Source organism: Musa acuminata, chromosome BXJ1-8 (assembly GCF_036884655.1).
Source record: "Musa acuminata AAA Group cultivar baxijiao chromosome BXJ1-8, Cavendish_Baxijiao_AAA, whole genome shotgun sequence".
Classification (NCBI taxonomy): Eukaryota; Viridiplantae; Streptophyta; class Magnoliopsida; order Zingiberales; family Musaceae; genus Musa; species Musa acuminata.
Genome location: NC_088334.1, coordinates 6,988,481 through 7,524,406, shown reverse-complemented (window position 1 = coordinate 7,524,406; position 535,926 = coordinate 6,988,481). Strand labels below are relative to the sequence as shown.

The window sequence follows — 535,926 nt, the reverse complement described above, 5'->3', positions numbered from 1 at the left end:
ACGGTGCAGCCCATCAGGATTCATGCAGCAAAATCCGGAGAAGAATCGAGCAGTAGCCACCCACGTATCTTCTCCTCTGGATCCTGTCAATTCTTGGTTACATTCCTGCTAGTTCAGGATTAAAATGTGAGATGATGATGATACATGTTACTGCAGGATGATGATAATAATAAAGAATATATCAACAAGTGACATGGTGAAAAGACACATTACTGTGGCCTTGGGAGTGTTGCATACCTCCTCCTATCCTTTCACAAACTTCTTTTTATTTTTGTTTTGCTTTTTGTTTTATGTGAATTATTCGATGGGAAAGATCATTTCAGCATGCAACGGAAGTCACAAGCCTAGTTTTGGAGTGACAGTATAAGAATCCAATGGTCAGTATCTATAAAGCAGAAGAATACAGAATCCAATGACCATGGATTATATTATTTCTCTGTTTAACTGTTAATTATTTTTCATGTCCATGGTCTTTGGGAAAATGACTAATTAAATTGGCTGGAAAGTAACAGTTCAAATTTTTAGAACTAACCATACGTACATGATTATGATATTGACACTCGAGCAAATATTTTGTTGTGACACAATGAAACACATGGTCATGATTGGCATACTAGAGTGTCACAATAGCATTAAGTAGTTGCCCTAGCAAGAGTCAATAGAATGTCATCTTGACCAATACTTAGATCTAACAAGGATAAGATGGATGATAGAGTCTGTTTGTGTGACTCAAAGATTACTCAGGTCAAGAGAGATCAATCTAACCATGATGACAAAACTCATCCTGTGCCCACACATGCAGAAACAATAACAAAAACATGGCATTTTGACCAACTTGAGTTGTCTCACCACAGTCATCTGACATCAATGTTTACCATACTAATTCAACAAAATAAACACAAACTGAGCAGCATTTGTAACCTTGTTTTTGTCAAAACAAATCAATGTCACATGATCCCCACATAATAAAACTGGAATGCAGAACATGGCTCCAGCCAAGGAATTCCCCCGCAAGTATTAATTTAAATCTCAGGGGGCCTGCCATATGATTAAGAGAATCCAGTGATGGAGCTAAATGTTTAAGCCTCTGCAGCACTCCATTCTCAATAATAGAAGACTACAATGCTATACTCATCTTTAATCCTTCTCAGAAGAGTGGCTACCAACCTGTCCTTCTGGTCCCTCTCTTAGAAGGACTCAGGACACTACAATCTTTTCTATTATTCCTTCTGTCATCTTATAACAGAAGGTGCTTCACAACAACCTGTACATGAGGTGTGTTGATAGGGATGTGTTCTGCCCCATTGTCCAACCTTTTTGTTGCAGTAAACATCCAATTCTTGCAACCTATGAAGAATCAACCGATACATAGAAAACCCCACACCATGTCCCATTGAGCAACAGTATGTCAAGTAACATTTTGTAAACAGCCACCTTACCTAAAAGTGATGTCTTATTAGCTATAAAGTGCCCTGGAATCTGACCTGAATTGTTTTAATTGCTAGATGATCCATAAGGACCAACTTTGTTGACAAAGACCTCATTGTCTAAGCTAGATCACATAAGCAAAATATTTTATAAGGAAAACCATCTGATTACTTTGATACAGAAATGTAAAAGATAATGATACTGATTTGGTGACTTTGAAATGGAAATAAATAATCAGTCATTACTTATGTATAAACTGGCTTTATGTTTATAGGCTCATCAGAAATTGCATCCACATGTCAATGTGACTGGTCAGGCCAATCTACACTGGTTGAGATTGCTAACTGAGTGTTCCCTAGGATGAACACAATTTATTACTTCAGGTGGTACAATTCAATCGAACCGGATCTGTGTCAAAATGCCTATCAAACGGTAAATAAAGTGATGTCACCTTTTAAACATCAATGTACTTTTCAGTTTTCTCCATCCTCTACAGGGTCATTAATTATGGACAACATTTGTCACGAGTATAAGTCCACCATAATGGTTAAAGGAGCAGTAGATACAACTTTTCCTAATTGAGCAACTGAGCATAATTCCTCCCAGTTGTCTGGCAGGAATCTAATATTGTCATAGTGATTGACAACATAGCAAAGATAAACTGCTTATATAATCATCCATGTAATATTTACATGTGTCTCTGAGGATATATTATATAAGCAAACAAGTGGAACATATATAAGAAAGGAAAAATGTCCTAAAGAAATTTACATCTGCTGCATATTCCTTGGACAAAAATATGAGTGTTATTATTGCTTGATGTGCAGCATGCTGACCGGTAACTTCTGCAAAGTGAATCATACATTGCTCTTGCTGATATATTGAAAATTAGGAGCATGATTAAACCTCTGAAAAAGCAGATACGAGCATCAAACATTATTAGAATTATACAGAAGCTTCTGAAGCAAAGTTCTAAATGATCTATAAAGTTATAGATCCAACCTTTTCATCTACTAACATTTCCAAAAATACCATAGTATAAAATTGAATAGGGTGTTAGATTAATACTATAATATTTTTTTAAGTAGATTTATGCTATAATATTAACATGTCAAGTTGTCTTATGAAATACATTCTTTATCACAGTGTCAGAATTTTTCTGGACGTCTACCATGCCTGGTATGTCAACAAGGTGAATTACAAAAAATATTTTTAAGCAAACACTACATGAAACATTAAAATAGACCAAAGAGAACTTAAGAAAGACAGAGTGACACCGTTTATTGTCTTCAAATTTAAAACAATAGCCACTGTTTTGTCTCAGCATCTGCAAAATTATTGGAAAAACACTTAGGATCAAATACAAATGAGTAAAAATTGAGCCTCACACAAATAAATATAAGTTTCATATAGACAAGAAGAATTAATAATTCATGTTGAAAACCATTCCATCTCCATGTGTTAACAAATCTACTATATCGAAGCCCATTCTTTTTGGTTTAGTAAAATGGGTAAAGTAAAACATACTTCTGGTCTACTTTACTACATGACTACTAGGGTTCATGGATGAACTAAAACATAGACTGAACAAGAAGTTTTTCTTAGCCAATTGTTTGATGTTAGCTACACGAACCTTTTATGACATTATTTGTACTAAGACCAATATCACTAACTAGTCCAAGAACCATAACACCCTATTCTACATAGATCAAGAAATCAGTGATATTTATTATTATCAAACCAATTTTTTTTCTTTTGACTTAGATATCCAAAAATTCTTCATTAACAGATTAGAAGATATCACAGAAAGGAGACCATTCAGTTACAAAGACCCATCTTACGAGGATCATGAGATACTTGTTTCTGTTGCATTGTACCAACTTGCTAATAGTCATATTTGCACGTAATTTAATTAATCAAGGAAAAGCTAGGAGCCAGGTTGAATCAATTTAATTTAATCTACAATTGATCCATGAGTTCAAGACTAGTTTTTTTTTAACGACTTTGTCAGTATAATTTTAGAAGCTCAATTAAGTTGTTCCAGTCCAATTAACAGGGAGCCCACTGGTTCTCAGTAGAACAAAACTAAAAATAATAAGACAAAATATATATTGGTTAGTAATAGACCACTAACAACCTGAAAGGCAAATCTAAGACTAAAGAGAGATGGAATCATATCTTCCGTTGTATTGTATCATATTTAGAATCAGACATAGCTGGTTATAAGTTTTGTGTAGCATTTTTACTGTGAGAAAAGCAGGTCTCGTATGACAATCATATTTCCAATAAAAATCTCTTTGCCTGTTTGTCACTAATCCTACTCATGTCTTCATGATCTTTATTGTATGCCCTCTCTCTGCCTCCTCACCCTTGCCCCTTCTATTATAATATCGCTAGATTCCCTGCGTTTTTCTTCCTTTCTCTGCATATACAGCAGTGTGAACTGTTGATCATTGGTTATAAAACACACTTAACAACCATTAGTCCTCATGCATCCTCTAGTCTAGAGAGCTTTAGAAATTGGCTCATGACAAGAAGTCCTAATGTCCCAACTACTTGAAACCAGCTTCATGGGTCTTTTTCCACCAATGAACTCCATTGAGAGCAATATTACTAGTACGAGCACTTAATCTCTCCTTGCACCTCTAAATTCTAATTGGCACATCTCCTCTGACCAGTGCATCCATTAGTATCTTTTACATGTGCTCATGCCATCCTAAAAAGTTCTCCATCTATTTAGAATTACACAAATTGTTCCCAAATGTAAACAACTTCTCAGTTAATTTATCAATAATTTCACACATCTTGATGACACTTATTTATGGCATATGTTGCTTTCTAACTTCATAGCAACATTGTCCATTAGCATAATTGATCTTACAACTATATGCCTAATAAAATATAATTTATGTTCACATTTCTAGGTAATCTCATTATCATCATTTTTCTTCAATTGAGTTTTAATAATTACAAGAATGAAAACTTCATCAAACTGATTTTTTTTGCTTTGTTCGTTTTTCTGAATCCAAACCCTCACATGCTCCTTTTAGTTTTTATAGTTTCTCTATATGACGGTCATGATCATGAAAATGGCTTCAAATGATGAATTTTTCACTTACAGGTATTTTTTGAATAAAGTAGTAAAATCAGCATAATCTATTGCCATATAAATAATCACGTGCTTTCTCTATACGACCATTTAAATATTCCAACATGCAATCTAGGTTTGGCACAATGGTCATTTTTCACCTAGGATAACCTTGGAAGACAATAAACACATTTATTCTTAGCTACAATAAAATGGTTGACAGTATAAACCAAGGATTGAAATATCATACCGTACCAAAGTTTCGACATTCTCTCTGTACGGTACGGTGCTTATATATGGTTGACGGTATAAACCAAGGATTGAAATATATATATATATATAATTTATTTATTTATTTATAAATAAATAATGTCGTCCGGTAGCGAGCGGTCCACGTACCGGTTTACTGTCGGATCGGTACGTACCGCCCGTACCGGGTGATATCATTCAAAACTGTATAGCTTGGTATAAACCATAGATTGCCCACAACAACATGTTGAAACCTCAAAGAAAAATCCAAAGAATAGGGGAGAATAAGCATTAAATTGTAAAAAAAAAAATTTAAATCTGTAAGGGAATGATATCCATAAGATTTTTCATGATAGCAAATAGAAGAAGTACAGTTCTGATATGTTTTCACAAGATTCTGGTTTTGACCAGGATCCATGGCAGACAGCTGTCACGAGAGAAAAAAAAAGGAAAATGGATTATATCTTTAAAAGAAATCTGGAGAAAACAAAAATAGTAAGATAATTGGATGCGTTGAGAATAAGAATATCAAGAGATATTCTGAGCAATGGTGAAATGAAGTCTATGGATATATTGTTGACTCTAATCCTTCTTTTCATGCTATGATGCAGTGTCTGCCATACCGAATCGTACCGCCCCGGTATGGGCGGTACATACCGGTCCGACAGGCTAGCGGTACGTACCATACCGTACCGTACCGGTACCGAGCCCAGGTCGAAATACCGGTACAGTACGGTATTGTGAACCTTGCTATGATGAGGTTTTTAAAGGCTCAATAAAGTTTGTATGGAGATATCAAAGTTACGACCGGAATTGAAGATTTTCAATCTTCAAATACATTTATAAATCTATAAAAAGAGTTCAGAATGGAAGCAGGGCCATGGTTTTTTGACCGGAAACCTTATATACCAAGGCAATGGAACAAAGATGGTCTCAGTTACCATAATAAGGACAAGATAACTTCCTAGATTAGATTTCCATTCCTTGAACATCACTTGTGGACCAAAATATGCTTTAGAACATTGGCAAGCATCACAGGAAGGCCTCAGTCTACTGAAAGTGTAACTCTTAGGTCAACAAGATCATAAAGAGGACTATCTAAATTCCAAAATTCATACAGCCTAGTGATCCTGAAGGCAATACTTATAAGCAGAATTTTGTTACGAACTAATTCATATTCATTGTTAACACTGCAGACCTTGATCAATCCAGTGGTAATTGTGAATTTAACAAGGATATGAACCAAGTAGTTGGGAAAGAAGCAGAAAGAATAATTGATTTATCATCTAACATCAGTGTCTATGAAAAAAGTTAGAAGATAACCTGTATCGAATATTGGTGGAAGCGGTAAGGTCAAGGGATAGATTCAAAGATATTGTCTGATCTAATCCCTTTGCCAAATAACTACTATCAAAGAATAGAGAGTTTGCAAGTTTTAAAGTCAGGCTCTGGGATAGAGAAGTTAGAAAAAGCAGCAGAATTTGAAGCAAAGAGAGTTGGGAGAATGGTGATTACTTAGGCTATTAGATCTTTTCATACAGGTTGGACCAAATGGGGAGTTAACTGATACCATTTAGTATGTGGTAGAATTCTGTATGTATTTAATGCTATGAGGTGTAATGTGAGATCTTATGTTTCAATTTTTGTCAGAAATGAGTTTATAGCCAAGAGCCTTGTGGATTTATATTTTACTATGTATTGCTTTCTCCTTAGATTGGAATAAAATGATCACTTACTTCTCCCAAAAACATAAAAGAAGCAAAATGGATTTAAAATTAATATAGAAATGCTATAGGTTAAGACAACACAGAAGTTGAAAAATACAACTCATTTCATTTGCAGAAAGAAAATGAAATATATCCTGATCTGCCCATTTCATTTCGATCAAAAGTGCACTTAAATACTTCCTACAAACAACCTTGGAAAGCATAACAAGAAAACATGGAATAGAACATTATGATTTCTTGAATCTTAGAATGAAAAATTCACAGTTAGTACTGGGATGTTATATCTGCACTTATTTGCTAAGCTAGAAAGAACAGTTGGCAGAATGGTTAAACATTAAATTACAGAAATACAACATCTTTTCAAATTTCTTAGCGTGAGAAAACCTATTCTAGAAAGCAACTGATCTAAAGTTTAGCCTGCAACAGTGATGATCACCTTTGACGATAGCATTCAGCTAAATTTCCCTTAGGTAGACTTAGAAAGGAACTCTTCTGAGGGAACCTCCAGTGTTGCTCCAGCATGTTCTTTCGTAGGTTTAACAACTGCATTACAAGATTCAGATGGTCAAAGACAAAGGAAATGAGTAGCCCAATGGCCAACCACAAAATTGATGCAGATAAAGCAATTGATTGTCCCGCAAGCAAGCGTCTAAAGATTTGGAATCACATGCTCATGAAAAGCCACATGATGGATCATATCTAGTTCTCAAAGCTCACAGATTTTATGATTTTTTTAATCAGTTAATAGATTGTAGGTTACGATCTCAAAGAAAAGGTCGGAACGTTGCTCGAATCATTACCGTAGCCGCCAGAGGAGCTGAGTTTCGCTTGGACGATCATGTGAGAGATAAAGTGGGAGGCCTCCCGGGCCTCGTCGATCAAGCGATTCACCTCCGCCTCCGCGGCCACGCCTCGGTTCTCCTCGAACTTCCGCCGGATCTCCGCCGCAGATTCCGCCAGCATCAGCGTGTCCCCGGCGAACGTCTTCCGCGTCGCCCTCAACAGGGCCCGGTACGCCGCCAGAGCCTGCGTTCCCCCCATCCCTCTCTCACCAGCCGTTGTGTTCCAAGAACGACGCACAACAAAAACACCCACACAAGGAGACATGTTATGTAGCATGGCCGGTCTCTAGCCATGTTGTGTTGGCAAGGCTGATGATTATATCGTGACATCATCCCATCCAATCAACCTTTACTGGTTAAATGGTCAAGTTTCTTATTGGTCAATCTATATAGCCACGTGTTGGCAAGCCTAATGCATCCAACATGATTGTTCGCAACCAATCAACCTTTGCTCGTTAAATGGTCAGCTTAATTATTAGTTGTCACTTCGTTACTATTATATATCTTAAATTATCATTATAATATTCGAAATCATAATTTTTCTTTTTTTAGAGTTTGAGTTATCTAAAAATCTCCCTTTTTTTAGTTTACACTTTAATTTTCTTTTTCGTGTTTTCGAAGACTTTTATCAATTAAAATCCTTGGAATACGAGTATCGTATAGATCAATCCATAAGATAAATCAGTCTGAATTCATTCTTAAACAGGATTAAAAAATATTATTTATTGATTCAAAAATAACTGATATAAAAATCTTCAGATTTTTATTCCTAAACTTATATAACCGCTTAAAATCATATATTTATATGTAAGTTTCTATTAGATTATAAAGTGCCATAGCATAAGCATAATTAAAAATATCATAACTCATACACTAAAATTTACACATAGGGTGATTGGATTGGTCTATAGCATACCAACAGCTAATTAATTTTATAATTCGGTTCATATGTTGTAGTTTTCCCTGTGATTACGTTATTTGTGGATATTTCAATGATTAATAAATAGGAGCTATTATTTGAAAGAAAAAAAAAAAATATATATATATATATATATATTTTAAGACTAAAAGTTAAGAATTTTACATAAAATTTATAATATCATCTTTAATTTTATAATTTTTAATTTAGATCTCAAGATCGAAATATATTTATATAAATATGTTATGATAGCGAGTACTGCCTAATTGTCATTCAATATGTAATTGCTATGTGATATTTAAGGTGAAATGAGAAGATAGTGGTCAACTTCCATCGGTCTATCCACGTGGGCAAGGGTCCAAGGTATATGGTCATGGGGCAAGCCCCTCCTTATCGCCCACGTGTATAAGAGACCAAGGGGAGGTTGTTGAAGATAGTTATATATTATCTCTTCGTAAAATATTATGTCATTTTACGATAATGTATAAAAGCTTATTTTTAATATTAAAAAAATTATTTTTTTTTACCATTCGTATCCATACTCATATACATTGGGTTACTAACTTGGGCATTATATGGATTGGTTAGGAAACCATTGGTAACCTCGGTCTTCTATAAGTGTTACATTAGGAGCTCAATATTTTCATTTCGAAGGCACATCGGGCAATCCCGCTCATACAAGTCTAGACCACGTCGGACTGACCAGGACATCAACGACTACTTCCGTCAACATTTTTGGCGTTAGAGGAATGACCTAATGTTACAGGAACATCCACCCTCTGACACTCTCAATAAACACTCGAGTAATGAGGTTTTGCCCCCGACACACAATACTTTCACTTAAGGGGGGCAGCAGCTATCCTTTCCTCGCATAGATGCATCCATCTTAGTGTAAAACATTGATGTGATACTAGCGTTTATTCAATAAATTGGATCTCTCATCCCCAGGGATGACCCTGAGCCACATGCTCATCCTTGTCGAGATATTCTTGAATGTCACCCAACAAGTACAAATGCTAACGAGTATGATATAGGTGCGATCATTGGCTCAACTGCCACCAACACTAGCACCCATCGAGGTCCCCCCACCCGACATGGTGCCAATATCCCAAGAGCGCATGAGACATGTCAAACCACCAACCGAGGGGGCACTTCGATCCCCAATCGTGAAATTCAATAGACCACACCACCACTCTACTTTGCTTGAATATGAGACATAGTTGATGGATTTGATAAAGGATTCCTTAGGATCCAATTATGATAGATAGATCGATGTTTGGAGAGATGAATGAGAATTCCAATAATCTAAAAAAGAAGTGTTGGTCGACCCCACCTCGAGTCGGTCACCATTTATCTAAAAAATCAAAGAGGAATCGATTCCAACAAAATTTCACCTCCCATAGTTAGAGGCATTTAATGGTAGTGCCAACCTGATAGAGTATATCGTAGCCTCAAATATCATTATATGGTACATTGGATGCCTTGATGTGTTGTACCTTTCCAACTACATTAAGAGGCAGAATGATATGCTTACCTTAAGCTGATTTCGATTAGTTCTTTTGCACAGCTCGCGAGGAAGTTTGAATTTCACTTCCTCATGAACATACACTAAATGCCATTAATGGTAAGGCTTCTCAGACTTACATGGGAGAAGGAAGAAACACTTATAGGGTTGATTGCTCGGTCCACTAATGAAATTTGAGATATTGTATATGTCCATCCGTCGCTCATAATATAGATCTTCATGATGGGGCTAAACCTTCTTACCTCTACTGGCCAATGATCAAGAGATCGTCGATGACAATACCAAAGGTACCTTAATGGGTCAATCAACATATTATCACCAAGGTCATAGTCTTCAGTAAACATGAGGAGTTATACAAGAGGCTGAAGTAGAAGCAACCATAATCCACCCTAACCCTGAGGCTACCATGGTGAAAGAGAAATAAATGACCCGAGTTACCTCACCTAAGGTTTGAGCTAACCATCTTGAATATGACCATAATTAAAATTTTTCTATGGATAAAAGAGAATGGGCTCTTAAAAAATCCTTACCCAATAAAGATTTTGTTAGTGAAAAAGATAAATTCAAATACTGTGAATTTTATCGGGATTACAACTACAACTCGAATGATTATCGCGATTTGAAAAAGTAGATTAAAGAACTCATATATCGAGTACACCTTAGGTAGGTTGTTCGAAAGCATTAGGAAACCTCACCCTGATCTCAGGGGTTAATAGAGAGACAAATTGAGTCATCATTGGTGGACCCACTGTCACGAACGGTCGTCGCGCACCCGCAACAACTCCGTTCAACGAACCGTTCGTCGCTCACACCTGCATGTATAGCTGCTTGACACATATTTTCTCTTGGTTTTGGGTCATTTTGCTTGTAAATATGTAAGTTCGAACAAGCTGCAGTGTCGCAAAGCGACTGCTCACCGAACCGAGCAAAACAGCCCCAAAACAGCCCAAAACAACTCCGTTTTCGCGTGCCGCGGGAGGTGAGTGGAGAGCTGCCTCTGCTCACCAAAATGTCAGCCATCTCAGACCCCAGGAACCCCCCGGGTGGCACAGGGCTGGATGGGGCTTCGGTTATATACCGGGCGTTGAGATCTCTTTCGCAAGTTCGCACGTGACCTTTACGGGAACTTGTCTTTGTGCCCGGGACCAGGTGAGCGGCTGTTCGTTCATCCTTGAAAGCCTTATTTTTCTCCCTCTCCCTCTTTTCTCTTGTGCACATAAGGTGTTTATTGAATTGCTTGTAAAGCTTCCCTTTTCGCGAGACTTTGGGACTTGTCCGTTGCTCGTTCTTTCGAACTAACTTCTTTCTCTTTTACAGGTCCTTCGGGACCTGCGAGAGGTTACAAAGTGGGCTGATCCTTGCGGAGCAAGATCGCAAGGGCGAAGCGTGACTTAGGCAATGCAAGCTAAGTTCGCGTCTTTGCCACAAGGGTGACTCGCGACTTAGGCAATGCAAGCTAAGTTCGCGTCTTTGGCCGCAAGGGTGCCTCACGCCTTAGGCAATTCCAGCTAAGGTCATGACATTATGGTATCAGAGTGGGCAAGCTCTTCGATCGAACAGCGAACGAACTTCACAACTTTGCCATGGCAAAGCATCGTGGCGAATCAAGCAAGACGGGGCAAGTCGGACCCTTGCCCCAAGCAGCCGCAGGTGGGCTGCACGTGCACACTCACTCTCATGCTGTTGGAGCCGCTCAAGAGGAGCGCGGCAGCGAACAGGATGAGCGAGAAGTTGGCAACTCTCCGCGAGCGGAGGAAGCGCAATCTGGTGCGCTAACTGGGAACAAGAGTCATAAGGAGAGACTCACGACGGCGGAAACCCGCTTGGATATTCTGGAAGCGAGCATGGAGGAACTCTACCATGGCCAACAAAGACTTGTTGGGGTAGAGAGCTCGCAAGAGGAAGCGGAGTCCAGGATCGACAAGGTCGAGGCCCTAGTCGACCGACTGTCTGATGACACCAAGGACTCCGTGCAGCACTTACAAGATGTTGTGGCGGAACTCACTGCAAAGGTGGCCATGCTCACAAGAACGCTAAATGCTGGAGGAGGCAACACCCGCGTTGCACCGCCACAAAATTTGAGGGCACCTGAGCCTCATGGATATGGAGGGGCCAGAGATGCCAAAGAGCTCGAGAACTTTCTATTTGACATGGAGCAATACTTCCGAGCTACGAGGCCCGATTCTGAAGATACCAAAGTTTCTATAGCAACAATGTATCTGAACGGAGATGCGAAACTTTGGTGGCGAACTCGTTGGGAGGAGATCCAACAAGGTCGGTGTCGAGTCGACGCATGGGAAGACTTGAAGCGGGAGTTGAGAACTCAGTTCCTACCGGAGAACACAGAGTTCATCGCAAGAAGGAAGTTGAGACAACTCCGCCAAAGTACCACCATCCGAGACTATGTGAAGCAGTTTTCTGCACTAATGCTGGACAAACAGGACATGTCCGAGAAGGACAAGTTGTTCAGCTTCCTTGATGATTTGAAACCATGGGCTCAACAGGAGCTAAATCGAAGGAATGTTACCGATGTGGTCGGGGCAATTGCAGCTGCAGAAAGGCTCACCGACTTTGTTTCCTCTAAAGACCCAGCGAGAAGGAAACAATCTTCAGGCAATCGCCCTCCAAATCATTCTCGAGGGAAGGAACTCGGGGGCGAACAGAAGAAGAAGAGCTCCCACAAAGGGCCGAACCCAAAAGGCAAGGCCTCAAAACCTGGAGGATGCTTCTTGTGCGGAGGACCGCACATAGTAAGAGAGTGCCCACAGAAATAGGCACTCAATGCTTTGACAACTTCCATCCACCCTCCCCGATCGGACAAGGGCAAAGCTGTTGCTCTTAGTTCGAGCAGTTTAGAATCCAGCAGCGACGACGAGGAGTTGCAAGGACCCCGAATGGGAGCAATGCGTTTGTTAAACGCTATGCGGGGTCAAGTGGGGGAGAACATGAAGATGAAGGCAGGAAGTAGTGAGCTGATGTATGTGGACATCAAGCTAAATGGCCAAACAACCCGTGCAATGGTGGATACGGGTGCTACCCACAACTTCATAGCCGATCGCGAAGCACAACGACTTGGGTTGACCTTGGAGAAGAGCCCAAGCCGAATGAAGGCGGTGAACTCGGAGGCCAAGCGAATCTCCGGGTTGGCGAAGGGTGTTCCTATCAAAATCGGGACTTGGAGCAGAAACACCAACATGATGGCCGTGCCACTGGATGACTTCCAAGTGATTCTTGGAATGGAGTTCATGCATGCGGCGAAGTTGGTGCCAATGCCGTTCTTGAACTCCCTATGTATGATGGGGGGCAATGACCCCTACGTGGTTCCCATCTCTCGGAGAGGAACCAAAGAGCCCCAACACATTTCGACATTACAATTGAAGAAAGGGGTGCGAAAAGGCGAACTGACATTCGTGGCTGCTATGAAGCTAGAGCCACTCAACGAGGAGGCCATTCAAGAACCTGCTGTGGTGGTGAACGTCCTGAAAGAGTTCTGTTAGGATCGAGAGCACTAAGAGGGGGGGGGGGGTGAATTAGTGCAGCGGAAATCTTACAGCGATTAAAAACCAAAAGCTGCGTTCGTTCAATAAAAGCTATTATGATGCAAAAGCTAATTCTCAGTTTGTATCTAAGTGCAGTTTGCGTCTAAGCGCAGATTGCGTCTAAGCGCAGTTTGCGTCTAAACACAGTTTGCGTCTAAGCGCAGTTTGCGTCTAAGCGCAGTTTGCGTCTAAACACAGTTTGCGTCTAAGCGCAGTTTTGCGTCTAAGCGCAGTTTACGTCTAAACTCAGATTTACGTCTAAACGCAGTTTTACGTCTAAACGCAGATTTATGTCTAAACGCAGATTTACGTCTAAACTTTGAAACTCGTTTGTATACTCGCAGAAGGCAGTATGCAGTTGAAATCAAGACGTAAACGTGAACTGAGAACTGATGATTGTGAGAGGAAAGCCGATTTACGTCTAAATGCAGTTTTACGTCTAAATGTTGAAACTCGTTCGTAAAATTGTAGAGGACAGTTTGCAGTTATCAATAGGATCAAAATGTAAGTGTAAACTGCAAAGAAACTCTTTCGTAAAAGCACGGAAGACAGTTCTGCAGAATCAAACGTAAACGTAAACTGTAATGTACGAAAATACGAATTTACGTCTGAATGCAGATTCGGAAGAACAGCACTTAGAACTTGTTCGTGAGAGCGCAGAGAGCAGTAGTAATGGAGGAGGTTTGCAGTAATGATAAAGTGCTCAAAAATAAACGCAAACCAGAGATTTAGAGTGGTTCGGTCAGCCTTGACCTACTCCACTTTTGGCTTCCTCCACCGACGAGGTTGCCGACGTCAACTAGGGGCCTTCCTTCAATAGGCGAAGGCCAAACTTCCCTTTTACAGTTTCTCTCCTTTTGACAGGCTCAGGAGACAACCTTTACAGACCTTTCTCTCCTCACTTTACAACTGAAAACTTGAAGAACAGAAGGAGGAGACTTAAAGGCTTTACAACACTTTTGAGCTCTTAGAATCACAGAAAAGATCAAGATTTCGGTGTAGGTCTATATCTTTTCAGTGCTGAATGGGTGGGGTATTTATAGGCCCCAACCCAATTCAAATTTCGAGCTCAAAACGATCAAATCCCGGAATTCCGGGATCAGGCGGTTGCACCTCTTGACTGGAGAGGTGGCACCGCCTGGCAGAGCTCGAAGTCTGAGCTCAGACGATTCCACCTTCTCTGTCAGGGGTGGTTGCACCTTCCTGCCAGAGCTCGAAGACCGAGCTCAGGCGGTGCATCTCCTGACCAGAGAAGTTTCTCTTCTCTGCCAGAGGTGGTTGCACCTCTCTACCAGAGGTGGTTGCACCTCTCTGCCAGAGGTGGTTGCACCACTCTGCCAGAGGTGGTTGCACCTCTCTGCCAGAGCTCGAAGACTGAGCTTAGGCTGTGCATCTCCTGGCCAGAGAGGTCGTACTTCTCTTCCAGAGCTCGAAGACTGAGCTCGGTGATTGCATCACCAGGCAGAGCTCGAAACTTGAGCTCAGGCGGTGCTACCGCTTGACAGAGGAGGTTGCACCGCCCAGTCTCGCTTGGAGACTGAGCCCTGGGCGGTTGCACCGCCTGGCTGGAGCGGTTGCACCTCCCAGTCTCGCTGGGAGACTTAGCCTGGGCGGTGGCACCTCCCTGCCTGGGCGGTTGCACCTCCCACAGCTTCTTGGGTTCGAATGGGTTGAACCATTCGACCCAACTTGAGTTCTTCAGGGGCCCAATTGCCCCAGGATTAAGCTAATGGGATCACCTCCCATTTCTAACTTAATCACCGTGCTAACTACGATTAAATCTAAGACAATTTCTGCAGCTTTGCTTCGGTACGTCAATCGCTTCTTCCGGCGAGTTTCCGGCGAACTTCCGTCGATCATCCGATGAACCCTCGGTGATGCTTCTGCGGACTTCCGGCAAACTCCTGGACTTTGCGACGATCCACTTGGCGAGTTCTGACGAGCTTCGCTTGGCAAGCTTCTGGACTTCTCGGATCTGTTCTCGCAGAACCTCCGACGACCGTCCGTACTTCTGTCGAACTCTCGAACTCCCAACGTGATCATGAACTTGACTCCGGCGCAACTCCTGCTGCTTGTCTATCTTTCATCGTAGTTAATCCTGCACACTTAAAACAAAACTTCGATCGAGACAATTAATCCTAAGCAATTAACCAAGTTGTCCGGCATGTCATTGGTCCCTCGACGCTTCGTCTGATTCTTCGGCGCATCGTCCTCTCCTGCGGCCTATTGCCCAATCGGCCAGTTGACTCCGCAACTCCGATATCCTTGGCACAATACCCGCTCTACTTGGCCCGATGCCCGAGTCCACGGCCCGAAGCCTTCTGTCGATACGTCGACCGATCCACCGGCCCAACGTCCAATCTTCTGACATGTTCCTCCGGCACAACATGATTTTCCTGCTTTAATTGTCTCATCCTGATCAAAGCATCCTGCGTCACTCAAAACGCAGATTAAATCATAAACATATATCAAGTAGTTTCATCATCAAAATACGAGATTCAACAATCTCCCCCTTTTTGATGATGACAACCACTTGATGACGGAGTTAAACTTAACTCCCGGAGTTTAAACAAACTCCCCCTATCAATATGCCATATTGATAGAACCTTGAATTCAACCTGAATTCAAGTCATTGCAATATTCATCATGAATACTTGCAACACGTCAACATGAACATATGCATAAACTTATGCATCACATGTCATGTCATCAACATACTTCTCCCCCTTTGTCATCAACAAAAAGGAGAAGTACCACAATCAAGTGTTTGTGATATTGGTTCAATTCATTGCATGAAAAACATAGTATCAAGTTTTATCATAATGCAATCTTTGGAGCTAGAAGATTTAGCAAGTATTTCATCATGCTTAGAACATTCATGCTATCAAGTTTTAGATATGCAAGTTTTATAGCATATAAGATAGCAAGTTCTACATCATGTAAGCTAGCAAATTAGAGATGTTCAAGAAGGCAACTCTTGCTTCTTGAAAATTTTGCTCACTTTGCTAGATGCGCAAGTTAGCATTTTTGCCTCTTTTGAGATAGCAACTTTTTGCTTCTCTTTAGACCAACAAGCTAGCAATTTTTACGATATACAAGTTTCACAATATATAAGCTAGCAAAAATTTCGAAAGCAAATACAAGATAGCTTTCTTGTGTAAGCTCATGATTCTTGCTTCCTATTGCAATGTGCAAATTGCAAGTTTTGCTTCAACTAAGATATTCAAGATAGTGATGTTCAAGAAGACAATTTTTCTTCTTGAAATGAGCAAGTTAGCAATCTTTGCTACTTAAGATAGGCAAGCAAGCAGTCAAGTTTTTGCATCTTCTTGACTTGTACAAGCTAGCTATCTCCCCCTTTGTCATTGTAAAAAAGGAAGAGAGAATACAGTTTTGTACTTCTTTTTTTCCTTTTACAACGATTTCAAAATCATGACAAAGGATGAATAATCAAGTTATGAATGTCAAGACAATTTTTCATCATGAATATTTTATCATTGCATGCATCATTATCATAAGTTGAAGTATTACATGCATGATATCATATCACCATTCATAATTACATTAATGTTTCAATATAGCAATTTCTTCTCAAAATGTGTAACTTGGCACTCATAGCATTTTAGATCATGATTTACATCATATGCAATACATCACATCATAATTAGAAAGCAAGTATTGCATGCATAATTGCACATCATAAATGTTTCATATCATGATGGTATCAATTTTGTCAAATTATATCCTACCATGCATGATCAAAACTTCTCCCCATTTTATCATTGAAAACAAGAAGAAAGTAGGGGGTAGAGCATAAAAGTATTAAATATTTTAATCATTTCAAGGCATCATAGATCAAGTTATGATTCGTGATTCATCATAAAGCAAGTTAGTTTTCAATCATCACATAAGGCATTTAAGGAATTTTTAAAACATAGGAGAATGATTAATTTAAGCATACAATGTTTCAATCCAATTCAAGTCATGAATATCAATGCTTTCATATTGTGAGTATCAATTCATGAATACCACAGGATATTATTTGTGACTTCAATTTTGCAAGATCAAGATTATGATTCAAATCAAATCATTAACTTGAAATTCATAATCAAGTCATTAAAATTAATTTCGAGATTCACAAAATATCATGAAATCATTAATCTCGATCAGATGGGAAAAGCATTTTCTTTTTAAGTGATTCTTTTAACGCATCATAAAAAAAAAAAAAAACTCATTCATAATTCAAGTGATTTACAAGATATCATAAATGAATTTATCACTTGTATTTCATCAAAATCGAGAACTCTAGAGATAGAAAATGATTGAAGCATTTAACATGATTGATGCATGATTCATATTTAAAGTGTATCTTATATCGTAAATACGAATCAAGCATTTGTCAAATCTGAAATCATCCTCAAAATTACATTCAATAAATTCATGTATGACAAGCATAGATTTATCAATAAGATAGAGGATTACATTTCAAGTGTTCATCAATTGTAGCATTTCATCATGTGGTAAGATATCAATGCGTAAAACTGTGAAGCAAGATTTTGTTTGATATCTTGATACAGGGCATATAGCAATGATAGCAATCATATATTTCTTGGTGATGCAAGCATGGGATAATCATAGCATAGTGTTTATAGCATCAATTCATATATTTCTCCCCTTTTTTAAGTGTTTCATCTTAAGTGATCGATTTCATGTTAGCATGCCTTTTCATTTATGTCAAATGAAAACATGCATCAACGTTTAGGATCGTAAAATGAATTTCATCATAAAACCATCAATCACAAAAATCATCATGTATATCTCATGCATGAAATTGTCAATCGAAATATTTAATTTCATCATTATGCATTTCTTCAAATCAAACATGATCTTTAATCAAAATCGAGAAATAACAATGGAAATTAACGTAATGCACATTATTACTTCTTAACCATGATTTCATATTTTCAATCAAGATCATTTTATTTGTTTATCATAAAATATGCAATATTATCATTTTTGAAATTACTTAGTATGATCATAATAATTTTTTTTTTTAACATGTAATTTTTAAGAAAATTAATTCTAAACTAAAAGAGAAAGATACATCATGAAAGCATCAAGTAATTTCAAAATAAATTAGGGGGATTTCGATTACCTCATCATTGTAGGCTGTTAAGGCGTAGTTTGCCGCCTTGCTTTTGTTGACTTTCTCTTCTTCGGAGGAGTTCGATTCATCCCAGTTTTTGTTCTTCTTCTTGCGTTTAAAGCAAGTAGTTTGATTCTTTTTGCTTTTTAATTTTCGTTTCATTTGTAGTTTAAGTTCACCATCACTTGAGCTTATGCTCGAGTGGTCTTCAAATGTTCTATGTCCCAAATCCTTCCTGTTCTTTGGAAGGTGGTTCTCAAGTTCTTCACGTGCATTGCACGTCATTTCATATGTGATCAATGAACCAATTAGTTCTTCAAGTGGAAATTGGTTCAAGTTTTTCGATTCTTGAATAGCAGTTACTTTTGAATCCCAAGTTTTAGAAAGTGAGCGCAAAACTTTGTTAACGAGTTCAAAATCCGAAAAGCTTTTACCAAGTGAATTTAAACCATTGACGACATCCGTAAAACGGGTGTACATGTCAACAATGGTTTCGCTTGGTTTCATATGAAAAAGCTCGAAATCATGCAGTAAAATATTAACTTTCGAGTCTTTGACTCTACTAGTTCCCTCATGCGTGATTTCAAGAGTGCGCCAAATATCGAAAGCCGTTTCGCACAAAGAAACCCGATTGAACTCATTTTTGTCCAAAGCGCAAAATAAGGCATTCATAGCCTTTACGTTTAAAGAAAAATACTTCTTCTCTAAATCCGACCATTCGTTCGTCGGTTTAGAGGGAAGTTGAAAACCATTTTCAACGATATTCCATAAATCCAGATTTAGAGAAATCAAGAAAACTCTCATTCGAGTTTTCCAGTAAGTGTAGTCCAATCCGTTAAAGAACGGTGGACGAAAGACCGAAAAGCCCTCTTGAAGAGCCATTTCTCTCGGGTGTAAATCCGAAATGAGAGATACCCCGCTCTGATACCAATTGTTAGGATCGAGAGCACTAAGAGGGGGGGGGGGGGGGGTGAATTAGTGCAGCGGAAATCTTACAGCGATTAAAAACCAAAAGCTGCGTTCGTTCAATAAAAGCTATTATGATGCAAAAGCTAATTCTCAGTTTGTATCTAAGTGCAGTTTGCGTCTAAGCGCAGATTGCGTCTAAGCGCAGTTTGCGTCTAAACACAGTTTGCGTCTAAGCGCAGTTTGCGTCTAAGCGCAGTTTGCGTCTAAACACAGTTTACGTCTAAGCGCAGTTTTGCGTCTAAGCGCAGTTTACGTCTAAACTCAGATTTACGTCTAAACGCAGTTTTACGTCTAAACGCAGATTTATGTCTAAACGCAGATTTACGTCTAAACTTTGAAACTCGTTTGTATACTCGCAGAAGGCAGTATGCAGTTGAAATCAAGACGTAAACGTGAACTGAGAACTGATGATTGTGAGAGGAAAGCCGATTTACGTCTAAATGCAGTTTTACGTCTAAATGTTGAAACTCGTTCGTAAAATTGTAGAGGACAGTTTGCAGTTATCAATAGGATCAAAATGTAAGTGTAAACTGCAAAGAAACTCTTTCGTAAAAGCACGGAAGACAGTTCTGCAGAATCAAACGTAAACGTAAACTGTAATGTACGAAAATACGAATTTACGTCTGAATGCAGATTCGGAAGAACAGCACTTAGAACTTGTTCGTGAGAGCGCAGAGAGCAGTAGTAATGGAGGAGGTTTGCAGTAATGATAAAGTGCTCAAAAATAAACGCAAACCAGAGATTTAGAGTGGTTCGGTCAGCCTTGACCTACTCCACTTTTGGCTTCCTCCACCGACGAGGTTGCCGACGTCAACTAGGGGCCTTCCTTCAATAGGCGAAGGCCAAACTTCCCTTTTACAGTTTCTCTCCTTTTGACAGGCTCAGGAGACAACCTTTACAGACCTTTCTCTCCTCACTTTACAACTGAAAACTTGAAGAACAGAAGGAGGAGACTTAAAGGCTTTACAACACTTTTGAGCTCTTAGAATCACAGAAAAGATCAAGATTTCGGTGTAGGTCTGTATCTTTTCAGTGCTGAATGGGTGGGGTATTTATAGGCCCCAACCCAATTCAAATTTCGAGCTCAAAACGATCAAATCCCGGAATTCCGGGATCAGGCGGTTGCACCTCTTGACTGGAGAGGTGGCACCGCCTGGCAGAGCTCGAAGTCTGAGCTCAGACGATTCCACCTTCTCTGTCAGGGGTGGTTGCACCTTCCTGCCAGAGCTCGAAGACCGAGCTCAGGCGGTGCATCTCCTGACCAGAGAAGTTTCTCTTCTCTGCCAGAGGTGGTTGCACCTCTCTGCCAGAGGTGGTTGCACCACTCTGCCAGAGGTGGTTGCACCTCTCTGCCAGAGCTCGAAGACTGAGCTTAGGCTGTGCATCTCCTGGCCAGAGAGGTCGTACTTCTCTTCCAGAGCTCGAAGACTGAGCTCGGTGATTGCATCACCAGGCAGAGCTCGAAACTTGAGCTCAGGCGGTGCTACCGCTTGACAGAGGAGGTTGCACCGCCCAGTCTCGCTTGGAGACTGAGCCCTGGGCGGTTGCACCGCCTGGCTGGAGCGGTTGCACCTCCCAGTCTCGCTGGGAGACTTAGCCTGGGCGGTGGCACCTCCCTGCCTGGGCGGTTGCACCTCCCACAGCTTCTTGGGTTCGAATGGGTTGAACCATTCGACCCAACTTGAGTTCTTCAGGGGCCCAATTGCCCCAGGATTAAGCTAATGGGATCACCTCCCATTTCTAACTTAATCACCGTGCTAACTACGATTAAATCTAAGACAATTTCTGCAGCTTTGCTTCGGTACGTCAATCGCTTCTTCCGGCGAGTTTCCGGCGAACTTCCGTCGATCATCCGATGAACCCTCGGTGATGCTTCTGCGGACTTCCGGCAAACTCCTGGACTTTGCGACGATCCACTTGGCGAGTTCTGACGAGCTTCGCTTGGCAAGCTTCTGGACTTCTCGGATCTGTTCTCGCAGAACCTCCGACGACCGTCCGTACTTCTGTCGAACTCTCGAACTCCCAACGTGATCATGAACTTGACTCCGGCGCAACTCCTGCTGCTTGTCTATCTTTCATCGTAGTTAATCCTGCACACTTAAAACAAAACTTCGATCGAGACAATTAATCCTAAGCAATTAACCAAGTTGTCCGGCATGTCATTGGTCCCTCGACGCTTCGTCTGATTCTTCGGCGCATCGTCCTCTCCTGTGGCCTATTGCCCAATCGGCCAGTTGACTCCGCAACTCCGATATCCTTGGCACAATACCCGCTCTACTTGGCCCGATGCCCGAGTCCACGGCCCGAAGCCTTCTGTCGATACGTCGACCGATCCACCGGCCCGACGTCCAATCTTCTGACATGTTCCTCCGGCACAACATGATTTTCCTGCTTTAATTGTCTCATCCTGATCAAAGCATCCTGCGTCACTCAAAACGCAGATTAAATCATAAACATATATCAAGTAGTTTCATCATCAAAATACGAGATTCAACAAGTTCAAAGACGTTATCCCACCCGAGTTGCCGAAGACTCTCCCTCCATGCAGAGGCGTGGATCACAGTATCGAGCTGGAGCCAGGAGTGAAGCCTCCAGCAAGACCACCCTACCGCATGCCTCCACCAGAGTTGGCCGAACTCAGGAAGCAGTTAGGTGAACTACTAAGCGGTGGTCTCATCCGCAGCTCTAAAGCACCTTTCGGAGCTCCAGTTCTCTTCCAGAAGAAACAAGATGGGAGCCTCTGATTATGCGTCGACTATCGAGCCCTCAACAAAGTGACAGTGAAGAACAAGTATCCCATCCCGCTCATCGCGGACTTGTTCGATCAATTGGGCAAGGTAAAGTATTTCTCAAAACTCGACCTTCGGTCGGGGTATTGGCAGGTGCGCATTGCTGAAGGCGACGAAGCAAAGATTACCTGTGTGACCAGGTATGGAGCGTTTGAGTTCTTGGTGATGCCTTTCGGCTTAACCAATGCTCCGGCCACATTCTGTACTCTCATGAACCAGCTATTCAAGGAGTATTTGGATAAGTTCGTGGTCGTCTATTTGGACGTTATCGTCGTCTATAGCCAAACACTCGAGGAGCACGTCAAGCACCTGCGGACGATTTTCAAGGTTCTCAGGGAGAACACTTTGTTCATAAAAAGGGAGAAATGCTACTTTGCTCAAACTGAGATTCTATTCTTGGGGCATCGAATCGGTGATGGCTCCATCCGGATAGATAAGTCGAAGGTGCAAGCAGTTGCGGAATGGCGAACTCCAAAGAAGGTGTCAGAGTTGAGATCCTTCCTTGGTTTCGTCAACTACTATCGACGCTTCATTGCAGGATATTCGAAGCGGGCAACTCCACTGACGGAGTTGCTGAAGAAGGAACAGCCTTGGAAGTGGTCTGACAAATGTGAGATAGCATTCCAAGATCTGAAGGCTGCTGTTCTAGAAGAACCAGTGCTCAGATTGCCAAACTATGGAGAGCCCTTTGAAGTCCATACAGATGCTTCGGACTTCGCTATTGGGGGAGTACTCATGCAGGAAGGTTATCCGGTGGCCTACGAGAGCCACAAACTCAACGAGACCGAGAGGCGGTATCCAGTGCATGAGAAGGAGATGACAGCAGTGATCCACTGTCTACGAGTTTGGTGACACTACCTCCTCGGGTCGCGATTTGTGCTGAGGACAGACAACATCGCCCTGAGCTATTTCCAAACTCAAAAGAAGCTCTCCCCAAAGCAAGCACGGTGGCAGGACTTCCTGGCTGAATTTGATATGGCAATGGAGTACAAGCCTGGGAAGGCGAATGTCGTGGCCGATGCACTGAGTTGGAAGGTGGAATGCGTGAATGTTGCACAACTGGAGGGCAGAGGCCAAACAAGTCAGTTGCACTCTAACTTCCTTTCCCGAATCAAGGATGGACTGTATAGTGATCCCCAGGCAGTTATCCTGATGCAGCTCATCAAAGAAGGCAAGGCACGACGATTTTGGGTCCAGGAGGGACTTGTTTACACAAAAGGGAATAGGGTCTATGTTCCCCGAGTGGACAATTTAAGGCGTGAACTCTTAAAAGAGTGTCACGATTCCCTTTGGGCTGGACACCCAGGCATTCACAGAACGTTGGCTCTCGTGGAGAGGGCCTTCTACTAGCCAAAGATGGGGATTGATGTGGAGGAATATGTTCGAACATGCCTTACTTGCCAACAAGACAAGGTGGAGCAGCGGAAGCCGGTGGGACTTTTGTAGCCGTTGCCCGTACCAGAAAGACCGTGGGAGAGCATTTCCTTAGACTTCATATCAAGCTTGCCACCTGTAGGGGGACTTGGATCGATACTCGTGGTGGTCGATTGGTTTTCAAAGTATGCAACTTTCATTGCTGCTCCCCTACACTGTTCAGCTGAAGAGGCGGCCAGACTGATGATGAAGGGTGTAGTGAAGTATTGGGGAGTCCCACACAATATCATTAGTGATTGAGACGCTCGGTTCCTGGGACGATTCTGGACCGAGCTATTCAAATTGTTGGGGTCAAAGTTATACTTCTCTACAAGCCTCCACCCCCAGACGGATGGCCAGACTGAAAGAATAAATTCGCTCTTGGAGCAGTATCTCCGGCACTACGTGAGTGCCAATCAACGAGATTGGGTGAAGCTGTTAGACATCGCCCAATTCTCCTACAACTTGCAGCGGAGCTCTGCATCCAACAAGAGCCCCTTCGAAATTATCATAGGACAACAATCGTCGACTCCGTACACTATGACAATTGGGTATACTGGAAGTAGTCCATCAGCCTATCATTTCGCAAAGGAGTGGTATCGAAATGCAGATATTGCGCGGGCTTACTTGGAGAAGGCGGCAAAACGGATGAAGAAGTGGGCAGACTTGGGAAGGTGACCACAAGAGTTCAAAGTTGGCGATTTGGTATTGGTAAAGCTCCAACCAGCATCACTCCAATTCTTCAGGAACAGAGTCCACAAAAGATTGGTGCGTAAGTATGAAGAGCCCTTCCCAATTATTAGCAGGGTAGGCAATGTCTCTTACAAGTTGCAGCTGCCGGCGTGGTTCAAAATTCACAACGTTCTTCACGCCAGCAACCTAAAAGCCTACCATTCGGATCCGCAAGATGCTTCCCGAAGTGTTCCAACTCGACTACCTCCCATCACAGCCTCCTACGAGAAGCGAGTGGAAACCATTCTGGCGGATCGCAAGATAAAGCTACCCAACGGAGCGGAGCAGACAGAGTACTTGGTGAAGTGGCGAAAGCTTCCCTGAACTGAAGCCAGTTGGGAGCCTGAAGACGCCTTGCGACATGAAGAAGAAGTCATCAAAAACTACCAACAAGCGTCGACGAGGGCGTCGACAGTTTAAGTGGGGGAGAATGTCACGAACGGTCGTCGCGCACCCGTAACAACTCCGTTCAACGAACCGTTTGTCGCTCACACCTGCATGTACAGCTGCTTGACAGCATGTTTTCTCTTGGTTTTGGGTCATTTTGCTTGTAAATATGTAAGTTTGAATAAGCTGCAGCGTCGCAAAGCGATTGCTCACCGAACCGAGCAAAACAGCCCAAAACAGCTCCGTTTTCGCGTGCCGCGGGAGGTGAGCGGAGAGCTGCCTCCGCTCACCAAAATGTCAGCCATCTTAGACCCCAGGAACCCCCCAGGTGGCACAGGGCTGGATGGGGCTTCGGTTATATACCGGGCGTTGAGATCTCTTTCGCAAGTTCGCACATGACCTTTACGGGAACTTGTCTTTGCGCCCGGGACCAGGTGAGCGGCTGTTTGTGGGCTTGCAGCTGTTCGTTCATCCTTGAAAGTCTTGTTTTTCTCCCTCTCCCTCTTTTCTCTTGTGCACACAAGGTGTTCGTGGAATTGCTTGTAAAGCTTCCATTTTCGATAGACTTCAGGACTTATCCGTTGCTCGTTCTTTCGAACTAACTTCTTTCTCTTTTACAGGTCCTTCGGGACCTGCGAGAGGTTACAAAGTGGGCTGATCCTTACGGAGCAAGATCGCAAGGGCGAAGCGCGACTTAGGCAACGCAAGCTAAGTTCGTGTCTTTGCCACAAGGGTGACTCGCGACTTAGGCAACGCAAGCTAAGTTCGCGTCTTTGGCCGCAAGGGTGCCTCACGCCTTAGGCAATTTTAGCTAAGGTCGTGACACCACGTTGGAAGAGATAGCTCATCGGGTCATAAAACTTATGCTTAAGCTACCATTGAAAAGAGTTCGAGGATGAAGGATAACCTAAAAATAACCTTTAAGGAGGAAAAGACGAAGTTCCTTGACTTAGATCACGATGATGTCTTAGTTGTTTCTATAAAGATGATCAATGCTCGAATGAAGATGTTTATAATTGATATAGATAGCTCTATTGATAACCTCTACTTTGATGCATTTTAAAAACTCAGGCTCTCGACTAATGACTTTACCCTTATGACTTCTTTGTTGATGGGTTCGTTAGTGATAAAGAATATATTAATGATAACCATCATCCGACATATAAGTGTCACATGAAAATTATCATAGAATGAGGAGCTTGTGCGAGAAAGAAAAGATATCCCAACTTACGAAGGTGGAAGAACAAGATGCAAAACAAGATATTGGAAGGCTAAGGTGTTATAGATATGACACGTCGGGAGGATGAGGAACTCAAGAACCGACTCTCTTTGCAAAAAATCAAGGCTAAGTAGAGAAGACTCTTAAGGGGGCTTGGAGGCTCAAGAATTAGCTTCACCCCTATGATTAAGGGCAATTCATAACGAGGGGATTGATCACTCTCCTCTCATAATGAAGACAAACGTTCTCTTGGATCGATTCTAAAGGGACATCAATTGATGAAGGGACACCTCAGAGAGCGCAAAAGTGGCTGATGTGCAAAGACCATCTCAAAGAGTATAAAGTAACCAATGCATGAAGACCACCTTTAAGAGTGTAAAAGTGATCAATGTTGTGAAAAACCCTACTCGTATAAAACAAAACCTATAATGGCAGAAGGCACAAGACAAAATATACCTAAGACATGTGAGTAAGAAAAACTCAACTTGTGTTAAAAGAAACCATTTACGGCAGAAGACATAAGGCAAAATATTCTCGAGGTGCGTGAGTTGGGAAAACCCAATCTGTGTAAGAAGAAATTCATCATAATGGGAGGTATAATGTGAAATATATCTGAGGCGAATGAGTTAGAAAAACCCAACCCGTATCAGAAGAAACTCACCATGGTGGAAGACACAAAGTAAAATATGTTTGAGATATGTGAGTTGGGAAAACTTAACCCGCATAAGAAGAAATCCATCGTAGTAAAAGACATAAGACAAAATGTGTCCAAGGCACGTGAGTCAGGAAAACCCGACTCACATAAAAAAAAAACTCATCACGATGAGAAGCACAAGATAAAATATATCCTAGGCATGAGTCAGTAAAGCTCAACCCCCACTTTTGCGGAGAGGTCGGAAGACTCGACCCTCACCTTTGCTTGAGGCATTGAGGTCGAGAAGAGACATGGAGGTCGGGAAACCCAACATCATCCGACCAAGGTGCGTCCCTCGATGATACGAGAGGTAGTTTGGTGATGGATCGAAGAGGTATAAGTTTGACGTATTAAATGAACTATACGTTACACTTTGGACCCCTCTCATGAGAACCTTGAAGCATGCTTGGGAGGGTGGGATAAATGATAAGAAGTACACTGTAAGTTAATCGTCATTCGATACGTGACTGGTCTAAGGTAGAAGGAAAAGACATAGGTCACCCTCCACCCATCTACCTACATATATGCAAGAGTCCAAGGTAGGTAGTTATGAGCTACCCAACCCCACCCTACCCTCCTATCTTTGTCACTCACATAGACAAGAGGTCAAAGGAAGGATGTTGGAGGCGATTAGAGAGCTACCTCCTTGTAAAATATTATACATTTACGACCAAGTATAAATGCTTATCTTCAGCATAAAGAAAAGAGATGTTACTGTTTTTGACCACTCACGTCTATACTCATATATTTCATATTATTAACTTGATTATCGAAGAGATCGAGTCGAGAAACATCTCCCATCCTCGATCTTCATACAAGTGACACCTAATGAGTTTGATGTTTTCAGCACGACGAAAAGAGAGATTATTATTTTTGATCACTCGCATCCACACTCATATATCTCGAATTATTAATTTAGTGTCGAAAGGATTGAATCAGAAAACTTCTTATTCGATCTTCGTGCAAGTGATATACGGAGGACTTCTTGTTTTTATCTCAAAAGCATCATAATATCAATGAATTTTTTCTTATAATATTTTACAAGGAAACTATTTAATCATGTTAGAAAAAGAAATTCATTTATATACTCATTTATACCTTTTAAGAATAACTGCATCAATAAAAATATATGAAAATTTTAATATTTAGACTATTCCTAAGAAATCGCCCAAATTTGTTGCTACGTAAATTCACCGACAATGTTACCCGCATTGTTTGTTCGAAGAAGTGTGCTAGGGCCCACTTTTCCCTCCTATAGCAGTCGGCACAAAGATGGAGAACTTGTTCACCGTAGTGTTACCTAAAATGAACCGCTGGGATATAAGACCCGAATCTCGAAGCATGGTCTTCCCCGACTATAAGATTCCTCTTTACGCCCTAATCGCCATCCGCCCGAAAGCCCCAAAACCTCGACGCCGATTTGCGAAGCCAAGCCGCCTTTTCCCACGCCCAGGTCAGCTTCAAATCCCTAAATCTGTCTCAGCTTTTTTTCTAGGTCTCCTGCGATTGCTTTTCATATCCATGTTATGTTCGTAAGTTGTCGATCTTTTCCCCAATCTGTATCATCCTTGGCTGGTTTTTCGCTTTTATGGCGTTCTTGGTTTTTTTTACTTGAAATCGAAGACGATCAAGTGTTTTGCGCAGATTTGTTTTCGGATATGACGATTTTCTCTAATCTTTGAGATGCTGAATTTTGTGAACGTTTGGCTGGAAATCCATTACTTATCCTGTTTTCATCTGTTTGATTCCTGTGCCCTTTTTTGCAGGAAGTATGAGTAAGCGATACAGTCGAACCATCTACGTGGGCAATCTCCCCGGTGACATTCGTGAAAGGGAGGTGGAAGATCTGTTCTACAAGGTCTGTTAACCTTTGGAACGTAAAATTACCTAAATTCTTACCTAGGAGATGCTACCATAGGACAAAATAGCTGTTGAGAAAAAAACATATTTTTTTTCTTACTAAACTAGTTCTGTTATATTAACGGAGGAAAAGTTACATCTATGGTCTTGTTTTACTCTGTCAGAGGTCTTCATTCCTTGGGTCGAGAGAGTGTAGTTACTATTTGATTGGCTTATATTTTGTATTGTTTCTTACAAGAATATATCAATAAACATAATCCTGGGTTTGGTGTTCAAAATGTTGATGATTGATTGAAATTTCTCACTGGCAGTGCTCCTGACATCTGGTATACTAGGATCTTGTGGATGATGCTGTTCTCATTTATATCTGGAGGATACATGTTTGTACAGTGCATCATAGTTCATTGTACATTAACATAAATCTACTTGTCTTTATTGCGAGCCAATCTCTTTTCGGTGTTCTTCGTTCCAGATCATCATCCTTTCCCTGCTTTGCAGAATCATATGCTGGCATACTTTCTATATTTACAGAGAATTGTTAATCATCTTTCCTTTTTTAGGATCTTTAGTGAAAGATACTATTATAAGGATACCTCTCTTATGTATCAGTCTTATTTCTGTCCATTTTAACTTTTCTTAATCTCTTATAATTATCAGATTGATAAAGTTGGTAATACGTGGGAGCCAAATATGAATTATTCATAATTGAAACCCATTAAAATTTCTCTTTTAAGAAGTCAGGAAAAAGGAGAGTATCTTTTGGAAGATTTGCAAATGATGTTGCTTTCATATATTGGTTAAAGTGCATTTAATTTGAAAGATAGATCTCTGAGTAACTGGGATTTATGAAATTAAATGCACACGAAAATCCCATCTCCTTTGCTGTTAAAATCTGTCATCTGTGATCCCTTACTTTGATATGTTTTTGTTCAGCTGATCCTGATTCTAAAGTTTGAGTACTGACCAAGTTGTTGATCGTTTAATTTTGCTCAACAAAGATACGCAATTACTTTTTTGCCTTTGATATATCTTACTTGAGTTCCTAGTGTTGCAATTAGTTGAATATGAAATAAGTCATATTAGAGTGTGCACGTGCCAAACAAAGATTCTGATGGTTGGTAAAAAAAATGATAATGGTTTCAGTAGGTACTGTTGTCACCAGTTTGCTGGGCTTGCTTTTTCTGAATATGATGACTTCAATTTGGCAGAAGAGATCATCACCAATCCACTTGATTGTAAAAATGATGTCAGAAACTTGGTGTTGATACCGGTTGTAATATTGGTCTTATTCTTTTGATGATTCATGCATTTTGCAAGTTTTGTTTTTTAAGTCATTGAAGGGACGAATGACTACAATGAGGTGTTTCACTGTTCATAAACTTCTTTTGTGGAAGACACTGCATTCTATGATAGCCTAAAGCATGACATGGCCTTCTTGTTCTTTGTTAATTTCGTTAAATTTTGTGGGTTGAGCCACTTTAAGGAGGGATATGTTAGTTACAGTCAACACATAAGAGGACCGGTACTGGACAATAATGGTTGGTTATTTAGTTTATTATTATTATTTTATATACTGGGTGATAGAGGTTGGTTTGCTGCCTGATATACCAATACTGAACTGGTTTGGCCACTTGCAAAACCAAAATCACTTTGAGATTTAAATCCTTTGTATTGAAGTCTATTACTCACTTTCATTGTTGTTGGAATTGTGACTTGTAAGTATACTGACCTTTTGTTTTAGAATTGTTCAAATTGTTTAATGTATTATTTCAAAGGGCAAGTGGTTCTTTTTGTTCATTTGTCTATGCTAGGATTACTAGTCACCCTATCCTGATAGTAATCAGAGAAAAGGATTGTTTAATGTAATTTTTCTAAGTTTTTTTTTTTATTGTGCAAGTTCTTTTTATTGATTTGTCTATGCTTTACAATAAGGATGTAGGATTACTAGTCATCCTATCCTGATAGAAATCAGAGAAATGGGAAGGGGAACCTTATGGAATTTGTGCAGCTACCTTTAAGTGATTGTGTTCTTTTATTTTAAAGAGACTGATGAATAAAGACTCGAACCAGAGGATGTCAATCTGATTTGTAGGCATATGGCTGGCTACTGTATGCTCAAGTTCTTATTCCACTCATCTGTGATTGCATCTCATGTTATTGCTATCCTTCACAGAGACCAGAGTACTACATATATTTGTCATTATTTTGTTTCAGTACGTAGTCAATGCTTGGCCTTATTTTGATTAAAGAGTTACTTTTGACGTTTTATATAATATTTTGAGTTGTAACATAATAAATAAAATAACATATATAGATACTACTTGATGTAGCCCCATATTAATTTATGTTACAATTTTTGAAGGGGCTTATAAATCATTAAGATAATGGTTTGACAAATTTTTCCAATTTTGGTTGGCTTAGTGTTTGGGGAACTTGAAGTAAGAGAGTACTCTAGCTGTTCTATGGATCTGAAAGGATTGGTGATATGGTATATTTATTTATTTATTTTATCTTTATACTCCTTAATCTTCAATTTGATTTTCTGTGCAGTATGGACCCATTATTGATATTGATTTGAAGATTCCTCCAAGGCCTCCAGGTTATGCTTTCATCGAGGTAATATTCCTTCCTCTCTTGGTAAGAAGCAATTCATGACTGTAATCATGAACGAAGAAATTGTCCTTGGTAAACAAATAATATTATGTGAATGCATGAAGAATTTATGATTCATATGTATCTGTTGCCCAGTAAAAAATATTCTTTTTTCTACCTCTCAACCAGTGTAACTAAAGTCAGCTTGCTGGAATTTGTATTATTTTAAGATAAGATAGGAAAGTGAATAAACACCTTTTAGTCATTGGCTTTTAAATGTTGCTAATATTAATCCTTCTTGCAGTTTGAAGATCCTCGTGATGCTGAAGATGCTATTCGTGGACGTGATGGATATAATTTTGATGGTCACAGATTACGAGTAGGCATAATGATGCTGACTTATCTGTTATTTATAATTGTCCAATTCTTATGATCTTGTGCCACAATATGTTGCAGGTGGAACTTGCTCATGGTGGTAGAGGCCAATCTTCATCATTTGATCGACATAGTAGTCATAGTAGTGGGGGACGCCGTGGTGGTGTTTCCAGGCGCACAGAATATCGCGGTGCGCTGTTGCCTCTTGGCCTGTTTATGAGTTTCACAGGATGACTTTTGAGGTGAACTAATTTTGGTTTTAAAATGTGTGTTCATGATTTTGTGTAGTAATGGTCACTGGTTTGCCTTCGTCAGCATCGTGGCAAGACTTAAAGGTATGCCATATTATAATTTTTTTAATGGCTACAATTTCAATTTTATGTTAATTATATTTTTGGATATTTCTATTCTAGGATCATATGCGCCGAGCTGGTGATGTCTGCTTTTCTGAAGTTTTTCGTGATGGTGGTGGTGAGTTGCTCTAGCTTTATATTTATAAATATAATTCTTTGCTCTTATATGTTGTCTTAGCTTTTTGATGGAGGTAGTTCTGAAGTTGTGCACAACTCTGATTACTTCCTTTTCGTTAGGTGTTTTTGTATGTGCAGCATATTCATGTTGGTTTTCATCTCAGAATGTATTATCTTTTGAAGTGGACATATGATGAGAGTTTTGCAATTGAACAAACTTGATGTGAATGTATAGGAATAAATGTTTTCTGTAATGGAGAAGGTGAGAGGTGCCAAGTGTGAAGTGGTATTAGAAATTACAACTTAATGATTTTATCATCCATATCCTTCTCACTTCTTCTTTGGCAGCTTAAATGCATCCAGGGTCCTTGGGTTGTGGCAAAGGCGTGCACTGAAATCTGTAAACAATTTAGAAGAACCCTCATGAGCCTACTTTAGATCGATCAGTGATTTAGATAAAACCAGACTAGTTTGTCTCTGATGCATCTCAAAAGATTTGTTGAAGCTCCTATTGCCATTATGTCACGGACTTAGCTGGTTTTGCCTAAGTCGTGCGGCACCCTTGCGTGTCCGTCCGCAAAGGTCAGCCTCCCCGAAATCTCCCATGTCCCTTAGGACCCAAGAAAGAGAGAGAACGGGTTAGAGAAAACGCCTCAATCGGGATCCACAAGCAAACATCTCCGAAAAACACTTCATAGACAATGCAAATTACAAACAGACTTTACAAGCTCTGAACAGTGGCACAACAAAGGGTAAAATGGTCCATTATAGACCGAAAATCTCTTGCACGTGTCCACATGACACAACTTTTATTTACAAGCCTAAAGAGACCACCAACCCAACTAAAATGGGACTATTAAGCCTTCGGCCGCCCCTCTACATGCTGTACAAGGCATGAACATGCCAAAAGACACGGACATACATAAGCATTACATCAAACACCTTGTTTAGAAGTTTGTCCGTGACAACTAGGCGACAAGTTTTTTTTTTTTAAATCTTTTATTCCCTTCTGATACACCCTTAAGCTTCCTCGAGCCTCAAATAGAATACTTTGGCTATGTTTTTTACCCTTCTGTCAACATGGTGAACTAAAAAAGGAACTTCTTGAGATATTATTCCCTTGGACAGTAAAAATGATTGGGACTAGTGATATGAGGTCCACTTATGATTTTGTTTAATCAATCCACTCATTCTTGAGCTAGAATTCTCCTTTTGTTTTTCTTTTAGGCCTCTGGCTTCTCTAAGTTCTCTCAATTGCTAACATGCGTATCAGCTTTTTCACCTCACCCTTTACCTTACCTCTGGTTTGTTCTTGATATAGTCCTTAAAGTTTGTTAAGGCGATGTAGGAGCTAAGCTGATACTGGTAGAGAAGTGCTGAGAAGTGGACTTTCAACTGGTGAACATGGAGCTTCTAAACATTTTGCAATGGGAGAAACAGGAGTAGAAGGGAGCTAGGAAGTATGAAGAGAGGAGGTGGGGAATGAAAAGGAGAGCAATAAAGATATACTTTCTGATTTTGTCTTTTTTGGATATTATTATTATTATTATTATTATTATTATTATTATTATTAATTGTCTATTTGGGGTTGAAATGCAAGTTCATCTATAAATTCACTACTTATCTCAGTTAATTGATTAATCCCAATCCCAATTTTGAATTTTATATCTTGTGTTGCTTTTAGTGTTGTTTTTCTTAAGTGCCCTTCATCGTTGCTTTGATGTTAAACTTGTTTTTCTAATTTGGTGTAGCTTCATGTTCGCTTTAGTGAATATTATTGACTTTTCTGTTGTAAATTTACAACCCAAACAAATGCAATTTTGCTAAAGCTGGTTGGTATTTTAGTGATATTTACTCAAACAATCTAGTTGTTTTCTGATCAAAGCTTACCATGAATTTTCATTTGAATTTGAATTGGACTAATACCTCTGGTTGTAAATCACCATCCTCTAAGAAAGAAATTGAAATTCATTAGAAATATTCAGTTTATGAATTTTTTTGTATAACTATATCTGTAATGTATATAATGGTAATGCCATCTTTTACTTTTGCTTCTCAGACAAACAAAGAGACATTAGTTGGCTTCATCTTCATTATGTAAAGCTTGGATGATGATTATAATTATTATTTTTATCATAGAATTGTTCTCTATAATTGGTCATGTAATTCTGGGCACCCTGAGCTCCTTATATTCTAACAGTTTCCTCAATCTCCCACCTTATGCCTAAATTGGCTGTCAATTCTGTATTATTTTGGCTAGTTTTATAGATGAAAATATTTTTACCTATTTTTATGCTACTGATTGATTGTCATTGTCATAGCATTCGTTTTGCAGCTGTCCTCTGTCTATGTATTTCATGGTTAGCCAATTTGAAGATAAAAAATTTTCCATGTTGCTTCTTGATCAGATGCAAACATTGTCATATAAGTACCTGCTGGAATTTACACGATCATCTTTGCAGGTACGATTGGAATTGTCGATTATACAAATTATGATGATATGAAATATGCGGTAAGTGATTTTTTTATGTCGATGACTGGTTTTATCATTCATGACATTTGCGAAGCCTTCTTAAATTTAGTATTTGTCTTCGGTACAAATCAAAGTATTACTTCTTTGTTTTTCCAGATTAGGAAGCTAGATGACTCCGAGTTCCGGAATGCATTTTCGCGGGCATATATAAGAGTATTTGATCTCATAATATCTTCTTTTCTTTAACTTGGCATGTGAACATCTTTCTGAGAAGTTTCCTACTGTTTTCTTGTAGGTGAAGGAGTACGACTCCAAGAGAAGCTTGTCTAGGAGCCGTAGTCGTAGCCGTTCAAACTCAAGAAGCCCAAGTCCGGCTCGCAGCAGGAGTCGGAGCCGAAGGTTTAGTGTTCTATCTATCATAATTGTAATAAAAATGTGACATAACCCTGACTTGTATTAAATACGTTGAGCAGCAAGTCTCCTAAGGAAAAGTCATCACGCCGTTCCTTGTCAAGGTCTCGATCAAGATCTGCATCTTCTCGTTCTCGATCAGCATCCAAAGGACGCTCTTTGTCAAGGTACTCTTAAAATGTTTAGCTAGCTCCTTGATACTACTTGAACTACTTCAAATTGCAGGAGTATTACTCTTATTCTTTGTTTTAATTTTCCAATTTTACCTATGTTTTTTTCTTTTATAATTGATTAGAGTATAACTAGTGATCATCATGGTCTTATTGTTTCAGATACTCATGTTTGTGAATGTGTATGCTATGTCTATTAAAAAAACTGTATGTATGTGTTCAGGTTGGAAGTCTATTGTTCACAGGATTATGAATTGTGAGAAAAGCTGTGATGTCTATGCTGTTGCACTCAGCTCAGATACATGGATAGGGTGAGAAGCGAGATACAAAACAAAATATACTAGGATATGAAAGGAACAGAAGATGAGTTTAGCTTTTCTTGTTTAGCTCTGTGTGAGGAAAGTAAGGTCAACCTTAAAAATTCAGGAGACCCAAATAATTATTGCTTGACAAAGTTTCTCTTCTCTGTTCCATTTTGTTTTTGTCTAAAGTGGGGATTTAAGAATCCCTTTCCCTTCTCTGTCATGTGTCACCAGTTTCATTGTAGTAGGAATGCATATTAGAGGTTAATTGATACTTGTTACAAAGTATTCTTGAAAGCAGGGTCTGCAGTACCGAACTGTATCGTCTGGTACGGGCGGTATGTACTGGTCTGACCGGTTGCCGGTACGCGGACTGTTTGTTATCGGTCCGAGCGCACTGTAGCACTGTAGCAATGCTACAGTATTCGGCACACCTGGGTGTACCGCTCGGTATACTGTACCGTACCGGTACCGAGCCCAGATCGAAATACCGGTACGGTACGGTATTGCGAACCTTGCTTGAAAGTGTTATGTTGTCATGTTGGTGATTTTGTTACAAAGTGTAACACGATTTCCTTTTCTCAAGTATGTTGGTGGGGCTTGATGCCATTTTTGTGAGGTTTATGGGAAATTATGGGTTCTGGATTGGCATGTGTTCTCTACCAAGTGTGTTTGTCGTGTTATTTTAAAATTTAAACCATCTCCGATGCTGCTTTTCTTTATCTGATCTTTACATCATTTTTATTAAGTTGGTCATGATTCTAGTTGTGCCTGATAATATCTGTAGTAGATCCACTGCTATCTAATCTTCAGTATCTGCTGCTATTTAAATGATGACCGCCCCAATTATTAGTTTATATTTTGTCTTACAGAACTTTGCATGCTAAAATGGTTTAAATAATGAAAGCTGGACATTTACTATTATGATTCATCTTTTGTATTTTTGTCCCTTTTTCCTGTCAGTGGTCATGATAAGTCTATACACGCTGCCTGGTTATTAACCTTTATTTGAAAGTTAACTTGTTTGTTTTTTAGATTTGGGCATAAGCGGGGATCTCTGGATTGCATATTAGGATCTGGATTGGATTTGGTACAAATGCTTGCAACTCTTTTGGTGTTGTGAGGTATGCTGTTTCATAGACAAGTGGTTTATGAAACCTGCAGCACATCTTGATGATTACCACTAATGGCCTTTTCTGATAATGGGCCTCTTTGGGGGCAGAAAGGATTGGTTGCGCATTAACGAGCTGGATTATTCTATAAGCCAAGTGGAATTGGGCCTCACTGGACAAGTGCTAGGAACAAGTTTTGCCATTCTCCAACGTTCTCCCAGTACTATAAGTTGCACTCAGGATTCTGGATGTAGCTTTATTGGTACAATAAAAAATCCTCTCAATAGATTAGGATAATTGTTGTTGCATAGGTACCTGATAATATAGATGCTTGCATTTTTATATATTGACTAGGCTTGCAAGTTTCTATTGATCTAAGGTAGTTTTTCTTTTACTCGAAGGCACAAGCAATTACATTTCATGAGTGATCACAAGTTGATTTTGTAATAATCAAATGCTTCTAAAGTATTTTGAATTCTTTGTTCTGCCTTCCCGCTGACGTGGAAGAGACGTTGAGGATTTTGGATCAAGTTGTTAAAGCAGCAAAATGGATATTGAATTCAGTTTTCTGAAACTTTTTGCAGATCACGATCAAGATCCAGATCTCCTGTAACTTCTGTAAGTTCTGCATTGCAGGATTATTCTTCTACTTTTATATTGTTCAACTAAACTGTATCTGTGCAGCCCGCTCGTGATGAGCCTGTGAACCAAAGTCCTACCAAGCGGAGTCCTAGTAAAAGCAGGAGCAGGAGCTTATCTCGATCTCGATCGCCTGTGGTATGATTCCATGATAGAATTGCTAATTGCCTTTACATTTACCGCAGAATTTGCTTCGGTCGATGATAAATTTTTTTTTCCCACAGGCGAAATCTGATTAGACCAATCTGCCTGATGCGGAAGCTGTCCAAGATGGAACGAAGTCGTTTGTTGTATTCTTGTTTGGCCATCTATGATCACTAAGACTGTTATTGATAAACCCAGACCCTTTATTTTTCTGCTGAACTTTGTTGAAGATGTTTATGATCAGTGTTGACAAATATTAAGACCCAACATGCAAGAACTGTGTTTGTTTATAATGTAGAACAATTTTTCAGTACTCAAACCATTCAATTTGTTGTGATGTTTTGCTGACGTGCTAACAGGATGGTTTAGCATCCGTTTTTGTTTTGATGGTAAAAGAATTGTCTAAATGGCTGAAACTGTTTCCGGATGATATAGATTGCTCACTCACCATGTGAGGCGTTTGTCAAACTTTGCTACGCTTTTCAAAGCCATATGATATGCCAATGTGGATCGAGTGAAAATTTCCTTCGCTCACAAAGACAAATGTGTGCTGCCACTAAGTTTGTGGTGATTGTTTCTTGGTGCTGTCAAACTTCGATTTATTTTGTCAAAGCAGTGATGCAATGAACTCGTGTCTGGTTTGCCGAAGATATATGTCAACGTTTCCTTTTCGACTCACTTTGGCTCGGAAGAATGTCAATGTACTTTGCATCATCCGACTACTTAATTCTTACATAACCTTACGACGCAACATATCACTTTCCGGTTGCCCGCTTCATCTTGGAGATGGGAGATGAACATTCTTGCCTGATTTCTACATCTGTAACACAATCTCCACCCGCTATATAATATAATATAGCAGCGAATCACCCGTTCTATGAAAGAAGAGGACACAATCATATCAAGGAGATCCCAAGACGTACCACCAACCCACCTGATTGGATGTCCATCGCCCTTTTGTCATGTGAGCGAAACGTTACACGTTTGTCGTCACAGAACTTTGTTGGGAGGACAAAATTCAAGCGGTCCTCTTCGGGAGGGGAAAAATGATAGGACCAAAAAAATATAAGAAGCAATAGAGGCTCGTTTCGTCGTCGACCCCTCGAATCCCGTCCCTCTCAAGTTTGCCCTTAACCCTTTGTTTGCAACAGAGAACGAAAAAGAAAAGATCTCATTTTTGTCACTACGATGACCCTACCCTCCTCCTCCTCCTCCTCCTCTTCCGCCGCCACCACCACGACCGCCTCCGGGGGAGCCTTTTGCCCCTTCGCCCTCCTGTCCGACGACATCGTCCTCAATATCCTCGCCAAGCTGGAAACCGACCCCCGCGACTGGGCCCGCCTCGCCTGCGTCTCCTCCCGCCTCTCCTCCCTCGTCCGCACCGTCTGCTGCCCCTCCCGCTGCTCCCGATCCCTCCCCTCCGACCTCCTCCCCTCCACCGCAGCCTCCGCCGCTTGGCCGTCCCTCCACAAACTCTGCGTCTGCTGCCCTGGTCTCCTCCGCGCCGGCGTCCTCCTCGAGCACTCTGACTTCGGCCTCGAGCGTGACATCGGCCCCCATCGCTCCGTCCCCATTTGCTCCTCTTCGTCCACCTCCTCCAGTTGTCCCCCGATTCCCCCGTCCCAGATCCACCCGGAGACCGCTGATTCTTGCTGGTCCCTCTTCGACGACCTCTGCTCTGACACCATCTACGACCATTCCGAGTTGCAAGATGCCGCCCTTTCGCCGATCGATTCATCTCCGAGCGAAACTACCGTCAGAGTCGGCTCCGCTGCCACCAAGAAGAGGAAGAAACATCAGGTCGGCCCGGCAGGAGCCCATTTGGCTTCCGGGCCTTGGACTGTCAGCCGCGAGCAGGGGAATAAGCTGCTCGCCAGCCGGTTCAGAGGTGATTGTCTCTACATGTGCGACTGGCCTGGATGCGTTCACGCGGAGGAGAAGCGAAAGTATATGCTGTTTAGAGGGGTGTTCAAGAACTTCAAGCGGTCGAGAGTGTGGAAGACGATAAGCGACTCGAATAGGGGCAAGATTGCGTTGGGCTGTGCATTCTGTGCTTGCAGGGAGACATGGGACCTTCACTCTGCATTTTGCTTGAGGAGGGTCTTTGGATTTCATGATGACGGCGAGCCAGTGGTCAGGGCATATGTTTGTGAAAATGGGCATGTCTCAGGGGCATGGACTGAGAGGCCATTGTACTCTTAAAGATGAAATCTTTCAGGCCTATGTGCATGCTTTGGTTGATCGATTTGGCTTTCAGGAGCTATATATTTTTAATTAGGATTCTGCTACTCCTGATCTGCGTGCATTCACCCTCCCCAAACCTCGTGCACTGGTACGTTTTTTTCATTCTGCTAATCCTGATGATGTCGAGATTTGGTATTGTTATTGTCAACTTGGTTGAAAATGGATAACCTTACCTGGCTTCCAAAGATCACTGCTGTTTTAGGTAGAACTATCGTTTCGTTTCTTATTAATGCTTGGTATTATGATATGTCATTTGATTGTAGTGATGATACATGAAAAACACCTTTATTGTTTCACTGATCTGTTCCAAGATGTATGTCTGTTGTGACCACAATAGTCCATGGACAAAGTTAGAGGCCGGAGCCATTTGGAATTTGGGTCATTTTGCTCACTCCTGATCTCTTAATTTTGGCATTTATCATGTGAATGTATTGATCGAGTAAGGTGCAATTTGGTGATCATCCTGCTTCATCTGTTGCTGTGGTATCTGTGTGCTGTATTTCTGGTACTTAGTCCTCTAAATTCATCAGATGTTATTTCTTTGATCTATGTAGGCAGCTTTAAAACCTAAAGTTCACTTCTGCTCATTGCTTGCAGAGTGGGATCATGCTGTGTTATAGCGGAGGCAGTACCAAAATGTTAAAATATGCTAGTCTCTAGGGTGGTGTTCAAATCGGTTCGAACCGAACTGTTAAGGGCCAAACCGAATCAAATCGAAAAAGCCGTTTGGTTTGGTTAAAGTAAGGTATTCCAAATTAAAACCATTTGGGACCTATTTAATTGAATCGGTTCAAAACCAGTTAATCCAGTTTGATTAATCGGTTAATCTAGTTTGGTTAACCGGTTAATCGATTTTAAATGAACTGGCTTTGTTCGGTGCTTTGATTCAGTTTAATTGAACCAAACCAAAATTTTGATCCAATTGGACTAACATTCTTAAAAAAATTTATATCACAAATATCATTCTAATTTCTTAAAAAAATATTAGATATAGAAGGAAGAAAGGAATCAACAATAAGACAACACAAGGACGAAACTCCTCCCGACAACAACCTCCAAGAAAGTTGAGAGTAGAGCAGTTGAGGGTCTTCTTCCATTGCAACATATTAGTCACCACAATCTGCTCTCAGCATCATTGAGCTTCAAAAAGAGTAAAAAGTAATAATTCGTGGTGAATGCATCTTATTGATCCAGACGCCCCAACCGGCATGGATATTTAGACATCTTAATGACAATTAGAAAGATGAAATTATGAACTTAAAAAACTGTTGCTTTTCCAAATGGTTCGGTTCGATTCGAACCGGTCAACCGAATCGAAGAAGAATACCCTCCCAAATGGGGAACCATTTATAGTCTTCAAAATCGAATTATTGATGAACTGGTTCGGATTGAATCGGTTTGATTCGGGTTCGATTCAATTTTCCGATTCGATTTGAACACCCTTACTAGGCTCAAATAACTCTTGCTAGGTAAGCATCTTGCTCCGACATCTTATGTACCAAATGAACTTTTCTTTCTCGGTTCAAAGGTTAATGTCATAAAAAATATATAGATTATTCCACTTGTTCATTATAGGAGTTGCAATATCTTAACTCATCTTTAATGTTATCTCTGGTTGATACTCGACAGTGTTGCTTTACAAGTCCAGACACTTGGTTTTTAAGCAGCTTTGTGTAGAAGTCACAAAGCAACTGGATAAAGAATTAATAACTATCATATAATGTTCAGAGTACACCTGCTTGATGTCTCCTTGACAAACGCCAGCTTATGAAGTACATGTTTTAATTATTTGGTTCTTTCCTTTGACATTGATAACAGTCAACATATTCTGTATTATTTGCCAGTGATCCAAGTCCTGAGTAACTTAAAATCAGATAGCAGCTCAACTCAGTCTTTGGATTTCTTAATTCAAAGAGTAGAGTTCACCAAAAACACAGTGATAAGGTATGAATTCAAGCATGCAATTTAAATTTCCTGCAGTTTGGGCTATTGTTATATTCTTTGCTTTCCTTATGTTTTCTTTCTCTATAATGTACTTGAGAGTTTGCCTGTACGTTTGAATCTCAAGCAGATGAAAACCCATCGAAGAAAACATCAGCATGATCCAAGAGACCACAGATCGGTGGGCAAAATAAAAAGACCATATCATGATCCTGAAAAGAATCTTCTGGTAAACAATTGCAGCTATTTCTTTTTCCTATATCCAGACGTGTTTCCCTTGAATTCATACCAATCACATTGCAGCATCCTTATATTCCTCTCCTTCCGCATACCAAGTGAGACCCATCATCAATGTGGAAATCTCTTACAAACATGCTGCTGCGTGGAGTCCTCACAATCACATCATCCCTCACAATGTTGTTCAGTCGTGAAAGCTACATGCAGAGCTTTCTACTCTCCTCGGCCACCATGGAATGTGCCACCAAATCCCTCTTACCGGTGCAGCAGCTCATTAGCAACTTGCAGCATTTGGACGCACCTTTGATGGTGGGTGGCAAATGCCGGTGGACGCAATAAAGACCATCCTCCTCTAAACTCTGTTTAAGGAGGTTCATTGCTCGTGGAGAGGGGTTCAATGTATTTAGCTTAATCTCACGATAATGGAAGGTTAGAGGAGACTCAATATACATAATCTTTTAATAAACATTGCCTAAATTTCAAGAAAGAACAAATAATTTTATCCTAATATAAATTCAAGACAAGATAAGCCGTAAATTCACAAATAATACATAAAATATTTACACGAAATACTTTTTTTCCTTTCGTATATTACTCACCAAAATTTTGAGATATATAAAGTATTTATAGAGCGACCAACTATATATATATATATATGTATATATATATATGTGTGTATATATATATATATGTATATATATATATATACACGTATATATATATGTATATATATATATATACATATATTTTTAAATTCTAATTTCTTGATTAATTTTCTCCAAATAAATAGAATCTAATTAAGAAATTCAAAAAATATTTGAGAGCAACAAACTGGTAATTTTTCCACATTCAAATTTGTTGATTATTAAGAGAACTTATCCTTCAAATTGTTCCATAAGTACATAAAGTTATAATTAAGGAAGTCAATAAAAATACTTGATCTCATCCTTTGTGAAAATTAAAATTAAAATGATAAATAAACACAATCTGCTGATGTACTGTTGTCCATCTGAATGAGAACAATTGATTAGTCATCCTAATAACAATTATTACATGGATATTCATCACAAACAATGAGGACAAATCCAAACCAAACTCTGCAGACTCCACGGTGCAAATCTCCGGGGTGATTCAAAACTTGGCAGTCGCGCTTCCAATCCGAATACGAGAAATTGATCATACTCTGGTGAGATTCCATCAGGTGAGTCTCGCGTCATGTCTTCCCCTCCGAAAAGATACCTTTTTAGGAGAAAGGAATTAAAAGTCATAGACAGTATCTATGTCGACATTTCCAACAAGGAGGGTTGAGATCAAAGGTATGAATGAGATGACCGGTTTTGAAGCGGGCCTCGATGACCTTCCTATGCAGCGCGGTCTGCGGAGTATTTGTAGTCGCAGATTTGGCCTCACTTGAGTCGAAGGTGAGGGTCTCCGATCCAATCCACGACGGCTAACTCTGGTATATAATAGACTCCTATTGCCATCACATTCATCGTTGGTGATCCTTGGATCCACTTCTCCATTTTCTCAGCCAAAAGTTGGTGCCTTTCTTGTGTTCGATGAAAGGTGGAAGCTTTGCGACTGGGTGGCGGAGACAAGATGAAGTTTTGCAAGAGATACGAGGACTACATGCGGGGGAGGAGGGAGAAGGAGCTGCCTGCCCTTGGATTGAAGCAGCTAAAGAAAATATTGAAGAGGTGTGGGAGAGAATTCCAGTCCCAGCATCAGAAGCAAGATGATGGAGGAGGGAGCAAATTTGCCGGCAATTGTGCAGGTATTATGTCGAAATAATTTTTTTTTAATGATATCATGTCCAGGTTTAATATATATATATATATAAATTTTTTTTCTGGGATTTCAGATTGTTCGCAAGGGAAAGGTCTGATCTTTTTTTGTTCCAATTGATGAAATCTTTTGAATCTGTGCAGATTTCAGTGGTGACTATATTACATCAATTTGCTTTTGACTGTATAAGCTTCTGTATACTGTTGTCTGAGGATCGGTCGTATTTAGCGTGGTGATCGATCCACTCGAGTGATGAGATTGTACCTTCGTGTGGCCGCCGCCTGGTATGCGCAGAATAGCGCCATGTGGCGTCGTCCCGAGCTTTCCAAGATGGGACTTGCCGAGGGGGTGCCTCCCTGTACGGGCTCCAACTCGACGAGGGAGGAAGGCAGCCCTTATGCTAGCTCTGTAGAGGTGTGACATGGCATGGATCGTGACGTGGCCGAGATCCAAAATATGCCTTATCACTATATGTTAAAATGAGAAGACAATGAACTAGCGGTTGAACTTCCAATCGCTGTAGATTTAATCCAGCACCACTAGGTAACACAAAACTTGTTCTTCTCCCAGCACTCAGTTTAATCTGTTCCAGGTCATGGCATGTTAAACAATTGCCAGAGCTTGGAAACGCATAAGCGACACAGATTTCATGATGTTTCGGTTTATGCTTCTTTTTCTTTAGACAATTTCACTGTGACAAATTATCTAAAGTCTTGGCAGAAGCTTAAGCTATTGGTACCTATTTTTTTTCTTCGGCAATAATTTTTTTCTTGTTCATAGCTAATATATGTGGTTTTTCTACAAATTTTAAATGAATCCTAAATGCATGTGGTAGTTAAAACTCTTGCTACCCTGTACAACATTACATTTCTTCTAGGTTTTCTGGATTCAGTTTGTCGTCTGTCTCTCGTGTAGTTTGTGATGGCACTTTCTTCCCCTCCCTACACAAGGAGATGTCAGCTGTTGTTGTTTGCTTTAATCAACATGCTCAGAAGCTACTTAAATTGCATTTAGCATCAGGCTTTCGGAAGCTTATTATGTGGCTCAGAGGCAAGTCTCCGAAGAATGATGGAGCATTGATACAAGAAGGGAAGGACCTCGTTGCATATGCTATCATAAACTCCATTGCCATGAGAAAAATACTGAAGAAGTATGACAAGGTATGCAAGCTCAATCACAATAAAAATTTCACATTGCTTTCATTTTTCTGAAAATTTCATCATGCTCTGATCTGTCGAGTGCTTTCGAGTTTCAACTTGCAAATCTGCAAATACATATTTAAAATACTAGTTTGTATCTACACTTTTATGTGTTGCAAATTTGCCTAAATTGGTGCTCTCTCCTACAGGTTCATTGCTCGAAGCAAGGGCAGGCATTCAGATCCAAAGCACCCAGTATGCATATCGAGATCCTCCAATCACCATGGCTGTGTGAGCTAATGGCCTTTTACATTAACTTGAGGCAAAGCAAACTTAAGAACGAAGCCATCACCGAACTATATAATGACTGCTCGCTTACATGTGATGATGATGGCAAACCAACACTTTCATGTGGCCTCTTTGATTCTATGCAGATTGAAATCGAATTGACATGTTCGATTTGTTTGGTGAGTCTTTTACTCTATGTAAGGATATGTTTGTTTTGCATAAGTTTGAAGTCTGCTCATTGCATAATTTCACAAGTATCTTATTTTGTTCCACTTTAATGTCTCATCACAAGTGAAATAAAGTCGGTCATTTTCTACTAAATCTTGTCATTTTACAGGACACCGTCTTCGATCCTGTTGCTCTCACTTGTGGCCATCTATTCTGCTACATGTGTTGTTGTGCTGCTGCATCGATAACGATAGTTGATGGTTTAAACTTTAAAGGCAGCAGACCCTAAAGCAAAATGTCCTCTTTGTCGACAGGTAAAATCTCTTACATAATGAATTCATGCTGACTGAGGTATTTTCTAGCAAAAAATATACGTAATCAATGGAATTCTATTGTGCAAATATAGGAAGGAGTAAATGCTGGTGCAATGCATTTAGTTGAGTTAAACATCTTGCTCAGTCAAAGGTAATATGTTATTAAGATGATTGTCTCAAATTTATTAAACGATGGAGACTTTTCTAAACTTGTATGTCCAAACAGCTGCCCTGAATACTGGGAGAAGCGATGCCAGACTGAGAGAGTAGAACGCGTTCGTCAGGCAAAGGAGCATTGGCAATCTCTGTGTCGAGAATTCATGGGTATGTAGGAATTGATTTATTTAGTTTCAGAATGCTGTTCTTGAATGGTGATGATCCAATGAATTTTCTTTGGTTAACTATTCTTGGTGAGCTGCTGGTTTGCCTGGTTTTAGTGAAACTGCTGCCTTGGCTCACTTATGTGAAATAAATAATTAGAGTTGTAATATATATATATATATATATATATATATATATATATATATATATATATATATATATATATATATAGACAAATAGACAAAGTGTTCTCACGAAATTTTTATATAGTGCCTCAACTTTAAAAAATTATTACGAAATGTTCTTTTTTAAAAAATAATTATTAAACCCTTATCGACCATTGGCCTTTGCCCCATTAGTGGTCTTTCGACCACAGGCTAGTCTTGTTGGTTGTGCCTATGCCTTTGCATGCGAGTTGGTTTCATTGGCTGCACCTATGCCTCCATGTGGGGGTTTGCCTCGTCGGCTACCCTCCCTCCCCTCCTATGGTTGCCTATGCCTTTGCGTGCGGGCTAGCAACACTGGTTGCCCTCCTCCACGTGTGGGCTAGTTCCACCGATCATCCCCCTCCCCTGTTGCATGCACATGTGGACTAGCCTCATTGGCCTTTGCCCCATTAGTGGTCTTTCGACCACAGGCTAGTCTTGTTGGTTGTGCCTTTGCTTTTGCATGCGAGTTGGCTTCATTGGCTGCACTTATACCTCCATGTGGGGGTTTGCCTCGTCGGCTACCCTCCCTCCCCTCCTATGATTGCCTATGCCTTTGCGTGCGGGCTAACAACACTGGTTGCCCTCCTCCACGTGTGGGCTAGCCCCACCGATCATCCCCCTCCCCTGTTGCATGCACATGTGGGCTAGCCTCATTGGCCACGCTTGTGCCTTCACGCACGAGCTAGCCCCGTCGGCCACACCCCTTTGTGCGCACAATGCCCTTGGGGTCTATAGCAAGGGCACAAGGGTGGTGGTGAAAGCGACACAAGGAAGTAAAGGCGATGGTGGGTCAAACAAAGGCTAACATAGTCTTTTCACATGAATTTTTTAAACTTGAGGTGCTACATAGGAAATTCTGAAATTTAAGAGTTTATATGGTAGGATAGGGATGAGAAGAGAAGCAAAAGAAGGGCAAGGAGGAAATGGTCTAACAAGCTTGATTATGATTCCAGAGAACTATAAAAAAGAAGCATATACAGAAAAATAATGTACACACTATATGTTCCACAAATCATTAAAGAAAACCTGAATGTTTATTAAATCTCTAAGAGTTGGTCAGCTTGAAATGCCACACGAGCATTTTATACATAGGAAAAAAGCAACGTAGCATGGGATAGTTGATAATTTCCCTCTAAAATCCAAAAACAGTTGAAAAATGAAAGGAGCTATAGCGAAACAATCTTCGCTACCGACTGTGCTGCAATGGGAGCCAAGCTTGAAGAACAGAAATTTTGCCATGACTCTGCTGCAGATGATTCATCATCATCCTTCTTCAGATCACTGTCATTTGAAAATTCACCATATATGGAGTAAATCATGCTCCGAGCTGCTTCACGTGCTTCAGGCAGTCTGTCATTAAGCAATTCAGCTGCCATTTGAAGAAGAGTTGCAAGTCCAAACTCTTTCATAACTTCAATGCCCTGGAATGACATGCAGCGCAGCATTTGATAAGCAGCATTTAGATATAACAATACATCAGTTAGACATTCATATCGATTATATATTCTGTATACTATAACAACTTGTTGATTGATGTCTCAACTCAAATATGAATTATGAACTGGCTAACCATCTTGGAGACACATTTTGACATGGCAACTGCGGCTTTGGCCCTGACTCTAAGGTTAGCATGATGCACATAAGACTGGAGCTTCTTGAGTAAGGGAAGAGGGGATGTGGAAATGGCCATTTTCTCGAGTGCCTTTTCAGCTTCTTCACAGACGAATCGCTTGTCTTGAGATGCTTTTAGCAAAAGCTGCAGCAGCTGCAAAGGGATAAACGAAATGTCTGTCACTAGACTTCAGAAAGCTAGCCTTAGGTAAATCTTTGGCCATTCTGTGTATCACTAAGTAGCTATTTATCGGAAATGCAACTTGGCCTTACATATTAGATCATACAATTTAAGGTTTCATTATCACAATCATACTGGTCTTATGCACAAATCATGAGTCACTTCATGCATTTTGGATCTTCTAGTCCATTAATTAGAAATTAGATGGAGAAAAGCATATGAACATATTCAGTTTAATAAATCAGGAAGCTTTCTTTATTAGCTAATAAATTTCGCAAACTTAATATGCTTTAACATTAGACTAAAATTCCTACAAAAAGGAATACAAAGAAGAAGTACCAGCTGGTCGAAAGCATTTTCCTCAGTTGTAGACAGCAAGAGATGACCAAAGGAATGAAAGATATCAGTTGAAGCCATGATTGATGTCTTGCAAAGTGCACTCCTTGGACTTTTCATTGCTTTAACAATCACTTCTGCCACATTTCCTCTAATCATAAAAAAAGGTCAAATTAGCCAAAAGAAATGTTAGTTAACTTGTGAAGTATATTCTACCTATTTTATGACCTTGTTCACCAGCCATTAAGACATGGAAAATTTCCACACTGTAATGTTGAAATGTACTAACAGAGTTCAGAGCTATTATCTACCCAGACTCCCTTTCGGAGGCTTCGTACTCAGAGTCATGGCAGGAATCAGAAATATGGATCTTTAACTGAGCAACTAAATCCTACATTATCTTTTTTCTTTTCATTTCTCCATGTCAATTAATTATCTCATATGGATAGTTTCTCGATAGCAGATAGCTTTCTTTAATCCCTATCTCTTCCTTTTTCAACGCCAATTTTCACTTCTCTGAAAGCCCACTTTCCGGCGCAATATTTGTTTCATTGAAGAAAAAGAAGCTAATTGTCCTCTGAATTGAACAAACCTTACTGCACAGACTCAACATATTATGATCATTAACTCGTGAGTTTCAATCGTTTAGCATCTTCCCACTCCGGCAAATCAACAAACACCTTTCAACTTACCGTCTCTGTAATTCCACGAACAATCCACAAGATAGTTCAGTTAGCAATTATCTTAAATCCATCTCCAACCAGAAAAGAAGGCACATCACACGAACAACAACTAGAAAGTGCTATCAAATGGAGCTTTGCCCTTACGGCTCTCATCTTGTCCCAACGAAGAAAAGTACATAGGGAGGAGAGAAGAGTCGAACTCACAAGATCGGGACCAAATAGGAAGAGTGATGAAGAGCCATCCGGCGTAAATCATTCAGCGCTTGACACACGCTCATCCAATCTTTCGAATTCAGTTCATCCAACAAAACCTGCCATTTTCAACATTAGAGATGTCCAAAATCCACTCAAAATTCACAGGAATTCCGCGGATCATACCGCCATCTTGGTGTGGGGATCGGAAAGGGGTGTAATCTCCTCGGAAACGACGTACTCGACGGACTGCTCCACGGCCGGGAGCGGAGGCGCTTTCTCCTCGCTCACGCGGGAATCGGGAGCAAGCTCGGCGGGGGCTGGTTTCTTGGCCACCGCGGGAGGAGGAGGGGTGGCGACCTTGGCGACCTTCCTGGGCCGCTCCATGGACGTGGGGAGAGCGTTGTCGAGGGATCTCAGAGCCATCTCTTCTCTTCTTCCTCGTTCTTGGAAGGGATCGAGGTGATGCGGCTGAAGAGGGTTTTGGGCGTTCGAAATTTGAAGGAGAGGGTTTGAACTTTGAAGCGTTGCGTTTCACCGGATTTGATGATGATCTTGAGTCCGGAATTCGACCGTTGTGAGCGCGCATGTTTGGGCGTCGGACTCGGTCAAAATTGAAGTTTGAAATGGGTAATAAAGTGAAAGATTGGCATAATGCAAGTAATATCCTCCGGTCATGACTTGAGCAACGACTAAAGCTATGACAAGTATTAACAAAACACAAATGGTTAATACTTCTCTTATGTTAACCAAAAAAGGCAAAAAATTGGCAAAAGGAACATTATCATGGCACAAAACATGACTCAACAAAAAGTTCAAAGGAATGCTCTTCACCAAGAGATCTTCTAATCTATATTTCATTGCATTAAACCTCTATGAGTAGTTCCTGCACAAGAGGCACTCTTAACAAATGATACAAATCTGTGGAATTCAAGCATGACAAGCTGGGAGTATACTTGCTTGCTATTCAATACATATTGCACATGATGAATACTCTCCCTTGTAATCAGAGCACGAGGACGAGCGTTTTTGTCGGTATAAACCTGATTCACCATTGATTTCACAACCTGTGGAAATTAAATCAAACAAATCGGTATACGTCTCAGGCCTTCTTTTTAATGGATATTGTCCAGAGAAGATCTGAATCAGAACGGACAGTAATTCTCTCCTCGCGGACCATGTTTGAAGTGCTCATCAAGCCACCAAAACTCATCCCTGCGTTAGCTGCAAAGAAACAGGTGAACATCTTAGGTATTTATTGGAAGTGTGCCAAATCCTAAGATATAGGGTTAGAGTTGGATATACTTAAATCCCACCGAAGACCAGTCGTAGTGGTGCTAACTGATGGTGCGCCAACAGGAATCAATCCACAGTGTGGACCTTCTGCTGATGACTGGATGTGGATCTCATGGCAATGCGTCTTTGGTAGAAGTTGGATCAAGCAATCATCAGATAGAAGAACTATCCGGATGTTTGAGAACTTGAATAATACATTGAGGTTTCCAGCCTCATGGTCAAACCTCCCTCCAAGTGCTCCAGCAACTAGAATGCATAACTGCAACCAATACATAACCTTTAAAGCTATAACTAGCAAAACTTTGGCAGACATATATCTTAACAATTTTTAGCTGTTCATTTGGTGTTATCTAGGAAAAATTATTTTGCGAGGCTCATTACAAGGTCACAGGATCTGGATCCATTGTTTCAACACATTACATCTTCTATACCTCTGTTGCATACGTCATCGAGTTTGGTAAACCAATGGGTTTTGAGTGTGAGGACAGTGCCTCCAACTGAAAGTGGATCAGACAACACTTATGCAGTATTTAAGCGAAACTGGATAAATTGTTCAAATTTCTGAAGAACAGTTAACAGTGCCGCCCGTGATTGAGATTCCACAAAGTGTGTATGCTGTATGTAGTTGTAGAAACAGTTTAACGATTTAAAAGAATACACAACTAAATCTGTAACTAAGTTCAAGAACTAATAAGGAAACCTATGCTACAACCAAATGAGAAATTTATGGGATAAAATCACTCTCATCTGAAAAGCTACTTAAAATATAAGATATAAGAAATAAACAAAGCTACTTAGTAATGTGTAGATATGTATTATTGCAATTCATGATAATTCAGCACAAACTAATCCAAAGCCACTGACTCATCTTGCATTCTATCAAGGCTGAAATCATTCAAAGATCTTGTCTTTAACACTTCTTTTATAGTCAAAAATCCAAAAGTAACTTCTATGTTCCATCACTTGTTCCAATTGCTGTGTGTCCAACTCAAACGTTTGTTTGCCACTTAATTTCTTTTGTGGTACATTCTTACACATTTCCCATACCCATCACAACCTCGTCAGATTGAAGTCTGATCATCCTTCTTTGCATGTGCATGTGCTCACTGATGATATATAGAAGTAACACACCAACCAGAATGTCGAATAAATAACTGGCCACATCAAGTAGTATGTCTGATATATATATATATATATATATATATATATATATATATATATATATATATATATATATATATATATATATATAACCTTGGTTCCATCAACTACATTCATTTCCACAGTATAAGGCAATGCATCCACAATGAAAATAAATTACCTTTTTTATACAGAAAATCAATTACATTTATTTTGATCACAGAATCTACATTTTTATGCATGGTTTTTATCTTATAAGATATGCATTCAACTTTGTTTTACTCACAAGATCTTATTCATGAATGGTTTATCTTACGAGCTATGCACACAACTTTATTTTGCTCACACATCTGACTATTCATCCAAGGTAATCTGATAAGATTAATGTTCAACATAAAAACATATATAAAATAGCATCTAACTCAATAATGTTATTGCAGCTTACATTTGATTTGTCCACTTCAGGTATGAAGTCACAGATAAAAGCTATACACTTGTGCAGATCAGTGGTGTCCTGATCATAAGACACATTGTCTACTTTGACACCCTGCCAAGAAAAAAATAAATATTAGCACCATTGAGACAATTCATTAAACTTCCACATAACGTCCTGATGTTTAACATTATGTCCACAAAAGGGGACTAAGAGATGTCAGCTTTTGAAATGCCCTAACAGAACATTAATCATAATTTAACACATGAAGACAGACTGAATAATCATCACAGATTCATAGCGGTTTAAGATAAAACTTAAGCCAGACTTTGCCATTTAAGTAGGCGAAGCTCAAGATAACACCTTTTCAGATAAAGTTTCGATAAATAAGACATCAACAAATATAATACGACAATCTGTGAACAAAGAACCAACCAGGTTGGAATAGAATTCCTTGACTTCTGGTCTTATCGAGTCCAAGTCACCTCTGATTACATCTGGCTTGTACCTTTGACAATTTTGAAAAGAAGAATTCAGTAACTTCTAACAATTTCGTGCAAAACTAGCAAGATAAAAAAGCAAACAGCAGCATAGTTAAAAAAAAACACTTTGCATTATGAGAAGAAGCAAAATTGTTTTTCCTACGATCTTAGTTCCTAACACTATCAGGAGCATTCACAATCTTTATTGAACATATAGAGCTTGAGATTGAAATGTTGAATCTTATATGGACCAAGCCACCATCTAGAGCAACAGGGCCAGTGGTTTCTTGTGTATTGGGACATTTGGCCCCCCAACCACAGCACTAGATTACCTAAATCATGAAGCTAAAATCTAACAAAGGAAAGGATCTTATTGAATCAAATCTTATTTTATTGACTTAAATCCATCCTAAGTCAAGTTAATCATCCTGATCGGAAGGATGAGAAGGATATTGAAAGGATAAACAAGATCGACAATATAAGCAGTCATGAACTTTTTAAACCATATGTCAAACACAACTACAGGGACTAATATAAGAAGGCACCTCAAGGTAAAAGAAAGTATTTCAATGTAGTCAGCAAGCACTTAAAAGGTCTTTTGCTATCCAATGTAGCATTAAAATAGACACACATGTCCGATCCCTGCCCCGAGCAAAATTTCTAATCTGGAAACACAAAAGGCACCATTTATATTTTCATCTACAATCGTTAAGGTCTTGGTTAGACAATAGATTGAATCACTCTCACCATGAGATCACAACCATCCAATAAATGGAATTACCTTACTAAGAAAAGGAAAAAAATTTGTACATAGAGGAAAAAAGATCAATATGTACAAACAAGATAACTCATTTAAAATCAACAAATAAATCCATAAGGCCAGAGATCCAACGTTCTTTCTTGTTGCGCAGAGTGCACTATATTACCCAACATGACTTAGTAAATTTGCAAACTGATATTTAGCAAAATATTGAAACTCTTCAAGTAATTATTTGAATAGTGCTTGATTTAGTCTTCAACAATCGTCCTCAGATAGATAAGCAAGCAATCACAACACAAGAAATTCAGCATATTTCTAAAAAGAAGCATGCACAAATCTTATAACGAATTCCAGATAAGATATAAATGCAAATAGAACTTCAACAAATCATCTACAGAACAAATTGGTTAATACGATGAAGACCGAAAAAGTTCATACATCATCCCGAACAAGATTAAACAAGAATTCATCGAGAAACCAAAACCTGCGGCGAACCACCAGCGGATCTTGCTCAGGGAAGAACTTCGGCATCCCGTCATACACCCGATTCGCCCCTCCGTCGGCAAAGATCCTCAGCTTTGCTGCTTAACACAAAATAATCCCAATTTCCAGTCGTATCAGCATCCACAACAGCCCCAGTGGAAACTCTAGAGAGAAGAGCTGGAGAGAGAGAGAGAGAGAGAGAGAGAGAGAGAGAGGAGGAGGAGGAGGACGGGCTCACCATGGCTCCACAAGTCGGGCGCGAAGCGAGGGAGGCGCTGGTTAAGCACGACGAGAGCGTACGATGGAGCGGGCCCGTCGGCCGCCTGGGGAAGGGGAGGAGGCCGTAGAAAAGTGGAAGCGTGCCTCATCACCTCCATCCCGCTAACCTGCGCCGCGGGAAAGGAAGAAGCCGACCCGTTGATAACGGTGGAGCCGCGGCAGGTACTATATAAAGGTAGCGAAAACAGTGCAGAAGAAGCGGCGGAACGAGTTCCCGTGACTAACTGTGGCCACGCAGGGACCTCTCGACCTTTCTCTAACGTTGCCACATAAGCCGATTACTATACGTTAAAAGATCCTACGTGAAGGATAACAGCAACTGTGGGGGAGTCAAACCCTGAGGGGCCCGTGGGCCCGTCTGAACAGATGAGATCTGACGGCTGAGGCAGCATCATGACCGATGGCTGAGACGGGGAACACGGAAAAACCAAAAGCAAAGGAAACGTGTACCAGATCATCGCCGTCAATCCCCGCACCAAAAACCGTGCAACCAGAACGGGTACGGAATTGTCGCCTGATTCATTGGATGACCGTAAGCAGCAGCAGCAGCCTTTTATGACCGTCCGCTGGTGTTTGTCAAACCACAATGATAGGGCAAGTTTTGTTTAATTTCCCCTTTTTCTTATAATTAGTCTTTCTCATATTTTAATTTTCCGTGTGTGTATATATATATATATAGTTAAGATCATCAATGAAATGGTCAATGTATCTAAGTTACACATTGACTTGAGCAAGGATGCCGAGCTTTACATTTTTAATGTCGGTAATCGGTCAAACCGCTAAACATGCACAAGTCGAACAAAATGGATCTTTCATGAGGTAAAATTGAATTAAAAATTCAAACAAAATGGAGGCAGGTGTAAGCATGAACAAAGAAACTAAGGTACAATACTGAATAGAGATGATGATGGCAGTTTGATCTATAAATATGGTGCCTGCATACCTTCAAGTTTACTTGATCAAAATCAATCATTTCGAAAACCTCACTGGGCGTTAAACTAAACAATAAGATCATATTAAAACAAGCTAAAACAGCAATCATCAACTACAATCGATGATAAAATTTGTAGCATATTCAAGAGTAGACTCCATTAAAACTGTCTATGAATGAGAACTCAGTTATAAATAGCAGGACACCATTTAAACCTACCTTTTCTCCCCCATTGGAGAACTCAGTAATCTGGTCCACTATTGTTGTCGGTAGGCAGAAGGATGGTGGCATGCTGAAACTTATCAACTGCAAAATCTAGTGAAGTTTCTACTTTCCACCTTGTTATACCACTTCTTAACACATCCAGATAACCACTCACCATCCAGTCACATGATGCAAAATTCGGCACACCAAATGGCATCTCTAGCTTACTGCAAAAACAATCATACTATACAGCTGCCGATGATGCTTTTTCATGTTTCATTGAATGTCACCTATGACATCCCTAGAAAGAACGTCCACAACAAGATTGCAATAATTCGCAAAATTGTATCTAGTACATACAATTCAGATTAGAAAAAAGAAAATCCTGGATAAGATTGTCCTTAAACAAAGTCATGTGAATACTCGACGTACAGGAAAAAAAAGGACAACAATTTGAAATTTGTTCTACGGTGGCAGTATTCTGGGCATGTAGAAGTACCCAAACGAACATGTTCACAAAAGGTAGGAACCCTTGGAGATCTACACAAAAGAAGAGCCAAGTGCAGGAAAACAAAGCTTTCAGGTAGAACAACAGTTGTGACATCTTGCAAATTCTAATAAGCTTTACTGGTTGGATTACAGGAGAAGAATACATGGAAAAAAAAAAAGGCCTTGTCCCAAAAGTTAATCCACTTTTCATGGGATTGTATTGTATATACATGGAAGTAAATTCCATTAAGTAGGTTGCTACAATTAAAATTAACCTAAATTTGATAGTAAATTTAGTATTTAAAAATAACGGATGCATGCCTGGAAGAAGCGCAGGGTATAACGATTGATTGCCGATCTCAGATTTTCTGCAGAAGCTTTAACAAGGAGCTGTACAAGGTAGACAAATCCACTACATGAAATAGCTGAGTGCTTTTTTCTTCCTTGAACCACCTTCCCCATACAGCTCATTCCATTGGAGAAGTTCACTCATGCTTGAGGATTCAGATGAAACACTAGCACAAACCTACAATATCATGATGTTATTAATCAGTAAGTGTTCTTAAAAGAAAAACAAGCATATAAAGATAGTAGTTATGTTGAACCCTTTTTTTGTTTCAAGATTTTCTATATTCAATGAAGCAAAAACTAGTATTTTTAAAAGCACTAGACGCCAAGGTCCCAAAATGCCTGAGGCATACTCGCCTGAATGAAGCAAGACACACTAGAATATTAAAATATAAAAAATATATAATATAATTGATAAATATAATTATATAAATAAAAATATGATATTAAATTAAATTTTTTAATGAATTTTCTGTATTGCTTTGTACACTTGCTATTAATCCTGAAATCCTAATAACAATTCTAACTAAATAAAGATTAACAATGCTAAATATGGACTAATAATAATTCTAAATAACGATTAACAATGCTGAATAAGGATTAGTAATTCTATATAGGAATTAGTTCTAAACAGGTCAATAGATCTAAGGATTAATATCAGTTTTAGTTTATTATATGGTAATAATAGTTTTAATATTAGTTAAGAATTAACAATCCACCGTTAACAGTATTTAATCCACTATTAACAGTAGTCATAACAATAGAGGGGGAGAAAAGAAGTAACCAATGATGGAACGTGGGAAAGGAGAGGGCGACGATGATAGAGGAACCTTCAGACGATGGCAGCAGCACGGAAGAAGCTATGGATGGCGATAGCAGCAATGAAGAAGGCTACGGACAACGACAGTGACAACGGAGGAAGTTGCAAACGGCGACATCAAGAGCAGAGGAAGCTTCAGATGTGTCTATTGGTGGCGGAGGAAGTTATAGTCCTATCCCTTGGTGGTGAAAGGAGCTACACATGGAAGTAATGACAGCAGAGGGAACTCCACACGAAAGCTACAATAGTGGTTTGGTTGCTCGCTCGAGGCGCCCAACACCTAGGCTCAGGCAAGCGCCCAACAAGCGCTTCATTGAAGCGCACGACAATTATGCGAGGCACTTGGGCCTCACCTCATGTCACCTCGCTCGAGCACTTAGGCGAGCGCAAAAGTACCCTTTTAAAACACTAGCAAGCACACAAGGAGGTCATACGTAGGCTAACTATTGCTCCCATAGAAGCAAGAGAGGAATGCATCATAGACAGAAAGAGGCTTTTACAGTTTGATTAAATGAATGGTTTGGAGAAAACCAAGTGTCAATTACCTGAAAACTATATAGAAATACAGACAATAATAAAAATAAATCAGAAATTAGGGTTATATTTCAGATAATATAGATAGATCAACGACTGCAGAACAGTTATACTAAGCATCTTCATTACTAATTAAGGCTGGTGAGAACAAACATGAATCACAGACCACCAAAAAATGGCAATGGGAAACCACGAAAAATATGCAAAGCAAATATGATATGCAGATTTTATGAGGAAGCATGGTAGCACATTAGAGGTGCCTATGATGGAAGAGACCTCCAGCACAACTGCAACAAACTCAAAATGAAAAATATAATAAAATGCCTGTTCAAAGATTAATCAAAGTTTACCTGTTCATGTGCATATCTGAAGTCATCCATGCTTATAGGACGGATATCATCACTACCATGCAAGACTGGTAAAGGTCTATCCTCTGCTAATGCTGCATCTCTCTCCTGAAGATAGGAAGTAAATTCATAAGAACCATATGGTTGAAAGTTTTGTAATTACTGTAGCACGCATCAACAGGAAAGCAAAAGCCCATGGAACCAAAAAAAAACTGGCCAAGCAAAAGGGATGAAAAAAGCAAAGTGATCATCACCAGCCAAGCCTTTTCCAATAATACAGAGTGCACACAAGTTAACCTGATGCCAATACTCTTAAAGTTATGAAAATGTGCTAGCCTAATTAGACAACATAGGTACTTGTCCAAGAACTTGAATTTATACAACGAAACCATGAGAGATAAAGTTCTGTGCTAAATGCATGCAACACAGAAACTCACTGAAAATTCCACGGACAGGAGTTAAGAAGAGAATAAGCAAACATTGTTGTCGAGAGTTGTGCTTATCTCAAAGGTATAAGCAATTGAACCTACATAAGACAAATTCTATGAAAATGAAAACAAGCTCGGGAACTATAGCAAATCTAGATGGCAAGCATATCCTATGGCTACTATCATCAAAGAGTCCACCACCAACTGCTCCCATGTACACATGTTAGGCATAACAACAGAAAAACAATACCTAACATTAAGGAAGAGTTAAAAAAGCACAAATTAATAGATGGACCTAAGACTAAATGGTGGCATGTAACACAAGCTAATCTCTAAATGCAACATAATCAGTCGAATACGTTGGGCATACATAACCACTTAATTTTAAAAACAACTGAATTTTAATGCATAGATAATCAGTCGAATACGTTGGGCATAGATAATCACTCTAATCTCTAAAGCTGACTATAGATAGGAAAAATAAAAACAACTGAATTTTAATGCATAGATAACCACCACAACATTATCAATGTTTATCGACATCATCAAGAAAAAGAAAAGGTAGCATATGAGCAAAGCAATTCATCGAGCACGATGACTGTCATCCATTGACAAATCAAGTGCAGAACCACAAGAAGAAAAACAAGGTTAATATCATTGTGAAAGGTCACTAAGCACTATGAAAAGTGAATATACATGGAGCTAAGCAAGCAACACAGATGTATGGGCAACTAACCTTCCTTTCCTTTTCCAGGATTTCTCTAATGGTGCAATGTGCAGCAGCAACACAAAGATTCTGATATTGAAAGGTAATCATGAAACAAATCATTTACACACAACCCAAAAATGAAAAATAAAGGATAATATTCTAAAAACATGTTAAAAAACAAAAGAGACCTTCAGATCACTTCCTGAATAACCATCAGTTATACTTGATAGAGCTTCCATATTGACATCTGGTGCCAACTCTTCTTTGGTTAATATTACCCTAAGTATCTTTTCTCTGTTGGATGTGTCTGGCAAGTTTACCATTAATCTGTCAAAAGAATTTAAAACTTAGATGAAAACAAATCTTTATGGAACATTAAAAGAATATAATGATTTCTACCTTCGTGGAAGCCTCCTTATGACAGCCTCATCAAGGTCAAAAGGCCTATTGGTTGCAGCTAGCACCAATACACGTTCTTTATCCTTCGTGCGTAAACCATCCCAGTTTACCATAAATTCATTCTTCATCTTCCGCATGGCTTCATGTTCTCCTGGATTTTCACGCCTACCCAACATGCTGTCAACCTATAAGCAAACAGCATCAGAAAAATTAATCAAAAGATATAGAAGACAAGGAAACAGATGTTGCATTCTATTCCTTTAGGAGAAAAGATTCCAATACTGCAGTATTAGCACAACAATATTAAAATTTTGTAACTCATTTTCAGATGTATTAAATTTAGCTAACCTCATCCACAAAAACAACGCATGGAGCAATCTTACTTGCTAGCGAAAAGACTGCTTTTATATATTTCTCCCCTTCACCAAACCACTGTTACAAATGGAGATTTAGATATGACAAGTAAAAATGTAAAGAAGAAATTATGATTAGTTAGTTTTTAGATTCAATTTCACCTTTGAACTTATGCTTGACATTGATACATTTATGAAGTTTGCACCTGCTTCAGTAGCAACAGCTTTAGCAAGCATTGTTTTCCCCGTACCAGGAGGACCAAAGAGCAGTATCCCCTTACATGGCTATGTCAAATTCACAAAATGATCAAGTTACAAACTAGAATGATACAAGAAAAGTATATTGACATTAATACGAGCTACAAAAATAAGCATACCAAATGAACCAAGATCAAATATAAAATTCTTGACAGAATCGTAAGTTGCTGAGGTTGTGGAATCGTGAACCAACCTCAAACTGAGTTCGATTTGATGAGATGAAATAATTTTCTTAGATGGAAAGTTATGTATCCTGTTGTATTACAACTCAATTGTGAATGAGCAAATTAATAGACTGTAGAATCCTTTTTTTTCAGAACCATCTAGGATTCCATAAAAATGCTCTGAATTGGCCTTTGAAAAAAAGATATATCTGCTTGAATTTTGGCATTGGATAGTAAAGGTTGGATCATGAGTGTAGCACATGATCATAACAGGAGTTAGAATACTTACCAGGCAGCAGCATGCAAGCACACAAGTGCAGCAAATAAGACTAACAATAAACCAATGTCAAAAGGAGGGATGCTCTGGGTTTAAATTGGATACTGAAGCTTGTTATTTTTCATATATGATTCAACTTAGACCAGGATCTATGTGGACCACTAGTTTGATAAGCTCTATTTTATTAAAACTCAGCCTAAGCAGTGTAAGTGTAGAACTATACTAGTATTTTAGGAAAAGATCTGTTCATGTAATGTCTAAACGATAAAGAGTTTCAGATGATATAGAAAACAGTAAGAAGCATCTAGGGTATAAGAAACATTGACAAAACATGCTCAACAACCAGATATTGAACATTTTACAAGAACTGAAATTTATAATAAATAAGAACTAAATGTCAAGGCACCCCTTTCAACCATACATGTAGCATATACATGTCATGACATGCATATAGAAATTGCAAATTCATTCATATATTCGCACCATGCATGCTGCTTTTTGTCACAGCTCTGCAGTTATGTACAGAACTTTGGCATGTACTGGCATGTGCATGGTGAGTTGCTCATCATATGCAAACTATAGTTTTCTTAACATGGAAGTAAATCATAAAGCTCAAGGCATGATTTCTTATGATAAATAAACTTTCTATATGTGATTGTACGAATGAGTCTAAAATTCATCGAGATTACCAACCGGTCAAAATATATGCTTCTAATACATAAAATGAAATACATGGGTAGATAGCATCATGGGCATCAGTAAAGGAGAAAAAAGAAATATTAATTAAAATATAGTAATCTGGATCAGATTCAATAAGAGCTTGTGATGGGCAGGAGTAATACAAAGTTGCACCTCAATAAAACAACACTAAGATGAGAATGTAAGGAACAGTTTGCTTAATCATTCTACCAAGTTAACTATTTAAATTTAATCTGCCTCTGTCACCTAAATGGAATTTCTAGTCACTAGTACAACTTTTTTACTTAGTAATTCACTATCAGGCTACATAAAGAAAAGCTTTTAAACAAGATTATATAGAAAGCATAACATACATGAAACTAAGCTGACAGCAAGCGTGGCTGATGGTACAAATGGATAAAGTGCACCTGAAGATTTAAAATTTCAGAATTTGTCAAAAGAAATTTGTTATACCTTTGTCAATTGCCCCTTACAGAACAATTCTGGCCTTTGCAATGGAAGCATCACCAACTCCTTCAATGTGTCCTTGACATTTTCTAAGGCTCCTATATCATCAAATGTGACACCAATGTCATCAGGAGGAATGACATCAGCGAGAAGTCGTTTCTCAAATTCATTCTCGGTAACCACATCCTGAAATAAAAGAGGACTCGACGAAGACAAGTCAAATTCTTTTGCATTATCTTGAAAGAAGAAATTTGCATTAAAAATGACCCAAAAGAATCACATAAGGAGATAATGTTCAAGTATGAATAACAAAATAGGTATTTAACTCAATCTTGTTTGAGCAGGAAGATATCAAGCAAACACTATTGTAGTATAAAAAAGAAGAATGTGGAGAAACCCATCACACCTTGAGTGATTTTTTTGCACCCTTTGAACCACTTTGAAAGTTTTGCAGCATTCGAAGACCATACTCAATGCTGAATGGCACCAAGAATAGTTGAAATTAATCATAGATAACCACCGAATATTTTCAACAATGTAACATCAACAAAGAATAGCCAACCTTTCACTTGAAAGAATGAAGCTAGTTTCCTTTTCAGATGATTCAAACGTGTTGTTCTTAAGGTGGTGACTAAGAGCAAAACCAATTATTTTATCCACACCTGAAATAGTAACCAGATTAAAGATGATCTGAAGAAACTAAAAAATGATGGAGGAATTGGAACCAAAGACCACTTACTTTCACTTGAAAGTGTCTGATCTTTTATGCACATCTTTTCAAGATCATTGCACTCGAGTCCAATGCGATTCAGGAACTGAATCATCGTAAGAATGTCAAAACAATGTAGAAAATGCATACAATTTATACAAATCTCATAGAGGACACAAAAACATGAAAAAAACGCTCAGTTCTTCACTATTCACATAAACACTCAATTACTCCTTTTTAGATAAAAGATTGCGGGTACTAATTATATTCAGAAGCACAATAACATACACAAAAATGAACATCCTGGGCTCTTGCCCCTGCAGGTCAAGCAAAGAGCCTCCCTCAATAACATAGAAAATCAGATTTACAATCATAATTTGGTATTTTCACATCATGAAATTGGATATTTGCACTCTGGAACATCAAAAGTTAACCTTAGTAATATCTTGACCTATGTAAAGCATCAACTACTAGTGGATTTGTAAATTCAAAATCAAATTTTAAATTTACTAAGATCAACGAGTAATTTAAAATATTTAATTTTCAAATAACATTCATGTAAACATCTTCACATTCTAGGATGTCAAACTCTAATGAAAGAGTTGCTATGGAAGCCCCATATGTCCTCCTCAGACATTCAACTTCCATTATTTGAATTGGTGAATAATATTGGGGTTCAGGAATGAGTCAAGATAGAGGAATGGGCCAGCAGATGGAGGTTTGACTTTTAATCATATTGGAAATGGAGATGGAAGTGATGATCCGAGAAGGGCATTAGGCATTTGGGAAGATATATGGGAATGGAGATGCGGACTAAAACTTAACTTAGTTGGTCATAGGTTGGGTAAAATGGAGGGCATTTACGTCTATTGAATTTAGCTCCTTTTTACCTGAGAAAATTAAGGAATGTACCAATTAGCAAGGTAGGAAAGCATCCTACCAATTTGATGTTTGAAGTTTTAACCAATTGTCATGGCCATTGGAGTTAAGTACTACCCAGCAGTGTATTCAGTTGGTTTTGTACTAGTCAATGTAGGACCAGCACATAGACCACCACCTGCTGAGGTATATTACTGAATTGGTTGTGGATTTTTTAGGCCAGGCTAGCTCGACCCAGCATTTTAAGATCCAAATGAAATTAAAGATAAAAGGGCTTTATGCCCTTTCAGTCTCAAATCTGTCTTCCGTCCAAGTGGCAATAATGCAAACAAAAAGAAGAAACAGAAGCAAAGAAGGACAGGGAGGAAGAATGAGGAGAAGAAAGAACGGTAGAAACAGAAGTAGAGGCAGAAGAGAAGTCACAGGCTTGACCTCCAACCTAGTCCCAACAAGGAGTGAAGAAAACATTTTCTGGAATAACCTGCTCCTATATGCTATGCAGAGAAGACCCATTTTTCACAGATGTCGTATATGCCTACATATATAGTACACAAATAAGATAAATGATAAATGTTCAATAATAAATTATTATTAATCAAAACTCTGCAACAAAATAGTATATTCAACAGAACAAAAACATTTTGCAAATATTCTGATTGCTCTTGCCTACAAAAATCATGAACTTACTGAACGAATGCTTATAATGTTGGACTTGGCATTAAGTGTTTCAACATCATTGTCCAACTTCTTTTTCCAATCCAAAATCTGCTCTTCATCCTGATATTCTTACATGATTGATCATTCCACCAAAAAAAAAGAAGAAACTTCCAAAAAAAACACAGTAATTCAATGTCATTTAGAATAACATACCTGAGGTAGCTGGATAATAATCTTATTCGGAAAAAGCTTTGCAAGTTGCTTCATTGACTTGGAACTTTCTTTGCTTCTTTCATGCATCCTACTAAAGCAATCCTACACTTTCACCAAAGACTAAGTTAGTCACTAAAAAACAAGAAATTCAGAAAGGGAAATATTTCTTCATGCTGATGTAAGAAAATTATGCAAAAAGCAAAGTCTTCTTGACATAGTTTAGATGACATCATGACGTCATATAAAGGTTTAACATACTACTTGGATCAAGCATGTTAGCTAACTTAAGGCTTTGTCAGCGGACTGTGAAACAGAAGGTTCAGACATTCAGCATTGTAGGATATTTTCTAAAATTGAGCTTCCATGTACCAATTCGTTTGGATTTTTTTATTATCTTTTGGGTGGTACTGGATGGTACAGGTTGGTGTACAACTGGCATATTGGTACTGTGTCACCCCGGTAGAATAACAAAGATGGTATCTACTATATGTAACCTGACATATAGTAGCTTACATATATGTAAAAGAGTCCTGAATTCCCATATCGCACCACATTGTATCGTATTTCCAAGGATTTCCATGTTAGGTAATTTCTTATCTTTACCACACCTATATTTTTCCTTCAGATGTCAAAGACATAGTACCTCAAGAGTTATCCTATTCAACATCATAATAACTCACATTAATTAGATTTAACACTATAACATTCAAGATGTTTGGTTCAGCACAAAGTCTCATGACAAACCATGCCAAATCATGTCATGTGGGTGCTAGCAGTTTTATACTATAGCTATTCCCAATGAATGATGTTTTGCCCAAACTAGTACAAAATGGGCGGTATGTACCAAACCGAGTGTGAACCGGCATAGTTCGTCTTATCGATCCGTATCAATATACCGATCGACTGTCAGTACGGTATCTACCGATGTACTTACACATGATACGATGGGGCATACCGACAGATCGGGTATGTACCGTCCATACCAATCCCCTATCAGACTGATACATACCGCCCATAGTGGGCGATATGCTATGGCATGGCAAACCTTGTGAATCGGTACATGGACTGCCCTTGTTTTGAGCAATCCAATCCGCTCATATTAAAAAGGAAACAACAGTCATATGATTTAGAGTTTCTAATGCACGTCACGAGTCCGTGACCTCACCACACACCACCATCATGCACCACCTTTGCCCTAATCTCATGCAGGATGATATATCGCATAACCTCATCACACACCCTCACAGCACATAGTCGCTTACCAAGTATGCCTCTTCTCCTCTTCCCCCTTCCTCTTTGTTTCTCTTCCTCGTTCCTCTTCCTCCATCATCTCCTCTTCTTCCCTCCTCTTCCTTCCTTCTTCTTGCTCCCTCCCCTTCCTCCATCGCCCCTTCCTCTTCTCCTTTTTATTGCTCTCCGAAACACCGATACTAAAACCGATCTAGTACCCAAAATGGCAATCCTTGGCTATACCAACTTCTGACTTGTTAAAGCTTTGTCTCTCCTACACCTCTACCACTGAAAGTATGAGATAAATCCAGCTTACATCCATTTTTATTGCTGATCTTTTTTATCCATTTTAGCTACACCTCCATGCCCTACGAGACCCATCTCTCTATCCTAACCTCATCAAGTCTGTCCTATGCCTTCTTCCCATTTACCAAAACAAGTCCCTTGCATATTTTTTACAAGAAACAGCTAAGAAATATCTAGAGAAGTTTTACATAAGAAACTTATGAACGGGTTTACACATAAGTGATTGTCGATAAAAAGAGATATACCAAATTTTTAATTAGGTTTTACATACCATTTCAACATATCTTCTGTTTCACAAATGCGTACTTTTATTTATTTTATCAGCCTGACAGGGAAAACTCATAAGTTGAAGTGGTGATTTTGAAAAGTATGCCCATGGCCATGCCAACACCTATCTTGGTAACAAAGGCATGATATTCCAACTATTTGGGGCCGAGTACATAAAATCCTTTACCACCATTGAGATAAACAGAAATTCATATCCTTAATTAAATTGAAGGTATTCTAGATCTTTCTTTATAGTTTCTAGTAAAAGCTTTTTGGTATTCCATTAGTGCTTCACCCCTTCTAACTTGCATATATGGATCTCCTTAGCATATGTTAAAAAAATGATTTTCCCTCCAAAGAAAACATTAATAACAATAAATTATTATCAAATGAAAATTTTAAAGAACATGACAATAGAGACCATTCAATATTACTCGCCTGAAATAAGTTTATGACCGTGATAACTTAATTGAGCTCTGCATCATCTAAAAACCAAGGATTGATATTTCAGGTCATTACGAGTCCAATCCATGCAGACATACCGACACATTGTACACTGACATGTACCATGGTAGTAGGAGAAGAGTTTCAGGTCATTACGAGTCCAATCCATGCAGACATACCGACACATCGTACACCGACATGTACCATGGTAGTAGGAGAAGAGGAGACGAGCCTCTGAGAGCATGCACTAAAGAGGCATCCTAAAATGTTAAGCCCTGTCACACACACACACACACGCCAATCTGGAGAAAACGGAATTCCTTGCTACAAACAAATTGAATTTTTTTTTCACAACATAAAGCAACTTATAATTAAAAATGCTATTCAACCCATGTACTGAAAATTAATGCCTGGAACGCACAAGAAAAAGACTCAGCAGAAGTAGCACAAATATGTCAAATAACAACAGGTGTCAAATTACTCCATACCGGCAAAGCAAAATCGACCAATGCTGTTTGGTTGCCTCCAAATTTTGTAAAAAGAAGACCACCAGGGTGTGACTGTTAAATAAACCAGCCGGTTATGTTACAGTTAACATCATCCTTTATTAGGGCAAGCCAGTTAAATAAACCAGCCAAAAAATCAGATAACTAGTGGAACAAAACTTACCTTCTCTTTGCGGTTGTCCATCTGGATACTAGAGCAGACAACAAGAACACCCGCTGGCAGAGAGTCAATCTTACTCTTCATTGCTAGGTATGAATCCGAAGTTCCAGCCACGGATTTCTCAATCTCTTTAAAAAACACTACTAAAGGCCCATGTTGACATTCTTCAGATACAAACTGGGGATGAAAAGAAAGTTCACATTTAGTGCAAGCAACATAAAAGAAGCCACCGATGACTTTAAAGAAAAAAGGAACAACCTCAAATAATTCATTCAGTCCAGGTCTTCTTGTATCTTCCTGCATAGAAGTATCTAGACGAAGAGAGTCCACTGAACAAGAGAAAATTAGACAAAGTCAACAGGCCTGTTATCTTTTTGTTTTCTGAGGCAAATTAAGTTTCATCAATTTTGAAGTAAAATTACAAAAAGTATATAATTAATTGATATGACAAATGAACGATGATTTAGATCAGATACCAGCACAAAAGAAACCATGGTCTTCTTCGCAAAGGCCACCAAGGTCGTTACCTTCAGGAATATGCTTATCAAATCTAATTCCAACCTTGGCCGACATATTTTCTTCAAAATGAAGGATTACTTTTCCACGATAACCATAACTTGGACCTCTGTAATATAAGTAAGAAAACCAGGTGTCATTAATAGCAATATCAAAAGAGACTTCATATTTAACTTAGTAAGTATAACTGAACAGTTATGTCCTAAATATTATCAGATTTGCTTCTCAATGATCAGCAAACCACACAAAACACCTCAAGCTAGAAGGTGGATGTTAATCTTACTATAATCAAATTTTAGCCTGTTGATCTCTCTCCTTCATGTGGGATCATATGATTATGAATTTTTACAACATTTGAGGAAGAATATTCCCATTATTTGAGTTTTACCATGCTACTTGTAGAAGCAAGAAATGAACCATACAAATTTTACAGCAACTATGTAACTTCACAAAATAAATAAGCAAAAACTTAGAAATTAAATATTCTGCTTCCACAAGCTCGCATGGTAAATGATATCTTTTATATACTTGTCCAGTTGTCCTGAAACCTCAACAAAAATAGACCACTTGGTATACCACTTATTTTTATGAATTACAGGGTGCATTGGCTGGTATACAGAGTCCTGCAACAGATTGTCAAAAACATTAATTGGACTGGCATATCAAACATTGCTTTAAATGCTCTAACTTTATCATAACATATCTTAACCCTATAATTTTAAGATTCTTAACTTGCCATTGTGTATTAATCTTCCTTTTCATCATTATAATTCATAAACACAGATTATTTCATATACATGAAGAAAAGTCTCCTTTTCTGCACCTATATTAAAAATCAACAATAAAACAAAACATTATGAGAATTTCACCAGCAGGATAGAGAATATCATATGAAAACCTAGAAATCATCACCGAGAGTGAGTAGGAACATACCTTGGACACATAGGAACTTCTGTTGGTTGTGAAGGACCCACATACTTTACTCTATCACCTAGTAAAAACATTGTAAAATATTTATTATTATGGAGAATACAGAATAAAGAGGATTGAGAAAAATGATCATTCATGAAAAGTAGAAAACTGCTAGAAGCCTAGAACAGTGAATTTTGGAAAGCACCTTTTCTAAAAGGACAGGATTTTGGTGAGGCAGTGGATGCCTCCTGCTTCCGTGAAGATTCTGCACCAAAGACAAATGACTCCACAATATCTGCCTCAACACCAGAAGTTGGCCTTTTGTGTTGCAAACAAGCAGATAATGCAGCATGTTTCTTATCAAGGAGGCTTGGTTTATCCAGCTTTTTAACTTCTTTAAGGCACTCAACATCCTTCAAAGGTGGTCCCTGAATAAATTGTGGAAACATCATGCATTCCATCAGAAATTTTTGTCATATCTTCTCTCAAACTAGACAAACTCTGGGATCTTAGAAAGGCCTTGGATCAAGGCAAGGAAAAGAGAATTTACAGACCAACTCATGAAAGTCTAATACTCTAATTCATATACAAATTTATTTAAAGACTGTATTAATGGAAAATTAAGGGAAGAAGCTTACACCCAGTAGCGCAAAACAATCTACTATAAGCAATCGAGCACCGAACTCTTTAGCAAGTGCCTTTACTAAAGTTTCCTGATATATTTCAGATCCTATTCATGGATTGCCAGGATGAACAGCTGTCACTCAGGCAGCAAAATGCACAAATTACATAAACATCCAAGGTGAACAAAGATGCATACCTGGTGGACCTGATAATAGTACACGTTGGCTCAACGATGATATCTCAGTTGTGTACTTCAATAACTCTTTACATTTTAGATGGACAAAGGCACATGAAAGAAGAGGCTGCTTTGTGTTCTCACTGTATAAGTGAACAAGTAAGCAAAGAATGGTTCACTTGAAAAATTTTAACCATTATATGTGCTACAAACAAAAAGCATCATAAAACATAATATGTGATGGATATAAATGCACCTGTAAAGAAGAGCGGTAAATCACATGTAAAGAAGAGGCTGCTTCATATTCTCATTGTACAAGTGAACAAGTTAACAAGGAATGATCCAGTTGAAATTTTTTCCACCATTGCAATTCTTATGCAATAAGTATGGATATAAAATACTTTATAGTCTATACAACCCAAAAGCAGCTGCAAGTCACATGCAATATCAAAATATAGCAGAAAAGGTGAAATGAATGGGTTAAAAAAATTTCTAAATCTACCACACCATCATGAACGAACCAAAGTTCAGCTTGAGGTCCATTATACTTGAGACTGTACTACACATGCAATTACACAGAGAAGGTATTAGACATCATTCATATCAATTCAATTCACTTGATAATTAATGGGCTTTACATGATGCTTGAAACTCCATGTAGAACCATGTAATCTAGAATCTTGGGCACAGTTAAGCATTCCATTGTTATGCACCTTACAAGATTGTTTGGACCAATTTCTCATGATCTACTAGTGTCCTGATGTGACTATAGTAATTATTTACATATGTGTTTACTTATCAATATATTCTATAGGGCCATCGATCTGCTGACCAGGTTAATGTTTTACATGATGTACAGATATATACATTATTTGTAACACAGTTTGAGGTTTACATTTTCTCCAGGGCCTCAGACAATATTGAATTATAGGAACAGGTTCGCCAAAGAAAAAAAAAGATGAGAGCGGAGTGGTGTAGCCCTACAGGATAATTTGTGATACTATTTTCAGCAAAAACCACATAACTAAAAGGAATATTCTAGAGGCAAAAAATGATAAATTTTGGTTGATACTCTTGGGCACTTGTAACCCTATCTACTGACATGCTTCCCAGGCCTTATGATTCATGATTGAATGTTATTTATTATATTACAGCAATAAAGTTAGTTTATTACTTTATTTAGTCACTGAATTCTTTAGTTGTTAGATTGGGAGGCCTTTTCTTCTCATTGGAGAATCTCTTGTTAGAAGCATCAACACTAAAACTATGGAACAGCAGCATGCAGTGCAGCAGCAACTCACATTAAAAGAAACCACTATTAAAGGTAGCTGCCTTAAGCCCTTAACACAACCAAACCCTACTTCATATAGTGATCGTACTTAATTTCAGCTTTCTTTAACAGAGTAATTTTCTTATGAGGCCATTTTTGCCCTCCACATGTGAGCCAACAAAAAGTCACCATTAAACAGCTATTCTAACTAGTGATTTAAATAGGCGCTCGGGCGCTCACCTAAGCACTCGGAAGAGGCAAGGCGAGGCCCGAGCGCCTCGTGTGTGCACCAGGCGGCACGTTTCAATGAGGCGCTGCCTGGGCGCTCACCCAAACGCAAGTGCTGGGCGCTTCGGGCGAGCGCTCGACTCTATTAGGCGAACCGAACCGGTTTAAGACTGGTTCAATTTGTAGTTTCTTACCTCAAAATGACACTTCACGCCTGCGCAACCCCAAGGAACCCTAGCGCTCCTTCTGCCTCCGTTGTCAATGCTTTTTGCCGTTGCCTTCGCTGCAGACGCAGCGGACCAAGCCTTCCTCTGTTGTCGACGGACGAGTCCGACAGCCCCCGTAGTTTCCTTCTGCAGTCGCATCCTTCCACTGTCGAGGGAGAGGACCGCAGGTTCCTCCGCCACCGACGGACGCCCTCTAGAGCTTCCGTCGCTGCTGCTGTCCACAACTTCCACCATTGCGGCTACTGCTGTATGCAGCTTTCGCCGTTGTCACTACTACTGTCCGCAGCTACCGCCGCTATCGCTGTTGTCGTTCGTAGCATTATTGCTATCTCTGTTACTGTTAGCATTTTTTTCTCCCCCCTCTAACTTTAAGTAATATACTGTTAACAGTATATTTTTAATTTAATATTATATTTTAATTTAAATAATTATATTATTTATTTTTTATATTTTAATATTTCAGAGAATATTTTTTTCTCGTCTTCTAACTTAAGTAATATACTATTATCAATATACTTTTAATTTAATATTATATTTTTAAAATAATTATATCTTTATTATATTATATATTTTAATATTTTAATATTTTAGAGCGCCTCACTTCGCTTGAGCGAGTGCCTAGCGCTTTTTAAATCAGCATTATCAATGAAAGCTAGCCTATCGAGATAAAGACAATATCGGTTTTACCACCATGTGTTTAACAAAGATGTTGGCATCGTAACTAATTTTCTAATAGAAAGCCAATTTAGAAGAAAAATTTTGAAACTGAATCTGAGAGTGTTTTGATGAGCAATGAGGATGTCAATGTGTAACTAAAAGTACATACAGAGTGAACCAGATATAGTAAAACATAGCAAACAGGCGCCAGCTAGTCAAACAGGCTTGTTGCATTAAGAAGTAGAGAGACAAACAATCCGATACTATGTTTCTATGTATAGATATATAAGTGTCGACATGCAACAACAAAAATCCTTGACAAAAAACAACAAAAATGTAATCTTATCCATTTTTCAAAAACAAAAAAAGAGGAATTTATATACTTTCATGAAAGCAATCTTATTTATAAAATAGCATAATAATACCTCAGGTAGTACGAAAAATTTTCAAAGGAAACTTCAATATCACCAGCATCAATGATCCCACGTTTCAAACCATCCTTGAAGGCCTGGGATCTACTTGATGATGAACTTGCTGGAAACTCAAAATCCTTGACAAACTCCCTTTGATCCTCTAAGAACTTGCAGGCATTCGCATTTAACTCCAAGTCCATTAAAGAATCTGCAAACATAGAGAAATATCAAAATTTTACATATTACCAAGTTTTATATGCATAATTCACAATGTATTTCAAGAAAAATCTGTTATGCTGAAAGCTCGAATAGCTGCAAGTTGATGAGATAAGAGAACAACTTTTGCCTGGACAAGAACCAACTTTCCATCTAAAAACAACATTTTGATAAAGATCCATGTCTTAAGATCATGAAAATTATTCTCACCACTAGGTGCAGATAGAGGGAGAACAGATAGATCCTTCTTTAAGGTTGATAAAGATGCAAGCATTGAAACCACAGCAGCTGCTGAATGGTCTCCAGTTCTGTTCTCATATTTATGTCCTTTTCTGGAAGCATCCTTTGCCTCTGGAGAACTGAATAAATTATGTAAAATTGGTGTATTCAGTTTCTCCAACGGTAATTGCTGAAAAATCTGAAGTTATATTAAGGAATTTTTTTAAAAGAAAAAAAGAATAAAAGTGGGAAAAAAAAGATCTGCTCGCTTAACTATTTACCCTTGTAAGTGCTTCTCTAATAAGTTTTGTAGGATTAGATAAGTCCTTCTCTAATAAGTTTTGTAAGATTAGATAAAGCCAATAAATGAAATCCCCAAAAAATTTGCCTAGATAGGTGTATCTTTATAAAATATGCTCACAAGACAGACTAAATTAAGTCCAGTTTCTTTTTCTTTTTCTTTTAAAGTTCTCAATAAGTATTATGCTCAGAAAGACTCTTTAAGAAAGCATAGCACATGCGAGATGCAAACAGTCAACTGGGAAAGGATACATATATATGTTTTTCTGGTCTACTGAAAACAACTTCATCTCCTCCAATCAGAACAATGGAATTTTTGTCAACGGTCCTTCCATTTACTTGTACAACTCCTTTTGCCCCAACAGTTTCAAGTAAAGTAACGCATGCATCACCATTCTGACACAGAAATTAAAAGAAAAGAATCACAATTAAGTTAGAAAGAAAGCAATTCACCAGATAAGATGACAGAAATGGTACCTTAGTTTGCCTCAATACACATAGTGTTGTGCCAACCGAGGGATCACGCAATTGCAGATCACAAGTTTTGCTATGACCAACAGTGAATAGGTTACTGCAGATGGAACGGGAAGGATTCTGGAAAGAGTAAATCAGAAATATCGTGACACAACCAGGATATTACATCAGAAAATACTAAAAAAATTAGATAATACGAAACAAAGAAAACAGAAGAAAGAAAGCAAGTTCCAGGTAAATGATCACCAACTTCATTATCCTCAGAAATTAGATGCCAAGAACAACATCATATACAGGTTTCTTTCCTGATAGTTGGCTGTAGTACAAACAAAATTTATTCGGAAATGAATCTGAAGATATCAGTCTTAGTCGGATCACAATAACAAACAGATAACCCAGTACTAGCAAATAACAAATGAGGATAAGAAAAAGAAAATTTATTGATATAAGCTATGTCATGTTCACTCAACCAGTAAACATATCATATTCAATTAATTTCAATGAGAGGACTACAGTTACTTCATCTCATATTCAAAATCATTTTACAGCTTAAATTTACTTACCAAATCAATAATTAAGAAAGGACTTCATCACAGAAAACACATGAAGAGAATATAATCAATCATGACCAGTTGTTAATCACTAATAGAAAGGAAGGGAAAAAATCCAAAGGAAACATTACGGCAAAGTTTTAAATACCAGTCCAATATCTATTTCAACGACTTGTCAAACTGGTACAGTACCTTTACCCCGGCCTGTACAATTCGATATCACTGAAAAAATAATTAAAACATGAATACCAGTAGCTGATAGGTACCAGGTTATATGGCCCAGTATTGATCCCTGGTCAAACTGCTAAATACTGGTCCATATTTATGTACTGGCCAAACTGATATTTAAGACCACCCTTCGCAGGCAGTATGGTATTTTTTATATTAGAATTTCACATTCCATTTTATATAAGTTCAATGTTCCAGTAATTCAGTTTAAAAGTATATTAAGTTTACAGGCGAGATTACCTTCTGACCCACCAAAAAATCAACAATTGAAAAACTGCTCGGATCAATTCATACCAGCCAGGATTTATCAGTCTTCTTTTTTTTTTTTTTTTTTGAGTGTTTGCAAAGCATGTACACACAGTAGTAGCTCGGATGCTCCCTTCCTAACTTAGTTTACAATCCATGATCTTCAGTATTAGATAGTGTTTGATGGAGAGAAGACACATAAAGAAATGAATATGGGACACACAAAATAGAGAGAGAGAGAGAGAGAGAGAGAGAGAATAACAAATAGCTAGGTAAGAAAGATTTCACAAAGGCAATATGAAAAAACACCACCCAAAAACATTGTTAATATACCAATTTGACCTAAGATGAGAAAATGATCCTTGCTTATATGGACTCGTAACTAAAGACATTGTTAAATGATTTATTCATTATGCAAGCATGTCTCAAACTGTAGTCACTGACACAAGATAGCATAAGACTCACTTCTATTACCTCATGGATCTAGAGAAAGACCACAAAGGGACAATGAGAGAAGGAACAAAGGAAATCAAATTCATCCGGTTTGGTTTGTACCAAGCGACATCGCTTTTTTTTTTTTCCAACCGACATTTACACTCTGAGGCCAAACAGAGACGCAGACCACCCCCATTTTGAGCAGTCCGGTCCGATCTAATTAAAAAGAAACTTTAAAATCAGGTAAATTAGGTTTTAAATTTGTTTCCTGTACTAAGTCAAACCTTCGTGATGATGGCAAGTTCGCTCCTCTATAATCTAGGTGATCAAAGTTAGAGTCACAAAATCAGTCCCTGCTTGAATCAGAAAGGTGCATACACCAACCTTGCTCAAACCCCACATTGGTAGGAGACTTATACATTAAGCTGCCCAATTGTTTCCCATATTAACATTTCATATTTCTGAGAAAACAGAACATACATTATTCAAGGCAATGAATTTCCTCTAAGAGCTAGCTAAATCGATAGTATGAAGCGTCACCATTGTTTTCTTCTTTATTACTTCCCCACATTTCATGCAGCATGCTACAATCAACTATTCTTCCTTTGCACTTCAACATCATTTTTTATAATCATAACTACCTTAACTTAGCCAACTCCAAGTTCGATTTCAAGTTTCAGTCAACGAAGGTCAAGATGGAGCAAGAACTTGTTATTATTTGAAGAGATCAAGAATTACATTCCACAATCAGAATATCTACCATTGTGTAGTACAACTATCTAAGATGAAGCATAACTTAAAAGTACCAGTTAAGTGCTTCTACGAAGAATGTGTGAAATAAGAAAAATCCTATGCAAACATATGCCCGATATTTGGTTTTTATTTAAATTTATATAATAAATAGTTTCTGTTCATTTTAAACTTCGTCCATGGTTACTTCCCACCAGTCTCTAGTAATACTTCATTTTAGGGACCAGCCTGAAATACCCAAGTTGGTCGCCGTTGAGACATATGTCAATATCGAGATAGCAAGCTTCCCTTGTAGATTTACACACTACGTGTTTGCAATTCAATGCTATTAAAATACATAAGGGTCAAATTGACATGGAAAATAAGGCTCCTCCCAGTCACTCAAATTCTGGCCGATGTGAAGTATTAATCCAAGATTGGTTCCCAATAATGAATAATTAAAGATGAAGTATTTAAAGAAAATTATTGGTTCCTGCAAAAGCAAGACAGCTTCAGTCAAAATGCCATTACAAATTATTTTGGCCACGTGTGTTGGTTTCATCTTGCTTTGTCCACAAACTTGCCAAACTATTAAAATTAAAAATATTAGAATCAGTTTTAGCACTAAATGGATCAGTTTATATTAGGATAACAGTACTGAGGAAAATCTGAGATGCAGAAACAGAGAAGGGCACTTACCAGATAATGGTAGGCCTTCTTGTTTTGGCAAAACTGTAGGCTTTGAAAAGAAAAAAATTATCTTGTTTTTCAGTCATATCTACTGATGGGACATACCAAGGAGGTTTAGTATGGAAACAACGCAGGGTGATTCCTTCAGAGTAACTATACAATTCTCTAAACTTTTATACTAATATCAACACCAAGCAAACTGAAAATTCTGGTAAAGAATGATATTATCTTTTCTTTGAAAGGTTCACTCCGCTCATTTCCCCAAAAAGATATACCAGAAACAAAGCAGTCACTGGAAAGACAACCAAAATTTCACCAATTACTACCATGCCAAGAATAGACATGAAATTTTAGGTGAGAATAGAAATGAATATACTGCCGGAACAATTCTTGATGTTCAAGATGCAAAGAAGTCGCATGCAGAAGACCAAAATCTTGAGGCCCTTTAGAGAACATAAAAGACCTCAAAACAAACAGCAAAAAAGAATTTCAACAACAAGAGTAATAACAAAAAAATTAAATTCAATAACAATTTAAACAACCTGAGAGAACAGCGACACGAGCTTGCCCCAAGCAGTGGCCATTGACGGCCCTTCTTCTTCCGCATGTTTCGTCGGCAAATCTAATTGCGTTGAACACTCCACATGCCCTAAGAATTGTCCAGACAGAGTCAACAACTCAAACCTAATACCCCAGAGAAAGACTCTGTTTTCCCATAACACCAACCAAGAAATCAGAGTAGGGACAAAGGGCCGCACGCACGAGGCAAACCGGCATCATACCTCGGGCAGACAACTCAAGGGGATCATCCTCCATCTGCACCGTCGGGGCTCTATCACTCGAGGTCGTCTTGACAACAACGCCCTCATCAGGAGCAGCCGACATCGGCTCGTCAAGACTAACCGGCTCCTTCTCCCTCGGCGGCGACGCCCCTGTCTCCACCTGAAAGATTCCATACGGACCACCGCAAAAAGCCCGAAAAAGATCAGAATCCGCGGACGAGCACCACAATAGAAACACCGGAAGGGGGCCACAGATCGCACCTTTGAGCGCTTCCCTCCGGAGGCAGCCGCCGACGAGGTAGACGGCGGGGTTGGGCTGCGCTTCCCCGCAGCTGCGGCGGCAGAGCTCCGCCTCGTCTCAACCATCTCAGCCTCGTTGCCCACCGCCTCTCACTCTCTCTCTCTCTCTCTCTATCTCTCTCACACCCACACCCGTGCCGATCCAAAAGTTCCACTCCGCAGAGAGAGAGAGAGAGATAGAGAAGCAATAAAGAAGCAGAAAGAAACAGACCAAGAACCAACAACACAACACTAAATATAATTCCCTCTATTTACTTTTTAACCCAAAAGAAAAAGGTTACTAGTGGAACAGTGTGACAACGGACATTAAAGAAAACTACTATTATTGATTCATTCCCTTCTTATTTTATCTTTGAGAGGGTATACTCTCCACTTCTCTCCAATGTGAAGAGTTCACTAAAAGTTTCTCATATTTCTTTAATATTTACTTTAGATAAATAAAAAATAATATTTTTTTAATCTACCCTAGGAGAATTGTCTCTATAAATTTTAATTACATATATATCCTTAAAATTATTTATATACGATGGAGATAGAGTGGTTGTGTCTATAAATTTTAATCACATATATATCTCCGTACTCTTGTTAGTATATATTATTGTCGAAATAGGAGAGATGATTTATGATACATCGAACCTACAAAATATAGGTTACGATTTATGATACATCGAACCTAAAAAAATTATGTCGGGGGTATTCCCGATTGATGCTCCTCTAATGATCATTTTTAGTTTTAGGAGTTTAGATTGGCAATGTTAGTCGGTCAGAGTCGTTGACAAATTATGTTTGAGAGAGTACCTAGGAGTTCCTTTTACCGATGACCCTTGAAACAATTATGCTCGAGATGTTTCGAGTAAAAGCATGAAGCAATGTTTGTCGCTTAACGTGCACGTTTGACTACACTAAGCATATGATTTGATTTCAACCACATGATTACCATATATGACTAACATGGTTATGCAACGATTGATCAATCGAGACCGCATGACGATCACGTGTTCATCGTGTCATTCTTTATCTTATCAATTATGTAATTGATATTTTTACCGGTAACTAATTTAAATACATAGTAAATATCTAGAATACATGCATCAATTAATTTGATTTATTTTATCATTTTTCTTCCTCATTTGTTGCATTATTTGTATTCTCATAAGATTATAAAAGTGTCAATATCATTATGCCAACAGACAACTGAAAAAAAATAAAAAAAAGGCTAGAATCTGATTATATTTGAATAAAGTCAGAAAAAAAAAGGTTCATTGAATTTGCATAATCAAATTTCTTAAAGAGGATATTAAGAAAAGAAATATTGGGAAACGCGAATCGAGCTAGCATTCATCCGGTGCGCGTGTTCGGAAGTTTCCCGGGGCGGGTCAGCGTCCGAGTCGACCCGGCGGGTTCCGAGTCGGACCCGACTCGGCAATAATTGGAAAGGCGACAAGGGTGCTTGTGAACGCAAAAGAAGAGAGGGGAGAGTTTGGCTGCTTGTCAACCTTTGGATGGTGGAGTTTTCTGATGGGGGCAGCCTCCCACCAATCGAATTTGATTTTGATTCGTTGAGGTTGACGAGTACTTTTCCTCCTCCATTTAATTCGTCCATTAAATTATGTTTTCTAACATCTTTCATCCATGCTTTTGTCGTGGGTAATAATAAATCTCAAATTTAAGTACCAAAAAGAGTTCTTCCATTTATAATTATATATTTAGGTCGACGGGTCTTTTTTCCTCTTCCACCTAATCCATCTATTAAATTATATTTCCTACCTTCATTCCACCTATTATTATAAATAATAATTATCATTGTTATAATTCTAACTTAAATTTTTTTTTTCTTTAGCATTGTCGTCAACTTCCACTCGATTAAATTATCAGACATCAACTAGCAGATTTACTCATGAAACTTCTCGTTCGTAATCATACAGAAGCATGATGACAGATAAGATTTCTTTAATTACATGAGAAAATCTTGCTGGACAGTTGAGGAAAATCATCTTTTCCCACATGTATAAATAAGATATTATATTTAACCATTTATTACCATTCAACATATCATCTATTTCCTATTTGACCTAATCCATCTATTAAATTATATTTCCTACCATCATTCCACCTATTATTATAAATAATAATAATTATTGTTATAATTCTAACTTATCATTTTTTTTCTCTTTCACATTATCATCAACTTCCATTTTGTGTAAGATTAAATTGTTAAACATCAATTAGTAGACTTACTCATGAAACTTCTAGTTCGCAATCATACAAGGACATGATAACAGATAAAATTTTCTTAACCGCATGAGAAAATCTCGTTCGACAGTTGAGGGAAATCCTCTTTTCCCACCTGTATATATAAGATATTATATTCAACCATTTATTACAATTCAACTTTATCATCTTTTTCCTATTCGACTTAATCCATCTATTAATTTATATTTCCTACCATCATTCCACCTATTATTATAAATAATAATTATCACGTTTTCTAAATCTATAAATACATTTCAAAATAGGATTAAACCTTATGTAATGACTTTATATTATATGGTATGAACTCGTGGAGCCAAAGTCCCATAACTATCAAAGAAAAAGGACAACGTTGACGCTCCTCACCAAAGAGCAACATCAACTCGGAAGAGGACAAGTAAACGGAGGATGAATGAATCCACACAGGCTTTTTATCCACCTTGAACTCTATTATGGGCATCACAATCTTGCCTTCGCTCCATTTGTAGGCCCCACGTCGAGAAGGATTTTGAGCTTAAAATTGGATTAGGGATGTGATGTCCTAATGTTTCTGATTTGAATAAAGTTCAATCGAGACTCATTCCTAACATATTAATATTAATATGATGATGATGATGATGTATCAAATTCAACTACGTAATAAAGATTTCAAATCTCATCCGATCAATAAATTATGATCATCCAAACCCCAAACTACTCTTGTTGTGGAATTAAGCAAGTCAATTTCTTCACATGGTCCAAATTAATTCTCATGTCCATGCATCACACTATGTTAGACTTAGACTTCTCCTCCATCAATTCCGTATATTCCAAGTCATACATTCACAAATACAACCAATTAAATATAAAATTAGTATCGAATTCGAGAGGATTAATCGAGTGAATATATATATATATATATATATATATATATATATATATATATATAATAAATTCATGAAAAAACTCATATTTTTAAGGAATTCCTATATAGTGGAGAATATTTTTTTTACGTAAAAAATTTTATTTGATATCTATCTCTATCGAACTTTCAACACCCTTGCCCATCGGAGTAACATCAATGTGCCCCACCCTTATTGTCCTTGCTCACGATACAAGTAACTAGTGACAAAAGCATAAGCAAAAAGGACTACGAGCGAAGAAAGTAGGGGTTACGATCATGAAGACAAGGACATGTCCCATAGGATAAAGGGGGCAAGAATTAGGGTGGCGGGGGCTAACAGTCTAGTGATTGCTTATGTTATGAGTAAGTACGATGAAGGCAAGAGATGCATGGATGGATCTAATGGGGACAAACAAAATCTACAGAGGTAGGGGTGGGTTTGATGAAAACAATAATACTAGGCAAAAATGATTGTCGATAAAGATAATAATATTATTTTAAAAATAAAAGAATCGTGGTATAAATATTTTTGAAAGTTGGAGTGTAATAAGGAATTTTTCAAAAATAAATATATATGAAATATATCAAAGTATTTGATGGATAGCATTAGAATTTGATTGGACAAAGTGGTGTCGACGTGAAAAGATTAGATATAAGTGTGACACGAATATCACATCGGCCGACACTTTCATTGACGTGTAGCAAATTTATTTCCCATTGTTCGAATAGTCCCAATTAGGCAACTCGCTTATCATGTTGACTTAGGCTTCGGGGTATGTTATCCTTATCCATTGTTGATTGCATGGGAATGTTAAAACTATCTCACCAATCGAGAGAGAGAGAGAAAGAGAGAGAGAGAGAGAGAGAGAGAGAGAGTACACATGGACTAATGACTATCTCACCAATCGAGAGAGAAAGAGAGGGAGAGCGAGAGAGAGAGAGAGAGAGAGAGTAAACATGGACTAATGTTTCAACGATAGAAATGATGTCAAAAAGCAACAGTACTTTTCTCGTCCTTCTTGTAGGGTCCATTGTCGCGTCTCTCGTGACATGACATACTCGTATGTATATGAATGCCGACATAACCCGATGATGACGATGTGGCACACATGTGCCATCCATGTCATCGTCCTTTGTCATTCCATCACATTGCACTAATGACACGTCATAGAAAGCATGTCAGTCTTGCTGAAAAAACTTATTTCTCTGGACATTTTTTTAAAAGGCGTATTATTTTTCGATCTTTTCATTTGATTGTTTTTTAATACCTTCAATACCTTGTCTTCTCTCCCACCTTATCCTTTTTTATGCCTTCGATATTATCGAGAAGAAGACCTCGAGTATGAGGCGATCATATATCTTCCTTCATGTTATCGATGACCCCACATTGATGTTATCACTGTATAAATCTCGGTTTGAGTTCGTCTTAAAATGATAATATGAAAGTCCATTAGTATCTCATACGAAGGGAAAGAAGACGATATGATTAAAACATATGAGTAAAAGCGATAGGGTAATGGTGGCCACAATGAGAGGTAAGGCAGAGATTATCGCGACGAGACGACGAGACGATGAGATAAAAGAATATCTTCCTTAAAACTATATATATATATATATATATATATATATATATATATATATATATATATATATTTTAAATGTGGATGATGTAAATAGAATTCAACTTTAAAATTTTATTATTAATAATTAAATATATTTACCAATTAAGTTTTAATAATTAATTATCATTTTAAATTTAATCTTTTTTTATCACTATTTCGTCGAGCCTACATTGCCAAAGTTGGTATATATATTAGAGACAGATAATATAGAATGTCAATAACCTACTTTCAATATGCATATCAATGATGCATCCTATATACAATGACCATAAACATTTGCATGTACATGAAAGGACAACCAATCCATGAAGCAAGACATGTCGATGAAACAAACATACGACTTACTCTTCATACCATAAGAAATTATATCTAAAAGCATCAATGTGCAACGTTGAAAGTAACTTAAAGCATCAATATAGAATTTCTATTTTGTATATTAATTATAGCACAAATCTCTACTATATGTACTTCATGATTGTTAACTTAAAGTTCTATCATTTAGTAATAGGAATTGAGCCTAACTTTTTAATACCATTACTATTATCATCACTATTACTATTAAGATTACCATTATAAATATCAATATCATGACATATGCAAGCATATCCACAATAATCCAACATATATCGAATCTAATTTTGAGTATGAATCACTATGAAAAATGTGAATTATAAAGTGTATATATGTATTTATATAGCAATTTTCTTCTAAATAATTGAGCTTTTATAAAGTTTGTAATTTTTATATTTTAAAATTCAAATTATTTATTTTTTTAAACATTATATAAAGCCTTTAATCATTCACCTAAAAAATATTCCAATGATATATTTTTGGAAAACACAAAACCCTGTATCTCAAATAGTTCTGAAGATAGAAGAGAAAAAAAATCAAATCAAATCAAATCAAGTCAAATAAATAAAGCAAAAATTACCATAAAACACCATAGCTTCTTCCCAAGCACCTTATCTTCTATATTTGTTGGCCCAAAAACCCAAATCCCCACAACAGTGGATCTTCCACTAATATTTTATGAGGATTTTTCAGGAAAAAAAGAAGCTATTTGGCAGCACTCTAAATACTTGAAATCTGTATGGATTAATTTACTTACTGATAAGTTGCTTGCCATTACATTTAATGATAGGTATACAGATTAATTATTATTATTTTTTTATGTTTTTAATTTATTTTGTTGGCTCATTGATCTCAACAGGTGGACTTGTATCTTCACTACTCAAGAGTTTGCAACAGCAGGAATAATGGTAAGATCATCATTACATATTTCTGTAGAACAGTTTGATCAGCTTCTGTAGCAGTAGATGCAGATTCAGCAGTAGAGACCACTTCATTGATACAACATCAGTAGTAGTAGTAGCAGTAGCAGTAGCAGCTACCACTTCAATGTTCTTGGAATCATTATTGTTCATGATATGCTACTCTTATCACTATGGTAGGTCTTGGAACTTCTTGTCTTATAGCATCAGTTTCAAAGGCAACAAAAGCTAAAGAGGTGAACACAAATGAACTTTGGATGTCTTTTAAGTTTATCTGTGGACTCTCATGCACTTTTTGTGCAGGTTGCAGAAGCTAGTAATCAACTGTCACTCTCAGTATGTATTTGTGTTACTGAAACAGAAGAGAAACATCTCCCTCAATTTTCTTCTTTCTTACATGGGAACTTTGTGATACATGAACTTCAAAGGAAGATGATGATGCTGACTCTTTCATTTATTTCACTTCTCATTGCTTCTTCTGCTACTAACAATTACAGCTTCACTGATGAGATCAAGCATATCGTCCATGGATTTTGTTCTTCCTTCATGGATGATCATTCTAACTTGTGGCTTCATTTGTATCTGGCAACTTACAGCAACTATTGCCACCATGATATGTCAGGCTAATCCTCCTCTTTCCAGTGGCAGCACATGGTGGAATGTTGAAATGGCGGCGGCGGCGGCGACGGCGACGGCACCGCAGAACCAGCAGCAGCCATGCAGGAGATGCAGCAGAAGAATCATAACTTTCAGATAATGTGTATAAAAATGGATCTCTTCATCAATTCTGATGAACAAAACGAAGCATGGCGGCTTTAAAGACGAAAGAGTTGGGAAGCTGCTTCTCGATTAAGATACCAAAGCAGATCGATGCAACGCATTAGATTAAACCTCATGCTGGCCCAGCAATCGTCCTTCAAATTTGGCCCCTTTAATCCCTCTATCTAAAGATGTCATTTCCCTCTCACTGCCTGCGTGGATGTTTGTCATTAGCTCTTCTTTTTCGTAAAAGCAATCAGCAATATCATCATCGCCTCGACAAATGATATCTGTGTCCCACAGCAGATTGTGTGCCTCTCTCTTCCTTTAATCGATTCTTCTTGTTCCTTCTCCCGTGCACCGGTAAATTAATTCCAATGCCTGCAGAAGAAGCACAGAGAGGCCTCTACCAAGTGAATCTAAGTCTCACCATGAAATCAGCATCAGAGGTCTGCATTTAGACAACGGCTTCTGAGAGTTACCTGAAAACCTTCTTTCTTCTTGTTGAGATTATTGATGCCGATGGTATTGTCTGCTGCATTAAGAAGCATCATTTGTTGGGACCATCGGCTTCAAATCTTCGAGAGTTACAGCCTTCTCTCTAACTGGATATGAGAAACAGAGACTTTGTCATCACCAATCTGCATGATCCTCCACTCAGCAATCCAAATCCTGCGCTGAGCTTGTCGATTGTCTTCTTCCAAGTAATAATAATACCTCAGGAATACAGCTACTTGTAGTCCCCATTTCCAGAGGAGCCCTTCGACATCCCACCAACTCTGCTGCTGTTTTGCCATTGCTTGAGAACACGACAGGCCACCGGAGTCCCACCAGCAACACTTTCTTCCAAACCGGTCTTCTGTATACTCTGCTGAATCTGACGCAATTAGGTCATACTCCCCCGCCACGTTTACACAAAGTGATCACGGTTCGGTCCGGGAACCGGTCCGGTTCGTCTATTTCAAACCAAATCGGAATCGGTTCGGTTCGGTTCTGTTTTTTATTTTAAACAAAATTAAAATCGGTGATTTCGATTCCAATTTTAAATTATTTAAATCTAAAAAAAAAATAAAAATTACAAATAGATGGATTAAGGCAACAATATGCGGTTGAAATTTTCTATAGTCTAGATTTTTAAGTGTAGTAGATTGGACATAAAAGATCAGTAGTTTATATTGAGAATTTTTCGATGAAACCAAAGGAAAATCCACTAATAAAAAGTGTCAAAGTTATCATAGAGATTTAGACAGAAAAAACAACTATGCGACTGGAATTTTACGGTATAGATTTTTAAGTATAGTGGTTTAGACATAAAAGATCAACGGTTTATATTGAGAATTTTTAATTAGAAAGTGTTAAAGCTGTCATAAAAATTAATTATATATAATTTTTATATATTTTAAAATTTTTAATTAAAATAATAAACATTATCGAACCCGAATTATCAAAATCGATAATTCCAAAACCGAAATCGACGTTTACCGAACCGCGATCAAGATTACCCAATAGATAGCGAATCACAGCTCAGAACACACTTAGATCCTTAACCTCAAGTGCCTGTCCTCCTTTTTCTGCATTATCTTTCGGAGAATGTGACACATGAAACATCCAATTCCTTTCTTGTCATCTATAATTCATGCAACCCTCACATGACATCACTTTTCGCTTGGATTTCCACCAAGCAATCACAGTATGTGAAGAACAGAAGAAGATGAACACTTGGAAATCTGCTGAAGAGGAGGCATTAGCAACATCATCACACGGCCTTTCACTTATACTTGCAGTATAAGTTCATACATTTAAGCAGTCTCATACATATACAGAGAGATTAAGGAGTGGATACCATGAACACTTCACATGATGTTGCACGCGTTGGGGTTCTCGTCGCTGAACATGTCGTCGTGCGGCGCCGGCTGCACCGGTGCCGGCAAGCTCGGGTCCATGGAGCCGTAGTAGAACTCCGGCGGCGGAGGGAACGGCATGTAGGCGTAGCCGTGCGAGGCCGGCGGCGCGGGCGAGGCATAGTAGGCTTGGCTAGCGCTCGGTTGTGCCATGTTGTAGCTCATGACGTACGCCGGCGGCGGCGGGTACGCCGGGTGCGAGTACGCGTGTCGCGGTGGTGATGAGTTGATGCTGCCGGCATCCGGATCCTTCCCTGCGTCCTCGGAGTTCTCTTTTTGTGCCTTGTGGCCTTTCTTCTTACCGCCGCCTTTATCGCTGCTAATTTCGCCGGCGGCGGCGGAAGCCTTCTCGTCTACCGTGGCGGCCGGCTTCTCGGGCGTCTGGGCAGAGGTGTCGACCTTCGTTGCATCGGTCGTTTGGGGCTCGTTTACGTTGCTCTCCTCGGTTTTGGAATCGGGTTTTGCGGGCTCTGTCGGGGGTTTGGGTTTCGCTTCAGCTTCGGCAGGGGCGGCAGTAGAAGCAGAGCTACTCTCCGATGGGATCGACTTCTTCTCAGAGCTCTCTGCTGGCTCTTTGGATACAGAAGATTCTTTGTCCTCTTTCTTCTTGGTAGTTTCGCCATTTCCGGGGCTCTGATTAACGGGCTTCTTCTCCGGCCACAGCGCAGCGTGCTTCCCGGACTTCCCCAGCCTCTTGATGAGCGTTTCGGCATCCACCACGGTCTTGACTGTCACCTTGTGCTGCCGCGCATCGACCTCCACATCATAAACACCTGAAACGAAGAGCCCCAGACATAACTAATCTAGCAGAATGAAGCAGCCTAATAAAGAGCTTTGGATCTTCTTAGGCTACCTGGAATGCTTTTAAGGATTCTCTTCACCTTCCTCTTGCATCCTTCACAGTGGATGGAAACCTTCAACACCCAAGTCTGAAGCCACCATGGATTTCACTTAAGCATATCATGTTTTGAAGGCAAAAGAGAATGATATCATTCAGACAAACAGAGAGAAATTTAGTGTAGATTAGTAGTACCTTGTAATTGAGAGGTTCTGAAGGTTCCGCTGCCGATGCCATGGCAGAAACCTCAAGTGATGATGGATGGATGCAGAGAGTGGAAAGGTAATAGAGCCCAAGGAGGAACACTCGGAAGGGAGTTGGCAGATGTTTGTGATGGGAGATATATAGGCCGGCAATAGGAAAGGGAATGTGGAGTCTCATAGACAGGGATGAGAGAGAAAGATTGTGTTATGCTTAAGTGGCTTTGGGATGAGTTCTCTTTTGGTGGACACAGTCCAGCTATGAAGAGAGAGAGAGAGAGAGAGAGAGAGAGAGAGAGAGAGAGAGAGGTGTGGACTGTTGATAGAACGGTTGGTGAGTGGAAGAGAGGTATTTGAAGGATGATGATGAAGGCATTGGTTTGAGTACCTGTGGGTGATGTTGAGATGTGGATTGTCCACCCATCAGGACTATGAGGGGTCTGAAATGACATTTTCTTGAGATTTAAGGTTCTAAAAGCCACTTCAAGTTATGTGTTTCATCTTCTTAGGCCTATTATGGATCCTAAATGAATTTTCTTCAATTAGTTTTGCAACTATCTAAGATCTCTCTAATAAGAATATAAATGAGCAGATTATGTCATAACTATCTATAAATGAGACAAGATCTATTCATTTATATTCTTAACAATCCCCAACTCATGAGAACCAATTCATCCACCATCTCTCCCTCTTCTCCTCTCCATTCTTATAATATAACACTGTAAATAAAGTTAATTGATGTGACATAATCCAATTGTTTGAAGAATATAGTACAAATTTTCTTTACAATATTGGTTGGTGATCTATTTTCTTTACAATAATTGACAACATTTTTTCAATCAGGAGAAACATAAATGCTGCAAAAAGACACTTCATTATGAAGAAGAATATGACAAGGCACATAATTACCATACAATTGTTTCTAATCACAGACATATTGATGATTTCATTTCAAATCAGTCCTTGAAAAGAATGTTTAGCAAAAAAACCAAATATTAATGAGCAATAGCAACAGACAAAAGAATCTAATCAGTCCTCCTTCCCTATCCACAATGAAATAAGACTTCTAAGCATATACAGGGACACTAACAAGAGCATGCATAGTGTGCTGTTAAGGACTCAGCCTTTTATATCCTAAATCTCCTCATGATTTATCTTGAATCAGATGGGCATGTGTTTAGCAAAAACCAGAAAACATTAATGAGTAATAGCACTGATTACTCATTAGTGTCATAAGATTTTTTTTCCCCTGTCAAATGATACTACTGTACTGGATGACAAGTCAAGTCTTTGTGGCATCATTGCATGCCTTATATTTTCCAGGCTGTTTCAGACAGGGCTAAAACGTACTTTGAGATATAAGCCAGAGAATCTCCAGGCTTTCACTGTTCCACAACCAGTCCTTCACTCAGCGGGTGGTATCAGCCTTAACCTCAACAACTCTTTAACACCAAAAAGCAAGGAAAGAGCTTTTTCTCTTCCCTTACTGTGGCCAAAAGCCTTTTGATCTGCAGTAATTGCCCTGGCAAAAGCAAAAGAGAGGAGGAAAGGAAACAGCAAGAGCTGGGTGGATTTTTTTCTTAGTTGCAGCTGAAAGAACACATTTTATGTATTTGGAGGTGGAATGTTCAATGTTCTGACATCAAAGCTGAACTGTTGAGTCTAATCATACTGGTACTCACTGGTAAATTGAAATTTTCCACTCATGTTAATCACAGATGATCTCAGGACATAACTTGAGAATTGACTCCACTTATTTTGATGTGTCTGTGTGAGAGAGAGAGAGAGAGAGAGAAGGGGACTGGCAGCAGAAGAAGATGTTGAAGCAGTAGTGGTCCAGTGTCATGTAAGTGTCCTGGGGGTTTGGAATTGTTCCTCCATGGTTGATGTTGAAGTAGGCTTTTGAAGGAGAACTGAAAGGATATGAAGTGATGGCAAATGGAGCTCAACTTCACCTACTTCAAAAAATGGCATCAACTGGACTTCAGGAAAAAGAAGAAGACTCAAGTGATGACAAATGGAGCTCAACCTCGCCTACTTCGAAAAAGGACATCGACTGGACTCCAGGAAAAAGAAGAAAGCAAAACTATGTGATGCTGAAATGGCCATTCAGTGATGCTCAACTTTACCTAGTTTCGGAAACCAAAAGAAACACAAAAAGCTATTATGCCACACACGATGGCACTCAACAAAAGTAATGTTGGTTGGATTCATGGAGATGGAGTTGCTTGACTCCCTCCAGTGTGTGCCTTCAAGTTCAACTCTTTACTGTGATTCCAAAAGACCAAATTCATTGCATGCTTTGAAAGGGACCAAGAAAGAGTAGTGACAGCAAGGTGATTAGATAGCAGTTAAATGGGAGTTTTAAAGAGGATTTTTGACTGTTTGGCCTTCCAATCAAACAAATGATTCCAGTGACAATTATTCAGCATAAGAAGTTTTCTCCAGGCCTGTTCCTTTCTGACCATTGAAAAGGAGAACTCACACAATGAAAAGCTAAAGAGAACAAAGAAAAGTGAAGTGTGGTAGGGGAAATAAGCATGTCTTATGTGTCAGAAAACAACAAGTTTGACCTTCCAAACAAATGGATGAACCCACATCCATGGTTATGAAACATTACTAGTTTTCTATCAAAAAAGATCAGTTCTTGTTGCCCAAGCCTGTTCCTTTAGCTGTCCAAAAGGGAAAGAACTCGCACAATGAAAAGCTAAAGAAGCAAAGTGAAAAAGAGAGGAATGGCAAGAATAATAAGCATACATGTCTCTTGGAACAAGCAGCACGGAAGAAAGTAAATGTGCGTAATTTTCACAAGCACCTTATAGGCATGGAAATGTCGACGAGACACGGTATCGTCTGCTGGCATCGACGTGGAAGTGATGTTACTCGTCGGTAGCCACCAACGAGAGCTCTCCGGCACGCATCTTTCCTTTTCGTGGAATGTGGGCGTCAAGGATCCACATCCCGAACACGTTAGCACCAGCACATCATTTGGACCTGCTTGTCTCACCGTGCATTCTCCTTGGAGAGGGACTTGACTTCCACAACAATCCAAATGGTATGTCGATCTCACTCAAAGTCTAGGATGAGCTACATCACTGCTATTGAAGCACAATAATCCAAGTATAGGATAGTGCATCCTCACAAACAGTGGGCTTACTGTCAACAACAATCCAGTGAAATCTAATCCAGCATAGGTCGAAACACGAGATGGAAGCGAGGGATAAGAACAAATGTGGTAGAATTATAACCCTAGAATATGATCTTAATCGAATTGAATTTGAATCACTCAGAGAGACAGAAGAGTCGGTGGGGAAGACGATCTAATAAAGCGACAATGCTGCACGTGTCAAGACGTAATTGGAGGCTAATTGAATAGCACAGGGATGAGATGAGTGCCACGTGTTACCGCCGGAATAGTCCCTCGAAGTCCAACTCCCACCTCAGCTACCTGTATCCTGGCTGGCAGACTGCAGGGAGGCCCAAATGAGCTTCGGTGTGAGTTTTCTTATAAAGCACAATTAATCGAATCGGATCAAACATAGATACTATAAATCAATCAAATCGGATCACACATAGATGATATCGAGTCTCAGGTCATTCGATCGAACCATTGGATTTGTTGACTGATCATAAATTTGACCAAAAATAAAATAAAATTAAAATATGATTTATGCGATCAAGAAATAGATATAAACAAATGTTCATGTGAAAATTCTTGAAAAAATAAGAGATCCAATTCGATCCACCGATCGAATTCTTGAAAAGCACACGAAAATCTTTCGACAAATGATTAAGAATAACAATAATAAATTATAAATATACAGAGGTAAAGCTATGTAAATTGACATTCAAATCCTCACTGTACGAGAGTGAGGAAAATAAGACAGTCGCTGAATCTGCTTGCAGTTTTAACACCCAAAAACTTAGTAGCATAGTTTGGAAAGGGAATACTTCATGTCCATAAACATTTAGGCAAAGATAAACAAAAAATGAAAAAGAACAAACAATTGAAAGTATTTGAGGAACAACATCATCTTGATCGGCAAACACGAGTATCGTTATCACAGTCTGGTATTAACATAAAGTTATTTACTAGAGGGAAACCAATTTATACACCAATGCTTTCTTATATAAATATATATACAGATTATTCCTTCTCACAACAAGAGAAAAGGAATTTAGCAACAAAAGTTAGAGAACCGAACCCTTCGAGGTAAGTTGTATATGCAGCTAAGAAGTTTCTGACTTTAAGAAATTGTAGCATTCCAATTGCGTCATCTCCCCACCTGCCACAGGATCGAACTGGCATCTAAAGAAACTGCAAGCACAACCCAAGGGATAACCAGATCAATAATTAAAAGGGTATAAATCAAAGGAAAACAAGAAAAACCCTGTGGATCCATCTATCGCTGCTTCACTCTCCTCAGTGTTTTGCTATACAAAATGCATTCTGAAAGGTGGAAATAGTCTCCAGACCAGCTGTAAGCTATATACATACATAAATACAAAATGTTTACGTGAAAATTTGAACTGACATACCTCCCATCCATACCAAGAATGACGACAGTATTCTTCTGGTGGCCAAATGCAACAATGTATTGTATATTTTCGTGCAATCGAAATTGTGCGACTGACCATTCAGAGTTGAAATATTTTGGCAGCACACCTGAAAACAAGGGAACAGATTCAGGGAACATAAAACATTTCACTAACTTTTGTGAAGCAGCATTAGTTGAAACAGTGCAAACTATAGCATTAAGCAACCAGAATATTTTTTTCCTCGACTCCTCAAAGCACAACACCAGGTTCAATAGATCCAAATCAACACTAGCTATCCATTTTGGTATAAGTAGATCTTGTTATTTTCCAGCCAGGAGAGTTCCATAACAACACTCATACGGGTTATATATAATAATTAGAGCACTTAATCTGAAAGGTCAAGAGTGTCGAGGATTAGGTGCATCATAAAGGAGAGTTCAGAACCCAGTATCTGAATGATCTAAATGGTACTCATCTATTATTCCAAATCCTAGGTAGATAGCACCTTGATAACGGTTATAACCCAACCAAGAACCAAATGGTAACATTTTACCACTTTGCTTAGCATTTCATCTTCATTCACCTGCCAGGCACTTATTTAGAGCTTAGCATTTCCCACCTCTGCATAACTGACAATCAAGGGAGCTAAGACTACCAGCAGCAGGCAATTATGGTTTGGCAGGTAATCTAGATTCAAGAACAAATTTGAAGAAAAAGTTGCAAATAATTATAAGAAGATGGCGGAAATGATAACAAAACCAAACAGCAGGATGTGAAGTCACAGAATTTTCTGGGAGTCGACAAATCGCTTGATGTAGATGTTGTTGACTACCAATGATTCGAACTCTTTAACTCATAAAAGGGATGTCAGCACAAAACTAATTAGACTAGTTTCTGGGCAAAGTGTGAGTGCTTGAAAAGTGCTAAAGCACTATAGAAGCAAGAGTAACATCTCACAGTGCTAGAGCACAAATTGTCATATGATTTTGGACCTAGGCTCAACAACTAAAAGGATGAAGAAATCCACTTGTCAATCCAGTGAGATAGAACCACATTTACCCGGATAACACTTGGGTTAGTTGCAACCAGCAACCACTCAATTAGAGACTTCTGACATCTCAACCGAACACCACTAGATCTACCTTTAAAAGAGCAAGTTTGTCATGAGTGGTAGTGTACCTTTGTTCTAGGCTTCCAAATTTAGCTATGCACCAATATGTCCCATTATCATCCACCTCCTACTGCTAATTTTTCATCTGTTTTATCTTTCTTTAGTGTCACATCCTAATCAAATATCTCAAATGCAGTGGACTGCTCATAATGCCTTAGCTAAATCCAATTTATCCCACATGGTGTAGTTATTCATCCCAACATGTCTTTTTACTAAAACAACAACAACAAAACCATAAAGTCTCAACTATTTGAAGTCAACCTCATTTTAATAACACAGATACTCTCAATTACTTATTGTATCCATATCAGATATGTCTGACACAATATTTGCTGGATGTTCACAACATGTTGGGCATAAGATTGGATAGAAAAAACTTGGTGGCTACTTGGGGGACGTTCCAATGGGAAATTTATTTTCTTGAATGTTGATATTTTATTACAGATAAAATGAATGTACAATAAGATAGGTTGTTTTCTGTCATTTATCTTAAGCATTAAATTATAATTAATGAAACTACAATGACAACCATTTAAGATAAGCTGTTGCTACCTACTCTAAATTCCTAAAAAGTACTTTGTTTTAGAAAATAATTATGATAAATAAGTTGGGAATGCTAATTAATTACTCATTAATACCCATCATGATATATGACTCCATATTCTAACATGGTAATAGTATAAAATAATAAGCTTAACTAAATATATATTGCTTAATCCACACAATATCGCTTGTTATTTCAAGATATGACATATTCAAGTATCAGCATCTTTCATAACTCTTGTCCCATTTTTGTTGTTTCGTCAAGATATGACGTCTCCAAGTATCAGCATGATTCATAACTTGTCTCTCTGAAATAAATAAAACTTTCATCTCTCTCTCCTCTTCTTTCTATTTCTCTTCCATCTCATCATATTGCAAGCCACTGGGCCAACAGTTTGGAACCATGCCACCAGGAGAAGCAAGAAATGACAACTAGCTGAACCATGATTTACCACAGAAACCAATAAAAAAACGTTAATGGTCAAGAAAAGAAACGCTATTCAGGATCTTGATGAAGAGCAAAGAACTTTCTTCGAACTAATATTTCTTTTATCAGTGATCAGTTCATCGGTCGGCATCTTGAGTTAAAATTTATTCATAAAGTAGTAGTTTTATGCAGTAACAAGGGTAGGCATGTGCTATTTAGAAGTGATTTAATCCATTCTAATGCAGCATAATAACTAATCTATAACAAGCAGAACTTGTGGTAATGGAATGAGTAGTTCAAACTTCAAACTGCTGGAAGCTTTCGTTACTTGGATAAGTTATTGGCAATGTGTGGTTGTGGCCTCCAAAAGCATCTACATAATTGAAGTTCTAAACTCTTGTGAACAATAGGTTGCTATGGAAGGAAGACACCAGGAGAATCACTTGAATGAATCATACTAAGAATGGGTAATAAGGATACACTATCCAGAATACACAGAAATTTGTAATATGTAATATTTCTAATTTGCAATCCAGTTCTTCCAAAAAGAGTCTTTAAAACCATCATTGAATTTTCTAGTCAATTGATCATACTGCTCACTTTGTTATCTTAATTATAAAACCATTTATATAAGCATTATTATTTCAAACATAAGGAAACACCTATCCCATTATTTGAAAGATGGAGCTCTTCCTGTTGAAAAGAGACACCAACTACAATAATAATATACACTTTTAATGAATAGGATGCTAAGTAATTGATCTGCTATCTAGTACATGCATTTTTGCAAATAATCAAGCTCACCTTTGATGAAAGAAAGATGTGAACTTGTAGTTGGCACATTTGGATCTGATGCAGGGCGAGGCTTGTCATGTGCTGTTGATCCTAAATTAATCTTCAGGCTGAATACATGAACAGTTCCTTTGTCGCTAGAGACTGCTAGCCACTGCAAATTAGCAGAGAAAGCCAAGCTATATATCTCTGCTCTATCAGCACCTCTTCTAACCTATTTCACCAGGAAGAATTAAGAACATTCAAAAACCAGTGAAATGAAGTAGAAAAACACACATTAGCAAATATGAATGCATAGAAATGGTATGAGAGCTCTGTAAGAGCCACTTGCTACAATTTGCAATTCGTCTGGGTCAACCATAAAAGTTCAACTTTGTCAAATATTACACAACAAAAAAGGGGGAAATGTTAAGCTACGGTCAAAAGATACTAGCAGTTCACCAGTCAAAAATGATATCGTGCACCAAACCTAAAGCTGCAACTGAATCCAAGACATCAATTTCTAGAGTCTCCTAATCAAAGATTTTCTTTCCACTCAAAAAATCAATAAAAAATAAATGTGGGAAAAGAGAGTAAACAAGAAAAAGAAGGATCCACTACTTAAGAGTGATTGCATGGCATATGCAACTCACCACCTATCGTGGTAATCCATGTTACTAATGCCCAAGTACAATTGATGTTACTGCCCTGGCATCTCCAATCCATTAATTTTCTATTCTACTCAAATAGTTGATGCTCTGAGTCACAGTACATGAACAAATAACAAATCTCTTCTAAGAGAATAAGACATAAGGCCACAGATGAGTCAAGCGGTATGCAACTAAGTTGATGTTTGGCTCGTTAAATGCTCACCCAAGGTATTTTCCAACTTAAATGAAACAAGTCCGAACCCCATTCCAAAGCTAAATTTTTAAATGAGACAAGCATGAACATAGAAAATACAGCTTGTTAGGCTCGCAATTTGATTTGTTAATAAGCGCTCATCAATAAGCTCATGAATACAAGGTTCTCCATACTGCAGCATACCACTCGATACAAGCGATACATATCGGTCCGACAAGGGACCGGTATGGGTGGTACATCAATATGCCTCCATGTACCATGTGTTGGTACGCTCAGTACGACTCATTACAGCTCGGTACATACCATATAGATAGTTGGTCGGTACATCGATACAGATCGGTAAGACAAACCATGCATGAATAAACCCATGAACAAACTCATTCATAAACAAATTTGTTCATAACAAGGTTCGTCGTGTTGAGTTGTATTGGGCAGTATAGGCAATACATACCAATCCGACAGTGGATCAACACGCAGACCTCCCTGTACCGAACAGTCCATAATAAGTGACCCTGTATCGAGCAATACAGGGTTTGTACCAAGCCAAACAATCAAAATTTGATCGTTACCGATCTGTATTTCGAATGTTACCAATGAAGGGTTGGGATTTATTGAATTCAAACAGTTCATTTGACCGTTTGAACTAGATTTAAGGGTTTTTAAACCCTTTCTACTCCCTCATTCACTCCCCTTTTACTTAAACTCTTCTACTTTCTCAATCTCTTTCTTCCTCATATCTTTCTCTCGTTCTCTCACATTCGCATTCTCTTAAACTGAACAAAGTTGCGATTTATAGATTGGATCAAATTTGGGAGGCTAATCGTATTATGGAGAATCTTATGACCAATAGCAGTACAGTGATAGTTGGTCACTTTTCTTCAATCAATAGTACAGTGATCGATTTTATGATACGAAGTAGTAGATCAGTGGCAAAAGTAGAAGTTCCAGTATTCTCCAACCTCTATACTAATGCATGCCGCAACACTACTTAACTCTGGAGTTACCTTGGACATGTGTGGTTCATGACGATTAGACTACGATCATCACCATATTGATGCACCAATGACATACAGTGTATCAGTATACTATGTCGTAGGATTAATTTCAGGATTAGGTCAGTCAAACATATCATATTGATATAAAAATGAATACATAGGGTCGAGGACCCCAATCCATTGCTCATAGAGTCCCGTTGTTCTTTTTTGTGGTAGAACTAGGTATATCCATCAATCGATCCATTTATTATTTCATTCATTTGAATAATAAAATCTAACTCAAAATCTAACAATTTAAATCATTTCTTTCCAAATAATTCAATATCAACGAAATGATGTTCCAGAATATGCTACAAAGCTATTCCTCAAAGCTTGAAAAAGATGTCACTATTCTTTTGTAATTTAGAATATTTTTGCTGAAATTATACTAAATTTATATTTATTTCCAACTTAAAAACCCTAATATAAGTTTGTTTTATTTTTCAAGTAATTTTTTGCCCTTTTTTGTGTCGTTAGCATGCCCTGACATGCCAACACTCGACACACCGGTACGTGCCGACCAACCGACACGTTGGTTTGGAACGGTAAGACAAACCTTAGTTTATAAGTTCTCATGAGTAAAAGCATGTCTATGAGTTCACAAATAGTATATCCAAAGAGTTGTCATTATAATATTTTACAAACTCATGAATAAGTTTATAAACTAATGATAAGCCATGTATTATGACATATGTCATAATCAATGACTTCAATTATTGTAAAACTGAAAAAACAAATGTATGTGCGAATTAGACTCATATTTATTTTTATGAATTGTTGCATCAATAATTAAAAATGAGAAATCAATTAATGTTTAGTAAATTACAGATATATATTTCTTTGGAATTGAAAAAGATGGATCAACAACAATACACAATTAATCATGATTTTGTATTTTTATAGACTATACATCATATGCACTTACAGTTTGAATGTATATTAAAAATATCTAACATTGTTGTTGTTATTATTTTTTGTTTGTTTTATTTTTTATTTGTATTTACTTTTCATAAATAGTGTTGGAAGTTATGCCTACTAAATTCTTAACTTTTTATTGAAATAATAGCTAGATTTTAAAACCTTCTCATTACCAATTTGAGCTTGAGATCAGTTCAACAACAATACACATTTTTTCATTGTTTTATATTATGATGGACTATGGATTATACGAATTTGAAGTCTATAAAATGTTGTTGATATTTTTTTGTTTTCTTTTTGGATATGTGTTTGTTTTTCATAAAAAAGTGATGGAACTTACAGAAACTAAATTAGTTAACTTGTACTGAAAATGAAATAATAGCCAGATTTTTCTTAGCAACTTGAATTTAAGTCTGGGCTGACTCATTTCATATACAAACTTGAGATCAAGCCAAGCTCATTAACAAGATAAACAAGTCATTAAGGAACTGAGCTTATACAAAGCTTGAGATAAGCTTAAGCTGTCCAAGTATAAGCCACGTCAAGCTTGAACATCATTTTCAAGCTCAACTCAAGATTTGAACAGAGCTCGAGCTACCTATTGAAACTAGTCGAGACTCTAGCTAAAGCTCAACTTGGCTTGGCTTGATTACAAATGCATAAAGACATGGACAGTAATCATAATTATGGATACAGTTACTTTGTTAGAATAAAAAAATATACCTCTTAAGGTTGGCTTGGTTGAGTGAAGCAAATAGGAAGAACATGGTGTTACACTAAATAAACCTAGATTAAGTTCAACCAAGCAACAAACTATAATAAGAAGGTGTAAAAAGAAAAAGTTATTATAGTTCCAAACCAAGTAAAATTGTTAGATTTTTAAACAACAACAACAACAAAACCGTAAGTCCCTACTATTTGAGGTCGACTACATGGATCTTTTGTCGCTATTGAGATCTGTAGAAAGTTATATATTTATTTAAATTCAGAATACTTAAAAATCCTTATTTATAATTTGTATTAAAGTCTTTTTAGGTCTTTCTCTACCTCTCCTCGTATCGTTAATATTAATTATTTCACATCTTCTAACTATCGTATCCAGAGGTCTCCTAATCATATGTTCATACCATCTTAAATGATTTTATCTTATCTTATCCTCTATCAAAACGATACATAGTTGTTCACAAATACAAGAATTTTTTTTCCTATCTTTCCTAGTAATTCTATACATCTATCTCAACATTTTTATCTCGACAACATAAAACTTTGCTAGATTTTTAAATAATGGCATATATGTTCAGAATTTGGAGTAATATAAATCTTTATATAAGAAGAAAAGGATAGTAACACCAACAATTTACATGCACTAAGAGGTGTATCTAGTGCACAAGGCTCTTGTCAATACAGGGTCTAGAGGGTCAATGTATATAACCTTAACAATTTGCATGCGCTAAAATTTACAATTTTTTTTTGCATAAAAACCAAATAATTTTGGTTGAACTGAAACATAAAAAATTGAGAACTTGATTTTCACCCCCTACTTGAACTTTGATTTCCATTACCATCCCATGCCAAGACTCTTTCGCCCTTAAAACTTCTGCGTCAAAACAGCTTAGGCATGTCCATTACTTCCTCAGAACTCATAGTTTCCTTTGATAGACCAACTTAATATGTTGTACAATCATATTATTGTCGTGCTCATTTTCTCCTATCCACCAAAAGAAGTTAACATGCCAACTAGGATTGAGGTATGACACTTAAAGAAACCAACACTTGAAGCCAGGCCATGGTCTGTGGTCAATAGTGATTCTCTTGTTACAATCTGGTCGAGATAAGAACACCCCTCACCTATAAAAGACTGCTCAATACACAAATAACTTAAACAATTTACTGACTGATAAACTATTGAATGTGATTTAGATTTGTCATGGAGTTGGTTAAATAAATTATCATTGTTCCTGAAAACAAAACTTCAGACAAATCTAAAAGCAATATAAGCATTGGCAGATGAAAAATAAATCAAGGAAAAATTGTGCAAACTTTGCTGCCTTTTTCAATAAATGAATGTACCTAATTAAATCATCCTATGAATGTTTAGAACTAAGGGTTCAAATGGGTGAGCTAGCCCATCCAGTCAGTCAGTAGACTCGACAAACGACAAACAGGTAAAAATTAAGGACTTGAATTTATTTTCTCAAAGCTGGATCAACCTCAACCAGGACTGATTGATTAAAATATCTTCAAAGCAATATTAGCACCACAATGTAAAATTGGTCATAGTTATCTACAATTATCCTCTAACTACAGGAATAAGATCAAGATAGCTAAATTGAGTTAACAATCTATTATCAGTGGTTTTGGGGCAACAGTTATCTTCTATATCTTGGTTTTCTAAATCTCACATCATTTCATGCCCTAGTTCGTGTTATTCTCATACTGATTAAAGTTTCATTAATCATTTGCATATCTTTGCTATGATGTTGCAATTAGATGGGATGAAAGACTATCATGACGATAATTTGCAATGCTGTTGAGCCAGCTTGGTAATCAATAAGTGGGAAATTCTATACTTGCCTAAGAAGTTCCCAAGCATTTATGAGGACAGTCTAACAGTTTAGGAAGTTCACTTGAAAAAACAAAAAAAATCATATATATAAGTAGCTACCATAAAAAACCTAAAAAATAGAAGATATTATCGCAAATTCTTGAGACAAGCATATAGTTGTGAAAACAAAAAACCAAATGAGAGGTTAAACTAATTGACAACAAAACATAATCCTAATAGATTTTCCTCAGTTAAACAAAGTTACATAATATGGCTTGGCAACATATTAAGAAAGCTAAAAAGTAAAATCACAAGAAGCAGGATTTTCCAATTCTCAACTACAAAATGAATAACTTGAAAGAGAAATAGTTCACTTGCTACGATAGCACAAGAAGAAAAAGAATGAAGCAAATCAAAAGAATCTAATATAAGTTACTAGTAACTAAACAAAGGAAAAGGGGAAAGTGATAATGATGGTACACGACAAAGAAAAGGAAGTGATAATACATGCTAACTTGAAAAATAACAGTAATGTGGGAAAAAAATAACAGTAATGGAAAAGAATATTTTAAGCACTTAAGTACCAGTGACAGAATAGCAATTAGCAATAGCAGCAAATTATGATATAGTGGAAGGAATCAGGGGAAAAAGATGATGGAACTGGTAGAAATCATTTTAGCAACAGTATTAAAGGAAAAGAAAGCAGTATGGGCATAATAAAGAAAATAAATATACAGAACACAAAATTCCATAATAATAAAAGATACATAAAAGAGAAAGAGAAAGATAACCAATAAATAGCAGTAGATATCAATCAGCAGTAAAAGAAACAAAAGGTGCAGGAGAGTAGTGGAAATGGAAATACAACAAAAGAAATGAAATAGGAAATTCCTATATGCAAATATCAACGAGAAAGAAAATGAAAAGGAAAGATAAAATGATACCTATTTTGCTGCCAGCAATATCTATTATAGTATCTTACACATGTTGACTCTATACCACTAAGTTGTGATGTGGCAATCTACCTTGGACTTAAGCTTGGAACTCTCGACTCAAAAAAAGAAAAAAAAAGCTCTTACACTTAAGCTTGAAACTATATTATTCGCTTAATCAATTAAGCTAGAATTTCATGGCCTACAAATAAGTAATCTGATGTATAAGATGCTAATAGATTCAAATGATCTAGAACAAAGCTTCTAGACCCGAGATCAATATTTTCTTTCAAAATTATATAGCCTGCTCTAAGAATATAGGTTGACCAGACATATAGCCATGTAGATCAATGAGCATAAATTAAAATCTTCGCTCAAAGCAAAAGATATGATGACACAAATTTTTACTATTATAAGGAATAACAAAGCGGCATGTTACAGTCGAGAATTAAGAGCATAATTTGGTTACTAGGCTTTTGCATTTGAATCTCAACATGTAACCAACATAAAAAGATTATTCTATTAATTGATGCCATAATTGTTGGAATAAGACATTTCCAAATATTCCTATTTGAAACAACTCCATGGATTTGATTTTGCAGGTTATGTGCTACCTGTTTGTTTGAACTTAACAGAACAATCGAGTTGAGCATCAACTTTAAATTTCAGTAAATACAATTAAGATAACTTTATGAATTTCAATTATGTTATAACTTATAGAAAAAACTATGCAGTATGCAGAATTTCACGTATGAACAACTGTTTCCTACAAAAATGTAGACAATTTTATGTTTCAAAATTACTGATTGAACAATGGCATAGTGCATGATATTAAACAATAGAAAAAGAAAAAATTGATATCCATGGTAAGTTTGATCCAATGCGAGGTCTTACTTCTTGAAGGAGCATTCCATCGACTGTACTGAATATCCTAATCAGTGTGCCCTTGGAGCTTGCAGTTGCAATCAACCGTCCATCCTGAGAAAGTGCGAAGCAAGCAATCCTTGAATCATGTGCCATTATGAACTTTGTCGACCTCGCCCCATAGTGCTCCACCCTGACCTGGCCCTTCTGACCACCGGGGCAGACGAGCACAAGCGACCCTTGTTGCTGTGAAACAGCGCATAAACCCTTAGGATTGGGCACAGTCTCAATCTGATGCACCAATTTGAGGTCCGCAAAATTGTACACGAATATTTTATGGTCGAGCACCACGATGATCCTGTCTCTACGGAGCCGGACAGCGCGGACATCCGACCGAAACGACAGCTCCCCAATGCACCGGCTCTGGTGATCATCCCAAATCATAACCTTATTGGGCGGATAATACGGGCTAGTCCCGCCTCCGACGAGCGCGAGGATGTTACACCTGAACAGCATCTCGACAACGCCGACGCCACCGCCGTCGAAGTCCCGGCGAAATATTTCCCGAAAGGGGTCACAGTTGTAGATCCGGAAACCCCTATCGGTGCCAGCGGCGAAGCAGCCGTCGTCCTGGTTGAAGGAAAGATGGAGCAGCGACGGCGCCACCGAGTCGGCCTCCACCTTCGGCGGCGACGACGAGGAGCTGACGGGTAGGAGCGGCGGAAGGTCTGCCGGGAGAGCCGATTCGTGGGAAGAGTACGAGGTCTCGGCGGCGGGTAAATCGACGGAAGGCGCAACTTCGCCGCAGGACTCGGGTTCGACGGGCTCCTCCTCCTCCCTCGGAACGATAGACCGAGGCGGCGAGGGCCGGGAATCCTCCACGAGAGGGGGGGCAAACGAAGAATCAGAGTCAGGGTCTGGATTCGTCCACGGGAGAGGAGAAAGCGAAGAAGAAGAAGAAGAGGGGGAGGAAGGCGATGGAGGGATCGAGATCGAAGCCATGGATGGAGAAGGGGACGAGTAGAAGCGAGATGAGAAGGAAGGCGGGCGGGGAGAAGAGGGGAGGCGGCGAGGACTCGCCGTAGAAGACAACACGGATTCGTTGTTAAATTACGGTTATGCCACAAGGTGCACAATATAAGAACAAGATGAGGTTACTTTCGTTCCGTCTGTGGGGATCGGATTGGCGAGCACAAATAATTGTGCTCGCCGTGAGCGACAGCACACCACATTCTTCGAGTCGTCGTGGCGGATTATGAGGGGGCCCACCTTTGACACCGTCAATACAACGTCATTTTATATTTCTTATTTCTTCATGTGAGTGAGACCTGAAATATTTTTATTTACTTACTTATTTGATAATGTATTTATTTATAGTTTGAGGTGTTTAATTGATACTTATTAGTGATATCATTTAGACAAAATTTCCACAATTGTTAACACTTCATAGTAGTATCATATATGTAATTATTACATATTAATGCTTGGAATATATCAAGCCACGCTAATTAGAAATATATATATTTATTATAAGATCAAATTAAGATTGAGTAACCGAAGTATATTTTTATCAAATAAAGTTAGATTATAGTTGTTGTGTGATACAATCTTCATTTACAAATTTAAAGCGATATATAAAACTAATAAAACTAAAAATCATAAACATATATAAGCATTATATCAAATATCTTGTTTATAATTTTATCCATGATAATTTAGCATAAATATTATTTATAAATAACATAAGCATTTTACATTTAGAGGATGCTAATATAATTTTTAAAAATTTTTATATATCCTCTAATATTATTTAAATCATAAAAATTATCAACATTATTTAGTGAGAAACTAACATAATTTATGTAAATTTATTTATTTATATAATATATATTATATTATTTATTATAAATATATAGGTTGTATTTTTATTTATTTAAAATTTTAAAATATTAGAAGGGTAAATTTATAATAATATTACATCAATATATATTTAAAATATACATTTTATCTATTATTTATCAAATACTCTTAACTTAACTAAACATATAATATTTTTCATATCTTCGACAAAAGATCTATATAATTGATCTTAAATAGTTAAAATTTATGATTTTATTATTATTGTTTGATTAACATAACAAAAGCGAGAAACTAATACTTTGACTTTATAGTTAAGAGAAAAAAATTTACATATGTATTATTGTAAATCTCTACTAACTATTGTAAATTAATAATTAAAAACATTAGGAATTTCTAATGATTTATTTATTTTAATAATTATTCTAACAAAATGAAGAATAATTTTATACGAATTGAAATCCATATTTGTGAAATTATATAGTATCAAAGGACGCAAATATCCGATTGACTGCATCAAAATTTCTATATTCATTCTAATGGAGAGGATTGGTTCAATTCAGTTCAACCAAGTCCAAATTAATTATCAGAATCCCCAGTCATGTATTTGTGTAAGTTAACATATGATGATCTGAACTAAATCATTACAGGATTGAGGATTCCAAAACACTGAGCTCTGTGTGGTGTCCACACTAATGAATAAAGTATATCTAAAGATGAACAAAGAATTGAATATCGAACACTCTAAACTTTATACATTCACTAATTTGCACTAACCAACATCGACGACATGATGAAACGAAGAGGGAAGAGGAAGTCGTCTTCTCTAGAAACCGAAGTCGCCGGCATCATCGAATCCGGCATCGTAGCCTGCGCCGTAGGCGGAGGCGTCGGACATCATGTCCCCAATCAGAAGCCCGCCGAGGGCACCGCCGAGGAGCCCCGCTCCCAACCCCACCCCGAGCCTGTTCTTCCTCTGCGGCTGTACCACCGGTGCCGGCGCCGCCCAGTACCCGTACCCCGCCGGAGGGTACCCGTAACCGTACCCATATGGTGGCGCTTGCTGGTACCCCGACTGTGGAGGATAAGGCGGCGGCGCTGCCCCGTATGCGGGATACGGGGCCGAGCTGGGGCCCGGCGGGTACGCCATCACAGGCTCATCGACCTTCGCCGAGGACGGCGCTGAGTGCGAGGCGGAGACCGCAGGGTATGACGTGACCGGAGGCCGGCGGGCGTCGAACGGGGCGGCGGCCGACGCGGTGGCGGGCGCCAAGACCCGCTCGCTGAGGCTGTAGGAGAAGTTGAGGACGCCCTTGGGCTTGCCGGATTTCATCCCGTGGACCTGATAGCTGACGAACTGGACGGGCCGCGGGCCATCGCCGGCACCGGCGAGGAGATCGGAGAGGGGGACACGGACCTCGCCGATGTCACGGTCTCCGAGGGCGCGCTCGGTGCGGAGGAGGATGTGGAGAAAGTGGCGATGAGCGACGTCGTTGGGGACGGTGAGGCGGAGGGTGGAGTTCCAGGACGGGTTGCGGCCGCCCTCGCGATCGGGAGGCGTGCGCTGCCACACGCGGGGATCGCTAGAGATGGTGACAACGGCGTAAACGGCCATCTTGGAGAAGACGTTGACGTTCTTGAGGTCCTTGGCCGAGATCAAGGTGATCTCCATCGTTCTAAACGCCAAGATTCGATCTGGGAATCCTACACGATGAGATTTTGGAGAGAGCTGCGTTTGGGGTTTGGGAAGAAGACGGACGATCATTATATAGAGACTTAATCATTATGTCGGTTTTGGCGAAGCGGTATCGCCTGTTTCGTAGCAGCTTCGCGTATTTGTTTACGCGTTTGTACTATCAAATTACAATAATACCGTTTTTACCTGCTGCGTGGAGCTCGGAAATGGAGCCATGTGGGCCTTTCATATTTGACGGATGACTGAGGTCACAATTATTCATCCGTTGGGACGACCGGCTTTGCTGAAAACCTAGAAGAGGCGGTTCTGTGGACGGAGTCACGCCCGCGTTGGCTTTTGGTCAGTGCCAAAGTCGCCGACGATGGCATGACTTCAAGGGAAGTTTCTCATTCAGAGTAAATAGGTAAAAATATGTGAACGTCCTAAAAAAAATAGGTTTCCAGTTTTGACAATTTTCCAAAAGTAAATTATAGTTGTGCTCAATAATAAAACGCGAATTTTCAATCAACTGCATGGATACTTTCTTATAAAATAATTCTAAATAAATAAATAAAAGTAATTAATTTTTTACTATTTTTAATATGAATTATTTTAGACAAAATCGAATTTTAGAAATACGATCGCACCCATGTTCACCTCTAGATGGAGTTGGTGGGGTATCTCTTACCAATTATATTAGGACCATTTTTTTTATATATAATTGACAGGTTCTCTAACCATTATTTATCAATTTTATCATATCCATTAGGTATTTATGTAGGTATTTAAATTGGAATCGAATTTATGTATCTTTTTCCTATCTGAATCCATCCCATATTATGTGATTAAACTATACCTAAATTAAGTTCATTAAATAATAAATCTGATGTATTAAACAAATATAGAGTTAGAATAGGTTGTCTAACACACAGTAAGGGTTTAGAGTTTGAGATATAGGGAGAATGAAGAATTCAATATGAGATCCTTATAAAAAAAAAACTATAATGGGGTGTACCTGATAAGACATTTTGATGCTTAAATTAATAAGAATTTGGATGCTCTGATATGATGCCAAAGAAAGCATTCTAAACACATCAGGCAATCGAACGCCTTGGATTTAGATCATGATAAATATCAAAAATAATTATGAGTATTATTTACGGACCAATGGGGTGTGGAATTATGCATCGAACCTATGGGATGTGGAGTAACAACTTGTTGAGTCAACTTTCCCATTATTGTCGTGCGGTCGAGATTGTGAGGTCAAGTCAACACCCTACTTAATGCCATGCTATTAGCCTTGTAGGGTTGGATCTCACATGATGTATCGATTAAATAAGATTAAGATGTTAGTTAAGGTGTTAGATATGCGAAAATAACTTGTTTGTCCAGATGGATCAATGATTACTTATACATCTTGTCTCCCTTATCATCTTCCTTGATCGTGTTTTAATGCATGAAATGGGGTTGAGACACGATGTACTATTCAATAGGTTGTCAACCTAATCTAGTAGTTATTCGGTGATGTTTCATGCTTAAGTTAATTATTTCTTTGAGAGTTATTTCCCTTAAGGTTGTGTTGTTATCAAAAATGCTCCATGATTAATTTAGCCATGTTGCCATTGTAAGATGTTTTATGGATGATTCAATTACATCATCATTGTGGAACATTTCATGACTAATTCAATCACGTTGTTATTGCAAGATGCTTTATGGTCGAATCAATAACATTATCATCCCAAGACACTTCATAGATGATTTAACCATGTCATAGTCGTAAAACACTTTATGGTCAATTTGGTCATACCATCGTCGTCGGACGCTTCATGATCGATTCGATCATGTCATCATCATCAAGAATGTTTTAAGGTCGATTCAACTGCATAGTCGTCCAAAGATATTTTATGGTCGATTTAAGTATACCATTATCGCATGATGCTTTATGACTGATTCAGTTGCATTATTGTTGAGAGATGCGCCTAGGCGATTTAGTCATTGGTATTGACGAATGGACGCTCTATTTATAGACGTTGAGAGACCCTTCATTTGTCTTATGATTTTGGACAAATGACATAGTACGAGATCGCTTAAAAAAGATTACTCGCAAAAATTATGATATCCTCGAATTCTTAACGGTTTGATTAACAACTCGTGTAAAGCTTCCCCATTAGGCCATGTACCCAATATACATGTAATCATTACAGGATATTTATATCAAGTCAGACATAGCAGGAATATTAGAAGCTAATACGATGGTGATGACATAGCAAGCATATTAGAAGCTAATACGTTGGTGATGACTCGCATGAGCAAATTTGATCTACCATAGGGTTTATTAAGTAATCCAAAATATAAAGTGATAAAAGTGAGTAGCATTCGTGGCACACTGAACAGCGAGTCATACATACGTGTTCAAACACTCAAAGAGATAATTCCTGATATCAATATGATTAAATTTTTTAAAGGTGCATCTCTTATTAATTACGTGGTTGAATCAATCATAAAGCATTCTATGTTGTTAACGCGATTAAATTGACCCAATCCCCTTGCCTCCTGACACCTTAACCTAAAATGGACTTAGAAATGGACCTCGCCTCATGTTGGACAACCAAAATTTATCTTAACATATAGATACTTAAGAAATTTTAATGTATTATCATTATCATTCAATGATGGTATAATACTTTTAAATTTCACCACACTAAAATATAAATTTAATTAATTACTTATGCATCCAAGTTAGAATCTAAATCCAAAAGGGTAAATCAACAAATGACGTCACTTTGCCCCAAGACTTAAGTTTATTGAACTCTTCCATCCATACCTCAAAATATTTCCTCTAGGTTAAACCCACTTTTGGGTATAATAATTAAGGTTAATTATTATTCACCAAAATTATTCTATCATTGTCGACTACTAACTTGAGCACTAGAGAGACTATGTCAAAAATTTCATTCGACCTCAGTCTTTATATAGATCAATCATAGAGTATGCGATCAAGCCGCCTTCAGCCCCCCAAGTGAGCATATGAATCTTCCTCTTAGCCACATCATATTTTGTATGCTTATAGTCCTGATTCGAGTTGGGCTAATCCAAGCGTCACTATATTTTTGTTATCATTTTCGTACTAAGAGAGCCAATGTTATAAGAACATTATTCTGTCAACCACTCAATGAGCACCATAGCAAGGGTGCTCCACCCTTACCTACATACACAACCTAAGGTGCTCTCTAGTATAATAAAGAAGTCAACATGACTTAAGACGCTCTTTATAATAACAACATAACTAATATGACATGAGGTACTTTCTATCACAATAACATAATCAACATGGCCTGAAGTGCTCTCAACAATGTTAGTATGGCCATAATCCAAAGCACTCTATACGATAACAACATGACTGATATGGCCCGAAGCACTCTTTATGATGACGGTGTGATTGATATGGTAAGAGGAGCCCCCATGATGATAGTGTGATTGATGCTCTCTATCTTGTTAGTGCAGTCGACATAACCATAAACTCCCTCTATGATGACATCACAATTGACACAGCCTAAAGCAATCATTTTAACAATAATGTGGTCGAAATGACTCAAGATGCTCCCTTCGATGAAAATGTGGTCAAAATGCTCTTTAGGATGATAGTATAATCAACATTACTCAAAACACTCTCTACAAAGGCAACATGGTTGACATTGCTCAAAGGACGATTGACATAGTTGAAGCGCTCTTATTGGTGACACCACTTGAGGCATTCTCTATTATACCATTGCAATTAATATGACCCAAAGAGCTCTTCGTGACATTAGCATGATCAACATGGCCCAAAGCACTCACGACCATGATATGTGACTGACATAACCTGAAGCACTCTTTGTGATGGTGTAACCGACAATATCCAAGACACTCTCTATATTGATATTGTGACAAACAACTGTAAACGCTCTCTACAATGACAACATGAACGATATAACCTAAAGCTCTTTGTTTGATGTTAATATCATTAGGAATTCTAAGGGCGACATCATATGCACAAAAAAAAAATATAAAACAAAAATCTTCAAATTTCTCAAAAAGGTGTTTATCATCGTGCAAAGATTGGTGCATAAAAACATCCCAATGGCCGACACATCCTTTGTACCTACAAGTGTCTCTAACACAAAGCCAACTTGCTCAGTGTTCAAATAAAATTTTGCATGAGATGGGTTGATTGGCCAATCCATGATAGGTTGCCCTGAAGTGGGTATATCAACCAACCTAGAGCTAGAGTTCCTGATATGAGTAGATTAATAGGTTTGTGGTTGATCGATCTGGTAAATCTACCCAATGTGGGCAGATCATCCTAGTGAACTAATCCACCTAATGTGACCAGCTTATGAGTTTTAGAGTTGATCGATACAATAAAGTAATCCACTCGATGTGGTTAATCAGTAGTCGTTTGAGAGACATATTTTATTGTTCAACATATGTAGATCGAGAGACAATGACAATTTGAAGGGAGATGAATGTGGTCCCATCACCTGGTGTGGGTTCGTGGACTCTAATCACAGAGATGTTTTTACGACTCGATGTGGGTCCCTAGGTCCCACTATATGACGTACTACCTCTACCATACCTTCATCCACACTGACCATCCATACTAAAATTGGATATAAAGTAATGACTTATCGAGTTAACTTTCTCATTAGTCTTATATGTTCAATCTCATGGGCTCTAATCGATGCCCTCCTTGGCATCACATCGGTAGTGTTGTAGGGGTCGGATCCTATATGATATGTCAATCAAATGAGATCAAAGGGTGGGCATGATGTCCTCTAATTGAAAATAACCAATATGTTTTGATATGTCAAGTAAAGTTTAGGCATGATGTATCATTCAATAGGCTATTAACCAATATTTCATGCCTATATTGGCTTTGTCATATAGTCATTTCCTCATTGGACTCGATAGTATTATTGTCAAAAGGTACTTTTCAAGTTGATTCATGATTGATATAACTATATTATTATCATGAGATGTTTCATGGCCAACATCATGGGGTCAAATCAATAACCTCGTTATCACCATGTTTTTAGCCTTATAGGGTCATATCTTACATGACGTGTGAGCTAAATGAGATTAAGATATTATCCATTTGAAAAAATGATAAGTCAAGCATACAAAGATGATACATCAATAGTTACATATGCATCTATATCCCTTATCATCTACCCTCATTGTGTTTTGACACATGAAGTGGGGTTGAGACATGATGTACCTTTCAACAAGTTGTCAACTACATCAAACACTTATTTCATGATGTTCTATGCCTAAGTTATCTATGTCATCGAGAGTCATTTCTTTATTAGATTCAATTGTATTATTGTTGTAAGGTGCTTCATGATTAATTTAGTCATGATGTCATTCTAGGATGCTTTTTGGCCAATTTAGTTATATCATCATTGCAGGATATTTTATGACCAATTTAAACTTAATCATCATGAGAGGATGCTTCATGGTTGACTCAACCACATTATTGGATGCTTAATGGTTGATTCAACTATATTATTGTCTTATGATATTTTATGATTGATTCAATTGTGTTTATCGTCAAGATATATACTCTCAAGCAATTTAGTCATATTATTATTTACAACTCAATCGCGTCATTAAAGAGAAGAGACGTTCTATTTATAAGGGTCAAGAGACCCTCGTTTGTATGATAGGTAGCTTGGACAGATAACATATGAATTTGAGATTAGCCAAAAAGGATTTACCATAAGATTATGATCTCCATGAGTCCCTAATGATTTAGTTGACAAATGACATGAAGCTTCCCCATTAGGTCACATATGCAATCTGCAGGTAATCATTTCATGACATCAGGGATCAGATTAAAGTAGATTAGGTGATGTGCCCAAAGCGATAGGCCTATTAGAAGTCGATGCAATGGTGATAACCCACAATATGCATTAGGGATATGTTATGCAATTCTGGATTGAAAGTGAGCAATGTGCACACATAAAGGATACCAATATGACTGAACTTTCAAAGTGGAATTCCCAACACCAACATGGCTAAATTGTCTAAAGGGACATATCCCAACAATAATGTGACTGAATCGATCATACGATAATAACAAGGTCAAATTGGCCATAAAGTGTCTAGTGATAATAACACGATCGCATTGACTATAAAGAATCCTCCAATGATAAAACAACTAAATTGGACATGAAGCATCATGCAACAATAATACGACCAAATCTACGATGAAGTTTTATGGTAATGATAACACGTATGAATCAACTATAAAGCATCCTATAATGACAACATAGCTAAATTACTCATAAAGCACCTTATGATGACAACACAAATTGCGTCCGATAATTTATGGATGAAACATCATCTATTAAGTGCCCGATGTTGTTGACATCCTATTGAATGGTATATCATATCTTGATCCCGCGTCACATATCAAAATGATGGGGCATAGATGATAAGGGATATATGACATGTGACCAACTGTTGACACATCATCCATATCTAGTTAACCAATCTTTTCCACTAGCTCGACACTCTAGTCTCATTCAATTGAGATGCCATGTGGATTCGACCATACAAGGCTAACAACATGGAGCTAATGAGAGCATCAACTTGGTCATCACAACCTTTGATGACCAAATGAAGCTTGTAACTATATCCCATATTCTTATGTTTGACATATTATGTCACAACCTTTGATGACCAAATGAAGCTTGTAACTATATCCCATATTCTTATGTTTGACATATTATGCCACAATCTTTTGATCACCTACCACATTATAAAAAAAATCTCAAATGCATCTTTAGCTAGGAACACTCCTTGATTGAACACATTTACTTCCACATCTAATCTGATCGTATCCTTTCAATTCTTACTAATTTAAGTATCATAAGAGTTTTATCCAATAAACCTCTACATAATTTTCTAGGAGGGTTTCATTTTAATATGTAATAAACCTAGGAGTGAATCTCAATCGGCTCCGAACCCTGTCTTTGTGTCAGACAACTAAAATTTACCTCAACATATATACTTGAAAATTTTTGACATTATCATTATTAAACTAAAATCTAAATTTGATTACTTATGCATTATTAAACTAAATCCCTAAAATTTAAGCAATCAAATAGATTAAAAATAAATTTTGACTTATTGGAATCTATAATCTTCACTTGAATGGGAGAGGGACAAATAATGCATCGCAACGTGCCCACCAGAAGCCTATGAAAACAAATGGGCCTATTTCAAAGTCCGGCCCAATTACAGGGAAATGACGTCGGTGTGGCAACGTTTAGGGTTTTTGGAATACCTACAGATAAAAGGGCACCTTTTTGCCGAATCGCCCTCGGTTCCACTCTTAATCGTTTGAGGCGAGAACAGGAGACGGCGGCGGCAGACCAGCCATGGTTCATGTCAGTTTCTACCGCAACTGTAAGCCGCTCTCTTCGTTAATCTGTGATCTGATACTTTGGATTTGATAGGGATTATTTGAGAGGACTTTTGTCCGCAAATTTTTGAGGAGGTTTTCGGAATTTGAGATCTGATCGAGAAGCCCTAGTAAATGTGGATGATGTTTGGCAGATGGGAAGACCTTCAAGAAGCCCCGCCGCCCGTACGAGAAGGAGCGGCTGGACGCGGAGCTGAAGCTGGTGGGGGAGTACGGGCTCCGGTGCAAGCGCGAGCTGTGGAGGGTGCAATACGCGCTCAGCCGTATCCGGAACGCCGCCAGGGATCTGCTGACGCTCGACGAGAAGAACCCCCGCCGAATCTTTGAGGGCGAGGCCCTGCTCCGCCGGATGAACCGGTACGGCCTCCTCGAGGAGGGCCAGAACAAGCTCGACTACGTTCTCGCGCTCACCGTCGAGAACTTCCTGGAGCGCCGCCTTCAAACGCTCGTCTTCAAGTCCGGGATGGCCAAGTCCATCCACCACGCTCGCGTCCTGATCAGGCAGCGTCACATCAGGTTGCCCGACTCCTCCTTTTATGACTAATAATGCCCACTGTCGTTGCGAGTAACTGTGTGTTGAAAGCTCCCATTTACAGCTTTGTTGTGATATCATTGCTAGGATAATTTTTGCCTCTTCTATTTGGACATGACTAGGTAAGGTAGTCTGACAGGTTTTCTGATTGGATGAGAAGATTTTTGGCTATGATTAATTTATTTTATATTTGCTAATATTCTAGGAATTCATGCAATTTCCACTTCTGAACAAAAAGAATATATTAGGGTATGCATTATGCTACTTTGCATGTTGTATGTTTTCTGTCATGTAGTTGTTTTCTAGCATTTTCGTTGCTGACCATTGAATGTTCTGTTCATGGGTCATATCCGACTTGTGTTTTCCTTTTGACATGTGTGGTAGTTTCTCTTTTGATAAGCTGCATTATAGATGAGGATTCTTCTCTGTGGTTTTGTGTTTCATGTTGCATCTACTTGTTCTTTAGGTAGCTTTTCTGGTGGTGCATTTGATCAACATCCAATCAACGTCCAAATTTGTCTTTCTGCTTGGAATGTCTTACTTTGTTTACTACCTTGTGCATGGAGTGTTCAGTGTGTCTTCTGTAGGTTTATTTATAGTCTTATTAATTCAGTGCTTGACAGCTCTGCCTGTTCACTTCCATTAAGATGTGATCAATTTAGTCAAATAAAATACCTGATTGAATTGTTCATAAATAAGTCTTCTCTCATTTGTTGAATTCTTACAGGTGCTCCTTGTTGACAACATTTTACTTTTTCTTATTTACATAGGATCACTTGGGTGTATATCTTACATGTATGTGCTGAGATTTTGTAATGTTTTTGTAGGTTGATGTTCAAATGTGTTTTTCTTGGTATACAATTAAATATGGGATTATCATGTTTATTTGCTTCCCATGCATGCTTTGAAAGTGTGAATTTTCTTGTTTGATGCTACTTTTTGCTTTCTTGTTCTTCTCATTTTGCCATTAATTATTTAATTTTCTGGTTCTAAAAGTTATTGCTATTCAATTTGTTCTTGTTCTTGAAGTAGGGATGACAGAATGTATGAAGTAATGAACCCATTGATAGCATAAATCGTGTCTAAATCCTTTCTTGTAACAATTATTTCAGATGCTTAAAAATTCTTGTTTGATTACTGTATCATATTTTTTTCCAATTATGTATCTATTTTAGTTCGGATTCGTGGTTTGTATTTGCTGGAAAATAATCTGCATGTTGCGTTAGTAGCTGGGCGTCGAATGTTTTCTTATCATCAAAGAAGTTTAATGAACATAACATCCTACTTTGAATATTTTCCATGAATTCTTAAGTCGAGCAACAAGATCATGCTATTTGTGTGTTGGAACTACATCTGCTCAAGTTTGAGCCTAAATTCAGCCTTTAATTCTGTAATTCAAGATTTTTTAATTTTTTTTGTTTTTTGTGATATTTCTCGTTATTTTGTGATTGTAAGAGTTTGAAAGTTGTTCAGTTCCTACAAAAGAGGAAACCGCTAGCTAAATCCTAAAGCATTTCTTTCTCATTCAAGTGGAACTAGGGATGGTTTAATACATTTTACAAAGAGGTAGGTAATGAAGTATAAAATGGGATGTTAGCCCTTTGTGTACATTTCAGTTTGTTTTCAGCATTAGCCACATCAAAAGAGTTGCAGTTTGGTAGTCTCTATAATTTGAAACTTTCATCGATTTGGAGGTTTTGCAGCTTGCCTTGTTTCAGATTTAGTTTCACAAGTTCCAGTGGATTGAGATAGTTTTGATGGGTTTGGCTCAATAATCAAACAACTTTATAGGCTCACCCTATTTTGTTCAGCTTCTGTTGATCCAAATCAAGGTAGGTGAAAATCAAATATTTTGTTTTACTACAAGTAAATATTAATGTTTGTTAGGCAGTTATACCTTGTCATTGTCTTCGTTGCTTTGCCTCTTCTGATTCCTTTTTTCTTTCAGTGCAGATATTACTGCCATGGGTGCAACTTAAGTTTGAATTTTCATAGTTGTATTTGACTTGAGAGCTAGTTAACACTATATATCCCCATTTTCTTGAGACTATCTGGCCTAACTCACTGCATTCTACCTAAACCTTTTTAAAAATCTGATTAAAAGGGCTTAGAAAATGACCTGATTTGATCATCTGTACGGACCATTGAGCTTGTCATTGGCGCAATGCATTCCTCAATTGGGGTTAAAATCAATATTGCTTAGTGGATTTATGATTCGTTAATGTTACTGTTTGTGTACCTGGTTGATGAGATTCAAATGCAAGACTGGTCTGACTGTGTAATCCTGCAAGGTTATTCCAATTGATTTTATTACCACCTTTGTTTTTTTAAGAATCTTAAAGATAGTTTCAAGTTCATGCTTATGAAAACATCTGCAAGACTCTCAGACATGTTTGAGTGCATGCACAAAAGCAACTTTTTATTTCCTTTTATCTCTGTAAAGTTTTTCCAGTCACAAGGTATATTAGGTAGTTGTAGAGAGGGAGAGAATATAGCGGAACGTCAATCACCTCATGTTTCAAATTTTGTGGTGAAACTGCTTTTGTTTTTATTACATCTTGCATCACCTATATTTTATTTGTCATGACACCTGTAGAGCCAAGCTAAACTTAGATGTGCTCATCTAGTATCCAGTGGGTAAGGGATTCGAGACTAGTGTTTCACTTCTGAATCTAAATCCGGTTAGTTTTCTGTATCTATTATGGTTCAACTTTGTCTTCTCTCGTTCTAAGATTCAATTACTTGTGGTTACACAATGACTTTTTTTTAATGGTAATTCCTATTGACTTGAAAATGCCTCCACATGTTCCCTATTTGAAGAATCCTTTGTGTAGACAAATGGCTTGGCAATAGTCTGAGTTTGTGTTCATTTAATATAGGTATACATATAATTTTGCATCATCTAAGTTTGTGTTCATTTGATCCTGCTTACAGAGTCGGAAGGCAAGTGGTCAACATCCCATCATTCATGGTCAGAGTGGATTCTGCAAAGCACATTGATTTCTCGCTGACTAGTCCATTCGGTGGAGGCCGCCCGGGAAGGGTGAAGAGAAAGAACCAGAAGGCTGCTGCAAAGAAGGCAGCTGGAGGTGACGGCGACGAGGACGACGAGGAATGAGGATTGTGCTTTGGTTGTGCCTCACCTAATAATTTTTCTACACTTCATTAGACTTGGAGTTTCTATCTATTTGCACAAGATTTTCCTGTTTTAAGGTAAGAAACTCCCATCTTTCAGTTTTCCCTGTCATTTCCATGTTACCATCTGCAGATGGATTTTGCTGGATTTTGACATGATGAAGTATTTTCTTTTCATTGCTGATTCGGCTAGATATGAATTGGGTGAATGAGGTATCATTATTTATTATGTTTCGATCTTTATGGTTTAGTTTTCGTGTAAACAATAAGGTTGATGAATTTGCCATATTTGCTGCTTCGATAAATGATGTTAAGTTATCATTAGTTTCGTCTGAGAATAAATTTATTTAAGTATTATGGTTGTCTTTTTTCATTTAAAAGATGGATTATTAGTAAATATTAGGAATAAAGTGGACAAATCACTTAAAATGGGGCATTCATTGATAGCATACGCCTTTTCATTTGTTTCCCTTTCTGAAACAAAAACTTCAAAATAGAGAATATTTGGTGACACTTTCTGTTTTCTCTCTCATGAAAACATTTTCATTCTTCACCTCTGCTAATCTTTACAAATCAAACATTTTGGATCTCGAGTTTTCAGACAAAAAAATCAAATAGACAACTATGAGAGAGAGAGAGAGAGAGAGAGACTGAGTGAGAGAGGGAGTCCGATCTCACTTACTAGAGTAACGCGCCATCCTATTTGATGATAGCGGAGAATTCAAGTAGCGAACACTTGCCTTCTTCCCAAGCCAAAGAAACACAAGAATAAGAAAACAAAAAACACATGTTAGATAGGCCCACGGCAACTGGATAAGGCATGGAGGGAGTAGTAAAAGTCAACGAAAATGGGCCCACGGCAACTGGACAAGGCATGAAGGAGGAAGAACTCTGCATTCGAGTCAAAGAAAACAAAAGAAAAAGCCTGTTAGATGGGCCCTCGGCAACTGGCATGAAAGAGAGACGAGTAGGAACGTCACTAGACTTTTATGAATACAACCAAAACATTTTATTTTATGTTCAAACCATAACCATGACCATGACACAACTAATAATGTAGAGCATGCAAGCAGTCTCCATTTTGACATCTTAAGTGACAGCTCTCAAGTTTGAATCCATATTTTTAAGTGTACTGTAGGTGTTTTTTTATAATAAAAATTTTAATTAGACTCTCGTCACACATCACACTTTGATTTTATTTGTGTTTTTTAATTACACAACCCTCGCCCAAATCCCATTCCAATTTGATTCACCATACAATTTCTTTCAGCACTTCTTTAGTTTGGCCTAGAAAATATCCAATTGAATATTTTTTCTTCAATTAATTGTTTCGAAGATATTATATATATATATATATATATATATATATATAGAAAATACTTGAACCCATCCACCGTGTAAATTAGTTTATTCATTTCTAACATGGTTTTTAGATGGCAAATACTTGTATTTTATTAATCGTTCATGTTCCAGAAACTACATAGCACCACCGACACGTATGTGCCTTTGACATCAATATCTTGCGGCAATCTCGAGGAGGAGTTTGCACAGATCCGCCGGCTTGGAGAGCATGACCATATGATCGGCACCTTCGATCTCCTCCACTTCCGCCCCCGGGCTGGCTTCTATCATCCAACGCTGGTAGCCCTCGGTCATGGCCAAGTCCTCCTTGCACACGATGAACACCCTTCTCACCGACCCGTACTTCTCCTCCGTGACAATTCCATCGCGTAGCAGATCGCCCAAAAACCAACTCCCTGGCCTCACCAGCAGCGTCCCCAGCGTCAGGTCCTGGAAAGATCAGCATGCACGAGAAGAGGGGAGAGGATTCAAAGTCTGGTGTTTTCGTCGAGCACTTTGTATGCGTACCTCAGCTGGGCTGAGCTGGTACAGTCTGTTCGACATGTACTCGGGGCCGAACTCTATCCTGCTCGAAGGGTTCTGGGGATCTGAGCTGATCGAGACCTTCGAATCCAGGTAGGCTTCTTGTGGATGCCCCTTGAAGAACTAGCGATCACCGAAAAATAGAACCAATGATGAGTGAATCCAGCGATATAGCCCGGAATCATGTCCCTTATACCTCGGCCGTGAGGGCAGCCATGGCAACGGTGGTGCTCGGCATGACGGCGGTGACGAAGACGGCGACGGAGATCTTGTCGGGGAACTTCTCCATCGCAAGGGAGACACTGGCTCCGCCGAAGCTGTGGCCGACGAGGACCAGCTTCTGGTGAGGCGGGAGGGAGGCGATGGCGTGGAACAGCGGGCGGGCGTAGTCGTCCATGGAGCTGAGCTCGTCGAGCCTCTGTGGGTCCACCCCGGTGGCGCCGAGGTCGACGGCAATGACGAAATGGCCGGCTGACCTGAGAAGGGTGATGAGCTTGTACCAGCACCATGCGCCTTGGCAGATCCCATGCACGAGGATGAAGTGCTTCTTGCCCGCTTCCTCCATGGATGTCCAGCATGATTACCGGTTCACTTTTGGTTTCATTATATAACGGAGGAGGTGAAGAACCAGTTCAAGACGTGCGGGTTTAGTTGTTAGGTGCATGATTGTTGTGGTGGGAACAGAATCATGCTCTCGCTGCCGTTGGATTGGGTTAGCGTGTCAAACTAGGATGGAGATGCTAGACAAAGAATGAATGAATGAGAATATATATATATATATATATATATATATATATATATATATATATACCCAAAAGGCATATGAATGGCAAATTTATAAGAGCAGAAATAAGTAAAACATCATAATAAATCTTTTTATAAGCAATAGAAAAACTACTTTTAAAGCCCAAGCATCAAGAAAAATAGAAAATTACCACTACGTATCACAATTCCATTACGCCGTCTGATATATGATTCGAAGCAAACTGCATCGAATGGCAAAAAAATACAAGGAGAAGCAGAAGAAAGAGAACAGAGAAGAAACAAGAATGGGATTGGTTGTGGGTCGAATCCAGGCCCGCAGGATCAATGCCCGAAGGCGTCAACGAGAGCAGACATGATGACCCGTTCTTTCCTCTCTGTGCACCCTACCATGCTACCTTCCTTCTTCCCTTAGGAGTCCGGAGCATCGGCTTATCGTGCACAGGTACTACTCGATTTCACAGACTTGCATTGTTGTCTTAGAGAAAAGAAACCAAAAACGAAACAAGAAAACAAGTGCGATTCGAAGCAACAAAAGACGCGATCGGAAACAAAATCGATGTCGCCGTTGATCAGATAATTGTAGTCTGATTTATTTATTCGACATGTGATGCATTCCTAGAAAGGGATCATCACGCCAACGGCCAGAAGCACAGATCTATCTCGATCAAATCGGAGAAAAATAAGAAAGTAGAGAAGGCTCAGAAGGATCCATTGGAATGTACCTTAATCAGAGAGGAGATTAGCCTTCTCATAAAATAGGTAGATTTTGGGCATCACAGCCTCTGATATCGGAAACAGGACGGAGAAATGAAGTAAGAATAAGGGCCGAGTCTTACCGGCGCGCACAAATAGCAGATCAAGAAAGCGGCGGAGGCTCAGAAGGATCCATTGGAATGTACCTTAATCAGAGAGGAGATTAGCCCTCTCATAAAATAGGTAGATTTTGGTCATCATAGCCTCTAATTTCAGAAAGAAATCGGAGAAACGGAGAAAGAAGAGAAAGAGGGATCGATGATGCCCGGCGCTCCATGAATGGGAGGAGACGCCATTGGTGGGATAATATATATAGAGAAGGAAGAAGCATCGAGGGTTAGGGTTCGCTTCGGTCTTACAAAAGTAAAATCACCTAAATACCCTTCGATGGCGGTTTCACGCTAATTGTAGCTGTTTATGGCATTACGTATGTATACGTAAAATGCAAATGTACACTACGATCCTTTTTATGTTCATATATACGTGGCACTTGTTGGGTTATATTTCATGTTTCTATGTGTCATTTTAATATACATCTTTTATCTACGTTTTACAAAATTACAATTTTTTCAGAATACAAAATGTATAGATCATTCTCATTTAGATATTAAAGACAAAATAATATCAAATGACTTTTTTCATATTATAATTATATATAATTATAATATAATAAATACGGGTCATGATTAATTTTTATTCGTTCAACATATTAAAAAATTATGATGAATTTAAGTTTCAAGTAAATCTATTGTCTATATACGAGTCAGAATACCAAAAAATAAAATAAAATCCATAGATAATGTATTACTTATTTGCTTAAATGTAAGAAATTGTAGAGCTAATTATATATTATCATTATAGTTAATAGTTAAATTTCTTTAGAATCTCGATCCCTATATTTAAAAAGTTTACATTGAAATATATGTAGTTATGAAAGTGAAACATTTAATCTCATTTACCCTAATATCGTCATCTCTATCGATAGAAAATACAGCACGTATATGAGTGATACAAAAATATGAACAAAAAGATAATTTGAATGGAGGTGGCGAATGATGATGTTGTGGTGGTGGTTGGAGACAACGTAGTGGTTAGTCTTATCAATGTCGATTCGAACATCAATCACGAGAGGGAAGATGAGGCAAAGCAATGAGGCATCTACGTCGATCGATGTCACATCGATCTATCTCCTCTAGCTTCGTTTTGTATCTATATTGACGTTGGAGGAGGTAGGCGAGGTATCTGCATCGCCAACGATAAGGAGGGAGGAGGAAAAGAATGCAAGTAAGACAGAGCGGTGCAACGCCATTCAGACATGTGTTGTCATATATCGTATCTTCCGTCATTAAAGCTGATGACATTATAGTAAATGAGGTTAAATATTTTACTTTTATAAATTATAAAAATTTTAATATTAATTTTTAAGTCTATAATCGGGATACTAAAGAAGTCTAATTATATAAAATAATCCATGATCGAGATGCTAAGGAAATTATCTTTTTGCTTATCGTTTTCATATCTTTATGTATTGGTAAAGCTTATGGTAAATAGAGTTAAATATTTTACTTTTATAATTATAAGGATTTTAATATAAAAATCTAAGTTAAGAGACTAGAGATGTTAAAGGAGTCTAATTATTGGGGGTAATATGTAATTAGTTCGTTATCATCGTTAAAAGGGTTAAGGTCTATTTTAGTCTATATAGTTTTGGTCATAGACTTTTTAATCCCTTATGATTTACTTATGTCTAAAATGACCTCTAAATTTTTAAATATGTAATATATATGCCCCTCTCGTCAAGTTTGAGTTAACAGACATTAGAGTCTATATGTTGACTCATAATAAACTATTAATATAATAATATATATAATAAAATTATTAAAGTCAATTTTAGCTCTATAGTTTTGGTTATGAACTTCTTAAGCCCTTGTAGTTTACTTGTGTCTAAAATAATCTATACATTTTTTAAAACATAGCATATAAACCCCTCCTGTTAAAATTGAGTTAACAGACGTTATAGTATGCTTACGCTGGTACGCTAACTCATAATAAAATATTAATATAATGATATGTCTAATTTAAGTTAAAAAAAAAAACTGAGACAACCATCAATGGCGGAAGGAGGTGTCATCGTGGAAGTGACCACCAGTAGTAGCACCAAGCTGTTGTTGCCTAACAGGGCTTCATACACACGTAGTCTGTCCCACGTTGATGACGAACTCAAAAGCTTCCGGTCCTGTCATAGGTAAATGTGTATCGACCAATCCGACGCTAGGCACGTAGTGGTTTCCTAGTCCATCTTCCTCCTCTTGGTCATCTTCGTCCCCACCGCCTTCCACTTTGTCCTCTCTTGCATCCTCACTTGTCGTGCCTACGATGCGGTGGTCTAACTCTCCCTCACCTCTGTCTTTGGCCTCTCCTACCTCTGCCTTTTCGAGGAGAGGTGGCTTACAAGGTATGATGGTACTTGTTAGGATAAGAGTGGGTGTCGTTCGCGATGACGGGCAACATAGTGACATGCACCCCAGAGCTAGCGAGTGACATCCGGTAGATCCAACTCACCAGCTCCAAAGCGCTTGCCACTATGTTGCCCACCACAACGAAGTAAATCACCTCTCCCACGAAGTACGACATCACAAAGATGAAGAGTAAGCGGAAGAAGAGGTTAAGCTAGTCCATGCAACCCTCTAACGCCCCACTCGCTCTCCTCAACCAACTTGTTGAGAAAGAAAAAGCTACGGAGGTCACAGGCGAAGGTGCAAGAGAGGACGAAGTGAGACTAGCATTGGACTGTTGTTGATAAAATCAACGAGGACAAGGTAAATGAACAATTTTGATGATTTGAAATGACAGAGTATATTCAAATATTTATATTTTTAATTATTAAAGATATTTTTTTAATTTGTAGGTGTTCTTCTTAATTCAAGGTTTCTCTAATATCAGTACGAAGACTTCAGATGTTCAAAACTTACCGAAGGAATTCTACGAATCTCAATAGGTAAATAAGTCAAGAACATCAACATTATCGATTGACAACGCAGGGAAATAAACTTGTTAAAATGAAACCCGACTAAATTGAGCACTGGAATGTTGGACAACTCTACATGATGCATCAATATGCTTCAAGAAGAAGAGGAAATGATGTTTCTAATAGATCACATGTCCCAAACATGGTTCTCCGGTTCATCACTGCAGCCATAAGCCATCTGCTGCTGCAGATGATGCGGAGTCTCCATCCCTGTTCGAAGAACAACCCCTCCAAACTCCATGTTGTGACGCTCTCTCTGCTGCTGTTGTTGCATGTGTGGCCTCCTCTGTCCCCCGACGCCCAGGAAGTCCACAGTCATCACATCCCCACTGCCACAGCGAGCCATCATCTCCTTCAAGGATCCGTCGCCCGTCTCACGCACAGAAGAAGCATAGAATAGGTTGGCTAATCCTCCTCCATGGATGCTGGTTAACTGATACGGCCTCCCAGCCGTCACCGAAGCCATGCCCCTCTGCGTCGCGCCGATCTGGGCGGCGTTCTGCAGCAGAGACGTCGCCGACGAGTTCGCCAACACGGCCGTAGGCCTTGGCATTTGGGCCTCGAATAACCCATCGAAGCTCACTGGGCCGGAGGAGGAAGGGATGCCCAAGAAGCTCGGAAACATGCCACCGGCCATGTTGCGGGATGCCAATGAAGCGGCGAGGGCGTCGATCGCCGGCGGGTTCTTCATGTCATAGCTGAACTCGGGGACGGTAGTGGAGGAGGAGGTGTTGCTGGTGTGCTGGATGGGCATCACCAGGTTGGGAGGGGCCTGCCCTTGCAAGCTCGAAGCCATTGTGGCCATCAGGGGTTGGCTAAGCTTGTTGTTCTCATGCGCCAACGCGTTGCAGAAGGCTCGGTGCGTCATGAAGCTGTCTCTCCTGTAATTTTCAGAGAAAAAGAAGAGACTATATCTGGTGATCGATCTTACGATCAAGCTTATATCGACTAAGTAAATGTTCTCAGTTAGATGACGAGACGACCACATGAAGTATGATGAACCACGCAGGACTTTTCAGCTGCATGGGGAGACAAAGTGGCGGCGGCGGCCTACTTTCCGATGTGGTCCTTTTCTATCAAGATCTGACGATCAAAGTTAGAGCTTGAAAAGGGCCTCTCCGCGACGTTAGGTCAAACTTTTGATCTCACACGTAGCTCAAGAATTAAAGGAAGACTTTTCCCCACCATTCGCGGGAGACAGCAAAACCAGTGGGACAGTCTTTTGGACAGCGTAAGAAAGGAGCAGGAAACTGCAGACCTGGAGAAGATGGTGCCACAGTCGCATTTGTACTGCCTCGTCCCGCAGATCTTGGAGTGAGCCTTCCAATCTGACTGCACGGCGTATTTCTTCGAGCACTTGTCGCACTTCCACTTCTTCTCGCCATGCTTGCGGCAGTAGTGCTTCTTGATTCCGGTAAGATCGCCGAGGGCGCGGCTGGGGTTGTGGTGCACGCATGTGGGCTCCGGACACACGTAGACCTTCTTCCTGGCCTCGCTGCCGCCGTTTCGTGGCCTCAGCTTCCACGGAAGGTTGTGGCCTCGGCGGTGCAGTTGCAGGTTTTGGTCCCTCTGGAACCCCTTGCGGCAGATCTCGCACACGAATCGGTTGGTCGCCATGAGCGTCTTTGGTGAGAGCGCAATCACCTCAGATTTCGGGTCTGCTACTTGCATGGTTCAACAAAACCAGAAATTTTAGAGGCCTCTGTTTCTTTCGTTCTCGAGCACGTCTAATCTGATCATAACTCATGATATTGAACTACAATTTTCGTAAATGGTATGCTTTCAGACAGCAATGTGGTCTAGAATTTCTACAGGATCAACATCAATATTTGAATGATAACTCCGTGATTACATTCATGATTCATTTGTTCTTTGATTTGATTCTCAATCTGTAGACTATAGCCATGAGAACAATCTCAAAGGGTATAGAATCCAGTAAGCTTAGCTGATAGCTATTCAAGAACAGGTGATGCAAGTAAGCTAGCTAACAGTCACAGCAATTGTTGAAATGCCAAGCAATAATTGAAGATTTCCTTGTCGATCTTGAATAACGACAAAGAACAACTTTGTTAGGAAGGGAAAAGAAAGATTAATCTCTTTTAGAAGTCAAGAAGGATATGAGAAAAGCAGGGAGCTTGTTCATCACCTGGAGTTCCTGGGAGGTTGCGTTTCTTCTTGGCCGGCGGCAGCTGCGGAAGCTGTGCAGCTGAGATATCACTGTTTTCCGCCGCTGCAGGTGAATCACAGGAGAGAAGGCTTTGCTTATGGACCTCATCTTCTCCTGCGTTGCTCCCAGATGAGAAGCTTCCACCACCACCTGTGATGTTTGACATGGCACTTAGAATCAATAAGGCTCTTCCTCTTCTTCTTCTTCTTCTTCTTCTTCTTCTTCTTCTTCTTCTTCTGCTCTTGTGGTCCGTCTCTCCTTCTTGTTGGTGGTGAAGTTTTGGGAGAGGAGGGAGGAGAGAGACTATGAGAAGGATTTCTTTTATGGTAAGAGAGGAGGGTATGGATGGCATTAAAAAATGCATTGGTTGTCCTTTGGTCTGAATAGTGTTTGTTGTTTACTTATTTGGTTTAGAGATCATAGCAAAGACAAGCTTCATTACTGAGATGTAGGAATTCTTCTGTTTGGAACCTTATACCATGGATCATCAACTAGTCTCTTCTCTCTCTATCCCCATATTAGGGTTTATATTCTGAGGAAGGCTTGTTGCCAACTTTGAGAAAATACAAATTGTAGTTACATTTGGATCAGACAAAAACAGAGGAAAAAGCCAAACTGCTGTTCTCTGAGATCTATAACTTTTGCTATTCAGAGGAGGTGAATAGCCAAACTGCTTAGAATTTATTACAGAGGTCCTTAGCATGTTAACAGTGTCTGATGTGAACATTTCCGTGCTGGGCTTTTGACGTCTAATGCAGAATCAATCTCTCATTCTTCTAGTTTGCCTTCTCCAAGCCACTCTTGAACTTTAAATACACCAATTTAGCTTCTGCTGTGAATATTAGACTGTAATATGTTGCATAACAGAGCTTGTATGTTCATGAAATATGTATCAGTCCATAAAGATGTCGATGTCCTTAGTATGTTTACACCTCTCTGTTTGTATCGATAAAACTTCGATGAAACCTAAGGATGAATAAACAAAACAGTGCTTTCGTCGGTAGTATATGTATAATAATATGGTATTGACGAAAACCTCGTGCACTGAATTGTTTTTTTTATGTCTGTTAAAAAAAAGAAGAACAGTGCAACGAACTACATTATTTTTTTGACAAATAAACAAACAATTGATGAAAAAGAACACTTGACAGATACATGGGGAGAAGAAAATTGCAGCAGATGAGAAGAAAGAGAGCTTTATTGTGTCATTCATTGCGTCAAATTGATGTGGAACTCTGTGAAAGATACATCTTCATTAAGCTTAATCTGACAGCAATGTTCCATACAGATCAGAGTTTCAGAGAATTATGCTTCAGAGAAAGTCTGAAATTATGTAGGGTAGTGGCTGCTATGAATTCCAAGGTAACTAAAATCAGTAAGAATCAAAGTATCTCAAAGTCATGGCAGTGACCGTCGAAAAAATGATGGTCAGATGATGCTCAGGACTGTTGTGCAGTCGCGGCGGCATCATGATTCAAATCAAAGAAAATTCTCCTTAGATTTTTGCATATCGTTGTCATCATCATCATCACCACCACCATCACCCACCTTCTCGCGGCCTTTGGATGTGTATCATGTTTGTGAACTGATCTTACTATGAACATTTGTCATGGTGAACTAATGGTGTAGAAGAGCTGTTGCATTGATAATTATGGAATCTAGCACCCCTTTTTCACTAGTTATAATAGATTTGCATTTCTAGAGAAGGAGGTGTTGAGGTAAATGCAAAGCATTTAGGATGGCTGTAAGGCTGTCTTTCCAAACCTCATCCTTAAGTGTGTTCAGAAGTTGCTTGATTCAAATCATCACTGCAGGCCAGAAACCAGAAGGGAATTCTCACAAGCTCTCCATCACCATCGAATATGAAGGACTTGTTGCTGCATCTCATATGTTGACTTTGGATATCCAAGTCTCATCCTTCTGGAATTCGACCTACAGAATTGGTATCCCTAGCCAAGTAGACCAAGAACTCTATGTAGCCCCTACAAAATAAGCAGCAAAAAGAGACTGATCTGTCAATCTTAAATGTATCCCAGGATCTCCGCCGCATGATCTCCATGGACTCCTTTGCTTCACGTAGCTCCTAGTCTCCTACTGCTATGGCATCAATCAAGAACAGTGCAGGTTTTCTTAGATGTGTACCATGCCTATCTGCATCTAATGTTTATGTTGAGCTTGCAGAATGCTGCATACTAACTGGGTGAGGATGAGTAGCAGAAGCTAACCAGTGACTGAGGTAAAGAAGGGTTTTGGGGGATTCAAGAGACTGCAACAAAAGAAAAAGATATTATGGTAGACAAAGTAGAAGCTACAGGCAGCTACAGTCAAAAGGATTTAAGGCAACACAAGAATCAAGAACTGCTACTTGGACTAGCATCATATTCCTAACCTGCAGTAGTCCTCACAGCAACAGATCCAAGATGATTCATAAACAACATTGCTTAGCAAACATTTGTTTGTTCAAATATTTTGCAAAGAGAACATAGAAAATTGTGCTACAAGTTTATCATCAAATATCCCCATATTCATATCTCACAGAGTTATAAATCTACAAAATTTGTATGAATTTAGAAGATTAGTATGTCCTTTAGGAAATAATAATCCCATACGAAAAATGGATGTCTTAGTAAATGAGACTGTCACCAATGTCGATTATGAACCGAGAATCAACTTAATTTTCTTGTGGGAAAGCTAAATGGACAAACTAAATTACCTGACAATTAGGATGCTGGAGATCTATCAGTTCAACAAAAGCCCTGCTGCTTTGCTTCCTTAAAAAGCATATCTAACAATCTTATAAAGATCATTGATTGCATTAGTTGCCAAAGTGAATTTGGTGTATGCAAAAAGATGATCTTTTGCAGCAAGTCATATTTCATAGGAGTCCAGTGATGTCTGAAGTTTGTATCTTAGTTAGCACTCTCACATAAATCTCTGCTGTCAGATTGAGCACTGTTGTCATTTCACATGCTCGTTGCATATTACTTCAGTGTGGCTGATCACTTGGAAATCCTGTAGACTTATCCATGTTTTGCTGTTCTTCATTTGTTGGTTTGCAGCTTTCCCTGAGTTCAACAGAAGAGCTGAATTGGGTGGAAAATGTGGCAGTATATTCAGCTCAACCATAATGTCTGACTATATGGATTTTTTTGTCCTCATAAGATTTTATGAAAAGATATATATATTATTAGTTAGATTAGAATATATTAATTTATATTATAATATAAGTAAGGTTTAGTTGCCCCTTTCAACCATCTTTATTATCCCTTTAAAAAAGTTTTTTTTCCCCAGACCCCTAAAGTCGTACCTAACCCTTTACCTCACATTTGATGGAGAGAGGAGGCGGGCCCACGTCATGCGGCCTATAGAACGGCGTGTTGGTCATCGGGTAGTAATAAGTGGTAGAAAAATTTAATGTCGTTGGACCATTGGACCGGTCCCGAACCCGGTTTACCTCTCATTACAAAACAAGGGCCGTCGATGACCATCTCCTCCTTTGGGCCTCGTCTTGGTTTTTAGGGTTCCATTTAGATATCTAATCCATAAAGGTGAGTTCCATCCTCGAGTTTCGATTCCTCCTGCCATCACACAGAAGCCCTAATCTTTCGATCCTTGAGTCAGTTTTCGTCTTCGTTTCGGATTCTTTTAGCAGGTCGTGTAGCTGGATTCGTTCCTATCGTGGCATTTGAGTGGATTTCTTGTTTCGTTTGCTAAGTTTTGACATATATGCTTCGTGTTCTTTCTTCTTTAATGTCTTATTGTTCGACGAATATTCTTTTCCCTTTAAATGAGATGTGTATTGTTCGACGGTGGTAAGATAGATAGATTCTTGTTACTGGAATTTGTACATTGGAGTGTAGATATAAGTATTTTTGGTCTGCTGGAGTTGATCTTTGACATAAAGAAAGTCTTTGGGGTTACTGGTTTATTTTCCCTCTTTTCCAGGAAGTCGTTGATTACAAATTTTTCATATGAGTGCTTAGTTTGCTAATTTTGACATGCTACTGAGTGAGTTTGGAAGAACACGTGCTTCGTGTCTGAATATATTATCGAAATTCTTCTTATTTTATATTACAACTAGTGGATTACTTCTCCAAGCTTTTTGGTTTTCTGTATATATCTTTCTGGCTGTATAAACTTCCTTTTGGCTCATTTTCCCTTAAATACTTGCATATAAAAGCTCACCTCATACTGCATTTACAGTTGTGTCCGAAGTAACTGATCATTTCTAAGTGATTGTTTCGTTGTCAATAGTCTTTTGTTATTGATTTTGCAAGTATTTTTTTAGTTATTTAGTTATAGTTCTTACAATATTTCTTTTCCATAGGCACAACTAGTTCTGGAATGGAGGTCACAAATTCAGACAATTCACAGTCGGCAACATGTTCTTCCGATGTGGATCATCTGACAGAAAAGGTTGGACCGGATACAAAGTCTGAGTAAGTGCTACAGATTTTCTGACTAGAAGTTGGTTATATATATCGTTTTCCACTTCTATTCCAAGAATGATTGGGCTGACCTATTCTTTTTTAGCTGCTCGGCTTGTGTATTCGTTTTTAAGTCCATGTAGGAGTCATTCAAGTTCTAGGTAAGTTTCCCCAAGCTGAACTGATTCTTCTCCGAGCAGTCCTAGACCACAGTAGTTTGGAAGTTTGGACTTAGATGGGGTTGGACATCACTACATGCCTTTTTTTCTCTCCACTGTATTTTTGTCACGATTTCTGATGCCAGCTATGGTTATTGTAGTTATTAGTTCACTGTGTAAGTTAAACAGAAAAAGACTAATGAATAGGGAAAGGAGATGGAGACAGGGTATGCACCACTGACTTGCTCCATTGGATTCTTCTAGCTTCATTAAGTACTATAACCTGTGGATTAGTTTAAGTAAATTTTCTTGAACTTATGAGACTGTAGTGCTATTTGCTTGTCATTTAACACATCTGGTGAAAGTAATAGTAAAAGAGTACTTTAGATTTCTCTAATTAAATGCATATGAGAACCTAGCATCAGTTTTTCATCTTTGCATGTGTTGATGAAAGTAAATTCATACCTTCATATCAGTAGATCAAGATAATTCTTGGATTGTATTCCTAATTGACACAATGTAATATCAATTAATAAGTAAATTTGAAAACATGATGTAATATCAATAAATAAGTATATTTAGACGAGCAATCAATTTATACCTGGTTTGACTTGGTAATGAATGGATATCCTTTCGTATTTTTGCATATAAATGCACTGCTTTTACAGTTTGACTTTTGAGCTCTTTGATTTGTACTATTAATTCATGTTGGACCTTAATCTTTGTTGTAAGTTTTTGTACGTCTACTTTGACATGTATAAAGTAGAAAAAATTTGTTATTCCAGTTTAACCATGTTATAAGGTTGAATATGGATAGGTGTTTTTGTCCACTTTATTTTTTTAGTTGTTGCAAGCATAAATGATTATGAAATCTGGTGACATTTTAACAGTTTAAATTGCCACTTTATGTGAACTGATCTCATCCATTAAGCTAACTGACCTCAAAGAATGGAGTTCTTTATGGATGTCAGTTTGGATTTCAACATTTAGTGCAACATCTTGTACTCGTATGTTAGAAGACAAGCTACTGTGAACTGTGATAATTAAACTCCAGTATTATGGTAGTTCTACATGATTAGTATTTGTCATTATCACTGTCCTCTTCTCTGGTAATCTATTCTGAAGAAGTAACTTTAATTGGTCAGCCTCGTCAAATATCTTTGGATATATGTTTTATTAAATAAATTCACCTAATGCAATTATTTGAACTGCCATACCCAGCAGTCGCTAAGAGATCTTCTCTCTTTCTTTAACATATATTTTGCATATCCTTTTTAACCATAAGTGGATGATTTTATTGCTACTTTACTTCCCCCCTTCTTATTGAATTTTGGACATAATTGTAGGCAGGCAGAGGGAAAATATGATGTCAGTATTGAAGAAATTAGAAATATAATGGAGGTCATGGCGGCATCTGGAAAGTTCTGGTAGGTGGTTTTCATTCTAATTTTAGTCATGAAATTCTATGCTAATTACTATAATATGTGCGTGTAATATGTGCTGCCTTTTTTTTGGCCAGCTAAGAATCACAATACACGAAAACCAACATTGTGTTCTGTTTATTGGATGCTCAGAAAACTTCAATTTTCTTCTAGGGTGCAGCAGTATCTGATTCTGGGTTCACATCTTTGTTAAGTTATTGGGTTAAACACCTGCTCTTAGCATTTTTATATATGGACAGCTTGATAAAGAAAGCCCAGCCTTCTAAGTGAGACCCAACTCAATATTCAAACTGGCAAAGATTTGTTACTCATGCATGTGGTATTTACATTTCTCAGTTTCACAGCCCCTTTTCTTTTTGTTGGTCTTTCACCTAGTTTGCACTGACCTAAAACTTTCCTAGCTCATTGTGGTTTTTTTTTTGGACTATGTAGCTTTTCTTTCTCTCTTGCAGCTTTTCTAAATCGAGAGAGGATAAAAAACTGAAGTAATCTACTACTCTTTTTCTTTTTTTATCTTTGAAATCAATGCTTTTGTTAATTAGGTTTACTCTTAAGCAAAAATATTGTGTTATGCTGGTTTTAAATTATGTTTAGGCTTTTGATGTATGCATGTAAAGGACTCAGCTATACTTACTTACCCTTTAAATGGTCATTTTTCACATAAATTTGATAGCCAACTAGTTGTGTTCTTTGATTGCATCGCAGGCACGACTGGGACATGTTGAAAAGCTTGCTATCATTTTGGATGAAGCAGGTATGGTTGAGGTATGCAAAAAATTTTCTCTTTAAGTTTATATGATATGCATAGATAATTTTGGTAGTCAATTGCATTGCTATTAGGATTGGTTGTTACAATCTGGATGATACAATCCAGATCAAAATGAGACTTTTTGAACTGGAACTTTCATATTGATCAATATATGAAAATGCAAAACAATTCTTTCTCAAGTTGTGCATCTTGGATCGTGAACCTTGGTACCTGATTTGATTGCTTAAGCAGAATTAATAAGGTGGAAACTAGTTTATTGCAGGCTGCTTGTTAGATAGAAACTTAAAATAAGGCAGTGGTAACTTGCCCAACCCATCTTTTATATGAATACCAGTACAAGATTGAACTTGAAGTGGTCCACAATTTTCTTCTATTACCAGCACAGGATTGAACTTAAAATAAGTGGCCCACGTTTCTTTTTCCCTTAAATCTAAACTTCAGCCATTGGATTCATCTAAAAGAGGGGCCTACTCATTAAAATTAGATCACCCATCTTCTCTTTTATGAAGGAAACAGATCACTTGTGAACCACACGATGCTCTGTTTCCTTCATGGAACCGATAAGGTTAGTCTCTTCTTTTCTATTTAATTTTGTCTTAATTATAAAAAGATCAGACATCTTAATCTCAGCCCTTCAGTTAACTCGTCACTGTACCCTTCACCTGTGGAAAAAATAAAGATTTTGACATCCTTGAGAAAAGAAGGATATTCTTTATTCCTATATTTATATATTATCTACATGGCATAGATATTGTGAAAAATCTAGAGAACTCTTACAATTCATGATCCATTGACAATCCAATCCTTCTAATTGTAATTGATTCTTATCCGATCTTGATTCTGACAATATTTTAGTGTGCTATATGTGATCTTGATACACTTTGAAATAACAAACTGTAAATACTAATTCGTGTTTGGAATAAAATATCTGAAGGTGTTGGCAGAATATCCTGAAGCCCAAATGGCCAGTGGTGATGGGCTGCAGAAGAGTTCTTTGGTAGGCGAAACATATACTGAGTTAGTGAAACGTCTGGATGAAGGTATTTCACAAAAATGAATCAATTTAAGTGTTGATTAATTCTATGTCAAAACTCATCATTATTTTCTTGTTTAATATTTGCTCAGTTCAGTGCTTTTACTGACAATCTACATTTTTTATGCTAGTATTGTAATGCCATATTCTTTTTTATGTTTTAGTTTTTAGAGCTGGTCGTATAAATCTGTTTGATTATTTTTTTGTGATTCTTTTGTGGTTTCACATTATTTTAGTTGATGACACATTATTTCTATTATGTGACCTTGCTGTAGTTTTTATGGCATACATGTTCCTTTTTCCTTTTCTGGCAATTTGAAGCTCAAGTTTTGAGCCTCCAGTTTAGAGAATATAAATTTAACTGTGGGAGGAAGTATATTCACTTTTAAGCTACTTAAATTTTTTTTTTCTAATTTCTTTGTCTAATTGTATTTTCTTTGATGTCTGGATATTAAAATTTTATGCTTCTTAGGTTTTTATTCTTTTATTGCATAATTTGGTGAAATTTTACTTCCATTTTGTAAAACACTTTCAAGTTTGCTATATGATGATGGAAATGCATAAATTATCTGATATCATTATGGAATCTGCCAACAGAAACCAAAATCTTATTTTTCATAACCAGTGACATGTTATAGATTTTAAGAAATGCGTTTAACTATGCTAAAGGATCTGTTAAACTTCATAAGCATAATACTGGTTGCTGTTGTTAATTGTCCTCTGTAGCTTCTTGTTTCAAACTTGACAAATTTCTTTCCTAGTTCTTGTTTTTCTGTTGAACTTTTAATAGCTTAGTAATTTTGAATTTACATAGAATCCCACCAAAACCCAGAAATGCCTCTGAACTTAGCCATCATTTGTGAATTTAATGACCAAAATATGCTTTGAAAGTGACCTGGATGCATGGCTTTTCACCATTTAGGCTCGTTCTTCCAACTGGGTGATGTGAACCTTTCATATATGCTCCTGATAATTGGTTATGCCATCAGAAGCCTTTCTTCCAACTAAGACTACATCATCTTTTGTTAGATTTACCGTTATTCATAATCAGGTTGTTCTTAACCTAGCTGAAACAATGGATATTCCTTCTAGCTTTTAGGTTTTAGAGGGGTTTGGCATATGTGCATAAATTCAATATTTCAATATATTTATTCAATATTTTTTACATTTCGACTGATGCATTTGTAGAATTTCCGGGAAAGTATGGATTTTACATAGAACTTTGATGCAAATCTACTATGAAAGTGCCAGATAGTCCTTTTATCAGTAGTTCTTTTTCCATGTTTCATTTAAAAACAAGCTAACATATGTACCTATAAAGTTCTATTGCCTATCAATACAAGGGATTATGCTAAGCAGAGCTTAAGGATTTTATTAATTCAAAATTTAGACTATTAGCTAAAATTAAAGCTATCATACTAATAACTGGCTGGTTTAAGTTGCAATAAGCATGGTTCATTGTTTGGCTGCTGTTGTTTACCTTTTGCTGCATAGATATATATTTTTCTCCTATATATTTGTGATCCCTTGAGTCAGTTTAATCTAGTTACCTTCCTGAGATTTACACACAAAGCAAGAATTTGTGTCCATTTTTAAACGTCCTTTAAGTTGATTATTCTTGTGATTTATTAGTATGATAAACATAGTTAATATAAAAAATGAAATAGAAAATAAAAATATAGTGCAAATAGATTAATACAGATACAGCAAAATGAGATATTGTGATGTCTTTATCAATTGTCTGGTATAGTCACGCATGGTTTTCTTTGCCTTGCAATAGTCTTGATATATGGGAACACATGTTTAATGTGGTGATCTTCATTGGTCTCTTATATTATTAACTCGTTATGTTGATCCCTTTATATATATTTCTTTGCAGCACTTCTTAGTTTTACTGAAGGTCCTCCTTTTACACTGCAAAGGCTCTGTGAGGTGATTAGTCTTTTAACCACTTTATGCTTCTTGAAGTATATCAGATTGCTTTCTTGGCATGTCGTCTTTTCCCATCATGTGAACTCTGTCATTGCACTGTCTGCGAGCTTATGCTGTGGAATTTTGCTTTTGACAGATACTCCTGTCACCAAAGAGCACATATTCAAATCTCTCAAAGCTTGCGCTAGCCTTAGAGAAGGTCAGTAGACATTTTCTTGTGTGTGTGTGTGGCTGTGAGACATTAGATCTGGCAGATGTCATTAGGAGATACATGCTGCCAATATTGTGACTTTAAAGATACATATTCTTGTGAGTTATTGATTGTATTATTTTGGTTATATGTCGAAGTATGTCAATCCCATCTTAATTTGGTTTGAAAAATCAGTTGATCCCAATCCTGATCACCCCATCTGAATTGAGATCAGTGGAAGCTGATTCAGAACTGCTTATAAATATTGTCTGCAGACAATTGTAATCAATCTTGACATAAAAAAAGTGAAATAGAAAATTTCACTGGTGGACATCTTCAATAGGAGACATCAACTTTAGTTTAGGGATGGCTGATCGAAGATATCAGAGGATTTTTTATGCCTTGACAACATGGGAGGGTGCCTAAGTGCCCACGGTGACCCTTCGAGTAATTGAAACTTAGCAACATCTTCATCAAATAGTAGTCTGTTGTTTTTTTATTCTTTATATAATACATGAATAACAACAAGTAGCTGTAATGTCTGAACTATTTGGAGTCAGCTACTTGTTATTTTTTATCCTGCTATTGAGTTTGGTAGAAGGCTACATCTCTAACTGAATTAAGAACCTATAAGTATCAATCTTAATTTTCTACTAAAATCTTCCTAGGCCTTTCTAATCCTAAACGATTAACCTAATCTTGTGCAAACAATTGATATGTTAACTGAAATTTTAAAATATTTTGTGGACATGCAATTATCATGATCTCCTGGTAAGTCAGTTGATTGAGAACTAACATTACGTGGATATTTTTTTGTAATAATTTTTTATAAACTACATTCATTGTTTAGATTTCAGGTTCATGGGATATAAAATTTTTACATTCAATTCCTCTTTTCCTTGTCAGAATTTGTTGGTGACTTCTACCTTAACTATGTGCACTGAACCTTATCCCGGAGAACTGGGGCAGAAACACAAACCTGGTAGGGAAAATGAGATTACCAAAGAAAATCCTGTACCAAATGGAGTTGAAACTCCTGTAGGTGATGGTGATGAAGAAATGACTGATGCCAAGGCTTCTGAATCTACTGATACTGCTGATACAGAGATGCAAGAAGAAAAGGCCAGTGAAACACCGCCCTGTAAACCTGAAACAGGATCTGATTCCAATACCTCCAGTGAAGCTTGTGCCACCAGTGAACAGCTAACCCCTTCAACTCAAGGTTGAAGCGACTACTGGGTTTGGTTGCGTGACAGTAGGTACAGGAAGAAGTTTGAAAGATGTTCAAACACTGGATGTGGTATTGGTTTCATGTGGCCCCACTAAGGGGTAGATATCAGATATCTAGATCGTTTCAAATCTTGCTTGCTGCTTTTGGATTCCTCAGTTATGCTACTCTTTCTGTGTGCATGGTGATGATGGGCTCATTTGTTACCTACCTTTCGACTAATGGTGACTGGACAAATCTGTGCAATTCATTATCATTTAACCTATCCCGAGTATGTGGTTGTGGACAAAGAGTAGCCAGTTGACCTCAGTGAAAACATGTCAAGTTATCGGCATCCAAGTCGCCCAAATAAATGTTACACGTTTATAATATCTCAATGTATGCCTCATGTAGCTGTGATGATATCTTGTATGAAATTTGAGTTTGTGAAAAGGAAGGAAATAGCTTTTGGTAGTAATTACTCATTCATGATAAAAGTGTTGAGATTCACATCTGTGGAAGGTGGAAACACTTTACTTGCAAATATCTTGGTAACTGCGGCCGAAGCTTTACAAGTTGGTGCTCGTTAGAATTCAATTTGGCTAAAAATATATATGAGCATTTCTTCTAGGGTGTGTGTGTGTGTGAGACTAATTGGATCAGAGCATTTCATTTCTAGTCAAGTGTCAACCCAACCTTATCAACCTCTTGACACTTCCACCAAAAGATCATACAATTTGGAAATTGTGATTGACTAGAATAAAAAAGAAAAAAAATTCAATCTTTGGTTAATATCAACAAATAGTTTTTGTTCATTTTCATGGAATAATGGTTTCTTTTTCTTTCTTCCCCTCAGGCATACATGGGAGGCAAAAAAGGACACATTAGTGTACTGAGCTTGAATCATCCACCAGTCCAAAAAAAAAAGGACCAAGCTCCAAGAAAGGCACACAGTGTGGTTGCAAGAAGCCCCCCTTTATCCACTAACAATTAAAGCAGCTATCAACTTTAACAAAAGCAAAGGAGGTCCAAATGGGCACTTGGAAAAAGTGGCTTCACCACAAAAAGTGCAGCATACTACAATTCAAGCATGCACAAACAATAGCCAACTTGGATTGAAACTTCCTCTTCACCAAAGACAAGCTCCTGTCGAGCTCCACATAATAATGCCTGCCACAAAAACCTTGGCTCTTCCACCATCCACTGAGTCCCACAGTCTTGCCTGTGAAGACTGGATTCAGTTTCTAGATCATATGAGGAATCTCTGGGCCACTAGAATCCTTCAATAAATGGCTTCAAAGAGACCCTACATGTCCTCGAAAGACTCCAATTCCTAGGACTCATCGATGGTTTTCTAGTCCTCCCATGTCTCAAGTTCACCAGTGCAGCAACCAAGCTCAACGGATCATCAAGAGGTGTATGTATGCATGCCCTTCCTTGGAGAAACTGCTTCAATCCTCTGCTTGACCGAGGATTGCCATGCGTGTGGACTGATGAACTCCAGGCAAGTGTCACCTTGCAGTTTGCCGGAAATGCCGGCACGGCGGCCGAGGATTACAATTAATTATGTGAGTGTGATTAGTGACCATGTCCATATCTCCGTAGTGGAGAATAGTTAGAGTCAAGAGCATGTCAGAAAGGCATTGTCGAACCCCACCCATAGCATTAAAGATGCTGGCATCGCAGGAAGCTGATTGGAGATCTGTAAGCTACTGAAAGGGACAGGAGTGTATATTAATGGATTTCCTCTCAACCTTATGCTTCAAAGTGGATTCTGGCATATTGGACAGAGCAAATTATGAGATCCATATGTTTAAATCATATGTCATCCATATATCTCCAGAATAAAGTTTGTGCCTTTTTTACTGTATAGTCATTGTTGTTCTCATTCTGCAGAATATATATATATATAGATTATTAGGTACAGTTTATAGGTCTGTCTCTCATAAATACAAAGCTTGATAAAGGAACATTTTTGGAATGATGAGGGAGAAAGAACTTGTGAAGGATTATTCATATAGAATTTAGATTGATATTAACTTTGGAAATCTGATGGCAAGAAGAAGAACACCTGCTGAACTATTTTCTGGATAGATACTTTGTGCCTATCTTTTGATGAGATTTTTCTCTAAAATAGACACTATAATACATAAATATAGCTATATGTATGCAATTCTGGTGTATGGGAGATAAGATTACTGGTGTAGACTAAAGTGTGTGGACAGGAAAATTGGTAGTGCAGTCATTAAACTATAGATCAAAGAGTGACAACTACAAGCATGAAGAAGATGTGGTGTGGATATAAATATATGAATGATGAGATATGTCAATGAGTGCTTTTGTAGAAGATAGATTTTATAATCATATAGTGTTAGAAGATTAAGTCTGCCAAACTCCTACTTGTTTCTTTTATATATGATTCTTTTTTTCCTTGACCAAAATGAATTGTTTACCCAAAGATGCCACTTTGCCTCTAATAAATGCCTCACATACATATCTTTTTGCATGTAATTACACAGCAATTGGATATTAATACAAATAGCTAAATAGCAAGAAAATTATAATTATTATAAGATAATGATTTTTTATTGTTCAAGAGAGTCAGAATGTTTCAAAAACATGATAAATTCAGATTATAGAGGGACAGATAAAATAAGTAGCTTGATGATATAAATAGTATAATTTCTCTTGTTTTCAGGTCAGAATCACAAACTTTCTAGAGAGATCATGATGATTACATATCTACAACAGTAAACTTGTATGGGATAAGAAATTATTACCAATCATGATGATTACCAATGTATATATATATACCTGAAACATTAAATTTTTAGTGTTGTGATTGATGGCAAATGAAATGGTTATAATGTTAATCACTTTACCCTAAACTAATTATTCTTGACATCTTCTCCAAGATATATGTGACACATGAAATATTCATGCAAATCTGGTCGCTTTCATGCCCAAGAATTCACACACACACACAAGTATCCATGAGAGAGACATTAACCTACCACTCAACGTACAAGATGGCAACCACAATCTGTGGGTGGTTTGACTCTCTCTCTCTCGCGCACTCTCTCTATCTAACCCCACACAGCTGTGGGTGGTTTGACTCTCTCTCTTGATCCCTAGTTGTTTTCGTGGTCTCCACACTCATTCTTGGAAGAACCTTCGTTTCGTTCCAGCCTTTCCTCGAGCCTAACCTTCTTCCCCAACACCCCTCGCTATCCTTTCCACTTTAAAGTGTCGAACCGGAAACTGGTTGGCATGTCTCAGTAGTGGCCAGCTATGGATGCCTCATTTTCCATGCTTTTGGTGCATCAGACAACTCGACCAACACCTCCCTCCTGCCCCCTACTTTGACCTCCGCCTCTTTTCAACCATGAGTTCACCGCAGAACTCCATGGTCATCAGGGAGTCTGAGCTCTCACAGCAGCACATGCACACGTGATGGAACTACAGGCATCGAAGCTTTGAGTGAATCAAAGATGAGAGGAAGAGAGAAAGGTAGGGGACCAACCTGGGCCTTGCATCATAATGCTCAGTGGGAAGGGTAGAATCATTGGCTGCACATCCACCATGCTCCTGCAGAGCGAGGACACCAATAATGTGCGCTTCGGCCACGGCACGTGAGAGGCTCCTTCATGTGTCCTCCCCACAATACATGCATCCGGAATCTGAAATGACCAAGGAGAAGCCTAACAGCTGAATCTTTGAGGTCTCCTCCCTTGCCATGGCGCTGCTCGACTCACTGTGTCCACCCACCCTCGAGGGCTAGCCATGTACGTATGTATGTGTATACGTACGTGTGTACGTGTATGTTTCAACCTATATAGGAATACTGAGAGGAGGAGGAGGAGGACGAGGAGGACGAGGAGGAGGTGCCAAGGGGGGTACTCTTAGATTCTACAGGAGAGTTCCCAGCAAGTTTGACCACTGTGGACATGGCGGATAACATGGGTGGCAGCGTGGAGTCAGATGGGCATCATAACTGCGCAGGCTCGGCTTCGGGGGACGGCGGAATCAAGGAGCAGGACCGGCTGCTGCCCATCGCCAACGTGGGGAGGATCATGAAGCAAATCCTGCCCCCAAATGCCAAGATCTCCAAGGAAGCCAAGGAGACGATGCAGGAGTGCGTGTCGGAGTTCATCAGCTTCGTCACCGGCGAGGCCTCCGACAAGTGCCACAAGGAGAAGCGCAAGACCGTCAACGGCGACGACATCTGCTGGGCCCTCAACACGCTGGGTTTCGACGACTATGTCGAGCCCATGAGGAGGTACCTACTCAAGTACCGGGAGATGGAAGGAGATAGGGCGGCCACCGGCGGTCACAGCAACAAAGCGACCGGCTCTGATGCCGGAGATCAGGACGCGGTGGGCGAGCAGCGCAGGAATCAACCCTCCCCCAGTGCCCACTTGATGTTCAACGCCATGGAAACAAGTCATAACCCTTCTGCATCAAGGGGTTTCTAGATCTCCTTCTTCAACGCTAACAAGGTTAGTACTTGGTGATGAATCACAGCCAGGCTAAGAGAAGGATGACACCGGTTTGGTACAAGCTCAGAAACCTTGTGTTCTTGCTTTGCTTGTAAGATTTGTGTTGACTACGAAACCCACATCTTTACATTTCAAGCAAATTGATTCTTGAACCCTCTCCAAGTCTTCTTAGATTCCTCACACGAAACAGGGAGAGGGCAACTTCAATTCTTGAAGACATAAAATGATCACATGGTTCCTATGTTGTCACAACACCCTCGAAAGATACACATCTTTATGCAAAGGACTTGTATGAAGTGAAGCATCTAATGGAAGCACACTGAATCCAAACCACTGTAATTAGCAAGCTTTGGATTACCATCTGCAGATCTGAACTGAGATTTCAAAGTAGGATTTCATTGGTGAACTACATAACTATTTCAGCATTTAGGAACTTCATTTTCTTAGTTACTGTGTTCTTTCTTATCATTCATTTGACTTTTGTCTCCTCTGTAGTGTTTGATCACCCTGAATGGTATCATTCTAGCCTGCTGCCTCTTGAATCTTATGGTTCTTTTTCTTTCGACAACACAGAAGCATCTGCTGCTGATCAAAATTCTATGTTGTTCTTAGGTCACTGATTCTATTATTTTCTTCTCTTTTCTTGAGAAAAAGGGTGTGAAGCAAAGACCGAAAACTTAGGTATCTTCTAAGGCTTGCCAATTACAGTTTGCAGCATAAGCAGCAATCAAACACACATAATCTTGCAACAAAACGAGTGGGTGTCTATTTCCCTAAGCTCCATCCCGGAAAGAACATAGGCATCATCTTTGCCAAGGTTACTTGGATGGTTTCATAGAGAAATAGTATCAGAATGACTGCAAGTGTTGATCTATGAGCTCCTTTATAAGAATCAGATTTGTTGGGAATAATGATCAGCATATGAACATTGATAATGGCACTGTGGTTTTGGCTCAAGCTGTTGAGAGAAACTGAAAGAAATTTCTCTCATGCATCATTCAATGTTACCTTCATTTTTGCAACTACACAAAACTATGTTGTCCCTCCTGCATTCAAATACCAAGGCATGCTCATACTTTGGTAATATCTCAAGCTGAATGCTATTTACAAAGTAGTACTAATTTTTCTTTTACTAGAAATAATTAACTTCTTAATGCATGAAATCCTATGCCTGTCTGAAACTAAAAAATGAAAATGCTTAGTGAGAGAATGCCTGTGATACCACTATAAACCTTTGGCAAGCTACAAATGCATTCCAATATGTAAGTGTTTTTTAGCTTGTGTGTGTGTGTGAGAGAGAGAGAGAGAGAGAGAGATCCAGCTGTTTACTGTAAGAAACTAGCAGGAAGATTTGGATACATTTTATTGGAAGTTGAATGTACACGATCCTTCAATTATGGTCCTATAGGGAGAAATTGATAGGCAGCTATGAGTTTCCTTGGACAAAGTGTCATGGTACATGAAGCATCACATTCTAGAAATCTTATAGATCTTTGTTCAGAGACTTCTGTCTACATATGATGTTGATGATAATTGTATGTGTTATGAAGAGTGCAAACACTTGCAGATCTGTAACAACACCATTTGGTCCAAGAAAACGAGAGAGTGCTAAAGCTTTTTGGATCAATTCCATCTTCCATTTTCTTCTATTTTCTGATCTAATTGTTCTTGCTTTCTCTATGTTAGTCTAATGCTTTTGCCAATATCCAGTTTACATAATAGATTTTGAACAGCTCTCACAAATGATCTCATGTTCATTAGGAATAGGGATAGATCAAGAAATAATAGCAGGACACAACTGTTCTTAGTTGGCTGACCACCCCATTTGTCTTAATATATATTTCAGCAGAACATGAACATAATTTAATCTTTTAATGTACCTGCTAAGGCAGTATCATTGTTCATACTGTTCTTCTCTCTCTCTCTCTCTCTCTCTCTGGAGAAAGCAGCTGCTGATTTCTGTACAACCGTACATTCCATGGCCAGCAGATAAGATTGGCAGAAGCCTCGGTGGTGTGAAGACTCATCATGATCTCCTTGTCACACATGATGCAACAGTGTGAAAGTTGAACTCCTTTCTCGATTAGTTTGGCTTTGTATGTCGTCTTCCTCCGTGCATAGCAACGAAAAGAACCTCTTCTCCTGCCGCATACACACCTCCACATGCACCAAGAAGCAGCGAAGGTTGCAGCTCGGGTTTGACACTGGAGCCGACACCACAGCTTCAGCTTCAAGTCAAGAACCAGTTACAGTGAACTGCATGGCCATTTCAGCAGGAACAGCATGATCAAAAGGTATTCTCCATCGCAGAAAACCCTCATGGATTTGCTGACGTCCTTCGTAGATGTTCGTATCCCCACCACCCACCATTCGATACAAATCGATAATGCCAATGCCTCCTTGTGTTTCAAGATCTGCATATTAGACAGTCTCCTACATCTATCTGCATGTATTGTAAGTTCATTCTGTAGTACATATGCATTAGCTCTAACAATGACATGAGCTCTTTCTCATGACATTGTCCTCCAGAACACTTGTTTCTAGCAGCAAATGATTCTGGAGATATATATATGTGTGTTCTAAAACCAATACACAAAATTTTGGCTTCCTCCATGAGTTCTTTCTGTGGACATGTAGAAAACTTGATTGCACCCTTCACTGCAGCACCTTGGATTCAACAACACATCAAAGCAAGAATCTGGGGGACACTTGAGTGCACTGGAATCTGCAAGGTTGTGTGCTAAAGAAATCCCAAAGATTCTTTAAATTGAGACTTCTCCATGGCTCCTGAGTCCAAGATTTAAGAGCCCTAGATGTGTCACTGACAGGTGAGGGCATCTTATATGTGCTATTCCTTGGCAACTGGAGCAATGGCTTGGCTTTTTGATTGGCTTGAGTAAGAGAGAGCAAGCTTTATGGTTTGCCACACACATGCATTGAGGTAGAGTTCCACTGATTGGTTGGTTTACGTAGGGAAGTGTGATCTTGCAATTTGCCAGAAATATTGTGACAGTCATCGAGGCTTGTGATTATAATATTGTGATCATATCTTCATATCTCCCAAGTGGAGGACAAGAAGACCCAAACATGCCTAGAAAGCACCGTTAGAATTATATTGGGATGGCTACACAAATATGTTTCATGCTTGAGCTTAGAAAAGCTTCAGGGTTTCCCAATCACCATCATGTTCTTCTCTAAATGGAGCTCCAAGCTCAAAACATGGAGACCACCAGTGTTGTGAGTAGAACACCTTAAACTCCTGCAGATGTTTGATACCCAATCAAGTTGGTTCTCTCTGACATACTGGATGGGGAGGTGAAAGAAGATATAACATGTTTGCATCATATGGAATGGCACTGAGAATGAAGACTTGCATTCTCTCTAGAATCCACATGCATGAAACAAAGTTCTGAGAGCTACAACATTATTTTCTGACATTACTAATTGAATTCTCAGTTTTTGCAGGGATAGGTCACTATTGTTGGAACACATATAAATAGATCCATCATAGGACTACTCTTCCACTTAATACATAGGGCTCCTGAAACATTGTTTAGCTATATAAATTGAGTTCTTCCATGGTTAATCTTACTCTCTAATGATCAACTTAGTATTGCAAGATAAATATACAAGCTAAGAAAATAGTCTTTCTATTTATAGAGATAATATTGCATATATTAACCTTCTCCGGACTCCCTATTAATATGAACATAACAACATAATGGGTTGTTTTTTTATAAATAATATACACACATACATAGAGAGCGAGAGAGAGAGAGAGAGAGAGAGAGAGAGAGTCTACAACTTTGCTTAGCTTATACTATCTATTTGCTAAATTGCTACCCAACAAAATACCAACAAGCTTGGATCAGTGTGAAGCCCAATTCATGGAGAAGGAAGCCTAATAACTTAGGAGAAGTTGAGCAAACCAAAGACCACAATTCTCTAAATCTTGGAAGATGGAATTGATGTTACAACAAAGGAGCCACAAGTCCCTAAATGTGGCCTACAGAACAAGTAGCTGTTCTAAATATCATTGGGGTCGAATATGCCTAAAATAATCTCTCTTTCTATCTTTGATCTGGAAATTCTCACACTATACTGTATTTATCATGGGGTTGTGTTGATGGTCAATCCAATCTACATCAGGTTTCTGCAGTAGAACTTCCAATCCCAAACATACCAAACCCAGTGAGAGCATATGCTGAAGCCATGGCCTGTGTGGTACTTGTCCTTGGATAGAACACTTGATGATGAGCACTCCATTGCACTGAATACCTACAGAGAATATGAACATTCTGCTCTCTTTTTTATCATTCTTTCTTTCTTCCCCATCACATTTTTTTGGGGTCAAACAAGCTAAATGTAAGTTATTCTATGTGGTCACATCAATCAAAATCTTGACTTTGTACATCAACCAATTAATGAGTTTGAGTAAGGATGAACTCCAAATACTAAACTACGTGAGAGAATAGATAGATTTAAATTGAAGATTTCCTTTCCTCAACCTTTAGTAAGTAAATTTTTATGTTGTAGTATTATTAACTATTGAAAAATAATAAATTCATTTTTTCTCCTTTTGTTAGACAGCTTAAACAATTCATGTTTCAGGGATGCTGATGAACATGTTTTGGACTTTAGAGACCCCCTATCAATCATCACAAACAGTAGTACAATAAAAAGGTATTATATTCTTCAAGATGAGATGATGAAGTTGACATTATATGCTCACAACTACCAAATAGTTGGTTGCCTATATGTATATTACATATATGTCATATAGGGAGTTGGCCCACTTTGTAGTGTCGGCTCTTTGGTCCAACAAAGCTTATTATATCAAATTAAAATTATAAATTATGTTTAAAAAAAAGGGAAAAAAACAATGAAATGTGTCATGTTTGAAAGTGACACATGCAAATGATTAATTTAAAGGATTAACTAAATGACAAGTCAAGTTAAATTAGGGTTAAGTTAGATGTTGAATATCAGGAGAGAAAGATTAACTAAGATTTACTATGAAATTTGAAAGGGAACAAAATTTAAAAAAAAAGACAATAAGACAAAATAGTTGTTGGCGAAAGATACAAGTGATAGTTGGATCGACCTAACTTAATTTCGATATGTATTCATAAGAAGTTTTCGAAAGTGATTGAAGAGGGTTGGATATTCCATTTGATTCTCAAATGTGCTTTATTTGATGTTTAAGATAATAATACAATAAAGTATGAGGTGTGAAAAAATAATAATATGTCTCAATTACTATGATCTAGTGGGCTTTTAATACTTGATCTAGTTGAAAGAAATATTTTAGGGTTTAGACGAAATATTCCAATCATATGCCCTATTTTTTATTGACAGTGAATATTTCTCTATTAAAATTATATAATCATCCTATATAAAAAAAAAAATTAGTATAATTATATGATGTTAATTAATTAGATGTAATAATTATGAGTTTCTAATAGGAAAGAATGTTTAGTCATCAAAGTGATGTTTCTAATATATCAGTAATCACCATGATTAAATTTATCTTTTAGTAATTACCTCACTGTTAAGTAGAAACATCTCAAAGCCTCATCATAAATCTTCTCCCACAATAATTCTTTTTTTTTAATCTTCATATTTCTATCTCAATCACAAATCCTCTCTCTAAATTCAATCTTTCTTTACTACTATTTCCGTACCTGACAAAAAAAATGAGACATATCATGTGACTATTATTAGTATTCAGAGGAGTAGACATGAGATCTGATTCGTAGGGGAATGATGTACTCATTCTAACTATTATATCACATTGGAAGTGATTGATCCATAGTGTTTTGGCCATCATCATCCTTAGTAATATGCAACTTCATTGTGTCCAATAATTCTACCCTTTTCTTAGCATGCCAAATATGAAATATCATATGATCGAATGGAACCCCACGACCAATTATTCTATGTCTTTTGTTGATGGGATCTCCTTCGGACAAAGAAGTACTTGATTTGGGTCAATCGAGATGTGGTAGGCTTCACGATCCAATGAGTTTAATAGGATTCCAATTTGAATCATAATTGAAATCTTGATGACCTTTATAATATTTGACATGTTATGAAATTAGAGTAAGATATGAAATATTTATCTTTTTCTAGTTAATGAACCAATAACTTATTAAGATAATCTTATTCTTATAAAATTGTACACAGCACTTAATTCTTGGATTACGTTTAAGCTTTTTTTAGCTCAATTAGGTCCTCGATTTACTCTAAATTCACGAAGAAATTTATGGTGTCGAAAGCTCACTATTATCCACCTCCAAATTATAAATTATATATGAAATATTTATAATGTTGTAATATAATCATGACTAATTCGGTATAATACGATCTTTCAATTTTTTTATTGTTTTTGAAATCTAGTTAGCGGTGTTGTGAATTTTGTTATGTAAAATGCTTGTTTTGTATTGTTATTCTTATTCAATTTGACTAATATGAATACGTAAAAGTAATTTTCTTATATTGTCACCAACACAAACTATATAGTGTTTTTGTTATTCTTATTTAATTTGATCGATATGAATAGTTAAGGGACATTAATTAGTTTAGTATAATAATAATAATTACCTTGAAGTGAAACTTAATTATCTCTTTTAGTAAGTATTTACTTTTATTACTTCATATTTTAATTATCTGATATGTCAAGGATTCAAATTCAATTAAGATCGTGTGTTATAGCTTATGCAACACTGATGATGAAATGATAAAGATCATATTAGGGGTTCGATTAATGCAAAGATTACTTCTGATAAAGACTCATTTGATGTTGAAATTAGTAAAAATTTAAAGAAATTATAATTGAAAGCATATAATTTTTTCAAATGAATCTTTTTTATAGAGGATTTAGGAAATCATTGAAAATGAAGATGATAGTTAATTCATGAGATAAAACATTCGATCATCATCTAATCGTGGAGACCTGAGTTAAATCATCAAATGTCAAAATCGTAACATGATGGTTTATGCTGACATTAGGGGATCTTGAGTGACATGAATAAACATGTGTCGATAATCGTTTGACGTCGAATCATTTAAATTAGGTTTTTTTAATCTATTATCATTTCCAACCAAATTCCAAGGATAAAAAAACTTTATCGTTTGCATTCCTTTTCACAAAAAATAAAAACACCCATTCCTAAAATATATTTCAAAAATAATTTTACTAATTAAAATTCGATTTTATTTCCCCCAAAAACCACGCACAAATCTCACAAACACAAAACACAAAAGAATAAGCCATGGGAATTATCTAATGCTTATGGGCATCGACATCATGGTCATGTCATCGAGTGCATGCATTCTACCATTCCCACCCCCTCTCTATTTATATTCTTAAATAGATTCCCACATGGCTCACAGAGGCCACGCCCCAGCAAATCTCAGCCGTTCGATGAGCCGGCGGAGTCAAGATCTGACTTCCGCATGATGATCCCTCTAGGAATTTTGCATATTAACCCTTTCTTGTTTAGAAATTTGCCAATTTAGTCCATGGCTTTTCAGCAGATATAGTCATTGACTTATCAGCTGGCACCTCATGTATCTCATGAATTTGATATACGGATCAAAATATCTACTGATTGTTCATAAATCAAAATATTACTGTGATATTTATTATATATAAATATATATATATATATATAATAAGCTGAAAAATTAAAGAAAGAAATTACTTCGAAATAGTGGGATCCCTCTACGAAATATTAAAAGTTCGAGGATTGTTTCTGTAAATTATCCAACTTCTTCCGTACCCTGTTATCTTACCTGCCCCGCTTACGCATCTGATGGGTCCCACTACAAAATATGTTATCCTTTTGAGCAGTTTGTATTTTTAGTTAGTGAGTGTCCCCGCGTGTTACTTGCGGGTCCCGCACATCCTACCCAATTGCCGTGCTCCGCCAGGCGGGTCGGGAAGAAGGGTAGAAACCTGGTGCCCGCCCGTAGGCCCCGCTTCAGCCAAGACGGCGTCTCGGCGGCGATGGCTATCTTAAATCCACTGCCGGTGCAAGGATCCATAAAGAACCAGCGCGCCGCGTTCGCTATAAACTGGAGTTTCTCGTCTCTCTCTCTCTCTCTCTCCGAGCTCGCTGCGGATTATTTTGGAGATTCGGAGTGATCCTTTCTGGGCGTAGAAACAGCAGCGGCAGTGGCAGTGGAAGTGGCGACGACGGGCACAAATCCGTCGAACGACAATGGATCAAGAGATTGGTTCGATTCCGCACGATCGGCTGGTCAGACACCTTCCATTCCGTCAACAAATCGTTAGGGCTTCAATCCCAGGGTTTACTTTTAGTTGTCTGCTTCTTCTTGTTTTTGTGCTCTTCGGTTTCTGTAGCTGTGCTGGTTGGTAATGATGACCACCCTCATTATGGATCTGGAGGTTTTATACGGGATTTGGGATTCTATCTTTAGTTGAAACCCTTCGATTTTATGGTACGAGAACAAAGTAAAAGAAACCAATTTTTGGAATGGTATCCGAGTCGATTGTAAGTTTTGCGTTTCTACTCATTGGTTGTAGATGTCAATGTCGATGCGGAGTGCCGCGTTCTTTTGACTTTTGATCAATTGGAGTTCAAGATTTAATTTGTAGCTATAGCATTTCTGTTTATTTAATTCCGGGTTGGATGATGTTCGACTTGTATGAGATTTCTCTCCGTCATGGCTAATCTCTATTTATGACTTTGGAAGACAGAGGATTGTTTTCATATTGAAAGAGTGGGGAATTAAACATACTTATCTGATAGATGTATGTTATTTTGTTTTTATAGAAAGTGATCGCGTAGGAAGTTTTCATTTGCCAGTTACAGGATAGTTGAAGAAGGAATACATCAAAAGCATGTTTGCTTGTATGTCATTAGATTTTCTGTCAACCAATTTACTATACTCGAGGCGTGCTATTAGGTTCAGTGCAAATATCTTTTTTCTTTTTTCACTGATAGAATTGTTTGATGAATGTTGATCATTATTTGTGTTTGTAGGTTAATTGGAAGAGTGATTACAAACGTCTGCTTCTTTTAGCATATCAGAGTTTTGGAGTCGTATATGGAGACTTGAGTACCTCTCCCATCTATGTATATACAAGTTCTTTTGCTGGAAGGCTGAACAATTATCGAGATGAGCAGACAGTATTTGGTGTATTTTCCTTGATATTCTGGACATTCACCCTAATCCCATTGCTTAAATATGTGATGATAGTCTTGGGTGCTGATGATAACGGTGAAGGTCAGACTCTTGATAATGTAGCCTTCTCTTTCTCTTTTGTATTTCCTTTTTTCCACCTTTGTCACTCATAATAATGGAACTGCTCATAGGTGGAACATTTGCTTTGTACTCATTGCTCTGCAGACATGCAAAGCTTAGCTTACTTCCTAATCAGCAAGCAGCTGATGAGGAGCTTACCACATATTATAGAGCTGGTTACATTCCTCAAATTGCTATTTACTCTCCATTAAAAAGGTTTTTGGAGAAGCACAAAAGACTGCGTACATGCTTACTTCTTATTGTTCTGTTTGGTGCGTGCATGGTGATAGGAGACGGGGTTCTTACACCAGCAATTTCTGGTATACTGCCATATGTATTTATGTAACCCTTCTTTTTAGGGAATGAAAATTCGCTCTTTATTTCTTAAAACTCTTTGTTTTTCGTCTCCATCTCATTCTCAAAATAAATTTTGCTATGTTGCAGTTCTCTCATCAATTTCTGGATTGCAAGTTCGTGCCAAAAAATTGGTTGATGGTATGTGTTGTTTATTCTTTGGCCTTTCTTTTATATATGAAAATGTCATGGTTCTCTTATTTCTCAGCTCTTTATTATGATGGAAATGTATTTCAACTACTTGGTTTTAAAATTTGATTTTCAAGGGTTTTAATCTTATTGATCCTTAGCCAACCTTAGTCTTAATACAATAGCAGAAAAATATTTTAATAGATGTAATTGTTTGGGCCAATGCCCACTAGCTTTGGCTGTTAAAGCATCCAAGCCCCTTTTAAGCGATTACTGGTTTGGATTCCCTATATAAATTATATATATATATATATATATATATATATATATATATATATATATATATATATATATATATATATATATGGGTTAAGATTCATTTTAGCTCCTGTGGTTTTGGTCATGGACTACTTAAGTCCTTATGGTTTACTCATGTTTAAAATAACTCCTATATTTTTAAAAACATAGCATATAAGTCCCTTCCGTCAAGCTTGAGTTGATATACGTTAGAGTCTGCCTACGTGACATGTTGACTCACAATAAATCATTAATATAGTGATATATGCAATTTAAGTTAAAAAAAAAAAGTCTATCTTGTCGAGGAAGAGGAAACAACAGACGTAGGCGGAGAGGTAGAGGTAGGAGAGGCTAAAGGCTAAGGTAAGAGAGAGCTGGACCACCATGTTGTAGGCATGACGGGTGGAGGCGTATGAGAGGACGAAGTGAGAGGTGATGGGGATGAAGACGCCCAGGAGGAGGAAGAGGGACCAGAAGACCATTGCATGCCTAGCGTCAAACTAATCAACACATCCACCCGAGGCAAGACCGGAAACTCCTGAACTTGTCGTCAGCGCGGGAGAGGCTGCGTGCGTCCGAAGCCCTGCTAGGCAACAGCGGCTCAGTGCTGCTACTGATGATTACTTCCACGATGATGCCTCCTCCCGCCATTGATGATGGTCTCAATTTGTTTTAATTTAAATTACAAGTGTTATTATATTAATAGTTTATTGTGAGTTAGGATGTCACGTAAGCAGACTTTAACATCTGTTAACTCAGACTCGACAAAGGGGCTTATATACTATATTTTTTAAAATGTAGGGGTTATTTTAGACACGAGCAAAACCATAAGGGCTTAAATGATCTATAACCAAAACCACATGGGCTAAAATGGATATTTTTTTAAATTTAAATTACATGTGTCATTATATTAATAATTTATTATGAGTCAACATGCCACGTAAGAAAACTCTAACGTCTGTTAACTCAGACTTGATGGGAGGGGCTTATATGTTACGTTTTTTAAAATTTAAGGGTTATTTTAGACACGAACAAATTATAAGGGCTTAAGTGGCCCATTGCCAAACCACATGGGCTAAAATGAATCTTAACCCTATATGTATATGTATATGTATATATGTGTGTGTGTGTGTGTATGTATGTGTATATATGGGTACGTATATATATGTGTACGTATATGTGTGTGTGTGTGTGTGTGTGTGTGTGTGTACTATATATAGTTTATGAATTGAAATAAGAGATTCCTCTTTGTTGAAAGGGTGATCAATCTTTTTGAGTGCATCTTTTCTTAGGATAAGGTTTGAATTTCTAGTTTTTAACAGCTAATTCTGACTTCTTTTTTTTTTTTGTTATGTTCCTATTGGTAAAAGAAGGAAAATAAAAGATAGCTATGAGGCGCAATGAAGCAATTTAAAGTATGTTGACAAATGAAATTCTAAATATGGATTGAATAAACATCTTTAGTTCATCACTTCCTCTTTTTTTTGTGTAGCCTAAGTTGTTTGATGAAGGTTGGAGAATTATCTTCTCTGTTCACCTGCCTATTTGATCAATGGGCTAGGCCCACAAGTGTTATTGCTTTAGAAAGAAAGCATTAGTTCTTGGTTTGAACCATAATACACAAACTTGGCATAAATCTATCTTTTAATATGGTTCTGTGTTTATGGGAATTTGATCTAGAAAGAAATCTCTTTTTTATTCCCAGTTATAAGGTGACTTTTTGAAAAGAAAGGTACAAGATCATTTGACAGGGGACTCAAGTCCAATTTTTTGTAGTAACACTTCACTATACACACACACACATATGCATTCATGTCTGAAAAATGTATTGCATTCATATACATGCACATGATTCTTATTTGGAGCACTAATGAAAGTGTTATATAACTTACTTTCTCTAATGCATACTTTCTCTAATGCTTACTTTAATGCTTACTTTCTCTAATGCTTACTTTAATGCTTACTTTCTCTAACTTAGGGGAAGTAAACTTCCTAGAGATATGTCAAATTATAACAGTAACTTTATAACTGAAATAATGAGAAAGAGGAGATCTCTGCTTAGCTTAAATTGGTTGCTATTGATTGGCTTTACAAAAATTGTTGATGTTGCATTAGGTGGAGCTGAAACTATGCTAGCAAGACTAGTAGTCAAAGTGTGATCATGACTGGTGTAGTCATGATTAAGTTTAACTTAATTCTAACACCACGAGATAGTGCATGCAAATATGTAGGGAACTCAGTTGAGCGTCTATGCCTCGTTGAACACATCAAGTAGTATTGTGGGCTTTGCTATTTAGTTGCTCGTTAAATCTACCAAATAAACGTATCAAAATAAGTTAAATAATTATTATGAGAAAGTTCAGATATCATGTTACTTCTCTTTTTTTTTTTTTTTTTAATTATTTTCTATGCATTGTCATAGCATATGAAGCGCCACTGCTTATTTGATGATCCATGATGGTCAAAATCTAGTCATCGGAACAAAAATTTGCTCCTAGTTGGTCTTGCAACTTGCATGAGACACCACTTGTATTGCTAGGATGCCTCTCAACAATGGCAACCCAGTGCACAAGATTTCCACTAGTAGAGGGTCTTGGGAGGGTCAATATATGTAATCATATCCGTACAAAACACAAATAGAGAGGCTGCTTCCACAACTTAAATTTTGGTCACTAGATGCAAATGAGCATCTTTACCATGAGACTAAGGCCCACTCTTTGGCATGCCTTTCATACGATAGCGGGCAGTCGTAGTGCCAATTTGCTTCCTATGAATGTTGCCATGTAAAAGAATTTCTCAACTTTGATAAGCCAGCTTGGGTTTTGCTAAACATGGGACATTATTCTTTGCCTCTTAGCAAAAAATGTTGATGTACAGTTGCAATGTCTATTGTGGCTTAGGCTAAAAGTTGGAAACAATATTATGTTGCTCCCATTGGTAATCACATGATGAAATGACAAAAGACTTTTGACTGACAGTGACATTACCAAATATCTCTGGCTCTGTCGTGGTTGTATAGTAGATGGTCATGCCTCTTAAGCGGATCTGGTAATGCTTGAGATGGTTGATAACCATAGATTTCTATTGTAAGCAAAGCCAATATAGTAGAGTTGGTTTAGCCATCATGTAAAGGCGACAAGGTTTGATGGCAACTCCCAATATTGGCTTAATTTGCTATGGAAGCAGTGGTGCTGGCAATTGTTCTACTTCATACTGCAGCAGTCAGGTCAATTTAATAGGCGAATTTCCTTATGCAACTCCAAGCCTGCCATCTAGAACTTCTTGCTTAAGTATGTTTTCTTAAATCATCTAGAAGGTTATTTGAAACTTGAATTTGCATTAGTTTCTACATTTTTACTACATTGTATATCACAATATTTGATCTTCTGTCAACATAGGTGAGGTGGTAATCATTTCCTGTGTTGTGCTGGTTGGACTCTTTGCCTTGCAGCACAAGGGAACTCAGAGGGTGGCCTTCATGTTTGCTCCTGTTGTTATCATTTGGCTCTTGTTCATTGCTGCAATTGGCTTGTACAATACAATTTATTGGAACCCCAGAATAATCCATGCTCTTTCTCCACATTACATTGTCAAGTTTTTTGAGCACACAGGAAAAGATGGTTGGATTTCCCTTGGGGGAATACTTCTTTCAGTTACAGGTTGATATCAGAGCTTATGCTGCCTTCTCTTTTGTGAATGTTCTTCTTCAGTTTAACTAGTATATAGCAATCTATTTCTAAGTTGGAGTGATTTACAGGTACTGAAGCTATGTTTGCAGATCTTGGACACTTCAATGAGACATCCATCAGGGTATGTGTTCTAAATATCTCATTATATATTTGTGAGAATTCTTGTTTCAAGAATGAATATTCAGATAAAGGTGAAATTTTTAAATGAATTGCCGATAGTACACTAGAAGCAATATGAAACTCTTGGAATAAATGAATTGTCAATATTTGCTACTCTCCAAAGGCAGGTTTCAGACTTTGACCATGTTCAAGAAATCTGTCTTTGATTAACCTGTAGGTATGGTAAGGAGAACTATATTTGATATTCGTATGTATCACTCTTTTGCTTATCTCTGAGAATGTGTGATATATGTAAATCAATTGAATAATTTAATAAGTTTGATTATAATATTCTCCTTGATATGCTTCTTAAAATTACATAATTCATATTAAAGCTGATCTCAATTTTCTCTTTTTAAAAACATTGCAACTGAATCATAAGTGTCGTCTGTTCAGATAAGTTTCTAGTTCAATTGACTAACCTTATTATTGGAAAGTGTACCGATCGTTTTACAGACCCTGCAATCTTTTTCTATCAACTGTATTCTCTCTTGTATATGTAACATCTATCAGCAATATCATATGTAAACATTAGGTTGGTGTGTTATGCTTTATTCAGATCAAGTAATTTAGGACATTTGGTATCTTGGTTGTGAGATGAACAGAATTCAATGAGGGAGCTTGGACATCTACTATAATACATTACATCTCAATGCTGCTTATGATGCTTGTTTTAAAGTGTGTGTCAACCATAATATGTTACATCTTAATGCTGCTTGTGATACTTATACTAAAGGAAGAGAAAATCTTCTATTCAAAGTTTCAAACAACACACAAGAATTGGCAAATTAGTTCTCTAAAGAAAGATTACTTTCAGAGATCTATGCACAAACGTTTAAGTCCCTGACACCTTGTAGTTTAAAGTTTAAACTGATTGATGATGCTGTAATTATACACTAGAACTATTTTGACAATGTTTTCATCATGTTTGCTTCATACTAGTTATGTTTTCCAAGGCCACCTTTCTATTTAGTCATACATTCTTAACCACTTTGGCTTAGTATTGATCATTCACTACATTGCCATGGTAGTGGAATGACTATGGTGGCAACATCTGTCCAAGTTAGAAATTCAGCTGGAAATTTTATTTAATTTGCTATAAGAATTATCTCATCGATATTCACATGAGATGTCCATATGGCAATTTACTGCCCTTCACAGTCATTTGCTATCCCATTATTATTACAAAACCAATTAAAATGAAAGTCTATCATTTTAAAAGTGAGGTTTAAGTTTTAGGCAAAATAGTAGCTATTCTCGTCCTGTTATGCACCATATGATATCACAACTAAATAAGCACAAAACTCCATCTTCTGATTCGTCCAACTCTTTTACTTTGCAACCAGCTTTCTCACATTAAAAAAATTAAATTGTAGTTAAAGAACAATCCTGTAGCTATTCTGTCCCGTTATGCACCATATGATGCACCATAATTGTTGAAGCAGCACAAAATTCCATTCTTCCTGATTCATCCAACTAGCAGGGTTTTTTACTTGGCAACAAGCTTTTGCACATACGATGTCAAATTATAAGTAACCTATATCAGTACAGACCATTTTTTGTGACTAACTTTATTGGGAACATGAATAAACCATACAAACAGATAAACAATAATACAAGTTCCTATACTCCTTTAAGTGTTCGCACTCAACATGGGGCTTAGTTCCTATACTCATTGGAACAACTCTAAATGATGTAAAATGTGAAAATGTGACTATTCTGCTCCTTTAGCCATATGTGGAAGGGTCTCATATGTTTATGCACTGTTGCTTCACTTTCTCTTAAGAGACAATTACAACTATTCCCACTCTTATTTTTCTCATGTTTCTCCCATTTCCACCTCTTTCTTCTGTTAAATAACTTCAATATTACTTCATTCAATTGTCTCATAAAAGGTCTTCTAGAAGGTTTTAGTGCAAGGACTTTTCAGGGGGAAAAATTGGCCATAGAATGTTTGCTCCAGTAGATCATTGTATACTGGAATTTCATTGTTTTGTGGCCCGTGTAAATGAAAGCTTCTACCTACAAATTCTGACTTGGCACTGTGTTTTATCTTAAATTTCTCATGTCATTGATACCTTCAATCTCCATGGAACTTTTTATGCAGATAGCATTTGTTGGTCTGATTTATCCATGTTTAGTACTGCAATACATGGGGCAAGCAGCATTTCTTTCTAAAAATATACACGATGTATCTAGCAGCTTTTTCGAATCTATACCACGTAAGTTTTCATGCATTGGGGTTGCTACTCTAAAAATGCCCAAAGATGAACATTTACTTGTAATTTTTTTATTTTATTTTGCAGAATCAGTTTTTTGGCCTGTTTTTGTGATCTCGTCTCTTGCTGCTATAGTCGCTAGTCAATCTGTCATCTCTGCTACTTTCTCCATTGTGAAGCAATGTCATTCATTGGGATGCTTTCCACGTGTCAAAATTGTCCATACATCAAGATGGATCCACGGCCGGATATATATACCTGAAATAAACTGGATCCTTATGGTTCTTTGTCTTTCTGTCACACTTGGTTTTCGTGACACAACCATAATTGGAAATGCTTACGGTAAGGTTGTTTCCTTCACTGATCTGCATGATAGACATGCCAAATGTCAGGTCTGATTTTATCTATTCTGAAATTTCTATTCGCTCCAGTGATCTTCATTGCATGTCATTCTATATATAGTTATAGTTAGGTTAGATGGTACATGCTTGGAACCTGTATTATAACCACAATCTTACTTGTGGGTCTCTGTCATCCATGTTTTTACTTCAATGTGTTTGCAGTTATAACCAATATTGGCTGTTGATCATCTTTATATTATCTGCTAAGCAGGATTGTACTTTTATCTTTGATTTCAGGTATAGCAAGCATGACTGTGATGTTTATTACCACATGGCTGATGGCATTAGTTATTATCTTTGTGTGGCAAAATAGTGTCATATTTGCCTTTCTATTTCTCATTTTCTTTGGGTCTATCGAGGGTGCCTATCTTTCCTCTTCTCTCATTAAGGTTCCTCAGGGAGGATGGGTGCCTTTTGTGCTCTCCTTTATCTTCATGGTCATCATGTATGTCTGGCACTATGGCACTCACGAAAAGTACCTTTTTAACCTACAAAACAAGGTCTCGATGAAATGGATTCTCACTCTTGGCCCCAGCCTTGGGATTGTTCGTGTCCCAGGAATGGGATTTATTTACACAGAGCTAGCTACTGGTGTGCCATCTATCTTCTCCCATTTTGTGACCAACCTTCCTGCTTTCCATCAAGTTCTTGTCTTTGTCTGCGTGAAATCAGTACCGGTCCCATATGTTCCACCAGATGAACAATACCTCATAGGACGGATTGGCCCCAGAACCTACAGAATGTATAGGTGCATCATAAGATATGGCTACAAAGATGTGCAGAAAGTTGAAGACAACTTTGAGAATCAATTGATATTGAGCATTGCCAAGTTCATTCAGATGGAAGGTGAGGGGTCATCCACTGGAAGTTATGATTCATCTCCAGAAGGAAGAATGGTCGTCATACGAACTACTGACACATCTGGTACTAGGTTGGTGACAAGGGATGCTGATGAGAGTGAATGTAATTCTACCCCTATCAGGAGCAGCAAATCCATAACGCTGCAAAGTTTGCAGTCCCTATATGAGGAAGAATCACCTCATGTTAGTCATCGTCATCGGGTGCAAATCGAGTTGTCTGAAACAGAAGATATTAACTGTGAGGTTAAAGAAGAATTAATGGCACTGTTGGAAGCTAAGCAAGCAGGAGTTGCCTATATAATGGGTCATTCTTATGTGAAGGCCAGGAAGACATCATCTTTCATGAAAAAAATTGCCATTGATGTTGCCTACTCTTTCCTCCGTAAGAATTGCAGGGGTCCTGCAGTGGCTTTGAATATTCCTCACATAAGCCTCATTGAAGTGGGGATGATCTACCATGTTTAGTAAGTTCATTTTTATACATAATATGTATGTTCTCAGTGTCAAAGAGGAAGTCAGAGAAGCAAAAGTTTTGCTGCAATATATGAAAATTTTAGCCATTCACTACCTATTTGGCTTAAGTCTGCCTGTACTAGTTCTTGGTGTAATATAAGCAGTTGTTAGAACATGTTGTGTCATATCTTGTGGTATACTACTTTCTACAGGATGCAGTTCCAGCTGGATCTTATCGCTATCAAACATTGTGACCGACATCTTTGCAATTAAATGCAAAGATACAGCTTACCTCATTTGTGGTAATAGCCTAGAGGAAGTTGATCAGTGTAGGACATAAGCTTCCTTAAGTTGACAATAATTGCATTGTCTCTCTCTAGTTGAGATTTGTAATGTCATTTTTATTTAGACTGGGAAAACAATTAATGTTCCCTTTATTTTCTTTTCTTCATCTCCTTGTTGCTTTAAACAGTTATTGAAGTGTTGCATTGTATGAGACATCATTCAAGTAACATATAAGTGGATTGCAGATTAAGCTGTGAAGTGTATGTGAACGCATACACATGGAATGGTGGATGGCAGAGGAATTTGCAGATCCAATGTCCTTTGTATCTGACACTGCAAAATCTGAAATGCTGCAGCAAAAGAATTAGTTTGTCTGGTATCAATGATTGAACCAATCATCAGTCATTTGAAGTTGATGGTAAATTCTGAAATGGCTTACCTAACAAAAGATAGCTGTCAAGAGCTTCTGTAGGAAGTTTATTAGTTTTTATTATCTACAAAAACCACATGTTACAGTGAGCAAAATCTTCATAATGGATTAGTGACTGATGGCTTTTTCTTGGTGACTTGCAGCTTGATAAGGCTTATCCCTTCATGCATGGAATGCAGAATGGCTGCTATCTGCAAGCAAGCCACTACTTTGCTGTGTTAATGGTGTAATGCTTAATGGTATGACCTCTCCCCTTTCACAGAGATCATGTAATCTTCCTGACTACATGTAAATATACATATCTTGTTTGTGTAGTTACATGATCTCTTCTGTCACAGAAGAAAAATTATCTATCCTATCAATGTAAGGTGGTCATATTTATCTCAACATTTCTTTTTTTCTTGTTATAATATATATATATATATATATATATATATATATATATATATATATATATATATCCTATATTTAGGTTTTAATTTTATAATCCCTTCAAATATTTTTGACTTTTCATATATGTCAATCTTGTTGAAATGCATATAATAAACTAAATTCAACTACTGTCGATCATGGTTATAAATAAAAATTTTAAAATATTAAAATTTACCAAATATTCTGTTTATTATTTTCTCCAATTATTTAATCCCTCGTGGTTCCTCACATTTTCCAAATGAGTATTATTGTAAATTTGGTTTCTGATGTTATTATGCTGACTGTTAATTATCTAAGTTCTTTGCAATGGTATATGTAAGTTTATTAATTTATAATAAAATATATTTTTAACATTAATTAAAATAAAAAAAATTATATAAATTTACGACATTCCTTTCACATGATTCATAAATATATTCTGAATATTAATTAAAAGAGAAAATTATATAAATTTACATGGAATATACCAAAAACTTGATAAAAAAAGTTCATGGAAAAAAAATCAAATTCTTTGCTATATAAGAAAAAATAAATATAAGAAAAAAAAAATTTCAAACACTTACACACTTTCTTACATAAACTTTATAGAACTCTTCTCTCGATTCTCTCTATATCTATTAGAGAAAATCTTATAAGTGCTCAATCTTAACGCTATTCGTGAGATTCAAACGAAACGAAAAAAAGGTTTACACGTAAAGACGATGAAAAATATAGCAAATAATAAAATGATTTGAGGAGTTGAAAATAAGCATAGAGATTCTTCACTAACCTTTCAAGTTATTATTAAACCCAAGATTATGATGCGTAGGTACACTACCCATTCATTAAATACTTAATTCTGTATTAGAATTTTTAATCATAATCATAATCCTACAATTAGTTTGAATCTAACTTTAAATCAAATTAATACTTATAAATCATTAATCTCAAATTAATAATAATAATAATAATAATGTATCTATGAAATCCTGTAAATCAACTCAACATCCGATATTGGACGGCTTCACATTTTAGAGTCGTATAAAATCAACCATAGCTTTGACTAGATGTCAAACTGATCGACATGGTCCCTAAATTCCACCTCTAGTTGCAAAGATTAGGCCAACAAATCCAAAAAACAAAAGAAGAACATTCATTAGCTATATGTATTCATTCATTCCTAGTACAATTTGCAGTACGCCCACCCTCCATCTATTCTCTCTTCTTACTTTCTCAATCAATCATACTTCTTCCTGATCGATTGATCTTTCAGTTTAACTCCATAGTTTTCCACCCAAAAACGGCCTAACAAATGAAGTCTTTCCTTCTTTCTTTCCTTCTTTCCGCTTTACTTATACCCAAGTCATCAATTGCTTTCCTCCTCCTCCTCCTCCTCCTCCTCCTTAGGTTTCTCCTACGACTCGATAGAAAAGGATCGAAGCAAAGGTTCATTTCGTTTCTTTGGTCTTGTTTCTCTTCATACATAGCATTCGATCTGTGCTCATCGTATGGGAAATATACATACATATATATAGTAGAGTCGATCGTCGATAGAGAGAGATACAAGTGTTGGTATGATTTAGAGAAAGACATAGAGAACATTACGATTAAGAGAAAAGAACCGTCAGGTGATCGACATTACCTCGGAGTTGTTGACATCTTGAACGATGTTTCTTGTTCGTCGATGGTGTCTTTACGTTTCATCAGTCTTGACCTTCTATGAGACTTCTTGAATCAGACTCCGCTTTCTGTAGTCGTCTTTCTTTTTGGTTTGAGGACATGTCATAGATACCGTGTCGCTTCTTCTCTTCTGGCTTTCTTCGAGCAAGGCGTTTAATTGATTTCCTTTGGACTTGCTCGTTCGCTGGACACAGTGCGCATGGAAACTGATTCCAACCACGCTGCTGCTGCTGCTGTTGAAGATGAAGAAGAAGCTTCACGCGCCGTCCCTCCATCGACGGCGAAGACAAGAGCCACAAGCTGGTCGGACCTGCTTGACGATCCCCTCGGCAACATCTCCGCCCGCCTGCCCCTCATAGACTACTTGAGCTTTCGCGGCGTCTGCAAGAACTGGCGGCTCTTCCCATCGGGTTGCTCCCACATCGCCGAGTTCTCCAAGGAGCGCCCGTGGATGTTGCTCTACGATGTCGGCGTCGACGGCGGTAACAAGTGCTACTTGTACGATCACCTTCATCCGAAATGCTGCGAGATGTCGTTGCCGCACCTCCGGGGCGCAACGTGCATGGAATCCAAGGACGGATGGCTGCTGGCCACCCGGGAGAGGGAGCTGTTCTTCTTCAACCCCTTCTCCACACAGGTCATCAACCTAGTGATGTACCCGGATAGGAAGAGCTCCCACCGACTGTTCACATTCACGGAGCCTCCGACCTCTCCGGACTGCGTGGTGTTTGCAGTGCACCGCCTCGGCGCCTCCGTGGTGGAGATCGGCCGGTTCAGTGTGGGCGACGACATGTGGGAGAGGGTGTTGGTGGAGGACGTGCGGCCTCCTATCGAGACGCTGGATGGCATCGACCACCGGCGACAGTGCGCCGCTTCCTACGACCGCCGCGATATCAACGAATCGGTCGACTTCGTCAGCTCGAATTTAGTGTTCTCGTTCAGCTTCGAGGATTTCTTGCTGCGCCATCGACATCTGAATCATGATCGGGAGATACCCGACTCCACTTTCCTCGACGAATTTGTGAATCTTCATCGTGAAGACTGGCTGCGGAGGTCCGGACAGAAGCGCATCACCGTGTCGTTTAGCTCGCTGCAGATGATGGTCGACGACGTCGTGGATCTTTTCCCCTTCGTTTGTGAGTACGCGGCCGATGGCACGACGACGACCGACGCAACCAAATCCATGAAAGCGGCGTGGTTGGAGCCTCGATTCCCATCACGTAGTTGATTCGATCGGTGTAGCAGTGGATTTCATTCATGATTTCTTACTGAGACCTGCAGCTTCGTCATCAGGATGCGCTGTGATGTTCTTTGAATTGGACGGATGCTTGATCATCATGGACTTGTAGGGAATCGGACTGCACTGGTCAAAGAACCATTCATGAGTATCATAACACCAAAATCATGATTCAAGATGGCTGCCATGCTCTCATCTTTCAAAAGTAGATGATATCAGGCAGGGATCAATCACAAAGGAGTCAAAAGTGTAGATCATTCTTAATTCTTCGACATAGGAACACGAGAGGCATGACAGCATGTAGAAGCCTGGAATTTGACCTATGTTCTAAATTTCTGCCTTTGTGGAGCTGATCTCCAAAGAACTAAAACACAGTTCCAACGAAAAGGAAGTGTCATTCATGCATACTTTCCATTTCAGTCTGTTACATAACATGTTGAAATCAAGATTCAAGTTGCTTACAGAAGATGCTATGACAGTATACGATGAACTGTGTGCTTATATCTTGGCACATTTATTCTTACTGAAAGGCTATTAACGTGGACCGACGACATATATGAATGTAACATGAATACCATATGCAAGCAAATAAAGGTTGAATGAAAATTCACAACTAACTGAAAGATTCATTCTAAATCCAAATGTTCTTATACCACTACGCATTTATTCTTACAAGCAAGCAGCAGGAGGTTTTTCCATGACCACAAGTACATGTGAGTCCATTGGTGCTGCTTGGAATGATAACGGTAGATACAGGGTTACCAAGTTAAGGAATTGCTTGAGCACAACTGTGGGGATATCTTGCTTGAGTTGCATATCAGTAGCCTGCGTCACAGAGAACTGTAATGCAAGAAGATGTCGAAGCTTGGATTCTAAACTAGTGCAGAAATCTGAGCCATGAAACACATTATCCTTTTTCACGAGGAAAAGATTTATAAAAAAGTTTTCATAGAAAATAGCAGACAGATCAAAAATTGATGCTTAATTGACTGAAGAAGGAAGGAGGGGGGGGTTTGTTGGCCAGATATCAAGAAAAGACAAAAGTGTAAGGCTTAGGATTTTGCTATGTCATCTTCAGATATGCCATAGCTTATTTCACAAGAGGGTCGGTCTAGGAGGATTGTATAAACAAGGTCATGAAAGCTAAAAACCGGGAGGAAGCTGGATGAGATGAGCAATTTGGAGGAGTTACAAAATTTTGACCGGACAAAAAAGAAACAAATAATATATTGTGCCTCCATCACCAATGAATAATGAGTTGGAATTAGAGGCTTAGTACATACTTGGAAATGACTATAAAGGGAGATCTGCTTTTCTCAGCTTGAACTTGAGATTTCACCACCGGGTGCAATGAAACCACCACTACTCGACGTAGGGGTTTGATGCCGGATAAACAAGTGGGGAAGGTAACCCGTATTAGAAAATAATGTACCGATAGAACCACTAGATGTGCTCCCGAATGACATTTTGCTAGAGAAAGATTCCTTACTGGAACTGAATTCAGGTTGTAGCTCTGAGGATGATGAGGATGGGGCGAAGGTAGCAACAGATAATCCAATAGGGTAGGGAGAAACTGGCATGTCAAAGAGTGAAGATGCAGAAGGACTACAGCTCAGAGTTCCCATTGGATGATCGAATTTGCATGTTGTCCCAAACTTGCACATTCCGTGTTGTGCATAGTAATTGCAAAGTTGAGCCCCCTGTCACAAGTATTTGATCAGAAACACAAGAATACTCCAAAAGAATGTGAAAATTTTAAAAAATAATTATGAACAAAAATATAGCTATCATCAACAAATGGATATGCCTACTTCTTGTCAGCAGAAAAATGAATCGTAGAAAAAGATCAAAGAATTGCAGAGCTAAGAAACTATTAAAAGATTCATACGACTTCATTGATCTTACAACTTCCTACATGGTTTTCGAGCTAGAAACTATATAATAAGATTCCGAAGGCTTGAAGAGCATTTGTTTATTGGAAACAAGACTTCACTCAAAAACTATAGAAATCATCAATCTGGAGTAATAAATAACATGGAAATTTTGGTAACTTAACAATTGGCTCAAGTTTCTCAATTCCTGAACTACACAAATTCAAATGACCACCATATCTTTATACAACCAAGATATGATCCATAAAATAGATTCTTGTCCTTGCATTGATAGGTAGGAAGATTTGCTATCTAATTTGACCACAAAACAGGAAATAGTCTTATAGACCCAACTATATCAGTGACTGGTTTATTCAAAATAAGCAGATGAGAAGATTGCCAATAAGAAGTCTTCTCAATTTATTGAAAAATTCAAATTTATAGTGAAAGAAATTATTCTCTTTGCCAAGGATGGCCAAGTAATTAAAAGAGAACCATGAATACTACAGCAATAGCTGTTTTCAAGAAAAGATTACCAAAACACAAACCTGAATATCTGTTGGTGAAACAGCTTAAATATTGTGCTGCCCATCCAATTTCAACTATCCTAGACATATTAAAAAAAAAAAATCTGCAAAGTCTCTTCCCATTTCTCACAGCCAACACCGAAAATTAAAGATTTAAAGATTGTAATAGGATAAATTTTTCATCTGTTTCAATTTGTTTTTCACCAGGATTGTTACCTTCCAGTGTTTTCATTATGTAAAATTGTAAATCTTAATTCTCAGGTATAATCAGACTTAAAATTGTCTATATCGAAAAATAATTGGTTTTTTCATTGATCCCACCAAGAGAAATATAAGCAGGAACCGTATTAGCATTTAATATAAAAGGTTATTTTGTTAAAAATCCAAAACATTTGTTCTATCATGTGCTTTATACTACTTATAGGCCTCAAATACAACATTTTTATATTCAATAAAAAGTAATTTAAGTCTTAACTTGTACAACTTCAAATATTTGACAAAATCAAATCCAATTTTTTGCTTTAGAATGTGTGTCCTCCTTACAGACTTAATATGCCCTGGTTAAGCTCAATGGAGGACAGTGGCAGCCCAATACAGTTGGGAAACGTAATGTTGTTGTGCATCAAGTTTTCAAAAACTAGAAATGGCATATAGAATCGGATCATTTTTCTCTTTATGACAGATAATGACAGGTGGTAGAGAAGCATACCGGACGAAGTGGGAGGCCAAGGGGGCTAAGAACACAGTTTCCCTTTGATATGCTCCAGTCCGGAGGATGATGATATTTACATGTAGCTCCAAATTTGCAGTCTCCTGTCCTCATGTAGAATTGGCACTCTGGTTGGCCAGGTCTCTCTGGAAACTTATCTCCTCGATGACTAGCATTTGAAGGGCCGACCGAAGAGGATACCGGTGTGAGAGGCCCAGAGTAAGCAGGCATCAAAGGAAATGGCTGGTTTGGCAACCCATATACTTGTCCAGCTTGAACTGCTTGGTGACCTCCATGAGAAACTACTGAACTCATAGGCACCTGCGTTGTATGTAATAAGACAAAATAAGAAACCTCAGATTTTCCATCCTATCCTCTTGTACTAAAACTTCAGCAACAAGGGTCTCACAAACCGGATAAGGATTCCAGCCCTGAACTGGAACAACTCCTGAAGAGAGCAGCATGGGAGCGTAAGGTCCTGGCATATATGAACCAGGGAACACTGAAGGCCTGGTGAACTGCCAAGTAACCGTGGGTGGATACTGTTGAGGTGAAGGGATTGACAGAGGCTGCACCGGTGAATAAAATGCAGGTGCAGGCGAGGGCACCAAAGCCTCAGCTTGTTGTGGGTGATGGAATTTACAAGTTGAACCAAACTTACAATGGCCAGTCTTCATGTAATAGGAGCATTCCTTCTCCCCCTAAATTTCCATCATTGGACAGCATGACAAAAACAGAGAATGTTAGAGAAAATATAAATGTGGCAAGTAATTATGGAATAGAGCAATATGAAAAGGTATAGAATAAGAAACTCCAACCGGCCGCAGTGGGTATCCACAGTCATTTAACAAGACCGGAGGGATGGATCCACTTCCTTGCCTGGGGTGGCGATACTTGCAAGTAGAACCAAATTTGCAAGTTCCAGTTTTCATATAATACTGAAAAAGATCATCTTACCATAGTTAAAACAATAGATTTCAATAGCTCCACAAAATCCAATATCCAATATGGTGAATGTTCATAATTAAACTGTAATATTATATTCGCATTTTAGTATAAGTGCACTTACCCAGTGTTCAGTCGAGCAAAACCAAATTCTAAAAATGGGAAGCACGGTAGTACCTCACATACAGGTTGATCCGCTCGCTCCAGATACTCAACAGCCCCGGTCCTTCCAGTTCCAGCCCCAGTTAACTAAAGATGTTTACACTATCATTTAATTCAACAACACAAACCAAATGCTAGTAATATGGTCCACATATATGGATTGTCTTTGGTAAGCCACAAACTGGCTTGCTTACAGACACAAACTTGCATCATTCTAGACAAGCTACATCTTATTCACCCAATCAAAAAGAAAGCAATATAACAGGAAAAATGATCAGGTATTAAAGAAAAAAAAAAGAGAACAATAACAGAAAAAGGTGCAGGTAACCCTAATAGAATAAATCCCAACCAAAGGTTGATGAAATCCTTACAGCTCCGTGATCACGGGGGTGATTGTAGCGGCACCTCTCGCCGTAGCTGCACGATCCGGTACGCACGTAGTGGGAGCAGTCCGGCTCACCAGGCCTCTCCGGGTAGGAAGAACTGCCCTCGCCCAGTCCCAACCTCCACATGGATTCTACATTTAACATCAATACATAATCATCAAGAACTTGCTTCGCCCTTTCTTCTCCCGTTCCACACAATAAACCCTAACAGCAAACTTCCCAGCACCACTGCAGACCCAAAGCAATCGATCGGACCAACAGCGATCCTGCACTACCTTCAAGGGCGGCGTCGGGATCGAGGCGGGGGCCTTTGGCGGCGGAGCCGGGCTCGTTCATCTCCATCGGAGGGTTCGGGAACCTTCCGGAACGTTCTGGAATGGCGAGATCAAGCGAGGACTGAGAGAAAGGAGGTGGGTTTGGGCCTTGAGAAAGATCGATTCCGATCGAGATCTTTCTTTCTCTTTCTTCTCTTTTTCCTTTTCGTTCCTTCTTTCCTAGACAGAGATAGAGAGACGATGATGATGATGATCAGAAACAAACCCCACCCTTCTCCTGTTCTCTTTCTGGATGTGTGTGTGTGTGTGCGCATTTATTTGATTTCTTTTACCCTTTTTTTCTTCTCGTCCGTTGTTAGTTCACATACGCGCCAAAGACAGTGGAAGACATCCTCGCGGCAGTGGCCGTATTTTCTTTTATTCATGTTTTTATTTTTATTGTATTGTGAATTCCCAGGAATGCCACACTAAATCCTTCGAAATAACCGGAAAAGCCTGCCCACGGGAGATCGTGTTTGGGGGGTTTCAACGGTGAGATGCACGCCGGTGATTACACGTGTTGAGCGTATAATTGAAGATGGCGATCACGGGCTACCCACGGGGCTTCAGCGGATCCGACGGGAAAGTGTCGGCAGTGAGGCAGCTAAGGGCCTTTTAGTAAGTATAAGGAGTCGAGGGAGTGGCGACCCGATGGTTTTGTGTTGGGAATAGGGGTAAAGAGGTAATTAAAGTTCGAGGACATCAGACGGCGTTTCGGACTACGCCACTTTGTGAGGTGGCATTGGCCTGGCCGCGGAACCGACTTCGTCGGAAGCTGTTCCCTGGCTCGGTCGAGACGGGTGAGTCCGATCGTGCATGAGACGGGAGCAAGACGAACAGGACCCGGATGATGGAGCATCGACGGCCATGATCAACCCCTCTGAGGACGACGAGATGTTTTCTTTTCTCTGGATACGGAGAAGCGTATAATTAATGAACTTGGAGGGAGTAGGATGCGGGTGACCGGAGACACCCGGTAGCACTAATCCCTCGATCGCCAGGTGTCCAAGTCATAAATAGGGAGAAACCGGTCAATTGGGACACGTGCTTCAATATTAGTGGCAGCAAATAGGGGTCTTGGTCAGCAGAGAATATGACACCGTTAGCAGTGTCGTCAATCTGTGGAATGCAGAGTAGCCACGATACCATCTAATTCCGATACTAGTGATGTGATGCTATGGACCCAATTGGACTACATTAGTGCCCATTCTGTTCTCTATTGCTATATTCAATGGATAATTATGCTTGATTGAGATTGAAGACATCATTAGCCATAACTTTGAGATTGTGGCTGATAGAACACCAAAACTGAAGACGACAAACAAAGATGGAACGTTCCCTGTTATCTTGAGATGTCAATAGAGCACCAAAACTTTGCAGATGACAAACAGAGAGCAAATTGGCAGATGAGGCAGATAATTTGACCAGTCACAATCAGACAAGGTGGTAAAATATGAACATTATGTATAAAACAAATTCTCATAATTAACAAAATGCCACTTAATTGGAGATATAATCTTTCTATAGACTGATCGATTCGATTATATTTTGTGACACATGAGCGCTTCTCTCTCAAAGGAGTCCAAAAACTTGACATTCAAAGATAGGATAGGGAGTGTTTACAAAGCAAGAACATCCACATGGGTCAGTAGCATTTGAAGAACCAGGTCCCTTTGTTCTTGCAAATCCAGTAGCAAGTAGATTTGTCACTCCTGTGATGTTGCACTTTTGGACTGCTGCCAAACGTAGCCATTTCTTTCATGTGCAGAATTCCTTCGCCAATTCTCAACTGCGATTTGGACTATGGCCTTTGCTTCTTGCACCTCAGCAGCCGAAAACTTGTGCTCGATGATCCCTAATGGTCCTGGCTGCAGTACAGTTATTACAGTCTCCAGGTCTTGCTCCAACTGCCTTTAAAAAAATTTAGTTTTTAGATTTAGTTTTGCAACAATAGATTAACATGATAAGGATATGATGTGTGCTTTCGGTCATACTCAAAGCACCATACAAAATCGAGCAGAAAAAGGAAACAATAGAAGACAAAGCACGGGAGTCGACCTATGTCCTTCAACAGAAAAAATGGCAATGAGAACCCATGGAAACAGGAAGGAAAGCTGCAGGCAATTCCGGAAAACAATATTGAAGAAATATCTGGTACTTAAGCATTACAATATTACCAAATAAAACAAAAATAGTGTAACTGAAATTGTAATAAAAATGGTGCGACTGCAACTCATAGATCACTTGTACCTGAGAACCCCTGGCAATCGCATGCCTGAAAAAGGTCTCAGAAAAGGCATCAGGATATTCTCTTTCCTGATTACCTTTGTCTCCTTGAAGTAAAAGAACCTGAAGGAAGAAAATAACAATTTGATTAAACATTGTGTAAAACATAAAAGCAGCAGAAAAGAAAAGAAAGAAAAATAGGAAAAAAGAACAATTTGATCAATTGAACTGAAGAACTCAATATTTAAACAAAAGCAGGAAAACACAGATTAGGCTGCCTAATATATGAAATAAAGAGGCAAAAATTTTAAAGCAGGATAACCACTTACAATGCTCCCTAAAGGCCTATATAGCAGCAACTAGGCACAGATCCTCTTCCCAATTTCATATGCCCCTCTTATGTTGCTGCATGGTGACGGAAGACACAATCATATCTACTTTTCTCTATATGATCCTGTTTTTTCCACATGCTCACAACAATTCATGGATCCTGACCCGAATTGTGCACATTCAATTGATTTTTCTTCCATTCAACACTACTCTTTTACGTGTGAAGAAACAAAGACGCGACGAGGAAAAAGCAGGACAGGCAAGCACTGTGTTGGAAGGAGCAGCTAGAGAAAAGTAATTTAAAAAATCAGAGGAACTTGCTAGTGTAAGAGTGGTGATCAGTAGCTCAGGTACACAAAAATAATAATTTGCTACTGTTTCTGAGAAAGCTTACAGATAAATTAGTAGCAATTATTGGTAACAAGTAGATTATATCGTCTGATAAAAAATAAGTGCTTGCTGAGATTCTTTAGTTTGTTTTGGTTCCCATATAAGTATTTGCTGCAAGAAACTTTGAAAACTACAAGTGTGTGAATTTAAATTCCCAAAGTTGAACAGAGTTTTATATGTGTCAACACGGTGGAAAGTATTGAATAAAGGTCATTAAGAAAATGGAGACACAAATATGAGTAAAGCAATGGATGGCAATACATGAACAGTAAAAAAGATCAATTGGAGAATGAGAATTATGGCTATTCTTGAATCACTTCCCTTCATTGATATAAGAACAATCAACAATTCTTTGATGCTAATCCATCAAATTCAGAATTTGTAATCACACTATACTTGACATAGTAACCACAAGTATATGGAAAGATTACAATGGATTAGGATGAACTACTTCAATCTAGATTGAGAGTTTTTTTTTTTTATTCCCCACTGAACCAAGGGATGCATCAAATGGACTAATTAAATCTAAATTTGGAGCCCTTTTTCCCTTGCCTTTATTCATGCACTAACTTTTGTTTCTTATGTTGTAGCCAGAAACACATAACTTTTGTCTTAAAAGCACAATCAACCAAATGGATTCTCATGCCTGTTTCACATTTAGTATGTGTTAGTTTTATCTTGTGAAACCCTTTCCTTATGGCAAGCATTTTCCACCATCACATGTATATTATAGATCAAGTTCCTAGAAAACCATCTCCTGCCACTTACTCTTTATATGCAGAGAACACTAAGTACTTCTATTCCAAGATACAACTAAATTTTAGGAGAAACCATACTCCACTATAGAAGACATCTGCATGAAAGAAACACATGGGCCTTCTCCACTTCAGTAATGACCTCCTCAAAAAAGGGTTCACTAGACCTGAAGCCAAATCCTTTGAACCCTCAGCTGTCCAATGACAGCCAATCACACACTTCCAATCGCATTTTTCGACATGCCTGCCTTCAGGATGCAAACCACTAACTGAGGTTGCATAGAACCCTAATCTTATAAAACTAACCATATTTCATCCTTGACACTTCCTTTCATGAAAATGTTCCCATGAAAACATACCAGGAATGGGTTTCATAGAACCCTAATCAACTTGAACGGAAGATTTGGGCCATGAAATTCTGAAATATTTAGGCAAACCAAGATCTGGTGCAGTTAGAAGTATAACGCATAATGAACACGTGAATTCAAGGCCGAACACCTTCTATTTTTCTCAAAGAAATTAAAAGAAAAATGGTGCAAAGATCCAAAATCACAAAAAATAATTAACATAGAACAATACATAATTTTCCAGAGGGCCGAAAACCGAAAAATACAAGATCGAACACCACGCGTGCAGACAGGATCCAAAACCCAGAAGCTTCCCAACCCCGAATCGATCGATCTATGTATGCATGCAGACAAAGAATCAAGGGGGAAACCGTGTGAAACAGAGACGGGGAGCAATTACTTGGGAAATCAAAGACGAAGAATAAGGCGAGGTAGATGTCGAGGAGATACTTTAGGTGCCGAGATCTGAGAACAGAAGGCGCTACGATGAGAGCCTCCGCGAGGAGCAATATGAACATCCCAGGAATGGCGGTGCTTGCTTTAAGATTGGCGGATTTATCTGATCCGACGGTGAGTAAAAGTTTTAGTTTTGGCGTGTGTGTGCGTGTGTGTATATATATATATATATATCCCTTTAAATATTAAAATCCTTTAGGGATGTCCCTTTCATTTACATTCATTTAAAAGCTCATAATTAACTGTTGATGAATTAATGTTTTTATAATCATAAAAAGTTTGAAGGATATCAATATCATTTAAATTTCAGTTGATAGTAATATGATATTTAAATTATATATAGGTTTGTAATTTTATGAATATGTATATATATAAACTAAACTGAAATTAAGAAAGATATATATATATATATATATATATATATATATATATATACATACATACATACATACAAAAATAACATATTTAGAGAAATATATAAACATACAATTTTTCCAAATGCTATTTTTCTAAAATAGAACCTCATATTATCATTTAGATCAATTATATAGATATTAACTTAAACAATTATATATATATATATATATATATATATATATATATATATATATATATGTATAGTTCATAATCAGATGAGGAACTTGAAAGATTGTTCAGAAGAGTCTTAAATGAGTAACAAATATGCAGGAAGAGTAATCTGGTGCAGTAAACACCATGAGAGAAGCAGAAAGAGGCTTATCACTTGAATCAGATTATTTCATATGTGCATTCTTAAGTGATGCTCCATCATTGAAAGAGGCTAGAAATTTCCAAACTGAAATGAAACAACATTGGTGGATTTGGAGAAGATGAAGGGAAGCTGCAAACATGCAGAATTACATGTACCTCAAGAAACTCTTCCACAATATTACTTTACAGAAATCCAGAACACAATCTTTTGAATGAGAATTGTATTAGTAGTAATACATGAAGCTTGATTTCTGTCTTGGTGTGCTTCACCAAATCTACTAGAGTTTGCCAACTCAGGAAAAAAGCATCTCAGTTTCACAAGCTCCATGTGTCATCAGTAGAAGCTATTGGACTTGAATCTGATGCAGAGCCAGAGTTGCTGCCTTAAGGCTGAGATTTGATCTGCACTGCACCAGAAGTACTAGCAACAACTGGAATCTTGGATGAAAAAGAACTTGGTTCTTATTCTGGTAATGATCAGAAAATTGATGAATTGTTCTTCATGCTGAAGTAAATAACTGGCTTCCGAGGGTGACTATCGCTGTGCCGTCACCCATGACCGTTGTCAGTGCCATCTCTGTCTCAAGAATCCGGTCAAGCTCTACAACAACAGCTCTCATCTTTGGACGGCTGTGCTCGGATGGATTCAAGCATTGAAAAGTCAGTGCAATTAGCTCTTTCATCCCTTCAGAAGTAAAACCACTCTCTAGCCGGCGATCAATGAGATCATTTGAGCCCATATGTGCTTCCACCTTGTATAAAGAACCAAGGTATCAGAGGTGAACTAAAAGAATATATATCGAGAAAAAAGAGTACTTGAGGACTAGTATAATTATTTGTCTATTCAATGTCATTCTCGACAATATATTGATCCAAAGCATTGTAACTAATGAGAATATCCAGGCCGCAAGTACAAGACGGGAATGTACCAGAAAACTTCTTAGCTTTCAAAACAAAACACAAGTGAATTTCACAGTTTACGAAGGGATTGTAGTATATTTTCCTGGACAAATCCTGCAATCTTTACCTGAGATGTTGCAAATTTTTTTGCTATCTTAGACATATTGTGGCCTAGTCATGCTAACAGTACCATTACTGTTGATGGAACAAGGGACAAAAATTAAGAAAATTAGACATGTATTAGATGCGTTAATGCTCCAGTCAAAGTCATTTTAAATAATATCGAAAAACCTGAACAAAAGTTGGCCTAATGCATGAGACTCTTGTCAATTTGAGTTCTAATATACAGACTTAAGTCAGCAAGCAAAGAGTTTGTTCTTGTGACTCAAATTATTGTCACCCAAGTCAGGAAGAAGCAATTTATCATGGTACGAAGCCTCTCCTTCATGAAAAGGATAGTCAAGTGCACAAGCTGGCCAATGCGAGTCATGAAGAAGATCAATGCATGCAACTTGATCCTTACAAGTGGAAAGGTCATTTCGATGACTCGCAGCCTAGTAAGCCAAGACACATAGAAGCAGTCTCATATGGCACCAAGATTCACCCTTGGAAAATACGAGCAAAATTACCTATGGTATTCATGTAGAACAGTGATAATTGATGAAGGAAGTGTGCTTCTCCTATGTAATATAAACAATATCCATAAAAAAGGATCAATATATGTACATTAACAATCAAACACCACTGCCGAGGCTGAGAAATATGCTAGATTTTTTTTTTATTGTTTACAATATATCATTGATATAAGCTTTAACATGATGAGATCTTGGCTTTTGTTCTAATTCATCTTCATCAGTTTCTTACGAAAAAATGCATAATGAACTACCATTTATATTAAGCAAGGATGACATCACAGACAAGCTTGGCATGTGATAACACTTCATAGCTCATAAGGCTTATTTACATAAATATTGGCAGCTTAAATGCTTCATTACTAGCAAGAAAATGAAACAATTAGTGCCTCTAAGCATTAGCACTTTGATACCACCATTTTTCCCTGGCCATTTTGTTATTAAGAGGCAAGAAATATGTCATGAGTTTGAGATTTAGACTAGTTCTTGACAATATACCAGAAATTATTGCCGAGTATGTTGATGACTCAAATATCTTTCATGAGTCAAATTTCACTAGAACCAGAGATTCTTTTGGTTGGACACCAATGCTGAACAATAGTTGCAATTTTCTGGAGATAAAATTCCATACTAGAAAACTTGTTTGTGAAGCTGCACTAGATTTGTTCTATCTGTTTAAAGATAGGTTGAAGAAAAGTGTCCAATTAGATAAGTGCAGGATCAAAGACAGGGACTTCATAGAAGCAGAAAGTTAGATTATCCTCCTCTAACCATCTTGAATAAATTAACCCCTTCAAGATCTCCAATTGTTGTATATTTATATCTAGAAAATTTTGTTTCTTCAGATTGTAAACAATAGCCGGAGACTATAGCAGCCGCTGCAGTTTCCTTATCATCTACAAAAAATTGGAACTTACAATGAAGTGTTGCAACATGAAAACTATTCTGTTATTTGCATTCCTTAGAAATACACTTTGAATGCCTTGTTGTTTCCCTATCAGATCTCTGTCAGATATATCGATACTAATTAGTATTATTATCTAAATGCTGGATACATTTCGTATAGGGGATCCTCTATGGAACTCTCGCTAAAATATTCTTTACTTGAATATTTGTCGTGTGATTAAGGGCAAGATGAGCATGACTTTATGAACATTGTTTTATGACAATGTATAACGAAAAAACATGATTGTAACCAATGAAATTGAAAGAATGATTCTGTCTTACTTCATGCATCTCAATTTCTAAGTATCTTCGCTCTAATTTTGGTTTATTATATTTAACATATGAAGTGTAACTAAACTCATGTTGGATCACTGCACCACACCCAGATCCATGCTTCATAGGCATGGTTGCCATTCTATGCAAGCACAACAGTGACATACTTCTTGTCTTGAAAAAGAAGTGCCAAGACATTCTTTGTTGACTTTTATACGTGGCATAGTTTGTCATGGCTAAGAGCATGTATTTAGCCTAAAAGTTGTTTGGATGGTTATCCCAGAAAATTAATGAAATACTTATTTGCAATATTTTCTGTTGTTCTTGTGCCCATTTTGTTAATGTGAAAGCACAGTAGACCATTATATCAGCCAGCTGACCTTTGTGATCATATACAGTTCGTAGATTTCTTGCTTATGATTGCTTTTGTCTGCAAAATACATCAACTCAGGTGTGCAAGCCTTTATATAATGCCTTCTCTATTACTTACATCATCAACAACAAGCTACTTTCAGAAGAATAGTAGATTAACGGTCATTCCTTGTTATCTTGCATTAGCTTTTCCATATTACCACCTCAGCTTTTATCATTAGCAAGATGTCAACTAGACTAAACTGTCTCTTTACCTGATTCTTCTCCTAGACCAAAAGGACTTGTTTCAGCTTTATGCATCTGTCATCTTTAAATCCATTTGGTGAATTTGTCTTCTGTTTATGCCTTTCAGTAAATGGTGATTAAATAATTACCAACTAACTAATTTGTTCACATAAATGGTAAAAAAATAGAGCATCTCCTATGATGAAAGTTGGTCGAAATTTCTCGTTCAATTTTCAAGTGATAGAGATTATATCACAGAAGTTTTGTAATAGCTTACACATACATAGAACCTCTTAAAGGTGGTAATAAAACTAATTTCATTATGTATAAATTAAATAAGACAATATGTAACAAAATTAGATTCTCGGGCCTGCATCATATTCTGACCCAATCATATGCACCAAGGAACTCTTCCTCTTCAAGTTTCTTTAACCTATAAATAACATATTCTTTTGAACTAACAACTACCAGAATATGATATCAATTTCCCTGATGCATTTAAAACCCATGAATTGTTCTGGAAATTTGTATCCAGCCACCAATTTGTCACTTGGTTTAATCTATTTGAGACACAGATGTTCAACTAATAATGCACATGCAAATAGAAATTGGAATCATATTATGAGATAATTAGAAATGGTGATTATAGTTTCTCAAAAGTCGATCTCATAGAATTTTATTGGCTGCAACTAACATACAAAATGCTCATCAAACACTTAAAAAGCTTCATCTCTATGCACAAAAAATGCATGTTCTACAACTTATCCTTGCAAATGAAGGTGCATCAACAAATTCAGAGGCCACATAATTATCAATTAATGCAATCATCCCGAATATATAATTCAATCTGCTCATAGTATGAATATTATTGTGAAAAGAAAGTTGTTCATCTTTTGTCACACTGGGGCATCCTTAAAGAAAAAACAACATTATGATATATGTCTATGTTTTCACTTTATCATCAAGCCGAATATAAAGCAAAATGGACAGAGCAAATATACTCTTATCCTACTTGGTTATGTTTGGTTCAGGCAGACATTTGCTACTAATCTATCTATCATATATCAATGGGATGGGTTCATTGCTTGTAGTTTTGGGTGTTTCATTTAATGGCTTATAACAACTGTATAATCAAGGAAAACATATATTTGCATCAAAAAATACATATTTTTATCAAAACATATATCTACATGTCCTGAAATAGTTTATTAGGTTTCGGTGTATCAACTTACCCACTGGACTAAGAAACTGTATGAATCTTGAGAGATGCAATGTGTCACTTCGATGCCACTTATGAGCTCTAGAAGAAACACCCCAAAGCTATAAATATCACTGGCTTCAGAAAATCCCTGTAATTCTCCAACCCTGGGAAACAACATATGGTTGTATGATAGCGATATAAGTCAATATGATGGTCTATCGGTTGGATGGCAGATATAAGAAACAAATTTTAGAAAATTAATATACCCTGGATCTTGGAAGATATTGCTACTTCCTTGAGGTCCAACTTCTCCACTTCCTTGTAGTAATTTAAAAAAACCTGCATCAGCCACTTTTGCAATAAAGTTCTCGTCAACCAAGACGTTGCTTGTTTTGAAGTCTTGATGTACTAAAGGAGGTGAAAGACTGTGCAGATGGGCTAATCCTGCAAATTAAGATTATGAATAGTTTTGCTTTCAGTTTATGATGAGGACAATTTCTACTCTCTAGACTATATAATGCATTAGCTTATTGTCCTTGGGCTGCTCCAATAGTTACCTTTGGCTGCTCCAATAGCTACTGCAAGCCTTTGTTTAAATTCAAGCCTTGTAAGGGAATGTTGTTCACTATCTGCCAGAAAAACAAAGCAGGTATAAATGAATAAAATAGTAACAAAATATCTTCCCTTTTGAGATCAATCGATCATTACCATACAAGTGATTGGAGACACTTCCATTAGGCAAATATTCAAAAACGAGCATTTGCAGACCACCTTCCTGACAATAACCAATAAGAGTAACTAGATTGCGATGCCTGATTTCTGATAAAATCATAACCTGTTTAAAATTCAGCAAATGTAGATTTTAGCATGCACTGATACTGCAAAAGTATATTGATTCTGGTGAAGCAGGCTCAGGACACAAAAAAAAAAAAGAGTTCTTTGCAAATGCTCATGAACAAATTCAAGTGAAGCGAAAGAAGTAACAAAGAAGCAACCATGCCTCCATTATCCGATCTATTCGGAGGTCATACAACCTGATGTATTCAGAGTTCTTGATAAAAACATAGAGCACAGGAGATTAAGCACAGGAAAATCCTAGGTTTCAACAAGCTGTCTTACAAGTAAAAAACTTGAGAGAAGCTTCAGATCTAACTTGTAACAATTGGTCAAAGTCAATCTGTAGTGCAATGTCCTCTAAGTCAATAGCATATCAAAGTGATGAAACTTCTGGTTGGCCTTACAATATCAGTAAATTGATAAACTTATGAATCATGTAGGAATTTCCTATGGGCGAGTTCCACATCATTCTTGGATGGAGGAAAAAAAAATTCAAAAGAAAAAAGGAAGAATTGGTAGGATGATGAACAAGAAATTGCTGACACATTTTATTTCAGAAGAGCTGATTTACCTGTTCAATAAATGCCTGCCTTGGAACACTTACACGCCTTTTTATCGCTACAATGGTCCCATCAAGAAGCAAACCCTTGTACACCAAACCGAAACCGCCAGTACCAACAATGTTGCTTTCACTAAAGTTCTTGGTGGCTTCTTCCAATTCTTCTAGAGTAAATTGCCTGGCACCCTGATGTTCACTTGCAAGACCACAACCGGCACATGATATCCGATCTCTCCTACCCCATTCCACTGCCCATATACAAGTACCAAAAGAGCAGATTATGTATCAATCGATTAACATAAGCAATCAGAGACCTTAAATACTTGATGCAACATATATAGCGTGTTCAGTTACCTGGATTAGATGGGTCCGAAGAACCAGTCTCAGAACTTTTATTTGCAGGGGTCCTACAACACAAAATGTAGAACCACAGAAACCCAATGATGATCGCCAACAATGCAAGGCCACCTGCAGCAGCTCCAACTATGGCTGCAATCGAACTTGACATCTGGTAGAGGCTTGACTTGGTCCAATAAACCAAAACATGGATTCTTGGATGGCAAACGACAACACAAGAGACAACAATGTTAACAACAATGCATAACCTATTCGATTGAATGGAGTCCCGAAATGGAAAGAATTCAATAGCTATAGCACATTAATGTATTCCAACATCAACTGAAAATTTCCCCGTGATTCAGTTGTCCGCTAATGTGCAAAAGCATAGATGACCAGATACTTCTCCTTCCCGTGGCAGGGATGCTGGATCCAGTATCATGCTTCTTCATCACAGCAACTGTACAAATGCTGCCTGTTAATACTGTTTATTTGGCTCTTGAAGTGGTCAATTGCAGGCAGCTACAGCTTATAAAACACAACTGGCATGATCCTCAAAACCCACTCAGATGAGCTGACAAAAGAATTAAAATAGAAGACAGGCTGAAACAGCTAAACGACCAACTTGAAGCAGTCCACTGAATCACATATCACACAACCTTCCCGAGAAAACAATAACCAACATGCACAAGCCAAAGAGAATCCCAAACCACATACAAAAAACAATCAAGCTGACATATACCGTCCTACATTGTCCAGAACTCGTGGTAGTCGACGACCATGGTCTTTTTGAATTGATTAAGCACTCCCAACTCAGGCTCACACTCACTCCAGTGTCCTCAAGAGGTCCCAAAGCAGGAAGGAAGAATAAACCAACCAAAGGAGTCCAGGAGAGGAGAAAGGAGGTGCGAAGCCCCACATGTCAAATGGATGATGTGATTTTAATCAAAGGTAATTGGGTGAGCAGCCAAGGTCTGCCTCCCATGTGTCTGTATGTGCTGTATATACCAGTCCAGTGGAATCTATCCATCCGAAGACAAGCTTGAGGTGGGGAGAGGCAGTGCACATTGTATATAAGGAGGATTGGAGGAAATGAAGGTCATGTGGGCCTGTGGTTACCAAAATGTAAATGTGGAGGGAGGCGGGGTTTACCAGCAGGAAGAGGACAGGGGTGAGGGGACAGTTCCTTTTGATTGGATCAGAGCAAAGATGGTCATAGTGGACACAAGGGATTGGAGAAAGGTGGTACAAGATCTCTCAATCTCAGGATTTCTACCCCCCACCACCAAGATTCCACCCTGCCATTCCCCATGGTCTCATGTGGGAAAGAAGGGATGAAGGGCCTGCTTTTCTAGTACAAAAGGTTGAGCTTCTGCTGTCACTGAGGTGAGAGCCCCCACCCCCCCTTCTTCCCTCCCTGCTGTGGTAGACATGGTTTCACCTCTCCCAAAGCTGAAATGAGTGACATGTGGGTATTCCTGAGAGTGATAGAGTGCAGTCTCCCTCCTCCTCTCCCCGCCAAACCCACCCCCCTCCTCTCTTCCTGTTTCTTGGTGGCTAGGCTGGTGGCGGAGTATCTATGGATCCATCCATCTTCTCTCTCTACAGTGAGGGGTTGTCTTTTGCTGCTGCTCTCTCCTGTGATGTTGGGTGTCTGTTGCATGGGCTGGGATAGGCTGGAAAGCCTGGTAAAAGGGATGGGTGGATTTGTCATGTTTCGTGAGGCAAGACTGAGCCTTCTGAAAGCTTCTTTCTACCTTCACTCTAAGCTTCACTCTGGAACGAGCTTCTTCGACTAACATTCTTTAATTGCAGCTGCTAAAAGCCACTTGGTGATACCAAATGATCTCTCTGCCATTACATGCCAAACTTGCCTTCCTTGCTCATTTCAATCTTCCAGTTTTTACATACATATACATTATCTCTCTTTAAATGCTAACATAAATTAGAGTTCTACAAGTTTTTTATGTTTTGGAATGATATATGTATACATATATATATATATATGAAATTTTCAGTGCCTACCAAAATTAAGATGTTTGATAAGGGAAAATTGTGTTGGAGCAGCAGAACAGATTAAGCCTGTTTTGATTGAGAAAACTAACAAAAAATTGGAAGAGAAAGTCCCCATAAATTGAGATAAGAATCTCGTATCTTTCTTTTTACTGTAAAGAGTTGCAGTTCTGCTTGAGAGAGAGAAGAAAGAAAAGGAAAAAAGAACTGTGTGTTCAGAAGTATATTGTTGGATCTAAAACTTTTGTAGGCAAACTTCTTGTATTCATTCTGATCAGTACACAGGAAGAACATGCACATCATCGTCTGCATGTTCCCTATGACAGCATGACAGCCAATAAATCATTCCATTATCGTCAGAGCTTTCTTCTTCGCAGAGAGTTGTGTTGTGCACATGAGAGCGTTCTTAGAGACAATGAGAGATGAGTTGTGCGCAGTCCCGGACTGTGATGTGCAGTATTTTGGAGCTCAGCTGGGGGGTGGGGGGGGGGAGAGGAAATAGAGCTTGTGAGCTTCGCTGGCTTCCCTGTACTGCGGCTGTAGACAGGGAGAGGGAGGTGTAGGGCATGAGATGGCTTGGAGTTCTCCCGAGTACGGCTCTAAATAAGCCTCGGAGGAGGCAGCACAGTCCCCACTCATCATGCACTTACAGGCTGGCCATTGGCAGCTGCAGCAGCAGTCATTGGATTCTCTCATCTCCATGTCTTCTTCTTCTTCTTCTTCTTCTTCTTCTTCCCCAACTATTCTAACCTTCCTCCTCCAACCACTCCATGCAAATATTCTGGTGATCAATGGGTTGCAATTGCATTTATTCGTATAGGTCACTGACAGATCTCAATTACTGTGTTCATAATCTGTTTCAACATCTGTGTCCACGTAAAATTGAATCTAAATCCATGTTTCTAAGACAATATCAAAGATCTCAAACCTTTACATATTGATACACACACAGCAAGTGTTAGCACCTCAAGCTTGTTCTTTGAGATGGCCTTTGATCTTAGCTTCAATGGTTGTATACCATCATATCCCAATGAGCCCAACGAGACCGAGGAATCCTCGTGTTGCATGATGCCCAACTTCTACATTGACCTCCATATCACGCGCCGCCAGATGATACGCCGACGGAAATGGTGCCCGAAAGGTATTCGACCCAAGTCCGCATCCGCCGACGCCGCGCCGAAAGCAACGTGCCATGCACAGAACGGTGGACATGGTGCCGAGGGAATTGCATCTACGTGAAAGCAAGCTTCGATTTGTTATCATTATCATCAATCATCCTAGAATCAATCAATCCATCAATCAATCAGTCTCTCTCTTTCATTTTAGGAAAAGAGGACCTTTCTGCCATGTCCCACCTCGCCATTGCTTCACCTTACACTTTGTTGTTCTTCCTCATCTTTATCAGCAGGTAAAGTTGTTGGAGAACAGATGTTGAAATGGCATGTCAACGATCCGCATGCGCTTTCCCATCTCCTTCCACAGAATTCTTCCGCATACCACAGACTTATGAGTGTGAATCATGTGCTCAAATACATCTTAATGAGATACAAAAATGAGAGAGTTCCGAATCTTATCCCATAAATTTTATCTTTATAAAAAAAATATTATATATATTGATAAAGACATTTAATCACACGTTAATTTTGAGGAGTAAAGAACCTACTGAGATATTTTTTAGGTTCATCCCGAAAAGATAAAACCATACGAGATCACCAAAACGAATAATTTCTCATGAGTCGTTATGATCGCACATGCGAGTTATAATTTAAATATTAAAATAATTAATAATCTCAAAATCATCCATTATATTTGAGCATTATGCAAGATAATACCCTCAAATTAACTTAAAATCAACTAAATTAATGCACATAGCATTAATTTATCTCTTCTCATTTGTTCTAATCAAAATTTGCATTGAATTACCTAAATAAAAGGGAATAATAAAATAATGCTTCTGAATGAAAGAAAGTTGTTTTCACCAGTGACAGTCACTATTTCTTGTACAATAACATACTTTTATGAGCACTTCAGCAGTGAGGAGGTGTTATTTGATATATGTTGATGGACTTCTCAAGAGAGGAATCATAAAACACAATATATGATCCATATCGATGGACAGCTTCTTGCCCTAAAGATGCCATATCACTGACCTTTTACATAGGATTCTATCTGAAATTTTTAGACAGGACATGGCACTGAATCTTGGTTGATTGATGTGAGAGATATCTGAAGGATGGCATTAGCTATGTGCACCAAATCATTTCTAACACAAAGATCCATTTGAGAGTCAGCCATAATTTAGTGCTTGCTGGAAGTCAATTTAGATGCTCTTACTTTTGAGATTCTTAGCTTGTTTCTCAAGTTATACCTGTTGGGTTACTGACCATTGAGCTTGTCTTAATTACACAATTAATTAAGCCAAGTAAAAATAATTAGACTGTTTTCCTATGAACTCTAAAAGTCTACACTTAAGCAACACTTTGTTTTGTTTTAATAAAAAATTATTATATCAATCTATCACTTGTGCAATAATACACTAATGAATCCGGATATTTAATTTTTATAATTTAGTAAAACTTAATACAGCAGTAATACATAAATATACATCTATCAAAACAAAAATAATTATGTATTATTAAATTATTATATCAAAATATTATATAAAATGTCATATATGATACACTAATAAACAATGCATTTACCAATCAGATATAATAGCTTTTATAATTTAGTAAAGTTATTATATAACTTTTATAATTTAGTTAAACTGCATGCAGTAGTAATAAATAAATATACATATATCAAAACAAGAATAATTATGTATTATTAAATTAAATTTATATTCAATATAGGAATATAATTAATCCATTGAAATATGCACTCCTTTCATTCGAATAAATGTCTTTCTTTCTGAAGCCAATAAACCCCATGGTTACCATTGCTATCACTCTTCTGCCAACAACTAGTATTAGTTTATAAGAATTTGATTGATAGATATATACATCAAGATAATCAACTTATTTAAGTTCGTTGAGTTTAAATGATTGATCTGAATAAACCTAAGTTAATAGTTTAAAATTTTGATGTCATTATCATGATTTATCATAGTTCAGAATTAGATTTTAATATGATGCATATGAAACGTAGCCCTGACTATATGTTATACCGTATTTTGTAATTGATTATTTCGTACTCGAATCATTATCATGACTTATTAGTAAATCGATTCTTGTATATATCATTACAATTCAGTCTGATAAAATAAATAATATATTATAGTCATCGATAAGAGACTAAACTAAATGTCATAATTATAATTACAATGCTATTGTTTGAATTATATTTGACAAATCTATGGATGTTTTATTGGGTGTTTGATCAAATAAATATAATAATAATTTCTTGAAAAATCTAACATATAGTTGAGGCCATCTTTATTTCCATCTCTTTTGAATATATGAATCCATGATAATGTAATAGGACTTTCCAAAAAAAGATATGGAATTTGCAAAAGTAGAATATTATTCAAAATTTCTATATTCTATGGAAAAAGACATTACTACTTCTATATCTTAAAATTGAATAAAGTATACACATAATTCTAGAGCTAAAGGGGAAGTAACTTCCAAGAATGACCAATGAATGACTCTTAGCAAACCATGGGCAGGAGTTGAGCTTCAAATCCCCCACTTCATGCATACTTGCAGTCCACTTCTTGATCTCATTTGAAGTGCTAAAGGCCTCAAATTTGGTGGATTCTAAGACCCACCATTTGTTCCTCCATGGCTTCCTATTCTAACTAAGATGGCCCCACCATATCACACCACCAGTCATTTCATCTCCCAAGGGACTAATTCCAAACATGTGCCCATAGTTTTATATACATATATATATAGTAGTCTTTTCCACTTCAAGCTTCAGCATGCTAGATAAATGAAAAGGGAGTATTAGCAATAAGCCTTCGGTAGCTGCCTCAAGGCATCCCATGGTGCAGTTTGGCCCACACAGATGCTGCCTTCTAGCCATCCAAGAAAAGGAAAATACTCCATCCTTATCACAGACACAAAGTATAAGAGTAGCATTGGCATCAGAATGTGAAAGTGGGGAATGGGGGTAGCATCACTCTTAATTTTTGTATCAATGCTAATTAATCATTTTGATAAATAATCTAAAAGAATAAGTTAGCAAATGAAACATAATGCATATTCTGAACACTTGGTCTCATATATAGATAACAAATGACTCAATCATGAAATATTAATAAGTGTGGTCTGATGAAGATTTGAACTCAATATATTTCACTTTAGTCTATCATCTTAAATGTTAGATTTTTATTGCATCTAAGAGCTTAAGTCAATAAATAAGACATAATCCTAATTTATATTCTTCATAATCACAAATAAAATACTATTAAATTGTCCAGTTGAGCTTGGTTTGAGTACCTGGACCAGCAGAGGGATGAGCCAGAGTCCCTTTCTGTGCAATGATCAGGGGGGCATTTTGGGCAATCCGGCACCAAATATCTTTGCCCTGTATAAATAGCTCACCATGGAGGAGCTCAACCCACCACAACCTTCTTCCTAGACCAGCATACAAGCCCTATGCAGGTTTGAGCACTCGGTTGCTTCCACAGACTGCCACCTGTTTATGCTGGCAGAACGTCTTTGGTGCTGTGTCCTGCATTTGTTCTCTCTTTCTCTCACTCTCTTAGAAGTGCTTGCAACCTTGCACTCATCTGCACCAGCTTCCAGTTGCGGGCATGGATAGGGTGAGGAGGTTGGCGTCGCAGAGGGCGGTGGTGGTCTTCAGCCTGAGCTCCTGCTGCATGTGCCACACCATCAAGCGGCTCTTCTGCGAGCTGGGTGTGAACCCGGCCGTCCACGAGCTGGACGAGGACCCCAAGGGGAAGGACATGGAGCGAGCGCTGGCCAACATGCTGGGCCGCAGCCCCCCCGTGCCCGCCGTGTTCATCGGCGGCAACCTCGTTGGCCCGACCGATGAGGTCATGGCGCTCCACCTTGGTGGCAAGCTCGTGCCGCTGCTCCGCAACGCCGGAGCACTCTGGCTCTGACACCCTCCACGACCTCCTCCTCCTCCTGTCTCACTATAATACGTGCACTACGACGTCATGTTTTGGCTGCTGTCTTCTTTAACCTGTGCGGGGTTAAGATGTACATTGTATCAGTTGCTGCTGCAACTACAAACCTGTCAATACTATGTCTTCCATGGTGTTCGAATCATGGCGGCACAGACCCTGTTTGAGAAGGCAACACTTACAGTGTCACATTCCAGCTTTTACGTGTACTCCTGTCTGACCTAGCTAGATTAAAGAGAAGGAAATATCAAACCAAACATGTCTGAAAACTAAGAATCATTTGGATATATATGCTTCCTTTACTTAATAAACCGAAAGCTCTAATAAAAAAGGAAGAACACAAAGAACTCAACTTTTAGCAGCGGTTGTATTCCACCATATCCAACTGACCAAAAAGGAGACATCGTTAGATCGCCAAGGATGAGGGAATATGCATCTCTCGGCCACTCACTCACCTGTGCATTACTGTTCCGCATAACCTGCACGCATGGGTGACAAGGCAAGTGCTCATCCTCACTCCTTTCTGACACACAGATTCTTCTCTCCTTATCAGCTTGGCTACAAACAGAGCCCTCTCTCTACTCCTGCAACTCTTGACATTCCAATCAAGTAGGACCGACCATATCCAAACATTCTTTAAACTAGGCGTACAAAGAATCCAACAGTTTCGCAGGACAGAGAAGAGAAATATGCTTCACTGTGCCAAATTCTAAAAGAACCTATAGAATTCGAGAGAAATAATTAAAGGGTCCCACCTCTTACTGGTGAAAAGATATTGGCTATATGTTAGCTCAGATAATGATGAATAATTTTGTAAGTCGCATGTTTGGATATGACTAGAAGAATATTGTATTGCCATATCAGAAATAATAATAAGGTCGAAATAATTTTATAGCTCAAGTGATTGTGCAATCAAGATGCTCTTTGTCTGGCCAAGAATTTGAATCATTGTACTCTCTTTCCTCACTTGAGGTCTGAACAGCCTAAGTGTATGATAACAATCACGAGTATCATTCCTATAAGCAACCAAATGCACTCGTCATTAATTCCACATATCGGTTTCTAGTATACAGAAATATATATTCCAGATTTTAAATAAAATAGTTTCGAACAGGATAAGTATACAATGTTGTTACTACAATTCGTCTCTACATTATTATTGAGCCAATTTCATCCTAATAATTCTAGTGGGCATAAAGACCATTTGTTTCTCATACTAGATTTCAGCATACATTTTAAGCAGATTAGATTAAAACTCATTCGTTTTCCCAGAGATTGAACTTAATGTCAAATGATCTCCTCAAAACTAGAGGCTGAGAAGTAGAAGGTGTTGATCATGCAAGATGCCAGAGTAACTACCAAACTATTCACTAAAGTTATGATGTTGTCAAAACCTGTGACAGTCAATGATGATTTAAGTAATGGTCGCTTGATGTTCATGTCGATTATATCAGTAAAATTGACACCTACCAAAAAATAATATCTATGTACCTGAAATTTCAAATGTACAAAACAGAACGCCTAAGTAATCAGTCCTACAAAGACAGCAACATCCGGCTTCCTTCTCTTGAACTCTTCTCTATTTTTACTCACTAAAGTGTCACCAACTACAAGCTCACAAATCAACAAGTAAATGCATCCATAAACAAATCAAGAAGTTATTGACTTCTTCTGAACATTTGCCTACAATCATCATAGAGAAAAAAGGATGTGATAATGATATTTAAAATTACTAGACTTGTACAGATATGACCAGAAATTTGCTTTATTTCTACTATAACAATTACAGATGGATAAATCCATGTTACCATTATCTAAAATATCACAGGAGAAACGCAAGTCTTATTTCTTGATAAAGGAAATATGTAAGGCAAATGCCAGAAAATAAATGTGCCTACCACACTGTCCATGATACTTCAATGCTAGGGACCTAAATACACCTCTTTAACCATTCTGTTCTTCTATTTGTTTAAATAGTTATCTTATACATTTACAAACATGATCAATCCTGTCTATATTGATTTAGTACCTCATGACCTATTGCCATGTAGAGGATCGAGATCCATTAACATATAATTTTGATACAATAATCTAAAAATTCCTTCTTTTATCTCTTGTTAACTCATATCTACTCTTGTAACTTTGTTGCCATTATTTTGATCTGACTCTTGTCCCATAGCTTTAAAATGATGATACCAAGGATGACTGGGCAAAATTTTGCCTAATTTTATGCCTGATATTACTAATTTAATTTCTATATGACATGAATCTAATTGTTTTATATGAATATCATATAAATATATTCATCTGTTATGTACCTGATAAACAAGTTGTTATTTCATCTACTCAATTGAATGATTGAATGACCAATATGTTCATCTAGTTATGTATTTGGCATTTATGTTAAATTATCTATGTGGTATTTTTTATTAAAAATATTTGATATGAAATATATGCCTGCAAGTCAATCTCACAATTTGTCATATATACATATCTATTTGATTTCCAAATGGTTATTCATCGATATACCTATTAGTTGTATCTATTTTATTCTCTCTGGTGTCCCTTTATTAATGTGTTTGGTGATACTTATGTTATTAATCTACATGTTTGATCTGATAATATTACCACCTAAATTTATCTAAGTAATATATCTATGCATGTAGGTAGATATATTACTATGTATATCATAATCATGTGCATTTGCGTTGATGATGAAGTCCTGATTTAGTCTCTTCTGGTTATGTATACATTGGTTCAAGTAATAACTGTAAACATGTCCAATGTAACTTTGTTTGCTCTTGTTCATGCATTTATTCCTTTGATTTAAAAATTCATCAATACCTTAACATGAATGAAATTATTTTATGATTAATAACTTCCAAGTTTACTAGCTCTGCTCTGTGATATCAGATAAATTCTTGGCATAACAAGAAACAGGCAGCAAGATCCGCATCAAGAAATATTTCTAGAACTATAGTTGTTGGAAGATCTAGTTTTCATGACAAAGTGCCATTTACAAGCTAGAAGCTCCATGTCATAAGAAGGAAATGATACTGCCAAAGAATTGAAGCATGATACACGTGATATGCCCTTGAATAATTTATCATCTGATTGCTGTGTTCCAATTTCAGAGTACATCTGATAGCCAATCAGTGATGATAACATACAGTTAAGTCACTTACTATGCTTGGACAGCAAACTAGTAGTGAGTTTGACCCTATTTTTTTAAAATAGCTAATCAGCTATTAAATATTGAGCGAAATAAGAAACAATCATTGTCAGTCCTAAAGAGACTTTGTCGATGATGGATGTGTTTTACTATGCCACTACGTTTCTAAAATCTATGCATCATAGAGACCTATTTTTCTTAGTCTATCGGATAAAGTTAAAGAACTGGTCGTAGCTTTCTGTGTTGCTTGACAAAGGACAGGACTTTTGGAGTAATTAAATTAGTTTAAAGAAAATTCTTTATGTTTGTGTGAAAGGGTATACAAGAAGTTCTAAGTTTGGATTTGGATTAAATCGATTTAATATATATCTTTATTGCAATAATTTTGATTCTCTCTGTAAACATATGCAAATGACGCTGAACCATGGAACTTTTGGGTTTGTGTTTCACTTCCTAGTTGAATCTTTTGATTGATTATTTTGTTGTTTCTTCAACAACGGTACTCGAGCTTTCTATTCCATGACAGATTCATCTAGGTTTGATTCCGGAACACAAAACCTAGGAAATTCAATCAAACTGACACAGATAGCCTATCCCCAAATATAATATTTTCCAGAACACAATATCTGGATGATAGAAAAAGTTTCATGTCCTTGACATGTTGTATTAGAATCGACATGGATATTAGCCACCAAGCACATTTAGGAAACATTATACCGAAAAGGATTCAGGTATGCAACCCCATCACCTGGTAGAGAAGCCGGGCGTTGAATGGTGTCGACGGAAGCCATCATGCAATTGTAAGGTACAGCCAACGCCTGCTTCGATCTTTCCACAGTACCTAAAGGCTTCGATTTGGGGCTCCAACCAATGTGGCGAGGGAGGCAGGCATAGCGGACTGAGATGTGGGAACAGGGTGTGGGGAAAGGTCACTTGGAGGGCCGCCGGAGCAGGGAAGAGATGCGGGTGAGGACAACGTCGAGGAATTCGACGAATAGAGAAGAGAGTTTAAGCGTAATTAATGTGAAACCGCCCAATTCCCTGTTGTTTCGACGGTTCAAAGGAATGCGTTAATGAGAATGCCGGTGCGGTAAGAACACGAATTCGAATTCAAATTTATAACTGCTGAATTATCTGATCAAATAAATTGATTGTATTTAAAGGTGTTAGCTTTCCAATATAAGTGTCAGGGTTAATGTCCATTTTATTTCATTTCATGTAATTTGGGTTTTACATGACTTCATTTAAGTCATTATGATTTATTCATATCTAAAATATTTTTTATATTTTTAAAAATAAAATATATAAGTCTAAATTAACATAGGTTATAATTTACTTATATCACATACTGTTTCATAATAAATTATTAATATAATGATATATATAATTTAAATTAAAAAATAGTTAAAGTCAATTTTAATTTATAGGATTTTGGTCATGAATTACTTAAGCTCTTATAATTTATTCGTATCTAAAATAACTCATATATTTTTTAAAATATAGCATATAACCTCCTTCAATCAAATTTGAGTTAAAGAACATTAAAATTTACTTCTTTAGCATATTGATTCATAATAAGTCATTAATATAATGACATATTAATTAAGTTAAAAAAAAACTAAAACCATCATCTATAACAAGATGATGCATCGTCATGGAAGTGACTATCAGTAATAGTACTAAGTCATTACTATTTAGCAAGGCATCGTACGTATGTAGCCTCTCCTATGCTGATGATAAGCTCTGGAGCTTTCAATCTTGCCTTAAGTGGATGTGCATCGACTAGCCCGACACTATGTTATGGACAAAATTATAAATGGGGTGTTCAATGTAATGCTTATGTCTGTTCGTCCGTGTCTTTTGGTTTATTCATGCTTTGCACATCATGTAGAGGGACGATCAAATGCTTAATAGACCTATTTTAGTTGGGTTTGGTGGTTGTTTTAGGCTTATAAATAAATGTTGTGTCATGTGGACACTTGTGGAAGATTTCGATCTGTAATTAACCATTTTGGACCCTTTGTTGTGCAAACATTCAGAGCTTGTGAAGTCTGTTTGTAATTTGCATTAACTATTAAGTGTTTGCTTAAATAATTACTTATAGATCCCGAGTGAGACACTTTTATATAACATATTTTATCTTTTGTAGTGACATTTGCGGACGGATATGCAAGGATATCGTACGACTTATACAAAATCAGCTAAGTGCGTGATAGTTAGACATGTAGTAGTCTCATGATCCTTCTTCCCCCTCTTGGACGTCTTCGTCTCCACTACCTCCTGTTTCATTATCTCATATGCTCTCACTCCCCGTGTCTATGACATAATAGTCCAACTCTCCCTTACCTTCGCCTTCAACTTCTCTTACCTTTGCTTCTCCACCTTCGTTCATCGCTACGGCCTCCGCCATTTTCTCTTCATCGACAAGATGGATCTTAACTATTTTTTAAATTTAAATTTCATATATCATTATATTAATAGTTTATATTAATATTAATATACTCTAACGTCTGTTAACTCATACTTGATGGGAGGAGCTTATATGCTATATTTTTGAAAATATATGAGTTATTTTAAACACAAGTAATCATAAGGGATAAAGTGGTTCGTGACCAAAATCACATGGGCTAAAATGGACCTTAATTTTTTTTTTAATTATATGTGTTATTATGTTAATAATTTATTATGAGTCAATATGTCACGTAAGCAGACTCTAATATATATTAACTCAGACTTGACGATATTGACTTATATGTTATATTTTTAAAAATATAATAATTATTTTAGACACGAATAAATCATAAAAACTTAAGTAATCTATTCAAAAACCACATGAGCTAAATTGGGTCTTAACCATACTAAAAATGTATATTATTTTCTTAAAAATTTTCTCCTCCAATAATAACTATTTTATACTGTTGATATAGTGATGTTTACTTCAAAGTGTAACTAAATTAATGTTTATGACTTCGACCGCATTGGCAAATATGCAAGCTACAAAAAAAAAAGACAACTATAACCTTGAGCTCCAATCGCTCCGAGTATTCATTATCACCGTATCATTGTGCAACACTGGCTGATTCATGTGAAGCTATAATGAATACGATTCTATAATAGAAAGTTAGCGATAAGAACATATGAACGATGATGAGATCTCGTGGTAAAAGGTGGCAAGGCCTTGCATTGGATGCAATAGGGCGAATGTCATATAAGCGTTTTATGATTGTAAGGGACGAAGATGATGACCCACGAGGTAGATGTCCCGAGTAATTTTATCTTTTATGAAAAAAATATTTTATTAGAATAAATAGAAAAGGATACGCAGATCATGAAAAAATTAAAATAATATTTTTTTTTGAAGAAATTATCCAAAACAACGACGGATGTGACTAATGACACTTGCAATAATAATAATAGTGATGGTGATAATAAGAATAATAAAATTATATGTGATATTTGTGACGATAATTACAATAAATGATAATGGTGGCACCAATAGTTGTGGTAATGCCACCATCAACATTTAATAAAAGCTGTGATACAAGTGATAATATTATTAATAATAATAGTAACAATCATATAATTTTACATTGGTAGTGATAATTGTGAATTTGATAGCAATGATAATTATTTTATTTTACGAGTGATAGCAAAGGTTATAAACTTTATATTTTTCATTTTGAAGACAACAAGAGAAATCATTAGGATAACTTAGGTTTATTAGATAATCATAAATTTTATTATCCCATTCATGAAAAAATTATTAGTTTTGACAAGTATTTTTAAATTTCTGAAAACCAATAGTACTGAAAGAGAAGAATATCTAAGTATGAAAAAAAATATTTTTTTGTAAAGGTAATGAGCTCCTAAAAATAGAATTATATTATTCTATAAATAATTAAGTACCCCATGTATCTTTAAGTTTAGGTGGGAAGCAGAACCTGAAAAAAATATTTTGAGTTTTTCTTTAATGATGAGAAAAATATATTTAAAAAATTCAAAATTTATGTATGAGGAAATTTGTATTTGAGTTAGAACTAATTTAAAGGTATTTATAATTGATCTCTATTTTCTTGTAGGTATAAACAAGAAGTACAAAACCATGTCAACATTTTTTCCGATTCTGATTTGGTTATTGATGATTTTTTCTTTAGTTTAACTTTTTTTCTTATAAAAACTTTTTAGAAAATTGTATACAGTTAACACAATGCACCTTAAGAGTCTCCAATAGTAAAAGATTTATGTAAATTATCCTAAATAATTAGAACATATAATTTTATTATTATTATTATTATATATTAATTTATTCATATTACAACTCATTCAAGAAAGTTAAAATATGATTTAAAATTCTAACAATGAATATAAGTCATTCAACATATCATATCGAAAGTGTATGCTACTAATTATATTAGGATATTTATGTTTACGAAAGTAAAATATTTAATTTCGTTTCTTCTCATGTTAATTTTGCTATCATACATAATTTTAGGATTCTAATGTAAGTTTTGAAAGTAGAAAGATCGTAATGTCATAGGTAACTAATTATATGAATACGATGATACTGATCATAAACGTCTTAGATGGTGTTGTATAACTCAATTTCCTAGAGAAAAATAATAATTTATATAAATAATATATCTGAAGAGATGTAATAGTAGTCAACACATGTTATTAGCAACTCGAATAAAATGAATAATAATTACTTGTATAAATAAAAATGAGAGGGTGCATGAAGCATGATAATGGCGACGAGGAGGGAGCAGTTGGCGGGAATCCAATTCCATTACCCTCGCACGCGCGCGCACGAGTGTTGCACATGCCGATCTCTTATATATATAATGTCCCTCAATAACAATTGGAGCCGCTTTCGCTCCCCATTCCATTGCGACCTTTTTATCTCTCAACCTTTTACTCAACGCAGAGCGAAACCCTCGCCCCGCTTCGGTCGATGGCGAAACCCTACGATTCGGAGAGCTCCTCCGAGGAGACCCCCTCGAACGGCTCGATCGCCTCCGAGGACGAGCGCAAGAATGTGGCAGAGGCCAGTCCCGATGAGGAGGTCGACGAGGAGGAGCTCGAGGCGGTCGCCAGGACGGCCGGCCCCGACGACGATGAGGCCAAGGACGACAACGGGGACGAGGACACCAAGGACGAGGACACGAAGAGCGTTGATGACGACGATGAGGACGAGGAGGAAGATGAGGTAATTTTTGGTTTTCTGGTAGCAACAGGTGATCGATCGCGATCCGATCGATGGCACCGTCGATGCCCAAAATTTTCCCTCTCTGCCTTGTCTATTACTTTGCAAATTTTAATTTTATTAGGGGCTCGATGATCGCTCTGAAATAAATTATATATAGATACACTTTCGTTGATCCTTTTCAATGCATTTGATGTGCGTTGTTCCTGTTTATAAAAGCGATTTAGTTTTTGATCGTTAAGCGGGTGGTACCGAAGTTTGGGCATTTTTTGGAGTTATTTTCCCGGATTATTCGCCATATGGGACCTATGATCTTGCGGTTGGTGGACTAGATTTGGTGGACATTTCTATTTCAGATGATACGTGTATGTATAGGCATAATTTGTTTTGCTCCTCTAGCATTTCTTACATGCTCATTATTTCAGACGATTCTGATTTTTCCTCATTTCTAATGACACAAGTCGTTTTGTTGCTTTCTATTGTAGATAGTGGAGGTCCTTGTGGGCTACAGAGTGATTTATTGAATGTTCTTGCAGGAAAATGCTAAATTCGGAAAGCGTGAAAGAGCCAGGTTGAGAGAGATGCAGAGGATGAAGAAGCAAAAGATTCAAGAAATACTGGTTGCACAGAATGCATCTATTGATGCTGACATGGTCAGTGATCATTAATAATTGCTATAGATGACACATTAGCAGATATTCACTCGTTCTGGAATTACATTTAGATATCGATAAAAATACTTGTCTTGTATGTCATTTTCTGACCTGGAATTTTATGTTGTCAACTCACACGCAAAACAAACTTTCTTCCATCTTGTGGTTGATGTACTTATGAATCATGACAGGGAAGGATCGAGTCTGTTTCAAATGGGCAGGCATTTATTCAGTTCTAACCCTAACCTTCATGCAAATGGCATTGTCATTTAAAAATACTAATGTGCAGTTTAAAGCAACTACTAAATTGTAGTGGAGACAAGAAAGGAATGACAGAATAAATGCATTACATTTAAACATGACATATTGGTTTTTTAAGATAATCATTGTCAGAGTATCGAGCTTCTGGATTTGAAGAATGAGATTGCTGGTGATATTATTGTTTTCTGCTTTATGTTCTGTATATTTCAGGAATGTAATTTAATGCTCTTTTACATAATTGTCATTGGTCATGATTGTGTTTTCTGTCAATCATGTTTTCATGAAAACTAACCCAGAAACTTCAGATAATAAAAGTATTATTAAGTTTTTTCTTTTTTTCTGTTCATAATTGACTGAAAAAACCTGTGCCAACACTGCAAAGATGCTGTTATCTTTGACTAGCTGCCAATGATGGTATCTCTCGCAGACAGAATATCTAACACGATAATGTTACCACAAGAAACAGATCAAAAGAACTTGTCAGTTATATCTTTCATGTTCATGTGTGGATTTTGCCCACACCATGACCATCTTTATGTTGCGATGCATCTACACATCATATCCCTTGCTTCTTTTGAGGTTGTTAATATGGTGCAAATATCGTGCATTTATTATGGCCTCTGAGAAATTGATGCATTGACAGAATAACAAGGGAAAAGGGCGGTTGAAGTACTTGCTACAACAGACTGAGATTTTTGCTCATTTTGCTAAGGGTGCCCAATCTGCATCAGAAAAAAAGCCAAGAGGAAGGTAGTTTTGTTTGTTCTATAGTCCTTACATTGTATACATGTGATAAAGATAGCAAAGTTGGGTATTATGAAATAAGGCTATGAAAGTTTGTAGTTATGGTATAGCGAAGTTGTGTATTATGAAATAAGGCTAAGAAAATTTGTCATTATGGTACTATGGAAGTGAAAAAGGGAGCCGATTGTCCTTACACTAGCTATTCATAGCATGTTTCTCGTTGGCTTCTGATTTCTTTAAATCTTTCTTCATAAATCCAGTTCAGTATTGTTACCATTTTGTTACTTGCAATTAATTCATCAGAGACAAATGTTAAATGTTTATCATTGCAGTATAGTAAATTATATAATTTTTTGGTTGGCTACATGTTATTTTGTTACATTCTTTTTGTCTAACCTCTGTTAGGAGCAACAATCTCATTTGGTTCAAGGGTTCAGATGTTGCTTTTAACTTCTTTGGCAAGTCTTATATAATCGACAGGTTTCCATGCTCTTGTTTAGTTGAACAGCGCCTGATTCTGAATTTGCGACAGTAAAATATTTACTTATCATATTCTCCTGCTAATTCTAGTTATCTTTCTTGACATCCATTAGTATCTTGCAGCCCGAATCTTTTTAGTGAAATAAAATCTTGTTAATGTTTGAGTCAATGTGGGTTATGCCATTTATTATAAAGAGCAATGACCGAGTATAGAAGCCTTGGTGTTATAACATGATAATTTAAGGTTGGCCCTTTATCCATCGTTTGCTACTATGGGATCAGTTACACTGGTTGTTCGGTCCTGTATCCCTCATGCATGGATGCAACACATGACAATTCATGATGTTCTTTATACATGGTCTTAAGATAGTGATGATCTCCCGATGCCCAATCCAGACTTAGAAAATACTTAAAATAGATTTAGTATGCTTGAGAAAGATGTTGATTTGGTTCTTGAAATGCCTCCAATTTTGCCTTAATTCACAGTTCAAGCTCATGATAGGAAAATTCATACACTATGCTTTGTTCCAATTCTTGTTGTGGTTATTCTAAAGTTTCTTGAAGGCAGATCTCGGTGCTTTAGGATTTGATTTTCAGGTAATATATGATGGTAATTCTGTTGCATGACCTGTAACCTGTGCTAACGTTCTCAGGGGGCGTCACGCATCTAAAATTACGGAGGAAGAAGAAGATGAGGAATACCTTAAGGAGGAAGAGGATGCCTTTTCTGGTGCAGGAGGAACCCGTTTGGTTTCACAACCATCTTGTAAGATTTTAGTTGTGCTTGGAACTTTTTTTTCCAAACTAATATCTCTTTGTTCATTCTCCATATTCTTCTAGGATATGAAAATTTGCCAAAACATCATCTTTGTATGCATTTTCTTCTTTTTTCCTTTTCCTACTTTTTTATAAATGATTAAAATGTAGTTACTACTTTCATAATAAACTAATAAAGTAATCAACAGCTTATATCCACCTGATGAAGCTATTAACTCTTGTTTGATGCCAATTTTTAGATTGCTTTTTGTTCAAACTTGGTATATATAAGCCCTAGGGGATTAGCATACTATGCTTTGGTCTATGATTTGAAGAACATAGGTCAGTGTTGTTAATGATGGCCAAAGATTTTTGGTGATTTGGTGTGAGGTTTGGTATTTGTAGTTTTGGCTATATTTAATGTTGTATGAACTATGAACTTCAGAATCTTGATAGATGCTAGAAAAATTAGGAGAAGAGAGAAAATACTTACATGCACTGCAGGCCATGAAATATAGACTATCTAATTTGAAAGAACAATGAACTGACAAAAACCTTAATTTTATTTAAGAAGATAACTATAATGTGTCATTTATTGCATATCAATAATTGGAGTTTTGGTCATGTGGACTTTCATGATCTAAAAAAATAAATGAGAAGTGTCATGTGCAAATTAATAACTTTGCTTTCATGCATTAAAGTTTATGTGTTGCAAATCAAATTTTGTATTACAAGCAAGGATTTTAATTTTGAATAATACCGTCTGTACCGGGCGGTACGTACTAGTCTGCCAACAGACCGGTACACGGACCGTTTGTTACCGGGCAGTATCGTCGATTGGGGCTGTTTTCTGTTATCGTCCTAAATCGGTGGTGATCGAGGGAGAAGAAAGAAGAGGGAGAAGGAAGGGTGGTATTAACCAAAGGAAGAAAGAAGAGGAAGAAGAAAAGGAGAACTTGGAGATTGGTGTTGCTCTCCCACCTCGTCTATCGGCGACTTCTCATTTGCGTAGGGAGAAGAATCCTTGGTGTTGCGAGGAGAAGAGAGGCGACGTCATAGAAAACAGTTTTTTTACTCTTATATATATATATATATATATATATATATATATATAAAACGAGGCAACGTTGCCTCGGTTTTCTCCCTGTGTGGGGAGAAGAACATGCGCCAAAAGGGGCAACGAGGCAGTTGCCCTTTTTTTTGAACTACACACACACACACACACACATATATATATATATATATATATATATATATATAAAACGAGGCAACGTTGCCTCGGTTTTCTCCCTATGTGGGGAGAAGAACACGTGCCAAAAGGGGCAACGAGGCAGTTGACACACACACACACACACCGAGTGGTATATCGAAATGTACCGCTCGATATACAGTACACACACACACACACTGTAAATGTACCGCTCGATATACAGTACTGTCTTGTACCGAGTGAATCTCGAAACTTTGGTAGAAATTTTACTCCTTGATTAAAAGTATATTTTTCTTAAATAATATATTATTATGTCCACTTTCAGTAGAAGATGAAGCAGTGTTCTTAAATCATGGCCCAACAGTTTTTCATGTCATGCTGATGTTTCTTGCATTCTTCTAGGATATTGCTACTAAACAATTTATGAATTGATATGAATTTTAAGGATCAATGTTAGATTTATGGTAATTAAGTGAAGGAATGATCTTTTCCTCTATGGAAAAAACACATACATGCCCTTGAAAAATCATGATTTTTTGCGTAGACTTCAATTTGATATGGTTTGCATATCAGGAATAGTTCTTTTCATGTATACCCTCTTCACGATGCATGAAAACAATGTTTCAATATATGTTTCACGAGTCCCTAAATAGAATATTAATGATAAATTGTAATGTTCAATGGATGCATGATTTTTCATTTAAAGTGGTAAGTTTGTAAATTTCTTGTTCTGCAGAGATACATGTAAAAAGGCCATTCTTTTTTTTTTTCGGGAAAAAAGGAACTGCCCAATCTTTTGTGCACATTAAAAATTATTGTTGAGGAATCAGAAATAAAGTTGAGGAATCAGAAATGGACTAAGAAAAGTTGAGGAATCATAAATAAAGGAAGAAGAAAATTATTGTTTTTTCCCTGGAATGCTTGTTCTTTAGGAGTAGCTTTAAAAAGCCACTGTTGTAGAACTTATTGGTTGTAATCTATTTAAATAATTATGTCTTGATAGTTGACTTTCCTAAAGTAAACACCTGAGTTATCTTTTATATTTCTTCCTTCTGGATTCTCCACTGGTCTCAGCTCTGCTTTTTGCACTGTTAGTTGCTAGTTTTGTAGCTACTTTCAACATTAATGACAACAGGACCTTAGTAGCCATTGCTGTCAGATGTTGTCCTAGCCTGTTATGATTGCCACTCAAAACACCAGACTACCTAAATAGAAAAGTATACTTTCTCTTCACTGATCTCTCTTCTTCTCATGACGGCTCTTAGAAGTTGTTTCTGTGTTGCTTTTCTCTTTGCTTTCATCTACTTTCGCTTTTTGATGTTTCTTTCAGTTTCTTAGCGATAGCAAAATGCAGATTTGTTCCTGGATGTTTGATAGGTCACAAGATGTTTGTGCACTTATATCATCAATTTTTCTTGATGGTTTCACAATGTTTCTTTCAGTTATTTAGTGATAACAGAATCTGGTTTATGGTTTCCTTAATTTGTTAAAGTAGGCATTGTTTCCACAATATTAAATCATCAATTTTTGTCATGGTGACTTCAATAATTATATGAAGCTTCAAGCGTGTTTGTTTTCTATGTTTTACTTGCACTATCTCATAATAAATGCAAGTACATATCATATTCTTTTAATATGAATGAATTGAATAAAATGTCAAATATGACTCTTGAGCTCATGCCTTGCATTTTGATCTTGATTTGCTTATATGTTGCTCTTTGTTTCTTTGTTATGAAGAAATCAAATGAAATGACAAATATGACTCTTGAGCTAATGTCTTGCATTTTGATCTTGATTTGCTTATATGTTGCTCTTTGCTTGCTTGCTAAGTATGAATCTAGTAAAATGATATATATGACCTTTGAATTCATGTCTTGCATTTTGATTCTTATTTCATATGATTCGCCATCACTTATGTCATGGATATGATAGTGGCTTATTGAGTTTTGTCTTATTGTTATATATATTTTTTAGGTTAGCTTGTCTTTACGTGGGCTAATTACAGATTACCCTCTATAGTTAGACCACTTTAGTATCCCGATCCTTAGACTTCAAACAATTTACATTGAAATTCCTCTAGTTGTGAAAGTGAAACATTTAATTCTATTTATCCTAATGTCTTTTTTTGATATGAAAATGATGGGCAAAAAGAAAATTTCAACGTCTCATTTACGTTTTAGATGGTGGTGAAAGATGGTGTCGTTGAGGGTCGTGGGTGGTTGTGGTCTACGAGAGCGATGCGGTGGTAGACAAAAATGCTGGGGACCTCTTTGGCTTCTTACAAGGGGAGGAGGATGAGGAGGGAGAGTGGCGGTGAGAGGTGAGGCAAAGGGAGAGGAGGAAACGAACGACGCAGATGTTAGTGCTTTACATCTGTGTCAGTGCCGCTCGAGATTTGCATTAGTGTCAATAACAATGCGGGGAAGGACGATGCTCATCCTTCTTCCCCCTTTCGTCGCTCGACATGCACAAGGGGGGAAGAAGGATGAGCGATGCAGAATGATGCCCATCGTTTTTGTGGCATTTTTCCATGTGTTGTATCTTCAGCAAAACCGATAGCATTAGGGTAAATGGAATTCGATGTTTCACTTTCATAACTATAGGGATTTCAATATAAAATTTTAAAGTCTAGGGAATGAGATATTAAAGAGGTCTAACCATGGGGGTAATATGTAATTAGCCCTCTTTATGCTCATGCTCACGTTAGGTTTGGGCCGAGGCGGTGGAATGCTAGAAGATTGTAGCATGTTTCTGTTTTATAAGATGTTATTGTAAAAGAATAGTTTGATTGTAATGTTGTCCAAAATTTGAGTTAGATGTTTGTTTTGTAAATGTTATAGGACATCTTATATTTTGTAAGTTTAGAAATGTTAAATCTTACGTTTTAAAAATTTTGACCCGCTTTTGAATCACTGTGGTTACAAGTTAGTGGTGGTGGTTCACAATTTATCCATTGGGAACTTAAGAGTTTTGACTTAAGACTACACTGTAATCCATAGCCAAGTCTCTTTCATGGAAAATATGGATGGATATGACATTACTCTGATAGTTACTATCAAAATATGTAGCTATATATATGCTAGAACTCAGTTTTTATCATTACTTTTATTGGTTGGCATTTGATCAAACATTTTGATTTTCTATCCCAATGTGTACTTCTGCAGGTATACAGGGCAAATTAAGAGATTACCAGCTAGCTGGATTGAATTGGCTAATACGATTATATGAAAACGGAATCAATGGGATTTTAGCTGATGAAATGGTACTGCAATTGAAAGATTATGTCGTGTTTAGTACCTTTGACCGGCATAACTTTATCTGAGTTTAGATACCACTTAATTTGGAAAATTTTCTTGTCATCAGACTGAACTATATGGTTGACAATTGAATAACCCTCTTATTTAGGGTCTTGGAAAAACATTGCAAACCATCTCTCTACTTGGCTATTTGCATGAGTTTAGAGGAATTACTGGTCCTCACATGGTAGTAGCACCAAAATCTACTCTTGGCAACTGGATGAGGGAAATTCGGCGTTTTTGTCCTGTTTTGCGTGCTGTAAAATTTCTTGGGGATCCTGAAGAAAGAGTATGTCTGAAGTTTAAACTTTCCTTATATATTTAATTCATATATTTTACCCATTGTTAGCCTCAGGAAATGATCTCTGGATGTGCCTTCTGATTTTTTTTCCACTAATTTGGCAGAGACATATACGTGAGGACTTGTTGGTCGCTGGGAAGTTCGATGTTTGTGTAACTAGTTTTGAAATGGCTATCAAAGAAAAAAATGCTCTAAGACGCTTTAGTTGGCGCTATGTTATTATTGATGAGGCTCATCGGATTAAAAATGAAAATTCTCTTCTTTCAAAAACAATGAGACTCTACAATACTAATTATCGCCTTCTTATCACTGGAACACCTCTTCAGGTAATCTGTTATCCTTTTTAGTTCTGCAGTTTTCTTTCCTGAGAGCTTGTAGAGTTTGAGGTCCCAATTTCAGTGCATTTTTTTCACATATTATTGTTCTTGAACTCTTCAATCCTGTCATTATCCCATATGCATCTCTAATATGAAAAATAAAAAATTTCAATTTTCTTGTGCAATTACCTGTCTTGTTTTGTTATGCTTCATTTTTCTGTTTTTGTTAAGAAAAGAGTTATGCAGGAATTAGTTACAGTCATTAAGTTCTCCAGAAAGGTGGATGTTTGTGATTGTATAAATAAGAAATGCTTGATATTATTTTCATATGTCCTGTTGAAAATTCTAAGATTTACATTATCGATTGTCATTTCTATAGAATATGTAAATATTTTTAGCATTGTCTTTCATGAGGAAACTGTTCATGACGAAACTGTGTCATGCGATCTGAAACCATTAGTTCAAGAATTTGCCATGTGGTCAACAATATCTACTATTTGCAGAACAATCTTCATGAGCTGTGGGCTCTTCTTAATTTTCTGCTTCCTGAGATATTTAGTTCTGCTGAAACCTTTGACGAATGGTTTCAAATATCTGGAGAAAATGATCAGCAGGAGGTTGTTCAACAGCTTCACAAGGTGTGTTCTCATGTGTCAAATCATTCTTAGTTGATTTGATCTATGCAGTTGCAAGCATTAGTTTTCTGTTTTTTTTTATTTGAAGGTTCTTCGTCCATTTCTCCTCAGACGACTTAAATCTGATGTTGAGAAAGGATTACCTCCGAAAAAGGAAACTATACTCAAGGTAGGAATGTCCCAGATGCAAAAGCATTATTACCGTGCTCTGCTTCAAAAAGATTTGGAGGTCATTAATGCTGGAGGGGAACGCAAGCGTCTTCTGAACATTGCTATGCAGCTGCGTAAGTGTTGTAATCATCCATATCTCTTCCAAGGTGCAGAACCTGGGCCACCTTATACGACAGGAGATCACCTTATTATAAATGCAGGTAGCTTAAATTCTATAAAGATATTTTCCTTGGAGGAAAAAAATGCTTGTTTTCTGAACATATGCTTTTGCAGGAAAAATGGTTCTGTTAGATAAGTTGCTGTCAAAATTGAAAGAACGGGATTCCAGAGTTCTAATATTTTCACAGGTTTATATCAGTAATGTTTCTTGGTTTCTACCTGAATGATATTAACTAAATAATTTTTCAAGAGAAGTAATGTCTATGAGGAGGCATAGGCAAATAATTTTCATCTGGAAGAACACCCAAAGGTTGCATATGCAATTTTTAATGAAACATTTAACCTATCAGGGACTTAATATAGTTTGACCCAAGTACTTCTGAATGGCTTTATCTATTTTTTTGTTCTTTTAACATGTATCGATAATTTTGACCTGTTTTTGTCATTTAAAAGCATCTGTATGCTTTGGAATATAGATGACTAGACTTTTGGACATCTTGGAAGATTATTTGCTGTATTGTGGATATCAATATTGCCGGATTGATGGGAATACTGGGGGAGAGGAACGTGATGCTTCAATTGAAGCCTTTAATCAACCTGGAAGTGAGAAGTTCATTTTCTTGCTTTCTACAAGAGCTGGTGGACTGGGGATTAACCTTGCTACTGCAGATGTTGTCATTCTCTATGACAGTGACTGGTACATATTTCTTTGTATGTAATAATATTTATTTTATGATTCTGTTAATTACCATATGGTCCATGTCGTCATGTTCGCATCTTTTAGGAACCCACAAGTTGATCTACAGGCACAAGATCGTGCCCACAGGATTGGCCAAAAGAAAGAAGTTCAAGTGTTCCGTTTCTGCACAGAGGTTTGGCCTTGCTTGTGGATCTTACTAAATGCTGCAATATAAATGAATGATGTCTTCAAGAGTCTATTGACATATGTCTGTAAAATGCAGTACACTATCGAAGAGAAAGTGATAGAAAGGGCATATAAAAAGCTTGCGCTTGATGCTTTGGTAATTCAACAAGGTCGGCTGGCAGAACAGAAGAGTAAGTGTATTTTTATTTTACGAGTTACCCGTCTTCACTTCAACAGCAACTAATCTCATTGGGACACATGAAACTTATATTATATATTATTACAGCTGTTAACAAAGATGAACTTCTACAAATGGTAAGATTTGGTGCCGAAATGGTGTTCAACTCCAATAACAGCACAATAACTGATGAGGACATTGATCGCATCATAGCTAAAGGAGAAGAGGCTACCGCAGAACTTGATGCAAAGATGAAAAAGTTTACAGAGGATGCCATTAAGTTTAAAATGGATGACAGTATGTTGATTTTTTTGCTGGCATATTTTCTTGAGTAAGAACCATGTTGGATTTATAAACTTCTGTTCTTCTTTGCAGCTGCTGACTTGTATGACTTTGATGATGAGAAGGTATACCTGCTGAACTTTTAAGTGTTACTTTGGTCAATGGTCACTGTGGAATTGGTCAATGGTCACTGTGGAACGACAGACAAGATTCTTTTTCACATTTCACATATTATTTTTTTTTGCTGATGATTTTCAAGTTTGGTGATGACTCTGAGGAAATTTGTTTCACTGCTGGTTTGAGTATTGTTGTTGTGTTTCATTTTGCCTTTCTTGGTTGTGAAGGATGACAACAAGGTTGACTTTAAGAAACTTGTTACCGATAATTGGGTTGAGCCACCTAGAAGGGAAAGGAAACGCAAGTAAGATGCAACATTGATTGCAAATTATGCATATGGATTTAACTGTACCTGTCCTAATATATTTTTGTGGTTTGTTTAGTTATTCAGATGCTGACTATTTTAAGCAAGCACTGCGCCAAGGTGGTCCTGCAAAATCAAAAGAGCCACGAATTCCTCGTATGCCTCAATTGTAAGTTGATTTCTTGATTTCAGATATCTTTCCTTTTGTATCCTAATGCTATATACTTAATTATTCTATTCGTGTATCATATCTTAGGCATGATTTTCAGTTTTTCAACACACAGAGATTAAGCGAATTGTACGAGAAAGAAGTTCGATATCTCATGGTGTGCCTCTCTTACATCTTTTGTTTTTTTATTGCACCTACTCACACCTAGTTTTTCCCTTTGATTTAAATAGTAGATATGCAATAAATGATGATATAGGACAAGTTTGTGACAAACAGTGTTCTTTATTTGAGAATGGAGAAAGGGAAAATGAGAGGAAGGAAAGATGATAACAGTAAAAAAAAATAAAGAAAACACTGCTGGACCGACTTTGACTTAATGAGTAACTTACAAGAATGAAGGTCTATACCTTTGCACGGTTCACATGTGGACAGTATAATCACAATTGGAAAGTAAAATGTGATCTGACACCACACACATTGTGAGAAAACATATTTTATCCATTTTTTTTAATCTTGAATTAAAATTCATTTCTTACTTTTTGTATACCCTCAGTATAAGAAACAATGTAAAAATGAGGAGGAAGACAATAGCATCCCATAAATCAAGGCATATTGAGCATTGCATCTTTTACTTTTCTGGGAAAGGTATATTTTCTTATTTTGACAAATAATATTTGATTGATGGACTTATCTTAAGATCTTGAAATATTGATGAAAGCTCCTTGTATATAAATCCTTGAATCAATTGTTAAATCACCAATCAAACTCAAGATGTATCTCTTTTTTTTTTTGTTTGACTTCCCTTTTTTTCAACAATTTTGATGACCAATATGAAATTGTAGAATATGTTGCCATATGACAACTTTTCGAAAAGGTGTTTGTAACTATAAAATTTACTCGAGAGAAATATAAACCAAAATGATCCAGCATCAAATAATTATTTTGATCATTTGATGTATCTTTATTTTTTTACTTTTATCATTGATCAACATTTAATCCTGAAGCCTGCCAAGACTACTTGCTTTGTTATGATAAGACCTATCAAATTTCTGCACTATTCACTCCTATTAGTCATTTTCTAAACCAGGTTCCATGTTTAATTTCTGCTGTTTTCTTCTCTGATTTCAGCAAGCGCATCAGAAGAATCAATTAAAAGATACAATTGGTGATGAAGAAGAACCTGAAGGTACTGACTTTATTTTTTCACATGTATTCTTGGTTCAATGATCATTTAAAATACTATATTTGGTCGAACCAGACTTAGGTGAGCCGCTGACTGCAGAGGAACAGGAAGAGAAGGAGCGGTTGTTGGAAGAGGTGAGTCCACTAGGTGATGTTCATACTGATAATGAAAATCTTTCTAAAAGTTGCTTTCTATATTCCCAGGGTTTTTCAACATGGACAAGGAAAGATTTTAATACATTCATTCGAGCATGTGAGAAGTATGGCCGCAATGACATAAAGAGTATAGCATTGGAAATGGAGGCCAAAACAGAAGAGGAAGTAGAAAGATATGCCAAGGTCTTCAGACAGAGATACAAGGAATTAAATGGTACTTATATTTCAATGCCTACCTAGTGATTTCTCTTCCAAGTATATAGCATTTATGTTTTAAGTATTGTGGAAACTTAAAATTGTTTATAGAAAGTGCTCTTGTACCTACTAAGATCTTATTTGGTGACTTTTCCAGATTATGATCGTATTATGAAGAACATAGAAAGGGGTGAAGCAAGGATCTCTCGCAAAGAAGAAATAATGAGAGCAATTGGCAAGAAGTTGGATCGCTACAAGAACCCATGGTTGGAACTAAAAATTCAGTATGGCCAAAATAAAGGAAAATTGTATAACGAGGAATGTGATCGCTTTATGGTAGTTTAAGCTCCTTTATCCTTTTATACTTAAACTCCCTCTTGTATTTTCCAACACTTCTAAACATTTGCTATCAATTGTTTCAGTTGTGCATGGTGCATAAACTTGGTTATGGTAACTGGGATGAGCTCAAAGCAGCATTCCGTACTTCACCTTTGTTCCGGTTTGATTGGTTTGTAAAGTCTCGTACAACTCAGGAGCTTGCTAGACGCTGTGATACCCTTATTCGTCTGGTAGAGAAAGAAAATCAAGAGTATGATGAGCGGGAGAGACAAGCACGGAAAGATAAAAAACTTTCTAGGGTACAATCATTTTCCTTTGTTGGCTTCATAAATTGGATATCCTCGTCCCTTATTCTTCAATTTGTTGTGATTCATGTCTCTCGAATTACAGTCTTCAGATAGTATCAAAATTTTCTGTTACCTGCATAGTGTGTTCTCACGATCATAAAAAATAACGAAAGTTATCCTTGTCTCATGGTTGCATACCATTTTTTGGGCAGCATGTAGAACTTGTAGCCCACTCATCTTAATGTTCTTTAACATCACTGTTCCATTGTCCTTCTAACATTTGTTGAACTTTTTTTACCTTTCAGACACCAACAAAACGGTCATTATCAAAGGCACCAGCTATGGAAACTCCTGCTTTGACCTCTTTCAAAAGAAGAAAACAATCATCCATGGATGACTATATGAGCTCGGTAAGCCCTGTCGATGTGTATTTTCAGTGGATTAATTTTTGTGATATATATCATGATTTGTCTTATCGGTTTGTATCGATGTATCTATTCACTATTGATATGATACGTACCAATTTGTACTGATATATTGGCACATAATATAATGGGACATATCGACAGATCGGTATGTACTATCCATATCGGTCTTTTGTCGGATTGGTATGTACCGCCTATACCGGACGGGTATGTCATGTTATGATGAACCTTGATATTTATGCATAAGTCAGTCTAGTATTTGAATTTTTTTTTAATGCTTGTCTTGTTCTGCTGATCTGCTCTGTTTAAGATAAGTGGACATTAAATATACCCGAGTGATGATACTTAGCTGACAGATGTAGCTTGTAAAAGATTCTTGACCACTTAAGAGGATATGATGGATTGCAGTAACTAAAATAATTGCAACTTGCTTTTGTCAGGGGAGGAGGAGGAGATGAGGTGATCCAGGGAATGACTACCTTGGAGCGCAAGACAAGCTGTAATCATCTTGATAGCTGGATATTGCCTTCGTGTGGTCAAACATCGTACTGCAGCAAGAAAAAATATTTCGTATATCCTTATGAATGTAGGCTATATTATGGATATATACATGTGGCTATGCCTGTGGTGGCATTAAAATCAATTTGTTCCCATTCCGCTCTGTTTTGTCATTGAGTGGATGGATCACTGAATCTTTACCTTAATAGAACATTGCTTCCATCAAGCTACGACATCTGAAGGCCTAGAGCACAACATGAATGAGCTTCAACTGTGGTTAGAATTATCATAATAGAGACTTCTGGATTACCTTATAGATGTGTGTGCACATTACAGGATTCAGTTTCTCTTGATGTGTTGGTTTTCTTCTATATGTCAGATTGATTCTCATATGAAGACTAATGCTGTCGTTTCATTTAGTCTAACCTTTTAATTCGGATATAGTTCAGACCAGAGATAGGCAAATTGTCTTGATTATTAAATCAGATTTGAGCCAAGCTTTGTTTGGCTTGACGCAGATGAACCATTTTGGTGGTGGCCCATTTTGGCTCTGCTTAGCGGCGCATTATTGCACGTTGAAACTAGCTTATATTCTCGTTGATAAACTATGTATACTCTCTTAGTTTTTACGCTGAGTTGTGCGTAAATATTTAGGAATGATTGATTATTCATCAAGCATCTTTTAATTTGCTCCATCGACAGTTCTATTTTTATATGAACTTTAGATTATTAATGCTCCTATATATTTTTGAAATATAAATAATAAAAGAAAACTTTTAGCTAACTATAGATTATCTCTTGTAGTTAGTTATTTAGTGTTTTAGTTATTTTATTTTTAAAAAAATTATATTAATATTTTAATAGTTACGAAAGTAAAATATCTAGATCAATTTATCCTAATGTCATTAGTTTTATTAATAAAAATAGGAAAACAAATAGGAAAAAGATAATTTTAATATTTTAGTTGGTGGTGACGAACGATGACATCGTTAGGGGTCGTAGGTGATTGTTGTGGATGAGGAGAGTAGTAACAAAAAGTTAGGATCGCTCTGCATCGTCGTTGACATAGTTATTTAGCGACGTCACTCAGTAACTGTATTAGCGGCGACACAGATATGGAGCGGTGAAAGGATCATCGACAAAGGTGTTGAGTGGGGTGTTGAGTGGCATTGCTCTACATCGTGATGTAGATATAAAGCAATCCTCACCTTTTACTATTACTGTCCTTATTCACAATAACTATCCCTAGTCTCTAGTGGCATCGCTATCACTTGAAACATTAAAATTTATTTTGTTATTTTTTTTAGTGTTATCGTTGGTAAAATCGATGACTTAAGATAAATGTACTTGAATGTTTTATTTTCGTAATTATAATGATGTTATTGTAACTTTTTAAAATTTAAGGATCAGAATACTAAAGTCACACAGCTAAAATTCATTGAGGTTGATGCTTACATGGATTCACATACTCTCTCCGGTTGTGTTAGTAGCTTGGAACTTAGCTAATTAGGTGTAATCCTCTCCTAGAGATTTTGGCTTATTAACGTGGCATCTTTAGCATAAAATCAGGTTGATATATTCAATCAAGTATCATAATTTTCTAAATATATCAGTCAAATTAGTACTCTACTATTATGATTCAGACATTGTTTGGAACGGGGATTTCTTCCCACATCCTAGCATTTCACCTAAATATTCTGTTAACTATTGCCACAAATTACAATTAGCTACTTGAGTCTCTCTCTCGGGGGAAAAAAAAAAAAACAAGGACTTTACAAAATTTGTATATTAACATAATATGTATAGGGAGCCCCCTAATTAAATAAAAAAATATATAACTTGACTATTTATATGTGGGAGTTCTAGTTGGGAAAGCAAAATACAAAACCTATAGAAAATATTCTGGTATCACCTCACAACGATAGTCGGTAATCACTTGAAAATCAATATTGTATTTCAGAATCGATATGGTGCACACGTGTGTTACAACCTCGAAGCGATGCAGCAAACTCAAGAACGACACAGTCGTGCCCGAGATCGTACAAAGCAACCTCTTAGGGCACAAAATCGTAATAGTCGGCCCATGTCATTAGAAGTAGACGAACCGATTACCTGGACTGTCAACGGTTATTAACAATTTACGTGTGACTAACCCTTAGGGAGAGGTATAAACGTCGACCCCCCTACGGATCTCGAATACTTAATATTACAATAAAAAATTGACTTAAGTTTCGAAAGGGTTGAGCCGAGGATCCTCCTCCCAGTATCGACTTATTGTGTAAGGACTCAGCACCAAAGGCAATCCTAACTTCTCCTCGGGTCAACCCAAGAGACACCTACTATCGCTTCGACCTCACCCTCATCTATGCCTTGGAACACCTACGTGGATGCCCTAATACGATCATGATCGAATTAAACCATACCAACTTTCACACCACCACATAAAGACCATGACACGATTACTAGTTCGAACCTCATTTAAAACATCTGGAGAAGTCAGTCTCAGGATTTTTAGGCCTTTGATGGTTCATGCCAAAATTATTGCTAGTACGGTTTATAGTAGAAATACAGCTCAAATCTAACCAGTATTAATACTCTTCTCCTTCTACCCCCAACGCCCTTAATACTCTCATTCCACAATTAATGACTTGCTAATGGAGTATCAAAGAAGATAATCATTATCAATAATTAATAATAAGCAATTTCTTCATTATTTTAAACATATAGCCAATGTATAAGTACTAATACCGTATATTTTCGTAGTTTATTCCCATCAAAGTGGGTGTTAAACGAGCTATCTGTGTGATGAAGGGGCGGTCTGATCCGAAAAGTATTCGGGATCCGAATCCGATAACTATCTCGGCCCACTATTGCCATCGTACGGTCAGAATTTCTCTGCTGCGTATTCCAACGGTCGGATTCCTTCTCCGCCCCTCCCCTCTCTTCTGTGTCTATTTAAGAACCCTCCAAAAACCCTCCTATCTCCCGATCGGTCTTCGGCGCCTCCAACGTTAGCGGCGCCGCTCACCGCTTCCTCCGGGCGAGCAAAGCTGCAAAGGTAAACAAGCTCTCGCCTTCTTCCCTCCCTGCGCTCGGAATCCTCCGTCGAACCAAGACCGTAAACCCTAGTCAATCCGGTTCCGTTAGTTTTCCTCTTCTCCTCTTCTTGATCGACCTTCCACTTCTAATCCGAAACCATGAACTCGAACCATTCTGTCTCCGTAGCTATGGAATCACGGTGTTGGTTCTTCGTTTTCCTTTTCCTTCTTTTGAGTTGAAAAGTTTTCATCTTGGTGCTATGACCCCTTTGAAGTTCTGCTTCCATCTTCTGTATTGTGAGAAGACTTTCTTTTCTTTTATTCTTCTTGATCGTTGCTTCATTCCTGATTCGATGAGATGATATAGGTCGGTGGTGTTGAGCTGACTCGGAGATGTTGGTGTTGTTCGAAACCCCTGCGGGCTTTGCCCTGTTCAAAGTTTTGGATGAAGGGAAGCTGGATAAAGTTGAGGTGACAACGTCTTTTACCCAGTATTTGTCGATTTATCCTTTGAGTTGTTATGACCTTCTTCGTCTCGTGTTCATTTGGCTTGCTTGCTTTACCGTTTTCCACAATTTGCTATTTCAGGATTTGTGGAAGGAGTTTGCTACATCAGAGTCGGCTAGACAGGTCACTGCATATGTTGCCTTCTCTGTTCTGTTTCTTTTTCCTTTTTTTGCTTATTTATGCGTTATCATCACAGATAGAATTATTCTTTCAAGTAGTGGATGCGACCATTATATACCATTGGTTGCTTTACGACATTTGTTTCTGTCTAATTGTAGTTTGGAATAATAAGCATCAGTCTCGATGGATCTTGCTTATCAAATTCTTTGTCTGTGATCATAATGCTTTTACTTTGTTATTCTTTCATCAGATCGTGAAGCTGAAAGCTTTCAATAAATTTGAGAACACTTCTGATGCATTATCTGCTGCAACCTTGTTGATTGATAGCAAGCCCAGCAAGGGTCTCAGGAAGTTCTTACGTGCCCACTGTGATGGTGAAACCTTGGCTGTGGCTGATTCAAAACTTGGAAATGCCATCAAGGAGAAGCTGGTTAGTTATGTGTTGCATAACATGTTTGGTTTGATCATTGCAGAATCTCAGTTTTTCATGTTAAAGTACAATAGTAAATGGTTGATCTGCAGAAAATTGATTGCCTCCACAACAATGCTGTGATGGAACTAATGAGAGGGCTTAGGAACCAACTGACGGAACTTATATCTGGGTTGGCTGTGCAAGATTTAGCTCCAATGAGTTTGGGATTGTCACACAGCTTATCTAGATACAAGCTAAAATTCAGCCCTGATAAGGTGAGTCCTTAATTTATTGTTTGCAATTTGTGCTAGGGTGTGTCAGTCGAAATGCTCAATTCTTTCTGTGTTTCAAAATTCTTATGCAAGGAATTTTCTAACTGATGAAAATAATAGCAATGCCAGCATGTACATTCTTGTACCTTTCCAGTTTCACATCTTTGTGGACCACATTTTAATTCTAATCCTATACATTTTTATCTTTCTTCATGAGTGTAACTTCAATGTACCTCGACTTAATATGCCTAAAAGCTTGGAGATCTGTATATGGCTAATTTGTTTTTGGTTGACATATGTTTTGGATTATTTTATAACTGCTTGTCTTGTGATCTTATTAGGTGGACACAATGATTATTCAAGCCATAGGTTTGTTAGATGATCTTGACAAGGAGCTCAATACGTATGCCATGAGAGTTCGCGAATGGTATGGGTGGCATTTTCCAGAGCTTTCGAAGATCGTACAGGACAATATTCAGTATGCAAAGGTAGTAAAGCTGATGGGAAACCGTACGAATGCTGTCAATCTTGATTTCTCTGAGGTAAATCACTGACTCTCTTAGAAAATTATTGAAATAAAAAGAGCGGTTCTAATTGCCAGTTTTTTTTTCTAACAGGTACTCTCTGAAGATACTGAAGCTGAGCTGAAAGAAGCTGCAGTGATTTCAATGGGAACTGAAGTTAGTGACCTGGACTTAGCAAATATTAAAGAACTCTGCGACCAAGTTCTTGCTCTTTCAGAGTATAGAGCGCAGCTTTATGATTACCTTAAAAGTAGAATGAATACCATTGCACCAAATCTGACTGCTCTTGTTGGGGAGCTTGTTGGAGCTCGTCTTATTGCTCATGGTGGTAGTTTATTGAATCTTGCAAAGCAACCAGGTAGCACAGTTCAGATTCTTGGTGCAGAAAAGGTATGTTCTTGATTCAATGCCTTTGGCATTTTTATCACGTCCTCCTAAACTTTAGAAGATGTCTCATGAATATATCACACAGTAGTAATAAGGATTCTTTTACTAAAAAAGGTGGCATCTAATCATCCTATATTAATTGTGTCATTATCAAGTAATATAATTTTTGGATTTCCAAGCTTGAATGAGTATGTTTCTGGTTGCTGTTTATACAGTTCCACCGTGGCCTTTGCATCAATTGCTTATGCCGAGAAATACTATTTGGTGGTTGGTTATTCTTATATATTGTTGTGTTGGTTTTTGCAATTAGCAAAAATTATATTCTTATAACTATTTTTCAAATCTTTAGATGACCTGTAATCTGAAATCATTGTTGTTGTTTTGTTGTTTATGTAGTTCGTATGTTGATGTTAGCAACAAAACAATTAATGCTTTATGACTGCCTTGCATCAATTATCAATTTATCTTACAAATTCTTTTAAGCTTGTACTTCGTTTAACATCCAGAAGTGATCTATCTTATATATCTGTGTTGGCTTATTCCTTGAAACCCTAATCCAGTACTGCAGATTTCAATATTTCCTTCATAAATTTGGATTAAGATATTATATTTATTATGACAAAAAATCTGTTTAATTTTAGTTTTTCCCTGTTATTAACCGTTCATATCCAAAAAGCAATTTGAGTTACATAACACTACTCACTTTCTTGATTATTCTAAAGTTTTTTATTCTTTCTAGAAATTCACATATTTTCATAATGGCTTTATGTATTATAATTTAAGGATTTCCTTGCTTTGGATCTAATGTATTTATCTATTCTTAGGTTTTCTTTAGCTTCTAGTTGAATGCATGCCCTTCTAATCTATACCAACTCAATTGATGATTTTGCTTGTGGATCTGTATTTCTCATTCAGCGAATGAACTATGATTGTATTGCTTAGGGGTGGTGCTTATCTCATCTAATAGCAGCGTCATGGGATAGCCTCTCTTCTTGTTGTGGGTAGTGCTGTATATACTGACCCTTCTCAGACCCTGGATTGGAATGACTCTAATACATTGGTCCCATTTGAGGTTGGTACTTAACCCCATTGGTCCATGAGGGGGTTGTACCACCTACGGATTATGATCTGCGGTTGTGTTTCAGATTTGTGGCACTTTTTCCTAAATGGTGAAGTTGTTGAAATAAATGATCACAGTTTAATAAGTATTGTTTAATCTTATATGGTTAAGAACTGATGCATTGGCTATCTCCATACAAGAAAAATACTCAAACTAACATAGCATCTACACAATTGAAATCCAGTTCAAAGCTTGTTAGTTTTCTTCCACCATTGGTTTTGGGACCTTATTAAACATAAAGCTAATGACTAGTAAGACAAAGGTATCTTATTTACTTTCCAAACAAGAGAATCTCAGAACTTTATTCTTGAGAACAATGAGAGATGTTCTCTTAAAACAAGTTGGAAGAGGTTCATTAGAACTGTTTTAGGAGAACGTATTTGCATGTAAACAGGATTATATGGGTGAGAACAAATGAAAAAGACCCTAATTCTTCTTGTAGTTGTAGATATTGAAACATTTTCAGTAACTGAGAACAAGAATTGTTTCATAGATGTCCTATTTTTGATTTCTAGAACAAGAAATTATGTTTCAGATACAAGAACAAATATGCCTTTAGAGCTAATATAGTATTTGATCCTAATAATAATAGTGCTTCTCAAGTTCTCATGTATATCAAGATAGGTGGCATATCCCATTCCTGTTCTTATACTATGATCTGGGACATGGAGCTTTCCAACTATGTTGAGTTGAAGTCTGGATAATTTTAGCCTCTATACAAAATGAATTTTGGTTTCTAAGCACGAAGGAGGACTAAGATATGCAAAAATGATATTGGAGAAGACATGGGACATATGAAAAGTGATGGGACGGAAACTATTGAATTAATAAGAAATTATATTAGAAGTGGAAGAACACCTGAGATCTTTACAAGAAACTGTTGAAGGCAGAAAACCTTGTCACTAGTTGGGTTATATTCTTAAATATGATTAATATCTTCAAACATTTCAGCTGAGTAGAATATGAGGCCCTAAATTGAATTGACTGATGCAAATCATTTTCAAATAAAAGACGAGGCCCTAAAATAAAAGCAAATCATAATTAAAATTCTGAACTTACAAGGAATTTATGGATGAAAAATATTAAGAGTTCCTAAAAATATAAATTTGGATGAAACATGCTAGGTAAAATTTTAACTTTTACCTAGATGCTTTAGTTTGGATTGGGTTATATCAGTTCACTTCTGCTATAAACAAACAATCATTTTCATGTGATGACTTGTCATGGAAGTGTGCTGATCTCACAGCTGAATTTTATAAAACACTATTCAGAACATGATAATATTGAATTTTATAAGATTCTTATAGCTTTATACTTTATAATATACACATTTTTGTAAAAACATGAATTTGAGATAGAAAATACTAAAAAATCTGAAATAATGAAGAGTAGGTCATGAAATCATAATTATTCTGTATTTGATAAAAATATAATTTATTCACGTACAAGTTTCAATTTAATGATTAGCTTTACTAGGATCTTAATACTTCTCTGATCACTATGCTGGTAAAGTGTGAGGCAATGCAAAGACCATAAATTATTTTAATAGAGTACACATAGTATTTCAAATTAGTTTCTAATCACATGACATTTTTCTACTATCTTTGTTATTTTGTCTTTTCCTTTGTCTTAGATGATAGTGAACAATAATGCAACAATGATGAAGGTCGATGAATGTTATTGTTGCAGCAAATGCAGATGCAATAATAATCGAGTCTTTTACACTATTCATAGTCAATTGTTTTTTCTTTGTCTTTGTTTTAATTTTTTTCCCTCCTTTTCCAAATAGCTTCTGTCTCTTTGTTTGAAGCTATGAAATTGACTAGACTTGGCTAAAATCTGGCAACTTTGAGTTCAATGATTCCTAGTGGACGTCACCTGATTTTTGACAAATAAAACCTAGCCAATGATAATTAATTTCTATTTTTTGGTAGATTTTGACTGGTTTCTACAGCTAGGCCTAATTTTGATTGTTTTTTATAATTAGACTTCTGGTCTTGGAAAACGCCATTATGAATCATGCTTATTGTGTTAGACTGAGTGATAATGCAAGGTATAGATTTTGGTATTTACAGAGGTCTTCATTACATGAATAATGTCTAATGTTTGCATCTTACATTCTAACATGGATATAATACTCAGGGTTATTCCTTGAGAGAGTATAAAACAAGGAAGAATTATATAAGATATTAGTACATTCCAAGGAATACATCAAGGGAGTGTGTTTAGTGTTAGAACTAAAGTGTGTTTATGGAGTTCTTTATTAGCACAATATTACATCAAGGATCCATACTAAGCCCCTACACAATGGATGAACTTACTAGTCACTTACATGATAAACCTGTCTAGTGCATGTTATTTGCTGATGATTTTGTTTTAGTTGATGAGAGCTTAAGTGAAATTAATTATAAATTTGAACTATGAGGCAAATCTTAAAAACTAAAGGTTTTAGATTAAGACTAAAACTAAATATATAAAATATAATTTTAGCGATTCTAGAAATAGACATGAAAATGTAGTTAGACCTTAGAAACTGAAGGTTTTAGATTAAGATTAAAACTAAATATATAAAATATAATTTTTGTGATTCTAGAAATAGACATGAAAATATAATTAAGTTGGATGGATAAGAAGTTTCTTTTAAGTAAAAATCTTAGATATCTTGGATCAATTATTCAATAAGATGGAGAGACCGATGAAAGTATTATTCATAGAGTAAAAATAGGATGGTTAAAATAGCGAGGGGCGTCAGGAGTCTTGTGTGATCATCGAATACATTTGAAATTAAAATAAAAATTTTATAAGATAGTTGTGAGATCAACAATGTTTTATGGATTTGTGTTGGATAGTTAAGAAACAACATATACAAAAAAATTGTGTTACCAAGATGAGAATGCTAAGATGGATGTGTGAAGCTACTAAAAAAAATGGGAAAAAATATTTTTATTTATGAATAATTAGATATCTTTTCAACAGAGGATAAGATGAGATAAAATCGTTTAAGATAGTATGACCATGTGCTTATGACACTTCCGGATGCGATAGTCAGAAAATGTGAAATGATTAATAGTAGTGGTACGAGGAGAGGGAGAGGAAGACCTAAAAAGACTTTAATAGAAATTATAAAAAAAAGATTTATGTATAATGAATGTAATTAAACATATGACAATTTTACATATCTCAATGATGGCAAAATGATGGCAAAAGATCCATGTATCCGACTCTAAACAGTTGGGATTTACAGTTTTGTTATCGTCGTCCTTGTATAGATACATTCCAAGGGGATATATAGAATTTGTGTCAATTGCTATTATTGGTGCAAGGAGAGGTAGAGTAAGACATATAAAACTTCTAAAAACATGATTAAAATTTGAGTGATCTTGGATTAATTTGAGATATTGTGTTGTATATAACTCAATATTAGTATTGGATCCATATAGTTGACCCAAATAGTTGGACATAATTATGTGGTATGTTGTTTGCTGCAGTTAGCAGTCATTATGTCAGCTCCTTATGAGGTGGAATACCCATGTGCATTCTTCTCCATTTAATCATTATAGCCAAAGGAAATCTGATATCTTCAGAGAACCATAATTCTTATCGCAAAGATTTCATTGTTTCTAGCTTCTTCTTCCTTGTGCAGACGTTGATAATCATATGTGCTTTATTGACATATGCAGGCCCTGTTCAGAGCTCTCAAGACCAAACATGCTACACCGAAATATGGGCTTATCTTCCATGCATCTCTAATTGGTCAGGCTGCACCAAAAATTAAAGGGAAGATTTCTCGTTCTCTTGCTGCAAAAACTGCTTTGGCTATAAGGTATGATGCTCTTGGAGATGGTCAAGACAACACTATGGGATTGGAAAATCGAGCTAAGGTAACATTTATGGTGGGACCTCATACCTCTAAGGGATATATGTATATTTGTGTTGACATGACATTTTTTGAAACTCTTGAACAGCTCGAAGCTCGCCTTAGGGTTCTTGAAGGCAGAGAATTGGGTCGCTCTGCTGGTTCAACAAAAGGAAAGCCCAAGATTGAGTTTTATGATAAGGATCGAAAGAAGGGTGCTGGGGCTCTGATCACTCCAGCAAAGGTATGAGTGGCCATATTGCCTAATTCAGCCTTCTGATTTGTTTTCTAGTAAAAATATCTTGCAAAATTATATTTCGAGGAAGAAGCCCTCTAGAGAGCCCATAAAGTTCTGTTATGGTCGCCCACAAACACTGATTTCAATAAAGTTGGAAGTGCAAGCGCCTATTATGTATTTGTATTCAAGTAAAATAAGGGTTACCATACATTTTGCACGTGATCACTATTACTTGAATTTATAATTTGCTTTTATTTTTTTCATATACATACACAATCAATATGATGGAAGTGCAAGCGCCTATTATGTATTTGTATTCAAGTAAAATAAGGGTTACCATACATTTTGCACGTGATCACTATTACTTGAATTTATAATTTGCTTTTATTTTTTTCATATACATACACAATCAATATGACATTCTTGTTCAAGAAATTAATTAAACAATTTTTTTTGTTTTTCTTTGCTTCTGCAGACATATAATCCCTCAGCTGATCTTGTGCTTGGGCAAACCACTGATCCAGCTCCAAAGAAGCCAGATAGTGAACATGAAGTGGCACGACCAAAGAGGAAGCACGGCGAAGCAGAACTGGCACCTACTGGAGAAGCAGCTGAAGGCTCTCTGAAAGAGGAGGGCGATGGCGAAGGGGAGAAAAGGAAGAAGAAGAAAAGGAAGGTCGAGTCAGTTGACACTGTCGATCAAATTCCCATGGATGAAGCAGAAGAGCCGATGAAAAAGAAGAAGAAAAAGAAGGACGAAGCACATGCGTCAGAGTTAGCAAACCGTGATGACAGTGCTGCTCCAGAATCCAAAGAGGAACTTAGCAAAGAGGAAAAGAAGAAGAAAAAGAAGAAGCAGGCTGAAGAAGTGCAAGAAGCAGGTGATTCAGCAAGCAAGAAAAAGGACAAGAAGAAGAAGAAGAAAGACAAGGGCCAGTGAGTTATATCTGTGCTCTGTGGCAATGTGCTTGGGAATGGCCTTGCTGTTCTCTAGTCTTGAGTTTGAGCTTAGAGAAACATAACAATTATGTATAAGTTTTTGTGTCTCTGTGGATTGACATTATGTTATTGTGGCTTACATTACAACTCCCAAATTGGAAGAGAGAAGATTTTGATTGGTTGTTACTCTACTCTTCCTGTTCCTAAAGCAGGTTGTTGATGCCACCTTTTGGCCCAAAGCATCAAACCTTCCCCACTTATAAGTCATATAAGTAGTGCAGTGGCTTCAATGATGAACCCTTGATAGATTTCATGTTACAAGAACACCAAGATTAACTCAGCACACGCGAAGCCATCAGAACACATCACTTACACGTCAAAGCCGCAGGAGTTGTCGAAGATTCATGGGAGATACATACTTGGAGTCCCCATCAACAATATACTTGGCAAGGAAGAGATTGGCCGCCTCGCTCGGGTGATAGGGATCCCAAAAAACGTAGCCTGCGCGATCCTCGCACATGGACGACATCGGTCCGCACGGAATGATGCCTTGATACTGCCCGCCATTGCCACAGCAAGCGTAGCTCGCAGTCTTGAAGCCTGCAGAGTCGGGTGTGTCACGATCGAACACCTTCAGTGATTCCAGCCGAACCCGAAACGATGCTTACCGTAGGATCGGTAGTTCGTGACCAGCTCCATCACCAGATCATACACATTGGCAAGAACAAATCTGGCTCCGGGGAGGTTGTCATTGAGCTCGGCGAGCAAGTCCCTCAGCTGGGCATTGTACCGAACGGCGAGCAGGTTGGGCAAGCTGACACACTCGTTCTCCTTGATTCGGTTGATGGTCTTTTGGTAAGGGATGCATCCGACGGGTCCTACGTTGGACACCACGATCTTTCGCGCGTCGAGCGAGTACAGCCGCTGCCATGGAGTTCACGGAGAGAGAGAGAGTGAGGGATTCGTTGGGTGGTATGGGAAGGAGCGACCAAGTGTTCGAGGAAATTACTATGAGTTGGCTGCGCATGCTGGTGATGAGGTCGTTGACGAAGCCATCGGGTGAGTCGATGAGTCGTTCTCCCGCGGAGAAGAAGGGGAGAAGATAGTTGTTGAGGAAGTCATTGGATCCGATGGTGATGGAGAAGATGGCCTTCTTCCACAAGAACTGCTTTGCTTTGGCCTTCCCCAGCAGTCCATCCAATTGTCGCCGAGTGATGTTGAAGTAGTCGATTTGGACGTCCATTCCAAGCCGATTAACCTATCCAAGTTTCGATCGCATTACGTGCATGTTTACATATACAGACCAAAATTACACATATATCCCTCCACAGATAGTTCTTTTCATATTTGTCCACCATATATATATATATATATATATATATATATATATATATATATATATATCATAAAAAATAAATTTATGAATATGCCATTATAGTCAATTAGTAATATTAAATGATATTTTAGATATTCAAGTTTTTATTTTTTAAAATTCAATGATAATCATGACATTATAAGGATTCGAGCCCAAAAATAACAAAGGAGATTATGATATTATGATTAATTTTATAAATATCAATTGTTCTTAACAGTCGAGATATTTTAGATTTTTTTAAAATTTAAACTAATTAATATTACTTCCTATAATTAGTTATATTTAGTATTCTAATCTCTACATTTTTAAAGATTATATTGGGATACCTATATTTACGAAATTAAAATATTAAGATCTCAGTATAAGATTAAAAAAAAATTTACAAGATTAAAAGTCAAGGGATAGAGATTTTGTTGGAGCAACAAAATCTAAGAATCGGATTACTAAATATAGCTAATAATTAGCCCTAAATGTTCTGATAAATAAGAAAATAAAATTTTTTCTAGTGAACAAGGAGAAGAGAAGCATACAAATATTCTTCCTGTCCCATTCAGAATTCCTGCACCTCCAGATGCATAGTTCACTCCATTTAGTATGACTGATCCTGTTGTATTGGGTGCTAAAAATGGTTGGGCATAACTTTTCTGCCCAAGTAACTCTCCTGCAGCATGTCAAAGTCAAAAGGAGCTTTTAAGACTGTAGAACACAAACTTGAACAAAGTGGATATGAAAATGCAGATGCAGATCCAAGAATTTGTATGCTTAATCTGCCCACAAAAACAGGGCTTCTAATCGAATGGGCTCACTGTTGTATCATTTTACCACCTACAAAGATGAAGATTTTGAATGAGCTTATGCACAACTGCAGCTTCTGTTCCTTTCTTTAAAGAAGTAGATGTAGGTTGCTGCTGTTACACTGCAAAGGTGTGCAGCAGCACCAAGCAATCCTACACTGGAAGATTGCAGTTCACAATGCCCTGCATTGTGATGTCTGCAATGGTCAAGAAGAGAGGGAAGCTTATACCAATGATGTCTGCAATGGTCCTCCCGTTGGTGAACCTTCCGGTGGGCTGTCCACCGGAGGCCGCGAAGTCGATGCCGTTCGGTCGCAAGTCGGCCTTGGACAGCGAAGGAAGGTAGTTGTTGTTGCCGGCGTCGACGAGAGAGTCACCGAACACAAACGAAGCTCCCACAGCCTCATCGCCCTCACAAGCAGCTGCCATGGCGCAAAGCACCACAACCACCAAGGCCGAATCCATGCCCATTCCCTCACCGGCCTCTCGCTGTCACTCTGTGAGATGCTTAAGGCTACGATGGAGTTTATAGACCTTGTTTTCTTGACGAAGAGTAAAAAGAGCAGCAAAGAGTCAAACTTGCAGTACTGGCAGTGCTTGCTTGCTATAGCAAGTGGAGTTGGGTTTGACGCTCTTCATGTCGATGGAGATCGATGGTGGTTGATCCACCACTCTCAACGTAGCACACATTCCATGGCTTTTCCTCCACACTTTGTGAAGCCAAAAGGTGCTCCAAAAGATTGATCGTGTTAGCTTCATAATTTTAGGTAGCAGTTGGGAGAAAAGAGTGAATGCAAATGGCGAACATTATCTTAGGGTTACTCATTTGCGATCTCGTATTGGTGGAAAAGGCTGCAGATTAAAGAATGAGAGGAACAAAGATTGCTTTGCTTGTCCACTCCGCTGCACCTCGTGAAGACTTGCACGTCTAGCTGAAACCTCTCGAGATTGGTCTTAGATCAAATTGTGGTTGACCTAACCACATAGAGTCGTCAATGTTGGATTCAATTTGCAATTTGGGTTATCCACGCTACTGTAAAAAATTAGAGCTAATTATATATTATTTCTTGTAGTTGGACCACTTTAGCATCCTGATCCTTATACTTAAAAAAAAAATATTTAATTTTTTATAATTATAAAAATAAAATATTTAATCTTATTATCTTAATATTATTGATTTTACTAATGGAAGATACAACATATGATAACATATACATGAATGACATGAAAATGATGGATAAAAATATAATTTCAATAATACTGATGGACGATGGTATCGTGGGTGACTATTGTAGTGGTGATCAATAAGAACGATGTAATGGTCAACCTTATTAATGTCGATCCAAACATCGACGACGAGGAGAAAGAGGAGGCAAAGCGGTGAGATATTTGCATCAGAGTTGACGTCGGAGGAGAAAGAGGAGAAAGGTGAGGTATCTACGTCAGCATCGCACCGCTCCTCATCTTCCTCTTCTAGTAATGTGGTAGTCGATAAGAATGAAGAGGAGGCAAAGCAATACAATGTCAACGCAGAGGAGGCAGTGCGGTGCCGCACCAAATGATATGGTGGTCGACGAGAACAAAGAGGAGGCAGAGCGGTGTGGCGCCGATGCAAATGTCTCACATATCTCCTCTTCCTCCTCAAGCATTGACGTAGATATAGAGCGGTGTTTGAGAAGGAAGAGAAAGTAGAGCAGCACTAGATGAGGAAGAGGAGAGCAAAGTGGTGTGACGCCAACACGGATGCTTCACCACTCTGCCTCCTCTTCCTCATCGTTGTTGATGTTCATATTGACATCGAAAAGATTGACCATCGCATCATTCTTATTTACCACTACCGCAACAATCACCCACGATACACTCATTCGCCATCATCATTAAAATTATCTTTTTGCCTATCATTTTTATGTCATTCATGTACGTATTATCACGTGCTGTATCTTCCATTGATAAAATCGACGACGTTAAGATAAATGAGATTAAATATTTTATTTTTATAAGTATAAATTTTTTAAATGTAAGGACCGGGATGCTAAAGAGTTCAAACTATAGTTGTAACATATAATTAACCAAAAAAATGATTATATCATATATATATATATATATATATATATATATATATATATATATATATATGTTTTCTTGTCAAATCTGGGTGTCCAATTTGGAAATTCTGTATTCGATCATAAATATTTAAAAGAATAAGATAATTAAAAGAAAAAGTGATCACATAAATGCGGGCACTGATGTTTCTTGGTAGGGGTCAGAATTATGTTCTCTAGCAATATGTTTTCCGGTAGCCGAACTAATTAAAATATATGTATATCTTTTGTCCATTGATTTCTGATGGAATGGAAAGAGTAGCAAACACAAAATAGATCGACAAATCCCCACACATCATGACTCGCTCACAGTCTGAGCTTTTTCCGAGCTGTTCTTCTCTGAAATGGCCACCGCCTCTTCTGCTTCCTCCACAAAGATTGCCTCTTTGAAGTCCGCAGAGTGTTCACCCACTGACTCCCCTGCAAAACAAGTCATATTCATCGAAGAAGTTGTGATGAACAGCTGCAGCATTATTTATCGTGTCTAATGATTCTGACATCATTTCAATTTATTGATGCTGCTTTCTTTTTAGATTCTCGACGCGTGATACGTTGGTTTGTGTTCTTGATATCGAGTCGTAAACAATATCATAAGATTAATTTGATCGTTCAGCATCTTTGTTCTAACTCAAGGATTCATGAAATCGTAGGGATGCGTACCGTCGTCGACGTCTCCTCTCGTGCTCGTCTCCTCTTTCTCCTGTAACGCTTTGGAGGTCTCATCCGCGCTGGTCTTCGATTCAGAAGCATCAGCGCCTCTATGCACGCCCGCAGCCATCTCTACGTGATCGGTTCCCACCGCATCGACGTCGGAGTCAGTCGACACCTCGAAATCCTTCGCGTCTCGCTTTGCCGACGACAAGACTCCGTCCGGTGACTCCGTGGACGCGAGCTGTGCCTCCTCGCCGTTGACTTCGTGTAGCCGTTTGGAGCCGTCGTCGGTGGCCGTGGAGCCAGTTGTGGTCGAGGACGCCTCGCTGTCAAAAGCCACACTCGATTCCTTCCGGAGAGGACGACGAAGGCTGACCGTGTTTCCGGTGGCCACGTCCTGCTTCGAGCTACAGCAACCCATTTGCCGTGGAGGAGAGAGGGAGGAAGAGTAAAGAGTCCGAGAGAGAATGCAACGAAGAAGAAGTTGGTGAGATGGGAGAAAGAAGAGACATCAACAGCTTCCTTAAGAAAGATTTGACAGTTGTAATGACAGGAGGATATAGAACAAGATTTGACCGCTGCTATTTTTGTTGGATTATGTCTATTTTTGTTCCTTAACACATAAGACTGCTGCTATTTCTGTGACTTGGAGTTGGAATTACTTTATTATTATTATTTTTAAAGAAAAAAAAGATATTATATTATATACAATCTACTCTTATATGAACTCAAAAACATATCAACTATGCAAGAATGTTTCAAGGAGGACACAATCTAATTTGATGTTTTACTTCTGGCCTTTTTCTATCCTCTCATGCTTTACCTGTGAAACCCACAACTTGGATCCATTCTGTAGCCTTCTTTACCCTTTCATCTTCTAGTTGTGAACCCTACAACTTCCATCTTGGAAGAACAGCTCCACACAGATCCAAATGGCCTTCCAACATTTGGGTCCACAGCAATTAACCAGATATCACCACCAAGTCCTTTGTCACACGCATCTGGTGGCAACCTCAGTCAGATGCAGGCACTATTCTCTACTTATTGTGAGTCACAGGTATCCCCTGTCCATTGATGAACTGCGATAGATAGATATCCTCCAAAGAGGTACAAACCTCAACTTCTACCCTCTGTTTTCTACTGAGGGAATGCAGTGACGAGAGTAACTTGGTCTGTTTTCAGCTGTGACAATGAGATAGAACAGAAGTGATGCCCACAAGAAACCTAACATGGACAGACCTGTGAATCACCAGTCTTATCACTCATCAATCCCAATCATGGAGGCACATCACCCCTTTTTGGTTCTGTTTTCCCACCTTAATCCAATTCCTTGGTGTCATCACACCCCACACACCCATGTTATTTGATGCCTCAAGTTTGTCCCCTGGCACCCCATGCCAACCTGTGCCATGCCTCCTCCATCATCTTCTTCTTCCTCTCTCTTCCTCCTCTTCTAAACCTTGTTTCTTTCACTCTCTCACAGGTTTAGTTACGATGGCCATCGGCACCATCCTCGTCTCCGTTTCTTCCACACTGTACCACAGGAAACTGCTCTTCTCAGCCTTTGCAGCGCTGCTGCTTGTTGTGGGGAAGCCCAGGCCTGCTCACTCTTTCCCTCTCAAGCTGAAGACCTCCACCATCTCGGCGGCGCCGGGAATCCTCCCTTACGACCCCAAATTCTCGTCCCTTGCGCCGGCGTTGGCTCCCGACGTAATGCCGGTGTTCCCCACCCCCGGGGGCAGCGCCGCGGCGCCGCCGGCCAGCTCGTTGCCCACCATCCCATCCAGCCCGAGCCCGCCGAACCCCGACGAGCTGCAGCCCAATTCGGCCACCGCTCCTTCCGGCTCCGCCGCCCTGACGTCGGCCGCGGCGCGCTCCAGGGGCAGCCTCGGCGGCGTGAGCGTGGCCATGGTGGCTGGGCTCCTCCTCATGTGGTGGTTGGATGTCGTGGGCAAGTGATTCCCTGCACTGCCTGCCTCACTGTGATTATTTTAGACTATATTACTCGTGGTGGAGTTCATCTTTTCATACTGCTTGTGGGTTGTCGTGAATTTGATCTCATTGACCGCATAAATTATTGGAAAACAGGTGGTGAAATGATGTGTTATCATTCACCGATCATATTTCTTTTGCTTTCATTCACGCACTCCATTGCCTGCTGCTGATACAATCCACCATGTTCTTCTCTGATTGTGACTGAAACATTAGCACAGTCTCTTTCTTCTCTGTGCTACAGAATTAACCAGTAGCAGTGATGCAATCCACAATGCAACACGACCCTAATCAACCAGTGAGGATGTGAATCCTTAGTGAGGTGCCAGTCATCAAGGTTAGGCAATCCACACTTGAGACCTCAGTCAACTGATGGAGATGAGTCACTGCACACAACTGTGGCAGAAAAGAAGGCTTGTTTTTGCATTGCTGTGGCTCTAACATGTCCTCTGCATGTGAACAAGGAAACAGAGGGTCTGCAATGATAGGAAAAGGACAGTGTGGAGGTTTGAAAGGTAGATGGGGCTATTTGGCTTATACTGCACATGTGATGATGGCTTCACCTCTTGAGACTCTGCAGCCAACCTTCTTAGAAAGATTAACTTTCCTCATTCATCATGAGAGAATACCACAATAGTTACTCATTGTTCAATGCAACATCAAGTCAGGGAGTGAAGCATCAAATCAACCATGAATGACTGGTAAGTTCTTTTTTGTTTCACCTCAGACAATGTCTTCAATGTCCTTTAGAAGGCCAACAAACAGAGTAATTATCATTGTCATTTGATCATTAATTACTCACATGAGTTGCCAATTAGTAGTGCTGCAAGAAAAGGCCAGCAAGACATCTAGTGGAAGACCAAAAGGTCATGGAGTACAAAAGTGACTCTGGAGCCACCAGAAAGGTAATTTTATATTCTAGAGAAGAACAGCTGCTTTTTGTCCTCAAACATGAACAGCATCAAGTGAAAAAGAAAATCTGATCTTAATCTTATTTCAATTAGCACATAACCAAATGCAAAACATGCATGAAGAACAGAACAAAAAAAATATAATGAAGTGTTGCAGTTTTGCTAATATTCTTACCAACTACAACTATATCATCAACCATATGCAAACTTTCAATGTATACCCAGTGGCATGTAGTTGTTTCTTTGGAGTTATGATCCAACATAAAAGAATAAAACTTTCTATATTGATATTAATGAGGCTAATTACATATTATATTTATGAAAGTAAAAAAATTAATTTTGTTTCTATTGATTTTACTCACGGAAATACCATACGTTAAAAAATATACTAAAATAAGATTAAAAAAATACATTTATAATATTACTCTCATCGTTCAAAAAAAATTTAAAAGAAAGAAAAGTTTTATTGGGAAGAACAGAAGGGTTGACTGTCAAAGGACATCGACAACCAAGTCCAAGCTCAAACTAACGTTAAGCTTTCGAGATTTAATTGAAATTTTCTCTTTCCGAAAAGTCATTCAAGAGGATAATAAAGTCGAAGGAGACTATGAAACTAGAGAAGTAAATTGCTTTCATCGAAATTATAGAAAGGGAAATTAATATTATTAAGAATAATACTGTAAAATTATCTTTTAAATTATGTTTTGATATTATTTTGTGACAATACGTTTGGTATTTTCGTAGTAAAATCGGTGGTGTGAGGAGAAATAAAATTAAATATTTTACTTTTATATAGATGTGGATCTTAATATAATTTAAAAATATAAAAATTAATATGTTAATAATAATTGATTATGGAAATTAATATATAATTAGCCTATGTTAACCTATGTTAAGGAGTTTGCTTTAATTTAAACCATATAACTTCTTCAAGAAGACAACATACTGCCCATCGAAGAGATTCCACCACTCATCTGCCGTGTTCCGGTGTTCGACAAAATTCCTAATCTGTGTACGTTAAGATATCCACTAAGTTGCTAGATTTTGCTTTATTGTAAGGATATTTAGTCACACGCCATGCACGAAGACACGTCTTCTTTCTACGCCATGCACGAAGACACGTCATCCTCTTCTTCCGCATCCTCTGCTCTCTTCTTTCTAGTGATACTAGTCGATTACGTTGGTCGGTTTGATCTCACGATCGGCTCTTCCGTAGCTCTGAATTAGTTACATGTTCAAGTTATTATCTTGTACTGGAAGAGGATTTTGATCTCACTTTCATTGCATAAAGTTTTAGAGTTCGTAGTAAGCTGTAAGATCTCATAGTATGATAATTGATATTGGGCTGGATCTAATGTGCAGGAACATGGTTAAGGCTGTAGCTGTGCTTGGTAGCACCGAGGGTGTCGGTGGTGTTATCTACTTCAGCCAAGAAGGAAATGGTAGATTAAGAGCCAGTTTATCGAGTCATGTTATTCTTCATAATCCGCTTTTTTCTTGCAATTCATGTTTATGCCTTATCCAATGTGTTTGGAGGTCCAACAATGGTGAACGGGAACATCTCTGGCCTCTCACCGGGACTTCATGGCTTCCATGTCCATGAATTCGGTGATACCACAAATGGCTGCATGTCCACTGGTAATCACGTCCTTTGGTTTGGATCTTAACGGACGCAATCTGTTTGAGATAATGACTGAAAGAACAACCATGATGTTTCTGTGTTTTGTTTGCCGTCACAATGAGCAGGGCCACACTTCAATCCAACCGGAGAAGATCACGGGGATCGCGAAGATCTGGTCCGTCATATTGGTGATCTTGGAAATGTGATAGCTGGAGACGATGGTGCTATTTTTTTTGACTCTTTCTCCACCTGGTTATGATTATGATGTTGTAGTTTCTTTGGCTACCTTTGCTTGAGACATAGTCGAGACAAAATTCTTTGTTGTTTACAGTAGTCGTTCATCTGACATATTGGTGATCTTGGAAATGTGATAGTTGGAGACGATGGTGCTATTTTTTTGACTCTTTGTCCACCTGGTTATGATTATGATGTTGTAGTTTCTTTAGCTACCTTTGCTTGAGACATAGTCGAGACAAAATTCTTTGTTGTTTACAGTAGTCATTCATCTGACATCTGCTTGTCACTGAATTATTAATAGATTTTCTTTCTTTTTTGTGTGTATTTCCAGGCACTGCCAATTTTACCATGTTTGACAGCAAGGTTGTGACAGTACAGTTTTAATTCTGTGTTTTTTTCCTTCACCTCTTACACAAATTGTAATCTTTTTTTTTTCTTTCTTGGCATGCAGATCGCACTCGTCGGATCTGACTCCATTATTGGCAGAGCTATTGTTGTGCATGCGGATCCTGATGATCTTGGAAGGGGTATTCTTTTTCCCTTTGTGCTATTCGGTTCCTTGAACTGATTTGTCCTCAATTAGCAATATTGTTTTGCAATGATGCTCATATAATGTGAAAGTAAGTGAATTCCACTGTGTAATTTCTGACAAAATGTTGTAAGAGATATAAATCCAAATTGAGATAGTTAATCAGCCAAAAACAAAAAAGTTAGAACAATGCTAAATTTCTTCAACTAGTTTCGATTCCATTCTAAGGTTTCTGTGTATGTATAACTTCAAAGTAGTTTCTAAGCTTCCAAACTTGTTTTCCTACCTTCTGTTTCAAGCATCAGATCTTCAATTTATCTTCCTAGCTTCTGCCATTCAATGGATTGACAATCTACTTCTCTGAGCTTCTCTCTCTGATATTTGAATTGGTCTCAAGAATACATCATACCCTCTCCTCTTGGAGAAAATTCTCTTGGTAGTGAATTATGGGGACAAAAGCAAGACTAATGTAATCAAATCTTCTGAACAACCATCTGCTTGTCTTTTCTGTGTAATAACATCATAGACAGTAATCATTCTGTTCTTTGGCTCATGTAGCTAAGTTTGGCATGTTTTAGGTGGGCATGAACTTAGCAAGACCACTGGAAATTCTGGTGCAAGAGTAGCCTGTGGTAAGTATTCCACTGTTCTTCCACAAGTCTGGTGCATTCCTTGTTCCTTGTGTTCCTTGTTTATTCCTGTTCTTGTGGCAGTATATACCATGAGGCATAATGTGTGTTATTTCTTGACATATCTTACCAGGTGTCATTGGGCTTCAGGAGTGACTGATCCAAGGGGAATGATGGCTAAGAATATATAGACAAGTCCTGTATGCTTAGGAGATGAAGCTGCTTGTACAGTTGCATATGAGCTTTGAGTAGTTCACTGCTTTTATGGAAAAACTGCTATGATCACTTCCAAAAAGAGTGATGGCTTCTTTTCTTTGGCTGTAACTCGAGCTTTTGCATGAGAAGATATTAGAAAACAGTTCTCAGGATGAATGGTTAGTATGTTATCTGAAGAGAGAATATAGTATGAAGACAAAAGGTTCTGCAACTCAAATTAATTCATGTAATAATACGAAAATAGAACAATATAAGGTCTAATGACTTGGAATCAACGTCAGCTCCAATAATGTACGTCTGAGAACAGTATCTATCTCACGTCAGAGGTTTGTGTGATAGATCACTGAAACACTCCGACGTATAAAGAAAGTGTTCCTCATGTTTGGACGAAAAGGTCTCACCAGTGAATTCTCCTAGAAAAAGTTTAGCGTCGTAAGCCCCAGTCGAAAGAGAAGAAGAAGAAGAAGAAGAAGAGGAGGTGAATGATAAGAGGACCGAGGGGGTTTGTCCTTCCCACCATCCTCCCATCGAGAAGCCTAACATCGACAGCAGGACCTCGCAGATCGAAGTACCTGTTCCAAACTCCCATCGCCAATGGCTCGAGCATCTCTTCGCTATCCACCCACTACCTGCTCGACGAAATGTCTCAGACAACTATGTTTGCCTTTCGTGCTCTCAATTTCCTGAAGGGCACTTTCGTTGAGCCTGATCTTGTTTCTTCCGTCCACTGCTTGTCGCTTAAGGCCAATGCGCTCTCCGACCTTGCTGCCCGTACCTCCCTCCTCAGTGCATATGCCAGAGCTCAGGATTTGCGCTCCGCCATGGCAATTTTCGATGAGACCGCTGCGCGCGACGTCATATTTTGGAATGCGATTATTAGTGCCTATGTCCTTAATTGTCATTACAAAAGCTCTTTTCTGCTTTTCCAAGAAATGGTAGAATCCTTTGGTGAGTTCGATTCGACGACACTGCTGATCATGCTGATGGCTTCCTCTCGCATGCATTACATGAATTATGGAACAACTCTTCATGGCACTATAATGAAGAGAAATTTTCTCATGGATGGTAATCTTTGTAATGCTTTGATCGATATGTATGCTAAGTGTGACAACATGAGTTCTTCAGAGCTTGTCTTCGAGGAGATGGAAGTTAAGGATATCTCTTCATGGAACTCTATGATCAGCGGATGCACATTTAATGGTTTTCCCGAGAGATCGGTGTATTATTTCAGGGAAATGCGCCGCTCAAATGTCGACGCAGATGCAGTGACCCTTTCGAGTGCTGTAACGGCATGCTCTTTAGCGGAAGAGTATTGGGGTCACGGGGAATCAGTGCATGCTCTTGTGATCAAAATGGGGTATGAAGCAAACACTTATTCTTCTTTATCAAATTGCCTTATTTTATTTTATTTCAGATGTGAAAATGTGGAAGCAGCAGATGCAGTGTTTAAGGGACTTGCAAATAAGAATGTAGTTTCATGGAACGCGATGATTGGTGGGTTGTTGGACAATGGAAGATATGATGAATTCCTGAATCATTTTTGGGAGATGCAGTCAAAACACATGATTCAGCCTGATGATACTACACTAATTACCATTATTCCAGCATGTCGTGAGTTGAACCTGCTTCGTGAAGGGAAATCTATTCATGCTTTTGCCATCAAGAAGGAAACAGATCCCTTAGATTCATCTGTAGAAAATGCCTTGCTTGATATGTATTTAGAGTGTGGTGATCTGAACTCTTCATTCCTTCTATTCAGGAAGATGACTAATAAGGATATAATTTCATGGAACACCATGATATTTGGATTCTCTCAAAATGATTCGTCGAAGGAAGAGGCTCGAGCCTTGTTCTGCGAATTGCTTCAAAGCGGACCGAGATGCAGTGTGGTTACTTTCTTGGCAATTCTTCCTTCTTGCACTGGTGCTGAAGATCTTAGATTTGGGAAGGCACTTCATGCTTGCCTCATCAGGTATGGATTGATAATCAGTATGTCAGCTATGAATGCACTTATGCTAATGTATATTAATTGCGGTGATCTAAGTGCTTCCATCTTACTATTTGAAAGACTTCTACCCATATCAGATATTGTCTCATGGAATACAATGATAGTTGGCTGTGTGCAGAATGGTTATTACAAGGAGGCACTTGGCATGCTCACTTCTATGTGCTCCTTTCTGCTTCCAAAACCTGACTCCATCACATTTGTCAGTGCTGTATCAGCATGTGGGAACTTAGGACTGTTATCTTATGGCCAATGCCTTCATGGCTTAGCTCTGAAGAGTCTGGTAAATTTTGATATCCGTGTGAAGAATGCATTGCTGACCATGTATTTTCATTGTCATGATTCCAAGAGCGCGGAGACGCTGTTCAAATTAAATGGTGACAGAAATTTGTGTTCCTGGAATTGCATGATCTCTGGTTTTGCACAGAACAAGGAAGGTGACAAATCTTTGCAGTTGTTTCAGAATATGGAAGGCGTTCGACCAAATGAATTTTCCATAGTCGGAGTTATCTGTGCCTGCACTCAGTTAGTAGATCTCAGCCACGGCAAGGAAGTTAATGGCTATGTGTTCAGGTTTTGCTTACAAAGGAACACATATATACTGTCAGCGCTTGTCGATATGTACAGCAAGTGTGGAAGACTAGATATCGCCACTCGAATTTTCACAAGTTCTAATGAAAAATCTATTGCCTCTTGGAACTCCATGATTTCAGCATACGGGTTTCATGGACAGGGAAGAAGATCCATCGAGCTTTTCTCGTGGATGTGCCGTTTAGGCGTCAAGGCGACCAAAAGCACATTCATTGCTCTTTTATCTGCTTGTAGCCACTGTGGACTAGTCGATGAAGGATGGAAGTGCTACGACGCTATGTCGGAGAAATTTGGGATTGAACCCACTGCTGAGCACCATGTTTGTATGATCGATTTGCTCGGTCGAGCTGGAAGACTTGGAGAGGCTTTCGAATTCTTAAAGAGATTGCCCGTCGAAGCAAAACCAGGAGTATGGGGTGCTCTGTTAAGCGCCTGCCATGATCATGGCGATCTCGATATCGGTAAAACAGTGGCTGGGAAACTGTTTTGCTTAGAACCTGAAAACACAGGCTATTATGTTACGCTTTCTAACTTATTTGCGTATTATGAAATGTGGAGTGAAGCACTGAGAACAAGAGGCATGATTCTAGATAAAGGATTGTTGAAGCCCCCGGGCTGCAGTGCTATTGATGTACTCAGCAGTTGAGAACTCTCAACCTCCTCTGTGCTTTTCATGGATATATTTATCTGATGGGTAATGCGCTAAACAACTGATCTTTTTCTCAGAGAATGTTCTCGTCAGCTTTTATCTGCTTCAATGCAATCCATGTTTGATTTCCTTTATCCAGATTGGCTCCATCCAGAAGACATTTTTGCTGCTAAACTCTTGCCAGTTTAACAAACAAGTTCAGAAGAAAGTAAATGATCTTTCGTACTTCATTTTCCAATCCAATATGGAACAGCATACCGAGAAAGAAAGAGAGAGTGAGAGAGTAAAAGAAGAAAAAATGTCAGCTGTACAAGAAAACAAAATATATTATAATAATAATTTTTTTATTGTTGTAAAGAATAAATGGTGACATCCACTAAGGAAGAAAGATTACCAGTCAGTCACAATAAATCATCATGCTCATAATAGAACAAAAATTGGACAACATAGATGGCTAAAACATGATAGCTGAGATCAGAGACACAATAACTTTACCTCTGAGACAAGCCCATCATTATTATACAAAAGCAACAGAGCAGCAGCACCGAGACAAGACCTTTATTATACCTCTGGTTAGAAGAAAGACTAGAAGCAAACGTTTAGAGCATCAAATGTGATGGCGGTGGGTGATGTCGGTGCCGGTGCTTAGCGAGCGAGAATGGCTTCTCCACGTACGGAATGGTTGGTGAAGGGCTCACTTGCATGAACATGTAGTTACCTGCAAAGAGTTCCCCCAGATAAGGCCTTCCCTCCTTCAACCTCGTGAGCACCTTGGCCACTGACACCCTCACTGCAGCCCCCACTACGGTGGCCTTACTCAGGAACTTCCTCAGCCCGGCCACCCGGACCCTCGGCTTTCGCCACCTCCCACTTCTGTTCAGCCTCAGCCAGCTGTGCCGCCTCCTCTTGAACACCACCGCCATCTCTTTGGATCCGCCACTGATTTCATCCTCTTCTGTCTCTGGAGGAAGCTTATTTAGCCTCTGGTAACGAGGCTTGTGGCAGCTGCAAGCCATCAAGCTCCACTGCCGGGTTGGATGGGGTGAGGTGAGGAGGAGGAGTTCAGCTCCCAGTCGATGAGAAACCTCGGATTCCTTCTCTCTCATAAAGAGGGATTTAAAGGAGTTGGATAGATGATGTTAAGGCTGTTTAATGCATGGCTGGAGGGAGTAGGGTGGAGATGGTGGAGAGATGAGGATGTAGGATAGGAAAAGGGTTGATGGAGTTCATCAGGTGGTTGCAAAAGGTAAACATATAATGACTGACAATAATCTCTCTTGCATTTGAGGTGGGGGCAGTAAATGTCACCATCAATATCCCCTGTACCAGTCTCATCTCTGCCTCTGTGCTTCATAAGAAACTACAGCTCTGGGAACTTGAACACAAGTTAAATTTGCTTTTCATTTCTTTAGAACCCAACCTTTAAGAGATCTTTAAGAGTTGGTGGAATAATCTCACCTGTGAGAGGGGTTATTGGCTGTAATCTTCAGTTTCAGTGACAGACAGCTCCTGTCGTAGATGGACAATTGGCTAGTGAACAATATATGCATTGTAAAGTTTCAGGATTTTTCCAAAATGGCCATATTATTATGATCTCTAACCTAATATTATGTGATTACACCCAATTAATTCAAAACTGGCCCAACCAATTTAATTGTAGGTTTTATTACTTATAATCATGTCGAATTTTGACCTAAATTATTACCCATAATTAGGACAAAAATCATGCACAGAACAGTAATATAATCAAAGGCAACTTTAGTCTGAACCATTTGATGATCACAGTTTAATGAAATTATGATTTAATTGCATAAAATTGGTGAATCTGCACTATATCATTATATGATCAATTGGATCCATAATTGTGATTCCTTACTAAATTTTCCTAATTTCATCCTTGAATGTGATTGATTTATCAACCTAAGATCACCTACACCCAAATTTTGATGCTTTTCTTCCCCTTCAAGTATTTAAGCTGGCTTAGGGATCAAAATATCTTATGTAACAAACAAAGGAGAAATCTCTAATATGGAAGTGTGTGGAGTTCTTCTAATGGAATTACAAGTTATCCTAATGACATGTTATCCTTCTCCGACCCCTCTCTTCTTCTTCTCTTTCTTCTCATCTCTCCTACCCTCTCTTCTTCTTCTTCTTCTTCTTCTTCTTCTTCTTCTCATCTCTCCTATAACTTTTTATCCATCATGCTCAGCTACACAACTTCATGCAAGTATCTATTTGATTTCACAAAGCCTGTGACAAAGTATGCAATTTTTTATGTATGTGTATTAATCGCCATACATTATTAAGTCCTATAACACATTTTGGAGGCATTTGAATCAGAAACCAGTATGTGCAAGCAATCAGCTAACTCTGACTCAACATATTGCATCAAGGCTTCCACATTATTGCATGAATAGGCAACTATTGATGGATGAAATTAAATTGCAAGTTCCTCTTTCCAAGTTTGTCTTGCTCGACCAATACAAAGAAAGTGAATGCAGACAGGGAATGAGATTGACGTACTTGCTCAGAGAATCTCATGTGGGCAACCATTACTGCTTTAATACAGTATGAGAAGAACTTTTCTTTGCTTCCATGTTCGCAACAGCACTAACCTGAATTCATTTGAAACACATAAGAAAATTGGCAAAATATAAATAAATGGGTTAGTATTACTATCACAAAAGAATGAAAATTTACAACGAATACTAGATTAAACAGCTATCTTTCGAAAACTCACTTATGAAAAGGTCTGTATATTTCAACATATACCAAGAGCTCATTCTTTAGAGGAAGACCTCATCAACAGTATCAACTCATATGTGTTTTTACTGACAAACTTCTCATAAGCCCAGAACAAACCACATGATATCATCAGAGTTTTATGCACAAGTGAAAAACATGAGAGTGTGAACTTCAAATTAGTATAGCAGTCAAAAAAAAAATCAAAAGCAAGTAAAGCATGGAAGTACTCAGAGAAGATATAGTTGCCAATTACCAAGCAACTCCAAATAAATTTCCAAATTTTAGAAACCTAAACATTTCAACTAACAAAACTAAACCTGATCTAATCCAATTACCTTTCCACATATAGTAAAAAATGAAAAAAAAGGACTTGATTTGATTAAATCAACCAAAAACATTCTCAAACATGACAATACCTTGGGTTAATATAACCTGCTACGAGTGACTGCATTAATGTGTAAGATAACTAAACTCGTCTCTGTGAATATATCTGATGTCAAGCTGATTCCAATTAGACTTGCAGATTTTGTATCCGTTTACAAATTGGACTTGGGCTCAACTGAAAATGATCAAGTTACACCTGTACAAGTTGTGTTTATATGTTCATCTAATCATCTCGGCTTGCATCAACTATCCATTTTTTCTTTGTCCGTTTCCCTGATAAATGAAATGCTAGAGCTAAAAAAGTTACCTTTGAAGAATGCAACCAAACAGGTTGTGACTATAGTAGCAAGTTAGTAAAAAGACAGAAGAACAAGTAATTCATGAATGGCATTACTTCTGACAGCATATTTATTGCTAATAGAAGGACAACTGTTGAAGCCAAACTCCATCCATGTGCTCCTTCCTTCTTAAAAATTGACGACCAACTATTTAAGATGTTTCTAGTTCACAAGAATCTAGAATCTTATTTCGGTTCTTTCTCAGTTGCAACCTCTGAATTCTTCTTGTATATATAGACAAACAAGGCTTCGAGAAGGGATGTCCTACATCACTGTCTTCTTAAATCTTCACCCTTTTCCCTCTTCTACAAAGGCCATATCACACTCTGTGATCCTCTTTCCTTTTTTTAATGCTAGAACGAAAAGACTAGTGCAATTGGCAGCTAACACCACAACTGACAACCTTCTTCATGGTGTAGGCAGAATAAAGTATACAGGTGTGCATTTACATGCAAGGATAACTAATATATAGTAGCAAGATAATTCAGGGCTTCATCCATGTTCTTAAGGTTTCAGAACCAGCAAATGATCATAACAAACCAAAACCATGATTTGAGAACCACAGAGGGGAAAAGGTCCATGTTAAGAACCAAAGAAAAGGAAGATGAAACGAGGATCAATTCAGAAAGAAGAGCCTGATTGAGAACCACAACCGAATTAAGCCAAAAGAAAAATATCAGATCATAAAGAAATATTACAAACAAAATCAAACAAAATAAGAAGAGAAATAAATCAACCCAGAAAGAGAAAACAAGAGAAGGAAACACCTGAGTGACAATCAAACAACAAAAACAAGGAAAGATCAAATGCGGGAAACTAAATATTTGTGTCGAACAGGAGCCATGCAAATATTTTCTATATCGTTTCAATTCAATTGGATGTTTCCAAGAAAACATTTTGATATCTTGTCGACTCCTATGTAGAGCAAGTTATCAAATAGATCGTGAGTGGGATTATTTTCCTGGCCGCCACCATCTTTAAACCCTGGTTTAGCCCAGCCTGACTTGTGACCGGCCTTTGCATGTCTCTTAGGTCTGGCCCAGTGATGTGCCAAGTGAAAGTTAATACCCAAAATCTAATATTCCTCGCGTTTATTATTCTAATATTCTGTTCCTCCATTAACAGTAGGAAATGTAGTTCTAGATTCCAACCTGCCCATTTATTTGTCCTTGTGATTGACCTTGATAATAGGGAAGCACAATATTTGCCCAATTTTTAAAATTTTCACATAACACAACTTTAGCATTGTTCCTTTAGAAAAGAATATTATTCATATTAATTACCCATAATGTTTTAGTGTTACTAACACTATACGCTAATGTAAAAGATGTCATATGAACTGTACCAAGCTTGTATTACACCCTTTTTTCTAAACATTCATTCAAACACCTCCACGGTCCACAAAGAATTTCGTATTCTTTAATAGAATCGTGTTGGAGGAGTAACAGGATGAGAGAGCATATATGGGACACAAGTCCTCTTGTTAATGAAAATGCCAGTTGAAGAACTAATAGATGAACTCCAAGTATCTATTTAGACAGATATCTAACACGATAGGCTTTACTACTTCAAATGCTTGGGTTATTTGGTGAATAGCTCCATCTTTTCTCATTAGCTATTTCATCCATTTATTTTGTCCTCTGCAGGACACAAAACTCCATCACTATCAAACACACAAATGAGATGGGCATCTCGAGTATATGGATTCTTCGAAATTAATACCAATGTGGTTATTCCATAACTATATGAGAATTATTATAAGGGATCATAATGGCATCGCCTTCCCAAATTTATACTTGTTTCTCATTTACTTCACATTGGTGAGAGGATCTTCGTAAGGTACTCTGTAGTACATGAATCCAATTAGTTCCACAAAATTAAATATATAATATGAAGCGCAGGTGAGGATGAATGTGAAGCAATAGATATGGGGTCGTTCATGTTGCTGAATAATTCCTAAGGTCAGTGACAAAGAGAAGCAACTCCATGTTTCCGGGGTTTGTTTGCTCAACAATAATTGGGCAAAACAAAGGCAAAGAACAAGTGTGATCCTATTGGTAACTATGAACAATCTGCTGATAGTAAAGGAAATTATTCACTATCGAGGATCATGAATGGATGGCAGCTACCCCAATGTACCCTAGGACTCAACTGGCAAGAAAAATTAACACTTCAAAACATCATGCTCCATTAAGTTTCTTTTTTGAAAATGCACAATTCATATTTTTATAGATCAGTTGCAAAGCCATGACTCGGTCATAAAGTACCAAAACCAAAAATCTCTCAGACATAAAAAAGTAAATCTGAAATATAGAATAAATAATATCTTAGAATCAGGCTGTGAAGACCAATATATTTTTCTTCTCAGCTACAAAAGCAGAAAGAACATGAGGACATGTTATCGAGTAATCTTGCTATTCAAATAAAAATCATTGTCTTTACAATGCATCACGCACTAATGAAAGAACATTTATGAACAGCTTAATTTAGAACCACCTGTATTCATTCAGTCCCATTAGATAAACACAGGAAATAAACAATGACAGCTTAACCTAAAGCAAATGTTGCTTTGTTACATTGCAAGAACAGTTTTCATGGTGAACAAGAAGGTTTAGTAGGCAAGCCACGTATATATGCTTTCACTGCATGTAAAATACACGAAAATATACTTATCCACATGGTCAGTGTCTATAATTAGAGAGAAAACTGATGCAAGCAATGCGGCGTAGCAGGTTCAACATTCTGTACAAAGAAAAGTCCAGACATGATTTTCAATAATTCTGTCAAACTGGTACCTACTGCTAATAATCATAATGAACTTCAGAACATTTATATTTAGTTGCATTTTTCCAAGCAACTTATGTAAAGCAAGTAGTTGGTTTACTGTCACTAATGGAGTTTACACATCATCAACCTTGGTCCATTCCTCTTCTCCAGCATTTCCCTTAGTGCAGAACTTACTTCTAGACCCATTCCAGGTTGCTTCTCTAATTGAATTTATTAAAAGCTGTAATTGCAACAGCAATAGAAAGGCATCATCTCAAGTTCAAGTCGCATGCCAGCATGTTATTGTGGGAGAAATCCCAGTCTCTTCATAGTAAGTAAACTACAAGATCAAAACACATTTGCCAAAAAATATGCAGCGAGACAAGCAGGAAATTCAACACACTTTAGTATTAGGTTATAACAAATCGAAAGTGAGTACTGCTCAGCTGCTGAAGGGTCGTATCTAGTTAAAATTAAACAATGATGCCCATATGCTAGAAAATCCGAATACCGAAACACCTAATATTAGAATGAAAAAGTGCAAGTGGCCAAGGCAAATAACAAGAATCAATTGATGTGTTTCATGTATTAAATATATATTGGACGCATTCATGATAAATGGAACTGTGTGCATTACTACCCAGAATTTGATCAGTATATATATTTTATTTTCACTGCTGAATTCAGCACAATGGTGTGTGATTCGAAAGGGGATGGCTAGTTTAGAGTAGAGTTCTATCTTGTGTTGAATATTTATAGTCCATGGTTGAGCAAAGAAAGACTAAAAAATGGAGGTGATATCCAGAAGCCAAATAAGTTGGAAGAGTAAAGCGTCAGCCACCACAATCGATAAGCTTCTTCATTCTGTTAGGCAAAAAATGCAACGTAAATAGACAACTAACAGCAAATTTGAGATTCCATCCATGTTCTTAGGGTTTCAGAACTTGAAAATGATCTAAACAAACCAAACAAAAGAACCAAAAGAGATCGAATAAGGAACGAGAAACCTATTAAGAACAACACAGGGGAAAAACCTAATGAGAACATAAAGGGATGGAAAAGAAAAAGGAGAACGGTTCAGAAAGAAGAACCTGATTGAGAGACATAATCAAATCAAACCAAATAAAAATGAAAACGAAGAAGAGATAGAACCGACAGGGCAAGAGAGAGAATAAATTGGACAAGATCTAGATTTATGCATGAAAAACCAACTAATTTAACGAGCGAGTTCCTGGAATCCATACATATTCTTCGGGTGTGAGAACCTGAAACGTATCAAACAAACCAAACAAGAGAGTTCGAATCAGAAGGATAAACCCGATCGAAAACCACCCTACGCAAAGGAAAGGAGACCCTATCAGAAACAAACTCCTGATTGAAAGCCATAAACAAATCAAACAAAGACAAGGAGAAAGATCCAAGTAATCACAGAGCAAACAAATCATTCCTGAAACAAAAACACAGAGAAATCAAAGAACCACGGAGCCCAGAGATCGAATCAGAAGGATAAACCCGATCGAAAACCACCCTACGCAAAGGAAAGGAGACCCTATCAGAAACAAACTCCTGATTGAAAGCCATAAACAAGTCAAACAAAGACAAGGAGAAAGATCCAAGTAATCACAGAGCAAACAAATCATTCCTAGAACAAAAACACAGAGAAATCAAAGAACCACGGAGCCCAGAGATCAAATGACAAAAAAAATTTGGACCATTTCTCGATTTGTGCGTGTCATCCTTGCGCAGGGGCCATGCTAATCTTCTCTGTATCGTTCCAATTTTATCGGATGTCTCCGAAGAGACAAGCGTTCGCCTGATCATTGCCAATATAGAGTACATTATTCACGATCAATTAATCGATGTGGGACTATATATTGAACGCCGCATACAAATTGGGCCGTATTTCGTCGTGTCACAGCCCAACTTTAGTTGCTCGCTTTGGAGCAGGTCGGCCTGACCCAGTCATCTAGACAAGGAAACAATAAATCCCAGCCACGTCCATGAATCATATATATATATATATATATATATATATATATATATATATATATATATATATATATATATATATATATATATATATATATTATATATGCGCAAAACTCAAAAGCTTGTACATATGGCGTTGTAATTTATAATATGGAAACTTCAAATAAGATCAATACCCATAAAGAAATTATTATATATTTCATAGACTTTTGCGTTTTTGTGCTTTTAGAGTTTGTCTTTTAATGAAAGTATCAGAGAGACTTTAAGATATTTAAATTTTAATATTTTGAAAATCATTGGTAATCATGGTTGAGTATAGATAACCAGAGTTCAGTTTAACTCACATAAAGGACCGAGAAGGAATTCTAAGAACTGCATCACATCAGTAAAAGCAAAGAATAGATGACGACCAAATGTCTAACAGTTGCAAAATTAATGAAAGGTGAAATTAGTGGGAGGAGATCAAAGCCTCTGTCTGATTCATGATGAAAATGATTGATTCCACCAAAATTAGCTAACCAATGCAAAGCATAGTTTCCTTCCTGATAAATGTGTGATGCCCTATGATCCACAAACAGATGACAAGTATTGTCGAATTGAAGCGCAAGTTATGAAAGAGGAGGCATCACGGCCTACTTAAGACATGCAATAACAATGGATGATTCGGGCAACACTTTGAACAGCTTTAACTTCAGAATTTGTTAGGCATGTACTGAAATGAATTGACCAACCATCTACGATCTGGGACCCAGATCAAAGGTGCAAGCAGAAAACAAAAATAAATGCAACTTCAATAAAACAGTCATTCGCAATATTTTTTTCTATTCTTCAAAACTGTGTAATAGCACTGCTAAAGCATAGAACAAACTGTGTAATAGCACCCAATAAATTTGGTACAAGAACGAAAGATGTGGAAATGAGCAAACAATCACCATTTAATCAGAAGTTATAAAGCACAAAAACACCAGCCACTCCACTATTTGATGGGCAAACACATCTTTTTAAACAAGTAAATTCACTAGTTTTTCAGACGATTAAGCTGAGAAATACAACACAATATAACAAGGCCATGGATTAACAGAGATCAAAGCTACCCAGAATAACCAAACTTATTTAGTAGCAGAATGCTTACAGCAACTGGGTTCAACTAGAACTAGAATTAGAACTTGAAGAACGAAAAGGCCACAAGTATGACCATAGACTCCTGCGTGAACGTCCACTGTTTCTCAAACTACTACCTGGACTTTGATTACTCGATCTTGAACTGCTGCAACTGCCAGAACCCTGAGTTGGCATCTCACAACGGCAAACTGGACATGAGTTATGCTGTTCTAACCATGGGATGATGCACTCAGAGTGATAGAAATGCTTACATGGCATCTCTCGTGCCTCGGACCCTATTTCAAACCTCTCTTTACAAACGGGACAGTGTGAGTCTCCATGTAGATGCCTCTGGTTGATTTTTATGGTGGGCATGGCATTAATAGATGATTGTGAGGCAGGTGGTGGTCCGTGCCTGTTATTCTGCATCAGTTGTTCAATCAGTTCATCCAACCCTGGACCAACAAAATAGTCCGCCGTGCCAGTCCGTCGAACTCCAACACCATGATGCCCATCAAGGAGGACTTCCAATCCATGGTCCTCGAATGCATGAACTGGGATCTGTCCCCTAAAGAGCAACCAAGGTCCTGGTCCAAATTCCATGCCAAAACCTGAATTCATGTTGGCTCTTCTCATGATCCCACCGTGAGGTCTTCTTCCCGTCCTCCCCTCCCTCATCATAACAGAGATGGCCTCCATCATATTAATCCATGGTTCATGAACAGCATCAGGATCCATCCCAACAAAGTGGCTCATGGTGTCCTCCATCTCATCAAGCTCCATCACAAAACCAGAATCACAATTGGGACAGAGCATGTCCCTCTCACGAGGTCGGACTCTTTGCCTGCACTGGTAACACCAGTGCGTGCTCCTGTTGTTTGACATCCTTCGCTCTCTTCTACTTCAACTTATCACTAGTATCTAAACCAAGATCTGCAAGAAACTCAAGCAATTTCCAACAAAATCTTCACTTCAATTTGAACAGAATTGTGAATTAAAAATAACCTCATGCATAGCATCAATCAACAGCACACTGAGATTGAGTTAATATTATATGCTTTTCTTTCAGTTGTGTGCATAAAGAAATATGACAAGTAGATTCCTTAATTTCATCCAGAATTACTTGCCTTCATTTACCAAGGAGAAAACTAGTTGCTTTTATCAGAAATCAATGCACTGCCAAATCATAATAGAGTTGAAAGCTAGTCACAATTAACACTCCGGAGATTATATAAATTTGTTAACCCATCATATTCGGCATAATTTACATATCAAAGGAGCTACTATTTCCAACGGAAAACACAAGACAGAAGATTAACAAAGCTTCTGAACTCGTGATATATTACATAGAAAAATCAGTTTGAAATCATGGGTAAACGGCATTTTGACATATTATTTAACCAGCATATTCCAACTTCAATTGCCAACAAAGCAATAAAATCAAGTGTAATAATAAAATTAAACCAGAGATAGGAAGACATACTCTTGCTAAGCCATCAATCATCAAGATCAATCCAGCTACTACTCCCAAAATAACCAACAAAGGCTTCAGGGTCACAAAAATCTATCTATCCCAAACGCTACATAATAACAACCCTAGATCATGATTTTCCAACATGAACATACTAGCATCTCTAATCATCCAATCTTTGGTTCCTCATCTACTTATTAACAGAAGCGTAGCAGGAATTTTAAAAAAATGTTATATCACAGAAATATCAGTTTAAAGATCACGAGAAAGGGCGTAACATTATACCAGCACATACCAACTTCAATTGGCAACAACAAAAAAAATGAACTATAACATTAAAACTAAACCAAAAGGGGAGGACATACTCTTGCTATATCATTAATTATGAATTGCAATCCAGCTACTTCTCCCAAAATAACCAAAAAATACTAGGGGTAACAAAAAGCCCTCTACTTGCAAAGCTAAATAAAAATTAAAGAAAAGAAACCCTAGATCAAGATTTGGCAACATGAACATGCTAGCAGCTCTAATCATCCGATCATACTTCAGTTCCTTGTCTATTTCCGAACATAAAACTCGCTCACCAAATCAAAGCAGCAAGACAATTAACAAAAGAAAAGATTTGTGGGAAGCCAAGGCGAGCTATTTTACCTGACAACAGGAACCATACAACAAAATACAAGTAACCAAGGGGAATAAATTAAGATCTATTGTACCTTAAGCCACGGGAAGAGAAGAAAAAAAGAGAAATCCACACAAAGAGAGATCAGATTGTGAGAACAACGACGATTGACTTGACTCCCATCACTGACAACGTCGAGGAAAGGGAGGGATGGCTCGCTCTCCGCTACCCATTCTTCCCATGGGGGAAGCGAAACCGATCGTCAATCGGCGAACGGTTAGATATAGACTCGGTCCTCAATCGTCTCGTTCCAGCCGTTCAATGAACAATCAAAGAGATCAGCGCCGTCCGTTCGATGATGGACGCGACCGATCCCTTAGGTTGTTCTCTTTGATTGTCCGACGCAACCAAGTGGGTCGTTGTTTAACTACTGCAGAGAAGGATGGCAGTATCGTCAGTTAATGATCCAAGACTGTTATCAGGACCGTCCATTTGATCAATGCCCGTGGATCCATGATGTGATCAATAATTTGAATGCCAACTTTTCTTTGAAATCGAATCTAAATCTGATTTGGGTATTTATTCTCGGGATCGGATTAATTCTGAATCGAATAAATAATATTTAAATAAATATTATATATCCAGGTAATAAGAAAAAATATCCAAGTTATTGAGTTTGGGAATCAATAAAAAAAAATATAATACTGATAAATATTGATGTAAATTTCTACAATTTCTTCTTGTTTCGATTAGCCTCTCCCTACCCCAACATGTGTTGCTAATTTTTTTCTTTTTAATATTAATCGTATTTACCCACATATGGATTTACTATAAATCCTCTTTGTGCTAAGTAATATAATAAATAATTAATATATCATTTTTTACCTATTTAAAAAGCTAATATATAGCGACCTCACAAGCTTAAATTAAGGTAGATGAAAATATCTATTTTGGTTTTTTCATTCAAAAATAAGGAAAAAAAGAATATAATTAGAATTATGTTAAGCTTGACTCAAGTTCAAATTTACAAGATCAAACTAGGTTTAGGTTCATAAACTTGATGTTTGCCTTGATTGATTAAGATTTTTTTCATAAATGATCCTTCTCTAATATGTAATCTTTTAACTGAATATAAGACTTAAACTCGATTTCTTAACTAGATGTGTTGTAATCCAATAACTTATTTTGCAATATCATCTGATTTCTCTTACTTGAACTTCTTATTATTATATTTAATTACTAATAGGTTAATTATCTCACTAATTTAGTCAAGTTTGAACTACCAATAAAAAATATTTAAACTCGCATTACCCGACCATCGAATTAAATCAATCAAAATATTTGCCTACTTTCTGGAACTAAATCGAAATATTACAACATATATTACATCTTTCTTCCAACTTGGAACTAAATCAAAGTGTTACAACATGTGTGGATGTTATCTATCCTCTAGTATTGGAGTTTTAATGGTATCAATTCCCATCATGAATTCCTTTATTAAAAAATCAAATACCTTTCTTAAAGGTTAGTAGGCTAAGCTTATTTTTCATTCTTAATACTAAAAGTCTGAAATATTTGATTTCTGATGTATAAATATCATCGTAATTTTTTCCAAAAAAGATGTCAGAAGAGGAAGAATGAAAGAAAAAAAGATAATCCATGCACATTTTTAATCTCAATTATTTATTTGTTTAAAATAATATAATTACTATATTGGAGGATTTGGGTCACTTAAAAGTATTCTTAAATTAACATATTAAATATATAAATTATTCATATTATCGATCTGTACTAATATATCAATCAATTATCGACACATACATATTGAATCATATCGAATGTATTGATACGTAATACAATGAAATATATCGATGTATATTAGATCGGTACATACGGTGGTATGATATGATACGATACATATGGCGGTCTTTATTATCTACATTACATGCTGTTAATAAAATGAGAAAAATCGGTTCGAGCATCTGCTTAGGAGATTTCTGAAAGCGACGACGCTTCTCTTTTTCTTTTGGCGGCATTATTGATGGCTTGCGGGCTCTGCCTGATCACGCACAGCACCTTCTGATCCTGCAACATATATGGATCAGCAATAGAGAAAGAGGACGCAAGCTACACGGAGACGAAGAATCAGTCAGTAGGAGCTGAAGGCGATCACCTTTGTGCCGTTCTTATCATAGGGTGGAGCACAGAGTAAGTACTCGTCCATGACGAATCCGGTGCACTTCTTGACTTTGCCGAGGTAAAAGGACAGGTTGCGTTTGTGCCCCACGGTGACCTCATCTCCGTTGTCGCAGACGACGTTGACGGGCGTGCCTGTCTTGCTGGTGTTGAGCATCCAGGTTCCGTTTCCGGCCTGGCGTTGCACCCGCAAGCCGGAGCTGGAGGTCCTGAGGGTGGTGAAGAAGTAGGCCCTCTCCCGGCCGTGGAGGAGCGCCTCCGGCTCCTGGGAGTAGACGTCGGCTTCCTCGACGGCGTTGCAGGAGAGAGGCATGTGGTGGATCCACTCGCAGAGGTAGACGACAAGCTCTTGGTCGTTGGGTTGGAAGGTGAAGCCTGGGGGAAGCATGGTGGCTCGATGCTGCTCTCTATGAGTTCGGAGAGACGTCCGCAAGAGAGCGAGCGGACTTCGTTACTGTATATGTAGACATCACTAGGGTTTCCGAAGACGGGGAGGATTCCGACCTGATATGGTTTCCTGTTCCGATCATTACGGATATGGTTTCCTGTTCTGATCACAACCCGCAAGCGACCGAAGTGTTACATGGGTGAGATAAATCAACGGAGATTAAATCCGCCACGTGTAAGACGTTCCGCCGTATATGTGTGATGCGCCTCATTGGTGATCGGATTCCGAAATCGGAGAGGAGAAAAGGACGGGGAAGCCATGGAGGAGAGGACGGGCAGAAGCCGAGGATTAGGGCTTCGGCCGACGAGGAAAGCCCTAGATCCTTCGTCTTCCATATGCAAACCCATGAGATCTTGTCCCGCCAGGGATCCTAAAGAAACCTCCGCTGAAGCATTCCGGGAAAGGAGTAATCCCCACCTTGATGATGACGACAATCTCCGGTCGCCAAATTCCCCCTACTTGGTCGGGACCTGCCCCGATATGTGCCCAGGTGCGGCTCAGTCTACCTCATCTGTTGCTCGATTTATTGTTGGATTTGAAGCCACCTTTTGTTTCGCCGAGGGTTTGAATCGAATAGTTGAAATTTTTTAGCCTGTTGCTATTGTAGCGAAGGAGAGAGCTCAGCGCGAGAGGCTCAGAGATTTGTCAGTGTTTGAGAGATTGAATGGAAATCCTGCAAGAACTTCTCCCCATCTTGCTGTGAAGAAGGTAAAGATTAGAATCTGCTGTATATTTCATTTGCAGTTTTGTAACAAGTGAAAACTACAAACGATTATTAGAAATTGGTTCGGCTTTCTAACTTTAATATTGTTAGAAATTTTGAACTTGTCTCGACTAGCTTCTTTGCAGATCTTAGGAGATGAATTGTGATATAATTATGAAGATGTTGATAGTGAAATTTAGAAATTTTGAAGTAACCTTTTGATAGATATTTTTAACTAAATCTCAACATGTAGTGACTTCTAAGCATTGTTCTCTCTTGTACCATAGTATCTTTGACATCTTTGTGTGTACAGCTTACACTATAAAATCAGTGTATATAACTATCGGGATCTTCGTAATCTATGTAATGAGTCTATTTGCTGTTTTCACTGTTGCCAAGCACAGCAATCTATTTATTCACATGACTCAGTTCAGCATATTAGGCTTTTAGATGAAATTGCAACCTTTTCTTTCTACTAAATCTGATAATTTTTTGTAATCTAACTTTAAATCTCTTGTAGATATCTTTGACCATTTTTATTATTTTAGTTTTGCAGAACTATCTCCACTGTAGACATACAGGAATCAGATATACGGTCTCCTCCAGTGTTACAAAGAACATTGAAACATCTTATAAACTTGGTGAACTCTGAAGAGCATCCATTTGAAGTTGTTCATGACTTTGTTTTTGATAGAACAAGGTCCATTCGACAAGATCTCAGTATGCAGAACATTATTGATGACCAAGCAATTTCTATGTATGAGGAAATGGTACAAGTTCATTACAACATGCATGTACTTATAGTTGCAGGGTTAATATTTGAAATCTCTCATGCATTTGCCAATTTCTTCTGTTGTTTCCAAGGGTTTTTGGTGAAGCACTGCTATTAATCTTGAATCTTCAGTTCTGTTGGTCATTGGTGAAGATACAGAATATAAATACTATTTATCTGGCCATTGATTTACAAATTTCGTTCTGGTTATTTAAACAAACATATTAACAATATAGGTCCTATCAAAAAGTGGACTAAGGTGATTTAAATAAAGTCTAAATAAGCAGATGCTTTTCTGGCTGTTCTCAGAAACCATTCATTAGTCATTACTAATCTGATAATGCTTTATCTGGAATAGCTAAACAGAACTTGTGAACTTCTTTAAAACCAGAAATTTGCCTTTTGAAGTTCTGCAATGTATGCCGTTAATAGAGAACATGATGCATTGTTATTTATGTCTCATTTGTTCTAATCAATAACTTTTCCATGTTTCCTTCTTGTACGAAACTAAGATTTACTGTGTTAGGATAATATGATACCAAGAAAAATATTTACATCTGTTTTCAACCTTACCTTTTTATCAGTGTTTCCTTCTTGGAATGCCATCTTTTTTGACTTGAAATTGATGACTTATTCGAGGTTTATCTACTAAAACTTTTCATGTCATCTTCTTTAAAGTCTTCCATTAAGCATATAAGGAATGTGCTGATCATTTGATATCCACAAAATTCTTTCAGGTCAAGTTTCACATTGTGTCACACAATAGACTTGCCATGCATTGGGGGAAGTCTGACTTATCTTCATTGTGCCACCTCAACATTGAGCAACTGATGAAATGCCTCCTTACTCTTTTCAAGTTGTACAATCTTAATAGATTATCGAGGTCACTACACACGAATGAAGCTGAGTTTTACTCATTTTTTGTACTTCTGCATCTAGGGGGTAAGATCCCAAAAATGGTCAGTTTCTGGCTTCTCCGTGTATATATCATTTCTTTTTCCACGTCAATGTTGCACTCATCAGAGTACAGGACCACTTCACTGCTGTTCTATTTGTTCAACAGGGTGATTCACTTTCTTTATGGTATCGCCAACTATCTCTTCCAATTCTTCAATCAAAGAAAATGCACTTTGCGAGGACTTTGATTAGGTAAACTTAGCTTAAAATTAGGTACAAGTCATATTACTTTCTCATTAGATCTTCATTCTTATATTATTGATGCTCCCCTATGTTTCAGTAGCTTGATTGATGTTTTTCCTTTTCTTTTTATTAGAATTTTTACTCTTGTTCTGTTTTCCACTTTCTCATAGGTACTCTCAAATGGGCAACTACAAGCGTTTCTTTTGTAGCCTGGAAGCTGAAGCATCAGACCTGCAGCTGTGTCTTGTGGAACCTTTTCTCGATGAGGTTGTTTTCTTGTAATCCACTGTTTTTATAGGCCTTGCTGTTCTGCCATCTAGAGTTGTGTCTTTATCATTTACTCTCTGTGGTTTGCAATAGACCACTTTAGCATGCACTAAAAAACTTATTGAAGTGCATAAACACTTTCCAGAATATCTCCTTTAATTAAAACATGGGAAAAGATATGTGTTTTGAGAAGTCATTTTCTTATTTTCAGCTTTATGTTTCTTTTCCAGAAGACCATCAAAGTACACACATAGGAAGAAGCAAAAGTATTATATTTCATTGCTCCATATTTCTTTTAGTTGCTACCTTATCTTTCAATTGTTCTCTTTTTATGATAAGGAGGCGAGCATTAGTGGTATGATAAAGTTGTGTTCCATTCCTATCTGGATATCTAGGGTTTAAGTTTCAGAATCTCTCTCCTTGTAAGAGTAAGGTTGCATATCCTCATCGGTGGGAGGCTTATGCTATGATAAAATTACAAAATGACCTTTCTTGGGAAACCATTTCAAGATATTCAAACAAATAATATTTGAATATTTTTTCTTTCTAGAAATGCTGGTGAACTAAGGTTTATTATGCGAACATTGAAGACTTGGAATAAAACTTGTTGATTTAAATATTCTTATAATTGGTCGATTAGAAATTCATCAAATATGAAAAAGGAAAATTTCAGTTATTTTGCAAGTTACTTAAGTACAAGCCTTCCTCTATATTTCGAGTGCTTTAGCTTAAAAAAAGGAGTTTTATAAGATAGTTGTATGGCTAGTCATGTTTCATGAAGTAGAATGTTGGACAGTCAAGAAACTTATATACAAAAAAGGGTTAAATAGTTGGGATGAGAATGTCGAGACTCTTGAGGGGATGTGCGGAGTTAATAGAAAAGAACGAGGAATGTTTTTCTCTGTGAACAATTATGTATCAAAAAATCAAATGAGGATATAATGAAAGAATAGTCTAAGATGACATACATAGACAAATTGATTAGAACTAGTGGTATGGGAAAAGGAGGGCTAATTATATATTATCTCTTGTACTTGGACCCTATTAGCATCGCGGTCTCCGTACCTAAAAAAATTACATTGGAATCCCTATAATTATGAAAGTGAAACAAATAGTTTCATTTGTCCTAATGTCATCAGCTACATTGACGGAAAACACAACATGTGACACCACGTGCTGAATCGACACAAAAATGATAGGCAAAAAGGTAATTTCAATATTGTCGAAATGCCCTGCCACCTGGTCCACCTCTTGCTACGTCACCTGGATGCTCAAGGCGTGGTCGTCGTCCTACCTGGCTCCTAGCGTAGCGAGAGCGACTGCTATCGTAATGCTCAGGGCGTGGTCGTTGTCTTGCCTGGCTCATGGTGTGGCAAGAACGCGACCCCTCCTTGCCACCAAGGTCATCCTTGAGCCCCTCCTTGTAGCCGTGTAGCCTAGCATCCGCTATGACATCTCATTCTTAGTCCTCGTGACGCTACCTTCAGCGTCAGCAATGCCCACGTCATCCTCCTCTACACACTTGTCGCCTATGCTTGGTTCGACATCGAGACTCGGATCGATGGCCAGGCTATCTACCTCCTCTCGGCTTCCTTCCGCTTATCCCTTTACGTGACACTGCTCCCATGGCTCACCACCTCGCTACTGGAGCTTACCGCCTTCGTCCTCTTCTACATGGCCCAACTTGTGCTACTATGGAAGGGGATGCATTACATCAAATCGCTACAGAAGCTAGGATGCCCAATGCTTATTGACGAAAGGTGGAGAGCATCATAACGCTGCTTCCGTAGCACTCTCCCTTTTGTCAGCAAGCATTAAGCATCCCGGTGGTAAGGCATCCTGGCCTTCTGTAGCGATTTGATGCCATGCATCCCCTTCCACAGCAACACGAGCTGGGCCACCTAGAAGAGGATGAAGGCGATGAGCTCCAATGGCGAGCCACGAGAGTAGTGTCATGTAAAGGGACAAGCAGAGGGAAGTTGGAAGGAGGAATATGGCTTGGCTCTCGATCAAGTGGGCGCTGCAGACACCTAAGGTGGCACTAATGGGATGTCGTAGCGGGTGCTGGGCTACACGACTGCGAGGAGCCCGAGGAGGGTGACCTTGGTGGCGAGGAGGGGCCGCGCTCTTGCAACACCAGGAGCTTGGCGGGACGACGATCACGCCCTGAGTATCTCGGTGGCAGTTGCTCTCACTATGCTAAGACCTAGGCAGGATGACAACGCCCTGAGCATCCCGACGACATAGTGAGAGGTGGACTAGGTGGTAGGGCATTCCGATAATATTGAAATTACCTTTTTGTCCATCATTTTCATGCCAATCTAGCACGTGGTGTGTTTCCCATAAATGTAGTCGACGATGTTATGGTAATTGGGGCTATTTGTTTTACTTTTAGAATTATAAGAATCTTAATGTAAATTTTTTAAGTATAGTGACCATGATGTTAATATGGTCTAAGTACATGAGGTAATATGTAATTAGTCCGAAAAAGGAAGAGTGAGATTTGAGAAAAACTTTAATAGAAGCAATGATAATACGCATCAATGACTAAATATAATTAAAGATATTCTTATATAGAGCTCTATAGTGTAAAAAGATTCATGTAGCGGACCTGGGTAGTTGGGGCATTTCAGCTAGTTGTTCACTTCATGGGAAATTACTTCAAGAGATTCAAGAAACTAGCATTTTTTAAGTTTAATTAGGAATGTCAATGTAAGGTTAGTAATGATAGCTCTGAAGACTTAAGGTAAAACTTCATGACTTAAATATGCCTATGATTGGATTTTTGTAACTTCAGTTTATTTTTCATTGGCAAGTTTTCTAATTACAGGAGAATTTACAGTTTGCATACTTCTCTAATACAGATTCGTGCACAAGCAATCTCACATGTCAATTACAGTGGGTACAAGCTTCATCCTTACCCATTGATGCATCTATCAAAAATCCTGATGATCAAGGTACTTTGGTTGTTCTCCCATTGAATGTGATTGTTAAGTATAGCAAAAATAAGAATAATAGAAAATTGGTAAAGTTGGCTATTCAAAATTATTGTGAAATCAAACACTACCATTAACCAGGAAAGGCGAAAATGGTAACCATTGTTTCAACTGCAGATCTAATGCTCTGTATTTTGATCATTTAGGAGTCTGAGCTGGAGGACCTGTGCCATGTTTGTGGCCTTGAAACCAGCATAGATGAAGCAGGAATGAAAGCATTACCTGTTAAACAAACAAAATTCAGTTTGCCTAAATCGGGATTTCGGAGCTATTGCCTTTCTGCTATTGATGATGTCAAGAGGTATGTCAGTCTTTTGATTAAAATGTTTACATGATAAGTACCAACGTTTAGATGCTGCCTTTGCTCCTATGCTGCCGTAACTACGCATGTAGCAAGTGTTCTATTTATCTGTTGCTTCTTTGTAAAGGCCAATAAAGTGCGATGACGTGCCTCTGCCATTGCGCTAGACGCAATTCTACTTAACCAAACTGAGATAATTACTCATTGTAATAGTCTATCAATTCTTGGTATTATGTGTAGCGTCGACCCTACCTAAAAGACTTCTTTTTCCAGTCTTAATTACCTTTTTGCTATTTGCATGCATAACCAATCATGTTCATATGTTTCCACCAGGAGTAAGGATTTATGATTCAGAAAAAAAGGCTCTGGCAGTTATCAAGAGTTTTGGGTATACTGAACATATATAAAACCATCCTTTCAGCTCTTTCTATTGGATTGAAGATTTGAAGCTTCAAAGAGAACATTTTGGTGTTCCTGTACCTAAATATCCGTGTAATTGCTCATCACTTTTTAGAGTTTGACTGTAGTAAAGTGTAAGATTTCAAGAGGGAACCAAAATGTAACAATGAATGAGAAATTTCAAGTGATAAATGGTTGTGCTATTAGCAGCATTTATGTTATATAGGCCAAAATTCCAGCTAATCTATTTGCTTCCTCTCAATTTTACATAAAATGATAATATTATGTGGTTGTCTGTTACTCATCATCTCTCTGAAAGTTCCATACAAAGAATAATAAACAATGAGTTAAAAATGAACTCCAACTTTTAATCTTCATCAGGGAGACTGAAAGATTAGCTGACTCAGAAGTTGATCCTCAAGAACACAATTGCCACCTATGGTGGCCTCAGCCAAAGCTTTCCACCCCTCTACATCCAAACCCATCTTCCTTTTTATCATCTCCTCCAAAACAAAGCAAGCCTCCTCCAGCTTCCCACTCTCACACAGCCCCAGTATCAAACACCTAAAGCTCTCGGCGCGGGGGGAATGCTTGCTCGCCAGCATCGCATTCAAGACCCCCACTGCCTTCTCAAACTCCCCAGCCCTGCAGAAGCCATCCACCATCATGCGGTACGTCGCTGCATTTGGCTCGCAGCCTTTGATCTGCATCTCCACCAACACCTTGTACGCTTCCGCGGTTCTCCCTGCGACGCACAAGTAGTTGATCAAGATGCCGTAGATCACCACGTCGGGCTTCAGCTTCCTCCTATTCATCTCCGCTAGCAGCTCCCTTATCCCGTCGAAATCACCTCTCCTCCCGCGATCGCTCATCAGGACGCCGTAGTTCACCAGCGTCGTCTTGCAGCCCTGGTACTCCATGTCGAACATCAACTTCCTCGCCGCGTCATACTTCCCCTCCGAGCACAGTGCTTCCATCAACAAGGCATAGGTGATGGCGTTCGGCTGAATCCCCTTCTTCACCATCTCCTCCTTTAATCTCATGCCGGTTACCGAGTCGCCGTTTCTACACGAGTAGCCAATGAGCACATTGTAACTCACGACCGTAGGCCGAACTCTCCTCGCGAGCATTTCATCGAACAGGAGACGCGCGCTGCCCGATCCTTCGTTCTCGCAGCAGCCATGCAGGAGTATGTTGTACGAGACGGCATTGGGGCGGATGCCAAAGTCTGCGCACCGGCCGAGCAAGGCCCTGGCCTGGTCGAGCCGGCGGTTATCGACGAGGGCGGCGAGCGCGGAGTTGAGGGATTGGCGGGAGGGGGCGGAGGGGCAGTCGAAGGAAGGAAGGTCGAGGAAGAGGGCGAGTGCCCTGTCGGGGAGACCAGCGCGGCCGAGGCGGCGGATTAGGGAGTTGAAAGCGGCTTCCTTGCAGGGGATGCGGTAGGCGCGGAGGAGGGCGAGGAGGGAGTTGAGCTCCGGAAGAAGGCGCGCCTTCGCGAGGCGGTAGAGGAGCGAGGAGCAGACGGGGTAGCTGAGGACATCGGGGTCGGCGTCCTGGAGGCGGTGGAGGGCGGCGGCAGGGTCGGCGGTGGATTTGAGCTCCTCCAGAAGAGGGATTGGCGTTCGATCTCGAGCGGGCTTCCGAGGTCGGCTTCGTTTATCTTTGAACTTCGAGGCCCTGCGCAGCATATTATTATTACTAACACTTCACTTCGGAAGAGAGAAGGAATTTGATGGGTATATATATGGCATTTGAACCCTTTTCTGTATATGACTGTTTATTGCTCGACGAAATGCTTCCAATAGAACCCTGCAATGTTTGATTGCATGGGAAGAGTGAGATTACTGCTGGTCTTTGCAGCGTTCTTGGTGAGAGTTCAATGGCAATTTCTACTGAGTTGTGGCATTCCAAGGTTTCCATGGTGCTATAAGTAGCATACGTTTATGGATGGCAACATCTTAACTTTCAATTTAAGACTCTACATGAGACCCAATCTATATATTTATATTATTAATGCTTTCTTCATGTGAACAAACACTATTCCAAGCGACTTCTTGACAGAGATCTGCAATCTACTTATATACCCTTACCCTATATGTTACCTGTTCCGTTATTGGAAAACCATGTCGGGGCCCATTGCCTTCGCCTGGTGCATTCAGGAGTACGGAATTATCGGTGACCAAGATGTTATCATGTACGCCTTGAGAGACATGAAAGATTTACGCGTGCGATTTTACGCCCGGGGCTGTGGGGGTAAAATGGGGAATCCACATCCACCGACGAGTTCCACGTGTCGCGTAGGGTTACATATGTTTTGTTTCACGTGAAAAAAGTACGAGGCTTTGACAGCCGTGTGATCGTGTGATCTTAATGGCTGAGGAGAGAGAGCCACTGCCTAGATATCCCTTTCCCCTGTGACATTACCGCCTCAAAACGAAGAGCTTCTCACCGCTTCGGCTTTTGGGATCCCCCATTCCCGCACGCTGCCGTTGAGGTCCATCTCCCTCCCTTTGTTCCTTTTGAGAAAAAGATTCGGGGTTTCGATCGGCTTTTCCTGATCTGAAATCGATCCTTTTACGGTTGATTTTCACCGTATATATGTTCTCATCCGTGATCTGTTGTAATAACTTGTGCTGTTGTATCGTTCCGCCTTAGCATATGGGAGAATAACCCAGATGTCGTGTCTTTTTCGAAGATTCGCTTTTCTCATCTCCCTTTTCTTGTTCGTGATGGAATCTGTTGAATGATATTTTTTGGTTGTAGATCATGCGACGGTCACTTGATTGTCTCTGTTGAAGTTCACTTACCATGGATGCAACATGCGTTTATGCAAAGATGATTGTAAATCTTAGCAGAAAATATTGATCTATTAGCAGAGATTAGGGTTCCGATGATATTCTTCTAATAGATTGTTTTGATTTGTAGATCTAAACGTTTTCTTGAATTAATTATTATGATGTGTGGTTAATTAGGACACCTTGGATATGTTTGTATGTAACTAGGAACTCACAAGCATGTTTGTGCGGTCTGGTGTAAAATTTAGCGAAGGTTTATGACTGGTGGTTCATGTAGTCTAGAAATTAACGCAACTTTCTCCGAGTAATTAATGGATCTTCATGCTTGTGCATGCATAAACTTCACCTGGAAAGATACCTTTGTTCTTTTCGGGAAAGAGTTTTCGTTAGATTTGACTTTCCATTTCTAGTTGCCATCTAATCTGGTAGGTTATGATCAGATTTTGGTGGTTCCAGCTGTAACTATCAATGTTCATATGAAACCGGAACATTTAACTTCAATATGTATTTAAAAATATCTTTTTGGCTTCTTTTTAATTTGCTTTACTCACTTTTGATATATCATAATCTATGTGCTTCTTTTTGAGGTTTAACTTTATTTATATGAGTTATTAACTGTATTTTTACCTGTGAATAAATTATGGGTTCTCAAAACATGCCACTATCATTATTTTTATTCATTAGGTTAATAACTAGATTTGGCTAGTTTGTGTTTCTTGTCTTTGGAACAAAACAACATGTGTCATCGGATTGTATGATTGATTGGAAGTGTTGCCAGAAGATTAAAAAAAATTGACGAGTATCTTAACGAAATAGAGTAATATCCTTACCTCCTTGGTTTCAGTCAGATACTATGATATCTACTATTCATTAACTTTGACAAGATGGTGCGAAGAGCTAAGAGCTAGAGGCACAAGGGTCGTAGATTAGGGCATAAAAATGATGACCCTGACCATCTTTAACATCTTTTGACGAATTAGAATTAACTCGATCTTATTAATCTACTGGTCCTTCTTAAAATACATCTGACAACCGGTCCTCTTGAGAAAGAACAAACAACACAGGCTAGGTGTTTTGCATCTTGTTCCTTTTTAAAGGAATGAAAAATTTAACTACTATAGTTCTGCCTAAATATGTTTTAGAAAATTGAAGAAAAAGGGATTTTTTTTTTTTTACTAGAACTAGATGGTGAAGTTTGAAACGTGTTAATATGAGGCTTTTTAAGAGTATCTTGGGAAAGGAAAGGATTTGAAATTTGTAAAGAAATGTTGCTAGTATCATGTGGATTATGATGGCCGGTAACAGTAAGATTAAAGATCAACAGAAGTTCTTGGAGTAAAGGTGTGAATGTTTGTCAAGGGAAAGTTGGTGGTGGTGTGAGGAAGTTCCAAAGGCATTTACAGCATGTCCTAAAGATTGGTAAAATTATGAAAATGAGTAGAATTTTGGAAGGCTCATTGTCGCTATAGAAGGAGGCTAAAAAAGATTAAGTGTGACCATATACAAGGTTTACAGTATTTTATGATAACTTCAAGTACTAAAGTTGGGGGAAAGGACATCTGCTGCCCTATTAAAGTTAGTGAAAGCATCAACACTACCTAAAAGCTTAACCTATTATATAATAGGTCAACTTCAGAATATGTGGCCTGATTCCTTTTAGGTCTTAGTAATGCGGGACTATTCTTAAACCTATCATAATGCTCATCTCAGACATTAATATCTCAGATCTTTGAACAATCTCCCCCTTCCATGTGTGACTGGATTAGGTTTTCATGTGTGGCTCGATCACTCCTATTGGGTTTGGTCATCTTCCGCTCACTTGTTGAGTGCCTAGAGTTCTTGAGGGTTTAGAGTCCATCGTTATGCATATCTTGTCTGCATCATCCCTAGTGGCATCGGTATGACCCATTGGCATCATCCAGGTTGGCTTCATCCAACTCTTTGAATATTATTGGATCCTGATTCAGGCATGGTTCATTAGCTTTGTTGATTCTAGCATATGTTTGTATCATATAAACTATTCAACTTATCTTGACATCTTTGGTATATTCAAACCTCTAAACTTGATCTAGGCATGATTCATCAACCTTGCTAATCTTAACTTGAAGTCAAAATTTTGTTACTTGGATCTTTGGACTCTAATGTCATACTGAGAATTTAGAAGGTAGAGATTTGGATTTTTTCAGATGTTTTAAAGAGTACTTGTTAATGATATTGAAATAAGGGAAGATGCATACATTATTTTAATGCATTATTTAATAAACATTCTATAAGTGTTTTGTTTTTGGAGGTATGACTAAGCAAGGTTCAAAATACAGTCCATATCAGTTGCTATGGAGCCTTATCAAATGCTGAACAATCCATGGGGGACCAAAACCCAGAAGTTAGCTTGCTGTTTGGTTCCTGCAACAATTTTTATTAATTTCAGCAACTGTCACTTGCAGCTGCCATATTTTTCATTTTCTCTCTCCCCTCCACTTCTACTTGTCTGTCATTCTGCTGCTGCTTCACTTCCTCTACCTTGCTGTGTCGCTGTCATCTCCTTCTCCGGGTTGCTATTTTATTCTGTTGGTACTCCTCATCCTCTTCTTCTGCCAGTTCTACTCCCATGTGAAACTTTGACAATTAAACCAAAAGAATTTAGACGGACAATAATTTTCTAAATGTAAAAGTTTGAAATATCTTAGTTTTATTATTCAGTGGAAATAAGTGATCAATGAAGATCTTTTTGATTTTTCATGACCAAATCCACTGAGCGTGAAATTGGTATTTGAAAATTGAGTAATATCTTTAGCAGTCCTTTTCACTTGATTTTACATTTTAGGTTTTATTATCCTTGATAATAACGTACATGCTATAGATATCTTTTGTTGATGTTAATTTAATTTGGTACATAAGTACTTCGAAATGTAATTTTGGAAATCAAGATTTCATATGAAGGAAGTTTGGGATAGTAAAATTGGCATACAGATGGTGGATATGTGACAAATGTTAGTCTAACAATATGTGGGTGCCATATTTTTCCTGCCCCCAAAGTCACGATTAGGAATCAATTTGGCATGTGGATTTTGAATTGTTGAGAATGCCTTAACCTATGTAATTTATTATCAGTAGGTTAAATGAATTATACCCATTATAATAAGGCCAGAGGGGAGTCTCATCTTTGGGATTTTCTCCTTCATTGGTGCATAGCTAGGTCACTTTTGTCCGGAAGATTCATTTTTGCGACCTTTTGTGGTCTAACGCGATCATTATGTGATTTTTGAATTTGTACTTTAGTAATAACCTATGAGGGATAGTCTACGTGGGGTATAAGGTGTGTGCATTTTACTAGTGTTTTGTGGCAAAAGGGGGCATTTTACTTTCGTTAATCATTTTACTTATCTCTTTTTTTATCATTGTACTTCTCTTGTGCTACTTTTACAGTTCAAAGATCTCACTTTCAAAGATCACACTATTGATTTTGTTTTTTTTTGTTTGTAAGATTAAAATATTACTCATTTTACCTGATTTCTGAAGGGAAGCTTATAGTCTTCCCATGCTTGCAGACCAGTTACTTTAGTCTAAAATTGTAGTTAGTTTTTTTACTTAAGGATTAGATTACTAGTCGATGTTTTTGGACCTGATGTGGATGTTTCTTGTGTTTACTTTAAATCTTGAACATGTTAGAGCTATACATGATTTCTGAAAGGAAAGCTTATAGTTTTCCTGTGCTTGTAGACCAATTACTTCTAGTCTAAACTTGAAATTATATTTTTACCCATGGTTGCACTAGAAGTCACTGTTCCTCAACCAAATGTGGATGTTTATTGTGCTTGCTGAAATCTTAAATGTTGTTAGAGCTATACACACTGTTATTTTTGTTCATGAAATTGCGTTTTCAGCATCCCTTCATTAAGCTGTTTCAATCTGTGTGGCATGTATGTATGTATGACATAGGATTCCTTTTGTTCCTCTGATAGTTCATAGTTAGTTCATAGTTGTTGCATACTTTCCATGTAAATTTAATATATATGTACATATATTCATTCTTTTCAGGTAGATCTACCTAAGCTATTTCTTGTGTTAGATTCATTGAAATGGCTGAAACAGATAAGAACATTGAGATCTGGAAGGTCAAGAAATTAATCCGGGCTCTGGAAGAAGCTAGAGGTAATGGCACTAGCATGATCTCTCTAATTATGCCACCTCGTGATCAAGTTTCTCGAGTCACTAAGATGCTAGGTGATGAATACGGAACTGCTTCGAATATCAAAAGTAGAGTCAATCGGCAATCTGTCCTAGGTGCAATCACTTCTGCTCAGCAGAGACTGAAGCTTTACAACAAGGTTCCTCCAAATGGACTAGTTTTATACACAGGAACAATTGTTACCGAGGATGGAAAAGAAAAGAAGGTCACAATAGATTTTGAGCCGTTCAAGCCCATCAATGCATCTCTTTATCTCTGTGATAACAAGTTCCATACAGAGGCATTAAATGAGCTTTTGGAATCTGATGACAAGTTTGGTTTCATAGTAATGGATGGCAATGGCACTCTTTTTGGCACTTTAAGTGGAAATACACGTGAGGTGCTTCACAAGTTCACAGTTGACCTTCCAAAAAAGCATGGGAGAGGAGGGCAATCAGCATTGCGATTTGCTCGCCTTCGGATGGAGAAGCGCCATAACTACGTCCGCAAGACTGCCGAGCTTGCAACACAATTTTTTATCAACCCTGCCACAAGTCAGCCTAATGTTGCTGGATTGATTTTGGCTGGATCTGCCGATTTTAAAACAGAGTTGAGCCAATCTGACATGTTTGATCAACGATTACAGGCTAAAATTCTTAATGTGGTTGATGTCTCTTATGGTGGTGAGAACGGTTTTAACCAAGCCATTGAACTATCTGCTGAGATTCTGTCAAATGTCAAGTTCATACAGGAAAAAAAATTGATAGGCAAGTATTTTGAGGAAATAAGTCAAGACACTGGGAAGTATGTTTTTGGTGTGGAAGACACCTTGAAAGCTCTTGAGATGGGTGCTGTTGAGACCTTAATTGTGTGGGAGAATTTGGATATAAACAGATATGTCCTTAAGCATAGTACTAGTGGGGAGACCATCATAAAGCATTTGAGGAAGGATCAAGAAACAGATCAGAATAACTTTCTGGATTCTGCTACCTCTGCAGAGCTGGAGGTGCAGGAGAAAATTTCTTTGCTGGAGTGGTTTGCAAATGAATACAAGCGTTTTGGATGTACCCTTGAATTTGTTACTAATAAATCACAAGAGGGGTCTCAATTTTGTAGAGGCTTTGGTGGCATTGGTGGAATTCTTCGTTATCAGCTTGACTTGAGAGCTTTTGATGAGCTGTCAGATGAGGAATTTGATGAAGATTCTGAATAGCAATCAGCCAACCGTTCACTGGATTCGGTCCAGGGGGAGCCTGTGCTGGCCCCGCCTATGATCGAACTTGCTCTCGGGGATTTCACGTCTCAAAAACTATATGAGGGGTTTGTTATATTTTTCTATTTTGCTTAAACATTAGCATTTACTTAGTTTCCTTCAGATTTTCTTAAAAGATTTGTATTTATATCTCAGGAGCTGCCGAACAGATTCAGGTGAACAGTGTGAGACATAGCTGGCTGAAATGAGATAAAATAACTCAGATGATAAAGGTTTCTCGGCGAAGGAAGAAAGATGTGGTGAACAGGGAAATTCAGGACAAACTATTTGATGGATAAGACAAGGAGACTGTAGTCACTAAGTTGGAAGAGCTGTCATCAGACTCGAAGCTTGCAGCTGTTTGCTTATGATAAAACTTAATTATATCTACGTCTCACTTTGTGTCCGACTGATGTGAAACAGCATAATTGAGTGATATGACACTCTTAACAATATTGTATTGGAGTTTGATCAGTTGAACTCCTTGTTTGGATCGTAAACTGTATCTTCAGGAATGGATTTGTATGTTTGCATTTCAGTAATATGCCAAGTTTGCAGGATCAACTACTGCTCTGAGATGCTCCATGGGCTTGGAATCTATTGATATCTGTGTTTCAGGGATACGAGGTTGGAAGGATTTGGCTTCATGAGGCTGCCTGTTTGAGATGGAAGCTTCATGGACGTCGAGCCAGTTGAATGCAGTCTTGGAACAAAGAGGTACTGCTGCTTTCTGTTGTCTGCAGTAGCTCAGGCTTTTGCATCTTCCGTTTTCTTTCTTATCTTGTTATCGATCTTATGGTCATCATCCTAATCTGTTTTGCAGGGTTCAAAATCTGATTTTGGATATGCATGGGCACTTCCAAGTCTGTCGCTTCGTCCGTGTATGAGTTGGAGATGATAATGATCTCAAAGCAAGTATAACATCGGGTAAACTCTTAACTCACCCTCTCGTAAGTTACAGCAATCGAGTCCCCTCTTGGATCCTCTGCACAGCCCAACTTGATCGGGTAATGTCCTCCAGTTTCACAAATTTTGCGTTCGGTAATCTTAGAAGAGTCCTTGTTCTTCCCTTTAGATCGGAATCACCATGTGTTATGGTGACTTTCGTGCAAATTCAAGAGTAACAACTTTGTATTAGGTGAATATATATATATATATATATGTATATATATATATATGTATATATATATATATGTATATATATATATATATGTATATATATATATATGTATATATATATATATGTATATATATATATGTATATATATATGTATATATATATATGTATATATATATATGTATATATATATATATATGTATATATATATATATATATATATATATATATATATATATATATATATATATATATATATATATATATATATATATATATATATATATATATATATATATATATATATATATATATATATATATATGGCCCTTTTAATTCTAAATATTATATATATTCCTAAAAATCTAGATTTTGCATATAGATCTGTTTGAATATTTTAATATTTCAAATTTGGGGTAAATGAGATTTGATCTTAAGAACTTTATTTAAAAGAATAGAGACTATAAAAGAGCTTGAGCGATATTCGATTATTTTTTATAATAGATTATTTTTAAATTAATTATATTTAGTATCTTAGACTTCATATATTAAAATATTATATTAGAATCCTTATACTTACAAAAGTAAAATATTAAAATTTTTATGTAAAATTAAGAAGATAATTTTAGAGGATTAAAAATCAAGCAGGAAAGATTTTGTTGAGATTAAATATTTATATAGAGATTTTAAAATAAGTTTTAAAAATATAAAATAATTAATTATATGAGCTAATATGTAATTAATTGTGTTCTTGATAAGCTCAGCGACTTCCAACTGGGTGTACAAGAATTAATTCTTCAAGATCATTTCAACCGCATCAATCAACTCGGTACATCAATGAAGTCAGAGACGAGCCTTGGTCAGCAGCCAGAATCCTAGGGTACTCTCTCAACTACTGTCATGTAAATGCCACAAACATCCCTCGTGTTCAAAGAGAACTGAGAAGACCCCATGACCACCCCAACGAATGAAAAGGACTCTCCGCCTTTCTCACAACACGGGAGAAGCTGGCATTTATGGGCTTGATAGGGTCGGCCACATCACAAGCCTTCAATGCCTCCACCAACTTGAAACCCCGAACAGCTGTTCTTGCATCCATAGATCACACATTTTCGCTTCCTCGCCCACCCTCGTCCCTCCCACCGCATTAAAACCCGCCCAAGTTTGGATCTTGAAAGTCCCAGGTAATCGTCAGCTATGTGAGAGCTTGAAGGAGCTCAACCACCGCTTTGCCGTGCCAACTAACAATGCCGGCTCTTTCTCTACCGGGCGTGGGCTTTACTTGATTGGAACTTGGACGAGCTGAGGAGAAAAAGGGTGAGAGATCTGATTGGTCATCGGTAGCTTTGGAGCCTCCGACACGGAAGTATTTATTTGCCTTTTCTAAATACTTTTAGGTGGGGTTGATGAGCAGACCCGACGGCAATTACCAAGGCAACTGCCAGTGTTTTGCTCCTTTCGGTGTTTAATTTGGTCAGACAAGGTGGAGTGGGGCGATTGAGGCGTTTTACTACCGATTTATGCTTGAAAGCTGTGATCTTTGGCTGTTTCCTTGTGGAGAGATCTACAGTTGGTTTGGTCAGAAAGCGTGGTAGAGATCGGCTGTCTAGTACTGTGATTTTCCATGACAAATTTGTGTATTTAAGCTGAATAAGTTTTTGTATTGTCCTCCAGGAGGTAGAAAATATCTTGCGCTGAGATACTACGTCGAAGAGCTGTCATTTGCCCGTTGGAAACCATCTCTCAGCAAATATTATTACTTGCCAAATTAGTCGTTTGAGCGAATTGGAAGTTCTCTGTGTTTGCTGCTCGAAAGAAGATGGTTGGCACTGTCGAAATTAATCATAGTTCTGTCAACTCGAATGGATCCCGTCACAATTCCAATGGAGCTGAAGAAAGGCTAGATGAGCTCCGCCGTCTCCTTGGCAAGACTGATGGTGATCTGCTTAAGATTGTTGGTGTAGGGGCTGGTGCCTGGGGCAGCGTGTTTGCTGCCCTCTTGCAGGATGCATATGGTCATCTTCGCGATAAGGTTCAGATTAGAATATGGAGACGGCCTGGCAGATCAGTTGACCGTTCCACAGCGGAGCATTTGTTTGAGGTCATCAATTCACGGGAGGATGTTTTGAGGCGTTTGATCAGAAGATGTGCGTACTTGAAGTATGTGGAGGCAAGGCTCGGTGATCGAACACTGTATGCGGATGAGATATTGAGGGATGGATTTTGCTTAAACATGATTGATACCCCACTTTGTCCATTGAAGGTTGTAACGAATTTGCAGGAGGCAGTGTGGGATGCAGATATTGTGGTTAATGGTTTGCCGTCTACGGAGACTAGGGAGGTATTTGAGGATATCAGTAGGTATTGGAAGGAGAGGATTACTGTTCCAATTATTATCTCTCTTGCAAAGGGTATAGAAGCGGCTCTAGATCCTGTCCCACGTATAGTAACACCTACTCAGATGATCAAATGTGCAAGTAAGAGTTCCCCTTGCACTTTCTATATGCATAAACAAATGCATAAGCGCTTAGGCTCCTCAGATTCACAAATATATTGTGTGCTTCCATCATGATACATCTGTTTTTATTTGTGACATTTGCAATTTCCGTCTCTGCAATTCTGCAAGGAGTGGAAGAAAATAATTGAAAAGAAAAAGAAAAATTCATGTATAACATACACATGAAAACATAGAAAAGCTTGTTATTCTTCCATGACACGCAGAATGAAAAATGAAACATCTTGTACCGTCACTTTAACAGCTACGGTAATGTGTCCTTCGGTCCCTAAATGATAGTGCTAATATGCTAAATGTGTCTCCAGAAAGCAAATAGTGTTAATGCACTTTTCTTTGTGAACCTAATTGAGATTTTAACATTCTCTATGTGGAAGCTGAAGTTTAACTAATGTACAGTCAGTTTCTATAAGGTTCTTTTTTGTGGATATTCACATTATTTTATTTTATGCAAGTCTAGGCATGGGATAGATGGTTAGTTTGCAAAGTTGTTCTCTTCTTATAGTTCTGTGATTGAGTGTGCATTGGCAGCTGGAGTTCCAATCGAGAACATTCTCTATCTTGGCGGTCCAAACATTGCTTCAGAGATTTACAACAAGGAATATGCTAATGCTCGAATCTGTGGAGCAGAGAAGTGGAGAAAACCTCTTGCCAAGTTCTTGCGGCAGCCACATTTCATTGTGTGGGATAACAGCGATCTAGTCACTCATGAAGTGATGGGTGGCTTGAAGAATGTTTATGCTATTGGTGCTGGTAAATTTTATTTTATTATCAATAATGCTTTTACACCCATAAAAGGAAACCGTGTTAAACTTCCATCATTATTTGATATGTGTATTAAACTTGTTTGATTGGTCTTCTGTTTTCTTTCAGTTGATTGTCTTCCACTTTCTTAACTTCCTTTTTCTAATTACATCCTGCTATTTGACAGAAACTATGATCACTAAAATGTGGCTAATAGATTCTACAGGCAGTGATGAGATATTAATAGACTCAAATTTTGGTACAAGAAACATTCAGATTGTACAATTTGATGTTTATATCATGACTATTCTGCACAAATGTAGTTTCATGTCATGACTGGTCTTATATTTGAAGCTCTGAAAGCAAACCTGCTTGGAAAGCAATGCTTACACTAGGTACAGGAAAAAGGCTACCACTTAAATTACTCTAATGATTCTGCTATGACAACTCAGGCAAATTTCACCCGTATGTATGTTAATAGTACTGCATGGAATTGTGGAATATTAGTTGATGGATACAATTGATCGTAGTCAAGTGACATCTCAAGCTTTTATGGAAATTACTCCATTCTTTTGGTTTTGGTTGTTCAAGTTTGGAGTTCGGAACAGTTTGAGCAGAACATTGTCTGTAAACATTTTTATTCTCTTAAGCAACGATATAAATACTCTAGGATAAAGTTGAAATGTAATAAGTAGGAATTCTGTACTAGTGGTGATTCAAATATTTCAATGATAAGAGAGACAGGGGTCAAGATCCATCTTAGTAGTGTCATATTAGATGAGGCCATGGTAAACATGTCAGATCTGTAGAGATGTTGTATAAATAAACTATGTTGTCTATTGCATCATGTAAAACAATTGCTGCGGAAGAGTTCAGGAGTTAAAAATCTTGTAACAGAAGACTTAAAGAAACCAGAATTTGTTTATATTTAGCATGGATGGAAATGAGAGAAGCCTTAGTTAAGATATCCACGACGTTCAACAGATGATTGATCATAGAAGTCCGTACATGTTAGGGCCTAGATAAAGCTTCGTTGAGGATTTGGAGAAGCAAGTGCCAGGAAAGAGGATATGAGAAGGTAAGAGTTGCATCAACAAAGAAAATAATAGCTGCGGAATCAGAAGTGTCCTACTTCCATTCCAGGAAAGTTGTTGGCATAACTCCTGCAGGGAAGGTATTTGATGCAGTTTACAAAGGGGGAATGTGTGAATTGGGATAGAGTTTGGCATGTATTAATTCACAATGGTTTCTAGATGGTAAAGAGAAATGCTATCTGAAAATGCTAGTGGAAAGGTTGTATAATAGGGCCAACTGTGATTAAATTGTCCCTGAAAATTCAGGATTCAATAGGCTTTGGATCATCCTTAAATCATGATCACTTAACAGCTACAGGTTGGTACAACTGCATACTCCATTTATCTACTATTGTGATTACCTGTGCCTGTTTCTATGTGCTTGCATCATTGTGTTGACGAGCCACATGTGCGTACTATTGTTGTCTACAATGTTTTGTTGTGTGCATGCATGCATGCATGCAACTGTGCATGTGCATGTGACACATTCGTGAACATGAAAGTCGTGGATTTACATGGATGCATGAGTGGTGTCTGAGTGTTAAGTGTATCTGAGTATGTTCCTACAGGTATTAGTGTGCTTGTGGTGTATGTGAGTTTGCTTGTGTATGCATAGATGTGTGGCTTTTTTTATATGTCCGTACACATTTAGAGTGTGTGTGTGTGCTTTGACCTAACAAACTCAATGCAGAAGACTCTCGCCCATGGTGTCTCAAAATAGTCAATATGTATTCTTTTTTCTTAAAGTAAGAGTCTAATTCTGTGACGCATACCCATGTTATCCAAGTCACTGAAGAGCAACTTTACCGTGTTACCAAAGTTTGTCCTCATAAAATTCAAAGCAGGGTCCTTGTGATGAACGTTTAAAATTGTACTTCATTGCTGCATGACTGTTCTTTTTCCCACAAGTGCACTTCTGGTTAGAAAAAAGAAAAAAAGCTGAAGATTCAAAAGGTGGCTAGAATCAGGAAATGAAATATATTCTTTAAGAAGTTGCTTCTTGTAAGATATACTAGGGACCTAGAGTGTATATATTGTAATATAAGGAATAATCAGAACTCTTCATGTGATTTCTCGATGTAACCTCCTATTATAGTTGCACCAAGATATATGCATTTATTAGGTTTTTCAGTGTGAAAATTTTATCTATCTGGTCTGCTGATGATAAATAATGGGTAATTTTCCAAGAAATTGATGTAGAATTAATTTAGTTGAATCGATATTTTGAAAATGGATGTAACCTCTTATTGATGTATTATCATTTATTTCCTTAGGAATGGTAGCAGCTCTAACAAATGAGAGTGCAACAAGCAAATCAGTATACTTTGCCCACTGCACTTCTGAAATGATATTTATTACTCATCTGTTGGCCGAACAACCAGAAAAACTAGCTGGTCCTTTGTTAGCCGATACATATGTGACCTTATTAAAGGGTCGGAATGCATGGTATGGACAAATGCTGGCCAAGGGAGAACTGAGTCTTGACATGGGTGACAGCATAAAAGGAAAAGGAATGATTCAGGTGTGCCTCTTAATTTGCACTTTCACAACTATTCTTTTCGTAACTGGAACATCTAGATTTCGGTGACCCAACTTTTACATGTTTCAATAATGTTTTTGCATTGCATGATGTTTTCATTTTGTCGGAGCTGTTTGTCAAGTATTATTTATTTCATTCCTTCCTGTTGTAGGGAGTCTCTGCAGTTGGTGCATTTTACGAGCTCCTTAGCCAGTCTAGCTTAAGTGTGTTGCATCCTGAGGAGAAGAAACCCGTTGCTCCGGCTGAGCTGTGTCCCATTCTCAAAACCCTTTATAAAATACTGATTAGAAGGTTCAGCTTCATTTCTTAACATTGTGATTATTCAACTTTTTTTTTTGGAGTTAGCTTACCGAAAAATCATTTTTGCTAGTTTTGTTTTATGTATTCAATTGAAGTTGATCTTAATACAAAATATAACTATAGTTTTCAGCCTACTATGTCCATGAAACTTAGGTGTATACCTTTTCTAGGTTCTCATTTATTCTCTCATGCAAGCCTAAAATATATAATCTTAAAATTTGTTGTGTTCAGGGAGTGTCCTTCACAAGCCATTCTTCAAGCGCTACAAGATGAAACTATGAACGATCCTCGTGAAAGGATAGAGATAGCTCAGAGTCAAGCTTTCTACAGGCCATCACTTCTCGGTCAACGTTAACATAAACTGTTGATGGTAACAAAACTAAAATATCAAAAGCGAAGTCTTGCTGGTCATGTTGGAGCTGATACTGAGATTTTATTGCTTTGGTGGCATGCTAAATGTTTGATGAGAGAAGCTAAATGGTTAAAGAATGTAAATTTCTCCATCATGTAATGGGCTGCTTCTGCATAAAATCGAGTAAACTTGCGATGCGAGTGGGGTGTTTAGTTGTACTTTATGAATAATTATAATTCATTTATATCAAGTTGTGTTTAGTCAAAGAATAGAAACTTGTGTTTTAATGTAATTTACAATGGTTGTGTTTTGTTTCTTGAGCTGAAGGTGCCAATGAATATGTTCCAAATTCCTTAGAAACTGGTATCTCAGTATTAAAACTCTTAATTCTGCTTTCATGGGTTCTCTCTTGACCTTATCTTATTGTCATAGATATTTCTGAAATTGGCTAGGAGTGTATGAACTTATTTGCTATAAACTTATCTAACTTTTCTTTCTGGTGGTGTGAAACCAAGCACTTCATATCATGCATGTAGTAACTACATGTCAAATGCAAATTCATTGGAACTGGATATTCATATGTTGATTTGCTATTGATATGAAATGGGTTTTATTCCCTTTAGTAAATCACATGCATTTTAAAGAATACACCAATAAAAGTTTGCAATGTGCTTAGACTAATAGTTGTTTAGTTTGCTAATCAAAGCCCATAAAGTGAGGTCACTTTATAAAAAATATATATCTTTATGAAAAAAAGCATGTAATAATCTTTAAATGACAAGGGCATATATGGCATTTCATTGCCTTGGGGTCGTCCACAATAAATTTCAGATTTTTTAGTAAATTATATATATATATATATCATCTATCGGAAAATAACTAATATATATATATATATATATTTATATATACTTAATTAGCACACCGTTAATACGATGAATTTGACGTTCACGGAAGTGCCACGAAGACTTGTTTGACTGTTGTAATGCGAACGATTTATCGCGAGATGTGAGGCTGCAATCCCATTAGGATGAGCGAGGTGAGTCGCGCTTGCTGCTGCAACCGGCGTCCCCCTCAATGGCTTCATGTCTCATCACTCGCCTCACGCCCATGGTGCCAACATCCAGCTCACCTCCTTCGCCCGGTCTCTGCAAGCCACATGCCGCCGCTCATGCTACCAATTTCTTCCCTGTCCGCTCCTCCCCCCGTGCTCTTTCCACAGGCCACCACCATTTTAGGGGTAATGGTACCATGAGGAGGAGGAGGAGGAGATTGGTGGTGAGGGCTGGGCCCCCTAGCACCAACAGCCTTATCTTTGCCTTCGTTCTCCCGCTTTCCCTCCTCCTCGGCACCATCTTCACTGCCGCGCGTGTCGCCGACAGGCTCGACGAGAAGTACCTTGAGGAGGTACGAGTGTGGCCCGGGACGTGTTCGGCATATGTCTTCATACACCCCTTCTTGCAGTAGCAACAAGCCGTTTGAGTGATTTCCGTTTGCAGTTCTTTTGCTTCTTCGTTAATTTGAATTCGAGTTCCTTGTTTGCTCGTGAAGCTCGCGATGAATAAAGCGATCATGGAGGAAAAGGAAGCAGAGGAGGATGATAGTGACAAGGACGGAAAAGTGGCGGCAGAAGAAGATGAAAGCATTTTGCCGGACGAAGAGGAGGGCGTTGCAGCCGTCCCACGTGTTCGGAACCGCCCCAAGCGAGAAGCACAATTGTAGGCCGCATGTGAACTTGTAAGTTCTTGAAGCGTTGGCATTCATCTATGTGTTTGTTCTATGTCACTGACGTGCATAAGGCCTAGAAATTAGCTTTTCTAGTGCAAAAATGTGAACTTGTCATTCAACTCGCTGCATATTATATGTTGAGCCTGGTGTTGCAACCAAATTAGTCTCGTGTCATCTGACTTAGAATTGGAAGTTACATGATGTTATACCAAATTGATTGAGATACATTATATTGAACAAACTTGAAAACCATCAGCGTGAAATGTTAATTCTCCATAGAACAACAAATGCACATCAGTAGTAGCTACTAAGAGTTCATTAGAGGCTTATAGCCCAGTAAGCATTCTGTTCCTTTAATCCTTGTCTTGGCAGTCCTATACAAACCTGTGCTCTAGATTCCAATCATACCTTACATCTCTGAACTTCAGATAAGATGCTCCTGAAGATTGAGCAGAATAAAAAGCCTAAGAAGCAAGCAGATTAAACTACTTTTACATTCCAAAATGTATTATGCAGTGCAAGTATTATTTGAAGGTTAGGAAGATCGTAACTCTTTTCTTTCATTTTCCATATAGGGTAGACAGCAGCATAATTGGAAGGAGCTTGGATATGATTATAGCCTATTAGATGATATTTGCTCCAACAATAAGCACCAAAAACATAATTTGCATGACCGAGCTCCTGTAACCTACATGGTGTAAAGATGAAACTCAATTATTCACTTAGCAGTTGGCATTCTCTAACTAGACAACATAAATGGAGGAAGCCGATGTATATTATTTTGTATATTTCTTCAGCGTGCCTAAACTGAAGTATGAGAAACTTATATATAGGAATATTGATATCAGTTGGTTTTTGTATGCACCAATCTTAAGATCTCAAAGTTCTTCATATTTATCACATACCCTGCTCAGCTCAAAGTTTGAGTACCCTGTGCATAATGCTAAGACAATAGCCAATCTGCAGGCTAGCAGCTGTTGGCTTTCAGCATTTTGATCATAATAGGCACCAAAACTTTTATATCAAAATCAAATTGAATTATTCTCAAAATCAGTGTTACATTACAAAAATCAAAATGCCAACTTAACATCTTGACATTAATCTATCATTATGATATTTGCATCCTGTACAAGATACCTACTAGTATTGATCAATCAATTTGTTATGACCATTCAATAAAAAGAAAACCAATTGTCTTTTTTTGTGTCACACAGACAATAATGCATATTTTCATTATTAGTGAAATTTTACATTCCTATAGCACTTGTAATCATGAATATATATATATATATATATATATATATATATATATATATATATATATATATATATATATATATATATATATATATATATATATATATATATATATATAATGGCATGTACATAAATAACTACAAAACATTTAATGGTAGTACATCTAAAGAAGCAAGAAAATCCATTAGCAGAAAGTCGAGGTCTTTCTGTCTGGTAACTCAAAACACAAAGGGTATTCATCTTGTTGGATGAAACACCACATCTAGTAACTCCTAGGAGGGTTTGAAAAATAAGGATTTAAGTATTGTTAAATAGTCCATTTTTGTTCCTAAAGTTCTTAACCCAAATTCTTAAGCTTCTTAGGTGTCATGGGCATTAATTTAATATAGTCCAAAACATGTACAGGTTCTCTCATTCTTGAGTGATGTCTAAGAGAAAAAAAATTATCTAGAGTAAGAGAACCTCCATTACCTGTAATTTCTCTTTAATTTGGTCTCCATAAGCTTATTGCCTTGAAAAAAAAAAAGAAGATATTTAGGGAAGTTCAAAAAGAAACCATCAATTCTGTCAACATGATATCACTTACATATTTGCATCCAAGCACTATGTTTATCATTTATAATAGGAACCCCTTTGTGAGTGTGGTTATATAAGATATTTCAAGTTTCCCCTCTTATGTCATAAAACTTGAACACTATATTAGAATCTCACATAGGCTATAATGAAATGGATATAGAAGGATCCAAATATACAAGTAACTTGCAAGTACTGATTAAAGAGCAAGAAAATATACTACTGAAGATTAACAAGCATATTGAAGAATTCTAATTTAAGAAGCATATTTGTTTTATTTTTTGTTATGTTTATTAGAAAACTAATCTCATGAATGATATCAATCATGGGAGGCTTGTTTTGTATACCCGGACATGTTTTTTTTTCACGATGATAAAGTGAGATTTTTCTGCCATTACAAATAGTTAATCTGTAAAAACTACCAGTTTATTCATTTGAAATTACGCTGGTATCTATAAACCCTCTTGACATCTACCTAGCTCGTGAACAGATTATGCTGAACAAGACCATTCCATTGATAAGCTTATGAGAATGAAGCAAAGATTCAGCTCTGCCAACAAAAGCCTCCAATTATTTTCCTCCACAATTCTTCACCCTGTTGAACCCCAAGTCTGGATCGATAGCTTCTCCTTTAGTTAAAAATCCAAGTGATTCGAAGCTTGTTATTTAAATGTGATGTCTAATGCTTGCTTGATTGTTTCCTTCATTTGGTTGTTAATCTGTTAGCCACAATGTGTAGAGGTAGAAAAGATGGCACTGACAACCTTCAACCTCACAACCTTATCATTACTTGCTTCTTTTCTATTTGTTGGTAGCATTTGCCAATTTTTAATGCTGCTGATGTTTAAGGAATTCCTATGGTTATTGTCTCTCATCCAATAGGCGACGATAAGCCTTTGGTTAGGTTTGATCGTGCGTGTCGTGGGTGATCAGTGTTTGAGTTGTGAAAATATGCCTTTAACTTGCAATATGTTCACAAGACTTGTCTTTTTTTATTTTTCGTTTTTTCTCTCTCATCTAAAAACAATGCAGTTGATATCTTTTAACAAACAAAGAGTAACATAGTCTCGATACCACCTTCCAGTTTCTGGCTTCAAGTGAAGTCCTCATCACTGACCTTTTTGCCACTCTCACACATCCTTGGAGATCATGTTTGAGTTCCTTTATGCTGAATCTTGTGCATAAGGGAGGATAAAAAAGCTTATATGAGGGACAGATGAATCTTCAGCACTGATGCTAGAATTAGAGCTTTGGTATTAAAATTAAATCCAAATAGTAAAATCTTTCTTTTGCTGAAATTAAAGCTTTGCTGATTGATTGAACCAGCTGAAATGTCATAACAATGATTCCCCATAATAAAAAAATATTTATCACATTGAACTATAGGAAATCTAGAAGATCCAATTGTTTTAGACCTTTAACGAAATGAAGCATGCACACAGCATGGAATTTCACATGTTACATTACTTAGACAAACAAGAATAAGATTTAACAGTGTGAAAATTAGCATCATCTTCACATTACCATAGAACACCAAGAAAGAACACAACAAAACCTATCATCAAGGAGAAATCCATCAACATATAAAAAATTAGCTGACAGCATCCTCTTCATCCTCAAAACTCAAATTTAAAGCTTGCAACTTGAAGCCTGCTCCTTGTATGGCCTCAAGTAAACTGGAAGCCACTCCAGTGGCTTGAACCGTTGTCTGTTTTGTTAACTGCAACATGAAAAGCCATTTATAAGAAGAAACAGCATAGGAACCATTTAGATGATACTTACACTTGTACAAAGCAACAACTTGCTGAGTTATCCCTTTCTTGCCCAAACATATCCACAAGTCACACCAGTGTTAGAAATGGGTGTCCTATAACGTACCTCTTCCATTTCTCTTGATACAAGAGAATGAGATCACTAAAAGACTTGTTCTTGCTCTTCCATTAATGACTAATTGCATGTTCACAGTTAAGAAAGATCTGGTGGGGATTGATACTCAAAAGAAAATCTCATGAAAACAATACAAGTATCCTATATATGATGCTTGGGCTTTGCCTTTCAATGAAGCAAACAACAATGCAAAGTAGCATACTACCAAGTGAAATAAAGGAGACGGGAAGACTGTCCTATGCTTAGCCGACACGACAGAGATGAAAAGATAAGCAAGACTCGCAGGGGGATAAAAGAAGGAAAACACGAATAGAAACCTCTGATAGAGATAAAGAATGATATGAGCATCCGACACGAGGAAAATGCAATGGACAGAAACTACTTTTTCCTGAATTGAGGAAATTGAAAAGAAAAATAAAGAATACATTGAAGCACTGGACAGATCCAGTGAAACATAAAAAATCGAACAAGTTGGTCAACTTGATGGAACCGCAAATCAACTGCTGAACAACACAAAATATTGTCATCTGAAATCCAGCATATGACAGTATGAAAGATACTTGATATAACGATAGAAAAAATCCTTTCCTAGGAGATTTACAAGGCTATTGTTTCTCCAAAGTTTTGCCAAAGCAGTCAACCTCATCTCCTCATAAGAGGAGCCACTTCAGTTCCTAAAATCTCTTCCTTGGCTAGTGCTACAGCAAATAGAGTCTGCTGCACAGAATAGCCAAAAAGAGGGATGAACAAGACCCTAAACTGGCTGAACCTGTCGCTTGAATCAGGGTAGGAGTTCAGACTAATCTGTTATGCAGCACTACCAGAAAGAAAGCTATTAAAGCTTAATTACAATATGTACAAATTTTATGTAGAGAAAATAGATATTTCCAACAAAAAGGAGGACAGTGGATTATATGAATGCAGGATTGCTAAGACATTTGATTGCTTCATGAAAGTTGAAAGGTATAGTGAACCAGAAACTTAGAACTACTTTCTAGCAATATTAACTTAACATGATCAACTCATTGTAATAACCGGCGTTGTGTATGTAGTTCTTGCTAAGTGTGGGCTTATAAGAAACACTACATTCATCCTGAATTCGACATAAGTTTCTGCCATAGCTCAAAACAATATCCGAACAAACCCAAATTCCAAATGACTTAATGCATTACTATAAAGAGAACAGTTTCCATAAATACCAAGGATATACCTCAACAGTTGCAATACCCTCAGCCACTCGAACATTCAAATCACTGATTCCTTCCTGTCCCTGGAAAAAACATCAAATTAGCATAATTCCGATTCAGGGATGATCATATCTTACAGCTATATCACAACAGGAAAGAACTTAGTCAGTACGATCATCTTTAAGATAAACTAACCAACCTCTAAAGCCTTGCTCACACCAGAAATCGCCGACTCATCCATTGTTCCTTCGGCCTTCAAATCCGCACACCGAAACCATATGAAACACCCGCAAAAACCGAATTTTTAGGGCACAAACAGAAAAAAGAGATTGAAAAAGGCGGAACCTGGAAGAACATGGTGAGCATGTCCGAGGGCGAGACCGCGACGGCGACCGTGGCATCCTCCTCCTCCGCCGTCGTTGCCGCAGCCGCTACTGCCTCCGCCGTTGGTTCCTCCTCCGAGGCCGCGGCCTCCCCTTCGGCGACGGCCTTGCGGGATCTCCAGGAGGCCGGGAAGGGCTTCGACGGAAGGAGGAAGAGGCTCCGTCGGATGAGAGGGGATGGGAGCGGAGAGAAGGAGAGGGAGAGGAGACGAGGAAGGGGGCGGAAAGAACGGGGAACGACGCCTCGGTGAGGGATAGATGAGTAGAGTGAGGTAGAGAGTGCGGAAATGGTGGCCATTCCTTTCTCCAAGTTGCGACTGCGAAGGCTTCAGTCGAAGGTTGAGACGAGAGATTTAGGATAACGCGGATGGACGAAGAGGAGAGAGAGACGGGTCATAACGGCGTGAGCCATTATCGACCAATCTCTTGATTCGGCTCAACCGGTACGGTTCGACTCGGATTCGTTCTCGAGCGGTTCTGTTTCGATTGGGTTGAGTCAAGTCGAGCGGAAAATGGACCGTCGGTTTGTGTAACCCGGCTAGGGTTAGCCATGTTGATTCACCAGGGTTGTTGACGGTCTTTTATTTTTATTTTTTTATCCTCAGCAAAATTGAATATATATATATATATATATATATATATATATATATATATATATATATATATATATATATATATATATATAGAAATATCAACGGTTTATTATATTTGTATATAATGTTATGAAATTTAAAAATAGTTAATCTAAATAACATCATATTTTTATATTCCAAAGTTGCAAGGATCGATATGTAAAATTCCGCATGCTTTGGACTCGATTCCATACCCTCAGCCAGCGTCGTTCAACGCACCTCTGCTTTCTTCTCCTTTTCCTTTCCATACCCCCTGCCGGCGTCGTTCAACGCACCTCTGCTTTCTTCTCCTTTTCCTCGACAACGCACGCTTTGGGACTCGATTCCACACCCCCGGCTGGCGTCGTTCAGCGCACCTCTGCTTTATTATCCTTTTCCTCGACAACGCACGCTTTGCTCGTTCCGAACTCGACCTCCTCGAGTATTCTCATCTTCTTTGCCTCCCCCATTTTCTGAGATCTCTGCTTGAGGTGTTGCGTCCCTTTGGATACTTAAGCTTAAGCCACGCGGAAGAGTTTCATCTGTTAGATCGGTCCAATGGAGGGGAACAGTTGGGGGCTGGCTGAGGGTGAACTTTCCGCTGCCGCTAATGGGAGGTCTGCCGACTGGAGGACCCAACTTCAGCCCAAGGCGCGCCAGATGATTGTAAATAAGATGTAAAGTGGATTATATGTTTCTCCTTAAAATTTCCTTCTTTTTGATTTGCTTTTAAAGATTATTAATGATGTGACGGTGGATCATCACCATGGATTATGAATTTGATAGATGAGTTATTGATGTTGGGTGAGATTAGGTCGTCTCTGTTGCTTGGTTGTGAAATTTTGATGCTTTTGCAAAGACATCATCGTGAAGTGTTTTTGCAAAAACATAATCTTGAAGGAGTAATATTTTATTCATATATCAATCTATCGAATTTGTTTTCTTGAAGGAGTAATATTTTATTCATATATCAATCTATCGAATCTCAGCTACTTCGGATTCCCCATTTACTCTTCCAGTTTCTGTTCTTCGGAAATTGAGTGAATTGCACCCCACTTAAATAGTAACGTTACACCGGAGATACACAATTTGATTGTTACCTATTACACTGGAGATGTCGCTGCACCTTAACTGCCCTACCTTGCCATATGAGCCATATATTCTTCCAGGTCCCCTTTTTGGTAGACAGATTCATGGTGTAAAGAACTTTAGAGTTGTTTCTAAAAAACTAACCATTTTGTACTTTTGACCATCCATTTTATCTATATCCTTTGATCTTGGTTTAGTTGTACCTATTCTGAAATCCTTGTATCTGGAGTTTTTCTCCTCAAGTTCTAAATAGGAATTTTTGTGAATGCTGCTCTCATAAAGGAAAGTAATTTAATTAGGACCATTGGAACCATAATAGATTGCTTGGAAAGTTAATTCATATATAGTGAATTCAAATATAGGCTAAGTTGATCATGCTAAGAGGAACTTTCTTATGTACTATTGCCATGACACAAGAAATTGCCCCTTATGAATTTTATGGATCGGATGTTGACATATAATGTATACCTCTTCATTTATTTCTCAACCACAGTGTTAGTTATGTTTAAAACCCCATCAGATACCTTTTCTTAGCTCATAAGAACCATTTTCCCTCAGTTTTCCATCATGTATATTTATGAAATTGATAGCACTGGCATTGATATTAAATAAAATTGTCTTTAGAAGTCTTGTTTTGTAATTTGAATCTTCGTTCAATCATTTTCTTTCGGAGTTCAATATGTCTCAAAGTTCAATATGTTCAATCTTGACAAATTCTTTGTTCTTGCACATAGGTTACATGGTTCTTGTCCTTCTATCACCTATAATCCTATTGTTTCTCAAAATTTCTTCTGTTCAAAACTTTTGTTGTATTATTTCAATGTTTTCTGTTTGTAGACTCGAGACTTTGAAGAGGCACCTACCAAACTCTGGACCTGAGGATTTGAATCAACTTCGGAACATTGCTGCTCGGTTCGAGGAGAGGATATTCACAGAAGCTGATAATCAGGTACATTTTATTAGACTGACTTCAAATTCAGTTGTTCTAAATTACTACTCTGTCTGATTTTACTAGGATGGCATTACCCTCTAATAGGTGCATGTTCAACTAGTTGTTATGGAGGCATTTGTTTCTTGTCTGATGATAATCAATACTTTCGTATTTTCTTCCCTGTGGTAATGGCTACAAGTAAAAAGAGCATAGCTTTGTAGTACAGAAAGCAATTTATTTTTTGTTTCTTTGTTGGTGTGTGTAATTAAATCACAGATAATTCTGTTTGTTAGAATCTCACCCTTCAGAAAACATATGTTACTTATGAACCATTGGCTAACTAAACTGTATGTATGTTAATATACTTTGTAGATGCATTGTTATAAGCATTTTGAATGGCAAACTTTGGCCCCTCCTTGTCTTTATCCTTGTATATGTTAACTAAACTGCACTTGTATTTTTTTCCTTTTTCTTTCCTGTTGTTGTTGCTGTAAAAGTAAGACTTTGAAGAAGCACTCTTCTAACTCTTTGTCTCTCAGTCGGAGTATTTGAGGAAAATTTCTCTGAAATTGCTCTCAATGGAGAGTAAAACTCAGCATTCTGCATCAATCAACACTTCAGTGTCCAACAACAACAACCAAAATTCTACAGATCCAGGTACTTAAAAGTTGAGTTCCTTTTAGTCACAAATCAGGTATTTTTAATAATTGATATGGCATTTTAGTTGGAATATGGAAGTCATTTTTCCATTTTCAAGTATATTAATTTTGTTCTTTTTCCTTTTAAAGATGAAGTGTTAATTGCACTTGTATATTGCTGAATCGAACTCTTTATTTCCTTGCTGCTAGCTGCTCAAGAATTTCTTCCTGTGTTCTTTACTGTCAGCATGATATGGCTGAAACCTGCTGTTTGTCCACTGGAACTGATTGTCCATTATTACTAGTCAAGTTTTTGACAGGGTATTTTTGCAGTCTGATTTTTCTGCCACCTCTGATCTATCCTGTTTTTCTTTTTTTTTTCTCATTTTTCAAATGTATCTCCTTCGAGACAATTTCTTAGTTGGATTTCTGAAATGGTGCTTATCGTTTTGACAGGAGCATAATTTTCTTTTCCAATTTATTGCTTGATTTAATTATTTTGTTTTGTATCCAATCTCCGAATTGAATGAACCAAGTTCCAGAGTTTCCTTTTTCTGAACTCTAAATTGTGAAGCTGTTTTCCATCAGCTTTTGATATGCCTTTAGCGAATAGACTAAGGTAACCTTCTTGATTGTTTTAACCCTATTTGAATGTTGAATAATTTTGCATTAGAGAATAGCTTGTCACTCTCACTAGCTGGTTTTACACTTATTTTGAATATATAAAGAATGATGCTTTAGTGTTTTTTTCATAAAATCTTTGGTCAAGAATGCTAGTTATGAAAGTTCTTGAGCTGCGATAATATTATGGATGAATTGTTTGATTTAGTTTACCATATAAAACAACAATAAAGAATCATAGAATAATAATATTATGTTCTGATCTAGTGAAATGTTTAATTGATATTGATGTGGTGGATGTCGGTGATGCCCCAGTTAGCCCGACTTGATTCAAGGCCGTGTGCACAAGAAATTTGAGGTGGTTTGGATGTCCATCGAGGAGCCAACCTATACGAAGATCGAGGTCAATGGGGTGCTTGACTAGGTCCCTTCGACGCTCGAGTTAAGGTGGAAACTAGAGTCACGAGAGAATAGTAACTAATATGAGAAATAGTAAATTGGTGGGCTTTATAGTGGGATAGGCTCAAGGAATATTTTGCAGTATGGGCGGACTATTCCTCCTTAAGTCCAGTACTATAGCTATGCTTTGATGGTTGCCATCCTGGCTGGGTCCCATCCCTCTCGTAAACCGAGCTGCCACATGGCGAGCTATTATTGGGGAGTGAACTTCGCCTCTGTCATTTGTCCCCCTCCCCAATGGTGTGCTTCGAGACCTTCCTATAGGTATCAAAGCATGGCCTAGTATCAACTTAGTACATTGCGTCTAGGTCATCATGTGTATGGTGGTTTGGACGTGTCGTGGTTCTGGTGTCCCATACTAGGAAGGCATCTAGGGCATGTTTTCATGCTCGACTCAAGGGAGGCATCTCGAACGTGTTTTCATGCTTTCGCCCAAGGCGCTTCACTCTTGGGTCGAGGGAGGTGTCTCGGGTGCATTTTCTCACTTGGCTCAAGGGAGGTGTCTCAGGCGCATTTTCGTGCTTAGCCCGAGGGAGGCATCTCGAGTGCTTTTTCACGCTTGGTCTGAGGGAGGAGAGCTTGTTTTGATGGATAATCAACTTTCCCTCCGGTCAACCTTCGATTGGTGGGAAAATTGCAAGTGTTACATCAGCATAACATCGAGTGGGAACTTCTTGAAGTCGAGGTGATGATTTGATGGGACCTTAAGAATTTTAACCAGTGCTTAAGGACTATGAGAGGGCCTCCTACTATAGTGGGGCTCACCTTGCATCTAGAGTTCCACCTTGCAATCTTTAAGCCTTCTGCCTTTCCTCTTCCTCTCTCAAACTTCTAAAGTATTGGATGTCTTCTTCATCAGGTCGAGAAGATTTCTTCTATGTCATTCAAGTCCCAAGGGAGTCGAAAACCTATCCTTGGATAGCCCAAGGATGAGAGGGGGTGCACTGTCCTCTTCCATCTCAAAAGAGATAATTAGAATTGATCTAAAGGTCGATAGGGATCTTCGGGCTATGAAGGATGCCTATGACCAAGTCTAGGGTCATAACTCCCGAGTACTTGAAGCACTTGCACCTTAAGTATTCTATCCCAATCGAGTATCGAATGTAGGTACCTTAGCCTGGGTAATGACCCTTTGATCCAATGTGTAGTTACTTTTGCCCATATTGTCTATACGTCGGAGGCAAGACTTTGGGAGGATCTCCCCATCTGAGATGGTGCCCAACTTGTGGCATTGTTTGGTGGCTTTCCTTAGGGAATGTTACCACGTTGGCATAACTCCGACTTTGAACCTGTTCCTCTCCTGCTTTTGAGTTTGCAAGAGGGCAAATATTTATTTTCTTGCCCCTCGGGAGGGGTTTATAATAAAGGGAGCCTCGACTTTCAATAAGGGTTGGAAGGGGTGGTATTTCTTCATCACGATCGATTTGGAATAGGGCTTTGGTCTGGACTGGTTGACACACATATTCACCAACACCCCACCCTTCCTGATCGAGAAAGAGAGAAGTCAGGTGCTTCGGCTGGGAGAAATCTTATCTTCCTCTGCCATAAAATACATGGATGAGGATTAGTTAATCATTGTTGGCCTAAGTCCAGCTTCTCGAGGTAGACCCTATCTCTTGAGGTGTTTCAAATTTGGCTTTCCTGACATGCTGTTGGCTTTCTTGTTTCTCCTCTATAGGCTTGAATCTTGGAGAGTTGAAGAGATGGGTCGTAACGGCCATGTCGAGGGCATCGACTCCTCCAACGCTAGTGCTAATGCTAGCACTAGTAGAGCCGTTGGCTTTAGCTTTGCCCGAGCTAACCCCTACGACCCCTTGGGTGGCCAACATGGAGCCTCAGCCCCAGTCGCTGTTAACCCCAGCAACACCTCGAAAGCGAGGAGTCATTCAGAAACGGAAAGATTCCAAGGTGTCAGGGAGCCACCCCTCGAGCCCCTATAAGCCTACCAGGAAGACCTCGTGTCGGGGTCTCGTTTAGGACTTGTACAAGCATCGACTAGTCCCTTTCGTAGCCATGAAAATAGGGCACCTCCCCGACCTAACTAAGGGAGTGCCATTAGATCCGAGATGGGAGGGGCTAAAGACCTCCCAAATTGTCCGGAAGGACGTCCATCAAGCCACTGAAAACCTCCGAGGGGCGCCAATCACCCCCCTGGCTAAGGAGGTTTACACAATGCCTTCTGAAGCATTGATTGAGGCAGTGGTCAAGCTGGCGGTTGTGGTAAGTTGTTTCTTGAGCTGTTGCCCCTCAGTCTTTTGCTTCTCTTTCTTTTTCACTAATTGTCTATATTTCCTCCCTGCAACACATTCACTATCTGATGGGGCTGGTCGATCGAGTTCAAGACTTGGGGGTTGTCGTCTCCAAACAAGCCGAAGAGATCGATCGATTGTTGGCAGAGAATGACCAGCATAAACAAGTGGTTGACCTGCAGTTGGAAGAGAGGGTGGCCCAATTAGAGGTGCAACTCGGTGCCGAGAAGGAGCGGGCTAAGGGCCCACAAAAGCGCAACACCTCCTATGCCGAGCAACTAAAGGCAATACGTGACAAGTATCACACCATGGAGGACAACCTGCTGAAGCATGAGGCTGAAATAATGGAACTGAAGGTGCAGCTCAGTGAGCGAGATCGCCACATCATAAAGCTGGAGGAGCAGCTCAAGGCTGAGGCAACACTACTGCCAAAGAGGGAGACTAAGGCGGTCACTCGATATAAGACCTTGATCGGGTTCAATAAGGGGTTGCTGTGTTCGGGTTACTCCTCATTCCAATATGGCTACCTCCTTGCCCTCGCGCGCTTCAAAGCAAAACATCCCGGGCTGGAGGTGGAGGAAGACCCGTACACTGACCATCCGGAGGACAAGGACGTATCGGTGCAACTAGAGGTGCCCTTCAATTACAATCCAACTGACTCCTTTATTAACGTAGGCACTTTAGGCACCTTGGCCGCACAAACCCCCTCGACTATCGCTCTCGCCCTGGATGCTCCTCGAGCAATCGAGTAATATGTTTCCTTTTGTTTGTTTTTATCTTTAGTTTTTGTGAGTCGGATTTCTTCTACGTTGAAAGCTGTAAAGACCTGAATCATATACTATAACTTGTCCTTCTATAAGTGAAAGTTCCTCGTATTTCATTTACAAGTTATTTATTGATGCATCCATCATATTTCAGTTACAAATCTCTTGTACAAGTTCCTCGGTTAGTTCGCTCATCGTTTGAGGCCCGACATAAGGGGTAGAACTTTTTTAAGTTTGATATGTTTCATGTACTTGGGAGCAATGTCCCTCTTGTCGTCTCAAGTCGGTAAGTTTTGTCTCAGACCACGTCAATGACTTGATATGGTCCTTCCTAATTCGGTGCCAGCTATCCTTTAGAGCGAGTCGTGTCACTTATTTTCACCTTTCGAAGGACTTAGTTACCAAGCCTAGTACTTTAGGGATAGACACATTTGTTGTAAAGCTTGGTGACGACTTTCTTGTAGTTGAGCATCTTGAAGTGTGCCTTGGCTCAGACTTCATTATTATGGTCTAGATTTGCTCGAAGTCCCTTCTTAGAATGACCTCATCATAGCACTCGACTCAAGAGATCGGGAACACCATCTTGAGAGGTAATTTGCCTTTGTGTCGAATGCCAAGCTAAAGGGTGATTCGCTTGATCTGATCTTTGGAGTCATCCGAGAGGCCCATCAGATGTTGGTCAGCTCCTCTTCCTAAATACCTTTTGCGCTAGCGACCTGTTTCTTGAGTCCTTTCAATATGGCTCGGTTTGTCAACTTGGCCAGTCTATTGGTTTGGGGGTGGGCCACTGAGTTGAACCTTAACTGAATGTCGTAAGATTAGCATAATTCTTTGAACTTTGTATTGTTGAACTAGTGATGTAGAACATAGTAGAGAGAAAGCAAGAACAAGATAACAAGAGAGGAGTGAGATTATAAAGGAGATTAAGAGATTAGAAGAGAGAAGTTGCAATTCATTTAATTCAAATCTGAAGTGATTTATCCATTGACAAACTCCACTATTTATAGGGGTTTAGGTGCCTTGGTATAATCAATAAAGTCAATAATTCCTAAGAATAATCTCTTAGGGAACTTGTATGCCTTTTAGAATCTCGAAGACAAATGTGGCTTCTAGGATACCTAAATAGTAAAGAGTGTACTTAATACAAGAGCACACTTAATAAAGTAGAGTTCTTAGGTTAATACCAAGAAAGATCTAAAAGACTTTTCAGTTTTGCATACAACTCTTAGAGTTTCCATGCTAAATAATTGATGACATTTTGTTGATTTCTTTGCCTAGAATAAACTCTTCTGAATTACTTTATAAAGCTATATGGTTCTCCATCATTTTCCCCCATTGGAAAAAAGTCTTCTCTAATCTCAATCCTTTCTTTCTATCTTGCTCTCTTGCTTCTCTCTACTTCTCTCTACTTTGTTCTACATCAATTTGGTCTCATTATTACTTATTAGAAATGATAACTCCTAGAATCTTGAATCGGGTAATGATGTATAACTATACGAAACCCTCGTGATGGATGCAAGCGGCTAAACTTCAACCCACTTTATGAAGTAGTCCACCTTGACTATAATGAACTTGCATTGTCCCAAGGCCAGTAGGAAGGGGCTGAGGAGGTCCATGCCCCATTATGTGAAAGGCTAACCGTAGTTGATCCTGACGGGTATCACTAGCTGATGCTGGACTTGAGCAAACCTCTAGCATTAGTCACACTTTTGGGTGTGGGAGATTGCATCCTTTCTGAGCATCGACCAGTAGTACCTTGTCATAACCTTGAAGGCGAGCATCCGATCGTCGATGTGCTATTTGCATATTTTCTCATGCACCGCAACCAAGACATGTTCATCCTCCTACGACGTCAGACATCTTAGGAGAGGTTAGTTAAAGGACCTGAGATATAGGCTATCATTTATGATGCAATACTGGGCTTGGTGGTATTTGACTTGTTTCGTCGAGGAACAGTCAGTCGGGAGCATGTTGTCCCATTTGTATCGCAAGATATTGTCCATCCAACAAGACTCATCTTCGGTTTGGGAAACTTTCAGGGCGCCAATATGTTAGGACTTTAGCTAAGAGAGTCCTAATTGAGAGGGACATTCATGTAAAACCTACCTAAGCCGACCCCTATTAAAGACGTGAAGTGGCCGGCTAGGGTTAGGAGGTTATTTCTTAGAGAAGAATAAGGAGTTGTAAAGGAATAGGAGTGTTGAGTAGGAGTCTTATTAGGAGTTGGTTAGAAGTAGGAGTCTTGAGTAGGAGTCATATTAGGAGTTGGTTAGAAGTAAGAGTCTTAAGTAAGAGTCATATTAGGAGTTAGGGTTTAGAAGCCCTATAAATAGTCATGTATTCCACCTCTTTTCATAAGCAATAGATGAATCTTTTCTGCAGCCTTTAAGCAGCAACTTGGAGGGAGGAACCCCTATAGAGTTCCAAGAAGGCCGATCCCCTAAAGAGATCAATCCCAAGTCTAGAATCTGCAAGGGTTCTAACACCTGGTATCAGAGCAGCGTTCTTGGCGTCTCGCTGCCCTTCCACAACCATCCATCAACCCTCCACAACCACCCAAAGCAATTCCCATAATTGCTTAAGAGATCGTTGCCAAATTCCCGTCATCTCTACCACCACGGATCATCCTTTGATCTCCCCGTGAATTGCAACAGGTTCTGGTTTTCTACCTTACTGCTGCTGCAATTTAGTTATTCTTATTTGAAAATCCCAAAAAAATTATTCCTATATTGCTGCATAAACTTTTCGTCATAAAGTTTTCATCTCTACGACGAAAGATACATTGCAGAATTTCAACCGTATAGCACCGTCTGTTTGATCTTGTTACTATGTTTTTTTATCCAAATCTCTACGAAATTTTTATGACATCTTTGACATTTCCTAACAGCAGATTTCCTTTAGTTTTGTCAAAAAATTCTCAATATAAACCATTGATATTTTACATCTAATCTGCTATACTTGAAAATCTGCACTGTAAAATTTCAGCCGCATAGCACTATTTGTTTGATTTTGATACTACGTTGTTTCTATCCAAATCTCTACGAAATTTTTATGATAGCTTTGACACTTCCTAACAGTAGAATTTCCTTTGGTTTCATCAAAAAATTCTCAATATAAATCACTGATCTTTTACGTCCAATCTGCTATATTTAAAAATCTGTGCTGCAGAAAATTTCAGCCGCATATTGTTGCCTTAACCCATCTATTTGCAATCTTTTTTGAATGAAATTTCTTATACACTTCATAGATCATTTTGGCTTCCATCTATGATTGATCTATTAAGAAATTCATCTCTAAAAACGATTTTGTGTTGCTGCAAATTTTTGTCGTAACCCGCTGAAATTTCTCGACGAGAATTCTGCAATCGCAACTTGCACCAATTTCCTTGCTGTTATACTACCGAAATTTTCTTGATTAAATTAGATATCCTTGCTATCAAATAAACTGTGATTTTGCTATCAATTCCCTCCTCAATTCTCTCAAGTTTTTGGTGGCAATTACGTCGAGAAACCGTTGTTTCTTCGACGATAATTCTACTCTTACAAGACAGCACATACTTGCTGCAACTTTCACTTATTTCTATCAAACTTTTGCTACCATCTACCATAAATCCAAAACTTTCATCTACAGTCCTAAAACTCCACCAAACCACACCCTCAAACTGCACCCAAAATAGCCACAAAACAAGCCTAAACTGTAGCCTACATCCACCGATCTACCAACCCTTTCGACCATCACCTCTCTCAACCAATACATGCCTTTAACCCGACAACAAAAGAGAGATCTTAACATCACGATTTGGCGGCATATACTATGACATATGAGGAGATAATCAATGCTAAATTCAAAGCCTTCGAGGCGCGAATGGAGGATAAGATTCGGACGCTCTTTACCGAGCTCAGATTGGGCCGACCACTAAGCCCGAAGAAATCACATCAAGGAGAGAGCTTTGCCCAATCACACCAAGCCCAAAGATATGACTTCTAAGAGAGGGGAAGCTCTATGACCAACCCCAACTATCCATGCATGAGAGTGGATTTCCCTAGATGGGAAGAAGGAGACCCGATTGGTTGGATCTCGCGCGCGGAGCGATATTTTCGGTACCATAAAACCGCGGATGCATCTATGGTGAAAATTGCAGCTATACATCTTGAAGGGGATGCTATATAGTGGTTTGACTGGTTTGAACATACTTATGGAGTCCTTTTATGGCGACAATTCAAAGAAGGACTGCTGATCCGCTTCAAACCAACCGATTATGAGAATATTGATGGACAACTAGCAAAGATCCGACAAACCTCTACCATTCAGGAGTACCAAACAAGGTTTGAAAGGTTATCTAATCAAACTTGTGATTGGTCTCAAAAACAGCTATTGAGGACCTTCATTGAGGGCTTGAAGCCGGAGATCCGAGGAGAAGTTAAAGCGCGATAACCATATACGCTTATGGCAGCCATCTCTTTCGCACGACATCAAGAGGAGCAATTGAACCATGAAGCTCAAAGGACTAGGGTCGCTCCTCAACCAGTAATATTGAAGCCCTCAGCCCCCCCTACTATCGACCAAGTCCCTACACCAAAGAGGTTAATAAGAGAAGAGTTTCGGGAGCGATATGCGAAGGGGTTATGTTGGCATTGTGACGAGCCGTGGAGCCGTGAGCATCGTTGTAGTAAAGGGAGACTTCTTATGATTGAACCAATAGAAGAAGAGGTCATTAAACATCCAGAAGAGAGCCTTGAACATGAAGAAGAAGAGCCACAACCGACCGAAGTTACGGTACATACACTAGCCAGCTACTCAAACCCGCAAACGATGAAAGTTGGAGGCCTTCTCAAATAACAACCGATCACTGTTCTCATCGACACGGGCAGTACTAATAACTTTCTAAACAGTAAGGTTACTATCCAGATAGCCTTACCTATCGAGAATTGCAACAGGTTTGACGTTAAGGTCGCCGATGGATGGATTTTGAAGTATGATCGTAGGCGCCCGCAAGTGAAACTGTTGCTGATCATGAGGCCTTACCAAGAGATAATTGCATATTTCTTCTTTCTCCCTCTTGATGATCATGAGGCCATGCTCATAATTAAATGGTTGACGACATTAGATGATATTTCTTGGAATTTTATGCAATTAATTATGAAATTTTACAGTAAGGAGAAACAGGTGATACTGAACGGGAAACGTGGGGGCGACGTAACGACGATTTGCACACAACAAATGGAGAAGGTTTTGCATAAAGCATACAGCAGATTTTTGGTACAACTTGAGCAGCAAACTAAGGGAGAGCCAATAGAATTTGAAGATCCAAACCTACTTCCTTTGCTTGCTGAATTTTCAGATATATTTGACGAACCGTACAACCTACCTCTTACCCGTCGGCATGATCATTATATAACGATTCTTTCAGGCAAACCTCCAGCAAATACTCGGCCATATCAATATCTACATCTCCAGAAGGATGAAATAGAAAGGATTGTAAAAGAGATGCTCGAAACAGGAGTTATTCGGCCAAGTTGCAACCTCTATTCTTCACCGGTGCTACTTGTACGCAAGAAGGACGGAATATGGCGATTATGTGTTGATTACCGAGCTCTCAATGGCATAACCATCAAGGATAAATACCCTATTCCAGTAGTAGATGAGTTGCTAGATGAAAGGGAGCACAAATCTTCACAAAGCTGGACCTTCGATCCGGGTATCATTAAATACGAGTATGCGAAGAAGACATGCCGAAAACCACCTTTTGAACACACAACAACCACTATGAATTTTTGCTTTCTTCAAAAGAAGGTGGAATATCTTGGGCATATCATATCAGAGGAAGGTGTGGTAGTAGACCCTTTCAAAATTGGAGCAATGCAAAACTGGCTAACCCCGAGGAACATAAAATTGCTACATGGCTTTCTGGGTTTAATAGGCTACTACTGCAAGTTCGTGAAAAACTATGGAGAGATCAGTGCACCACTTACTTCCTTACTGAAAAAAAATGTCTTCCAATGGTCAGACAGAGCCTCCGCTGCCTTCGACAAACTTAAGGTAGCCATGACGACGACGCCGGTGCTAGTACTACCAGATTTCAGTCGACCCTTCATTATTGAGGCCGATGCATCTAGAGTCGGAATGGAGTCATTCTCATTATTGAGGCCGATGCATCTAGAGCCGGTGCTAGTGTCACCTTGGGCTTCATTGGTAAATCAGGTGGCAAAGTCCGATAGCAGCTTACCCTTTGTATGTCAGCTTCCCAAGAGGGTAGTGGTCTAACGTCGAGGGTGCACGTTCCCAGCAAAGTGCTCCTCGAACTCTCTTGCCAATTAAGCGAAGGTACTCACTTGGAGGGGTTTTAAGCGGGTGTACCACTACCACTTTTAGGCCGCACCTTTTAGGATTGTGGGGAAGGCTTAGCACATCATGGCGCCCAAAGTGCCATACAACATCATTTGGATATAGAATGCTGATACATGCTTTGTGGGATCTGCCTTTCCATTGAATGCTTCTAGATTCGATAACTAGAAGCTCAAGTGGACCAATTCCTCCTTAATCTGTCAAGTAAAGAGGGACTCGATCAAGGTGAAGTCTACGGGGTTCCTAGTTCTTGTCATATGGAACTCGTGGTGCAGGTCCTCAAGGCATTGGTCCATTTGCTGGAGCTATGCCAGGAGGGTGTCTTCTGAGTTCACCAACTAGGCCTCGGACTCAAGCATTATTGATTACGGGTGGTAGGGTTCGTTAAACTTGACAATAGAGGACCAAGGCAACCCCTTAGCCAAAAGGTTGGTTGGCCAAGGAGGCTCTTGGGCAACCTATGACTGGGTCGATCGAGGCACTTAGGCAAGCGTTTGTGGTGCGACAAACTGTTGCAGTGGAAGGGTTGGCATCGACTGCGCCAATTGAGGTAACATGGGGACGACAGATTGTATCATGAAGACCTTAGTCAGGTCCAACATCTGGATCAGGGTCTCTATTGACAAAAAGAGACTAGGATTGTCAAACAACTGCCAGTATTGTATTGGTGTTTGTGTTGAGGTGGATGTGTAAAGAGTTGGAAACGTTGGTTGTTGTCCACTTTGGGTGAAGGTGCTATGAGTCGATTACGGAGCACCCTCAATCGAAGACCTTAGTCAGGTCCAACATCTGGATCAGGGTTTCTATTGACAAAAAGAGACTAGGATTGCCAAACAACTGCCAGTACTGTATTGGTGTTTGTGTTGAGGTGGAAGTGTAAAGAGTTGGAAACGTTGGTTGTTGTCCACTTTGGGTGAAGGTGCTATGAGTCGATTACAGAGCACCCTCAATCGAATGCTCATTGAGCGGGTTGGCAAAATGGCATTCTTGCAATATGGGCCCTCCTTCTAATGCCAAAATGATGTGATAGATGTAGGTGACGCTCCAATCAGCTCAACTTAGTTTAGAGCCTTGTGCACAAGAGATTCGAGATGGTTGAGGTGATTCGGATGTCCACCGAGGAGTCGACCTGCACGAGACCTAGGTTGGGTGGTGTGGCCGACTTGGTCCTTCCAATGCTCGTGTTAGTATTGAGGTGGGTAGTGGAGTCAAGGGTAAATAGTAACTCACATGGATAACAGTAAATTGATGTGCTTTATTGTAGGCTAGGCCCTGGGGATATTCTGTAGTATGGGCAGAATATTCCCCCTTGAGTCCATTATTGTAGCTATGCTTGGGTTAGTGCCATCTTGGTTGGGTCTCACACCTCTCGCTGGCCGGGCATCTTCTTAATTGTAGCTATTACTTTTAATTTGACTTTTGGTGGATTTTCTTACTTTGAGCTTGTATTTTCTTGACGATAATATGAATGGCGTACTTTTGGACTGGTTAAGCTTGGTGTTGAGCTTACAATATAAGAGGGTAATATAAGTAATATAGACTGTATTAAGACAAATAATTAAAACCATTATATTTATTGATTTAGCATGAGACATTCTGTGTGTTAAAGGTGCGTAGTATCATCCTGTTAGGTTTATCCTTTTAGGTAACAAACCCTTAAACTGATGATAGGTGTTAATTCCACTAACGATCTCCATGAAATGGGACTTCTAATCCCTCAGTTTCAAGTGTATTTTAGCAGCACCAAGATTCTTGTTTTTATGATAATAACCATGCTAAGACATGATGGATGTGATATACATTTCAGACATGCCAAATATGAAGTCATAGGCCACAAAGAGAAAGAAGAGAAAAGAGAAAAACCAAGAAAAGCATAAAAAGAGCCACATTTTGGACAGTATGTATAGTTGTATACAATATACAAGAAAAGAATGTGCAGTACGTATATCACATATGGGACGTGGTGGTCTGACATGAAATGGTGGAACAATGAAATATGACATGTTATTGGTTAATTTATATAAAATCATGATACTTGCATATGATTATGCTTTGTTTTTCTTATATAATTTCCTTTTAGTCATACATCCTACACCTATTTGGCTCTATCTATTATGAGGGATGCCTTTTTGTTGAGTACATTTGTATAAATATTACTCCCTCTCCTCGCTGCAGGAACTCTTTTCACTGGATCTGATGACTCTGATGAAACCAGTGGGTGAGATGATATTTATTTAAATTATAGAATTAGAAATGTAGTTATAGTTAAACGGTATAGTGTGTTTTCATATTGTTACAAAATTTTTAATGGTTATTCTTTAGTTGATATGCTATGTCTTTATTGCTTCATCATCTCTCTATGTGTGTTATGATGTGCATATGCTTTTTGATGATATGCATATTTTTTTTATTATTCATGTTATACCTTAGTCAGTGATTTAAAAAGCGCTAGGCGCTAAGGTCCAAAAACGCCCGAAGCGCTAGGCGCTTGCCCAGGCGCTCGCCCGAGCGAAGCGAGACGCTAAAATATAAAAATATATAATATAATTAATAAATATAATTATTTAAAATTTTAAATAAAAATATGCTTTTAAATTAAGAAAATCTACGATACAAAATCATAATGTCACATTAACAAAAAGTTTCAAAATTCAAAACAATAAAATTTTACATCAAAATAAAAATTAACAACATTAAAATCAAAATAATATATTATTAATCTATTAACAGTATTGAAAATTAATAATTTCAAAATTCAAATAAACTTAATATTAAGAGTATACTGTATACTGAGCCTGACGGAGAAACGAGGAAGCAGCGGCGAGCGGCGGTAGCGGCAGCAAGAAAGGGAAAGGGAGTGGGAGGCGCGAGCAGCGGGAGGGCTCGCGGGAGTCGCGAGCAGCGGGAGGGCTCGCGGGAGTCGCGAGCAGCGGGAAGGCTCGCGGGAGGCGCGAGCAGCGGGATGGCTCGCGGGAGTCGCGAGCAGCGGGAAGGCTCGCGGGAGGTGCGAGCAGCAGGAGGGCTCGCGGGAGGTGCGAGCAACGACAGCGACGAGCAACTGCAGCGGGAACAGGAGCAACGAGCAGCGAGATCGGGAGCGGCAGCGGGTTAGGATTGGGTAAGGGTTATATCGGTTTAGTTGGTTCGATTGAACCAACTAACAACCGAACCAGGACCGAACCAGACCTAAAATCCTGGTTCGGTCACTTGGTTTACCCAAGCGCTCGCCCGAAGCGCCCAGCGCCTGGGCTCGGGCGAGTGCCCAGGCGGCGCCTGTTTGAAGCGCGTCGCCTGGGACATTAGCGAGGCGCTCGGGCCTCGCCTCGCCTCGCCTCGCCCGAGCGCCTAGGCGAGCGCCCGAGCGCCTCTTTCAATCACTGACCTTAGTTTTTATGGGATGACCATATTGTTCTAAGAATTTTGGCTAACAGTTTACATCTCATGATAACTGTTGGGTTCTTGTCTCATACTTGGTTTTGGTGCATGACAAAAAAGGGGTCAAAAAAAGATGCATATTCATCCAGCCATAGAGGAGACCTACATTTCTTTGAAAGTGTATATAATATATAGACACTTTTATAAGAGCTAGAGTTTATGCAAGATGGAAATCCCAATGTACAGTTGAGTGACAAAAATATTCTTGGCAGGATATTATTCAATGACTTATCTTGATCTTCAGCTAATCAATGTGAGAGAGAAACTTATTGAATGTCATATGGCCTTCCTCACCCTAGAAGAGGTTTTGAAATGATCTTCTTTTTCTCTTTGGAACTACATTTTCCTTACTCCTACACATATTTATCTAAAATCAAGGAATGATTACTTTTATAGCCATTTCTTCACAACCAAATATGTTTTGAGAAGCCTTAATTATTGTCTTTGCTTGCAAAATAATTTATGGCAATTCACTTTTAGGGTAGGATATGATTAGGATTTACCTTTATGATACAAAAAAATATTTAATAACTAATGAGACAATAATTGAATAATATTTTTTTGGAAGGTAATATCCCTTGGGCTTTTCAGTTTTCTAATTTGTTGTAGTGAAGAGATAGTTCTCTGTTTGTCTCAAAGAGTAATCCTGTTAATTTCATTTTCAAGTGTCTAAACAATTTGGTTGAATGGAAGGGAACAGATGGAGTCTGGCTGAGGGTGAAATTTCCGCTGCTGCTAGTGGGAGCTCTGCTGACTGGAGGACCCAACTTCAGCCCAAGGCACGCCATATGATTGTAAATCAGATGTAAGTGGATTATACCTTTCTCTTAAATTTTTCTTCTTTTTTATTTGCTTTTAAAGATTATTAATGATGTGACTGTGGATCACCACAATGGATCATGAATTTGATAGATAAGTTGTCGATGTTGGGTTAGATTAGGATGCCTCTGTTGCTTGGATGTGAAATTTTGATGCTTTTGCAAAAACATCTTTTGTCATTTGTGAAGTTTTAATTATGATCTTCTTCTTTCAAGAGTGAATTTTTTTCTTCAGGGAGGAGAAATATTTCATTCATATATCAATCTACTGAATCTCATCTACTTCGGATTCCCCATTTGGTATTCCATTTTTCGTTATTCATATATTGAGTGAAATGCACCCCATTAAAATAGTTACGATACACCAGAGATACACAATTTGACTGGTACATATTACAATGGTGATGTCACGGCACCTTAACTGTCCTACTTTGCTATATGAGACATATTCTTCGAGCTCTCCTTTTGGTAGGTAGATTCAACTTGTAAAGAACTTACAGAGTTGCTTTTTAAAAACCAAACCATTTTTGACCATCCATTTTATCTATATCTTTGGTTCTTGGTTTAGTCTTACCTATTCTGAAATCCTTGGATCTGGAGGTTTTCCTTTCCTTGAGTTCTAAATAGGAATCTTTGTGAATTCTGCTCTCACAAAGTAAAGTATTTAATTAGGACCCTGGGAACCATAGATTGCTTGGGAAGTTAATTCATATTATAATGAATTCAAATATAGGCTAAGTTGATCGTGCTAAGAGGAACTTTCTTATGTACTATTGCTATGACACAAGAAATTCCCCTCATGATTTTTATGGATCGGATGTTGACATATAATTTATACCTCTTCATTTATTTCTCAACCACTGTGTTAGTTATGTTTAAAACCCCATCAGATACCTTTTCTTAGTTCATAAGAACCCTTTTCCCTCAGTTTTCCATCATGTATCTTTATGAAATTGATAGCACTGGCACTGATATTAAAGAAATTCATCTTTAGAAGTCCTGTTTTGTAATTTGAATCTTCGTTCAATCATTGTCTTTAGGAATTGAATATGTCTCAGGGTTCAATTTGTTCAATCTGGACAAATTCTATGTTCTTGCACATAGGTTAGATGGTTCTTATCCTTCTATCACCTATCATCCTATTGTTTCTCAAAATTTCTTCTGTTCAAAATTTTTGTTGTATTATTTCAATGTATCTGTTTGTAGACACGAGATTTTGAAGAGGCACCTACCGTTCCCTGAACCTGTGGATTCGAATCAACTTCAGAACGTTGCTGCTCGGCTCGAGGAGGCGATATTCAATGCAGCTCATAATCAGGTACATTTTATTAGACTGACTTCAAATTCAGTTGTTCTAAATGACTACTCTGAGTCTGATTTTACTAGGATGACATTTCCATCCAGTAGATGTGTGTTCAACTGTTTGTTATGGGGGCATTTGCTTCTTGTCTGATGATAATCAATACTTCCGTATTTTTTTGTTTCTTTGTTGGTGTGTGTAATTAAATCACAGATTCTTCTGTTTGTGAAACTTTCATCCTTCAAGAAATATATGTTACTTGCAAGCCGTAGGCTAACTAAACTGCACTTGTGTTAATACACTCTGTAGATGCATTATTATAAGCATTTTGACTGGCTAACTTTGGCCCCTACTTTTCTTCGTCCTTGTATATGTTAACTAAACTGCACTTGTTTTTTTTTTTTCCTTTTTCTTTCCTGTTTTTGTTGCTGTAAAAGTAAGACTTTGAAGAAGCACTCTTCTAACTCTTATTTTCTCAGTCAGAGTATTTGAGGAAAATTTCTCTGAAAATGCTCTCAGTGGAGAGTAAAACTCAGCATTCTGCATCAATCAACACTTCAGTGTCCAACAACAACAACCAAAATCCTACAGATCCAGGTACTTAAAAGTTGAGTTCCTTTTTGTCACAAATGAGGTATTCTGAATAATTGATATGACATTTTAGTTGGAATATGGAAGTCAATTTTCCCTTTTTGAGTATATTAATTTTGTTCTTTTTTCTTGTAAAGACGAAGCATTAATTGCTCATGTATATTACTGAATTGAACTCTTTATTTCTTTGCTTCTGCTCAAGAATATCTTCCTGTGTTCTTTACTGCCAGCTTGGTAGGGCTGAAACCTGCTGGTAGTCTACAGGAACCGATTGTCCATTATGACTAATCAGGTTATTGACGGGGTTTTGGCACTCTGATTTTTCTGCCATGTGTGTCCCATCTTATTTTTTTTTGCTCATTTTTGAAATGTACTGCCTCCGATACATTTTCTTTGTTGGATTTCTGAAAAGGTGCTTATCGTGTTGACGTGGACATATTTTTTTCCTAATTTATTGCATTTTTCCTCATCCTTCCAAAAATTAAATCTTGATTTAATTATTTAGTTCTGTTTCCAATCTCTGATTTGAATGAACCAAGTTCCATAGTTTCCTTTTTCTGAACTCTAAATTGTGAAGCTGTTTCCCATCAGCTTTTAGTGAATTGAGTAAGGCAAATCCTTTTTTATTGTTTTAGGCCTATTTGGAGGTTGGGTCTAGTTTAACTCAATAGTTTTGCATTAGTGAATAGGTTGTCGCTCTCACTAGCTGGTTTTATGCTTATTCTGAATATATAAATAAAGATGTTTTTGTGTTTTTTTTCATAAAATCTTCAGTCAAGCATGCTATTTATGAAAGTTCACGAGCTGCTATAATATTATGGATGAATTGTTTGATTTAGTTTGGCATATAAAACAACAATAGAAAATCATAGAATAATAATATTATGTGTTATGATCTAGTGAGATGTTTGATAGTTCAATGTGAAAATAAATTGGAATTTATTGTAAATGACAACAGCATATGTGATTGATTAATTAATTGTTTCTACTAGAACTACAAATTGATGTACCTTATTAAGAACTGTGTATTGTAACATAACATTCTTTCTGGAATATGAAAGGACAAATAATATTTGTGACCTCTTTTTTTCAATAGGGTTCATTAGATTTTAGAATACTTGTCGACTCGATGGTATGCACAAATTATTTCTTCTTAAATGGACATTCTATCTTGTGGTAGTCCTAATTCTGTTCTTTTAATTTGCTTATACTTTTTAAATTTAGTCTTTAGAAGCAAAAACTGGCTTCTCAAGGCCTGTAAATGATTGTCTAATTAAATGAATCACAATGGTGATCCAAAGGGACATGTCTAAAGCCTCTTTACCGAGAAGTTTGTAGTTGTATGGGCTTTATTTTTGTAGCTTGAAGAATATGATTTGTGCAAAAGGTCAACCGCAGTTGATCAAGCTGACGGGTATCACTAGCTGATGCTGGACTTGAGCAATCCTCTAGCATTAGTCACACTTCTGGGTGTGGGAGATTGCGTCCTTTCTGAGCATCGACCAGTAGTACCCTGTCATAACCTTGAAGGCGAGCATCCGATCGTCGATGTGCTATTTGCATATTTTCTCGTGCACCGCAGCCAAGACATGTTCAGCCTCCTGCGATGTCAGACATCTTAGGAGAGGTTAGTTAAAGGACCTGAGATATAGGCTATCATTTATGATGCAATACTAGGCTTGGTAGTATCTGACTTGTTTCGTCGAGGAACAGTCAGTTGGGAGCATGTCGTCCCTTTTGTACCGCAAGATATTGTCCATCCAACAAGACTCATCTTCAGTTTGGGAAACTTTCAGGGCGCCAATACTCCTTGAAGACAGCATCTCGACCTGCATGCGGTCTTCCTTCGTTGTTCGAGTCGAGGCCAACCTTGCTAATGCATTCGCTTGTGAGTTCTCTTGATGCACCTAAAAGATTTCAAATTTAGAGAAACGAGGTGTTAGCTTTTGTACCTAACAAGGTACTTCGCCATTGTTGCATCTTAAGCCTCGAAGTTACCCAAGAATTCGTTCACCATCAGCTGGGAGTCGTTATAGATCGTTAGCTCTCGAATGACGAGCTCCTTAGCTTATTGAACATGGGACAGGAAAGCCTCATACTTTACTTCATTGTTGGAAATCTTGAATATGACGTGGAGAGCCTACTTGTAAATATGCTTGATTGGGCCTCTAAGGACAAGACAAGCTCCTTCGCCCTCGGTAGTAACTAACTCGTCAACAAATAGGTCCACACAATTCGAGAAACTTTCGTAAGTTCAGCATTTGAAATGTTTCAGCTATATCGACCAAGTGTGCATCAGTTGTTTTATTTTCCATAATCATGTTGTCCATATAGGCTTCGACGTTCCTCCCCTTATGGTCTTTGAACATCTTGTTAATATTCTTTGATATGTTGCACCCGTGTTTTTTTAGTCCGAAGGGCATAACTTGGTAGTAGTACGACCCTTGGTTGGTGATGAAGGAGATGTATTCTTGGTCATCAGGTGCCAGTCACATTTGGTTATATCCTGAGAAGGTGTCTAAAAATGTAACTTATGCCTCAAGGTGGCGTCTATCAATTGATCAATCCGAGGGAGGGGGTAGCTGTACTTTGCCAGGTTTTTAATTTTGTACTGTACCGAATGGTACGGGTAGTATGTACCGGTCCGCTATCTTATTGGCACGCGGACCGCTCGTTACCGGATGGTACTAGATTTTTGGCCCTATATCGGGCGATACGGGGCTGTTTCGACCATTACCGACTTGTATCGGGAAGTGCCAGTTGATTTCGACAATCACCAACCTGTATTAGGCGATAACGGTCGAAACCAATCGTTACCGATTTATATCGATTTTCAAACGGTCAATTTGACCATTGGAGGCATCTTAAAGTGTTTTTAAACCCTTTCCTCCCGCCTCTTTCAATCCATTTCACTTTCACGCTCTCTTAAGCTCTCTCAAACTCATTTTTACTCATAATTTCTCTCTTATTCTCACATTTTCACTCTCTTAAACTCAACAAAGCAATGGTTTGACTATTTAAAACAGACCAAAATTGCTAATCTTCCACAAGGCTACTCCTAAAAGCCCAAAAAAGATATGTAGCACTATTCTTACCTAATTTATATTAGTTTTGCTAAAACTATACTAAATGTATATTTATTTCTAACTTTAAAACTCTATCCTAACTTTATTTTCTATTTTTAAGGTATTTTCGGAGGGCTAAATGCCTATTTTAGGCGTACCGCTCGGTATGTCAGTATATACCATACCGAGCAAGGCTTGATATGCCGGTATAATATGAAATTAAAAACCTTGGTCCTTTAGATAAGTTTTCTTCAAGTTGGTATAATTAACGTACATCCACCACTTTTTATTAACCTTCTTAACGAGTACAACATTAGCTAGTCACTGTGTGTATTGTAATTCGGAAATAAAACCAACACCTAACCACTTATCTACTTCGATGTTGATGACCTACTAGCTATTGGGTGCAAACTTGCGTGACCTTTATTTGATTGGTCAGGCCTCTAAAAAGATGTTCAAATGGTGCTAAGCTACATCTGAGTCCATCCCAGGCCATGTCCCTTGGGGACCAAGCAAAGATCTTTGCATTAGCCCGTAAGAAGTTTATTAGTTCCACTCGACTGGACTCGAGTAGAGCCGACCCGATCTTCATTGTTCGATCAGGTTGAGCCTGGTCTAGTGGCACTTCAAGAAGGGTCTTGATCAACTCAGGTGGGGCACTAGCTTCATGCCGCCCCTGGGATCCATCAGCAGCACCTCGAGCCGGAGTTTCTTCGAAAAGGACATCACGGTTAGGCAGCATTTGCAGGACTCCCTTGGATTGCTCTTTAATTCCCTGACTCCAGACCTTGTCGGGAATTTCATGGACATGTGGTAGGTTGACATCATCGCCCAAAGTCTATTCAACGTCAGTTGACCAATGATGGCATTGTACATTGAGGAGATGTCGAACACCATAAATTTAGTCAGCATTGTCTTAGAATTAGGCTCCATGCCGAAGGTCACATGGAGATTGATGATGTTGAGGGGTGAGATGGAGTTGATGAACCTCGTGAGATAAGAAGACATCGAGGTCAAATTGTTAGTAGTCAATCCGAACTTTTAGTAGTCAACCCTAGCTTGTGAAAGGCATCAAAATAAAGGATGTTAGCGGAGCTACTTGTGTTGATTATGACCCTCTTGACTAGGGTGTTGATCATTCTAACAAGGATGACTACGGCGTCGTCATGGTTGGGGTCGAAGTGCTCTACCTACTCCTCTTTGAAGGTTATTTCCGTGTCACTTTCTATCGTTCGATGCTTCTCTGTTGCAGCTTGGGCATAGGCCTTCCCGTTAGATGAGCTATCCCCACTTGATGTCGGTTCACCAATGATTATGTCGATCTACTTCTCCATTGGGCCCTCTAGTTTCGAGGATGGCTCGTCTCCTTCGAATGAAACACTCAAGGTGCCCTCAACGAATAAGTTCTTCGATTTGCTCCTTGAAGTCGAGGCAGTCTTTAGTGTCATGCTCGTGGTCTTGTTGGAACCAATAGAATTTGGATCTATCTCTTCTTCTCGACAGAAAACTCATAGGGCGAGGGTCTTGCAGCAATTCCTTCTCTCTGATTTATATGATCACTCCAGTGCACGACATGTTGAGAGGGGGAAGGTTGACTCTCAACCAAAGTCTTGCTCGATTGAGAACTTTATGTCGTGAAGACCTCGGCATTGGGCACGAGTCAAGCGCTCCTACTTTAGGCACCTATGCGATTGCTTGTGCCTTTTGGCCACCATTATTTAGGTCGTGATATATTGCTTGGTCCTTCGAAGCATCTCAGGTATGGTGGTTGGTTGTCTCTCTATCAATGACCAGAATAATCTAATGTGCCTCAGTCCCATCATAAATGCCTATACAAGGACAGAGGGGTGAGCATTAGTGTCACCTTGGTCTTCATTGGTAAATCAGGTGACAAAGTCCGATAGCAGCTTGCCCTTTGTATGTCAACTTCTCAAGAGGGTAGTGGTCTAACGTCGAGGGTGCTCGTTCCCAGCAAAATACTCCTCGAACTCTCTTGCCAATTGAGCGAAGATACTCACTTGGAGGGGTTTCAAGCGAGTGTACCACAACCACTTTTAGGCCGCACCTTTCAGGATTGCGGGGAAGGCTTAGCACATCAGGGCGCCCAAAGTGCCATACAACATCATTTGAATATAGAATGCCGCTACATGTTTTGTGGGATCTGTCTTTCCATTGAATGCTTCTAGATTCGATAACTAGAAGCTCAAGTGGACCAATTCCTCCTTAATCTGTCAAGTAAAGAGGGACTCGATCGAGGTGAAGAATACGGGGTTCCTTGTTCTTGTCATATGGAACACGTGGTGCAGGTCCTCAAGGCGTTGGTCCATTTGCTAGAGCTATGCCAGGAGGGTGTCTTCTGAGTTCACCAACTGGGCCCCGGACTCGAGCATTATTGACTACGGGTGGTAGGGTTCGTTGAACTTGACAATGGAGGACCATGGCAACCCCTTAGCCAGAAGGTCGGTTGGCCAAGGAGGCTCTAGGACAACCTATGTCTGGGTCGATCGAGGCACTTAGGCAAGCGTTTGTGGCACGACTAATTGGTGCAGAGGAGGGGTTGGCACCGACTGCGCCAACTGAGGTAACATGGGGACGACGGATTTTATCATCCTTGTCAATGTTTGAACTTATTGAGTGTGGTTCATGATGACCTCAGTCAGGTCCAACATTTGGATCAGGGTCTCTATCGACAAAAAGAGGCCAGGATTGTTAAATAACTGCCAGTACTGAATTGGTGTTTGTGTTGAGGTTGAAGTGTACAGATTTGGAAACGTTGGTTGTTGTCCACTTTGGGTGAAGGTGCTATGAGTTGATGACGGAGCACCCTCAATCGAATGCTCATTAAGTGGGTTAGCAAAATGACATTCTTGCAACATGGGCCCTGCTTCTAACGCCAAAATGATGTAATAGATGTAGGTGACGCTCCAATCGACTCAACTTAGTTTAGAGCCGTGAGCACAAGAGATTCGAGATGGTCGAGGTGATTCGGATGTCCACCGTGGAGTCAACCTGCATGAGACCTAGGTTGGGTGGTGTGGCCGACTTGGTCCTTCCAATGCTCAAGTTAGTATTGAGGTGGGCAGTGGAGGCAAGGGTAAATAGTAACTCACATGGATAACAGTAAATTGATGTGCTTTATAGTAGGCTAGGCCCAGGGGATATTCTGTAGTATGGGCGGAATATTCCCCCTTGAGTCCATTATTGTAGCTATGCTTGGGTTAGTGCCATCTTGGTTGGGTCTTGCACCTCTCGCTGGCCGGGCATCTTCTTAATTGTAGCTATTACTTTTAATTTGACTTTTGGTGGATTTTCTTACTTTGAGCTTGTATTTTCTTGATGATAATATGAATGGTGTACTTTTGGACTGGTTAAGCTTGGTGTTGAGCTTACAATATAAAAGGGTAATATAAGTAATATAGACTGTATTAAGACAAATAATTAAAACCATTATATTTATTGATTTAGCATGAGACATTCTGTGTGTTAAAGGTGCGTAGTATCATCCTGTTAGGTTTATCCTTTTAGGTAACAAACCCTTAAACTGATGATAGGTGTTAATTCCACTAACGATCTCCATGAAATGGGACTTCTAATCCCTCAGTTTCAAGTGTATTTTAGCAGCACCAAGATTCTTGTTTTTATGATAATAACCATGCTAAGACATGATGGATGTGATATACATTTCAGACATGCCAAATATGAAGTCATAGGCCACAAAGAGAAAGAAGAGAAAAGAGAAAAACCAAGAAAAGCATAAAAAGAGCCACATTTTGGACAATATGTATAGTTGTATACAATATACAAGAAAAGAATGTGCAGTACGTATATCACATATGGGACGTGGTGGTCTGACATGAAATGGTGGAACAATGAAATATGACATGTTATTGGTTAATTTATATAAAATCATGATACTTGCATATGATTATGCTTTGTTTTCCTTATATAATTTCCTTTTAGTCATACATCCTACACCTATTTGGCTCTATCTATTATGAGGGATGCCTTTTTGTTGAGTACATTTGTATAAATATTACTCCCTCTCCTCGCTGCAGGAACTCTTTTCACTGGATCTGATGACTCTGATGAAACCAGTGGGTGAGATGATATTTATTTAAATTATAGAATTAGAAATGTAGTTATCGTTAAATGATATAGTGTGTTTTCATATTGTTACAAAATTTTTATTTGTTATTCTTTAGTTGATATGCTCTGTCTTTATTGCTTCATCATCTCTCTATGTGTGTTATGATGTGCATATGCTTTTTGATGAAATGCATATATTTTTTATTATTCATGTTATACCTTAGATTTTATGGGATGACCATATTGATCTAAGAATTTTGGCTAACAGTTTACATCTCATGATGACTGTTGGGTTCTTGTCTCATACTTGGTTTTGGTGCATGACAAAAAATGGGCCAAAAAAAGATGCATATTCATCCAGCCATAGAGGAGACCTACATTTCTTCGTAAGTGTATGTAATATATAGACACTTTTATAAGTGCTAGAGTTTATGCAAGATGGAAATCCCAATGTTCAGTTGAGTGACAAAAATATTCTTGGTAGGATATTATTCAATGACTTATCTTGATCTTCAGCGAATCAATGTGAGAGAGAAACTTCTTGAATGCCATACGGCATTCCTCACCCTAAAAGAGGTTTTGAAATGATCTTCTTTTTCTCTTTGGAACTACATTGTGTTTAGTCCGACACTTATTTATCTAAAATCAAGAAATGATTACTTTTATACAAAAAAAACGTTGGTACGGTACGATACAAAAAAATATCTAAAATCAATACGGTACGCCCTGATGTACTGCCCAGTACACCGGTACCGTACCATACCGAACCCGGGTCAAAACGTCGGTACGGTACGATACAGCGAACCTTGTTTATGATACAAAAAAATATTTAATAACTAATGAGACAATAATTGAATAATATTTTTTATGGAAGGTAATATCCCTTGGGCTTTTCAGTTTTCTAATTTGTTGAAATGAAGAGATAGTTCTCTGTTTGTCTCAAAGAGTAATCCTTTTAATTTCATTTTCAAGTGTCTAAACAATTTGGTTGAATGCAAGGGAACAGTTGGAGTCTGGCTGAGGGTGAACTTTCCACTGCTGCTAGTGGCAGCTCTGCCGACTGGAGGACCCAACTTCAGCCCAAGGCACGCCATATGATTGTAAATCAGATGTAAGTGGATTATACCTTTCTCTTAAATTTTCCTTCTTTTTTATTTGCTTTTAAAGATTATTAATGATGTGACTGTGGATCACCACAATAGATCATTAATTTGATAGATAAGTTGTCGATGTTGGGTGAGATTAGGATGCCTCTGTTGCTTGGATGTGAAATTTTGATGCTTTTGCAAAAACATCTGTTGTCATTTGTGAAGTTTTAATTATGATCTTCTTCTTTCAAGAGTGAATTTTTTTCTTCAGGGAGGAGAAATATTTCATTCATATAGCAATCTGCTGAATCTCATCTACTTCGGATTCCCCATTTGGTGTTCCATTTTTCGTTATTCATATATTGAGTGAAATGCACCCCATTAAAATAGTTACGTTACACCAGAGATACACAATTTGATTGGTACATATTACACTGGAGATGTCACGGCACCTTAACTGACCTACTTTGCTATATGAGACATATTCTTCCAGCTCTCCTTTTAGTAGGTAGATTCAGCATGTAAAGAACTTATAGAGTTGCTTTTTAAAAACCAAACCATTTTTGACCATCCATTTTATCTATATCTTTGGTTCTTGGTTTAGTCTTACCTATTCTGAAATCCTTGGATCTGGAGGTTTTCCTTTCCTTGAGTTCTAAATAGGAATCTTTGTGAATTCTGCTCTCACAAAGTAAAGTATTTAATTAGGACCCTGGGAACCATAGATTGCTTGGGAAGTTAATTCATATTATAATGAATTCAAATATAGGCTAAGTTGATCATGCTAAGAGGAACTTTCTTATGTACTATTGCTATGACACAAGAAATTCCCCTCATGATTTTTATGGATCGGATGTTGACATATAATTTATACCTCTTCATTTATTTCTCAACCACTGTGTTAGTTATGTTTAAAACCCCATCAGATACCTTTTCTTAGTTCATAAGAACCCTTTTCCCTCAGTTTTCCATCATGTATCTTTATGAAATTGATAGCACTGGCACTGATATTAAAGAAATTCATCTTTAGAAGTCCTGTTTTGTAATTTGAATCTTCGTTCAATCATTGTCTTTAGGAATTGAATATGTCTCAGGGTTCAATTTGTTCAATCTGGACAAATTCTATGTTCTTGCACATAGGTTAGATGGTTCTTATCCTTCTATCACCTATCATCCTATTGTTTCTCAAAATTTCTTCTGTTCAAAATTTTTGTTGTATTATTTCAATGTATCTGTTTGTAGACACGAGATTTTGAAGAGGCACCTACCGTTCCCTGAACCTGTGGATTCGAATCAACTTCAGAACGTTGCTGCTCGGCTCGAGGAGGCGATATTCAATGCAGCTCATAATCAGGTACATTTTATTAGACTGACTTCAAATTCAGTTGTTCTAAATGACTACTCTGAGTCTGATTTTACTAGGATGACATTTCCATCCAGTAGATGTGTGTTCAACTATTTGTTATGGGGGCATTTGCTTCTTGTCTGATGATAATCAATACTTTCGTATTTTTTTGTTTCTTTGTTGGTGTGTGTAATTAAATCACAGATTCTTCTGTTTGTGAAAATTTCATCCTTCAAGAAATATATGTTACTTGCAAACCGTAGACTAACTAAACTGCAATTATGTTAATACACTCTGTAGATGCATTATTATAAGCATTTTGACTGGCTAACTTTGGCCCCTACTTTTCTTCGTCCTTGTATATGTTAACTAAACTGCGCTTGTTTTTTTTTTTTTTCCTTTTCTTTCCTGTTTTTGTTGCTGTAAAAGTAAGACTTTGAAGAAGCACTCTTCTAACTCTTATTTTCTCAGTCAGAGTATTTGAGGAAAATTTCTATGAAAATGCTCTCAGTGGTGAGTAAAACACAGCATTCTGCATCAATCAACACGTCAGTGTCCAACAACAACAACCAAAATCCTACAGATCCAGGTACTTTAAAGTTGAGTTCCTTTTTGTCACAAATGAGGTATTGTGAATTATTGATATTGCATTTTGGTTGGAATATGGAAGTCAAATTTCCCCTATCGAGTATATTAATTTTGTTCTTTTTTCTTTTAAACATGAAGCATTAATTGCTCATGTATATTATTGAATCGTACTCTTTATTTCCTTGCTGCTGCTCAAGAATATCTTCCTGTGTTCTTTACTGCCAGCATGGCAGGGCTGAAACCTGCTGGTAGTCTACTGGAACCGATTGTCCATTATGACTGATCAGGTTCTTGACAGGGGGTTTTGGCACTCTGATTTTTCTGCCATGTGTGACCCATCTTCTTTTTTTTTTTTGCTCATTTTTGAAATGTACTGCCTCCGATACAATTTCTTGGTATGATTTCTGAAAAGGTGCTTATCGTGTTGACTTGGACATATTTTTTTTCCTAATTTATTGCATTTTTCCTCAACCTTCCAAAAATTAAATCTTGTTTTAATTATTTAGTTCTGTTTCCATTGTCCGAATTGAATGAACCAAGTTCCATAGTTTCCTTTTTCTGAACTCTAAATTGCGAAGCTGTTTCCCATCAGCTTTTAGTGAATTGAGTAAGGCAAATCCTTTTTTATTGTTTTAGGCCTATTTGGTGGTTGGGTCTAGTTTAACTCAATAGTTTTGCATTAGTGAATAGGTTGTCACTCTCATTAGCTGGTTTCATGCTTATTCTGAATATATAAATAAAGATGTTTTAGTGTTTTTTTTCATAAAATCATCAATCAAGCGTGCTAGTTATGAAAGTTAATGAGCTGCTATAATATTATGGATGAATTGTTTGATTTAGTTTGGCATATAAAACAACAATAGAAAATCATAGAATAATAATATTATGTGTTATGATCTAGTGAGATGTTTGATAGTACAATGTGAAAATAAATTGGAATTTATTGTAAACGACAACAGCATATGTGATTGATTAATTAATTGTTTCTACTAGAACTACAAATTGATGTACCTTATTAATAACTGTGCATTGTAACATAACATTCTTTCTGGAATGTGAAAGGATAAATAATATTTGTGACCTCTTTTTTTCAATAGGGTTCATTAGATTTTAGAATACTTGTCGACTCGATGGTATGCACAAATTATTTCTTCTTAAATGGACATTCTATCTTGTGGTAGTCCTAATTCTGTTCTTTTAATTTGCTTATACTTTTTAAATTTAGTCTTTAGAAGCAAAAACTGGCTTCTCAAGGCCTTTAAATGATTGTCTAATTAAATGAATCACAATGGTGATTGGAAGGGACATGTCTAAACCCTCTTTATCTAGAAGTTAGTAGGTGTATGGGCTTTATTTTTATAGCTTGAAGAATATGATTTGAGCAAAAGCAATTTCTTGTGTTGTGACCATAAATACCAAAGGCATGATAGGAGAAAAAGAATATGATTAGTAGTTATATGGGCTTTATTTTTATAGCTTGAAGAATATGATTTGAGCAAAAGCAAGTTCTTGCGACCGTAAATATCAAAGATATGATAGGAGAAAAAGAATATGATTAGTAGTTGTATGTGCGTTTTTTTTTAAGCTTGAAGAATATGATTTGAGCGAAAGAAAGTTCTTGCTACCATTAATATCAAAGACATGATTTGAGTAAAAGCAAGAATATGATTTATCTCAGAATATGGAAACCTTATCCAGAATTCCACAAGATAGGGGAAAAAGAAAATTGTTGACGTCTGGCTATTTGGATATAGCTATGGCTTCTTTGAGTCCTTTACATGACTGTCTAATTAAATGAATCAGAATGGTGATCCAAGGGGACATGTCTAAACCTTCTTTACGTGAGAAGCTAGTTGCTGTATGGGCTTTATTAATATAGCCCCAAGAATGAGATTTGACATAGCAATCTTATAACAATTCACAGTGCCCTTGCTTTATTCTTGGTTCCTTTACTTTCTTAATATCATAAATATTCAAGACAAGATGCATTTTTGTCTCTGTATCTATTACCCTATTCATAATAGTACTCTAAACTCGTTACCTCCTTTTAACTACACTATTGGACGAATTCAGCAGTAAAGATAAACCATATAAGAGGGAAAATACAAAATTCCAATTATCATGCATTTATCCAGTATTTGTTTGATACATGGAACTCATTCGTCACCAGCTTTCTCCAGGATTGTCTCATCAATCAATTCTAGTCATTTAATTTAGCTAGATGCACTTGTTTCTTTGTTCTAGCATTAGTTGTTTCAGTATTTGGATTTTTTGCATTTGGACCTTTATGGGTAGTACTGTTTGAACTTTTAACAACATACGACCCATCAGCAACCGACTGTTTTCTCTTTGAATTCGTTAGACCTGGTATTCAAATGTTGTGAATTTTCAGCATGTCTCCACATAATTAAAGAAACCTAGTTGTCACCTGAAAAGTTATATGCAACCAATGTTTTCTCGGCATAATCATAACCAACTGAGAGCGAAGATTCATAATCCATTAGAGATTTTTGTTTCCTTCCATTCTAATTTTGACTGATTTCCATTTATCATGCATGATCTTGTAGTTTTCAAGTGCTGCACTAACTTGTTTTGCACATATTTGTAAGATTGCTAAGACACTAGGATTGCCACTGAGAAGTAGCTGCTAAGAAGCTTTTAACTGAGGTGGGGCCTTGGATCGAGAAGCAAGAAGCAATTGGCAACGGGATATAAGAGTAATCGGTTCATGTTTCTGGTGTAAACTCAATAAACTGTGATGTTTCAAGAGTTTGGAATTAAGATTTGGTGTAATCAATTTTGATTATCAATGCAGTGCGTTGTAATCGATTCGACTTGATTTGTTATTTCGGTTTTGTAGTGCTTGGAGATGGAGAATACAATCGAGAGAGAATTTCTCTGTAGCTAAAGATGAAATTCTTGTATTTAATAATGCTTATTTCGTTTCGATAAAAGACTATATTGGATATGTCTAATAGGATTCTTTCATCGATCAAATTAATTTTAGTTCATCGATCGTGGCGGAAAAATATTTGTTATATGGATTTATTTTAGTTAATATTTTAATATGTAAAAAAATAATATATACTAATTACCAAACTTAATTATTTCTTATCATAGATTAAAAAATACTATATTCTTTTTCTTATTTTATTTTATTTGCCATGATTGGCTTTTTATTTTTTTAGTCTTTTTTATTTGCTTCCATTTAAAACTTTAATGTTCGTTTATTGCCTTTTATCTTAATTTATCTTTAGTTTATTTTTATTTTCTTATATTTGAATTTTTTATCTTTTGGGTGGAGGGCGCAGTTTTCTTCTCGGCTGCTGTGTATATGTTTGAAGGGAATCCCCCACCGCACTTCCTCCCTTCCCCCAAAGCTTTCTTTCTACGCCCCCCCTCTCTCTCTCGGCTCTTCGCACGTTTCTCGCTCGTCCTCGGCAACCCACTTTTTCGTTGTTGCCGGATCGATTTCCCCGCGGATTCCTATCTCCTTTGATTTCCCCGGCTCTGAGATCTCAATTTGAGTGGTGCGTGCTTTAGATCCTTCCGATGGAGGGGAATAGTTGGAGGCCGGCTCAGGGGGAGAGCGCCGCCGCGTCGGATGGGGGATCCGGCGACTGGAGGACCCAACTCCACCCGGAGGCGCGGCAAAGGATTGTAAATAGCATGTAAGTGGACTATTTCCTCTTCCTCAAAGTTTTCTTGGTTTTCCTGATGTGCAGGCGTCTTTCATCGCTCGATTTTGGTTGATATTTTTGAATTTATAGCAGTCTTTTGTGTGAGATTAAGGTCCTTCTGTGGGTTGGATGTGAAAAATCTAAAGCACTTGAGAAAAAAATATTATTGTTGTTGTTATTACTTTGTTAGGGTTTTTGTTCGTGTAATTTGTACCACGGTCTTTTTCTTTCGATAATGAACTCGTAGTTTCCTTGAGAAACGAGTCAAATTTTCTTTTAGTCACCTCTCTATCAACTTCAACTTCGTTTCAAATTTTGATATTCATTAATCGATCACATCGTACCACCTATGCAAATACGCGTGCTTATGACATGTCCAAAGGGTTGATCTCTCAGGGTTCTGGTCTCGATTTCATTTGTTGGATCATAGGCTGTGACTGAGGAATGCTCAAAAAATTTGTTTTTGTATCCGACCAGGAAATTTTACATGATATCATATTAGTAAACTGCTGGTGGATTGTATGATTGGAACTAAGAGGGAGCTGTGCGGAAAAATTCAAAATGGGATCTTTCTTATTGCATGTAGTAAGCAGAGGCCGTTGAGTCTGTTGAGGGGGGAGAAAGTTTGATCTCTGATATCTTTGGATTTTCAAATGGGATACAGTTAAGATTCCTATACATCTTTCACTGTCTATGTGGCCGATACAGATTTCCATAGAGGCTCATGCTTTTATTGGGGAAGGGGGAAGTGGATTGGGTAAATATTTTTGGGAGAGAATTGAAAGATAACATAAGGCATGGTTCCCAATCAACGAGTACTTTACATCGGGAAGGCTCTATTCATCTCTGGAGATGGAGAAATAGCCAATTTGAGAAACAGGTACCACTCAGGTTTTTTGTCCAGCCAATTAACTATCCATCCGTAGATCTATAAGAAAAGAAAATATCATTTTTTGGAAGCATACTGTTTTAGGTAGCATTTATGGTGTGTGATAGCAAATAGGAAGAATTCGGTCTCCGTATCAACCTACGTTGATGATTGGCCCCCTTGAAATTTGTCGCTTTATTATTCGCTTAATAGATCTTGTCAGATGCATCAAGTGACTTATGAAAAACTATCTTGTTGAAATAAGCAATGAAGTCGATGATGCTCATTTTTGTTGGCCCCGACATCATTGTGACACCATAAAGGTCAGGCCTCTTTGTTTTTTGAATAATTTAATCCAGTCTCTAAGCTCATAGAAATCCTCATCTAGATGTGTCACGTATCTCTCTTGGGTTGGGAGGACAACATGCTTCGGTATCATGGACCTTTGGTTGTATGTGCTAGGATCGTATGAAAGTTGAACTACGTTGTAATTGCTTTTCTAAATGGAAGAGATCCAAGCTAAGAAAGGAAGAATAAACATAAGCCCCAACCTAATTGCATGAAAGTATCTTACTGATTAGGTTCAGATTTATCTTAATTTGGAAAGAAATCAGACCAGATCTTGAGATTTCAATCTTCCTATGTTACAAATCAACCTCCCTTAGTGATCTTCAATGAAGTTTTGAGAGATTTGGCTTTTGGGGGGTGGGCTGGTTGGGGTGGGTGGGTGATTTTAAAGTGCCCAACGAGACCCCCCCAATGGGTTTCGTTGGGGCACATCATATCTGGGTGGGTTTATCGCCTGGTAATGGATCTGTATTAGTTGGTAAGTCCTGTACAAGGGGGTTATGGTTATAACCCCTTCAACTGGTCTTGAATCTGTCAGTAAAGAGTGGTATGAGTCTTGGCTACCAGTTGGAGTGGTAAATACCACCCGTACCATAACGGTGTGGGCGGTAAAGAGTTACTTAATGCAGCCATATAACAAAGAATTCAATCAAAATCGAATTTGCCTCGGATGATATGGATATGGATCAGATGTATCGTATGAGAATCTGGTAATACCACAAAAACACAAACTATGCCTAATTGTCCAGCAGTATGGTGAACATGAGTTATCTTGAAGCTAAATTTTGAAGTTTGTATCTGTTAATTAGATTTGCACTTGGTGGGTGCACCATACCAGAGATGTCTGCAATTTGACTACCCTGCTCTTTCTATATGAGAGACATCTTCAAGCTTTCCTTTTTGGTAAATAAATTCAAAGTGTAAACAATGTACATAGTTGTTTCCTGTAAACTTACCTTTGTGTTTTTTGTATCTTTAGCTCTATGTTTAACGTTACTAATGGCTTCATCATTCTTTTCCCATATCTTTAGCTCTATATTTCATGATACTACAGATTTTTTTTTTTCTGTAGTTACTAACTTGTAACTTGGAACATAGGCTGACTCCGCTTTTACCAAAAAAATAAATAAATTAGCAAAATAATATACGTTGTTGGAACCTCATTGGAACATGCTTGGGAAGGTAATATGCACTTGTGAGTTCAAATATATCGAGTAAGTCTATTGTAAAAAAAGGAACATAATTGTTTAAACCTTTTGTTTGGCACTGAAAAGTGATCCATCATGCATTTTGTGGATCAGATACTGATATATAATGTATAGTCATGGCTATACTGACATATAATGTATACTCATGGCTTTTTGTTAGTCATTAGTCACTATGCTAGTTACACTGGAGTCCCTATCATACACCTTTTCTTGGTTGATATAATCAATAATTCTTTTGCTCTCGGTTTTCCATCACATGCCAGTTTTAGTTAGTGTTGGCCAAGGAATGCCATATCGTGTACCGGACCCATATGGGTTGTTGGTCGGACCAGTATGTACCGATCATTACTGGCTTATCATGTAGTATCAACACATGGTGCCTTGGTATCAATCAGTGTTTCGAAGACGAAGAAGAAGGGGAAGAGGAAGCAACAGTAGAGGAGGAAGAAGAGGATGCGCTGGAGGAAGGAGGAGGAGGAAGGATGAAGGGGTGGTCGTGGAGGAAGAGGAGAAGAGGGGGGAGCGTACTAGGGACTGGTGACAGTGTACAACAATGATAGCATTGGTTCCATGTGGCTCACGAGAAGAGGGCTCACACTTGTGAGGCCTAATTGGTGTTTTTGTTTTCTTTGTTTTTGTATGGATTTGTACTGGACTAGTACAAAGCGGAAGGTATGTACTGGTACTGGCATTGATTTAAAAGAAAAAGTCGTAAGAAGTCTTGATTCATATTTTTACTCTTTTTTCCACTCACTTTATCAGAGTTTCATACACTATTTGTTCACACTCTAGCATGTGCAATTTTGGAAAAAATTCTGTAGATCAGTTAGTGGTTGTCATTCATTTGTCTTTCTCCTGGTTCTCAAAATTTATTCTGTTCATAATTTTCATTTTGTAAGAGTACAATGTTCTCTATATGTAGAATGGAAACTTTGAAGAGGCATCTGCCTATCTCTGTGTCCGAGGGCTTAATTGAACATCAGAAAATTGCTACTCGGTTTGAGGAGAAGATATATACTGCAGCTTCTGATCGGGTAAATTAACCAATTCGTCTTTAATCTTCGTCTTTGCTTTGCCATTGTTAGGTGCGTTCTCAACCAATGTTTGAAATGCTGGTTGGACCAGTACATATAGACTGGTGTTTATCGGTCTAACTAAGGTGCAATACTAGTTGGCATTTAAATTTTTTAAATTTTTTTATGCTACCGGATTGTACAGTTAAGCATATTGCCCAGTGTATTAGTACTATGCTAGTCTGACCATTTGCTAAAAACAGTACCAGACAGGGTTTTGAAACCTTGTGGTCGTTGCTTGTTTTGGTGGTATTTACATTTTGGTTTGATGACAATGTTTTGATAGTATTTGCCTTTTTCGTCTATTGATAATATTTTTATGAATAGTCTTCTTACATGCTGGAAAATGAAGAAGCACAAAAGATAGCCTTTTGTAGTACTCTCTTGCTGCACCATAGTAGCTCTTTTGTTGCATTCGAGTACCAGAATTTGTTGTTTGTTATAATTTCATCCTTAAGAAAACCTGATGCTTACTGGCTATAAGCTTGATAAATAAACAGTACATGTTAATAGGCTGTGGATGAGATTACTCTTGAGCATTTTGCATGACTAATTTGGATCTGTACCATATATGTCTTTCAGAATCCAATGGAAAAAAATATATTTGTTTATTCTTGCTTATTGGTATGAACTGTAAGCACTGTATGAAATATTTTTTTCTTTCTAATTTTTCAGTTTGATTATTTGAGGAAAATTTCTCTAAAAATGCTTTCAATGGAGAATAAGTCTCAGCATTCTGCTTCAATTAACCCTTTAATATCCAACAGCGCAGTTCTCAACCAAAATTCTGCAGACCCAGGTAGGTACCATGAAATGCTTTCTTTTCTGTACAAATTAGACATTCTGAATTATGGATAAGATATATTTTATTCAAAATATCACAGTCAATTTTGTTTACTTCATTCCTTTTGTGTATTGTGTATATTATAATATTACTACTTATATTCATTCTTTTTCATATAAAATGAATCTATAGATTCTTTTTTATTTTGTCCTGTGTACTCTGTGGTTCTCGAGTGTTTAAATGACATTTGCCAGACTTTGAAGTTATTGAAGATTTTATACACCATCCTGTGCCCATCTTTTATCTTGTTGTCATCTAGGTGTTTGATCTTTCATGTATCTTGATTTTCATCTCTTTGTAAGTTCTTCAGTGTTCATACTCTGACAAGAGCTATGCTATTATTTGATAAGTTTGTCATGGTTTTGACTGGATTATACTTTATAAAACCTAGAACTTGAGTTGTTTAAATTGAAATTCTTTTACATTGTTCTAAATTGCTGTTGTGGTCGAGTATTTACTTTTTGTCCTTGCTTATACATTAATATAACTGAGGAGGTATATAATAATCTGAAGCTGGTTGTATATTAATATAACTTGCTAGGCAAGTTGGACTGGCTGAGAAGCTGCCTCCTCTCGAATGACGGCCTTTCTGGAGAGGTGGACCTTATTATTTTTTATTTGTTAGTTTTAAACATTTGAAGCCTTTTAGATAAAGAACAATCCCGTGATCCACCAAATGTTTCACTGGATCTTAAAAGTCTGTGCAGAAAAGAAATTGGTCGAAGTCATTTGGCACACGCTGTCACCCTAAACTGATTTATTTACTATGTAGAGATGGGACTTTAAGTGTTGGCAAATAAATCAATTTATATTGATTCTGAGGCCAAAAGGACTTACAGGAGAGTTGAAAGAGTCATATGCTAAAAATTTAATGTTTTGTGCATATTGGATTTGAAGATGCAGTATACTAAGAAATAAAACCAAATTTTTTTAATTATCTTGTCCTCTTACTACTAACCAAGGTTCGTTTTACTAGTCCATACTGGTGTACCAATAAACTGTCAATATGATATGTACTGAGTTGTATCAAGCTATATTGAGCATACCAACATACGGTACATGTGACCATACGAATGTCCCACTCATATCGGTCCCTTGTTGGACCGGTATATACCGCCCATACCAACACACGGTACGTTGTGGTACGACGAACCTTGCCACAAACTATTGTTTTTGAGTAGTAGATACTCTAGGAATGTGGTAAATTGGTGATTTGCGGATAATTGTGAAGTATGACACAGGGAAGACGTATTAGATTCTAGCTGGATCAAATAACTTGTACACTTAAATTTGATTGATGGCTTACGGTGATAAGCAATAGTAAAAAGAATGATATGATTCTTCTCAGAAATATTACAAGGCAAAATTATTTTGTTACATCTTTTAGATTGGAAATGCTAGCTAATCAGCTAAGACATTATCGTGCTTACCCAAATGACTTTTCCATTCCATAATTAAAATGTTCATTTAAATGATTATAATTAGTTGACAATGTCTGTGGGGGATATGCTTCTTTCACGTTATATATTCTGCAGTCCCTACACGCAGTTATAATCATTCAATTGAAAACTTGTTGGTGGTAGTTAAGTTTTGGATGTGCATCTCAATATTACTTAATGGTGAGGTTTGGCATTTAAACTAGATGAGGCTTCATGCAACTACAACCCTTACTTGAAAATAAGTCTGCTCGGTCAAAATTTGTTAATGTTTATGTTCTCCATAAAATCAATGTATTTTTATTTATGAGTAAATATTGATGTGCATAATGAATTACAATCATGTACAAAGTCTGTGAACTCTTTTTGTTATTTTGTATTACGAAACAAGGTTGAAGAATTTAAGCTTCAAATGGGAGATATAGGTTCATCGAACTTGTGAATTTGGAATTACTCTGGGAAGCTTTTCCCTTGATAACACCATTTTAAAAAATATTTCTTAGAGGATGTCAAAGCAGTCTTACATGTGTCATAGCTCTAATCATAATGGCTTTTTTTGTGCAAAAGAAATGATAACTCTGATAATAGTTCCAATCTAACGTGTGAAATTGCTATTGCAAAGTGATTTTAGTAAAACTACTTGTCACAATATCATTTTTCACAAAACAAAATATGATATTTACAACATTAATTTTAGGCTTCCCTAAGTCATAAAAAATGATGTTTCTTTTATGAATATTATAAAAAGAGCTATTTTCAAAATATATTTTTGAAAGGTCTATTTAGGAAATATTTTATTTTGGATGAAAGAATTTACACATATATTTAGTACCTACAGATTGTTTGTTGCAATAGTATAGGTGTGGGACTGTGACTATATCCTATTGACATAGTGCACATTGATCAATTAAACCATGTTTCAATTCCAGTATGTGAGTTTGAAACTATAATAGATACCACCTACCTAGTGTTTGCTAGTTACAGGTGCCCTGCAAGTCAATCACGTAAGTGATGACACATGTGACACGCTACATAATCTTTTTTGTTATTATTTTTATAATATTTTTTATTTTATATTTATGATGAATATATTGTGATGTCCTTCGATCTGTGCAATGAGAATTGGATCATGATTAGATTATGATAATGTGACTAATTCGTCATTAGATACAAACCTTAAATATTCTCGATTGTAGGTTACTTGAGAGGGTCATCAAGATAATCGGATTGATCGGTGTGCTATATACTTGTTCATATGATGGAGGCAACTGATCTCATAGTTGCTTGTATGGGGATACTGTACTGATGCTCATTGGAGAATAAGTTTATTGAATGATCCGCTTACGGAATACTGGTTGCTTAATAATACTTTATCATCAAATAGTGATTCCGTAGTTCCGATTGTGAATCTGGTTCTTAGACTTGAGACCACAAGGATGTCTTGTTTGAGTACTTCATTCTTTAATACCAGATTCATAGGTCTAGAAGTTCCAAATCTAGCACATTCGGTCATTGGGAATGGTAGTCAATCTTATGAAGACAATTGAGTGTCAATAGAAGATCATCCACTCTCGGTATCATAAGAGGAATATCATGTGTGCTCTCACTTATGCAAATCCCTAACCAGGGTCGATCGGATCGTGATAAATCTGATAAGCGCGAGATTCGGATTCAAAGACGAGTTCTCCGGGAGAATCTAATTATAGTAAGACTAGGATGAATTTCGTATGGCCCTGATAGCACCATGCTCTATATACGATCTCAGGGACGTTAGATAAATGAGAGACTATAGATACACGGTAACTGAGGGTAGACAGGTCCAATATATTAGATCCCTCTGTAACGTCTGGGGACTATGGCATAGTGGCTTAATACGATAATGATCGATAAGTTGAGTGAATTATTATTGAGATAATAATTCACTGAGTCAAATGGAGTTTTGACAAGTGCAACTCACGGCCAGCTTAATATTGGGCCTAGAGGATCATACACATATGGTAGAGAACGCACGAGTAGAGGATTGAATATGAGATATCTAATAATTCCTTATTTTCTTGTATCCATTTGGTTAGACCCAATAGGGTTTAGAGTGGTTATTGGACAGGGATCCAATATCCATTAAGTCAAGATAATTGAATGGAGATTCAGTACCCATTAAGGCAGGATCCATTATGGTTAGTAAATAGGGTTCTCAATATATAGGAGTTGAGGCTTAAAGGGATCATAAGCTAGACCCCTATTGTCGCCACCTCTTTCATCTCCTCCCTGCTTCTTCCTCCAGTCGACTGTCCCTCTCTGGTGTGGTGCGAGAGGATAGCAAGAGGGATCGACCCCTCCTTGGTTGTTGCGGCATGGTGGTGCGCGAACACGAGGAAAGAACGTGCTGCACCAGAAGGTGCATCGTTGTCGCATCCACTGTGTGGATTACCGCTAAAGAAGAGTTTACGAGAGCTCCTTCATCCACGGATTGAGATCTATATATTAGGGGATATATGGTTTCACCTAGGTGAGAACGTCTCACACCCCTTACGTTGTTTTATCGCTTTCGAGTTTTTCTCTTCCGATCATCGCACCACGATTCGATAAGATTGTTTTGGGAAATCAGTTTTTGTTTTCACTTTCCACTGCACATGTAATACTCCCCAAGGTTTCCCAATAGTGTTGATGCTCATTTAGCATTTTGGTTACTGGCTTAAGTCACCTGATAATAATAAGATGAGTGGTATTCATATAAGGGCTAGGTACTTGAACATTTCAGTGTTGATAAACCATTAGAGATACGAAAATCCTTCATTAAACATGGGATTGTTTCTGCTTATTTTCCAGAAAAGGTAAATGTATTGGAATGATTTTTACATTTTGTCTTCAAAATTTACCACATAAGAAAGGTGTAGGCACACACCATGGCGAACTATGCTGAAGGTGTTGAACTATCGCTAAGCTATCTTTTTGGCTGTGCCAGCTGATAGAAAGGTGTGGACTGACATGACATGCAATCTAGCAATGCTAGAAAGACATAGGAGACTCCCATGCCACAAAGTGGCAATCCTTATTCCTTGTCTCAACATGTGTAGAAGCACATATGAGATAGCTCAACAAGGACTTGCAACCTAGTTGAAGCTACACCGTCTATATAAATATTCATGAGGAATGAGGACAACTAATAGAAACCACAAACCTCATTGCCCAACCAGCATATGTTACTGTGGGGAATATTCACTAGATGTGGCCTGCATCAAGTGTCATGGCCACATGGGCACGTGACTCACATATGATTGGCATCGGGGCATCATGGTGTCATGTAGTAGGTCGTGGTTGGGCACCATTTGTGTTGCTGCAAGTAAATGTTTGTTAATGTGACTGAGATTTTTTTCCCAGAGCCATCCCTATAAGAAGTTGAAGAAAGCATATTAATCCAAGGTTTGTTAAAGTAAAAGCTGTGGTTGGAGGCTTGGAACTTGTAAACATGAAATTCATTTTTCGAGGGTTCAAACTTCTTGGGACTGACCAAATATGCTTCCTTGATAGCATTGCTTGGTGTACAATCACAAGCCAACCAAGGGCAACCATTATCTGTCTCTATGGTGAATCAACCTTCAGCAAGGCAACAAATTTTGTCCCAGAATATTCAGAACAACACTTTGGCCATGGCACAAAATCCTGCCAATCTTTCCTCTGCATTTAATTTAGCTAGATGCACTTGTTTCTTTGTTCTAGCATTAGGTGTTTTAGTATTTGGATTTTTTGCATTTGGGCCTTTATGGGTAGTACTGTTTTAACTTTTAACAACATATGACCCGTCAGCAACCGAGTGTTTTCTCTTTGAATTCGTTTGACCTGGTATTCAAATGTTGTGAATTTTCAGCATGTCTCCACATAATTAAAGAAACCTGGTTGTCACCTGAAAAGTTATATGCAACCAATGTTTTCTCGGCATAATCATAACCAACTGAGAGCAAAGATTCATTATCCATTAGAGATTTTTGTTTCCTTCCAATCTAATTTTGACTTATTTCCATTTATCATCCATGATCTTGTAGTTTTCAAGTGCTGCACTAACTTGTTTTTCACATATTTGTAAGATTGCTAAGACACTAGGATTGCCACTGAAAAGTAGCTGCTACGAAGCTTTTAACTTGAGGTGGAGCCTTGGATCAAGAAGCAACTGGCAACGGGATATAAGAGTAATCGCTTCATGTTTCTGGTGTAAACTCAATAAATGTTTGTAAATCAATTACTTATTTACACACCTTTTTAAACTTGTTTGGAAATTGCAATTGAATATAAACGTAGTGAAGTACAGCATTAGACTGATATGCTACATTATTGTGATAACTAAAAGTGGACAGACTTGTCAAATAGCCCATTCTGTCTTCCTCTTATGATTAGTTGCAGTGTATCTTCTTGTGACAGAGTTGCCGAAATTTCTATCCGGAATTTTTTTTGACAGGATTCTGATATTGCTCTGCATCAAAATTTGCTCTCTAATTATAAATGCTGACCATGTTGGCCAGTATTTTTTCATGTATTTATAAGAATATTTGCTTGTGGGATAAGATGGTGTTGTTTCCGTGCTGCTCTCTAGTGCTCGAGCTGCAATCAGTAGGAAACCACCCAAAACTTGGGGGCACTTATGCCAAGTTACTAAGCTTAGTTTCTCTTATATGGATCATATCATAATAATGACTGGTCCTCCCTTATAACTGTTGAACAATCATCATTTTATTGTGCTGTGTGGTTGAAAATAACAACCTAATGGATCCGTCTCGTCCGTCATCGAACATACATTATTATTTTCTTGAATTGTGTATCGGACGGTTCGAACTGTCCGTCCATTGATCATCAGTTTAGCTTTTCCTTTTGGAATATGTGAGTCATGACAATCTTTGTTGGCAGTTGAAGTAGGTAAACACTGCTGATGTTCAGGTGTGATGTTTAAACTGTGATGTTTCAAGAGTTTGGAATTAAGATTTGGTGTATTCAATTTTGATCATCAATGTAGTGCGGTGTAATCGATTCGACTTGATTTGTTCTTTCAGTTTTATAGTGCTTGGAGAGGGTTCTTAAGTAGATGGAGAATACAATCGATAGAGAATCTCTCTGTAGCTAAAAATGAAATTCTTGTATTTAATAACCCTTATTTCGTTTCAATAAAAGACTATATCGGATATGTCCAATCGGATTCTTTCATCAATCAAATTAATTTTAGTTTATTGAACGTCGACTAAAAACATTTAAAAGAGCTTAAATCAAGACCTGTATTGTTATATAGATTTATTTTAGTTAAGATTTTAATATGTAAAAAATAATATATACTGATTACCAAACTTAATTATTTCTTATCATAGATTAAAAAATACTATATTCTTTTTCTTATTTTATTTTATTTGCCATGATTGACTTTTTATTTTTTTAGTCTTTTTTATTTGCTTCCATTTAAAACTTTAATGTTCGTTTATTCCCTTTTATCTTAATTTATCTTTAGTTTATTTTTATTTTCTTATATTTGAATTTTTTATCTTTTGAATTTTGAATTTTTATCTTAATTTATCCAACGTATGATGTTCGACATGTTACATCTTTTATCATTTTTATTCGTTTTGAATAGCATAGATAATTTATAAAAAAAGGATTTTTCACACTACTGTTTGACTTCTCCTCAACTATACAATGGTTTGCTCTTAGTTTCTGCACCATTTACAATTCTTGTGTTTTTTGGGATAAAGTAAGATTTATAATTTAAAAAAATTCAAAAAAATAACTCCAATCGGTTTAAAGATGTATTAAATTGTTTCCAAGATAAAATCAGTATAAAAAAAGAGCATAGATCAAGAAACAAACATCGATAACTTTTTATAAATACATAAATTATCACATTAATGACAATAAAGGAATGAAAATTTAACTTATTGTTGCATATAATAAATGTTTTTATTTATTATTTTTTGAATACTTATTATTTTTTATATTTATGATAATTGTAATAGTATGATTTCTGAAAAAATCGATCTTTTTTATTTTTTTTTTCGAAAGGTGTCCCCCATTTTTTTTTTATTTAATATCTTTTTTTTTCCTCTGATGCCCTAAATGCTCTTCATTGTTGCCCACTGCCTCTACATGATCGCCTAAGATCGATCGCCTCCATATGATCGTTTTGACATGCTCTTTCAACATAGTCTTCTACGTCTTATCTTATTTTTTTCTTCTTGTTATATTCAATCACACAAAAATGATGAAGCCTCACGATGAAAAAATATCGGGATATTAGATGAAAAATTATTAAATAATAATAAAAAGTTAGGATATCTTTTCATAAAGCTAAAAGGGAGATCCTTTTAGGGAAATCACCTATTTGTAATAATATTTAAATTTCTTATATATAAATATTTAAATATCTAACTCTATGTAAAATATTTTTAAGTTAATTTTTTTAAATATATATATTTTTTTCTCTATATCTTCTCACCTCATTTATATTAATTATTATATCTTTTTAAAAGACATCATCTATATGTCTTCGTAACACTCATCCATCGTCATAAGAAAATGACACTTCAACCCCGATAAATGAGATCTTAAAAATACAGTAATATAAATTCTTTTATATCTGAAAGTAAAAATATCAGCTAATTTAATTAGTAAAAATTCTGATAATTTATCATAGGATCTTAACACGAATTTTATATTTATTGTTTATTCTTTAAAAAATCACCTATGTCTATCATCAAACTACATAGGTCATCAAACTACATAGGTTTTCTTTTAGAAGGGGCAAATTAAGAAGCAGGCGGTCTCAAAAAGGTGCTGAGCGCAGATTCGCTGGGTATATATATGAAACAAGTGTGCCATTATTCTAGCGGCGGTTGGAACTTGTCGATGGGGTGAAGAAACATGGAGTGCGTGTCCCATAAATAATTTGCTCATTCGTCAGCATCGGACTACTGGTATTGGTGGGAGGGAGTAGTTTTCTTCTCGGCTGCTGTGTTCGATGTTTGAAGGGAATCCCCCACCGCACGATTCCTCCCTTCCCCCAAAGCTTTCTTTCAACGCCCCCCCTCTCTCTCTCGGCTCTTCGCACGTTTCTCGCTCGTCCTCGGCAACCCACTTTTTCGTTGTTGCCGGATCGATTTCCCCGCGGATTCCCATCTCCTTTGATTTCCCCGGCTCTGAGATCTCAATTTGAGGGGTGCGTGCTTTAGATCCTTCCGATGGAGGGGAATAGTTGGAGGCCGGCTCAGGGGGAGAGCGCCGCCGCCTCGGATGGGGGATCCGGCGACTGGAGGACCCAACTCCAGCCGGAGGCGCGGCACAGGATTGTAAATAAGATGTAAGTGGACTATTTCCTCTTCCTCAAAGTTTTGTTGGTTTTCCTGATGTGAAGGCGTCTATCATCGCTCGATTTTGGTCGATATTTTTGAATTTATAGCAGTCTTTTGGGTGAGGTTAAGGTCCTTCTGTGGTTTGGATGTGAAAAATCTAAAGCACTTGAGAAAAAAATATTATTGTTGTTGTTATTATCTTGTTAGGGTTTTTGTTCGTGTAATTTGCACGGCGGTCTTTTTCTTTCGATAATGAACTCGTCGTTTCCTTGAGAAACGAGTCAAATTTTCTTTTAGTCACCTCTCTATCCACTTCAACTTCGTTTCAAATTTTGATATTCATTAATCGATCACATCGTCCACCTATGCAAATACGCGTGCTTATGACATGTCCAAAGGGTTGATCTCTCAGGGTTCTGGTCTCGATTTCATTTCTTGTATCATAGGCTGTGACTGAGGAATGCTCAAAAAATTGGTTTTGTATCCGACCAGGAAATTTTACATGATATCATATTAGTAAACTGTTGGTGGATTGTATGATTGGAACTAAGAGGGAGCTGTGCGGAAAAGTTCAAAATGGGATCTTTCTTATTGCATGTAGTAAGCAGAGGCCGTTGAGTCTGTTGAGTGGGGAGAAAGTTTGATCTCTGATATCTTTGGATTTTCAAATGCGATACAGTTAAGATTCCTATACATCTTTCACTGTCTATGTGGCCGATACAGATTCCCATAGAGGCTCATGCTTTTATTGGGGAAGGGGGATGGATTGGGTAAATATTTTTGGGAGAGAATTGAAAGATAACATAAGGCATGGTTCCAAATCAACGAGTACTTTACATCGTGAAGGATCTATTCATCTTTGGAGATGGAGAAATAGCCAATTTGAGAAACAGGTACCACTCAGGTTTTTTGTCCAGCCAATTAACTATCCATCCGTAGATCTTTAAGAAAAGAAAATATCATTTTTTGGAAGCATACTGTTTTAGGTAGCATTTATGGTGTGTGATAGCAAATAGGAAGAATTCGGTCTCCGTATCAACCTACGTTGATGATTGGCCCCCTTGAAATTTGCCGCTTTATCATTCGCTTAATAGATCTTGTCAGATGCATCAAGTGACTTAAGAAAAACTATCTTGTTGAAATAAGCAAGGAAGTTGATGATGCTCATTTTTGCTGGCCCTAACATCATTGTGACACCATAAAGGTCAGGCCTCTTTGTTTTTTGAATAATTTAATCCAGTCACTAAGCTCTTTGAAATCCTCATCTAGATGTGTCACGTATCTCTCTTGGGTTGGGAGGACAACATGCTTCGGTATCATGGACCTTTGGTTGTATGTGCTAGGATCGTATGAAAGTTGAACTACGTTGTAATTGCTTTTCTAAATGGAAGAGATCCAAGCTAAGAAAGGAAGAATAAACATAAGCCCCAACCTAATTGCATGAAAGTATCTTACTGATTAGGTTCAGATTTATCTTAATTTGGAAAGAAATCAGACCAGATCTTGAGATTTCAATCTTCCTATGTTACAAATCAACCTCCCTTAGTGATCTTCAATGAAGTTTTGAGAGATTTGGCTTTTGGGGGGTGGGCTGGTTGGGGTGGGTGGGTGATTTTAAAGTGCCCAACGAGACCCCCCCAATGGGTTTCGTTGGGGCAAATCATATCTGGGTGGGTTTTTCGCCTGGTAATGGATCTGTGTTTAGTGGTAAGTCCTGTACAAGGGGGTTATGGTGATAACCCCTTCAACTGGTCTTGAATCTGTTGGTAAAGAGTGGTATGAGGCTTGGCTACCAGTTGGACTGGTAAATACCACCAGTACCATAATGGTGTGGGCGGTAAAGAGTTACTTAATGCAGCCATATAACAAAGAATTCAATCAAAATCGAATTTGCCTAGGATGATTTGGATATGGATCAGATGTATCGTATGAGAATCTAGTAATACCACAATAACACAAACTATGCCTAATTGTCCAACAGTACGGTGAACATGAGTTATCTTGAGGCTAAATTTTGAAGTTTGTATCTGTTAATTAGATTTGCACTTGATGGGTGCCCTATACCAGAGATGTCTGCAATTTGACTATCCCGCTCTTTCTATATAAGAGACATCTTCAAGCTTTCCTTTTTGATAAATAAATTCAATGTGTAAACAATGTACATATTTGTTTCCTGTAAACTTATCTTTGTATTTTTTGTATCTTTAGCTCTATGTTTAACGTTACTAATGGCTTCATCATTCTTTTCCCATATCTTTAGCTCTATATTTCATGATACTACAGAAATTTTTTTTTCTGTAGTTACTAACTTCTAACTTGGAACTTAGGCTGACTCTGCTTTTACTAAAATAAAATAAATTAGAAAAATTATATACATTGTTGGAACATCATTGGAACATGCTTGGGAAGGTAATCTGAACTCGTGAGTTCAAATATATCGAGTATGTCTATTGTAAAAAAAAGAACATAATTGTTTAAAACTTTTGTTTGGCACTGAAAAGTGATCCATCATGCATTTTGTGGATCAGATACTGATATATAATGTATAGTCATGGCTATACTGACATATAATGTATACTCATGGCTTTTTGTTAGTCATTAGTTACTATGCTAGTTACACTGGAGTCCCTATCATATACCTTTTCTTGGTTGATATAATCGATAATTCTTTTGCTCTTGGTTTTCCATCACATGCCATTTTTAGTTAGTGTTGGCCAAGGAATGCCATATCGTGTACCGGACCCATATGGGTTGTTGGTCGGACCGGTATGTACCGGTGAATACTGGCTTATCATGTGATACCAACACATGGTGCATTGGTATCGATCAGTGTTTCGAAGACGAAGAAGAAGGGGAAGAGGAAGCAACAGTAGAGGAGGAAGAAGAGGATGCGCTGGAGGAAGGAGGAGGAAGGATGAAGGGGTGGTCATGGAGGAAGAGGAGGAGAAGAGGGGGGAGCGTACTAGGGACTGGTGACAGTGAACAACAATGACAGCATTGGTTCCATGTGGCTTACGAGAAGAGCGCTCACACTTGTGGGCCCTAATTGGTGTTTTTGTTTTCTTTGTTTTTGTATGGATTTGTACTGGACTAGTACAAAGCGGAAGGTATGTACTGGTACTGGCATTGATTTAAAAGAAAAAGTCTTAAGAAGTCTTGTTTCATATTTTTACTCTTTTTTCCACTCGCTTTATTAGAGTTTCATACACTATTTGTTCACACTATAGCATGTGCAATTTTGGAAAAAATTCTGTTGATCAGTTAGTGGTTCTCATTCATTTTTCTTTCTCCTGGTTCTCAAAATTTATTCTGTTCATAATTTTCACTTTGTAAGAGTTCAATGTTCTCTATATGTAGAATGGAAACTTTGAAGAGGCACCTGCCTATCTCTGTGCCCGAGGGCATAAATGAACTTCAGAAAATTGCTATTCGGTTTGAGGAGAAGATATATACTGCAGCTTCTAATCAGGTAAATTTACGTATCTGTCTTTAATCTTGGTCATTGCTTTGCCCTTGTTAGGTGCGTTCTCAACCAATGTTTGAAATGCTGGTTGGACCAGTACATATAGACTGGTGTTTATCGGTCTAACTAAGGTGCAATACTAGTTGGCATTTAAATTTTTTAAATTTTTTATGCTACCGGGTTGTACAGTTAAGCATATTGTACAGTGTATTAGTACTATGCTAGTCTGACCTTTTGCTAAAAACAGTACCAGACTGGTTTTTGTAACCTTGTGGTCGTTGCTTGTTTTGGTGGTATTTACATTTTGGTTTGATGACAATGTTTTGATAGTATTTGCCTTTTTCGTCTATTGATAATATTTTTATGAATAGTCTTCTTACATGCTGAAAAATGAAGAAGCACAAAAAATAGCCTTTTGTAGTGCTCTCTTGCTGCCCATAGTAACTCTTTTGTTGCATTCAAGTACCAGAATTTGTTGTTTGTTATAATTTCATCCTTGAGAAAAACATGATGCTTACTGGCTATAAGCTTGATAAATAAACAGTACATGTTAATAGGCTGTGGATGAGATTACTCTTGAGCATTTTGCATGACTAATTTGGATCTGTACCATATATGTCTTTCAGAATCCAATGGAAAAAAATCTATTTGTTTATTCTTGCTTATTGGTATGAACAGTAAGCTCTGTATGAAATATTTTTTTCTTTCTAATTTCTCAGCCTGATTATTTGAGGAAAATTTCTCTAAAAATGCTTTCAATGGAGAATAAGTCTCAGCATTCTGCTTCAATTAACCCTTCAATATCCAACAGCGCAGTTCTCAACCAAAATTCTGCAGACCCAGGTAGGTACCATGAAAAGCTTTCTTTTCTGTACAAATTAGACATTCTGAATTATGGATAAGATATATTTTATTCAAAATATCACAGTCAATTTTGTTTACTTCTATCCTTTTGTGTATTGTGTATATTATAATATTACTACTTATATTCATTCTTTTTCATATAAAATGAATCTATAGATTCTTTTTTATTTTGTCCTGTGTACTTCTCTGTGGTTCTCGAGTGTTTAAATGACATTTGCCAGACTTTGAAGTTATTGAAGATTTTATACACCATCCTGTGCCCATCTTTTATCTTGTTGTCATCTAGGTGTTTGATCTTTCATCTTTCTTGATTTTCATCTCTTTGTAAGTTCTTCAGTGTTCTTACTTTGACAAGAGCTGTGCTATTATTTGATAATTTTGTCATGGTTTTGACTGGATTATACTTTATAAAACCTGGAACTTGAGTTGTTTAAATTGAACTTCTTTTACATTGTTCTAAATTGCTGTTGTGGTCGAGTATTTACTTTTTGTCCTTGCTTATACATTAATATAACTGAGGAGGTATACAATCATCTGAAGCTGGTTGTATATTAATATAACTTGCTAGGCAAGTTGGACTGGCTGAGAAGCTGCCTCCTCTCGAATGACGGCCTTTTCTGGAGAGGTGGACCTTATTATTATTTATTTGTTAGCTTTAAACATTTGAAGCCTTTTAGATAAAGAACAATCCAGTGATCCACCAAATGTTTCACTGGATTTTAAAAGTCTGTGCAGAAAAGAAATTGGTCGAAGTCATTTGGCACATGCTGTCACCCTAAACTGGTTTATTTACTATGTAGTGAGGGGACTTTAAGTGTTGGCAAATAAATCAATTTATATTGATTCTGAGGCCAAAAGAACATACAGGAGAGTTGAAAGAGTCATATGCTAAAATTTAATGTTTTGTGTATATTGAATTTGAAGATGCAGTATACTAGAAAATAAAACCATATTTTTTTTATTATCTTGGCCTCTGACTACAAACCAAGGTTCGTTTTACCGATCCATACTGGTGTACCAATAAACTATCAATAAGATATAGCTGTACCAAGCCATATTGAGCATACCAACATACGGTACATGAGGCCATACTAACGTCTCACTCATATCGGTCCCTTGTCGGACCAGTATATACCGCCCATACCAACACACGGTACGTTGTGGTACAACAAACCTTGCCACAAACTATTATTTTTGAGTAGTAGATACTCTAGAAATGTGGTAAATAGGTGATTTGCTGATATTTGTGAAGTATGACATCGGGAAGACGCACTAAATTCTAGCTGGATCAAATAACAACTTGTACACTTAAATTTGATGATGGCTTACGGTTATAAACAATAGCAATAAGAATGATTCGATTCCTCTCAGATAAATTACAAGGCAAAATTATTTTGTTACATCTTTTAGATTGGAAATGCTAGCTAATCAGCTAAGACATTATCGTGCTTACCCAAATGACTTTTCCATTCCATAATTAAAATGTTCATTTAAATGATTATAATTAGTTGACAATGTCTGTGGGGGATATGCTTCTTTCATGTTATATATTCTGCAGGCCCTACACAATTATAATCATTCAATTGAAAACTTGTTAGTGGTAGTTAAGTTTTGGATGTGCATCTCAATATTACTTAATTGTGAGGTTTAGCATTTAAACTAGATGAGGCTTCATGTAACTATGACCCTTGAAAATAAGTTTGCTAGGTCAAAATTTGTTAATGTTTATGTTCTCGATAAAATCAGTGTATTTTTATTTATGAGTAAATATTGATGTGCATAATGAACTATAATCATGTACAAAGTCTGTGAACTCTTTTTGTTATTTTGTATTACGAAACAAGGTTCAAGGATTTAAGCTTCAAATGGGAGATATAGGTTCATTGAACTTGTGAATTTGGAATTACTTTGGGAAGCTTTTCCCTTGATAACACCTTTTTAAAAAATATTTCCTAGAGGATGTTAAAGCAGTCTTACATGTGTCATAGCTCTAATTATAATGGCATTTTTTGTGCAAAAAAAATAATAACTCTGACAATAATTTCTAATCTAACGCGTGAAATTGCTATCGTAAAGTGATTTCGGTAAAACTACTAGTCACAATATCATTGTTCCCAAAACAAAATATGCTATTCACAACAATAATTTTAGGATTCCCTAAATCATAAAAAATGATGTTTATTTTTTAATTATTATAAAAAGAGCTATTTTTAAAATATATTTTTAAAAGGTCTATCTAGGAAACATTTTATTTTGGATGAAAGAATTTACACATATATTTGGTACCTACAGATTGTTTGTTGCAATAGTATAGGTGTGGGACTATGACTATATCCTATTGACATGGTGCACATTGATCAATTAAACTATGTTTCAATTTCTGTATGTGAGTTTGAAACTATAACAGATACCACCTACCTAGTGTTTGCTAGTTACAGGTGCTCTGTAAGTCAATCACGTAAGTGATGACACATGTGACATGCTACATAATCTTTTTTGTTATTATTTTTATGATATTTTCTCATTTTATATTGGATGATAAATATATTGTTATGTCCTTCGACCTGTGCAATGAGAATTGGATCATTATGAGATCATGATATAATGATTCACCTTTAAACACAGACCCTAAATATTCTTGGTCATAGGTTACTCGAGAGGGACATCAAGATAACTGGACAGATTGATGTGCTATATACCTGTTCATATGATGGAGGCAGTTTGTCTCATAGCTGCTTGTGTGGGGACACTGTACATGTGCTCATTGGAGAATGAGTTCACTGAATGATCCGCTTATAGAATGCTGGTCAGTTAATGATATCTTATCGTCAGATAGTAATTCCGTAGTTCCAGTTGTGAATCTGGTCCTTAGACTTGAGACACCAAGGATGTCTTGTTTGAGTACTTCATTCTTTAATATTAGACTTATAAGTCTAAAAGTTTCAGATCTAGTACATTCGGTCATTGGGAATGATAGCTCACCTTGTGAAGGCAAACGAGTGGTAATAGAGGATCATCCACTCTCGGTATCATGAGAGGAATATCCTGTGTGCTCTCACTCAAGCAAATCCCTAACCACGGTCGATCAGATCGTGATGAATCCAATAAGCGCGAGATTCGGATCGAGAGAGGAGTTCTCTAGGAGAATCTGATTAGAGTAAGACTCTTATGGATTTCGTATGGGCATGACAGTACCATGCCCTGTATACGATCTCAGGGATATTAGATAAACGAGGGACTATAGATACACGGTAACTGAGGGCAGATAGGTCCAATGGATTAGATCTCTCAGTATCGTCTAGGGACTATGGCATAGTGGCTTAGTACATCCATGGTCGATGAGTTGAGTGAATTATTATGGAGATAATAATTCACTGAGTCAAAATGAGTTTTGACAAGTGCAACTCACGGCCAGTTCAATATTGGGCCTAGAGGGTTATACACATATGGTGGACAACACGATGAGTAGAGGATTAAATATGAGATATCCAATAAGCCTCTATTTTATTGGATCCATTGGGTGAGACCCAATAGGGTTTAGAGTGATTATTGGACAGGGATCCAATATCCATTAAGCCAGGATAATTGGATGGAGATTCAGTACCTATTAAGGCAGGATCCATTAGGGTAAGTAAAGAGGGTTCTCTATATATAGGAGTTGGGGCTTAAAGGGATCATAGGCTAGACCCCTATTGTCACCACCTCTTTCATCTCCTCCCTACTTCTTCCTCCAGTCGACTGTCCCTCTCTGGTGTGGTGCGAGAGGATAGCAAGAGAGATCGACCCCTCGGTTGCTGCGGCGTGGTGATGCGCGAACACGAGGAAAGAACGTGCTGCACCAGAAGGTGCGTCATTGCCGCATCCGCTGCGTGAATCACCGCTAGAGAGGAGTTTGCAAGAGCTCCTTCATCCACAAACCGAGATCTATAGATTAGGGGATATACGATTTCTCCTAGGTGAGAACGTCTCACACCCCTTAGGCGGTTTTATCGCTTTCGAGTTTTTCGCTTCCGATCATCGCACGACGATTCAATAAGATTGTTTTGGGAAATCAGTTTTTATTTTCACTTTCCACTGCACATGTGATACTCCCCAAGGTTTCCCAACAGTGCTGATGCTCATTTAGCATTTTGTTTACTGGTTTAAGTCACCTGATAATGATAAGATGAGTGGTATTCATATATGGGTTAGGTACTTGAACATTTCAGTGTTGATAAACCATTAGAGATATGAAAATCCTTCATTAAACATGGGATTGTTTCTGCTTATTTTCCAGAAAAGGTAAATGTATCGGAATGATTTTTACATTTTGTCTTCAAAGATTTACCACATAAGAAAGGTGTAGGCACACACCATGCTGAACTATGCTGAAGGTGTTGAACTATTGCTAAGCTATCTTTTTGGCTGTGCTAGCTGATAGAAAGGTGTGGACTGACATGACATGTAATCTAGCAATGCTAGAAAGACATAGGAGACTCCCATGCCACAAAGAGGCAATCCTTATTCCTTGGCTCAACATATGTAGTAGCACATATGAGATAGTTCAACAAGGACTTGCAACCTAGTTGAAGCTACACCTTCTATATAAATATTTATGAGGAATGAGGACAACTAATAGAAACCACAAACCTCATTGCCCAACCAGCACATGTTACTGTGGGGAATATTCACTAGATGTGGCCTGCATCAAGTGTCATGGCCACATGGGCATGTGACTCACATATGACTAGCATCAGGACATCATGGTGTCATGTAGTAAGTCATGGCTGGGCACCATTTGTGTTGCAGCAAGTAAATGTTTGTTAATGTGACTGAGATTTTATTCCCAGAGCCATCCCTATAAGAAGTTGAAGAAAGCATATTAATCTAAGGTTTGTTAAAGTAAAAGCTGTGGTTGGAGGCTTGGAACTTGTAGACATGAAATTCATTTTTTGAGGGTTCAAACTTCTTGGGACTTACCAAATATGCTTCCTTGATAGCATTGCTTGGTGTACAATCACAAGCCAACCAAGGGCAACCATTATCTGTCTCTATGGTGAATCAACCTTCAGCAAGGCAACAAATTTTGTCCCAGAATATTCAGAACAACACTTTGGCTATGGCACAAAATCCTGCCAATCTTTCCTCTGCATTATCATCCATCACAGGCCTTAGTCAGTCCAACATATCTGGTGTTAGCCAGATATCTAACCTACAGAACATGCCTGGCATATCACAAAATTCTGCCAACAACTCTCTGGGACAAACTGCAGCACCAGATCTTTATTCAAACACACAAAGGCCGATGCAAGGAAGGCAACAACAGCAACAACTTATTTCTCAACAGCAGCATCAAACACAAAATCAACTTCTATTACAGCATCAGTTTCAACAACAGTATATGAAGCAGAAATTTCAACAATCTTCACTCTTGCAACCGCATGTTCAGCAGCAGCAGCAGCAGCAATCTCTGATGCAAACAACCCAACTGCAATCTTCTCAGCAGCCTCTGATGCAGATCGGGTCCAATTTTCAGTCAGGCCAGTCCGCCATGCAGCAGACACAGCCTGGAGCAATCCAGTCAGCTGTACAACCTGGCCTTCAACAAAATCAGCTAAGTACTGTTCAGCAATCTGCCCCCTCCTTGCTTCAGCAACATCCACAATCAATTGCCAGACAACAACAGCAATCACAGTCTGCCATGCTTCAACAATCAACTTCAATGCAGCAACAGCCAACTTCAGCACCTCAGCAATCAAATTTACCCATGCAGCAGCATCAGCAGCAGCAAATAATAGGTCAACAAACAAATATTTCAAATGTCCAACAGACCCAATTAATTGGGCAACAAACGAGTGCCACAGAGATGCAACAATCACAGAGAGTGTCAATTCAACAGAATAATCTTTTAAACATGCAACAGCCCCACCATTTGTTGAATCAACATCAACAACAGCAGTTAGGCAACCAAAGTAACATGTCAGGGCTTCAACAACAGCAGCAACAACAGCAGCAGCAGCAAATACTTGGGTCTTTATCTAATGTCTCAAATATGCAGCCACATCAGCGCCCTATGCATATACATCAACAACCAAAGACCACAATACAACAGCAGCAGCAAAACCAGCAGGCACCACTGGCAATGCTGCAACCACAAGGTCAACAGCCCCAACATCAATCATCACAGCAGCAATTGCTTTCTCAGTTCCAATCTCAGCCTGCATCATTGCAACAGCAACTGGTGCAACAACATCCAAGTTCCATGCAACGAGAGATGCAACAAAGAATTCAAGCTTCAGGTTTGCTTTCCCAGAATGCAATTGAGCAGCAGAAGCAATTTGTTCAATCACAAATAGGACTTCAGGAGGTCTCATCTAGTAGTAAGTCATAACATTTAATGAATTCAGTTGTCCCCCTTAACTGGTGGATGTTTTCTTATAACTTATTTGCTTTTTGTTGCACATAGTGAACATTTGATGGTATAAAGACTAAAGAGTATATGCTTGGTTTTATGATTGGTGGAACAATCAAGAATTTAATACTGGTGCCTTCTCAAAATCTCAGGGTGTCACATCCTTTCTAGAAATTTGACTTGAAAATCTGGCTTATTATGTTAGATATAGCTGAAAGGCAATGATTTTTTTTGTGTGGCAATAGGCCATAATTTTTCATATTTTGTTTAAAATGATCCTTTTACTGAACAACTATAATTTATTGTACCCTTTGGAATATTCTAGACTTTAAATCCTCTTGGATATACCTGCCATCATTAAAAGGATCATTGGGCTATGCATGCTACAACAAAAAAAAGTTATAATGTCTTGACTGATGTAGGACAACCCTAAAAGGGATGCTTAATATGAAGAGAAATGGTGGGGTAGGTAAATAAAAAACGCTAAAACGGGGAGAGAGTGGAGGTGAGAGAAACTTGATTTGTAGACATATTAATTTAAGTAATAAAGAACAAAAGCTGAAGTTCAGCGCATACCAAGATCATCAAGGAGCACTTTGGCATCCTTATGGTTGACTTCTGATGATGAGAGATTGATTTATGGGTCTTCGTTGTAAGTTAGCTGAGGGGAGAGAAAAGTAGGAGATAATCGTGGACTTGCTCCAAGTTCTTTGACTCGCATCAGGGTAAAGTTGTGACCTCACTCCACTCACATAGTTTGTGGGAAACAAAACTATTATTCATTCAAGGTTTGATGATGCTATTATAATGCTTAGCCTCTTTATATAGGCCACAATTATAATAAAAAAAGAAGTTAACTAAAAAGGATGAAAATAAAAGTTGCTTCAAGATGATTTAATAGTTTTGTATATAAAAGTTGCTTAGCCTCTTTATATAGGCCACAATTATTATAGTTTTATTTTTTATAATACTTTTATAAAAAATAAAAGTATCTAGTTATATTTTGAGAAAAGTTTTCAGAATAGTTTTGTAAAATAATCTTCCTTTATGTATGATATTCTTCTTTTCTTGCAAGATGATGATTTTGTAGAATAATTTTCCTTCTTTGTGCATGATGATCATCCTTTTTCGAAAGATGATTCTTGTAATATTCTCTTATTTATTTTCTTTTTCTACTTTATTATCAATCTAGTAAATGAGATAGTAATTGTGCAAGATGTTGTCACGTTGCAACCCTAAAATGTCAATTGAACCCGAACCTGAGTTTACCATCAATTCAAAGTGATTCGGTTCGACCCTTTTTCTTTCCACATCTTTGAAATTTAGCCTGATTTTCATCGTCAACCTTTTGAGGTTGGCTACATATGAAGCTTTGTTTAGGGCAACATCACTTGTCAAACCCAGTGCAAATTTATCTTTTCGTTGTTTCTAGTAATTTTTTCTTATGTTCCTCTATTTCTCCTCTTAGCATTTATCTTAATTAACTCCGCTATCTAATTTTAACATCTAAAATTTTCTTAGACATCTCCATGCCACCTTAGTAGCTTCTCCATCATTTTTTTTTTCTATTGAGGCTATAATTATTATTCATGTGTGTAAACATTTTTTTCTTTATGTTTTTTAATAACTTCATCAATCCATCTCAACAATCCCATTTCAGCATCATTGATCTTTTGCATATGTTTTTTCTCACTGCATAACTGATAGAATTATTGAGAACAGTGGTTGTATGTTATATAACAATCAACCTAAGGGGAACACAATGATCAAGCATAACTCATGATGATCCTCTACAATTTAACTGTTCCTTCTTTAACTCTGAATTATGTCTTCATTAGTCTCTTTTTCCTGTAGAATAATAGATTTAAGGCACCTAAAACTTTTACTTCTAGAATTTTCTTAGCTTTCTTAAATCTTAACTATACGTCTTACTGTTGTCTTGATATAGCTGAAATTACAGTTGGTGTATTTTGTTTGACCTACTTAGTTTAGAATGCTTAGTTTTTAGTGTTTGTCACTGAAGCTCAAGTTTAATATTAATCGAATTAAATTTCATCAGCAAACAACATGCACCATGAAAGTTTATAATGTATGTTACCAATAAATCCATCCATTTACTAAAGTGAGAATTTAAGGACTAAAGGCATATCCTTGACTTAGATTTAGTGTTATAGGGAAATCTCTAGGAACTCCTATAATTCAAACACTGGTGACAACTCTTTTTTTCTTAGAACTAATGACAACTGTATTACACAGCTTTTATCACATCAATATAACTGCATTGCCCCCTATTTTCTGAGAGCAATTTGACAAATCTGCAGAACCCATTTGTCGTTTTTAAGTGAAGAGTTAAAGGACTCAAAGCAAACCTCTGATGCACATTTCTAGGGTAATCTTATAGTCCTAACATTTATAATAACTCTATATACATCACTTTTATTACTTCAATATAACAACTAATTGCCATTTTTCTATGATCCAACACAATAAATCTTTATGATCTCTATTGTAGGTTTTCTTAAGATCAATGCAAATCATGTCGAGACTTCCTTCTTCTTTGTATATATATTTTCCCACTAATTGTCTTTCTGACATGATTAATCTTTCAGGCTTTGAAATAAATGATTTTCAAGAATACTTGTGTGATATCTTAGTTTTTTGTTTAATTATTTATTCTCTCTCAAAGTTGTGTGACAAATTTGGTAAATTCTTCAACAATATGAGTAGCATTGTACATCTCCCTTATTCTTGTATATTTGTACAGAAACTTATTTATTCATATGTGCTACTTTAATGTATAAAAATATATTACTTTCTAGCTACTTCCTACTTTATGTATTGTGCCCATGTTAACATGGCATGACACAACTGATTGTATGAGATATGAATCTGACTTGGCCAGAATAACCAAAAGGCCAAACCAGAGTTAAAAGGAGGATAAAAATATAAATTTTGCTACTTCTGAAAAATAATAATCAAGTTTCTAATCTCATACTTGGAAGCTTACAATCTCATCTATTTGTTGAGATTGGCTATTGTGCCCAACCTCATACTTTAGAAACATCACTTTGGATCATCATGGTTATTTGTGTAACCTTACCAAAGTTTATGTGATCTATGTACTTACACTGATGCTGCTCATATCAGAAGTAGGGATCATAACTGGACCACCTCTGTTCCAAAAGTTGGGTGATATTTTGAGCTTTGATATCTCCAGGGCTTTTTGTGACTGTGCTTCTTAATGATTTAATATATTTGTTATGGGAAAATTATCACTTTTTATGGCAGTGGACAGGATTTTCTTGAACGAATGATGATGTCAGCGATTTACATCTTGTTCCCTGCTGATCAATGTTTGCTTTAGGTTCTGTTTCTTCAACATCATATCATGCTAGTCTAAATCTCACAATTTAACTCGAGCTGTTGTTCTTCAATTTGCTTTTAAATAGTCTGTACTGGTAATCTTTGAGCTTTGAATAACTTTTGCTGCCAATTGGGAGTGCATTACTGGTTTTTACCTACTTAGGTTTATTTTATTTTTATGTTTACTTTTTTTTTTACAGAGGCACTGGATTCTTCAGCTCAAACAGGACATGTTGGCATCATTGATTGGCAGGAGGAGATTTATCAGAAGGTGTATAACATAAAACTTGAGTTCTTTTCTTGTTTTTCATTCCTGTTTTACCTTGATTTCTCAATTATGGAAGAATTAATTAAATTAATTGGCCTGTATGAAGTTGGAGATGTATTAAGAGATAAATCAATTCATAGTTGGTCTGATGCTGAACATGTTGAATATCAATCTTCGATACAATGTAAATACTGGTATTTTTATATATTGTAGGATATTGCCCTATAATAAACTCAGTGATGGGTAAACATTTATGTAGGCACACTAAGATAGATACCACTATTCTATTTTTATTGCCAAGTGACATGAGCTTAGAGTGTCATTTAATTAGGTTCATTTGTGCTGAGCAATGACATGTTATAGGAAAACTCTTAGAGCCTGAGTAAAAGAAAAACTCGTAGAGCCAAAGACATTATCCAGTAGAATTCACACAATCTTTTCTCCACTAGAAAGGTTCCTAACATCTTGCCTCTTTGAAATTGTTATAGCAGATTTCACCATCTCCAATGTACCAAGGATGGAAATACATGCACTGCTCTGTGCAGATTTAATGTTCTTTCTGTGAATTGGCATTTCTAAGTCCTGTTATTTGCCTATCATTTGATTATTATTTTATGTTCTGATGATGTTAGGCCTTGAGTACATGAATGTTTTACATCTTTATATAGATATCTATATGTGGATGTCAAATTTATGTTACTGAGCTTTGTGATGAAGCCATAAAACTATGGTAAAGCGACATATTAATTGAGCTCTATGATGAAACTTCATTTACTTTTTTATGGGCAGATAAAATCCATGAAGGAGCTCTACTTTGCAGATTTGACTGAGCTTTACCAAAAGATTGTTCTAAAGTTGCAGCAGGTTTTTGAGTTTCTTATTTGTGGTTCACTTTCTTTTAAGATTCACAGGATTTCTGAAAATAAAATGAAACTTATTTGGTGACATTTCCTTTTATGTTTTCTCTTGTATCTTGCTAGTTGCAGCATGATGTGCTTATGCCGTCTGTGAAGACATCTGAACAATTTGATAAAATGAAAAGTTATAAGATTATGTTAGAGCGTACATTACATATTTTGCAATTACCCAGGAGCAATATTCAACTTGGTTTGAAAGACAAACTCCCATTGTATGAGAAGCAAATAACGACTTTTCTAGCTACAAATAAGAAAAAGGTTGTCCCTTCACAGCCTCCTGGACAGCAACAATTTCAGCATCCTGGTGGACATCCTCAATCCATGTCTCAACAACAATCATCTCAAGTTCCTCAAGTGCAGCAACATGACAATTATGCAAACCAGCAAATGAATCTTCAAGGTTCAACAACTTCAGTGCAGCCAGCTGCTATGCCAAGTATGCAACATGGTTCTGTACCTTTATCAACACATTTTGGTGTTCCAACACCTCAACAGAACATGACAAATGCATTACAGACTGGTTCTGCAATTGATTCTGCCCAAGGGAGTTCTTTTAGTTCATTGCAGCAGGGAGGAATTGCATCCATGCAACAGGGTGGTCTGGTATCCGGGCAAGGTTCTATTAATGTTCCTCCGCAGACCAATGCCAATGTTATGTCAAACGGCTCAATGAATTCACTGCAAAACAATATTAATTCCAAGCAACCAAGTTCTAATGCAATACAGCAGCAGCATTTTAAGCAGGAGCAGCAGCAGCAGCAGCATATGCAAAATCAACAACTAAAGCAGCAATTTCAACAGCGTAATATGCAGCAACAAATAATTCAGCAACAACAAAAGCAGCAACTACTTCAGGTGCAACAGCCTCTGCAGCAACAGTTGCAACAACAGCAGCAAAAACAACACCAAACATCACAGCTGCCAGTACACCAATTGTCACAGCTCAATCAATCAAATGAAATCAATGAGTTGAAGTTTAGACAAGGGCCTGGCGTTAAACCAGGACTTTATCAACAGCATTTCTTGCCTAATCAACGCCACAGCTATTATCAGCAATTGAAATCTGGTGCTGCTTTTCCAATTTCATCACCTCAAAACTTTCAAGCTTCATCTCCCCAGATTTCTCACCATTCTTCTCCTCAACTCGATCAGCACAGTCTGCTATCATCTCAAATAAAAACTGGAACACCTTTGCAGTCGGCTAACTCACCATTCGATCCATCTCCTTCCACACCTATAGCCCCCTCACCTATTCCAGGAGATGAGAAACAAATTTCTGGCATTACATCAGTGCCAAATGCAGGACGTGTTGGACATCAACCAACAGCTGTAGCTCCTCAAGCTCAATCACTTGCTGTTACTACGCCTGGAATATCAGCTTCACCTTTGCTGGCAGAATTTACCAGTCCTGATGGAAATCAGACCAACCATACAAATTCAGGTGCTGCTAAAGCAATTACAACAGAAAGGCCATTTGAACGCTTAATAAAAGTGGTTAGTAATTTTTTTTTCATTTTATGAATCTTGGGCAGAATTATTTAGTAGCATGGTAGATAAAGTTATCAAATGTATCCTTTTATCTCCTGCGCAAAGTGAGATGTGCAACAGGAATTCACATGTAGCCATGCAGCCCATGATAGTAAGTAAATGTATCTGCTGAATGTAATGACAACAAACTACAAAGATTATGTATCTGCCCAATCATACATATCTTTCTAAGTAAATCATGAGTTACAAGATGTAGTTTAAGAGTTCCAGGAGGCCTGGCCTAAAAAGAAAACATGTATTCATTTTGTAGCAAGCGGCAAAAATAAGTGTAAAACCATTTCCTCCTGAAACAATCAGTATTCTCTTACCTGTACCATTTACATCACTGTAAGACCTTATTTTTCTAGATCATTTAATAAACATTTTATAGATGATTTAAGTATAGAGATGGACAATAGCGATAAGTTTAAGTATCATAGATTTGTTCATAAAATTAAATAAAATATGGTATAAGAAACTCTAAAAAGAATTGAGAATAAGTAAGAGTGTGGGATCTAATGGTATCCTTATTTAGGGTTTGGAAGAATTTAAAAGATCTAAGAGTACATTGGTTGATTATATTTATTTAACAATTTTGAATATAAAAAAGATTGCTGATGATTTATTTAACAATTTTGAATATCAAAAACCTTTTTTGGGGAAGAATTTAAAAGGTCTAGGAGTACATTGGTATTTACCAATTTCGTAGTACCAATTTGTAAGAATAAGGGAGATATTTAAAGCTACTCTAACTACAAAGGAATTAAGATAATAAATTATACTATCAAACTTTGGGAAAGGGTGGTTGAAGGTAGATAATAAGTGAAATAAGTTTTTTTTTTTAACCAATTTAGTTTTATGTCCAGAAGATCAATCATCATAGAAGTTATTTATTTATCAAATAATGAAAAAATTGTGCATGATTTTTAATAGCTTAGAATAGCCTTTGATAAAGAGTCTCTCGAGAGAGTCGACACTATTATGGTAAATTTTAGAACACAAAAGATAAATCTATTTATTACATAGTTGACACAAAATATATGCATATTATCTATTATTATTGTAGTATCATGATCAATACCTAACATGAATGAAGTTCTTTCAGATACGATCATCAACACCCAAGGCCCTGAGTTCTGCTGTTAGTGATATTGGGTCCGTTGTTAGCATAATAGACAGGATAGCAGGTTCAGCACCAGCACCAGGAAATGGTTCTAGGGCTGCAGTAGGTGAAGATTTAGTTGCCATGACAAAGTGTCGTTTGCAGGCTAGAAGTTTCATGTCACAGGATGGAAGTGCTACTACCAAAAAAATGAAGCGTGACACAAGTGCCATGCCCTTGAATAATGTGTCATCTGCTGGAAGTGTAAATGATAGCTTTAAACACTCATATGGTCTTGATACATCCGAGTTAGAGTCGACTGCAACATCACGTGTCAAGCGGCAGAAGGTTGAGGTGTGTTACTGTGCAGTTGATTTTTTTCAGGCAATGTGGAACTTTTATGCTTATTTTGCATTTATTTGGTTACTTTCCTTTTGTGTGGATTTCTTAGCTTCTTTGTAGTTTCAAATTTGGATATGCTATATAATCCCATATCTAGCCAGTTCTCTTTCAAACTTCTGTATAACCATTCAAAGCTTAATTTGTTCATGTATTGTTCTTCTGAAGTTGCAATTTTAAACTTTTGAACCCTAAAGTAGTAATACTGAATATTTTCATCTGGCTGTTGAAGAAAAAGAATTGCCTTTGCACATGTGCATATAATTTTGAAACCTGGTGGTTAAGATTAGTTTAAGAGATATTTACATAGAAAATTGAGTTGCTATGTAGCTGTATATCATAATTTATAAAAGCACCTATGCCTACTCTAATTATAGCTGTGCTACCATTGGATGCATACGTGTGTATATGTTTCACAGTTTCTTTGTATTATTCTAGTTGCATAATACTAGTATTAATGCCCATTTATTGGTAATGAACCGAAACCTCATTGTATCTCCTCCTCAGTGTACCGGAGAAATTTATCTGTTGAACCATCTATTTTTCTCCCATCTACCTTTTTTGTGCATCTGCATGCACACAGTACGGATGGCCAAACATATATGATCTATTCATTTATCATCTGTGAAATAAAAATTTTAAAAGAACCTGTTGATTACTACAAATTTTGAAAGAGGAAAAGAATTTGTTCTTATGCGGAATTGTATACTTGTGTAATAAGGAAACAGATCAAGTGTTTATGGTTGGTATACAGAATTAAGAGAAATCTATTTCTGATCTTTTAACAAAGAAATGTGTTGTACCTTACGTGTTTTCCTTTGTTATAATTAGTTATAATAATTCTTTCCTTCTCTTTGTAAGCACTTTTTCATTCCTCTAGTGATATGTTGTGATATTTCTTTCCTTTTTTTTCATTAGATCTCAATACTGTTTAACTGCAGGTAAATCATGCATTACTCGAGGAGATCAGGGAGATAAACCAGCGGCTAATTGGTACAGTGGTTAACATAAGTGAGGAAGATACCGATTCAAATTCTGCTGCTCCACAAGGTGAAGGAACAATAGTGAAATGTGTCTTCACTACTGTGGCTTTATGCCCGAGCCTGAAGTCTCAGTTTGCTTCGGAACACATGGTGAGCTTCAACTAGTACAATAGTTTATGTACATGAAGTACCTTAAGATCTGCATTTGATGTTCATGTTTTTCTCACGTTTTTTGGTCATCCAGAGTCCAATTCTACCTCTGAGGTTGCTTGTTCCTGCTAATTATCCAAAATGTTCTCCTGTTCTCTTGGACAAGTTTCCAGATGAGCAAAGGTTAGACATAATACTAAACATTATCTGTCAGCCAGTAGTGGGAGGTCAACAGGAAGCTGACCCAATTTTGTTATTCTGATGTTATGGTAGGGAATCTGATGATCTGTCTGTCAAAGCTAGGTCGACATTCATCATTTCTCTCCGTGGCCTATCACAGCCCATGTCGCTGGGAGAGATGGCAAGAACATGGGATGTCAGTGCCCGTAAGGTAATAACGGAATATGCACGACAGACTGGAGGAGGCACCTTTAGCTCAAGATATGGTGCTTGGGAAAATTGTGTAGCTGCTTGATGTTCCATCCATGATGTGGTTGAGGATGCTTGTTGGAAATAGTTGAAAGCTTTGGCAGATAAATCATCACGCTGCTAAGCTAGGCCACTATGGATAATACTGATTATTTCTTGCTTCCGAAGAAAATATGTGAGGAATTGGCATGAACCTATTCCGAAGACAATAGGGCAGGAATTGGAATGAACCGACAATATATTTACAGGTCTTCAATTTTTATAGTATTCCTGCAATGGTCTGTAATTATCAGCATATCCTACCAAGTACGGAAAGCTTATCATTATCTGTTGTATCAAGTATTGTTCTCTCCCAACTTTCTTGTCTGTGACGTGCAGAATTGTAAAACTGCCGCTTTAAGAATTCTGTGGAAGTGATAAATGTTTCATGTTTAATGACTTGGGATCTATCTGACTGATCATTTGGAGAATATGCGGAGTACATATACGGGGAAGCATATTTGACTTTTTTCCATTATAAGGGTTTTTGTTTTCATTTTTTATTTTCAATTTGAAGTCAATGCAGCTCAAATTCACTACTAGTAATGGTTCGTTTACAGGGTTTTATATATCATAGTGTTACATGGTCTTGGCTTCACCAGATTACAAAATGTAGGAAGGGAAGAGTTATGGCTGCAGATTATGTAGTTTGTGTAGTTTATGTAGTTTACAAAAGTTGAATTGGTTCAGTATTGAGGCCAATTATGATTGTAGTTTGTGTAGGTTTTGGAGTACTAGAAAAATCCTTTACGAATGTCCAAAACTAAATTCTGTGAACTCATGGATATCAATTAATACTTGAAGACTTCGATGAGAGTTCCAGCGATGTCCTATCATTAATCTAAATTTAAATATTTTACTCAAAAAATTGGAGGTTGTGAAGATCGGTCGAGAGTGCATTCTTAAAACAAATTACTTTGTGAACTTTTTTTAAAGAGTTCTTATACTTACAAAAATTATTAAGATAACATCTGTAGTCGTGTGAAAAAATCATTTTATCTATTCTTTTATCGGATTCATCATCGTCCACATCTCATGAGGGTTACCTTTATTGATTTCGTCAGCTCCTATTGACTTTGTCAGCCCAACAACTTCAAACGTCGTAGAGATAATGATGACGAAGGTATGCACCCTCCTTCTCCTTCTTACCTTGCAATTGATGGTGAGGGGATCCCTTCTCTTTCCTCACTTGTGGTCAACGACAAAAGTAGTTGTGGGCAACAATGAAATATCCTCTTCGCTTTGTGATCGACGACAAGAGCGCACAGTAACCCTCTCTCCTTCTTTTCTCGTAGTCGATGGGCATGCCCCTTTTCTTTCTCCCATGTAGGCGAGCGAATGATAGTGAGGAGACGAGTCTGTAAATAATAATGACAAAAGCTACGAGCATTTGTTTAAGATAAAAAAGGATAAATAATGGGGTAGAGACATGACGAAGGACGATGATTGATAGGGGTAAAAGGGTTATTTGAAAAAAAAAAGCATTGTATAATTTTTTTAAAAAGTATGAGTTTTTTTTAATATATATATGTATATATATGTGTGTATATGTATATATATATATGTGTATATATATATATATGTATATATATATATGTGTGTATATATATATGTGTATATATATATATGTATAAATATATATATGTATATGTATATGTATATGTATATATGTATATGTATATATATATACATATATACATATACATATACATATACATATATATATATATATATATATACGTGGACTTAAAAGGGATTAATATGAATATGTGCAATTTTCCGATACAAAACATCTTTGTCTTTTTCATCGAGAGGAAAAAGCCCCATCTTCTTACCCTTCAAGCCTAGCGCAACTCCCTAGGCCGAATGCTCCGCTCCGGCGGTGGCGAGCTAGTGCAGGTGACCCGGAGAGAGGTTGGATCCCTCCTCAAATGCTATTCCCGCTTTCTTTATTTCGCCCTCGCATCGTCTCTCTCCTTTCATGTCTTCGCTCGGCGTTTCCCGTGGTGTCTTCCTCTCGGCCGGGTTTCCAGCCCTAAGTTCGCCTTCTTCTTTAATACGGCTCGCTTCTTGCTTCGACTACCGGAGAAAGGAGGCTTTTTTTGAGACCGTTCGATCATTCCGAGGTGGTTCTTCGGCTTGGCGAGCAAGATGAGTGACCAGAAGGTGATTCCTTTTGCAATTTCGGAATCTTCGAGTCATATTCAATTTGTTTGTATGAGAACCCTTTTTGGGGTATTGATTTCTGGAATTTGCATTTTCAGAACTTCCGAAAGTTAGGATCTTGATTAGGTCGGTTCCCACGTAATAATGTTTGGGTCTACAAATTAGCCAGTATAATATCAGGTAGCAAATTGGGCATCCATTTGTGTGCAGCTACTGGGGTGACTAATGCCTTGAAAACAAGTCTCGTTGCTACCAAATCTTCATGTCTGAAACACCACATCATGTGTATTGTCGGAAATTGAACTTGTGTAATTTGGAAAAAAATTTACTTGTGAAATTACTGTTTCAATTGTACTTGTGTCATCTCTTTTTTTAATACATATAAGGTTCTTGCTTTTCTTTCTAACACCACAAGTAGTACATGGGATTGACAATTCTGATGCCTGCAAATTTATAATTCCATTCATGTGGTATTGTTCGAACCTTTGTAGCCTTTGCACTTTCTTTTCCCTCTCTCTTTCCAGTTCTTCTTTCCCCTGTCATTGTTAAACAAGAAAAAGGAATCTACATGTTGTCACAACTCACAAGTGTCTTTGTAGCAGTGTAAACCCATCAGGTTTCTGTAGCTTACTAGTCCATGCCAAGCACCAATGTTGTTTAGCCATTTATTTGCATTCAGTACCAGTTGGAGCTCATCTCTTGGGAGATCCCTGACACACTAAATTTTGTATTTGGATGCCTAGTACTGGCATAAGTTGGTACTTGAATAAATTTCTGTGGATACAAGTTTGGTTATGGAAGGATCTAGTTTGCTATAACAATGTAGATGATCGTTATACCAATTTAGACAATTTAGAGAATATGGAAGAGTGATCAAGTTAGAAGGTCTTAATCCTGGGATTGAATGTTGTCCTTCTTTGACTTGAGTTGGTATGTCTCCTTCAATTCAGACAATCCTAAATGCAATGCTAGTAGTCCAAATATTCCTTCCTTCTTTTGGAATTTCTGTGCATTCTCCTATCCGATTAACGGGCCATTGGTAGTGTTGAAAATCATCTGTCAAGCTTACCATATTAGTGTAGCAGCCATCCTTACCAAATTAGACAATAAATGCTGCTAAATTTTGATGTCATCAACATGAAAGGGCTCAACGACAGCCTAACCTCAGGTGATGCTATATTAGGCTGCCTTATACAGCTGGCAGCCCTTAGGAGGGCTACATTAAGCTCTGATTTGGGCACCCAATCTTTAGTACATGTTAATAGTTGCGGTGTATTGTGCACCCAAATTTCCTTAATTTGTTAATCTAATGTGGTTTTTGCACCAATATGTATTCTTGCCTAAACAATTCTGCTAATGTTGTTACTAGTCATATCACTTTGTGACAAGAGATCATTTACCTTGCTTTTTTTATTGATTAAAAATCTTCATTGTCAGCCAGAAAGATTTTTCTTCATGAAATTATAACTTTTAAAGGTTTTGTCATGATTGTGTTTGAATTCTGATCTTTTGTTGATTATATAATTGTATGCATTTCTTTAAGCAGGTCTTGATATTTGGGTCATTCACTGAAGAAGAAACTAGGTTGTTTCAGAGACAATCTGCAGCGTGTATGTGTTCTTTCGAAAAGGCAGGACGACATTTTGGATCGGTGGACTTTGCCTCTGAATCAAAAGAACATAATTCATCTGCAAGATCCAACAGCATTCAAGTGTCAAATGTGATTGCAGATCTGGCATGCAAAAATGAACCGGGAAAAATTAATAATTGGTTACAAACAAGTAAAGCAAATGGAGAGGCCATCAACTCGTGCCAGGATGATGAACTCATGGAGAAACGGAAGGATACTTTAGGTTTAGTTTCTCCCCATATAACTGAAAAGGGAGTTGCTGGTGCAGAATTGTCTGCAAGCCCAAAGGTCCAAGAAGGATGGGTTCAAGCATCAAAAGCCAACAGTATTTCTGTTGATTCTTCAGCCATTGAGTCTCCTGTAGTGGACATTCCAAAAGCATTGGCTGATAAAGCACCAAATGTTAAAAGCATACTCCCAAGAGGCTTAATAAATTCAGGAAACCTATGCTTCTTGAATGCAACATTGCAGGCACTACTCTCATGTTCACTGTTCGTACAGCTTTTGCAGGATCTGAGATCTCAAAGTATTCCAGAGGTTTTGATCATATGGAACACTTTCTTTTTTTTTTCTTGTTTCCTTTGTTGTTCTCTCTTTCTGACCTTTACAGTGAGTATTTGTTTCAATTTTAGATTGGCTACCCAACCTTGCATACATTTATCAAATTTATATCCGAATTTGACATGCCCGATGTTTTAAGTGCAAAGAGTAACGTAAAGGTGACCTTTGAGAGTGGGAAATCTTTCAGTCCAATTATGTTTGATGCTGTTCTAAAAAGGTTTACTCCAGACCTGCCAATTGGAATATCAAGCAGGCCAAGGTGTGTACAGTCCATGTTCTGTTGCTTGATTTCTATTGCATGGATGACCTATAATTGTTCTGGATTGAAGTACATATATATGCAGAACCCTGCATCTCAATTTTGAAGGACGAAAACCATTTACTCTATTATCTTTGATGTGGATAGCATCTGTTCTCTCATGCTTGTTATTTTTCATCTCAGTGACAAATATGTGAAATAATAAGCTTGGTTAACTGAATCTTAAAGAGGCACTATGGTTCAATTGATTCTTGGTGAAGTTGTTGAATGGAATATGAATTCAACCATAGTCACCCACTGTCTTGAGATATACATACCAAATGATATCTGCAGCTTGAACCTTTTGAAGTTGGAGCAGTTTCCTTGCACTCTCGCTCCAATAGTTCCAATGTGCATTCGATAAAAGCTAAGGTTGCATATTAACGTGATCAGTTTACTAGACAATAACCTGAGGTGCAGCTCTGCCATCATGCATAGTTGCGAGGATCACTGCACACCCTTGGGACCTTGAGCTCCATGTTCTGGTTCACTATACCCTTGTGTTGCCAATGCTTGCGATAGGAAATTTGGTTCACAAAAATTAGAAATTTTGAGTAACATCCAGTTTGATAGAAATCAGCTAATAACAAGTATAATCCATATAGGACATTCCTATTCCAAAATTCATTCAAGAGGCTTGAAACAACAAAGTAATAAGCAACAACTAGTATTGAACTAATACTTTCAGGTCTTCTACCACTGCTGTTTTTAACAGAATTATATGTTCCAGTATGACTTGGTTTGATCTCAATATCTTTATGTAGTAAGCAGTTTAAATAAGTGGTTTAATGCTTATCATGTTTGAAAATGAAGGACCAACTTGTCTTGATCCATATGTATCTTGAATCAAACAAAGTGGAGTACCCTGTCGCTGCACCTATACCATGGGCTTGCATTCCACATTCTAGTTAATTAGGCACCAAGATGCTATAATCTACCTGAGTTGGAAAATAGTCTTGAGCAAGGGAATGTTTCTTGTGTATCTCGATTATTTGTGGAGCTTGTTTTTGCTTAGAGAATAGTAATTCATGGCAATGTTTGCAAGATAAGTATGGAAATGGTCATGAATTTGGCATTAGATAAGCAGGATTGGCTGGATCAGAGATTATTTGAAAAAGGTTGTAATATCAAATTGATAAAGAATATAGATAAAGAAATATAAGAACAGTGACAAACACTTTGCAATCTACAAAATTCTAGAATGCAAGTATATCAGTATTATATTTTTTTATGATATACCCTATTGCTTTAAATTTGTGGGTGTTTATCTACGGAAGGTTTATGATTGGCAGATCCTAGGAAATCTATGATATGGGTTTTGGGCCTCATCAATGTTGATTTGTTGATCACAGATAATCATATTCATGAATTGATGCCCTTTTCTTCACATCTCATAGATTTGTGTTTTATGGTTTTTATCAGTTTTAATAATCTGAACTCTTATGACATCTTGGAGGTGTATCAACTTGTTAGTGCTAATATGCATATTTGCATGATTGATACTTGATGATAGGGATCAAAAGATTTTCCACTATACTTGCATCAGACAAGCCTTACATTGCCAAATGAATATAGGAGAACAGAAAATATATGTACATTGCACATCTATTGCCATGCTACATAGTACATACTCTTATAAAAAATAAGGAAGCATTATAGACACAATAGTATCTCTTTATCTGCTTTTATTTAATTGCTCATTTTCTATCCATCACCTTTCAGCATGTTCTTGATGATTATCAAAGCTCAAAAGTTCCCATTGATGTACTGTCTTAGTGGTTATTTGATGATCATAAGTAGATGCTTTAGAGTGTGTATACCTTTTGCAGTATCTGGATTTACCAAATTTACCTTATCTGATGCCCATATCTGTCACTTGGAGAAACCAGCATCTCTGTCGCTGTCAACCACATGGTGCTCCAGTAGAAATAGGTTGTTGTCAGAAGTCTGAGTCATCTTTTGCCTTGAATAAGTGAGAAAATGAATCAAGACAAGGAAACCTGTTGGCAATCCTTGTTTAAGAAACTAGTCCTACTTGTCTGTTGATTTCTACAGTTGATTATTTTAGCATAAGCAATGTGATGTTTAACTGTTTCATCTTCGAGTCCTTAAACTAGGAAGTGCTTATCCTTGGTGGTAGAGCAGATTAAAATTGAAGGAGATCGTACTGGTAGCATTTATTGAGAGTGAGGGAATACTGGAAGTCATCTTAGAGAGGACTTCAAGTTATAACCCCGATTATATTATAAATATCTTTTGATGGTGCGATAGTTGCAGACTTCCTGAAATTTGTAGCAGTGCTTATAAAATTTATATTTAACATATAAAAATGTTAATATAGCATGAAAATGACCAATCTGGCTGCAACATAATTCTTTGAGATTTATCTACACTATTCTGGGAACACTGTTAATGGGAAAACTAAATCGGTCATATTGTGCACAGGGTTTACGATTTAATCCATCTTACTCTCTATGTAGCTTAAATTGTCTACTTAATGTGTGATAACAAGCTGTGAAGGTGTGGTGTGGAGAAAAAGGACAGTTCTGGCAGATACTTTTAATATTTACTTTTGGTGCCTAATCTTCAGGCCCGACCAATATTGTGAAATATGGATAATTTAAATTTATGGAACAGTGACCTCAATGATGTGCTTTACTAGCTTCTCTACTAATAATTCTCTACTAATTGTAAAAATAAATAAATAATAATTCTCTACTAATAAGTACCATTCAAAATCATATCTTCTGCAGACAAGAAGATGCCCAAGAGTTCTTAAGTTTTATCATGGATCAAATGCATGATGAATTGTTGAAGCTTGATGGTATTTTTGCAAGTACAGATGGAGGTGAAGTCCCTCTCATTTCTTCTTCTGAAGATGATGGCTGGGAAACAGTTGGACCAAAGAACAGGTCTGCTTTCACGAGAACACAGAGCTTTTTTCCATCTCGGCTTAGTGCAATTTTTGGGGGCCAACTGAGGAGTGTTGTAAAAGCAAGAGGTGAGTTACATCTTTAATATTTATTGGACACTGTTATACATGTTGCTCCAAGATTTTCTGAAGTTCTGCATTTATTCTCATCACTTGTTAAGTAGCTGTATCTTTTAAAAGTTGTACTGGTAGTATTTTGTGTAGATTCTTTACAGCACCTTGCTATCATAAGCATTGTAGGTGTTTCCTCTTTGTCTACTTTTCTATGATTGTCTTCTTGATGATATAGAGGTGTGCTATGTATATTTCATCAGAATCTTCTCAAACAAGAAGGAACTCCAAGTCATTTGGTAATATTAGTTATTAAGTGATCTCCTTTCCAGGCAATTATCACATACCTTTATATGCTATGATCCTCATAGAATCACTAAACACCTTGGTAAACTAATAAAAAATCAGTTACATGTTTCTTTTTGTTTTTAACAGTGTAACCCTGTTATTGCTTTTTGTTATCATTAAAATTGCCAATATCATGTTGACATATTGTATGTTTTAAGTTTTTTAAGTTATCAACTGATGCATGCAGGGGAGCCTTTCTTTTGTAATGATGGCTTCTGTAGTTTGTACTGGATTAGGACCTTGCTGGTACCAACTTGAGTCTTGTCTTCAAATGTTGGACTAGAAGTAAATTATTTGAAGGCATTAGAAGATGGATTGGTAAAAGTTAAGTTAGGCAAAAGAAATGAGAAATTACTATATTCATTGAAGTGCAATCATTTAACGACACTCCTTTGTTAGACTGCAGATGTCTGATATTTTGGCTTCTTTGACTATAGAATGTGTTGATTTCTTTTCACAGCTCATTGATACTTGACCACCAATTTCCTTAATTGTTTAAACATCAGATTAGAGTTCTTTGTAGTATTTCTATGAATTGGAGGCCGTTATTGTTGCCATCTATTTGGTTGATTTACAACTTGTGGTTCAGGAAACAAGGCTTCAGCAACAGTTCAGCCTTTCCTCTTGCTTCACCTTGACATTTTTCCCGAGTCTGTTAATACTATTGAAGATGCACTGCATTTGTTTGCTGCTCCTGAAACTCTTGAAGGATACAGGACATCAGCTGGCAAGGTATCGACTTTTTTATTATAGTATGGCTTTGTGCCAACTTCTTAAAGCACTAATCAAGAGAACCATATATTTAATACGTGCATTTAGTTCTACAATCATCCTAGGCTTGGGTAATGCTGAAGGACATCACGTTTGATAATATTAAGTTAACCCCAGGAGGTCATAGGAATTCATGTCTGCTTAATAAGCAATGTGGTTTTTATACATTTTTTATGCTTTCTAAATATTTTAATAAGATTGCTAATCATAACTCAGAGAAAATGGAACTGATTTTCAGAATCCTTAAGGGTTTTTGTTTGGCTAAAATTGATATTAGTCATCATGTGAGGTCAATGAGATGCACAAAATTTTCTAGTTATAAAACAACAATTTCTCAGAAGTTACTGCATTAAAGGTAAATTGGAGCTTTGAACTCTGCATTTTAGTATTTAACACTTTTCTATCTTAATTTCTGTAAAAAAACCTTTTAAAAAAAGTTAACCTAGTCTTTCAAGTTTGATATCCTAATTGGGAATGAAAGTTAAGGTCAGTTTTATGAGGAGAATGGCAATGAAGGCATTCTCATTTACTTATTTATAATCGTCATTAACCATGGATAACATGGATAGAATGAGTGATGACTAGAGGGGTACATATAGTCTAAAACTTAGAGGGATATATGTATATATATAAAAGGTTGCCTAGTGTAAGAGGCTCCTGTCAATGTATTCAATCTTACCCCTCTTAAGTAAAGAGAATCTTTTGCTTTACATTGATACTAAATTCCAGTAATTTAGAAGGATATATATATATTACAGTGTGATATCTCTATATGCAATTTCTCAACCATGCAGTGCCATATATGCTATCTTCCTATTTACATTTAATTGGGTTCAAGTGATGTCACTTTTGGGTTTAAAGTCTCTTATCATATCCATGAAAGCATTGGACAACTTTTATCTAAAGTTTATAGCTTAATTTTTCTTATTTTGGGAACAAAATTGATCTAGTTAATCGATGGATAGCATTAAATGTAGAATGAATACAACTTTACACACTGCAAGTGTCTTCATCATGAATTAGTACAATTCTGGTACCATTCTGATAAAATCAGTTTAACTACTTAAACTCAACTCCAAGTATTACTATTGTATCGCAAAATTATCTAAAATTGTTTGAAAGAAAAAAGTCCTAGAGGGGTGGCCGGGTGGGTGTTCTTAAGTTTCCAAAGTTCATAGAATATTATATACGAGGTGTATTCTGAGTTTGTAACCTTCTCCTTACACTTTTAATGAACTTTCATGATTCCTTAGTCCGTGCATAAATGTAAGTCCACAAAGTTGTACCTTGTTTTGTTTGGCAGGTAACAGCAAGCTGACATGCTGATTTGGACAATTTTATTGATCATTTGATGCTTCATGATCACTTCTTAAATAATCCTCATATAGCAGTCTAAGCAGTTATTAAGCTTTATAAGTATACTGTATACAAACTTACATGTAAAGCTAATGCCAATATCAAGCTTTAGCTAAATGTGTGAACTACCTTTAACGGATCTCATCTTGTAAAAGATGGCCAACGTGTTAATTGCATGTAGTCAAAAACAAGAATCATTATTCTTTCAATTAGAATACATTAAATTCATCATGTTTGCACTTGCCAAATTTAATATATTTTTTTTCTCTTGCCTTTGTAAACTTGTTAACTCATTGATAGCGATAACTAAGTGGGCTTTATCTTTCTTTGCCTTGGAAGTCTCATTGTGCTCCCTGGTTTTGACAGATCATCGAATCTTCTCTTTTGCAGGCTGGGTTAGTCAGTGCCAGCAAATCGGTGAAGTTACAAAAACTGTCCAAGGTAATGATACTGCACCTGATGCGGTTTAGCTATGGAAGCGAAGGAAGCACAAAACTGCATAAACCTGTCCATTTCCCACTTGAGCTGGTTCTCGTCCATGAACTCATAGTCTCACCATCTTCAGAGGTCAGTTTCCTCTGCATGAACTCTTGATATTCCTGAGAAACAAAAGTGAATGTCTTTTTAACCATCTTAGCTCCTTAAAAAGGAGACTTTCAGATCTTACTTTCTAAAATTTCTAATCGATTCATGATACATTTACCTCTGGTTTCCTTTCTCATTGGGGGAGCTGATGTGCCCAGGAGAATGTCATGGAAACCTTGAATTGTCCTCATTCTCCAGAGATTCTGTTTGCAGAGCCGGAGATATGAGCTTGTAGCCACCATCACGCACCATGGCCAAGGACCCTCAGAGGGTCATTACACTGCCAACGCAAAGTGTTCCAGTGGTCGCTGGCTTCACTACGATGATGCATCTGTCACGGCCGTCACTCCAAACAAAGTCTTGCATGACCGGGCTTACGTCTTGTTCTACAAACAAATACAGTGACATCATATTATTTATGGTCGTGTCCATCCTGATGAAACCGAAACCTGGCTGTATCTAATTGCATGTGAATACTCTCAGTTGCTTTCTGTTGGAAAGTGGAAAAATTACAATAGAACTCGGTTTTGCTTCGTTCCAGTTGATGGTTCCTTCTACTTGGAAAAGGAAACAAAAACTAGATTCTCTCGAGATCTTGCCGAAGTCTCTCTGTGTTTGTATCTCTATTGTGCTAGAAAAGCATGTGAAGTGGGTTAGGTCACACTACATCTTGTTATATAGGATAATGACCACCTCTTCTTTTTCTAATTTGCATTTGAAGACATGTTATAGTTTGTTTATTGGCTAATGTAACTCCGAAGACATGATACTGACTTGATAGATATGTGGTCAATACATTATGCTAATGTGATATGTGGCTTTCATTTAGCTAATAGGATTACGCTAACGCATTTAAGTGTTAAAGATAGTGAAAAATGAGATCGAAGCTTGTATGGAGAATCATAATAGAAAATTGTAAACTTCTTTCTCATTCATGACGAGGAAGAGAAGTGCAAACTCCCTTCTCTCCCTTTATGACAATAAGGATAATCCTAAATCTTCTTCTCCTTCTTTATAATAAAATAATAATAATTATAAACTTTTTTTTCCTCTTTCAAAAGTATAAAAAGGTATTCTAAACAAGAAGAAAGATAACTCCTTAGGAGAACTATTTTAATCCACATTTGAAAACCTTGTTAATTTGAGTATTGTAAGGATCGGATCGAAAAACTACACTTGGTCTTGGTCTTCGTGTAGGTGACACCTTAGGAGCATAATACTTTCAACTCGGGAGCATGATATTTCTACATCAAATGTACCTCGAACATTCTTATGTATGAGTCTGGATCACGTATGAAGATGTAAATAATATTTTTCCTTAATAACAAACATGAGAATGATCTTTGAAGATTTCCAAAGTTCCATTGGAGTTTAATGTCTCCTTCCAATACTACCTCCCTTGGACATTAGACGACATTCCAAACGTAAAACAAACGTTGTCAACCTAATGCTTTTTTGATGAGTTAAGAGAAACTTCTTTTTCAATAACTTTCTATTTCATTTAACATTGTAAGCAAATCTGGTCTCTTCCCCTAATCCTATCATTGTGTGCCGAGGAGAATCACCTCCCATGGAGAGATTTCACTATACATTAAACATAAACAATTAGGAGAATAATTGCATCTTTAAAAAAATGAAAATGCCTCTTAACAATAGCATGATTAGAAACACTTCTTCTACATTGTAAATACATGTTTTCCTTTTCCTCTCCAACATTTGTCACTCCACCACCTAATTCTCCAAAGTAAATGGGAGAAATAGGGACTATGATGCTTGATATATCTTACAAAGTTTCCTTATCTGGATTATTAGTGCAAATGAATCAAATCTAAATCTTCCATAATATTTAAGTATATATTGGGTTCTTTTTCCTAACAACTTAAGCCTTTCAAAATTGTGAGGTCCAATCATTTTTTTTAAAGATGATATTACAATGGATTATGAGTTTGAATTATGTATATATTTATTTTTTTTCTAATATTTAATTAAAAAATTATCCATACACTTAATATTTATTCACACATCAAACCTATTTTAGTACATATTGAATTATTCTTTGATAATATAAAATTGACTGATTTATTCTGCCAAATCCAAGTAAAGCTGAATTCAGCTTCTTCAGTGTAATCTACTGATTTATTCTTTGATAATAGAAAATTGACTTCTTGGATAGTTGAATAAGTGCTTATGGCATACATCAATCATGTCACTTACCAAAACTACCTAAACAAGCTCTTGGCCACCTCCCTTTTCCTTTTTATTTTATTGAGATAGACTATGCTGGCCATGTTGATTCTACCACAAGATGCTTGTGCAAATTGCATAATCTAAATCTAATCAGGTTTTAATCTCCCAACGAGGCAGATGTTCTCCTTGTCATGATGAACAATAAACTTAGCATAAGCTGAATTGGATGATTAAATAAACAAACAATGAGGTAATACATACAATGTAGTGACACTAACAAGATTCTGTCATAGATTCTGGGATCAAGAACAAAGTATTATTTTTTAAGACTTTTCTAGACTTCATCTCTGACCGTCGGCTTGACCCACCGGCGTAAACGTGGTTTCCGTTGATTGGGTCTTCAAATATTATTTGTTGGTGAGCTCAGCACAAGATCCCAAAGATGGATGACCCACCTCGATTCCAGCCATGTTTGATCACGTGTTTTAACTCCTGTGGTTGATTTGTGTTCGAAAGATCCTACAAGAAAACAATGACATGTAAATGGATCATCAAAATGTTGGAAAAATATAACAAAAAAGATGATGAAAATAAATAACAAACACAAGATCAAGAATACTTTAAGAAATATATTTAAGCTTGAAACGTATATAAATACTTTTCTAAAAATGATATTTATATCCTCTTCTCAATAAGATTGCTATGAGTTTGATGTAAATAATTTTAGTAGATATGACAAGCCTTTAGAAGATCTATATTAAACAAATAATAAAGAATCTTCAAAGAGAAATTAGAGAATGTCTAATTCAATTATTTAAAGAGTAAAGAAGAAGAGTATGAAAGAGATATCTATATTATTTACCCTCAAATACCTATTTATAGATATTTTTCTTAAAAGACAAAATATTTAAAAAATAACTATCAAAATAATTACAAAAGAAACCACCTTTTCAAATAAATCTTTTGAAAAGATTTTTTTTCTTTTTAATTTGAACAATTTATAACACTAAAGAGATGATGGAGAAAGAATATGTCAAAGGTGCTACTTCTTCTATATACAAAGCTAAGCCTTTTCTTAACGTGGGAAGATAGTAGAATAGAGATTCGAACCACATAGAATTGACCTCCACTTGAGCATAGGAAAATAGGGACAATATCCCATGTACAGATCTCCAATCCATTGACAAAGAACACATCTAGAATGCTACAATTCATGTGATCGAATGGCAGAGACACATGAGCTCGTAGAAGCAAGTGGACAATGATACCTACGAGTTAGGTTGTATCCTTGTAGGGTTTTCCCAACGAGAAGATTTCTTGAGGGTGACCTCACTGATCGAGCGTAACCATAGTGTTGCTTTGTTCTTGTTGGGTGGGTCATGCGTACTTGTATAGAGAACCTCACCAATGAGGGCAATCCATTGGAAGATTTAGAGAAAGAAAAGTAATCCATGTTGGATTTCATTGATTACATCAAATCTTCTCTAGTGGCGCCTTCTGCTTGGGTTTAGCTTAATTTATTGCACGGCGAATTGCATCCAACATTGTGTTGGATCACTTTTTCTAGGTGACTATCATGAAAGCTACGGCTAGAATCATTAATGACCCAATTTGTTTGTCATTAATACGCAGTTCACCTTTAGATTTATCATATAATATTAATAAATAATTGCATTCATGTTGTTCCGTGTTCTAATGGAATTTGGCCATATGATCCCTCGTTTTAGTGCGCACTCGGAATCTAGTTTACTTCTACATATACATGTATGTGTTTTAGTGGAGTTCATGAAAAGATAATGTTGGTAGACTTAACAAAGTATCGATCACATATAATTCAAACTAATTATATAATATTACTCTATGTAGTTTTTTATTTTTTTATTTTAATTTTTTTACTTTAAAAAAATTATATTGATATTTTTATAATTACGAAAGTGAAACATATAGGTCGATTCATCCTAACAATATTAGTTTTACTATAAAAAATAAAAAAATAAAAAGTAAAAAAATAACCTTAATAGTATAGTTTGTGGTGATAGATAGTGGCGCTAGTGGTGTCGACGTCGACATAGTTGCCGAGTGACCCTTTACCGCTCTATATCTGCATCGGTGCTCCGTCATCGCGGAATCAAAGTCTGCTACTAAAGTCATCACGGAAATCTATCACCTTCTGAAGCAAGACCCGAAGATGCGCATCTCCCTCCTTGCCACTCGCCTCATCAACCACCACCACCACCACTCATCCGCAACTGAGGCCTAGGAGAACGTAGTTGTTACCTCCTCAATCTCTTCATCTCCACCCGTGAGGCGCTCATGTGCACTCCAAGCATCCTCGATGCCCTTGCCATCGTCCTCTGCCTTCTCTCCCCCATCTCTCTTTAGCATGGCGTCATAACCTTTATAATCTCCTCTCCATCAAAGTGTACTACTCTATCATCGGATCAAAGAAGCCTCTCATCATCGCCCTCGGTGCGCTGATAGGTCCATTAAGAATGCACTCAAGGCCCTCTTTGACCTGGCCCTCTACCCGCTCAACTGCATAGTCCTTGTCGAGCTGGGTACCGTATCACCCCTCTTTGCACTAGTGGTGAAGGACGGGCAAAGGAGGGCAGTGGAGGACGCAACAAGAGTGGTCACCCAGGTGGCAAGATGCAACGAGAATGTAGAGCCATTCCGGAGGGTGGACAGTTTCAACATCTTGGTGGATCTTGTGGTTGGAGGGAGTGGAAGGGCGAAATAAAACACTACGGCTACGCTAATGAATTTGGTAAAGAATGACGGAGATAAAGCGATGAGAGATGTCAAGAAGGTAGATGGGGTGGAGGCGATCATGAGGGCTCTAGTTGGCAACGACAATAAGGTAAGCATAAGGGGGGAAAAGTAAGGCGGAGACACTATTGAGGGTTTTGAAGAGCGAGCGGGGGAGCCAACTGTAGGGTTTTGATAATTTCGAGACCGGCACCAATGACTCTGTGCTGCAAACGTCGCTCCGTGACAGAGCCATAGAGCACTCCATTATCGCTCTGCATTAGTTACTATTGATACACCACCAAACGTTAAAATTATTATTTTATATTTTATTTTTATATTTTTATTAGTAAAATCGATGATGTTAGGATAAGGATATCAATCTAACTTTTAAAAATATAAAAATTACCTAACTATTGGGTAATATATAATTAGCCCAATACAATTCTATCATCTCCTTTTACATTCAGTGCATGCCTCTATTTAAAGAGAGTGAAATCAAAGACTCAGTCCTCGATCGGCACAAAAAGACTTCTACCTTGACTAAGAGTCCCATATTAAATTCCTATTTAATCGTAAATTTTGATTTAACATCCTAATATTTGCGTGATTTCTACTCAGCAATAGCTAATCTTACATCGTCATGTATGATGTGCGCTTGGTTATGCCATGTACATGTCAAGTTGATGATTTGATGGCCAAACGAGACACAGTAATAAGTGGCGATGGTGGAACATGACATCAAGATGAGAAGTCTCACATGGTGTCCATGAATGGGTATTAGTGGCCCCAACGCTACGTCAAGACGAGGAGGAAAGGGCGGTGCTACTTGAGCCGTGCCTTTCGTCGTATCCATGCCATAGAGAAGATTAACCAAGAGGAAGACGAGAGGAGCCCAATGTGGACAAACACAACATGGATCACTTTTAAGTGGTTTGACATTCTTGCTTCATTATAGTTGCATGTTCCCACACTTTAACGTTAGGTTGACGTATAATTGACAACCATAGTGGGCCTTTAGCTCACTTTATGATTTGTATGAGTTAAATATTCGTCATTTTGGTAGGAGGAGTTGGAAGCTCCACGTTAGATGGAAATCAGACTCCTCCAACTCCAAATATTTTAATTAAAGCATGTTAAACAAGCATAATATACACCACATTCTGATTCACTATCTATCTAACAATTACACTAGTTGAAAAGGCACTGTGTCATTGTCATTATTATTATTATTATTTATTTTAATATAAAACACATAAGTAATGGTTAATGATGAGCTTAAAATTGATTCCCACTAAAATTTTAGAAGCATTTTAAGTCACTATAACAGGAGAGTTCTGTTCAAATCCTCTCTTACGATAGGTTGATAGATATTTTTGAAGTTCCGATAAATTTACGATTAAAAATAAGATTTGATTCTTCTATAAACAACTACGCTATCTAAGAATAAAAGTAGTTGTTCTATGTATACATTATGCTTGGGATGTTTGATTCACAGAGCCGTGAGTTAAGTCGTGGCGTGGGTCGTCTGTTGGTCCTCCTGGCGTTCCACACGGACGCTGGAGATCGAAAACGGGAAACGGACGGTGGATCATGGCGGAACGCCGCGCGGGCTTCGGCGCGCCCGAGGCTCGCCGACCGAGTCGAACTCGAGCCCCGGACTGTGGCTGCATCGCGAGGCCTTGGGTCGCCTAATCCGAGGCAAGTCCCTCTCTTTATATTTTCCAGCTCATTATTTATTCTTTTTCTTGAACTCTTTCGACGGACGTGATTTATCTTATATTATATACACACCCTACATATGATAACAATAAATAATATTATTAGGTTGGGGGAGAGACGGTAATGGTGTGCGTCGGGGGAGGAAGCTGTGGTTTGGTACGGCTCTGAGCGGGGATTAGCTGGAATTAGCGGAGGACAGCTGTCTCGTACGGCGTCATCGCATGAATCCACGGGAGAAATCCCCGGACGTCCGCCTGCGTCGGCACCCGCTTGCCCACAGGCCCCTCTCCCGGGTCCCGCTTCATCGTCCGGTGCGTCATCGTGGGTGGAAGACGGGTGGACGGGGGTCGGGTAACGAATGGTGTAGCTGCCCATATCAGAAGGCAACTCCCGTCGCCGTTCCTCCGCGTTTGTTGTTATATGTGTCGAGAACTGTAGCCGCGCTGTCCGCTTCCTTTCCCTTTCTACCCTTCGCTGATGGGGCTGGATATATATGATGAGTCAGGAAGATAAAAGCAAGTAATTGAAGTTAAAAGGCTGGGCATGGGAATCACCAAGAAGTACGTATACAGCGATTTGTTGGGAATGATATGATTTGATATGATGTGACAAGCAGCACTATGTTTTTAATTACGAGTTGGGAGAAAAGAAACAATGAACAAATGTCATCAGAGCACGTAGGGATGAGATTTACCGAGCGAAGCAGTTCCTTAATTACTGTATCTATCACCGGGTCCCATCATTCGTTCCCCAAGGTGATATGGAGGTCCCAATTTGATTCGGTGGCATCATCGCAAATAACCGCGACGTCCCTGTCCTAAACGGGAGCCGATATAAGGGACGGTGGAAAGGGAGAGGGGTGGGGGGGCCCCGTCGTCAGAGGTCCACAACCGACACGAGTCAAACGCCAGCCCAGCTGTCCACATCCGATATTTCGTGAAGGGAACAGGGGCGTATTAGTCATTTTGAATGCTGAGGGGAAAGGAAGGCGCACGGAGCACGCACTCCGCTGCGCATTGCAACGCTTACATTTGAAATTTTCAATGTTGCCCTGCCCTTAAAAAGGGATTAACTAATTAATTAACCAATTAATTAAAGCGCAAAACTCACCTGTAAATAAACCACTCCATACCCTCCCCTCTGCGCTCGCTCGGTCGCTCTCTCTCTCTCTCTCTTTGTCGCTCGCGTTCTCTTTAGCGGTCGCTTTCTCTGTTCCATTCCTCTTTCGCTCATCGGCGCGCTAGCAAACGCTTCATCTCCTCCGCCGGCGGCCTCCGTGGTGTCCGTGCCGGTGGATGGAGTGAGGAGCACGGTGGGGGAGCGGGAGGACGCGGGATGGGGAGGGTGGGGTTGGGGGTGGCGGTGGGGTGCGCGGTGGTGACGTGCGCGATCGCGGCGGCGCTGGTGAGACGGAGGGCGCGGAGCTGGTTGCGGTGGGGGCGGGCGGTGGCGGTGGTGGAGGGGTTCGAAGAGGGTTGCGCCACCCCGGTCGGGAGGCTGCGCCAAGTGGTGGACGCCATGGCCGTCGAGATGTACGCTGGGCTCGCCTCCGATGGAGGGAGTAAGCTCAAGATGCTGCTCACCTTCGTCGAGACGCTCCCCGATGGGTAATCGCATCCCGCTTCCCTCGTTGTTGTCTTATTTTCTTTTCTCCGTCTTTTTGTTTTGTTCACGGAAGGAGATGCTTCGGTTTCCTGTTCTTCTCGTGCCGGTAAAGATCTTGGAGAGTTTGGGTTGTTCGTGTTTCTATTGGGATTCCTCGGTCGATGCGATTGTTTTCTCTCCGTGATGTAGATGCGAGCTTTTAATGTTTGCTTCAATGAATGTGCTTGCGTTTTAGTTTGCTTTGGTGTTATGGGGGTGAACCAAGTTGGAATTTTGCACGTGCTAAGGTTGTTGTATTATTATTTTTGTTGTTACTTCTTGTGGAATGTTGCTTTTTGTTGTGATTCTTGTTTTATTTTCTTCAGTTTGCTAGATAGATTTCTAATGTATTCACTCTTTAATATCTATATGTTTCCTTCTTGTGTTTTATTCACTCTTTAATGAATTGCGTAATGGTAGGGGTCTGATATTATTGTCTTACATCTTTGCATAAATGCGTTGGTTTTTGTATATTAGTCTCGTGAAAGGTAGGGAAAAGAAGGAATAGTGTTCCGTTTACATGCTCCAAGATACCAGAGCTTTCAGTATGACATGGTCCTGATCCCAAGAGAACGAGAGGAATTTGTGCTGATATTCTTTCCATATTCTTTTATATTGTGATCGATTAACTTGTTCTATCTTGATTTTTTTAAATACTAATTTTAATCACTTTAAAATATTAAGGTCACCCAATTCCCACTATTTGTTTGCAACACAGTTGTAGGTACGTGGACACAAGAATATGAGATGGATGTGTCTGTGTATCTGATTTCCCAAGGAGACAATATGGAGATACAATGTTTCACTGGAGACAATGCAGCATGAGCCATGAACTCAATTTCCCTAGTTTTCATTACATGTTCTGAAATTTCGACCCAAAAGAAATAGTAATCAGGTAACTACCTTGCATATCAGTCTTGTCTTCAAAGGAGACCTTTGCATATGCGGAATTATGTTGCATGAATGAAGGACTATCTGATATGTACAATCATATAGAGAAGGTTGTGGTGGGTATAGATCTTGAGCTGAGTCATGACCAATTAGTAACACATACAAGTTGAATGAGTAGAAGTCCCAAAAGACGGGACAAATTTGTTATTTCGGTTGATTCAAAAGTTCTATTGTTGGGCAGTTAGGATTAACTCTGGATAGTTTGCTGATGGTCTTATTTCAGTTCTGTTACTCTGGAAGAATAGAGTCAGCTGGCATATGATCCAGCTGTTGAAATTTCACCTTTGTTGGGGTAAACCTTCCAGGTTAGTCTGCTCTTAATAAAGAGGAGTATGGTGGTGGCTGTGGTGGAAGGGTGTCTCTTGGCCCTTTTTTATGGACTTTTATAGCTGCAGGCTGTCCCTTATAAAAGAACCAAGCGTGTGGCCAACTTTTTTGTATTAGTTCATGAGCATTGCCGGTGATGAGATGCTAAGAAGAAAGGTTGGATAGATTTGTGGATAGGACATTGGAGACATGAAAATGTCTCTGTTAATACATATACATATTTTTTTGGTCAATGACAATTCATAGTTTTTATCCATCTCTCTCTCTCTCTCTCTCTCTCTCTCTCTCTCTCTCTCTCTCTCTCTCTCTCTTTCTTGCTTCCCTCTTATGGAAGCATTCTGGTTGAGTCATCTGGTAGTGATGATGGAAATCATATGGCAGCTGGCGGACCTGTGCTTTCTGAATGTGAATCCTAGATTAAATGTACTGTTAGATGGTTAAGTACATTGGACATATGAAATTTGATCTATTAAGGAATTCCTGTTTTGCATTCAAACTTCCTTAAGGATATATGAGGCTATTGCAGTGTTTGGAACTAACAGCAGTTAGTCCTTTCTATATTTTGAATCCTGATCCTTATTTGAGATTGGCTCCGTGATGACAGTTCAGGAAAGGGATTATGTTTGAGAAATAGAATCCCGATTTTAAGTAATAGAGTCCAAAACAAGTGAAAGTTTTGACTTATAGATAGAAGTAGATATTTGGTGTTTAATGGTTTGTGTGCATCATTTGACAGAGAAAAGCACAGTACTTAAAGGGGCTCTAAGTCTCATGAACACCAAATTCAAGAGACAAAGAAGTGTGCATTTTAATGAAGCAAGTCATATTTTTTCCGAAACTCTGAGGAAAATATTTACTACTACGATAAAAACATAGACTAGAGGTTGTAGCAATAACATCATTTACAAGAGAGATACTGCCAATGTTTGTCAGACAAGCAACAACATCAACCATACTTGTCGCAATTGGCCAGATGAACAACAAATTGTTGCATCATTCATCTAGACAAAGGATAGTAACACCAACCAAGTCATTAGTTGAGAGTATTGGAGAATGAGGAAAAGATAGATGGTTAAAAGGGAAGAGTAGTGGAGAACTAACAAATATCTTGTTTGCTAATTGTCAATGATTGTCCATGAAAATTAATCTATGTTCGTCGATGTTGATTGTTCCCTCTCTGTGTGAATTAGGGTTCTATGGAGTTTGAAATAGTAATTTATGTAGGAACTTAGAATAAAGTTTATTAGTTTAAGTGGTCAAATATTTCAATCAGACCTGAATTGGCACATGCTCGAAGTGAGTGAAGTGATCTTCACTTTCTGCACCTAGACTAGTAATGAACATACCAAAGTCGACACAAGAGGCGCATAACTCCTATCATATATATTATCTATATTGGTGAAACATGCATTTGAGTTTTTTTTTTATTTTGTTGTTATGTTGATATTTGTCGTTGTTATACAGAAGCCTGGATACAATATATCGATTTCTTGGACCTTTGACCATTTGTTGTCATTTATTTCTGATACCGGGGAGGGTAAAATGCAGAATGAATTTCTAAAGGAAACTGATGCAACGGTTTCTCAGATAGAAAATGTCACAGTAGACAAAGAACGAACTTTTGAAGAAAAGTCGTAGTACAGTTGTATTTGCTGGAATGAGTGTTTTGAATAAAAAATGCACGAACTCACGATAAAACTTAAAGAAGATCGAAAAATAGTTCACCACCAAGTTAAAATCACAAAAGGATACAGAAATTCACCACCCCAAGGATTTTAAACAAGGATACAGAACAGAAATCAAAAGACTCACCACTCAAGGACGCATCCAAGAGATACAGAGTTTAAGGGAGTTCTCCAAAAGAGCTTCTGCTAAGTTATTATCAGTTTCTAAAGTTCTTTCTAAGTCCCAAACACCAAAATAAATAGTAGTGCATGAAACAACCCTTCATGCATAGGGAATTTCGAAATTAAGTGTTTACAGCCGCTAACCAACTCCTTTAATGCATTCCTTGTCATGAAGAAAAGCACCTTGAAACAACTTTAACTTCGTGCAGGGAATATGCTGATGAGCTGTCATATTTGAGTGGGCTGAGTTAAAGATTATGAGGCATCATTGTTGGCTGAAAAAAATACCATATCATAATCAAGGTTCATATGATCAGATTGTAGTAAATTAGACACTCCCGTGTCAATCTCCCCCGGTTGAAAAAGACTTGTCCTCAAGTCCTTGTTTAATTCATCAACATGATTATAAAAAGGACTTATATCAGCCATATTAAATGTTGAGGATACTCCGTAATCTTCAGGTAGCTCAATTTCATAAGTATTTTTGTCAATTCTCTTAAGCACCTTGAAAGGACCATCAGTCTTTGATTTTAGTTTTCCAAATTTGCCCGGTGGAAACCTCTCCTTCCTTAGATGAATCCAGACCAAATCACCTGCATTAAACTCCACATGTTTTCTGTGTTTGTTGGCAGCATGCATGTATCTCTCATTTTGCTTCTCAATGGTTGCTTTCACACCCTCATGCAGCTTCTTTATCTGTTTAGCTCTTTCATCAACATCTTCACTAAATTGCTTTGTTGTAGAATGAGGGATTAAGTCCAAAGGACTAGCAGGATTAGCAAAATAAACAACCTCAAAAGGACTCTTACCGATACTATGATGGATAGAACGATTGTAGGCAAACTCAATTTGTGGAAGAATAAGATCCCACTGCTTAATATTCTTGTCAACATAGCTTCTAAGCAAATTTCTCAAGCTTCTGTTCGTTACCTAAGTTTGCCCATCGGTTTGTGGATGATGCGAGCTGCTGAAATTCAAAGAAGTACCTAGCTTCCTCCAAAGAGTTCTCCAAAAATGACTAACAAATTTTGAATCTCGATCAGATACCATAGTTCTTAGAATACCATGTAATTTAACAATCTCCTTAAAATACAAATCAGCAATATGAGATGTATCATTCGATTTATTGCAAGGAACAAAGTGAGATATTTTTAAAAATCTGTCAACAACAACCATGATAGAATCCTTGTTCCTTTGAGTTCTTGGCAGTACCAAAACGAAATCAAGACTCACTTCCTCCCATGGAACATTTGGTATAGGCAATGGAGTGTACAATCCAGAATTTTGACTTCTTGTTTTTGCCAAATGACACACTCGGCATTGCTTTACATGTCTTTCCACATCTCTAAACATCTTAGGCTAATAGAAGTTTGATTGAATAAGAGCTAAAGACGTATCTCTACTGAAATATCCACCCAAAACACCACCATGAGCTTCAGCTAAAATTACTTGTCTCAAAAAACAAGATGGAACACATAAAGCATTAGCTCGAAAAAGAAAACCATCAAAGATAAAAAATTGTTGAAAGGAACCTAATTTGCAATTCTGCCATATTGAGCCGAAATCCATATCATTCTCATAAAGATCTTTGAACGTCTCAAATCCAACAACTTTGACTTCCATTGCTGATAATAAAGAATGCTTTCTGCTCAATGCGTCAGCAACCACATTTTGAACACCATATTTGTGCTTAATTGTATAGTTATAATATTGCAAAAACTCTACCCAAGCTGTATGCCTCTTGTTTAGCTTGTGTTAGTGATTTATGAATTTTAATGCTTCATGATCTGAATATAGCACAAATGACTTGGCAAGAAAGTACTGAATCCAATGAGATAAAGCTCGGCATAGAACTCTTTATCATAGGTAAAATATTTCCTTCTTGTATCATTTAGCTTCTCACTAAAAAATGCAATCGGCTTTCCGTCTTGACTCAAAACAACACCAATTCCCACATTAGATGTATCACATTCAATCTCAAACACATTGTCAAAATTTGGTAGAACTAAGATAGGAGCTTCGGTCACCTTTCTTTTTAAAAGCTCAAAAGCATCATTAGCCACATTAGTCCATTTGAATTTATCACATTTCAGACATTCGATGATTGGAGCGACAATAGAGCTGAAACTCTTGATGAATCTTCTGTAAAAAGAAGTTAAGCCATGGAAACTCCTCACATCATGCAATGAAGCAGGTGTTGGCCAACTGAAAATAGCTTGTACCTTAATTTGATCCATAATGATTCCATCTTTTGAAACAACATACCCCAAAAACACAACATTAGATGTAAAGAAATCACACTTCGTTAGATTAGCATAAAGCTTTTGTTGCCTCAAAATAGGAAAGATTTCTTTCAAATGATTCATATGCTCCTCTTCGCTCTTGTTGTACACCAGTATATCATCAAAGTAAACTACAATAAATATTCTAATGAATGGCTTAAGTATGTGATTCATAAATCTCATGAAAGTGCTAGGAGTATTAGATAGCCCAAATGACATAACCAACCATTCATATAAGCCTTCTCTAGTTTTAAATGTTGTTTTCCACTCATCTCCGGGCCTCATTCTTATTTGGTGATAGCCACTCCTCAAATCAATTTTAGAGAAAATAGAAGCACCACATAATTGATCAAGTAAATCATTTAATCTTGGAATAGGAAAACGATAGTCCACTGTGATTTTGTTGATGGTGCGGTTGTCCACGCACATTCTCCAAGAACCATCCTTCTTAGGCACTAACAAGGCGGAAACTGTACAAGGACTCATGCTCTCTCGTATTAACCCCTTTTTCACTAATTCATTAGCTTACCTTTGAATTTCTTCATGTTCCTTGGGACTCATTCTGTACGCAACCTTATTAGGTAGAACAGCCCTCGAAAAAATATCAATGTGATGTTGAATGTCTCTCAAAGGTGGAAGGCCATATGGAATCTCTTCTGGTATAACATCTTGAAATTCCTCTAGGATTGGTTGCATGATTTCCGATGTCTCCTTATGTTGTTCGTTCTTCTCTACTACCATTAAGGCCAAAACATAACCACCCTTGTCTAATTCACATTTGCATTCATTATAAGACATAAAAGCACTAACTTCCTTCTTTGGTGTATTGACTTCGGAAGGTTGTAATGGAGCTAAGATAATCTTCTTTTCATTCACCTTAAAAGAATAAGTATGTTTATAACCATCATACAACACCCTTCTATCATAATGCTAAGGTCTTCCCAACAGCAAATAACAAGCATCCATAGGAGCAACATCACACCACACTTTGTCTTTATAATACTTGCCAATAGAAAATGAAACTAAACATCTTTTAATTGTCATTTCCTTTTTGCAAACAACATAATTGATATGGATGTGGATGAGGGATTGTGTCCAACTTCAGCTTCTGCACCATCTCCAAAGAAACCACGCTCTCAAAACTGCCGCTATCGATGATCACCAAGCACACCTTGCCAAGAGAAGTGCATTTAGTGCGAAACACGTTTTTTCGTACCCAACTTTCATCATCGGCCACATAAGACACTTGCAGGCTACGTTGCAATACAATAGACAAACCATGATCTGCATAAGTAACATCTTCCTCATCTTCATCATATTTTGGTTCGTCGTCAGCTTCGTCTTCTCCTCCATCACTATGATCTTCAACCAAAGTTACAATCCTCCTATTTGGACAATCTAAAGCAATATGCCCAAAACCATGACATTTGAAGCATTTTTTACCACTTGGGGTAGAAGAATTAGGCTTTTTTTTGCCGCTAGCAGATTCTTCACCCTTTTCTTGCACCTTCGAGATCACCTTGCTTTGGACAGTAGGCTTGGAACTTCCTCCTTTTGTATAGCTTTATTTTGAGTCGTACCGAGAACTCTTTTCAAACTTCTGTTGCTTTTCAACTTTTAATGTCAGCTTGCTCACATCATTTAACGACTAATATGGCTGCAGTTGAACAACTTTAGCAATCTCATACTTCAGACCTCCTAAGCATCTTGCAATGGTTTGCTCTTCCGGTTCCACAAACTCTCCTTTTAACATCAGATTATCGAATTCTGCAGTGTACTCCATACTAAGATCTTTTTGCTTGAAATCATGGATTTTGAGAAATATCTCTTGCCTATAATTGTGAGGTAAATATTTTCTCTTCAGCTCCCTTTTCATTTTTTTCCCATGACACGATTTTACTCTTCCCCTCGCGTTCTCTTTGTTTTTTCAGATTTTCCCATAAAAAAGATGCATTCCGTCTGATTTTGGGTGCCACAAGTTTGACCTTCTTTTATTCTGGTGGTTCATGAAAATCGAAAATTCTTTCTACTGTATTAAGCCAATCGATAAAGTCATCAACATTTATTTTACCTTCAAACTCTGGAATCTCCAATCTTGGGTTATATTTATTCTGTCACTCGTCTTGGATTTCATTTCTTGTTCGACATCTTCTCGACTCCCTTGAGAGAGGAGGTGTATCTTCATCAGAAGGATATTCATGGACATCATTTTTATGTTGGTTTTGTCTACTTTAAAGTTCTTCGATTATTTCATTCTTTTCTTGTAGATTACGCAGCAATCTTCGTAGCTGCAGTCTCAATGACTCAACATCATTTTCATAGTCGTTATCTTCTCCAACTATATCTTTTCCATTCCGCCTTACCATGATCTCTAGCCTTTAGCTTTGATACCAAACCAAGGTAGGCAATATCGAATGATACCGCCCGGTACGGGCGGTATGTATCGGTCCGACGACATACCGGTACGCAGACCGCTCGCTACCGGGCAGAACGAAAAATAATAATAAAAGTATATATATATATATATATATAAACGAGGCGATGTCGCGTCGCCGAGTTATATTATATTATATTATATTATATATATATGGGAGGGTAAAATGCAAAATTGATTTCGAAAGGAAACCGATGCAACCGTTTCTCGGATAGAAAATGTCACAGTAGACAAAGAACGAACTCTTGAAGAAAAGTCACAGTACAGTTGTATTTGCTGGAATGAATGTTTTGAATAGAAAAGACACGAACTCACGATAAAACTTAAAGAAGATCGAAAAATAGTTCACCACCAAGTTAAAATCACAAAGGGATACAGAAATTCACCATCCCAAGGATTATAAACGAGGATACAGAACAGAAATCAAAAGACTCACCACTCAAGGACGCATTCAAGAGATACAGAGTTTAAGGGAGTTCTCCAAGAGAGCTTTTGCCAAGTTATTATCAGTTTCTAAAGTTCTTGCTAAGTTCTAAACACCAAAATAAATAGTAGTGCATGAAACAACCCTTCATGCATAGGGAATTTCGAAATTAAGTGTTTACAGCTGCTAACCAACTTCTTTAATGCATTCCTTGGTCATGAAGACATGTTCACAGCTGCTAACCAACTCCTTTAATGCATTCCTTGTCATGAAGAAAAGCACCTTGAAACAACTTTAACTTTGTGCAGGGAATATACTGATGAGCTGTCATATTTGAGTGGGCTGAGTTAAAAGATTATGAGGCATCATTGTTGGCTGAAAAAAATACCATATCATAATCAAGATTCATACGATTAGATTGTAGTAAATTAGACACTCTCATGTCAATTTCCTTGTTGGCTTGTAATGATTGTATTAATTATATAATTCTTAAATAAATAATTGATTTGACAATGTTTGCGTATACCCTTTTCCAACTTGAACTCAGTCTTGTATGTCTAATTCTTTGCTAGTTATAGTTGATGAAAAAAATTAATTATATATATGTATGTATATATATATATGTATGTATGTATGTATATATATATATATATGTATATGTATATGTATATATATATATACACACACACACACACACACACACACACACACACATATATATATATATATATATATATATATATATATATATATATATATATATATATATATATATATATATATATATATATATGGGGTACCTAGATGAGTAGGATCATCAGTATGCTCTTTAAAGCACTGTTTACATTCATTAGCATACCTCTATTTCTTCATAAAAAGATTAAATAGTTTCATGTTGCATCCACATGCTCGTGTCTGGCCATCTACTTAATGTGTGCACCTGTCCACATGCTTACATTGTCCCCTTCAGATATATATTCAATATAAAATGAATTAATCAATTAATCAAGTTGGATTGACAAAAGCCTTTATTTAAATATTTGACCACGATATTCCCTCTTCGAACTTCAGTTTTTCTTCTTGTCCGTCATTAAATGCTCAACATTCACAAAGAAAAAGAAACTATTTCCAAAAGATTTTGGGGGTGTACCAATAAGGTTTAAAGACCCTTCATAACAGGTGTGATAGGCATTGCAAAAATCTCATGACATTATGGAACCATTATTAGTAGCTTCCAACTTATGTAGCACAATATTGCATATAAAATCATAAGTTTGAATAGCTCCTGTTAAGAGGTATTCATGAAAATTTACTGGAACAATGATTGTCAGCCACCAAATAATTTGTAGTAATAATATAAGTAATTTGTTGATTAATTTCACATTAAGCTGGCATACTGTATCGGTGCATCAACCAAAGAATGATTTTGATGAATTGCAATTGGATTTAAAAGTAAATATTTCTGTTACATTATGTCCATTATGATAGGCAAGAGCAGGTTGTATGGATTTTATCTTTTTGCTTGTCCCTAATTCCAATCAATTTATAGTAAGCAATTAGGCTTTTAGCTGTGGCTTCATAATCCAATCAGACTAGTATATATCTTATCAGACCAACCAAGAATTGGTAGAGGATCATATGGTTCAGTATCATTCGGTATATATCTTTTTATTTTTATTTTCATGATACTGAATGGTGGAACAAATTTTAGCGGATGGTGTAGTCCAGGAGACTGCCTAATATACTAATATTGTATCAGTTTAATAGTGTTGTTGAAACTGATAATGGACCAGTATTAATTGGTATTTTCAGCCATAGTTTGAGCAAGCACTTATTGCATCTCCTACCTATCCTGAACTCGTGGTTTAGCAATCTGGAACTAACTAAATAAACACTGAAATTAGGAACTAACCCATATATAACCAAAATGTCATTTTAGATCATATTGATATCACTTAAATATTTCTAAATATGGAATTAAATTACTTCAAATCAAAGAAGACCATTTCAATAAATTGAATTCACACTGGCTTGAACATGGGTTGTATTGATTCTGTATGCATAACACAATGATGCCTCTTTGAAATTATTACGATAGACTTATGACATGGTAACACTAGCTGGACAGCAGCATATTGTCTGGTGCTGGTCTGACAAAGCACCAATAATGGACCATACAATTTGATACCACTTGGTTCTTTTTATTATTTTTCAATGATACCATGCAATATTAGTTGGTGGGCTAATATGTATCTCTGTACTGTACGCATTGTCTAAACCAATTTATAAGCTATTTGTCTCAACTTCTACTTTATAGGTAACTATAGCTTATTGGGACAATGTTCATTTTTCGGTCCCTCGTCTGATGATAGCTCTCATCACACTGATGAGATCTTTTCTTTAAGTTATAAAGCCCAAGTGTTGTTTTGTTTTGGTTATCAGTACATTCATTATTATGGATTTGCACCACTATCATCTTTGTAGTATTATTGTCAGTTTCTACTTTTCTTTTTTAGTTTGATATCTTGTTTTGTTGATAAATTTGAAATTCTGTTCTAATCTCTTCAAGCATGCATTTCATTTTATCTGGTGGCTGAAGGGGATAATCGGGTTGCTGCACGGATGACTTACATACATGTATTCTTTGGGTACACTATCTACCTTAGAAGGCTAGAATGACTGAAAGTAGGACTAGGAAGATGCTTGATTCTTTATCTTGATACACAAAGATTGGAGAACTGTTTATTGCCATTTAAGCTCTTTTGCAAGGATAGTCGAGCAGCATTAGCACTGTCTAAGCATTGATTTACCATTATAATTTTCCATGGGCTGTTGCATTTTCTTTCTTTTATAAGGGAATATGTATCTTTTGCTTCGTAAGAAGACTTCTTTTATTGTTCTTTTATAAATGACTTGTTTTATTGCTCTTTAAAAATGATTGTTTGTTGCTAATGAAAATCTCTGGTTAAGCAGGGATGAAGATGGAATATATTATGCTCTTGATTTAGGAGCTACTACTTGCCAAGTCTTGAGAATTCAACTTGGTGGTAGAGGGTCTAAGATCATAAACCACAAAGTTGAACAACATCAGATTCCCCAGGAATTGGCATCCAGTACAAGTGAGGTAACTGTGGCTTTTTTTCAACTATTTAGCTTCATGTGTTGGTTATATAACAGTTTATTCTGTTATCTTTGTATACAGGAACTTTTTGATTTTATTTCTTTGACATTAAAAGAATTTGTTGAACGAGAGGAAAATGGTATCGATCAAGTACCAGATGAGAGGAAGGAACTTGGTTTTACATTTTCTTTTCCTATCAGGCAATTGTCTATTTCTTCAGGTGTTCTTATCAAATGGACGAAAGGATTTGCAATTGAAGATGTTGTAAGTTGACTTTTCACCATGAGTATATGTTCAAATTCCTGATAACTGTTCTGGTTAAATTTAAGGGCAACGAAATTATTTGATCTACATACTCTATTTTTTGGCAACTTTGGTAGTGGTTGTAAGTTGTAACTGATCCTGCATGGTATCTTCTAACATCTATACTTGAACAATTTGTTAATGAACACAATCTACAATGTTCTATTTGCTGTTAAAGTTATTGAATATTAATGCATATATTTTATACAGCTTCTATATTTTGAGTATAATCAATTGATTCCCCGAACACCATGATGAGCTCTTATATAGCGAACTTAGACTGAAAATCCTTTTGACGAGATATTTGTTGTGCAAGACTTAAAGTAATTTTAACATGTCTCAAGGCTATCTATGTGACTGCTAACAGAAAATAAATACCATACACTTCGGGTTGTTAAATTGGTTTTGCATTTACATAAGCATTAATGTTCAAGTTTGTGCATGTTAATGGACCATGATTCTGATTTTTATTCATCAAATTGTAGAGAGTGCCATGTGTTGAGATATCATCATTGTGTTTCTTTTCTATATCTTGGATCAATGATTTTTTTTGGTTCCTATTGCTGATTAAAAAAGAACTAGCAGCAGTCTTTTAATTCTTAAGAACTTTTTAAAACTTGTATTTTATTAGTTAGCTTATTTTGATGCTTTTGACATGAGTGCTAGATTTTGTTGTTTATGGTGCTCTAAAATTTACTTCAGAACAACATAGCCTTTGTGAAATTATAAATCAACAACTTGTAAATGAGAATTTAAGTTGATTAACATTAAATTACTTGTAATTTTAGATTTTTTTTCCCATGGAACTTGTACTTTATGCCAGTTGTGCATTACATTGCTAACTTCTATTGTTATTTTTAAATATTTATGAATGAGGATGGGTCTAGAAATTCTTTTCATGTGAACTAATAACTATGATGAAGTTTGACTTGTTACATTAAATGAACTTCTTTACATTAAATAATGGTACGTTAGAGTATGATTTATACTCTTGGCATAAACTAATCTAGTAGCTCATTTTATAGTGTGCTTTTCCATATATACCTTATTTTGGTTGATTGAAGAGGGTGAGCATATGCTTTCTTCGCCTTTTCATCATTAAAATTCACACAAGTATTTATAAGAGCCTACTAACTTCACCTTTGCAATTTAGGTTGGAAAAGATGTTTCGCGGTGTTTAGAGGAAGCCATGTCAAGAAATGGATTGAATATGCGGGTGGGAGCTTTGGTACGGTTTCATAATCCTCTTTTTTCCTAACAAATTTTCCTGATTTGTGGAATCACATTAAAAGAATACAGAAGTAACTGCTGTAATATTTTTTTCTGCTTGTGTGCAACAGCCTTAATCTGCATTCGCTCAAAGCCATGTTTAGTCATTATTATAATCAAGTTGTACCTGAAATTGTTACTTTTGTGTATTAGTAGTTGTTAAATGCGTCTCCTTGTAAAGTTTTCAATGTAAACCAAACAAAAGTGAACAGAAATAGTAAGATGTATTTAGAGCTTATTTAAGGTACACATACAAGGATGGAGTGGAAGCATGGTGAGGGGGGCAATGACCTCATTCTACTTTTAATTTCTAATTGAATGTCTTCCCAACTGCCCCCAGTTGGCCTCTCTTTTGGATATATCTTTGGAAAAAAAATTTATGAGTAATATATTTTGAAACAAAATTATTTGTCATAACTAGCTCCTGATTATCAGATTTATTATGTTCACTAACTGCTGTGTCTAAGTTCTCTTTCAGATTAAGTAATTCATTTATGGAAATTATAGTGGCTTGTATTTGTTCTCTAAAATGTATCAACTCTAAGAGATAATATATGGAACTTTATGGCACCATTATGATAAATTTAATAATTTCCAGTTCAGTGATAAGCAGATAATCACAATTTTTCTAAAAATGAAAGTGTGCTTAATGCGTTTTTAATCTGCAAAAACTTTATAGAAATGGATTTTTCTAGAATTTCATGGAAATTAATCCAATCCCTTCCACTTATCCTTTTTCTCCAGTTAATGACTTCTCAAATTGCTCATGTTTTTCTAGCACTTCAAGAACAGTGGAGTAAGTATGCCGCCTAAGTAACTTTAGTGGGCTTTACATTATGTCCATTTATGCAGGTGAATGATACTGTAGGCACATTAGCTCTTGGCCATTATTATGATAAAGACACTGTTGCTGCAGTGATAATTGGAACAGGCACCAATGCATGCTATGTTGAGCGATCTGATGCACTTATTAAGTCGCAAGGCCTTCTTACAAACTGTGGAGGCATGGTATCTTTTAGTTTAAATTCAAGTTGCATGATTTTTGAGTTATAGAGTTTTTGCATGAGTTTTGTAGTTTGCTTACATACCCATTTATGTGCTGATTAGGTTGTCAACATGGAGTGGGGAAACTTCTGGTCAGCACATCTTCCAAAGACATCTTATGATATTGCTCTGGATGACGAAAGTCCAAACCGAAATGAGCAAGTAGGTTTCCTGAAATTTTATTCATTTTGATTAAATTTTACTTCCAATTTCTACAATTGAGAGACCATTTGACATGGTTTGCCTCGTTTCAGGGTTTTGAGAAAATGATTTCAGGGATGTATTTGGGTGAAATTGTTAGAAGGGTACTTCATAGGATTGCGGAGGAGTCAGATATTTTTGGAGAATCTGCATATCATCTGTCAGTACCATTTATCTTGAGGTATGTCATTGGTGATACAGCATCACAAAATCATGCATGCAGATTATTTATAATAGCATCTTCACATATTTTCTGGCGGAGTGAATCTTTATCATTTCCTGCATCTAGAAGAAAACTTTCTTAGATATACAAGTTTAGGTGTTTCATTCTGATAAATTCTTGTCACAATTCCTATTATGCATAATTTCTTGTAACAAAATGCAATATGGTTTTCAGAAAGTCACATGTGACACTTTGCTTTACCCTAATAATTCTTGTGATTCTTGGGAGTGTGCATTACTGATAATTCTTGCGTTGGAAGAACAATAATATTTTCTCTAAGTTTTAGATTTTATCTCAATCAAGTGAGATAAAACATATTTTCTGATATAGTGCATGGTGAGCATTAAATGCTCCCAAGTTCCAAGATAATAAATTTTAAGTTGAACCTTATCAAATTTCAGGAAAATGGTTCATATCTTAAAATAATTAAGAAAATTTGAAACCACCAAATCACAATGTACTATGAATTTAATATTTATTGTAATTTGTGCTTGAGTTTTGGTAAATTATGGCTCATTAATTAGGTGGTTGAGGAATTCAATGTACAAGAGATCTATAAAAGAGGAAGGAAGGAAGATTGATAGAGCATTCTAAAACTAGAAACCCTATCGAATTTTTGTACTTCGAGCTATTAGCTCTTCGTATCTCTTAAAATAGAAAGAGTTTTTTTTTATCCTCCCATATCTTCCTTCTTTTCTTATTTTCTCATTCTCTCTTTTTTTTCGTTTCATATCATTTCTCAAATATATTGTTGATACAATAAATTTTTTCAAGTGAGTTATGAACGTCCATTTTGTAAAAACACTGTACCCACAAATTAAAAAAAAAAAAACTAAAGATTCTCAAGTCCATAACTTTCCGTCTCTATAATTCAGGACACCTTTGATGGCTGCGATGCACGAAGATGATTCTCCTAACTTAAGAGAAGTTGGAAGGATACTTGAAGAACAATTTCAGGTAAAGGCATCACCATGATTGCTCCTTTTTTGGCATATGCATTATGGCTCTGTGTTGTAATCATAAATATGTTCTTCTGGATCTTAACAGATGCCTGGTATCTCTCTGAAAGCAAGAATGCTTGTTGTGAGAGTCTGCGACATAGTTACCAGAAGGGCTGCTAGGTTAACTGCAGCCGGAATAATCGGTATACTAAAAAAAATAGGAAGAGATGGGATCAGTGGCGTGGCTAGTGGAAGAGCCAAAGGCAAACCAAAGAGATCAGTTGTCGCAATTGAGAGGGGCCTTTATACGAATTATTCAATATTTAGGGAATATATGAATGAAGCCATCACAGATATATTAGGGGAGGAGATTGCCCAAAATGTGGTTCTCAGGGTAGCAGAAGATGGATCGGGAATAGGCGCTGCTCTCCTTATTGCAACATATTCATCCAAACGATGAATCACCCAATACAAATATTTTTTTTTCTGTGCAAATGTAAGAAATTGTTTCATAGTAAAATTAGTATATATATTTGCAAAAAAGAAAAAAATATATATATATAAGGTGGTGTTGTGCAGAAACTCCCAGTATCTTTAAATCTGTTGTGGTGTGTAAATATCTTTGTTGCTTGCTGAACAACAGCTCTGCTGGTTTTCATAGGAAGTCACAATCCATCCTACTGCTAAAAAAGAAGAAAATATGTGAAGTATTCAGATATCATCTCTTTTGAAAAAATATAAAAAATAAAAAGTCGAGTGAAAACTATGATATGTCTGTGACATTTCCCCACCATTGTCAGCAACTATATTCACACCTCTTCTTTCGTATTTGGTTTTGTTGTGCAAGAAATTTTTGCTGGACTCCATAATGGTCGGGATGAATTTTTTGTATAAATCAAATATAAAACAGGACAAAACTATTTGATTACCAAGTTTCTTGGTAAATCATTTCAAAATATACAATGTGGAAGACCCAAATTTCTTCTTTCATGTTGACCTAACTTAAACTGTTTCGGGGAACAATGGACTATTAGATCCTGTCTAATAGTTTGCATACAACACTATTTTTATGATAAATTGGAATTATATATTAGATCTTTTTTTTACAATAATACATTAAATCTCTGGCATTATAGCGTACGCACAATCTTTAATAAATTCTTTGACATAAACGTATGTAGCCATGGTTGCGTGCAACACATCAATTTTTTAAGAAATCAGTACTACTAGGCAAAGCTTTGAAAATTATTCATAAAATTTCATTGATGTTGATCGATTTTTCACAACTAAAATATTAATCTGATGGTGGTAAATTAAACTTACCAAAGTTTCATCCGACATTTTACAAACAGAAACTGTTTTGCAAGGCCAGCATTTGTCATTTTGGAACTCAAAACAAACTTCCAAAGCACAGAGAAAGTTAAAAGGAATAGTAGAAATAGTTCTATAAACCTGAACATTCAGCTATCTCAAAACTAACTTCTCTCGTGCAAAACACAGAATTGGCTTCATGCAAGTCCACAATGGCGATTTGCAGATCAACAATGATTGAAGTCAGAATTTAGCTTCATATAGGCCAATACTGAGCACAATTACTTCCACGATGCTCCTACTCCGTCAAGTGAATCTGCAAAGAAAAGCAAAATGAAGATAGGAGTTAGATACAGAAAATATTACAACAATGAGAAGAACGAGAATTACTCCACAACCTCACTGACGAAAGACTATGTAATGCATGCAAGAGAGTGTTTCTCAGGCATGAAAATACAAGATAGCCAGTGGCGTATTCTTGAAGAAACTCATGTAACCAGCACCTTCGACGAACCAAGAGTTGATGATACCACCATGACTCGAATGCATTCCATTAACCCACCTATCGACAAGCTCAAAACCAAAGTGCAATGCAGTGGAAATTATTGAGCTTTCATCAACTCTTCTTTGAATGTGGCATAATACAAGGGCTGGCTTGCAATTCCCATTTTCCCGGTTGCTTATCAGCTCTCTTGCTGTCTCAAACAGAGGTGAAATAGCATCATAATTGTAAGTTACATCAGTCCCTATGATAATCTCAAAACCTCCACTATGTCCACAAAGATCCTTGATGGCTTTGATGTCCTCGGTATTTCCCCAGAGTAACCTCTTAACCACAATTTTATTAAGCAAACTTGTTTCTAAGTTTGATATGATATTCTCTCTTAGAAGGCTAAGAGCTTCTGTATCTCCATCAGTAGAGACCACCACCTCTGCCAACTGAGCAGCAATCATTGAGCAGATACCAGCAGAGCCACAACCCAATTCCAACATCTTCTTTCCTGCAACAATTGAAGGGTTTTCTGCCAATAAGTTGCTCATTAGATGAGCTGATTCCCATATCATAAGTCCAGTAGATTTGCAGGTATGTTGATATTCTTTAGCAAGTGCTTTTATCTTAAAGCTGTAGTCTTTCACTTCAATCTTGATAACCTATTTCTTGCAATCACAGGACAACCCACAAATTAAAAGCAATATAAAATATTGTTAACTTAGAACAATTAAAGGATTCTGTCATATGCAAACTAACAACATAAGAGATGGATACATCGAAGCTTGATGCATTTTTATTTAACCTACTTCACAAGATAATATAATTCAGTGGTTGCTTAAAGAAAGAAGCAACACTGTCAATCACATATTGATCTTATCCAATGAAAATAAAGAAAAGAATATCAAAGAAGTAGAAAAGAGAAAAAGGAACCTTTCTTGGCAAAACTTTGTTTTTCCAACTATCATATCTTTATTCTCTATGATAAATGTCCTGGAACTATATCTTACCACCTATGACAGTATTACTACAAGAATCTATCAAGGAAAAGAAATAGCTAATATAATTATCACTAGCGTTTATCCAATAGTTATTAAACAAATGATTCTATTATCTAACGATCTACAACAATAGAACAATGATGTTGGATAATGCAATAACTCAAATTTCAACTGAATCCAGATTATAAGCATGTTCAAGACTTCATGCTAGGATGACAAGAAACAGTAAGAGCACAATGCAGTTTAAAAAAGTTATCACAGCTTCATGCTATGAGAAGAATATCACTACTTTGTCTGAAGAGAATGTGAAGCTTAATATTAAGATTATTTTTGTTCACAATAACATGGATGTTTTATACAGTATTAAATTGTAAGGTACCATGAATTAAATTGATGGAGGAAATTTGATGGAAATTAACAACTGGAAAAAAAAAATAGTGAAGGGCTTTGCTATTAACCTGCATTTTTGTTGCTCTAGGTTGCCACACTTAAGGTATTGGAATACAGTAATAATCAATTGCAAGCTGAGCATATTGATAATAGGTCAAATCAGAATTTGTATTTACAATGAGGCAGAAATGACCAACATTAAACATGCTGCTTAATATGGAGGTTTTTATTTTTATTTTTCCTTTCAATATTAAAAGTCATGTTCGTTGTCCCTATGGCAGCTGGATCTTAAAAATATGCCCACACCCATTGCTCATCTTCTCATTGTGAGAACTTGTGACCGATTGGACATTAAACATTAAAAATCCAAATTCAAGTCTGTTTAATGAATAAGAGATAATGCCAAGAAATCGATAAAGTTGCTTTGAAACATGATAACATGTGTTTAGTCAGAGTTAAACTACAGGTGCACCACAATCCATGTCCATAGAGAACCAGAAGTTTTATTACAAACTGATAAGACAAAAGAAATAAGAAATAGCTGCCATTTCAATCTGTAGAGGCTTACTACATGAATGGCAGTTATTCCAATGAGACTTTATCAGCCCATATTATCATAAACGTAATGTTAGAGCAGTCTATATTACTATAACATGTAAGTCCTTTTCCATATTAAAACAGATAAGAACCTAGCAAAAATGAGCTTTACATTGCAAAATGAAAAAATGACTATTATTATAAAATCCAGTTTAAAATGACACTAGTATAACAACAAGACATTTCAAATCATCTGCCACTGACTCTCAACAAACAAGAACTAAAAGAAGAACAATGTTTTGTTACTAAGCTCCAACTAGTTCAAGAAATTATATATAATAATTCTTTAAGAAAAACAGTGCAAAAATTCACAAGAGCCTAAAGAGTTACCTCATCAGCAGGTGGTGACATGCCAAACATGTCAGCAATACTGTCAGATACGTCAACTTCTGTATCATCGTAATTGTTCAAAAATTTCTCGGTGATCGACATGTTTTCATGCATTTGGACCAAAGATCTGTTGCAGAAGACGGCTTGAATCCAACGCCTAAGATAATGACCAAAAGCAGAAAAATAAAACAAATTAACACCGATCACCATAGCAGTACCGAGGTTCTTCAGAACAAGAGATACCCAAGACGTGAAATGTAATGGAGATACCCAAGACGTGAATGTAATGCTAACACTATAATAAACAGTCCTTCACAGAAAAAGACAAGGCAGCTAGCTACATAGTGACTGCACATCGCAGAATAACACATTGGAAAACAATCATAAACCTATAGGAATTATATCAATGAAACCATGCTGGAGTAACCACTTATGGAAACTGAGGCTGCTGGAAGATGAAAACAAAGATTTGCTTAAGATAAAGGCAAAAAAAATTAATAAGCGAAATTAATAATCCATTCCTCATATAAGTAACAAATTATGCTACCCACGTTACATTAAATTTTCACAAAAATTGAATCTCATATTAACATAGAAAGTGAGAAGAATTATTACTAATCATGAAAAAAAGATGTAACTCATGCAGCAATATTTTTACATTTATGTGCACAACTAAGCATGAATGCTGGATTAAAATCTCATCATTTTTCTCAGCACTAGTAGATGAATGAACAACAACTACAATCATATAGCTTTAATCAAGGTTTTTACGATGCATATGGTAATATCTAGCAGCTAACTTAATCACAATTTATTGACTTAAAAAATATCAAAGACGATATCAGGATTTTAAATGACAATTTAAAAAAAAAAAAATCTTTCAACAATAAAGAGTTACTCCAATCAGTACCTATTCATCACTATTTCCAACGAGCGATTCTCAACTTGTTTACTGCAGATGCTAACTTCCTCGACACTAAACCCATTTTGCATAAAGAGATTTGCCAAGAATTTTTTGGAAAAGTAATAAGCACGCTGTGCAGGAAAGTATTAGTAAGAAAAAGGAATCCGGAATATCAAGTCCGTGTTAAAACTAAGCTCATCTATAACTTACTGTTCCATCACCTCTGACATAGAAGTTCTCACTAATCTGCTGCTCTTTGCAAGTGAGCCTTTCCTGTAAAATATTTGTAATTATATGCTTGTTTGTTAGAACTTAGAATTACCAAATCCCAGAAAGAAGTATAATTATTCCCTGGTGAAGCAAAATAGAGAGTTCAGTACAAACTGAATGGGAACATGACAACCAAAATAAATTCAAACCAAGTTGCCTGTTGATTAAAATAAATTCTTATGGTGAACAATTTTGACAAAACCAATATGAATAGTGATATTGCAAGCAAGTTCTGAAGAGAAGAACATTCTACATGCAAAACAGACAAGTAGGCAAGGGGCCACATGTAAGTTTTGGTTAAAGAAATTGTACCTAAGAGATAACTAGGCAAGGGACCACAAGTTTGTTTGTCTAGATCTTCACAAAGTAAACAATGTAAAGCAGATAGTCTTCACATAGCATAAAGATTTCAGTGAATAACATTAAAAAAAATTAAAATTAAAATTCTAATAAGTTTAATTGGTCATAAACTGTACAAAATAGATTCTTATTAGAACATTAGATTCAAAAGACATATAAAGAATTTAAGTAATCCAACTAATGTAGTACTAACATAACTCACCTGCGCAAGGTCACCAGTGGCGTAATCACGGAAAAGTACACGACCATTTGGCTGAGAACAAGTCAGGCAGGAAATTAGAGGTGCTTGTAGACTATAATGATGCCCTCATTACTCTTTTTTTTTTTAAAGGAAAAAACTTACTTTAAGAACTCTCCTTATATTATGTAGCACCAAAGGCATCTTCTCCGGAGAAACTGCGGACAACACAAAAACCTATTTAATGTGTCAGCAGTTGGGCTACTAATGGTATCTCAACTAGGAATCTAAAACAAAGACCCAAAATAGAAGATATTAATAGTAACAAGAAGAAAGGGGAAGCTATCTAAAAAAACCATTCAGAAAGCCTTGAAGAAGAATTATTACATAGATTATAATCACTTACCATGGTTACAATGTCGACAGAAGAAGGTTCAATTATCTCACTGAGGGTTTGCACTGTGAGATCACAAACAAATGCATTAATGCGATCGGCTGAGAAGTCTTTGTGTCCCTGCAAAGCAGTTTCTCAGGTAAGGTAATGAAAATTATAGTAGTATAAAAAATATATATTAATATCTTTGACCAGAACATGCCAGACGTATCGTTGCATGATAGTTTATTTCATAGAGTCACATAATAAAGGGCATACTTCGTGAAAAGGATGATGCAGTCTTACGTTGTTTCATGAGGAGATCAGGTTGTAAGGGAACAACTCTTAGGGTCACATCCTGCTTGTAGAAAATGATATTCTGGCAAGCAACTCTATTTTCAGTTTTGCACCATTCACTGTAAGCTTGCTTGGCGCCTTGAAAAAGGATGCATAAACAGGTTATATGTTTCTAGTATGACACCTAATCTTTTCTTAACATCAGATGTTCAATTACTCTCCTTACCACACTCTTTTCTCATGTTTTCTATGTGTAAAATTCTGTACTACATAAGACCATTTTAATGATCTGCTGATCCCAAGGTGTTTTTCACATTCTAAAAGCATGTGTATGTATCGGTAAGTGGATATATCCATGAAGAGAGAAAAGTAACAGAGCAAGAAAAATTCAAAATGCTTGTTGTTTTTGTTGTGTTCGTAATGGAAAATATTCGTGAACACTCCTGTACATGTGTTAAATGCTTCAGTATACACGCAGGTTATTCACACAATATTTTATGTTATTTTCATAACAGGATATAACCAAGGTTCATAATTTCGTACGGTACCGGAGTATCAAGTTCAGTTCAGTATGGTACGAGTATACCGAGCGATATGTGCTAGCGTACCGCTCAGTGTGTGTGTGTGTGTGTGTGTGTGTGTGTGTGTGTGTGTGTGTAACAAAAAAGTTAAGAAATATAAAAAAGGGTGATGTTGCCTCATTTCTTCTCCCGCGAAGCCTTGGTGGCATCACCGAGGCTTCTTCTCCACGCACGGATGAGGAGAAGTCACCGACAACGTCGAGGCCTCGTCGCCTCAGATGAGGAGGCGACATCTCATCTGCGGCGTCCGACGAGGGAGGACGGCGACGAATCGGGATAGTCGAGGGAGAGCGGCACCGAATCTCGTGTGTGTGTGTGTGTGTGTGTGTATATATATATAACAAAAAAGTTAAGAAATATAAAAAAGGGTGATGTTGCCTCATTTCTTCTCCCACGAAGCCTTGGTGGCGTCACCGAGGCTTCTTCTCCACGCACGGATGAGGAGAAGTCACCGACAACGTCGAGGCCTCGTTGCCTCAGATGAGGAGGCGACATCTCATCTGCGGCATCCAACGAGGGAGGACGGCGACGAATCGGGATAGTCGAGGGAGAGCGGCACCGAATCTCCAAGTTCTCCCTTTTCTTCTCTCTCTTCTTCCTTCTCCCACCGACCGATTTCGTGTGGTAACAGAGCGAAAACAACACCAATCAACGGTACTGCCCGGTACAGGCGGTATCATTCGAAATTAAAAACCCAAGATATAACCAACTTCACACATATAGACAAATCAATCAAGGTTCAGTATATCAAACAACTAGCAGAGCTATTTTGGACTAAAGCCACATATAAGTATCTTCAACCTTAACTTGTTAATGTATAAAATATATGCAGGATATCTAAAGATCAAGTACAGGAAGCACTCAAAATGCATGTTGGACACTAGCAATATGTAAATATTTTGTTTCCTTTTTTTACATGCAATGAATATGAATGATATCTTTGAAGACTTAGTATCTTCTATTGGAAAAATTAGCTATTACTTCACATAAATTACACACTGTAATGATGGAAGATTCTCTAAAATAAGGATTTCAATCTCGGTCCACTACCAGTTTCAGCAACCAATCAGACACTGTTACGAGTAGATTAGACACCGTTATCAGTAGATTAGACGATATACTGACCCATACAATCTAGTATCACCAGAAAAAAATTTAAAAATATATATAGATTGGACCTAGCCTAAATGGTCCAGTACCAGTCCTAAGTTGGACCAGTGAATTCCTATTTAATTCCTTGGTCAATACAAAGCAAGGCTTTTAGCATTTGCCAATATTAATAATGCCTACATGAGTGAAGAATATCTCCAAGATACCAAACTAGCGATGCACCATAGAGGAAATATAATGTCAAGTTAAAAATCCAAAATGCATAATTAGTTCTAATTGAAAGAAGTTCGCTCCACGGAAGCTTTCAACTATTTAAGGGTTAAGGACACTTGTCCTCCCTGTCAGTTAGATCGATCAAAAGCCAAAATCTCGTCAATTTAAGAGCCATCATGTCACTTTATGCTACTGTTCATACAAATTATAGGTCATGCTTCTGTCTGGTTCAGCTCTTTTTGCAGCAACTTGTCCCCTCTTAAAAATTACTTGTTTAGATTGTTCTAGATCCAACTTACCACAAGTCTAATATACTTCTTTATGAATTACAAATACAAAGCAGACAAATTACCAATACTTAGCCAGTTATACCAGATACCAAATCATGAGTCTAAAAAGACAGCCCACGTGGCATATACTTGGCTCATTTCAATGACCAAAGTCTGATAGATATCCAGAAAATTCTTTAAATTGTGCTATAAACCTATGCTTCCATACTTTCTGTTGATGTAATAGCTATTTTACAGGATCTGGCAGATTATATTAATGAGCATTACAATAAAACTTAAACTACCTTCAGCATAACAAGATTCTAGACAACAAAATTGTATCACGTGATAGTATGATTTTGGAATCTGTTTACTTTTAGCAGTTACATCAAATTTAATGGAACAAAGATTGCAAGAGAACCTCTAGAAAGAAAATTACAGGAAGCAGAAAACAAACCTTCACTAAGTCAATGGCACGTGACGAAAAATCACAGGCATGAACAATGATATATGGATATGTTGCAACCAAAGGAAAAATTGTGTTTCCAGCTCCACAACCAACCTTTCAAATAAATTCCACAAATGATGCTTAATAACAACAATAATGTAGAATGAAAAGCAAACAGAAAAATAGATAAGGCCAGAAAGAAGAAATAATTAGATCTATATCAGTCATGAGAAGATTGCATAGAAGACAGATTTTGTGATTGAACTTCATAAAATAGTCAACAATATAAATCCAAAGCTAAACTTCTAGCCAAGGTAAATTTAGGCAAAGCAAGAATGGAACTAACAAGCATGTACAAAACTTATCCTTTTTTATAGCATTACAAGCCCAAGGAACCAAGGGACGACTCCATGAAATTCCCTATACAAGCAATTAATTGAAAACTACAGAAAAATAAATATCATTGTTACAGGACAGCAAATACAAAAAAGGCCAATCGAAAGTTTGAAACCACCCCTGAAGATCTATCATAACCAGGAGTTCTTAAAATTTTGGCTATATACTAAGGGAACGAAAGAAGAATCTCAAATTATTTTTCGCAAAAGCCAAAGAAGAGACCAGCACCCATCAACCAAGCCAATGTTGTCAAAAAAGAAAACTTATATAGGCATAGAAAATTGAAATATATGATTTATACTAGACTTGCTTAAGGTTAACCTAAGCTGGAACATGGAATTTGAAATACTAAATCATGTAACGTTGCATGCTCATCGTTGTTAATGAAGCTTGCAACACTAAAAGAAAAGAACAATTTCACCTTCTGTTTTAGCACAATAAAGATGGTGGCCAGGTTGAAATTGCGTGATATATAACTTAAAGCACATTTATGTTAAACTTCTCTTCTTTTTAATATCCAAACAGATTTATCTTGTTAATAACGCTGACATTGCTTGTCTTTTAAAACAAGCAAATTCATTAGCTGGGCTACAAAAACACCGACCATTTCAGAAAAAATGTCTGCAATAAGAAGAAATGGCAAGCAATCATAAAGCTAAGTCTAATAGTCAGCTAGATTGGAAAATACTTAACAACCATAGTTTTAATTGTATATACTAAAAAGACATGAAAAATTTTAAGATACAAAACATCAAAGACATTTAACAATTAAACGAAATGCATCACAAGCACCAATAAATGGTTAAAACCAAATAATTAGAACGAGAGACACAAGACCATAATATGAAGAGAAATTTTTAAATGTATTCCATAAGTTTCAGAAATTCGGCAAATTTAATGTGTATTCATTAAGCTAAATTTGGAACAAATTTAATAGCATTGAGTAAAGCCATAAGTAAGATGAAAGGTTGACGGTTACCTCTAAAACAACAAGGTTTTTGCCATCCTTATCCTTGAAGAAGAACAAGAATGATGAGAAACAGAACAAATCAGTATACCAGAATTCCTCAGTTAAAAGAGATAAATTCCATGACAGAGAAAAAAAGATTTACAGCCAAGAAATAGTGGCCCCATTCTTTGTCCAAGTAATGTCGGTCCTTGAAGAACTTTGCAACCCCCAGAACACATACAAAATAACAAATTTAATTTCTCAAAAAGGGAAAAATTTACCAACTACATAAAAAATTCACAAACAAAAATGAAAGAGAAACTCACCCTGTCTTGGTGTCGCTTGTAGAAGATATCCCAGTATTTCTTGGCATCCCTTTCATACTTCTCTGCACAAAGATATCAGGAAGGAACAAAGATAAGATTAATGCATGATTGGACTATCTTTCATTGAATATTGACCTATGCAGAAGATTTGGTGAGGAAGCACCTTTGTTGTTTGATGCCCAATACTTTTGTGGATTTTAGGAAAAGAGGCAAGATTAATGGAAAGCATAATTTTAAAAGGTCTTTCTTTCACGGATGGATAGCCTATATGAGAGATTTGGTAAGGAAGCAGCTTACTTGATTGATAACAACTTTCTTCTTGTGAGTTTTCGGAAAAGAATCGACATTAACACAAAGTAACTTTAAAATAGTTCTCTTTCATGGATAGATGACCATGGGAAATTTGGTGCGGGACCATCTTTCTTGATCCACGCCCACATCTTTTGTGGATTTCAAGAGAAAAGGCAAGATCAATGCAAAGGGTAACTTTAAAGGAAGTCTGTTTCATGTATAGATGTAAAATTTGGTGAGAGAGCTCCTTTCCTTGATCGATGTCCACTTCTTTTGTGGGTTTAAGTAAGACAAATATATTAATACGAAGAGTAACCTCAAAAGAATTATTTTTCATGGATGGATGATCTATACGGCAGATTTGGTGAGTGATCAATGCATAATTTTGTGGGTTAGAGGAATATACAATTTTGAGAGTAACTTTATAAAACTCTATCATGGATGAATGACCGATAGAAGAATTGGTGAGGGAGTAGATTTCTTGATCTAGGCCCTTCTTTTGTGGGTTTTATGCGACCAGTGTCTCGATATCTTCACCGGTGGACTACCTCTTCGTAACATTTGGTGAGAGAGCACGCGATGCCTACTTGTTCTTGTGGGTTTTTGGAAATATACAAGATTAATGCAAAAGACTAACTTCAAAAGAACCATTTTTATGGATAACCTATACGAGGATTTGGAGAAGGAAACGGAGCGTCCCTCTTTGATCGACGCCTACTTGTTTTTGCAGCCAAAAGAGATGGTTTTACCTTTCCAAAAAGGAGTCACTTGCCTAGCTGACGAGGACGACGATGAGGACGAGTATATCTGAATCTTCTTCACGCCCTCCGCCACCGCGGCCTCCGCCGCTGCCACGGGGTTCGCCGCTGCGTCCCCCGCCATCGTCGCCGCCAAGAGAACTCCTCAAGAACCAAAATGCCGCTCTGGTTTGGTCGGTCCACCCCGCGTGCCAGCTTACTTAAGGACTATGAACCATCGGTCCAATCAATTAGATCGAACCGGATAACTTTACCGTCGGAACGAAACCTCCATCCGAAGTAATTTTGAGGCTCATTACATATTAGCCTATGTAATGGTATTTCGATCGATTCTTATACTTATAAAAAGAAAATATTTAATCTATTACTGTAATAAAAAATTATTTTTAACCTTATAAAATTATTTTTTAATCTGTATAAGCACATTTGACATCTTTTTTTTTCTTTTTGCACTTCTAAAAAATGATAGAAACTTCTTTTTTTCTTCAGCACATTTGGTAAGCGTTATGGATTGTGGGCCGCTCAAATTTAATATCATAGAAGAAATGAGAGGATGACTGAATTGTATTTTAGGATAAATGAGTCATCCATCGGAGTAATTTGGTGATATGGTTTCTCTATTTCAAATAACTTCAGAAGTAATATCAAGATGAACATTTCCTAATTTTTGAGTCTCTAATTTAAGGATAAGAAAAAAACATAGCCTTAAAATTGCAAGAAAAAGATTTAACCACGAATAAGTCATACTAAACATTTTTAAATGCTGGATGAACAAACCACATGAAACTCGGTCATTTAGGGCTACAGCATCCAAACAAGTGAAGTTAGTTCAGTCGCGGCAAAATTGGTGCCTGCGACGATCTAAAGCTTTCAACATTTTTTATGGTCGAAGGCTACCAAATTGTCGTACACAAGTGATGGCATACCAAACTTTGTTGCAGTACTTTTCACATCACATTGGAAACACCTCTTTAAGATTTAGTGGCCACGAGTACAGGCACACTTCATTCCCTCTAGAGAGTTACATGTTGAATTGAAATATAGTAGATAAATACATCAAATAAATATTCAAAAATCCACAAGATCACAAGTTCATGCCGAGTACTCAAATTAATAACTAAAACATCACAAACTACTACTTGTGCTATTTTATGAGTCCCAACTCATGTCTAGCCAATCATGAGTAGAAACCTACTGCCTGGTATTGCTCAGTTAATGAGCCTTAGAGTTACAAACTAAAATCAAGATCAAGCACCATAAATATTTTAAAGGGAAAAAATAATGCAGAAACTTTGGAGCTGACTGAGAGTTAATTTTGTTTGCAGCAGACAATAGATGTTATGTAGTTTTTTTTAATATTTTGAAGTAGGTAGAATATTTCTTACTGTCTATCAGTTGAGAGGATGGCCGCAGGCTATCACAGTCAACCTGACCTGCTTAAATCGGGTTTGGATAGATATGGTAAAACTGTTAGACCTCATATCACTATTAGTTGGTAAAACTTTTGTGGCCAATACATTTGATAAACCAAGAATCTCTTACATAATGGAGAGAAGTATAGAAATTAAAGGGAAAAAAATACCAATTATACTCACTTCAATCACATTTGACGGCACCTGTTGACGTCCATATCTCAAAGATAATGCCTCTTACAAGCAAATCTCCATGCAACCAAAAACACTCAAGCTGCAGAGAAATGCTTAATGTGTAATAAAAGCTAAAGAATCCTTCGAATACTATTGCACTTTTGTGCAATCAGAAGGATAATGATGAGAAACACAGTTTCCAGTGTCCAATATCAGCTTTGAAAATCACAACTCAAAATTGTATAGATAGAATTTCTGTCTGTCAGAACCCATAAGTGACAACTCATTGCTTGATGAGTGTAAGAGGCAGGCCAGAGTGAAAGCCTTAGCAGTAAAAGTCCCAGGTTGCTGTCTGACAAGAATCATGACCAATATTTGTTCAAGACGAACTGAATTTTCAGTCTGAATTATGACCACAATGTTGCAACAGATACAGAAACAAACCTCTTCTTATATGACAAAGAAGTTACTGAATGATTAAAATTTTGCAATTTAAGACTTCCTGAAACGAATTCTGAGTCTGAATTATGACCACATTGTTGCAACAGATACAGAAACAAGCCTCTTCTTATATGATGAAGTTACTGCATGATTAATATTTTGCAATTTCAACATCACAAAGCTCATTTCCAGACAAAATTCTTGACTCCTCAGAGTGATCGACGTTACTAGATACAAGCAACTCCTGGACTATAACCATTTCATTTGAACTTTCCCCTACTTTCTGTGAAGTTGCTTCTATATGTAAACCATTATCATGTCTGCAAGAAATAAACTTCTGATCTTCTGGATCAAAAGACTGCACACAGTAAGGCCCATTTAACAACTCAGTTTTTAAAGCAAATGTGGACTCATCTCTGACACATGGAGAACAATCTTTCTGTTGATCCAAATAATCCTCATCATGAACTACCACTGAGGAACTTTCAGATGTTCCACTATGAAGCTTTTCTTTGGTATCTTGTTCCTCGGTAATAATAGTCTCTGCAATGGGGAATTCCATAGACTGAATCTCATGGACTACAAGACTTTGTGAAAACGGACACACCGGAGCGCTTCTTCCTCGGCATTTATGGCACTTGAATCCAATGAGATTATTAATTTCTTCAAGAGCAAGGCTATAAACATCTCCATGAAACCAATCTGCACAGAACAGTAAGAATTAAAGAAAGGAAAAAGAGAATATGGGAAATATACACAAATTATGAAGAATAAAAAATGACAGCTTAAGAAGAAAGTTCTATATAGGTATTCCGAAGTATATTGCAGTTTAACATTCAGTTACTGAAATACATGTTTGATGGCAAGGGTTAATTAGAATACAATTACATAAAGAAAAAAATTGCGTAACATTGTAGTAAAGCAATTGAATGAAAAACAAGATAGAAAAGCTTTAACCAACTATTCATGAACAGGAATATAACCAGAAGTTACAAGAACAACAAGCAAATTAATAGGATATAAGAGTAAAGTTTACCTTCACAATTTTGGCAACAAACATACATAACTTCTGAATTGTATTCTGTAAGACATAGGCAGCATACTGGTTTCCTAGAACTTCTTCTCAACATTTGAAATGGCAGAACAACATTTGTTTTTCTAAAATGCTTTCCCCGTTCATCATCTGCTTTTCCCATCCATAGAAGGCCATTCAACCAGAAGGAGTGATGCATAGTTGTTCTTCTTTTCCTCTTATGATAGCCAATGCCTTCCTCACATTTTCTTGATTGAGCTTTTCTAATTTCAACTTGTTTGTGCTTCTTTTTTGGATTTGGCTTCTTTTTATTTTTCACCAAAACACGTTTTCTTTTCTTTGGCATAGCCACTGACTTCTTACCAGAAGATTTTTTCTTCTTTTGCAACATCATTTTCTGCCTTTGAGTTTTAACATTCACAGATTTTTTTGTCTTGCATCTATAGCAAATATACTTGGTACTTATAGCACCTGCAGTTACTCTGAAATGCTTTTGGTGAAAAGAACCTGCAAGGTCAATAGAGTCTCACAATTAACATGTGACAAAGCAAGTGTAACTACCAATTCATTGTGCTCAATTACTACAGGTGAATATCTGAGAAAAGATTAAATGAAAAACAGAATGTTCTAATTATAAAAAGAAAAAAAAAATGTTTATAACATCCATTATAGAGAAATCTACATCACAAAGTAGAGACAGTTTTATAGGTAGAGTTCAAAGTAATATACTGATCCAAATTCCATAGGTTGCTTTAAAATACACTGTCAGCTTTAGAGAAAGAGGAAATCCAAGTCAGTTATAACAGAGGTCAACACTGAATCTCTACTTGATAGCATCATTCAACAGACACCATTTATCAAAAGAAGATATTAACTTGGTATTTATAAACATAACTAAAAAAATAAGAAAAGGACTGCAATTTTTTCCTACAAGAAACAATCTAATAACTCAAATATAAGGCGCCCAAATAAATAAATAAACTCAAATATACGACTCCAGAATCAACAAAATGAAATGAACAAACATGGTGAAATTTCTACCTGAAAGATAACAACAAGATGCAAGGTCCCAACCATTTGGGATCAGCCAAAACGACCTTATCCCACCAATGAGCTCATCAAGTTTAATATTAAGGCCTCCTCTACATCTTTTTGCACCACCAATCTTTATTGACTCACCTCATGTAAGAGAAGCTATTTTCTTACTTTCAATAATTACAACCAAGTTTAAAATATTGGTTTGCTGCCAGTACCGGTTGATGGTTGGGCTAGCATACTATGGATATAGAGCCTCATAGCAATGGGTCGTACAGGAGAGAAAGGACAGAAGAGGAAAGTTGGAGGAGGCATATAAGGAGGTGGAAGAGCAGGAGAAGCCAGAAGTAGAGGTGGAAGCTGAGACGTATCAGTACAAGACAATGATCCAGACAAGGTGGAAGAGGAGATGTACCAGTAGGAACAATGATCCAAATAAGAAGATGACAATCAAGACAAGGGAGGAGGAAACGCCAGTAACATACCAAGACACAGGTGGAGGTGGCGACATGGCAGGGCAGATGCAGCGTAATGATACAACTAGGAGGTGGCAGATAATAGAAGAAAGAAGAAAGAAAAAGCACATTAGAGAGAAAAAGAAGAAAAAGAGAAAAAAAAAATTTATTGACAACTGTTATAAAATAAAAACATGGTTGATAAAGATTAAAGACAATGGGCAGTGAACTTATCTCCTGGTACAGTATGGTACTAATAACTCACCACCCAGTAAGCTTGATATGGTGAACTTGTCAAGTGGTACAGCGCATACTGTAAAGCTAAATAGTTAATATCAGACTGAACTGAGCAAAATCACCCAATCCAAATTCCAGCTGGCTATCCGGCTAGTAAATACTGGCCTATTCCAGTCAGTACGAGCAATACTAAAAACCATGATTACAAGTAGAAATGAAGCTATAACTGGAATACAAGTTTGTTCCATTAGAAAAATAAGGATGTAAATGTAAATTATTAGGTTCTAACTTTCTTAAAATGAAAATGCACACAAAAGACAGTTAACATAATAAAAATAAATTGGACACCAAACGTGGCAGCAGTTGCCTGGCAACACCAATGATATTTTATCTCTACACATATATTAACTTAGCTAACATAAAAATCACATAGTTTACGGCAAAGATTGAAATTTTGCACCGTACCAGAGTTTCGAGCTTTACTCGATATGGTACAGTATTGTGTACCAAGCGATACACCAAGACGTACCGAGCTATCGTGGACAAAATTATAAACGGGATGTTCGATGTAATGCTTATGTATTGTCCGTGTCTTTCGATTTTGTTTAGGCTTTGCACAGCATATAAAGGGTTGGTAGTAGGCTTAGCAGCCCCATTTTCTTTGGTTTTGGTGGCCATCCTAGGCTTGCAAACAAAGGTTATGTCATGTGAGCACTTATGAGGATTTCGGTCTGTAATGGACCATTTTGGACCCTTTGTTGTGCGACCGTTCAGAGCTTGTAGAGTCTGTTTGTAATTAACATTGGCTATGAAGTGTTTACTGAAATGATTGCTTATGGATCCCGAGTGAGACGCTTTCTATAACCCTTTTTCTGTTTTGTAAGTCCTAAGGGATCATAGGAGGTTTCAAAGAGACTGACCTTTGTGGACAGACACACAAGGGTACCGCACGACTTAGGCAAAACCAACTAAGTGCATGACATATGATATCAGAGCGGGACAAGTACTCATAGAAACACTTGGCATGCAAACATGGGAGACCTAGCGGGGCTGTGTTGAGGGCAACCAGCACGCGTGACCGTTTGGGGGAAAACAGACATGAAGATGTAGGGAAAAGGAGTCGCTCAGAGAAGCGAGCATCTGAGATTAACATTCAGAGGTATGGCCAACCCTTCGCGCAAGAGGCACCACGAGGACAAGCAAGCTGGGAAGAATACGTAGTACACAAAGGTTGGGATGGTTGAGTCTGAGCTACGGCTCAACGTTGGCAACCATACTTGATGGTGCTCAAGGCAAGCGAGGCGCTTGGTAAAGGATGAGACCATGCAAAGTGGAATGGGTTGTTCAGCGACCGAAAGAGTTGTGCAAAGTTCACAGAGGTGAGAGGAATTGCTAACTCGAAGAATTTAGTACTCATGCAAGGGCTTGTATGTGAACGATGGAGCGTTCGTGGCCATCCCAAGGCGACCGAAACTCGACACCATGGAGCATTGAAACTTTCTCTTCGACATGAGAATGATACATCCGTAGGAAGCTGAAGTGTGCAGCGAGTTCAACATGTTGCTAGGCCTTAAGGGGTGCAACGGGGGTTGTATAGACGTGGAGTCACAATCTAGCAAGTGCGTTTTCGGGAGGAAGAACAATGCACAGTTTGTTCAGCAAGGTAGAGTAGTCCAAGGGGATGGTGGTCTCCGAAACTTTTAGAGAGAAGGAAGCGAAAAGAGAAATTGCTCCAACGGGACAGATATCTAGGAGGGATAAGTCTCGGCTCTCCAGAGGGAGAACCATGTGCGCAACGAAACGCACATGTTGAGGAGTACCTCAAAACAACTTCACAAAGCTCAACGAACCGAGTGAGCAACGAGGAGTCATCGTATGATCTCGCTTGAGATAATGCATTGGGGGGATGCATTGCAAGATCAAGTGGGAAAGCGACCCAAGGCAACACAAATGAAGGCACACTTGGAGTCGATATAGAGATCGGATTCAATGGAGGGCTAACCCATGGAATGGTGGGCATGAGGACCATCATCAACTTAATACAAATCGAGGAGCGGAGCGACTTGAGTGCAACTTGGCGAAGTACACAAGCCGCATGAAGGGAGCCGACATAGAAGATGAAACATGGAGCGAAGGCACAAAGCTTTCCTTAGACAAAAATCAAGGATATAAACTCTTGCAGAGGCAAGAGCAGGATCATGTCGTTCCATGGATCCTTCATTCTGATGGAGCGGACTCATCTTGCATGGTGTCAAAGACGAAGGGAGCTTCTGGGCACATGCACCTTATCTCGGAGAAGCATTTGATGGAGGAGCCAAAGCGACTCAACTTGCGAGGCGAAATTGGGTTCAGAAGGCCTTAGCACGGGGCAAGAGGACGCGGAGACAGATACTCTTGAAGAATATGCCATAGTACTGCTATTCAAGTTGCCATGAAGGAAGTGGTGCATAGTGAAGACTGTGCTGGTAGCGGCAAAGGCCCAGGATCCAGACAATGGTACACCAATTTCAACGAAGTCGATGGACTTCGGGAGCTACTAGGCGACGGACTGTCCTAGAGCAGTGTTTCGTCTAGGTGTGACTCGAGAGCAGGTGGACGAAGGTCGATTGCCAAAGAAGCAAACACAATCGAAGATGGAAGAGGTCCTGTGATGTGTTGGCAGAGGCCACACATGGAGGGATCACAATCCAAGTTCATCCCACAAGGATCAGAATGCAATGGAGATGTCACCAGGAGGCGACATGGTGTAGCGGATCGTGGTGGAACAATTCATGGCAATGCGATACACACGAATCAAGTCCCGTGAGGGACAATATCATACGGAGGTATGATCGGGAGCTATTGAGAGCTCCACTTCAGTGAACAACACGACGACAACAAGGGCTATGGATTCAAGGAGTGAAAACTATGGTACCGCAGAGGCGAGTCTTCTATGCGTGCATCAAATTTTGCATCGGATGAAAGCCTTGGTCATCAGCATATAGGGGTTGTGTACCACCGAGGGAAAAGTTCGAATGCAAGTACCAGTGAGTCCCATGGGAGGGACTTGATCATACAGAGGTATGATCGAAGCGGTTGGAGAGTTGAACTGCTCCGAAGCCCATATTCGCTTAAGGGAGCTCGGCAAGTCAAAGGACAAGGTTGATTAAGCGAACGTTGCTACCAAGGAAGCTAAGGAGAATAGAATCGATGTTAACCCTACAACATGAGGGCAGAGGCCATGCATAGGAGTTGCAATCTGTCTTTCCATCAACCAAAGGGAACTGCTTGGAGAACACAGAGGTGTTGAAGCAGAGCATCGAAAGGGGCGAGGAAGCGACGCCGAGTCCAGAGGGACTTAGCTATCCAAAACCAAGCATCGGTTAGAATAGAGGTGGACTCAGAGGAGTGCCACAAAGGCAGATCTACCGATCGCGAAAAAAGGGATGTAGATACGAGGCGACGGATAGTAGGGCCATGGGTATGGTAGCGCCATAGTACCGTAGAGGCAGGACTTCCGTGAAGTCATCGATCCCTTGCTCTCATGGAGGGAGAGCGCTTGGTCGTGCAAGAGGCCGAAGAGGTAGAGAATGCAGAGGCAAACTCCAAGTACTAAGACAAGGCTGAAGGATAGAGGCTAGGGAACTTCGCAAGACTGGTGTCAACGAACTTCTTATCAAGATAGCCAAAAGTGGAGGACTTCAAGTTGATACAAGAGTGTACGACCAAGGAACGAAGCAAGCAGTACGCGGTGCTGTACCTTTGCTACTCAGTGGAGTAGGCGGCTGGGTTGATGGAGAAAACGGTACAATCCCAGAGGCGACCAAAACTATTAGAGACTTACTCCAAGTTGAAGTGAAAACTTCCTGCATTCCAGAAGTTCGATGGCATTGAAAAGGTGAATCACAGTAGCTAACTCAACGCAAGGAGTGCAAACACTTCAAGTGCTCTAGAAGTGTGAGCAAAGAGCGGGCAAAGGTTAGCAACCAGCTCGATGCATAGAATACAACCCTCGAGGAGGCGGGTGAAATCAAAGTAACATTTGCCTTCTCAACTCTTAAGAGAATGGACGAAATCGAGTACTCCAATTCTCTTATATATCCAGCAGAGGAGCTCTGCACATGTTCAAAGACCCTTCGAAGAAACCAAATGGAAGACAATAGTTGTCAAATCCTCACCAATGGTGATCAGTGCTTTTGAGAGTAGATTATCCGCTTCATTTCCCAACAGAATGCCAATCGAAAGCGGAAGTTATGCAAACCTATTTGGAAGTGATAACTAAGTGAAAGAAGAGTCAATGGGTAAATTTTGTGGAGGAATGACCCAAAAACTTCAAAAGTTTGCGAGACGATGTTCATTAAAGCTCCAACAGGCATTCACCCAGTTCAAGCAGCATGAGGCATTTGAGAGACCGGCGCATACTAAGGATGGTCTTTTCCTTCATTTGAAGGATCCACAGGAACCAACGGTGATCAACACAACTCGGCCTACCCCACACTAAAGTCAGAGTCATTGACGAGTTGAAGCAGCATGACGGATTAAAAGTTCGACTACTCAGCAACAGCAATGAAAAGCAGCTGGGGACTAAGAGGTGCATTGCAACTGGAGCAGAAAATTAAAGACTCAGCAAAGGCGAGGAGTTGTAGCTTCAGCAAGAGCTTCGACAAGGACGTCGAAAGAATAAGTGATGGAGAATGTCACGGAAAAAATTGTAAACGGGATGTTCGATGTAATGTTGATGTATATCCGTGTCTTTCGGTTTTGTTTATGCTTTGCAGAGTTTGCACAGCATATAAAGGGCTAGTAGTAGGCTTAGCAGCCCCATTTTCTTTGGTTTTGATGGTCATCCTAGGCTTGCAAACAAAGGTTGTGTAATGTGGGCACTTATGGGGATTTTGATCTGTAGTGGACCATTTTGGATCCTTTGTTGTGCGACCGTTTAAAGCTTGTAGAGTATGTTTGTAATTTGCATTGGTTATGAAGTGTTTACTGAAATGATTACTTATGGATCTCGAGTGAGATGGTTTCTCTAACTCGTTTACTCTTTTGTAGGTCATAAGGGACCATAGGAGGTTTTAAGGAGGCTGACCTTTACGAACGGACAAGCAAGGGTGCTGCACGACTTAAGCAAAACCAGTTAAGTGCATGACAGAGCGGTACACCAGGGTGTACCGAGTGGTACACCTTATTTAAGCATAAAATCCTTTGAAAATATCTAAAAATAAAAAAAAAGTTAGGATAGGGTTTTTTAAGTTAGAAATAAATATAGTAATAGTATAAGTTTAGAAAAACTAATGCAAATTAGGTAAAAATAATATCACATATTTTTCAAACTTTGAGGAACAGCCTTGTCCAAGGTTTGTATTTCAGTCCATTACAGATTGCTCTTCTGTAAATATTGAATTATCTACAGAAAAATCACTTGAATTGTCAATTCACAAATCGCTACTTTGTAGAGTTTAAGAGAGTATAAATGTGAGAAAAAATGAGTTTGAAGTAGTTTAAAAGAGTCTGAGAGTGAAATAGGGGAGAAGATGAGTTTAAAAACCCATGAGAAAGGCTCCAACGATCAAAATGACCGTTCGAGCACTGTTACAAATCTGTAATGATCGAAATCAACCATTACCGAGCTATGTCGAGCGGTAACGATCGAAATCGACCGTTATCGAGTTGCGACGGGCGGTAACAGTCGAAATTTTGATCGTTACCATCCGGTATACCCTCGTATCATCCGATACAGGGCAACATTGAGTGTTCCACCCTATAGCGAGCGGTCCGCGTACCGGTATGCTATTGGACCGATATGTACCGCCCGGTATTATTCGAAATTAAAAACACTGGTTTACGGTATTGAGTGCTTTTGATACATATGGTCTAATCTTTACCAATTAAGCATTTAGGTGTAACAGATTTTGGCTGATTTCTCAACCTCGTTGCTAGAGACAGATGGAAATGGTCGAGATAGACAGAAATTGATTGGATCTATTGGAGTTAGCCAATTCCCACAAAATTTTGTCAAATCTCATAAGAAAAAGAAAGGGGGTGTAAGAAGAGATCGATGACTACCAAATGTTGTAGGCACAAGAGAGGAAGGAGAACAAATCAGGAATGATGTTGAGGAAAGATGGAAAAAAAACGAATATAGCCGCCAAGCCAAGGAGACATTTCATTGTCGTCAAGTTGACAATCAATTGTTGAACAAGAAAAAGAGGAAAGATAGAGAAAAGGGAATAAAAGGATCACTCCAAATTTTTAAAGGGAATAATCATACATGATAAAAGAGGGATCAATGCTCTAACTAAAGAAAGTCCTTTTACCTGTCTTTGTTTGACCTAGTGATTCACCTCCTTGGTAATTACAGTCACAAGGACAAGCTCTGGGACAATCACTCATTTTAAAATTGGTAGGAAGCTGTGAATCATTTTGTATAACATATGGGCAATAGTTAGCTACTATATTAATATCTTTGTCTAATGTAATGGATACTTCTTACATAATATATCTGATCTGTTAGCAGTGCTAGTCCCAATCATTTATGATCAGCTTTATGGAACTTTTCTGGCCCATGGAGCTTTATTGAGGGCAATATCTGTGGTCAAACATATATGTATGTTAAAAACATAAATGTTAAAAACATTTATTGTGGGCAATATCTGTGGTCAAACATATATGTATGTTAAGCTCTAAAATATATAAACTAAAATATAACAGATAAGTTGCATAAACTGTAAACCAAAAAGAAAATGTGTATCAGGAATCAGGAGAAACTTTATACATCAAAATCAAAGACATCAAGATCAACACATACATAATTATTGTAGTGATAAGTATATAAATTATAAATATATGAGTTCATAATACATACCATTGCACAATTGGCAGTTCACAGCTTCCCTGCAATATACAAAAAGCACATATCATAAGTAATAGTATTGACTGCATAGAAGAAAGTTGTGTAGTTTCAGGATAGTAGAAATCAGTGCAGACATCAGCCACTCTTGCAACATACTTAGAACTAAAAGTATTTAAGTTGAATGTTCTTGCAAATAGAAATTTCAGGATTACCAAAATACTATCTATTTGAATATGAAACAAATTAAAATTTCTAAGATTCAAGATAACTTTCTCTTTTTCACCCATAATTCAGTTGGTCCAACCAAAACAATCAACCCTAAGTTCACAACATTTTTTGTAATTTTAATATTTTGAAGCTTTGCCTCACCTCCTAACCTCCAATTTGTACTTTAAGACCTCCAGTCTATGCTGGAAGCAAAAGAGTATGAGCAATAGTGGCATTATCTTGCAGTCCATTACTTTTGGAGTCAAGTTTATGGCCTTAGAGTATACTACCCATGAAATTAAAATGTCTGAATTTTTTTATCTTGGATTACATGTTTTCTCAAGATAATGTTGCTCAGAGATATTAACATGCATATCAAAAATTGTTTATGATAACCTAAGGATCCATAAAACCATTTTTCCGTCCCTTTAACTATCATGTGTGGGTTTTTCAAAACTATAACTATAATCTACAACTGATGCAGACCACAACCCACCTCTCACTATAGCAATGATGATCCCTTTAGTAGTAAGAGCCACTAATAAGAGATGACATATATAGTTTGAACTTTTTGGTTATGTATTGTTAAGATGTGTTCTATACTTTTAAGTATGTGCCCGCTCTAGTACATTTAGGTACTTTAAATTTTCAAGCATGTGCTCGTTCTATTACATGATATTTTGTAGTGTACCTTTAACATGCATATCAAGGACAGATCCAAGTTGCAAATTAGTTTTTAACAAGAATCATAAAAAATTAACTGTGAAAGGTACACTACAAATATTATAAAAAATTCTTACCTGATTAGCACATTTTTGTTACACTGTCCACAAAGTTTTGCCTCCATCTTTTCTGCTTTAGATATTAGGTAGGAAAGTCCTTTTGATCTTTCAGGCTTCTTTGAACCAAAATCAACTACATCATGGGAAAGCAACTTAGAACCTGTCTTTTTAATGGAGCGGGCCAATTTCTTTGCCTCAAAAGCCTTAATAAGATATAAAGGAACATAATTTTCACCCAACCAAAATTTTTTCCTTTCACTAGAGGGATCTTCATGAATCACCCCATATCTTATAACAGTAGATGGAATGTTCTCCCTTTTACCAAAATCAAGAAGATATCTCACAATGGCTCCCTCTATACTCTTTCTACGGATTATTACCTTCTTGAAAAACCTTGCTAAACCCTTGGATTCCTTAATCAACTGAGGAAAAGGTGGAGTCTTACAGAGTTCCAACCACCTAATATTTGAATCAAATTCTTTGGTCTGTGAAAAACAAAACTTAATAAGATCATGGTAAAAATACTAAATAACAATATCATAATATCATATCAAAATTGTCACTTAGACTGTTGGTATTAAAATTTTGCTGCTTACCAGAAAAGCGAGCTGAGCAACAGTTTCTGACATCTCAACTGCAGCTCGCCAGGTGATAAATTTGTTTCTCCTGGCAAACTCCGGAACATCAGGATAAAAGACATTTGATATCTTTTTACATCCAGCTGTACAAATTGTAATTCAAAAGACATTAATAATCTTTAATCCAATTTTCATAAACAAATTTCTAAACAATATTACACAAGTTAACCTTGACGACCACCCTTGGAAGTTAATGACCGAGGTAACATTTTCCAATGGAACACCCGACGGGATAGTCGTCCACCTCTCCACCAACAAACATATGATGCAGCAGCAGCTTGGGATATATTAAACTCAGAGCCAGAGGTGGTTCTTTTCCCTTGCTTTCTGCTACCACCACAATTTGAAAATGCATCCATTGAACCAATCAAAATGTGAGATGCTGAACCAACCGTATGAGCAAAATCAACTGGTTTCATCCAATCTGATAACATTGCAACACGCCTCAAATTTGATTCCAACTGCAAAAGACAATTGTTAATAGTTATTCCTCTTGTTACAGCAAAGATAAAAAAAATAAGTTACATTGACGTCGTAACTAGCACCATTGGTAGGTTAGTGGTGCAATGTCAATCAGTACTTACAAGAAGAAGCATATGTTTCAGTGATGCAACATCAGATGCCTTCATAACAGCCTTTCGCCAAAGGCTACTATAGTGTGGATTCTCCCAGGGACCAGATAAAAGGCCATTCAGATGATCTTCTATTGACAATATATCATGCATGACAGAGACAATGTGACTTTTCTTTTTCTTTTCAGAGTCAAGACCTACAGCATCTGATTTCATATCTTCAATATGCTTGTCATTAACTACAAATGCACAATCACTGCTGCTGGATGTTTTACAGGAATGACACCAACCACACTTCTCTTTTTGTATATCTAAAGATTGTTGCAGGAAGCTATAAGAACTAAGTTTTGGACATCTTTTAAAAATTGCCTTCAGCTGGGCCACCACCATGTCCTCATCTGACTTCTTGGGTTCCTTATTGTTGCTCTCGGATGATTTAATCATCAAGTCCTCAGCTACAGATGAAGCTACTCGACCAAAAATATAATAGTTAATGTAACCACAGGGATCAGACTGTAGTTTACATGTCTCAGCCTTCTTTTGCACTTGCTCGGATATGAATGATGTGCCACCCAAATCAGTAATTGCAAAGTGTTTACTGTTGTCAGTAGATATATCAACAGGTGTAACAGAGATAACTTCATCTACAGGATTATCAGTAGCAATGGAACAACTATCCGTAGTTTGCTGAGTTGATTGAAGATAGTTCACAGCATGAGCCAACTGCTCTGCAGGCTCTGAAGATACAAACAACAGCGACATCCCAGAGGCATGATCTAAGCTTACCAGATTTGTCTGGCTCAAATCTGATGCATTTGCACTAATAGGATCACTATGTTCAGAATTAGTACAATTATCCTTTGAATTCTTAACAATATCATCATTGACAACATTTGGATCTGAAGATAATAAGTTCAGTTGAGAATCTAAAGCCTCATTCCTTTTGATAATTTCATGGCATGATTGGCTAATGGAACTACGGCTATCCAAAGAAATTCCCCATTGCGCAGAGATTGTGTTTACGATTGCAGTATAAGAAGCATGAGATGATTTCAAAACTCTGATAAGAATTTCTAGATCATCTTTATTGTAAAAATGAGATGAAGAAACACTCTCACATGAATCAGATCTGCAGATCCAACATAGACAATTTTTGAGAATTTGTTGATCAGCAAAAAGTTGTGCATACTCATCACAAAAGAGTTATTTGAGTATTGTGGGAAAACTTACCAGGCAAACTCAGTTCATGAAGCTAAAAATAGGAAATAAGAAAGAAAATAAAGAAAATATGAGATTCATAGAAATAGTTACATATTTGATTACAATGTCCACTTCCTTAGTAGCTTAAATCACATCAAATACAGAATTGATCCATAAGCCCCATATATTTTAAAAATTGAGACTAACATGAGGTGTCATAATCCATATTCAAACTGAACGAGTACAAGTCTACAAGATCAGACTTGATAGACATAATACAACGTATATACATATGTATTCATCGACACCAACATGGCACAGTCAACAAAGTATACTTCTGTAAGGATTGAGCCTTAAATCTTTATGTTAAGATAGTTTAAATTACATAATAGAAAAGGTCTTAACAACGAATTGGGTTGTTTGGTACAAGTAATTCTTTCAATAAACATTTTTATATAATTGTGATTTTAAAGAATACAAATAGTTTTTTTTTTATAAGAATCATCTAAATTAATATCAACAATTTATATTATATAATTATATGGCCTACATAGTACTTTAACAGACCAATTTCCCGGCAACCTGAAGTTTAATGTCTAATTCAGAAGTGCCAAACTGATAATTCTGGGTTTGTCAGCCTTAAAATAATTTAATGAACTTTTGGATTGGGAAATCAATTGACTATCTATGTACAAAATTACTAAGCTATATCCCCTTCTGATGAAGGCCTAAATTCTCCAAGGACAATAGTGGCTCTTATTCATTTAATCAGACATTTTATGCACTTACTGCATAAACTGAATTCACACAACAAATAAAAGCACAAGATTGATCCTACTATAATAGACAAATCATACCTAGAACATCATCATCCATAAAAGAAAAAGAGTGGAGAAAATTTTGCACCAATTTTCAAGATAGACATTGACAACCATGGCATTTCCAGATAATCCAAATTCTTTACTGAAAATAACTTAAGAGAATTCTATAAAATTAATAATAATACAAAACATAACTTTACAAAAACTACATAAGAACACTCCTCAGCAGCAATTCATTCCCAAGTAAACAATATTTCTGCTAAGGTAGTGACGGTATTGCAAATTGCAATTTTTGTGAGCAGTTTTCAACTAGGGTTATAAATGATTTGAAGCAAGGTCAATCCACATCTGATCCAACTCATACAATAACCAATCCAATCTGGTTATCCAATCAGATTGGATAACTCCATGGATCAGCCTGAGGTTGATCCATGTTCAAATTAGATCTTCAAACTGGTTATCCAATCCAATCAGAAGGGTCAACCTAGCCGACAACGAGCTTGACAAATATAAAATGATGAGAGTATGCAAGGGTAAAGAGACTGGAGAATTAGGGAGAGAGAACCAAAGAGGAGGTTGTGGGTGGTTCGCACTCATCATAAGAGGGTAAGGGAAAGTGAGGTATAGATAGAAGAGGCAGAGGCACAAAGAGTTGAAGAGAGAGAAAGAACCAGCAAGAAGAAAGACTACGAGGAATAAAATAAGGAAGAGAAAATGACAAAATGGTCAAAAGCTTTTATTAAAGTCAACAAATAAATACAACTTCTTAGTGTCAGGAAAAGCTGGTGCAAGAAAACCTTTAAATTTTATGGCAGGGACACTGGCTAACACAATAAACTCACTGCTCAGATGCTCTTAGCATAGCATGAAACTTAATGTTGATAATATACCAGCAGAATAGGGGATGAGTATTAGTACCTCAGATTTGAGGTCAAATATATTCCAAGTCTAATGTAAAGATCAAATTGAGTCCAAGATCAAGGTTTTTATTTTTCTATGTTTTACGTATTTCCCTGGTTTTTTTACATTTATTTTGTAATTTCATTAAGATCATTTTTAAACATGTTTATTAATGCAATTTATATTAGTTGACAAATGTTGACAAGGTTCATGTGAATTAAGATTTAGGGCATCAAGAGGACCTTTCCTTAGTACAAGAGGAGGATAGACTTCAGACAAGGGGCAATACGAGCATGAATCTTACTGGCTTATTGTAGTTTAATTGAGTCAAATTTCAAATTTGTTTGGTTAGAATTAGGTTCGCATGTAGTCACAAATTAGATTCTTGTTCTAGCGGTTACAAGTCCTAGTAGATAAGAAAAGAAACAACCATTTAATTGAGGGGAAAAAGACATTTAAAGAAGTCTTCAGCTTGAGAGAGAACAATTGGATCAGCAAGTGAAGTTTTCTTCTTACCGAATATGCCCAAATGAGCAGATATGATATGTAATTAAGCCAGATAAAGAACTAACACATGGACCTATGGTCCATAAAAATATCTAAAAGAACTATATCAAAGTATTATAGATAGAATTTATAATATGTGAAATAAGGTAAAGAAACATATTAACAAAAAAGATATGAACAAGCAAGCTTTGCAGAAAACATACACCAAAAGATAGCCACAACTGCTAAAATATAGGCGTCCATGAGGATCGATACCCAAAACCTCTGCTCCTCGTGAAGTCTTTGACAACTTTGTCAATCCATCATGTTTGTCCATCAAGCACTCAGGACAGTACCAATCACCTTCAGGCAAAAGATCTTTAGCAACTCCAACACATCTAGAATGAAATGCAGCAGGACAGCCATCGCAGCATATCAAGCTACCATCCATCCCGCAGAGACAACAGTCATCACTGTTTCCATCAGCAGTTTCTTCAGGCATCTCCTGGACCAAAGAGGCCTCCAAACCAGTTATAGCTAATCCGATCCTATTCTTATAAACATTGTTATAGGCATCCACATTAATTTCACAGTCAGTCAACCTTATATTGAGTTCTGATCTCATGCCATCGACTTCCATAACATCATCACACAAGCAGCGAAGCATCTCAAGCTTTACACTAGCTGGCTGCATGTAATACTCTGCAGCCATAATATTTGGATGTGTAAGCTTGACAAGAGATTTCATTGTTGAACCATGAATTAGTGAGTATCCACCAAGATATACAGGCCAGGTAACCAAGTCCAATAGCTCCCAATTTAGAGTCCTGAAAAGAGAAGCAGGTTGTGATCACTATTTAAACCACTAAACAAAATTAAAATGATCAAACAATCTACTAATACATTTCAAAGGTACAAGTTGTAAGCAAATATAAGAAAGTACCTAAGGGAATCAGTAGCTGGCTGATATCCTTCTTCAGAAAGGAGCTCCAAGTGTTGCTTCAATGTTTGTAAGATTGAAAAATGTATATGATCAATCAAAGAATTAGGATATTCACACCTTAGAGCTGACAAAAACATTGGTCGACTGAACGGACTCAAGAATAAAACCCTGCTGAAGGACCTCAAAAGAGTGTAAACAGAAAAGAAATCAAGAACGGGCAGATCATTCAAATCCAAGTCACTAGAAGATGGTGGCAGTTCTGGCTTGGAATCCTCAGGAACCACATGATGATCTTTCTCGTCCAACAGACAATTTTGAAATTCTGACTCGCTCTTTAAGATGTGGCTGTGAAGAGGATCCGAAGGACATAATGCTGCAGCACTTGCTCTACGAGCACTCCTTCTCAAAGGCATATCTTGCAGAGAGTATATTTTTCCAGATAGTCTTCGCCTCTTTTGAGGGCCACCTTCATCCTTTTCCACAAAACATGTAGTGTCACATCTTTGATTTTCCAAATACACGCCATCAAGTACACAGTCTTCAGATTTTGCTTCTTTTACTTTTATTTGTTCACTTCCTTTCTGATAGGCATTCCCCGTGTTATGTTCCGATAATTTCCCAACTCCTATACTAGACTCATCAGCATCACCAAGATCACTTTCTGCCTCCAGCTTCTCCGCCTGAGGGGTTTCCACCAATCCCTCAGAGGAAGCATTTCCGCTAATTTCCTCCTTTGGATAACCATCGTTCCCGGTAATTTCTGCAGGTACTCTCACGATACCATTTTCCTTCAAGATCCCTTCATACCCCCCACCATTGAGCTCTGAAACTTCACCTTTCCCGCCACTACCCTGAAAAAGTCCATTTTGCTCGGACAATTCCCCGTCCTCCCCAATTAAACTCACACCTACAACCTTACCGCTTCCGATATCAACGTCCTCGGGAAGATCCAGCTCGCTACTCGTCCGCTTCTTCGACCACCTGCTCCTATTGTTATTCTGATTTTGCCCCATCGGTGACGCCTCCTCGCCCATTTCCATTAGCATCGAAGCGATCTCGCCATAATCCACCTCCTCGGAGTCCCCATCCTCGTAGAGCACCTTGAAGTAGCCCGCGGATGGATCGTACGACTTCACGACGCCAGAGAAGGTCCCGAACCCGGGAAATATCTTCTTCACCGTCCTCCCAACCAATTCCATTTCCGGAATTAGGGTTTCGATCCGCCTCAAGAACTCCAGGCAATCAAACGCGGAGGAAGAAAACCCATAGATCAGAGTCGAGGGACGTCAGAGACGACGGGAGGTGCCCAAGTGTCGCCTTTAATTGATCGATCGTCTCCTTCCCAAGAGAAATGGGGGCAAATTGGGAGGGAGCAGCTCACTGCTGCAACAAAAGAAAGGTAAAATCGCATGCATCTTCCTCCAAAGTTAATTATTTGCATATTCACTCCTCTAAATCAAGTTTAGCATCTACATCCCTACAAAACTCTAAAATTTTGTATTGTACCCTTGAATAATATTTAACTTAATTATTAATTAAAATATTAACAAAAGTTCTACATAAATGATTTAAATATTTGGAAGAATTTATATGTGAAGTCCAAATTTTACAGAAATATATATTTGTAGTATTAAAACTTAGAAGGACAAATACGCTATTCCAATATCTTTGAGAGGATAGATGCGTAATATCACAAAACATTAAAAAAAAAAGTCAAGATCTCTCAACTGTTCAAATCCCTATTCGCTGTCCCTCGGGAACGTTTTAAATTAACGTAGTCCCATGGTGCAAATGAGGCCGTGCGTAAAATGAACGGATGTGATTTGGTGATGGAATGATGCGGCGGGATCGTTTACCATTTGTCGGAATATTACTGGAGGTATTGGTTAAGGTTTGTGAGAGGGTGGAGAATGGCAATTAAGAGAGTATTTACTACAAGGGTTAAATTAAATTAATTTGAGGATTGTGAATGCTTAGTTTGGGAGTTAACGTTTGATGGAGTCTAATCTATGGTTGGAGAACTGAATGGAATTTATCTCCACATGGAACTAAAAGATTTGATTGACTAATCCAAGTGGTATCTTTAACATTGTGAAAAGAGAAAGTTAATTCGTGGTAATACTTTTCTTTTAATGATTAATTATTTAAGGGTTATCATGATATATCGAAGAAGACATTCTAAAGTGAGAAATAATCATACACATTTTAATGATTTAGATAGGTAAAAGGAATATTTAGAGCAAAAGATCAAGCAGAAGATTAATTATATTGGTGGAAGTAAGATTGACTCCTTGTTAAGTGGGTTTTAATTGGATTTGATTGGTCAACGAATTATGTAACATGTATTATCTAACCTTAAAATGTGATGCATATTAAATTGATTTAACTAAAAATAAATAAGATAATGCTATAAATACAGGCCCGTTGGAACTATTTGAGGTTCCTCAAGAAGGTTTATTAGAGTCAAAAATAACAAAAGTCCACGTATGTTTTTTTACCGCAAAGAATTTGGGGTTTAAAGGCTTTAAAGAAACTATTATAAATTGATAGTCTCAAGTCAACATATAGATCACACTTTGACTTTTTGATAGTCTTGTCGCTGTTGACGAACTCCATTAGGAGTCTCTATTCACTTTACATGTAACATTAACTGTGACTCTTATCAAATAGTTATTGTGCCTTGAAATTTTGATGTTTTCATTTGACTAAGTTAGAAGGATTTTTCTTTTTCTTTTTTAAATCCTATATCAGTCATTTTGAAATTAAAGTTTGAGTGGCATAAAATAATATTTTTAATATTTAAATATATTATTATACATTTTAAATACTTTAATATATTATTATATGTTATGTATGCCCTTATCAATCATTTTAATAGTGGTTTTGAGCTTTTGTATAATTATATTTTTATGTTTATATTTTTGTCATTTTTTTCTTATCTAATATTTATAACAAACTAAGGATGAAAATTATATTTATTGCTTGATTGTTTGAGAGTCATAAGCCATCTATCCTTTCTAAGAATGCCTCCCTACACTTGAAGGGAATAATCTCAAAGAGGAATCTCTTCAACATTGGAAAAAGTTAGCTCTTGACCTTGTAAAAATGATTAGTTTGTTGGTAAATGGTTTACTACTGAGTCTATGCAAGTGACTGAAAAAAATGTGGTTAATGATGCTTATTAAAACCTAAAGTTCTTTGCGGACTAGAGGTCAGTAGTGGACACAAAGATTATGAGTGTGTGATCAAACCAAGATATGTAATATCGTACCGTATCGGTGTTTTGAGATTGGCTTGGTATGGTACTGTACCGACGTATCGAGTGGTACACCAGGACGTACCGAACGGTATACCAGGATGTATCGAATAATTTTATATATTTTTATTATTATTATAGTATTGTAACATTGCTATAGTGTAATACTGTAGCACTGTAGCGGTACCGGATCGTCCGCGTATCAATATGCTGTTGGACCAATACATACCGTCCGTATTGGGTGGTACCATTCGGTACTACATACCATGGATCAAACTACTATAAATGTATTTTTGTCTTTCATTTTTGTTTGCTATTTGTTTGTGATATTGCTTAATTACACAGTGTTAATTATCATGTTAATTGCATGATCTCGATCTATGAATTTTAATCGATTATTTCTCTATTCGGCTATCCATTAAAGTGGCTAATATATTTGAAATTTGTATTGAATGAATGAGATTGTAAACTCTTAGTCAGTGTGATTTGAGCATTAAGTGGTAGTGTAATATGTAACCAAGAAAATCCATTAACTTTGAAGAGTTGTTAGTACCACCATTACTTCTTCCGCACTCACTGATTCATGAACTGATGCATCCCACTAAACAAAGAATAAAAAATGTTCATTATTAGGTGGAGAAGTATGCATTTAAGTTACTAGAGAAAACCCAATAATTGTGCTTAATGTTAATCTCATTCTTCTCGTTGTAGTGGTCAAAAAGAGATCAGTCTGTATAGATATCTTATGTGTTTTTCTGAATTATTTTAGTTGTTTTAATATATTTAGAGAGAACGAGTATTATTTTCTTTCTAATGTACAATAGGCTTAGAACTTGAATTTAAATTAATTAAAAATATTTTTTAATATTTTTTATTATATAATAGATATTTAAAAAATTATTTCATAGATGAGAACCTAGAATATCGATTGGTTAAAGATTCTGTTCATTATTTTTATCAATTTTCATAACTTTCATTTGAATATATTTTTAAAAAAATCGAATAGTTTTGATAAATTTGCTTATAGGGCTTTTACTTTCTTTAAAATATGATATTATCTTTGCCTCCGTTGCACTGGTCATTATCCCTAGCTATCCCCATTTATCTCTTGCTTGCTATTCGCAACTCCCACCCTTAGGTTATTATATTTTTTTTATCGTTATCGATAATAACCAATGCGTCCTCGCTCTCGGCCCTCTTTTTCCTCACCTATGGGCACACACCCTTGCCTTTGCTCAGGTTGCAACCTCCTCATTCATTGTCTATAACTATGTGCTCTTACCCCTGATTCATGAACTGTAGCCTTCATCCTTTGTTTATTATTCTTGTCTTATTCTCTTCTATTATTGTTAACGATAATCCCATATATCCTCGCCTATGGTCTCCTCTTTCCTCACTCATAATCATGTTTTTTCGCCCTCGCTACTGGTTCATGACATTTTCTTTTCGTTTATCACTCAATAATGAAATAGAGAAAGGGCGAGACAATAATGTAAAGCGAAAGCAATGGTCGATAGTGGGAGGGGTAATATTATTATTTTTAAAAAAATATTATGCAAGGATTTTTGAAAAAAAAAAGTTTTGTAAATTTTTTTAAAAATTGGTCGCTAACTTTGGACTTTTTAAAAAATAAAAGTTCTTTCTGGGACTTTATACCTTTTCCCGCGTGGGAAGAAGGCAGCCGTTTGATACGAATAGATGGCTTCATATGATCACCGTCAGATGGTACGATCCGACGGCCTGGATAGAAGCCCTAGCCGGAGCCCGAAACCTGTTTGATGATGGGCGAGATGACGGCCTTGCCCCAAAACCGTCTTTCTCCTCCCGGCTGCTGGCAGTCGGTGCCCCAGTCGAGCATCATCCGGTGAGATCTCTCTGCCCGTCCTTCTGATCCCTTGGTAATTGTTAGTTGTTCTGAGATCAAACATGACCATTGTATTAGAATCGTCTTTCGATGTTAGATATTGGTGTAGCAGTTTTGTGTGTTTGTTACGATGAATTGCTCAACGATCTGTTCTTTGTTTCTTCAATTAGGTTCCAGGATGTTGTGTCTTGGAGGATCTTGCGGTCTTCTTTCTTTACCCCCGCATTCTTCTCATGTTGTCTACTGCATCATTCTTGTGCTGGTCATTCCCATCCCAACTATTGTGGCTAATGTTGGTGATAGTCTTGAAACTCTCCATAGTTCCATTATTTGCATTCTGTGATAGTTTTTATATCGAAGTGTGAGGACAAAACAATCTCTTTTTTTCTTTTTAAAATTTAGTATACTTTTGAACCTTCATGCTTATCTCAGGAAGCTTTGCCTCTGCTTTCAGCTGCAAGGTATTTTGAATGACTTTTGCTTTGTGGCTTTGTCCTGGAGGCATATATTGAAGATTTCAGGGGGATATCATGTCCTGAGTTATCTTCTGGTTGACTTAGGATATCATACTACCTTACATATTTAAATAAATATGACTGCATAATATCATTTTGTTTTTTGATATGGTGTGGGTCTGGAATAGTATGGATTATATCAGACACAGATCTGATAATGAATAGATATTGCTTAAGTTTGTTTTGATTCGCAGCAGGTAGGTTTATAGCACGTTTTTTAACCTGTTATACATGAGACCGAAGTAGGAGATATAATAGATAAGTACTTGTGTTGATAGTTTGATAGTATAGACTCGTACAGACTTTAAAGGATTTTTGTTTGGATAGTATAAATAATATAGATGTGTATGAACTTGAAAGGAGTATCTCGACCATGCCATGTAGACCTCTTGTTGTTTTACATGTTATTTTTTAAACTATAGCCTTAGAGGTGGTTAGACACAAATAAAAAGAGGAGGAAGAAGAAGAATACCTTGAGGGGTCAAACTAAATACGACAAAGAACAGCTTTTTTGACCAATTTGGAAGGGGAGACTAAGGCAAAATTGCATATATATATATATATATATATATATATATATATATATATATATATATATATATATATATATATATATATATATCAAACATTAAAACTTTAGTAATTCCACATCATTCATTTGTTGTGTGTCAGTTTGTTTATGTGATTGACTCCCTCTGACTTTTTACTCCTCATCTCAGTAGGGGTTTCCATATTTGAAAGACACCTTGTTTGTTCACAGTTATGGAAGATGACTGACTCATCATATTGAACTGGATTTTAGGATGACTGCTGTGAGTTTATGTATACTATTTTATTAGTACTAGGATTATATCACTGATCACTGCTTTGATGTTCACTTATAATATCTTGTTTCTGTTGTGGCAATTCTTCGACATCAAACATAATTTGTATCTGGATCAATTTTAGAGGTATCTTCACTACCAAAGGAGGGACACATACCGGTTGAGCAACCACGGATTGTAAGCTCTCTCCATTTCATCTATTTTCTGGTAACTTCTATGCATGATATAGTTGTAAAACTGCTGCTATTAGATTCACATCAATGGGGTCTATCCACAAAAGAATGGATCATATTCTCTTTAATAACTTGTTTCAATATACAACAATTAGAAAAAAAAGAAGAATATTGTCTCAAGATACAAAATAGTCGATCTTCAAGTGCCTTAGGTTGGTAAATTATGTTAAAATAAAGGATCTTCTTGTTATATCGGGATGAACTTTAGTAACTTACACCTTATGTTGGACAACATTGTTGAAGCAATCATTGCTCCAGGCATCTACTGAGTAGGTTTGTTATTGAACATTGTTTTTATCATCTTAACCTTAGTATTTGCAAAAATTAAGTTTTTTGTAGGGGGCCCATATAAAAAGAAATGGGCCTATGAATTGAAAATTGATGTGATGTTTTGTGTCTTCTTGGCTCTCAAATCAAAATAAATTTAATTATGGTTCATCTGGTTCTTCTCTTTTCTTGTATCTATGCTTTGTCTTATCAAGTTTTGTCACAGTATTGTATTGGTAACTTAATAATGTCTTATGAGGTTATCTTGGTAGCCAATTCAAATTACATAGTTCAGTTGTAGTTGATTTCTTATTGAATCCATAATCTAGAATTATGTATAGTGTATATATACTATCTTGTGATTTCTATTTTTGCTAGCTGCTATATAAAATATAATATGTTGACTCCTTATCGTGTTTCTGATTTTACACCAGTGTACATGTTAGAACTCTACTAGTTTGTAATAGTTGGTGATGCCTCCTGAAAGAGCATTTTTTACTGTTGTATTGCTTTAATGTCTCCTCGTTATTTTGCTTTAGTTGATTCACAGCCAACCATGGAAGAAACTATCCTACTAGGTGATGACCTTATGCTGGGGCTTCCTTCACCTATCATTCCCCCTGAGATTGCATCTCATGTTCTTGAAGGTGTTGACTTATGTGATGGAGTTTTAAGGAATCTTTTCTTATTAAAGTGATAGCGGATCATCTCATATGACTCTATAGTGGCGAGTACCAGGGGCCATCTTGTCTCCAAAGAACTATGATTGCTATCAAGTCAGTGATCTTTATTTTGGAAATAAAAGGGAAAGTCATTTAGTAAATGCCTTCGGCTTGAAAATCAACAATATCGAGCCATTTTGCCAAGATGAGATTGTCTTGTATCAACAGTGTGCTGAGAAAAGGGTCAGTCACATTTATGTATTTTTGTGTTTTACGGAAATTGGACTGGTTTTTGCAACTTTCTACTTGACTTGTCAATTTGGATTGAAATGCTAACAGGATAAGTAGTTAAGACAGAGGCTCTTACATAGTGAGCATAAGTTGGGGTTGTCCATGCCCTTTACTGCAGCAAAGGAAAGAGCTGCTGAACTCCAATTGGAGGTTACATCTTTGGAAAGGTGCAATCTTTTCCCTTTTATTGTCTTGTGATACTTGGTGGTCAACAACCTTATGGAGAATGGAAAAATGAAAAGACCTTTTTATTGTGTCACTCATGTAGGTTCTCATGGAACATTTATGTTATCACAATCAATTAAGTAGCCAGAATTGCATCTGTTGTATCTACAAAAAAATGTGGATTGACATTTTATCTACTCTACCCTTTGTTTTGCTTGTCCAACCTTTTGGATTAATCTGATATGAGCCAAAGGAAGGCAAAACTATGTGACCCTTTCTTTTCTTTACTGACCTATTATGTATTCAGTCAAAGTGCACATTCTTGATTAGTAACTGCTTATATTTAGGAAAACAATGTCCTTGTGTCTGCTCAGTGTATCTTAGAGTTGGAAATCCTATGCTCTTCTTTAGGCACATGATTCTTGCAAGTGGAATTGAAATCATGGAAGGATTTCACCGGCGCTGGAGTTTGCATGGATGTCTTGAGGATCCTAAGTACTCATGTTTTCTTACAATTTATGAATTCTCTTTATTAAGATACGTTTCATATGATTTGACATCACAATTATATGAAGTTCATCTACCATTCGTATGTGTGTGTGTGTTTGACATGTATAATGTCATGTTACTCTATCTTATGTGATGTTATCAGAATATAAAACAATATAAAATGTAAAAACCAGTGATTTAAAAAGCGCTAGGCGCCAAAATGCGCTAAGGTCTAAAAACGCCCGAGGCGCTAAGCGCTCGCCCGAGCGAAACGAGATGCTAAAATATAAAAATATAATTAATAAATATAATTATTTAAAATTAATAATTTCAAATAAACCTAATAATATTAACAGTATACAGTATACTGTTAACGGTATACTGTTAACGGTATATAAAAGGAGAAGAAGGAAGAGTGTAAGGGGGTGCTAACTAAGAAAAGAGGAAGCATTAGCGAGAGCCGGAGCGGGAGTGTAAGGAGGCAGCGACAGCGGGAGCGGGAATGTAAGGAGGCAGCGGCAGCAGCAACGAGCAGGGTTAGGGTTAGGGTTAGGCAGCGACAGCTGATATCGGTTTTAGTTGGTTCGATTGAACCAACTAACCATCGAAGATCGAACCTGACCTAGAATCCTGGTTCGGTTGCCTGGTTTAACCCAGGCGCTTGCCCGAAACGCCCAACGCCTGGGCTCGGGCGAGCTCCCAGGCGATGCCTCTTTGAAGCGTGCTGCTTGGAAGTTTAGTGAGGCGCTCGGGCCTCGCCTCGCCTCGCCTCGCCTCGCCCGAGCGCCTAGGCGAGCGCCTGAGCGCTTTTTTAAATCACTGGTAAAAACCTTTGAGAATCAGGAGTTCAGTTTAACATCATTGTCTCAGTTGACATCAAATATCTAATACTTAATGAGTTCCAAAGTTGTTTGACTTGTGGGTATGTACGATTCTTGGGATTGGATGCGAAGGGAATAGGTTACCACCTTGGAAACAAATACAATTCTATGCTCCTGCAAGTTTGTAGATTTGATTAGACTTAAGTTTTCTAAACCTGATAGTCATCTGTATCAGAACCAAAGCTCTATTTACTCTTTGTTTTTTGCTATTGTTTGATTTCAGACTTTTTTTTAACGTGCAGATTGGAAGCTTTAAACTGGGGAATTGTGAAAAGGAAACCTGGCAACATCCAAGGAGAGCCTAAAGGAGATGCAGTTAGGAAGAAATGGATTTTTCGGTAGATTTGTTTGTGTTCTTGTGATTTCTGGTAAGTAGGCCTCCAAGTGCATGTTAGTCTGCTTTTTGACTTTCTATATACAAAACTCTTTAGAACTGTTCTCACTGTGCTTTTCATTTTGAACTTGTAGAGCAATGGTTTGCTTTGGCGTAATTTTTTTGACCCTTTTTATTTTTGCTTAGAATATGTTCTAGTTGCAACTAATTGAGGTATTGTACCAAAATAAAACCATAATGGTTGATGCTAGTTATTGCTGCTTTTCTGAGAACTAGGTTTCATACTTGACGTTGTGATCTTTTCTAAATGTTCAGCGTTATATGATGATTGAAGATCTGTTTTTTTGGAGAATAGAAATTTAATTGTATCCTTCCTCTTCGAGTCTTTGTAGGCAAGAGTTGACTTGTTGATGCTTATCAACAAGTCAACATGGTATGGACGTATAGAAAAGGAGATCTATAGATATTGTGATTATCTTAATTTTTCAACAATTGTATGGACATGAATGTAGATGTAGAAGAGTACAGTATAGTTACAATAATGTAATAAATCCCAAATCCAATGTTGTGATTGAGTGTAATATTTAAAATGCACTGAGAAAGATTAAATAAATAAAAACTAACATAGGAGGCCAACATGACTTTTCTTCAATTATTCAAGAGGCAGTTTCAGTAAAATATATAATCTTCTTCAATCATCTTCTATTGCATTATTGCTATAAGGCAATTCTTGGATCACATACTAACTTAGATTTCCTTCCCCTATACATGCCTTGAACTTGCAATAAATAATATATATCTGACACCAGTCAACAAGCAATAAATTCCCACCCGGTCTGTTTTCTCTCTCTTTCTCTCTCTCTCTCTTACTCTATAACAGCGCAACGCCAGGAACTTGCAATAAATAATATTGCTTGGAAGATGACTGATACCCTCAATCAAAATAGAAGATGATTAAAAGAAAAGGGCAAAGTAAAAATGGGTGGTCTCTATGGTTCTCATTTACCTTTACCTTGGATTTTGGAAGGGCAGAGGGATGACCCTTGGTCTGTAAGGATGCCACAGCATGATCTTGGAGCAATCAGCAGGAATGCCTTTCAACTTGATATCATCTTCTCGTATTACCTTTTGGACAAACTTCATTGAGTCCTGCAGTTGCAATCACCAGAAATATATCAATGGTTTAGAATTTAGAGAGATGGTGAGACAATGAAATGACATAAAGCTCATCAAGTAACTATCAACATGCTAACTTGCGATGTGTCGGGCACCGATGTGGGGCGGCCCCATCTCTCAGGATCCCACAGAATCGTACTATTGAACGCGAAGGCTGATATGTCGATCTGTAGAGGTTTCCCCTTCATGTCGGCATCGGTCATCGGACTCCTAACAGTGGCTTTGTCATTGCTCGAGTCCTTGAAGAGCCATCCCACGACCTTGGAAGAGCTGCAAACCGGCCTATCCACCACCACTCTCCTCCTGTTCGCCGATGCCGTCGCCAATGGCCAAGTCCCAAAAACCCTGCATTTGTTGATCAGAAGAGCTTTAACTACGGGGAGGGAAATGTCAAGAGAAGCATTTCGATGTAGCACAGGAGGAGGATCTCAGCTAATGCTGCAAACTCCTTTCGATACCAAACTGCATTCGGGTGTTCTTGAAGTCAACAAAATGAGGACACAAGGCAGAGGAGATGCAGATGTGAGAGAACGCATACTTAATCTGTCTGATCTCTTCGAAGAATTCGAGATCGTAGACGTTGGATGCGTCTGCGAAGTGAACGACCCCGGCAAGCCGGTGATACTCCACATGATTCAGCGCCACGTTCCTCTGGTGATCGGCCTCCGCTGCTGGATCAGTAAAGTTCTTCTCGAACGTCAGGTGCCTGTACATGACGCCGGTCTTCCTCAGCATCTCGGCCGTCACGGGGGCTGCGGCGCGGGCTTGGACAACGATCCAGAGCAGCGGCGGGGGCACCAGCTTCAAGGTGCAGGCCAGTCTCCTCAAGAATGCCTCTTGCAGCCTGTCGTCGGAGCGAGTCGTCGTTATGATGATCAGTTGCCGATCCAAATGCGGCTCAGGAGATTCTCCCACTGGAATCTCAGCCATTATGCTCCGGTTGGCGATGCCAGGGTCGGCGAGCCTCTCCAAGGCAGGCACGGGCTTCGTCGGCCGGTCAGAGGAGCCAATGCGGCCGGAGAAGATGGAGGCGGTGCTCGCGGGGGCAAAGCCGGTGAAGAAGCCCATCACGAAGCACAAGGCGAAGTGGATGAGGGCCTTCTTCCACAGCTGGATCCTCTTCCTCGGTCGGTCGAACGAGCCCATGTTCCGTTCCTCTTAAGGATTTGGCTCAAAGAGGAGGCGGCAAAGAGGGGACAACCGCGACGGGGAACAGATAGAGAGAGTTCTACTACTTAATAATGGGGGCGGAGTTGAAGGGGGAAGGTTGCGGTTGGTGACAGTTTTAAAAGCGCGGGAGCACAACGGTCGAATTGGCTAAGGCTTGCTGTGCGGTGGTGATGATGCCTTTTGGTTGAGCTATCATTATTAGTCACCCACTTCATCTCACTTCTGTTCCTCAATAGAGAAGCTGTCTCTGCTTTCCTTTGCTGCAGTGCATGAAGTCATTTCTTGAAGCTAAAGAAAGTATAAAGGCCAAGGGAAGCAGCAAATTTGCTGGTGGGATGTGAAGGCACCACCTAATTTGTGATCTTTTGTTTGAAGCAAGCAAGCCAACCCATTCAATTTAATGCTGCTTAACCTCAATTTCTATGTGCCACTTGTTGCAGGACAACAACAGAAGAGAAACCAATGCATGGGTTTGTGTTTGCAAACAAACAACTCTCTCCCTTGTAGTATAGTTAGCACCAGAGTGTCACACAGCACAGGAGGAGTAATGTAATTGTGGACTGGTAGAAATGGAGAGTGTTGAAGCCATGAGATCGGTACTTGTTCGGACTGATGACATGGTCATCTCCTCTTTTCTAAATGAAGCTTAGCTCACATCTAATATAACTATGTGCACTCCATCATTTTGTGATCATACACAGAGAAATGATATAGCTTTCATGAATCCATGCAACTCTTTGAGAACATCCTTTGTCACGATCATGAAGCTTTGCTTCTGACTTTGTTTGCTATGGTATGGAATAGTAGGTGGAAGCTACTCCACTTAATATTTTGTATGTTATTGTTTATGAATATAATATTTATCATATTCGATGAGAGGTTGAGAGAACAATATAATATTTATCATATTTTTTATAATAAAAATATTTTTTTAATAAAGTTTTTTTAATATAAGGACAATTAGTACCTAAAATATTACTTTGGTGGTGATATACTCACTTATCGGGTTGAGAGCTCGAAATTTCATCCGATATAATTTACACCTAAAATCGGACCGGTGATGAAGTTGGATACAAAACTTTATATATAGATATAATATTTGAGAGTAAGTGTACCTATCAATCTATAAGAATCCGTATCTTTTTCTACCTATACTTTTTGACCAACTCGTTGTAGTGTTTTGGCCACTACTTTGTTTCTCTCAAACGATATTCTTTTTCTTACTTGCTTAGATAAATTGGAAGAAGATAGATATTATAATCGCTCGTAAATTGATAAGTTTTAAATTATTTTATAAAAAACTAGTACTTAAAATATTACTTTGGTAGTGATATACTCACTCATCGGGTTGAGCACTCGAAATCTTATCCAATATAACTTATACCTAAAATCGAATCGATGATGAAGTTGGATACATAACTTTATATATAAATATAATATTTTAATATAAGTGTATCTATCAATCTAGAAGAATCCATATCTTAGTCTACCTTTATTTTTTTACCAACTTGTTGTAATGTTCTTTAAGGACACTCTTTCCCTTAGGATTTTTTCTATTTATTTTTTTTCTTATTTTTATAAAAAAAGTTTATTATTTTTAAAGATAGAAAAAAGAAAAAGAAAAAGAAAGAAAAGAGAAGGATAGATACATTCATGCATAGGGGATCCATGTATGAATGTATTCACTGAAGATAAGATTTCCTCAAATAGAAGATAAGATTTTTCCAACTATACGAGGAAATCTCTCTATTATGTTTATTATGTTGAAGAAAATCCTTCCTCCTAATCTAATCTGTATAAATAGGAGAGGGAATAGGTTAATATATTTAAGCTAAAGCTATTTCATTTCTATAATAAAGCTTCTTCAATTATTGTTCTTATCTTCTATTATTTTTATCATAGTATCATATAGCAAGAAATGGAGGTTGTCTCAAAAGACAGTTTATGACTTTTATTGCAAAAACAAGCATTGCAATGATTAACAGTGTTATTGATTTTCAAGATAGGAAGAGAATAACGAGAAAGTAATTTTTGCTGGATAAAAGGGGAGGGATAACCAAGATGACGATGCCATACATCAACTGGAGCTGCGACTGAAGAGTGAACAGTAGGAAGGGTAATTTACGAAGCGGATGGTCACTCATAAATGTTGTCTTTGTTCTGGCCCTGGACCTACCCCCGTGCTCAAATCCTTAACAAGAAAAAAGTTAGGGAAGAATTCAATTGAAGTATTATTTTGTTTACAGAATTGAGAAACGGAAATGAGGTTTTTTTTAATGGTAGGTGCACACAAAACATCATCGAGTGTAAAAGTTGTGGTAAGTGAACTAAGCGTTGAGGAACCAGAATGAGTAATAGGAATTCTTTTACCATCATCGATGATGATATCTTCATTTTCGTCATAGTTGTTGTGGATGGACAAGTTTTGAAGATCAGAGGTGATGTGATGAGAGGCGCCCGAGTCCACAATCCAATTGGGTTGGGTAGGAGTTGGAGTAGCCATGAAATTCGCCTGAGGCTACTGTGATGGAGCAGGGAGTCTAGGGCGAGACTGACAGACTTTCGCGGAGTGTCCGACTTTATCACATAGTTGGCAAACGACTCGTTGGTGGCTTGTGAAGTTAGGATGCGATGGCTGAAAGTTACCACCTTGATATGGAAGGGGGGTTTAGTCTGGGCCCTATATGGAAGGGGGGTTTACTCTGGACAAGTTTTGAAGATCAGAGGTGATGTGATGAGAGGCGCCCGAGTCCACAATCCAATTGGGTTGGGTAGGAGTTGGAGTAGCAATGAAATTCGCCTGAGGCTACTGTGATGGAGCAGGGAGTCTAGGGCGAGACCGACAGACTTTCGCGGAGTGTCCGACTTTATCACATAGTTGGCAAACGACTCGTTGGTGGCTTGTGAAGTTAGGATGCGATGGCTGAAAGTTACCACCTTGATATGGAAGGGGGGTTTAGTTTGGGCCCTATAGGGCTAGGAGGCAACTTAGCCAAATCGTTATTGACGTGCTTATTGTACTGGTTGCTCTTCCTCTTGGATTTTTGATTGACCTGAGTTGTAATAGGTGGTCCAGGCAACCTATCATCACGCTTCAAGTATGTCTCATAGTCGATCAACTTATCATAAAGTTCTTCGAATGATATTGGTGAGTCGCGTGCCCGAAGTGCTGCTGTCAGTTCTTTGTACTCGCCTCCTAGGCCATTGAGGGTATGGATTAGGACTTCTTCATCACTGAGAGAATGACCTATCAAAGCTAAATCATCGATGATAACTTTGATATGTTGTAGATAATCAGCAATAGTACTTCCCTCTTGTTTCATTTTCATCAGATTGGAGAGAAGTCCGAGCATGCGAGTACACGAGCGATTTGCCAAAGTTGTTTGTAACTTGCACCACGCTTCTGTAGCAGTCATACATGAGGATATCAACGGGGTAATGGATCCAGCAACGGAAGCTTGAATAGCTTGGAGGATGAGGCGATCTTGACGTAACCATAGTTTATGGGCTGGATTTGGCACTGGACTGGGTTCATCTGGGATGTTGATCATTTCAGGTGGACACTGGAGAGAGCCATCAACGTAACCTAGGAGTTCATAGCCAAATAGAAGATTAAAAAGTTGTGCTCGCCAAGATGCATAGTTGCCGCCTTTGGATAATTTGAAGGGAATAAGTGCTGCAGCATTGATGGTGATAAGACTTTGAGAAGTGTTTAGAATCCCTGCAGAAATAGGGACAGGAATATCGAAAGAGGAAAATGAAGACATACCAGGTATTTTGTGGCGGTTTAAGTGATCTTTACAAAAGATGTAAAGATATAGGAGGGATGGAGGAGGAGAAAAGTAGATCGATGCGCTGCAAAGGAGGCTGCAGCGATAGTGCAGAGGAGGCTGCAGCGATGCACTGCAGAGGAGGCTGCAGCGATGCACTACAGAGGAGGCTGCAATGATGCACTGTAGAGGAGGCTGCAACGGTGAGCAAGAAATCTGCAGCGATTAGGTGAAAAGAAAGAAAAAAAAAATCTACAGTAGTTACAGTTGTAGAGAAATTGCTGCGGCAGAGGGAAGCGGCTGCAGATGGAAGTTGTAAAAACTGCAATCGTTCCTATTGCCGCAGGAAGGCAGTGATGGTTGTGGCGGTAAGGATGGCGACAGCAGCACTTCTTGCTCGAGTGAGATGTGGGAACGAGGAGGAGAGGTCGCTGGCCGAGGAATAGTTGCAAGTACGACGACCACCACGGTAATGTAGGCGAGGTTCTTGTGAGGGTAGGAGGTGGCCGCGACACCGGAGGAGAGGTAAGTAGCAGCACTACCCTTTCCAACTGAACAGAAAAGAGAAGGCTTCGACAGAGCTGCCTACATCCGCAAGGAAGAAGGCTATGATACCATGATAAAAATTAAACAAAGAATATAGAAAAACGAGAATTAGTTTGGTCCAAAACCAATGACCTTGATTGATGCATCAATTGCCTTTTTCAAGCTTAGACTGAGTTGGATCGGATATTCCACCTCAAAGTGTCTCTCCTCCTCTTCGTCGTAAGAGTATCAAGGTATCACGAAACCTCATCGACGAAGTCCACAGTGGTATGATGGCCAAGTTGGCTTTGATGGAGAAGTGCCGTCCAACCTTCCAGGTTGACAATCAGCAAACGATAGCGAGAGAGAGAGAGAGAGAGAGAGTTCTCTCGGCATCATCATCAATACGCCATCCTGTCTGAATGAAGGAACCGAAGAGAGAGACAGGTGCTGCGAAACAAAGAAAGCGCAGGGAGAAATAGAAAGATGGAGAAAAGCTTCGCATGTCTGCAGCAGTATTGGGAGAATATCATCTCCATCGCTTCCCAATCCATTTCCGGGACCGACCGAGCTAGTGGGAACTTGCCAAGATCCCAGCAACAGTGACTGCCGTGTGGGCCTGCGTGGATTTGATGTGGACTATTATTGAAAGGTTGAAGAAGTAAGAGTGGGACCGATCAGATATGACCGTCTTCGATGAACTCATGATTTCGATATCTTTAAAAATGCAAGATGAGAATATTTTAGATATCTTGGAAGAAGATAGATATTATAATCCGATAAGTTGTAAGGTATTTTATAAGAAAAATATCATCTAAAAATTTAAAGAAATCCTCATTTTTTCGTCTAACTGGAGATATATAACACTTTGATTAGTCTTGTATTAACAATTAATTTATAATGATATATCGATTTAAGATTAACGAAGTTGATAGATCAATTATCTCATTAAGTAAGATCAAAATAATTGATAACAAAATTAATTAAAAATTGAAATAATCTAAAATTAATTACAAATCTCTCTCCTTCTTTGTGTGTTTGATACAGAGAACAACACTCTTTACTAATGCTGAAACCGTAGGAAAATTTCTTGTACCCATAAAAAATGAGACATTAATTAGCTATAAGGTGGGAAAACTCGTACAGCACATCTCCCATCACACACTACAAAAACACAGCAAATAAAGACTTCCTCCAACCTCAACAATGAACGGAGGCTCTGATAGATGCGGGTTTCCATGGAAGGTTGCTTTCTTGTGCGCCGCGTGCATGCGGCACCAGCTTCACTCGCACCCCACACACTGCTGGAAACTTGCGGCAGACGACGACGACGACACGACCCATTCCAAGTCTCCGCTTCGTGAAGGCCCGCAAGTATTTGGAAGCGCAACGTTTTCAGCACTGCAACGACGATGGCACAATCAATTCAGACGGGCTAATTGGTCCATCGGTCGATGCCGCCGCCGCTGCTTAGTCTTCCACATTGCACACAGTTCATTTCGTGGCCCTTCGGTTGGGGAATGGAATGTTCTACCTTTCAAGGCTATGTATGACCTGCTGTTAGAACAAAGTACTTGGAAAGTAGGGGATGACCGATTCTGCTCATGCATGGAAGCTGTGTTTGAGGTGATCGATTCTGCTCGTTGATGAGGATGCATCCGTGTGCACAAAGTTCTCATTTTGATTTAAGGATCACTTTTTCTCATGTCAAAATCAATAGTAAAAAATTGACGAGGCTCCATCGATACATTATTGGATATAAAAGGCTATTTCCGATACTTGAACTGACATCTCGGATTCACATCCACCGTATCGGTCGAGTCATATTTCTACTGAGACGACACAGCAGACCGGGATCTGACGCAAATGTTCTAACCTGCTGACGTCATATCTGTCAGCAATGGCGTCGTAGTCTCCCCCTCCCTATATATCTCCTCTGCGGGGCAAGAACGAGCCACCATCTCCATTCAAGAGTCCATATTATTCTCTCCTCCCTCTTTCCACCTCCTGCCATGGACTCCAGCGACACAACCACCACCGGCTTCCATCACGTTCCTTCCTCCCCAGCATCTTCTCCCATCTCATCACCTCCGTGCCTCCCCGCCACTCCGACGACAGTAGTCATCCACAGCCCCTGTGCCGCCTGCAAGATCCTCCGCCGGCGATGCGCCGACAACTGCGTTCTCGCGCCTTATTTCCCGCCGACAGAGCCGCTCAAGTTCACCACCGCGCATCGCGTGTTCGGTGCCAGCAACATCATCAAACTGTTGCAGGTAAACTGCCTCCGTTAAGTCTTCCCCACAAAGTTTGTTTCTGTTTTTATATATATGTCCTACCGCACTTCAATTGGATTCGACACTCTCAGGATCTCCCGGAAAACCAGAGGGCGGACGCCGTGAGCAGCATGGTGTACGAGGCGAAGGCGCGGATCCGAGATCCGGTGTACGGGTGCACTGGTGCCGTATGCCAGCTTCAGAAGCAGGTGGATGAGCTCCAAGCGCAGCTGGCACGGGCGAAAGCCGAGCTCACCAACCTGCAAGCCCAGCACGGGAACCTGCTCGCATTAATCTGCATGGAAATGGCTCGAACGCAGCAAGACTGCACGCCTCAGTCCGTCGATGACGCCCTCGCTGCCAGCCCTTGCATGTTTCAGAGCGATGCTGACTTCCTCGATGAGATCAGCCAGGGCTTAGTTTGGGATGAACCCCACTGGCTATGATTCACGGTTCTGAAACCCATGTACACTGCTGATTAATAATCCGGTCGTCTGATGATGAGAGATAGATGATTTGTATTTGCATTACTTTTAGCGATGAACGATTACTGTTTCTCTCTAAAGAATAAGATTCTCTGCAGCAATTATGTTGATGCGATTTGGACTAAATCCATATTCTAGACCAGTGGAACAATCTGGAAAGGCTAGCTTCGTGTGCTTGACATTATAAGCTTAGATGCACAGAATTCCATGAAAGAGGAAAGTTGCATGCAACACAATTATAATCTCCTCACCGAGTAGAATTTGATGCTTACGAACTCGGAAGAGTCCTCTTCCTATAACTTGGGGTGGAAATTCTAAGCTTGTAGTCCATATCTTTATCACCACGCAATGATCCAGCAGTTGGGAGCAAGCAATAATCCATCAAGAAAAGTTGGTACTTGGCCACAGAATAACTTCTTCGTCTTTTTAGTCACTATTGGAGTCGTAATTCTATACCTTTTAGGTTAGTTGATTTGCCACCTCTAAGGATGCCACCATGCGTCATGTGTACGAGTCTAAGTCTTGTAGACCTACCGTGTCAGCATCACGCAAAACTCCATTGACGAAGCTTGAAGCTGGATATCATACTGCGATTCCACAAAATGCTTGACTAGAGATCACAGAATCATCTTAGATCAACCAGTGCCAAAACCTAAAGTGGTTAACAATACGAGTCCTCACCATTAGATAACAATATAAATTCTAGAATATGAACTGTTTGCATGTAATATGGTCACCGCATGCAGATAATATGACTCCGAGTGGTCATAAATTCAATGTATACACAGGAAAAACTGAAGAGTGGTATACTTCAAACTTAGGGTCTCAAGTCTACCAACTTTCTTCTTTTTCCTCTTGTGAAACCTACGACTTAGGGTTTGATGGTAACGAGAGAGAACAAAAGTCAGATAACCCAGTGGAGAAGGTGGGCAGAGAAGACTGCCTTCAAGCACTGTCTTAACTATTAGATAGTCATATACTTTTTACAGTTCAAATGTGGATTTTAAATGGCATGTCTTATCTATTTGTAGTAGCATTTCATTATGGTTTTTCTTTGTTCATATCCGAAATAATGTTGTGAAATGAGTTCTATTTCAGTTTGCCTTTCTTACATATGTTCTAATCACTGGACTCGAGGTATATTAATTAGCATAGTAGTATGTGGGTCACTCAGCCAAGATACAGGAGCTGCATCTTCCATTATCTGCGCATGCTAACGTCTCATAACATACATTGCAGATTGCAAGGATTGATGCTGCTAATCCATCCAAAACTCGAGATTTTTTAGGATGATAAATCCTTGCAGGTGCCTTCCTTTCATTTTGCTATCTATCTATCTATCTGTCAAACTTGGATATGGGAAACATGCCTTCAGAAACATATGTGAAAAGTTGCAGGTTATGATCTGCACCACTTAAAAATGAGTTGAACACTGAAGAAACATGAAATTTGTGGTACACATGATGTGTGGCACTGACTGTTTCAGGTACCAAATCTTGTGCTATCAATCATACTGATAAGTAGATGTGAAAGGAAGTATAAGCAGAAGCTGATAATTAAGAAAGGGTTAGCAGAAGAGAGAGTATGAAAACAACAAGATGAAGTCTGCTTACTGTGTGGGGTACCTATTTGTCTCAGAAAGTTCCTCATCACACAGTCTCTCCAAGCTGCATGGGGCCCTTCAGCAATTGATATGCATGTCACTTTGTGGAGCAGTTCTAACCTGTGGAAAATGGCAGGTTCCTTTCTCACTCTGGAGAGTGGTTTCAGATGCGATCAAGGATGCCTCAGGCTGCGCTTTGCATCCACACCCAACCCTTGCTTTCTCACTTGGAGGATGAAGCAGCAGAGTTCAGTCTTGATGCTGTTGCTGGATAAGTCCCCATAGAGATGTTTGCTTCCTTCTTCTTTAAGTAGAAGGCTTCTTCTTCTTCTTCTTCTTCTTCTTCAGATCAGCAGCAGTATTTCTCCGATACTGCTTACTCTGCTGCTGAGAAAATATCATGAAGCTTCAAGAAGCATCATGGCTCTCAAGTTAAAAGTGAGGGGTAGGAGTCTAGAAAGTGATAGTAGTTCGGCTGGAATTCAAAGATCCCATTGAATTGGCAATACAATACCAACTAAATAGCATCCTTCAAAGGCAACTCCACCTGCGCTACTCACGAATGAGAACTTGCTGCAAGAACTGGGAGATCGCCTACTTCACCATACAAACACTGGACGGAGAGATAGGCGACTGCTGCGAGTCTCGAATGGCTTCACTCAGTCGCCATAAGATCTATGCATTCAAGCGTGCAAACTATCACAACATTCACAAGGGTAAAGCAGATAACCTCCGCTAGCAAAGATCATAATTTCCTAGAGATGAAAATTCTCGATCGAGCTCAAGATTGACGCTAACAAAAAAATTTAGAGAATCAACAAAATATATTTATTAGCAATGATGATGAACTGGTTCGGGATAATTCCATCATAATAGTTCATTTCAAAGGCACAAGAACTAGGGAATTCCCGCATGAAATCATCTCAAAACCTCCATTACATTACTTTAGATGTCATCCGTCAGCATAGTTTAACTGCGTTTGATTAATTTTGATGACAAGATTGGCATGCTAATCTTGATATTGTTTCAACTTTGTAGAAATGCAAAAGCACTTGTATCTATCAAATCTTAATTAAGATTTTGTACTAAAGAGAAGATGCTGGCAGAATCCAAGGTAAATTAAGCTCAGAACTGGCAAAATAGAGTGTTCATCGGAAAGCTAAATGAGTCTTGAGTTGGGCAACTTTTCGAGTTCCCATATGACGTTATCGTCCGAATAATAATTTGGGATCTTTTTAAGTCCTTTTAATTTGCCGTACGTCAACGAACTTTGATGCTTAAATGTTCGTGTTGTCTTGGAAATCTCCCAAGTTGGAGTCCACATGAACTCCCAAGTCATGCTGGAAGAGTAGTGGTTTATATCCCTTTGATAGCACTCTATTTGGTTACCAATCTGCTAATTTATGGATGCATAATCCATGTAGCTTTGTTGATTTAGATACATACTGTGTCTCGTTCTACAACGTTTCTTTAATTTTGACAACAAAATGAAGTAAAGATGAATCAAAAGTATTGCTCCAATTCATGTGATATTGAGAATTGGTGGAAAAATAGAGTCCAAACTCCGCTGGGAAATCCCGAAACAGAAACAGAGGAAGAACAAAATTTGATGCAGCACATACACATCCTGTTTCCCAAACAGTTGTGCATTGAAGAGGGCCAAAAAGATCATATACATGTACAACATTTCTGGAGGAAATGGATAGGGAACACTAAAGAAGAAGAAGAAGAAGAAGAAATGAGGAAACAAAGTCAATCGTAGCGTTTGCACCTCCATGCTGCAATGGAGAAGAGCGGTCGGTCCTGCCAGCACAACAGGAAGCACCCGTTCTCCTCCTTCACCTTGTAACCCTCGCAGCCGAAGCTCTGCAGCAGCCTCCTCGCTTGCAGGAGGCCGTAGTAGCTGAGAGGCAGCGGTCCGAACCCGGCCATGTCCATCCTCTGCGCCCACCTCTCCAGCTTCTCGTGCCGCTCCTTCCTCTCCCACCCCTCGCACGCGATGATGTTCTTGATCTCCTCACCCAACAGCATCTTCTCCACCCGCAGCCGCTCGACGGACTGCCTCGGCACCGTCGAGTCCAGGCAGTCGAACAGGGCGGCGTAGTAGAAGAGAGCCTCCACGAACCGCTCGTTCAGCGCCGGCACGTTGTGGTTGGACTCCTGCTCCGTCACCACCATGATCTTGGGCGACAGACCCCACAGCAATGCCAGGAAGCTCTCCATCCTCGCCGGCGACGATGCCGGTGCGAACGGCGATGACAGCGCCGACTCCGTGCTCGGGCTGTATCCGTTCGCGACGTGGTCCTTCTCGAAGTAATCCCCTAAGGTCAGCTGGCTGACTGGCGCAGTTCTTTGTGCCTGCCGCGGGTCGCCGGCGCCGTCGTTGCTTGCGAGCAAGGAATGCAGCTGGAGGACTGTGCTGATGGCCAACGCCTCCCCGGTCTTGACGCGGAGGCTCTCGACGTCGAGGTTGTCAAGCCTGCTCACCACGGCGTTGAATTGGAACGGGATGTCGAGCCGCTCGGCCTCATCCGAAAGGCGCGCGGCCGTGTGGTTGAGCAGCTCCTTGTGCTCGTGTACGCCGGTGATCTTCAAGTGCGGCGGGCCCTCCGGCCGTGCCCGTAGCCCTTGGAGGAGGGAGATCCACTGGGTGGGGTCCGACGCGTTGAGGTCGACGACGTGGACCACCCTCTCGCCCTCCATCGCCTCCATGATCGCCTGGTTGGAGACAACATACGACAGGCGGAGGAAGGGGCAGAGGTCGAGGAAATGGCGGCGGGCCGCGGCGGCCTCCGCGAGAGGCAGGACGACGGCGCGGGTGGAGTCGAGGGCGTGGTAGAGGCCCGGCCAGAGGCGGAGGGCGCGGCGGGCGAGGGCCTCGGTGAAGTGCGAGGCGATGCGTTGCATGGCGTCGCCATCGGGGGCGGCAAGCAGGGCGATCTGCTCCAGGAAGGCGTTGGCGCGGTCGATGCTGCCGGCGGCGACGTGGTTGGCGCAGTTGAGGAGGAGGTGGATGAGGCAGAGGCCGCGCTCGTCGGACTTAAGCTCGCGGAGCCACGGTGAGTAGGGCGACAGGGAGGGAGGGGAGAGAGACATCAGGGAGAAGGTCTTGAGAGGGGACGAGGTCACCGAGGACGACCCTTCGTCTTGCACTACGTTGGCCATCAAAGGCGCCATCGCCCACTCGATGCAGGCGTCGACAGCAAAGCACTGGCCGCAAACAGAGGACCAGACTCAACACAAGCTAACGGCCGAAGCCATCAGAGCAAGACTCGGAAGAGGTGGGAAAAGCAGGGGAATTTCGTCGAGCAGGAAGTAGGCTGAGGAAGGATCAAGCTTGTTGCAGCAGAAAAAGACGGCCAGCTCGAAGGATTACGATCTCTCCAACAAGCCTCCCGTGACAACGGATCCAAAAGCTCGCCACCTGAGACGGTAGGAAGCTGTCCTTCTCCACGGGAGATTTGCTAAGATATGCAACGACCCTGCCCTCCCTTCCGGGCCACACAAGTCTCTCTGCCGTCCCCCTCAAAAGCCAAAGCCGGTCATAAAAGCACAGCAGCTAAACGCCTCCGGTGGCGCTGGCGACAAAAGCGAAGCCTTTTGTCCGCACCGCTTCCGTGTCCTCGTCCGGAGGCCTCCGCCCCCCTTAAATTATGACCAGGGTTTGGAGCCTTGTCCGATAGCGAGGGAATCAGCGTGGCCGCTTTATTCCGTGGCCTCGCAAGTCGCCAACGGCGCCTCAACAAAACAAAAACACCACTCCTTGTGGTTTTGTCTCTTCTCTGGGGGAGAGAGCAAGCGAAAGGGGGATGCGCGGGGCGGACCTGCTCCGATGGCTCCAAGCCTCTCCCCTTGTCATCTAGTGCGCGGCATGACCAGCCACATTGTCTTGATGCTACGGGGACGAGGACAAGAGGAGAGGGGAGTTTGGGGTGACGACAAAGATGGCGAGGCATGGTTCCACCTGTTCGACCATTTTCCCGTTCTTTCTTCTTGCCCTATCTGTCGATCGGCTCCCAAGATCAAGAACTTTTTGGCGAATGGGTCACCGTTGAGGTTGGAATTATGTGTGAGAGTTGGTGAATCGGGCAGTCTTTAGGCTGTGGCAGTCACATCTGCTTCTGATCCAAAGCCCCTCTTTCGTGCACCGACTCCCCCACTCTAATCAATGCATATGTATCCATTCACATTTACTTCCCACCTAAATCCCACCTTTTTCTTATAATATTTTTAATTTTCATAATTCTTTTAATTTTCTTTGGAAGAATTAAATAGATATCCATTAGAAAATCTCTATCATAAAAAAAAGACATTAATTCCACCCTCAATATGTTATCTCTATCGTACAAGTCTCGTGACAGCTATATACAATACATGACATGATTTTATACTGCATGGTATAAGATGATATTAATTGATGATAAGGGGGGTCTTACATGTTGATGGTAGAATGTCATGTCATCCACATAGTTATGCCAACTCGAGCACTTTCTCAACCCCACATGTCAATAGGATATCTCTGTCGATTATTACGTTAAGTAATTGCGTTTATCATAATACCTAATAATTTGAGAAACTCTGAAATAACACCAAGTGATGCCATGTAATTATCGTGTGAATCAAGCGTTTGCATACTTTTGTTTATAAGCTATCGATTACATGATTTGATCTTTCTTTCTCTCAATTTTTTTTTTGTCGAGATTTCTCTCACTCTTTTGAGCTTTACGAAACTCTTTGCCAACCTAAGCAATTAGAGCTCCGATCTAGTTTTTAGGTAACTCGACTACTTCTTGACATCGACGTTGAAGCTTACGATAAATTCTGATACTGAAACTAAGGTGAGCTTCGAGTTTCGATATATCATAAAATTAAAATATACAATAGCATGTGATAGATACACCTTGAAATAATAAAATCAAATCCTTTAGTTATGCTTGGCTCTTCGTATGGATTAAGAAATGTCATTAACTTTATTATACTCATGGGTATTTTATCTTGAAAGAACCCTCGATTGGATCAAATTATAAGAAACATCAATCATAAAAAATCGTATAGTTTTTAACCATATCGAGATGGATGAGAAGTGGGAGATGCAAAGTGCTTATGGTAAACTTATATATATTTTATGTGTGATCTCATATGTGGATCACAAACGTAGTCTCTTACTGCAAGCTGAATGCCTCCACATATTATGTTGATGACTGCTAGCTTCGCTATACTGATTGCCCATACTTGGAAAGAACTACAATTTCAAAGAGAGGGAAACACTTGATGGTGTGTGCGTGTGTGTGTGTGTGTGTGTGTGTGTGAGAGAGAGAGAGAGAGAGAGATGCCAAGACATTTGAATCTGTGATGTATTATTTGTGGACTTGGCAGCGGCAAGCTCGAACCAAAGATAACAGTTGGGTTGGAAGGAGGACAAAGCTTGGAGTTCTGCCTCGATGGAGACCTGTGCATGTAAATGCCATTTGTTTTTAGCAGGTAAAAGAATCGAATCGTACAGAGACAAGTCTGAAGGCCAAATTTTGTGTTGACCTGTGGCCATTGGACTTTGTTGGTGCAGGGAATAACCTTTCCCACTTAGTTTCTGTGCATCTCCTTTTGGCTGCCTCCACTGCTGAAACCAAGAACAACAAGGCACAAGACAGATGAGCAACATGATTCACGTTCCTCCCTACTGCTGCCTTTGGGAATGACTTGTGTCTTTTCTGGGCGAGGAATACATCACACCAGGAAAACTGGGAGCAGAAACAGAGGTAGACGATGAATGCTTTTGGCTCATCTGAGAACCATCGATGGAGATGTCAAGCTTGTAGTTGTCGAGATGCAAGGAGCAAGGAATCTTAGATAGGTTCCAAAGGATAACTACATCTCTTTGGTTTTTGCTGTGCCTTCTTTAGCTTGGATAGACTCATCTGGGCATGCCATGGGCGGTGATGGCCAACACAAAGCACAAAAGAAGGCAGAAGAGGTCAGGTTGAGATGTCAATCAGAACAGATGAGAGTAGGGTGGCTGTTTGAAGGTCTGCGAGGACGGGCAGACTCCTACAAACTCACAACTCATCAAAGATTCTTTCAATCCCCATGATCTTATCACTAGATTTGAAACCTTGGGTTCCCCAAATCGAACACTAGATTGAGGATGAGAGTTTATGGTTCTCACTTTTATCTTTTGGTTAGGAATATTGAGATTTTATTTATTTATTTTGGGTCGGAGAAGTACAATCGCTATCTACAATGTGAAAGATTTTTTTCTTCAAGTCCATGAATAATTACTTATTTTACAAAATTCGATCCAATTAATTGAAATTGACTATTTGGTACAATGAAGTTGTAATTCATTGATTATTTACTTATTGAAAGAATATCTTAGTTTTATATTATCACTAAAGTTATAGTTCTAATATTGATGAAATTTCAAAGAAGCCCTAAATATCACAATGACAAGAAAGGAGTATTTTAGGGATTTTGGAATTTAAGGTGTTCTATCATAAGAACACTAAATGATAGAACCCTCCTAAAATGAGACATTCAATAGGATAAAATCCAACATTGTGATGGTGAATTAAACATCAATCAGGTGGGAGAAATTATTTTAAAAAAAAATAACGAAGAAAGCATTCGAGCTAAGAATCTTACGATAATCTATTAAAAACTTTAAAGAGGGTTAACCCTGCAAATCTATGCCAATTTGATAGTCTTAGAAAAAAAGAAAGAGGAGGGTTTTAAAGTAACGGAGCATATAATCTTCTGCACACACAAACTCTTCTCCAAACACAGCAGGTTTCTTCTGTCTTCTCCCAATGGCCAGCAACTCCATTTGGAGTTTGCTGCTGCAATTTACAGCCCAAATCGTCCGTTGGAAAAGAATTATTATATTTTTTTTCATCAAAATAAGTTTCTCATCAAAATATCAATTTATTATCAAAATTAACTATTAACTAAAGTAGTATAAATAATAGAATAATAAATCAATCACAAAGTGAGATATCAAATTTTTTGTGAAAAATTCAATACGAAAAAAATCACGAGACCATAGTACTCTTCAAACTTTCACTATCACCAATAATGATAACTTATTTATAATAAGTCTTCTTCAGAATAACCAGATGATCATAATAATATTAAGAACATAAATCTTGACTTAACAATAATATATCATCATTATCATAGATGAATTTCATAAAAAAAAAAATTATGTCTCACCAAGTAAGTATAGTAGAAAAATACTTTAGAGAGGATAAACTATAGATCGATACCATTAAGATTGTAAAACTTATTGTAAAGATTCTTCACATAAAATTTAGGTCGATGAAATTTAGATATTTGATCATCTAGCAAAAACTTCAAAATCTTAACTTTCTCTCTCCTCTTCTCTATTTGTTCTTTTTCTCTACGTCACCGTCTCTTCATTTTTTTTATTTTAAATATATTAGATTTGGGCTTAATGGTCCTATTGTCCAATCCAAGCCCACATAGGATAAACTCAATAATTCTCCCCCTCCAGCTTATATGGTGGGTTATACTAAGTCCGCTCTTCGTCTATATACTTCAATCTTCTCCTTAGATAAAGATTTTGTCAACATGTTTGATTCATTCTCATTCGTATACATATTTTTTAAGTACAATTCTTTTATCTTAAGCACATCATGAATTTAGTGATATCTTACATCAATATGCTTAGTTCTAGAATAGTATGTTGAATTATTGGAGAGGTGAATGACACTTTGACTATCACAGTAAACAATATATCATTCTTGTTTCAAGCTCAATTCCTATAGAAATTTTTTTATCCATAAAGCTTCTTTGTATGCTTCAATAATTGTTATGTATTCTACTACTGTGGTTGATAGAGTAGCACAATTCTATAAGTTAGACTACCAAGAGAGTGCTCATCCTGCAAATGTCATCAAGAACTCCGAAGTGGACTTTCTAGAATCAGTATCACTTGTCACATCCATATACCCTTTTTAGCACAGGTTTACCATTGCCAAAATATAAACATAACCTAAGAGTACCTCTTAGATATCCATTTAACTACTACTCAATGTTCCTTACTAGAATTAGAGAGAAATTGACTAACAAATCCAACTATATAAGCTATATCTAGTCTAGCACGAACTAAGCATACATCAAAGTACCTATCGCATATAAGTAAGATACTCTGGATATTTTTTCTTTTTCTTTCTCACTTGTAGGATATTGTTTCGAACTGAGTTTGAAAGATCATATAAGTAAAGAATAAACTACTTTAGTTTTACTCATGTTGAATCTTTCAAGAACCTTTTCAATATAAGTGTCCTGAAATAGTCAAATCTTTCTATTCTTTCTATCACGAATAATCTTTATACTAAGTATTTGTTTCACCGATCTTAAGTATTTCATGATAAAAGACCTACTTAGCTCTCTTTTAAGCTTCTTAATTTTTTTCAGCATCATGGCCAATAATTAGTATATCATCAACATATAGCAGGAGAATAATGAAATCATTATCTAAAAATTTCTTTGTAAACATAAGTTATATTATACTGTTGCCTCATCATAAAGGAATCAAACTTCTTATACTACTGTTTGGTGTTTATTTGAGTCCATATAAGCTTTTCCTAACCTTGCACACTATATTTTCTTTTTCCTTAACTTTGAAACCTTTTAGTTGCTCTATATAAATTTTTTCTTCCAAGTCATCATGAAGAAATATAGTTTTCAAATCAAGTTGCTCAACTTCTAAGTTCAAACGGGTAGCTAAACTAAGAACAACTCAAATAGAGGATATTTTTACCACAGAAGAAAATATTTTTTCAAAGTCAATACCTTTCTTCTGAATAAATCTTTGTTGTGAGCTATTATTTTTAGTCTTCAATTTATAAACTCATTTATTCTTGAGAGTTTTTTTCCCTTTAGGTAACTTTACTAAATCATAGGTATAGTTCTTAAGCAAGGATTTCATCTATTCTTGCATGGGTTTAACCCACTCATTTTTGTGTTTATGTAAAATATCTTCTTGGTAAGTTTCTGACTCTTCCCCGTTAGTAAGTATAACATACTCACGTGGAGAATATGTAATAGTTGGTTGTTATTCTCTGGAGGTGCTTGTTTAGTTTGTTCAACATCATCAATTATAAAAGTATCATTACTGACATTCTCACCATAATCTTCTTGTTTATCTCTCCCATGATCATCATAAACTACAAGTGAAGGAACTTGATATAAACTCTGAGGAATATAAATAGAGGTTTTTTGGCTTTTTAACATTGTTACCATTATCAAATAATAGGTCTTCAAAAAATATAATCTCTACTTCTAATAATCTTTTTGTTCATTGAATCTCATAATCTATACCCAAACTCTTTATGACAATACCTCAAGAAAATACATACTTTTGCCTTATTATCAAGCTTGGACCTCTCATCTTTGAGAATATTAACAAATGCTTTGCACCCAAGGACTTTCAAGTGATCATAAGATATATCTTTTCCTTTTCACACTCTCTCTAGAACATCATATTTTAGAGAAACTGATGGAAAAAGATTTATCAAGTTAACTATAGTTCTCATAACCTCCCTCCAAAATGACTTAGGTAACTTGGCATGGGAAAACATACACTTAATTATTTTTTTAATAGTTATGTTTATCCTTTCTATCACACCATTTTACTAAGGGGTTTTATAAACTATTTTCTCATACCATGAAACATGTAATAATTTTTAAAAAAACCCTTATACTCGCCACCATTATCTGCTCGAATATACTTTAGCTTTCTATTAGTTTTTCTTTTAACAATAACATGAAATTCTTTGAAAACATCGAGTACTTGGTCTTTAGATTTCAAAACAAAAGCTCAAACTTTTCTAGAATAGTCATCAACGAAAGTAATAAAATAAAAATCACTTTTAAGAGTTCTATTTTATATAGTACATACATAATTATGAATCAAATCAATAACATTTAATCTTATAGATGATGGATAAGTATGAAAGACAACTCTATGTGTTTTTTTTAGCTAAACAATGATCAAAATATTTAAGAGATATGCTTGACAACTCCGGTAAGAACTATTTTTTAATAAGATTTTGAAGGCCCTTCTCGTTGATATAACTAGGTCTCTTATGCCAAAAATCAATGCGAAAGAGTTTAGCTTCTTTCCCCTCGCCACAATTAGAGAACATTTAGTGTATTTTCATTTGCTTTCACTAAAATAGTATGTAAATCTCTCATCATCAAGTCTACTTATAGATATCAAGTTAAGACGAATATCTAAAATATGTCTAACATATTTGAATATCAATTTGCTCCTAGTACTGGTTTCTAAACAAATATCTCCAACACTCATAATCTTAGATGTACCATTGTTTTCCATTCTAACATTATCAAAATCACTAGTAGTGTAACACCATAATAAGTAATATGAAATAAAGCATTAGAGTCAATTACCTAGTTACTGTCTTAAGCTACAAGGCTGACACATTCGTCATCACAAACAATAATGATATCACCTTCAGTAGCAACTGTATTGGTCTCTTTCTTATTTTTCTTTCTTTTATTCTATTCTTGTTTCCAAAACCTACACTCTTTCTTTATGTGACATGTTCTATTACAATGGAAATACTTGATATATCTTCTAGACTTGGATATTCTTATATAATCATATAATTTCTATTATGACTTTTTTTATATGTTTTTATTTATTTTTCAATAACAAGTGCACCATAAGGAGATTCTTTCTATTCTTTCCTTCTAGCATCTTCATTTAGCAAACTATCTTTAACCATGTCTAAAGTTAGAGTCCTTTCTCGCGTGGAGTTATAAATTATCACTACATACGTTTTTTAACTTTCTAGTAAAGAGCTGAGAAGTAAAAATCCTTGCATTTCATCATCTATATTCATTTTTATACTAACTAACTTGTTTGCAAGATCCTGAAACAGACTTATGTGCTCAACAATGTTGCCACCATCTTTATATTTTAAATTAACAAACCTTCTGAGGAGAGAAATTCTATTTTTCACTATCTTTTTCGTAAAGAAATTTTCTAACCTTTGATAAATAATATCAGTTCTGGTTTCATCAGAAATATGCTTATGCAAATTTATATTTATCCATCTTTTAACAATAGCTTTTCTATGTTAAACATCTCATTTCTCATCTTTCATAATTGAGGGTTTGTCTTTAATTTTGATACGCTTATGTAAATCTTTACAATAGAACAAATTTTCTATCATATATTTTTAAGTGGAATAAATTGATAAGTTTAATTTAATCATATCATTTGGCTCTTCAATTTCAATTACACAAAAAAAAGTAGCACCAAATAATTTGAAGCTCTGATACCACTTGTTTGGAAAAACTATTGTAGCGGAATAATTTTTTTCCCTCTTTATATATCAAAATAAGATCCTTATCAAAATACTAACTTATTACCAAAAGTAAATATTAAATAAAGCAATATAAACAGAATAATAAATCAATTACAAAATGAGACACCGATTTTTTTACATGAAAAACCCAATGCGAAAAAAACCACAGAACTATTCCACTTCAAACTTCCATTATCACTAATAATAATAATATATTTACAATAAATCTTCTTCAAATAACTAGAGGATCACACTAATATCAAAAACACATATCTTAACTCAATAATAACACATCATCATCATTGAATTTCATTCAAAGAAAATTTTAGGTCTCATCAAGTTGATATAATAGAAAAATATCTTAGAGAGGATAAACTATAGATCAGTACTATTAAGATTATAAAATATATTATAAAAAAATTTTATATAAAATTTGGATCAAAATCGATGAAGTTTAGTAGTTTCATTATTAAAAAAACTTTAAAACCTTAACTTTCGCTCTCCTCTCTGTTGCTTTTATCTGTGCCGTCACTGTTTTTTCACCGCACGCCTCTCTCATCGTACGCATATCTCTTTTTTTTCTTTTAAATATATCAGATTTGGGCTCGATGGCCATATTGTTCAGTCTTAGCCCACATATGGGCTGAACCGAACTTCCCCCAAATCAGATAAGATTCTTGACTTTTGGAGGAATATTGAAGTGCCAAGTCAGTTTCCAGGGACCAATTGCTATAAATCTTGTCTCACAACTTTCTCCAGTTGCTGATGTGATTATATGTACGTAACCACTGAGAACGCTCGAGCATTGCCGGGCCTCCTGCAGCTCACAGGAATTGAAAGCATTTGGTTCACCACATCCATATATTATCCTCTCATATTTAGCAACTCTCTCTTATTGCAAGCAACAATCCTAATGGAATGTTTTTACTGTAAATGATGAATGGCACAGTTCTCATTGTTTGCCTGAACGCTCGGAGAAGGCTCTCAAGATGCCTGCAAATAGAAGACAATCATCACCTGCAAAAAGCCAATCTCAAATGGATCGACCTCAGCACCGTTGATTTATTATTATTTTTTTTTGAAAGAGGCGATGGATATCAAGAAATCATAAAAATAAAAATAAAAAATAAAAAGAATGTAGTGATACTCAAAACTAATTTTTCATATTAAAAAATAATGCTACGAAAATAAGAACCCATCATTGGGCATACACATAATCATAATTATATCACCTAAAACATATGGGTTAATGTTCATTTTAATCTATCTAATTTTGACTATGTATTACTTAAATTCTTATGGTTTACTCATATCTAAAATAATCCATACATTTTCAAAAACATAATATATAAGTCTCTCCCGTCAAGTCTGAGTTAACAAACATTAGAGTATACTTATGTGATATATTGACTCATAATAAATTATTAATATAATGATACATATAATTTATATTTAAAAATAAATTTATTTTAACCCTTGTGATTTTTTGTCATGAATCACTTAAGTCCTTATGATTTTGCTCGTATTTAGAATAATCCTTATATTTTCAAAAATATAGTATATAAGCCCCTCTTATCAAGTCTGAGTTAACAAATGTTAGAGTCTGCTTACGTAGTATACTGACTCATAATAAATTATTAATATAATAACATATAATTTAAATTAAAAAAAATTAAGAGCACTATTAATAATGGGAGTAGGCGTTGTCGTGGAAGCGACCACCAGTGGCAATACCAAGCTACTGCTGCTTAGTAAGGTATCGTACACACGTAGCCTCTCTCGTGTTCACGACAAGCTCAAGAGCTTTCGATCCTATCTTAAGTGGATATGCATCGACCAGTCCAATGTTAGGCATGCAATAGTCTTCGTCTCTACCGTCTCTCACTTCGTCCTCTCCTGCACCCTCACTCATCATGCCTATAACATGTGATCCAACTCTCCCTCACCACCTCCTTCGGCCTCTTCTATCTCTGTCTCTTCGTCTTCGTTTGTCGCTTCATTTTCGTCAACAAGATATATCTTTTTTTAAACTTAAATTATATATATTATTATATTAATAATTTATTATGAGTCATCATATCATGTAAGTAGATTCTAACGTCTGTTAACTCAGACTTATCGAGAGAGACATATATGCTATAATTTTTAAAATATAAAAATTATTTTAGACATAAATAAAACAATAAGAGCTTGAATGGTATATGATCAAATCCACATGGACTAAAATAATTTTTGTTAAAATTTAAATTATACATATCATTATATTAATAGTTTATTATGAATCAATATGTCATGTAAGCAGATTTTATAATACCTATTAACTCAGATTTAATAGAAAAAACTTATATATATATTTTTAAAAATATATGAATTATTTTAGATATGAATAAATTATAAGGAGAGATGATATAACATGGTTTTTTTTTATTTTTTTGAAAAAAATGATTGGGATGCCACGAGCTTGAGAGACTTGTCAAAGAGATAGTGGAGAACATAAGATGCACCGAAAGGCATCCATCACGCATTAGCTGTGATCGATCACATTCCTAGCGGCACTTATGTCGTTGTCGGGATTGCCATCGGTCGTATGCTAACCACATGCACGTCGCACAAGCAAGATTGGACACCACGTGGCTGACACGGCATTCTATTACTCCCTTCGAAGAATACAAGTCGAGTAAGCTTGCAGCCAATTCCAAATAAATAGTCTACATGGATTTCTCTGCACATGCAAATATTTCTTGTGTTTGATGGGTGTCACAGTTTTCGAATCCGACCCAAATCTCGACCCAAATCTTATAAATCTCATAAAAATAATAAATATTTTTTTATAAATAAAAATATTACAAATTTTATAATAAATGAACATCATAAAATGCCTTCAATTTTGTTAAGTTAATTAATCCATCGATTTTGTTAAATCATTTATAAAAATAATTACATTAAAATTGATAATAATATTATCAAAATGCTTCAATTTAGATTGGTAATATTATATTCATCATATACTTATAAGTAAATATTAGTTTTATCTATTTTCAATGTAGAATTAATCAAGATATTATTTTTTAAAATAATTATTTATTTATTAGAAAAAGTAAACACTAGAGGTGTGGGTACAAAATTCTCATTCAGGGATAAAGAGAAAATTTTAATTAAGGGAATTGGAGACATTTAATTTATATAAATAAAAAATAATTTAATTAATTAGATGAGTGTAATAATTATATTCTATTATCTTTCATCATAAATATGTTCTAGTCCATCAAATTGATTAAAAAATTATTATACATGATATTTATATTAATTATTATATCATTATTATATAATTGATAGATTTAAATTGTTGGATGACAGCCGAGAGGCATTTTCTCATCTCAATTAATTCGATTGCTATAAAAATACCAGAATATTATTAGCAAAGAAAATTTTATCGTCCAATTTTGTTGATGGTATTTTTGACAAAAAAAAAAAGGAGAAGAAAAATTCTTGTTCACCGCCACCACAATCCATCATCTCTGACCGTCCATCATCCGGGCGAAATCATCAAAGCAAACGAAGCCGTCGCCGTCGGTATCCACCCCTTGGATCATGCAACGGCAATCCTCCAAGGTGCACCCGTCGTCCCCAAGCGTCACGAACACGCCCAGCAGCTCCTCGGCCGAGATTTTCCCGTCCCCGTCCGCGTCGAACACCGCGAAGGCCTCGCGCAGCTCCGCCTCCGCCTCCGCGGCCGCCGGAAGCTGCAGCTTGGCCCCAAGCGCCTCCAGCTCCTCCACGGTTATGCACCCGTCGCCGGCGAGGCCGACCTCCGCGGCGACCGACGCGGCCTCCTCCGCCGTGAGCGGATCGGGGCCGAGCCGCCGCAGAACGGCCTCGAGCTCCCGGGCCACGATCTTGCCGTCGCCGTCGCGGTCGAGGACGCCGAAGAGGTCGTGGACGGAGAAGGGAAGAACGGATCTCGGGGAGGCGTGGAGGAGGGACGAGGAGGTGGAGGACTCGTCGGACGAGGAGGAGGTGGAGGCGTTGTTTCCGAAGGAGCTGTCGCGGCGGTTCTTGGACTTCTTCTTGTCGGCCTTCTTGGAGTTAGAGCCGAAGAAGGAGGCCACGCTCAGCTTCATGCTTTCTCCCCTCCCCACCTTACGGGATAGGAAGGCAGAGCTGAGGATAGAAGCCGAGGGGAATCGGATGATGGGCTGAGGGGGATTGAGAGGGAGGGATTAATAGCGAGCGGGATGAGAAAGGAGAAAGCCGGCGGGAAGCGAGTAGCTTCCGCGAAGTTTCCTGCAAAGTTATTTTTCTTTCTTTTATGGACGTGGGGCCCAGCATTAATCGCATGCGAGGAGAGCACATGACGAGGACAAAGTGTATACAGGCCATAAAACAAAGTCTCTTAATAAGATTTAAGTTACTGAATTTAATTAAACATATATTAGACCCTTTAATAATAACTTAAGCTTTTATAATGGGGTTTGAGCTTTTGAGATGGGCTGTTACCTAATCATATCCAGGCTTGCTTGTGAAGGAGACGTGTATTAAGTTCTTTACTAATAGGATCGGTGGTTACACAATTATTTCTATGTTTGCTGGTAAGAGACGTCATTTACTGCAAGATGAATGATTATTATTTGTAAATAACCTTTAATTATTTGAGACCATAAAAATCTCTAAAAACTATAGGGTTTATAAATGGATCGAGCAATAGGAGAAGCTCCATTGAGTATTTAGATCAGTTGTATCACAGTTTTGCTTTATGGAGATCGTTTAGGTGTATACAATTACCACTAATAATTGGGGTTATCCTCTCCGATGCACAAAATAAAAATAAAAAATATAAATAAATAAAAGGATTTGTCCGGGATAGATAAATTATCTATGAAAAAAGATAAAATCTTAAACCAAAAGGTAATAAATAGATTGAGAACGATTATTGTATATACAGTTATTCTTATTTTTTCAAAAAATATTTAAAAAATATCAAAAAAATAATTTGTCGTTGATTGAGCCATGCAACCCACAAAAGAAATATGTAATTATGACAATAACAAATTCTAGAAAAAAACTAACAAAACTATAATTAAAAAAGACATATGGTAGAACAACAATCTAATACACAAAGGTGGAAAAATGATTCCAAAGCAATCTCCAAAGAAAAACTTTGATTCTAGAATCTTTAAGACTCCAAGTTATCTTTCAAACCTCTCACCCTTCAACTTGGTAGGTAGGTAGAGTCATTCTTTAAGTATTTATAAATATTCTTGAAGATAGTAAGTCTAATCGGATAAGGACTTCAAATCCAAACATGTAGAAGAAGAATATTAAAAATATATATTATATTTTTTAAGATTTTATGTTTTTCAAATCGTTAACTATCTAAATAATAATAATAATAATAATAATAATAATGATACATAATTATAATCGTATTTGTACTCATTCTCTTAAGATATGTCCTGTATTCATCTCTTTTTATTTTTTTTAGTATATTTTCCTTAAGAATCTCTTTCATTCGATCCTCATCGATCGATTAGTATTGTAATGCATGCCAAAAATCATGAAGAATATTGAATCAAACGAGACAAATAAAAAATTTTAATATAAAAAAACTCTTTCCTTTATCCCTCCTAAGCGATGATCTTTACCTATCGTTATTGTCTCAAGAAAAAAAGGAAAAAAAGAAAAAAAAAGAAGTCAATAAAAAGATAATAACAAAAGATAATTAAAAATAAAAGTAAAAATATTATTATTATATTTATAATAATTTATTAAACCCAGAGTTTTTTTTTATATCCATTACTATTCCACTTAGACTCGTTTGTTCAAAGAAAAGTGTGTAGGAGTTCAACGGACGTAATTGCCAACATCGACGAAGTTTCATTGCTGTTCTATTTCTTGACCACAATAGCCTAACGCACGGTTCGAGTTTGACCAAAGCATTCACAAAGCTTCAAACCAATAGCTTAGCTTGTTTGGAGCACAAATTTGAGCGAATTGGAATTGATTCACATACATTTATTATCTACATTTATAAAAGAAATTAATTTTTTATTTTTCATGTGAAAATAATTTGAAGTACTTTTGAATAACAATAATTTTAAATTCAAACCAAGGTATTTAATACCGTACTGTATAGATGTTTCGAGGTTGACTCGGTATGGTACGATATCGATGTACCGAGCAGTACATCAGGGTTTATCGAGCTATTTTATGTAACTGTAGTACTGTAGCACTGCTACAATTATTACCGTAGCACTATAGCACTGTTCGTCCGATAACGAACGATCCGTATATCGATATACCGTCGGATCGATATGTACCACATGTATCGGACGATATCATTCAAAATTACATACCATAATACAAACAACAGATTTATACACTATCTTACATAAATTTAATTTTTTTAAATATATTTTCTCTTATCTTTTCTAAATCTACTAAAAAGCCCACAAAATATTTAAAATATTTCAGCACATCTCATATAAGAAAATAACAAAAATCCTAATATCATAGTTTATTAGGAGAAAATTAACTCGTATCACTTCACCAGTGAAGCTAAGCTGCCACTGGGTATGGTGGGGACCCCCTTCTCCACGAGTAATCGCCATTCCTCCCTTCCTCTGTTCCCTCGATCCATTAAGAACAGCAGTCATCTTCAATGAGGAACAAGCAACGATCTTTAGCTCATTAAGACTCCAGAAATGCGGTGTTGGATCTCAGAAATCATCGACGCAATTGCCTCCTCACCTCCTCACCTACCCCCCGCCCCCCCGCGGGACAACCGCGTGTAGTCAATTTAAGCAGCTGCAATTGCGAGACATCTGCGACGCATTTGCCACGCAATTTGTGTGGACTCGATGGCGCACTGCGCGACAAATATCTTCGTCCTCGTCCTCCTCGTTGCGCCGGTCGCACACGGCTTGCAGGACCGCAGCAACAGCGCACAGGCCACCTTCCGCTGTCGCTGTTGTGCCCTTTGCGTCCTCCAAAAACTAAGCTTTCTGTGACACGACAACTGCAACTTAGCTTTCTCTGCGACAAGACGCTTCATTCATCGCCATCAGCAGCAGCAGCATCATAAAGTATAAGACCATTTTGGCGTACAGTTTTGTCTCTTCATCGATCGAATACTTAGGAATTTGTCCATCTTGAGCCTTCAGATCACCCGCTTCAAGATTTTTCACAGCCTTTGTGAAAAATTTTGCTCACCAAATGTTTCCATCTTAATCTTGCTCAAAGATAGCGTATACTGCAAAATAGCAGCTCATATGACCATGGGATCAGAAATGGATACCACTCGAGATGTCATCTCCAAACCAAACGAACAAATCCGCTGTCACTCGCGTGATATCTTTGTCTGTGGGATTTATTAAGGTGAGGCTCTCATGGATGTGGTGATAGAGCAAATCATAATTGCATCCTGCAAGCAGGAAGAATTCCTCGAGGGATTTGATGCCTTCAATAACACTTGGATGTATTATTTTTAGTTTTCCGATTGCAACATTAAAAAATATATGATATAGTTTTCTAGGAAAAATGAAGATCAATTGGTCATGTTAAATAGATTACAGTCATAAATGGAATTTGCAAAAGCTGGATGGAGTTGACGACTTAAGTCTTGGGATATCTCATTCCTTTTCTAAATTAAGGAAGTAAATTGTCGATGATCAAGTAAATCTCTTCCTCACCCTTCACAGCATTCGATGACAGAGAAAACTAATCTACAATATATTATACACTGCTATCTTATTTATAAGCATGATATATCTTATAGTATATCATATGGTATACTACCATATATTCCAGATAAAGATATTTAGTCCACATCATGATTTACCTATTGTTAATATAGTATATCATATGGGATGTCGATTTGGAACTAATTGAGACTCTATTGTTAATATAGTATATTATCTTTGAGGTATTGAACCTAGTAAAATTATATCGGGGCGTGTTTAGTGTTGAGTCTTTTAGAACTAAATATGCTAGAGCTTGAGAGTCTTAATGTAAGAGAAAACATACTTAAAGGGACCTAGGTTTATGATCATTATGCTCGAAGATGCATATTAATATCGAGGATGATTATGCGTTTCTTATAATCTTTATGAAATTATATCATGTTGAATATGAGAAACGCAATTGTCATGAATGTAATTTGTAACGTCCGAGAAATAATGTCGTGATGTTGATCGTATCGAGTTATTAGACATGTGACATCAAAGTGTCTCAATCACATAATAAATATTTGTCGATCATGTCATCGTTCTCCTATCACCTACGCATACCGAGCATACCAATATTATGAATTCTATGAAATATTTTAATAAATTATAATATAGAAAAAAACCTATGCACCATATAATTTTTCTTTTTTATAATGTATTCTTTTATTTTTTAAGATAACAAAGGACTAAAATAAGATCATAAATGATTACACGATAATTTTTTATTTTATCATCTTTTAGTGAATTCTTACCTCGTGTCAATTCATTAACAATAATTTTGAATGTTAAAAATATTTAAAAATCATATGAGAGATTACCCAAAGCCCTAAATTTCTTATGGGCTAAAATATAAAGTGAATATGTCAACTAGTTTAGAGTTGATAAAAGCTTTGAAAGTTATCTGGTCTATCACAAGGTTATCTGGTCTACATCATTATTTTTTATTCAAAAAAATCTATTCTAGAGTGGATAATTTTTGCCCTTTGATATATTAAAATAATATATATTGATACAATAATGACAAATGGGTATAATATATGAAAAATAATATACACGAAGGTAGTGATAACACATGAATACACTATTGTTGAATCTCGGATTTTAATGATGAAACCAATTGATAAGTGTTTATGATTTGATATGTGTTTTGAGTAACGCAGGATGCTTCGATCAGGATGAAATAATTAAAGCAGGAAGAATCATGTTGGGCCGAAGAAAAACATGTCAGAAGATTGGACGTCAGGCCGGAGGATTGGTCGACATATCAACAGAAGGTTTCGGGCCATGGATTCGGGCATCGGGCCAAGATGAGTGGATATTACGCCAAGGATATCAGAATTGCGGAGGTCAACTGGCCGATTGGACAATAAGCCGTAAGAGAGGACGATGCACCGAAGAATCGGACGAAGCGTCGATGAACCAATGACATGCCGAACGACATGATTCATGTTTAGTAATAATTGTCTAGATTATAGTGTGTTTTTATGTGTGCAGGATTAACTAAATAGCAAGGCATAAAGCAAAATGAAGTCTCGTTATCAAGAACGCGATTTCGTTGGGAGTTCGAGAGTTCATCGAAAGTTCGGACGTTCCTCAGAAGTTATGCCGGAACCAACCGAGAAGTCCAGGAGCTTGTTGGGAGTCCGCCGAAACATTACCGAGAGATCGTCAAAAGTTCACCGAAAGAAACCAGACTTATTTTACTTAGAATATGTCTTAGGAATCGTAGTTAGCACATAATTAGAGTTGAGATTGAGAGGTAATCCCATCAACTCTGTTACGGGCCAACTGGGCCCGAAGTTGGACTGGTTTGGACTGGATTAAAGGCCCAACCAGGATGCTAAAAGCCTGACCGACGGTGGCACTGCTTGGGAGACTCGGTCTCCCAAGTGGTTTGGGCGGTGGTATCATTGGCAGTAATGGTACCGTCGACAGTAAATGCTGCTAGCGGTGGTACCGCCCTTTTCAGGTAGTGGCACCGCCAAAGCTCGGTCTCCGAGCTCTATCAGGCGGTGGTACCGCCCGTACCCAGGAAACCCAGGATGAGATATTTTTAGGCTCCAAGTTTGAATCAACTTGAAGTCTATAAATACCCCTCTCATCCCTGGTTAAATGACACAAGTATTAAGAGTGAAAAAGAAAGAAACGCTGCTGTAATCTTGTGTGAACTCCTCTCAAAATTCTAAGTGTTAGAATAATTTGAGAGAGGAGTGAGTAGGGGTGTAAGGGTTATCTCCTAAAACCGGTAAAAGGATACTCGAGTTATAAAAGGTGGTTGGTTTTTGCCTATTGAAGGAAGACCGATAGTGGATGCCGGTGGCCTCGACGAAAGAGGAATCGGTGGAGTGGATACAGGTCACGACGACCGAACCACTATAAAAATCTGGTTTGTATTTTGTCTTTAAGCAATTTACTTTAACTGCAAATCACTTTACTTGTTTATTATTTACAATACATTTACAAACGTGAAACGATTTGAATATGTGATTTAACCGCTGTACTAATTCATCCCCCTCTTGCCAACTCATTCCTAACCGTTCTAACTCATTTCAACTCGATCATAGACATACTAACTCAGTTTGACAATCACTACTATAACTCCACATGATAACTCAATCCAATTTGATAAATACTATTCAACTAACATGTACGTTAGAAGATATTATGCAAAATTCAGGCCAGAAAAAGGACTATAAGCACCTCTTCATTAGATCGTCTAAATTGGTCAAATAAGCACCATCCAAGTTCTTAATATATGACAAAACCTATTAGCCTAATAATTGCTCAGAAAGGGGCTAACTCCCACATAGTTGAATTTTTTTTTTCAAAGGATATGTGGTTAAAGGTGAGATTTGAGCTCATAACTTTGTTATAATATATCAATTTTTTTTACAATAAAATTATACATTCTTATGATAATCTATCACATATATAAAATCACTAATAGATAAGTCAACACCCAATCAAAATAGCTAGATTATATGAAAATAGAGAATATTCTTGGTAGCCTTTTAGGTTTGAAAAATCTTTCCTATTGGCACGATAATAATTTTCCTCGCACTTATAGAATATGATCTCTTTGTTATATATATATATATATATATATATATATATATATATATATATATATATATATATATATATATATATATATATATATATGTATAGCTTCTCCTCATTATGGATATCATTTGACTTAGCATTAGAGATGTTGGGAGAAGTCTAAAAGTAAAAGTATCCAAAGATCAATAATAAAGTATAGAATAGAATAAGCTGATGTAAGATTTATATGATTTTACATTCATAAAAAAATTAAATCTTTCACTATTTGATAATAATCAAATATAAAAAATCTCTCTTTTCAATTAAAATTAATTGGACTCAAAAGTTTGGAATATATTTTCTCTCTTGTATACCCTCTCTCAGGTAGACATTAAATATATTTTCTCTCAACCTTTGTAGATATGCTAGAAAAAAAAAATCCTACAAGTATTCAAAACAAATATTTCAATTAACAAATAATAAAATCTCTTGTATGCTTCTTCCTCATTAAAACCTAAAAAAAAAGGTATTTAAAATAATAAAATTTCAATTAACAAAGGTTTATTTTCATACTTACCTCTTTGCTCTTCAAATAATATTAATTCTTTAGGATATTTAACTCTTATTAAAACTCAAAAAATACTTAAGATATGAAATACTAGAAGATATCTAATGCATATCCTTCTTCGAGAAAATACAATGTTCATGCTCCATTGAAACTCTCCATTGTATTTTGGTCACCAAGAAAATAGAGAAAATACAATGTTCATGCTCCATTGAAACTCTCCATTGTATTTTGGTCACCAAGAAAATAGATAATTTCTGACTCGATGTAACATCCACAATCAATAGATAATCTCATATCATTAATATTATGAAAGGGATAGACAACAACAGTCTTAAATTGCCCATTTTATTCCGATCAAAGTGAAAGGTCACACGAAGGCGACATGGCTTGATTCTAAGTCACATCCTTTAGCTTTTATAATTGAGACAATTGAATATTGTAATACTTATTGTCCCTCGTCTTAGTAATATAACATGTAAACTTATCCTTTATTCCTCCCTCGTATTTTAGGTCATTATGTCAAGGTTGATTGGTGTCAATATGATTCAAATTAGATTCATAGAATTTGTTGATGTATTTATCCGTGTAGATTTTTGTAGCAAATTATAAAACTAACATTAATCTCATAGCATGTTATCAAAATAGGTAATGAACCTAAATATATTGCTATATTAATTTCATATGTATAAAAATATATTTTTTTATAAAGGTAAGAAACGAATGTAACATTCGAACCTAAGACGATAAGCTATCAAATTCTTTACTAGCTAATATTTTTATAAAAATATTTGTATGTATTTATCTTGCACTTAAGTCGATGTGTCCACATTAACAAAATGTATACTTGTCTAAGCACATAATATTTAATGTACTTTCTTGACTAAATTTTTTATTCTATTATGAGCATTTTATCGGATGGCACCCCCAATACACCGTTTTGTTCAACTTAGTCGAAAATATTTTCAATCTTTATTAAAATGATTTGACCACATATATTATTTAAAAAATTGATAATTGATTATCATAAAAATTTTAAAAAAATAAAAAATAATATTAATCATCTTAGAATCTTTATCTAATGATTTTATGATAATTAATTATTAAATTATTTTTTTTTTGAATAACATCTATCGTCAAATCTAAAGTAGGAGGATATTTTCATCCAAGTTAAAAAAAAAAGGATACTTCTTAATAAAAAATGAATATAAGGGTGCGATCTGACAAAAAATCAATATTAAGTTTTTCTTCATAAAATACCCTTCCATTATTACCTTAATCCATTTAACTACAAGTTAGATTTAAATGTAATTGAAAGTTGGTCAGTTTCTCGTAATACCAGCAATTGTGGGGAACACCATGGGAAGAATAAGAGACGCGACTATATTATCGGCCTTATTAAACCCAATCTATGCATAGGGAGGGCAGGGCAAGTTTTTCTTTTGTTTTTTGAGAAAAAAAATCGATTAAATTCAAACAGAGATACAAACTAAGCTACTGAAAGATGATCAACGAACAAAAAAATGGAAAGCTTCCTGTTTTCTAGGTAGGTGTTCAAAAACTTGTAATATCGGATTCAGAAGAGAGATAAAAAATATTTGTAAATAGTTCTACAAACCCCACAAGATTAGTCCTCTTTAGTTTGTCAAAACTATTTCGGATGATCGGAAGTGATAAGTTGTGACTATTGTCGCTAAGGCATAGAATAGTGAAGTCTACGGAATATTGGGAGAAAAAATACTTTTGGGAGAAAAAATACCTAGATAACCTAACATCGACTTGCTCGTTTCAATAGGAGTCCGAGAGGTAACTCGACGAAATTTTCACTGGAATATTTCTAAGAGTCCAAGAGGCACTTTGGGATGGTTATGAACTAACTTCTATATGAAATATTCATAAGAATATTCTTATGAGTTCGAACTATTTTTCTTGTGAAATATTCATAAGAATATTCTCAAGAGTCCGAGAGCTATTTGGATAAGTTATAAATCATTTCCCTTGCAGAATTTTTAAGGGGAAGAACTTAGAACTAGAAAAGTAAATCTCGTTACTAACTTAAGCATCGAAGAGATTGACTTGAGAAGCTATTCTCGATTTTGATCTTTATGTAGATAATATCTCGGGTGAATGTACTTTTCATCTTGGACGACTTCGAGCATATAGATCGAAGCCACCACATGCTAATAAGGTCATTAATGATATTTTCTTCTAATAATGATAATACCATTATTAAAAAAAAGTTTGTTAAGCTTACTACCTTCATCCAAACCTGTCCGTTATCAAAATATCAAAATTCATATTTATTATGCTCACTATTTCAATAAGGGAGTGCATGAGAAAAGGAGCTATCCGCAGGAGAGAAAGAAATAATACAACTTAGTCAGATGATTTATAGAAATTCATATTTTTAGTTACCAAGCCACCTTCCAATTAGACCGATATTCTTAGTAGTTGTAGACTTTTAAGTATTGCCATATTTATTTTGATCATCATTATTAATGACAGTTCTAATGCTTAACATTATCCGACAATATGAATACACTCGATTTTCCAATCGTAATATGAAAGCTGTCTTCGTGTACTCAAAACATGCAATTAAAAGATTCATCATGCTAACTAATCTACCTCAACTCAATAGGAGAAAACCACGGCATATATAATTGATCTTCCACTGAAAGAATTTTTGCTCTCAATCAGACCTTCCAACTATATAATGTTTCTTTGAATCTGAATTAAACATCCTTATCCGATCAAGCAAAAGAATCAATAGCAAATCTCGTCTCCGTTGGAGTAACCATATCTCTCTAATCACTTCTTCCTTTACTTTCTTCACCGGATATACCTCCACATATTCCTCGGTTTTCCTTACTGCTTGCCTGCTAAGGAAAACATAGTCGTCTAAATACCCAAAAAAATGAAGGAAAAAAAATTGAATTAATAAATAAATAAAAATAGGGAAAAGAGATAAATTAATAAAGATAAATAAATTAATAAAAAAGAAAGAAAAATCCTCTATTTTTTTATTTAATTGATTAATTAATTGAATCAAAAAGTGGCTTTTTATTATTTAAAGTCGCGTCCCCGTCCGGGAAGTGCCGATCAATCTCTGTTCCGTCGAGGTCTCCGCCCTCCTCCCCCGAATCGCCGCCCGTTCTTTGCCGCTCCCTCCACCGTCCATCCTCTTTCCGGTACGATCCACCGCCATCCTCGTCTCCCTCATCTTGCCGCTCACCTCGTCTCCCCTGCTTTCCACCACGTCCCTCGCTCTGCAAACCCTAGAAGCCCTCGACCCTCTGATCGCCTTCATCAGCCTGTTCGCCCTCATGGCCGAATCTCCCTACGGCTTCGCCATCTCGGATTACTTTTCCTCCTTCGCATCCAACTTTAAGAATCCCTTCCCCAATCTCAGGTCGTTCAGCTTCCACCACCACCACCACACTCGCCCCTCGTTGAGGACGCTCGTGAATCTCTTCGCTGAAGAACCGAAGCGCCCCAAGTTGGTTCTCTACACCACCTCGCTCCGCGGCATCCGCCGCACCTTCGAGGACTGCTGCGCCGTCCGCGCCATCCTCCGTGGCTTACGCGTCGCCGTCGACGAGCGCGACGTCTCCATGGACGTCTCGTTCCGCATCGAGCTGCAGTCCTTGCTGGGCAAGGGCCGGCCGTTGGCGCTGCCCCAGGTGTTCATAGAGAACCGGTGGCTCGGCGGGATGGAGGAGATCTGGCAGATGAACGAGGCCGGGGAACTAGGCCGGAGGCTCGAGGGCGTCGCCGCGCAGGACCCTACGTTTGTCTGCGACGGCTGCGGTGGGGCGCGCTTCGTGCCGTGCTCGTATTGCCATGGAAGCCAGAAGGTCTTCGTGGAGAAGGAGGGGAGGAAGCGGCGATGCGACGAGTGCAACGAGAATGGGTTGGTACGATGCCTTCACTGCTGTTCATGAATCTCAATAACCCAATCAAATTAGAGATAAGGAAAAGAATAATTTTACTGGAAGTAGCTTCGTAGAAAATAATTTGAAAGAACGAACCAAAGTCAAGAAACTATTTTATTCTTGATCTTTGCTTGTCCCCTTCTGGATGGGACCAGTTGACTTGCTCGAGAGAAATCTGACCCAGTTTAGATGTAACCGGGAAGGCTTTCTTGGTGATGCATCTTGTCGATAATTGATGCTGACTTTGAGAACGAACAACTGGTTCTCGTCTCAATAGTTTGGGTCTATTGACGATAAGTTGTGTCTATATATTATTGTATATATCGGTTTACCAATAAAGTAAAATAGTCGTGTGTATATATTGTTGTATATATCGGTTTGCCTATAAAATGTTAATTTCTTTTCTTTTCCTTTTGTGCAAACATTGAAGGATGATCATCGATTTGTTTTAATCTTGTTTATCAGATAAACTTATAAGTCATGTCATTTGCTCAACTTCCTTTTTGCAATGTGTGCGAAGATTTGCTGTTCTTTTTCGATGTGTGTAGACTTTGGAATGTTCTTTCAGGAAAAGTGGATCTGAATTCTGGTTAATTTTTAGATTTTAAGGACATCATTTATAGTCGGAAAAGATTTTCTCGAGGAAGCTTCTTTATATGCTTGGGTGCTAGAAACAATGGTGCATGTCCATGAGTGTCACTGATTCATGCCTTCATGTATGAACAAACTGCTGCTGCTGCTGCAACCTATATCTATTATATATGTCGATTAGTTTATTGAGGTAGATTGTCACTAGATGGTAGCATGTAGTCCCATGTATTTATGCATGTTTTATTTATGTTGAATTTCTCTGCAAGCTAAATGTCTTTTCTAATGTTGTCAATGATTAACATAGACAGTAGGCTTATTTGCGTCAGGGTTTTTAAGAGGAGATAACACCAAATTATTGCCCATCAGTTTGTGGAGAGAATTCAGAATAATGGTCAATTGGTCATTCATAGGCAGCTGGGAATCTCAAGAGCATAACATGAGTAGGGAACTATAAGATTACTAGTTGATGCAACTGATCTGGGAATATTTGGCATGATATAAGCATTTGTAGCTCTGAAATATTGTTAATATTTAAATTTTTAAGTGTGTTTTGACAAAGCTATTGGAAAAGGAATAATCTTCACAGGCTGAAACCATAACCTTCTCAAGCATCTTACAATTGTAGAAGTTCCTCATGAAGTTGTAGGCTGAATGACATATCTTAAAGGTGCTTAGACTAGGCTGGGTGTGATAGTGGGGGTGGTTGGTTCTTGAACTATTCTCCAGTCTCATACAGATTTCTTATGGATACTCTCAAAATTATGAGATTAATATTCTGGATTCTTGGTAGTTAGACGTGTCTGTTTTTATCTATAATCCTTACAAATAATTTTATCTATCTTTTTAGTAAAAAAAAAAAATTTGAGTACAGTTGTGATCATTTCTATAAATAATTAAATATTTATATCTTTTCTTATAGCAAGTATTTATAATTATAAGATCAAGTTATAAAATTTAGAATCATACCATTATATTTATTTCTCTCCCCATAACCAAACCCCTCATGCATACTTTTATATTTACCATATGTTTTCCCTACATAATCATTCAAGTCTTCTCAAATTATAAGTTTTTCGGTTATAAATATTTTTTGAATGTTATCATCTAACTTTTCTTAAAATTCTTTTTTGGTTTAATCACCCAATTCCACTCGAGGGGCATAAACACTAATGATATTTAAAATATCTTATCACTTCACAAATTTTAAAATTATAATTCTATCTCAAAATTATTTTACATCTATAATATTGTTCTTAAGATACTTATCAACAATAATTCCTATACCATTCTCGTGTTTAACTTTTTAAGTATACGAAATTTTAAATTCTGTTGTATCAAACTCTCTAAATATTTTTCCTATCCATTTAGTCTTTTATAAACAAATAATATTTATTCTTTTTCTTATCATAATATCTAGCAATTCTAATCTTTTCCTTAAAATGTTAATATATTCTAAGTTATTAACCCAACCATCTGGACTAACTTCTTTACTCTTATTGATTCAAAACAATAAGAGAATCATTGCCTACTTAGCACCATACTCGAGCATCAATGTGATGGACTACTTCCATTTGTGATTCGAGACACCTAGATGGTGAAGGTGTTTTACGTCACTTTCGAGTGATGACATAGATAACTCTGATATATACTAAGTATTTTGGCTATAAAATTAATATTTGGTCGGGTATAGACTTGAGCATGTAATAGACCTCCAACATACATAATGAATATTTTTGTATCTGATTTTTTTAAAGTTATTTTTAATTAAAATTTATACTTAAATCATTTGCTAAATAAAATTATATATATTAAATCTTTCGAAGACTCAATCAATATATTCTTTTCAAGATAATCATAGTAATATTTGAGATCTATCCATGAATATCTTAATATCAATAATATAAAATGTCTCATTCATATCAACAATTTTAAAATTCTTGGTGAAAAATTTTTTAGTTTGAAACAATAAATCAAGATCACTATTAGCAAAATATTATCTATATATAGACCAATATGATAAATATATTCTCACTGATCTTTAAATATAAATATTGATAAATAATATTTTTTAAATTTAAAGAAAGTAATGGTATTATGAAATTTTATATACTATTGTCTTGAGGCACGTGAGGTCATAAATGGATTTTCTAAATTTGTATATCAAATTTTATATTTATATTATTTTCTTTGCATCCATTTATGTTACCTCATATAAATCTGAATCTCTATTAAAAAAATATTTTTACATCATATTAATTCAAAATCATAAAAAGTTGTTAATGTCAATTCTTAGAGAGTTCATTTAAAAAATTAGATATTGCCTTTTTGAATCATATTTATATAATAAACTCTTTTATGATTATTACGATAAATTCTCAAATATTATTTGGGTTTATTGATTTTAACTCTTCTTCGATTACATCTTATCATTCTTCAGAATCACTACTTTTCATAATTTATGAAAACAATGAGGAATCCTTTTGATTCCTATATCATAATCTAATCTGATTCTACATAATTAACAAAAATAATATTTTTTCCTTTTAGATATTTTTAAAATTATCAATTGTGATTATTTGGAGGCTCATCAATAGTGATATGAATATTATGTAAAAGTTTATTAATATTATTTTATTATTTATCTTTATCAAATCATTTAGTAATTTAAGAAAAAATAATATCTCAAATGTAAAATGATAAAAGAGTATCAACTTGTATTTTCTAAATATCAAGATTAAGTTTTAAGATTTTCACTCCCAATTATTCATTATTTTTTAGGAATATTGTATTATTAGATTCAACTATCATTGTATTATGATTAAGGTCATAAAATATGTATCCCTTTGAGTTTTTCTAGATAAATAATAAAATATCTAAAAATAATCATTGGATCTAAATTTTTTTTCATGATTTAAAAATTTTTATCTTTATTGGATAATTCAAAATATATAAATATCTTAAACTGAGTTTTCTATCAATCTATAACTTAAAAGAAGTTATAGAATTGACTTACTACAAACCATGTTTAAAATATACATAATCATCCTAGAGCTTCTCCGCATATTGATCCGGGTACAAAAGAATAACTCATCATTCTTTTAACCATATCCATAAGAATATGATTTCACCTCAGTAATTCTGTTCTGTTGGGACACATTTAGTAAAATGGACTCAGCATAAATACCTCATTTTTCTAAGGATCTAGTAAAGAATTATAATTATGATCAAATTCATCATAGTTATTAAAAAATTTACTATCCTTATTAGATTTGATAATTTTAACTTTTTTATCTAATTATTTTTTGACTTCATTTGTACGGATGTCATTCACATGAATTATATATATATATATATATATATATATATATATATATATATTTTTTTTTTTTTTTCAACAGATTATCTATAAAGGTGATAAAATGTCTCTCTCCACTAAAATAGAAAACATGAAGTGACCTATAGATATACGCATATATAATCTAAAGGAGTTTTTAAGATTATATTTCATTCTAATATTTGATTATAAGATCATTACAAACTTAAGTTCATACTAATTGTATATAAACTATCATACAAAATTTAAAAGTTAACTTTTATTTAATCATGATAAGCTTATCTACAACGAAAGAACAATAATATCATCATTAATTCTATACAAACTATCATAAAAAATTTAAAAGTTAACTTTTATTTAATCATGATGAGCTTATTTTCATCGAAAGAAAAATAATATCATCATAATTCTAGATAAAGAACATAAAATTCTAGAATGGTAGAAATATAACATTAAATGAATCAATCTCTAAGCATAAGCATTAAATATCACTATTATCGTTTTTGCTTTAAGATAATTCTCTATAACGATAAATATTTTATTTTTTTCTTTCAATATTAAAATAAATCTCTATTAAGTTGAAGCGTGAGAATCAATCTACCAAATATTAGAAATAGACTTATATAATGTTTGATTCAAAATATACAAAGGTCAAACTAATATCTTCATTTTTCATAATCAAACCTTATAACTCACATTCACATGACCTTTCTTGTCATAGAAATAGTATTTTATTATGAAGATTTTTTTTTATGAGTTTCTATAGCATTTATAATCTCAATTAATTTACACTTTAGTTTTCTTTTATTGTTACTTACTCCCTAAGTAATACCTAAAATATTATGAGTTTTTTTCTATTTTACTCTTAATTCTTTTTAAATAGATATACTAGTCAGCTCATTTAAGTTTAAGTTATCTTTAATTTTATTATAGTAAATTTTAAATGAGCCAAATTAAGAAGAAATAAAATTAAGAATAAATTATATGAGAAAGGATTCAACTATATTTTTTGAGCTTACAGCTTTATCAAGTATATTGAGAATATAATCTTGAATTCTTCAAATATTATCATGCTAAATTTTAGTCGATCTTTTCATTAAGATATTAGTTAATGACTTGTCAGTAAATTTAAATTGATCTTTAGTACATTAGCTATAGATTCTAATAAAATTTAAATATTATTAGCAATCATCAAAAAAATTATGACTTTTAGACCTTTCCCAATCATTTACTTTATTTACTTATTTCACATAACTTATAATAGTTATGTGTATGATCCTGCCAACTAGTCTAAGACATCTCGTATAAATTGTATATACTCAAGTTATTTATAATAATTTAATTTTTAAAAAAATATGAATATTTTCAATAGTCCAATGAAAGAAGTACCACTGTAATAATATAATATAATATCAATGCTTTGAGCATTTTAATAAATATTGAACTATTGATATTATCTCGATTTCACCTTTGGGTGAAATATTGATGTATCTAATGTTTACACAAAGTTATTTATGAAGGTTTGATACCATCCTCATAGAATAATATGCTACATTTGAGTATACAATCTTAAATTGTAAGGATATCAAAAACAGTATTATTCGATCCTATCACATAATTATTTCAAATATATTCTCCTTTAAGATTGTTTAGATTTTTTAATTATATGTGTCATTATTAATATTATTATTAATATTATTTAAAAATAATTATTTAATTTAATTATATAAGTTCTTGGTCTAAGCTACTTTAGTGATTACAAGATCAATACAATAATATAAAATATAAATTAAAAATATTATATAAATAATAAAAATTTTATTATAATTCATATCTTATCAGCTTATCATTCCAAACCACTTTGACTACTACCAACTAAATAAAACTTAGGGATATGAGTTATAAATAATATTTATCAAATTTTTTATTCTAATTTATACCAAATCAATTCAATAATAATAAAATAATAATCATAATAATTATTGAATATTAATTGGTATAAAGAAATACTCATATTGTAACTATAATCATGATAAATCATAAATCATACCTTTTATGTAAAAAATAAATATTATTTTATAATTTTAAATATATGCATGTGAATAATTAAACAAATATCCAAGAACAATAATTAAAATTTTAATTATCACATGTAAAATTTTATCAATATATTATATGAGAAAACTATAAAAGATTATAATTTATAATTTTTTAGTTTCGCATAGAACCCTAAATTAGATCAATCAATTCTATTTGATTAGGCAAGTCCATATATTTGTGTCAATCATTCGCCCACTTAAATCCATCAAAATTAAAATTGATTAAAACTTGATTAGTGAGTCTAAATTCAGTCAAGTAATCAAAATAAAATCATGTTCAACTTTGATCAAGATATTTAATTAAAATAAATCAAATTAGTCAATTGTATAATTAAGGATATAATTTAAAATAAATTTTAATTTCTAGCGAGTAAATTTATAATTTTACTTAGAATATATAGTGAAAATTTTAAATTTCTTAAGGTCATAATTGAAAAGTAAATTTAAGGACACATTAGATATTTTCTTGATTTATGAGGGGTAAAATTATCTTTTTTTAAAGACCCTAATTCTCATGCTATTGTCGTCTCGCCCAGGGTCTACCATACAACGACTGACCTACAATCTCATTGATTGTCATGCCATGTTGTTGTGCCCACCGACGATAGAGCGTCGATTGGCGACCACACCGTCACTACGATGCCTAACGACACTCACAAGTTTGTCGCACATGTAGGCTATCACAGTCTTTGGCATCTAGTCGACGTCGATCACGACTAGTAAACGTCGCAGCAGCATTGTTGCAACCACCACATGCAATGACACTTACTGCAATCGCTACCGCACACAATAGTCTTCACAATGACCACAGACAATAGCGATACTATTGTAGCCACTGCACACGATGACACTACAACAATCGTCTGCGACCAAGGTAAGTCGATTATCCAAGGCTATTGCACCCCATGGTGTTCCGCAGGGTACATGATCGTTGCCCGTCACTAGGCTGACAACTACTGGAGCCTATCACCCTCAATAATCCTATATCATTGATAGTAAGCTTTTAATAGTGATCCGTCGCTAGCAAGCAAATGATCGAATAGAATAGATAGAAAGTAGATCGACAATACAAATATATCGTTTAAGTATCATAAATCAAAATTAAATAATATCTGTTTTCACAAGCAAAATATGCTAAAAAACAAATCTAAATACAAAATAGATATGATATACGTTTACGATTTAATAGCAGCTTAAGACATCTGATACGATTGAATCAAGATTTGGAAACGAAGCCAACTACTGCCGAGCCATCTACAAAGTTTAAAAAAGCATCACATTCCAATGTAATAGTGACAGGGTTTATCTGAACGTGCAAGCGTGTCAAAAGAAGCATCACATTTTGATAGGTTGTACACGCAACTTTGCCATATATTCTGCAACACTATTTACAATTTGAAATACCTATGCGTCATGAGAAAGACTGTGGCACAGCTGTTGCCTTCATGGCCAAGTGGCTGTCATCATTCTTGGCTTGGATAAGGAGACCACAGTGATCGTTGAATCCCCCACTCGGTCATCTTTTCTGTTGATGTGGGTTGCACCACTCGATCAGTAATTAAAGCAATTTAAAGATCTAATGGTGAGCTGTGAGCCAGAAAGATAAAGAAAGAGCCACCACATAATGCGGTCAATTAACAGAGACCATTAAGCTGAAGCTAACAATTCCTGCAGATTTTCGTCCCAGAAACAAAGGAAGAGTCTGTACAAAGTAATTTTCCTCATTCTATTGGGTGAGAGGGACACATTCAAGTTCAATCTCCAGCTCACCACGTTCGACATTTTGAAGTCTGAGGGTAATCTCCTGTTTTACTTTGCCATCAACAAGGGAAATTACACTATCCTTGACCAGTGTGTCGTCGTTGGTGGCCAGCCATTTCCCAAGCTGCATGGGCTCGAAGATGTTGGTGTTTTCATATGCTTGGGCTGCTGCAAGCAGCGGCTGGATGTCTATCTCGGCCTCCCCCATGCGATCGTCGGTTGAGAATGTGTCCTTATCATACACTTGCTGCAATCATAAACGCAAAATATGCTCAGACAATGACAATGCCTTCCCGAGACAGTTGAATTATCAAAAGTCAACTTGATAGATTACATCATACGCTCTGGCTTCCTTGTGTATAATTCTGTTTAAAGGAACTTGTTCAAATTACAATATACCATTGATCAGCATGGAGATTAGTACTGTACTAAGTTAATATATGTAAATTCTGTTTAAAGGCATACTTTACTAAACCCATCTTGCTATCATGGAACTGGTTTCTATGATGTTGAATTATGTTACAAGTTCCTGTAAAAGCTATTGAACTAATGTTTGAAGTTTCATTTACAATCAAATTGCCTATCCTAATATCAACCATGTAACTATCAGTATGACAAGCTTATTAGGTTCAGCTGAAGCAGAGACAAAATAAGTCTAAAATTTTGCATGAAATTATTGCCAAAGAAAATGACAATAAAATGCCCCACTTTTGGTGATAAATGTGGAAATTTAATGTCAGACGGGCATCCAGCGAAATCCAAGATCACATAAATCCAACATGAAAGCTGATCTCAGACCAACAAAATACATTGCTAACCACATTAGGGCAGCTGAACTATATTATTTGGAAGATAATAGTTCTTTGATTCATTCATTGTTGGACATCATGAACATTTTGCAAGAAAAAATGATGCAGGACAAGGGGAGTTTCTTAATGAAATATTAGGTGCACTCTCCAACAGATGGTGAATACATGCAATCGAGGGTATTCTCTGCCAAAATCAGCAAGCACAAAGCTAACCTAGGGGCATTTGATGTTGATGCATATAATTATAGTGGCTGAGAAGGCAATGTAGTTTAGGTACAAGAGAACTTACAGCTAAAGCAGCATAGAATGTGCTTTAAGAAATAATCATACTATCCAATATAAGGAGACCTCACTGCTAGAGCTCTAGAAAGTTGCTATAAGATTCTAACTCCTTTTGTTCTTGGCAAATAAGTTTCTTTAAAATGGTAAGCAAGTAAACATAGTGTTTTACTAAAGTTGTGATGATCTGCTGGAGAAGCAAGCCAACGATTGAATGGCACTAGTAAATTTAGTGATAAGCCAAGATAATAAAATACAGTGTTTACCTAAGTTGCATCAATCTGCTGGATAAGTGAACCCATGAAATAATTCACGTGTACTTGTATTGCTATGCTCAGTAGGTACTATAATACCTATACAGGCTTATACAAAGGTGACCCAATTAACTATGACATTACATGACAAAACATCTATGTCAAGAGAATACGTGCATCAAAATGGTTAATCTCGCAATCATCAAGTAAAGTGGAAAATCGAACATGATTGCTTATGTAAAATTTGGCCAGCAAGAAAAAGAAAATTTCAGGAAAGAGCATATATAGTTCAGACATAAAAAATGTGGTTCCCTTAGATAGCTGAGAACGTAAATTTTCCTTAACAACTAATACTTACCAGCTTCAGAGGTGGAATGGGATCTGGGATTGATAACATCAGTTTTTCATTCCATACAGGGTTCAGATTGCTCTTGATCACCCGTGTTTTCATCGACTGTAACAGTGAACTAAAAGCTCAGATGTTTAAACCATGAATGAGAAACCAGAGCAGCAAAAGATTAAAATTATTAATCTGGTTCCTTGCCTGGTGTCCCAAGTTCAGGACAACATATGGATCACTGGTAATCATATCCCGAACAGCTAAGTTGGTCCCCCTAATTATGTTGACTTTAACTAATCCAACAAACTCGACCATGCCCATCTGCAAATCATTATCTTATTTGTACAGAATCGAAATTCTAATATATACTGAATAATTTGAAAAAACATACAAATTTAGAATGTTCAGAATCAAATCATGTAATTCATACCATTTTCTTTACCTCCTTATGTTCAGATTCCTTCCTTCGACAACTATTGCGAAATGCATGACCTCGACCATAACGACTACCAGTCTGTTGCTTCTCAAAATTTTTTATGTTTGCAGCATTGTTCTGAAAAGATGTGTTATCACCGGCAGATATTTCAGATCCAACTTGTGCATTAAAGGTTGAGAATTGTTGCAGCTCATATTTTCTCCTGAGTACAGAAATGTGATACAGATTTAGATCAAAGTTCGACAACATGAAAATTTGACAGTTGCAGGAAGTTACCTGATAAAATCTGTGCGTTCCTCAATGGAGGAATCTGGTCTTGGCTTTTGAATATAATTAGGCAAAAAGGCTTCATATATCATATTTATGGCGGAATTACCGCCCCCATCAGTTAGGGAATCAACCTGTTCATCTGTCCATTCATCTAACTTCATTGATAAAACCTGAAGGAGAATGATGAAAGACTTGAAACTTGTGATGCAAGGTAATGCTATGAAGTCAGCATCATTTTGACAAATTTTCTTGTGCATTGCTAAATCTGATTTTTGTACGAAATTGCATTTCATTGTACAATCTAACAGCCTTATTTGGATTCTAAAATTCATGTTTTGTTTATTCTTCTTTCAAAGTAAGCAATAATCTTCTTGTTCCTAAAGATGGCACAAGATTGATGCACACTAGATACTATGACCAATGGCTTCAAAATTCTCAAATCTAACATTAATTAGTTAGTCTAAAAAGAACTTAATTTATGTAAAGCAATTCTAGACTGAGGTGATGCGTTTCTTAGCAAATTGGAAACTAAAACCAGCATAAGTCCTTTTGGATCAGTTAAAATAACTTCATTTAGTAAATGCTGAACTATTCCAAAATAATTGTCTTTTATTAGATAATTTGTACATGTAGTAACAACACGAACACATATTCTTATTAGCTTATATTTCTTGCATTTCTTGTTTAAATCATGCTTATCATAATTAATCAGTTTAACCAAATACAGTTAGTATTTTTTTAGTTGTCTAACATCAAAAAAGAAATATATTTGCATGAGGAGATATTAGGTTTTTGACCAACAAACATGCTTTGCAATTATATCTATGTTACACAATGAGATCTTGTCAATAAATATATTCCACAAACAGTTTTAATTATGTCAAAATGATGTAGATGATAAATCTGTAAACATAAAAACTGATATTCAGATGCAATTTGGTGTTGATCATTACCTTAGAGACATGAACTCCAAGACTTCTATGAACTCCAGAGCACTTGATACAGATAAATACTCCAAGATTCAGTGAGCTGATCATAAAAGATAGTTTCCATTATATGAATTGTTGAGGAATGGTCATTGGACACTTGAGAAGTAAGAACTACAAATAACAAGATAGAAAGTATAGAAATACAGAAACATGTTGCAAATTGTCGACTTTGATGCTGAATGAGTCATGAAGCTGCTTCTCAAATGAACACAATAGATATTAATTCATTAACTTAACTCAACTTAGACATTAAGAGATGGTGACAAAGAAGTCGAAAATAAATGCCATCTTGCAAATATAAAACACTATATGCATTACTTGAGCTGGAGCAGTAGATCTATTTAGACTAAGAACTGATAGATGCACTGAAGCTATAACAGAAGCAATGCAGAAAGATATGTAGAGTGTCAACTATCAATAATCAGATAGATGCTTACACCCATTTCGGGTCTGGTGAGCCACAGTCGGCACAAAATCTGTTACTTGGTTGATTTGATAAAATCTCTAGCCTTCTAAGTGGAGTTGAAGAACCTGCAAAAAAATGAAGTCAGATTAGACTTTTTTGCTTCATATTTTTATTAAAAATCACAGAGAACTAGAATCAAGAAATTGAAGAATGTACAATATAGCAACAAAATAAACTTGACGTTGTACTTCAATAAGCTATTTATTACATTTAATGTTGCACGACTAGCAGAAATCTTCCAGAACTCTAATGTCTGTTCTGCAATCCCAGCAATTCAGAAAGTTGATAGAAAGTACAATTCCTTGAATTCAGAATCATATCTCCTAATATTTGTAATACTGTTTCAGCTATCCAAAGCCAAATTCTGTATATTGTGAAGCTTACAATGTATGATATCTGTTTTTTAGTCATTCAGTAACTTGTCAACTTAAGTAGCTGCCACTTTTTGCACTCAGTTGAGGAATAAAAAAGAAACAAAAAAAGAAGTGATCCTACACTTTGTTCACAAATTATGTATATAAATGATGCAGCATCTGTAAGTGTACAAGATCATGTTCTGATCTATTGAAACACAAGCAATTGAGGATTTCATAACAAAAGTTCTTTAAATTGTATCAATGGACTTTATTAGACTTCTCTCAAGGCCGATACATAATCCAAGCCACCTGGTCTGTAAGACCAACAGAATAGCTTGGCGCTTAGGAATCTGATGCTCTTGGACACCCAAATGGACTATTAATTTCCAATGACAGAAAAATCATGTCAATTTGTGACATTTGAGCTTGTGTAAAGCAATTCTAGATCTGTTCCTTATATGGCCATGTAAAGCAAATATTTGAGCTTGTGTAAACAATTCTAGATCTGTTCCTGCCGTGCAATTCACCTGGCCATGTAAGGTTGCTCAATTGTGACCAGGCGACCAGGTAAATTGTTACTGAAACAATCTCCCCTCCATATGGAGCGGTAAGAATATGTTATTAGAGGGCTCATACACTGGCTGGCACGCTTTTATCTGCTGATTCACGCCGACCTTACACATCAAGTACTTTCTTCTTTGTGCCTTGAGAATGCATTTGTTAGCTATTAAAGTCGGTAATTTCTACTTCAAAGAAAATGCACTACCGAACACGTTAAACCAACAAGCCATTCTCTAGCACTTCTCAGTCAGAAGACAGGCTGCTAATACCAAATTAAAGTTGTCAGATAGGTTCTTAATCGCCACCAATTTCATGCAAATCAGAAGTCCCTGAAAGAACGACCCTCACAACCAGAGGCCAAAATCACATCAAGAACGGAAGGAAATGATCAGAACATGACAAGCAACGTAAGAACGGAGGAACCAAGTCCCCCAAAGTACTGACAAAACAACGAAAGCAGAGATAATCATAAAAACATCAAAACATCAAATGAAAGAACCTGCAGATTTGCAGAGGCCATGGTTTCCTTGTTTGGTAGACATTTACACAGCAACTCCCCCCCCTCCCCAAAACGAATCACGGCCACCGTGAATGCCAAGTCTCCCTGCAAAAGCAAAACCACAATTCCTACCATTCGCATCATCTGATAAGCCGCAAACAAGAAGGAACCACGAAATCCTCTTTTACCTTTGTATCGAAATCGATCAGACCAAGGCAAGGGAGGGCATCGTCACCTTCCCATCCGAAAGCGAGAACCGCCAACCATGGCGATTCAGTTCTAACAACCGAATGCCTGCAAGTCAGAGATTGGAACGATGCACATATATATCCATCTCCCCACCCGCTCGTCCGTTACTCATTATTATCATTATTATTATTATTATTATTATCATTTCTTTTTTCTACCCTATGATATATATATTAACAGAAAATAAAATTGAATATAAATTGTAGGGCAAGAAACGGATAAGATGAGAGTAAATGGAGTGGCGAATAGGTTTTTTCCGTTGTTAATTAAGGAGAGTTTCCTTAGACATTAGTTGGCGGACTTCATTATTGCGCATAATTTGCGGTTTAGTTGGAGTCACGTCGCGGAAGCACACGTGGAGGTCGGAGACAAGTGGCGACGGGGCTGGACGTTGCTGATGAATAGTTGCGTCGATTTGGTGACGCGAGAACGATTTAACGAGCGAAGAATGACCAAATCTTTTCTTTATAAGATAGAAAAGAAAGGAAAAAAGATATACAAGAATATTTTATTTTATTTTGAGTGGAGTGGAAAAACTCGTATGTAAGATTAAAAAAAAAGTATTGTATAAAAAAAAACCTTCACTTTTCATCAAATCAATGTAATCCATCCTTGGATAATCAACTTGAGTATAAAAAAAATTATTAAGTCTTTCATGAGTGTTAATTAAATAGAAAATTTTATTTTGATATTAATTATTAGAATTTTAATAATACTAAGAGGAGGATGAATTAGTATCATAATAAATTTTAATTATTTTTAAATTTTGATCAAGAGTTATCAAATATTAAGTATGAGAAATAATTATGAGTAAAATAAAGAATAATAAGTAAGTAAGCAATCATGAACAAAAATCATTAAAAAAAAGATAAAATCAATCTATAGTGATTCAATATTTTCAATTAATACTTTAGATTTTTTTATCATCGAGGTTATCGATTTTTACTAATGATCTTTCTTTTAACGAATGAATATCAATTATCCTCATTGTAACTTTCTCATTTTTCAAGCTCAGAGAATCTTTCATAAAAGACCTTTTACTTACGCGGCACGACACTCATTGTACCTCGGAGGTAATAGTACTATTATTAATTATTTTTAGGTCATTTGTTTGGTCTTTTAATGGGCTCATTTGACCCAACTTCAAATTTAATATTTTTTATAAACTTGAGTTATATTTCAATATAACACTGGTTTAAATTAACTTAAAATGATTTCTTAGCTCATCAACTACTTATGTAATATATTTTCGAAGCCTTCTAAATCTTTCAAGACTTCATTCGAACATTCATCACATCATTTTATCCTTTGATATATTATCCAATTCTCGATTTTATCATGACTTTTGATCTTTTGGTATGATATTTAATCCTTCCAGATTAATGTTCAAATCTCAAAGTTTGTTCCCTAACACATCAATAAATCTTCCGACTCGATACTAATTTTGGACACACTAATATTTCATAATGGCTGACTCCTTGACTCGTCATTTGGCCCCTTGGTGGTTTGATAATCAAAATATTTTTTTACATTATTTATCTTAACATATTAATTCAATGAATTCGTTAATTAATTTTATTATTAAATTTTAGGATTAAAGAACAAGAAGACATCAACGACGACGAGTCTTCATGAACTTCCTCGTGTCAAGTCCTTGCTTGAAAGAGGACTCAAGCCCAATGATAACATCGCCATCGAGAAGACAACATCGTCGTGTAAAATGAGAAATTGGAGGAGATATTGGTGTCGAGAAAGGAAGGTCGATGAGATGTCACTGCATATATATATGTATATATATTTAGATTAGGATTTAGATTTTAATGAACCTTCTGGATCTCACCATTAACTCATGGACGGGACCACCCAACACCAATGTTGATCCATTAATTGTTTACTTAGTAGAACAACTAGGCGCAAGGAATGTAGACCATCCAAGGAATAATTAATGTGCTTACACTTCTCCCTATCACCACAAAACCCATTTCTTTTGCCAACCACTGCATATATATATATATATATATATATATATATATTGTATGCTTCTGGTCTCCCATCTGACCCGCTCCTCATCAACACTAAATCATTAACATATACGCAAGAAGATACAGATGGTGGTGATTACGATTTAGTCGTCTATTTTATGTGATTACCCTCGACTCCATCCATCAGAGGAGAGAGAAAGCAACAGAGACAGTGAGAAAGCGATAAGGGAAGTAAGTACAGGGACGGAGATGAGAGGGAGAGGCAAATCTAAAGGCAATCGGATGAGACTGTTTGAGGACGGGGGAGACACATAGCGAAGAAAAGGTGGGGCCAATGCTGATCTCAGCGAATCCCCATGCAAGGATTTGGTGGGCCACCTCCGATCCTTGCCCGCCGCCCGCTACGCATCCAGATCTATTAGCCCTTTTCGTGCTCCTACACTTGGATCACGCTCACCCACGTCGGACCAACCGGGACGAAAGTGGATTGAGCGCGCTGGTGTTTCGGCTTAACCTGGTCCGGAGGGACATTTCCGGAGGTGGCTCATAAATAAGGCAACTTGCCATGAACGTCCGTAGTGGCTTTGCTTGATATCCAATTCATGGCTTGGGGAGATCCGAATGATATCTGTTCGATCTTGGTTTGAAGAAGATGAGATTTGGGTGTGTTGGAAGGTGGATTATATTTGATTGCCTCGGTGGATGTTGGAATAGAGAAGAGAAGAGAACCACCTTAGCCAAACCAGCGGCCAACCCAAAACCCCTTCCTCACCCTTTCTTCTTCTTCTTCTTCTACTTACCTATCATTGGGTACGTTTCCTGTCCATCATTTGCCAAAAAGTTGGTGCTGCCGTTGTTGTCTCTGAAAGAAAGGAAGAGAGTGTTATGGGTGTTGATCCTGAGGCACAGTTTCATGTGCTGGCCGTGGACGACATGACAGTCTCATCGACAGAAAGCTCATTGAGAGGCTTCTCAGGACATCTTCCTACCGAGGGAGGCACTCTCACTGCTAATGGTTTCAAGCATAGGGAAAAGGGGAATAATCACTCACTAGTTTAAATCTTTTTTCCTTTAAAGAAATGTTTTGGTGCTTCAGTTACCACAATGGATTCAGGGAGCAAAGCCTTGGAAGTGTTGGGGTTGATGGAGGACCAGGATATCTCATCACCTGCCTCCACATATAAAAATGTAACTTGAATGAACCCTTTTGATTTTGTAGCTGGTGATGAAGAATCCTGTTTCTGATTGGTTGTTGTGGTAATTTTGCTTGTAGCAAATTGAGGTGAATTTGGTGATAACAGATTGTTGTATGCCTGGGATGACAGGGTATGATCTGCTCAAGAAGATCAAGGTAGATTTGATGGTTGCTCTCTCCTCTTAGAGATGAAACCACTAATTTTTGCAGCTAATTGGAGAAAAAGAAAAAGTCCAAGAAAGAGATCCATCTCACAAATCTATATGATAGGGACTTGATCTCTGATGATATATTTGATTCCATGGACAAATTTGATATGGTAGGAACTACAAAACTAGAGAGGTGGTTTTTCTTCAATGTACTCTCTGGGTTCAAAGAAATTAATAGCAAGCAGCTAGTCAGATCTTTCGCAATCCTTACTACATTTCTTGCCCGTAGCCGAGGCAACAACTAATAAAAGGGGAAAAAGATTCAAAGTAGCAACTGGTGCCCATGACATGTTTGTCTTCCAAACTGGTACGTCATCTTTTTCTCTGGTCATACCTCGGGAGGAATCAGGACAAAGGCTTTCTATGCCAACAGAGTCAAACATCCAAAACCTTTTCCTTATAAGATTTGTTCAATGTTTAGAAGTTGGATGGGGGACTTTCACCTGAGAAGAGAAGACTAAGATTCTCCGGTAATAGCTTGGCATTAGTGTCATATGAAGAGATCTAATTGCTTTCCAGAGAGTGATCAATCCTCCAGAATCCTAGCCTTCTCTTTCTTTTCCCCTCACCATCTGCCATCCTTTAAGATTTGATTGGGTTTTCTTGGCTCAAGCCATGAAATCCATGCACATACACCTTAATCCATCTCAATTTTGTTTGAGCCGAGAGAATACAGAGAAGAAAAAAAAAGAAGGGAGAGTGAAGTCATGGATGAATAGACTGGATTTCTGATACTCTGTTTACTTCTTATATTTCTCGCTGAAACGTCTATTCAAAGGAAAGAAATCCACCTGCATCTCTCAACTCAAATGTTCTCGCCCTTGTAATGTGTTCAATGAAATCCCTGTTTCAGGATTTTGCCAATGCACAAACTACGTTTGCTTCAAGATTTTTTGTCTTTAAGTAACACACTGCTATGTTTGTTTCGGGGTGAAGTTCAGCATTTTCTGCTAATTGAGGGCCCACGCCAGGGTAGCTGACACTTGAAAGAAAGAAGATAAAACGGATTCCATGACCTTTCAGGGAGCCACTAACATTTGTTTGTGGTGAGAAGGGAACACTTTTATCAGAGGTTTAAGAAGCAACAAAGCACTCGATCCGAATAATGATGAAAGACAGTAATAAGAGCTTCTCTTGAAGTGATGAAGATATGCAATATCTCATGACTGTCACCAAAGTTAACAAGTACGACATAGTTGCTTAATTCAGTTATTATTTCACAAAAGAGGAACTGATGACCTCAAATTGATGCACCTAACTTTATTTTTACAAGTGAAAAAAGAAAGGCATTACTAATCATGTAAGCTTTCAAGCCTCTACAGTCTTGTGCAGTAAATGTGTAGTCATCAGAACAAGATTGATCTAATTATTGAAGTTTAACATGAATTTTAAACATAATTGAAGTTTGGTTAGAGATCCACTGTTTTTCTCGTATTCCATGACCAAGAGCTTGGAACCAGGACACTATAAGCTATCCATTGAAATCAAATTCAAATTGTAACACAGAGGACTCCATCACTTTTGAGTTTTCCCAACTAATTGACAATTCTATGGGAGAGGAATTACCTATACAAATGGCTACTGCCGCCCACAATTATTTACATTACGTATCACTTATTTTTGCAATTTAAAATCTGCTTTCATCTATACGCTCACCCTCTTACTATACAAACCACTGTATCTACTTAGTATACATACATCTATTAGTACCCAAACACAATTGACAATGGTAATTTGTTGGTGTGATGCACAACCAATGTGAACAGGTGTCAGAAAAAAATATCTACCATGGTTCGCTGTTCTTACCCCAGTATCTTGTACTGACTCCGGAGTTGCTCCAACCTTCCTCCCCCAGAATGAGTTTTACCCGTGTCATCAGATTTACAGTAAGATCTTCCTCCAACTTGTTTGATTGATTAGATTGGGACACCCGGGTGTAAGAATCCTGGAATCAAACGAAACCTTGGTTTTAATAAATAAATCTTCCATAGTAGCAGATAACATATAGTATATGCTTTACCTTTGAGGTTTCATATGATTTCAAGAAGAGTAAGCATTCTTCATAGAATCCACAGTGATATAAAAGAACTGCATAATCTCTTAGCTCCTCGGGACTAGCATCTAGAAGTATAAGTCTCTCACAAGCTGCGGAACAGCACAATCAATAAACTACAGTGAGATTGAAATCAAATAGGAAAAGTTGAGTCAGCCTTGTGTAACAGCATGAGAAAAATTCGGAGACTCATGATAATCTTCACAATCCAATAGTACAACAAATTCCCAGGAACATTTGGGAATTAATGATTTTTTTATGAACCGCTAGTGTTTTTTGTTTGTATGAAACACTAAGTGTTAATTGGTGGGGAACCAGAATGATTGTTGCATAGGCTCCAACCAATAGGCAATCTTGTAGACATTTAAAACATGATATTCTGAAAGGGAAAATGACAAGCATAGGTACAGAAAACAATACTAAATGGCATGAATAAGCTGAAATAACCAAGAAGCACAAACCCCACAATCAAGGATTTCATAGCAATTTTACTCCCCAGTGGAGCTTTAGGGTGATCAGCAGGATCTTTTTATTCCTAGAAAGTGACAAAGGACTCCAGATGGATTTGCCATCCAGTCATGCTAGATGCTCCAATCCTACCAACATGTCTAGTAATTTGTCTTTTGTGGCTGGCAGTATAAATGTCATTGATCTTCCCAAGACCCCACATTGGGGGAGCATCGTGGACTAGATACACCCATTTGTTCTCTAAAATGTATCAGGTTAATTTTATCTCTCTATTCCTTTTCCTTCTTTGACTTCACTCTATACATGATATGCTCAGACTATGGGGTGGATGCCTGGCAATGCACAACACATCAGTGAGTAGCAGCAGACAGCATGGTTCAGACCCAGACTGGTAAAATTGGTCAGTGTATACTGTTTGCAGCCATATTACCTTCCTTGCAAAGGACAATCATTATTATCAGATATTTTGACTTCAGCTATGCAGAATAATTCTATTGCTTACTATTGCTAAATTTTCAGTTATTGGTGTGGGTTGAGAAATTGCAAGTTTGATCTAGAAAAAAAAGCTAAGCCCCCATGGTCAGGCTAAAATGGCATTGAGATCCATCACTTTTGATTGGAAGTGGACTCTTGCTTATATACATATTCTTTAAATATTCAAAGAATAGTTGAAGATAGTACATTCTTAACTTCTTAATTGTACAGTTTTCTACATGACATGCATATGAGAGCCAAAGAAATTACACCAGAAAGGTTAATAGTTACACAATAAAGAGAAAATAATTAATCTGATTTTCCATGGAAAACAGTATAGATACAATATTTTCATTGGTTATTCTCTGGTTGTACATTTAATTATTTCAAGATTCATTTCTAGGATATCAATGAACTCCAGTTTCTCAATTTTCAACATGACAAATATGATATAGTCAAGGCAACTAAAGCCGAAAGGATAGAAATGACAAAATAAAGAAAGAAGGTAATTAACTTAGCATTGTTTGGATATTAGTAGAGTAACAATTTTGATAATACTACAAAGTAAGACAGCATTTTACTAACTTAAATTCACTTAAATAAGGTCCATGTAATAAAGGAGGGAGGACACTTCAGCAGACTTGGAAGTATAGAAGGGCAGCTATACGGTACCAGCTAATGCACGCCGCATATCACCAAAACGAACAATCGTCCAAACTCCACGCTCTATTCTATGATGAGCAGCCTTAGCAGAAGCTATCTCTAAACCACTGTTATGGTAAAAGAACAAAATGGGTGAAAATTTAATTATGAGAGAATTTTACTACATTTAATCTTCTTGGCAAAATAATATGCAGACCTCACATTGCTATGTGACTTGGAGTATCTTTCTTTTACTGTCGCAGGACCATAACTGAGATTTGCAGCTTGTGCCGCTCTTAAAAATAAACTAGTAGAATGATCATACTGGAATGGCCAGAAAGCATCCTTCAGATTCCTTAGTGTCTGCAAAAGTGACTATTTCAATGCATACAGAACAAAGTAATACCAAGTTTTTTCAGTCACTGTCCGGGACAGTAAATATTGGCATGACCAATTACAAGATACAAAAGGCAATGTTTCACTTCATAAATGCATAGAAGTAATTTATACTGAGTTCATGTTTTAAGCATGACGTATTCCAAAATGTTGGGAAGAACTGGCTTTTAGAAAAACAGAGTCTGAGTTACATGGCCTTGTGAAGCCGAGATTTAGACTTAATACCAAGGTTACCTTAATGTCATTGGGAAATTGAGATTTGATGTCAACTATTGTAGTCATATCCAGATTGCAAATATCTCTAACAAAGCTATCATTTCAATGTCAGAATTGGACCAGAATGGTTGGACCTATTTATTTTTCTGGTCTGAGAACAATGAAATGGCCAGTATTTGATGTGGGCTAAGCTATGTCTAAGAGTGAAAATTTGATATAACGCATTTGTTCTCGGCTTTTTAATCTCAAAGCAATGAAGCTAGAGAAGATGCAATGTGAGAACTTGGAGATAATTTGATTTGGAGATTCTAAGTGATTCACTTTGGTTAGTTAATGTTTATAATGGTTTATTATGTAGGACTTCAACCAATTTAGTTAATGTTTAACTAGTCAATCTGATTGACTCCTAAAGCTAGACAACTCCAACTTGCTTTTTCATTCTCGATTTGATTCAAAGTCATCAAGAACTCCCAACAGCCCAAAAGAAGGATAATTTAAAGAAGGGAAGGTTGATTAATTTAAAGCAAGCAAGCAAGCCAACCTTTCAAATGACACACACACATATAGATACTTATACATACACACGTGCACACACACACACACACACACACACATACAAACAAACAAACAAACAAACAAACAAACAAACAAATCCAATCAGATTCATTGATTTGGTAGAAATTAGAAAAACAATGACATGTGGATCATATTTAATACAAGCAAGCTTAGGGTAAAACTTACAAATGATTCATAAAAAATTACTAGAAACTTTCAAGTGATATGAACTTTGACAATAAAATCTCTACTATTTTTAGTTTCCAGTACGTTGAGATCTAGCTGAGGTAAAGTATGTATCTATATATGAACTCATGAAATTTTCATCTATGTTTAGGAATTTATATTATAAGCACATATATTATAGATAAACGATATCATGAACTAACCTTCACCAATAGTGATTTTGAAGTAACAATATGGGGTTGATCTGACAATTGGCTTTTCTGTTTATGATATCCTCGAGGAAGACTGCCAAGATCATGGGGGAAAAAGATCTCTACATCGAAATCCAGAAAACCATACACCTTTAGCATTTTTAGCATTTCTGAGTATATGAGTGATAGTATCACTGCTGATCCTGATCGACAAGTCAAAGCCTGCTCAATATAAAAACGTGTGAACAAGATAGCCTAGAAAAGAAGAATTCTAAGTTAATCAGGAAAGAAAAAAAGAAGGGAACAGAGGATACCGAGTGAAGATATAACGATCGGGCATCTGACATTGCATCTGTTCTACGAAATCCCTGGCAACATATATGGTGGTAAATAAGTTTACTACAAGAAGCAATAACAGAAGGAAAATGACATAAATGGAAGAGTCAAAATTCTTTTAAAAAACATTCAAAAATAACTATTGCCAGAACCAAAAAAGATTAACAACTAGAACTAAGAACATCAAAGGTGAGACCATTCTATAATGCCAAGTTCATCAGATTCGATAATAGCATATCAGCACAGTCCACATGGTCTGCATCATGATAGGTTATAATTGAGCATTAGGATCCCTTAAAAAGCAGGCTAAACAAATGAATAAAAATCAATTTTATGATGAGCTATATATGAAGACTGCTGAACTGTTAATAATGTCCCCTAACAGTACCATCTGAACTACATACATCAAGCTTAAAACTTATATTCACATTGTCCAACATATGATTTTGATGTGGTGAAACTATTGAGTTCCCTCTAATTCACCTTACATAAACCTAAATTTCATAGATTCCTGAAAGATTTTAACAATCAGAGGTCAGAGGTCGCTGATGAACATGGATATCATTGGCAAGTAGATAATATAAAATGCCAATAATTTATTTCATAGTACATGTGTACTTTTCTCATACTACAGAAGAATTGCTTGGAAACTGGATTCAAAATTCAAAATAAGAATCTATTGCACATTTACCAGCATTTTGTATCACAGGGCTTGTTTGTTGAATCAGTTGATTACGCCAACTAATGGGATGGAAATGTGAAGCACAAACAGGGCAAATTAAGCATTCGCAGAGAAATCAGAGCATGAAATTAGAAGTTCTATTATGTTATTGGCATCGCATACCATAAGTAACTACCTTGTGTACATAGAAATATCTTTCCAGGTTCCCAAGGAACACCTCGGGAGGGGAATTCAAGGGTGGCATGTACAGGGAGCAGAACCCCATAGATAGATCATCCAACCTTTCGACGAACGCATCCACCGGCAGCGGCACGGACGAATGGGAGATAAGCGAATCATCCTCCGCCGCGATCTGCAGTGCGGCTTTAGCAAGATCGGCGCCGATCCTGACGACGATGCTCGTCTCCCCGCTGATCCCGGACAGGCCCTGTATCTGCTGGCAGAACCCTTCTCTCGCAGCCTGATCCAACAACCACACCCCCGTTTCTTGATCGACGATCAAACGAAACCAAACACATGGCAAGAAATCGAAAAGAAGTAGAGAGACATAGATCACGAACTCGCGCGAGCTTGGTGTCGATGCCGGCTTGGTTGAGGGAGTCGTGGAGGAGAAGGCGGGGGAGGCCGTCGGCGGTGCTGGTGTCGGTGGCCGCCGTTTGGTGAGACTGTGTTCGAAGGTTGGGACGAAGAGACGCTTTCCTGTGGAAAGTGCAAGGACGAGGGAGAATGACGATGGAGGGCGTAGCCCGTGCGACGCAGCTCATGGCTGGAGGCGGAGCTACGCGAGGAGGAGGAGGAGGAAGGGGAGAGCGCGAGGCAAATGAGATGGAAGGTCGATCTCGGCCGACTTTTTGTATCTTATCTTTCCCAAGACGCTGACGAGCCTTACCATTCCGAAGGGTCGTCCTGAAATGTCTCGGTTTGCATCCAATAACGCTATTGGAATTAGAAGAACCAGTCAAACCCATATGAAACATATAATATAAAAATATCTCACAATTATTCAATCAAGCTAAATAATTGTTCAGCTATTGTATCCAACAACAGTCGAAATGTGAGTCAATTCAACACCCTCAAGCCAGCTAATTTAATGACAAAAGAGCTCATCTTCAAGTCCTTGTATTTGGTCCTGTGTAACATTCTACCAATTCAATCTTCTAGTGATAACCCCTTCAAAACTCGTGGTCCTGCTTCTCGGTTTGGCGATAAGATCTGCTCGGCCAAATGCTGCTATCTATTCGGTGTTTTGATGGTGAGATATCACTCTGTGGTCCTTCTCGACTTGAGTCAGTTCATGTATCACATAAACCGGCTCTAATTGGCTTATCATTTGCATGGTGAAGAGTACATCCTGCTTTTGATAACATCCCAGCCATTGATTTTGCACTCGTCGGTTGGCAGTATTCGGTGCCTTGTCCTCCTTCCTTTCCCCTCGTGTGAAAATTCTACGTAGACGGATGGCTGGGCACTCATCTTGAGGTCCTAGATGATCAAGAGGTGTACGATATTTAAAGCACAATTTTGTCACTTCAGAAAGATCTTTTCTTTATGCAACTTTTACGGTTACTCTGAGAACTTTACGTGAATCAGGATTTTTAGCTGTGAATGATTGAAGACGAAGCGCATTGGGAGCCCTATGGGAGAACATGATTATTTGTGTCTGACGAGGCCATAAAAGAAGGCGAAATTTCCTGCATCACATCCTCCTTTACAATCATCTCCATCTTCCTTCGTCGAAAGTGCGAGCATTCCCTACACCTCTTTCTTGTGCACAGGAGCTCATGAATCCCTGCCACAACGACTGCCTTCTTTGACCGAGAATAAAGAAATGCAGAGAAAGGAACATGCATGGACAAAAATGGATAAGGTAGCAAGCCATTGCTTAATAGAACTGCTCTCATCCTCTCCCCAACTTCACAGCCTTTCCTCGTGCTTGCCGAGTGTGAGACCTGCACCCATGCGTGCATATGTCCCGGGCGTCACGGAGGAACAACAAAGTCACATCTGGATCATGCTTGACGACATTACTTCTGTTGGAAGCTTCTCACTGTGGAGATAAAAAAAAACAGAAGAAATGAAGAAGAAAGAAATCTTCAAGGAATTGATCGACTGACGCTTGTCAATCTTTGTTCCGGCAAAGCATTGGAAGTCGGAGTTTGGCTGTTCGCAACAAAAATAAAGATAAAATGACTTCGTAGCTTCTCACTCACGAAGCAAAAGTGGCATCTCAGAGAACTCATGACGTTTCCCTCCTTTTCCTTCTCTACCTTGTAGAGACTGCAGGGTGGTTTAGCAATGACGGGGAGGACGAGACGACGACGACGGCTGGGCCCATAGAACCACATCTGTGTGGGTGAGCTGACGAGGCAACGGACTAGGCTCACCGAAAGCAGCCGTTGAGTCCGCCTCCGGCTTCACGTCCTCCTCCCTGAACGACTCCCCGTCCTCCTCCGCCAACGGTAGCCGGTGGAACTCGGGCTTTGGGAACGTCGCCGCCACCAGCAACACTGGCCCCACTGCCGTCATCGGCCCCGCCACCGTTCCCCCTATGACTTGCCCATGCGGCCCCGCCAGGGAGACGGTCAGGGGAGACAGCTGGGCGGGCCATACGACCACCTCTGGGGCGGGCGGCTCGGAAGGAAGCAAGGTGCCAGAGAGCGAGAGGATGTCGAAGCGTCCTGGCACTGAGATGGTGGACGGGCCACCGGCGGATGGGTGGCGGAGTGTGACGTCGGCGACGGCGCCTCTGCCGTCAAGAACAGAGACGCCAACGCCGCGGCGGCGGGCGAACTCGGAGATGCCGGAGACGACGTCGGAGCCGCCGGCGAGCTCCAGAACCAACGGGTGCATTGCGGACTCGCTCCTCCTGGTGATGACCACCGGCGGCTTCGGTTTGTTCTTGGAGCCGAGGGGCCTCCCCCTGGGCTTTCGCGCCGTCGATCCACCACCTGAAGAGGGCTCGCCGGTGGCGGTCGAGGAGGATCCTCCCGCACCGACTCGGGACCTCGCGCCGGCGCTTCCTCCGTCGCCATCGTTGCCTTCGGAAGCGGCGCCGTCACGGGGCTGGGGGAGGGCGATCATAGCGGTGCCAGGCGAACGCACGAAGTCGGACCGGCCAAACTGAACCGACAGGGCAGAGACATCCCGCCGCCTTCTTTTAAAGAGTGCTCAGAAGGCGGCCATCCCGTCGAGTTACGTTGGTCCTCCAGTTCGAGGTACGTTAAACCGCATCGCTTTCCATCCACCGTTCATTTGATCATATCACGAATATCGATGTAATCCATAGCTACAGCTTAACCGGAGGAGACAGGGAAGGAGGAGGTGCATCTATCCTAGAGGCAGTATTCTCTGCTCGTTACGTCGCCATCGGCGTGTTATGTCAGGTGGTCAGGTGATCCTCCTCGGTCGGTGCAAATTGACGATTAGTGAGCAGGCGTGCTCGAAGTGAATTCTTTCGGCGATGCAATAGTGTTTGATTGCCTTCCCACCACCGACGGCTTCGATGTTGCATTCATATTTTATGCACAGGAAAAATCCGATCAAATTAAAATTTAAAACATATATTTTAAATAAAAAATATTTAATGTAAAGTTAAGAGCACTAAGTAAATAATAATATAACAAAAAAAAAAGAGTTCGAGATTGAAGATGCATTTTTTGAATAACATTACTAACTTAAGAGTTCTGTAGTTAAAATAATCAGATTGAAACGTTTACCATTACTATATTAAATATCTACTAAAGATTCTCTTATAATAAAAGTTTGAGCTTCCATAAGTAAATCTCATCACTTCCGTTGATATATATATATATATATATATATATATATAATCGATCATTTAGTCGCATGTTGATTAAGGAGTATGGGAACAAAGGATTCATAAGTTTGTCAGGTTTTTTTTATTTTTATTTTTTGGAACTCACATGCTCCGAAATAATAAAATCGTATTACGCACCATCAATCGATATATATAAAAAAAAATAAAATTTTATTATTAAAATAAAATTAAAATGATATATATAATTCAAGTCGTTAAAGAAACCCAATGGTACATGTAGGTCTCAATGCTACTTACTATATATCCTTTTCTTTCCCTTAATTTTTTTACTTGTACTTTTCTTTCTTTCTTGCTTGCTTATTATCTATTATTAAGTTTATATAATTATTAAAAATAAATGTCAATGATAGCTGAATCAATCCGATTTGATTTAGATTTAGATACGTAAGAAACTTTAGAGGTTGATTATGATGTTGAACGCTTGATATAATATCAATATTTAGGAAAAATATTATTTGATGGGGTTTTCACATGATCCATCCAACACTCAATTTAATAATAGAATGGAGTATGATGAAATTTTATCATGTCCTCTTTAGTTGAATATAAGATAACTAGGATCACAAATAACACAAAGTAATCAACTTTTATTAGACATAAAAGGTTTTCGAAAATAAGCTGAATGATCAAACACAATAAAAGTTCTGAATGCTCGTGCTGATTGGACTATCACATGAGTCGCCAATAAATATTTTCTCTGTCAATAGTATAATTTACTTAGATAATTATTTTTTAATCCAAATAACACTAGTTCGCCCCCTTTTTTTGACATTAAAATAGAGAAATCAAGATCAAACATCTCAAAAAGCATCGAAAGTTTGGTTAATCTATTGATGCTTCAAAAGACTTAATAGGCCTCTCGATCAATATATAGAAGTATCTGTGACTGTTTGATGGTCATTCCCTACCGACTTGGAGCACATAAAAATGTGTCAAACCGATCATGCAGTGACATCTGATAACTTGAGATGAAAATTTTAGACGACGACTATGATAGGTTGATCCTATCAAAATTTGCCGGGTTTGATTGAGGAACAAAAATACGATCATTCCGAACATAACTCATAGCGTTCCATCCACTCGATTCTTAGAAAAATAGCATGTAAAATGGAATATTTTTATTGATATCCCAATTTTTGATTTTTAATATTTAGACGACTTGATAAGGTATGTTTTTTGTTTAAGAAACGTCACAACCGATGCCACACCGCGTTACAACCGGGTCAGTAAGGGGAGCACCCCTACACGCTAAGTCAGGATCCGTACTGAAGCATTGTTTGGCATGTCCCGTCCCGGAAGCTCGAGGCGGTGCCTCCGGGACGGTGTCGTCTGATGCTATCTTGTGCGCCTCAAAACAACGATCGCACAGTACCATCTCATCCCCCGAGGATCAACTGCCACGTCGAATCTGCGTGCGACCAACCCTCGTGCAATAATATAAAAGCCCCTGGCCGGCATCTGGCCAGAGGGAGGGAGGACACAAAAGAGAAGAGAAAAAACAACTACTGACTTGCTCATCGGAGGAGCCAAAGTCGGGAATCCCCCGACGAAGGCTATTTTTGTAGGCAAGCGACCACCCCCGAGCCAAAAGTGTCTCGACCTGGGAATCGTCATCCAGTAAACGAGGGCGAGCTGCCAACTAGCCCGAGAATGGAGAGACACTGCTCAACATCGACGCCCCGATCGAGAAACACTGATCACCACCCCGTTGCGATGGCCCAGCCTACTTCAGCATCCAACTCAACCAGTAGAAGACTCCTGACATCGACCAGTAGACTGAGCCATGCTGACTCACCAACCACGACATATTTGTTCACCAACACGACCTATACTCATATCTAACTTATTATCAATTCTTATTGATTTAAGTATCCATGGGTTTTTATTGATTTTGTAAGATATTCGAATTCACGATCAAAGAGGTGAGATGAGAAGAAACATGTAGCTCCATCATTCTCAAGAGGCCTTTGGTTTTCAAACACTATACTAAATAAAAAAAATTAGATTAACATCCTATGAGAGAATTATCATTTGAACAAAATCAATCTCACCCGTTCTCTTAGTCATTCTTTGAGAAGCTTAGAGATAATAATAAGCATGAAGAGAAAAAATTTTCGTCCACCACTCATCAATATTCCTTGCATTTTTTGTTTAATGCTCTTCTTCTCTTTCATTCATAATCTTCATTTGTCATACTCATTGCATATTATTAGAAGAAAATATCATTGACAACCTATATGTATAGGGTTATTTTGATGGGGATATAAACAGGAATAACCTTTGCATAGGAACAAATACTAGAAGACCAAAATACACAGCGGAATAAAATGGAAACACAATCAAACAGAATACCAAGATATACGTGAAAAATCCCTTCAATGTGAAGGGTAAAAACCATGGGGCAAACTAGAGATAATCCACTATGAGAATAATGAATATACAAATCTCAATCTCTTGCCCAAAACCCTAGCAACAACCATAAGAGAATAATTGGGATACAAGGATCACGTCACTGCCCACAATATCTAAAACCTCCCCAAGTAATCACAGCAAGAGTCTACTGTAGATTTGATCTAACCTGAGATGAGAACACTGCTAAATGATTGTGAACAGTCTGTCTGCGTTGTCCTTGTCTTCTTCCCTTTCTTTCTCTTCCTTTTCTGCCTTGTTCTCCTTCTTCTCTTTGGAATCTCGTCGCTCTAAAGATCTGCCTCGTTGCTGCCTTTTTATAGTCTTAATCTGCCTCTAAAATGTAGCCACCACACCCCCCTAATCTTAATTAGGGTTAGGTTAAGAGGGGGTGTGGGCTGTGGGCTGATAAAGCCCACATGGGATGAATATGGGCCATCAGCCCAACAACCTCCCCCTTCAGCCCATAAGGGAGGCTGTCCCATGACTCCTCAATATAAAGCCATACCGACCAGTTGTCGGCATATCTCCTGTCTTTCTTTTGGTAAGGTCTTCGTCAACATGTTTGCTGCGTTGTCATCTGTATGAATTTTCTGAAGCTGCAACTGCTTCTCTTCAAATACATTTCGAATCCAGTGGTATCTGACATCTATATGCTTTGACTTGGAATGAAACATTGGGTTCTTACACAAATGGATGGCACTCTGGCTGTCACAATGCACCACATAATTTTCCTGTTTCAGCCCCAATTCTTGTAAGAATTCTTTCATCCATAACATTTCTTTGCATACCTCTGTAGCAGCAATATATTCCGCTTCTGTGGTGGAGAGAGCAATACACCTTTGTAACCTGGATTGCCATGACACAGCTCCCCCTGCAAAAGTAAGTACAAAACTTGAAGTAGACTTCCTCGTATCTATATCTCTTGCCATATCTGCATCTGTGTAACCTGTTAACATAGGTGGTCCACCTCCAAATCTTAAACAAACCTTAGAGCTCCCTCTGAGATATCTAAAAATCCACTTCACTGCTGCCCAGTGCTCTTTGCCTGGATTTGCAAGAAATCTGCTAGTAACACCCACTGCATATGCGATGTCCGGCCTCGTACATACTATTGCATACATTAAACTTCCAACTGCTGAAGCATAAGGAACCTTTTGCATTTTCTCCTTCTCCTCATCACTTGACGGACTCTGTTCTAAGCACAACTTGAAGTGACCTGCAAGAGGAGAACCAACTGGCTTAGCATTGCTCATACTGAATCTTTCCAATACCTTCTCGATGTATTTCTCCTGTGACAACCAAATCTTCTTGTTTTTCCTGTCACGAGAAATCTGCATGCCTAGTATTTGCTTTGCTGGCCCCATGTCCTTCATTGCAAAAGACTCACTCAGTTCCTTCTTCAACCTATCAATTTTAGACATATCTTTCCCAAGAATAAGCATGTCATCAACATAAAGTAAGAGAATAATAAAATCCTCACCAAACCATTTGATGTACACACAATGATCTAAAGCCGTTCTTTTGTATCCATTTTCTGTCATAAATGAATCAAACTTTCTGTACCACTGTCTTAGAGCTTGCTTTAGCCCATACAAGCTCTTCTTCAACTTGCAGACAAAATTATCTTTACCTTTGACTTTGAAGCCTTCTGGTTGCTCCATATAAATTTCCTCCTCCAAATCACCATGAAGGAAAGCTGTCTTCACATCTAACTGTTCAACCTCCAAGTCCTGGCTAGCAGCAATACCAAGAGCAACACGAATAGAAGACATTTTAACAACAGGAGAAAATATCTCTTCAAAGTCAATACCTTTCTTTTGACCAAAGCCTTTCACAACCAATCTAGCTTTGTACTTTGGTTGAGAACAATATTCTTGAGTCTTCAACCTAAAAACCCACTTGTTCTTCAAGGCCTTCATTCCATTTGGTAGCAGCACCAAATCATAAGTGTGGTTCTTCTGAAGAGCATCCATCTCTTCCTGCATAGCAACTAACCACTTCTCTTTCTGCATAGCAACTAACCCACTCTCACCTGTTGGGAAATCATAGGGGGGGCGACATCATATGCGCAGCGGAAGAACAAGAAAACAAAATCCCCGATTCCCAAAAAGATGTTCATCGTCGTGCGAAGATTGGTGCGCAAAATCCGCAAAAACACAAAACTGCGTATAGAGATTGTGTTACCTAGGGAGATCGTATATCCCTGTTTCCTTGCAGATCCTTAGGAGAGGGTGAAGGAGGTCAAGCGTCCTCCTCTCTAGCGGTGATCCACACAGCAGGGTTGCGACGACGCTCCTCAAAACTCCAGGCCTACTCTGAGGTGGAGAGGGAGAGGAGAATAGGAAGGGCAAGCAAAGACTCTAGCCTATGAGGCTGTGAATCCCTCCTATTTATAGAGATCCCGTGTCAAAACCCTAATGGGTCCTTTCCCTAGTGGGTATTGGATCTGCATCCAATAAGACAAGGGCTCCGTCGAATATCTCATATCCGAACCTCTACTCATCGCAATGCCTACCATATGTGTGTGACCCTCTAGGCCCAATATCGAGCTGGCCGTGAGTCATACCTGTCAGAACTCCTTCTAACTAAGTGAATTATTATCTGCTAGTCATAAGTGCCCAGCAAGCCAATCACGTGAGTGATGGCACGTGTGACTTGATATAGAATCTTTTTGCTTATTATATTTTGGCATATATCACTTTATAACTATTGCATAAATGCATATATATTGTGATGTCCTTGGATTTGTGCAATGGGAATCGGATCGTGATGAGATCACGATAATGAGATCGATTCACCTTTAAACACATATCCTAAATAATCCCGGTCATAGGTTACTCGAGAGGGACATCGTGATAACCGGATAGACTGGTGTGCTGTATACCCGTCCATATGATGGATGCAGCTGGTCTCATAGCTGCTCGTGTAGGGACACTAGGGATACAGTACAGGTGCTCATTGGAGAATGAGTTCACTGATTGATCCGCTTACGGAATGCTGGATGGTTGATGATGCCTTATTGTCAGACAACAATTCCGTAGTCCTAGTGGTGTATCTGGTTCTTAGACTTGAGACACCAAGGATGTCCTGTATGAGTGCTCCACTCTTTGATACCAGACTTATAGGTTTGGCTGTTCCCAGATCTAGTACAGCTGGTCATTGGGAGTGGTAGTCGACCTTACGAGGGCTATTGAGTGTCGATAGAGGATCATCCACTCTCGGTATCATGAGAGGAATATCCCATGTGTTCTTGCTCAGACAAATCCCTAGCCAGGGTCATTCGGGTTGAGAGAGAAAGAGTTCTCCGGGAGAATCCGATTAGAGCAAGACTCGAGTAGAAACCGTATGGGTCTGACAGCACCATGCTCGATATACGGTCTCTGGGATATTAGATGGATGAGGGACTATAGGTACATGGTAACTGAGGACAGACAGGTCCAATGGATTGGATTCCCCTGTATCGTCTGGGGACTACGGCGTAGTGGCCTAGTACTTCCGTAGTCGATGAGTCGAGTGAATTATTACAGAGATAATAATTCACTTAGTTAGAAGGAGTTCTGACAGGTATGACTCACGGCCAGCTCGATATTGGGCCTAGAGGGTCACACACATATGGTAGGCATTGCGATGAGTAGAGGTTCGGATATGAGATATCCGACGGAGCCCTTGTCTTATTGGATGCAGATCCAATACCCACTAGGGAAAGGACCCATTAGGGTTTTGACACGGGATCTCTATAAATAGGAGGGATTCACAGCCTCATAGGCTAGAGTCTTTGCTTGCCCTTCCTATTCTCCTCTCCCTCTCCACCTCAGAGTAGGCCTGGAGTTTTGAGGAGCGTCGTCGTAACCCTGCTGTGTGGATCACCGCTAGAGAGGAGGACGCTTGACCTCCTTCACCCTCTCCTAAGGATCTGCAAGGAAACAGGGATATACGATCTCCCTAGGTAACACAATCTCTATACGCAGTTTTGTGTTTTTGCGGATTTTGCGCACCAATCTTCGCACGACAATGAACATCTTTTTGGGAATCGGGGATTTTTGTTTTCTTGTTCTTCCGCTGCGCATATGATGTCGCCCCCCCTTATGATTTCCCAACAGTGGTATCAGAGCCAGGTTGTTTGTGCGAATGATTGGTTTTGAACTGCGTGTATTGTGTTTAGGAAGAATTTTGACGTCAAAATCGTTGACGCAAAAGCAAGGGCAGCAACAGTTGCTGCCCTCGATCTGCATGCCTGCAGCCACCTGCAGCGGCAGCCGCAGCCAGGCAGCACAGCGCCGGCGCATGCGCAAGCGCTGTGCCTGCAGCAGCCGGCCGGCGGCCTGCTTGCAGCAGGCTTGCTGCCGGCGGGGCTGGCAACCCACGGGCAGAGGCGCCGCAGGGCAGCGGCGCCTGCCGCCGAAAGGAAGCGGCGCCTGCCGCCGCAGGGCAGCGACGCGCGACGCCTGCCGCCGCTACTCCCGCGGGCGAAACCCCCCCCACAGGGGCGGCCGCCCGGCGGGACAGCACCGCCTGCGGAGGCAGCGACGCCCGAAGGGGGAGCCCACCTGCAGCGACGCCTGCCGCCGCTACTCCCGCGGGCGAAACCCCCCTCACAGGGGCGGCCGCCTGGCGGGACAGCACCGCCTGCGGAGGCAGCGGCGCCCGAAGGGGGCGCCCACCCGCAGCGGCGTTGCCGCCAGCGGGCGTGCCGCCTGCAGGCGAGGGCAGTGCCCTCGCCCCGCCGCACAGGCTCCGCCGGCAGGGTGGCGGCGACGGAAGCAGCAGAGGGAATTAGGGTTTTGGGCAAAAAGACAGTTTTGCCCCTGTGAATTTGAGAAATTCCAGTTTCTATCTTTTGTCCAAATTACGAAAATACCCTTAGGAATTGAGAAATTCCCTACATGTCCCTGATTTCAGAAAATATTAATTAATTAAAAGGTTTAGTTGATTATTATTTTTATTATTATCTAGTAGTCCTACATGATGATGATTATTTATACATGTGATGTATGATGTGTGGACGGATGATCATGGACCGTGTGATGTGTGTACTTGTGATTATTATTATTGAGGTCTGCGAACCTCCATTATATTTCTCGTTTATTGTCGGGCCTGCGTGCCTATGATTAAGTTGTAATCACATGAGGAGGCGCAGCGGGAGCGTGGATGCGATAGCGGGACCCACGAGACGGACGATCGTGATGCATGGAGATGCATTAAGATGTCGACGGAACCGACGAGGACGAGATGGACGATCACAGGGCATGGAGATGCACCGTTGCACACATAGATCTTGATGTGAGTGATTAGGCCTACTGGCTCGGGCCTAATCATATTAGGTTGTGGTCCATGATCATCTGGTGTGATTGCTTATACACATACTAGATATGTATATATATTTGCATGCGATGTAGATATATATTAAATATGTATATGTGTGACATGTCATATTAGGAGACCAAATTATAGAAACATTTCTCGATAATATTAAGTCGGTAAACGTGAGGCAATTAGATTGACCCACGTGGCCTTCCATCGTTATGAGTAGGAACCGATTCCCGGTGTAGGTTGAGTTGGTCGAGTCCCTCGAGACTCACCTATATCGCGATTCGCTATCTTGCTTACGACATAGAGATGTCACCGGTGACCTGAGGGCATGGTATGCTTGGTCGAGTCCCTCGAGGGTATATCATCAAATCAGACTCATCTTGTAACGAAGGTGTTGACTTAACCGAGCATCATGGTTGGTCGAGTCCCTCGAGGCCATGGTGATTCGGAGGCCGAACAGGACGGGAATCACAAGGAGTTGTGATCGGCAAGAGTTGTCTACCTTTTAGGCTTAGTGTGATTGGTCGAGTCCCTCGAGGTTACACTAAGACGCTGATTGGATCCTGATCCCCACTAGAAGTCTGCCGGAGACTTCCGTTTCACGTGCTGAGGGTGTCGCGTGACTCGTTAGTAAAATAGTGGGAGCATATTAAGATAGAAGTCCATATCTTAATAGTTTATTTCTTGCAAAATCTGCATGTTATTCATTTTTGCTACATCTTTATTTTCAGAAAATGTCGCTTTCAAATCCCTTACGTGGCATACTTGATGTCAACCGCCTCACTGGTCCAAATTATACGGATTGGCTCCGTAACTTGAGAATTGTTCTCACAGCGGAGAAAATCGTGTACGTCCTTGATACAGTGATGCCTACGCCCGAAGAAGGGGCAAGCGAGGATGAGATCGCTCGCTACGTGAAGTACATTGATGACTCCACTCTTGCTCAGTGCTATATGTTGGGCTCTATGACTCCAGAGTTACAGAGACAACATGAAAAGATGGATGCCAGATCCATTCTCCTACATGTCCGTAAATTGTTTGAGGAACAGGGAAGGACTCAACGATATGAGATATCCAAGAGCCTTTTCCGCGCTAGGATGACTGAGGGGACACCGGTTCAGAACCATGTCCTAAAGATGATTGAGTGGATAGAGAAACTCACAGGTCTAGGAATGGTCCTAGAGGATAACTTGTGTGTGGACATTGTGCTTCAGTCCCTACCAGATTCCTTTTCACAGTTCATAATGAACTTTAATATGAACAAGCTTGAGGTGACTCTCCCAGAGCTCCTCAATATGTTGAGGGAGGCAGAGAGTACTATTAAGAAAGAGAAGCCAGTTCTCTACACTGGTGAGACCAGAAAGAAAAGGAAAGCAAAAAGGTCCCTTAAGAAGGGAAAGGGCAAGGGCAAACAAGGTAAAGCAAAGGTTGCTAAGAAAGACCCAACAAAGGACAAAGGCCAGTGCTTCCACTGTGGTAAAGATGGGCACTGGAAGAGAAACTGCAAAGAGTACCTTGCAGAAAGGGCGAAACAAAAGCTTGATGAAGCTTCAGGTACATTCATGATCAGTCTCCATTTGTCAGACTCTTATGATAACACATGGGTATTAGATACCGGTAGTGCTTATCATATATGTAATTCGTTGCAGGTTCTGGCAAGGCCTAGGAGACTAGAGAGAGGCGAGATGGACCTCAAGATGGGTAATGGAGCAAAAGTTGCTGTATTAGCTGTTGGCGAGGTCGCCCTACATCTGCCTAGTGGAGCTTTTATTGCATTAGATGCATGTTATTTTGTTCCTTCTATTATCAAAAACATTATCTACATTTCATGTTTAACAGTTAGTGGATATAAATTTGTTTTTGAGAACAATGGTTGTTCGATATTATTAGATGATAAGATCATCACGAAAGGAACATTGCATAATGGTTTATTTATGTTAGACACCACTCCACATATCATGAATGTAAATGTGTCCAAAAGGAAACAAGATGAGTTGAACAGTGCATACCTATGGCATTGTAGGCTATGTCACATCCATGAAAGAAGGATTCAAAAGTTGATAAATGATGGAAATCTAGATCCATTCGACTACGTGTCATATGCAACTTGTGAACCTTGCATTCGTGGAAAATTGACCAACTCTCCATTTAGTGGAACTGGAGAGAGAGCCACTGAGTTGTTGGAACTCATACATAGTGATGTATGTGGACCCATGTCAACTTATGCCATTGGAGGTTACTCCTACTTCATTACATTTACTGATGATTTCTCAAGGTATGGATATGTGTACTTAATGAAGTACAAGTCCGAGGCTTTTGAGAAATTCAAAGAGTATAGGAATGAGGTGGAGAACCAAACTGGAAAGAGTATCAAAACTCTTCGATCAGATCGAGGAGGTGAATACTTAAGTACAGAGTTTACTCACTTCCTCAAGGACCATGGGATATTATCCCAATGGACACCTCCTTATACACCTCAGCTCAATGGTGTCTCTGAAAGGAGAAATCGTACATTATTAGATATGGTACGGTCCATGATGAGTTTCGCTGACCTACCCATCTCATTCTGGGGATATGCCCTAGAAACCACAGCTTACCTTCTGAATAGAGTTCCAACTAAGTCGGTGGTGTCTACACCATATGAGATATGGAAAGGGAAGAAGCCTGATCTTAAAGTAGTTAAGATTTGGGGCTGCTCTGCCCATGTTAAAAGACACAACCCCGATAAGTTAGAATCAAGGACAGGGCGATGTAAATTTGTGGGATACCCCAAGGAAACTTGTGGGTATTACTTCTATCATCTCGAGGACCAAAAGGTCTTTGTAGCTAAGAGAGCAGTGTTCCTTGAGAAGGAACACATTCTTGACGGAGACAGTGGGAGAATGATAGAATTGAGCGAGGTTGGAGAACCAAGCTCAAGCACCACTCTACAGCCCGAGTCTGTTCAGGTATCTAATACACAAGTTTCAACTTTACGCAGGTCTGATAGAGTATCCCATCCTCCTGAGAGATATGTGGGACATATTAGAGCAGAGGATGTAGAGGATATTGATCCTCAGACCTACGAGGAGGCTATTATGAGTATAGACTTCGGGAAGTGGAAAGAAGCCATGAATTCTGAGATGGATTCTATGTACTCCAATAAGGTTTGGAACCTAGTTGATGCACCCGAAGGTATTGTACCCATCGGTTGCAAGTGGATCTTTAAGAAAAAGATCGGAGTAGATGGAAAGGTAGAGACCTATAAAGCAAGGCTTGTGGCTAAGGGGTATCGTCAAAGGCAAGGTGTTGACTACGACGAAACTTTCTCACCCGTAGCAATGCTAAAATCCATCAGAATTCTATTGGCTATTGCAGCACACTATGATTATGAGATCTGGCAGATGGATGTGAAAACCGCATTCCTCAACGGGAACCTGGAGGAGGAGGTGTATATGATGCAACCTGAGGGATTCGTGTCCAAGAACTGCCCAGATAAGGTGTGTAGGTTGCTTAGATCCATTTATGGACTAAAGCAAGCTTCCCGAAGTTGGAACATAAGATTTGATGAGGCAATCAGATCTTATGACTTCGTTAAGAACGAAGATGAGCCTTGTGTATACAGAAAGGTAAGTGGGAGCGCTATTAGCTTTTTGGTATTATATGTGGATGACATCCTCATCATTGGGAATGACATAGGAATGCTATCCACAATAAAGGCTTGGTTATCTAGACACTTCTCCATGAAGGACTTAGGAGAAGCATCTTATATCTTGGGGATTAGAATCTATAGAGATAGATCCAAAAGGATGCTTGGCTTGTCCCAATCCAGGTACATAGAAACTATTGTCAAAAGGTTTGGCATGGAAAATTCCAAAAGAGGTCTCATACCGATGAGACATGGGATATCGCTTTCTACGAGTATGTTCCCAAAGACTCCAGAAGAAAGGGCGAACATGGATATGATACCTTATGCCTCAGCAATAGGGTCTATCATGTATGCCATGCTATGTACTAGGCCTGATATAGCGCATGCTCTGAGTGTCACGAGCAGGTATCAGGCGGATCCAGGCTTGGAGCACTGGAAAGCAGTAAAGTGTATCCTTAAGTACTTGAGAAGGACTAAGGATCTTTTACTAGTATATGGAGGTAATAGCCTTAAGGTTGAAGGCTACACTGACTCAAGTTTTCAGTCTGATGTCGATGATAGCAAGTCGAATTCAGGGTATGTGTACACCTTGAATGGAGGAGCAGTGTGCTGGAAGAGTTCCAAGCAAGATACCACTGCTGACTCGACCACAGAGGCGGAGTACATTGCTGCATCAGATGCAGCAAAGGAGGGAGTCTGGTTGAAGAAGTTCATCATAGATTTGGGAGTCGTGCCGGTTAGTGAGGAGCCGATTTCCCTATATTGCGACAACAACGGGGCAATTGCTCAAGCGAAGGAACCTAGGTCTCATCAGAAATCTAAGCATGTTCTGAGGAGGTTCCACCTTATCAGAGAGATCGTGACCCGAGGAGATGTAGCAGTGGAAAGAGTTCCATCCGAAGATAACATTGCAGATCCACTAACAAAGCCATTGTCTCAGATTGTCTTTGAGCGTCACAGGGGTCTGATGGGGATCAGACACATAGGTGATTGGCTTTAGGTCAAGTGGGAGATTGCTAGTCATAAGTGCCCAGCAAGCCAATCACGTGAGTGATGGCACGTGTGACTTGATACAGAATCTTTTTGCTTATTATATTTTGGCATATATCACTTTATAACTATTGCATAAATGCATATATATTGTGATGTCCTTGGATTTGTGCAATGGGAATCGGATCGTGATGAGATCACGATAATGAGATCGATTCACCTTTAAACACATATCCTAAATAATCCCGGTCATAGGTTACTCGAGAGGGACATCGTGATAACCGGATAGACTGGTGTGCTGTATACCCGTCCATATGATGGATGCAGCTGGTCTCATAGCTGCTCGTGTAGGGACACTAGGGATACAGTACAGGTGCTCATTGGAGAATGAGTTCACTGATTGATCCGCTTACGGAATGCTGGATGGTTGATGATGCCTTATTGTCAGACAACAATTCCGTAGTCCTAGTGGTGTATCTGGTTCTTAGACTTGAGACACTAAGGATGTCCTGTATGAGTGCTCCACTCTTTGATACCAGACTTATAGGTTTGGCTGTTCCCAGATCTAGTACAGCTGGTCATTGGGAGTGGTAGTCGACCTTACGAGGGCTATTGAGTGTCGATAGAGGATCATCCACTCTCGGCATCATGAGAGGAATATCCCATGTGTTCTTGCTCAGACAAATCCCTGGCCAGGGTCATTCGGGTTGAGAGAGAAAGAGTTCTCCGGGAGAATCCGATTAGAGCAAGACTCGAGTAGAAACCGTATGGGTCTGACAGCACCATGCTCGATATACGGTCTCTGGGATATTAGATGGATGAGGGACTATAGGTACATGGTAACTGAGGACAGACAGGTCCAATGGATTGGATTCCCCTGTATCGTCTGGGGACTACGGCGTAGTGGCCTAGTACTTCCGTAGTCGATGAGTCGAGTGAATTATTACAGAGATAATAATTCACTTAGTTAGAAGGAGTTCTGACAGGTATGACTCACGGCCAGCTCGATATTGGGCCTAGAGGGTCACACACATATGGTAGGCATTGCGATGAGTAGAGGTTCGGATATGAGATATCCGACGGAGCCCTTGTCTTATTGGATGCAGATCCAATACCCACTAGGGAAAGGACCCATTAGGGTTTTGACACGGGATCTCTATAAATAGGAGGGATTCACAGCCTCATAGGCTAGAGTCTTTGCTTGCCCTTCCTATTCTCCTCTCCCTCTCCACCTCAGAGTAGGCCTGGAGTTTTGAGGAGCGTCGTCGTAACCCTGCTGTGTGGATCACCGCTAGAGAGGAGGACGCTTGACCTCCTTCACCCTCTCCTAAGGATCTGCAAGGAAACAGGGATATACGATCTCCCTAGGTAACACAATCTCTATACGCAGTTTTCTGTTTTTACGGATTTTGCGCACCAATCTTCGCACGACAATGAACATCTTTTTGGGAATCGGGGATTTTTGTTTTCTTGTTCTTCCGCTGCGCATATGATGTCGCCCCCCCTTATGATTTCCCAACATTATCTTTGTAATAATTCACTCGACTCATCGACTACGGAAGTACTAGGCCACTACGCCGTAGTCCCCAGACGATACAGGGGAATCCAATCCATTGGACCTGTCTGTCCTCAGTTACCATGTACCTATAGTCCCTCATCCATCTAATATCCTAGAGACCGTATATCGAGCATGGTGCTGTCAGACCCATACGGTTTCTACTCGAGTCTCGCTCTAATCGGATTCTCCCGGAGAACTCTTTCTCTCTCAACCCGAATGACCCTAGCCAGGGATTTGTCTGAGCAAGAACACATGGGATATTCCTCTCATGATACCGAGAGTGGATGATCCTCTATCGACACTCAATAGCCCTCGTAAGGTCGACTACCACTCCCAATGACCAGCTGTACTAGATCTGGGAACAGCCAAACCTATAAGTCTGGTATCAAAGAGTGGAGCACTCATACAGGACATCCTTGGTGTCTCAAGTCTAAGAACCAGATACACCACTAGGACTACGGAATCGTTGTCTGACAATAAGGCATCATCAACCATCCAGCATTCCGTAAGCGGATCAATCAGTGAACTCATTCTCCAATGAGCACCTGTACTGTATCCCTAGTGTCCCTACACGAGCAGCTATGAGACCAGCTGCATCCATCATATGGACGGGTATACAGCACACCAGTCTATCCAGTTATCACGATGTCCCTCTCGAGTAACCTATGACCGGGATTATTTAGGATATGTGTTTAAAGGTGAATCGATCTCATTATCATGATCTCATCACGATCCGATTCCCATTGCACAAATCCAAGGACATCACAATACATATGCATTTATGCAATAGTTATAAAGTGATATACGCCAAAATATAATAAGCAAAAAGATTCTGTATCAAGTCACACGTGCCATCACTCACGTGATTGGCTTGCTGGGCACTTATGACTAGCAATCTCCCACTTGACCTAAAGCCAATCACCTATGTGTCTGATCCCCATCAGACCCCTGTGACGCTCAAAGACAATCTGAGACAATGGCTTTGTTAGTGGATCTGCAATGTTATCTTCGGATGGAACTCTTTCCACTGCTACATCTCCTCGGGTCACGATCTCTCTGATAAGGTGGAACCTCCTCAGAACATGCTTAGATTTCTGATGAGACCTAGGTTCCTTCGCTTGAGCAATTGCCCCGTTATTGTCGCAATATAGGGAAATCGGCTCCTCACTATCCGGCACGACTCCCAAATCTGTGATGAACTTCTTCAACCAGACTCCCTCTTTTGCTGCATCTGATGCAGCAATGTACTCCGCCTCTGTGGTCGAGTCAGCAGTGGTATCTTGCTTGGAACTCTTCCAGCACACTGCTCCTCCATTCAAGGTGTACACATACCCTGAATTCGACTTGCTATCATCGACATCAGACTGAAAACTTGAGTCAGTGTAGCCTTCAACCTTAAGGCTATTACCTCCATATACTAGTAAAAGATCCTTAGTCCTTCTCAAGTACTTAAGGATACACTTTACTGCTTTCCAGTGCTCCAAGCCTGGATCCGCCTGATACCTGCTCGTGACACTCAGAGCATGCGCTATATCAGGCCTAGTACATAGCATAGCATACATGATAGACCCTATTGCTGAGGCATAAGGTATCATATCCATGTTCGCCCTTTCTTCTGGAGTCTTTGGGGACATACTCGTAGAAAGCGATATCCCATGTCTCATCGGTATGAGACCTCTTTTGGAATTTTCCATGCCAAACCTTTTGACAATAGTTTCTATGTACCTGGACTGGGACAAGCCAAGCATCCTTTTGGATCTATCTCTATAGATTCTAATCCCCAAGATATAAGATGCTTCTCCTAAGTCCTTCATGGAGAAGTGTCTAGATAACCAAGCCTTTATTGTGGATAGCATTCCTATGTCATTCCCAATGATGAGGATGTCATCCACATATAACACCAAAAAGCTAATAGCGCTCCCACTTACCTTTCTGTATACACAAGGCTCATCTTCGTTCTTAACGAAGTCATAAGATCTGATTGCCTCATCAAATCTTATGTTCCAACTTCGGGAAGCTTGCTTTAGTCCATAAATGGATCTAAGCAACCTACACACCTTATCTGGGCAGTTCTTGGACACGAATCCCTCAGGTTGCATCATATACACCTCCTCCTCCAGGTTCCCGTTGAGGAATGCGGTTTTCACATCCATCTGCCAGATCTCATAATCATAGTGTGCTGCAATAGCCAATAGAATTCTGATGGATTTTAGCATTGCTACGGGTGAGAAAGTTTCGTCGTAGTCAACACCTTGCCTTTGACGATACCCCTTAGCCACTAGCCTTGCTTTATAGGTCTCTACCTTTCCATCTACTCCGATCTTTTTCTTAAAGATCCACTTGCAACCGATGGGTACAATACCTTCGGGTGCATCAACTAGGTTCCAAACCTTATTGGAGTACATAGAATCCATCTCAGAATTCATGGCTTCTTTCCACTTCCCGGAGTCTATACTCATAATAGCCTCCTCGTAGGTCTGAGGATCAATATCCTCTACATCCTCTGCTCTAATATGTCCCACATATCTCTCAGGAGGATGGGATACTCTATCAGACCTGCGTAAAGTTGAAACTTGTGTATTAGATACCTGAACAGACTCGGGCTGTAGAGTGGTGCTTGAGCTTGGTTCTCCAACCTCGCTCAATTCTATCATTCTCCCACTGTCTCCGTCAAGAATGTGTTCCTTCTCAAGGAACACTGCTCTCTTAGCTACAAAGACCTTTTGGTCCTCGAGATGATAGAAGTAATACCCACAAGTTTCCTTGGGGTATCCCACAAATTTACATCGCCCTGTCCTTGATTCTAACTTATCGGGGTTGTGTCTTTTAACATGGGCAGAGCAGCCCCAAATCTTAACTACTTTAAGATCAGGCTTCTTCCCTTTCCATATCTCATATGGTGTAGACACCACCGACTTAGTTGGAACTCTGTTCAGAAGGTAAGCTGCGGTTTCTAGGGCATATCCCCAGAATGAGATGGGTAGGTCAGCGAAACTCATCATGGACCGTACCATATCTAATAATGTACGATTTCTCCTTTCAGAGACACCATTGAGCTGAGGTGTATAAGGAGGTGTCCATTGGGATAATATCCCATGGTCCTTGAGGAAGTGAGTAAACTCTGTACTTAAGTACTCACCTCCTCGATCTGATCGAAGAGTTTTGATACTCTTTCCAGTCTGGTTCTCCACCTCATTCTTATACTCTCTGAATTTCTCAAAGGCCTCAGACTTGTACTTCATTAAGTACACATATCCATACCTTGAGAAATCATCAGTAAATGTAATGAAGTAGGAGTAACCTCCAATGGCATGAGTTGACATGGGTCCACATACATCACTATGTATGAGTTCCAACAACTCAGTGGCTCTCTCTCCAGTTCCACTAAATGGAGAGTTGGTCAGTTTTCCACGAATGCAAGGCTCACAAGTTGCATATGACATATAGTCGAATGGATCTAGATATCCATCATTTAGCAACTTTTGAATCCTTCTTTCATGGATGTGACCTAGCCTACAATGCCACAGGTATGCACTGTTCAACTCATCTCGTTTCCTTTTGGACACATTTATATTCATGATATGTGGAGTGGTGTCTAACATAAATAAACCATTATGCAATGTTCCTTTCGTGATGATCTTATCATCTAATAATATCGAACAACCATTGTTCTCAAAAACAAATTTATATCCACTAACTGTTAAACATGAAATGGAGATAATGTTTTTGATAATAGAAAGAACAAAATAACATGCATCTAATGCAATAAAAGCTCCACTAGGCAGATGTAGGGTGACCTCGCCAACAGCTAATACAGCAACTTTTGCTCCATTACCCATCTTGAGGTCCATCTCGCCTCTCTCTAGTCTCCTAGGCCTTGCCAGAACCTGCAACGAATTACATATATGATAAACACTACCGGTATCTAATACCCATGTGTTATCATAAGAGTCTGACAAATGGAGACTGATCATGAATGTACCTGAAGCTTCATCAAGCTTTTGTTTCGCCCTTTCTGCAAGGTACTCTTTTCAGTTTCTCTTCCAGTGCCCATCTTTACCACAGTGGAAGCACTGGCCTTTGTCCTTTGTTGGGTCTTTCTTAGCAACCTTTGCTTTACCTTGTTTGCCCTTGCCCTTTCCCTTCTTAAGGGACCTTTCTGCTTTCCTTTTCTTTCTGGTCTCACCAGTGTAGAGAACTGGCTTCTCTTTCTTAATAGTACTCTCTGCCTCCCTCAACATATTGAGGAGCTATGGGAGAGTCACCTTAAGCTTGTTCATATTAAAGTTCATTATGAACTGTGAAAAGGAATCTGGTAGGGACTGAAGCACAATGTCCACACACAAGTTATCCTCTAGGACCATTCCTAGACCTGTGAGTTTCTCTATCCACTCAATCATCTTTAGGACATGGTTCTGAACCGGTGTCCCCTCAGTCATCCTAGCGCGGAAAAGGCTCTTGGATATCTCATATCGTTGAGTCCTTCCCTGTTCCTCAAACAATTTACGGACATGTAGGAGAATGGATCTGGCATCCATCTTTTCATGTTGTCTCTGTAACTCTGGAGTCATAGAGCCCAACATATAGCACTGAGCAAGAGTGGAGTCATCAATGTACTTCACGTAGCGAGCGATCTCATCCTCGCTTGCCCCTTCTTCGGGCGTAGGCATCACTGTATCAAGGACGTACACGATTTTCTCCGCTGTGAGAACAATTCTCAAGTTACGGAGCCAATCCGTATAATTTGGACCAGTGAGGCGGTTGACATCAAGTATGCCACGTAAGGGATTTGAAAGCGACATTTTCTGAAAATAAAGATGTAGCAAAAATGAATAACATGCAGATTTTGCAAGAAATAAACTATCAAGATATAGACTTCTATCTTAATATGCTCCCACTATTTTACTAACGAGTCACGCGACACCCTCAGCACGTGAAACGGAAGTCTCCGGCAGACTTCTAGTGGGGATCAGGATCCAATCAGCGTCTTAGTGTAACCTCGAGGGACTCGACCAATCACACTAAGCCTAAAAGGTAGACAACTCTTGCCGATCACAACTCCTTGTGATTCCCGTCCTGTTCGGCCTCCGAATCACCATGGCCTCGAGGGACTCGACCAACCATGATGCTCGGTTAAGTCAACACCTTCGTTACAAGATGAGTCTGATTTGATGATATACCCTCGAGGGACTCGACCAAGCATATCATGCCCTCAGGTCACCGGTGACATCTCTATGTCGTAAGCAAGATAGCGAATCGCGATATAGGTGAGTCTCGAGGGACTCGACCAACTCAACCTACACCGGGATTCGGTTCCTACTCATAACGATGGAAGGCCACGTGGGTCAATCTAATTGCCTCACGTTTACCGACTTAATATTATCGAGAGATGTTTCTATGATTTGGTCTCCTAATATGACATGTCACACATATACATATTTAATATATATCTACATCGCATGCAAATATATATACATATCTAGTATGTGTATAAGCAATCACACCAGATGATCATGGACCACAACCTAATATGATTAGGCCCGAGCCAGTAGGCCTAATCACTCACATCAAGATCTATGTGTGCAACGGTGCATCTCCATGCCTTGTGATCGTCCATCTCGTCCTCGTCGGTTCCGTCGACATCTTGATGCATCTCCATGCATCACGATCGTCCGTCTCGTGGGTCCCGCTATGGCTTCCACGCTCCCGCTGCGCCTCCTCATGTGATTACAACTTAATCATAGGCACGCAGGCCCGACAATAAACGAGAAATATAATGGAGGTTCGCAGACCTCAATAATAATAATCACAAGTACACACATCACACGGTCCATGATCATCCGTCCACTCATCATACATCACATGTATAAATAATCATCATCATGTAGGACTACTAGATAATAATAAAAATAATAATCAACTAAACCTTTTAATTAATTAATATTTTCTGAAATCAGGGATATATAGGGAATTTCTCAATTCCTAAGGGTATTTTCGTAATTTGGACAAAAGACAGAAACTGGAATTTCTCAAATTCCGAGGGGCAAAACTGTCTTTTGCGCAGAAAACCCTAATACCCTTTCCCCTTTTCGCTGCTGCCGCCGCCGCCACCCTGCCGGCGGCGGCCTGTGCGGCGGGGCGAGGGCACTGCCCTCGCCTGCAGGTGGCACGCCCGCTGGGGTCGCTGCCGCTGCAGGTGGGCGCCCCCGCGGGCGCCGCCGCCTTCGCGGGCGGTTCTGCCCGCGAGTCAGCGCCCGCAGGTGGTGCTGTCTCGCTGGCGGCCGCCCCTGCGGGGTTTTTGCCCGTGGGAGCAGCGGCCACAGGCGCCGCTGCCCTGCGGTGCCTCAGCCCGCGCTGCTGCCCCGCGGCGCCTCTGCCCGCGGGCTCAGTGGCCGCAGGCGCTTCTACCGAGCGGGCTCCCAGCCCCGCCGGCCGCAAGCCTACTGCAAGCAGACCGCCGGCCGGCTGCTGCAGGCACAGCGCTTGCGCATGCGCCGGCGCTGTGCTGCCTGGCTGCGGCTGCGGCTGGCTGCAGGCATGCAGATCGAGGGCAGCAACTGTTGCTGCCCTTCCTTGCTTTTGCGTCAACGATTTTGACGTCAATATTCTTCCTAAACACAACACACGCAGTTCAAAAACTAATCATTCGCACGAACAACCTGGCTCTGATACCACTGTTGGGAAATCATAGGGGGGGGCGACATCATATGCGCAGCGGAAGAAGAAAACAAAATCCCCGATTCCCAAAAAGATGTTCATCGTCGTGCGAAGATTGGTGCGCAAAATCCGCAAAAACACAAAACTGCGTATAGAGATTGTGTTACCTAGGGAGATCGTATATCCCTGTTTCCTTGCAGATCCTTAGGAGAGGGTGAAGGAGGTCAAGCGTCCTCCTCTCTAGCGGTGATCCACACAGCAGGGTTGCGACGACGCTCCTCAAAACTCCAGGCCTACTCTGAGGTGGAGAGGGAGAGGAGAATAGGAAGGGCAAGCAAAGACTCTAGCCTATGAGGCTGTGAATCCCTCCTATTTATAGAGATCCCGTGTCAAAACCCTAATGGGTCCTTTCCCTAGTGGGTATTGGATCTGCATCCAATAAGACAAGGGCTCCGTCGGATATCTCATATCCGAACCTCTACTCATCGCAATGCCTACCATATGTGTGTGACCCTCTAGGCCCAATATCGAGCTGGCCGTGAGTCATACCTGTCAGAACTCCTTCTAACTAAGTGAATTATTATCTCTGTAATAATTCACTCGACTCATCGACTACGGAAGTACTAGGCCACTACGCCGTAGTCCCCAGACGATACAGGGGAATCCAATCCATTGGACCTGTCTGTCCTCAGTTACCATGTACCTATAGTCCCTCATCCATCTAATATCCCAGAGACCGTATATCGAGCATGGTGCTGTCAGACCCATACGGTTTCTACTCGAGTCTCGCTCTAATCGGATTCTCCCGGAGAACTCTTTCTCTCTCAACCCGAATGACCCTGGCCAGGGATTTGTCTGAGCAAGAACACATGGGATATTCCTCTCATGATACCGAGAGTGGATGATCCTCTATCGACACTCAATAGCCCTCGTAAGGTCGACTACCACTCCCAATGACCAGCTGTACTAGATCTGGGAACAGCCAAACCTATAAGTCTGGTATCAAAGAGTGGAGCACTCATACAGGACATCCTTGGTGTCTCAAGTCTAAGAACCAGATACACCACTAGGACTACGGAATCGTTGTCTGACAATAAGGTATCATCAACCATCCAGCATTCCGTAAGCGGATCAATCAGTGAACTCATTCTCCAATGAGCACCTGTACTGTATCCCTAGTGTCCCTACACGAGCAGCTATGAGACCAGCTGCATCCATCATATGGACGGGTATACAGCACACCAGTCTATCCGGTTATCACGATGTCCCTCTCGAGTAACCTATGACCGGGATTATTTAGGATATGTGTTTAAAGGTGAATCGATCTCATTATCGTGATCTCATCACGATCCGATTCCCATTGCACAAATCCAAGGACATCACAATACATATGCATTTATGCAATAGTTATAAAGTGATATACGCCAAAATATAATAAGCAAAAAGATTCTGTATCAAGTCACACGTGCCATCACTCACGTGATTGGCTTGCTGGGCACTTATGACTAGCATCACCTACATCAGTAAGCATCACATACTCATCTGTAGAGTATCTTCTGGAAGGTTGACGTTGTCTAGAAGATCTTCTCAATTGAGGTTCTGCGGGAACTTGCTCTCCTACTTATTCTTGCTCAACATGTCCTGTAGGTAAATCAACATCAGGCTCTACACTATTTTCCTGCACATCTCCCCCATCACCCTGATATACTGGAGGAATAACTGGGTCACAATCTACTAATCCTTCTACAGAAGTCTTGGCTGGTGTCTTCTTCTTCAAATCCTCAAAGGTTTGATCCTCAAAGAAGACCACATCTCTGTTCTTCTTCAAATCCTCAAAGGTTTGATCCTCAAAGAAGACCACATCTCTGCTCCTGAACATCTTCTGCTTTTCTGGATCCCAAAGCCTGTAACCAAACTGATCATGTGAGTAACCAAGAAAAATACATTCTTTAGACTTACCATCCAGCTTGGACCTCTCATTATCTGGAACATGTGCAAATGCACGACAACCAAATACTCTTAAATGCCTGTAGGAAACATCTTTCCCTGACCATACATGCTCTGCAACATCACCATCTAGGGCTGTACATGGTGATAAGTTGATCACATCAGCTATAGTCCTCAAAGCCTCATCCCAAAACCTTTTGGGTAGCTTGGCCTGTGAAAGCATACATCTGATCTTTTCCATGATGGTGCGGTTCATCCTCTCTGCAATTGCATTATGCTGAGGTGTACCAGGAACTATCATCTTATGTTGGATCCTATGTGACCTGCAATAGTCATTAAACAATCCCGTATACTCACCACCATTATCTGATCTTATGCATTTCAATTTCCTTTCTGTCTCCCTTTCAACCCTGGCATGAAACTCTTTGAAGACATTAATAACCTGATCTTTGGTCTTCAAAGCATAAGCCCAAACTTTCCTTGAAAAATCATCTATAAAAGTGACAAAATAAAGTGCACCACTTATACCAAGAACATCAACAGATCCAACAAGAGTTTTTGTCCTCAAAGGACCACATACATCTGTATAAACACGGTCTAAGGCATGCATTTTTCTAGACAAAGCAGCACTAGCAAATGAAACTCTATGTTGTTTACCAGCCAAACAATCAATACAAGGGTTCAGATGTATACCTCTGAGATCTGGTAATACCTCTCTTTTGGAAAGAGCTTGCAGCCCCTTCTCGCTCATGTGTCCCAATCGCCTATGCCACAACTCCATACTGAAGTCTTTCTCTGTAGCATTTAATTGCTCACCATAAGCTTTAGCCTGCAACCTGTACAAAGTATGACATTTCTTTCCATTAGCTATAACAAGAAAACCCTTACTGAGCTTCCATTGCCCTTTGTGAAATCTGCTTTCATACTCTTCATCATCTAGTCTTCCAACTGAAATTAAATTCAGCCTCAAGTCAACCACATGCCTCACATCCTTAAGTACCAACTTGCAGCCAAGGTTGGTCTTTAAATGGATATCACCCATGCCAATGATGTCTGCTGTGCCATAATTGCCCATCTTGATAACACCAAAGTTTCCAGACCTGTATGTAGCAAAAAACTCCCTCCGTGGTATAGCATGATAAGAAGCACCTGTGTCAATCACCCACTCAAGATCCTGACACACACAAGAAAAAATATCATCAGACAAAATCAAATAATCACCACCCTGCACTGTAGCTGTAGTATTATCCTTTGACTCTGTAGACTCTACTTCTTTTCCCTTTTTCTTGTTCTTCTTAGGTTGCTTACATTGGTTCTTGTAATGTCCTTTCTCACCATAGTTATAGCAAACAATATCTTTTCTTGATCTTGACTTGCTCCTACCCATACGTGAACTGCTTCTGGACTTTGACCTTCCTCTGTTCTCTGAGATAAGTGCTTGTGAATCATTCTGAAATGTTGCCGAACTTTTTCTTCTCAACTCCTCATTCAACAAACTGCTTGTTACTTGACTCATAGTGACAATACCATCTAGCGCAGAATTACTAAGGGAAACCACCAGTGTCTCCCAACTTTCTGGTAATGAACTGAGAAGTAACAATGCCTGCAACTCATCATCAAGAGACATTTTCATAGAGGATAACTGGTTAGTAATACTCTGCATTTCATTCAAATGCTCAACAATAGAAGCACCCTCTCTATATTTTAGGTTCACAAGTTTTCTGATCAAAAAAGCTTTGTTGCCAGCTGTTTTTCTTTCATAGAGACTTTCCAATTTTTTCCAAAGAGAATATGCAGAAATTTCAGTAGAAACATGGTGAAAGACACTATCATCAAGCCACTGTCTAATAAACCCAATTGTTTTTCGATCTAACCTCTTCCACTCATCATCTGTCATAGTTGTAGGTTTTGCACTATCCCCCTGCAAAGGTCCATACAAATCTTTGCAATACAAGAGATCTTCCATTCTTGGTTTCCATATCATCCAATTGTTTCCATTCAAACTAATCATATGAGAAATATTACTGGCCTCCATGTTCAAATACAAAAAAATTAAATCACCAAAACCTCGCTCTGATACCAGTTGATGGGGATATAAACAGGAATAACCTTTGTATAGGAACAAATACTAGAAGACCAAAATACGCAGAGGAATAAAATGGAAACACAATCAAACAGAATACCAAGATATACGTGGAAAACCCCTTCAATGTGAAGGGTAAAAACCACGGGACAAACTAGAGATAATCCACTATGAGAATAATGAATATACAAATCTCAATCTCTTGCCCAAAACCCTAGCAACAACCACAAGAGAATAACTGGGATACAAGGATCACGTCATTGTCCATAATATCTAAAACCTCCCCAAGTAATCACAGCAAGAGTCTACTATAGATTTGATCTAACCTGAGATGAGAACACTACTAGATGATTGTGAACAGTCTCTCTGCGTTGTCCTTGTCTTCTTCCCTTTCTTTCTCTTCCTTTTCTGCCTTGTTCTCCTTCTTCTCTTTGGAATCTCGTCGCTCTAAAGATCTGCCTCGTTGCTGCCTTTTTATAGCCTTAATCTGCCTCTAAAACGCAGCCACCACACCCCCCTAATCTTAATTAGGGTTAGGTTAAGAGGGGGTGTGGGTTGTGGGCTGATAAAACCCACATGGGCTGAATATGGGCCATCAGCCCAACATATTTGAGATGCTTTTAAGATGAAAACATCGAGTTATTAGGGAATCATAATACTGTCGAGAAATGTTTCCTAACCCAATCTTTGTAGTGTGTAAGTTGGTAACCTGAAAGTTTATACATGTGAATGATAAAAAAAGATAAATCTCTCTTATCTTGTATTAAAGATATATTTAGATAGAGAAAATATTTCGTAGAAGACACTTTAGACTCTTGTTCACATAGATGTAAGATAATGATTAACTGATATATTTCCTATCACATATGAAATCAATACACTCTAAAAACACATTCTAATGGTTAAAATGTAATGCGCGTGATCCTTAGATCAGCAATTTGAGTCCTCCATCTCACCGACCGAGGATTCATCTTGTCGAAGATTAAAATTCGGCATCATTTCGTTTCACCACACAAAAAAAAAAAAAGTCGATGAAACTTTTATTTTAGTTTGATAAGAACTATTTCGGTGGTAGAATCTTTCTTGTTCTTTTCCTGTTAACATTGCGTGGTGGCATCCACCTCTTTTGCTTGTCTCATGTCTATGGTTGGAATCATCGCATAGATCTGAGTGTCTCGCTAATATCTTTACTAAACTTCCCAACTCAAGTGCAAGCCACTAGCATGCCTCCCAAGTCCTGAGATCCACTTAAGAGCCATCATAAATTCAAGTAATTACTAAAAATTGACGCTGTCTCTATTATATTTAACATTATGAACATTATCTATGAAAAATAAATTATGAAATTTTAGTTAAAAATCTTGGAAATTCCAAACTTGTCCGAGTAGAAGAGATCACTCTACCTGAGATTTCTATAGTATTATATCAAGTGCGGGGTGATGGATATTCCCCAGCCACAGAACATGCTGCCCAAACAGTGACACTCTGACTGGCTTTCCAACTCAAAGAAATAAAGCTCATGCACTTTTGTGCTTACTTCATCGTCCCTTTGCGGAATCCAACTGGAGAGAGATTAATTAGTTCATCAAGTGATCTTAACGCGAATTTTACTTTGGGCCCTTCTTCTGTCCTCTCACAGCTTTTTGTTTCACATGCTCTGCGGAAAGCGGGAACCCAATCGAGAAGATCGAGCGACACCGCTGTCCTGTTCCTTGTCGTGCGATCTCTGCGTCCACGACCTGTGCCAGTAACACCGACAAAGGAAGAGAATCCCATGCCAGATCTTGGATGGCCTCGTGCACGTGACTCGGGAATGGCAATGGGGAAAGGACGAGCAGACGCGTTCACGAGCTGTGGCCCCCGCCGGACACCCCACCCGTGAGTGGTGGGGCCAGCTCTTCTCTAATGTCTACACGCATCCTTTCACACTCTGTTGCTCCGTGCTGTTGGCCGGTCACGTGAGAAACCCAGCGATGGAATGCGGTCCTCCCTGTGTCACTATATGAACACCTCCGACTCGGTTTCCTCGTCACCGGATTCGACACACAGCTATGGCTTGCGCTGGCTCCCCACCGCGGCTACGCCTCCTTCTGCTAGTGCTCTCTTCGTGCGCCGTCGCGGCGGCCGCAGATGCTTTCCGCTGCGCCACTCCGCCCGACGAAGGCCCCACCATCCGAATCCTTCACGCCTTCGGCCCGTGTTCGCCGCTCCGCGAGTCCGCCCGCTTCGACTCGTGGGAGGACACCGTGATGGACCTCATGACCCGCGACGAGTCCCGCCTCGCCTACCTGGCCTCGCTCGCCACCGCCGGACGGTCCTTCGTGCCCGTCGCCTCCGGTCGGCAGCTCCTCCAGATCCCCAACTACGTCGTCCGCGCCAGCGTCGGCACCCCGGCCCAGCCCATGCTTATCGCCCTCGACACCAGCAACGACGCCGCGTGGGTCCCCTGCACCGCCTGCGCCGGCTGCCCATCCGCCTCCCCCTCCTTTGATCCCTCTCGCTCCACCACCTACCGCCCCCTCCCCTGTGGCTCCCCCCAGTGCGGTCAAGTCCCCAACCCCTCGTGTCCCGCGGGGGCCACCTCATGCTCCTTCAACCTCACCTACGGAGCCTCGTCCCTCCAGGCTGGGCTCGCGCAGGACTCCCTCGCGCTCGCATCCGACGTCGTGCAGTCGTACACCTTCGGGTGTCTACAGAAGGTCACGGGTAACTCCATCCCGCCGCAGGGCCTCCTGGGTCTCGGACGCGGCACTCTCTCCTTCTTGTCGCAAACCAAGGGCTTCTACGGCGCCACGTTCTCCTACTGTCTCCCCAGCTTCAAATCGCTCAACTTCTCCGGCACGCTGCGGCTCGGTCCGGTTGGTCAGCCGAAGAACATGAAGACCACGCCGTTGCTTTCCAGCCCGCGCCGTTCGTCTCTCTACTACGTGAACATGATCGGGATACGAGTCGGGCGCCGAGTGCTCGACATACCGCCCTCGGCATTCACCTTCGACGCGGCCACCGGCGCCGGTACCATCCTCGACTCCGGGACCATGTTCACGCGGCTGGTGGCGCCGGCGTACGCGGCGCTCCGGGACGAGTTCCGGCGGCGGGTGAAGGCGGCCGGGCCGGTGACGTCGCTTGGCGGGTTCGACACGTGCTACAACGGGGCCGTCACGCCGCCAGGCATAACGCTAATGTTCACCGGGATGAACGTGACGCTGCCGCCGGACAACATACTGATCCACAGCACCGCCGGTTCGATCACGTGCCTGGCGATGGCCGGGGCGCCGGACAACGTGAACTCGGTGCTCAATGTCGTCGCCAACATGCAGCAGCAGAACCACCGTGTGCTGTTTGATGTGCCCAATGCACGGATTGGGTTCGCCCGTGAGGCCTGTACTACCGCCTGAGGCACTCGCTGCATGCACGGATTAGCCTATTTTTGTATCGTCGTCGGATTTGAAGCGTCTGTATCTGTTGTTGTGGAGTGGAGTCGTGTCCTGCAGTGAAGAACTCTAGATCTGGATGAGTGGGTCTTCAAAGTGGCCTTCGTCGTTTTCTCTCTGTTGTTCGTTTTCAGTTTGGTTTCTTCGTGCTTTTGATTAGCTCCTCACGTCACATTATGAAAACTATTAATGACCGCCGTCTCCTCATGTAATTTGTAGTCTCTTAGTAATTTGTTACCTCTCTCCGTTGCTCTGCCATCAGCCTTTAAAGTAGAGGAATTATTATGATCCTAACATGTTTATATTTAAATTAAATCTAAAATTAAACCTTAAATCTAAGCCTATAATAGCAAACCACGAGTCGTCTATCCTCATCCATGAAAGAAGAGGTGAAGCAATGCCCTTATCCTCTTTATTACTGTTCTCTCTTATTTTATTTCTTGTACACTTTTATTTATCTTGACTTGTAAAGATAGCAATGTGCATGCATGAAAGTATACTGCAGTGGGAGGCTAGCAGTCATATTAGCAATCAGGAGGTCCAGACAAAATACATGTTGGCACTCTGCTTACAATTGCTTTCAAAGCGACATCCAAACTTCGTTGGAGCAAAATACCAAATACATGCTTTTAATCATATGCGGGAGAACAATTTGATGAACTGTGGGAATTGCCAAGCACCAGACATTGAGAACACTTCCACTCGGATGGGTGGCTACTTTGATTTAAGAGACAATCACACATGAAATGATTGAACAGAAGACTTTCGTGTAGAACCCTTTCTATAAATCTAGTACCCCTGATGATGCTTGGTATCCAAACAAACAGGTCTGAATACTAAACAGTAGCTTCAAGGATGACGATGATGAACAGAAGATGATGAGGACCTAGACGTCAATGACGGTCTCATTTGCACGATTTGTTCGTCGTCGACTCCCATCTTCTTTGCAGTCAATCCAGCTTCAAAGAAGCGCTTCACTGCACTCTCCGCATAGGCTATGCCTTCTTTGACGTTCATGCGCTTCAGAACTTTCTCCTGGAAACTGGTCAGGAGGTGATCGCCATTCAACACCGTTGCAAGCTGCATCAACTCCTGCTGGAACTCACTCAATGGGGCCTCCTCGTTAGCTTCAGTTTGTCTTATTCTCACAGGACTCGGGAGTTCAACTGCATTAACGACCAACAACCTTTGTGAAAACTCTTTTCACAAGAATATCTAAGAATTAAATACAGGATATGTTGCTAACAGATAAAACGAGCAAAGATAGAATATCATACATCACTACTATAAGAGGCTGCTTTAAAGATCTAAAGTTATAAAACTGGGAAGAATTCTATAAGTTATATAGCAACTAAAAATGAAAATTAGGTATGAATATGATTTAATAATAAAAAATTGTAAATTTACCAATGCTAAGAGATGTATTAATGATGTAGTTAAGATAATTGGATGAAAACTCCCATAGACAAAAGTCTTCCTGTTTCGATCTATTACTTGGTAGGAAAGAGAAATTGATAAAGATATTGTTAACATATTAAAAATAATATGGTGAAAGTAGAGAGGAGATATACAAACTTTGGTGTAATCATTGTGTGCCCTTTAGATCTAAATAAAATTTTCATTTGATAACTACAAGGCCAACTATACTTTATATATTAGAGTGTAGGACAGTAAATAAAAAAAATGTGATATTAAGATCATAGATTAAAATATCAACTGTATTGAACCATGCAAGATGATACTCAATCAAGATGCAAAAATGATGATTTTTTATACTTCGTTCTGGTATGAACCATACTGCCTATTAAGCTCATTGTCCTAGACACATCAGGTGGTATGCATTTTGGTATCAAACTCTGCGGTGCAATAAACCTACCATTTGATTCTTGTACCATCTTATTATTTTCGATTTCAAACAATTGTCATAACTATCTTACTATCTTGATTTTTTCCTCTCTTTCTATCAGGCTTTGCCTCCGCCTCCCCATCACATTGCTGCTGCAACCTCATCCCCACCTCTCTCTCTCTCTCTCTCTCTCTCTCTCTCTCTCTCTCTCTCCCCTTCCTCTGGTCTGGGCAATACCGACTGGTACTGACCCATATGAGTGTTGGTATGCCATCCTATACCATATCAGACCATACAGGTAACAGCCTAAGAATTTTCTAATTCATTATTGAGATAATGTTCGATATTACTGGATTAGATGGACTAACAAATATTTTCATTTGTGAAAATATGATTAGCCTTGATAAGATAAAATTAAGAAAATTATTCAGAATGACATGAATATGTTCAAAGCAAATCAATTAAACAAGGTGAGTCAATTGGGATTTACAGCATAAGGTTCATAAGGAGACCTTATGAAACTTTACTGAATGCAGTAAGAACATATTTGACATTAGGATTTAGTTTAAATATGGATATTATTCTACATAAAGCATAATGGCAAAAGAAGATCCATATAAACAACCCTTATTAATCGAAAAAATATGACTTCTGTTATTGTTGTTCCGTTGGAATTCCACATACATGAATTACATGTGAAAATTTGGAATATTTAACAATGCTAAATATTCATGAGCATGTACTTTTAAGAATCATAAAATAAGAGCTTCACAATTAAAGAATTATTGGACACAGAGAAACCACAAAAGGGCAACCGAATCACCTGGGCAATCAGTTCTAGGTTCTGTCCTACTTAACACAATGCCTTCAAAAGTTCCAGCCCATTCATCCCTCTTAGTGAGGTATGAAGGGAGATCAAAAATTTTCTTCACTGTCGCTGGTATGGATGAATGTTCATACTCTGAAGTTGGAGTTGGTATACCATTGGGACCATGTACGACTGCATCCACCATATGAAATCATTATTAACTAACAAACTAGGCCATGACCAATAGTGAGATAATCAATGTCCATCAACTTACCAGTACCCTTTTCAATCCAAGGAGAGACCATGATCGTTGGGACCCTTACACCCAAGCGGTCAAATGTGAAGAAGAAGGGTTCTGGGCCGACTATCCCATCAGGGCTTGGGACACCCTTTACTGGTGTTGGAACATGATCAAAGAAGCCACCATGCTCATCGTAGGTGATGATGAACAGGGTTTCATTCCACTGAGGGCTGGAGCGAATGGTTTCATAGACCTCCTTGACAAACAACTGCCCTTGGTAGACATCATGGGATGGGTGATCATCAGTCGCAGGTTTATCCTTCTTGTCCATATATCGCTGCTCAATGACAACATAGTTGGGAAGAGAACCTTCACCTGCATGTTTCTTGAATTTTTGTTCATACGAGTGGAATTTAGAGATAAATTTGAGCTTCCGAAGATTGCGATAGAAAAGAGTGGCAGGCACATTTTGGTAGTATATTCCAAAAGAGAGATCTGCATCATCAATATTTTCAAATATTGTTCTCTGTGGATACCCGATTGCCAGCTTGCTGCATGATTATAGTGTTCTTATGATGTTAGCTGTTTCAGAAAATGCACATTATGCGTCCTATGCATATTATTGAGATACATATATGAAATAATCCAAGCATTTGAGATGCAATAAGTATACAACTTTTGTCAGGGAGTCCTATATAGAACCTTATTTGCAAGCATAATCTTGCAACATATATAATTGTGATAACTTTCAGCAATGCTATATCACAAATCATATTGAGTTGATCATTAAATAATTGCTATATGATAAATTTCTATAAGCATAGTCTAATTCTGTACAATGATCTCTTCTTTCTTATTTTACAATGATGGCATATGATGAGTTGCTTGAGAACCATCTCAGTTATAAAATGTTTATCAACCTTACCATTTTGCAAATTATCAAATAACACACGTGTACATGAGAGTAGGTGTAGTATAAAAGACAATAAAGAAGAATAACCCTTATCATTTAGAATAATGTAAACTCTGGAGAACAAAGTTCCCAAGAATACCCATTTTCCCCAATCTTATGTTAGTAGCTCAAGCAAATACACCAGAGAAAATTATCAAGATATTCTTTTGACACTAACATTTTATGACCTTATTGATGTAGCGCAATCACTTATGCCTTGTACATTCAACTTGGGCTTATAGATCTATGCATTTTTTTTGTGAAAATCATACCAACTAATTAATCTAGGACTTTGTCAAACCAATATATTGGATGTCTATATGCATAGTAAACCATCCTTGAATGACAGATAATCAATCTATGTGCCAGCATTCTAACTTCCACATGTTTTCTCTACTTTAAGAATATATGAAATATAAATTATGCATATACGAAAATGATGAGATAAGATTTTCATCTAAATGCCATTAATACTTGCTTAGAAAGACATTCAAATCTGATTATGATCCTTAGACTAATTAAAATTGAGCCATGTTTCTTCGAACCTCAAAATTCTCTTTTTCAAGCGACAAATCAACCTTCAAAAAATTTTCTTCTTCATGACACAAAGGAAGCTACAACTATCTTCTTCATGAAGCAAACCAAGCTTTAATTAGGCTGAGAGTGGGTCAAATAGGAAAATTATTAAATCAGTTGAAATCAATTATTGAATCTAACTTCATAAAGAAAGGTTTGTTTAGAGTTAATTGTCCTATCTAAATTTCTAGTATTGACCTGTAATGAGTGTCGATACCCCACCCCACAAGAGTACCATATGGATCAAAATGTGGACTGATATGTGATCGAGATTTTATTCCTCAGCCCATTCAAAATAAAGTTTTTCCTATAAATACTTTTATACTTGGACCAGTGATCAAAATGAGCATTTACTGCAACTCATCATATCTATAGCCCAATTTAAAGCAAAGATGAACACTATCCGTTCAATTAAAGATAAATCCTCAACATGAAATCTTTGGCAAAATGACGAACATCAATGATCAACCTTCAGCAAAATGGCCAAGAATAAAAAACGATGGCAACAATTTCATTGATCTTACAGCTTGGAGTGCCATATAACTGCACATGAAATCTTTCTACTCTAAGCACATCCCATAGCTTACTCAGCTAAATAAGGTTCAGTAGCAAAGTTTTAGAGGCCATTAATCAGGTATAAGAACACCCCTCTACAAATTCACTGCAAAAACTATAAGTGATTTATTTACATCCCCCACTAGATGATTTTTCTACCAAGTAATGACAGTGCAAAGATCGTTATACTCGAAAGAACTTGTCCAACAAAAGTAAACATGAATAAGGCGAACAGTATTGGAAGTTTGGAACTTGATAAAGCAGATTTACCGATTGTAATTGGTCACTCGTAGCAGTAAATTGTCAGGTGTAATCACAGTGATATACCCATATTTTTTACCCGGTATTTCAAGTATTGATAAAAGTGAGGCCCAGGTACCACCGATCACGGCATTCTTGACTCAGCTGAATCACCCCGCAAAAGTTTACTGGGTGATGATTCGTGTCAATGGCCCAATGCATCGGCCCCACATGTGTGCGTCCCACCAGGTAGACGGGACACACGTCACCCAGACAATTCTTATGGGTGATTCAGTCCGAAAAAAATAGCAGTAGTCACAAGACAATCCTATCTGAGGAGCATTAAAGATGCGGGCCCCGCGTCAATCAGGAAGGACAATGATCACCCACCCACTCCGAGCTCACCCAAATCACTCTCTTCGTTGCTTGAGGAACCAAATCAGACACCGAAAAAATGGAAACAAAGACAGAAAAGTCGAAGCAAATCAAGAAAATGTCGCAAGAAGTCGATGTGGTAGCCGATTGGGAGCAGCAGAGGAGCTGTACCTGGCGACATTGCTGGTGGCGCCGTGGGACGTGCCGGAGTGCACGAAGAGGCGGTTGGGCTGCGTCGACGACGGCACTGACGCGAACCAGCGGTCGAACACGGCGAACTCCTCCACCAGCGCCCGGTACACTGCCACCATCTCCGGGGGGAACCCGTTCATGACGCTCTCCGTCATGTTGTCCGACATGGAGCGCGCCTGCTGCACGAACCCGTTCATCGGCGCCGGGTCCGCCGACGTGTCGTTGGAGCCGAAGATCTGTTCCCGGATCGCCTGGAAGGAGTGGCCCGGGTCCGGGTCCACGAAATGGGCGCCGTCGCGGAAGTAAACCCGGTCGGACGCCGCGTCCGACGCCGACACCGGGTTCCACTCCGACCCATCGACCCCGTTGATCGCGGGGTTGAGCCGCTTCATCCACCCCAGCATGTGGTCGAACGACCGGTTCTCCATCACCATGACCACCACCGTCTTTATCGGCCCCGCGGCGGAGGCACGCAGGCAGCCACCGGATGAGAGGAGGAGGAGCAGGAGGCAGCAGCAGCAGCAGCAGGACGACCGAAGGGATTGGTAACGAGAAGGTCGACGGCGTCCCCCGGATGTCCCCATTCTTTCCGCTTGATCCAGTGAACGACTGCGGTTGTTGGAGGAGAAACCACACGGACTTTATAGAAAGCAGAGATGGTGGGCGTGGCTGCGGCGCCAATAAATGCTCTCGTGGGCCGAGCTGGTGCGGCCGCGTGACGACCTCTGCTTTTTTCCAGCCATTTTTGTCTCTTTTGTGAGAGATGTTTGTGATTCCGTGCCGTTTTGTAGAATACGATCTGCTTTGTAGCGGGAATGTCCGGCTGGAGAAGACATGCATCTCTTGCGTGTAAACGAATCAACGGATCGTACTTCTTGATCAAAACCGGTATATAATATCTCTGTATCGCTTATAACGACATAAGGTAAACTATATTGGATTATAACGGCACCCCTCAGTGGGATGTTATTGAGGAGAGAGAGAGAATGATTAGATACCATATAAATAATTGTGATATCAAACCATGGTATCTGTCATTACAATCAATACTCATTAAGATGTAAGTTGAGTTATATCGAATTAAATTTTATATAATTAGTTAGAAAAATTTTCATTCCATATAAATCAGTAGGATGGTACTGTGGAGAGAGAGAGAGTGATTAGCAGGAATCTGCCTTTCCAAGTGTCATGATCCATTAAAGTCATGCAGTAGTTGGCCAAATAAATGAATCTCCATGGATGATTACTATCATTTATGCTCATAGTTGGATTTTACTATAAATGAGCTCTGGTTCAAATTAGTGCATTGTAATTATAATGGTACTCCATGGGAGATTCCAACTGTATTTTATGTTGCAATAAGTGTGGGAAGTGCCTTTGATTATTACTATTTATATGTTAATGTTACATAATCTTTGTCTTAAATGCTAGGACAAAGATACTTGCATCTCATGGGGGGATGCATAATGTGGCCAATAAATCTCATGGTGCATGTACCTTATAGATTTTTTACTAATATGGTTGGGTGTCTCAACTTTTATTGATCTTCATCTTATTTTAAGGAGAAAATTAATAGAGTTCATTGATATATTAATATTTTTATGAACATACTCAATGGGGCTAAATCCACTTTAATGTATAAATTATCCTAAATATATGATTGGTGTTGGCAATGTAATTAGTTATATCATAAATTTCAAGAAGAGTGATAGCTTAGGAAAGTATTTATTTTTGAATTTTTCTCATATGGTACTCATTTTCATAATTCTCAAACAGTCACCTCCTATTTCTAATGCTTCAAAAATGCTCCTTTTATAAGTTGTTGTTTTTTTTCCTATCAAAATCAGAAAAAAATTTGTCAAATATTTACAGAGTTTTGTGGGTTAGTTTTTATCCACAAAACATTGTATAGTATTTTTAAAATATTATATTTTTTATTTTAAAAATACTATACAATATTTTAAAAATAAAAACACTATATAATGTTTTAAAACTAGCCTTATAGTGTTTTTATCTATAAAAACAATATAAGGCTAATTCAAAAATACTATAATAGTATTTTTGAACTAAATATTGATATCATAATATTTTTGAAATAAAAATACTAAATTATATTGATATCATAAAATCTCGGACCTTACGATAAATTATTAAGATATTTACTAACAATTAGTGGATACTATCACTATTTCCATTAGAACTCTCACCATTGTCACCACCATCCCCTATGGAGTTTATTATTACCAACCATCAATATTAATATCATTTATGTTGTTGTTGTTATTCAGATTGCCATGTTATAATCATCTCAACCATTATCATGATTTTATCATTATTAGATATGACAATCGGTAATATTTTGATACCTGAATCCACTCAAGTCAATTAAATCAGGTTTAAGTATTTTTTAGTCAAGTTTAAAATTGATTATGGGATTTGAGTATGTATCATATATTGGGCACTATACTATTAGAATCAGTTTTTAAGATTTTTGGCCATCTAATCAAATTCTCAAAATGATGTCAGAGTATATTATAGTTACATTTTTCTGATTATCCATTCATATATTTTACAAAGTAGAATAATAAGTTCCCAAGTGAGAACCTTTATTCATTATTATTTTATTTTTAAATTATAGTTGTAGTGGATTGATTGTTTTGAGACATGTAACGATGACTAGTTTAATTTAGATTTGAATATTCTCGATTAGATTCTCAAGTGAGAACCTTTATTCATTATTATTTTATTTTTAAATTATAGTTGTGGTGGGTTGATTGTTTTGAGATGACTAGTATAATTTAGATTTGAATATTCTCGATCAAACTCATAGATTTATCTAAAATAGAATCTATTGGGTAGATATAGTTGGATACCGAATATTATAACTATTGTATTTGGGAATGTATTTGAAACGTGCATATTTTATATATGAATTTATGCTTAATATATTTTTCTCAAAGCACATTAGATTTGAATATTAAAATACTTAAAAAAAATTGATCGAACTATCGATGTTAAGGTTAGCACAATCACACGTCATATTAATCTGATAGACCATTTAATTGATGTATCAACCTAACAAAACATCTGAGTCGGCGTAGACATGACATCTCATCGTCCACAACTTAAATGGTCTGTCGTTGAGTAGTTGAGTAAGTGCAACAGCTTCGTCCCACGAGAAACCCCAAAAGCAGAAGAAACGAAGCATTTGGGTGAAGCGTCCACACCAAAGAGTAGAAGCGATGACATCGCTTGTCCCCACGGCTACTGCAGTGGTCTCTCCAATTGCCATCACAACAGTCGGATGATTCCTCCCGTCTCATCAGACATTAAACGCAACCTCACCAAATATTGCATTGCTTGGCTTGTTGTCGCAGAGAATTAAAGAGCCATGATGAACAGCCGAGCTCGGTGACGAAGGGACTCGTTTTCACATTACAGGTCTATGATTCCCACAGTACGGTCAATCATCCTCCAATCGTTTGATTGTCCAAAGAGTAGGAAACAGTCGAATACGTCATCTGATACAAACAAATGTTTCGCTCTCATCCTCTTTGATTCTTGTGATTTGTGTAATTGTGTTCTCATTGGACTGTCGATCGTATGCTGAGCCTACCGAATATATTATTGAATGTGATGATATCTTAGTAATGAAATCTCTGATCTTGCAGAGGCAGTAGGTACATTATAAAAGATACAGATGAATTTGTGGTGGTTGCATAGTGAAAGGTAATTTTGGAGGGGCTTAAGAGGCCTATAATTATGCAACATCTAGGTTTTCTCCTAAAAGAAAAAGCTTCAGTGTTTATTTCAAGTTAAATATGTGATAGTCGCATTAACAAAAAAATGAAAAGAAAATTTCATTCGATGGATATGTCATGTCAACAAAATATAATTAAAATTTAAATTTTTTTATTATGAAAAATATCTTCCTGATAAAAAATGGTTAAGGGAAGGACGATTATAAGAGATGAATAGGGATAGATTTTGAGGTCAAACATACTTTTTTTCGTTTTCTAAACTCATTTCGGAAGTCTAATTGAATTGTGTAAGAGATTACATCGAATCCCTTGTGATACTAGTCTTTGTATAATAATGAGCATCTCGAATTCTGGGTCACCCTATATACTTAGTATCACATCGGTCACCCCATAATACCTCAAGTGAAATTAGACTCTCGGTATAGATCCAATCGAAACCAAGTCGGATAGCCACCTTTAGCAATATGTGTGATGCAAAAGTGATTATTTTATACTTTCAATAAAGGATGGAGGTACTACGGGGCTAAGTCTATGTTGAGCTGATTAATATTACTAATTTTGATCGTTTGTTAAGAAACCTCAATGAGTTAGCCCATAACATAGCTAACTTCATTAGAACATTTTTATTTGAGCCTATTGTGAGAGATTAGTGAATGACTTTAATTAAAAGAAAAAGAAACTTTTAATCATATGCATGATTTTGTAAAACCCATAACAACAGAATCATGGATTGATATGGGATTTGGAAGGTTGAGAATTAGATAATCTATATTCATTATTTTATTTGGGATTAATACTCAAACAAAGCAACATATAAATCCCGAATATGTTTACTGTAGTCTCACATACACTGGACTAGTGATTCTCATGAATGAATGAACTTGTCAAGGAATATGATATCAATTAGGGTGCAAAACACTTCTAGTTTCCGAGTCTTTCAATTCTCTTACTAACTTGTCTTAATGCAATTTGTAAGATACCTTATCAAACCACCACATCCTCAGCTCGAAAGTTTTACTGTATACTCACCTACTAGACTCAAGTTGCCTTTAAACTTATGATAAGTCAGACAATTATAAGTTATATTAATCAAATATTTAGATTAGATCATTATAACATTAGCCACTAAGTAGCTAAAGAAATCTCATCTAGCCCTCCAAGAAACCATGATGTGAAGAAAATAAGTTAATTTATTGGTGCATTCACCATCAACTATGTGGGGTTTGATTATAAAAAAAAGTTACTTGGATCCATAAGAGCTAAAAGTCATGGAAGTATAACCTATAATTAAAGAATTACGATGAACCAATAATAAACTATTAATAAATATTTGTTTAAGATTACCTGTAATACGTTCATCTTTTACGAAGCAATTATTATAGTAATTCTTGCTCTTCCTCTATTTCTTTAACATTGGAAAATAGAAAAAGATAAGAGGTAAGAGGTAGAGGGACGGGCGACATGCGGGTCTTTTTTCTTCGATCATTTTTTTCTTCCTCGAGATTGATAATAGAGACAACGTGCAAAGATGGAACCTTAATAACTTATCAATAATGATGAATAAGAACGAAAGTAATGGACAAAGATGAAAGCAGAGGGCATGTGGAGAAGGTAATATCCATATTTTTTAGGAATTTATTATTTATTTATTTATTTTATTTGTATAAGCTCGGAGGGTCGCAGGTGAGAGGGTGACATGCGATGTACGGCCAAAAGTCAATTCCTTCTTCTTTGGGACAAAACCAACTCCAATGTGTCGGTCGAAGGAAATGTGTCTTCCTTGCGATACATCGAAGCAATAGAACCTTGAAGCAACATCAATTACAGATATCTCGATCCGATGTAGGTGTTGCTTCCTTGTAGCTTATGTGACTATCTACAGCGAACACAGATCAAGAAAGCTGCAAGAGAGAATCTAATCTACCGTCAGCTACCCAATCGAGTTACTGTTGGAGGAAGAATAGAGCAGCGTTTGCGGCGCCGAAGAGTCGAAGCCGGTCTCGGAATCATCACGGCCGGGCGGCTGGCTCTGCCGCTCGCTCCTCAGAACCCTCAGCAGTGCCTCCGCCTTGCTCTTCCCCCTCGCGGTCACCCCGCCGCCGGCGAGACCCGTGATAGCCGCCTCCCACCCCTCCACCTCCATCACGTCTCCCACCGCCTTGTGCCCCCCGCTCATCACCAGGTTCAGCAGCGCGGCCGCCGCGTTCTCCCTCGCCCTCCCGCTCGCCCCCGTCGACGCGCCCACCAGGTCCACCAGGACCCTCACGCCGTCCACCCTCCTGAACGCGTCCACGCTCTCGTAGCAGCCCGCCACCTGAGCGATCACCGCCGTCGCGTCCTCCACCACCCCCGTCCGCGCGTCATTTGCCACCAGCGCGAGAACGGGCGGCACGGCGCCGAGCTCGACTAGGGCGGCGCGGTTGAGCGGGTAGAGGGCCAGGCCGAAGAGGGCCTTGAGCGCGTCCTTGATGGACCTGGTCGAGGCGCCGGGTGTGCGGATGAGGTCCACGAGGCCGGTGATGAGGGGCTTCTTGGACCCGATGATGGGGCGGTAGGCGTCGACGCAGAGAAGGCTATAGAGGGTCGCGGCGGCGTGCTGGGCGGCGGCGGCGAGGGGGAGGCGGAGGGCGGCGGCGAGGGCGTCGAGGATGCCCGGGGTGGACATGAGGGCCTCGCGTGCGGAGATGGAGATGTTGAGAAGGGCGGCGGCGGCGTTCTCTTGGGTCTCGGCGTCGGAGGAATCATGGTGGTCGAGGAGTCGGGCAGCGAGGAGGGGGACGGCGCCGGCATCGGCGAGGGGGGCGCGCATCTCGGGGTCGTGCTTCGACAGGAGGCGGATCTCAGCGATGGCTTCGGCGGCGGTGGAGGAGTCGAGGCGCTGCACCAAGGCCCGGGCGGTGCGGTGCTTCACCTCCATGGATCTCGATCGTTTCTCTTGCCCTTCGGTGATCCCGTTTCCCCCATAAGCCGTCGGGTAGATAAGTCGGTAAGGATGGATTAGCTACTATATTATTACGAGCAAAGTTGGAAGCGTGGAGTTGAATGTTTTGACAGAACGAACATTGGCTCGTGGCCTAAGTCGACCGAGAAAGGTGACTGGGTGGGCCAGGAAAGAAATTGTGTCACGTCGACACGGTGCTCCGAGTATTTTTCGCACTTAAATCCAGAGATACCCCTAACATTTCATAGAAGACTCGCCTAAGTTTTGAGAAATTCCGAAGGAGCATTTTTTTTTTATTTTAGTAGAGTTTTTTTTTCTTTTCTGTAAAAGATAATTTTGTTTCTCCCCATAAGCTGTTGTCTTTGCCCTTATTGTCGTCTCTATTTTCATCGATGATCGTCTCACAAATAGGCGCTTGTATGTTTCGTTTTTTATCCTCGTTTATCTTTGATTGTTTATGTATCTACCTTTAGTCATATGTATCTTACTAGTTGGTTTTCTTTGTCCTGTTACTCTTATTTTCGTCTTCGTTTTATTGCTCCTACTGTTCTTCTCATTCTTTGTCCATCATCTTTATCATCCTATTATTGATCTTGGCAGAGAAAATTACGGACAAGGGCAATGATACAAGCGATGATGATGACTAGTAGGGCAATAAGGCAAGGACAAAGATAGATAAAGTCTTGCGTGCAAAGATGATGATTGATGTGATGAAGATATGGATAAAATCATCTTTTACGAAAGAAAAAGTATTTTATAAGAATTTTTTAAACTAAGAGTTTGTTCAAAAAATTTACTCAAAAGATTAAAGGATAATTTATTTAAAATAATCTCTATCAATTAATTTTTATTGGATGATGCTTTTATACTAAAAATTTTATAAGGACATCCCTAGTTTTCATCAATATTCTTGTCATTTTAATTTTATTATATACAGTAAATAAAAGAGGAGTAGAGGTATGATTTAACCTGAATCGGCATAGATAATTTTGATAAAAATGATTAAAATAAAAGAGTAAAAAATTAAATTTATAAAAAACAACACCTTGATAATTAATCAATCGAGTGATGTCATCCTGTAAGAATTAATTAATCGAAGCTTTTCTAAATAGTTTGCCCAAAATAAAATAAGTTGACAATATCTTGTTTAATCGCTGTGTTTACCTCGACGTCATGCCGCCGTGAGGTAGAGAAGGTACGCGGTTGGGGGTTGTGTTGACACCGCGGCCGCCGTTGAAGGTTGAAGCTTTCGTGGTGTGACTGCTTTGACTACTCTGTCTCATGAACGCAGCTTTTGGTCATATTCGCGTGTAGATATATCTCTCCCTCGTTCCTGTCGTCGTCGTTCGCGTTGATTTGAAGGGTCTTGCGATTTTTTGTTTTCTGGGATCCTTCGTGGCTCCGCTTCAACTCGGTATACGTCAATAAACACGTCATACCTCTAAATCCGTTGGCCGGAACACGGTAACCCTAAATAAAATTACACTTTGCAGGGAGAGAGAGAGAGAGAGAGAGAGAGAGAGAGAGAGAGAGGCAGGACGACATGACGATGGCTTTCGACAGGTCTATCTATTACGGACAGGCTGGCCTGGTTATTAACATCATCCCATTGCCGGGACTTGGCTTGGGCACAAAAGGCATTTACTTACCGGATCAACATTGCTCGACGTACGACCAAACCTTCGGGTTGGTGTGTCGGTGGGCGCAACGCATCGCACCGCGTTGACGCGGCCACCGCCAAAGGTCGAAGCTTTCGTGTACCGGCGGATGAACGGGTCGTTTGCGAGCGGTTCTCTCTCCAGCCTCGCGTCCCAACCACGCGAGCTGCATTAAATCGAAGGGGCCCTTGTAATTTATTATTATATATATTTAAGATGCTTCATCATGTCCTCTACTCGCTTCTCGTGCCAGATAGACATCAAGAGTCGCACCGTGTTGCCTGCCGCACCTTTACGCCCTTTCGCTGGTGCCTCATTAGTGTGTCAAGATTCGATTCGTGACTTAAGTCGGAACATGTTAACAAGAATGCAACACTAGTTTTCGAGAGGAAGGAAGACGTGGCATAGGCTCATTGCGATAACACAATAATAACAATAAGAATGATTCATTGTGAGAATGACTTTTATCTCAGAACTTTCAAAGTGAATTAAAAGAGTGCAGTTAGCATCGCGACCAAGCATATTGGTTCATTCAAGATCCTAACCTTTGCTTAGGACTCGGGATTAGGGTGAATATTTCATTCTAACCCTGACGAAATTTCATTCGATCGAGATTCGATCGAGACATATGTTCTAGAGGAACTCGACGAAGTCCATCGATCCTTTGTGTACGTGTAAAGCCTGACGGGGTCAACAACAAAGAGATGGTTGAGCTTATGAGTGGCTTTTTCAGTGCATCAACATAAGATACAAACTCTCATGTCTTTTATTTAGGACAGACTCGTAATGTTTTATATCATCGTGACGCCATCATTAAAAGCAATAGTATTTTGGCACAGAAAGATAGATACCCTATTCACAAGGTCAGAAGAGTTGAAGGCCACCGTGAGTCAAAGTCTGTCATTCCAACTGCTGCGAAAAACTTGGGTTCCACATCAATCAACACAAGTTGCAATATGCCAGTGTTGAACGATGTAAGAATAACTGACTTTAGATCATTTGTACGAACAAGGAAGAATTACGACCTACATGAAACGGTATATATATAGTGAAGTTTGTGCCTATACTTAAAACTATAGCATGCACCTGAAGCCGGCAATTCCACTATGAACTATTTGCTGACATGTAGAATTGCACATAATATACCATACAAGCAAAACCATATAATATTTGCCACAATCACAGGCAGTCAAGCACCTATTTAGATATGTAACGATAACCAAATAAATAATATCTGTAGCAAGTTGTTGATGCCAACTGCATTTACAGGCAAGCAAGTACCAAACATCCAGTCAACTCTCTCCACCAATATCAATTACAAATTTAGGTTAGTAGTGTTCAAAAAATACGATGTGCAAGTGTAAGTAGACAAGCAAAGATTTATAACCCCATATTTACAACTCTGCATCACTTTGAACTCACTTCGATATAGCAAAGCAAAAATAATGCATTTGGCAGATGCATTCTGGACTAAGATTTACTCGAGCTGAAGAGGCAGTCTGGGTCACATCATTTGTTATGTTATGTAATCAGTGCCTAAGATGTGTAACCTTATGGGAGAGCCGGAAATTGACCATCAAGTCATGTGATGATAAATCTGTGCAATTCACTTAGCTCCATATCAATAAGTAAAATTTTCAGGTCAAGTTATACACTCATAGATGATCATCATTAACCTAATAAATGCCATAAGACATTGTGTAGTTAGGATTTCTAATGCAGTAGTAGATCAACTTAATGTATATAAGTTCAGGAAAATGTGTTTATCACAGATGTTCTTTTGGCTAGAATTCTAAGATCTTCAAACTATGTTATGGTACTTAAGATACAACACACTCAGTCCAGTTCCCTCTTGAAACATAAAGAATCTAATGACAGAGATGCCTAAAGAAAGTTTCCATCTGATGATAGAATGAAACTCAAGGCAAAAGAGATTTATAGTATATGGATCCTGGATTACTGTTCCAAATGAATCTTGACAGCAGCATGGGGGGATGAACAAACAAATAGTTCAGTTATCCAAAAACTCTCTTTAATACTTCAAACTTCAAATTGCATTCCTTCGAACATAAGACCTTCTACATGCTCTGTCAGTTCAATTCTGCATGCTGATTCAGGTAACTACACTGGCAAGAGAAGAAACAATAGCCACATGTATACCTCAAGTTGTAAAAAATAACAAAATTCCCAACTTCGTATCAATCTGAAGTCACACATGACTACAGGCAAAGAAAAAATTATCTTAGAGTTCATAACTTTTGCAGAAAGGTATGGTTAGTGTTTCATATCATACTTCTCAGAGATATTTTAACCTATTCAATTTCCAACTGATGTAAGTCTAGGTGGCATTGTGTTTCCTCAATCTAGTTCCAGCTTAATACATACAACAGGAATCATCATAACCAAACTAAAAAAAAAAACAGTATGAACTTGATTAGAAACAAACAAAGAAGCATCAGGGTTACAACCAGTACAAACAAAAAACAATGAAGAAGATAATAATGGCCAACCAATCATTCGAAACAATTCTAGTAATATTTTATTGATCAAACCAAGGTTCGTTGTACCGTACCATACCGGCATTTCGACTCGGACTTGGTACGGTATGATACCGGTGTACCGGGTGGTACATCAGGGTGTACCAAGCGGTACACCTTGGTGTACCGAATATTTTTTTATTTTTTCATACTCTAGCACTGTAGCAGCGCTACAGTATAATACTGTAGCAGTACCAGACGGTCCGCGTACCGATAACCTGTCGGACCAGTACGGGATGGTACGCTTCGGTACGGCAAACCTTGGATCAAACTATGATTTGCAATACTGTACCATACCGCTCTGTAACGGACAAACTTCTAAACAAGATGTTGGATGTAATGCTTATGTTTGTCCGTTGTCTTTTGGCATGTTCATGCCTTGTACAGAATGTAAAGGGGCGGTCGAAGGCTTAATAGTCCCATTTTAGTTGGGTTGGTGGCCTCTTTAGGCTTGTAAATAAAGGTTGTGTCATGTGGACACGTTCGAGAGCTTTTCGGTCTGTAATGGACCATTTTACCCTTTGTTGTGCCACTGTTCAGAGCTTGTAAAGTCTGTTTGTAATTTGCATTGTCTATGAAGTGTTTTTCGGACATGTTTGCTTGTGGATCCCGATTGAGGCGTTCTCTTTAACCCGTTCTCTCTTTTGTTGGTCCTAAGGGACAATAGGAGGCTTCGGGGAGGCTGACCTTTGCGGACGGACGCGCGAGGGTGCCGCGCGCCTTAGGCAAAACCAGCTAAGGTCGTGACATTATGGTATCAGAGCGGGACAAGCACTCATAGAAACACTTGACATGCAAACGTGGGGGACCTAGCGGGGCTGCGTTGAGGGCAGTCAGCACACGCGCGACCGTTTGAGGGAAAACGGGCATGGAGATGTAGGGAAAAAAGTCGCTCAGAGGAGCGGGCATCTGACATTGGCATTCAGAGGAATGGCCAACCCTTCGCGCGAGAGGCACCACGAGAACAGGCAAGCTTGGAAGAATGCGGAGCGCACAAAGGTTGGGATGGCTGAGTTTGAGCTACGGCTCAACGTTGACAACTTTACTTGATGGTGCTCAAGGCAAGCGAGGCGCTTGGCAAAAGGACGAGACCATGCAAAGTGGAATGAGTTGCTCAGCGACCGAAAGAGTTGTGCAAAGCTCACAGAGGTGAGAGGAATTGCTAACTCGAAGAATTCGGTACTCATGCATGGGCTTGTATGCGGACGATGGATTGTTCGTGGCCATCCCAAGGCGGTCGAGACTCGGCGCCATGGAGCATTGAAACTTTCTCTTCGACATGCGAAGGATACGTCCGGAGGAGGCTGAAGTGTGCAACGAGTTCAGCATGTTGCTAGGCCTTGAGGGGTGCAGCGGTGGCTGTATTGACGTGGAGGCGCAATCTAGCAAGTGCGTTTGCAAGAGGCAGAACAATGCACAGTTTGTTCAGCAGATCGGAGTAGTCCAAGGGGATGGTGGTCTCCGAAACGAAGAGAGATGTTGCTCCAACAGGACAGTTATCCAGGAGGGATAAGTCTCAGCACTCCAGAGGGAGAATCATGTGAGACGGACTTCACATGTTGAGGAGGAGTACCTCACGAACAACAACTCCACGAAGCTCAATGGACCGAGCAAGCAGCGAGGAGTTGCCGCATGATCTCGCTCGAGAGAATGCATTGGTGGATGCATTGCGAGATCAAGTGGGGGAGCGACCTGAAGCAACTTAAATGAAGGCACACTTAGAGTCGATATGGAGATCGGACTCAAGGGAGGGCTGACCCGTGGAATGGTGGGCGCGAGGGCCACCATCGACTCAATGCAAAAACGAGGAGCGGAGCAACTTGGGTGTAACTTGGCGAAGTACCCAAGCCGCATGAAGGGAGCCAGCATAGAAGTTGGAACATGGAGCAGAGGCACAGCGCTTTCCCTAGACAGAGGTCAAGGACATGAACTCTTGCAGAGGCAGGAGTAGAATCATGCTGTTCCCTGGGTCCTTCATTCTGACAGAGCGGACTCATCTTGCATGGTGCCAAAGACGAAGGGAGCTTCGGGGCACATGCACCTTATCTCGGAGGAGCATTCGATGGAGGAACTAAGGCGACTCAATTTGCGGAGGCGAAGTTGGGTACAGAAGGCCTTAGCACGGGGCAAGAGGACGCAGAGGCGGGTACTCTTGAAGAATATGCCACAGTGTTGCCATTCGAGTTGCTATGAAGGAAGCGGTGCGCAGTGGAGATTGTGCTGGTAGGGGCAGAGGCCCAGGATCCAGACAATGGTGCACAAATTACAGTGAAGTCGGTGGACTTCGGGAGCTACTAGGCGACGGACTGTCCTAGAGCGGTGCTTCATCTAGGTGTGACCCAAGAGTGGGTGGATGAAGGTCGATTGCCAAAGGAGCGAACAAAATCGAAGGTGGAGGAGACCCTGCGATGTATTGGCAGAGGCCACACATGGAGGGTTCACAATTCGAGTTTATTCCACAAGGATCAGAATGCAATGGAGATGTCACCAGGAGGCGACATGGTGCAGCGGATCGTGGTGGAACAGTTCGTGGCAATGCGACACACACGACATAGTCCCGGGAGGGACTAGATCATATGGAGGTATGATCGGGAGCTACTGGGAGCTTCGCTTTGGTGAACAACACGACGGCAAGAAGGGCTATGGATTCAAGGAGTGAAGGCCATGGTACCGCAGAGGCGGGTCTTCCGGGCGTGCACCGAATTTTGCATCGGATGAAAACCTTGGTCATCAGCATATAGGGGGCTGGGTTCCACCAAGGGAAAAGTTCGAATGCAAGGACCAGTGAGTCCCATGAGAGGGACTTGATCATGCAGAGGTATGATCGAAGCAGCTGGAGAGTTGGACTGCTCCAGAGCTCATATTCGCTTAAGGGAGCCCGACAAGTCAGAGGACAAGGTCGAGTAAGCGAACGTTGCTACCAAGGAAGCTAAGGAGAACAGAATCGGTGCAAACCCTACAATGTGATGGCAGAGGCCATGCATGGGAGTTGCAGTCTGTCTTTCCATCGACCAAACAGACTGCTTGGAGAACACAGAGGTGTTGAAGCAGGAGGTCGAAAGGGGCGAGGAAGCGACGACGAGTCCAGAGGGACTTAGCTACCCAAAAATCAAGCATCAGTTAGAATGGAGGTGGACTCAGAGGAGTGCCACGGAGACATCTCTACTGATCGTGAAGAAAAGGGATGCAGATGCAAGGCGACGGATGGTAAGGCCATGGGCATGGCAGCGCCATGGTACCGCAGAGGCGGGACTCCCGTCAAAGTCATTGATCCCTTGCTCTCACGGAGGGAGAGCGCTTGGTCGTGAAAGGGGCCGAGGAGGTGGAGCATGCAGAGGCAATCTCCAAGTACCGAGACAAGGCTGAAGGGCAGAGGCCAAGAAACTTCGTAAGACCGGTGTCAACAAGTTTCTCATCAAGATAGCCGTAAGTGAAGGACTTCGGGTCATGCAAGAGTGCACGACCAAGGAACGAAGCAAGCAGTACGCGGTGCTGTACCTTTGCTACTCAGGGGAGTAGGCGGCAGGGTTGATGGAGAAGACGGTACAATCCCAGAGGCGACCTCATCTATCAGAGAATTACTCCAAGTTGGGGTGAAAACTTCCTGCATTCCAGAAGTTCAATGGCATTGAGAAGGTGAATCACAGTAACTAACTCAACGCAAGGAGTGCAAACACTTCAAGTGCTTCAGAAGTGTGAGCAAAGAGCAGGCGAAGGCCAGTAACCAGCTCGATGCATGAAGTACAACCTCGAGGAGGCGGGCGAAGTCAAGTAACTTTTGCCTTCTCAACTCTTAAGAGAATGGGCGAAACCGAGTACCCCAATTCTCTTATCTATCCAGCAGAGGAGCGCTGCACAAGTTCAAAGACCCTTCGAAGATAATGGAAGACAATAGTTGCCAAAATCCTCACCAACGGTGATCAGTGCTACTGAGAGTAGATTGTCCGCTTCATTTCCCAACGAAATGCCAATCGAAAGCGGAAGTGATGCGAACCTACTTGGATGTGACAACTAACTGAAAGAAGAGTCAATGAGCAGATTTTGTGGAGGAAGGACCCAAAACTTCAGAAGTTTGCGAGGCGATGCTCGTTAAAGCTCCAACAAGCATCCACCCAGTTCAAGCAGCATGTGGAAATTTTGAGAAACTGGCGCAGTAAGAATGGTCTTTTCCTTCATTTGGTGGATCCGCAGGAATCAACGAGGATCAACACAACTCAGCCAACCCCACACCAGAGTCAGAGTCATTGGCGAGTTGAAGCAGCATGGCGGATCAAAGGTTCGACTACTCAGAAACAGCAGCAGAGAGAAGCTAGGAGCCAGGAGGCGCATTGCAGCTGGAGCGGAAGATTGAAGACTCAGCAAAGGCGAAGAGTTGCAGTGTTTACAAAGGCTTCGACGAGGACGTCGAAGGGATAAGTGGGGGAGAATGTAACGGACAAACTTCTAAACAAGATGTTGGATGTAATGCTTATGTCTGTCCGTTGTCTTTTGGCATGTTCATGCCTTGTACAGAATGTAAAGGGGCGGCCGAAGGCTTAATAGTCCCATTTTAGTTGGGTTGGTGGCCTCTTTAGGCTTGTAAATAAAGGTTGTGTCATGTGGACACGTTCGAGAGCTTTTCGGTCTGTAATGGACCATTTTACCCTTTGTTGTGCCACTGTTCAGAGCTTGTAAAGTCTGTTTGTAATTTGCATTGTCTATGAAGTGTTTTTCGGACATGTTTGCTTGTGGATCCCGATTGAGGCGTTCTCTTTAACCCGTTCTCTCTTTTGTTGGTCCTAAGGGACAATAGGAGGCTTCGGGGAGGCTGACCTTTGCGGACGGACGCGCGAGGGTGCCGCGCGCCTTAGGCAAAACCAGCTAAGGTCGTGACATTATGGTATCAGAGCGGGACAAGCACTCATAGAAACACTTGACATGCAAACGTGGGGGACCTAGCGGGGCTGCGTTGAGGGCAGTCAGCACACGCGCGACCGTTTGAGGGAAAACGGGCATGGAGATGTAGGGAAAAAAGTCGCTCAGAGGAGCGGGCATCTGACATTGGCATTCAGAGGAATGGCCAACCCTTCGCGCGAGAGGCACCACGAGAACAGGCAAGCTTGGAAGAATGCGGAGCGCACAAAGGTTGGGATGGCTGAGTTTGAGCTACGGCTCAACGTTGACAACTTTACTTGATGGTGCTCAAGGCAAGCGAGGCGCTTGGCAAAAGGACGAGACCATGCAAAGTGGAATGAGTTGCTCAGCGACCGAAAGAGTTGTGCAAAGCTCACAGAGGTGAGAGGAATTGCTAACTCGAAGAATTCGGTACTCATGCATGGGCTTGTATGCGGACGATGGATTGTTCGTGGCCATCCCAAGGCGGTCGAGACTCGGCGCCATGGAGCATTGAAACTTTCTCTTCGACATGCGAAGGATACGTCCGGAGGAGGCTGAAGTGTGCAACGAGTTCAGCATGTTGCTAGGCCTTGAGGGGTGCAGCGGTGGCTGTATTGACGTGGAGGCGCAATCTAGCAAGTGCGTTTGCAAGAGGCAGAACAATGCACAGTTTGTTCAGCAGATCGGAGTAGTCCAAGGGGATGGTGGTCTCCGAAACGAAGAGAGATGTTGCTCCAACAGGACAGTTATCCAGGAGGGATAAGTCTCAGCACTCCAGAGGGAGAATCATGTGAGACGGACTTCACATGTTGAGGAGGAGTACCTCACGAACAACAACTCCACGAAGCTCAATGGACCGAGCAAGCAGCGAGGAGTTGCCGCATGATCTCGCTCGAGAGAATGCATTGGTGGATGCATTGCGAGATCAAGTGGGGGAGCGACCTGAAGCAACTTAAATGAAGGCACACTTAGAGTCGATATGGAGATCGGACTCAAGGGAGGGCTGACCCGTGGAATGGTGGGCGCGAGGGCCACCATCGACTCAATGCAAAAACGAGGAGCGGAGCAACTTGGGTGTAACTTGGCGAAGTACCCAAGCCGCATGAAGGGAGCCAGCATAGAAGTTGGAACATGGAGCAGAGGCACAGCGCTTTCCCTAGACAGAGGTCAAGGACATGAACTCTTGCAGAGGCAGGAGTAGAATCATGTTGTTCCCTGGATCCTTCATTCTGACAGAGCGGACTCATCTTGCATGGTGCCAAAGACGAAGGGAGCTTCGGGGCACATGCACCTTATCTCGGAGGAGCATTCGATGGAGGAACTAAGGCGACTCAATTTGCGGAGGCGAAGTTGGGTACAGAAGGCCTTAACACGGGGCAAGAGGACGCAGAGGCGGGTACTCTTGAAGAATATGCCACAGTGTTGCCATTCGAGTTGCTATGAAGGAAGCGGTGCGCAGTGGAGATTGTGCTGGTAGGGGCAGAGGCCCAGGATCCAGACAATGGTGCACAAATTACAGTGAAGTCGGTGGACTTCGGGAGCTACTAGGCGACGGACTGTCCTAGAGCGGTGCTTCATCTAGGTGTGACCCAAGAGTGGGTGGATGAAGGTCGATTGCCAAAGGAGCGAACAAAATCGAAGGTGGAGGAGACCCTGCGATGTATTGGCAGAGGCCACACATGGAGGGTTCACAATTCGAGTTTATTCCACAAGGATCAGAATGCAATGGAGATGTCACCAGGAGGCGACATGGTGCAGCGGATCGTGGTGGAACAGTTCGTGGCAATGCGACACACACGACATAGTCCCGGGAGGGACTAGATCATATGGAGGTATGATCGGGAGCTACTGGGAGCTCCGCTTTGGTGAACAACACGACGGCAAGAAGGGCTATGGATTCAAGGAGTGAAGGCCATGGTACCGCAGAGGCGGGTCTTCCGGGCGTGCACCGAATTTTGCATCGGATGAAAACCTTGGTCATCAGCATATGGGGGGCTGGGTTCCACCAAGGGAAAAGTTCGAATGCAAGGACCAGTGAGTCCCATGAGAGGGACTTGATCATGCAGAGGTATGATCGAAGCAGCTGGAGAGTTGGACTGCTCCAGAGCTCATATTCGCTTAAGGGAGCCCGACAAGTCAGAGGACAAGGTCGAGTAAGCGAACGTTGCTACCAAGGAAGCTAAGGAGAACAGAATCGGTGCAAACCCTACAATGTGATGGCAGAGGCCATGCATGGGAGTTGCAGTCTGTCTTTCCATCGACCAAACAGACTGCTTGGAGAACACAGAGGTGTTGAAGCAGGAGGTCGAAAGGGGCGAGGAAGCGACGACGAGTCCAGAGGGACTTAGCTACCCAAAAATCAAGCATCAGTTAGAATGGAGGTGGACTCAGAGGAGTGCCACGGAGACATCTCTACTGATCGTGAAGAAAAGGGATGCAGATGCAAGGCGACGGATGGTAAGGCCATGGGCATGGCAGCGCCATGGTACCGCAGAGGCGGGACTCCCGTCAAAGTCATTGATCCCTTGCTCTCACGGAGGGAGAGCGCTTGGTCGTGAAAGGGGCCGAGGAGGTGGAGCATGCAGAGGCAATCTCCAAGTACCGAGACAAGGCTGAAGGGCAGAGGCCAAGAAACTTCGTAAGACCGGTGTCAACAAGTTTCTCATCAAGATAGCCGTAAGTGAAGGACTTCGGGTCATGCAAGAGTGCACGACCAAGGAACGAAGCAAGCAGTACGCGGTGCTGTACCTTTGCTACTCAGGGGAGTAGGCGGCAGGGTTGATGGAGAAGACGGTACAATCCCAGAGGCGACCTCATCTATCAGAGAATTACTCCAAGTTGGGGTGAAAACTTCCTGCATTCCAGAAGTTCAATGGCATTGAGAAGGTGAATCACAGTAACTAACTCAACGCAAGGAGTGCAAACACTTCAAGTGCTTCAGAAGTGTGAGCAAAGAGCAGGCGAAGGCCAGTAACCAGCTCGATGCATGAAGTACAACCTCGAGGAGGCGGGCGAAGTCAAGTAACTTTTGCCTTCTCAACTCTTAAGAGAATGGGCGAAACCGAGTACCCCAATTCTCTTATCTATCCAGCAGAGGAGCGCTGCACAAGTTCAAAGACCCTTCGAAGATAATGGAAGACAATAGTTGCCAAAATCCTCACCAACGGTGATCAGTGCTACTGAGAGTAGATTGTCCGCTTCATTTCCCAACGAAATGCCAATCGAAAGCGGAAGTGATGCGAACCTACTTGGATGTGACAACTAACTGAAAGAAGAGTCAATGAGCAGATTTTGTGGAGGAAGGACCCAAAACTTCAGAAGTTTGCGAGGCGATACTCGTTAAAGCTCCAACAAGCATCCACCCAGTTCAAGCAGCATGTGGAAATTTTGAGAAACTGGCGCAGTAAGAATGGTCTTTTCCTTCATTTGGTGGATCCGCAGGAATCAACGAGGATCAACACAACTCAGCCAACCCCACACCAGAGTCAGAGTCATTGGCGAGTTGAAGCAGCATGGCGGATCAAAGGTTCGACTACTCAGAAACAGCAGCAGAGAGAAGCTAGGAGCCAGGAGGCGCATTGCAGCTGGAGCGGAAGATTGAAGACTCAGCAAAGGCGAAGAGTTGCAGTGTTTACAAAGGCTTCGACGAGGACGTCGAAGGGATAAGTGGGGGAGAATGTAACGGACAAACTTCTAAACAAGATGTTGGATGTAATGCTTATGTCTGTCCGTTGTCTTTTGGCATGTTCATGCCTTGTACAGAATGTAAAGGAGTGGCCGAAGGCTTAATAGTCCCATTTTAGTTGGGTTGGTGGCCTCTTTAGGCTTGTAAATAAAGGTTGTGTCATGTGGACACGTTCGAGAGCCTTTCGGTCTGTAATGGACCATTTTACCCTTTGTTGTGCCACTGTTCAGAGCTTGTAAAGTCTGTTTGTAATTTGCATTGTCTATGAAGTGTTTTTCGGACATGTTTGCTTGTGGATCCCGATTGAGGCGTTCTCTTTAACCCGTTCTCTCTTTTGTTGGTCCTAAGGTACAATGGGAGGCTTCGGGGAGGCTGACCTTTGCGGACGGACGCGCGAGGGTGCCGCACGCCTTAGGCAAAACCAGCTAAGGTCGTGACATTATGGTATCAGAGCGGGACAAGCACTCATAGAAACACTTGACATGCAAACGTGGGGGACCTAGCGGGGCTGCGTTGAGGGCAGTCAGCACACGCG

At 38.2% G+C, this 535,926-nt stretch overlaps 52 protein-coding genes, 3 long non-coding RNA genes, 5 other non-coding genes and 1 pseudogene across 112 annotated transcripts; 27 read left to right on the top strand and 34 right to left on the bottom strand.

Annotated features, from left to right (window-relative positions):
* Positions 1-2,484: 2,484 nt before the first annotated feature.
* LOC135587350 (mitochondrial zinc maintenance protein 1, mitochondrial-like) lies at positions 2,485-7,592 on the bottom strand. The gene is made up of 3 exons (XM_065078642.1): positions 7,293-7,592; positions 6,929-7,035; positions 2,485-2,755 (listed from the first exon to the last, which is right to left on the bottom strand). Exons 1-2 carry the CDS (start codon positions 7,531-7,533, stop codon positions 6,959-6,961), a joined length of 318 nt encoding a protein of 105 aa, XP_064934714.1. The 5' UTR covers positions 7,534-7,592; the 3' UTR covers positions 2,485-2,755; positions 6,929-6,958.
* Positions 7,593-27,985: 20,393 nt separating this feature from the next.
* On the top strand, positions 27,986-37,551 carry LOC103993368 (serine/arginine-rich splicing factor SR30). 5 transcript variants are annotated; one of them, XR_001979602.2, is made up of 16 exons: positions 27,986-28,119; positions 28,433-28,524; positions 31,077-31,142; positions 31,423-31,497; positions 31,575-31,683; positions 31,782-31,828; positions 31,907-31,964; positions 34,426-34,475; positions 34,593-34,649; positions 34,732-34,835; positions 34,910-35,014; positions 36,355-36,443; positions 36,542-36,693; positions 37,016-37,049; positions 37,116-37,208; positions 37,295-37,407. XR_001979602.2 is itself a non-coding variant. In XM_009413400.3 (14 exons), exons 1-14 carry the CDS (start codon positions 28,008-28,010, stop codon positions 37,307-37,309), a joined length of 1,017 nt encoding a protein of 338 aa, XP_009411675.2. In that variant the 5' UTR covers positions 27,986-28,007; the 3' UTR covers positions 37,310-37,551. The 5 variants fall into 5 exon arrangements, 3 of the variants coding, with proteins under 3 accessions (XP_009411675.2, XP_018686431.2, XP_064934709.1); XR_010475850.1 differs by lacking the exons at positions 37,016-37,049; positions 37,116-37,208; positions 37,295-37,407 and adding an exon at positions 36,939-36,979; XM_009413400.3 differs by lacking the exons at positions 36,355-36,443; positions 36,542-36,693 and having other exon boundaries at positions 37,295-37,551.
* A 708-nt stretch (positions 37,552-38,259) lies between these two features.
* Positions 38,260-39,754, top strand: LOC135587346 (phytochrome A-associated F-box protein-like). The gene has a single exon (XM_065078632.1). It carries the CDS (start codon positions 38,403-38,405, stop codon positions 39,414-39,416), a length of 1,014 nt encoding a protein of 337 aa, XP_064934704.1. The 5' UTR covers positions 38,260-38,402; the 3' UTR covers positions 39,417-39,754.
* A 2,768-nt stretch (positions 39,755-42,522) lies between these two features.
* LOC135586444 (probable E3 ubiquitin-protein ligase BAH1-like 1) lies at positions 42,523-45,731 on the top strand (annotated as a pseudogene).
* A 1,144-nt stretch (positions 45,732-46,875) lies between these two features.
* LOC135587348 (uncharacterized) lies at positions 46,876-49,540 on the bottom strand. The gene is made up of 5 exons (XM_065078638.1): positions 49,050-49,540; positions 48,876-48,982; positions 47,992-48,139; positions 47,431-47,625; positions 46,876-47,281 (listed from the first exon to the last, which is right to left on the bottom strand). Exons 1-5 carry the CDS (start codon positions 49,287-49,289, stop codon positions 47,027-47,029), a joined length of 945 nt encoding a protein of 314 aa, XP_064934710.1. The 5' UTR covers positions 49,290-49,540; the 3' UTR covers positions 46,876-47,026.
* A 152-nt stretch (positions 49,541-49,692) lies between these two features.
* Positions 49,693-54,209, bottom strand: LOC135587349 (thiamine pyrophosphokinase 1-like). 3 transcript variants are annotated; one of them, XM_065078641.1, is made up of 6 exons: positions 53,696-54,209; positions 53,459-53,558; positions 52,168-52,240; positions 51,745-51,846; positions 50,180-50,418; positions 49,693-50,087 (listed from the first exon to the last, which is right to left on the bottom strand). In XM_065078641.1, exons 1-6 carry the CDS (start codon positions 53,832-53,834, stop codon positions 50,084-50,086), a joined length of 657 nt encoding a protein of 218 aa, XP_064934713.1. In that variant the 5' UTR covers positions 53,835-54,209; the 3' UTR covers positions 49,693-50,083. The 3 variants fall into 3 exon arrangements, with proteins under 3 accessions (XP_064934713.1, XP_064934711.1, XP_064934712.1); XM_065078639.1 differs by having other exon boundaries at positions 50,169-50,418; positions 53,696-53,965; XM_065078640.1 differs by having other exon boundaries at positions 50,169-50,418; positions 53,459-53,555; positions 53,696-53,957.
* Positions 54,210-55,421: 1,212 nt separating this feature from the next.
* Positions 55,422-76,903, bottom strand: LOC135587347 (uncharacterized). Of its 4 annotated transcripts, none has more exons than XM_065078633.1 (28): positions 76,668-76,903; positions 76,407-76,566; positions 76,167-76,273; positions 72,749-72,865; positions 72,524-72,667; positions 71,963-72,170; positions 71,549-71,744; positions 68,763-68,884; positions 68,581-68,672; positions 68,148-68,370; positions 67,964-68,021; positions 66,991-67,139; positions 66,773-66,843; positions 66,518-66,691; positions 66,337-66,408; positions 63,602-63,703; positions 63,419-63,508; positions 61,883-61,958; positions 61,706-61,805; positions 61,550-61,619; positions 61,150-61,329; positions 59,461-59,583; positions 59,294-59,377; positions 58,946-59,130; positions 58,735-58,873; positions 58,574-58,633; positions 57,413-57,517; positions 55,422-55,886 (listed from the first exon to the last, which is right to left on the bottom strand). In XM_065078633.1, exons 1-28 carry the CDS (start codon positions 76,770-76,772, stop codon positions 55,773-55,775), a joined length of 3,426 nt encoding a protein of 1,141 aa, XP_064934705.1. In that variant the 5' UTR covers positions 76,773-76,903; the 3' UTR covers positions 55,422-55,772. The 4 variants fall into 4 exon arrangements, with proteins under 4 accessions (XP_064934705.1, XP_064934706.1, XP_064934707.1 ...); XM_065078634.1 differs by having other exon boundaries at positions 67,042-67,139; XM_065078635.1 differs by lacking the exon at positions 63,419-63,508.
* Positions 76,904-83,075: 6,172 nt separating this feature from the next.
* On the bottom strand, positions 83,076-84,438 carry LOC135588947 (uncharacterized). Its single transcript, XR_010476541.1, has 2 exons — positions 83,974-84,438; positions 83,076-83,872 (listed from the first exon to the last, which is right to left on the bottom strand). It is a non-coding gene; the product is annotated as an uncharacterized LOC135588947 (long non-coding RNA).
* A 653-nt stretch (positions 84,439-85,091) lies between these two features.
* On the bottom strand, positions 85,092-86,679 carry LOC135587345 (heavy metal-associated isoprenylated plant protein 35-like). The gene is made up of 3 exons (XM_065078631.1): positions 86,426-86,679; positions 86,246-86,321; positions 85,092-86,165 (listed from the first exon to the last, which is right to left on the bottom strand). The coding sequence occupies exons 1-3, from the start codon at positions 86,609-86,611 to the stop codon at positions 85,345-85,347; spliced, it is 1,083 nt and encodes a 360-aa protein (XP_064934703.1). The 5' UTR covers positions 86,612-86,679; the 3' UTR covers positions 85,092-85,344.
* Positions 86,680-90,465: 3,786 nt separating this feature from the next.
* Positions 90,466-102,214, bottom strand: LOC135587344 (autophagy-related protein 18a-like). Its single transcript, XM_065078630.1, has 4 exons — positions 101,069-102,214; positions 93,915-94,116; positions 90,970-91,096; positions 90,466-90,748 (listed from the first exon to the last, which is right to left on the bottom strand). The coding sequence occupies exons 1-4, from the start codon at positions 102,038-102,040 to the stop codon at positions 90,661-90,663; spliced, it is 1,389 nt and encodes a 462-aa protein (XP_064934702.1). The 5' UTR covers positions 102,041-102,214; the 3' UTR covers positions 90,466-90,660.
* Positions 102,215-103,554: 1,340 nt separating this feature from the next.
* LOC135587343 (protein SRC2-like) lies at positions 103,555-104,675 on the bottom strand. The gene has a single exon (XM_065078629.1). The coding sequence runs from the start codon at positions 104,658-104,660 to the stop codon at positions 103,722-103,724; it is 939 nt and encodes a 312-aa protein (XP_064934701.1). The 5' UTR covers positions 104,661-104,675; the 3' UTR covers positions 103,555-103,721.
* A 7,207-nt stretch (positions 104,676-111,882) lies between these two features.
* LOC135587342 (small ribosomal subunit protein uS4y-like) lies at positions 111,883-115,882 on the top strand. Its single transcript, XM_065078627.1, has 3 exons — positions 111,883-112,022; positions 112,173-112,554; positions 115,505-115,882. Exons 1-3 carry the CDS (start codon positions 111,995-111,997, stop codon positions 115,686-115,688), a joined length of 594 nt encoding a protein of 197 aa, XP_064934699.1. The 5' UTR covers positions 111,883-111,994; the 3' UTR covers positions 115,689-115,882.
* A 1,249-nt stretch (positions 115,883-117,131) lies between these two features.
* On the bottom strand, positions 117,132-119,391 carry LOC135582764 (probable esterase PIR7A). 4 transcript variants are annotated; one of them, XM_065078623.1, is made up of 4 exons: positions 118,525-119,391; positions 117,786-118,286; positions 117,575-117,712; positions 117,132-117,496 (listed from the first exon to the last, which is right to left on the bottom strand). In XM_065078623.1, the coding sequence occupies exons 2-4, from the start codon at positions 118,152-118,154 to the stop codon at positions 117,218-117,220; spliced, it is 786 nt and encodes a 261-aa protein (XP_064934695.1). In that variant the 5' UTR covers positions 118,155-118,286; positions 118,525-119,391; the 3' UTR covers positions 117,132-117,217. The 4 variants fall into 4 exon arrangements, with proteins under 4 accessions (XP_064934695.1, XP_064934696.1, XP_064934697.1 ...); XM_065078624.1 differs by having other exon boundaries at positions 119,077-119,391; XM_065078625.1 differs by having other exon boundaries at positions 117,786-118,329; positions 119,191-119,391.
* LOC135591899 (small nucleolar RNA snoR100) lies at positions 118,647-118,757 on the bottom strand. Its single transcript, XR_010478664.1, has one exon. It is a non-coding gene; the product is annotated as a small nucleolar RNA snoR100 (small nucleolar RNA).
* On the bottom strand, positions 118,918-118,994 carry LOC135591890 (small nucleolar RNA Z155). The gene has a single exon (XR_010478656.1). It is a non-coding gene; the product is annotated as a small nucleolar RNA Z155 (small nucleolar RNA).
* On the bottom strand, positions 119,045-119,140 carry LOC135591885 (small nucleolar RNA R41). Its single transcript, XR_010478650.1, has one exon. It is a non-coding gene; the product is annotated as a small nucleolar RNA R41 (small nucleolar RNA).
* LOC135591887 (small nucleolar RNA R41) lies at positions 119,222-119,317 on the bottom strand. Its single transcript, XR_010478652.1, has one exon. It is a non-coding gene; the product is annotated as a small nucleolar RNA R41 (small nucleolar RNA).
* A 2,745-nt stretch (positions 119,392-122,136) lies between the features above and the next one.
* LOC135588946 (zinc finger protein GAI-ASSOCIATED FACTOR 1-like) lies at positions 122,137-124,607 on the bottom strand. The gene is made up of 3 exons (XM_065081279.1): positions 124,282-124,607; positions 123,394-123,793; positions 122,137-123,016 (listed from the first exon to the last, which is right to left on the bottom strand). The coding sequence occupies exons 1-3, from the start codon at positions 124,466-124,468 to the stop codon at positions 122,263-122,265; spliced, it is 1,341 nt and encodes a 446-aa protein (XP_064937351.1). The 5' UTR covers positions 124,469-124,607; the 3' UTR covers positions 122,137-122,262.
* Positions 124,608-127,860: 3,253 nt separating this feature from the next.
* LOC135587340 (uncharacterized) lies at positions 127,861-135,639 on the top strand. Its single transcript, XM_065078622.1, has 8 exons — positions 127,861-127,918; positions 128,630-128,741; positions 130,234-130,314; positions 131,035-131,083; positions 132,033-132,138; positions 134,011-134,063; positions 134,200-134,262; positions 135,160-135,639. Exons 2-8 carry the CDS (start codon positions 128,647-128,649, stop codon positions 135,478-135,480), a joined length of 768 nt encoding a protein of 255 aa, XP_064934694.1. The 5' UTR covers positions 127,861-127,918; positions 128,630-128,646; the 3' UTR covers positions 135,481-135,639.
* Positions 135,640-138,753: 3,114 nt separating this feature from the next.
* LOC135587339 (nuclear transcription factor Y subunit B-1-like) lies at positions 138,754-142,346 on the top strand. Its single transcript, XM_065078621.1, has 2 exons — positions 138,754-139,959; positions 141,949-142,346. Exon 1 carries the CDS (start codon positions 139,408-139,410, stop codon positions 139,933-139,935), a length of 528 nt encoding a protein of 175 aa, XP_064934693.1. The 5' UTR covers positions 138,754-139,407; the 3' UTR covers positions 139,936-139,959; positions 141,949-142,346.
* Positions 142,347-147,950: 5,604 nt separating this feature from the next.
* On the top strand, positions 147,951-157,968 carry LOC135587338 (potassium transporter 7-like). Of its 2 annotated transcripts, none has more exons than XM_065078619.1 (9): positions 147,951-148,253; positions 148,971-149,214; positions 149,304-149,552; positions 149,677-149,727; positions 153,411-153,671; positions 153,770-153,822; positions 155,968-156,082; positions 156,167-156,421; positions 156,718-157,968. In XM_065078619.1, exons 1-9 carry the CDS (start codon positions 148,185-148,187, stop codon positions 157,803-157,805), a joined length of 2,385 nt encoding a protein of 794 aa, XP_064934691.1. In that variant the 5' UTR covers positions 147,951-148,184; the 3' UTR covers positions 157,806-157,968. The 2 variants fall into 2 exon arrangements, with proteins under 2 accessions (XP_064934691.1, XP_064934692.1); XM_065078620.1 differs by having other exon boundaries at positions 147,954-148,223.
* A 2,314-nt stretch (positions 157,969-160,282) lies between these two features.
* Positions 160,283-161,977, top strand: LOC103994265 (uncharacterized). Its single transcript, XM_065078618.1, has 2 exons — positions 160,283-160,365; positions 160,794-161,977. Exon 2 carries the CDS (start codon positions 160,799-160,801, stop codon positions 161,825-161,827), a length of 1,029 nt encoding a protein of 342 aa, XP_064934690.1. The 5' UTR covers positions 160,283-160,365; positions 160,794-160,798; the 3' UTR covers positions 161,828-161,977.
* A 448-nt stretch (positions 161,978-162,425) lies between these two features.
* Positions 162,426-167,044, bottom strand: LOC135587337 (zinc finger CCCH domain-containing protein 5-like). 2 transcript variants are annotated; one of them, XM_065078617.1, is made up of 8 exons: positions 166,712-167,023; positions 166,422-166,567; positions 166,066-166,137; positions 165,762-165,881; positions 165,357-165,644; positions 164,944-165,264; positions 163,120-163,536; positions 162,426-162,661 (listed from the first exon to the last, which is right to left on the bottom strand). In XM_065078617.1, exons 1-7 carry the CDS (start codon positions 166,776-166,778, stop codon positions 163,153-163,155), a joined length of 1,398 nt encoding a protein of 465 aa, XP_064934689.1. In that variant the 5' UTR covers positions 166,779-167,023; the 3' UTR covers positions 162,426-162,661; positions 163,120-163,152. The 2 variants fall into 2 exon arrangements, with proteins under 2 accessions (XP_064934689.1, XP_064934688.1); XM_065078616.1 differs by having other exon boundaries at positions 162,426-163,536; positions 166,712-167,044.
* A 1,150-nt stretch (positions 167,045-168,194) lies between these two features.
* On the bottom strand, positions 168,195-171,350 carry LOC135582749 (uncharacterized). 4 transcript variants are annotated; one of them, XM_065078615.1, is made up of 4 exons: positions 171,249-171,350; positions 169,001-169,099; positions 168,809-168,864; positions 168,195-168,661 (listed from the first exon to the last, which is right to left on the bottom strand). In XM_065078615.1, exons 1-4 carry the CDS (start codon positions 171,314-171,316, stop codon positions 168,633-168,635), a joined length of 252 nt encoding a protein of 83 aa, XP_064934687.1. In that variant the 5' UTR covers positions 171,317-171,350; the 3' UTR covers positions 168,195-168,632. The 4 variants fall into 4 exon arrangements, 3 of the variants coding, with proteins under 3 accessions (XP_064934687.1, XP_064934686.1, XP_064934685.1); XM_065078614.1 differs by having other exon boundaries at positions 168,195-168,657; XR_010475849.1 differs by lacking the exon at positions 168,809-168,864 and having other exon boundaries at positions 171,199-171,346.
* An 860-nt stretch (positions 171,351-172,210) lies between these two features.
* LOC135587336 (putative serine/threonine-protein kinase) lies at positions 172,211-178,841 on the bottom strand. Its single transcript, XM_065078612.1, has 7 exons — positions 178,282-178,841; positions 177,940-178,175; positions 177,240-177,366; positions 177,089-177,160; positions 176,798-176,975; positions 176,563-176,695; positions 172,211-172,735 (listed from the first exon to the last, which is right to left on the bottom strand). The coding sequence occupies exons 1-7, from the start codon at positions 178,433-178,435 to the stop codon at positions 172,484-172,486; spliced, it is 1,152 nt and encodes a 383-aa protein (XP_064934684.1). The 5' UTR covers positions 178,436-178,841; the 3' UTR covers positions 172,211-172,483.
* A 5,896-nt stretch (positions 178,842-184,737) lies between these two features.
* Positions 184,738-185,923, top strand: LOC135588945 (glutaredoxin-C1-like). Its single transcript, XM_065081278.1, has one exon. It carries the CDS (start codon positions 185,036-185,038, stop codon positions 185,345-185,347), a length of 312 nt encoding a protein of 103 aa, XP_064937350.1. The 5' UTR covers positions 184,738-185,035; the 3' UTR covers positions 185,348-185,923.
* Positions 185,924-193,414: 7,491 nt separating this feature from the next.
* LOC135587335 (ISWI chromatin-remodeling complex ATPase CHR11-like) lies at positions 193,415-208,040 on the top strand. The gene is made up of 25 exons (XM_065078611.1): positions 193,415-193,749; positions 194,283-194,399; positions 195,304-195,410; positions 196,538-196,650; positions 201,015-201,112; positions 201,256-201,435; positions 201,552-201,773; positions 202,268-202,402; positions 202,488-202,770; positions 202,844-202,917; positions 203,206-203,426; positions 203,514-203,601; positions 203,692-203,785; positions 203,881-204,069; positions 204,148-204,179; positions 204,399-204,475; positions 204,555-204,644; positions 204,732-204,801; positions 205,773-205,830; positions 205,903-205,961; positions 206,031-206,196; positions 206,335-206,513; positions 206,600-206,815; positions 207,109-207,213; positions 207,669-208,040. Exons 1-25 carry the CDS (start codon positions 193,495-193,497, stop codon positions 207,684-207,686), a joined length of 3,246 nt encoding a protein of 1,081 aa, XP_064934683.1. The 5' UTR covers positions 193,415-193,494; the 3' UTR covers positions 207,687-208,040.
* A 2,590-nt stretch (positions 208,041-210,630) lies between these two features.
* LOC135587333 (probable nucleolar protein 5-2) lies at positions 210,631-219,330 on the top strand. The gene is made up of 10 exons (XM_065078609.1): positions 210,631-210,784; positions 211,132-211,235; positions 211,353-211,394; positions 211,642-211,821; positions 211,914-212,078; positions 212,417-212,617; positions 212,693-212,989; positions 217,787-217,987; positions 218,072-218,206; positions 218,676-219,330. The coding sequence occupies exons 2-10, from the start codon at positions 211,158-211,160 to the stop codon at positions 219,138-219,140; spliced, it is 1,764 nt and encodes a 587-aa protein (XP_064934681.1). The 5' UTR covers positions 210,631-210,784; positions 211,132-211,157; the 3' UTR covers positions 219,141-219,330.
* A 90-nt stretch (positions 219,331-219,420) lies between these two features.
* LOC135587334 (GDSL esterase/lipase At2g23540-like) lies at positions 219,421-221,813 on the bottom strand. Its single transcript, XM_065078610.1, has 5 exons — positions 221,539-221,813; positions 221,045-221,175; positions 220,149-220,397; positions 219,808-220,063; positions 219,421-219,739 (listed from the first exon to the last, which is right to left on the bottom strand). The coding sequence occupies exons 1-5, from the start codon at positions 221,777-221,779 to the stop codon at positions 219,516-219,518; spliced, it is 1,101 nt and encodes a 366-aa protein (XP_064934682.1). The 5' UTR covers positions 221,780-221,813; the 3' UTR covers positions 219,421-219,515.
* Positions 221,814-223,627: 1,814 nt separating this feature from the next.
* LOC103994266 (uncharacterized) lies at positions 223,628-224,582 on the bottom strand. Its single transcript, XM_009414595.3, has 2 exons — positions 224,071-224,582; positions 223,628-223,830 (listed from the first exon to the last, which is right to left on the bottom strand). The coding sequence occupies exons 1-2, from the start codon at positions 224,480-224,482 to the stop codon at positions 223,706-223,708; spliced, it is 537 nt and encodes a 178-aa protein (XP_009412870.2). The 5' UTR covers positions 224,483-224,582; the 3' UTR covers positions 223,628-223,705.
* Positions 224,583-225,555: 973 nt separating this feature from the next.
* On the top strand, positions 225,556-226,020 carry LOC103993392 (classical arabinogalactan protein 26-like). The gene has a single exon (XM_009413432.3). It carries the CDS (start codon positions 225,556-225,558, stop codon positions 226,018-226,020), a length of 465 nt encoding a protein of 154 aa, XP_009411707.3.
* An 839-nt stretch (positions 226,021-226,859) lies between these two features.
* On the top strand, positions 226,860-230,348 carry LOC135587331 (superoxide dismutase [Cu-Zn]-like). 5 transcript variants are annotated; one of them, XM_065078608.1, is made up of 8 exons: positions 226,860-226,958; positions 228,327-228,406; positions 228,501-228,602; positions 228,711-228,806; positions 229,154-229,185; positions 229,274-229,349; positions 229,930-229,983; positions 230,114-230,348. In XM_065078608.1, exons 2-8 carry the CDS (start codon positions 228,331-228,333, stop codon positions 230,134-230,136), a joined length of 459 nt encoding a protein of 152 aa, XP_064934680.1. In that variant the 5' UTR covers positions 226,860-226,958; positions 228,327-228,330; the 3' UTR covers positions 230,137-230,348. The 5 variants fall into 5 exon arrangements, with proteins under 5 accessions (XP_064934680.1, XP_064934676.1, XP_064934677.1 ...); XM_065078604.1 differs by lacking the exon at positions 226,860-226,958 and adding an exon at positions 227,904-227,976; XM_065078605.1 differs by lacking the exon at positions 226,860-226,958 and adding an exon at positions 228,058-228,214.
* A 106-nt stretch (positions 230,349-230,454) lies between these two features.
* On the top strand, positions 230,455-233,468 carry LOC135587329 (pentatricopeptide repeat-containing protein At4g19220, mitochondrial-like). Of its 2 annotated transcripts, XM_065078602.1 has the most exons (2): positions 230,455-231,553; positions 231,956-233,468. In XM_065078602.1, the coding sequence occupies exons 1-2, from the start codon at positions 230,679-230,681 to the stop codon at positions 233,436-233,438; spliced, it is 2,358 nt and encodes a 785-aa protein (XP_064934674.1). In that variant the 5' UTR covers positions 230,455-230,678; the 3' UTR covers positions 233,439-233,468. The 2 variants fall into 2 exon arrangements, with proteins under 2 accessions (XP_064934674.1, XP_064934673.1); XM_065078601.1 differs by having other exon boundaries at positions 230,455-233,468.
* A 374-nt stretch (positions 233,469-233,842) lies between these two features.
* LOC135587332 (uncharacterized) lies at positions 233,843-241,509 on the bottom strand. 4 transcript variants are annotated; one of them, XR_010475848.1, is made up of 3 exons: positions 236,182-241,504; positions 235,965-236,056; positions 233,843-234,971 (listed from the first exon to the last, which is right to left on the bottom strand). It is a non-coding gene; the product is annotated as an uncharacterized LOC135587332 (long non-coding RNA). The 4 variants fall into 4 exon arrangements; XR_010475846.1 differs by having other exon boundaries at positions 233,843-234,950; XR_010475847.1 differs by having other exon boundaries at positions 235,965-241,509.
* LOC135591877 (U6 spliceosomal RNA) lies at positions 241,375-241,477 on the bottom strand. Its single transcript, XR_010478644.1, has one exon. It is a non-coding gene; the product is annotated as a U6 spliceosomal RNA (small nuclear RNA).
* A 1,201-nt stretch (positions 241,510-242,710) lies between the features above and the next one.
* LOC103993396 (probable E3 ubiquitin-protein ligase RHC1A) lies at positions 242,711-245,125 on the bottom strand. Of its 2 annotated transcripts, none has more exons than XM_009413443.3 (2): positions 244,952-245,125; positions 242,711-243,697 (listed from the first exon to the last, which is right to left on the bottom strand). In XM_009413443.3, exon 2 carries the CDS (start codon positions 243,647-243,649, stop codon positions 242,807-242,809), a length of 843 nt encoding a protein of 280 aa, XP_009411718.1. In that variant the 5' UTR covers positions 243,650-243,697; positions 244,952-245,125; the 3' UTR covers positions 242,711-242,806. The 2 variants fall into 2 exon arrangements, with proteins under 2 accessions (XP_009411718.1, XP_064934672.1); XM_065078600.1 differs by lacking the exon at positions 244,952-245,125 and adding an exon at positions 244,887-244,946.
* A 2,132-nt stretch (positions 245,126-247,257) lies between these two features.
* Positions 247,258-254,300, top strand: LOC135587328 (SAC3 family protein C-like). 3 transcript variants are annotated; one of them, XM_065078596.1, is made up of 9 exons: positions 247,258-247,991; positions 248,109-248,209; positions 248,753-248,974; positions 249,714-249,935; positions 250,040-250,125; positions 250,287-250,383; positions 253,248-253,340; positions 253,526-253,680; positions 254,014-254,300. In XM_065078596.1, the coding sequence occupies exons 1-9, from the start codon at positions 247,760-247,762 to the stop codon at positions 254,027-254,029; spliced, it is 1,224 nt and encodes a 407-aa protein (XP_064934668.1). In that variant the 5' UTR covers positions 247,258-247,759; the 3' UTR covers positions 254,030-254,300. The 3 variants fall into 3 exon arrangements, with proteins under 3 accessions (XP_064934668.1, XP_064934671.1, XP_064934670.1); XM_065078599.1 differs by having other exon boundaries at positions 247,784-247,991; positions 248,114-248,209; XM_065078598.1 differs by having other exon boundaries at positions 247,784-247,991; positions 248,093-248,209.
* A 98-nt stretch (positions 254,301-254,398) lies between these two features.
* On the bottom strand, positions 254,399-255,957 carry LOC103994269 (pentatricopeptide repeat-containing protein At1g07740, mitochondrial). The gene has a single exon (XM_009414597.3). It carries the CDS (start codon positions 255,765-255,767, stop codon positions 254,457-254,459), a length of 1,311 nt encoding a protein of 436 aa, XP_009412872.2. The 5' UTR covers positions 255,768-255,957; the 3' UTR covers positions 254,399-254,456.
* A 481-nt stretch (positions 255,958-256,438) lies between these two features.
* Positions 256,439-262,858, top strand: LOC135587327 (eukaryotic peptide chain release factor subunit 1-3-like). The gene is made up of 3 exons (XM_065078595.1): positions 256,439-256,573; positions 260,913-262,362; positions 262,451-262,858. The coding sequence occupies exon 2, from the start codon at positions 260,954-260,956 to the stop codon at positions 262,253-262,255; it is 1,302 nt and encodes a 433-aa protein (XP_064934667.1). The 5' UTR covers positions 256,439-256,573; positions 260,913-260,953; the 3' UTR covers positions 262,256-262,362; positions 262,451-262,858.
* Positions 262,859-264,190: 1,332 nt separating this feature from the next.
* On the top strand, positions 264,191-270,292 carry LOC135587326 (probable glycerol-3-phosphate dehydrogenase [NAD(+)] 1, cytosolic). 3 transcript variants are annotated; one of them, XM_065078593.1, is made up of 7 exons: positions 264,191-264,728; positions 264,809-264,999; positions 265,086-265,888; positions 266,455-266,676; positions 269,015-269,262; positions 269,432-269,571; positions 269,812-270,292. In XM_065078593.1, exons 3-7 carry the CDS (start codon positions 265,231-265,233, stop codon positions 269,933-269,935), a joined length of 1,392 nt encoding a protein of 463 aa, XP_064934665.1. In that variant the 5' UTR covers positions 264,191-264,728; positions 264,809-264,999; positions 265,086-265,230; the 3' UTR covers positions 269,936-270,292. The 3 variants fall into 3 exon arrangements, with proteins under 3 accessions (XP_064934665.1, XP_064934663.1, XP_064934664.1); XM_065078591.1 differs by having other exon boundaries at positions 264,809-265,002; XM_065078592.1 differs by having other exon boundaries at positions 264,809-265,888.
* A 650-nt stretch (positions 270,293-270,942) lies between these two features.
* Positions 270,943-309,809, top strand: LOC108953614 (uncharacterized). Of its 4 annotated transcripts, none has more exons than XR_010475844.1 (13): positions 270,943-271,339; positions 271,484-271,669; positions 279,485-279,596; positions 280,118-280,235; positions 292,830-292,872; positions 294,790-294,894; positions 296,114-296,225; positions 296,687-296,804; positions 303,919-303,961; positions 304,956-305,060; positions 306,280-306,391; positions 306,858-306,971; positions 309,580-309,809. XR_010475844.1 is itself a non-coding variant. In XM_065078587.1 (13 exons), exons 2-13 carry the CDS (start codon positions 271,530-271,532, stop codon positions 309,585-309,587), a joined length of 1,134 nt encoding a protein of 377 aa, XP_064934659.1. In that variant the 5' UTR covers positions 270,943-271,339; positions 271,484-271,529; the 3' UTR covers positions 309,588-309,809. The 4 variants fall into 4 exon arrangements, 3 of the variants coding, with proteins under 3 accessions (XP_064934659.1, XP_064934661.1, XP_064934660.1); XM_065078587.1 differs by having other exon boundaries at positions 306,854-306,971; XM_065078589.1 differs by lacking the exon at positions 292,830-292,872 and having other exon boundaries at positions 294,783-294,894; positions 306,854-306,971.
* LOC103993401 (uncharacterized) lies at positions 274,847-277,330 on the bottom strand. Its single transcript, XM_009413455.3, has 4 exons — positions 276,910-277,330; positions 276,764-276,817; positions 276,588-276,647; positions 274,847-275,210 (listed from the first exon to the last, which is right to left on the bottom strand). Exons 1-4 carry the CDS (start codon positions 277,243-277,245, stop codon positions 275,082-275,084), a joined length of 579 nt encoding a protein of 192 aa, XP_009411730.2. The 5' UTR covers positions 277,246-277,330; the 3' UTR covers positions 274,847-275,081.
* A 483-nt stretch (positions 309,810-310,292) lies between the features above and the next one.
* Positions 310,293-320,788, top strand: LOC135587325 (mediator of RNA polymerase II transcription subunit 15a-like). Its single transcript, XM_065078590.1, has 4 exons — positions 310,293-310,641; positions 313,997-314,108; positions 314,823-314,946; positions 320,510-320,788. The coding sequence occupies exons 1-4, from the start codon at positions 310,523-310,525 to the stop codon at positions 320,515-320,517; spliced, it is 363 nt and encodes a 120-aa protein (XP_064934662.1). The 5' UTR covers positions 310,293-310,522; the 3' UTR covers positions 320,518-320,788.
* A 2,426-nt stretch (positions 320,789-323,214) lies between these two features.
* On the top strand, positions 323,215-344,037 carry LOC135582705 (mediator of RNA polymerase II transcription subunit 15a-like). Of its 2 annotated transcripts, none has more exons than XM_065078586.1 (11): positions 323,215-323,754; positions 327,104-327,215; positions 327,929-328,052; positions 333,053-334,432; positions 338,028-338,098; positions 338,885-338,959; positions 339,082-340,506; positions 341,645-341,995; positions 342,982-343,173; positions 343,268-343,356; positions 343,447-344,037. In XM_065078586.1, the coding sequence occupies exons 1-11, from the start codon at positions 323,636-323,638 to the stop codon at positions 343,646-343,648; spliced, it is 4,140 nt and encodes a 1,379-aa protein (XP_064934658.1). In that variant the 5' UTR covers positions 323,215-323,635; the 3' UTR covers positions 343,649-344,037. The 2 variants fall into 2 exon arrangements, with proteins under 2 accessions (XP_064934658.1, XP_064934657.1); XM_065078585.1 differs by having other exon boundaries at positions 339,076-340,506.
* A 1,431-nt stretch (positions 344,038-345,468) lies between these two features.
* LOC103993404 (ubiquitin carboxyl-terminal hydrolase 24) lies at positions 345,469-354,879 on the top strand. Of its 3 annotated transcripts, none has more exons than XM_009413463.3 (7): positions 345,469-345,807; positions 347,354-347,974; positions 348,070-348,257; positions 351,050-351,297; positions 352,217-352,359; positions 354,145-354,321; positions 354,553-354,879. In XM_009413463.3, exons 1-7 carry the CDS (start codon positions 345,793-345,795, stop codon positions 354,742-354,744), a joined length of 1,584 nt encoding a protein of 527 aa, XP_009411738.2. In that variant the 5' UTR covers positions 345,469-345,792; the 3' UTR covers positions 354,745-354,879. The 3 variants fall into 3 exon arrangements, with proteins under 3 accessions (XP_009411738.2, XP_018685236.2, XP_064934655.1); XM_018829691.2 differs by having other exon boundaries at positions 345,642-345,807; positions 354,498-354,706; XM_065078583.1 differs by lacking the exon at positions 345,469-345,807 and having other exon boundaries at positions 347,336-347,974.
* A 7,260-nt stretch (positions 354,880-362,139) lies between these two features.
* LOC135587323 (hexokinase-3-like) lies at positions 362,140-378,482 on the top strand. The gene is made up of 9 exons (XM_065078582.1): positions 362,140-362,603; positions 373,879-374,029; positions 374,108-374,290; positions 375,483-375,557; positions 376,451-376,606; positions 376,706-376,804; positions 376,897-377,024; positions 377,942-378,023; positions 378,114-378,482. The coding sequence occupies exons 1-9, from the start codon at positions 362,332-362,334 to the stop codon at positions 378,465-378,467; spliced, it is 1,500 nt and encodes a 499-aa protein (XP_064934654.1). The 5' UTR covers positions 362,140-362,331; the 3' UTR covers positions 378,468-378,482.
* A 762-nt stretch (positions 378,483-379,244) lies between these two features.
* LOC135587321 (tRNA N(3)-methylcytidine methyltransferase trm141-like) lies at positions 379,245-390,031 on the bottom strand. Of its 3 annotated transcripts, XM_065078579.1 has the most exons (13): positions 389,841-390,030; positions 388,801-388,862; positions 388,638-388,691; positions 388,505-388,537; positions 387,139-387,243; positions 384,245-384,352; positions 384,004-384,075; positions 383,863-383,913; positions 383,241-383,303; positions 383,037-383,161; positions 382,127-382,283; positions 379,717-380,470; positions 379,245-379,634 (listed from the first exon to the last, which is right to left on the bottom strand). In XM_065078579.1, the coding sequence occupies exons 1-12, from the start codon at positions 389,971-389,973 to the stop codon at positions 379,760-379,762; spliced, it is 1,674 nt and encodes a 557-aa protein (XP_064934651.1). In that variant the 5' UTR covers positions 389,974-390,030; the 3' UTR covers positions 379,245-379,634; positions 379,717-379,759. The 3 variants fall into 3 exon arrangements, with proteins under 3 accessions (XP_064934651.1, XP_064934652.1, XP_064934653.1); XM_065078580.1 differs by lacking the exon at positions 379,245-379,634 and having other exon boundaries at positions 380,117-380,319; positions 389,841-390,031; XM_065078581.1 differs by lacking the exon at positions 379,245-379,634 and having other exon boundaries at positions 380,339-380,476.
* Positions 390,032-391,308: 1,277 nt separating this feature from the next.
* LOC103994272 (DDT domain-containing protein PTM) lies at positions 391,309-409,419 on the bottom strand. Its single transcript, XM_065078578.1, has 9 exons — positions 408,018-409,419; positions 407,299-407,901; positions 403,680-404,796; positions 403,265-403,556; positions 403,054-403,178; positions 402,476-402,942; positions 401,481-401,509; positions 392,913-393,416; positions 391,309-392,578 (listed from the first exon to the last, which is right to left on the bottom strand). The coding sequence occupies exons 1-9, from the start codon at positions 409,214-409,216 to the stop codon at positions 392,028-392,030; spliced, it is 4,887 nt and encodes a 1,628-aa protein (XP_064934650.1). The 5' UTR covers positions 409,217-409,419; the 3' UTR covers positions 391,309-392,027.
* Positions 409,420-413,003: 3,584 nt separating this feature from the next.
* LOC135587320 (uncharacterized) lies at positions 413,004-418,962 on the top strand. Of its 13 annotated transcripts, none has more exons than XR_010475834.1 (6): positions 413,004-413,137; positions 413,308-414,653; positions 415,516-415,881; positions 415,978-416,096; positions 417,707-417,832; positions 418,831-418,962. It is a non-coding gene; the product is annotated as an uncharacterized LOC135587320 (long non-coding RNA). The 13 variants fall into 13 exon arrangements; XR_010475833.1 differs by lacking the exon at positions 418,831-418,962 and adding an exon at positions 417,933-418,048; XR_010475840.1 differs by lacking the exon at positions 418,831-418,962 and having other exon boundaries at positions 413,005-413,137; positions 413,308-413,429; positions 414,375-414,653; positions 417,707-418,048.
* On the bottom strand, positions 418,420-420,598 carry LOC103993406 (probable beta-1,4-xylosyltransferase GT43A). 2 transcript variants are annotated; one of them, XM_009413465.3, is made up of 3 exons: positions 419,513-420,597; positions 419,052-419,319; positions 418,420-418,947 (listed from the first exon to the last, which is right to left on the bottom strand). In XM_009413465.3, the coding sequence occupies exons 1-3, from the start codon at positions 420,118-420,120 to the stop codon at positions 418,807-418,809; spliced, it is 1,017 nt and encodes a 338-aa protein (XP_009411740.2). In that variant the 5' UTR covers positions 420,121-420,597; the 3' UTR covers positions 418,420-418,806. The 2 variants fall into 2 exon arrangements, with proteins under 2 accessions (XP_009411740.2, XP_064934648.1); XM_065078576.1 differs by having other exon boundaries at positions 418,805-418,947; positions 419,044-419,319; positions 419,513-420,598.
* Positions 420,599-426,418: 5,820 nt separating this feature from the next.
* Positions 426,419-427,307, top strand: LOC135588944 (LOB domain-containing protein 1-like). Its single transcript, XM_065081277.1, has 2 exons — positions 426,419-426,712; positions 426,805-427,307. Exons 1-2 carry the CDS (start codon positions 426,452-426,454, stop codon positions 427,156-427,158), a joined length of 615 nt encoding a protein of 204 aa, XP_064937349.1. The 5' UTR covers positions 426,419-426,451; the 3' UTR covers positions 427,159-427,307.
* Positions 427,308-430,380: 3,073 nt separating this feature from the next.
* LOC103993408 (scarecrow-like protein 3) lies at positions 430,381-432,856 on the bottom strand. The gene has a single exon (XM_009413467.3). The coding sequence runs from the start codon at positions 431,975-431,977 to the stop codon at positions 430,553-430,555; it is 1,425 nt and encodes a 474-aa protein (XP_009411742.2). The 5' UTR covers positions 431,978-432,856; the 3' UTR covers positions 430,381-430,552.
* A 10,692-nt stretch (positions 432,857-443,548) lies between these two features.
* LOC135587319 (probable calcium-binding protein CML36) lies at positions 443,549-444,370 on the bottom strand. Its single transcript, XM_065078575.1, has one exon. The coding sequence runs from the start codon at positions 444,273-444,275 to the stop codon at positions 443,667-443,669; it is 609 nt and encodes a 202-aa protein (XP_064934647.1). The 5' UTR covers positions 444,276-444,370; the 3' UTR covers positions 443,549-443,666.
* A 9,963-nt stretch (positions 444,371-454,333) lies between these two features.
* Positions 454,334-455,788, top strand: LOC135588942 (uncharacterized protein At5g39865-like). Its single transcript, XM_065081276.1, has one exon. The coding sequence runs from the start codon at positions 454,809-454,811 to the stop codon at positions 455,424-455,426; it is 618 nt and encodes a 205-aa protein (XP_064937348.1). The 5' UTR covers positions 454,334-454,808; the 3' UTR covers positions 455,427-455,788.
* A 7,017-nt stretch (positions 455,789-462,805) lies between these two features.
* LOC135587317 (probable ADP-ribosylation factor GTPase-activating protein AGD11) lies at positions 462,806-468,805 on the bottom strand. 2 transcript variants are annotated; one of them, XM_065078573.1, is made up of 9 exons: positions 468,650-468,805; positions 468,462-468,566; positions 467,017-467,110; positions 466,544-466,619; positions 465,597-465,760; positions 465,315-465,522; positions 465,089-465,205; positions 464,903-464,998; positions 462,806-463,449 (listed from the first exon to the last, which is right to left on the bottom strand). In XM_065078573.1, exons 2-9 carry the CDS (start codon positions 468,502-468,504, stop codon positions 463,168-463,170), a joined length of 1,080 nt encoding a protein of 359 aa, XP_064934645.1. In that variant the 5' UTR covers positions 468,505-468,566; positions 468,650-468,805; the 3' UTR covers positions 462,806-463,167. The 2 variants fall into 2 exon arrangements, with proteins under 2 accessions (XP_064934645.1, XP_064934646.1); XM_065078574.1 differs by having other exon boundaries at positions 462,808-463,449; positions 465,327-465,522.
* Positions 468,806-471,577: 2,772 nt separating this feature from the next.
* On the top strand, positions 471,578-472,073 carry LOC135589001 (two-component response regulator ORR4-like). Its single transcript, XM_065081325.1, has 3 exons — positions 471,578-471,707; positions 471,789-471,880; positions 471,966-472,073. Exons 1-3 carry the CDS (start codon positions 471,578-471,580, stop codon positions 472,071-472,073), a joined length of 330 nt encoding a protein of 109 aa, XP_064937397.1.
* A 1,473-nt stretch (positions 472,074-473,546) lies between these two features.
* Positions 473,547-479,220, bottom strand: LOC135586652 (uncharacterized). Its single transcript, XM_065078572.1, has 8 exons — positions 478,856-479,220; positions 478,471-478,755; positions 477,592-477,645; positions 477,290-477,499; positions 475,951-476,096; positions 475,764-475,861; positions 474,117-474,241; positions 473,547-474,041 (listed from the first exon to the last, which is right to left on the bottom strand). The coding sequence occupies exons 1-8, from the start codon at positions 479,057-479,059 to the stop codon at positions 473,880-473,882; spliced, it is 1,284 nt and encodes a 427-aa protein (XP_064934644.1). The 5' UTR covers positions 479,060-479,220; the 3' UTR covers positions 473,547-473,879.
* Positions 479,221-480,179: 959 nt separating this feature from the next.
* Positions 480,180-481,410, bottom strand: LOC103994274 (AT-hook motif nuclear-localized protein 28-like). Its single transcript, XM_009414602.3, has one exon. The coding sequence runs from the start codon at positions 481,374-481,376 to the stop codon at positions 480,585-480,587; it is 792 nt and encodes a 263-aa protein (XP_009412877.2). The 5' UTR covers positions 481,377-481,410; the 3' UTR covers positions 480,180-480,584.
* Positions 481,411-508,697: 27,287 nt separating this feature from the next.
* On the top strand, positions 508,698-510,361 carry LOC135587316 (aspartyl protease AED3-like). The gene has a single exon (XM_065078571.1). It carries the CDS (start codon positions 508,770-508,772, stop codon positions 510,111-510,113), a length of 1,344 nt encoding a protein of 447 aa, XP_064934643.1. The 5' UTR covers positions 508,698-508,769; the 3' UTR covers positions 510,114-510,361.
* A 279-nt stretch (positions 510,362-510,640) lies between these two features.
* LOC135587315 (non-specific phospholipase C2-like) lies at positions 510,641-516,637 on the bottom strand. The gene is made up of 4 exons (XM_065078570.1): positions 515,914-516,637; positions 513,078-513,595; positions 512,819-512,995; positions 510,641-511,315 (listed from the first exon to the last, which is right to left on the bottom strand). Exons 1-4 carry the CDS (start codon positions 516,516-516,518, stop codon positions 510,999-511,001), a joined length of 1,617 nt encoding a protein of 538 aa, XP_064934642.1. The 5' UTR covers positions 516,519-516,637; the 3' UTR covers positions 510,641-510,998.
* A 4,762-nt stretch (positions 516,638-521,399) lies between these two features.
* On the bottom strand, positions 521,400-522,964 carry LOC135587314 (U-box domain-containing protein 4-like). Its single transcript, XM_065078569.1, has one exon. It carries the CDS (start codon positions 522,610-522,612, stop codon positions 521,626-521,628), a length of 987 nt encoding a protein of 328 aa, XP_064934641.1. The 5' UTR covers positions 522,613-522,964; the 3' UTR covers positions 521,400-521,625.
* Between the last annotated feature and the right edge of the window lie 12,962 nt (positions 522,965-535,926).

Excerpts from the sequence above, each read along its gene's own strand:
- LOC103994266 (XM_009414595.3), bottom strand. The coding sequence starts at position 224,482 with ATGGGTTGCTGTAGCTCGAAGCAGGACGTGGCCACCGGAAACACGGTC. Across the intron at positions 223,831-224,070 it reads GAGAGGAGACGTCGACGACG|GGGAGTCAGTGGGTGAACAC; the intron begins GTACGCATCCCT and ends CTTGTTTTGCAG.
- LOC103993392 (XM_009413432.3), top strand. The coding sequence starts at position 225,556 with ATGGCCATCGGCACCATCCTCGTCTCCGTTTCTTCCACACTGTACCAC.
- LOC135587323 (XM_065078582.1), top strand. The coding sequence starts at position 362,332 with ATGGGGAGGGTGGGGTTGGGGGTGGCGGTGGGGTGCGCGGTGGTGACG. Across the intron at positions 362,604-373,878 it reads GTCGAGACGCTCCCCGATGG|GGATGAAGATGGAATATATT; the intron begins GTAATCGCATCC and ends CTGGTTAAGCAG. Across the intron at positions 376,805-376,896 it reads GTCCAAACCGAAATGAGCAA|GGTTTTGAGAAAATGATTTC; the intron begins GTAGGTTTCCTG and ends GCCTCGTTTCAG.
- LOC135588946 (XM_065081279.1), bottom strand. The coding sequence starts at position 124,468 with ATGTCAAACATCACAGGTGGTGGTGGAAGCTTCTCATCTGGGAGCAAC. Across the intron at positions 123,794-124,281 it reads CAACCTCCCAGGAACTCCAG|ACCCGAAATCTGAGGTGATT; the intron begins GTGATGAACAAG and ends TGCAAGTAGCAG. Across the intron at positions 123,017-123,393 it reads TGTGGCACCATCTTCTCCAG|GAGAGACAGCTTCATGACGC; the intron begins GTCTGCAGTTTC and ends TGAAAATTACAG.
- LOC135587315 (XM_065078570.1), bottom strand. The coding sequence starts at position 516,518 with ATGGGGACATCCGGGGGACGCCGTCGACCTTCTCGTTACCAATCCCTT. Across the intron at positions 513,596-515,913 it reads GCCACCAGCAATGTCGCCAG|CAAGCTGGCAATCGGGTATC; the intron begins GTACAGCTCCTC and ends ATAATCATGCAG. Across the intron at positions 511,316-512,818 it reads ACCTAGAACTGATTGCCCAG|TTGAACTCCCGAGTCCTGTG; the intron begins GTGATTCGGTTG and ends TCGTTAATGCAG.
- LOC135587325 (XM_065078590.1), top strand. The coding sequence starts at position 310,523 with ATGGAGGGGAATAGTTGGAGGCCGGCTCAGGGGGAGAGCGCCGCCGCG. Across the intron at positions 310,642-313,996 it reads CAAAGGATTGTAAATAGCAT|AATGGAAACTTTGAAGAGGC; the intron begins GTAAGTGGACTA and ends CTCTATATGTAG. Across the intron at positions 314,109-314,822 it reads ATACTGCAGCTTCTGATCGG|TTTGATTATTTGAGGAAAAT; the intron begins GTAAATTAACCA and ends CTAATTTTTCAG.
- LOC135587336 (XM_065078612.1), bottom strand. The coding sequence starts at position 178,435 with ATGTCAAGTTCGATTGCAGCCATAGTTGGAGCTGCTGCAGGTGGCCTT. Across the intron at positions 178,176-178,281 it reads TTCGGACCCATCTAATCCAG|TGGAATGGGGTAGGAGAGAT; the intron begins GTAACTGAACAC and ends GTATATGGGCAG. Across the intron at positions 177,367-177,939 it reads GGCAGGCATTTATTGAACAG|GTTATGATTTTATCAGAAAT; the intron begins GTAAATCAGCTC and ends AATTTTAAACAG.
- LOC135587326 (XM_065078593.1), top strand. The coding sequence starts at position 265,231 with ATGGTTGGCACTGTCGAAATTAATCATAGTTCTGTCAACTCGAATGGA. Across the intron at positions 265,889-266,454 it reads TCAGATGATCAAATGTGCAA|CTGGAGTTCCAATCGAGAAC; the intron begins GTAAGAGTTCCC and ends GTGCATTGGCAG. Across the intron at positions 266,677-269,014 it reads TGTTTATGCTATTGGTGCTG|GAATGGTAGCAGCTCTAACA; the intron begins GTAAATTTTATT and ends TTATTTCCTTAG.
- LOC135587338 (XM_065078619.1), top strand. The coding sequence starts at position 148,185 with ATGGATCAAGAGATTGGTTCGATTCCGCACGATCGGCTGGTCAGACAC. Across the intron at positions 153,823-155,967 it reads TCAATGAGACATCCATCAGG|ATAGCATTTGTTGGTCTGAT; the intron begins GTATGTGTTCTA and ends CTTTTTATGCAG. Across the intron at positions 156,083-156,166 it reads CTTTTTCGAATCTATACCAC|AATCAGTTTTTTGGCCTGTT; the intron begins GTAAGTTTTCAT and ends TTTATTTTGCAG.
- LOC135582749 (XM_065078613.1), bottom strand. The coding sequence starts at position 171,316 with ATGTTCATATTGCTCCTCGCGGAGGCTCTCATCGTAGCGCCTTCTGTT. Across the intron at positions 169,100-171,248 it reads CTCAGATCTCGGCACCTAAA|GTTCTTTTACTTCAAGGAGA; the intron begins GTATCTCCTCGA and ends TTCTTCCTTCAG. Across the intron at positions 168,662-169,000 it reads CGATTGCCAGGGGTTCTCAG|GCAGTTGGAGCAAGACCTGG; the intron begins GTACAAGTGATC and ends ATTTTTTTAAAG.
- LOC135587337 (XM_065078616.1), bottom strand. The coding sequence starts at position 166,778 with ATGGAGATGAACGAGCCCGGCTCCGCCGCCAAAGGCCCCCGCCTCGAT. Across the intron at positions 166,138-166,421 it reads ACCCCCGTGATCACGGAGCT|TTAACTGGGGCTGGAACTGG; the intron begins GTAAGGATTTCA and ends AAACATCTTTAG. Across the intron at positions 165,645-165,761 it reads GTGGATACCCACTGCGGCCG|GGGGAGAAGGAATGCTCCTA; the intron begins GTTGGAGTTTCT and ends ATGGAAATTTAG.
- LOC135588945 (XM_065081278.1), top strand. The coding sequence starts at position 185,036 with ATGGATAGGGTGAGGAGGTTGGCGTCGCAGAGGGCGGTGGTGGTCTTC.
- LOC135587317 (XM_065078573.1), bottom strand. The coding sequence starts at position 468,504 with ATGTCTACCAAACAAGGAAACCATGGCCTCTGCAAATCTGCAG. Across the intron at positions 465,523-465,596 it reads GAACGCACAGATTTTATCAG|GAGAAAATATGAGCTGCAAC; the intron begins GTAACTTCCTGC and ends TTCTGTACTCAG. Across the intron at positions 464,999-465,088 it reads TCCTGAACTTGGGACACCAG|TCGATGAAAACACGGGTGAT; the intron begins GCAAGGAACCAG and ends TCACTGTTACAG.
- LOC135587314 (XM_065078569.1), bottom strand. The coding sequence starts at position 522,612 with ATGGAGGTGAAGCACCGCACCGCCCGGGCCTTGGTGCAGCGCCTCGAC.
- LOC103993404 (XM_065078583.1), top strand. The coding sequence starts at position 347,336 with ATGCATTTCTTTAAGCAGGTCTTGATATTTGGGTCATTCACTGAAGAA. Across the intron at positions 351,298-352,216 it reads GAGTGTTGTAAAAGCAAGAG|GAAACAAGGCTTCAGCAACA; the intron begins GTGAGTTACATC and ends CTTGTGGTTCAG. Across the intron at positions 352,360-354,144 it reads ACAGGACATCAGCTGGCAAG|GCTGGGTTAGTCAGTGCCAG; the intron begins GTATCGACTTTT and ends TCTCTTTTGCAG.
- LOC135587328 (XM_065078596.1), top strand. The coding sequence starts at position 247,760 with ATGGAGGAGAGGACGGGCAGAAGCCGAGGATTAGGGCTTCGGCCGACG. Across the intron at positions 249,936-250,039 it reads GGGGTAAGATCCCAAAAATG|GGTGATTCACTTTCTTTATG; the intron begins GTCAGTTTCTGG and ends TTTGTTCAACAG. Across the intron at positions 253,341-253,525 it reads CAAAAATCCTGATGATCAAG|GAGTCTGAGCTGGAGGACCT; the intron begins GTACTTTGGTTG and ends TTGATCATTTAG.
- LOC135586652 (XM_065078572.1), bottom strand. The coding sequence starts at position 479,059 with ATGAGCTGCGTCGCACGGGCTACGCCCTCCATCGTCATTCTCCCTCGT. Across the intron at positions 477,646-478,470 it reads GATATTTCTATGTACACAAG|GGATTTCGTAGAACAGATGC; the intron begins GTAGTTACTTAT and ends ATATGTTGCCAG. Across the intron at positions 474,242-475,763 it reads TATGCGGCGTGCATTAGCTG|CTTGTGAGAGACTTATACTT; the intron begins GTACCGTATAGC and ends GCTGTTCCGCAG.
- LOC135587343 (XM_065078629.1), bottom strand. The coding sequence starts at position 104,660 with ATGATCGTCCGTCTTCTTCCCAAACCCCAAACGCAGCTCTCTCCAAAA.
- LOC108953614 (XM_065078587.1), top strand. The coding sequence starts at position 271,530 with ATGATAGTGACAAGGACGGAAAAGTGGCGGCAGAAGAAGATGAAAGCA. Across the intron at positions 271,670-279,484 it reads TGTAGGCCGCATGTGAACTT|ACTCGAGACTTTGAAGAGGC; the intron begins GTAAGTTCTTGA and ends TTCTGTTTGTAG. Across the intron at positions 279,597-280,117 it reads TCACAGAAGCTGATAATCAG|TCGGAGTATTTGAGGAAAAT; the intron begins GTACATTTTATT and ends TTTGTCTCTCAG.
- LOC135587348 (XM_065078638.1), bottom strand. The coding sequence starts at position 49,289 with ATGGCTCTGAGATCCCTCGACAACGCTCTCCCCACGTCCATGGAGCGG. Across the intron at positions 48,140-48,875 it reads TCCTATTTGGTCCCGATCTT|AGGAAATGTGGCAGAAGTGA; the intron begins GTGAGTTCGACT and ends TTTTATGATTAG. Across the intron at positions 47,626-47,991 it reads AAAATGCTTTCGACCAGCTG|CTGCTGCAGCTTTTGCTAAA; the intron begins GTACTTCTTCTT and ends ATCCCTTTGCAG.
- LOC135587344 (XM_065078630.1), bottom strand. The coding sequence starts at position 102,040 with ATGGCTTCGATCTCGATCCCTCCATCGCCTTCCTCCCCCTCTTCTTCT. Across the intron at positions 94,117-101,068 it reads ATGGAATGCTCCTTCAAGAA|GTTAGAAGAGGTGCTGATAG; the intron begins GTAAGACCTCGC and ends CTGGTGAAATAG. Across the intron at positions 90,749-90,969 it reads ATTCTTGGTATGGATGGGAG|TTTCTTTAGATGCCAGTTCG; the intron begins GTATGTCAGTTC and ends TTGTGCTTGCAG.
- LOC135587342 (XM_065078627.1), top strand. The coding sequence starts at position 111,995 with ATGGTTCATGTCAGTTTCTACCGCAACT. Across the intron at positions 112,023-112,172 it reads TGTCAGTTTCTACCGCAACT|ATGGGAAGACCTTCAAGAAG; the intron begins GTAAGCCGCTCT and ends GATGTTTGGCAG. Across the intron at positions 112,555-115,504 it reads ATCAGGCAGCGTCACATCAG|AGTCGGAAGGCAAGTGGTCA; the intron begins GTTGCCCGACTC and ends TCCTGCTTACAG.
- LOC135582705 (XM_065078585.1), top strand. The coding sequence starts at position 323,636 with ATGGAGGGGAATAGTTGGAGGCCGGCTCAGGGGGAGAGCGCCGCCGCC. Across the intron at positions 323,755-327,103 it reads CACAGGATTGTAAATAAGAT|AATGGAAACTTTGAAGAGGC; the intron begins GTAAGTGGACTA and ends CTCTATATGTAG. Across the intron at positions 327,216-327,928 it reads ATACTGCAGCTTCTAATCAG|CCTGATTATTTGAGGAAAAT; the intron begins GTAAATTTACGT and ends CTAATTTCTCAG.
- LOC135587335 (XM_065078611.1), top strand. The coding sequence starts at position 193,495 with ATGGCGAAACCCTACGATTCGGAGAGCTCCTCCGAGGAGACCCCCTCG. Across the intron at positions 196,651-201,014 it reads TTTGGTTTCACAACCATCTT|GTATACAGGGCAAATTAAGA; the intron begins GTAAGATTTTAG and ends GTACTTCTGCAG. Across the intron at positions 203,602-203,691 it reads TGTTCCGTTTCTGCACAGAG|TACACTATCGAAGAGAAAGT; the intron begins GTTTGGCCTTGC and ends TGTAAAATGCAG.
- LOC135587331 (XM_065078603.1), top strand. Across the intron at positions 229,186-229,273 it reads TTACCATGTTTGACAGCAAG|ATCGCACTCGTCGGATCTGA; the intron begins GTTGTGACAGTA and ends CTTGGCATGCAG. Across the intron at positions 229,984-230,113 it reads TGGTGCAAGAGTAGCCTGTG|GTGTCATTGGGCTTCAGGAG; the intron begins GTAAGTATTCCA and ends ATATCTTACCAG.
- LOC103994265 (XM_065078618.1), top strand. The coding sequence starts at position 160,799 with ATGGAAACTGATTCCAACCACGCTGCTGCTGCTGCTGTTGAAGATGAA.
- LOC103993396 (XM_009413443.3), bottom strand. The coding sequence starts at position 243,649 with ATGTCAAACAACAGGAGCACGCACTGGTGTTACCAGTGCAGGCAAAGA.
- LOC135587333 (XM_065078609.1), top strand. The coding sequence starts at position 211,158 with ATGTTGGTGTTGTTCGAAACCCCTGCGGGCTTTGCCCTGTTCAAAGTT. Across the intron at positions 211,236-211,352 it reads GGAAGCTGGATAAAGTTGAG|GATTTGTGGAAGGAGTTTGC; the intron begins GTGACAACGTCT and ends TTGCTATTTCAG. Across the intron at positions 211,822-211,913 it reads ATGCCATCAAGGAGAAGCTG|AAAATTGATTGCCTCCACAA; the intron begins GTTAGTTATGTG and ends GTTGATCTGCAG.
- LOC135587321 (XM_065078579.1), bottom strand. The coding sequence starts at position 389,973 with ATGGCGGGGGACGCAGCGGCGAACCCCGTGGCAGCGGCGGAGGCCGCG. Across the intron at positions 383,914-384,003 it reads ATATAAGGAGAGTTCTTAAA|CCAAATGGTCGTGTACTTTT; the intron begins GTAAGTTTTTTC and ends ACTTGTTCTCAG. Across the intron at positions 382,284-383,036 it reads TTGGAAATAGTGATGAATAG|GCGTTGGATTCAAGCCGTCT; the intron begins GTACTGATTGGA and ends TCATTATCTTAG.
- LOC135587327 (XM_065078595.1), top strand. The coding sequence starts at position 260,954 with ATGGCTGAAACAGATAAGAACATTGAGATCTGGAAGGTCAAGAAATTA.
- LOC135587329 (XM_065078601.1), top strand. The coding sequence starts at position 230,679 with ATGATAAGAGGACCGAGGGGGTTTGTCCTTCCCACCATCCTCCCATCG.
- LOC135582764 (XM_065078623.1), bottom strand. The coding sequence starts at position 118,154 with ATGGAGGAAGCGGGCAAGAAGCACTTCATCCTCGTGCATGGGATCTGC. Across the intron at positions 117,713-117,785 it reads TGGCTGCCCTCACGGCCGAG|TTCTTCAAGGGGCATCCACA; the intron begins GTATAAGGGACA and ends GGTGATCGCTAG. Across the intron at positions 117,497-117,574 it reads ACCAGCTCAGCCCAGCTGAG|GACCTGACGCTGGGGACGCT; the intron begins GTACGCATACAA and ends TGATCTTTCCAG.
- LOC103993408 (XM_009413467.3), bottom strand. The coding sequence starts at position 431,977 with ATGGCGCCTTTGATGGCCAACGTAGTGCAAGACGAAGGGTCGTCCTCG.
- LOC103994272 (XM_065078578.1), bottom strand. The coding sequence starts at position 409,216 with ATGGAATTGGTTGGGAGGACGGTGAAGAAGATATTTCCCGGGTTCGGG. Across the intron at positions 403,557-403,679 it reads TGAAACATATGCTTCTTCTT|TTGGAATCAAATTTGAGGCG; the intron begins GTAAGTACTGAT and ends TGTCTTTTGCAG. Across the intron at positions 393,417-401,480 it reads GAACTGCCAATTGTGCAATG|GTTCTTTTCACCAAAAGCAT; the intron begins GTATGTATTATG and ends TTGACCTTGCAG.
- LOC135587339 (XM_065078621.1), top strand. The coding sequence starts at position 139,408 with ATGGCGGATAACATGGGTGGCAGCGTGGAGTCAGATGGGCATCATAAC.
- LOC135588942 (XM_065081276.1), top strand. The coding sequence starts at position 454,809 with ATGGCCGAATCTCCCTACGGCTTCGCCATCTCGGATTACTTTTCCTCC.
- LOC103993401 (XM_009413455.3), bottom strand. The coding sequence starts at position 277,245 with ATGGCCACCATTTCCGCACTCTCTACCTCACTCTACTCATCTATCCCT. Across the intron at positions 276,818-276,909 it reads TGCTCACCATGTTCTTCCAG|GCCGAAGGAACAATGGATGA; the intron begins GTTCCGCCTTTT and ends GCGGATTTGAAG. Across the intron at positions 275,211-276,587 it reads AGGGTATTGCAACTGTTGAG|TTAACAAAACAGACAACGGT; the intron begins GTATATCCTTGG and ends TTCATGTTGCAG.
- LOC135587340 (XM_065078622.1), top strand. The coding sequence starts at position 128,647 with ATGGAGGTCACAAATTCAGACAATTCACAGTCGGCAACATGTTCTTCC. Across the intron at positions 131,084-132,032 it reads TATCATTTTGGATGAAGCAG|GTGTTGGCAGAATATCCTGA; the intron begins GTATGGTTGAGG and ends AAATATCTGAAG. Across the intron at positions 134,263-135,159 it reads TTGCGCTAGCCTTAGAGAAG|AATTTGTTGGTGACTTCTAC; the intron begins GTCAGTAGACAT and ends TTTCCTTGTCAG.
- LOC103993368 (XM_009413400.3), top strand. The coding sequence starts at position 28,008 with ATGGTCTTCCCCGACTATAAGATTCCTCTTTACGCCCTAATCGCCATC. Across the intron at positions 31,143-31,422 it reads CAGGTTATGCTTTCATCGAG|TTTGAAGATCCTCGTGATGC; the intron begins GTAATATTCCTT and ends TCCTTCTTGCAG. Across the intron at positions 31,498-31,574 it reads TTGATGGTCACAGATTACGA|GTGGAACTTGCTCATGGTGG; the intron begins GTAGGCATAATG and ends AATATGTTGCAG.
- LOC103994274 (XM_009414602.3), bottom strand. The coding sequence starts at position 481,376 with ATGATCGCCCTCCCCCAGCCCCGTGACGGCGCCGCTTCCGAAGGCAAC.
- LOC135588944 (XM_065081277.1), top strand. The coding sequence starts at position 426,452 with ATGGACTCCAGCGACACAACCACCACCGGCTTCCATCACGTTCCTTCC. Across the intron at positions 426,713-426,804 it reads ACATCATCAAACTGTTGCAG|GATCTCCCGGAAAACCAGAG; the intron begins GTAAACTGCCTC and ends CGACACTCTCAG.
- LOC135587319 (XM_065078575.1), bottom strand. The coding sequence starts at position 444,275 with ATGAAGCTGAGCGTGGCCTCCTTCTTCGGCTCTAACTCCAAGAAGGCC.
- LOC135587316 (XM_065078571.1), top strand. The coding sequence starts at position 508,770 with ATGGCTTGCGCTGGCTCCCCACCGCGGCTACGCCTCCTTCTGCTAGTG.
- LOC135587347 (XM_065078633.1), bottom strand. The coding sequence starts at position 76,772 with ATGGTTGAGACGAGGCGGAGCTCTGCCGCCGCAGCTGCGGGGAAGCGC. Across the intron at positions 66,844-66,990 it reads CCATGGTTTCTTTTGTGCTG|TGGACTCTCTTCGTCTAGAT; the intron begins GTATCTGATCTA and ends TCTCTTGTTCAG. Across the intron at positions 63,704-66,336 it reads TGGTCGATTTTGCTTTGCCG|GATTGCTTTAGTAGGATGCA; the intron begins GTATGGAGTAAT and ends GTGAAAGTGTAG.
- LOC135587346 (XM_065078632.1), top strand. The coding sequence starts at position 38,403 with ATGACCCTACCCTCCTCCTCCTCCTCCTCCTCTTCCGCCGCCACCACC.
- LOC103993406 (XM_009413465.3), bottom strand. The coding sequence starts at position 420,120 with ATGGGCTCGTTCGACCGACCGAGGAAGAGGATCCAGCTGTGGAAGAAG. Across the intron at positions 419,320-419,512 it reads GAAGAGATCAGACAGATTAA|GGTTTTTGGGACTTGGCCAT; the intron begins GTATGCGTTCTC and ends CAACAAATGCAG. Across the intron at positions 418,948-419,051 it reads CGGTGCCCGACACATCGCAA|GACTCAATGAAGTTTGTCCA; the intron begins GTTAGCATGTTG and ends TTGCAACTGCAG.
- LOC135587349 (XM_065078639.1), bottom strand. The coding sequence starts at position 53,834 with ATGGAGGTGATGAGGCACGCTTCCACTTTTCTACGGCCTCCTCCCCTT. Across the intron at positions 51,847-52,167 it reads AGGAATTCTATTCCAACCTG|GGTGTCAAAGTAGACAATGT; the intron begins GTTGGTTCTTTG and ends TTTTCTTGGCAG. Across the intron at positions 50,088-50,168 it reads TGGTCTTCGGTGGGATTTAA|CTAACGCAGGGATGAGTTTT; the intron begins GTATATCCAACT and ends GTTTCTTTGCAG.
- LOC103994269 (XM_009414597.3), bottom strand. The coding sequence starts at position 255,767 with ATGCTGCGCAGGGCCTCGAAGTTCAAAGATAAACGAAGCCGACCTCGG.
- LOC135587350 (XM_065078642.1), bottom strand. The coding sequence starts at position 7,533 with ATGGGGGGAACGCAGGCTCTGGCGGCGTACCGGGCCCTGTTGAGGGCG. Across the intron at positions 7,036-7,292 it reads CAGCTCCTCTGGCGGCTACG|TTGTTAAACCTACGAAAGAA; the intron begins GTAATGATTCGA and ends CTTGTAATGCAG.
- LOC135587345 (XM_065078631.1), bottom strand. The coding sequence starts at position 86,611 with ATGAGACTCCACATTCCCTTTCCTATTGCCGGCCTATATATCTCCCAT. Across the intron at positions 86,322-86,425 it reads CAGAACCTCTCAATTACAAG|ACTTGGGTGTTGAAGGTTTC; the intron begins GTACTACTAATC and ends TGGTGGCTTCAG. Across the intron at positions 86,166-86,245 it reads AATCCTTAAAAGCATTCCAG|GTGTTTATGATGTGGAGGTC; the intron begins GTAGCCTAAGAA and ends TCTTCGTTTCAG.
- LOC135587334 (XM_065078610.1), bottom strand. The coding sequence starts at position 221,779 with ATGGGCATGGATTCGGCCTTGGTGGTTGTGGTGCTTTGCGCCATGGCA. Across the intron at positions 220,398-221,044 it reads ATGGGACAGGAAGAATATTT|GTTAATCGGCTTGGAATGGA; the intron begins GTATGCTTCTCT and ends AAACTTGGATAG. Across the intron at positions 220,064-220,148 it reads GCATGCGCAGCCAACTCATA|CGGCTGTACTCGCTCGACGC; the intron begins GTAATTTCCTCG and ends ACTCCATGGCAG.
- LOC135589001 (XM_065081325.1), top strand. The coding sequence starts at position 471,578 with ATGGGTGTTGATCCTGAGGCACAGTTTCATGTGCTGGCCGTGGACGAC. Across the intron at positions 471,708-471,788 it reads AGGCACTCTCACTGCTAATG|TTACCACAATGGATTCAGGG; the intron begins GTTTCAAGCATA and ends TTGGTGCTTCAG. Across the intron at positions 471,881-471,965 it reads CTGCCTCCACATATAAAAAT|CAAATTGAGGTGAATTTGGT; the intron begins GTAACTTGAATG and ends TTTTGCTTGTAG.